The 491,375-nt window shown below is 39.3% G+C and overlaps 3 protein-coding genes across 4 annotated transcripts; all 3 read left to right on the top strand.

Moving 5' to 3' along the window:
- Positions 1–85,684: 85,684 nt before the first annotated feature.
- Positions 85,685–172,238, top strand: LOC135708655 (uncharacterized). Its single transcript, XM_065230758.1, has 2 exons — positions 85,685–86,218; positions 172,137–172,238. Exons 1-2 carry the CDS (start codon positions 85,685–85,687, stop codon positions 172,236–172,238), a joined length of 636 nt encoding a protein of 211 aa, XP_065086830.1.
- Positions 172,239–175,491: 3,253 nt separating this feature from the next.
- Positions 175,492–347,070, top strand: LOC135708385 (uncharacterized). Of its 2 annotated transcripts, XM_065230474.1 has the most exons (5): positions 175,492–175,553; positions 305,711–305,766; positions 333,509–333,945; positions 334,008–334,244; positions 346,004–347,070. In XM_065230474.1, the coding sequence occupies exons 1-5, from the start codon at positions 175,536–175,538 to the stop codon at positions 346,927–346,929; spliced, it is 1,674 nt and encodes a 557-aa protein (XP_065086546.1). In that variant the 5' UTR covers positions 175,492–175,535; the 3' UTR covers positions 346,930–347,070. The 2 variants fall into 2 exon arrangements, with proteins under 2 accessions (XP_065086546.1, XP_065086547.1); XM_065230475.1 differs by lacking the exons at positions 333,509–333,945; positions 334,008–334,244; positions 346,004–347,070 and adding an exon at positions 330,073–331,675.
- A 41,603-nt stretch (positions 347,071–388,673) lies between these two features.
- LOC135708431 (uncharacterized) lies at positions 388,674–414,063 on the top strand. The gene is made up of 2 exons (XM_065230537.1): positions 388,674–388,775; positions 412,695–414,063. The coding sequence occupies exon 2, from the start codon at positions 412,695–412,697 to the stop codon at positions 413,832–413,834; it is 1,140 nt and encodes a 379-aa protein (XP_065086609.1). The 5' UTR covers positions 388,674–388,775; the 3' UTR covers positions 413,835–414,063.
- The last annotated feature ends 77,312 nt before the right edge of the window (positions 414,064–491,375 follow it).

Below are 491,375 nucleotides of genomic sequence, written 5' to 3'. Positions count from 1 at the left end.
CACCAAATGCTATATCTCTAGTGACCAACATGGCTTCATGCCTGGACGATCGGTTACCACAAATCTTCTAGATTTTACCACGACATGTTTTGAGCAACTGGAAAATGGGGAACAAATAGACGTCATCTACACTGATCTAAAAGCAGCGTTTGATACGAACAACCATGACATTATGTTGGCAAAGCTATCCAAACTCGGTGCGTCGGACCGTTTGACTTCGTGGTTGTGCTCCTACTTGACTGACAGGTCTCTGCGAGTGAAACTCGATTCCATTACTTCCTCGTATTTCACGAACTCGTCAGGTGTACCACAGGGTAGCAATCTTGGCCCGTTGCTGTTTGTGTTGTACACGAGGGGGGCGACACATCTAAATCTCAATTCTAGATGCTCAAAAAATCTCACACTAGCGAATCAATCTTTGAAAAATCATCTTTCATTTCTTGCATCTACTTGCATCGTGCTTCATCTTTTTGCAGGAAATCTTCAAAATCGACATAAATCTTCCTTTTATCTACTCAGCGTGCGTGCAGCTAGCCACAGCAACACACAATCTTTTCTGTATCGTAGATAGTGTCGTCCCCCTCGGTTGTACATCAACGACGCACTTCTTCTACTTGGAGATGACTGTAAGCTTGCGTATGCCGATGACCTAAAGCTGTACTTCGTGGTGCGGACTGCTGAGGATTGCATTCGTCTTCAATCGGTATTGGATCTGTTCGTTGATTGGTGTCGTCGGAATAAGCTTACCCTCAGCATTCCTAAATGTATGGTAATGTCGTATTACCGCATCAGGCAGCCGATTGTTTTTGACTATGCCATCAACGGTGTGGTTCTTCAAAGAACCGACCAGTTCAGCGATCTTGGTGTTCTACTGGACCATAAGTTGACGTTCAACCTCCACCGCTCTGCTCTGATCACAAAGGCGAATCGCCAGCTAGGTTTTGTGTCGAAAATATCGAAGGACTTCATTGACCCACACTGCCTGAAAGCTCTCTATTGCTCACTTGTGCGACCAATCCTGGAAAATGCCTCCTTGGTCTGGTTTCCTCATCAGTTGACTTGGAGCTTGAGGATCGAAAGTGTTCAGCGCAAGTTTATCAGGATAGCATTACGTAATCTACCATGGCGTGATCCGCAAAATCTCCCGCCGTATTCTGATCGCTGCAATCTGCTGAGCTTGGATACTCTGGAATGCCGACGGAAAAATCAGCAAGCAGTTTTTGTTGCCAAGCTATTGAATGGTGAGGTCGACTGCTCGAGGCTTCTCTCGCTGTTGGATATCCGAGTACCACCGAGAACATTACGAAGTGGTACCCTTCTCCAACCGCGGTACCATCGAACGGCGTTCGGTTACTACGAACCACTAACAACTATGATGCGTACGTTTACGGCTGTCGAAGAATTATTCGAATTTTGGGAATCTTCATCTCGCTTTTTGGCACGGATTAGAAACACTTGAATTGTTTTAGCTTTAAGGTTGTTTCATGTAGACAATAGTCCGATGAATAAAATTAAATAATAATAATAATAATAATAATGTTTGTTTTGATTCGCTATGAAAGTTTGACAGATAAAATGAGGGGTTAGTGGATTTTCCTATCATTCGAGGGGTGAATCGATTAGCTTGGGACCGAAGAGAGTACCAGAGCTGAGCCAAAAAGTTGAGCTCGATTCTTCGGGACCTTCTGGTCTTAGAGTTACCTCTATGGTATACCCATAGAGGTAACTCTAAGACCAGAAGGTCCCGAAGATACGTGCTCAACTTTTTGGCTCAGCTCTGGTACTATCTTCGGTCCCAAGCTAATCGATGCACCCCTCGGAACATAAGAAAATCCACTAACCCCCGAGGGGGACGACTCTATCTACGATGCAGAAAAAAATGTGTTTTGCTGTGGCTAGCTGCACGCACGCTGAGTAGACAGAAGGAAGATTTATGTCGATTTTGAAGATTTCTTGCAAAAAGAAGAAGCGCGATGCAAGTAGATGCGAGAAATGAAAGATTATTTTTCGAAGATTGATTCGCTAGTGTGAGAATTTTTGAGCATCTAGAATTGAGATTTAGATGTGTCGCCCCCCTCGCTAACCCCTCATTTTATCCGTCAAACTTTCATAGCGAATCAAAACAAACATTGTGTAGTACTAGAATTTCCACTAGAATGGGGTACGTTAATCGTTTGCTTGGGACCAATAGGCTAGTCAAATAGTGAGCCAATTTAAAATCGTTAGTTTCGAATTGATTGTTGGCTAGTGTGAGATTTTTTGAGCATCTAAAATTGAGATTTAGATGTGCCACCCCCCTCGCCGGAAACTCACTTTTTCCTCATATCTTCCTCAGGTTTGACCTCCTTGGGATGCTTCCATAGTGCCTGCTTCATAATAGCCCAGTATTTTTCGATGGGCCTTAGTTCCGGTGCGTTGGGGGGAGGGGGGGGGGGGGTTCATGTCCTTGGGTACGAAAGTTACCCCGTTAGCTTCGTACCGCTCCAGAACAACATTTGAATAGTGATACGAGTGACAGAAGATCGTAGGGCCCTCGTGTTGCTTCAACAGAGATCGCTTGCCAAATCATGTATATGTTGGCAAACTTTGAAGGTTTCTGCTTCGTTAATTCCTCCGGAACATCAAACTTGTGCTGGGCGGTGAACAACAGTAGCCCCGTAGCTGCTTGAAGTCCACCTTGACCATGATGAGACAATGAAGCTTCGTCAGCATCTGGGTGTACAGTTTCCAGGCCCGTGGCTTTCCAACCGTATTTTGTCGTTCGTCACGATTTGAAGCCTTCTGCACTTTGTACGTATGCAGTCCCTCACGGTCTTTGGCTCTCTGAACGAAAGACTTGGACAGATTCAACTTTTTGGCCACATCCCTGACCAAAGCATTGGGATTCCGCTTAAACGATTTCACGACACATCAATTATGACCGCATTTCTCTTTCCGTTCGATGCTCAGAGTTTCATAGTAACGTAATCACACGACTCACCGTTGACTGTACGATTCCGAGTTGATTTCCGTTGTCCCGATGAGAGGGTTTTTCAGGAACTTGTGCAAAATCAATTCGCGACGTTGCTTTTTGGGTGACGCCATTATTTCCAACTTTCGAAAAACTGACAGCGATAAAAATACAGTGTAAACAATACACTCTAAACTACTTCTACCCAAATTTTCAAGAGAAAATACCCAATGGATAATTTTCTACAGCATTTTTTCCGTGATGCAATCTGATGTGGAACACCCTTTACTTTCCACAGTGTGCCCCATAGTGCCGAACAGTGTGCCATGCTCTGCTTAGGCACAGTGTGCAGAGTTGATTAACCCTTGGGATAGTAACTTTTCAAAATTCGGCCTAATGACCCATTCGGCCTTATGGCGTTCCGTCTAACGGCCATACACATTTTTTTAGTTTTGAGATACCTTAAAGTTGTCTCGCCATTGTGAATGGATCAAGGAAGCGCAGTTGTGACGTAAAATGCAATTAACACATGTTAGTTGCTTTGTCCATAAGATTTGATTTATTATCCGTAGGCTCTGCTTTCAACTAGTTCAGCATTAATTAAGCTAATGTATAAAATTAGTTTTCACACAATCCATCACCATGAACGTTAATTAGCAAATCAGTAACAGTTGTGCTGCAGTCAAAACGATCTGCATCTGTTTGGTAATGGTCGTGTGTGGAATGTTTCACATAGAACTTAATTGATTCTATTGCGAGTAATTAGGTTATGTTGGTTATTATTCGTGTTTTTTATAATTTTTTAAATTTATTTATTTTTCATTAATGAGGGATCGTTTCAGTGCCAACATTTAAATGGGCGAAATAGTGTTTGTAAACAACCGCTTTAGCCGTCCATTTCTCGCGAATAAATGCTCAGTCAAGCAAATTAATGACACCATCAGACTACCAGGTGGCATCGCTCATTTGCAGGATTTACCTTTTATTTCAAGACCAACAATTGAAAAGGCCTCAACTTCATTTTGTAAACAAACCTTGTAAAGCCATTTTCTCCCGAACCGAAACCTACATTCGCAAACCTAACACACAATCGGGTAGAGGAGAATTTCCCCTATCTGCTCATTTTGTCGGTTTGCGTTGGCGGATTTTGGTTCGCGAGAAAATGGCCTTAGAATGCATGTTTAAAAAATGGAGTTGAGGCCATTGCAATTGTTGGTCTTGATTTGCTAGAATTCGTCGGTTGAAGCTATTGTTTACAAAAGCAGATTTGCCCTAATGAAATGTTTGATCTCAATTTTTAGGTTAGAAATTCTTCACCTTGAACAGAAAACCTTACCACAAGCACAACCGAATGGCAAACCTAAGCGCTTTGGATCTCTAGCGTTAGTTAGGAAAACATGTTGTAACAAATCACCTAAATAACTATTTAAATTCAAATATTACAAACATTATACAGACACAAACATGAGATAGTGAACGCTGAAATCATACGAAGGATAACAGTTTTAACTCCTTACATTTACTACAAATGAAGCATATAGCAAACTGTAAGAATGAAATAAAGTAAATGAGAAGAATATATAACGAAAAAAAAAAACATAACAAAGTGATTACAAAGCAAACAAACGTGTAAATGTTACTCCAAAAATCGATTCTTAGGGACTTTAGCAATTCATCAGCTCTATTTTCATATAATTATTGACTTCATACACAATTTTTTCCATTTCCCTACGAAGGGAACGTAGTTGTTGTTATTGAAAAACCTTGCCAACTAATTAATGAAATTTTCTGCAGTCAGACAAAATCATCACACCAACACAGGGTTGCTTCCCCTCACTTCGATGTAAACATTGTTTTTTGGAATTATGAAATTATTAGGTTGTAACGTATTTGTTTAACACATAAAACTTCCTGAGTGATTTGAGATTTGTGTGTGATTGCTTTAGTAAACAAACACGTCAATTGCCGATTGATCGCGAATCAAGTCCCAATCTCGTTATCTAACTATACCAATTTGATAGAGGAATCATTTCTCTACCTGGTAGTGTTATTAGTTTTCGAGATTGAGCTTACATTCGCGAGGAGTCAGCGATTAACCTGTTTGTTTACAAATGCAATTATGCCCAAATCTCAAATCGGACTTGTCAATTTTGTTTTCAGAGAGTCACATTCAGCGATTTTACGATTGTGACTCTTTGAAAGCGAAAGTAATAGGTTTTATTAAAGTCACAATATTTCTAGTCTGGCGGGTACAAAATCCTGCCAACTGGCAACTTTGATTTCTTCAATAATAATCTGGCACCCCGTGAAAGTTTTCAAGCTTTTGCAGAACGTTTTCGTTGTGCGCAATTTGTTTTTTTTCGTCGGTGCAGTATGAATATCAATGTAAACAATTTTAGACGGAATGGGAGGAAATGTGTTAAAACAATATCGATCAGCTTAAACAACGCAATGCTTACATTAATCCGTAGAATATCTATCAAAAAGTATATCATTTGTCGTCTACACATTAGCTGCGTCGATGTTCTCCATGAAAAACATAAAAATAGCATTCAGAAATGCATTGACAAATTATCAACTGAATTGGTTTAATTTTTGTTCGATTTATTTATCGTGACGATCACAATACTTCGACCACATTGATCAATAAAGAAACAGCCATGCTCGATTGGCTCCCGCAAGTGACAGGTCGAATTGGCTCATAAATATAGTAACTATAGGTTTTATGTGTCAAGCTCATACTTCACAACCTTTTCTTTTAACTAATGATTTCATAATTTAAAAAAAAAATATATATATGACGAAGTGAATGGAAGCAACGCTGCACACACACAAACACACATTATGTTTTGAATGCAATGTCAAACAAACCCTACACTCAGATAATCTTCATACCAGTTACCAATTCCTGAAATAATACAACACAAGTTACTTTACTAATCGCCACGTTCGCAGCACATTGACCAACTTATCTCGTTTCATAAACTTGGTCTCGTTCAACGTAACCTTCTGGAAAATATAAACAAACCGCCGCAAAATTGACTAAACAAAAACAAGGAACTGAAGGGTTTTAGTTAGATTTAGTCGAACAACAAAAGTAACCTGAATAAATAAAACAACACTGAAATCTTCAGCGAAACTTCATTGTCCATCGCTTACTTTGCTTCCGTCAGTATCTATCACCACATGTCATCAGCCCGCGCACTTTTATGGTTTGGTTCGATCGAGTGCCTACATCTAGGCGCGGGGCAGCAAGAACGAGGTGTTACTTTTTCGAGTTGGGGAAAACGATCGGTCCCAGTGTGGCCGATGATCCGCTGCTGGTGGAGCTGGCTGAAGGCACCGGGGTGGCGCCTATTGTGATCTGTACGTTAACCGGTGGACAGGAAATGGCCGGATTGTTGTTGATTACGATCGGTGACGATTGCGGCGACGGTGGAGGCAGTGGATTCCAGCTCCAGTTGACGATTCGTGAGATTAGTTGGGAGTTTGATGACGGTTGATTTGCGATTAGAATCGTAACAATAAGCACTGATGGATGCTTCATGGCTGCTGGATGAAAAGTACTTAAACGTTGAACTGCGCGATCACCGGTTGATCATGGATTGAAGTGCACAACCGGAGCATCTGAATAAACAGCAGTTAGATTAGAATATTTACTTCGATACCATTGCATTAGGAAATAATTTGTTCTGTTTCGTAACATATTTATTCAAGTTTTTCTTTAAATATAATGTTTCGTGAATCAATACCCATTCTAGGTCTTGGTCGACCATTCAGCAAGCTTCCGATCCACATCAAAACGCACCAACTTTACTTCTGTGTCAAAATGAAACTTTTATGGCTGTTGACTGTCGTCGTGGTAATCTGCTCCGTGATCATTCCACTTCCAGCTGCTGGTGGTCCAGTGTCTCCAGATCCAGTTATATGCACCGGAGAGGTACGTCAACGAGCTCGGCGTTCAGCAGGTAATGTCGCTTCTTTGCCAATACTGGATCAAATCAATGGAGTGGTTAACGGGGGCGATGGCTCAATTTACCCGATAGGGTGTAATTTCTAAGGTTGTTGGTTGATTTCAATAAATGTAAAAGATGTTGATATGTTGAAAAAAAAAAAAATAAAAAAATTACTTTCACCGAGTATGCATCCAATTTGTCTGATTATCCTACCCATTAGAGTTTACTTTCTCAAAAATTTGCAATCATTCAATTTTTCTCAATTATAAATTAAACAGGAATAAATAAAATTTGTTGTTTAAATAAGGGGTTCCCAGATTGAAACATATGTAATGCAACAAAATTCCCGTTTGACTGAACTGAAAACTTTTAATGCACATCAAATCACTGCAGTAAACCAAGGTGAATATTACCATCATAAAGTCGCTGATTGTGACTCTCTGAGCATTTCTACGCTAAATGACGAATCACTTTTTTTTTTACAAAAAATCGGCCATTTCGGAAATTGTAATTATTTTCCAATTTGCGTCTGTAATTTTTATAAAGCGTGATTGGTTGCCTATTTATAGGAGTCAATTAAATGATCCACTCCTTGTACGGCAATTAAAGAGTATAGACATTAAACCTTCAAGCTCTACTTTCATTTGGGTCCACGATTTTTCCTGGACGGTACAATTTTCAAGCGCTCCAGATTACGAATCCATCCGGAAGCATGGCTACAAACTCGGTAAGAGGGAACGAGTTGCAAGAAGCTATCCTGCAAATCACAGAACATCTTACGCAACTGGCCGTTCCAGCACCTATAAACACCGAGCAGATTCTAGAAGTGCTATCAAACAGCATCAGTGAATTCATCTTCGATCCAGACAACGGAATTACGTTTGAAAAGTGGTTCTCCCATTACGCGGAGTTATTCAAGAGTGATGCCAAGAAGTTGGACGACGCAGCTGAGGTTCGGTTACTTCCAATGGGTTGAGACAGGTTTACTCTGAGTTGCTGTTTTGCAGCGAGTAACTCAATGCACCTCAAAATTTAATCGACGTTTATAGATTTTTGTGTCTGTTGGCTCCCCAGTTTTGTTTACAAACAAAGTAAGCCAAAGTATCCATTACGGAAGAACCTGTGCCGGTGCCTACACTGGAAGAAAAAAGCTGGTTCGTGACCAACCTTAGTGATGCTGATTATTCCGTGACCGAACTGCTACCAAGAGTCAGCGTCTCGAGAATAAATATGGTCAGTTCAATGGGAATGATTCTTTTGCTCGAACCGATCTACATTTGATGAATGGGAAATTTAATGAAATGCTTATCAATAAGCGAATGCTATACGAATGAACAAACCGATAGACTCTTTATCTACCTGTATCCAATCCTAGACAAAAAAAGAAGCGGAGAACGAAGCAAGCGGAGTTTTAGCTACATCATCGGAAACGATTCCCGTTTACCATCGCAATCGATGGAATAATCAGATCAAAGACATCCGGTCCCCCTCGGGGTGAATATAAATTGGGAAATTTCGTTAGCCACCGCCGGACAATGGCATGATCGAGCATGACCTCTGGATCTCGATACTAGACTTCGATCCCATTGCGGAAAGTACAGATCGAATAAGGGTATGGTAATGGAACTATAGGAAGGCGGCTATATCTCACAAATTGGAAAACTTGAAATTGTTAGATTTACTGTTTGAGAACTTTGAGGCACACGCCAAACTTGTTTTCTTTTTTTCTACACTATGTAGGACTACTAAGAAGAAATTTTTACCTGTCCTCAACTTATGTTTCGTTGAGAGCTATTTCAGTTGTTAAATGAAAGCTATAGGGTAAAGTGGGGCAAATGTGCCACACCAATAATTTTTCACGTCCCCCATGAAATTAGAAATGAACCATTATAGGTACTTCTGCTCGAAATCATGCCTTTCTGACGTTCTGAGTGTTGACTTTGCTCCTCCACGCACAAGGCGTTGAACCCTGATGTGCATGATTTCGGGAAGCTTCCTGCTCCTCTGTATCATCCAGCACTTTAAACTCGTATGCAGAGTCTTCTCCAATTTCTTCAAAGTGGTAAGTTAGTGGATCAGTCATTTCTTCCTTTTGCTCCTCAAATGTTTCCACATGGACATTCATCAGACGTAATCGTTTTCAGCATCAAGTGTCAAAAACGGTATTGGTGCACTTCGAACACATAATCTTTGCGCCATTTGTTCTTCTGAGCCCTCCAGTACCTTATGATAATCTTCGTCCTCGGTTATCTTTTCCAGATCGTCTCCTTCTGCAGTTTCAACCAGCTCATTGGTAGTACTATAGCTTTTCGTAGCTTCCTTCGCCAGCTTAAGCTCTTTTCGTTTATTGAGCTGTTGAAAAACTGGGCAGGCGATATAAGCGATCATCTTCCCTCCTGAACCTTTTTCAAATTTGATCTCCATTCACTCGAAGGATGTTGTTTTTCCCGGTCAAAACTATTTAAAAACATGATAAGTCGGACCAAAAAAACATACTACTACTACTCGTTTTACCAATTCGCAAACTGAGGCAACAAACGAACTGTCAGGACGAATCTTTCTCTTACAAGATCTATTTGAATGTTTGAGGCTTGTGTGGTTTGCGGCTCGATCTGAGAGACACTCTGGGACCGATCACCTTCTTTGCGGGTATACTTGGCAATACCGTCTCATGGTGATCAATTTCAAGACGCGAACGTCGCCGATGGAGAAACTGAAATTTTCCGGATTCTCGGAATGATTGCCGAAATATTGGTCCATAGTCTTCGATGGATTCTTATCCATTTTTTTTCCTTGACACGATGAACACGGGCTCGAATTTGCTCCTGTATTGTGATGATATCATCACGCCGTTTGTCGCAAGTCCTTCCAATCTCAACATGGTCTTGATGTGTTGAAGCACAGCACCAATTTCATTTAGGATCCTGTCCCTGTCCCAGACATGTTATCAAGGCTTTTTGACCGCAGTATCCGACAAGAAGCTACCAAGTCAAGCGATAACTTGCAGCTGGCTACGAAGTACATACGTTAAGGATGGCCAATAGACTGATGCAAAATTTGACTTTTTCGCTCCACAGTGTTTAAATGATTTCAAATCGGGTCCTGATTAGCCTCACAAAGTTACAACTCGTTTGGTTGGAAACGGACTTCGCACAAGCCATTTGAAGTTTACATGTAAATTACTATGGGAAATCTCAACTTTTTGTTCATTGCCTTCTAGTCTTTTTCCATATTAAGCTGCGAAATAGTTCGATACCATTCTTATAGAAAATTTTCTCAGCTACAACTTTGCCGAAGATTGTTTCTATGTAAAACGAGACATGAAAAAGTTATTAATTATTTAAGCGATTGGTAAACTTATGACATGATCAAGCAGCTGCTCTGTAGGCAACACTGTCTTTTGCAGTGTGACATAGTAGCCATGATTTGTGTGTCCTATTCAATGCTCCAGAAACACCAATGTTGCCTGCTGAGCAGTTGATTGAGCATGATCATAAGACATCAGCGCATTGAACCATTGATAACTTTCGATCCATGCATTTAATCAGAAAGTGGTCTTCAGCAAAGTTGTAGCTGGAAAATTTCCTACAAGTACAGTTGAAAGTTTTTAAAGCAGATCGATAAGGTGAATTATTAGATACACATAAACAAAAATCTTGGCTTTACCATAGTAATTCCCATACAAACTTCAAATGGTTTGTGCCATCTCAGTTTCTCACCAAATGGGTTCAAATTTTGAGAGTTTAGTCAGAATCCGATTTGGAATCGTTTAAGTACTGTGGAGCGAAAATTTTAAATTTTGCATCACTCTAATGGCCAAGCAATCCAACTTCAATCACTGACACGGAGGCTCTACCCTACTCTCAAAGGCGTGAATCGCTCAGTCTCGTCAACGACTGTGTGATGTTGCACGACAGAGTAGTAGTGCCAGACAAGTATCAACGTCAGATCATGAAACAATTTCAGCGTGGACACCCAGAAATCGTACGAATAGTCGATCGTTCGCAGTTTCATCTGCTGGCCCGGAATCTATAGAGACATTGAAGACGTTGCTCACCGTGTGCCACTGCACGAAAAAGTCCACCGTAGACAACGCTCGAATCATTGCCCGTTCCAGCAAAACCTTGGTCACGCATCCACATAGATTATGCAGGTACTGTCGATTTCCTGTATTTCCTGGTGGTGGTAGATCCGTATACGAAATTGCCAGATGTGTACGCGACTCAAACAATTGCGACGAAAGTAACAATGAAGCAATAATTTGGCACATCCAATTTCATTTTACGATTGATTCGAATTGTGGCGCATTTGGTATCTATCTATGTGCCTCACATGGTGATATAATTAGCTTTGCACATCACAGTTCATTGTTCCACAATATTCCACTTTACCGACTTCTGCTCTACCAGCTCTAAATATGATTCGAAAAATATATAATCAAGCTGTCAGAGGGCAGAGGTTATACAAATCCCTTTTTTTTGCTAGATTGCTAGATTTGGGATTCGATCCTTAAAACTTTTGGTGTGGGCTGCTATCGTTGTCTTCGTTCGATCTTACTGGCCCACAGTTGTTCTCATATAGGGGGCTAGTTGATAAGGATAAAGATACCTTCAGAGCCATCACCATTTTGAATGCCGCCTACAAAGTGCTATCCCAGATCATCGACGGCCGATCGAAAACGGACCAGATCTTCACCGTACGGCAAATCCTCCAGAAATGCCGTGAATACCAGGTCCCAACGCATCATTTGTTCATCGACTTTAAGGCGGCATACGACAGTATCGACCGCACAGAGCTATGGAAAATCATGGACGAGAACGGCTTTCCTGGGAAGCTGATAGGACTGATCAAAGCAACGATGGACGGTGTGCAAAACTGCGTAAGGGTTTCGGGTGAACTATCCAGTTCGTTCGAATCTCGCCGGGGACTGCGACAAGGTGACGGACTCTCATGCCTACTCTTCAACATCGCTCTAGAAGGTGTAATGCGACGAGCCGGGCTCAACAGCCGGGGTACGATTTTCACGAAATCCGATCAATTTGTGTGCTTTGCGGACGACATGGACATTATCGCAAGAACATTTGGAACGGTGGCAGAACTATACACCCACCTGAAACACGAAGCAGCAAAGGTCGGACTGGTGGTGAGTGCGTCAAAAACAAAGTACATGCTAGTAGGCGGAACCGAACATGACAGGATTCGTCTAGGAATTAATGTCACGATAGACGGGGATACTTTCGAGGTAGTGGAGGAATTCGTTTACCTTGGATCCTTAATGACGGCTGACAACAATGTGAGTCGTGAAATACGAAGGCGCATCATCAGTGGAAGTCGTGCCTACTACGGGCTCCAGAAGAAACTACGGTCAAAAAAGATTCACCCCCGCACCAAATGTACCATGTACAGAACGCTAATTAGACCGGTGGTCCTCTATGGACACGAGACATGGACTATGCTCGAGGAGGACCTGCAAGCACTCGGAGTTTTCGAGCGATGTGTGCTAAGGACAATCTTCGGCGGTGTGCAGGAGAACGGTGAGTGGTGGCGAAGAATGAACCACGAGCTCGCTGCACTCTACGGCGAACCCAGCATCCAGAACGTGGCCAAAGCCGGAAGGATGCGGTGGGCAGGGCATGTTGCAAGAATGCCGGACAACAACCCTGCAAAGTTGGTGTTCGCTACTGATCCGGTTGGCACAAGAAGGCGTGAAACGCAGAGAGCACGATGGGCGGACCAGGTAGAGCGTGATCTAGCGAGCATTGGACATGACCGAGGATGGAGAGCGGCAGCCGCAAACCGAGTATTGTGGCGTACTATTGTTGATTAAGTCTTATCTTAAATGTGATGTGTACAAATAAATGTATGTAACACATTGAATCAAGATTGAATCAAGGTGATAGCGCATTTGAAAAATCACTTCCATAAGACGGGTGGGCATTTTTCAGTGTATTATTATTTATTGAAAATATCGAATACGCCATTTTGAACAATTCCTAGGCAAAGTTTTATGGAATTCACAGCGGGGAAAATAAAATCGATCGATTCAGTTGGCGTGGAACTTCTCAAGTTGAAGTTTCATTTTGCATTTGTGATGAAGAACTGTTTACTCAGCGAAAGTTTATTCTTTAATAGATGCAGAAGTTTGACATGTGTTCAAATACTTACGATATGACGCAAATTGGGATCAAATATTTAATATATTCGTCAAATAGTAGACACAATTTGAATTTGAAACAGTTGCATGTGCTATCCCAACTCAATCATTCTACGTTCTATAAAAGACCATCATAGCAGCCTAATTCTTCAGTTACCTTGCCAACCGCTCCATTCAATCGAAATGAAACTTCTGGTGATTGCGTTTATTGTGACCATATCCTACCTTGTGGTGGCCGAGCCGTGGCGTGGATTTGGCGGCCACCATCGCCATCATCATCCACCTGGTCAGGACGGCGGTCAGAACCCACCACCACAATCCGCTCAACAATCGGCCAACGTTACCCAGCTGCTGCAAGATATCTGGAGAGCAATCACCAGTGCCATAAACCATGCTCAGAATTCAACGGCCAGTGGGTCCAATTCTACGGCTTCCGGAACAACCAACTCTTCGTCGTCCAGCAATTCTACCAACGATAGACGTTAGGAAGGATGTGAGGTTATGGTTATCTTCCAAATGTTATAGGTAAAAGTGGCATGAGGAACAGTGCTGTTCTCTCATTGGATAATCAGAAGAGTAATCATTTTGAATAAACGATTGGATGCACCGAGAAGATATGTCGTTTTTGTAAATTCTAAATCTTTAATTATACGTGGGTTTAAATTTTGCTTTTCTTGCTAGTGAAGTGAGAGCACACATAATGATGCATTCGCGATGAAAGAATTGTAAAAAGGCTTAATTTATTCAATTTTATTCCCGACCAGACTGCTAGTAAAATTGTCAAAATTACAGCTGTTCTTGAACTGATTAATTTTGGAATGATTGATGCATTTTGGTATGAAATTAGCGATTTTCTATTTCTTTAATCAATTTATATCCAATAGGGTAAGTGTACCAGTTTTACCCAAGTGTTGCTCTAATTGACCTTTCCTAAATTGAAATTTTATTGATTCTTCACCAAATTCAATTCAATGAAAGGTTAGAACATAGATTTTGTTCATATATCTACGTAAATAAAACCACAAAAATGCATTTTAATTTTGAGCTATTTACTAGGACCAAAACTAAAGCATTAGTGCAATAACAGGCACACTTAACACATTTGATTTCTTTCTGTAATTTCTCTGAAATTAATGGAATTGTCCTAAGGTTCTCTGATCTTCTCTGAAGTTCTCGGAACTTTTATGTGAAGTATTTTAAACATCTCTGAAGTTCTCTGGACTGCTTGAAAATCTGAGAACTTCTAAAAATTCCCGCTTTTTTTCTGAAACTAATAGATTTCCTTCAATTATCAAAACAGCTTTGAAGCTTACGGAACTTCTTTTACAATTATTTTGCATGTTCCTGATCTTCTCAGAATCTCTCTAATGTTTTCTGATCTTTCCTGACGTTCTCTGAAATTCTTTAAAGTCCCAACAGTTTTCCTGAAATTTCTTAACTTCCCTTGAGAATTTCCTGAAATTTTTGGAAATTCTTTAAGTCCCCGCAGTTGACCGGAAATAAAAAAGAAATAATAAAGTTCCCTGAAATTATCAATATATTTAAAAAGTCCCCGTGAAGTTAATTTAATTGTCTTGAAGTTCTATGATGTTCTTTGAAGTTCTCGTAATTTTACTTAAGTTTTAAAAGCTCATAGAACTTCATCTTAAAATTCTAATTTTTCCTGAACGTCTCTGGACATCCATGAAGTTTCCTAAATTCTCGGAATATTTCATAATTATGAAACTTCCTGTTATTTTCCTTAAATTAATGGGACTGCTCTGAAGATCTCTGATCGTCCTTGAAGTCCTCGGAACTTCCCTGAATATAGTGAATATTCCTAAAAATCTCCAAACTTTTCAGAAGTTCACTGATGTTTGCTTAGGTTCCTGCAATTTTTCAAAGATCTTCAAACTTCGCAATTCTCTTAAAATATGCTAATAATTTCCTGATGTTCATGTTTCTTTACAAAATTTTAATGAAGCTCTCGGATCTTCATAAATTTCCTGGGGAAACTCAGGGTAATTTTCATGAGATTTATTGAACTGCCCTTAGGTTCTTTGCTTTGTATTAATTATCTCGGAGCATCACTTAAGTTCTCTGAATACTCCTGCAGTTCTTGGTACTGCCCTGAAATAAATGGATATGTCCTAAACATTCTATGAACATTTCTGATATTCTCTGGGCTGCTTTGAACTGACGCTTACGCTTAAAACTTCCCTGAAAGTCTGGAATTTCCTGCAGCTCTCGCAACTTCCCTGAAGCTATTGGAACCACCCATAAGATGTAATTCCCCAGAAATCCGTAGACCTAGCTTCTCTGAGGTACTTGGAATCCTCACTTTTCATTAAGTTCTCTTTACATCTCTGAAGTTCTCTTGTCTTTCCTGAAATTCTCTGGATATTCATGAAGATCTCAGAAATTCTTATAAGTTTCTGCAGTTTTCCTGAAGCAAATGGAACCGCCTTGAAATTTCCAAAATATTCCAGAACTTTTCCGAACTTCCCTTATGTTCTCGCAGCAAGTTTATGAAATTTCCTTTAAATTATAAACATTTCCTTTTAAATTCCCCAGATTCCTCAAAGTTTCAGCAATTTTTGTGAAGTTAATGGGATTGCCCTGAAGATCTCCAATATGACTTGAAGTTCACGAAGGTTCCCTGAGGTTCTCACTTACTGATAATTTGGAATTGATTTAAAAATCTCTAAACCTCTCAGAAGTTCACTGGACTTTCTGAGAAGTTTCTGAAATTTTTCGTAAGTTCACTTACCTTAACTCACTTAACTCCCCTGGCTGTTTGTGGACCATACTTCTTGGACGTTCCTGAAATTAATGCCAGACCATGACCACATTGGCTTCATCCGAACATGATCCGGAAGCTCAGAGGAAGTGGCTAAAATCATCTTAAATCAAATCCCATCATGCGATACATCAAATCATATGAGCATTCGATAGCTAGATCAATAGGAGTCATAGGGAGTTCCCATGATCACAATGGCCGCATTTCAATATGTTTTGGATGCCTTCCGGGTAGTGGTCAGAACCTGACGTGAGCCAAAACTCATCATGTGGCTCATCAAATCACATGAGAATTCAATAACAAGCTAATTGGTAATCATTCCGGGTGTCCCCGAGGTAGTGGTTAGAATCTGACTTCAGTCAAATCCAGGGACGCCAAATTTAAAGACATGTCTTCATTTTGAAGACATTCGAAATTGTGTGAAGACATTTTTTTCCCTGCATACGTTTTGAAGACTTTCCGTGTTCTGTCGAGGTGTTTGGAGACATGCTGAAGTTGGATAAGACTTCCGAATGCTGTTGGTTTATTGTTACAGAAATGAAGATTTTAACTTCACTTAAATATGAAATCTACATCTTCATTTCTATTGAATCTATTAAGTCCCTTAAGTTTTACGAAGTGAACAGTGAAGTTATAGAATAATTCCTGAATTTCAACGGAGGACACCCAGTTTCGACAAATCTTTAAGAAGTTTCTCTGAGCTTCTAAAACATTTTCTGAAGGTCTACAAAACTCTGCTCTTCTATGAAGTTCATTGAAGTTCTTTGAAGTTCTACAAACTTTGCTGAGCTTTTAAGAAAAGTTGCTGAACTCCCATCTGCTGATCTTTTAGAAATTTTCCAGACCTAATTTCATACTCGACTAAGTTTTATTGGGTTCTTTCGAAGTTTTCTGAAGATCTATGAAATTCCTCGTAATTCTTTAAAGTTTCCAGAACTCCAAACAGAATTTCCTGAACTGTTTCAAGTCTTTTTGAACTTGAAGGTCCCGGAACCTTTATGAAGTTTCCTGAAATTAAACAATGTTTCCACCTTCAACGAAGTTCCCCATTTATGTACCAAGTTTCCACTTCAAAGCTCACTGAATTTCTAATAAATTTCCTGAATTTCGAAGATGTCCCTGCACATCTTTTAAGCTTCTGAAGTTTTACTAAGTTCCATGAAGCTATAAAAGAATCACTGTACCTCAACGATGTTCCCCGAATTTTTACGAAATTTATAAAATTTCTACAAAACTCTCTAATTTTCTATAGAATTTTCAAAACTTTTACAAAATTCTCTAAATTTCTACAAACTTTGATGATGTTCTACAAAGTCCCCTGAACACCTACAAAATTTGCTGAAGGTCTTCAAAACTCTGCATTTCTACAAAGTTCTTTGAAGTTCTATAAAGGTTGCAGAGCTTTCACAAAGTTTGCTGAATTACTATTTGCTGCACTTCTAGAAACTTTCCAGACCTTATAATGCTACGATGTTTCCTGAAGATCTATGAACATCCTTTAAGTCCAAAAAAGTATCCAGAACATCTGACATCCCGTCGTCATGTACCAAGTTCCCATTTCAAAGATGAATTTCTAGGTGTCATATGGAAGTTCCATGAAGCTATAGAATAATTCCTGAACATCAAAAAAGTTCCCAGTGGCACCGGTGGTGTAGTGGTAAGCATGATTACCTTTCACCCCAGCAGGTCTGGGTTCAATCCCAGTCGGCGCCACCGGGACGTTCTGAGGCATAACATCTCTGATCAGGGGAAGTAAAGCCGTTGGTCCCCGGTTCATGAGTTGATGGGTTGATAGGTAGGGTTCAGGTGTGAGAGCTGCCTCCCTGGCGTCGGTAGCATTGGCACTCAGCACGGACAAACAAGATCGACGGAAAACAAATCATGAAAAAAAAACAAAGTTTCCAAAATTTCTACAAAGTTTGCTACATTTCTACACAGTTTGATGAAGTTACACAAAGTTCTCTGAACTTCTACAACATTTTCTTCAAAACTCTGCTCTTCTACGAAGTTCATTGAATTTCTACGAAGTTCGCTGTGCTTCTACAAAGTTTGCTGAACTTCTAGATATTTTCCAGACCTTTCTCTAAGATCTATGAGGTTCCTCGAAATTCTACAATCCTTGACTTCTAAGAAGTTCCCTGAGCTTCTGTTAAGACTCAATCTGAGATAATGGGTACTTACCCTGACCTCGAATTTTAAAAGTAGACATGTGAATACATTTCGTCGATCTCAATTTTTTTCTAAATACACCTGGCATTTTCCTAAATAATGGATATGAATCAATCAAATACACCTTTCATCTCTTCAAATCTCATGATGATTTTTAGCCGTAGGCTAGTTCATCAAGTTATATAGCAGATGGTCAGGCTCGATCTTGCCTCAAAAAATAGGTTTCAATTTGACATTACTTACCTTACCTTACCAATCAGGCTAAGGCCTTGTTGTCCTCTGCTGTCTGAAGAAGTCGTCTCCACTCTACTCGATCCATGGCCACAGTTCGCCAGCCTCGTAGTCTGCGAAGGGTCCGCAGGTCACCTTCTACTTGGTCGATCCACCTTGCCCGCTGCGCGCCTCTTCTTCTTGTTCCTGTTGGGTCGCTTTCTAGAACCATTTTCACTGGGTCGTCGTGCGGCATTCTTACGACGTGCCCAGCCCACCGTAGTCGCCCAATTTTTGCAATGTGGACGATGGATGGTTCTCCCAGCAGCTGGTGCAATTCGTGGTTCATTCGCCTCCTCCACGTTCCGTCATCCATCTGCACTCCACCGTAGATGGTACGCAACACCTTCCGTTCGAAAACACCAAGGGCGCGTTGGTCCTCCACGAGCATAGTCCAGGTCTCGTGGCCGTAAAGGACCACCGGTCTAATCAGCGTCTTGTAGACAGTCAACTTCGTGCGGCGGCGAATTTTATTCGACCGGAGCGTCCTCCGGAGTCCAAAGTAGGCACGATTCCCTGCCATAATGCGTCTTTGAATTTCTCTGCTGGTATCATTTTCGGCGGTCACCAGTGAGCCCAAATACACGAACTCATCGACCACCTCGATTTCGTCACCGTCAATCTGAACTCGGGGTGGGAGGCTAACATTGTCTTCCCTAGAACCTCTTGCTTTCATATATTTTGTCTTTGATGCGTTGATGGCAAGTCCAATCCGTCTAGCTTCAGCCTTCAGTCTGATGTACGTTTCCGCCATCATCTCAAAGTTCCGTGCCATAATGTCAATGTCATCGGCGAAACCAAGGAGCTGGATGGACTTCCTGAATATCGTGCCACTCGTGTCTATCCCAGCTCTTCTGATCACACCTTCTAACGCGATGTTGAACAGCAAACACGAAAGTCCATCACCCTGCCGTAGCCCCCTTCGAGATTCAAAGGGACTCGAGAGTGTCCCCGATACTCGAACAACGCACGTCACTCGATCCATCGTCGCCTTGACCAATCGCGTCAGTTTATCCGGAAATCCGTACTCGTGCATAATCTGCCATAGCTGATCTCGATCGATTGTGTCGTATGCGGATTTGAAATCGATGAACAAATGATGTGTGGGCACGTTGTATTCGCGGCATTTCTGCAGAACCTGCCGAATCGCGAAAATTTGGTCCGTGGTAGCGCGGGCACCCATGAATCCCGCCTGGTATTGCCCCACGAACTCTCTTGCATATGGTGACAGACGGCGGCATAGAATTTGGGAGAGTACCTTGTAGGCGGCGCTCAGCAGTGTGATCGCGCGGTAGTTGCAGCAATCCAACTTGTCGCCCTTTTTGTAGATTGGGCATACGACACCTTCCATCCACTCCTCCGGTAATATCTCCTCCTCCCAAATCTTGGCAATTACCCAGTGCAGCGCTCTAGCCAGTGCTTCACCACCGTATTTCAATAGCTCACTTGGTAGTTGATCTACACCAGTTGCTTTGTTGTTCTTCAGCCGACCGATCTCCTCCTCAACTTCTTGAAGATCAGGGGCCGGTAGCCTGTCGTCCTCTGCGCGTGCTCCAAGGTCTGTTGCCGTGCCACCTTCGTTTTCTGCTGCTTCACCGTTGAGGTGCTCGTCATAGTACTGCTTCCACCTCTCAATCACCTCACACTCGTTCGTGAGAAGGTTACCGTCCAAGTCCTTGCACATATCGGCTTGCGGCACGTAGCCTTTGCGCGAACTATTTAGCTTCTCGTAGAACTTCCGTGTGTCGTTTACGCGGTACAGATTTTCCATCGCCTCGCGATCTCGATCTTCCTGCTGACGCTTCTTCCTTCGGAAAACCGAGTTTTGTCTGTTCCGCTCTTGTCTGTATCGCTCCACATTCAATCTCGTGCGGTGTTGCAGCATTCTCGCCCGTGCTGCATTCTTCTCCTCTACTAACAGTTTGCATTCGCCGTCAAACCAGTCATTTCTTCGGTCCGGGATTTCAGTACCTAGTGCCGCTACAGCAGTACTACCTATGGCTGAACGGATGTCCCTCCAGCCATCTTCAAGAGAAGCTGCGCCAAGCTGCGCCAAGCTGCTCTTCCGTGGGTAGTGCAACTTCCAGCTGCTGCGCGTAGTCCTGGGCAACTCCGATGTCCCGTAGTTGCTCAATGTTGGGTCGTGGCGTTCGACTTCGACGTGTGTTATGCACCGTCGAGAGTTTTGAGCGCATGCATACTGCAACTAGGTAGTGGTCCGAATCTATGTTCGCACTGCGGTACGTGCGGACGTTGATAATGTCGGAGAAGAATTTCCCGTCGATTAGAACGTGATCGATTTGGTTTTCTGTGTGTTGGTCAGGTGATCTCCAGGTGGCTTTGTGGATATCCTTGCGGGGGAAAAAGGTACTTCGAACTACCATACCCCGGGAGGCTGCAAAGTTCACGCATCGTTGGCCGTTGTCGTTCGATACGGCATGCAGGCTGTTTGGCCCGATTGCCGGTCTATACATTGCCTCCCGTCCTACCTGAGCGTTCATGTCGCCGATGACGATTTTGACGTCCCGTTGCGAACAGCCGTCGTACACCTGCTCCAGCTGCGCATAGAACGCTTCTTTCTCGTCGTCGGGTCTCCCTTCGTGTGGGCAGTGCACGTTGATGATGCTGTAGTTGAAGAAACGGCCCTTAATCCTCAACTTGCACATCCTCGCATTGATCGGCTGCCAACCAATCACGCGTTGGCGCATCTTACCCAGCACTACAAAGCCGGTTCCCAGCTCGTTGGTGGTGCCACAGCTCTGGTAGAAAGTAGCCGCTCGATGCCCGCTTTTCCATACCTTTTGTCCCGTCCAGCAAAGTTCCTGCAGTGCTACGACTTCGAAGTTGCGTGGTTGAAGTTCGTCATAGATTAACCTATCGCAACCCGGGAAGCCGAGCGATTTGCAGTTCCATGTTCCGAGTTTCCAATCGTAGTCCTTATTTCGTCGCGTAGGTCTGTGCCGATTGTTCCGATCCGTATTTCTTTCTTCGGTATTTGCAACTTTGTTTTTTTCCAGGGCGGCTTGTTGGGCCTGTCCCAACCCCCTGTCTCGCCGGGGGACCATCGTGCACAGCTCTGTTTAGAGTCCCACGCTGGCACTAGGACGGTGATCAGCCGCTCCTAACATGGAGAACAGACGCCGTTTTGAGCCGCACCTCCATGGTGAGCAGACGCATTAAGACATTAACGTGATGTATAACTGGCTCTGATTACCCAACAAACTTAATGTAAAGTGATGATTAGATTGGGGCTGTGGTGAGGACTTTGTGCGCGAACAAGTGCCCCGTTCGGCCGAGAAACCCCAGCGGCAGAAAAAAAAATAGAAAGGTAAGGAAAACACTGTCAGTGCAGCCACCGACGGAGGGCTAGATTTGATTATACAAGTGGGCGTCCTTCAGAAAGGCGATCAGCGCAGCCAACGTTGAGGGGTCGTATCCAAGCAGATTACTGACGTTCTACGGGAGTCCATGTTGTTTGAGTAGCTTCTGGAACTCCGGGCAGACACACAGCACGTTAGGCAGTCCCTTATTTTCAAAAATTGGACCAATTTGTAAATTCAACCTCTTAAAATGTTCGTTTTGGTTTGAAGACAAACATATACAAATTTGAAGTTCGTATGTTAACGTTTAGAGGTCGCTCATCGACTCTAAATGAATGGTAGTGTAGGAGACCACCCATGCCTCGGCGACCACGCTACCTTGGTGTAAAGGGTGATACGGTCAAAATTTGGTCAAGGGAAAACGCGTGTAAATCGGTGAAATCGTTTATTTAAAAAATCAAATTAAATTTCTTTTTCAAGTTCAATTAGTATAAAATTCAGGAAAAATATTCAGTTAGGCTTCCGCTTTTCCAAATCCGAATTGCCGGGCCTTACGCTTGACCCCTGCCATCAGATTTTGTACAGCCACCTTGTCCACCTTCTTCGCCGCAGAAAGCCAGTTTGCCTTGAACTGCTGCTCGCCCTTAGCAGTTTTTTTGGTCTTCTTTAGGTTCCGCTTGACAATAGCCCAGTATTTCTCAATTGGGCGGAGCTCTGGCGTGTTGGGAGGGTTCTTGTCCTTGGGACGTTGTTGGCGGCGTACCACTCCATGGCCTTTTTACCGTAATGGCAAGATGCCAAATCCGGCCAAAACAGTACGGAACAACCGTGTTTCTTCAGGAAAGGCAGCAGACGTTTATTCAAACACTCTTTCACGTAAATTTCTTGGTTGACAGTCCCGGAAGCTATGAAAATGCTGCTTTTCAAGCCACAGGTACAGATGGCTTGCCAAACCAGATATTTCTTTGCGAACTTTGACAGTTTCATGTGCTTGAAAACATCTGCTACCTTTCCCCTTCCTTTTGCCGTATAAAACTCCTGTCCCGGAAGCTGCTTGTAGTCGGCTTTGACGTAGGTTTCGTCGTCCATTACCACGCAGTCAAACTTCGTCAGCATCGTCGTGTACAGCCTCCGGGATCGCGCTTTGGCCGTCGTATTTTGTTTATCATCGCGATTTGGAGTCACTACCTTCTTGTAAGTCGATAGTCTGGCTCGTTTTTTGGCTCGATGCACGGTTGTAGACGATACACCCAGCTTATTTGCGGCATCTCGGAGAGAGAGGTTAGGGTTTCGCTTGAAACTACCGGCAACTCTCTTTGTCGTCTCAGCGGCTTCCGGTTTTCGATTTCCCCCCGATCCAGACTTCCTGGTTGTCGACAAACGTTCCCCAAACACTTTAATTACATTTGTAACGGTTGATTTGGCAACTTTTAGCGATTTTGCCAACTTTGCGTGCGAGTAGCTCGGATTTTCGCGATGCGCGAGCAAAATTTTGATACGCTGCTCTTCTTGCTTGGACGGCATTTTGACAACTGAAGAGTGAATTCCAAAATCAAAATAGGAGCAACATTCTACACACACACACCTTCAAAATGAGGGGTGTTCAGGTTTTTTAAATGCAAAATTGAAAGAAATACGTCAAGTTGATATTGACCAAATTTTGACCGTATCACCCTTTACAGTGCATAGGTATCACCATGAAGCCATGGTATAAACACGTATGCTGAACGTCAACATAAAACAGTATGTTACATAGTCACTCTTCTTCCAAGAAAATGTAAGAGTGTAAATGATAGCTATAGCTCTCTCTCTCTCTCCTCAAAAATAGGACAACGCTGTCATGCGTAAAATGTGAAAAAGAAAATGAAACAAGACGTTGCGGAAGTAGGCATTGGATCCGAAATGTTCTTGGTTTGTTAGGGGAAATTCCATGGCAACTAACAGTGCTTTGGAAACAAGTGAAAATTTAGCTACATATAAATAGAGCTTACCTATGCCTAATGAAGTCATTCTTGTAACGAACTTTGAAGCAGACGTACTAGCAGCAGTAACAGTAGCAGCGGCAACAATTCAGGTAGCGAGAAACCAATTGCTTTCGTGTAGCCGTGACAAAGGCTGGAAACCTCTGTCCGGTTACGACAGTATCCAGTTTGTGTCTTAACACTGGCAACCCTTATTTCAGTGCGTTTAGATGCGTCGTTTCAAGTAGTGAAAAGCATCCTCAAAATGGCTCATAAACTTAGAAGTGAAACTCTCGTTAAATTTGTGGGACCTGAATGTGAAGTTATCACTGGAGCTCGTCTTCCGACAATACGGCAAGTGCTAGCTACCTTTTACTACCAGCATCGATCCGCAAGGCTTCCGGTCAGATTGAGTGCTAGAAATACCGCTAAACAGGTGTTGTGCTTCTGGCAGAAATCAAAAATACCGGTAGTTCAGGAAATTCACTGTATTAAGAAAATTGAAACACTGCATACCGAGTTGTTTGCAATTTGCAAAAATATGAAACGGACAAATAGCAAAGCACAAATAAAACGCGAATCCCATTTTAAAACCAAGCTTGACGACTTGTATTTTGGGGCAGCAACAATTATAATGATATCTAGAGGGTTCACATTTTTTTTGTTTATATATATTTAGTGATATTCAATCCATAATAAAATACAATACTGCTCATTGAGCCCATTAGTTTATATATTAGGAAAATAAAGCTGAGTAAAACAATTTCCTCCCAAAAATAGGTGAAAATTGAGTGAAATGGCCCAAAACACGCATTTCAAAGACTCTGCGGCGTTTGAAACCATCTGAAATCGATTTCTAAGACTTTTTCCGTTCAGAAAAGTCAATGTTCATGGCCGGAGTTTAAGCGTCCTGTTGAGATATTGAATTTTGGGTAATTTTGGACCCTTTTTGCCCATAGTGCATATGTGGATAAACACCAATTACATCACGGGCTGTCCATATATCGCGTATACACTTGTCGATAAGTGTGTACAGGTCATATTATTAAATATAAGTTAAGGGGTAGGACACCTTGGCTGAATATATCAAAATATTTTTTGATATATTAATTTGCTTGGCTTATAGAAAAAAGTATCCGTAGAACAAACGTTGTTGAGCATTAGTTTTTGAAAATACTTAACTATTTTCTTTGCTATTTCGAAACATTTGATGATATTTTAAAAATATTAAAGTTGTCTGGCCCCATTTCACCTCAATTGTAATATTTCAATTCGAATAATGTTTTTTTTAGAGATGAAAAAGACCCTTAAATATCCCCTTGAGAACCACTGGTCTAAATTGCAGCAGAAGCCTCAGAACCCTTCCAAGTGTTCGGTTGATCTTGAAAATAGCTAATGGACCTTACAGCAAGAAACTTATGCCTATAGCGGATGTTTCAACATTTAATCGCATAAGTACATCATTTTCTCCAGAACAACAAAACAAGAACGGAATCACGCTTTCTCCAGATGTCCAGAGATGGATCATCATTCAATAATCTGCCTTGGTATCGTTCTCCCGGACGCAGCAATCCAGCAGTTACTGGTCGACAACCTCATCCGGAGAGGTGTGTCTGACAAAGAAAGTGGCCTTTCTCCGGGAGAGAACCGTTTCGTGCGCACATGGGAAAGTGAATCGATCGTTTCTAACCGTTCGGAACAAGGGAATTTCCAAAACAATTTCCACATTCATTAGAGCCAAACATTTTTCCTCCGCACAAACAAGTCAACAATACAAGCGATCGGAAAATAAATTGCGCCGTTGCGTCGTTTTCAATTATGTGACTGCGCTTCTTCTGGGGTGCTCACAGGAGTTTCTTCATCCGTTCGCCTACTGCGCTCGCTCACTCACTCACTTCAGTCCGAGGTGAGAAAGTCATTAATCAATTTAAGACCTCTGTTTTCGTATCGCTCCATCATCGCGCTATAGCTCATCCAAGTAGGCTCGAAATGTACGCACCAGCAAAGAGCTCCACGCCATGTACATATTATTGCCAAAATGCACCCATTATATTGCGCATCTTGTACCAAATGGTAAGTTTTTACTTGCACTGGACTGAACAAATCCGAGGGATTATTTTTAGCGCAGGAGTCTACTTTGGTGCACAATGCGCAACATCAATCCACGTTCGATGTGTTTTCGCTTTTCGGCACGTTTCGATTTCATTCAAATTCGGCACCCTCTCAGCCACTTGAATTGTGCTCATCAATTCAACTAGCATTCGAAGCGCTTAACCATAATGGATAAGAGCTCTTTGATTGCTGGTTGGGTGGTAGGAAGGCATGGAGCGACCAACAAATGGTCATTCTTGAACCAGCGACCAGGCGACGACGCAGAAATGGTAATAAACTTATGCACGCAACGTCTCGAATTTGGTTGTTCATATTACAAATGTTTGCATTTATTAAAATTGCCAACGCATAGTTGGAACCTTATCCGTTCAAGTGACTCCCTTTTGGCTTTCTTTCCATTGTATTCGGCCGAAACGAAATGTAGGTGATATGGGCCCGAATCTAGGTCACCGTTTCAATTTACGTAACATCGAAACGCTTATTACCGTTTATTCAATAGATTGTTGATAACAACATTATCGATGCGTTACTCCGCTTCGCTTGTGGAATTACGGTCCTGTTCCGGAAGAGTTCTATTCATGCGTAGATCGCACAGCCAGTCGGGAACAACCATTGGCAGTAGACTTATCGCACCGATTGCGGTTCCATTGGATGACGATTCGTTGAGCCTTGCGTGTCTGAGCCAGGATGGCGGAATCTCCGGTCCAAGGCCCCACCAACATGGCCAATGGGGTACGGAACGATTTTCCACGGGCGATGCCAGGTAGAGGGCGGCCAAGAAAGCCAACACAGTAGCCGATGCAAGTGAGAACTTCATCCTAGGTTTGATGGCGATTGCAGATGGACTGTGAATTGCAAATTGGTGGGAGGTACAATTTATACTGGAAATTCTTTGTGTAAATGCAATAGAACGGAAGTTTGTTTAATTCGTTATTCAACTGATCTTGTCTGATGCACAGTAGTTCACTTGAAACAAAAAATAACCAAGCAATAAATTACAATGTTGATTCAGATGATGGGACATGGAAATAGACTTTCCTAAGAGAGTGTTTGTATACACAGCAAAAAAATAATTTTGATATCACATCAAAGTGGATGCACTACAATCATGTCGAAAATTTCATGTAATTTTTATGACCACATAAATAAACAAATGCAGTAAAAGCAGCGTAATGTCAGTTCATGCATTGTATTAATGATAATGTTGTCCTTTTTAGCAAGTAATATTACACCATATTTTCGACATGATTGTAGTGCATCCACTTTGACGTGATATCAAAATAATTTTTTTGCTGTGTACACTGTGTGAGTAGAGTGGAACTTTTAGGACCGCACACTTATGTCGTTTTCGTTTTTACTACACTACACCGGTGTAGTGTAAGCAGCAATAAGCGCTAGTCATTGACAGTTTATCATCATTTGTTTGTAAACAAAGGTGCAACCGATAGCTACACCCTAAAATTTTTCGGTGTTCGGCGGTGTAGCACCGGTGTAGCTACACCGTAAAAACGAAAACGACATCAGAAATAACTAATTTTACACGTGACTGACTCCATCTTTGACATAAAGGATGAGACGTAAACAAACATGTTATGTAAAATTAAGTGCTCCGAGACTGAAAAATTCATTACTCGTCAAAAAGTACGGTTGATTGAGCTGAATTTCGCGGTAAGTTACAAGAAGAGATAGTAAAGTATGTGTTTGAATCATAAAACCTGTCAATTTTGCTTTCAGAGCGTCACAATAAGAGATTTTATGATTTGTTAGCGTTCACTCAGAGTGAGCCCTCACGAATCGTAAAATTGTTGATTGTGACGCTCTGAACGTAATATTGACAGGTTTTATGATTCAAACTTATACTTTACAAAACTCTTCTTGTACCTTACAAAAACAAAATATCAACATAGCATCTAATGATTTCATTATTCAGAAAAACATTGTTTTATAGCAAGTGAGTGGAAGCAACCCTGCTGCTAGGGTTGATTTCTCTACTGTTATTTCATAAGGGACAGTTTCGCAAACGTAAGCAATGACTTCCTCCGCAAATTTGTCGACAATTAAAACACGGCATCCCTTAGCTCAGTCGCGGCGTGGGTATAAAGCAAGACTATGCTGAAGGTAGCCGGGTTCGATTCCCAATCTGGTCTAGGAATTTTTGTGTTGAAATATTTCTCGACTACTCTGAGCATATAGTACGGTTGTACTTACCACACAATTTATAATAATGCAAAAAATAGTACAGCTTTAGACAGCTCTCAACTAACAACAGTGAAAGTGCTCAAAGAACTCTAAGTTGAGGGCTGGCATAGTTCCATTAAGTTGAAAGGTATTCAGAATTTATTTTCAAATTCAGGCTTTTAAACAATTTTACGAAGTTTGACCGTGTACTGAATGCAATTTGTAGGTTCAAAACCTCCCGGTTGCCGTCTATTTTTTCGCAATCACCCTTCTCATCAGGTGTGCTTTGCTTCTCAGCATCCTCTCTTCAAAAGCACTAAAATAGCTGGGCTTACTAGTAGATTCACCGTAGCAAAGTTTGACATCTTGAATATTTCGCTTAGTCCTAGAATCTCGAAAAACTCAAAACATTTTTTGAAATTACAAAATGTGAACATGAAAGGTTAAGCCTCAGAAGCATGATGATTACATAATTACATCATTACATAATGATCAAATTCCCATTTCCATTCGATTCCTGAGATTTTTCCAGCAAGATGATATAAGGGTCATTCCATCTCAAGTGACCGCCAAAAACTGAAGAATTGCATCGACCCTCTCCGATTTGAACCAAACTTGGAGGAACAACTTATTTTAGGCCAACAATCAAAAATCCAACGTTTTGTACCCATCGACTCACCCCCCGGTTCTGGAGACTGCCCCCACTTTTTTCCGATCTTCAAGAAACACAATTTTTCTTTTGAACATATCTCTGGACCAAATTATGCTACATACAGGATTGGGCACTCATTTTAAAGGATTTTTAACGTACAATCAAATGGCGTACTCAGAATGTTTATGCAGTGTTGTCAACTTGTCGATTTTTGCAATTTAAAACTCAAAATGCAAATATCTCAAAATGCCCCCACTTTTTTTTCTAATTTTGATAGCACCAAAATGTTCGGCACACATTTTTACATAAGAATCACCTAACCACCAAAAACAACTTTTTTCGTTTGGGAGATATGGATTTTTAAAGTTCTATTAGTGTACAACCCTTCAATATGAAACGTTGGACAATCCTGTAAGTTAGATTAGGATCAAATCCTTCTTTCATTTTATACAATCAAATGCTCAGATAATATTAAACCAGATTTGTTTCGACAGTGTTGCCAGCGTTGCAAACTTAAATTTAGATTGATAATTTTTGTTATTTCCAACAATTTATTTTTTTGCGTTCGGAAATGTATTTCGTATTACATGGTGTTTTAGGCCGATCCATTCGTTTTGTGTTTCTTTATTTACTTATTATTTTAAATAAGCTTTTGAAATATTCAAAAACTAATTTGATTCTAAATGAAAGCAGCCGTGTTTCTATCCTACTTATTGCTATCATTTATTGAACAAATATCATCTGATACATTGAGTAGCATGAGTATTTACTTCTTCCGTTTTGCCTTAGATTTGGGTAGTGAATTTGAACGCTTTTTTGAAATTACTTTGAAACATGAACCCGTTTCTGAACAAGAAATTGTTTTCATAAGAACAGTATCTTCGCGTCTGTTATGTCAAAATTGACGCTCGTATATGTCAGTCTCAGAGCACCTAAATTTACCAGAATATTTCTAAGCGTGTGGGACTTATACTTAGATAAAGTTTATGAAAACTACCACTGATCTTTAGTTTCAAAATATAGCTGTTTGGTCAAACGCATTGCTTTAGAGCATTTCCAGGTGAAATCTGCCAGAAAAGGTCAAAATCTGGCACGACTGTTTCCGATCTTAATGCAACTTTTAACATGTTTTCAGCACTGAAGATTATGATTTTTTCACAGATTATGAGACCACTTTGACTCAATACTAATGTTTAAAAAAGGTGTATGTCTTTTCAAAGATGAATTTTTGAAAAAAAATTCTAACTCTAAAACTGTTTATTGTATCAAAATTAAGCCTGAGATGAAATTGTAGAGAATTTGTTGAACTTTAAAAGAAAAAAAAAATACACAATGAAAAAAAAAATATTTTTTTTGAAAAAACTACAAGGGACAGCCCTATGGGGTTGTACGCAATGTTGACGTAGTACTACGTGGTTTATATAATAAATGGAGCTTGTGTTTTGTGTAGGAATAGGAGTTTTAGCGTTTATACTCTTTAGTATGACTATGATTGCCCTGAAAAGAACCTTTTGATATGAATTTTAGTTGCGACATGTGCAGAAATTTAACTCGTTTCAAAAATCTTGTTGGCTCTTCGGAAGATGATGATGACGTGTAGGCAGCTGGATTAGGAAATCGGACCGGACAATCCTATATTCTTCGGTTCGATGATTGGGCACTCGCAAGAGTATCGGCCCGTCTGCTGCTGGACATGGGTTGAACTGGTGGCTGCGACAGGTTGGAAGGCTGCAGAATATCAATGTCCACTAGAGTTATGCAAAATTTGAAATTATCGCTCCACAGTACTTAAACGATTCCAAATCGGATCCTGGCTAACCTCTCAAAATTTGAACCCATTTGGTGAGAAACTGAGATGGCACAAACCATTTGAAGTTTGTATGGGAATTACTATGGTAAATAAAACCAAGGTTTTTATTTCATGTCTATCTCATAATTCACCATATCGGTTTGCTTCAAAAACTTTCAACTATACTTGTAGGAAATTTTCCCAGGTACAACTTTGCACACTAAGATTTTTTTACAGGAGTCAGTATTTTTTTACTGGGTTTTTGAATTACTGAAAAAGTCGGTAAAAATTCAAATGACCGTTATCCGTAAGGAATCAATGAAATCGACGAATTTAATTTTCTATCATTAAATGGGGTTAACAGAATTAAGTATGTACAAGTTCAGAACAAATTTTCTCATTAATAAATTTTCCACAGATTTTTAAACTTTTACCGAACAGTTCCGCAATTCAAAAACTCGGTAAAACCGTACTGACTCGATTAGTGTGTGCTGAAGACTACTTTTTGATTAAATGCAAGGATCGAAAGTTATTAATGGTTCAATGCACTGATGTCTTATGATCATGTTCAATCAACTGCTCAGCAGGCAACATTGGTGTTTCTGGGGCGTTGAATAGGACACAAAAATTATGGCTACTATGTCACACTGCAAAATACAGTGTTGCCTACAGAGCAGCTGCTTGATCATGTCATAAGTTTACCAATCTCTTAAATAATTAATAACTATTTCCTGTCTCGTTTTACATAGAAACAATCTTCAGCAAAGTTGTAGCTGAGAAAATTTTCTATAAGAATAGCTATCGAACTGTTTTGCAGCTCAAAATGGAAAAAGACTAGAAGGCAATGAACAAAAAGTTGAGATTTCCCATAGTAATTTACATGTAAACTTCAAATGGTTTGTGCGAAGTCTGTTTCTAACCAAATGAGTTGTAACTTTTGGAGGCTAATCACAACCCGATTTGAAACCATTTAAGCACTGTGGAGCGAAAAAGTCAAATTTTGCATCAGTCTAATGTCCACCCAAATAAAGCTCCTCCCCTTTTTAGTTTTTCTCGTTAAACTCCTCCTCTCAAGAAGTTGGCAAATGTTAGCCTTTAGCAGAAAGACGCTTAACACTTTTTTCGGCGTTTGTTGTTGTTGTTGTTGTTGTTGTTGTTGTTGTTGTTGTTGTTGTTGTTGTTGTTGTTGTTGTTGTTGTTGTTGTTGTTGTTGTTGTTGTTGTTGTTGTTGTTGTTGTTGTTGTTGTTGTTGTTGTTGTTGTTGTTGTTGTTGTTGGAATTGAAATAAATTCAGGCTCTTTAATATCATTCTCTGCGGTATTCGCTGCAGAGGATGATAGGAAATGCCACTAACATTGAATGTAATATTTTTTTGGATTGCTTGTACTTTTCAATAGCTTATTGGCAGCGTTTTGAAACATTTATGTACATTCTTTACGTATTGTATACACACTTAGAAAAAATCATGTAAATTTAGGTGCTCTGAGAGTGACATATACGAGCGTCAATTTTGACATAAATTTGAGTCATAACAGACGCGAAATATAGTCCAATCAAACGTACTTTTCGTCGAGCAACGAACTTTTCAGTCTCGGAGCACTTAATTTTACATGACATGTTTGTTTACGTCTCATCTTTTATGTCAAAGACGAATTCCGTCACGTGTAAAATTAGTTATTTCTAAGTGTATAGGAAATTCAGGATGACATGACATTTGTAAACATAATACAAGAAATGCCAAACTATGTACACACAATTTCGCTTTCGGTAAAACACAATCAACTCAAAATAGGCGTGTTTCAACGAACCACCATAGCTGATTCGCAAGAACTAGGCCAGCAACTTTGAACTTTCGAAGACATTATTAGTGAGATATGATCTGACGAATTTCGCCAGCCCGTACCGGTTGGGGGTCTCTCTGTGGGTCCATCGACCACCGCAACCGGCGCGGCACCGACGGTTCATCAACATCGGTGGACAGTTGTTCACAGCGTGTGTTCTATATACCAGAATGATCTGCGCTATTATCGTGTCGGTGGTAATGTAGAACGGGAAGTTGGTCAGCTGTCAGACATGTTTTTTTTTTCGTTTTCTTTTTTCGCGGGGTCATACTAACGGAGATTGGAGGAAACTTGTCCCTTGTGGCTTCATCCTAGCGAAAGGCTTATTTAATCTAATGTTTTTAATCGAATTCCATGCCAATGGTCGGCTGGTTCTAACAAGCGAGTAATCAATCATCTTAATTATGTACTTCCTTTTGGCAGTTTCGGTGGATGGCTAGAATGATCAAACGAGTTAAAATGATTAGTAATCAATTACTCACGTTCCGTTGGCGGACTCCGCTCTGTTCTGGTTGATTAATTATTCGAGAACGAAATATTTGCACAGACCATAATTTCTCCGCGTCGTCGTTTCCGTATTGATAATTGTGTTTTTCACAAATGATCAAATTAGATGCTGCAAATATTGGAACTGTGTTTGAATTGTTGATGCCGTTGATTCAGGTGAAAGACCTGACAAACGGTCAGCAATGTTTACGCTAATGAAACGGTATAAATGCATCTTTTTCCGTTCATTTTCCCATCGAGCGCAGTGGAAAGATATCGAACGAGAAACAAGTCATGAAGTTGCTACTGATTTTGGCACTGGCAGTCATCGCCGCAGTGGCCTTTGCTTTGCCGGACCACCACCACCATCATCACCATAATGGAACAACCGGTGACTGGGCTGGACGTTGGAATGGAACGGCGCCTGATGGTCAGCAGTTTAATGGTACGGCTCCTGCCGGCGGACGAAGGTGGCCTGGATTCCGTCCTCCGAGGGTCCCCTTCCCGAGGTTTAATCGTTCCAGACCGGCTTTCCCGTCGACCGTAAACTTTACCGACGATTTGTTTTAACCAGTAGTGGAGTAGTGTGAAGTTATTTTTGGCAATAAATTCGGTGCATTCAATCAATTGCGTTGTAGAGATGATGAATTAGGTGATTTCGTCCTTGGGTCCTTACAGAGCTTATAGTAGGGCCGTTGTTATCACACGGGCCTCCCTTAGCTCAGTGGGGAGGTGCAAAGTAATAACACCGACAAACCGACATGAATGATCATACAAATTGCAAAGAAATTTCTGATCAAAGCACAAAACTGACATCTGCCGCCGTGTTCGCGGAGAATATTTATTCTAGCCACGAACACGCGTACAAAATTTATGAGTTGGTTCGTGTCTAATCTATTTCGGACAAATTATTTTTATCTAGATAAAACATTTCTATGGTTTTGACAGATGGGATCGCTGCACATTTGAATCGGCCGTTATGGATTCTTGATCAAGAGTTAAGTTTAAGTTTCATGTCGGTTTGTCGGGGGTAATAACACCATCGGAGATATGAGGCAAACCTCAATCTATTGGTCATGATAATTTGAATAATTGAATTGTTATTTGTGAGTTACGTTATATCGAGGTATATCTATAATGCAAAAATGGTACAGGCATCGAAAGCTCTCAATTAATAACTGTAGAAGTGCATCTAGAACACAAAGTTGAGAGCACGCAATAAGCTAATATGCGATAAGCAATAAGCTTGAAATGCGAAGAAGAATCTTCTCCATCGTTTTTCCTCGGATATTCTTGCCAGTCATTAGTCTCTATTGGTAGTGACTTTGATGGGATTACCACAGGACTTTATAGGGATGTCCATTAGACTGATGCAAAATCTGAAATATTTTATTCACAGTGCTCAAGCGGTTCCAAATTGAGTCCTGATTGGCCTTCTAAAATTTGAACTCTTTGGTAAGAAAATGACTTGCACAGCAAAAAATAAATTTTAATATTACACCCAAGAGGATGCACCAATCATGTCGAAAATTTCAAGTAATTTTTAATGCCACAACAATAAATATATGCAGTGAAAGCAGCGTAATGTCAGTTCATGCACTGTATTTATGATAAATTTGTAGTTTTTGGCAAGTAATATTACACCATATTTTTGACACGATTGCTGTGTGGCACAAACTATTTGAAGTTTGTGTGTGTGTGTGTGTATTCCCTCTAACCCCCACTGGCCGGCAGTGTTATTATGGAAGAACTCTCTCTACAATGTCGCATTTATGGTCATTGTAGACAGCTTTAGTCCGGGAGTTAGAAGGTGATAGCTCTATTGCAGATCCAGCAACCCATTTCAGAATGTCTGGAGAGTCACGCCCATTCCGAGGTTAATTTCACTCACAATAAGCCCCGCATGTATGCATCACCGTTATCAAATGGATATTGGTGATACATACACACTTCCAGGTTCGAAAATATTCTTTTCAACCCTGCCATGTATTTAGTGTAATTTTGATATTTATTTATTTTTTAATAAATGGAAAGCTCTCACCATATTCTGCTCTTCCGCCGTCGTTATTTGCTTCTTTTGGAATCCCTTGGACTTTTTATCTAACGCTTCGTATTTCATTCCGTGCTTCACCGGCAATTTCCTTCCGTAGACCGTCCTTGGTTGGTTGGTTCTAATATGATTCCGCCTTTTTTGGTCGGTTTGATGTCCACCATATGTTATTGAATTGCCATGGTGATCTGGGACGAGGCTCACGTCCAAAGTCACTGGTCCATCGAGCGCTCCGTTTGCGAAAGGACAATGAAAGAAATACGAAAGGATCAGTATCAAGAAGTGACAGCTTCATCAGATTCCCCAACTAACCATACTCAAGCAAAGTAAGAACATACAAGCTATATTGCGACTATATGGTTACTTGGGTACTCATATGGCCGTCAGAATGGTTCATCGGTTGCGAAGTGAAGTATTTCTGAAAGTGATGCGTAATATATCTCAATGTTTTGAATTTATCCTAACGCTACCTCAATGTTATTTCACAGACAAGCTGACACAACACATTGAAAATTTATAATTGTAAACCCCTGTCGTATATACTTTGATGGGCAATACACTCAACAGATGGTTGTAGTGTGTAAACGTCAAACGCTAGGGAATTGATCATGTGCACCACAATGGCAGTACTACCAACTAAGAAACATTTAAATTGACCGTTAAAAACGATTTTGATGAACGTTTTAAGAGTGTTATGTCTGCTTTTCTGTGATCATACCTTCACTATCGCAACTTCGGGTAATCTGCGAAAGTACTTGCATTTTTCTCAGGCACCTTTGATCTAACTGCAATTACTCTCTCATACTCGAAATGTGCCACGACCAAATTGGCACAACGACGCCCTATACGCTCTCTGACCGAAGCGCAGGGCGGAACGGGGACGACACGTGTAGGCCGAAAATCGATGTTCAACGCCATTTTGGAATGCTAGATGGTGGCCACCATGTGAAAAAGTGTAAAATATTATACGATATGGTCACCATCCTGGATTCCAAATAGGCGTGTGAAATCAATTTTCGGCTGGAACAAACTATTTGAAGTTTATATGGAAATTACTATGGGGAAACCAAATGTGCTGTTCATATCTTTTCTAACAATTCACCTTGTTTCTCTGCATTAAAAAAATGATAGCTGCACTAGTATGAATTTTTGTCTGCTTCAACTTTGTTGCAGTCCACTTTTTGATAAAATGTAAGGAACAAAAGTTATTAGGGTAGAGCGCTACTTCGTCGTAATCGCCCATTTCCGTTCTATCGATCAGAAGAGATCAATAATATCAATGATTTAACCGTGCACAAATAAATAATATGTTTGTTCCGATGCGTTAGTTCATTAGCTACAACATAAATCCTATTAGAGCGCATTGTATGAATATTTACGCTCATTGAACATTCTCAAAACAAAAGAAGCGCTCCTAGTGAATCCCCTTTTTCTACGTTTATCCGTAGGACGAAGAAAATCTAATGGCGTTTCAATGCGTTAGGACGGAATTGAAACTCGTAGAACGAATTTAGAATCAAGAAGCAGTGTTGGATTTTTAACAATATCTCAACAATGTGTGACTCTTTATCAAATTCAACGGTACGTATGGAAAGGTGAATAAGTTTAACTGTCATCTTTGACATAAATATTCCATGTTTTGGTCAAACCCGTTCAAAAAAGAGAGGTAAAGTGCGTGTTGTACTTAGTAGGACGGAAATTAGATAAAAAACCCTAATGATTCAAGTCAATGATGTCTTATGATTATGCTCAATAAACTGGTCAGCAGGCAACATTGCACAGTGGTTCCTGGCTGGCCAACACCTCAAAAATTAAAGTTGATATTTTTTTATTTCAATCTTTTTTTTTATCATTTATACATCTTAAATTGAATGATTTGTGCAGTTATGTTGATAAAATATTTTTTATGGTTGTTATAGTATAGCGATATCACAAATTTTTGAAAAAAAAAAATCGTGATGTTTCTTGTTACTTTTTTGCTCAAATATAGCAAAAAATAATGAGTTAAGCATCTTGGTTGCTTCAGAAGAAATGTATCTCGGCTTATTTCACGTCAAATGGATGCTAAAAAAGAGTGTGTGCACTGTTTTAAGTGACAGTTTCTTATAAAAATTAGCAAAAATATACTTTTTTTCACATTTAGACTAAGAAAAACGTATGACGGACACATCGTTTTAATGTGTTTTGCGATGTTGAAATTAGGAATAACAAGTAAAGTGTTCTTTGAAAAATATCCGTTTCTAAGTTATATAATCTGCGGTGTATACTGTAGCAAGCTTCACAATGCTTTTTTCAAAGCACACCAACACGCACCATATATCTATCCCTTATGGTTCATGAGTCATGATTTTTTTTATACAAGCAGGTAGGGTGGCCCCTAGACAATCGGCATTCTTTAAATATCTTTTTATACGTTCATGTCTCGTGAAATTTTTAGGCTAGACACTTGAAGAATTTTTTATGACGCATATTTTATTTGAAAAGTTGTGGCTAGTTTTTGCTGAATTTTGTTCCTATTTTTTAATTAAATTAAGATTTAACAAACCACCATTGAATTTTCAATCATCAAAATCAGTTTTTTCGTTCAAATTTTAAATTCTGCCAATGAAAATGCCATCACTGTGCTCCGGTAGGCCAGTAGAATGCAATGATGACATGTTGGCAGAATTTTGAATTCGAACGGAAAAACTGCTTTTGATTTTTTGATGATGATTGAAAAAACAATGATTGTTTGTTGAACCTTACATGCTTTAAACAGAAAAAGTTCTAGCAGATTTTTACAAAAAAATAAGAAAATGCGATGTTTCCAATGAAATTAAATGATTAAAAATCGATTTGCTCCATTTTGAGATCTTGACAATTAAAAAGAGCCATTTTTTCGAAAAAAATAGCCTCTAACTTTCTAATCAAAAATATAGTAACCTAGTTGCGTGAGCAAAAATATGCGTCATCAAAAGTTCTAAATGTAATCAGAACAATGTTTTCAAGAGAAATTAACGCATGAACAGATATTCAAAGAAAACCGATTTTAGTGGCCACCCTAACCTGCTTGTTGAAAAAAATCATAACTCATGAACCAAAAGAGATAAAAACGTTGTGTCTTCAACAAAGTTGCTTTGAATTGAATGTTCCACAACTATTTAGAACACTGCTTTGGTCTATCTCAAATAATAAAAAAAGTTTGTATTTTTAATTCACCAATTTTATGGACCATCCTAGTTTTACGAACATAAAAAGATTGAACAAAAAAATATGAAGCAACTTTCCCTTAGAAACCATATACCTAAAACTGACGGTTTGGGCGCAAACATTTTTGTCTTCCTAAATACTGCTTTGGGACATTATGCATTGGTTTTGGTTCTACTTTACTCCTTTTTGTGACGTCTTGATTGTCACGTTTTCTTCGTACAGCTAAAACATCTATTTCAACTGTTTTTCAATTTTGAGGTTTTGGCCAACTTTTGTTCTAAGGGGAACCACTGTGCATTGGTGTTTGTGGTGCGTAGAATACAGCACTAAAATCATGGCTACTATGTCACACTGCAGAATACAGTGTTGCCCACAAAACAGCAGCTTGGTCGTGCCATAAGAGATCAACTGACCTTTGGCTGAAAATTGATCTTCTGCAAAGTTGTAGAACTACTTAATAGTGCAACATGGGAAATGGCTAGAAGACTATAAACAAAAAGTTTGTTTTTCCCATAGTAGTTACCATATAGACTTTAAATGGGTTATGCCAAATGAGTTCAAATTTTGGTAGGATAACCAGATAACCAGATTTGGAACCGTTTGAGCACTGTGGAGCGACAACAGTTTTAACAGTCTAATGTCCATAGCATTTTGAAAGGGGAAACGCTCCTATAGTTGCGGTACGTTAGAAGCGTTAGGTTCCTATAATTGTGTACGGAGTCTCCATACACAACTATAGGTAAATAACGCTTCTAACGTACCGCAACTATAGGAGCGTTTACCCTACTGCTATAAGCTCTTGAATCTCGAATCGCCCACGTTTGTTATCTGTGTGGAGCTGAGTGGATAGTGCGCCGGATAAAGCACTTCCGCTGAAGTCTGCGGTGGCTGAGAATCCTATTTTGGAACATGACAGATTTGATTGTTTACATTTCCATATTGAATAGCCATGAACAGCCATTCATCATGGATTCAAAAATGTAGTGTTGGTAGAGGAAACTTCCTCCACCACGAAAAAGACAATTTACGTTTTCCACGCTTTACCAATGTTTGTACCACCTCTGATAGCGATGGCTATGCTTCCACCCCGTTTGTCTACTCAGAGCAGCAAATGACGTTCGATAGAATTATTTACATCATTGTTTTGAATGATTTGCGTTAAGGGGCTAAACCAATACCAAATGCATTTCAATTTAAGATAACTATCATTCTGCAGAGAGCATTACGCATTCCAACTGAAGGCCTTATCCCTTTTCATAACAATGTTCATCCTGTATTCGAGAGAAAAATCATCTGATTTCAAAACATCCGTCATCCGGTTGCAGCTTTCATTCGAAAAGGCGATTTCCATATTTCGATTTGAATGGTCTGAGGTTTCATTCGAACAGAGGACGGTGGTTTGGTACAGTGTACATTGATTGACCTTGATAGGCACGTTCGGCAGAGCGATTGGCACAGCTTTCAGCATAACTCAATCACTCGGCGCGAATGAAGATATGCAGAGTTGAATACCCCTTGACTTTTCTACACTGTTATTTTAGCTAGGAAAAGTTGTTGTTATAATGTATTAAAAAGAGTGTCGAAAAGTAGCCCAATAGACTAATTTCGTCATAATCCGCTTCAAACTGATCATATTTTTTGTAGTAATTTTCATTACTTGTCACTCTTGAATTCTAGTTAGTAGCTGAACAAATTTCGTAGTAAATCGAATGAAAATGATGTTAATGATCGTTCCAGATTAGGACTGGAAAATGTCAATTTCAATGAAAAATGTCATGTGATATTTACAGAGATACTTATGCCACTATTATTGGATGAGAAAACGATGATAAAGATTTTCTTCAAAACCTATTCGATTTTTTTGTCATGATAGATCGTGGCAGTTTGGTGAACATCACAATTACTAGCTCATTTATTGATAATTGCAAAGGCCTCAAAATCCATTATCAATCTGAGTAAGAAATTAACCAGTAATAGACCCCCATACGGTAGTAGAAAATACACAACTTAACAGCAGCAGTGACAATGTTGCACATTTCCAGGGTCAGTTGTTTATAAACAGTTGCTACCGCGTCGTCACCGATGCGCGCTGGCTTAACTAGGTGCTTCGAGAAAGGTCAAAGTAAACATTGGTGAGTAAGCACCCTACATAGCCGTTCCTACCGCGAGGAGCATTAATTCTTGTTAAAAAAACAGACACCGACTTTCCAAGAGAAAAACTATCTGTCTCGCTTTATATGTACATACTGGAGAAAAACTATTGTGTAGAGTTTAAGTAACAAATTCATGTATAAAAGGTTTCGAAGAATAAAGAATCGGGGCAGTTGTTCTGATGAGTTTATTATCCGAGGTTTGCTAGGTGCGGACGAGCACAGTTCCAACCTCAGGATAACTGATTCATCAAAGAGCTTTTTCCATACAGTAGAAATGGAATTGCACTGTCTTTCATTTTACGGAGAAAGAAAGACCACGCGAGTTGTTGTTCTACTTTGGGCACTTCAACACGGGAGTGAAACATGGATGCGCAACGAAGTATGGGCGCTTCAATAATATTGTTACTTGTACAGCGGCAAGAACATATTGTTATGTTCACTCTACCGATAACATACTGTTGCTTGCCTAAATCCATTTAAACCATTATGAAATTTGATGTCAAAATCGTATGAGAATTATTCTTGTGAGTGCTTAGAAGTCCAGTTAAATAGGTTTGATCGCGCACGTTCAGGACCCTTTCCTACGATGTGATTTGATGAATAAAAGACGATAAATAAATCCATGGCAGAGGCAGATGATACTGTGTTATATTTATTGTATTCGTATTTCAGAGACAGCACATTACAGAGAAACAGTAAGAACAAGTGGTGGAATGTATCGATTTTTAAGGTTGACATAATCTACTTAGGGTCAAGGCGGTAAATGTCGCTTGCACGAACAAGGTTTATAATTCAAAATAATAAACAATCGAAGTGTAAAGTTATTTAACATGAAGTTTGAAGCAAAATATAACTCAGATTTGTTTGGAAATCCTATATAACATGATGCTTTAGCAACCGGTCAACACTCGTGTTTATTTCAGTTACCGTGGGGACGTAATTTGTGATTAGCCCCGGTCTCTTTCAATTTGTATCATTATTTATGTATGGTCCTTATCTTTGAAATGACGTTTCACATTCATCTAGTGAGGGCTGATTTTCATTCTAATAATCGATTAATCGATTATCGAACCGAATAGTAAAATATTTGTAATCAATTGTATCATGCCGATATTAGCGTTAACTTCTCCAGAGGATCATCACAGATCGTTTCAAACATGTGCTGCACTCTCATTGGTGGAAAAATGACAGCACAGCGAACAAAAAATAATCGATTAGTTGTTAATCGAGTAACAAAAAAATGGGACATCTCCGATTTTGGTGTGTTTGTTTAGAGCAAAAAGTGCGCAAAATTTCATCTCTACCGAGGGGGCAGCAGAACCACAAAATTACATTGCATACGGGGGGTAATCATTTAATGAAAGGGACCGTGAAAAAGGACACAAAAATAGAAAGTTTTTCTTCAGACAGTTTCATCTTAGTATTCATCTTTGCTTATAATATTATACCTATATAAAAATTACAACAAATGATGAATTGGGTTGTTTAGGTGTCTTGAGGTAAATACATATTCGTAATCTGCATTAAAAATGGAACCGAAATCCAAAATTTCATCAATTTTGGTACACTGGAACTATTTTAAATAAGTACGATTACATTAGCAAAAATCACCATCTTAGCGCCCCTTGGTTGTTGTTGTTGTTGTTGTTTATTATTGACATTTTACATCCTGCGGATGCATTCATGTCAGCTGAATTGGTTTTTGTGTAAACAGTGTGTGGGTGTGTTCAGAGTGATGTGAGGGTTAGTGTTAGTGTTTACGATACAATTCAAAATTCACTTAGCTTTCTTTTCGTTTGCTCGTTTCCTGGTTCATCGTCTGCATGCTCATCTCATGGTTTACACTTCTTCTCCTTAATTTTTTCTTTACTTCTTCTATATACATATATTCACCAACAACAACAACAACAACAACAACAACAACAACAAGCTTTTCATTTATAACGACGCACTTGCTTCGATTCTTTCCAAATCCCGCTAAGCTGAAAAAGAAAATCCTTTCATCGTACTATGAGCGCTTCTTATTCGCTTTTAGCCTATCAATGTCCCGAAGCATGGAGAGAGCAGTGCAGAAAGTATCGCAGCTCGGTATATCTTACCCTCTGTTCAAGCGCTCTGTACCAGGGCCCAACAAAGTCACTTTCAATCGAAAATCGTCAAGCGATGACGAAGCTGTCAACCATCACTTTCAATTGAAACTCATTCTGTCTTCTCTTCGAGCAGATTCCCTTCAACATCAACAGATCCACTTTCGATCAGTTTTCATGCTGTTTGTTTTGGCTTGACTCGTGTTCATTTTGTCTTTAATTTTCAAATGAACTTACTTTCGCATTGAAGCGGAGCTGTTCGATCCAAATTCACGCAGTTTTTCTGACTTTTATTGACTGTTCACTCGGTTCATTTTAGCGCATTCACATAGCATTTAGCACGTGGATGTCAAATTTATCATTGTCGGTTGGTTTGTTTACCCATCAATGAACGAGTCCATTTCTTTTTCTCGAGTGAGTGAACTCAAATTCATCGGTGCACTCGTCCATATAGGATGCCGTACGTTGACGTCACGAATGAACGCGATGAACCCATAGAGGTAACTCTAAGACTAGTAGGTCCCGAAGAAACGTGCTCAACTTTTTGGCTCACCTCTGGTACTATCTTCCATCCCAAGCTAATCGATGCACCCCTCGAAACATAGGAAAATCCACTAACCCTTCATTTTATCTGTCAAACTTTCATAGCGAATCAAAACAAACATAGTGTAGTACTAGAATTTCGACTAGAATGGGGTACGTTCGTCGATTTGCTTGGAACCAATAGGCTAGTCAAGTAGTGAGCCAATTTAAAATCGTTAGTTTCGTATTGATTGTTGATGAACCCGCGTTTATCAGTTTGACATCCAGTGGTGGTTTGTTTACCTTTGCCTGTTAGTCGATTCAAGTAGATTCGAGTTTTTAAATAAAAAGGATTAAAAGATATGTTATCCGACAATGTTCTTTTAAAAAATCTTCCTATTTAAAAAATCTAAATACAAACATTAAAAATAATCATTTTTTTTTCTTAGTCCAGCCCAAAAAAACCACCAACAGCAGTCACAAAAAAGTTTGGTTAACCCGACGGTGCAACCATAGAGGTAACTCTAAGACTAGTAGGTCCCGAAGAAACGTGCTCAACTTTTTGGTACAGCTCTTGTACTATCTTCCATCCCAAGCTAATCGATGCACCCCTCGAAACATAGGAAAATCCACTAACCCTTCATTTTATCTGTCAAACTTTCATAACGAATCAAAACAAACATAGTGTAGTACTGGAATTTATACTACAATGGGAAACGTTAATCGATTTGCTTGGGACCAATAGACTAGTTAAGTAGTGAGCCAATTTAAAATCGTTAGTTTCGTATTGATTGTTGGTGCAACTCCCTATAGTTTTTTTTAATCAGGGTGACGTCTAGAGGCCGTAAATCAATATCCGCCGACATTTTTAAATCCAAGATGGCGGCTTCCGATTTCAGAAAAAGTGGGAAATACTGACCAATTTGGGTATTTTTAGAATCGGGGTGAAGTATAGAGATCGAAAATAGATACCCGGCGTCATTTTGAAATCCAAGTTTTTTTTTTTTTTTTTTTTTTTCTTTGGTTTGTTTTTTCCGTCGATCTTGTTTTCCGTGCTGAGCACCAATGCTACCGACGTGCCAGGAAGGCAGCTCCCACACCTGGACCCTACCTATCGACCCATCAACTCATGAACCGGGGACCAACGGCTTTACTTCCCATCCGAAGGAAGGCATGATCAGAGATGTTATGCCTCAGAACATCCCGGCGGCGCCGACTGAGATTGAACCCAGGCCTGCTGGGGTGAGAGGTAATCACGCTTACCACTACACCACCGGCGCCGTTGAAATCCAAGTTGGCGGCTTCCATTTTAAGAAAAGTGGAAAATACTGTGAAATATATACTCATCGATATAGGTATTTTTGGAATTGGGATGATGTCTAGAGACCGCAAATCGATGTCCGACGCCATTTTAAAATCCAAGATGGTGGCTTCCGATTCCAGAAAAAAGCATGAAATACTGTCAAATACACATTAATATTGATATTTTTTGGAATCTGGCTGATGTCTTGAGGCCGGAAATCGATGACCGACTTAATTTTTGAATCGAAGATGACGGCTTCCGATTACAGAAAAAGTGCGAAATACTGTAAAATACCTATCAATATGGGTATTTTTGGAATCGAATTTGGAATAGATATGCGACGCTATTTTGAAATCCAATATGGTGGCTTCCAGTTTAAATAAAAGTGTGAAATACTGTCAAATACCCATCAATATGGGTATTTTTGGAATCTGCTTTAAACGTAGTGTACTTTGAAGAATTTCCACAGTTATTGATTGCGAGCTTTCTGTGAAAATCAAGGCATGAATTCAAAAAAATTCCAAAATTCAACGTCACAAATATCACCGATGAGTTTTCAGGTTCAAACCTTAATTCCTTATAAAGACCGTTCCAATAATTATAAATACACTAACGATGAACCGTTAGTTAAAAATGCGTGAAATATTTCACAAAATTCTGACTGCATCCTGATGTTTACATCCTACTCAGAGACGATGAATAGAGACACGCATAGACTGAAGCAAGAAGAACCAAACGAACCGTTAAACGATGAACCAAACGAGCAAAGTAAATGAACATTACTGTTCTTCCAATTCACAAGAAAGGAGTATTGTTCTCAATAATGAAAAAATGTTTCATTATTTTCAAGAAATATTTATGTATTTTTGGAATCGGGATGACGTTAACAGAATGAAAATCGTTATCCGGAGTCATTTTGAAATCCATTATGGCGGTTTATGGTTTAAGAAAAAGTGGGAAATCCCATCAAATACCCATACATACGGTTTTCATTTTTAGAATCATTGCAACGTATAGAAGCCGGAAATCGATATCGGACACCATTTTGAAATCTAAGACGATGGCTTCCGATTTGAGGAAAAGTGTCAAATACCCTAAAATATAGGTATTTTCAGAATCGGGATGACTCGTAGATGCCTACAATCGATGTCAAATGCCATCTTGAAATACAAGATGGCAACTTCTGGTTTCAGAAAAAAAGTGGGAAATACTGTCAAATACCCATCAATGTGGGTATATTTAAAATCTTAGTAACGTCTAAGAGGTCAGAAACCGATGTTTGACGCCATTTTAATATCTAAGATAGCGACTTTGGTTAAAAAAAGGGTGAAATACGGTCAAATACCGATCAATGTGGGTATGTTTGGAATCGAGCTGATATCTAGAGGCCGAAAGTTGATGTCTGACACCATCTTGAATTTCAAGAAGGTGACTTCAGATTTCAAAAGAAGTATCAAATATCGTACAAATGACGTCGAATATCGATTTTCGATCGAAAAAAAACGAAGGAAGAAGTTTTCGAGTCATTCATTGCGTCAATTGAAACAAGTATTTGCTTCAATTGAAAAGAACTGACGACTTACACGAAAATGATATTGCTTGAAATGAAGCGATTCTGCGGAGTGTTAATTTTCTTTTCTTTGTTTCGAAAACGCAGAACCCTGATTATGAGCGATTCATCATCGCAGGATGTTAGTAGAGAGTCTCTACTAACATCCTGCGATGATGAATCCCTCATAATTGTAAGCAAATCTTACATCCGCCGGTTGAGCTTAGCAAAAACTATTGCCAACAAATAATAGGGAGTTAGTAAGTTAGTGAATCACTATTGAAGAGGCTTTCAACCTACGACTGGTTCAACTCTAAAGAAGGGGGTGTAATGAAAAAAGTTCACCAATCAATAATTGTTGTGTGATGGGCAACTTTGACCATCAAAGAACAGTTCTCAAGCCAGGATTTTTAGCTTGTAAACGACCAATTTAGTTGGCCTACGATCTCACGACTTTACGGCCCATTTAATCCTGTATCAGCATAGAATGTGGTTGCGGTCCATGTACAGGAAAAATTAATTTCCCTCTCCGGTGCAGCTGTGCTTCTTCCATCATTAAGCTCAACACATTGCCCTGCATAAACCTAAACTTGCCGCGATTCCACAATTCAACAGCCAAGGGGGAAAACTGGATGCAAGTAATTTGTTCTATTTCCTCTATACACATATTCGAATGAATCAAATACCCTAGTGCGAAAGATGCCGCTCTTCTCCGACCAAATCAAATAAGTACATACATACAAGGCACGCGTGCTTTCCAGCCTTTCAATTGCACGCGCCTACAACATCAACAAGCCCATTCCGTATAGCTGTTCAACAGTTATGGCTCGGCCGGTTGTTATCTCTCTTGTAAAAGTTTAACGCGGCTGGTACTGACTCTCATGCGTGCCTGCCGATCACTAGGCAGGTTACATTGATCCGAACAAATTAATGACGACGTTGGTGCAATTTTTTGCTAAATTCTCCTTAAACACCTTCAATCAATATTCTTCGACGGACTGGCTCTGCATGGGAAGATGGAAGGAGCTGTAAGCTGCAACTGTACTAAATGAAATGGAATGTAAATATGAACTTCACGCATGTTACATGCCTACCGCTTTGATGGGGTGTTTCATTCCATTCTAATTCATATGGTAGTGATGCCAGGCGTTCATTATTCTACTTATTCTTCTTTCTGGCTTTGACGCTCTTATAGGAGCTACCGTCTGCTTAAAACGTAGTGTACTTTGAAGTACTTCCACAGTTATTAATTGCGGCCTTTCTTTGAAAATCAACGCTTGAGTTTTTGAGTTTTGCATTCCAAAATTCAACGTCGCAAAAATCACCGATGAGTTGTCAGGTTCAAACCCTAATTTCTTATAAGGACCGTTCCGATGATTATAAATACACTAACGATGAACCATCATTTCAAACTGCGTGAAATATTTCACAAAATTCTGGCTGCATCCTGATGTTTACATCTTACTCTTACACGTGTTACCTGTTTTTTTTTTTGAATATTTTGCGAGGAAATGTGAAAATGCGTGGCCTTACTCCTGAACAAATAAAACGGAATATGCACAAATGAGTCACGTCAAGAGAAAAACAGTGGAGCTCGCATTACGGTTTTTGAAAGAATTCCTTCCTGTTTATTTGGCAACAGAGGAATTCCGCATCAACTTCAAATGACTTCTAGCGAGAAAGCAAACTAGCGGCTGTAGAAAATCATTATATCAGTGATGTAGTCGAACTATATTAACAACAAATATTACAAATTCTCATTACAAAACGTTGTAGCATCCCAAATTGTAGCATTTCTAATATTTCCAAATTATCATAAATTATCATGAACGCCAGTGACATGAAACATGCATGCCACACATTATCCTCAAGCCTTCATTAGCTCATGCTTCAAGGTTCCAAACATTCCCACAGTTCATAAAATCCTTACATTGACACAATTGACAAAACCCAGACATTCCCACAATCCAAACCAAAAGTTCTCATACTTCAAACCATCAGCTCGGTGGAGGTTTACAATTGATTGCTTAGTTGCACAAGTGTAAAACACCACTTCAAATTAAATTATTGCGAACGCATTTTCCCATGCAGCACTAAACGATGACCCATGTTTTCGTCACCTCAAAACATTCCCAGATAGCGAACCGTAAATTGACTCTTCCTTCTCCGAACCACATTTGTTCCCATACACGACACTTATAGCCAATCGATAATTCTTGCTTATGCACCAATAAGCCTGACAGACGCCAAGCGCATCATGTTACATCACAGCGCCGAACTCTCTTTCCCATTTGTTTTAGCGTCGACTTCTCTCTTGTTGACAAATTTCTAATTGAACTCTTATTGGTTAAAACGGCAACTCCAAGCGCCTCCCCACCTAATTGTTATTTGTGTAGAATTATGAAGATGTGTAGAGTTTAAGTAAGATGTAACCAAACTGATACAAGAATAAACATTCATTATGTGAACCCTCACGGCGACTAGTCGATGTCTTAGAAAGATATCACATGGCCTATTACAACGTATTCCAAAACAATTTAAAGCTCACTGCGTGTTAATGTTTTATTTTATATTTTATTGTAATACCAGGCTCAACTTTTCAAGCCAATTGAATTCAACTGAGTTTATCATTTGACTTGCCTAGTCTAAACCCAGCTTAACAAAAAAAAAATCCCATTAACACACGTGTATCATCTTCGGATTTACTTCGTGAAGCAGCTTGCCAACAATTTGCTCGTTTCCTTCTACCGCCCTGAGTGAATGTCATAAAAAAAGGAAGAAGATTATATCATTATATCATTCAGTTCGTTGATCGCTTGTCATCTTGTCATTTGGAGATATTTTTCCTTGTGCTCGGTCGATCAGCTTCTTTAGACCAGATGACCATGGCAATGCAAGAAAATTTGTTTTTGATGAAGTAAGTATCACAAAACAGGTACCTAATTGCTATTAGATATTTTTGCAGACAGTGACATATGGTAGACATGAAGATCCAGTGGAGGTACCAAGCAAATGTGTTTTATCTTAGACAAATGGTAAGATCCAAGTTCGCTGTTGTACCATTCGTACATTTAAAATTAACCATCATCCGCGGAAACTATATGTATTTTCGCGTTTCTCTGTTCTTCATTACATACCAAGCGGAAACTTAACCCTCCGTTACTAGCGCTGTTGTACTTTGTACAACACATATGAGTTTTCCATTGCCATTTTGTTGCTGAGTTACCAATCGATCTGAAACCAACGAGTATTCCTCAAAAAACTCCTCTGATTTCCGAAAATAAAATATCAGCGAAACTATTTGCGAATGACGAAGAACGCACCATTCATAATATATAAAAAAAAACATGCCAATCAAAAGTTCGTCAAATAAAAATATATCCATCGAAAAGGTTTATGTACAAATTATTAATATTAAAGACGATCGAAAGTAATAAATGTAAGATGCAAATAAAAACGCATGGGTATTACATTTATTTATCTTATTTATCTTATAAGTTTAAAACCAATTTTCCAATAGTCTATTGGTGCAAGGGTAAGTTGAAGGTAAGTACATGCATATCTTGCAAAACTTATCATATTTGATGGACAATCATCAAAAAGGGCATATTTTTTTTACAAAAAAATGATTATGATGAAAGTAAATTTGAAATATCACGAAAACGGTTACATTTAGGAAGTTTATCGATATCGTTCGAAATGATTTTTATAATCAAATACTAACATCAAACTGAACATTTTGCCGTAAATATTTAATGAAATTTTCAAAAATGCTTCAAAAGTTGCTCTTACAAAAACTTTTTTATTGAAAGTTTGTCCATCCTAGAGTTGTTTTCAAAACTTCTGCTTTCTATTCAAGTTTTTATAAAAAAAAATATAAAAAAAATCAAGAATAAGTTTTTTTTTGTTATTTGAATTTTGAGGTTTATTTTTAATTTTTTTTGTAAAAAAAACGAAAAAAAAAAATTCCGTGTATGTTTTTTTTATAAAGCCTTATTAGTTTCCTACAACTCCTTCTTAGTAATTTTATCCTACAACCAACTGTATTCGAACTACATTTTTTTTAAAGTATGTGTGCAAAAACACATAGGCCCTTATCAAAAATTACCCTTGAGTGAAAAGGGTCTCCTCTCCTGCGGAAAATACTTGGTCTATCATACTGAAAATATGGGCAAAGTATCATCAAAATCGAAGATGGTCGAGCACGATTTCAGATTTTTTCAGCTCATTCTGGATGGAATCCCTCTACTACGTTTGATTTGACTTAATTGATTACAACATGGAATATATCGAGATCCTGACCAGATAGAACATTACTGTCTCCGACAAAGTTGTTCAGGAGATCATAGCCTTGCCGCTGGTGGACAGTAGTTCAGAATTTGCTCACTACGTAGCGCTAGTATACATGCAAAATTCTCGCATGTGATATATCTCGAGATCCTGACCAGATATAAAGTTACTGTCTTTCACAAAGTTTGACAGGAGGTCAAAGCCTATTGCTTGGTGCTCAATAGTTCAGAATTTTCTCACTACGCGGCGCTAGTATACACGTGAAATTCTCACATAAAATATCTCGAGTTCTCAACCAGATTGAAAGGTACTTTCTTCGGCATAGTTGTTCAGGAGTTTAAGGCTTTTTCGCAGGTGGACAGTAGGGTGCTTCATTCTGAAAAAAGTGATGAATTTCTGATGGGCCACCCTCCAGTTCGATTCATAGCCCCAAAATATGAACCTGTGCAAAAATTGGTAAAGATTGATGAAGGTTTAGAGGTCGCGCCAATGATTTGAAATTTGTATGGGAATTACTATGGAAGAATTTAAAAAATCGCTTATATCGCTATAACTTTGCTTCTACTTGTCCAAATGTCGAAAAAATTTAGTATGTTATTGCTATGGCAATAAACAAAAAGCCTACAGTTGCTACGCTCAGTTTTGCAGCGTATCAAGAATTATAAAAATGTGAAAAAATGGCAAAATAGGGTAAATTGACAGATGAATATGTACAAGGCAACAACGCCAATTTCATCGCAACAACAACAGGCTTGTTGATCATTGTCATGACAACCACATATTTTTTTTTTTCAACGTTTGGACAACTACAACCAAAGTTAGAGCAATGTAAACGAAAATCAATAATTTCCCATACTAATTCACCAAAATCTCCATACAAAATCCAAATCATTGGCGCGACCTCTAAACCTTCATCAATCTTTACCATTTTTTGCACAGGTTCATATTTTGGGGCTATGAATCGAACTGGAGGGTGGCCTATCAAAAATTCATCACTTTTTTCAAAATGAAACACCCTAGTGGACAGTAGTTCAGAGTTTTCTCACTTTGCGGTGCTACTATACATGTGAAACTCTTGCATATAAAATATCTCTAGATCCTGACCAGATAGAAAGTTTTCAGGAAGTCAAGATCTTTTCGTTGGTTACAAAAGTTCAGAATTTTCTCACATGCGGCACTAGTATATACGTGCCTTTCTCGCATATTCAATAGCTCAAGATCTTGATCAGCTAGAAAGTTGCTGTCTTCGGCAAAGTTATTTAGAAGGTCAAGACTTTTTGGCTGGTAAACAGTAGTTAAGAATTTTCTCACCACGAGGCGTTAGTACACATGTACACTTCTCGCATATAGTATATCTCGAGATCTTCATCAGCTAGAAAGTTACTATCTACGACAAAGTTGTTTAGGGGGTCGAGGATTTTTGGCTGGTGGACAGTAGTTCAAAATTTTCTCACTTCATGGTGCTAGTATACATGTGAAATGCTCGCATATAAAATATCTCAAGTTCTTGACCAGATAGAACATTACTGTCGTCGGCAAAGCTGTTCAGGATATCACAAAATTTTTGCTCGTGGACCAGATAGAAAGTTACTGTCTTGAACAAAGTTGTTCAGGAGGTTAAAACCTATTTTTTGTGAACAATGTTTCAGAATTTTCTTACTACGCGTCGCTAGTATACACGTGAAATTCTCACGTATAAAATATCTCGAGATTCTGACCAAATAGAAAGTTACTGCCTTCGGCAAAGTTGTTCAGGAGATCAAGGTCTTTTGGCTGGTGAACAGTAGTTCAGAATTTTCTCACTGTGCTGCGCTAGTATACACATGCAATACTCATATATGCTACAGCTTGAGATCCCGAACAGCTAGAAAATTACTGTCTTCGGCAAAGTTGTTTAGGAGATCAAAGCTTTTTGCTGATGAACAGTAAATAGTTCAGAATATTTTCGGTATGCGGGGCTAGTGCACATGTAAAATATTTGTATAGGTTATAGCTTAAGGTCAGGAAGTAACTGTCATCGTCAAATTTGTACATGCGGCAAAGTTCTTCCGGATGGTGAACATGGAAATGTGTTTTGTTCAAAGCTCTCTCATTTTAGTCCAATTTTTGATCTCCTTAGGTTGTTTGAATGGTATGAATGGGGTTGGGGTTGGGGAGCATAAGGGTTCTGCTACAACTTTTAACTTTTTTTTTCAAGTCTGAGAAAATTAATCATGATTCTTTAGAGTAAATTTTGAAAAATAGTGTAACTTTGAGTGAACTTTTGATGTACAAAATTTTAAAATGATATTGAGCAATTTTCCTCTTCGTATTTCCATGCAAAATCTTTCAAATGTTTAAAAAAGGACGAAAATTGGACGTATCCTTAAACTTATGATCGGGAGTGTACGGTTTTATAAATTTCTTCATTCAACTGCGCAAAAGTGCCTCACTCGCTGAGTTAGTCTTGTTGTCCGTGCATACGTAAATACAGGGATTTTTTTTGTTCTAGACCCCTCGATAAAACATTTTGAAATTAGCCTAAAATGAGGGAAATTCTAAACATTCATTTGGTGGAAGTTTCAGCGATATAGATTTTTCAAGATAATGTTTTCCATCTGAGATACGTGTTACCTAATTTATCAGAGGTATACAAGTGGAACGACTCACCCCAATTTATGTATCCACAAATCTGCATGAAAATCTTCACCAGTAAAAGAAATCCAGAATATATTTGTCTTATCCCACTTAGGCTGATGTAAATTGTATTTTAATTCTATGATATTTGATATGCGAGAATTACCCGCCAAGTTTTGAGAAATTTCTGAACTACTGTTCATCAGCCAAAAGATCTTTGTCTCCTTAACAGCTTTGGCAAAAACAGTAAATTTTTAGCTGTTTAGGATCTCGACATATTATATATGCGAAGATTTCACGTATATCCTAGCGCCACGTAGTGAGAAAATTCTGTACTATCGACCAACGAAAAAGTTTTGATCTCCTAGACAACTTTGACGATGACAGTTAAGTAGGTCTCGAAATATATCAAATGCAAGAATTGTACGTGTATACAAGCGCAATGATGTGAAAAAATTGAATTTCTGTCCACTAGCCAAAAGGCCTTGGCTCCCTGAACAACTTTGCCCAAGACAGTAACATTCTATTTGGTCAGGATCTCGAAACAAACTACATGCGAGAATTTCACGTGTATTCTAGCGCTACGTAGTGAGAAAATTTTGAACTACTGTCCACTAGTGAAATCTATCTGATCAGAATCACGAGATATTTTACATGAGAGAATTTTGCGTGTATACTAACGCCACGTAGTGCGAAAATTCTGAACTATTGTGCACCAAGCAATAGGCATTGACCTCATGAACAACTTTTTCGAAGACAGTAATTTTCTACCTGTTCATAATCTCGAGCTATAGCATACGCGAGAATTGTACACGTTTACTTGCGCCACGTAGTGAAAAAATTCTGAACTACTGTCCACCAGCCAAAAATACTTGACCCCCTGAACAAGTTTGCTCAGGATCTCGAGCTATTGTATATGCGAAAATTGCACGTATATACTACTACCACATAGCGAGAATTTTCTGAACTACTCCACCAACGAATAGATCTTGACTTCCTGAAAAACTTTGCCGGAGACAGTAACTTTCTATCTGGTCAGAATCTCGAGAGATTTTATATGAGAATTTCACGTGTATACTAGAACAACAAACGTATCAATGCATGTATTTGCCGTCGAGTTATTAACGAAACAGAAAGTCGATGAAGAGAATCGATCAAAATCACTTGCACCCCTGCTTCCATGTTTGATTACAAGATTGGAGAACATTTTGTGTGGTCGTTGGGGGCGTGTGGTTCTGAATATGGCGATGAGTGTGAAAAATGTTACGCAATTGCATCCTCCCTATTCACACACGCCCGAAGATCGGAGGCAAATGTCATTTTGACTCATCGACATGTTTCATCTAGAAACGATTCTCTGATGACTGTGGTGGGGAAGCAGCATATTGACCATTTTTTATAGAAATTTTTCTGATCGATTGGTGATAAAATTACGGAAATTGGTCCAGGGGCAGCTGAGTTATTAACGTTCAAAATCTTTCATAAATTCGTTACATGTTCCATTTTCGGTTTTCACAATGTGTACCCCCATATAGAAATCACAGATGTAGTCCTACGTCAAAAATGGATTTCCACACAAAAAAAAAGTTTGTCCAAACGTTGTACAAGATCTTATGAGTAGTGTTAAGAGAAAAGTTCGTGCATTTGGATATGGCAAATGAAATCGAATATAACGAACATGGGAAAAACTTTATTATTTTTTTTCTTTTATTCCCTGAAAGTTTGAAAACTTGCCGAATCTTTTCTTGAGATGCAATTTGATTCTATACACCCTTTATGTGCTCAAAGAATCTCAGTTTTCCATCTAAGATAAACCCAAGATCCTTAATGAAGCGGCGAATGATTCATGATTTATCACGGCTGAAGGTAATTACTTTGCACTTGGCTGTGTTGGCTACCATTCCGTTCGTTTGTCACCAAAATGTCAGTCACTCGATATCGGTTTTAAGTGCGCAACAATCAACGATTGACGTGATCACAGGATAAAGTTTCAAATCATCTGCATATAACAGCTTACAGGAGCTCGTCACACGTCATTTATGAACAAAATGAATATGAGAGATTACAGGTAACTTGCTTGAGGAACACCTGATGGTATACTGAACGCATCGAATTTAGCATCATAAACCATTACGAAAGCCTTCCTCTATGATAGGGAAGCCTGTCCAAAATTGCTCAATAATATGCTACGTCGTTTAGGCATTGCCCCAAAAGGACTTCCGTTATATATTTGAATTTCTACTGAGGGACTACTGCACCCCAAAATGGTGAGGACCACAGGGGAAAGAGAGTCCAACATAGATCTGGTCTTCACAAGCTCCTACCTCACGCTTCCACGTGTCAGATGATGACAGCCAGTATATGCCCATATATGTGGTGGTAGCGGGGTGTGGGCAATGTCATCACGATTAACCCATATCGTGATGATAGCAAGGCTGAGGAAGTGCGAATCGTCGAGCGTCTGTCCACCAGGAGGTGCGGCTCGAACAGCGTCTGTCTGGGATCCAGCGGCTGAAAATGAAATGCTGTATTGTGTCAGCTAAATCCAAGATGGCAGCCCCATCTGCACAATAACCCGAGGTGCGGCTCAAACAGCGTCTGTCTGGGATCCAGCGGCTGAAACAAGAAATGTTGAATCATGTCAACTAAACCTAAGATGGCAGCCCCATCAACACGATGTAGGTATCGCGACCCTGGTACGGTAGGATACTGAATTATAAAAGTACTCAGAAAAATGAAGTAAGTAGAAGAAAAAAACGAACGGAATTTTCGGCAACTGACCCAACGGAAACGAAATAAGGACAATGAATGGAAACTCGGTTCTTGGAATGTCAGAACGTTAAATGAACCTGGACGAGTGGGCCTTCTGGCCCGTGAACTGCAATAGGTGAATGTGAGTGTGGCTGCTATTCAAGAAGTACGGTGGCTTAGATCTGGAGAACGTGAATTCAGGGCGGTAGATCCTATCGCCAACACATCGTTCAAATACCATATCTACTACAGCGGTGGCGATAGAGCAGAACACGGAGTTGGTTTCGTAGTGATTGGGAAACAGATGAAGCGGGTTATGCGGTGGAAACCGGTTAGCGAGCGTATCTGCGTTTTGAGGATTCGTGGCAAATTCTTCAATTACAGCCTGATCAACATCTACGCACCGACTAACGATAAATCCGATGACGTAAAGGATGCGTTTTATGAAAGCCTGGATAAAATCTATGATGAGTGCCCTAAACACGACGTGAAGATTGTCATCGGAGATGCAAACGCGCAGGTCGGAAGAGAGGAATTCTTTCGCCCAATCATTGGAACAGAGAGCCTTCACTCTGCAACGAATAATAATGGCCTGAAGCTGATAAACTTCGCTGCTGCTCGTGATATGGCCATCAGTAGCACCCACTTTGCACGCACACCTGGAGACACCCTAATGGCGAAACTTGCTCCCAGATCGACCACGTGTTGGTGGATGGTCGGCATTTCTCGGATGTCGTAGATGTCAGTACCTTCAAGGGTCCTAATATCGACTCGGATCACTACCTCGTTGTCGCGAAAATTCGAGCGCGTCTAACGACCGTTACGAGTTCGAGAAACCGGAGATCGATGCGTTTCAACATCCAGCGTTTGACAGTAGATGGTGTTGCTGCAGAGTACCACCAGAAGCTGAATGAGCGGATAGCGGAAATCAACGTGAACGAGAATCTCAACAATCTGTGGGAAGCTGTCCACGGAGCGGTGAGCACAACAGCACGAGAGGTGATAGGTACAGCTCAGAGGCGCCCCCGGAATGGGTGGTTTCACGAGGAGTGCCAGACAGAGGAGAAGAACGTCGCCAGAAGCCGGATGTTGGTGTCTGGTACTCGTCAGAACAGAGAGCGGTACAGGGTAGCAAGGTCAGCCGAGAAACGAACCCATCGCAGGAAAAAAAAGGAAGACGGGGAACGCGTTATTGCTGAGGCGCAAGAAAGTATGGAGCAGAATGATATGCGAAGGCTTTACGCAACTGTCAATGGCGTGAGGAGTAAGACAGCGCCGTCTCCCGCCATGTGCTATGACCGTGAAGGTAATCTGCTGACAGATAAAACGATGGTGGTTGCCAGGTGGAAGTAGTACTTCGAGACGTTGCTGAACGGAGAGAACGAGATAGCATCTACAAACAGAACACACATTGACGACGATGGTCAAGCTGTGGAACCACCAACGCTAGAAGAGGTGAAAAAGGCGATACGAGAGCTGAAAAACAGTAAGGCTGCGAGGAAGGACGAGCTCCCGGCCGAACTTCTCAAACACGGAAGTGAGCAGCTGCACCAGATGATCCACCGTATACTGCTCAAGATATGGGAGGAGGAAGAATTGCCAGCTTGTTGGTTGGATGGTCTCGTTTGTCCCCTCTACAAAAAGGGACACAACTGGAGTGAGCCAATTACAGAGGAATCACGCTTCTGAGTTCGCTGTACAAAATATTATCACGTGTTCTGTTCAACAGATTGAGACCGCTTGAGGAATCCTTCGTCGGCGAATACCAGGCTGGTTTTCGTGAGGGTCAATCAACGACGGATCAAATGTTTACCCTGCGTCAAACCCTTGAGAAGTTCGAGGAATACAACTTGCAGACTCATCATCTGTTCATAGATTTCAAGGCAGCGTACGATTCAGTAAAGAGAAACGAGCTATGGCAGATAATGCAAGAAAACGGTTTTCCGACGAAACTAATTAGGTTAATTCATGCAACGCTGGATGGTTCGAAATCATGTGTACGGGTTGCAGACGAGATTTCGACCTCGTTCGTGACCTTAGATGGGTTGAAGCAGGGATATGCTCTTTCGAACTTGCTATTCAACATCGTCCTCGAAGGAGCGATAAGGAGAGCTGGCGTGCAGAGGACCGGTACCATCATCACAAAGTCGCACATGCTCCTTGGTTTTGTGGACGACATCGACATCATCGAAATCGACCGTAGAGCAGTGGAAGAGGCGTTCGCGCCTTTCAAGAGGGAGACAGCGAGGATTGGTCTCACGATAAATTCTACCAAAACGAAGTACATGGTCGCCGGTAGAAAGCGTGGGAGCAATAGTGGTGTTGGTAGTGAAGTGGTGCTAGATGGCGAAAAATTTGAGTAGTGGACGAATTTGTTTATCTTGGTACTTTAGTGACGTGCGATAATGATGTTACCCGCGAGGTGAAAAGGCGTATTGCAGCCGCGAACAGGGCTTTCTACGGGTTGCGAGCCTGCTGAAGTCCCACAGCTTGCGTACGAAAACGAAATTCGCGCTGTAAAAGACGTTGATTCTACCGGTAGCCCTTTATGGCCACGAATCGTGGGCATTGAAAGAGGCCGATCGGAGAGCTTTCGGTGTCTTCGAGCGTAAAGTACTGCGAACAATACTCGGCGGTAAACTGGAAAATGACATCTGGCGGCGTCGCATGAATCACGAGTTGTACCAAGTATATAACGGCATGGATATTGTGAAGCTTATAAAACACGGCAGGCTACAGTGGGCTGGGCATGTGGCACGAATGCCGGAAGAGCGTCAAGCGAAGTCATTATTCAGCAGGGAACCCGGAAAAGGACGTTGACTTCGGGGTAGGCCACGCACGCGTTGGCTTTGTGCAATTGAGGAGGACATTAGGTCCTTGAACGTCCAAGGCGACTGGAAGCGATTGGCTCAGGACCGAGACCAATGGAGACGGTTACTTCGTTCGGCGCAGATTTAAATTCAACGAGTCATCGCCTATCAGGTAGGTACTGAGGGAATATTTTTATCTGTTTTAAATCAATTATTAATTTTCTCTTGCATATAAAATATGCACATTGAAACCCACATTTTAAATATTTTTCTTCGGGATCATCTGTCATGTTATTCTCATTCCAATTTAATTTTCATTCAAGCTGCATCTGAGCAGTTCCATGCCAAATAACGAATCGAGCTTTTGATTTGCATGAAACATTGCAAAATTGTTTGTTATGGGCAATGATTCACATTTTTCTTAAAATTCGGTCATTTTGGATCTTGAATTTTATTTAAATGGCGTCTTTGACATTTTTCAATAAATCGTAGCATGAAAAAGTCACTTTTGATCGAAATGACGCCTGTGACAAAATTGTAGAGAAATTAAGTTTTCTTGGAAAAATATGCACGTAAATTTTTTTATAAATACATTTTGAGTAAAATTAAAAATAAAAGTTAAAAGCTTAGTATCTCAATATGCAATTGTACAAAATTTATGGTTTTTTTTTTTTAAATGTCATGATAAATGCAAACTTTTTAAATATATAAATTTACAAAACAATCGAAGAACAACAACTTTTGGTCAAATCATTGAACTTTTTATAAGTATGCTCTTTGATGTAATTTTTACACAGGAAACAATATCTGAGAAATTTTTAATTGTATTATGTGCAAAAACTGCTTTAAAAAGCGTTCTTATTGTACGTTCTTATTGTACGTTCTTAAATTTGACCAAAACTTGATGTTTTAAGTTTTTTTTTCCCAATTTCCAACTATCCAAAGTTTTTGATATTTCAAAAGTTTGCATTCTTCATGAGCTTTTTATTGAAAAGAAAAGCTACAAAAATTGAGCATGAGCATTTTGAAATGTTTTAGATTTTAACACTTTCTTATAATGTTTTCTAAAAATTATGAAAATAAATTTATCATGTATGTTTTTCCTAGAAAGACATTTTTTTTCAATAACTTTGTCTCAGCCATCATTTTTATCAGAAGTGCCGTTATCGTGCTATAATTTTTTGAAACATGTCAAAACGCCCTTTTCAATAAAAAATACAAGATCCCAAATGGCCGATTTTTAGCAAAAATGTGCAAAGTCGAAACAATGTTCAAACCTAAAGATTTTCTGGGCCAGACTAGGAATGGAACCATCCGCGGTAATATACTTTTTACTATGTTGTCTTCGCCGAAAGTGAGATCTCAAGGATACAATTTTTAAGATCTTGAGAATCCTAAGATTGCAAAAGAAATGCAGTTTGGCACCACTGCACCTCTCACGACCGGAAATGCTTAAACTGCTTCACGGCTTGGTGAATATTCTAATGAATGGGGATGCGCCCAGCCCGTCTAATGTGTAGCGGCCCTTTCTTGATCGGTTTTCCCACATGGAAACTGGATCAACCGAACCGGCGATCGTAAATACCCCCCTGCCGGTAAGAACTTAAACACAGAGACCAGAGGGCGGTCGGCGGCCCAGATGAACGGTTCTGCGTTGCTGAGCCCGTTGATGGCATGGTGTTAACACGCCTCCTCCTGAATGGGGTAAATTATTATTCTGGATGTTCGCTCCATAATGCTCTTTACTTTCGCGGGGTTCAGCATAACAGCTCAATCAACGGTCGGTTGTGAAAGTGGCGTTCTGGAGCGCGATATCGCTGGCACACACCCGTGTAGGTATAATACACGTCTGGTGGGGAAGGTAGATGAACCCATTTTGGAAAATTGCCTTCTTCTTTTGAAATGATAATCGACCTTTTAAACAATTATGTTGCATTATGGAACGAATGTGTGAATTTGTACAGATGATCGTTTGCGGTTCGGAAGAACGTTGGTAACGATGTGGGGAAGAGTAGAGACTTGTCGTTTCTGAAATTGAAGAAGTTCGTTTTATAGGTGTTGTGTTGAAATTGGAGAGAAAAAGTGGTAAAGAGTGAACACATGGTTCAATATGTTACTGTTACTGTTGATTTTATAATTGTTGCTTTAACATTGTTTTAGGTTTGTCGACTTGAGCTTCGATTGTTTTTGTTGACTACGTCGTTGATTTGAGATAGCGTTGGTGAACTATAGCAGTCGAGAAGCCTAACTGCTCCTGTGTGAAATACAGAATGTGTAACAAGTACGCTTTTCCATTTATTTAGTTAGTTATTTATTTGCACAGAATTCCTAATTATACAATTTTCACATTTAAGTATATTGCATGAACGTTCGTTTTTTTACAATTAAATTCATAAATGTATTCACCGTCAAGTAACGTACGTCAACTTATATATAGTTACACTTGTCATACAAAAACCAACGAGTTCTCGATACGTTCAGCTAATTCACTCCATTTGACCCAAATACGCTACCTGTTCGTTAAAGTCCGTTCTCTCGTATAAAAGAGTAACCGAAAATAGATTTGAGCAAGATAGTAGATTGAATTTACATGATAAGGAAAGAGATGTAGCATTGAATGGTTACAGAGAAAGATGATGAAAATTGTCGTTTGAAAGGTCACTGAATTACTTCGGTAATTTGCAGTACTTCCGGCCACGATGACCGTTGAATTCACACCTATCTGAGGATCCTGGAACTTTACTCGTTCACTTTGACTTGAACCGTGGAAGAGGCGGGAGTGCGAGTAGATAGTACTTAAGTGTACTTAGTGTCGCGGTGTGTTTTTCGTGGTATGTTAAGTTAAAAATGTGAGGAGTCTAAAAGACCGAATTTAATGTTACATTTTTGTTCCTTTCTGTTAGCCTGTAGAGTGCAAACTGTAGGTTAGCAGTTCCGTGCGGTCCACTTATTGTGTGTGCAAAGTTCGTAGAAAGGTAAGGTGAACAATGTCTTTTGTGTGGAGATGTATCTGAAATGTGTCGAACAGCCGTTCGACGACTTTTTGTGTAGGATCCCTAATACAAATTGTATGGTTAATTTGCTTAACGACGTGTTCTGGGTAACATCCAAACCATTTGTGGAATAGTTCAATGATTTGGGTTATCGTTCGTTTATGGTTATTTTTTTATTAGGGATCGTTTTGTGCAGATTGGAGTTTGCACCGCATCGCTTCTAGCGATAGATGGCTTTGCTCGGCACACCGCAATCGAGGAATTAAATCGCGCTCTCTAGACCCCACGCTTCAACGTCAAGGTTCCCGGTTCGGTGGAGAATTCGGAATGGAGACACCGTTTAACTGTTCTCCGGCCGAGCGTTGGCCAAATCCGCCAATGTCAACCACGTGAACCCACGTACATTATTCGTCTTCGACGATCCCCTCGTTGACATTTGCGCCACCGGCAGTTGGCGCTAGTTCAGTACCAATTCGAGGGTTCGATTGGGAATTTCTGCATCATACCAGTCCGCGGTGCAGTGTGCAACATCACAACCGTTTGAATAGGCTGCTACTTTGCCGACCTCACTCCGACAACGGGATGCTTCTGTGTCGACACGGATGAAGCAACGACGAAAATGAAACGCATGCGAATTTCCACACACACAAACACATGAGCTCGAAGAAAATTAGCAAGTTAGGCTAACAATCGCTAGAACCAGATCAGGAAACCGCACACACGATTAGGGAGAGCAAGCACACAAACGAACAAATGGGAAAGGAACAAGTGCCATAAATAAACCTGGGTTAGGAACACGAATAAATCATATAATGGTTCCCGTTACTTAGCTCTGAAATAAATGTTGTTTTCGTAAAGTAAAAGCTTTCCCCGTAATGTTGATTTTTGTTGGCTAGATTCTTCACGTTTTGGTCATTCTATTTTGCGTTATTTTTTGTAGTATTTTTTTGTTGTAGGGTAAACGCTCCTATAGTTGCGGTACGTTAGAAGCGTTAGGTTCCTATAGTTGTCTCCATGCACTATAGGAGCGTTTTCCCTAGTTGAATTTACTCCAGGTTGGACTGCCTAGGAAAACAGTCTCCGCACTCACGTGTCAGGATCGGGGGAGGAAATCTGAAAGGGAAAGTTCCTCCAGTGATGATATATGTGAGTGGGGTTGTTGTGTTACGGTAGAACGACGGTTAGCATCAACTTTCGCTTAGTACCGTTTGTGAGGATCTCAATCCCTTATGGGATTACAGTCTGCTGAATCGCTCTCAAACTAAATTTCGGTCTCTTCCATTCATAAACCCGCCTGAGGTTGGGTTTCTTGCCGGACAAATCAAACCTTGACGAGTGGTCCTCTTCGGAGGTGGCGCCTAAGCCACTCTTTTTAGAGACAGGAAGCGTATTCGGTGGTCGAGATCTTGCAGGCTGCGAGTCGTGCGTTACAAGTGTACGCTATGAGAAGATTTTCAGGAAACGCCAGAACATCAACCAGAACGATTATCCCATCAATTGGTGTCGCACTCTTCATTATTATAAAAACAGATCAGCAATGAGTTTCGATAAGTTCGTTATCACGAACCCGGTCAGGTGCAATGTACACCGCGCATAGGTACAGGTTCCACACAGTTCCACACAGTTCTACAAGACATTTTCAATAGCTCTCGCCTTTAACCCGGAACGAACTGCCACGAGAACACCACCTTCATTAGATTCCCGACTGTTGTTAGGATTTCGGTCGCAGCGAAAAGCCTCATAAGGCGTTTTCTCTGGAAGGCAGCGAATGAAAATGAACAAGCCCAAGCGGATACACGCCATAATGAGTGGGTTGGAGGACCCCCTCTCAGCATCCAACCACAGGTCCGGAACGACTATGAATATCGGAGGCGGCAGACGGCAGAACTGGTTCGAAGGTATTGGAGGCTTTCTACGGCACGTTCCGGGTTGGCAGGCGTTAATCAAGCGTTTCCTCGATCGGTGACATCCAGTGTTCTAAAATCGAACCGAAATCAGGCAGCAAAAGTTCAAATTCGTGTTTGTACTTACCTGACTTATAGCGAATTTGGTTTTGATTCAGTTTCAACCTGGCTCGGGTATTAAGATTGGGTCAGCTTGTTGTCTGTCAAACATCAGTGTAAACGTATGATTTTGTAATCTGGCTCGGGTTGAGGTCAGCCTTGATGGAGTCTCGCTCGCGAGTTTCGCGAGCCGAGCGTAGTATTTTTCTGAGGAGTAGAATGCCTACTACCAAATCATTCCACTGAGTTTCAGAGCTTGTGAGCAAACGAGGGGGGCGACACATCTAAATCTCAATTCTAGAGGCTCAAAAAATCTCACACTAGCGAATCAATCTTCGAAAAATCATTTTTAATTTCTCGCATCTACTTGCATCGTGCTTCATCTTTTTGCAGGAAATCTTCCAAATAGACATAAATCTTCCTTCTATCTACTCAGCGTGCGTGCAGCTAGCCACAGCAAAACACAATCTTTTCTGCATCGTAGATAGAGTCGTCCCCCTCGGATAAAATGAGAGTGAGGTTTGCTGCCATTCTTGTCCATTTTTTCTAGCACACGCTCTTACTCTCACTCTGGGTGAACTCTGAGCTTCTTGTGTTGAACAAAAAAGTCATCCGGAGTCTCGAAAAGCGCACCTCGCGCATCAAATCATCCTCTCGCTGAAGTTCACTCTCCCTCTCTCTCGAGGAGTTTTCGTTTACTTCTTCCATATTCCTGTCGCCACTCACTCGAGGTGAGGGCTGGCTAAACTCGCAGGACAAGAGTGTTTTAAAACCTCCAGTGAGTTTGAGGAGTTTCAGTAAGCCTGGTTGAGGTTAGCACTGGCAATAAGTTCGGGTAAGCACGGGTTGGAACTGGTTCCAACCTGGATAATAAACAAATTCGCTATTAGCAAGCTGGAAGAACCCCGTTCCACAACTAAACTCAGAACCGGGACGACGTTGATGTACGCTGGCTGGGATCGGCACGACTGAATTAGAAGAACCGGGGTCTTCCAAAATACTTTCAACGCTGCATCCAGGTTGCTACGGTGCATCTATTCGTCTGAAGTGTAGCAGCCATAGGATTCAGTCCATCATGGCAATGGTAATGGCAATGGTAATTTTTCAGTGTACCACATGGAAACACTACTACTGGATTGCACTAGCTTTTTCACCAAATGTACTAGAATATTTTTTGATCGTTCATTAATTGTGTGACAATTTTAGGGTGAGGTGGGGAAGGGGGGTTTGGAAACTGTGACGAGCCATACAAAAAAAAACAAAACATGTGAGGGAGAGGGGGTTTGACAATGGGCGAAATTTGCGTGACATAATTAATGGATCTTCCCTTTGGTTCTATCTCTTTCATACCATTGACAGACATACGAAGCAGTACCGTTGTACCAACAATCAATACGAAACTAACGATTTTAAATTGGCTCACCACTTTAGTAGCCTATTGGTCCCAAGCAAACGATTAACGTACCCTATTCTAGTTGAAATTGTATTACTACACTATGTTTGTTTTGATTCGCTATGAAAGTTTGACAGATAACATCAGGAGTGTGTGGATTCATGCAGAACATGCAGGGGTGAGTGAAATAGCTTGGGACTGCTTGGGACCGTTGTTCTGGTACTGAGTGAGCCAAAAATAATAATGATTTTCTTCGGGACCCAGTGGTCTTAGAGTTACCTCTATGGTTGTACTCCTTTAATCGAGCACCTCAAAAGGTACAATTTGAGGTACTAGCTTAAAGAAATACAACGGTAGTACAACAGTGTACTTTGTATGTCTGTACAAGGTATCACTCTACTCAAAACTGAAATGCATAAAACATTACAAAATGATACACTCTTTGCACACTGTCAAAGATCATTGCACACAAAATTAACTTTGTTCAAATCAAAACAAAAATACTAGCCAATCTGGTGGCTGATGGCACAAGCTTCTACGAAAATTCTATTACAGTGAACCACATTATTTTAATTGATTTCTTCGCCAGCTAGTCGTCTGTCACTTCGTTTGTGTCTATGGTGCGTCTCAGTTGCTGGGCGACCTCGTCATCGACATCGTTGGTTCTTGAATTGCTTGGATCTTGGTATCACCATCGCTCCATAAAAGCAGCATTGCTCAGTTGGGTGATTTTCATTGCACGTGAGTCTTTAAATTCACGAAACTGGATACCCTCCTGCCATGAATCGCAGGAAAGGGCCAGGTTACGCAGTTCCTCCTTCACGCCAATCTTGAAAGATACGAAGTTCAGCGTTGATGGATCTCTTCCTCTTGGTACCAGCAACCGGTGGAAACCAACGATTGTAATTTGGCTTACTACTTGACTAGCCTATTGGTCCCAAGTTAACCCGACCAACCATTTCGTTAATTTTCTTTAATTTTCTATACATCGAGCCATTCATAAGAAAAATCGATAGCGATCGTCACCATTTCATGAATAATTGTAAAGATGCTAAAAGTCTGATCGTGAATCGTTTATAAAGATATTTCTCAAAATATTGCTACCAATCGTTACCAATGTTAAAATATCGATTGTGTTGCCAGATCAAAATATCGATTTCGGTTGTAAAATCAAAATATCGATACACAAACTGCTGATTTTGTTTGTGATTTTTTATCTGCATAATTTCTTGTTTCGATCCCATGCCATCTGGGGTGTACTGTTTTCGTTGTTGGTGGCTAATCCTCGGGTCCACGGCTGCTTTTGATGAGCTTATCAACGACAGGCAAACACACTCTAGTATGTGGTGTATTGAAATTTCTGCAAATCTTTTCATACATGAATTCAATATTTATTTGTCATAACCATCAACCAGTCAGCCATGTAAGTGTAATAGAGGTCAAAAAGGTATCAATTTTCACCACGCATGCTATCACGGGTTATTAAATATATAGACGTAAACTTGAAGAACTACAATGGTAAACATTTGCTTCGTCGCGGCCATCGGTCTTCTCGTTCATTTACCGGCAGATTGCTTCTTCCTATAAAATGCCGAATATGTCGATAAATAAGATAAATATTGCCATCTGTCACCTGGTGTGTCTCGAACTCTCTTTAAACAGCTATGCAAATCGATAACAAGGAGATTATAAACAACAATCAATACGAAACTAACGATTTTAAATTGGCTCACTACTTGACTAGCCTAATGGTCCCAAGCATTCTAGTCGAAATTCTAGTACTACGCAATGTTTGTTTTGATTCGCTATGAAAGTTTGACAGATCAAATGAGGGGTTATTGGATTTTCCTATGTTTCGAGGGGTGAATCGATTAGCTTGGGACCGAAGAGAGTACCAGAGCTGAGCCAAAAAGTTGAGCACGTTATTTCGGGACCTGCATGTCTTAGAGTTACCTCTATGTTATAAATGTGCATCGATGGCAATCTTTGTTGTTCTTTGTCAAAGTTCAAAGTTACGATGATATCAGTATTTAAATATTTATTGATGAATATTTGTAAAGAATACTAAAGTCCATGTGACATATCGAAATTAAAAGAAATTTAGTATGGCACCTTTATAGATTACTATCATATGACCGATGAAGAAATAATCTTAAATGTAAATATCGATCAATAAATATGTTTAAATGTGTACATCGAAATCATAGAAAATTTAAAGTAAAGAATTGCTGACATAAATCTTTATTTCTGTATAATGAACTTTGAAGAAGTTTCACGAACAGTTGGTCGGGAATCGATTAACGTACACGCTATTTCAAAACTACAAAGATTTGGGTAGAATCCTCCCAGATCGGTCAAAATTGAACCTACCTAAAAATGGGTAAACTGTGTTGTGAGTGACAAGTTGACAAATGAATAACGTCGATTTGCATTCATGTCGATGTTCTTCATTTGTCAACTTGTCACTTCAAACACAGTTTACCGATTTTTGGGTAGGTTCAGTTTTGACCGATCTGGGAGGATTCTACCCAAATTTGGGTAGTTTTGAAATAGCGTGTACCCCATTCTAGTCGAAATTCTAGTACTACACTATGTTTGTTTTGATTTGCTATAACAGTTTGACAGATAAAATTAGGGGTTCGTGGATTTTCCAATGTTTCGAGGGGTGCATCGATTAGCTTGGGACCGAAGAGAGTACCAGAGCTGAGCCAAAAAGTTGAGCACATTTCATCGGGACCTTCTGGTCTTAGAGTTACCCTTATGGTACCAGCCTAGCTTTCATTGGAGTGTCACTGGGTTCCAATGACAGACAGCTACGAACGAGTGTCGAAATTTCATCATTCGTCGTACTGGGGTGAAACACCGATTCGAATTTTGGTTGACGGTTTGAATCGACTCAGTTGGAGGTTTCGTTCCGCTGAGAATGGGTTTCTCGTTCGAGCTAATTGAGGTCCGGTGACGCTTGGGAGTGTTACGAACTGAGTTGAGCCGTTCGGGTCTAGGTTAATACAATGTGGAAGCAGATGGAAGCTTCAAATCCACTTTGGCTGCCAAGGCCGCCACTGCCGAATTCAAGTTCTCGATATCTGCCTTCGTCGAATCGACTGCTTCTGGTATCACAGAGCTGTGTACATCGTCGCGGCTGACGATATTGCGGAACACGTTTTTCGCGTGCATTCCCAGCTGGTCAAGAGGCTCCAGCTCGACCTTGGCACAGATGACGTGAAAAACATCACCACAGAATCCACGACAAAAAATGCGTTCCCAATCGGAAACAGTCTTCTGGCACTTTTGCGATAAGCAATAAGTTTGAAACGCGAAGAAGTAGAAGAAGGAGAACTGCAGGTAGAAGGGCGTCCCAAAACTGCTCAACTAGGGTTAATCCTCCTAATGTCGGCAGAAATGCCCCTAATGTCAACCTAAGTTTCCCTAACATTGGGCCCATAAAGGGTGGAACGAGCAAAAAGTAGTCACACAAAATTAAGTATAGAAAAATAATTTTATTAAATTCATCATCTGCTTTATTTTAATCATCTGCTTTATGTCAGCGGCGCTGGTGGTGTAGTGGTAAGCGTGATTACCTCTTATCCCAGCAGGTCTGGGTTCAATCCCAGTCAGCGCCACCGGGATGTTCTGAGGTATAACATCTCTGGTCACGCCTTCCTTCCGAAGAGAAGTAAACCCGTTGGTCCCCGGTTCATGAGTTGATGGGTCGATAGGGAAGGATCCTGCACGGAGAACAAGATCGATGGAAAACAAATTAGGGAAAAATACTGCTTTATGTCATTCTGGTCGAAAATGGTCGAAGTATGATTTATTTAGCGGGTTCTAGTTTTTGGCTGCAACTGCAAAATTGTTGGCTTAATAAAATTTTCACGTAACTTTACCGCAATAACAAGGCGTGATATCAGGTCAATACAGCATAGGGAATCGGTGGTTTCTAGTAAAAGTTATTACATATTTGTTCAAACAGTCGCTCACGTAAATATTCTGGATGATTATGCCAGCTGTCACATTGACAATTGCTATTCAGCTCGCCGGCGCTCGAGCAAATCAAGCGTAACTATTCAAATCGAGGCAGGGGAAATGAATGTAATGTCGGCCCAAGTGCCTCTAATTTGAGCCCATACATAAATTCAGGAAACGAACGTCCCAATGACGCGTTCATCTAGATAGAATTGATAAATAGCAGATTTTTAGCGATGGGCCCAATCTTAGATCCATAGGCCAACATTAGAGCCATTTCCCCTATCTGATTTTGTAAACCATCACTTCAATCGACGATCACTCAGAGAAACTAACAACACTAGCTAGTAGGGGAAAGATTCCCTTACCGGATGATGGTGTTTGTTGGCGTGGGTGAGTTAGCAGTTAAGACAAATCGTCGATTGAAGTGATTGTTTACAAAAGCAGATAGGGGATTGTGCCCATCGCTAAAAATCTGCTATTTATCAATTTTATCTAGATAAACCATTGATTGGGACGGTACTAATGGATATTTTTAGTCGATTGCTGAATTTATGTATGTGCCCAAATTATGGGGCATTTAGGCCGACATTACATCCATTTCCCCATACGTCGATTTGAATAGATACGCTTAAAATAGTTTTCTTGAAAATTTCGACAGATTTTTTTTTGCTTAAGTCCTCTTTCTTTTCCAGTTGCAGTGTTAAATTCTTGACCAGGAAGCTGTTTTAAATCAGCCTTCACAAAAAAAGATTGGAATTTAACGAATGCGGGTCCAGAAATATAAAATTCTGGTTCTTTTGTTTGGTAGTCATTTTAAAAACTGAATGCAAAATCTAAAACCAAAAATGGCAAGAGATATCGTAGACACGCACCTTCAAAAATCAACGGTTGTTATTTTTTGAAAATGCACGCTAAACAGAAATGAACTACTTTTTGAACGTTCCACCCTTTACTTAAATTTCGAAGAAAAGCATTTCTTGACTATGTTTCACTAGCGTCGAAAAATATCCATTTGTATTGCCCAGATGACGCATTGTTCTGCGACGAATTGTAGAACAGAAGATTTTTAACGATGGGCACAATGTTAACATCAATAGGCCAAGATTAGAGTCATTTCCCCTGTATGATTAGTGGGTAAAAATGTTCTCGCTTCAAAAATATTATTCCATGGCTGTGACATTTATACTGAACAGATTTTTCTGAAATTTTAGCCACCCTTTGCTGATAAGTTCTGGCTTAAGTTTCAGCTGGCAAAGTTTGATAAACAATTGTGATAAAATTGAAAAATATATATGATCTAACATTGGGTCTATCGCTAAAAATCTGCTATTGATCAATTTTATCTAGATGAACGCGTCATTGGGACTTTACTTATGGATATTTTTGGTTGCTTTTGAAAATTTAGTCGATTGCTGAATTTATGTATGTGCCCAAATTAGGGGCACTTAGGCCGACATTACATCCATTTCCCCTATATATTTTTTGTTATAAAAAATGCTCTAGAAAAATTAATTCTAGATCCAAACCCTAGATGGCCTTTCAAAAGGAAGATTGTAGAATAGAAAAAAAATATTTAAGCAGTAGAGGGGTATTTGGAATGAACATAGGGACACAGCTCGGATCAAAATCCTAGCTTGAAACCATTCGGTCTCTAGTGTATTAGCTGACAGAACCTCAAGGGTGCAAAATGCGTGGTGATGCTGTGTCACAGCACGCCTGTCCCGTTGCCGAGAAGCGTGCTTGTGCATAGCATCGCCACGCACTTTGAAACCCTTGGAGTAATGTCAGTTGAAACAGGATCTGACAGGGACATGCAGCTTGCATAAACATTTCTGTGAAACCACGTTGCCGAAGATCTGAGCTTCGGAAAAATCACCCAATTGGCAAATGTATTGGAAGTGAAATGTCCTTCGACGAAATCATCGGCAGCGAATTGACCCGCTCCCACTATGTACCTGCGCTGTTCTCTACATACACCACCGACTGCACAACCCGAAAGAAAGCTGCTTCTTGTGTGAGCATTAAAGTTCATAAGTTACCCCCCCCCCCTCTCCCCACGGTTCTCCAATCCAGCAGATTGTTCCATCCGAACACGTGGGGTTGAAATCGGCACTCATGTCAGGGGTTTCTGCACCAACAACGGTGCGCTATAATCTGGGGCACAAATCGGTCACTGAACAAAACTCTTAAGTTCTTGCTCATCACAGGAATGGAAATTAGAATTTATGCTACACTCTTCTGTACATTGTGCTGCAATTTTTGCCGTATCATGCTCAGTTCAATTCCATTATTCTGAAGCGTGCGATTCTCCCACAGTTCTTCGCCTCAGTTGCTGCGTGTGCTTGGCTCGATTAACATAATAATCCATGATGCGAGTTAGGTTCAGAAGTAAGAGCATCCCAGCTGACAATGGTGGGTGCGATTATGCCAAAAATAAAAAAAAATATATGACGTAATAAGTTCAATTCAATGATGGATGGGATGGATTTTCTGTTCTGGTTCTGGTTGTGGAAAGTGGAAATGAATAAGAATACCTTAATCGGTTTCTGGACCTGGAATTTCATTTCTTTTGAAACGCCTTGAGGGCTATAATTTTGCAAATTGCGTTTTGCAAATTTGGGAGGAGGCTGCTGCGCGATCAGTCAGGAGTGAAAGACAACGTTCTGAAGAGATGGAGAAATGTACCGTAATCGAAAGGTTAAGATCACGGTGAGTTCTAAATTGAAAAGCTTTTTGCTACGGATCGTTTGCCAAGAGCAAGAATTTCTCCAAATTGAAATGCTTTAATTGTGAATTGCTTTGCTTTATCTTTTGACGCTACTTGAAGTGGGGCGATCCGGGATGATTCTGCTATTATTTTTTTCATGTTTTAATAGGTATCGCAGAGAGTTGGAAATTTTGACGACTTCCATATATACACCATACACCCATACAACCGGAATATGTAGAATTCTATTACAGATTTGCTTGAAAAATATGCAGAATTTGCAATTTTCAGCGACTTTAACAGAATCTAAAATGTAGTCGCCGGAAGATTTTTAAAATACCCTACACTGCCCATAATCCCATATCAGTACGATGTCAATTATACAAGGTCCCGACCGGGTTATTGGTATTAGAGAAATGTGGAAATGTTTAGTGGTGTTCGTATTTCATCGCAATGCTTATCTTTTTACACGAAGCAGCTGTTTTCTGTGACGACACGTCTGCCATTCGCAGTATGGAATGTTGTGCTGCCGTGACATTGTCATTCGCTTGTACAGCAATGTTTACAACATTTTTGCTTTTAACACCAGCAAGCTGCCTGTTGTTCCAGACCTTGTATGATTGACATAGATATCAGTAGGCATTGAGAAAATTTCAACCGAAGCTACAAAGTGCGATTCCAATGAAAATATTTGAAAAATCATAGTAAATTTATTAATATTTTTTCAAATTAAATCACTTGCTTTGAAGCCCGCATGTTGTGTTATATCAGCGAAAATTATGGCAACTCGAAAAGCAGAACTGAAACCTCACCTATGGATGATTAAATTTAAGAATGTGACTGATATACGATTACTTTGCTTGATGGGACAAACTGACTTGATGTTGTTTTCACATTTGTCAAGATCAAAGTCCGTCGTTTCATCACATAATATGAAAGTAGATGCCAATGGATAGTGGATTGCGTTGACAGTTTTTTGACAGTTAGCCCATGCATTATCTGTCAAAAACCCGAAAACGTATATATTGTGCGCCGGCCTTAACAATTGACATCTTAAAACTAAATCTTATCTTCATATAAAGGGAATTAATCCTTGCAATTGAGGATTGCAACGATTTTGCAGGAAATTATTAATTATTCTGATGGACATTTGTTTTAAAGTTTCAATATTTGAGATTCTATGTACCTCAGTAGTACTGTACCAGGGAGGCAACTTCAAAATCATCTTCAGAGTCCTTTGAAGTGCTTTTTCCTGGTAGTGCAACAACTAGACCAAGTTAGCACATCGTAAAGCATGGCCGGTAAAAAAAACCTCGTTTGAATATTTATTAAAAGTTTGTTCTTCAAGCAAAGTTTGGATTTCCTGTTTATAAGAGGATAAAAACATTTCATATCTTTGTTAAATTTGGCGTGAATGCCCTCAATGTGATCTTTTAAAGCTAATTTTTGGTGAAGTACTAATCCATGATATTTCACTTGGTTTGACTAGGAAATTGGAACTCCGTCCATACCCAAGTAACAATTCAGTAACCATTTGGCATCCACTCTGATTTATGATGGTTATATAACGGAAATGAACAAACCATTTAGTATAAGTACAGCATTTCAAAGTGTAAAACATTTCTGCTTAGTAATTCAGCTTTTTGCTGTTTTAAAAACCTCCTTAGTCTGGCAAGAAACTCAAAATCTATCTTGTTTTAAAAATACATTTAAAACAGTTCTCAATCCCTCCTTAAAACTGCTCTGTTACTTAAGCATAAATGTCATTAGCAATTGTTTATGAATTTCTTGATAAAATACTTTATACACGTGTTCCATCATTATAAAAGCAACCACAAAACCATTAGGTTTTGCATTAGAGCAAAAAGCATTTATTGTTGCTTTTTAGGCTTTTCAAAGTGCATCATGAACTCTCCTATTACTCTCATAATACATTGTCGGAAGTTGAAAAACATACCAACCTTCTCCAGATCTTGCGAATAGATGACAATCGAAATATCAACCGACAGCAAACCACTGAACTGTAAGTTAGCGGATATTAGCTGGTTTCCGATCCATAGCAGCGATTTTATTCGGCGAAAGGATCAACTCTTCGAAAATTTCATTCAAGCGTACATCCTGCATCGTTGGATGGTGCACTTCTCTAACCATCCGGAAGAAGGGGATCTTTTTCGGTTCGAAATGCGAAATATTGCAAAACAGCATCGCAAACTATCTGAGTAGCTGCTCCCAATCCATCGGGAGAAAACTGCCTGGAAGAACCCTGGATCTCACAGCACAACTAAATATCGAAAGATAAACAAACTTTGACGTTTAACTTTTTGCAGGCAACTTTGCCTCCATAAATGCTGCCATAAATCTGAACGGGTTAGGATCAAGCAAAATGGCTTTAGATAAATGCAATTCAGGCTGCAATTTTTCTTCATAAAAGTCATTTTAAAACCTTATGAATTTGTTAGGGATTTCTTGAAAGCAAAACAACTTTTTCACATATGACCCATGAAAATCAACTTTTATGCCACCGCCATGTTACAATTAGTTTGCTTGTTTTTTACAATCTTCGATTTTCAATCTATAGTTCGTTGGATATAACTATATTTTTGGTAAATTTAGCAATGAGCAAACATTTAAATGCGAAAGTCATAAAACAAATCTCGGCCTACCTCGATCTGAAGAATATTTTTTTTCAATGTAAAATCGACGTTTTACATGACGGGCGTATTTTTTTTCGATGTTTTCACGTACGTTTAACATAAAATTTAATAAGGCACTTAAAACTAGGCCACTTAATGAGAACTTTTGTAATAAATTTGAATATTCAACAAGATTTCAGTTTCTATTGTAATTGTTCAACAACATCAGTTTCTATTTTAATTGTTTTGATAAGATCGGATTCATAAATCCTTTTCTATCTTGATTAATGCTTTCCTAGTGGATTTAGCAAGCAGCTAGGGGAAATGGCTCGGGAAGGGTTTTTCACAGGCAAACAGACGTAACTCTTCATTGTGTATCTTCGTGCACGCATTTAACGGTTGATTTGAATATTATGAGTTCCGCGAACTACTCACCGCAGCGCTGGCATCGGATCACTTTGATGTTTCTATACATTTTAAAGAACTTTAATGTAATATAATATTGTTTGCGAGTTAGCGAGCAAGCTTGTTTTCCGCGAGAAGCCCGAGAGATGTCGTTGCTGAGGTTCTATGTTTTGAGATACTATGTGTTCCCGGATAACTTATTCAAAGAGTTACGTCTGTTTGTCTGTGGGTTTTTATTGTTGCTAAATAGCTTTTGTTGTAGCTTTCAAATGGTTCTCAATGCGTTCGTCATAAAGCGTTTTGAAGTAAATCAATCTTGAAGAGCTTCAAGAATACACCCTTCTGAACCTTCTCCAGGATGGGCCAACTAGACATATTCTAGTCTTACTGAGGTTTTGGTGGATGCATTAATGACAAAATAGCCTCAGATGATTATTGCATGGAGGAGGTGGAGAGGAGAAAACTAATGGTATTATGAAGAGAAATCATAGAAAATTTATAAGATGCCTTATAAGGAACGTTGGATGCAAAGAATTGCTGGGAGACTTTGTAAGGAAATGTGAGGGCAATACAATGGGCATGCTGAAGAAAATCCATAAGGGAATCATTAGGATAATTTCAATGGAATTCTGACGAATGTTTATATGGAATTCCGCAATTAATTATAATGAAATGTTGACGAATTTAAAATGAATTTTGAGAGAAGAACCTCAGAGAACCAAGAACCAAGGAAAATCCAAGAGAATTTCGTAGAGAATAATGGAATTATTACCAGTTTTAGGGAATTATAGAATTGTAGTGAGATTTCTATAGAGAATGCATGTAGTCTGCAGAGAACGCCTAGAATGTTATTGAAAAAAAAAATATGGAGATTTTCAAGATTATTGTTAGAGAACTCAGAAAAGAAGAATGATGCAATTCTAGGATGATTCAAAGAGAGCTCCTGAAAAAATGTCGTAGATATCGTATCACGAGTTCCAATGAATATCAGGCTAGCAAACACATGTAAAATCTAAATTCCAGTATTGCGAAAAAATGCTCTAAAACTTCCATCAAATTTTGAGTAATAGAGTAAGTTTATTCTTTAGCATCGTGGATTAATTATGATTATGTTGACGTAATGGTCATGTGGTTAGTAGAGTTACCCGTAGTTTAGGTAAACTGTGTGTATGCCACGAAGTAAGGGTTTGATTTCCGCCTCTGCAGGATGATTTTTTTTTATAAATATACAATTGCCTAGTGGTCTACTGGTTGGTGTGTGTTGTTCGTTGTCTATTACGTTGTCTTGTTAAAGCTGTTGTCAAACCTTTAGTATTATTAACAACAAATCAAATCTTTGTGAAATAATATGGTACTAGAATGCATGAAATAGTAAAGACTAAATAAAAAAATAGTTAGAAACTCATTATTCTTTATAAATCTATCGATGCAAACTTGCTCGATTATTTGCTTCTTAATATTTTCAAATAGGTCACAGTTAAAAAACATTTTAAACATATTAAGTTTTTTTTAACATAAGGCTACTCCAAATTTGAAACTCTGTACATTTTATTTTACAAAAGTGCGCTCATGTTAAGGGGTAAGTCACTCAGCACATTGTGCTGAAATTAGATTCGGCACAGCTTGGGCACATCCATTGGCACACCATCGGCACAATCTCGTATACATTGGATTGTTGTAAATAAACTGGGAGCACTGCTAGACAACTTTCATTGAAGTTCTTTACAACATTTTGATTGTTTATTATACTCAGAGGAACTCAGATCAGCAGTTCACTTATAGATCTAAATACTATCTAGAGTGGGCTCAAGAGAAAGAGGCACTTAATCAGACCCAATTAGTACCCTTAATTCAAATAATGGTGCAACTCACACAAAACAAACTATAGAACTCTATTCATCATCCTCTATAGTCAATCTCCAACAATGTTCTCAACCGGTTCCAACTCTTTCCGCCGTTGATAGACCGTTGCTTTTCACACTACGCAAGGCTAGGTTTCTGGTCTGCCTTTGAGGGCATTATAATACCCTAAAACACCTAAACACTAAAATTTTGCACACCCGCCACTTCCCGCGTCACCCTCAATCCGATTTATCCTTGGAATTTCAAACCAAAACATTCAAGGTGTCAGAATTTCTGGGTTGCCGGGATGGGTATTTTAAAAACAATCGCAGCTGACTCAAGATTGGTGTGCGGAGTGACCTACCCCTTGGCTCATGTTTACATTTTTTATGAAATTCTTCTGTGCATTTCACTTGAAAGTACCATAAACCTTGATTCTTTTTCATAAGCCCATGGTGGAAAAAAAAATGTAGTGGCACCGGTTGTTTACAATTTTGACAAGGTGGAATTGAGTACTTATCACTTAAAACAGATGTATCATAGTCAACTAGTTTTATTGCGGCTGCTTATAAATCAACATTGGGATTGGTTGCTGGGTTTAATGAGAGAAATTCAAATTAACTTTATCAGACGCTATAAAGCAATCATAAAACCTTTCATAAATCTAAATGGCATTATCATCCGTTGGTTTTATAGTATGATTTATTAGGGTTTTGTAGATAGCTTACAGTATTTTATATGACTTACTTTTAATGACAATGTGTATGACCGTCATAAAACTATTGGAGATTGTTGATGTTGCAATAAAACCTTTATCGATCCTAAAGCTATTTTGCCAATGCCCTGTATTTTTGCATGACTGAAAAAAATCCAAAAGGCATTTTCCCATTAACACCACACAACATGATAGCATCATTTGTAGGACACTTTCTACCGATTGAAAACAATGGTGAATCTATTCCAGCACTCAGCTACTCCCCGCCGCTTTTGTTTTAAACACCCATTTTAGTATGCAATTTCCCATCGACGTTATGGTTTTTGCGACTTATGTTATGTAAAAAAAATGCTAATAGGGCCAAATACACACTGACCACCTCACCGACCGGGCAGCGGCCGAACCTCAAAAGCTGATAAAGTGTGGCGGCAATTTAGGAATCGCTAATTGAAACACTTGCCGACCGCCGCGGCGTCTTCCCTAGAAAGGGTATTAAGTTGCTATTATTTCGCGCGAGGCACGTCGTCTGCATTGTTTTTCTTGCCATCGATAGTCTGATGTAATTTCCGACCGCCGTCGCCACCCCGCCACGGGGATGGAAATTGATACCGATCAAGGTCAGTTTTTGCCTACACAGTTAAGACAGCGGCGGCACCGATTGCTTCGTGCCCCGAGATTAAATTGGTGAAATTTGGCGTTTTTTGTTCCTGCGATTGTTCCGTTTTCAATCGATCGTCTACTTGGTGTGGTTTGTTTTGCGATAGCCCGATGTAGTCGGTTATTACCGGTTATGGATGGATGGATGTAAGATGAATTATTTGCGAGGAAATTCGCCGGGGTATTGAACTTAAATCAGAATCCAGAATGAGTGAGTCATCACCCGGAAAAAAAAAGTGAAATCAGTACAATCACAAACGGTACCTACGGATATTCCACGCTTCCACAAATGAAGTCTGAATCCAATCGGTGTAGGTTGATTGCCCGCCAGGTCCTGACCGGAACGAAAGTTCTTTAATTTTATCTTCATCAATCCAGTCTCCCGCCTACCACCGAGCTCCCAATTGATGAACCACCCGAAAAAGGTCAACCATACACGGTAACCGCAAAATACTCAATAATTACTATAAAGTGAGTTGTTGTTTTACAGAAAATGGGACTATCCATTAAAAGAGTAAAATTTTACCTAGTAAGTGTAGTAACAGTTACTCATAAAATGGTAAAATGCATACTCTGTAGCCATGGTTGCGTACTTTACAGTCATTATTGAGTACTTTGCGGTTACCGTGTACGGAGCGTGCGAGATTGGAGATGCCCGGTCCAAAGAAAGGTAGTTCGTATCAACTTGCTTCGCCCACTACCACGCACTCGTCGGACGTCAGAGCGCTCGTTGACCAGGTCAATCAGCGATCTCCCGAAGGCCCGTGCGGGTGCCAAGCCAACAACAAACCAAAATATAATAAATTTTAATTTATCGGGAGACGAGTTTTTGGCAAACTCTCTCGCCGCTGGCCTGGCACCGTGGGGAGTCTTGGCGCGGAAGAGTGGGTCAGTTGGGAATCAAGTCATTGCCAAAGAGTGCGGAGTGAGTAATTTTTTCTCTTAACTCAATCGACGGCCGGAGGAGTAAACTGCCTGTGATGCTGCCCGTGGCGTGGCCAGGCCTGAAGACCGGACACCAAGACAGCAGCTTTGGAAATCAAATTCGTTCATCTGGAGCGATTGATAAATTACGGCGGGAAGCTGACGATGATGGGGCCAAAAAAGGTGCCGTCCACAATTTGTTGTTGTTGTTTCCAATATGCCCAGCACGCGTGATGGGGAAAATGCTGGGAAAATGGGAATAATTGCATTAACATTTTCTAATTTGGACATGTAGCGCCAGCCGTCTGAATGCCGCACTCATCGCGATGGATGAGATCATTTTGATTGAAAACCGATGGGTGAGAAAGTTTAAATTTTTGGGAAACTATCACACAATGGCTATTAAGTTTGATGCTGTTTCGACTAATGTCCATGTGGTGGTTGCACTGGACACTGGGGCACTCAGCGAATTCCAAAGATACCGGATATTTGTCTAGTCAATCGCAGGTTTGTTCGATGTGTATAATTTAGCCAGTCAAGCAGGAATCAATCTGCGTGTATAATTAGGTATCTGAAATGGCTTGAATGACTTGATTATCAATAATCAATTATAGGTTTAGCGGATAGTAGCTTCCATCAGATAACGCTGAATTGTTCCTAAGGCAAATCTAATACATCGATTGCTAAAGGATTAAAGTGTTTATAATAATTTTTCAATTTTGAAGTTTGAAAACAAATTATTTTACTGACTTGCTTATTAGGGTGGTTCAAATTATCCATATTGCTCCACAAAATACAATTGATTCCAAATTTGATTTCACATCAGACGTTCACATAATTACGAAGTCATTATTTTGATTGAAACGGGTCTTGACGACAGCATATTAGCTCGCTGCAGCTTTTTGGGACCGACTTCAATGTATTTCTTTGCGATCGCAATCCTCGTAATAGTCTCAAAGTAACGTTGGGTGGAGTCCTTATTACCGTGACGCGGCTTTACTTGGATCAAGTCAGTATGTCCAACTATTAATACTGTTTGATGAACGCAGTATTCTAACTGTGTGTGTGTGTGTCATTAGAGTGATGCAAAATTTGATATTTTCGCTCCACAATACTTAAACGATTTCAAATCGGATCCTGACTAACCTCTCAAAATTTGAACCCATTTGGTAAGAAACTGAGATCGCACAAACCATTTGAAGTTTGTATGGGAATTACTGTGGTAAAACCAAAATTTTTGTTCATATCTATCTAATAATTCACCATATCGGTCTGCTTCAAAAACTTTCAACTGTACTTGTAGGAAATTTTCCCAGCTACAACTTTGTTGAACACCTCTTTTTGATTAAATGCAAGGATCGAAAGTTATCAAAGGTTCAATGCGCTGATGTCTTATGATCATGCTCAATCAACTGCTCAGCAGGCAACATTGGTGTTTCTGGGGCGTTGAATAGGACACAAAAATCATGGCTACTATGTCACACTGCAAAATACAGTGTTGCCTACAGAGCAGCTGCTTGATCATGTCATAAGTTTACCAATCTCTTAAATAATTAATAACTTTTTCCTGTCTCGTTTTACATAAAAACGATTTTTAGCAAAGTTGTAGCTGAGAAAATTTTCTATAAGAATGGCTATCGAACTGTTTCGTAGCTCAATAAGAAAAAGACTAGAAGTCAATGAACAAAAAGTTGAGATTTCCCATAGTAATTTACATGTAAACTTCAAATGGCTTGTGCGAAGTCTGTTTCTAACCAAATGAGTTGTAACTTTGGGAGGCTAATCAGGACCCAATTTGATTGAAACCATTTAAGCACTGTGGAGCGAAAAAATCAAATTTTGCATCAGTCTACTGTGTCATCCTCTACCCCTTACCCAGCTGGGGGCGTTGGACAAATAGAACTGCGAATAATTTGAAAATTATGAAGATCAGTACTTTAAAAAGCATGACTTTTGAGGCAAGACAAGGCATCCTCAAGTTTTTCATTACTTCATTATGATGGCTACTAAGCTTTTTGGATTTTTCTTTATTAAAAAGATGTATAGATTTGTCTCATTTACTTTACCTAAATCTTTGGTTATTAGTTAGGTGGGTTCCGATTCTGCACGTTGTAGTTTCATTTTTATACTTGTGATCATGACATTTTTACCTGGAGGAAGAGTACTTAAGGGGGTTCGATTTTGATAAGTCTTTAGTGGGAATGACACTGATGAAGACTGCACATTAGACTGATGCTAAATTTGAAATTTTCGCTCCACAGTGTTCAAACGGTTCACATCGGGTCCTGATTAGCCTCCGAAAGTTTAAACTCATTTGATAAGAAACTGAATTGGCACAAACCATTTGAAGTTTATATGGAAATTACTATGGGAAAACAAAACTTTTTGTTCATTGTCTTTTAGCCTTTTTACATGTTGTACTGTTAACAAATTCTATTGCTATTCTTATGGGAAATTGTATCAGCTACAACTTTGCAGAACATTGTTTTTCAGCGTCAAATTAAATAGTTATTAATTGTTTAAGAGATTGATAGTCAAGATGGCAAGATTAAGCAAATTTATTGTGGGCAACACTGTATTCTGCAGTGTGACATAGTAGCCATGATTTTTGTCCTCTATTCTACGCGCCATAAACACCAATGTTTCCTGCTGAACAGTTGATTGAGCATGATCATAAGACATCAGCGCATTGAACCTTTGATAACTTTTGTTCCTTACATTTGATCGAAAAGTAGTCTTGAACAAAGTTGTAGCTGAGAAATTTTTCAACAAGCTCAGCTATCATTTTTTAAAGTAGAGTGAACTGGTGAATTTTGAGATAGAAATGAATCAAAATTATGGTTTCTCCATAGTAATTCCCATATAAACTTCAAATGGTTTGTGCCAAGTCAGTTTCTTACTAAATTAGTTCAAATTTTGGGAGGCTAATCAGGGCCCAATTTGGAACCGTTTGAGCGCTGTGGAGCAAAAATGTCTAATTTTGCATCAGTCTACTGCACATTGTAAAGGGTGTCCCACATCAAATTGCATCACGGTAAAAAACGCTGTAGAAAATTACCCATTGGGTATTTTCTCTTGACAATTTGGGTAGGAGTAGTTTAGAGTGTATTGTTTACATTGAATTTTTATCGCTGTCAGTTTTTCGAAAGTTGGAAAAAATGGCGTTACCCGAAAAGCAACGTCGCGAATTGATTTTGTGCAAGCACCTGGAGAATCCTCAACCCTCTCATCGGGACATCGGAAAACATCTCGGAATCGTGCAGTCATCGATGAGTCGTGTGATAACGAAACTCTGAGCATCGAACGGAAGGAGAAATGCGGTCAGAATAGATGTTTTATTAGTGATCAGGATCACAAGCGTGTCGTGAAAGCGTTTAAGCGGAATCCCAATGCTTCGGTCAGGGATGTGTCCAAACACTTGAATCTGTTTAAGTCTTTCGTTCAGAGAGCCAAGGACCAGAAGAGACTGCATACGTACAAAGTACAAAAGGTTCCAAATCGTGACGAACGGCAAAATACGGTGGGAAAGTCGTGGGCTCGGAAACTGTACTCTCAGATGATGACGAAGCCTCATTGCCTCATCATGGATGATGAGACTTACGTCAAGGCGGACTTCCAGCAGATTCCGGGGCTACTGTTCTTCACCGCCCAGCACAAGTTTGATGTTCCGGAGGAAGTAAGGAAGCAGAAACTTTCAAAGTTTGCCCAGAAATACATGATTTGGCAAGCGATCTGCTCATGTGGCGAACGGAGTGCGCCGTTTGTGACTACCGGGACTGTAAACGGGGAGATCTACCTCAAGGAGTGTCTACAGAAGCGTCTGCTTCCTTTGTTGAAGCAACACGAGGGCTCTACGATCTTCTGGCTGGATCTAGCTTTGTGTCACTATTCAAATGTTGTCCTGGAGTGGTAGGAAGCCAACGGGGTCACTTTCGTACCCAAGGACATGAACCCCTCCCAACTCACCGGAACTAAGACCCATCGAAAAATACTGGGCTATTGTGAAGCAGGCACTACGGAAGCATCCCAAGAAGGTCAAATCTGACGAAGACATGAAGACAAAGTGGGTTTCCGTACAGAAGAAGCTGCCGCCAGATGTTGTACAGAACCTAATGAGTGGAGTTAAGCGTAAGGTGCGAGCGTACGTATGGTATTGAAGATGAATGAAAGAAATATGCCAAAAGCTTACTATTGGATTATATTTTATTGTCTGAAAGTTTGAAAAGAATCGGTCAACTAGGCAATTTTCTACAGCGTTTTCTACGTGATGCAATTTGATGTGGGACACCCTTTAGTCGAAATATGTATCTGTCAAAATGAATTGAGTGGAATTAAATGGAAGATAACTCCTTTTTTTGCTGTTTTATTTAAGCATTCCGCTAACAAACAAATTTCATTACTGCATTAAATTTTAAACTTTTACCGATCAGTTCCGTAGTTCAATATTGACCGAACTGTGGATGCCTGGATTAGTGTGTAAAATTAGCTTTCAAGGAATTTTTGAGGAATTTTAGATTTCATGAGATTTTGTTGTTAATTAATTTATGTGATAAGGCTCAAACGAATTAACTTTACAGAGCCGAGGATTCTTGGTCACTATATATTGGTTCCTCAGGGTAGCATTCTTGGGCCTATATTGTATAACATTTTCACTTCGGACCTCCCTGATTTGCCTCCGGGTTGCCACAAATCTTTGTTCGCTGATGACACAGGCATTTCCGCTAAAGGAAGAAGTCTTCGTGTTATTTGCAGCAGACTGCAGAAAAGTTTAGATATTTTCTCTTCTTATTTACAAAAATGGAAGATTTCTCCCAACGCTTCCAAAACTCAACTTATAATATTTCCACATAAGCCTAGAGCTTCCTTTTTGAAACCTAGTAGTAGTCATATAGTCACTATGAACGGAGTTCCAATTTCCTGGTCAAACCAAGTGAAATATCTTGGATTAATACTTGACCAAAAATTAACTTTTAAAGATCACTTTGAGGGCATTCAAGCCAAATGTAACAAATATATAAAATGTTTGTATCGTCTTTTAAACAGGAAATCCAAAAAATTTGCCTGACGAATGAACTTCTAATATTTAAACAAGTTTTTAGACCGGCCATGCTTTACGCTGTGCCAATATGGTCTTGTTGTTGCACTACAAGGAAAAAAGCACTTCAAAGGATTCAGAACAAAGTTCTGAAGATGAATTTGAAGTTGCCTCCCTGGTACAGTACTACCGAGGCACATAGAATTTCGAATGTTGAGACTTTAGAACAAATGTCCAACAAAATAATTAATAATTTCAGGCAAAAATCGTTGCAATCCTCAATTGCAACGATTAATTCCCTTTATACTTAGATAAGATTTAGTTTTAGTTATTAGTTTTAAGATTTCAATTGTTATACTGACATGCAGGTTTAAAAAACCTGTTTAAAATACTGAATTGCCAAGACAGGAACAATGTAAAAACACTTAGATATATATCATAACAATTAAGACTGGTAAGTTACTGTAGTAACTGGAGCACCTAGGTTAAAATGAAATGTAATTTATTTTGAATTTGGAACAAATAAAGAGTAAAAAAAAAGGAGTCCTTGAAATGAATTCGTAGTAAATTATAATGAAATATCAAAGAAATTTCTGAGGAGCTGAACTCCTGTGAACTTCAGAGAAAACTTCCAAGGGCATTCTTAAGATAATTCCATGAAGTTTGTTGGGGAAAACGACTCCGGAGCATAAGTTTTTTGGCATTTGGCTAAAAGAAGGATTACAATTAAATCAAAAGAATTCGCCAACAAATTATGAGGAAATCTGATGAATTTGTTAGGAGGCATTCAATGTCAGTACAATTCCAAGGGTGTGAAATTCAAAAGGAATCTTTCCAAAGGGTTTCTTGCTGAGGAGAATTTTATGGTAATTCCATGGAAAATTAAAAGTAAATGAAATTCGGAGGATAGCTTCAACGAAATTTTGATTTCAATGCACACATTTATAACTCCAACTCGTGTCAGTAATTTTGTGTCTTTGGAAATGTTTGTTGATATAACAACGCCATTTTTTGGTTAAAAAGGAATTGTTATAATCTTGTACTGAACTGCTATTAAAAATGTATCTTTTTAATTATTAATTTATTGTCTTCTACAAAGTTTTTTATTAGTCAAAAATTGAAACTCTTAAGAAGATATATTTTATATTTTTACAGGCGTATTCCTACAATTGCAACTTTGCTGAAGGTACCACCCTGTTTTGTTGCATCGTTTCAAACATATTTTTCCAAGACCATTACATTTGACATAACGTAATCGCACAAAATCGCACCCCAGAATTTTCATGGCTAATAGCATTCAATACTGGATATATAAGGTGAAAACGAACCCTCTTGGATCACAACCAACCTTTTCATTGATGTATCTCTATTATAATCATCACCATCCATATCACCACCAACAACAACAACCAATCGCTTCATTGGTGAATCTCTATTATCGTCATCATCGCCATCGCCAATGGCGACGACTAGGACTCAGCAGTTGGCATAGAAGCCGGCACATTCACCACCCGGTGGTATGATAGTCCGAAGTACCTTTTCTCCCCGCAAGGATATCCACAAAGACACCTGGAGATCACCTGACTAACACCCAGAAAACCAAATCGACCACGTTCTAATCGACGGGAAATTCTTCTCCGACATTACCAACGTCCGCACGTACCGCAGTGCGAACATAAGTCTTGTACTCGAAAAAAATGCACAATTTTTATCCGTGGTTAAAAATTGATGAAAATCTGGGTATAACTAGTTTGGAGTGAATTGTTTACATGTGCAAAATTTCACAACAATCGGTTCAGTGGTTATTGAGATGTCATCGAAACAAGAAGAAAATGGAAAATCCGACTGCGACCATGAGATGGATCGGAAGACAACTGGGAATCACCCATACAACTGTGTCTCGGGTGGTAAAATCGTTTAAGGAGTTCCAGACGATCGAGTGGCGGGCTGGAAGTGGAAGAAAATTGAAAACAGCTGACCCTGTGAAGGCCCGCAAGATGTTGGATTATTTCAAGCGTAATCCGAACCTTTCGATTCGCGACGCGGCTCTGAAGGCAAAGTGTTCCGCCTGGTTCGTTCAGCAAACCATGAAACAAGCTGGGCTTCGTGTATTCAAGGTCCGGAAGGCACCGAACCGGCGTGATCAACAAAACACGGCGGCCAAATCCCGCGCAAGGAAACTGTATCGAGAGTGGTTAACGAAACCGGTGTGTGTGGTTATGGATGACGAAACCTGCATCAAGGCAGACGCAAAGCAGATACCGGGGCTGGAGTTCTACGTTGCCAAATCACGGTTTGATGTTCCGGAAGACATAAGGAAGAAGAAAGTGGACAAATTTGCCAAAAAATACTTGCTCTGGCCTGAAAGTTTCAAGAAAATCCGACTTAAAATAAATTTTTGGCGAACACTTTTGTCTGGTGCATTTTTTTCGAGTTCAGGCCTTAGATTAGGATCACTACTAAGTTGCAGTATGCATGCGCTCAAAACACTCGACAAGCGACAAAACGACAGACAAGCGCGTAACAAACAAAACTCGGTTTTCCGAAGGAAGAAGCGTCAGCAGGAAGACCAGGATCGCGAGGCGATGGAAAATCTGTACCGCGTAAACGACACACGGCAGTTCTACGAGAAGCTAAATAGTTCGCGCAAGGGCTACGTGACGCAAGCCGATATGTGCAAGGACTTGGACGGTAACCTTCTCACGAACAAATGTGAGGTGATTGAGAAGAGGAAGCAGTACTATGACGAGCAGCTCAACGATGATGCAGCAGAAACGAAGGTGGCATGGCAACAGACCTTGGAGCACGCGCAGAAGACGACAGACTACCGGCCCCTGATCTTCAAGAAGTTGAGGAGGATAACGAACAACAAAGCAACTGGTGTAGATCAACTACCAAGTGAGCTATTAAAATACGGTGGTGAGGCACTGGCTGGAGCGCTGCACTGGATGATTGCCAAGATTTGGGAGGAGGAGATACTACCGGAGGAGTGGATGGAAGGTGTCGTATGCCCAATCTACAAAACGGGCGACAAGTTGGATTGCTGCAACTACAGCGCAATCACACTGCTGAGCGCAGCCTACAAGGTACTCTCCCAAATTCTATGCCCCCGCCTGTCACCATTTGCAAGAGAGTTCTTGGGGCAATACCAGGCGGGATTCATGGGTGCCCGCGCTACCACGGATCAAATTTTCGCGATTCGCCAGGTTCTGCAGAAACGCCGCGGATACAACGTGCCCACACTTCATTTGTTCATCGATTTCAAATCCGCATACGACACAATCGATCGAGATCAGCTATGGCAGATTATGCACGAGTACGGATTTCCGGATAAACTGACGCGATTGGTCAAGGCGACGAAGGATCGAGTGATGTGCGTTATTCGAGTATCGGGGTCACTCACGAGTCCCTTTGAATCTCGAAGGGGGTTACGGCAAGGTGATGGACTTTGGTGTCTGCTATTCAACATCGCGTTAGAAGGTGTGATCAGAAGAGCAGGGATAGACACGAGTGGCACGATCTTCAGGAAGTCCATCCAGCTTCTTGGCTTCACCGATGACATCGGCATCACGGCACGGAACTTTGAGACGATGGCGGAAACGTACATCAGACTGAAGGCTAGGCGAATTGGACTTGCCATCAACGCATCAAAGACAAAATACATGAAAGGAAGAGGTTGTAGGGAAGCCAATGTTAGCGACCCACCCCGAGTTCAGATTGACGGTGACGAATTTAAGGTGGTCGATGAGTTCGTGTATTTGTACTTCTATTCAATTTTCATGCTGCCTCACTCTAAGGGAACTATCTACCTACCCTATTCTAAGACCATTCTCTAGCTAATAAATTATCACATTAAAGATTCATGTTAGATAGCATTTCCAACCAACTTCAAACAAAGATAAGTTTAGTTCTTTTCGAGGGATCTAGCATTTGATGTTCTGTTTATAGTCATGAGTGCATGTGTGTGTGCGCGAGTGTGTGTGGCCGATAGCATGGCAAATCTCTAGATCCGTGAGCATATTTTCCACAGCTCTACAGTCTTCGACAAAGTTGCTCGGTTTACAAAGTACCAACGTTTAAAGAATGTACTCGATTTTAGCTTTTAAATAGAGCGTCCTAGGGAGAGGGTTTCTTTATTTCACGTTTTATCAAGATTTTAAAGCATTCAATAAGTCCAAATCATGGGCAACAAGGCTGTGTTAAAACAAAAATTGCTATTACGGAAATTAGTTTTCCAAAAAGTTGAACTAATCCTGAGGATAGTTATTTCAATGATGACCACCAATTGCTCAAGATACATTTAAATGAGTGAAAAATAAAATGAGAGAAGCTATACACCAGACTTAATTGGTTACTGATTATGAACATTCAGTACGAAATATTGATGAAAATTGATGTCAAAACTTCTATTAACAAATTCGCAAGAATAAGGAGTCATAAACTGATTTATTTTATTCAGTTATTTGTTATACATATGTTATATATTCCTTACCTGTTAATATATAAGGAGGTTAGAAAAATAAATTTAACGAAAAAGGATTGTCACAAGTGATTATTTTTATTTCATGTAGGGGAAATGGCTCTAATGTTGGCCTATGGATCTACGATTGGGCACATCGCTATAAATCTGCTATTTGTCAATTTTCTCTAGATGAACGCGTTATTAGGGCGGTTCTTATGGATATTTTTGGTGGCTATTGAACATTTAGTCGATTGCTGCATTTATGTATGGGCCAAAATTAGAAGCATTTTGCGTTGAATTTGGTATTAACAAAGTGGAAAAATTACTTAGAGCGTAAATATACGATTGTAACTGTTTGTTTGGATCTGAAACGCGCTTTTGAAACAATTTCTAGCCACTTTGGAATTACGAGTACTGCGTTCAACGCTATTTGTCTGATAGAGCTAAACGGACTGTTTTAATGAATATTTTTCCAGTCCCGTGGGGAATAACCTTCGAGGGCCCCAGGGAAGTGTATTAGGGCCCCTGTTATTTATTGTGTATATTAATTACTTACGACGTGTTTTACGATTTTGCGACATTAATCTTTTTGCAGATTATACTGTGTTATACATTGCAGCGAAGGATTTAGATGATGCCGTTTCACACTTGAATGAAGATTTGCTTAGGTAGATGGTTGAAGTATGAAAGTATGGAATTCAATACAAGTAAAACTAAATTGATGGTAATTTTGCGGAATCGAGTAAATGAGAACGTCTCTGTTGTAATTGATGATGAGACTATTGATCACGTTCGGAAGAATAAATATCTTGGCGTGATTATTGATGACAACCTTAAGTTCAACTCTCACATTGACAATGTCATCAAGATAATTGCCAAGAAGTATGGAATTCTATGTCGATTGAAAAATGATTTAACTATTGCTCAACTTTGATGCTAGACGCCTTATAATGGTTGTCGGTGAAGCAAAGAATTGTATATTTGAGTATGGTGTTCATTTTTAAAGTAGTTAACGGTTTGTTGCCTCGATATTTGTTTGATCGAATTGAAAGACGAAGTGACTTTCATAGATATAATACTAGAAACGTGGTTGAAATAAGAACACCACACTTCTTGACTTGAGCTTCACAAAATTCAATGTTTTTTAAAGGAATAAATGTTTTCAATTCGATGCATAGACAAATAAAACGTTCAGCAACACTTAAAGAATTTTAAATACACTACATTTCACACGTTAAAACAGTCGTTTGAACAGTTATCCAGTGATTTTTTTTTTATAAATTGACAAGTTATGTATCTTTTTGAAGTTATCTCTAACGGATTATTTTGTATGGATAGCTGTCATAATGACTTTTTTAATAATTATTGAAACACTGCAAAAACTATTTTTGTTGCCACGATGGTGATGATGGATTTTTAATATTTGATTTAATAACGGGTGTTCAATAAAAAATAGAATTTTTTCAGCCATATATAAAAAAATTGTTTTCAGTATTTTTTTAAAACATAATGTTTACATAATGGTCAGCCGTACGACGCAACATAGCCACGATGCTCTCACAAGAGCGCTGGACGGCACTGAAATCATTCTCATTTTTTATTGAACACCCGTTAGTAGTAGATAAAAAAAGTAGGTTTTAGCCTTGGCGTGCATATTACGGCTATGTAGGACTGAATTTAACATTTGATAAAAAAGGGCAGTGCTGCACAATTTCGACAATACACGGTGATACTCAAAATTCTGCTTTGGTCACTCGTTTGAGCTAACAGTCATCGTCAAGGCAAACCATGTCAATTGTCAGTGGCATTTTTGTCAGTGACGAACATGTGCTGATTTGTTTATTAGCTTAATTTAAAATGAAATTAAATGTCTTGAGGAAAACATTCACATGGAGCCATTAAAGTGAACAAGCATCTACGTCCTGAAAAGCTTTAATTACAATAATGTGAGTCAGAATGCAAGAAATTACCCTTTCTGTTACCAGGTGAATCTTTGTCATTGACGAAAAAATGAATGAGATTTTGACAAAGATTTTTTTGAGGATCAAGTCTATCATTGACTATGTGACAAACAATTTTGTCAATATCGCGCAAAAGTCTGTCAATGACAATGACAAATCTCAGCACTGGTTCTGGGCAATTATGAAAACGGAACTTCACAAACATCCCAAAACTATTAAAACAGAGCTGGAATTGAAGAAAATTTGGGTAAAAACAACTTAAACTCTGGATTACTCATTAGTAGTTTGTCATTTCGTGAAAATTTCAAGAAAATCCGATAATCGGTTTAATTTTGGTGAGTAAATATGTGTGTGCCATTTTTATTGGATACACCCTTTATAGCGATGAAAAAACAAAATGCGCAAAGATAAGCATACAATTTTGAAATCGACAACTTTTTCAATGATGGTTCCGATGGTTGAGTGTTTTCTCATCCCCAGGATCAATCTCAGCTGAGGTTTCCTAGTGTCCTAACAACAGCATCAACCTACCAATACGCCTTTTTAATAGAAACTAAGCGGTCGATTCAACCTCTGGTGGTGAATATGAGCACGTCAAAAAAAAAAAAGGTTTTGTGAGCAGAAATTTGTGCCGTGAGGCATTGGAAGCGGAACACTTTTTCACTTTTCCTGATAAATTGATTCATCTGAGATGCTCAAAAACTTGATTTATAGTTGAAACATTTAATTCTGTATCATTTTTGCAAGGATTCTGCTTGTGTTCAGGAATATTTTTGCTGAGAAAAATGCAAAATTCCAACAGTGCCTTAGTGGTTATGATCTTCCGGATTTCTTTTGTGTGAATAGTTTAGGTGCAAATCCGTTCAGATGTGTAGAAAATCGTTAAACAAGACTACTACTGATGGAAGTTAAATTTTCTTTATTAGGGAGGCTTTCAGCCTGAGGCTGGTTCGCCTCCGAAAACTGATGGAAATTGGCAACATGTTCAATGGAAAATGCTTTAATTTGCGTTGTGAAAAATTCTTCTTCTGATGTAAACAAACGGTTTGTTTGACGTTTCCTCTCGAACTCGCGTGGTGCCCTCTACGTTGGTGATGCATTAAAAAGGCCTATGCTCTGTTTTAAATTTAATTCATTCCCAACTTGTGAACATTTTGCCAACAAGCTCTCATCGCAAACAAGGCTCCACCACATGATCCATTTCCCAGATCACTCCAGGTCAGAAGCACTTCTTTCAAACTAGCCGCCAAGCATAAGTGTGATCAATCCCCACCGATAATCGTTTGCCAAAAAAAAAACAAAAAATCGAACTCAACAACCATCGAAAATCAACCGACAGGTTTTGGGGCCTTCTGTCCGCTTCGCAGCTCCGTCAGAGGGGCTCATCTAAATAGCAATCAAAGCGAGTAGTAAGAGCGGGAAAAGAACGTATTATACACTACTATCCGTAGCTCGGGGATGGGCAGGTTAAACGCCTCCCCTCTGGCACCATAGTTATTGACATGCAAAACCGCAACTTCCATTCGCTTTAAAACCAGCACTCGAGGGAAGGAAGTCCTTCAAGAAGAAGTTATTGCTTTTGCCTGAACGGAGGTGAAGTAGCATTAGAAAACAAGCAAACAAACATCGCAATAAAAGAAAACGCAGGCATTAAACCGTCATCACCGTTTGGTTATTGCTGATCCGCGACTTGAGATCGCCCTAGCTAGGATCAGGCAGTCATTTAGACGTGGCTTTCAGCGCAGTCAGAGTGGTAGGAATCATAAATAGAAAGTGCTGCGTTGCTGCCGTTGATGAGGCGAACCAAGAAGTCCATTTGCAAACCGGAGAGGCTCGTGGGGGTTGCTTTGTGCGCCTCGAGTGCCCATTGTGCCCAGCAGTAAACATCCGAGGTGTAGGAAGATGCGGGAAGGACAAGCAGGGGAAGTAGAAAAGCTCTAATCGATTATCGTCATTAGATTGTTGCGTGAAATTAAAAATTCACTCTACTTACTACACTACTCCTGCGCTGCGATGCTGGTGGAGGGGCATATCGCCTCTGGGGTGTTTAATTGCCCCTAAAAGCTTTTGGCCTACGGCCTGGCTGAGGTGGTCCTCCATGGGGTCGGTCGGGTTCTATTGATGATTTACATACCTACATACATGTGTTGCATGAAGCCTGCAGAGTTTTGCGATGGATATGCTAATGATGACGAAGATGTTATGCTGTGGACCCCGGACCGGCCGGAAGGGAGTTCGATGTGGTCATCGTTTCGACACCCTCGTTTCTCACCACGGTGAAGCAGGAGAGAGTAGGCACCGGTTAATGGTTCATTGAGGGGAGACAATCTGTTGCTGGCAGATCAGTGGAAATGACTTTATCCTATCAAAACGAAGTACACAGGGTTGAGAACTACTTCGGCATAAGTGCCCATTTTCGGGCATCGAAACAAATGGTTCTAATGTTGGCCTGTGGATCAAAAGATCCATGCGTCATCTGGGCAATACAAATGGATATTTTTGGTTGCTATAGTGAACAAATGTTTACCTCGCCCATTCTATATGGATCCAATATTGGAGACATTAACCCTATTTCAGTGATTTTAACGTGAAGGAATCAATCATACCTTTGGTACGCTAGTTTTGTTCAAAAGCTATAAACAAATAATATCACATAACGATAATTCCAAATCTTTCTTTGGTGCAATAAGACCGCTATCTAATTTTTATATCTATATCATGTTATGCTATTGGTAAGTTGTGTACTATAACATGTTAAGAGCTTATTCTGCTATCAAAGCATAATTAGCATATGTTGTGATATTTTGGTATCATGAATTAAGGAGCTAATGTTGATCTGATTGCAGAATAAGCTATATTAATATGTCTTTCAATAGATTAATTTAAAAAAGTATCACAATTCTCGAGCAGATGGAAATAACTTATGAATGCCAAATCCTGTTCCTGATACCAAAATTTGGTTATGATAAGCCTGAGACTGAGGTAAATTACCAAATAATAATTAAAAAAAAAAAAAGCATGCAAAATACTTTGTAAATGACAAATACTGATATTGGATAACAAAATAATACCTGTATTGTTATATTTTATATAATTTGGTAATGGAATGGCACTGTGGTATTTTTGATGTTTTACCTCTTATGTCAGGCTAATTCATACCAATTTAAGGTATCGAGATATTCGTTTCTGCGCGGGTTGCAACTTATTATCGATTTCGGTCCAAACTTTCAATAGCTGCCGTTCTACGCATATCTGTCCCATGTTCTTAAAGTTACTATGAGAAAATCGTGAATAATGTTTCGAATCATTTATGCTCATTGGAAGAAATATAATTTAAAATAAGTTAGTGCATTGCTCACATTTCAACAGAATCAATGGTAACACAATGTCTATTTTAATACGAAATCCATTCAGTGGGACTGTTATGCCGAGAAATTGGTTATGAAGTATGAAATTCTGCGCATGTCAGTCCCACTAGGAACTTTTTTTTTTAATATCTTTATTAAGGAGACTTTCAGTCCTGGGCTGGTTCGCCTCCCACTAGGAAATGTTAGTTGCCATGTTGCTTTGATGGCCACGTTGTGTTTGACGTTTTTACTCTTGTAGTTGTGGTTGTGTTTACATGAGCGTGCTTGCGTTCTCTGCGACGTTTTGAATGGATAGTTTGCATAGGTTTGCATTATTAACCTAAATAAATAATAAGTGGGTTGACATTGCCGCTATCGTCGTTTGCTACATCTTTAAAACCTTTGAAGTATGGGCATATCGAAAAATTAAGGATTACTGCTCTGTGTAGAACAAAAACTTTTTTTTTTTTTTTTCTAGTTCGTTTATTTGGAAGGCTCAATCGCGATAGATTTACGGAGCCGATAGTAACAAAAACTTCTTAGCATCTTGTTCTACTACTTAGCAAGATGAGTGCTGAATCATTTTGAGTCCACCCATAGATTTATGGCGGATGACATGCTGTGACAAAATATCAATAACAATACATCACAAGATTTTTGATCGTGGACTTTGATGATTTCAAGAAAGGCTTTGGAAGAGTTAAAATGCACGGTAAGTATTTTTGACGTGGACTACGTCTTACGGGAAGGTACTGGGGGTAAATCGAAAATTTTAAATTTGCGACCGTCACGAAAAAGATGTAATTTTTTGAACGCTATAAGCTTTGTCATTCATAGATGAAATTGAAATTCGAATACACCAATCGATAGGAAATACCTTTCGTAAGCTGTTGCAATCTGTTGGCAAACCGATTGGGACACTGGAAATCTTGGACGGTGGTTACATTCAATTATTCCTAATGTTTCTTCGAGAGCGTGGTTTAAAGGCTTGGGCTTAAGTCGTGACTTCATTCGGGTGATGAGTAGACTTATGTCCAACCACTACTCGCTAGATGCTCATCTCAATAGAATAAACCTCGTGGACAGCAACATCTGTCAGTGTGGAAACGGTTACGATGACATCGAACACGCAGTTTGGCAATGTACGGATAATGACGCCGCCAAAGAGCGACTTTTGAATACCCTCGAGGCCCAAGGAAGACAACCCTATGTTCCTATCAGAGACTTGTTGGCAACTCGCGATGTCTGCTATATGCAGTCCGTTTATGTGTTTCTTCAAATGTCTAGTATAAGAATTTAATTCCTTTGTCTTTTGTCTCTCTTTATTAGTTTTTGTTTGTCTTGTCCCCCCGTCTCGATGAGTCTCATCGTCGCCCACTGGTCACCATAGCCGGTCGAACTCCAGACGAAACTAGAACAGCACTACTATTCATACTGGCGACAACGCTCTGATGAGACAACGAAACCCTACCTAAAGCTCCTCCCCTGATCCTATCCTTCAACAATGTACCCCTCTAACCTCGAGTAAGCCGCGAGTAATCGGCCCAACTCCTACTAGACATAGAATTAAGTGAATTTTGTTACAAACAGTGAACAATGAATTATCGGCTCCGTAAAGCTAACGCGATTGAGCCTTCCAAATAAACGAAATGGATAAAAAAAAGCTGTTGCAATAAAGTTTTTTTTCAATTTTTCATAAAAAACTGTTTTAAAAATGGACAAATAAAAAGTGATAATTTTATCACTGTTTTCATGAAATAAACGTTCTCCCCAAACCAGTCCTCATAATCAAGTACAATTTGGTTGCACATCGTGCTGCTTGAATCAGAAAAGTTATAAAACAGCGCTGCTAATGTGCCTCAACTCATTTTCGCTTCGGACGGTGGGTAAGCAGGTAGCAGCAGCAACAGCAGAAGCAGTAGGAAGGCTGTTCCTGTCAAGCGCGCAGAGTTCGAGTTTTGCAACTCGAATTTTGCGCGTTGTTCCCGTTGAGATCATTGGCTGCTGGTAGCAGCGTCGCCTCGATAGCGCAAGCGCTCCTTGCCTGAATGATAACTACAAATCTCGATTACTTTTCAGAAGGACATATCAGCTTTTGTAAACAACGCATTTTATAGTCGGTTTGCCATAACTAATAGCTCGCCCACATACTTACACCGCTAACAGGTTGGGAAAATTTTCCTCTATCTGATGGTAGTACTAGCATGCGTGGGCGAGCTACCAGTTACGCCAAATCGACGATCAAATGCGTTGTTTACAAAAGCTGATACGTTCCTTCGAAAAAGTAATCGAGAAATACTTCTTGGGCTGTGTACCAATTTCCAAGTTACATTTAACTCGTGGTTAAGCGTGACATTTCGTAAGTTATTATCAATGTTCAAAAATGCCGGAAATTGATCAGTTTTCAAACAGAACTCAGCCATGGTTACCAAAATTTAACTTCTAGTCGGTCCGAAATAACCACGCTCGTATATTATGGTTATTCGATAACTCATCTGTCACTTTTAAACACGAGTTAAATTCAACTCACCCATGGCGACACAGCCTTGGAAGTAAAATTATGGCCATCCATAAATTACGTATATTTTTGACCAATTAACTCTCCTTCCCCCTCGGAGCGTGTTTTGCAATACACCTAATACATGGCCGGTCCCAACTGCTGAAAATCCTCTCCTCCCTCAACTACTACGTTATTTATGAAAGTTCCCTAATCAACTGAAACTGAAACTGAAAGACAGCAGCACACACCACACAAAATGGGTTGGATATTAATGCGAACTTTCGGTATTGATAGTCAATATTTCGCGATCAGAACATTTTAGCTTGAAATCCCTCCGTTTAATTTCGGTACATCTTTAATCTATTGATTGAATTAAAAAAATCTTCATATGGTTTTTTAAGACTTCGTGCGTTTTGTGAACGCACATTCATTATTTTGCATAAGAAAACGGGAACGGGGTGTTTCTGTGGTGATAAAAAGGACATTTAATGTGATAAATTATCAGACGCTACCTCTATTTATGCTTTTAGATTAGCTATGAAAGTCCCTCATACTTGGAAAATTATGCTTTACAACGGTTTATACAACCCCAGTTTTTTTGCATAATTCTTCAAGTAGGACGGACTTGAAATGCTTATATCTTAGCATAAATAGAGGTACCGTCGAGTTTATTTTCAGTGCTAGGTTCTGAAATTCGACAGTGAGCGTTCAAAAGGGCCTGCTTGTAATGTTCGATTTTCTTCATAGATTTTCTGGTTTTTGGTTAAAATTTGACAGATGGAAAATTATCGATTAACCCTGCTATCCGAGCGTGGTTACTTCTGACAGACAAGAAGTTAAATTTTGACAACTGTGGCTCGAAAACCGCTCGATCAACAGCACGGGGATTTTCGAACATAGAAAATAATTTTCGAAATGTCACTTTTACGGCTTCAACCACAACTTCCCCACAATGGCAGACTCGATTAATGAAACAAGGCTGACAGTGTTTTGAAAATTAAATTTCGTGAAACAGCTTTAGAAATGAGGGTAAAAGATTTACCGAACGTTCAGCTGTTGAAAATTCGGTAAAAAATGATCGAATTCGATAATAATTTCCAAGTCTGTACCAATAGCTTAATGAAGTATAACAGCAAAATGTGATATTAAAATGCTATGATTTTTGATATTCTTTAGATATGGCAACACAGTGGCGTCGGTGGTGTAGTGGTAAGCGTGATTACCTCTCACCCCAGCAGGCCTGGGTTCAATCCCAGTCGGCGCCGCCGGGATGTTCTGAGGCATAGCATCTCTGATCACGCCTTCCTTCGGAAGGGAAGTAAAGCCGTTGGTCCCCGGTTCATGAGTTGATGGGTCGATAGGTAGGGTCCAGGTGTGGGAGCTGCCTTCCTGGCGTCGGTAGCATTGATGCTCAGCACGGAAAACAAGATCGACGTAAAACAAACCAAAGGAAAAAAAAAGATATGGCAACAACTGACTTTGATATTGCTCAGTTATGGTCCCATAGATTTTTTGATAGTTTTACCTCTTACTAATCAAACTAATAGGAATTTATGATGTTCGGCTTCCCAATTTAAATAGTAAAACTTACTGTTGATTAGCTATTCTCGTCTACTCGAAAAGCAATACAGTCTTGAGCGTATCCAGCGAGGTATCAATCAGAATGCTCGCAATCTCCGACACCGGCGAGAGACCAGCAATCGAGCACTTTTGCAACCGGAAAACTAGCTGATTCACGGCAACGTCGGTCACCGAATCACCACCAAAACTCGCGACGGACACATTGTCAGCACGTCCCCGGCCTAATTCACCAACCGGACCGGATCCGAACTCGCCTTCGGTGATGTTTTGATGTTTTTTCACCCATTAATGAGTATAAAAATACACATTGTTTTGACTGGTACTACATTCTTAAAATGTGTATTTTTCACACATTTTAAGATCTCCAAATTTACACAGTTTTTGACAGCATATAAACATAAAAATGTGTATTTTTACTCATTAATGTGTTTACGCTAGTTACCGTGTATAGAAGTGTAATCAAACCACAGTCAAAGATTTTCGATTCCCAACACTAGAGACGTGCTAGCGGCGCACGAGGGGCGTACGAATTTATTTTTAGTCAGCCTTTATTATATGAAACATTAAATGCTGGGAGTCGGGACGGTCCACCAGGGCACCCGATTGAAGCGAAATGGATGGGGAGAGTGGAAATGCCAACTCCATGTCTTTCAAATTTCGTGAATATAGAGCGGGCTCTTCTCCCCATTCATTGGGGCATCCTTCTGTTGGATGGTCTGTTTCTTGGCCGGAATTATGATCCTGCTGTTGGAAGGAGATTCTCATTTATACCGTGAACGCACGTGGGTGATGGTGCACACGGACTTACGCAAGCCGTTTTTGGCCCTTCATACAATGGCAGGATGAGTACAATTTCATTAGAGGTTATTAAACTTGATCAAGTCGAACAGCGAGGATATTCCACTGTCTACCTACTTAGAAAGTATCGCCGACTGCGGTAATTTTTACCGAAATCTGAACAGCTGAACTTTTCGGTAAAATTTATGCAATTCAATTGCTTTTCAGCTACTTTGAAACTAAATCTCCACTAAAATGACAAGTTTTGATCATTTAAACAAGGTTGAACATGTTTTGATATTATTTTCAAATTCAATAGCCTTTAAAATGAAGGTCAAAGTTTTACCGATCTTTCAACTGTTCTGATTTCGGTAAAATTTACCGAACACGGAAACAAAATCTTAGTGTGTACCGACAGTTGTCTTACTACAGTGAGTGGTAGCTCCATAAAAACCGTAAAAAACCCAACTTACACTCTCTAGCACAAGATAAAACATATTCTATTTGACTGCAGTATGGGTCCGATTTTGGCAACTCATAAATTTAGACTTCTTAACTTTCCACAGGTTTTAATAATTGCAAACCTGATTATCTGATCATGTCAATACTCCCAACATTATCCGAAAAATATTCGATAGAGTTGCAGAGCACAAGCAAATTAAATATATTGGAAATTTGTTGTGAAAATCGGACACCTTATGAACAGAGAGTTTATCGTTTAAGATCGACATATTTGATTAAGTTTCTTCAGCGGGGTCAGTTGGTTATTGTTTTTCAGATAGCTGCGTATTTTTTCCCCCGCAGTATAGTTGACTGTTGATATCCCATACCAAGAATATTTAAATTAACTTTTTCTCAATTGACAAATCAAAGTTGGCCCCGGTGGAGGATAGAAGAACTTAAAAGTGATGATGGTTTCAACATTTTGAACGATGAGGTATACGAGTGCAATCTTAAAATGCATTTATTTTGCGAACAGATTATTTTAAGAAATTTTGATTAGTACTTCGTTAGTAGAAAACTTTAGGGCTACTCTCAAAAGACTTATAATGTCGAGAAATTCTTTTCTTTTCGGATTTTTAATTGTATACATAGATTTCAGCTTTACTACCACTGTAGCAGCAACTTGATTTTCAAAAAAAGCTCCATTTGCAAAATAAAGCATTTCAAAATTGCACCCTTATTTTGAAAGAATCTTCACTTTCATAGTTCTTCTATGACACGGTAGCCTATTTTGATTTGCCAATAATTTGCAAACGATTGTGAAAATTAGTTGAAAACTCTCACTCCAGGCTTCTTTTCCAAACTGTAGTGATGCCTCGTAGCTTCGATCAGCTCGGTGGAAGCAATTTGGCAGACGTTGTCTATGGGTGAAGATTTCCGTTACTCTTCCTCTCCCTCTGTTAAGTGTTATCACTGAGCTCCGACTTGTTCCAATGTGGGGTTGGTATTGATGGTGGATGCTGTTTGTCTCTGATGTTTTCTGCTAGCTCCAACCAGCTCGATTATCTGGCAGCATTTCCGCATCACCGCAACGAGCTTCGATCAGATTGACCGTCTTGTCAGAAAGTGCTGTGGGATGCAAATATACGCATGGATTGGAAAGTGATGTCCGTGCGAGAGAATATAGATTTTCCGCATCCGTCCGCTCTTCAGATCGGTTCACAAAAAGTTCCTATTTTGTTCATTAAATTTTCCAATTGCTTTACTATTTACACTATTTGTACTATAAATCAATAAAAAAAAAATGCTGGATAAATTCTCAGTCAAATGACATATTGCATGACATATTTCCCATAAATGGTTTTGAAAAATATGCTTTTGAAAACTGCCCCATTTTCGTTACATGCCTCATTTTCGATTTTGCTATGTGACTCCCAGTATAGTAATGAAAGTGGTAGTTCCATCGAGGTAACTCTAAGACCAGTAGTGAGCCAATTTAAAATCGTTAGTTTCGTATCGATTGTTGGTAGTTTAACGTCAAAAACATCAATTGTGTGCACCAACACTTTAATTTTCAACAAAAAGAGTCTGCACAACATGCAGACAAAAAAATTACATCAAAATGTCTTCACATATATTCAAATTTATTCAAAATGAAGACATGTCTTCAAATCTGGAATCGCTGATTTTCTTCCAGAGTAGTTTTGCTATTTTACTCATCTAATGCACTTTGGCGTCACCATGCGGAGGTGTTAGATACTGAAAATAGGCCATTGAAGCATTCGGATGCTCTAAGCAAGTATACAATATAGTGCAAAAAGGGGGCTTAAAGGATTGATGGTCCCTTGGGTGGGTAATAATCAATGCAATTTTCTGTCTCTTACAATACCGACAAGTACGCCACAGAAAAAGATGGAACAATGTGATGTTGAATCAAATTATAATGAAAATAATTTACAGACCTTAGAGATTCCAACAGTACCAAAAGTCATAAAATTCATCATTAAATGGCCAGATAATGTCACTCAAAACTTTCCATTCCGCCTTCTTGGGAGGCTTAATTGAAGATATATTAAAATTTATGTTTGACACTTAAACTGCCCATAAAAACATAACTGTCCCATATGAATAGGAAATCCAGCAAAGATGGGACAATTATGCGAGTATCGGCAGTAAAGGTTAAGGTAATTAAAAGTTACACTTCCTAGATTAATCTGATGTTTTATCATAAGCAGGTACATCAGATCTGTTGTATTCAGAATTACCTGTCATACCGCCCAGGAAGTCCTATCTGGCTGTGTATCTCTTGTTCAGATTGATGCAAACATCATAATTACCAAAAGTGGTTGGATGAATTGCAAAACCAAAATGATATTCTTCGCTAGCGATCCATCCATCGCTGACTGACCGACATGACCAATCAACGATCGATCAACCGATAGTGGACCGCACGCACATACATGCATACATACATAAATCACTTGCTGCCATTCATGACGCCTATAATACACACTGAATCAAGCCGAATGCCACACAGTTCAGAAGTAATGCCGAGCATAAGTGTAGTGAAGGTCCCACCCGGTTTTCATGCTGATGACACAGTGGTGTCACCCACAGAGCGCCAGCCAGCTTACATAACGGCGTTCGACATTAAACCGCGAGAAATCATCCACATAAACGCACTTGCCCAACCGGTAGCAATCATACAAACTGAACCGAACGAACAAACCAACGGTATAACCAATGCAATGGCCGATTGGCGTTGTATGCTGCCTGTGACACCCAATCGGCTCACCTGCTACTACCATGCATCGAATAGACCTGTAGCTTGTTCTGAGGAAGGAGGTGTGCTTATAGCCGTCGTTTGTGACATTGAGATGACTGCAAGCAGGTCGAACACTCCAACTGCAAGTCTGCAAGGCAGAAACAGTTAAACTCTGCTTGAATTAATGTTTGAAGAATGTACTTAAGCTGATTTGTCTGGGAGGCGGAACAAGATGAATTAAATTTTCATTTGCGAACTGGTTGCGAATGACTTGTACATTTTCAAAAATTAAACAATGCAGAAATCAAAGCGATTTGAGCAAAATGATACACAACAACCGCCAAGTAGATTAATATGCCATTTGCTTTGGATCGGGTGAATAATCAGTATTGTTGTCAGTACATGCTGCTCCAATCGGGTATTTGATAGATCCATTGCAATTTTCGGGTCTCTGACCTACTCGTTTGGATCACCTACCCTGAAATGCTCCATAAATATTGAATATCGATCGTCGGTCTGATACTGTCTTCAACTCTATTCAAATGACTGGTTTTTTGCTTTGCAGCTGGCACTTAGAAAAGCACAAATTTCGGTGATGTTGCCATTAGCTGGATCGCTGGACCCCCAAAATTGCAGCCCTCACTCTCTCAATTTCTCTGACTCCGTCCGCCCGGGTCGAACTCCCATAGATTGGCACTTGGCCCGATCGGAAAGATGAAAAAGGAGATGAATCGTGAAGGCGATGATGATGGTTACCCTAGATGCGTGTATGGGTCGTTCCTTTCTTTCTATCTATCATTTTGACGCGGCGACGGTTGATGGATGCTTTCGACCGCCCCCTCCCCCTTAGTCAGCGACCGAATGAGTGTATGTGTACGAAAATCTCCGCCAAATTAGATGGTGTGAACCAGCCCAAGCAAAGAATTATCTGCTTGCTTGGTCATTAATTAAATAATTAAAGCGAGCTCCCCCTTAGATTGGAGTGGAACTCATAAACCCATTAGAGTGCATATGCATGCAAAAGGAATCACCGGTTGCTGGGTCGTTAATGGCTTGAAAAAAGGGAAATTTGGTTGGCATATTGATTTGAATGATTTACGTCTGTATCTCGCAAAGATGATGCCCCTGTGCTTGAGGAGGGATCATTTTACAATTTTACGTATAGATGTAATTATAAGGTTTTGGCTCTCCTTTCAATATGAAAGCTACTCTATTGAAGACGGTCAATGACGATTGGCCAAAAGCTCAAATTATTCCTCCGTCGGTGAGTCTCAATCCAGATTTTTGGCGATCAATGTGCGATTTTGGGCTGAAGGTGCGCCAAAGAAAACAAAACGTATGCCCTTGCATTAGAGTGCATCATTACATTACACCCAAGTAACCACAATGCCCGCTAATTACCGCTAGCCCTTTGTACAATATAAGGTTAATGTAGGGTTTTCTACTCATTATATTAGTCGTGTATCAGCCCCATATTGCAAAAAGGGCAGTTAGCGGGATTGGTGGTTACTTGGGCAGGGTACTGGCACGGCGTAGTGGTTAGCATCCATGCCTCTCGCGCTAAAGTTCACGATCTCATCCCAGGATAAGTCACAAATGGCTTAAAATGTGTTAAAGTGACTTTAATAAAAAAAACTGCCATGCAACTTTTGTCACAACACTACTCACTCTAGGTGATCGCATGACAACCCAAGTAACAAATTTTGGTTTTAGTAGGGATCTGTAGACCATGATTTAGACTTGCAGAATGCTTTAAAACCCCGATCAAACTTGCAATGCTTGGAAAGGTTTTTTTTTCCTTGGTTTGTTTTCCGTCGATCTTGTTTTCCGTGCTGAGCACCAATACTACCGACGCCAGGAAAGCAGCTCCCACACCTGGACCCTACCTATCGACCCATCAACTCATGAACCAGGGACCAACGGCTTTACTTCCCTTCCGAAGGAAGGCGTGATCAGAGATGTTATGCCTCAGAACATCCCGGCGGCGCTGACTAGGATTGAACCCAGGTCTGCTGAGGTGAGAGGTAATCACGCTTACCACTACACCTCCGGCGCCGCTTAATTGGAAAGGTTGTCCGAGGATTTGATTCGCGTCTGTGCAGTTCGAGTTGAAACTAAGCATAAAGTGCAAATATGTCCCAAGGTCGGATTAACTTCCATCGCATAAGAAGTAACTAAGCTGAAGTTTAGTTTGAACTGATGCATCAAATAATTAATTTTGATACTTATTTTGACGACATGATTACAAGCTACTCCAATACGGATATTCTTTGTTTGATGTCCAAAACTGATCTTTTGCTTCACCCGACATGGAGATATCGGAAGAGCTGGCTCTGGTCCTGTAAAATCATGAGATGCGCAAGTGCGTGCTAGTTCATCTGCTCACTGATTCCCTACGACGGAAGAATGGCCAGGAGGGTGGGTCATCTTTATTAGCCCCTCCTCCCTAATTCTCTATCGATACCTATCTATATCCCTAACAACAGTGCTAGATTAGAACAAATTAGGATACGATATGGATTTGTGGAATAACTTTTGAGTTTGTATGGGAAACGGGAAGAAATGATTTATTTATACGGTGTCCGGCCATTTGGCCGAATGCAGTTTGGCCAAATAGGTGGTTTGGCCGAATGCCGTTTAGCCGAATGGGTCGTTTAGCCGAATGCCGTTTGGCCGAATGCTTGAAATGAGATTTTGAATTTTTGAACATGGCAGCCCAGTTGACTTTTTTTTTCTTTCCACAATTCTGTTTTTTTTACATTATAAATATGGGATTTTCGTTAAATTATACATTTATAAAAGTGAAATTTTATATTGTCGTTGGATTTATTATTCTTTTACGCAGTTGTCATAACATAAAGGCAAATCAGAATTAAAAAATAATAAGACGCTTTTCAAACATGAACAGTTCTTTGGAGTTTTAATGTTCTTATTATTTTTGCACAGTAAACGCAGCTTGTTCTTAAATTAAAAAAAAAGGTTTTAAACATTTTTGGAGATTGTTCAAACATAACCAGTTCTGTAAGGTTTTGTTTTTCTACTCATTTTTGCACAGTAAACGCAGCTTGTCATAACATTTAGACCAATCAGAATTGTTTTAAAATATAGGAGATTTGTCCTTCTTTCAAACATGATCAGTTCTTTGGAGTTGTGTTGTTCGGCATTCGGTTAACGACATTCGGCCAAACGGCATTCAGCCAAATGGCATTCGGTAAAATGGCATTCAACCAAATGGCATTCAACCAAATGGCATTCGGCCAAATGACCAGGAACCATTTATGCAGCCATTCCATAGCAAAACGATACAGTTTGCTCTCAGAATTTCGTAAAAATTGGTTATTTTGTTCCTTATCGAAAAATTATTTGACCGGTATTTTTTATTTTGCTATAAGGATGGCCATTTCCATGTTAGGGTGACCCAATTTTTTTTTCAAAAATGACTATTTTCAATAATTTATGACTTTTGAACCACTTAGCCGATTTCAAAAATCAAAATATAAAATGAAAGGTTATTAAAAATTATGTTTAGAAAAAAAAAATAAAAAGATTCTAAATATTGGGATTTTGTATTTCAAACATTGCACAATGGTCCCAAAGCCGTATTTAGGAAGACAAAAATGTTTGCGCTAAAACCGTTGATTTTTGGCATATGGTGTCTTGCGGAAAGTTTCTTCATATTTTTTGGCCTATTTTTTCATGTTAGTTAAATAAGGGGGTCCATAAAATTGGCGAATTGAAAATGTGAACTTTTTTATTATGTGAGATAGACCAGTGCAATGTTGTAGAAAGTTGCAGAACAATCAATTTGTGGCACCTTTGCTGTAGCCACCAAACTTCCATCTCTTATGGTTCATGAGTTATGATTTTTTTTAAACAAGCAAGTTAGGGTGGCCTCTGAAAAATTGGCTTTCTATGAATATCTTTTCAAACGTTCATTTTTTGTAAAACAAATGTTCCAGACACTTTTAGAACTTTTAATGACAACTATTTTTGTTTGAGCAATCAAGTTGCTATCTTTTTTTATTGGAAAGGGAAAGGCGATTTTCTTCAAAAAACTGGAATTTTTCAATTGTCAGTATCCCTAAAATCAATGTATGAAAAGATAATTAAAGATAATATTTATTCTACGGTTTACGCTAGCTTATATTATAAAATATCAAACATGGCCTACTGGGACTGTGTTACAAACCATACCTTCCACATCACTGGCCACCTTCATGGACTTCTTTACACTATCTGCGTTTTCCGGAAACTCCGATAGATTTTTGATGATATTTCCTGCGTCTCGAAGGCCAGAATTTGTTGCACTGGTGGCTTGAGCAAAGGTGCCGCAAATTGATTGTTCTGCAACTTTCTAGAACATTGCACTGGTCTATCTCACATAATAAAAAAGTTCACATTTTCAATTCACCAATTTTATGGACCACCCTAATTTCACTAAATACGGCTTTGGGACCATTGTGCATCGATTGTATTTTTTTTATGGTTTTCATGGTTTGTAGACAGAGGGTACAATATGTTTTTATAATTTTAGTGGGAATGACACGTCATAGATACCAAAATTAATTAAGTGAAATTAAATGGAAGATAACCCTTTTTGCTGTTTTATTTAAGCATTCCGCATTAAGAATCGGGTTATTACCCGATTTCATTACTTCATTATGATTACTACCAAGCCTTTGGGATTTTTTCCTCATTAGAGAGTTGTATCGATTTTTCTCTTTTACTTTACTTAAATCTTTCGGCAACATGTTGGGGGTGAAATTTAAAAAAAAAAACCAGGATCGATCGCGTTACGAAAAGTGGTCAGGTTTTGACCACTTGTAACTCTGTCAATAGCTGATGGATTTTAATTCAATTTGAATTAAAAATTTTCTACAAATCTGTTAAAATTTACACTTCATTAATTTTCAATAGGTCACCATTGAAAATTACACAAATGCCCAACTGTTGTAATTGTGATCAAAATTATCACCGCTTGCCTGCAAAAGCGCTTTCTTTAACTCAGATTTCAAAATCGAATTTTATTCGGTCTCGCCGAACGGTGCTTATTCAACATCGTGTGTGGTGTTCGGTCGGTCGTCATCAGCAGCAGCAGTGCTTTCGGTGCGTGGCGTTGTACATTGTTCTCCAGTATACACCGGAAGGCTCCCCGTAAGCAGCTAGCTATGAAAGCAGCCCTCAAGAGCTCTCGATTCACCAAAGAAGGAGGAAGAAGCTGCACCGCTACTGATCGGATTCAGTTGCTCGTAGTGAGCTACTGTGGGCCATCTATGCCTAGCGTGTCACCCTCGTTAACATACAACGCGTTAAAAACATATTTTTAACGCATTTCATAAATAGCATTATTATTATAAACCTGGAAATTATACCTCAAATATATGGAAAAACCTAGAAAACTCAGGGAACTTTATTTAGCCAAATGAGTGGACACCCTGTAGATAGAGAAGAACGATCCTAATAGCTCCGCATTACTCAACCAACACGACAAAACGGTTCTTTTCAGGATCACCACAAATTATTGTTGTTTAAGAGTTAATTTTCATTGAAGGTTCGTTCGCCTTGCTGCCAGCCATATCACCCCAAAGCTCTTCGATAATGTACCAACCGGCGGACGTTTTAGTGGGTTCCTGAGATCCCCACTAATACCATCCCCGATATCAGTCATCTCCACTTCGTTGTCAGCTGTGTTGTCAATCTCTACTGATACCGTTGTCTCTATTGCTTGAGAGATTACTATCACCTTTTCAGTAGGGATCGATGAACCCGGTCCATCAACCTTACCTGATGGACTGCCTGCTGGTTTGAGTGCAGGTCTGATAGGAACGGAGATCGGAGTCAGATTCAATGAATCTGATATTGTCTGAGTGCTGGGACCAGCTTGATCGCCATTGTTGGTCAACACATCACTGTACATATCACCATTTTGAGTCGTTTATCTATTAGCAAACATTATAATTTGAGACATCAAAAGGCTAGATGTTCCTCACTCTTACAGTAATAGTATCGGTTCTTCAGGCCCTCATAGAAGATTTGAGCCTTGAAATAACCGATGAACATGTTTGCTGGTAGCTCTTTGAAGATCTCCATGTGGACACCCCTGATACCACTGAACACACTGTATCCATAGTTAACTGGATACTTCTCTCGAACATGTTGCCTGATGGTACCGAACTGGCTCAAAACCGTTAAAATGTCCTTGTCGTCTATCAGAAGGCAGAATAAAAATCCGAACATACCGGAACAAACTGCTCGCAACCTCGATTCGCACAGAAATCCTAAAGCCATCTTCATATTCAAATTCGTATTGTTCATCTAACCCGGTCGCAAAACAGTTGAACTCATTTCCATCCAGAAAATTAGGCTCTGAACCATTTGGGGGATTTTTTTTAACTTTTGGTTTAAATTTGACAGATGGAAAGTTATCGATTAACCCTGCTATCCGAGCGTGGTTATTTTTGACAGACAAGAAGTTAAATTTTGACAATCGTGGTTGAGTTCTTTTCGAAAACCGATCGATCGACAGCACAGGGATTTTTGAACATTGAGAATAACTTTCGAAATGTCACTTTTAACCTTGAGTTAAATTCAACTCGGCAAATGGTTCACAGCCTGGTTATTTTCATCCTTGTACAGGTATACCTCGATTATATGGACCCTCGATTATTTGTACCCTCGATTTTACGTACTTCGATTTTATGTAGATATTTTTTGTACTTTAATTTTTTGTTTTGAAACCTATATTTTTTTTTTGATTTTGGTTGTTTGTTAACATAACATAACACATCATTCGTCATGGATTTGAAAACCAATAATAGCGAACGGATTATTCATTGGGAACCTATTTTAAGTACGGGGTTAACAACAACTTACAACGCTCTTTTTTGGCTGTATGATTTTGTTGTAAGTTTTTGTTGACCCTGTGCTTGTAAAAGATACCCAAAGTATTAAACCCGATTCCGGTCCTATATAGCAATATTCCGCTAATATTTCCTATAAAACTGTCAGTTTAAATCTAGGTAACTTTGACACATATGTGGGTAGATTTACGTTAGCGTGTACTTTATGACATTTCAAGCTGAAAATTTCATTAGGTCCTAAGTAACATTGATCCATTCTCTTCGTCGACTTTCTCTTTTGTTAATAACTTGAGCACATAACCATTTCTTGTCATGTTTGTCGTATTAGATGCTAGATGCAAGCTTCTTTTATCGATCTGTGTGCTGAAAATACCTGGGAATTGGTTTTCATGGCCGTGGGAATACATAGAGAAAGTCGACGAAGAGAATCTTTCAATGTTACTTAGAACCTAATGTCATGTTCAGCTTGATTTATGATCATGATAAAGTTAGTACCCCTACATTTACTTGAAACCGTGCAGATTGAAATCTGAAAAATTGCTTCTGATAATTCTTCCAAAGCACAGATTTTTCTTCTCCTCACTGATAAAATAAAGATTATACCGAGATTATACAAGGTTTGAAGAATGGAGTTTCGATCTGAGATATGATGGAAAAGTATCGCATCAAAGCACGATCTACCATATACAACATCCAGCAGTCTAAAACAAAGATAATGAACAATATTGCGAACATCCAAGGAAACATTGGTAAGTATTTTAAAGTTTTATTTACTAATAAGTTGCCTTCAAAATTTTTGTTTAAAGCATATCGCAAGACCTTCATGCAAGCTAGTTACCCAAAAGTGGATGAAGCATTATAAATCTGGTTTTTGCAAAAAAGACAACAAAACATTCTGGTAAGCCAGGATATGCCCCGTGATCAGAGATTTTTTTTTAATGAATTGGTTATTTTTCAATGGTTATGGTTATATCGACAAGTAAAAGATATGAGATTCGTCTTCTGAAAATTAATTGCGAGAAATTGTCTATCAACATGGCAGTTATTGACGAGTACATCAATGTTTTTGCAAATAGAAATGCGTTCCAACGATTTGCTTCCAAGTCAAATGTTCAACGCTGACCAAAGTGGCCAACACATACGTTGACAAAGAATCGGTTACCGCACCCGGAAAGAAAGTAAACAAAGAACGTGACTTTCATGCCATGCGCAAACATGGACGGTTCATTAAAGTTGCCTCTGATGGTCATTGGAAAATTTCTTAAACCTCGACCTTTGAAAAATTTGAAAGAGTTGCCCGTTTATTACACCGCATTGAAGAAAGCATGGATGATCCGCGTCCTGTTCAAAACTTGGTTTTTCTAACATTTTGTGCCACATGTCCGAAAGTTTTTAACAGAAAATGATCTCCCTTTGCGGGTACGGGTATTTTTATCCGAAACCCGACCTATACCCATACCCGACGGGTTCGGGTCGGGTATGGGAATAAAAAAAAATTGTCGTTTGCGGGTCGGGTAACAAAATAAACGAACAAGTTGGGTGCGGGTAATATTCACTCCTTTATTCTGTAAAATACTGAATACGAACGATGACTCGAAAATAAATATGTTGTTAAATAATTTTAAGTTTTGAATAGCATTTCAAAAATTTCAGTTTTAGCTGGATATTTTGGATCGGCTTCCTGTACGGGTACGGACGGGTATTGAGATTTATGATTTGTCGAGTGGGGGTCGGGTACAGGTTTTAGAAAATTTAATCGGTCGGGTTCAGGTCGGATACGAGTAAAACAGTTTTCAATTTATCGGGTTCGTGTCTGGTACGGGTAATGGTATGTATTTTGAAGTCGGGTTCGGGTCGGGTACGGGTTCTTGAAAATTTAATGAGTCGGGTACGGGTCGAGTTGGGGTATTGAAATTTCCAAACCTGACCCTCTCTACTATGCGAGCAGTTCTTGTTTTGGACAACTGTTCTGCGCATTTTAATGCCGAGGAATTGAAGACTGATGACGGTGCTATCTGGACAATGTTTCTGCCGCCCAACACCACAGCTGTTATGCAACAAATGAATCAAAACGTGATCCAAATGATTAAATCACGCTACAGACAGATCATGATGCGAGAGGTTTTTGGAAGATCAGGAGAGTTTCACGACAATGTTAAATGGATCAGTGTGAAGGATGCCATGCCATCAACATGGGATCTAGTTCCTCAAGCATCCATAAGGAAGTCGCGGAATTTGTTGTACAATCCGGAAGATGTGGAAGACGAAGATGTTCTACCACTATCAGTGAATAAAATGAGATTAACGGATATATCCGCCAAAATTATGGCGTCGAGCGTTATCGATGATGAGAATGCTGAATATGAAGTTCTGAAAGATTCAGAAACAGTGGAAAAAGTACGCAATCCTACAGCTGACGACGAGATGACGTATAACACTATGGATTCAAGCCTACCAGCCGATGACAGCATGAATGTTTAGGAATCTATTGATCCTGAGGATGACTTCCAGTTAGTAGGTTTATTTGCCGTCAATCAGTGTAGACCGTTTTACAATAGTGCTGTTGCGTTACATGCTATTTTAAAACATACATTCTATTTGAAATTGTCAATAAATGTAGACTACATATACAAATATCTAAGAAATAAAAATTGTTTTAAACTCAACGAGATGAAAGCCAGGCAGTTAGTGTTCTCCTTACTGTATCTTTAGGCATCGTTAGATCTATATGCCCACAATAATTATTATACACTCTCATCATTCTATTGATTAGTCCATTTTTACCATAATTCGTTCTGTTGACAGTTGCACTTGGAGACAGTTGAAATACATTTCGAGTTCTTTTTCTGAATTTACGCGTTGTGAGATAAAGGGTGATACGGTCAAAATTTGGACAATATCAACTTGACGTATTTCTTTCAATTTTGCATTTAAAAAACCTGAACACCCCTCATTTTGAAGGTGTGTGTGTGTAGAATGTTGCTCCTATTTTGATTTTGGAATTCACTCTTCAGTTGTCAAAATGCCGTCCAAGCAAGAAGAGCAGCGTATCAAAATTTTGCTCGCGCATCGCGAAAATCCGAGCTACTCGCACGCAAAGTTGGCAAAATCGCTAAAAGTTGCCAAATCAACCGTTACAAATGTAATTAAAGTGTTTGGGGAACGTTTGTCGACAGCCAGGAAGTCTGGATCGGGGGGAAATCGAAAACCGGAAGCCGCTGAGACGACAAAGAGAGTTGCCGGTAGTTTCAAGCGAAACCCTAACCTCTCTCTCCGAGATGCCGCAAATAAGCTGGGTGTATCGTCTACAACCGTGCATCGAGCCAAAAAACGAGCCGGAATATCGACTTACAAGAAGGTAGTGACTCCAAATCGCGATGATAAACAAAATACGACGACCAAAGCGCGATTCCGGAGGCTGTACACGACGATGCTGACGAAGTTTGACTGCGTGGTAATGGACGACGAAACCTACGTCAAAGCCGACTACAAGCAGCTTCCGGGACAGGAGTTTTATACGGCAAAAGGAAGGGGAAAGGTAGCAGATGTTTTCAAGCACATGAAACTGTCAAAGTTCGCAAAGAAATATCTGGTTTGGCAAGCCATCTGTACCTGTGGCTTGAAAAGCAGCATTTTCATAGCTTCCGGGACTGTCAACCAAGAAATTTACGTGAAAGAGTGTTTGAATAAACGTCTGCTGCCTTTCCTGAAGAAACACGGTTGTTCCGTACTGTTTTGGCTGGATTTGGCATCTTGCCATTACGGTAAAAAGGCCATGGAGTGGTACGCCGCCAACAACGTGCAGGTGGTTCCCAAGGACAAGAACCCTCCCAACACGCCAGAGCTCCGCCCAATTGAGAAATACTGGGCTATTGTCAAGCGGAACCTAAAGAAGACCAAAAAAAACTGCTAAGGGCGAGCAGCAGTTCAAGGCAAACTGGCTTTCTGCGGCGAAGAAGGTGGACAAGGTGGCTGTACAAAATCTGATGGCAGGGGTCAAGCGTAAGGCCCGGCAATTCGGATTTGAAAAAGCGGAAGCCTAACTGAATATTTTTCCTGAATTTTATACTAATTGAACTTGAAAAAGAAATTTAATTTGATTTTTTAAATAAACGATTTCACCGATTTACACGCGTTTTCCCTTGACCAAATTTTGACCGTATCACCCTTTAATATCATTGACAAAGGAAATCATGGAAATTTCTCTTTGTTTCTTAAGTGTTTCAATGTTTATCAACATGCAACGGGACTCATAAGAAGGAAGGGGAAAAGAGGTCCAGCCAAGTTTCCTAAGAGCAAATAACAAAAACTGTTTTCAGCTGATTCTATACGATTTATATAAGTTTCATGGTATGCTATATAAAATGTTTTGATGGTACACTGGAGTCGCTTTTTACGCGGGTGATACGTCCCGCGTAAAAAAAAACCGCGTAAAAAAAAACCGCGTAAATTCCGGAATCCGCGTAAAAAAAAACCGCGTAAATTCCGAAATACGCGTAAAAAAAAACCGAGTAAAAAAAAACCGTGGAAGAAAAAACCGCGTAAAAAGCGATATACCGCGTAAATTCTGAAATCCGCGTAAAAAAAAACCAAAATCCGCGTAAAAAAAAACCGCGTAAATTCCGGAATCCGCGTAAAAAAAAACCGCGTAAATTCCGAAATCCGCGTAAAAAAAAACCGCGTAAAAAAAAACCGCGTAAAAAAAAACCGTGTAAAAAAAAACCGCGTAAAAAGCGACTCCAGTGTATATGGGTCTTTAAAATGGTAACTAAATCTTTTTATCAATCCCAACTATTATTTGCTTTGTAAATTGTGGTATTCACATGATCTACAAATGTCAACTTCGAGTCAAAAATTACTCCTAAGTCCCTAATTTTATCTCACCTTACAACCTGCTGGCTTCCTAGATTACATGTAAAATCTAGAGTAATGTGTTTTCTGGAATAAGATATAATATTGAATTTTTTTAACATTAATATCCAGCAGACTTTCAACGCAATAATTGTAGAAAACATCAATTTCATTTTGAAAATGTAGCAAATCAGAATTGTTAGAGATTTCCATGTACAGTTTCATATCGTCAGCATATATGAGCACATTTAAGCGGTTTAACACAAACTTCACGGCATCCACAAATAAAATCAATAATAAAGGACCTAAATGAGATCCCTGTGGAACTTTCGAGGTAACATTAACTGGCGAGGACATTTTTCCTTTAAAGCGGACCATCTGTAGTCTTTCTGTCAAGTGTGATCCAATCCATTTTAAAAGTGTACTTGTCATACCTAAACGTTTTAATTTAAAAAGAAGTAAAGGAATGTCCACTCTGTCAAGGGCCTTACTAAAGTCAGTGTATAAGGTTTAAACGGTATTACCTCTATCCATTGCTTCAATAGAAAAGTTTACAAATTCCAAAAGATTAGTAGACGTTGACTGACCTTTAAAAATGCGATGCTTAACCTGGTTAAATATTTTCTGGTTAACAATTACTTCAAACATTCTTAGAAAGAGGAAGCATAATAATGCTTTCTCTTTTTTATCTTCACCGATGGCAGACACGAAGTGACAGCTGCTAGCCGTTATGGAAGTTTCGGTTGCGTTCGGATGTAAAGCAAAAATCGTGAAACTCAATCTCACCACAGTTTGGAGATTTGCAGCTGGTGAGTTTTGTTAGCTTGATATTCCGAGCTGCGAGATCACAGCTCGCAATATCAACCACAGTTGTGTGTTTGTTGATTTATGTCTACGAAAATCAAGCGTGATCGTGGGCTTTGGTGAGATTTGATTTTTTGATATTTTCCAACGCTGTCTTTAAGTATTTGTAATTTGAAATCTTTTCATAAAAAAACATCAAAAATATCTAAATAAAAATATGCTTCGATTTTATGTATGATTTGACTTTATGTACATACCAGAATCGAAAATGTACACATAATCGAGGTATACCTGTATATTGAATGTACATACTATCCGCGGGAACACCCAGCCTGCATGCGACAAATCGCAGAACATCCAGGTGCTTTGGAGCCTTAGCCGATGGTTCAAAAACGAATTTCAAAATGTTCTTCCTGGTTACTTCCATTGTGATTGTTCTTTAGTAACATCCGTTTATTGTTTGTAGCTTCATACAAAAAATCTTGGAAAATATTTCTTGGAAGGTAGAATTTTAAAATTGAAAAGAAATAAGGGGTCCCACCATAAAAAAATAGACCGGGCCCCCAAGGGCAGTAAAGACGGCCCTGAGTAGAACAACATAAAACAAAAATAGAACTTGCATTAGCCTAAGGAAAAATCCTAAACACTAAATCAGATTACATATTCTAAGGTTTCAACTACATACTTATAAAGAAACCAGAGTTTCCTCTTCTTTGTACTGATTGCGAACGGGCGCAAAATAAGTATTATTAAAACAACAAAAACTCAACCATCATGAACTTCCAGGGATTATAACCAACGGGTGACTCTACTCAGTGTGCACCCAGATCGATGCAATTTACGACCACCACCGACACCACTGCTCATTTAGCATTCTGATCGGATATTGTAATTTTGCGATATGTCATCTGCGATAATTTCCCCCGAACAAACGTCTACCAGCCCCGGAGACGGACAGGTCGGAGATCAAAGAGATACTGGAGAGAGAAGGGCCGACACATCCCGTGTTGCTGCCAAGTCACCGCACATTCCCGACGATCCTCCGCACACGGATTGCGTTTGGGTGATAAAATCAACAAGACACCAACGGCCGCCGCTCGAGACTGTCGTAACCCAATTTCTAGCCATATTAGCCAAACATGACTGAATTCGTTGGCGGGAAAAATATCTTTTCCCGACTTCCTCCCAATTTTTATGGCACTTGTTTTGTTATCTCCCTTTTCATTTCGATTTTTTTTATTCAATCCAGTCCAGCCTACCGGAATGCGTGTGTGTGTGTGTGTGCTTTTGGTAGATCGATTAATTTTCGATGCATTGTGCTGAGGAGTGTGTGTATTAAATACAGGGTTAATCAGTGATGGATTTGTAAGCAGTCGCACGAGAAACGATCGAAGATAAGCGTAATGATCATCATCAGGAAAAGCGAGTACAAAAAAAAAGAGTGGAATCTGGTTGAAGTAATTTGAAAATCAGCCTCATAAAAGATGGGATCTCGTTAGCTGGATTGATGCACGCTACCGTGGTTCGTGTGGTGGAGGATAGCTTGACCTGCTGATGCTGGTAGCACACGCGTGACATGGCTGAGAATGGGGATTAACTAGCTTTAATTAGCTCCGAAAAGGGCAGCTAGGGAAAGCGCCTCTGCAGAGTTACAGTTATGCAACCACTCTCGGCAAAAGAATGGGATGAACTTGTTCTCTTTGTTACGAGTTTAGGGTGTTGCTTGGGGATTTTTTTTTTGCTGAAGATACATGGTTCTCCTCGAACCGTCATTAAGGTAACTGAGAAGATGAGCATGTGATGACATGCAGATAATGGAGGTTCAACATTAACGGGGATACTATCAAGCCACCCGTTGTTTATCAAGTTTTGGATGTGTTGATTAACATCCATAAGACAATTTCTTGTTGAAATATGTTTGAGGTTCCCAAAAATTATATTGATTAACTTTATATATGCACTAGATTCCAAATCTGCTGCTCATTAAAGTTCACCGTATAAAATGTAATTAGCTGACTTGATGTTGCACTGGACAGTTAAAGTTTATATGTTTAAATACACTGCATTTTTTTCATAACTTTCACCGTCATCTACTAATATCCAAACGTGACACCCACGAAAACGAAAGTCAGTTGTACGTTAAGATTCATCTGCTAATTGACATGGAAACGTGTTGTGGGGGCTGAGCTATTCCTAAAAAAATCAAAACCTCTCCTGGCATTCTTCGGCATTTAGCACTGTCATTTAGTAATTTTTGGCGGTCATTGTTGGTGTTCTTTTCACACCTTTCGATTTAATTAACATCACACACTTTTGCTTATAAGGTAATTTTAGAGAACTGTGGAGGGATCACAATCCAATCCAATCTTCCAGCTGAATGGTATTTCGTTATGCTTTCACAAATCATACGCACAGACAGGTTTCGAAATAGTGGGATGGGGGCCAGCTATGAAGATGGACAATTAGGCCAGATGCCAACAGACTTAACGCAATTAGGCCAAATGAGATTAGGTCGAAGCTGTCACTAGATCAAACGAGTTTTATAACCAAAATTTAAATTTGCATGGTGGCCAACATATTCCGGCCGGCAATTCAGGAAACGTTTCCGGTGTTGACGTTTCAGAAAAAATCGATGCAACTGAGAGTCTCAGCATGCTATTAAAGTTGATAACATGACGCCTAATGCTAAATTTTCTCTGAATTGGCAATATATTTAAATTAACCACAAAACCTTATGCGATTCGGCAGAAAGCATAACTAAATTAAATAACAGTTCAAGACAGTAAAATTTGTCTAAATTTTTGCTTTGAAAAATTGCATAGAACTCTTTACAGGATTTTTTAGAATGATTCAAGGGGTTGCTCACTGCGCACAGTGTGCCAAAAATACAGATGGGCACACCTGGGCACATTCATTGGCACTCATGGTTAGTAATTTTCATGATATTTAAAGTTACTGGCAACACTGTACTATATCTGCGCAGGCCCTGTGCATTGTCAAAATGTTAATCATTGTTGTTGACACAATCCAATTTTTGGTTTCATAACTTCAACTGTGAATATCCGGTGAATTTCTGCCATGGATTCCTCACAGCGCACATATTTTCAAAGCTGGTTAAAAGTCAATGCGGGATGAGCGAGGTCATCAATGCGATGACCATTGCCAGGAACAACTGTCTGGGAGCAGGGTTACTTCCACTCACTTGCTATAAAAAATGTTTTTCGGAATTATGAAATCATGAAATAGTATAATGCTAATAAGTACTTGTAAGTTACAAGAAGAGGTCATGAAGTATATGTTTGACACATAAAATCTGTCAATATTGCTTTCAGTGCGTCACAATCAGCGATTTTACGACTCGTGAGCGCTCATTCTGAGTGAACGCTCACGATGATCACGATGATGATCACGATGATGAACGCTCACGATATGATCGCTGATTGTGACGCTCTGAAAGCGAAATTGACAGGTTTTATGAGTCAAACACATACTTTACCTCCTCTTCTTGTTACTTACTAGTACAACATATCATTATAACATCTAATGATTGCATAATTCCGAAAAATATTTTTTTATAGCAAGTGAGTGGAAGAAACCCTGTCTGGGAGTGATACTAGAATTCTTCCGGATGGTGTTGGAGTCGCTACTGGAAGACTTCGAGATCCACTCAAGACGATCGAACTGTTCAAGGATCTGGTGCGGAAGGCTTTGGTGTTTCAGAACAGTTTGATCGAAGTTCTTCTTTCCTTTATTTAACGTCGGTCTCTGCCATTCATTGACGGCAATCGAATGAGCAGGAAAGCAGCTTCCACACCTGCGTAGGATATCGCACCCATTCAACACACATGGGACGTGACCAGAGATTTTATGCCTCAGAAAAATCCCACTGACCTCGGCTGCGATTGAACTCAGATCCATTGGGTGAGAAAGCAGTCACGCTTACCACTACACCACCGGCGCCGGCTATTTGATCGAAGTTGGGAAGGGGGAAGCATCGTTCCGGAAGTTGATTGAAAAGATGACCATGATTTGGAATGTGATTAGTGAGTGGGTTAGTGAGGAGTGACCGGTGTTTTCTATGGTGCCCAGCGATTGGAGCAGTTCGATTAGCATTTCAACATCGCGATGTTTGCAGCTTTTCGAACTCTATGAAGTACGAATTGATTATGGAATCCGAGCTGCACAGAAGGTCGTAAGGGGATCGGTGTCCAGGTTTGATTCTGTAAAGCTTCACCACTTCGTCGATCAGCCAACCAACATTCGCTTCGAAGATTCATTCCTCATCGTAACTGACATCGATGAAATCGCCTTCGATGATCACTCGGACCATGTTTGGAGGTAAAATCTTCTGCTTTTCGCCACAGACATCATACTTATCTCCATTTGTCCGACCGTTGGACTGACTGTGTGGACATATTAAACCCCACCTCCATCAGTGAAGTCTGATTCCGGTTGAAACTCCCACTAGAACGCTGGCGACGCATCTTTGACTGAGTCGATGGCTTTCGGGAGAAACTCGTCTCGGCAGCGTTCATCAGAATCTGAAGAGCATCCGGACCAGTTTCCTCTGGTGATGCACGCTCGCTTCGTCTAATTACCACTGTCACCTGCGGTTCATCTGAGTCCTCATCATACTCCAATCCAGTAGAAGTTATTGTCCTGTCGGAAATTGGAAGTGCCTCCCCAGGAGAACGTTCTCGCTCGAAGCGTCGATTCAATGGCCGAGGCCGTTGTTTATTAGGTTGAGTGTAGTTCTTTTCCGATAGAATTTGGGAGCAACGAACCGAGAGTCATGACAGTTAGGATCTGGGATAGGATTCCACTGCTTGTTTTGTTTCTTCAAAACAAAACATGTGAACTGTCAAATTATCCGGGTTGCCAAACATACCATTATACAAGCAAACAATTCAGTCTGATGACACTCTTGGCACTGGCGGCACAGCTGCGACACACGTGAGGCACACTGAGAAAAAAGTTGGTGTTAAATACGTGTGTAGGGTGACCACCCCTTGGAATGATATAATAAATAAAAAAAAATCATTTTTCATCACAGAGTTCCATTTATAATGCCTCTAAAATAAAAATGCGAATCGCTTAAAAATTCTCTATATTTTTTTATAATATTCTAGAAATTCATCCTAAAATTTACTGTCAGTTTTGAATGATTCTGCCGAGAATTCACTAAAAGCTGCCTTCCATAATTCCATTTACAAATCGCTTAAATACGCCCTAAAATTTTCATACAATTCCCCTCAGATAAGTTTTGCAATTCTGCTCAGAATTATCTATATTCTTCTCAAAAATATCCTTGGAATGCCTACAAATTTTTTCTCAGAATTTCTTTGAAATTTTGCCCTTAAAATTTGATTCTCTTGGGTTTCTTCTCAGAATTTCCTTGGAACTGACTTGAAGTTAAACTTAGAATTGGAATCTGCCCTGTAACCATAATTCTCTAGAAATAATCCGAAGAATTTATTTGGAATAAATTTATTTATTTATTTACGATCACCGCCTTCGAATAAGTCGCACAGACTGAACTACCCGAGTAGCACATTTCCTTCACAATAAGTTGCAGCAACTTGTTTATGATTGATATAAGTTGTATAGAAGTTGCCACAACCGATTTGTGACAAGCGTGCTACTAGGGTACTTAATACTATTTTCTAGACTTAATTCCTAATCCTATGTGAAAATACAGTTTTGGACATGTTAAAATCGAATTTGTCGTCAACTTCATTAAAAGCCCGGAGACACGAATCAAGTGTATTGTGATGCCCATAGTTCGTCCTGTGGTACAGAATCGCCAGTAGAGGTGAACTTCGGAAGCGACGTGGAGGAATGTTGATCGGTATCTGCTCAAGAAGTGCAGGACAGTCAATACCTCCTGTGATGACATCAAACACGAACATACGCTGCATTTTAATTCGCCTCGATGACAGACTTTCTAAGTTGATCAATCGGCATCGGTCGGGGTAAGAAGGAAGATTTACTGGGTCATTCCAGGGAAGCTGGCGTAGAGCGAATCGAATGAATTTCCTCTGCACACGCCCAATTGCTAAGATCTGCGTCGCGTAGAATGGTGTCCATACAGGAGCAGCATACTCCAGGATACTTCGCACTAACGAACAATATAACGTTTTGATGGCGTACACATCAGTAAAATCTGAAGCATGTCGACGAATAAATCCGAGTGCAGAAAATGCTTTGGCGCTTATAATAGCTACATGTTCGTTAATCTTCAATTTTGAGTCAATAGTAACGCCCAGATCACAAATCGATAGAACTCGCTCCAGTATGACGGATTCCATTTTGAATTGATGGACAATGGGCCTGGTGCGTCGAGTAAACGAAATAACTTTGCATTTGTCCCTGTTCACGCGCATTCCATTATCGCTACACCAAACGAGCATAGCGTTTATGTCCTCTTGCAATGCCATGCAGTCTTCTGAAGAAGTGATGACACGATAAATCTTCAAGTCGTCAGCAAAAGAAAGGTTAAAAGAAGAGAGCAGCATACACAAGTCATTTACGAAGATATTGAAGATCAGCGGCCCAAGAACGCTTCCTTGGGGTACACCGGACGTGATGTTGAACGGCTGGGATTGTGCCGCATTCACTACAACACAACCGGTTCTGTCCGACAGGTACGAGAACAACCACTGCGTTATCCATTCCGGAAACCCCATGTGTACCATTTTGTCTATGACCAAGATATGTGGTACAGTGTCGAAGGCCTTGACGAAATCTATATAAATCGAATCAACTTGTTGTCCATGTTCAACTTCGCGAGACAAGGTGTTGACGTAACACATCAGATTTGTAGTCGTGGAGCGTTGTTTCATGAAACCATGTTGGCTGCCGGAGATTAATGAAGATACGGCGTTATACAGAACGTTATGCACCAGTTTTTCGAAAATTTTGCTCAATCAACACAAGACCGAAACACCTCGATAATTTGTGACTCGATTACAGTTGCCGGATTTGTAGATTGGAATGATAGAAACTGATTTCCAAGCCACTGGGAACATCCTGTCATGCAGCGAACAGCACAAATTGGCTGCTAAACGACTGGACAATGCGTATCATTGATACTTCGCGTATCTGCAGGTATAAAATAGACCCTACTAGCGGTCCTTAGCCTCTTGTCCAGTAGTTCCTATCCCTACCTCCCCGCGGTGCTGGCTGGGGTACGAGTAACCATAGGAAAGATCGGGTAACCAACGCCGGTGGGACGATGCTGACAAGGAAGGGGGGGGGGGGAAGGGATCTGGAAGGGATCGTCGGTACATACGTATAGGGATGGTTATACCATCTACCAGAGCTGCGGCAATACACATTAGCTGGGTACAGCTTTCATCGTGATGGGCGAAATGCAGAAGCGCGTGATTGGGTGGTGGCCAATCGATAGCAGAATGTGCAAGTTGAGGATCAAAGGCCGTTTCCTCAATGTCAGCATAATCAACGTGCAAGTGACGATAAAGACGCTTTTTACGCGCAGCAGGAAGGGGAATACGACAGCTATCCAAGCCATGACGTCAAAATCGTCATCGGAGATCTTAACGCTCAGGTTGGCCAGGGGGAGGAATTCAGACCGGTTATAGGAAAGTTCAGCGCTCACCAGCTAACGAACGCCAACGGCCTTAGGCTCATCGATTTCGCCGCCTCTAAGAACATGGCCATACGTAGTACCTACTTCCAGCATAGCCTCCCATATCGGTACACCTGGAGATCACCGCAGCAGACAAAATCGCAAATCTACCACGTTTTGATCGACGGAAGGCACCTCTCGGACATTATCGACGTCAGGACCTATCGCGGCGCAAATATCGGTTCGGACCACTACCTTCTAATGGTCAAGGTGGGCCAAAAACTTTCCGTTGCCAACAACATCCGGTACCGACGCCCGCCACGGTACAATCTGGAGCGACTGAAGCTGCCCGAAGTCGCAACTGAGTACGCCTCGACGCAGCGTTGCCGGACGAGGGAGAGCTTATCGAAGCCCCTCTTGAGAACTGCTGGAGCAAAGTGAAAGCAGCCATTAAAAGCACTGCTGAAGGCGCCGTTGGGTTCGTGGAGCGGAAGCGACGGAACGATTGGTTCGACGAAGAGTGCCAGACGGTTTTGGACGAGAAGAACGCAGCGCGGGTGGCGATGCTGCAGCAAGGAACCCGTCATAATGTGGAGCGATATAAACAGAAGCGAAAACAGCAAACCCATCTCTTCCAGGCGGTGCAGAGCTGGAGTGCGAAGAAATGGAGCAGCTGTATCGTTCTCAAGAAACACGCAAGTTCTTCAAGAAACTCAACGCATCCCGCCAAGGCTTTGTGCCGGGAGCCGAAATGTGTCGGGATAAGGAACGGACGGACGTGAGGTGGAAGCAGCACTACGATGAACATCTGAACGTCGCAGAGGCGGATGTTCAAGGCAGCAGGACGAATGGCTTCGTCGGTAAAGCGGATGAGGGGGACATGCCAGCTCCCACGATAGGTGAAGTTAAGAATGCTATCCGACAGCTTAAGAACAACAAAGCAGCTGGGAAAGATGGTATCGGAGCGGAACTTATCAAAATGGGCCCGGATAAGTTGGCCACTTGTCTGCACCGACTGATAGTCAGGATCTGGGATACAGAACAGCTACCGGAGGAGTGGAAAGAGGGAGTAATATGCCCAGTATATAAACAAGCAAAAAACTATCGAACGATCACTATTCTTAACGCGGCCTACAAAGTGCTTTCCTAGATCATCTTTCGCCGTTTATCGCCGCTAGCAAGCAGATTTGTGGGAAGTTATCAAGCCGGTTTTGTGGACGGGCGATCGACAACGGACCAAATCTTTACGATGCGGCAGATCCTCCAAAAGATTCTTGTCTCCTGTTCAACATTGCGCTAGAAGGTGTTCTGAAACGTGCGGGCTTTAACATGCGGGGCACGATCTACAATAAGTCCAGCCAGTTCATCTGCTTCGCTGACGACGTGGACATTGTCGGAAGAACGTTTCGGGCCATGGCGGAGCAATACACCGGGCTGAAACGTGAAGCAGAGAGAAGGTTGGATTAAAGGTGAATACGTCGATAGTGCTCGCATAGGCAGAAGCGTGACAATCGACGGAGATGAGTTCGAGGTGGTGGATGAATTTGTGTACCTCGGATCATTGGTGACGTCGGATAACAACTGCAGCAGAGAAATTCGTCGGCGTATTATTGCCGGAGGTCGTGCTTACTACGGACTCCACAAGACCCTGAGGTCGGGTAAACTTCACATCCGTATTAAATGTACCATGTACAAGACGTTGATAAGACCGGTAGTTCTCTACGGGGACGAGACGTGGACGATGCTCGTGGAGGACCTGCAAGCACTGGGTGTTTTCGAACGACGAGTGCTTAGGACCATCTTTGGCGGGGTATGTGAGAAGGATGGCGAAGGATGAACCACGAGCTGGCGCAACTCTATGGCGAACTCTGTATCCAGAAAGTCACGAAAGCTGGACGGGTACGATGGGCGGGACACGTTTTAAGAATGTCGGACAACAATCCCGCAAAAATGGTGTTTGCCTCGAATCCGGCCGGTACAAGACGAAGAGGAGCACAGCGAGCAAGGTGGTTAGACCAAGTGGAGCAGGATCTTGGAAGTGTGGGACGGTCAAGAAATTGGAGACAAGCAGCCACGGACCGAGAGAATTGGCGTAACATTGTTATGCAGGTGCAATCCTGAGGGATGTCGGACCAGGATAAGTAAGTTAGTAAGTAAGTATTTGGAATATTCATTAGAAAATTTATCGTCATGGGATTTTCCTCAGAACATCCAATAACCTCAACCCTGAACTTTTGGTAAAATTCACCTGGAGTTCTTCTCAGTATTGCCTTGGAACTTTTCCTACATTTTACATGAAGTTCGTTCAAAACTCTTTTATAGTTATTTTCAAAACTCCGTTGGAAATCTTCTCTGAAATACTTCGGTGTAATCCCTAGAATTTATTTTAATAGGTATTGGGCTAGGACACGGATGTATGAAAACAAATGTGTCTCGTTCCAGTATGATTTCCGGAGGCCTTTTGGGTAACTGCGTAAAAATTCAGGTCGGTTGGTGTAACTATATTTTGGCGCCAGCGGTTTTAATTTTACATAGAAATTTCTATGGGAAAATTTGCCATTTTAAATAAAAATCTGACGAGGTCACCAATTGTCTTCTTAAATAAATCAAACCAACCAATTCCTAGGAAATTTTACAACGAAACTTTTCTTCAAAGACCGTAAAACGATCCGATACTGATTGCTAACCAAACAAACTGCTCATTATTATTATTTTCTAGCAACACTGCCAGCTGCCGCCTGCTGCTGTCCGCGCGAGACAGTCACAACAATACCACTAATCTCACTGACAGTTGATGTTCAGTTGATCGAAAGAAAATGTTCTTACCTTTAATTTGGCGTTAAAATAATTGATATAGTTTCATTACAACCCGAGTAAACACAGTTTTTTAAAGTGAATTTTAATTTTTTAGCTGTATCTCGAAAACTATCCTACTGAGATTTTACTACATTTTTTGATTCAGCGCACGGGTTTACATAAGAATCATTGGTCAATGATTCAAGTTTATTTTTTTTACTTTTATTTGTAAACTAGTGATATTCGTAGTTACGATATCACGGCTTGTTAAATTATTTGCAGTTGGATGCTTGTTGATTTTGGTCTACGCTTGATTAAGCTTGATTTTGGGCATTGGTGAAATTTAATTTTTTAATATTTTCCCTAAACTGTTTGGGGCTCATGACCAAAGCCAATAACGTTCGATCTAATGGGACTATCCTTAGCTCAGCCGGCGCTCCAACCTCCAACCATGCTGGAGGTGGATGGGTTCAATTTCAGGTCCGGTCTAGTAATTTTTTGGGCAGAAAAAATTATCAATTTACCTGGGCATAGAGAATAATTGAACTTGCCACCCAATTAGACTAATTCAAAAATAGTACAGGCATCGAAAGCTCTCAATTTACTGTGGAAGCGCATCTAGAACACTAAGTTGAGAGCACATAATAAGCTAATATGTGGTAAGCAATAATTTTGAAATGCGAGGAAGAAAAAAGAAGAAAAAGAAGAATGGTAATCGAAAAACTTACCTACGTTGACGTATAAAGTAATAAAAACATTATTAGAAAAGTTCAAATTTAGAGGTACTGATCTCAGAAAAAATAATAATTTTGAGACTTACAAAATTTGGGCTTCAAACTTGAACATTTGTCAATCATATTGAACTAACAATTTAAATTATATAATCATTTTGGTGTTGACCTAGGGGTTTTAAGCCCCTCCACTCCTTTCCCTCCTGGCTACGCTTAAAGCTTGGTGTAAACCATTTCGATTTCAAGTAAAGATCGTGAGGGATCTTAATCCAGTATTTTTTTCTGCCAAGATCAGTGAACTAATGCCCGAAAATGATTTACAACACATGCTGCAATCCCGAGTGGGTGCAATTTGTTTTCCCCTCAGATCTCGTTACAGTTGAATTATGATTTTTTGATTTATTACAAACCGCCGAATTGCACCTACGCTCGTCAGCGAAAGCAGGATTTACAGGCGCGAGCAGTGCCAGAAAGTGATTGAATGCACGCTTACGGAGATGGCCTATTCGTCTTCTCACGCGGATGTACTAAATATTTTGACACAGCGATTTTTCAAACAATGAGAAACCAATGAATAGATTTCATTCTGTATTGCCATCTAATTGGCACTTCCCGAACTGGTGAAAGTTCGTTCATAGCCGAAACTCCAAAATCGGGTTCGTCGTCTGTAGCCATCATCGTGCCGAAGTCGCACTCGGTTGGCAGGATGTAATTTCTCAATCACTCTCCTCGTTAGTTCGCGATCCGTGCGGTGCGGTGTGGTGACCCATCCCGATGCGATGGACGACGACGATGCAAAGGAAACGATTGTTGTTTTAGCTGTTTGTTACTGACCATCATGACCACCAATTTAGTGACCTATCGGCGGTGCTGCTCTGGCTGTGGCTGCGGCCTACATAATGATAACCTATTTTCGCACTGACCGATAATTTGACCACCACCGCCGGAACTCGTTTTTGCCAGCATAGTGGTCTCAAGCATATGCTAATGCTCCGGGTATCGCTTTCGGGTGAACTGGCGGGTTCTTTTGCAGCCAGCATCCGTGGCGAATAAATCGGGAAGGGTCAAATTGGAAGAACAAATAGAATGAAACTGTCGAAAAAAATAAATGATGCCTGCTCTGGCGAGTGAATGGCAGACTTTGACCAGCTGGTGGGATGGATAATGAGATGTAGAAGGGGCGTGAAACTGGGCAAAGTTACCCGCTTAAAACAATCATCGTGTTCGCTCTTTCCATTCAGGTTGTTCATTGTTGATTAGAGCTAGAATTGAACCCTGCCGTGAGGCCGATGATGATGGATGAGGGTAATTGGGTCAGATTCTTTTTCAATGAAGGTGTTCGGTTGCGCAGATGAAGATATGTAATGATATGATGATCAATGTTTTTCGATCGGATCAGCTGTGAAGTATCAAATTTATCAAGATCAGTGGGTTCAGAAAATGATTGTACCTTTCTCGTTAATCCATCTAGCCAGATCCATCACCTTTTTAAGGCATGATGTTTGCCTATGTTTAAAGAACACCCAAATGCTGGTTCGGTGCAGGATTTGATCGTTGACATCCTATGAGATTTTTTTCTTATCCGAGATCTTGAATTTGGTTTTAACAAGTCCGTCTTCTAATTAATTTGTCTTGGTTCCAGGATCTTGAAAGATTTGTTGTTGTTTTTGTTTCATGAAAATTTCTCTAATCTAAGAATTTTAATAATACTTTAATATGATTTTTTGTATTGCCATAATGCATCACATACGGTTCTTTAATCCTGACAATAAAGTTTTATTCATTATCTCAGCTACTACTAGCTGGGCTACAAAATGGTTAGTTGACAATACCTAGCTCTGGTCCTCACAAGTTCCTACCTCACGCATCCCCGAGCCATACACTGCTAAAAAAGTAGTGCATATTTCCGTTACTAAGATGCACCTAAATGGAGCGTCATATATCATACAAGTATAGATTATAGATCGTGTAAATTTATGAGACATGTCATGCAATGTTCCATATATTGTATGCAACTGTCCACTTTTGTTTGCAACATTTCTTGAAAGCTGCTTGTTTACGTGAAAAGGAAGTTTACATGTATGAATGTTTGCATGCATGGATGTTTACATCGCCAGTAAAATTCAGAATTTTTTGGTGTGTATGATAACAAAAGACTATCAGCTGAAACATGGACACAGCTGGGTGGCGTAGCCTGGGCAATAGCAAAGTGAAGAGGTGCGACACTAACACTGGCGCTGTAACCAAAGTACGGTGATAGAGGAAATGCTTTACCAAATCCGAGAGTCTGTTCACCATGGATGTGCGGCTCAAAACGACGCCTGTTCTCCATGTAAGAAGTGGCTGATCATTGTCCTAGTGCCAGCATGAGACTCTAAACAGAGCTGTGCACGATGGTCCCCCGGCAAGACAGGGGTTCAGGCCCAAAAAACTACCCTGAAAAAAAAATACAAAGTTGCCAATATCGAAGAAAGAAATACGGATCGGAACAATCGGCACAGACCTACGCGACAAAATAAAGACTACGATTGGAAACTCGGAATATGGAACTGCATACCGTATCGAACGACAACGGCCAACGATGAGTGAATTTTGCAGCCTCTCGTGGTATGGTAGTCCGAAGTACCTTTTTCGGTTGAACTAGCAGCCGATAGAACCGATTGAGGCTCAACCTGGAAAGACCCATCGTACGACTTACTCCACCGGAGCAAAGGCTGGTTATAATCTCCGAGCTGCAGAGCATAGTCATTGAATTCCAAATTGGAAACAATAGCACCGGTAGAGTTCACATGGTCCTGAATACTAATGACATCGTTGCGGCGGTCAGGAGGTAAATAGATCACGCCTACACTAATAACTCGACTTGGTGTAGTGTTGGATCGATATAAGTGTTCCAACGAGATGAAACAGCGATTAGGACACCTCCACCACGGGTTTCTGCACTGTTGGAGGCATTACGCTCAGTGCGATAAACCGAAAAGGCATTCCCGAACAGTTGAGCGTATAAACCATGTCTCCGTCAATACTATGACATCATAATAGCACTCGCTAGCGGACAAAAAGAACGAATCTACCTTGGTCCGTAGTCCTCGAACATTCTGGTAGTATATGCGCAGGAGATGAGCTACGTTTACAGCGCTAACTGCAACAGATGCATTGTCGGCCGATGGAGCCGTGGTGGAAGGTGAAGAGCTGCATACAATACCACTGGAATTCGAACAGACATCAGGTAAAAGCAATCCAACATTAAAGAGGTACCTGCCTACTAGAGCAGGTTGGAAGACCCTATCTCTACATCCAACAAGGGGTCTTGGTGTCGGAGAGATCGAGGGCTTACAATGTGCTTTCCACGACGCGTTCCGGGAATGCAGTGCTTGAACCATCTTCAGCGTGTTCAGAATGAAGTCCAATGTAACAGGTACAATGCGCAGTGGCAGAACAAGTAGTCCAACTGTGGGGCGAAACATCTTCAGGCAGGGAACACACATTATTACATTGACACTTGCCCATGCTGGAAGAATTCTTATCGCACTCCAGACACAGGAACAAAACTGGACTGCATTGATGAGGAAACGGCTCGACTGTGCTAAGTGTATTAGAGGCTTCCGTGTTGCTTTCTAACGTGCGTCTCGGAGATTCACTTTCGACTGCTAGATCAGAATGACTGCAACTGCATAAAATACGATCCAGCGCGGCAGAGTTCAGTGGCATAGGGACCAGCGTGATAGTTTCTGAAATGCGTTCAGGTGCAACCAGAGCGAACACGTTGGCTGGCGTAGAAGCACTGCACGATGCACGAGTACAGATTCCCGGATAAACTGACGCGATTGGCGACGATGGATCGAGTGATGTGCGTTGTTCGAGTATCGGGGACATTATCGAGTTCCTTTGAATCCCGAAGAGGATTACGGCAAGGTGACGACCTTTCGTATCTGCTATTTAACATCGCATTAGAAGGTGTGATAAGAAGAGTTGGGATAGACACGAGTGGCACGATCTTCAGAAAGTCCATTCAGATTCTTGGCTTCGCCGATGATATCGACATCATGGCACGGAACTTTGAGACGATGGTAGAAACGTACATCAGACTGAAGGCAGAAGCTAAGCGGATTGGACTTGCCATCAACGCATCAAAGACAAAATCCATGAAAGAAAGAGGTCCTAGGGAAGACAATGTTAGCCTCCCACCCCGAGTTCAGATTGCCGGTGACGAAATTGAGGTTGTTGACGATTTCGTGCTCACTGGTTACCGCCAAAAATGATACCAGCAGAGAAATTCAAAGACGCATTATGACAGGGAATCGTGCCTACTTTGGACTCAAGAGGACGCTCCGGTCGAATAAAATTCGCCGCCGCATGAAGTTGACTATCTACAAGACGCTGATTAGACGACCGGTGATCCTCTACGGAGTGCAGATGGATGACGGAACGTGGAGGAGGCGAATGAACCACGAATTGCACCAGCTGCTGGGAGAACCATCCACCGTCCACATTGCAAAAATTGGCGACTACGGTTGGCTGGGCACGTCGTTAGCGAGAAGAAGAGGCACACAGCGGGCAATATGGATCGACCAAGTAGAAGGCGACCTGCGGACCCTTCGCAGACTACGAGGCTGGCAACGTACACTGTACCAAAATACCACCATCTATTCGAATGAATGATGAACATTATTACGAAAAGCGATCGGACCTCAGTTGAAATACGTAATGCTCTCTGTAGAATGATTGCCATCCAAATTTGAAATGTACATCGTATTGGTTCAGCCCCATAACGCAAATCATCCAAAACGATGATGTAAATAATTCAATCGAACGTCATTTGCTGGTCCGAGCTGACAAACGAGGTGGAAACATAGTCATCACTATCAGAGATGGTACGAACATTGTTAAAGCATGGAAACCGAATATTATCTATTTCCTACTTCAACGATGCCTTAACGCCTTTGCTGATTATGCCACCACGTGGGAAATTAAAATCAATGCCTCCAAAACTCAAACAATCATGTTCCTCCATCGGCAATCGCCCAAACTAAAACCGGCTCCCTCTTGTACTGTAATCATGGATGGCACAAGGGTTGAGTGGTCTGCCGAACCTTCGTTGCAAACAGAGTTTCAAAAATACAGTCCATTACCCAGGAATCTCAGTGGCGACACGTTCCAGGAATTCAGAATCCCGCAGATCTTATCTCCAGAGGGATTTCCCGTAACGTGGGTAGATCACCTTTTCGTGGTACGTTACGGGATGTAAGATCTACCACCGATTCCTAGTCCTGACTTCTTCAAACTAGGGGAACAGGTTTTTTTCAGTAATCAAAGGAACACATCTTAGTCCTTGTTACTTGTTATGCCTTGTTGATAGTGATAAGTCCTCGGGTTGCCTGGACCGAGGATGATCTTGAAACAAGGAAAAAATGAGTTAGTTAGTATTCACCTATGTATGTGATTCCTAATCTTCTATTCGTTGTTCCCTAGTTTGAAGTGGTTAAGACTAGGGTTCTGATGCATGGTCATTATCGGTTTCATAGCTTGTTTTTGTTGTTAAGGAATTCAATTTTGACTGACAAAGGGGCCCGCCTTTGGAGAGTGTTTCAACACTCCGAAGGGTATAAATAGCGGAACCTTTCAGTTAGAATCGATTCCGTGCGATGAAGGCAAGAATGACAACTGTATCAAAACCGAATACTTCATCATTTCTCAATAGTGATGGAGTAAAACGACATGCACTAAACTAAGGACACGGGATATACTACAATAGATCAAATTACTGGTCGCAGTGGTGTTATGTCCCGAACAGAGGAAAAAAAAAAAAAAAGGGGGATTTCACCGGAAGATATCGTGAACAATTCGTTCTGATGGCAAGGACCGAGCTGGTTAGAGGAAGAAAAAGGTCAATGGCCAAGCCTGCCACATAATGCACCAATTGGAGAAGGAGATGAAGAAAAACGGCGGACTGTAATTGCTGCACCAGCTTCTGTATTCGCTGAATTCAACCAAACGTACTTCAGCAAGTTCTCGTCCTACACAGATCTTGCTCGTTGTACAGCATATTGGCTGCGTTATATGAAGCTTCTACGAACACCGCGAATGGAGAGGAATTGCCCAGCGTACCTGTCGTCGGTAGAGCTGAAGGAGGCGGAAAACACCCTGGTCCGCTTGGTACAAAAGGAAGTTTTCGAGACAGAATGGAAGGCGTTGTCCAAAGGGGAGGCAGTTGTGAGAGGATCGGCGTTGCGGTGGTTCAATCCATTCATATCGACAGATCAACTAATTCGGTTTGGCGGCCGTTTGAAGCATTCCATGGAAACGGAAGAAACCAAGCATGCGATTGTAAAGGGTGATACGGTCAAAATTTGGTCAAGGGAAAACGCGTGTAAATCGGTGAAATCGTTTATTTAAAAAATCAAATTAAATTTCTTTTTCAAGTTCAATTAGTATAAAATTCAGGAAAAATATTCAGTTAGGCTTCCGCTTTTCCAAATCCGAATTGCCGGGCCTTACGCTTGACCCCTGCCATCAGATTTTGTACAGCGACCTTGTCCACCTTCTTTGCCGCAGAAAGCCAGTTTGCCTTGAACTGCTGCTCGCCCATAGCAGTTTTTTTGGTCTTCTTTAGGTTCCGCTTGACAATAGCCCAGTATTTCTCAATTGGGCGGAGCTCTGGCGTGTTGGGAGGGTTCTTGTCTTTGGGAACCACCTGCACGTTGTTGGCGGCGTACCACTCCATGGCCTTTTTACCGTAATGGCAAGATGCCAAATCCGGCCAAAACAGTACGGAACAACTGTGTTTCTTCAGGAAAGGCAGCAGACGTTTATTCAAACACTCTTTCACGTAAATTTCTTGGTTGACAGTCCCGGAAGCTATGAAAATGCTGCTTTTCAAGCCACAGGTACAGATGGCTTGCCAAACCAGATATTTCTTTGCGAACTTTGACAGTTTCATGTGCTTGAAAACATCTGCTACCTTTCCCCTTCCTTTTGCCGTATAAAACTCCTGTCCCGGAAGCTGCTTGTAGTCGGCTTTGACGTAGGTTTCGTCGTCCATTACCACGCAGTCAAACTTCGTCAGCATCGTCGTGTACAGCCTCCGGGATCGCGCTTTGGCCGTCGTATTTTGTTTATCATCGCGATTTGGAGTCACTACCTTCTTGTAAGTCGATAGTCCGGCTCGTTTTTTGGCTCGATGCACGGTTGTAGACGATACACCCAGCTTATTTGCGGCATCTCGGAGAGAGAGGTTAGGGTTTCGCTTGAAACTACCGGCAACTCTCTTTGTCGTCTCAGCGGCTTCCGGTTTTCGATTTCCCCCCGATCCAGACTTCCTGGCTGTCGACAAACGTTCCCCAAACACTTTAATTACATTTGTAACGGTTGATTTGGCAACTTTTAGCGATTTTGCCAACTTTGCGTGCGAGTAGCTCGGATTTTCGCGATGCGCGAGCAAAATTTTGATACGCTGCTCTTCTTGCTTGGACGGCATTTTGACAACTGAAGAATGAATTTCAAAATCAAAATAGGAGCAACATTCTACACACACATCTTCAAAATGAGGGGTGTTCAGGTTTTTTAAATGCAAAATTGAAAGAAATACGTCAAGTTGATATTGACCAAATTTTGACCGTATCACCCTTTACTGCCAGCACGGCATCTATTCACTCACATGCTACTACGACACTACCACGAGCGATTGCTACACGCTAGACCACAACTGCTGTTGAGTGTTGTAAGACTTCGCTTCTGGCCGTTAGGAAGGAAGGAAGTGTGGTGAGGAACATAGTCCACAGATGTCAGACGTGCTTCCGCTCGAAACCATCGTCAGTCCAACAACAGATGGGGGATCTACCCTTGTCACGAGTCACGGTATCTCGACCTTTTTCACCGACGGGTGTGGACTACTTTGGTCCAATCTACGTAACCCTAGTAGCACGCTTGTCACAAATCAATTGTAGAAACTTATATACGACTTATTTCAGTCATAAACAAGTTGCTGTAACTTATTGTGATGAAAGTGTGCTACTCGGGAAGGCTCGCTCCAAGGCGTCCGGCAGTCAAAGCCTATGTAGCGATTTTCATTTGTATATGTACCAAGGCCGTGCACATGGAACTTGTCTCGGATTTGTCAACCGACAGATTTCTTCAGGTACTGAGACGGTTTATCGCCAGGCGAGGGCGGTGAACCGATATTTTCTCCGACAATGGTACCAACTTTGTCGGTGCACGGAATAAGTTGCAGGACTTCCTCAAGTTGCTCAAGAACAATGAACACCGTGAAGATGTCACCAGGGAATTAGTCAAGAAAGGAATACAGTGGCACTTCAACCCTCGGAGTGCGCCACACTTCGGAGGTCTATTGGAGGCTGCAGTTCGGTCGGCTAAAACCCATTTACTGAAAGTCGTAGGAGAAGCACCAGTATCCCCGGAAGACATGAGTACACTGCCCACTCAAGTTGAAACATGCCTCAACTCTCGCCCTCTCACTCCCATGTCAGATGATCCGAATGATCTACAGCCATTAACGCCTGCTCACTTTCTGGTTGGAGAATCACTGTAAGCGTTTCCCGAGCCAGACTTTACAGACGTTCCTCTCAATCGACTCAATCAATGGCAGCTGACCCAGCGAAGACTGCAATACTTCTGGAAGCGCTGGCGAAGAGAGTACTTGTGCCAGCTTCAAGGACGAGCAAAACGATGGAAACCAGCTGTTCCCATCGATGTCGGAACGCTAGTCAGCACTACACCGTATGAAAAATTCATGTAAATTTCTGCGAGATATAGCGCACATAAAATTAACACTACACCGTATGAAAAATTCATGTAAATTTCTGCGAGATATAGCGCACATAAAATTAACGCTAGATTTGGCATAAACTTACGCGATATTTCGTGTAACTTTAAACGCAATATCGCATAAATTAGCAATATTGTATGCAAACTTGTAAACGATTTCGCGATAGTTAAAATTCAGATTTTTTTATGTGCAGGGATGAGGATCAACCTCCTATGCACTGGAAGATGGGGCGGATAATCAAGGTACACCCCGGTGAAGACGGAATCGTAAGAGTGGTCACATTGAAAACCGCTACAGGAATACTTATTCGTCCGGTGGAGAAAATTTGTCTTCTACCGATCCAGGACGACAACGATGATCCAGAGCCAACAATCCGGAACAAATGAACATCCTTCCTATCCCTATCCCGCGAAGAGTTTTTTTTTCTTTTTTACTTGCAGAAACTTCAAAACTTTCTGGGTGGGTGAGAATGTTGAAGAGTACGGCCCCCCGAAGGGTCAACTCTAAGCTGGCCCACTCTTGCTCTCATCCACCCATGATCATCACACCATCACCGAAACAAGGACTGCAACGAAAGAGAAGACATTACCCAAGTAACAATTTTGGTTTTATGAGGGTTCTGTAGACCATGTTTAGGACTTGTAGAATGCTATAAAACCTCTATAAAGCTTGTAATGTTACTTGGGTAGGTATGATATCACGATTGCTGTTATCAACCGTTGTGGCGTGATAAGAAGGAAAGCTGATCGTGGGATATTCTCGCACGGGAGAGGAAAACATCGCAGGATTGTCGGCTGCTGAAGGCCTTCGGATGAACTGCCTGGATGTAGGTCGTATCAGTACCGCCTAGGTCACGGTGAAGAACGGGTGCTCGATCCGCACGTCGGAAACCGAATTTTAATGTGTTTAGTATAAGTTCATTTAACTTAAGAACAAACCCATGTAGTGTTCGTAGAATTAAATGTCGTTGTTTGCGTGTAATAAAGTGTGAAGTTTTTTTTTTATAAGTGCCCTTTGCTTCGCATTTTAAAGAGTGCTCGTTCGGTGAAGAAATTCGATGGCGTTGAAGTTCTGCTACCACGATTGAATGTGGACAATTGCTGCATGCTGCATACCTACTTCCCCTTGTTCGTCGGAAGTCACCTCTACTACCCGTTGTTGGTTTGGCTGCCTCGCTCAACGCGAGGATAATTTGGACCGGTAAGCAAGCAGGAACCATACAAACCTATTTCGGGATGTTGTTCGATGAAAAGCTTCTCTTCCGTTCGCATGTAGAGAAAACTGTAGTCAAGAGTTCTGTCTTGGTTAGATGTCTGTATCCGCTGATTTGCCGCAGATCCCGCCTCTCAAGGGTGAACAAACTGGCTGTCTACAAACAAATCATAGCACCTGCGATCTTCTACGCAGCTCCGGTGTGGGAATCATGAGCACAGACTCACAGGAACAAAATCCAAGTCGCTCAGAATAGAGTGCGGAGGATGGTACTTGATCGTCCTTTCGACACTAGAATAACAAATTTACACGATGAGGCAGTCATTGCCAAAATAGATTCCAGTCTTAACGAAATTAAGACTAAATTTTCACAAAAATGTAGTTTATCAGAACATGCTTTGATAAGCAATTTGTATATTGTAGATTAGGTGTATATAGTAGTTGTAGGTTAGTTGTAGTTGTAAATAGTAGTTATAAGTAGTCTCCTTTTTCAAAATTATAACAAACCAATCCTACCATTTTTAAAACAGGCCTGATAGGACTAGGAACTGTAATTAATAATAATTGAAATTTCAAAAGAATTAAAGTTGAAAAGACGCATCTGTGTCACTTGATAAGTTATACATGTAAACCACACAAATATAAGGAATAAAGATCATTTAAAGTCAAATTATCTATTTCCTGGTGGAGGAAGTTTCCCCTACCAACAAAATATTTTTGTATCCATGATGAATGACTGTTCCCGGTTATTCAATAGGGAAATTAAAACAATTGAATTATAAATCTAATCTATAGCAATTGCAAGTCATCCTATCCTTAAATTGTTATCCTCTGAGCGCTGTATGCTTTACAGCATATTTTAAAATAAGTGTCATGCTTTATTTGGATGACAGTCATATGGATGCTCATCAGTTCATGCAGAATTCAACCATAATGCAATCATCTGAAATTCGAAAGCATAATGTTAAAGGGCTTGAGCAATGCAACAATCATTCGAAGTATCGTGGATGTTTTCGTTCAGTGTGTGGCCATGGATCGAGTAGAGTGGAGACCACTTGCTCGAACAGCAGAGGACTACAAGACCTTAAGGTTAGGTAAGTAATATAAACAGATCATTGAACAATGTGTGAGAATTTTTACTTTCGATCAAATGTATATTCCTCCCAGTTATATTTGTGCCGCTTGGAATATTAAGGAAATAGGGGAAATTGCTATAATGTTGGCCTATGGATCTAAGATTGGGGCCATTGCTAAAAATCTGCTAATTATCAATTTTATCTAGATGAACGCGTCGTTGGGACGGTACTAATGGCTATTTTTGGTCGCTATTGAAAATTTAGTTGATTGCTGAATTTATGTATGGGCCCAAATTAGGGGCATTTAGGCCAACATTATAACATATTCGAAAGATTTCCATATAGTCCAAGATATTAGTAAAGTTCACTGGATATTTGGTAGGTTGTAGGTTGCTCAGAAAGTATTCAAAAGGTTTCCGGCTGATGGAATCAGATGGAATCTTGAATGATAAATCTTGATTTTATGGCCATATTTGTATATTCTCTATAGGGAAGACCCGTGCCTTAGTGTTTTTTTTCACTTCAAATATCAGAATCATGACATTCAAAATCCAGTATCTTGAAAACCTGATGAAATTAAATTATAACCTGATTATTCGCAATGTTTACCAGATGTCAAGATTTTTCCAAATTTTTGATTTCTAATTTTTTCTTAGTTTCTTATCTCGAACAATTTTTCTCTCGAGAAATGCTGTGAGTCTCAGAATCCAGGTAAGTTTCCTAAGATCTTGAATTACGAATTTTGATGACCAGGAGATTCAAAACTTGTCTAAGCCTATGATATCGAAAATTAATTTTATTTTAACAAAATTTCGTCCATAGTTTTTTAGAAGGCTGTGGAGTTTTTTTAACTCTTGATTAGGTCAAACATACTATTAGTATTAAAATTCTTATTTGTTTTTTATATTAATGTACTAGAATTTTGATGAAATTACTGTCCAGGAAGGAAATTGCAATTTTATCTTAGTCTTATAATTGATCTAAATTCGTTAACTTTTATTAACATTTTTATTCGAAGAATTTATGCTTACAATCTGAATCAGAGATATCCTTTTTTATTAGTTAAAAATCTTGAAAACATATGGGTTTGGGATCACAAAACTATTTCTATTTTAACATTAACAATGTTAAGAATTGTGCATCTGCAGCATGTACGTAATTAGTGGATTTGTTAGTTATTTCGACGCTTTCTTACAATGCTTGACATTTTTTTAAATAATTTCTTGTTGAAAATCAGCAGTATTGTTATCGATGCGTAGAAATATTTCTGATCGATTGGTGATAAAATTATTGAAATTTGTCCAAGAGCAGCTGAGTTATTAACTTTCAAAATCTTTCATAATTTCGTTACATGTTCCATTTTTAGTTTTCACAAAGTGTACCCCCATATAGAAATCACTGACGTAGTCCTACGTCAAAAAAATGTGCATCTTGAACATTTTCCTACGTCCTAAACGTATTAAATTTATTCTGTGTGCACTTTACCTTGAAACTGCCAAAATTTTATAAAATTATAAAATTCAAACTCCTAGAGTTTAATTTTGGTTCCTATGTCTGAGATTTGACTGATGTGATATGTTCAAAATAAAAAAATCTAGTTACAAAATTCATGAAATTATCTTACCCTGAGAATTTTCTTAAGTTTGAGATGCTTACATTTATAAGATCCGGACTGTGATTTTATTACAAAAAACATGAACAAACGATCATTGCTTGTTCAAAATCAGTAAGCGTTTAAGGCTCTCCCAATCGAGGTCCCAATCGAGGTCCCAATCGTTGTTATGGAATAAATATAATCAAATTTATTGTTTCACCATTAAAATCATAGCAAGCCTCAATGTCATGTTATTGGTCACAGAAAAAAAAATGTACCCAAAAATAAGTTGCCTTGGACGCAATTTGAGTGAGTTTTTAATAAACCGTAGTTTTGCAAAATTAAAAAAGTGTAGCTGGCCCCCCTTCGGCCCCCTCCAGATAAATTTTCTAGCTACGCCAATGAGGATAAGCGAATAAAATAGTGGAATTAAATGGAAATTACCAATCCTTCTCTCTTTCTTTATACAGGTATTCCAATAAGAGGCCCACATTCATCAAAAACCATAAAAAGTGTTTGACAGCCTTTTCGGGTCATTGTCAGTGCCGTAGCTACACAATAGGAACGGGTAAAGCGGACAGGCCCCCTCCAGAATTGTCCAAGACCACCCACCTCAGATTTTTTTTTTAGTTTTTTGCTCATATTGCGTTTCGTAGCATAACTAGTTTTGACAACAAACCGTTATGTCGCAACAACCCCACCTGGGTTACTTTTTCAAAAGACTTATCTGCTTTTGTAAGCAATGGATTCGATCGTCGATTTGACGTAACTGGGAGCTCGTCCACGTATACTAACACCGCTATCAGATAGGGGAAACCTTCCCTTAGTTAATAGTGGTGTTAGTGTGCATGAGTGAGTTCCCAGTTGCGTCAAATCGAGTATCCGAGATTTGCAATACCATTCGCAATTTATGGCATTCATTTCATAAACAGCAGTTTCCGAGTTTTTAGCGATGATTTGCTTTTCACCTCTTCAAGCCCGTCTTTCAACTTCTTGACGGTAAGATCCGCAGATGCGAAAATGGGAATTCATTGTATCTCCGGAATATCCAATCGTGTTCAAGTTCTGTTTGGTACTTTCCGAAAAAAATTCGCAGATCCTTTTTTATGCACCTTATATCATCCATTTTTTATCGGTCGAATACATTGGGCCATAACAAATCGGTTATCCATGTCTTTATTTTGGTGAACGCAAAAAAAAAACGTAAACATATAAATACACTTATTTTTCATATACATATAAATTAAGTTCATTAAAAAATTATATTGAATAACAAGCTTACCTCAAAGGAAACGAAAATTTGTATAACAGTACTGAATCACTGTCCTTCAAACTATTTCTAATTTCCACAGATAACAACTTAGACTGCTTACTGTTAGTGACTGATTGAAGATATGCTTGTGCAGCTCTTTAAATATCAGTTTTTGCTACTGAAGTGGCTAAATATCAATGAAGAATTAGATGGTACCTAAGTATGCAATTAGGTACCATACATTTAGTGGCTTGATTTTCATCACTTGTTGTATAGCGACTTGCGCGTCTGATTGAAAAACTGTGAACCGCAAAATTGGAAGGAAATTAATTGGGCTTTTCGTTAAACATATTTCCATGATTGGACACTCACGAATAACATCTGAAAAGGGCAAAAAATACTCAACTTATGCGGAAAGTGAACTTTAACCTACGAGTATCTCGAAAAAAACAACTTTGGGCAATTTAAGCACTAAGAGCTTTTTTGTTGTAGATTTAATGTGTTTTAATTTGCATTTGTATTTGTATTTTAAATAATTCATCTGACAATTTAGTCTGAAAGAATAAAATTAGAGCTAATTTAACACAGACCTATTCCGATTTGCAAAACGTTTGGTTGGTCCATTGAACTCGAAAAACTCTTCGACAGTCGTAAACACATGAATACACGCTGAGATTGGTTCGTTGTTCCCAAACATGGTTCGGTGAAAACTTGGTTGCAGTAGCGTTGTATTCCGAAGAGATCTGCTCGGCACACGAAAGTTCAACATCGCAAGCCTGTCTGGGGCATCAGTTTCACCATTCAACATCTTAGCAATAAGCAACGATTGCTGTACTTTCCGTCGTTGTTCCAGTGTGTCTAAGCCCAACAGTCGGCATCTATCAGGATACGGCGGCAAATTGTCAGGATCACTCCACGGCAAGTTTCTTAGTGCCAGACGAATGAACCGTTTCTGAACCCGTTCGATCCTTAGGCACCACGTGACATGGTGAGGATGCCAAACGATGGACACATTTTCAAAAATTGGACGGACAAGAACACAGTACAATGACTTCCAACAATGTGGATCCGAAAAATCCTTCGCAACTTTGGAACTAAAGCCCAACTCAGAGTTTCTTAGTAACGTTTAATCACACGACTCACCGTTGACTGCACCCGAGTTGTTTTCCGATGTCCCGATGAGATAGTTGTGGATTTTCCAGGTGCTTGCGCAAAATCAATTCGCGACGTTGCTTTTTGGGTGACGCCATTTTTTTCCAACTTTCGAAAAACTGACAGCGATAAAAATACAGTGTAAACAATACACACTAAACTACTTCTACCCAAATTTTCAAGAGAAAATACGCAATGGGTAACTTTCTACAGCGTTTTTTTCCGTGATGCAAATTGAGGTGGGACACATTTTATGACAATGTCAGTATATATTTTTTCTTGAAAGGCACAATACTTGACCGCAACTTCGCCCAAGACACCATCTCGATCAAACAAATCGTTCGTGAGATATATGTTTTTTCAATTGACGTGTATCATTTTTCCATAAGCTCTTTTCAAGTGTTAATCTTTTACAAAACTAGGGAAGCAAATATGTAAAATGGCATGTTGGACAATAACAAACAGCTGTGCAAAGCTTCAACATAATCGTAGAAGGTCGACCAAAAAAAATTAAAAAAAAATCGTCATTTGAAATGGATCTGCTGAACATTAGAGCCATTTCCCTACTTAGAATAAGTTTGAAATTTTCGTCAAATATCCCTTCAGACCTCACCCAAGCATTAATCTTACAGAATCTTACATCACAAAATTCATAAAATATTGATACACATAAAAAATCAATTGCATGAATTGCCACAACAAGAAACTTATTAAATCTCTGGTATTTGTGAAAGAAATCATACATTAATTGTTTCCAATAAAATTTAACGCATTTGTACAGTTTATACTAATGAACTTATGTTTTTGTTTTTTTTTTCTATTTGGGATTCCATCTAGTATTTGTAGCTCTCAAGGTTATAAAACATAATTTTATATAAATATATTCGGAAATCTTTTGAACCCGGCAAATCCCGGTATTTTTGTCCTGAGATTTCCCGGACAGGACCTTATACCCCTAAGTGACAGATGGGAATCGCATCGTGGGTGGATAAAGTCAGAATTTATAAAGCGAACATGAATTTTTATTGGTATTGAATGCTAATCAATTGTTACAATAATCGGACCATACCAAAAAGGAATGCACACTGTACGTGTGAAATATTTGATCTCTCAATAGGTGGATAGTTTCGGATATTGCTTTATGTAGGAATAATCATATTTCCATTTGAAAATTAATATCCCACATTTGAAGAGCAGAGGGATACCTGATTCCCAGACATATATTAATTGATTTGTTCTTGTTTTCTTACGACACATGGACACCGGTTCATTTGAGTCCAGAATTTAATCGGCATGAAGTTCGTGCGGTCACAATAAATCACCTGCTCTAATCCTTATTTAATGAACTGAAGATTTTGCACCAATTCGAAAAGAGTCTCAAAAATCAAGTTCAGAAACCAGTTTCCTCTTGATCTTACCATTCACACACACACACTCAAATACCGGTGGCAGCTTGACCAACTGATCGAGTTTTTAGTCGCACGAGGCGCGTTGAAATTTAAATTTTTTGCCTTTTCCATTTTCGGACGCGATAAGATCCACCAGTTTTTTGTTGCTGTTGTTCCTGCATAGTGCTGATTTGAATTTTAATAGTCTTTTTTTTCTAGAATCTTTCCCTGTTGATCAATCTTAGGAATTCTTTTTTGGTAGGGCAGTTAAATTTGCATGTTTTTTTTGTTATTCGAAAAAGGCAAACATATGTTAACGTAAGCCGCTGCGAGTTTTAGCACAACCGTTACTTATGATCAGATTCAGAGTGAGGTAATCGTAAATTGTCAGGCTTGTTTGACATTTATTACCGAATCGAGCGGAAGTTAAATTGATTTTGAATGATGAAAACTGAGCAGAAAACGTCGAGTAGACGAAATTAAGACGACATAGCCCGGAGTGAAAGTGAGTCACCTACAGCGTTGATTCGATTGCAAAAGCACCACACATGAGTGAAACCTTTCATGCTTTCTCCCGCGCCGATTAGTCCCTAATTTAGACCTAGAAGCCCCAACACCAAACAACAACCATTCAAGCGATGACCGATGACACGTCTGGGTCTCTTCCTCCAACAACAATAATGCAATAATAGAGCTTCTGCCCTACAGACGGGACAGAGCGAGCAATATCACTTGTAGAGGTACTCGACAGAGTCAGTCGGCAGCAGAAAATAACAACTTTCGAAATGCAAACACAACAATGGAATAGTGCTCTCTTCAGTATCTCATCTTGGGGCCTCGCGACTTGAAAAAGGGGTTTGGAATTCATCACCAATCTAATTTGCCCACGGCCATCCGACTTCGCAGCCAAGGCAAGAGGTGAGATGGTCTAGTAGCAACACTTTGCGCACGCAGTAATTGGTCTGCCCAATTGATGTAACTGATTGATACGTAAGTGTTTGGCATTTCGCTCCAAGGCAAGGTTAAATGAACTCCAACTACTCTCGGGAAAGAGAGCACCCATTTCTCCAGTGTATTTTTTTAAATTGACTTACCATTCAACAGAACAATCGCATCCACTTTTGCACTACTGGGCCTAAGGTTGTTTGTTTTGTCTGGTGAAGGCTTTTCGCAACTCGATTTAACCCAAATCTGCAAAGAGCTCCCGGATTGCGCGGTTGATTTTCCATCGCTTGCTTTATCGTGAACTAATTAGGGTAATTCGCTTATAGTCGAGTAAGTTGCTTTTGGCTGCCATTTAGCAGAAACCCATTTCTATTTTGACTATTTATTCAACGGAATTTGCCAAAACAGTGAGCGTCAGTCTAGGGTAATTGTATCCCAATTTCTGCAACCCGTGATGACCCCGTTCAAAACGCATACTTTTACGTCGGAAGGTAGGTGGTGATGGTCATGCAATGTTGATCGGGAGAAATTTGCTAACTGTTGGGAATTAACGGATTTTGGCGAATCATGGAGTTGTTTTGAGGTGAAAAGTGCCCGAAATGGATGAAATGCATCGTATTAGAAGCATACAAGTAGTACGCATTGGTATCGGTGAGTTTCACTAGCATTGCGTCGAGTTAGTTTGGAGAAATGCACGGTGAATGACTCTAAAATAGAAACTGGAAAGTAATCTTGTCATAGGAAATTTAATCTGACCAAGGTCATTTGTTTGCATCACAAGCACAGTCAAGGGAACAGGATGTACTAGATATCCACAACAGGTACAGCAAAACATCAAATAGACGCCCTTATTCAGACTAACTACTCAGGGGGTAGAAGGTCAAGAAGAGCCATCGCCGCCAACTAAACCTTGAACCGGATACCTGGTACTCCCACGATATACCTGCGGCAATAGTCAGCAGACGATGTCGTGTGCGTATTTAGTATGTAATATGTTTTATTTTTATTTAGAAAATATTTGAAGCCATGCGTTATCTAAACCATAATTTGCATCATTACAAATACACTTTTCAACAATCTTCAACTGGAACGTACTCACCAAATCATTAAACCCGGGAGCGCATTCCCGATGCTTCCACGCATATTTTTCTTTAGTCATTTTTAAACAATTCCTCCTCCTCCTAAATATCACTTTTCGTTTTCAAGTCGCACTGTGCACAAAAGCAATGCACATCGCGAAAACCTAACAATATATCAGCGCGGTCGAGCCACACCAGCAACAAAGGGAAGCGAGAGCACACTACCCAAGTAACATTGAAAGTTTTATCGAGGTTTTAAAGCATGCTACAAGTTTAAATCATGGTCTACAGAACCCTCATAAAACCAAAATTGTTACTTGGGTAGGCACCTAAGCAACAGGGGGAAAACATCAGCACAAACCAGATAACAACATCTCTGCTGATGCTTGCAAACATGATGAATCACGTTTTCTTTCTCAATTCTAAAGCTTCCCAGAAAGCGAGAAAACCAACAATCACACACGTATAACCGTCCGGGAGGCAGAGTGCCAGCGCTGATCAGGCAAAAGCAGCCGAAAACTACGAAAGCGAACGGACGCACAAAACAGAGAGCAAACACAAAACACAACCGTATCCGAAGGGGTTCTTTCTTTTTTATTATTATAGTCACTTTAACACTCTTGGGTCATTCGTGACTTGTCCGGGTGAGATTTGAACTCGTGACTTTGGCGTGAGAGTTATGGATGTTAACCACTACGCCGGGGTCGCCCCCATCCGAAGGGGTTCTCAAATGAATCTATTCACTTTAGATGCATCTTCAGGTAAAAAAAAAGTAAACGACAGCCTAAAGAAATCATTAATGACCTTTGTCGTTCACTTATTTCCCGGAAATTATTTTTAAACAAGCTACAATTAAATAGAAATGAATTTTACCCATACAGTTTTATTCGATTTACTACCAGTCCCCAGAGTGCCAAAAAACTCAAATTGTATTAAGAAAATCTCTCAACAAGCCATGTTTTTTGATGTCACTCTATTTGTGATTTTCTTCGCACAGACTACAAAATAGAGTACTTGACACTGCAATACATGTCTGGTACCTCTATATTTATGCATTTAGATTAACATCCAAAGTCACTCTTTTTTACGTATTCTGCACAAAATAAACTTTCTGCCCGCTCCTTTAAAAAATGGCGGGCAATACTATCAGGGTCGGGACTTAGAAAGTTTTGACGTAGGACTACGTCTTTCGGGAAGGGTGCCAATCCAGGGAAATGCAACGAAAATTGGTCAGACTTTAAATGCTAATAAGTTGAACAATGATCAATTTTGATTTTGATGATTTTCATGTCGATCGATTCGGCAGTTTTATAAGATTTGAGTGGTGTTTCTCAAATTATAAATGTTGAATATTTGAATAACTAAAAATTAAGAAATATGGAAACATTCAAATTTCTCATACATTACCCCTCACATCCCTAACACAGCCATCAGAAAGTTGGTCCCTAACAACACAAGCCGAAGCTGCATAATCATTCAGCGTTGCACTATGGACGGGTAATCTCGAACTTGTTCGCTCGTGGACATCGTAGCATTTTTTTTATTAATTCACCTACATAAGCTAAATTCAGAAAAAAATGGAGGGGCATAGAATGATAATCCAAGTGCTTAATGGGGTGTTTACATCTGTGCGGATTTACTCGCGCTAGTGTACTCGCCAAATAGCACGAATTTTAGTTGCTCCTGCAATTTCATGCTGGTAGATGCTGATGCCCTATTTACATTATGCTGGTGAGCCGTTTTGCTAGCAGCGAAACTAGCCTAAGTGTAAACACCACATAAGTAAGCGAAACGTAGAAAGTTTAACTGCAGTTATCGTTTGACTGCCGAGTGATAAATAGGGGTGTTCGTTGCGTTGCACACTGAAAACGAAACTGGCTCAGAGAGTGAATAACTTTTACTGAGTTGTGAGTCACTTTTACTCATTCGTATGAATTTTTTTTCTTTCTTAAAGCGTGGGTTATTTAAAGCATGAGTAACCTACGATTTAAAAAAATTATCCATACGAATCAGGAAAAGAGGCTCATTCTCTGAGTAATATTAGTTTTCAATGTATTTAGCTAGTCATCTCGGCTAGAAATTGGATATTGGATAGTCAAGCTCAGTGTGCAATTTGCATCAATTTCCATGTTTTAACTTGACAGCATGGCCAAAAAGCAGGTTTCTGTATTCAGTGAAGTTATTCGGATGGACAATACCTATTGCATGATTGGCCTCTTAGTTCAGAATTCACTTACCATGTAGGGGGCGACCCGAATGACCCAAGAGTATTAAAGTGACTATAATAATAATAATAATAAAAAAAATAAAAAAAACTCACCATGCAGCGCTAGTAACATTTGATTCAAAAGGCTTGCTTAAGCAGTCTCTGAAAACGCACCTAATTCAGAGAGTGAGTCACTTTTACGTAGGTTACTCATGCGCTAAGTGACCAACGCTTTTAGAAATGCATTCTTACGAATGGGCAAAAGTTACTCACTCTCTGAGTTAGTTTCGTTTTCTGCGTTTCGACTAGATGGGAGATTGCTATCTCTAGTAATTTTATTCAGATGGATAAGCGCTATTGTATACTGGACACAGGGTGATCAATGAATCGGAAAATCGGGAAAATGCCGATAATTCTAAATCCGTGAATTTCCATGATGAACCGGGAAATAATATACTTCGTCCTCTCTTTGGAAAATAATACTCTTCTCAACTACTAGATTTTCCGGATACAATCACTTTGAAGAACTTATTCGATAATTTTGATGAAAATTTCAAAGGAATTTATAGGAAATTTTAGAATGAATTCTAGAGATAATAAGATATGTAAGATACAAATTGCAATGCAACGCCAAGTTAATTGTTTAAAGTAGACATTATTAGGTGGTTCTGTGTGAAATTACATGACGATTGTACGATTGTATTGGTATGCGTGATAATGTTTTCACTATCGTACAAATAAGGTTCCCGTTTCACCTGTGCATACAATGCCTTGGTTTTCTTTGCATGCACGTAACCTATAGCTCATACCGTAGTAGGCTGTGTATAAAAGAAAATGATTTACTTAGTTTGACAGTTGCACCATGACGAAGTGGCAGCGTATTCGTGATTTGTCCCACGCGCAAATGTCGCAAAAAGACATTTCAATCGCCGTGGGAGTGTCCCGGTGGACCGTCAAAAGGGTTTTAGACCGAGAAAAGAAAGGACAACTATCCGCGAAGGTGGCCACAGGTCGTCTGAGGTCAACTGGGGTTCCGAGGGTTATAGCTGCTATCAAAAGGAAGATTCGGGTGAATCCAGTGCGTTCAATAAGGAAAATGGCAAAGGAACACGGGATCAGTGACTTTACGGCACGGAAGATCGTAAAGGAAGATTGCGGAGCGAAGTCGAGGACACGGAAAAAAACTCACATGATTACCAACCGCATCCGGGAGCTACACACAGAACGATGCAAGAAAATCTTGAACTACCTTAAGCGAAAAAATCCGGTAATCCTGTTCACCGACGAGAGCATGTTTACCGTCGATCCCGTATCAAATTCCAGAACCGACCGGTATATTAGTTCGCTTCCGGTAAAAGACGTGGCCGACGAGCTCAAGAACGTGTATCTGGCCAAGCATCCTGCTAGCGTTATGGTGTTTGGATTGGTGGCTTCCGATGGTAAAAAATTGGACCCGGTGTTCATTCCAGAAGGCGGCAAGGTCAACACGGAGGTCTACATTGGGATTTTAAGTAAGTATGTATTTGTTTTATTTCAACAAGACCGGGCTCCGTGCCACATCTCGAACCGCACTCAGAAGTGGTTGCAGGAACATCTTCCGTTCTGGGTGAAGGATATGTGGCCGCCATCTAGCCCCGATCTTAATCCACCGGATTACTCAATATGGCGCGTCATGAAGGCCAAGGCCTGTTCTAAACGCCACCCGAGCACAGCAAACCTCATATAAACATTGATCCGTACCTGGAGAGAAATCGATCCAGACTTCATTATTAGTACCTGTCGTGCATTCCGGAAGCATGTGGAGGCCGTAATTGCAGCAAGTGGAAACTCGATCGATGATTAACATAGTTTAAGACTCTGAAAAACATCCCCGTTTTGAATAAATAAAAAAATCCAAAGTCGAAATTTATGAGGATTTTTTTAATTTTGACATTGCTCAATGGTGCAAAAATTATCACGCATACGGTAAAGAGGATTACAAGTTAATTTCTTATGAATATTAGAAATACATTCCGAGAAGAATTCTGAGTGAATAAGAAAAAAAATTTTAAGCGAATTCTAATGAAAGCTCCAATCCGTGAAAAATATCAAGGGTTTCGAATTTTGAATTAAATTTCTAAAACATTATCTTTTTTCATTCAAATATTATTGAATGGAACAGCACAATAATCTCGTAGTTCTACGTAGTGTTTTGGACACAAACCCTTAACTTTTTTTTTGTGTTCAGAATATGCAAAAAAGGAGTAGCTTCGAGTTTTAATCTAACTTCATAAATAGAGGTACCATACATGTTTTTACCGCACAGCTCTCTATTAACAATGAACGGAACTAAGTGTATCCGTAATTTCTGATAGATGTCATCATTAAGAACAGCAGAGCTTCTCTACGGCGGTTTGAATTCTTCACTACTTCTCTGTCTGGAGCGCACTTGCAGGCAGCCTTGGTAGAAATCTGCTTGCGGGAGGCTTTCCTCCGGTCCGCATATAGTCTGTGTTGAGCTGTTTCATGATCAACGGTATAAACACGTCCGAATTTCGAATGGAAATGCGGCTTCGGCTGGTTTCGTTTGGTACCATCTACCTGATGTCTCTGTTAGGAAGACACCTTGTAGTCTTAGGTAATGTATGGGAAATTTGTATGCTTCCAATTTTAGTTAAATTTCTTAGTTGTTTAACTATTTTTACTATTTGCATTATGTGCCACAAAATTGCTGGATAAATTATCCGTCGAATGACATATTGCATGAAACATTTCACATTAATGCTTTGGAGAAATCTGTGTTTAAAAACACCCTCATTGTCGTTACATATCTTATTTTCGATTTCTTAATGTGACCTCCAGTATAGTTAAAAAAGACGTAGTTCAACGAAAAAAAAAAACGGTTTTTTGAAACCCACCAACAGGTGTCCCCCCTTAATTCATAAATACCTCGACTCCTATGACATGCGGCCTAATAGTATCTATGGAATTGTGCTTCTGGATACAGGGATCGACTAATTTAGCGTTTTCATTATATTTGATCCACAAAACACACCATTCTAGGGGCGATGAGCAGGGGCGCAGTGTGACTCGGTGTTACCCGAGGCGGATGGTTTGGGTATCATCTTCTAAAGGGCCAACTACATTAGATCCGTTCGCGTTGCGTTGACGCAAATTTGACAGTTGGACAATAGATTTAGCTGTCACTTTGCTGAAACACGTCAGATCTAATGTCGGTGGCCTTTAACTTTAAATCATTTTTGGTTCACTGAAAAAAAAAGGCTAGTTACGGAATAGAGAAATTATTACGAAATTACGTATTTCTCGTCAATCTAAGCAGCGTCTGTGCTTCTATTAGCATTTTTCAGCGTCACGCATACATATGACGTGTTGTTTGTTTAAATTTATCTGCTGCTTGCTTATCTACCCATTCAAATCAACAGAATTGTTCCAAACTGTTTGAAAGCGTTTTTACAACGCTCCAAACTACTAACGTGAGTGTGACTATTGTCGGCAGCCTCTTTTTATTCAGCAACCTTTCCATTTGAACTGCAGCAGTTCTATTATCAGCAAGGCAAAATCAGTCTCATTTTGTAGTGCGTATATTTCATTTAAACATTTTGGGTAAAAACATGTTTTATTAAATTATGGCATTATACGATATTATGATAATATTTTGTTTGTGTAACCAGCAAGAGAAGATTGTGAAGTTTGTGTTTGACAAATAATACCTCGCAATTTTACTACATGAGAGTCGTCTTGAATTTCAAAATGGCGGCGGATGTCGATTTTCCACTTTTACTCATGGAGCCCATTCCATAGATACCCATATTGCATGGGTTTAAGCTGCATATACACTTTCCGGAGGCCGCCATATTGAATTCCAAAATGGCGATGGATGTCGGTTTCTTACTTTGACTATAATACCAAGGTATTGATTTTCCGTTTGATGATTTTGTAGTCTCAAAATCAGCTAAGGTTAAAATCAGCCTTCATTTTCTGCTTTGTGATTTTGCTGATCTCAAGATCAGCAGTGATTTTCGATCGTTCCTGATTTTGGATTTTTTTGATTTTTCCCATCACTGCTTTTAAGAATTCATTTGCATTTCTTCTCACAAATTCCTTTGATTCCTCCTCATATATTATTTGGCAAACTCCTTGGAATTCTTTGAAGATCCCCTGGAGTTGTTATCTGATTTAATTGTAATCCTCCTTTTAGCATCCCACTCACCCTCTAAATATTCTCCAGAAATTTCCAAGAACTTTGGATTAATCCTCTCTCCTCGCGTCTCTTCGGATTCGTTTCCTCCCTCAAAGTTCATAAAATTATCCTCAGAATACTCTTTGAATTTTCCTCAAAAGTTTACAGGTGTTGCGCTCTTAATAAATTTCTATGAGATTTCATGATAACTTAATTTGAATTCAATTTTGGGCTTCCTTGTTCAGGAAAAAATATACACGGTAAAAAATATCACCCCAAAACCAGAAAAAAAATGTGTAAAACTTAAGTAAAGGGTGATACGGTCAAAATTTGGTCAATATCAACTTGACGTATTTCTTTCAATTTTGCATTTAAAAAACCTGAACACCCCTCATTTTGAAGGTGTGTGTGTGTAGAATGTTGCTCCTATTTTGATTTTGGAATTCACTCTACAGTTGTCAAAATGCCGTCCAAGCAAGAAGAGCAGCGTATCAAAATTTTGCTCGAGCATTGCGAAAATCCGAGCTACTCGCACGCAAAGTTGGCAAAATCGCTAAAAGTTGCCAAATCAACCGTTACAAATGTAATTAAAGTGTTTGGGGAACGTTTGTCGACAGCCAGGAAGTCTAGATCGGGGGGAAATCGAAAACCGGAAGCCGCTGAGACGACAAAGAGAGTTGCCGGTAGTTTCAAGCGAAATCCTAACCTCTCTCTCCGAGATGCCGCAAATAAGCTGGGTGTATCGTCTACAACCGTGCATCGAGCCAAAAAACGAGCCGGACTATCGACTTACAAGAAGGTAGTGACTCCAAATCGCGATGATAAACAAAATACGACGGCCAAAGCGCGATCCCGGAGGCTGTACACGACGATGCTGACGAAGTTTGACTGCGTGGTAATGGACGACGAAACCTACGTCAAAGCCGACTACAAGCAGCTTCCGGGACAGGAGTTTTATACGGCAAAAGGAAGGGGAAAGGTAGCAGATGTTTTCAAGCACATTAAACTGTCAAAGTTCGCAAAGAAATATCTGGTTTGGCAAGCCATCTGTACCTGTGGCTTGAAAAGCAGCATTTTCATAGCTTCCGGGACTGTCAACCAAGAAATTTACGTGAAAGAGTGTTTGAATAAACGTCTGCTGCCTTTCCTGAAGAAACACGGTTGTTCCGTACTGTTTTGGCCGGATTTGGCATCTTGCCATTACGGTAAAAAGGCCATGGAGTGGTACGCCGCCAACAACGTGCAGGTGGTTCCCAAGGACAAGAACCCTCCCAACACGCCAGAGCTCCGCCCAATTGAGAAATACTGGGCTATTGTCAAGCGGAACCTAAAGAAGACCAAAAAAACTGCTAAGGGCGAGCAGCAGTTCAAGGCAAACTGGCTTTCTGCGGCGAAGAAGGTGGACAAGGTGGCTGTACAAAATCTGATGGCAGGGGTCAAGCGTAAGGCCCGGCAATTCGGATTTGGAAAAGCGGAAGCCTAACTGAATATTTTTCCTGAATTTTATACTAATTGAACTTGAAAAAGAAATTTAATTTGATTTTTTAAATAAACGATTTCACCGATTTACACGCGTTTTCCCTTGACCAAATTTTGACCGTATCACCCTTTAACACAAATGACCTTCTTCAATATTTTTTAATATTATTTATTAGAAAGCTTACGAAAGCTGCTATCTGTTGTGAAATTTTCAAGTTGGACATTTAAAAATTAATGAAAATCAACTACTTTTGGACAAATTTGAAATATTTTTATAAACAAGTTTTTGTAAAATTTTGCCCTGCAAACCATTGTTAAGACATTCAAAATTGTTTTCTCTATGATCATTGTTAATTTTTAAGCATGCAGCTTGAAATTTTCACTGAAGATATATTTTTTTATAAACATTTTCTAAAATTATTGAAGAAGTTAATTTTTTGTTACTTAATTTTTAAATACTTTATGGATTTTTATCCGAAATTAGCTGAAATTATTTGCCAGGAAAGGAATATTTTTTTCCTACAATATTGTCTCAGACGTCATTTCGATTGGAAGTGATGCATTTGAGCTACGATTTGTTGAAAAATATTGAATCGACTATTTAGAAGTATTTTTGCGGTCGAATTTTAGCAAACATGTGAATCATTGCCCATAACAAAAAATCATGCAAAGTTGCAGGCAAATCTGAGATCATAAATCGATTTTCTTTTGTTCAAAAATACCCCAATCGGATCGCACCAACTGATCTGACTGCCCTTCCATCGACACATAATTCATTTCCATTACCGTTTCAATCCGATCCAGATCTAGCAAAACAACAAAACGTTCATCCGTTCAAGTTCATTCCACCGGCCATCGGTCATCGCTTGCCCGTCGTAGTATAATCAACCTTCCTATCTGCTTGTTGCTTGTTTTCGCGTTTATTACCTCAGCAACATTCAACTCGCCACTGCCCGAAGAACCGGTGAAGACCGGCCGCTGTTCAATCCGCGCACGCATTCTATTGACGTCTTCCATTCCACTTTCTTCGCTACAACCGAAGACGGCGATGTCACGTCGCTTGTGTTTGCATGTCGCGTGACAATATCATGTTTCATTGCATTCCGTGTCGTGCGATTGATAATGCGATCATAAGCCTTCGCGATGACGATGACTGGGAAGTTGCTTGACTGGTAGTTCAAGTTCAGCCCTTCTTTCTTTCACTGTCCATGCTGAAGCGCTCACAGCGCTGACCCCGATTGCAGCTGATGCTCACACCAGTCGTGATGATCGTGGGTCTAACCATCTAACAAGTATGGGTTGGTAGTCAATATTCGTTTCTTTTCACGGCGATCCGATCGATGTGAGTGATGAAGTTTCATGTTTCCCCGATCGTACGGAGGTAAACAAAACAATTCGGTGGCTCTTTCTTGTGGGGCGATGCATGCAAATAGCCTAACAAGGAAAAACTCTCGATGGATGCGATTGGAGTGGATGGCTTTCTTCTGATGGGAATCGAAATTTCTGCTTTTCGAACGAACATAATAAAAGTGCCCAAAGAGATCGCAAAAGGTTATGTCTGGTCAGGCCGCACTCTACAGAGTTCGTGTCATGTGTGATGGGCCTGTGGAGAGTGATGGTTCATTAGGCCGAATGGGTCATTAGGCCGATATGTTTGTAGTTGGTCACTTTTCGTCATGCGATATCTGCGTTGTTGGAATTTGATGACATTCTTGATGGAGTCCAAATATATCACTTCAAATTTTCCAGAGTACAAATCTCGGATACTTAATAAACTTCACATTTCATATTTTTTTGTTGAAGCTGATATTTGTGCTCTTATTTTTTAAAGTGGTCAGAGATAAGCCATCAGTAAGAAAATAAACAGAAGTTATGTTGATGCAAGTTGTTAAAGATCTGCTCATGTTTTAAATATGGAAAAAATCTGCTATGAATAATTCTAAACTAGAAGTGTTATTACATGAAAAAATTGAAACTCGAAAGAACTGATAACGTTTTAAAGAAAGAAAAATTTGCTGAGAAAATTAAAAAGCTAAAAATTTCACATCTGAAAATGTTTCAATTTGCGAGATCACTCGAAAATTTTCAAAGTCTTAGTTCTTAACACTCTGAACACGAAACATCCGGTTAAATATGAATCGGAAAGCTTTCGATTTTTGAAAAATCGTAGTTCTATTTCACGACCGATTCCAAATCTATTGTCACCAAATATACATACTTTAAAAATTCATTCTGTATCTATTGATTTAAAATTTATTGATAAATTGTCTACACACGTAGAAATAACTAATTTTAAACGTGACGGAATCAATATTTGACATAAAAGATGAGACGTAAACAAAATATATGTCAAAATTGACGCTCGTATCTGTCACTCTCAGAGCACCTAAATTGACATGAATTTTTCTAAGTGTGTAGCCAAAACTATTTGTCAAACATTGTCAATTTGCAGTTACACATTTTACCGGAGGCGTCGTGTTCGGAGTGTTAAAATATTTTCTATGCTAATGATCTGCAATTTTTTCTAATGTTCACAATGTTGGATTCCAATTTAAAAATATTCAAATTAGAAAACCTTAGAATAAGGTTAACTTAGAATAAGATAGCTAAGAGCTTGATTCTTGATTGATTGATTGTTCTAATAAATACTCTAAGTTTCATCATTTACTTTTCAAAATTCGGCCTAATGACTCTACACCCTATGCAGGCCGCTAGATAGGTATCAGTGGACAACCGCAAGAAGCAGCTCTTATTGAACACGGGAAAGCTTTTGTGAGGTTGTCGGTTTTTCATGGTTTGTTGCGCGCACCACTCTGATGAAAAGATTGACTTTAGGTTTTCGGGAGGCGGGTGAAATGGCTCTATTTGAGCACCGACACCGAACGATGTTGATGTTGATGATGATACTGATGATGATGCGGATGGATTCCCGATTCCCAATTGGAAGAAAGGGGATCTGTTATTGTTTATTCATAAGTAGCCTGCGGTGCAACTTTGAAGCTCCACCGAATTAATTCGTCAGGTCAATAATTGCGTAATGGAAAAATGAGTTTTAGAACTTGCTATAAACTTGCCGGCTAGGAAACGATGGAGTTGTGGTGTTTACTTTCCTGATGGTATCCATTAATTTGTGGGATTACAATCCAAGCGGAACGGTCGACTAGAAAGCCGAACGGTAGAATGGATGATAGATGAGTTTGGGAAACGAACGGTATTTCCACTGTTGACATGTGGACAACCCGAAATGCAATTAATTTATTTAATATATAAGGTGGCTTATGGAAACTGTACACAGTTTGAAAAAGTAGTGTACATTTCTGTTCAATATGATGGACAAAAAATGGTGTAAAGTTCTGAGATGATTCATGAAAAGTTGTAAATATTATACAAATAAATAAATATAATAAATAAATAAATAATAATAAAATAAATACAAGTTTTCGTGAATGAATGTTTACATCACAATTAAAATTCAGAAGTTTTTACTGTGTAGAGTAAGGTGCATTAAAGTTTTTTTTTTGTAGCATTATTTAATGGTTTTGATATTATCATTATTTCGTAATAGCCGTGTTATTTCTTGTATTTGCATAGCGATTATGGCTGGGTTAAAAATTCGCATTATTTTCCCGGAAACTGCTCATCATGAGGGCATGAAAAAAAATCTGCTTGATAACTAGGGTAAATTTACCTTTTATGGACTCTTTTCCCTTTTGTGGATCACTTTCGAATTAATTAAAATTTACATGAAAATTGAAGCGATTTACTGGTAAATTTCATCGGAAGACATCTATGACTACTCACGAACAGACAAAAACAAACATGTCATGTAATATTAAGTGCTCCGAGACTGAAAAGTTCGTTGCTCGGCGTAGAGTACGGCTGGACAATGCGTACCATTGATACTTCGCGTATCTGCAGGTATAAAATAGACCCCACTAGCGGTCCTTAGCCCCTTGTCCAGTTACTCCTATTCCTACCTCTCCGCGGTGCCGCCTGGGGCACGAGTAGATCGGGTAACCAACCCCGGTGGGACGTTGGTCGTATGCTGATAGGGAAGGGGGGACTCCTTTCTCCGGAGAGTGCAGTCTTCGAGCGTCTGTTCACCATGGAGGTGCGGCTCAAAACGGCGTCTGTTCTCCATTTTAGTAGCGACTGATCAACGTCCTGGTGCCAGCGTGGGACTCTAAACAGTGCTGTGCACGATGGTCCCCCGGCGAGACAATGGGGGTTGGTGCAAGCCAACCGTAAACAAACAAAAGTACAGGAAGCAAGCAATGTAAATACGGACCGGAACAACCGGCATAGACCCAAGCAACGGAAACGGACTAAGTCTCTAAATTTCTTGGGAGGTACCCGCATTCTTTCCGATTTATTGAGGGTCCGCAAGTTTGACATCGTAGCGCTGCAGGAGGTTTGCTGGAAGGGATCGTCGGTACATACGTATAGGGATGGTTATACCATCTACCAGAGCTGCGGCAATACACATGAGCTGGGTACAGCTTTCATCGTGATGGGCCAATCGATAGCAGAATGTGCATGTTGAGGCCGTTTCTTCAATGTCAGCATAATCAACGTGCACATCCCTCACTTAGCAAGTGACGATAAAGAGGCTTTTTACGCGCAGCAGGAAGGGTAATACGACAGCTGACCAAGCCATGACGTCAAAGTCGCCATCGGAGATCTTAACGCTCAGGTCGGCCAGGAGGAGGAATTCAGACCGGTTATAGGAAAGTTCAGCGCTCACCAGCTAACGAACGCCAACGGCCTTAGACTCATCGATTTCGCCGCCTCTAAGAACATGGCCATACGTAGTACCTACTTCCAGCATAGCCTCCCATATCGGTACACCTGGAGATCACCGCGGCAGACAGAATCGCAAATCGACCACGTTTTGATCGACGGAAGGCACTTCTCGGACATTATCGACGACAAATATCGATTCGGGCCACTAATTTCTAATGGTCAAGGTGCACCAAAAACTTTCCGTTGCCAACAACATTCAGTACCGACGCCCGCCACGGTACAATCTGGAGCGACTGAAGCTGCCCGAAGTCGCAACTGAGTACATGCAATGCCTCGACGCAGCGTTGCCGGATGAGGGAGAGCTCACCGAAGCCCTCTTGAGGACTGCTGGAGCAACGTGAACGCAGCCATTAACAGCGCTGCGGAAGGCGCCGTTGGGTTCGTGGAGCGGAATCGACGGAACGATTGGTTCGACGAAGAACGTCAGACAGTTTTGGACAAGAAGAACGAAGCGTGGGCGACGATGCTGCAGCAAGGAACCCGTCATAATGTGAAGCGATATAAACAGAAGCGAAGACAGCAAACCCATCTTTTCCGGAATAAGAAGCGAAGTGCGAAGAAATGGAGCAGCTGTATCGTTCTCAAGAAACACGCAAGTTCTACAAGAAACTCAACACATCCCGCCAAGGCTTTGTGCCGCGAGCCGAAATGTGTCCGGATAAGGAAGGGGGTATCTTAACGGACGAACGTGAGGTGATTGAAAGGTGGAAACAGCCCTACGATGAACATCTGAACGGAGCAGAGGCGGAGGATCAAGGCAGCAGGAGGAATGGTTTCGTCGGTAAAGTGGATGAGGGGGACATGCACCCCCAGCTCCAACGATAGGTGAAGTTAAGGATGCTATCCGACAGCTTAAGAACAACAAAGCAGCTGGGAAAGATGGTATCGGAGCGGAACTTATCAAAATTATCCCGGATAAGTTGGCTTCTTGTCTGCACCGACTGATAGTCAGGATCTGGGATACAGAACAGCTACCGGAGGAGTGGTAAGAGGGAGTAATATGCCCAGTATATAAAAAAGGCGACAAACTAGAATGTGAGAACAATCGAGCGATCACTATTTTTAACGCGGCCTACAAAGTGCTTTCCCAGATCATCTTTCGCCGTTTATCGCCACTAGCAAGTAGATTTGTGGGAAGTTATCAAGCCGGTTTTGTGGACGGGCGATCGAAAACGGACCAAATCTTTACCTCAAACAACACCATGATGACGTCATATTCGTTTGGCTACATTATACTTTGCCTCCGCTTATCTATGGAATCCATAGTATCTATATTTCGTACCTGTACGCCATCTTCCAATCTTCCTAGTGAAGATAATAAACAGCTACCTATCGAACAGGACGTACCGAGTCTCTCTGAATAGCATCATATCGGATGCTTTCACATCTTGAAGCTGCAACGGATTCAATATCGTTGTATACGAATCGCACTAGGTTGTATGCATTCGACGCATACAATGAGTCTGGAAGTACTTGCGGGCGTACTTCCCTTATCAGATCGGTTCGCGGAATTGTCGTTTCGGTTCCTTATCCGCTGTGAAGTCATGAACCCGTTGGTGATCGAGAATTTTGAGAAGCTGCTTGAGCGAAATCCGCAAACACGATTCATGAGCTTGTACTACGAGTACATGACTCTGGAAATTAGCCCCTCCCCGTTCAATACCAATGAAGTATCCCACGATTTCAGTTGTTATTCCGTAAGATTCAATCTCACAATGAGGGAAGAAATTCAAGGAATACCAGAGCCCCATCGCCCCCTTATTGTATCATCCATCTTCACGAACAAATACCGCCACGTCAATGCCGAGAAGAGATTTGTCACTGATGGGTCCACAATAAATACGTCCACTGGTTTTGGTGTATACAATGATCTCCATAGCGCCTCATACCAGCTTCAAAAACCATGTTCGGTATACGTTGCGGAACTAGCAGCTATATTGTATGCGTTAGAGCAGATCTCCTCACGTCCTCCTGATCACTATTTCATTTTTTCGGATAGTCTAAGTTCTCTGGAGGCTATGCGTTTTATGAGGCCGATGAAGCACTCGACGTATTTCCTCAACAAAATACGATCGTCACTGAGTGCTTCATCAAACAGCTCACATATCATCACCTTAGTATGGGTCCCTTCTCATTGCTCTATCCCGGACAGTGAGAAAGCAGACTCGCTGGCTAAGACATAGCGCATAGGGCTTGTAGACAGCAGTTTGTGTGCCTGAGGAAACGGCTATCACGACATCGAGCATGTTGTCTGGTCCTGCACCTCACATCATGTGGCGAGATCCGAATTAATTGAATCCCTCAGATCCCGAGGGAAACAACCTTATACACCAATTAGAGACGTTCTGGCTTGCCGTGATCTCGATGTTATGAGATTAATTTACGTATGTTTAAAAAAGTGTTGATTTGTGTATGTAGTAGTGTTTTGTGTTTTAATTCTCTCATCACTATCCCAACCCAAGTCCCCTCTTGTATCATTTCAGCTGTGCTTTCAATGCTTCGATATCCACAGCACATGCCCGCCAATACAGTGCAGTGACATTCATCCGTCGAAAGAAGCAGAAAGAAGATTAACCAATATCCCTTTCCCTTGTCCCCTTCCAATCTTAATAAATATATTTAATAATTTCGAGTAAACCGCGAGTATTCGGTCCCCATTCTACTAACTTTAGTTGTAAAACAAATTATAAAAAATTACATTTAAATTAATTTGGCTCCGCAAAGCTACCGCATTTGAGCCTTTACAAATAAATGGATTAAAAAAAATCGGATGCTTTCAACATCGGTGCCGGGGTTCCACAAGGAAGCATCCTTGGCCCCATTGTATTCAACCTGTTCACCTCCGATATGCCGGCTCTCTCTGATGGTGGATCGTTGTCTCTGTTCGCAGTCTCTGACTGCCAAACTTCAGAGAGGCTTGGACATTCTATCTGAATATTTCAACAGCTGAAAGATCCGTATAAATGCGGCAAAGACCCAGGTCATCATCTTTCCACACTCAAAATCTCCCAGACTTGTTCCGTCTGAGAATAATGAGATCTGTTTAAACGGCTCAGTTGTGTAATGATCCAAAGAGGTCGTGTACCTCTGGCTAACACTAGACAGCAAGCTTCTTTTCAGGGTGCACGTTGACCAAACCAAAACCAAGTGCAATATCTTGATGAGATCGTTGTATCCACTCATCAACAGGAGGTCTACACTATCCCTGAAAAATAAGCATGCTGTCTACAAACAAATCATCCTTACCGCAATAGAATACGGGATGCCAATCTGGGAGAGTTGCGCCAAATGCCATCACCACAAACTTCAAAGGATTCAAAACAAGATCCTGAGGATGATCCTTAACAGTCCCCCGCGGACTAGAAATTCTGAGGTCCACCGCCTGGCTGGTCTTCAGACACTGGAGTTACGGAGAGCTGGCTCCATCGCAAGGTTCAGAGATTGCTGTAGGCAATCCGATCAACAGATCGTCAGGGATCTGGCACGTTAGGTTAAGGTAGGTTAAGTAGGTAGAATAACAAATTAAAACGTTCAAACAACATACTTCACAAGAAGAAAATTGAAAAACATTGCACAGTACAACACAACATGTATAACACAAAATCAAAAAGTTCACCAAAGATGAAGAGCCCTTCTGGCTAACCTCTTGCCCTGTATTAGCAATTGTAAACCACATAAAAAATCAAAATAAAGAAGAATTTTACTACTACTACTGTACGCCATTGTGAACATCGAGGCTTGCTATGTTGCAACAGAAGGGGTAGACGAAATCGATGAACGTTTTTTTTACACATTTAGCCAAAACATCTTTCAGAGTAATGACACACGAAATACACTCAAAGTTCATGGTTTGAGCCTGACCTGTTCTGATGTAGAATTCGTTTGAACATCATTCATTATTTCCTACGCAAACGCCTGGTTGCTGCATTTGAGATGCACACATAAACATTGTACTCACGTTGGTGTGTGTGTTCGTTTGATGGAGTGCATCCGTAAACACAGAGTGAATGCTGATGAAACCACATTAGTCATACATAAGTTAGCGATACGGACGTTTGCCATACAGACGTTTGCCATACGAATGTTTGCCATACGGACGTTTGCCATACGAATGTTTGCCATATGGACATTAGCCATACTGTTATTTTCGTATGTGGACGTTAGCCATAATGTACGATAGCCATGATGGGCATTTGCCATGATGGACATTTGCCATAATTCTTATAATCAAATTAACATACATTTTTCAAATTCATGTTTGCTGTCGAATGTACGTGAATATTTCAATTGAATGTTTAATAATAAAAAAATCAAAGAAAAGCTTATGCTGTAAAGAAGCAGCCAACTCCAAGAGAAAAATAATTTGTGATTATTTCAATTGAATTAAAAAAAAAAACTATTTTGATATTTCAAAGAACTGCTCTTCAAATAAAGAAGGAATCAATTTAAGGAGAAAAATTATTTGTGAATATTTAAATTGAATTCTCCTTAAAAGAAACATTTCAAATAACAGGTCATATTGTAAAGAAGGAATCTACGCCAAGAGTGATGTTACTTTTGAGAATTTTCAGATGGGTTTTTATGTGTCAAAAATCAGTTCAAGATACAAAGACGGAGTCAACTCCAAGAAAACCTTATTGAAAAACATTTTCTTCTTCTCTTTCTTCTTCTTCGCCTTATTCTTATTCTTCGCATTTCAAGCCTAATGCTCATCGCATTTCAGCTTATTGCGTGCTCTCAACTTAGTGTTCTAGATGCAGTTATTAATTGAAAACTTTCGATGCCTGTACCATTTCTGCATTGGTGTATTTGTGTGGCAAGTACAATCATACTCTATGCCATTGGGAAGTCGAGAAATTTTCCAACTGGAAAAATTACTAGACCGGACCGGGAATCGAATCCCATGGCTGAGACAATAATTAAAAGGTCATGAATTTGGCGTAAATGGCTAAAACAGCTACTAGGGACGTCCACAATAGGCCAGTGTACCCTATATTACATTTCCCAAGTCTTCTAAATACTGACGTCAGCCAGAACAAAGCAAACAAGAAACAGTAATGCTATAAAGCCCAAAACAAACGCATTCCCGGACTAGATGAAATGATTGCCACCTTCTTCGCGCCGCAACCTAGATTCCCTTCCCAACATCTTCCGGTAGCCATACATAGCTCGGAGTGAACCCCGAACTCCGAGCCTCCGAGAATTAGCGAGAATGCAAATTTTGCCCATCATAAATACCCCCTCCGCACCTTTAATTACCAGTGCTTAGCACCTTTCGTGGAGCAATTAAAGTAAGCAATTAAGGCAGCCAAAAAATAAAAGAACACAATTCCTTCCCTTTTCCAAGCCTGGAACCGAGAGCGGCTAGAATTTTCGAAAATCATTCGCACGTTCTTTCCGTTAGAGCAATCATGCGCTCGTTTCGGTGCGAACTTTCAACCGTAACCTCACACAATCCGAAAACTTTCCAAAGTTGCACGGCACGGAACTGCCTGTTGTGTTGGGAATAGGCAGGGCTGTTCTAAGCGCCATTTTGAACCGGGTGATGATTTGTGTGCCGGTAATCATCACTCGGAAGAACATAGAGGCCGCGATGCGGCTGCAGAGTTGTGAGCATAATAGATGGAGCAGTCAACGACCAGCTTCAAATAGTTTTCATTTGCTTAATAAGTTCTGGTCTTCTCGTGTGAAACAAACCGGCTTTTGTATTAACGATTTTAGCGATCCACAAATGAAGTGTACTGAGGAAACCACAATTTTCATTTACAATGTTTTCGTACAAAACTTAACGTTGGTATGCTTTTCTAGATCCTAGGAATTTGTAGGAATCAACTTAATTCATATGGTCAAATCTGTCTAAAACTTGATATCTCGTGAAAGTAACTCTTTGAGTCCGAAATCTTAAGGTACCATTATAGGAACTTAGCAAATGAAAGTTCCAGAGACATATTGATTTTGTGAATGCCAAGTTTTAGCGTACTTTACGTAGCTACTAATGTTTCTACCAAATCCTAGATTAGCCCTCCTGTCGGTAATATACACCTTTTTATGGGTTATAATCTTAACTAAAACTGATTAATCAGAACATGAGATTAATCTCGCTTCCACACACACCATATTGGAACCAACTATGGTAGAAGACTTCCCCTAACAAATGTTCCTGTAGTCGCAGAAAAACAAACGAGAAATAGGGTTACGGTATGTAATGTGGGTCTAGTCCTTTCATTCGGCCTATCACGCAAATAAATAATTAATTAAGGAATATTACACAAAAAATAAGGAAAATATTGATCACTGATGGTTGATAAATGTGTACCACACACAAATCAATTTATATCACAACATTTCAATACATTTTCAGCTCTCGTAAGTAATAAAACTGGTTGAGAATATCACAATGTTCGGAGTTTTTAGCCGCCATGACTTATAAGGTTAAGATGGGAAGGTTGACTGACGATCATCAAATGGCCTGATTATGGCATTTATTGATTGGAATTACCTGATAATACACACTAGACGTAAAACTTACAGTTGCTGTTTGAATATTTTATGTTTATTTTAATTGTTTAACAACGTTTTCACAAGTAAAACATGGACCCAACTTTAGGGACACATTTCTTTTCTATGTTCCTAACTATGGCCCATGAAATTCATTTGACAGCATATAGCAATAAGAGTAACGTCAACAATGTTGTTTTGCATTTGGATGATAAGGAACGAACAGGAAGGGAGATTTTTTCTGCCAAACCTGTATAATGAACATCACAATGTTCTGATTTAGATATTCTGCGGTCAAAAGACGATAAGCGAAATTTTTAATTTTTAATTTTTAAATTGAGTGATTTAATGTAGTTTTCGTAAAATTTTCTCTAAGAAATGTTTTGAGGAATGAAGAGCATTAAGTTAACAGTGATAGTGATAAAAAAAAATACATCAGAAAACGTTACCAAGAGCGTTTTTTTGAGGATCAAACAAGATAGGACGAAGTTGCATCCATAAATAGACCCAATTTGGGGACAATAGACCCATATTACATACATTTCCCTCGTGAGTTATTGTCTTAAAAAAAGTAAGTTTTTCAACTTTTCGTGGTTTCTGATAGCAAACGACATGATAAGCATATCTAAGCATACCATTTAGCAGTAGAATATCGTTTGCAGGTAAATTCATTGATGAGTTATGATTAAAAACGTAATCGATGGCTGCATATTAGACCGAGGTTAGGGACGTATACCCTAGCAACCCGATTGATGATTGACTTCGCAAAAGCATTTGCTCGTAGTTCGTTCTCATTGTAAGCAAATGTATGTTGTAGGATCTCGTTTTGGGTTTTCCTGATTTGCCCTTTTATTGATGAATTTGTTTGCAAATTGTATTCGGTCAAACTCAAGTGGTTTTTAATAATGGATCACTCTCTTCTTTCCATTCCATTAAATCTAGTTTTTTTTTGTACATGGGTCTATAATAGTAAGTTTCGATATCAATTAGTGATGTAAGAGAAATGGCTCTAATGCTGGCCTTTGGATCTAAAGACTGGGCACATCCATGCAAATATTTTGTTTTTTCATTTTCCCTGAATGAAAGGTCATCTGGAGTGTACAAATGGTTATTTTCGGTTGGTCCATTGACCAAAAATGACTTATTTAGGAATATTAGCAGTGGTGGGCACACTTTCGTTAATTCGTGAATCGTTAATCAATGGCTTTAATGTTTAGTTATCGAATTAGTGTACCAGTTAAACATGAGAATCGTTAACGAAATAATTCACGATCGTTAAATTGTGCTTCGTTAAATCATTCGTTGGTTTTATGTTCATAGATTTGTATAATAGGATCATTTAATCTTTTTCATTAAGCGAAGATTTACTGTTCTGCCCGCATTTGTTATTATTCAGAAAAGGGGGGTAACATAGCCTAGTCAGTAAAGGCACGGTATTACTAAGCCGGGTGCGATGGGTGTTCGATTCACGGTCCGGTGGAATCTTTCGGGTTGGAAATTTTCTCGACTTCCCTGGGCATAGAGTATCATTGTGCTTGCCACACAATATACAAATTCATGCGTTGGTATTGGCATCGAAAGCTCTTAATTAATAACTGTGGAAGTGTATTTGGTAGAACACTAAGTTGAGAGCACGCAATGAGCTAATATGCGATAAGCAATAAGCTTGATATGCGAAAAAGAAGAAGAAGGAGCAACGGGCAAGCATCTAGAATGAACTTCCTTAAGAAGCTTCTTTGAGAATCTTCTAAAGAAGCTCTTCTTTTTTGTTATGCCAGACTCGATTTTCCGAGGGTTCCATTATCCGGATATATTTTTTTCTGTAGTGTTGGATTCGAGTTAGTAAGGTTGTGTCCTATACACGACCGCAGTATGACATAGAACCATGATGTACTGTTGATGTATGTCATGCATACTGCTTGCTGCAGGGCCAAGTGCCACGTCGTCCCAAGCGGTAATGAGCAGAGGCATGACAGCAGTGCTGTTTTATATCTTTTCAGGTTCAAGCAGAACGATGTGCAACCAAATGGTACTCGATTATGACGACTGGGTTAGGGAAAACAGAGATATAATTATCATTTGTACATTTTTCAAATGTTTTTTTGTGGAGAATTGAAAAAAAAAATATTTATTTCAGCAGATTCGTAATGTAATATCCTATCGATTGGCGTATTAAGATTTTATTTTCATCTATAAATGACAAAATTACAAGCGTTCAAAACCTAACACTATTTCACCACACATATTTTTTGATTTGCACCCCAGTATAGTCGACAAAGACGTAGTTCTACGTCAAAAAAAGAAAAACATAGGGTAACTGCAACAACCATTAATGCATTTTAACCATTTTGAGCGAAAAAAAAAGTGATATAGAAAGAAAAGATGATGAATGCATCCTGGGGTGACCATACCATATCATCTTGAGCTGTGAGTGATCAAACCATGTGACTCATTGCATAGTTAAAAATTTGAAATGAATTGTTCCATAGTTGAAGATTTTGAGAATAAAACTTGATCAACCAGCAGAACAAAGATCTCTGGTCACCTGATGGTATTTGGAATATTTTCGGAGCCACCTTGTATCATGAGAAAGTATCCGAGAGATATGATTTGAATTGATGAACAGCTTGTGATCTTCAGTAAAATAGAATCTGTTCTACCTGAAGTTTTGAAAAAATATCCTGACATCTGAGAGATGCTATATGGATGATGTAATAGTTGGATATCTTTAGAATTTTTAACAGAGTGAAAACTAAATACATCTTTACTGTTTGGTGGATGACAATGAATGAATGTTTTATTTTCTAGACCTAATACAATCATAGATTGTTGTGATCAATTGTACTTTTAACATCCCGCCTCAATTAATCAATCCCAGCATTATCCGCAGTTTTGCAAATCTAGGAGCAGGAAGTTCTTTTGTCATTATGTCTGTTAATTGATCTTCGGTTGGTTGATACTGTTGCTTGGTCTGCTTTTGTTGAATGAGGTCTCGCAGGAAAAAGTACTGAATGTCGATATGCTTCATTCGTCTATGCTTCCTCAGTTCTTCGCAGATAGCAATACACGGTTGATTGTCCTCATATACAGTCACCGGTAATTAATGTTAAGAAAAATGCACGAGAAGTTCACTAAACATCTCAACGTAGTCTACGTCAACCATGCGGTCGTATCTTGTACACAACCCCAACATTTTTTACTCATAATTTTAAGCATTTTTTGCTTCAAAATGCTGGATCTCAAGAAATACGCAAATTGCTGATAGGTGTTTCATAGGGGAAATGGATGAAATGTAGGCCTAAATGCCCCTAATTTGGGCCCATACATAAATCTAGCAATCGACTACATTTTCAATAGCAACCAAAAATATGCATTAGTACCGTCCCAATGGCTCTAATGTTGGCCTGTGGATCTAAGATTGGGTCCATCGCTAAAAATCTGCTATTTATCAATTTTATCTAGATGAACGCGTCATTGGGACGGTACTAATGGATATTTTTGGTCGCTATTGAAAATTTAGTCGATTGCTGAATTTATGTATGGGCCCAAATTAGGGGCATTTAGGCTGACATTAAATCCATTTCCCCTATATTATTAAAATTAAAACACTTTTTTTGGATTTTTTACCCCAGGAACATTTTTGAGCAACAGTATATATTAGGATGGGTCATCATGATCATTTTTTCAGAACAATGTTTTTTTTTTGGTTCCATTTCGGGTCCCAAACAACTGTGTAAAATTTGGGTACGATTGGTTGTAACCCGGCTTTCCGCATTGCGTTTAAAATTTGAATGGAAATTAGTATGGGAAAACCTACTTTTTTGCATCTTTATTCCTAAGGACCACCACGCATCTAAATACGTTAAAGTATAGCCCTGGAAGTGCCTAACAACTTTTCTAAAGAATGTATGGTGCTAGAATGTATCTAAATAAAGTTATAGCTGTTCAAAGATCAATGGTTCGAATAAAATGCCAAAAATCCCTTTTTCTGCCAACACTGCCGGTGTACCAATGAATGTCAGACTCCAACGTCGGAGTGTACGTCAACTGTATTGAAATGTATTAATTGTTTGAAAACGAATAAAGAACGAAAACTGAACTTGGACGTCAACCATGCCGCATTTAGCTCGGAATGTTTGCTTTATAAACACTTTTTGATCAGAAGAAAAGCAGCTTGCGTTTCAATAAATAGCAGCCAAGTTCCAGGAATGTGAATCAATTCGATTTTTTATACTTGAATATTGCGGGGTTGTCAACCAACTACGTAGCATTACGTCAGATTGTTTAGAAAAAACGTCCTCTTTTAGTTTTATTATCTGAAACTCATATTGTAGAAACTGAAGCTTTTGATCAGTATAGTATTCCGGGATATATTGTTGCTGCTTGTTTATCACATTCTAGACACACTGGCGGTGTTGCTATTTATGTCAAAGAATCAGTTCAATTCAACCTTCGTACCAACGAAGTTATTGATGGCAACTGGTTCTTGGGCATTACAGTTGTACGTGGCATGAAGATGGGTAATTATGGTGTTTTGTATCATTCTCCCAGTTCTAGTGACCAGCGTTTTGTTGAAGTTTTAGAGAACTGGTTTGAGACATTCCTTGATTCTAGTAAATTAAATATATTGGCTGGTGATTTTAATATTAACTGGCGTGATAACCATAATTCGAATCATTTGAAGCGTTTAGCTGAGTTTTTTAATTTAAAGCAAACGGTAAATGAGTATACGCGTATTTCCAGGCACAGTAGAACTTTAATTGACCACGTTTATTCCAATTTTGATTCCATTTGTTCAGTTACGGATACTGATTTGAAAATAACCGATCATGAGACTTTAGTGATTAATGTCTTAGACCATGTTAACGATAACGATAATTTTGTAAAATTGAAGTGCTGGAGGAAATATTCGAAGCAAGCTGTTTCGAATCTTGTTGAGAGAAGCCTGGATTTTCCATTCGCGGCCGGTAACTTAGATGAATCTACAGCTGTTCTTAATAACGCTTTGAAAACGTGTACCAATCAACTAGTTGAGCAAAAGTTTGTTTCTTTGAAAAACTCGAACAGCTGGTACAATTTGGATCTTTTGCGTCTTAAACGGAAAAGGGACAAATTGTACAAAAAGTTTTGTAGATCTAATAATGACAATCATTCGACTAGGTACACAATCGCGCGTAATAAGTATTCACAATCGATAAAGAAAACTCGTTGTGAATATGTTCAAAGGAAGATTGATCAGCATCAAAACAACAGCAAAGAGTTATGGAAAATTTTGAAATCTTTATTAAAACCTAGTAATTGCAAACCGCGGTCCATAACTTTTAGTGGCACATTAGAACAGTCAGAACAAGTAATTGCAGCTAAGTTTAATGATTATTTCGTAGATAGCGTTTCATTGATTAATCAATCTATTGAATTGGTCGATGAACCTGACGAAATAAAACAGCCAGTTAATAGTAGTTGTAGATTTGAAGTTTTTCACCCAATCACATTAGATGAACTTAAAGTTATTTGTTTTTCATTAGGAAAATCGGCTGGAGTAGATAATGTTAATGCTAGAGTTATTCAAGATTGCTTTCATGTCATTGGCCGCATCTTGCTGGACCTTATTAATGAATCATTACAAACTGGACATGTGCCACAAATTTGGAAGGAATCCTTAGTGGTCCCTATTCAAAAAGTTGCTGGAACGATTAAAGCCGAAGAGTTTCGTCCCATCAACATGTTGCACACATTAGAGAAAATTTTAGAACTTGTTGTTAAAGGCCAGCTGTTGGAGTATTTAAATAGTAATAGTTTGTTGATACCAGAACAATCGGGATATCGGGAAGGTCATTCCTGTGAAACCGCGTTGAATTTGGTATTAGCGAAGTGGAAAAATAACTTGGAGTGTAAAGATACGATTGTTGCTGTTTTTTTGGATCTTAAACGCGCTTTTGAAACAATTTCTAGGCCCTTATTGTTAAGATCAATCAAGCGCTTTGGAATTACGAGTACTGCATATCAATGGTTTGAAAGCTATTTGTCTGACAGAACTCAACGGACTGTTTTTAATGATTCTGTTTCCAGTCCCGTGGGGAATAACCTTGGAGTGCCCCAGGGAAGTGTATTAGGGCCCCTTTTATTTATTATGTATATTAATGACTTGCGTCGTGTTTTACGATTTTGCGACATTAATCTTTTTGCAGATGATACTGTGTTATTCATTGCAGCTAAGGATTTAGATGATGCCGTTTTACACTTGAATGAAGATTTGCGTTCTCTAAGTAGATGGTTGAAGTATAAGCAGTTAAAATTGAATACAAGTAAAACTAAATTTATGGTAATTTCGCGGAATTGAGTAAATAAGAACGTCTCTGTTGTAATTGATGATGAGACTATTGATCGCGTTCGGGAGATTAAATATCTTGGCGTGATTATTGATGACACACTTAAGTTCAACTCTCACATTGACAATGTCATCAAGAAAATTGCCAAGAAGTATGGAATTCTATGTCGACTGAAAAACGATTTAACTATTGCCAGTAAAATACAGCTATACAAATCAATCATCTCTCCTCATCTTGACTTTTGCCCTTCCATTTTATTTCTGGCCAATGCAACACAAATATCGAGATTACAGCGCTTGCAGGATAAAATAATGCGTTTGATTTTGAGATGTAATAGATTCACTTCCTCAACTTTGATGTTAGACGCCTTACAATGGTTGTCGGTGAAGCAAAGAATTGTATATTTGACTATGGTGTTCATTTTTAAAGTAGTTAACGGTTTGCTGCCTCGATATTTGTGTGATCGAATTGAAAGAGGAAGTGACTTTCATAGATATAATACTAGAAACGCGGTTGAAATAAGAACACCACATTTCTTGACTTGTGCTTCACAAAATTCATTATATTATAAAGGAATAAATGTTTTCAATTCGATGCCTAGACATATCAAACGTTTAGCAACACTTACAGAATTTAAAAGACACTGCATTTCACACGTTAAAACTGTCTTTTGAACAGTTATCCAGTGATTTTTTTTTATGAATTGACAAATTATGTATCTTGACGAAGTTATCTCTAACGGATTATTTAAATGGATAGCTGTCATAACGACTTTTTAATAATTATTGTAGCACTGCAAAAACTATTTCTGTTCGCCACGAGGGTGATGATGGATTTTTAATATATGATTTTATAGTAGATTAATTTAAAAAAAAAAGTAGTCTACAAAGGTTTGAGCCTCGCGCGCGTATTACGGATATAGAGGACTGAATTTAACATTTGATAAAAAAAAAAAAAATGCAATTTTGAAGCTTATTTGGAAGATACTTTGAGTTAGTAGTAAGTTTTCTGGCAAATGTTGGGGGTTCGTGAGCATTCCTGACATTGCTGAAAATTATGATAGCATCAGATTGCGGGGTTACTAGTGTAATAGGACGCTTTGTTGATTGTTCATTAACTCTTGATTGCTTGTAATACTTATGAATATTTTAGGTGGACAAAACGGCGAACTAAGAGGTGGACGCCTGAGCTTTTCCACATTTATATCGCTGTGAAGCAACTGTAAACTTTAGAGGGAATCTATATCTGTAACTGAAACCAGTTCGATTTTGTTTGCCAACCTGGTTAAAATGTCATATTCAATTATCTTAAAGATAAATCGTCCAGCTCAAACCTTTGTAGGGGTAAGAGGTGGGACCATCATCATCATCATCAAACTGAAATAACTTCGGAGTTTCTTATCTTATCGATTTGGTATGTTCAGATGAATTATTCAAAAACAATTATTCAATCTCATAGGCATATTAAGAGATGAGGGAGGCTAACTATACCTGCAATAACTTCGGTTTTTCTGATCTTGTCAAGTTGGTATGTTCAGATGTATTCAAAAACATGTACTCCATTTAATAGGCATAGATAGATATGGGGGGCTTACTGTATGCTTCCCGGCCCTCACTTATATCAATGGAAGTAAAGAAAGACTAAAATAACTTCGGAGTTTCCCATCTTTCGAGTTGTTCGGATGGGTTATTCAAAAACATTTGCTCAATCTCATAAGAACAGTTGTAAAGCAAGTACCCCCATTCCCTTCCCTACTCTTTTGGTGAAATATACAATGTCAGATATATTCACATAAATGTCATTGGATTGTAATGATTATATTTCATTTCAATATATTCTACAATTTCTCAGGGTACTCTTTTCGATGCTGTTCTATCCCCTCAAGCAAATATTGCTGTTGAACTAGGTCTCGGGTGGATTTCTTGATAAGTCAGAAATTAGCTTCACTCCACATTCAGCCATATCGTTGACAACCATCAAGGAAGCAACTTGTTGTATCGCATTGAAATAATCTGTATCATTACTTCACTCGTTTGCCTGTTTTTGCATGAAGCCGGTCGAAATTTCGAAAAGGAATCAGCATTGTTAGAAGTAACGTTTGGCTTGGGAGCCCAACTGAAACTTAGCCCACTTAAAGTTAGCCCAACAAGTGAAATCCGACTGTACCTGTGGCAGTTTAATATTTCAAATAAAACCTTTGTATAAAAATTTATACTTTTCCTACTGCTAATAATTCAAACAATATCTCCTCACTAACAAATGAACGGACATGTGAATATTAAATAGTTACACTGTCGTTTTAAAACTGCATATAGTTAGGCACCCCCCCCCCTCCGCTTTCTAACTACGCTTATGAGATTGAGCAAATGTTTTTGAATAGTTCATCTGAACATACCGAATCGGCAAGATAAGAAACTCCGAAAATATTTCCACTGGATTGGTAGACCGGCAGTGTTGGCAGAAAATGGGATTTTTGGTGTTTAATTCAAACCATAAATATTTGAACAGCTATAACTTTTTAAAGATAGATTCTAGCATCGTAATTTTTTTTGGCAAATTTGTTAGGCACTTTCTGGACTATATTTGTACATACTTTGCTGCATGGTTCATGCAAAGTTGTGGTCTCTGAGGATAAAAATGCTTTTCCCATACTAATTTAAATACAATCTTCAAACGCAATGCGGAAAGCCGAGTTACAACCAATCGTCCCCAAATTTTGTACAGTTGTTTGGGACTCCAAATGGAACCAAAAAAGAGTTGTTCTCGATTGGTGAGGTAAAGTTTGCGTTTTTCCATATAACGATGACCCACACTACGCAAGTAACAATTCTGCAATCATTTGGCATCCACTCTGATTTATGATGGTTTTATAATGGCAATGAATATTACATTTAATTTAAATACAGCATTTCACAGTGTTAAACGTTCCTGCTTAGTAGTTCATCTTTTCGCCGTTTTAAAAACCTTTTACAGTCTGGCGAGAAGTCAAAAACTGTCTTGTTTTAAAATTAAATCAATCCCACCAAAAAACTGTTCTAAAAATCAATCATAAACTTCATTAGCAATTTTTTATTAATGTCTTGATAAAATACTTTATAAACCTGTTCTATCATTATAAAAGCAATCATTAAACCATTCGGTTTTAAATGAGAGTAAAATGCATATATTGTTGCCTTTTAGGCTTTTAAAAGTGTATCATAAAATCTCCTTTGCTTACAAATTGAACTTTAAGGATGGATCCTGATATTGAATAAGAACCAAATTTATAACAAGGATATCTCGAAGGATAAACGAAGTTGGAGGAAAAATTCAAGCGATGCTAACGACCGAAGAGAAGTCGATTTCAGTAAAATTTAGCTCTATATAGCCAGCACGTCCGGCAGAACGGGTACCATCAACGACTGAGCATTTGGTGGAGAAGAGTGAAGTGAGCGTGGTCCTCAAATTCATAAAACATTGTCAAACCAGTCTAAAAACAGACCAGCCTTCTCCAGACGTTGCGATTAGATGAAGATCGGAATAACTTGCGTCAGTACCGACAGGACAGCAAACCACTGAAACTGGCAGTTAGCGGACACTAGTTGGTTTCCGATCCATAGCTGTGATTTTATTCGGTGAAAGGGTCATCAATTGGAAAAAAAATCATTCAACCGTACATTCCTGCATCGTTTGATGGTGCCCTTCCAGAACTATCCGGAAGAAGGGGATCTTTTCGGGAATGATCGAGGTTACAGCTGTGCGAAATGCGAAATGTTGTGAACACTTTCTGAGTAACTGCTTCCAAGCCATCGGGAGAGAATCGCCTGGAAGAACGCTGAATCGCACAGCGCAACTATCGAAAGATAAACAAACTTTGACGTTTAACATTTTGTAGGCAACACTGCCGCCATAAATGCTGCCATAAATCTGAACGGGTTAGGATCAAGCAAAATGGCTTTAGATAAATACAATTCAGTCTACAAGTTTTCTTCATAAAAGCCATTTCAAAACCTTATGAATTTGTTTAGGATTTCTTGAAAGCAAAATAACTTTTCCACAAATGGCCCATGAAAATCAACTTTTATGCCTCCGCCATATTACAATTATTTTGTTTGTTTTTTACAATCTTCGATTTTCAATCTAAATTTCCTTGGATATAACTTTATTCTAGTTAATTTAGCAATGAGAAAATATTTAGAATGCAAAAATCATGAGAAATAAAAATTTAGGCTAAGCTTAATGATCGATCTGAAGAATATATTTTTTTTTCTTAATGTTAAATAATTAGTAAAATCAATGTTTTCCTTGGACGGACTCAAGTTTTTCGATGTTTTCACGTACATTTTACATCAAATTTTATATGGCACCTAAAACTAGGCCATACACTTAGAAATAACCAATTTTACACGTGGCGGAATCCGTCTTTGACATAAAAGATGAGACGTAAACAAACATGTCATGTAATATTAAGTGCTCCGAGACTGAGTTCGTTTCTCGACGAAAAGTACGTTTGATTGAGCTATACTTCAGGTCTGTTATGACCCAAATTTATGTCAAAATTGACGCTCGTATATGTCACTCTCAGATCACCTAAATTTACATGATTTTTTATAAATGTGCACTTCATGAGAACTATTTTATAATTTTGAAAATTCGGCAGGATTTTTATACGATCAGTTTTTTATTTAAATTATTTTGATAAGATCGGATGGTATTTATGAATCCTTTTTTATCTGCTATATGCAGTCGGTTTATGCGTTTCTTCAAATGTCTAGTATAAGAATTTAATTCCTTTGACTTTTGTCTCTCTTTAATAGTTTTTGTTTGTCTTGTCCCCCCGTCTCGATGAGTCTCGATTAGTCTCATCGTCACCCACTGGTCACCATAGCCGGTCGAACTCCACACAGCAAAAAAATAATTTTGATATCACATCAAAGTGGATGCACTACAATCATGTCGAAAATTTCATGTAATTTTTATGACCACATAAATAAACAAATGCAGTAAAAGCAGCGTAATGTCAGTTCATGCATTGTATTAATGATAATTTTGTCCTTTTTAGCAAGTAATATTACACCATATTTTCGACATGATTGTAGTGCATCCACTTTGACGTGATATCAAAATTATTTTTTTGCTGTGCAGAAGAAACTAGAACCGCACTACCATTCATACGCTCTGATGAGACAACGAAACCTTACCCCCGCTCCTCTCCTGATCCTATTCTTCGACAATGTACCTCTCTAACCTCGAGTAAGCCGCGAGTATTCGGCCCAACTCTTACTAGACATAGAATTAAGTGAATTTTGTTACAAACAAAGAACAATGAACTATCGGCTCCGTAAAGCAAACGCGATTGAGCCTTTCAAATAAACGAACTAGTTAAAAAAAATGAATCCTTTTTATCTTGATTGTTGTTTTTTCTAGTGAACTTAGCAAGCAGCTAGGGTAAATGGCTCGGATAATGGTTATAATTGTTGCCAAATTGCTTTTATTGTAGCTTAAATACGGGTTTGAAATGGATCTCGTGCAACCATTTTGCAGTAAATCAATCTTTGAAGAGCTTCGAAAATATACCCTTCAGAACCTTCTCCAAGGTGGGCCAACTAGACAGATTCTAGCATCAATGAGGTTTTGGTGGAACCATCAATGGCAAAGCAGTCTTGACCAGGGTTTTATGAATGTTGTTTTATAGTAGCTTTGTAGTATTTCATAAAACTTTAAATGTTACTTGGGTAGTACACATGTAGCCCCGCTTGTTGTCAAAATTAGTTTAAGATCACGTCAGAATCTGGTCACTTCCCTGGGGGCACCCGGAAATTGTCCGGATGTTACAAATTAGGTCCTGGGAGGGGAATCGATATGACCGCCATTGAATTTGTTTTCTTATTTTGGGGCTGTTGATTAACTATTAACTATTAACTCTCCCCCTGCGTAAGCAATCATCCATACATTTTTTTTTTAATTTGTATGGGCCCCTCCCCCTCACCTGTCTACGCAGTTTATGGACAGCCCCTTTCATGTTTTTCATTTGTCCAATTTCAATCAATCGGACTCCCTATAACCTATAGCCAACATCATTGCCCATGAATACGGCACTGACACTGTTTGACTCATCAGTAAAATTTGCTTTCTGCCAGGAACGATCATTTACGATTCTTTCTTCGCTTGTCTTAGCCCCCCACATGAACAAGCCGGAAAAATTCATTCCTCCCAGCAGTTCACTGCCAATTCCCGCGGCTTGTAGCGCAACACCGATGCCAATGTTGCACGGCGATGGCGGCCCCAACCGGCAAGCACGGACGGCTCGCGCTCGCTGTATGGCCGGGCCACACCACACAATGTGTATTATATGTTGTACGGCGTGTGTACTTGGACGGATGTTAAAACCAGATTGCGGGGCCACTCGAACGCACAGTCCGATTTCAACAGTTGTCAGGGAACGACGATCAACCCGCAAACCGATCGCTTCTTTCGTGCTATTCTCTCGATCTGTGGAGACCATCTTTTCCGTGTCCGTGTGGAGTTGCTCCTGAAGGTGCATTTTCAGTTAAACAACTTTGAGCGAAAAAGAAGACGGAAAGTCCAGTCGACGACGAGAAAGAAGTGGAGTTGGTGCAGAATTTCTCAGATTTTTTATTCCGGTTTAGTGCGCTTGAAAGCTTACTTTGCGAGTTGAAGAATCAGGCAAGCAGGTGGAAGATTGCTGCAACAGTGATATCACAGTGCTTAGTGGACTTGAAGTTTCGTTTACGGAATTTTGTGATTCTTCCAATCAAAAGTGCAGTGATCTCTTGAAGTGAATGTTGACCTACTGCAGCCGCTGCTGAGCTGAGAAAGATATTGAGAGAGCGAGAGCGAGAAGTTCAAGTTCAAGTTCGAGTCGAGAGGAGGCGAAAATGAAGTTGATTTTAGTGGTAAGTGTCGACACAATCGAAAAAAATAAATAAATAAATGAAACGGAAGGGTTTCTCGCTTCTGCACTCGGGCAAGTCTTTTGCTGCTGGTGGCTTGCATTTGGCGTCAAGTCGGGGGGGCACCTACCAGCAAAACGCCTTTCTTCGAACTCGGACGCGCTGCGAGCCGTCTTAGAGCAGAGGAAATACACACGGGCGAAGTTGTTTACAGTTATCTTACTTCTTTCTGGCCGATGATGTGTATATGCTAAAATGTAATTATACTTCTGGTATGGACTTGTGAGTCCGAGTGTATTATTCGGATCGGATTCGGTAAACAGAAGCAAAAAAAAAAAAAATGCTGAGGCAAAGGCAGCAATAATAGGAGAGGAAAATCAATCGAATCCGCAGCAAAGCGGCAAACCGTCCGAAGTTGGTTGTGTGGTAATGGGGGGTTACCGTGCAGCCAAGTCTTTGGCAATTTATTGTTATCGAGATAGGAAAGAAGAGACGGGCCTCCCGGAGTTTGGCACGGCAGAGATCTTGAACTTATGCACTTGATGGTTGAACGATTTTTTTGTTGCTCCTCTGATCCATCAATGATGAGGGTTACATATTGAAGGAGCGATGTTGCTGGTAGAGAAATTATGCTGAAATCGATGTAGAAATGTGGAAATTAAGTTGAAAAGGAATTTCCTCTTCAATGGAATTTTAAACTTTTTGGGTGCTTTGAGCACTAGGTATTTTTTATATGTATTGATACTCTAAGGAAGCCTTAGTGTGGAACTTCAAAACCACAAATGTCAGCTATCACAAAACATACAAATATGAAATTACTACTTCTTGGTAGCTGTGCTTCAACCAACAAAGAGTCGCATTTTCATTATTGTATGTTTGTAGAAGCTGACATTTGAGCTTTTGAAATTTCACGCTAAGGCTTCCTTAGAGTATCAGTAACGAAGGAATTAGGCCGGTGAAATGAACACATTCAAATCTGGCGAAATAATAATAATAAAAAAAACTTGAAATAAGGAGGTCAACCATTCTTATTTATTTATTTTCATATCGGGAGTGGTCACTACCCGAGTCTTGCCACTATCAGCAAGGCATAAAAAGTAACAAAGACTAAAACGTGTTCCTTTGATTATTGAAAAATCCTGATCCCCTAGATGGAAGTCGTCAGGACTAGGGTTCGGTGGTAGGTCTTATGTGAGTAACACACCACGGAAAGGGGATCTACCAGCATCAGAACCCCAAAATTTAAGCCTTTACCAAAAATGTAAAATATTGGTAAAATATAAGGGCCTTAAAGTTTGTATGGAGGTTCATGCGAATTGTTATGGGTGGTTTTAAAACTTCACTAATATTGCGCTTAATTTGGTTCTAGTTGTCCAAATGCTATAAAAGTTGAATATTTTGTTCGGGTGAAGATGTGGGTGATGTTTTAGTGGTCACGCAAAGGTATGAAGAAGATTTTTGAAAATTACTGTGGGAATTTAAAAAGCATCATCGATTTCGCTCTTACATTGGTTTAAGTTGTTCAAATTATGTTTAAATGTTATTTGTGATTGTTTTAAATATAGTCAATTAGTCTATTTTTATTATAATAAAATTGATTAATTTTACACACAAATATTTAGCTCACAGGGTGGCCTATGTTACCATTTTTTGCGTTTGTATCTCTCTATAATTATTACCAAACTAATGGTAACAAACACAAGTTCGTTGAACATTACTATATCAACAAAATATTTGATTTGAAATTCATGAGAAAAGTTCAACAAAGACAGAAACGTTGGACAGAGAAAACACATAAGACTGCAGAGCCCAAAACCCATGAACATTTTAAAATAGAAAAAAAAATCTATCTACGAATAATACGCAAACGTAGTAGTCACCATTCAACCTGATTCATAACAGCGAATTATTATAGGTGATTTGTGTTTTTTACAGGCTGATTCAGACAGTTATTGTCATCGATTTCACAAATATGAAATTCTCAATGGGTAAAACGAGTACATTTTTTGTTTTGTTTTAAAGTGTTCACAACCATCAGCTTGTATTGATAGTCGGATTTAAAAAAAAATCATTCGTTTAAGATTTCAAGCAGCCATGCACGTGAAAATGGAGCATGCCATAAATTTGTATAAAATCGTGTGTTATCTTTAGTAAACTGAAAGCCCTTCGAAACAATGAAATATTTATTTTTCGCATAATTATTGAGGTAAAACCATGCGTAGAAAATCCGTTCAATATCAGAGCTTAGACGCATCGCCAGGAGTCAAAAAGTGCAGGAAATAAAGCGTGCGTTGCAGCTATGGTTGATTTTCGTGACAAATGTGGCTTTCAATAATGGTAATTAAGGTACAGGGAGAGAGATTTGAATTAAAGTATGCTCTGTTGAGAAGGCCTTTGACAACATTAGACTTTCTGCACTTCCAGATATTCTGTTGGTTAAAGGTGCATCCGAAGGAATAGCAAATAGCGTGATAAACTGTCTCAACGTAGAGGTGCAACTGGAATGATATGGAATGGTCAGAAGACTGCTCCTCAAATGCGAACAAGAGGAGTGAAACAGGGTTGTCCACTCTAACCTTTAAAATTTGAGCTAATTATGGAAGAGGTACTACTCACTGTTGAAGATGAATTGAAAGGACGGCTTCAAGTCAATCAAACGAGTAGGCTAAAGTTCCAATTATCCTAGTAGGGGAAATGGATGTAATGTCGGCCTAAATTCCCCCAATTTGGGTCAATACATAAATTCAGCAATCGTACTGTCCCAATGACGTGTTCATCTAGATAAAATTGATAAATAGCAGATTTTTCGCAATGGGCCCAATCTCAGATCCATAGGCCAACATTAGAGCCATTTCCCCTATATGTAGGATACCTGGAATATACTGATATCAAAAATTCGTTATGAACATTTTAAAAAGTGACAGTTATTCAGAATCACCCTGTATAATCACTTTATCGTGCTTGGGTCATTCGTGGTTTCTGGTTCTAGTTGTCCAAATGCTATCAAAATAGATTTTTTTTGCCATGATAATGACAAACAAATCTGTGTTTGCTATGGTTTGTTTGTGAACAATTATAGAGCGATATAAATGCGAAAAATTGTAAAATAGTTCAACTTGTGAGCTAAATACTTATTTGTGAATTTCATCAATTTCATTACAACAAAAAACAGGTTTGTTGATTCGATCTAAACCAATGATATATTCAATATTGACACCATTTGAACCAAAGTTAGATTGATATTTGTTTAATTTTTAAATTTCCCATAGTAATTCTCAAAAATCTGCATCAAACATTTTACGCGACCCCTTAAACATCACCAATCTTCACTTTTATTTGTATATGCTTGTATTTTGGGGATATGAATCGAACTGGAGTAAGTAATGTTAGCGGAGAGGAATCAGGTCAGGATTCACAATGGTATGTAATGAGATCGATGGTTTGAATTGCGACACTAACAACCACTAGCGTGCACAGGAATCTTGTTAAGGAGGGGCAATTTTTTTTCTATTGTGCATTTAATCTGGGGATGGGGAGTACTCCAAAGTGCGTGGTAGATGGTGCTGTCCACCCACCATTGTTTTCCTACTGTTTAATTTAGTAAAACAACAATAGACCAAGGTTCAATGGAAAATTAATACCCACTTTTCAATAAGTTCTGGAGTTCTAAAAATAATCCCAGAGGACTTCTGAGAAGAATTTCAATAGAGCTCATAGAGTACTAAACATTTCGAAAAGACCTTCAAGGAGTTCTGAGAATGGACTTTTTCGCAATTGTATAAAGTTTAAAGACAGCTTTTGGATTCCCAAAGCTGTCTTTAAACTTTATACAATTGCGAAAAAGTCCATTCTCAGAACTCCTTGAGGGTCTTTTCGAAATTTTTAGTACTCTATGAGCTCTATTGAAATTCTTCTCAGAAGTCCTCTGGAATAATTTTTAGAACTCCTCTTGACTTTTACTCAGAACACCTTGGAACTGAAATTCCCTTAGGGTTTCAGAAGAATTTCCTCAGTATTATCCAAAAATTATTCCCGGAATGAGCTAGAAATTATCGGTACTCCCTAAGAATTTTCCTCAAAATCCCTTTGGAATATCACTCAAAATTTAATTTTCTCGGTATTCTTTTCGGAATTATCTTGGAACTATCTGCAGGATTCACTATAAATAATTCGCAGAATTTTCTTGGAATACTCCCCAGAAATCCTTTGGAACTGTCCTCAGAATTCAATATCCTTGAGGTTTATCTCGGATTTTTTTTAGAACTCTCCTAAGAGATCTTTTGAAATTCATTTCAGAAGTCCACTAAAATTATACTTAGAACTCTTCATGTTTTTTTCTCAGAACACCTTGGAACTGAAATTCCTTTAGAGTTTCACAAATTTTCCCCGGGATGAGCTAGAAATTATCCTCGGAATTTGATTGAAATTTTGCTTAAAATCCCTTTGGAATTTCACTCAAAATTTGATTTTCTCGGTATTCTTTTCGAAATTATGTTGGAATTATCTGCAGAATGCACTCCGCAGAATTTGCTTTCAACTCTACCCAGAAATATTTTAGAACTGTCCTAAGAATTCAATATCCTTGAGGTTCTTCTCGGAATATTTTAGAACTTTTTTTTTTCTCAGAATACCTTGGAACTGAAATTCCCCTGAAGTTTCAAAAGAATTTCCTCTGTATTCTCCAGAAATTCTTCCCGGAATGAGCTTGACATTATCCTCGGAATTCCCTTGAAATTTTCCTCAACATCCCTTTGGAATTTTATTCAAAATTTGATTCTCTCGGTATTCTTTTCGAAATTATCTTGGGATTATCTGCAGGATTCGCAGAATTTTCATGGAATTATCCCCAGAAATCTTTTCTTTTGGAACAGTCCTCAGAATTCAATACCCTTGAGGTTCTTCTCGAAAGTGAAGTTTAAGAGGTCCGCCCACTCACCAAAACGTTGTAGTTTTTCTACCAGAAATGTTCAATAAAGCTTGCCCCTGCATTCACCAGAACTGTGCAATTTTTACATCAGGAATTTTCAATACAAACTTGCCCCCAGGTAATTTTAGACCAAAAAATTGTAATTGACCAGAATGGTGTAAATTTTTCACCGTTAATGTTCAATAAAGATTGTTAATCCAATCTTCTGATTCGTGCAGATTTCCTTTTTTCATTTTCTACCAGACATTTCCAATATTGCTGTCTTCGCCAATCATCAGAATGTTGCAGGTTTTCCACCAAATAAAGCTTGCCCCTATTTTCGGATTTTTCATCATAAATTTTCAGTAAAGCAGCTTCCCTCCAATCATCAGAATGTTGCAAATTTTACACCAGAAATTAATATTAAAATTTGTTTCTCTATTCAGCAAAAGGATGCAAATATAAGACTAAAATTTTTCCGAAAAGCTTGCCTATCCGTTCACCAGAACGGTGCAGATTTTCCACCGGAAATTTTCAATAAAGCTTAATTTTAAATAAAGCTTGTACCTTCATTTACGAGACCAGTGCAAGTTTTCCACCAGAAATTTTCTGTTCATTTCATATATCAGAGCGATGCATGGTCCTCCATTCACCAGAACGGTGCACCAAAAATTGTCAGTGAAGTTTATTTCACCATGCACCATGCACCATTTCACCATTCACCTTTGTGGTGCAATTTTAAGGCGTTGCCGCTTCATGCACCAGAATGGTGCAAATTTTCCACCATAAATTTTCAATGAAGCTTGCATTCATCAGAACGAGGCAAATTATGCACCAGAAAAAATGAATAAACCTTGCTTCTACATTCGCCACAGTGTTGCGAACTTTCCACCAGAAATTTTCAGTTAAATGTGCACCTCCAAATTTTTAGCGTGATTCAATTTTTCCACCATAGTTATTCATTTTGATTAGTCCCTCCATGGTTATATGTTTACACTAATATTCAATAAAAAGGTTTTTCTTTGATTTACCACCACGAAGGTAAATTTTTTCAAACCTAAAATTTACCCTTAAAAAACTACACCAGAAATTTTTTGTATGCACCACTGACCAAAAAATTCCATTGAAGTTTGTCCCTTCATGAACCTTTGTGGTGTTATTTTCAGGCACCATCTTAAAGGAATTGACGCAATAAACGGTTTTCAGTGCCCTCATATTATGAAATGAAGTTATTTTACCTTCAAATCCCGTTATCAAGAAATCAAGTTATTTTATATTCTAGTTTTGTAAATGTGAAAATAAAAATCTTATTTATAAAGGGGGGGGGGGGGTAATTGCCCCATCTTGCCCCACCCTGTGCACGTCAGTGCTAACAACTCTATAGAACAATGGAATTGAAAATTGAGCCCATGATTTTCTGCTCAGTAAGCAAAATCGGTTGCCACTAGGCCGCCGAGCATATATTTAAGGTCGGTTTGGACTCCCCTATTGCCACTGCTATCGCATATCTTTTGGACTGATTTAACTTAAACGAGTTTACTCAAGAAAACACTTTTCCGAACCGAAACGGAGGATTGCTAGATCTTGTCCTGGCCTGGGGCCTGGGAAAGAATGGGAAAACTTCAATAGTCTCATCGTGCATTGTATCTTATCTTCTGGCCTCGTTTGTAAAATTGGTCAACCACAACGTTCTAGATGTTCCAGTAGCGCTGATCGTTCCGAATCCTGACATTTTTGAACATTAAATACATGTGGGTTAGCAAAATGATACGTATACTTACATCTGAGAATTTCAATTCTCTTAAGGCCTGCACTCAAGCTTTCACGTAACGTGTGTTACCATTTTTATTCGGTTATATTGCTGATTGCAACTGAACCTGGATTGCTTAAATAATCTAAAAAGTGTGATAAAAGTGCACGTTTCCATGAAATAGTTTTGGTGTTTTAGGTGCACTTATTGCTTACTTGCCAAGAAATCCGAATAGACGGAAATGTGCACTTTTATCACACTTTGTAGTAAGTGAAAACGCGCTTATTAGTCCAGTTTGGTGTGAATTGCGCAATTAAATATTTTATAATTGAAATCAAATGATTTCAGTTATGGAACTATCTCATTCGTTTACATACTGAATGTTTTTCATTAACGGCGCTGGTGGTGTAGTGGTAAGCGTGATTACCTCTCACCCCAGCAGGCCTGGGTTCAATCCCAGTCGGCGCCGCCGGGATGTTCTGAGGCATAACATCTCTGATCACGCCTTCCTTCGGATGGGAAGTAAAGCCGTTGGTCCCCGGTTCATGAGTTGATGGGTCTATAGGTAGGGTCCAGGTGTGGGAGCTGCCTTCCTGGCACGTCGGTAGCATTGGTGCTCAGCACGGAAAACAAGATCGACGGAAAAAAAACAAAAGAAAAAGGAATGTTTTTCATTATATCTAACATATGTATTGCTAATCAAATACATACAATTCACCAATTCATTCACCAATCAAAAGAGCATGACACGTTTCCGAATAGAAAATCATTCAACTGATTTTGTCATACGGTTTTCAGAAAAATTGAAATTGGATGCAACTGAATGACGATTCATTCTATAAATAGAGGGTGATTTGGTTCAGTGTACCGGGCACTTCTACTTCTTCACCGGTCGACCAATCTACGTTGATCGATTCTCTATTTCGTAAAGAACTCGGCTCGGTTTCCTGTCTTCTCTGTCGTATTAGATGCTAGATTGCTGCTTCTTCCATCGATCTGTGTGTGGAAAATATCCGGAAATATCTTAACACAAAGTCGATGAAGAGAATCGATCTTTGTAGATAGGACCTATTGAAAAGTGACGAGAGAATTCTATTTTGTTTACAAACAGGACTGACGCCTAATATGTAAAGGTTGTAAACGGAGTAAGCCGAGAAATAAACAGATAGAAAAATCGATGAACGGTGATTAAATTTTGAGGTACACTGAGTTACTCGCTGCAAAAAAGCAACTCATAGTAAAGCTTTCTCACCCCTTGGATATTCCTGGCACGTTATTATGCCTTCTTAGCTATATACAGCTCAGCAACGGCTATATGTACCAGTATTTGTAAGTCCTGATGATGTCCGTATAAGGCAGAAAAGGCCCCTTTTGGTTACTTGGGTTGTGGATGTTGCAGGAAATCAATTGAGCTTTAAATAATAATTTTTTTTCAGGAAAACATAGATTTTTCATAAAGTAGTCGTGATTCTCATAAAATTCTTTGCTATGATAAAAAAAATCGTACGTTGGAGCGATAAGTAATTTGCATTTAAAAATTTCATTTTTGATTTTTTCACAAAAATGTTACATTTTATTAAAAAATATAGTCGGCACAATGATCGGCACTATGAGCACTTTTGCGGCACACTTGAGGCACATTGAGAAAAATGGCGTGTCGAGGGACCTGCCTCTTGCGAAGGATGCATTTTTCACTCGAAGTAGATTTTGGCCCCATCCTTGTGGGTACCTGTTCCGGTACCCGAGCATAGTTGGATATCAAAATATTATCAAAATGATACCATTTTGTGATATCGTTTTTTTCTAAAATTGGGGTCGGGTTAAATTTTTGAGAGTTCTAATCGAAATCGAAATTTGATATTTAAAAAAAGTGCATATCACGAAAAGCTACGTTTTGAAACGGAATAAAAGTCGAGGCGAAATAGATGCAACATGGGCCCAATCTTAGATCCATAGGCCAACATTAGAGACATTTCCCCTACTAGTATTATTTATATCAATCTCTCTGGGAATGATATTTAAAAATCGAAATAAAATTGCTTTCGTCCATTTCTAGTTCAATGCTTTCACCATACATTGGTGAATGTCGTTATTTAACATTATTAGATTTAATCGGTTTCCTAGCTCATATTTGAGAGTGTTGTCAAAATCTTGTCGATTACCAGTTCCCGCCCATCAATATAAATACGGTAATTCTTGACAGTTAAAATATTGTCTATAAGTAAGAATTGTTCGTCCATTATAATAAATAAGTCATCGTTGCCTAATTTTTTACAAGATTTATGCGACATTGGAATATGTCCTGAATGAGAACTAAAATCCAGTTTTGAAATATTCACGTTATCGATTTCCCAAGTAACACATGCTCTATAACACTTTATACAACTTCTTCATGACTTGTTTTGGTTGTATAGCTGTTTACTCAACATAATTATATGAATGCGTGTTACTTGGGCACTGCTAGCACTTTCGTAATCCAATCTAATCTAAACTCACACTAACGCAGCCAATACTTTGAAAGCATCCTGGAAACTGACGACTTCATGAATCCATCATTTTCTTGTCAACGGCCAGGCCAACTGTGCAGCATGTGCCGCGGAGAGGATTTCAAGAAGTCAAGCGATGTCAGAAATAAGTATCTGAAACCCCTTCAAAACTTGAGATCAAGGAAAAGGAAGAAAGCGTGGACCTTCCGTATCAAACGCTTCCAGTTACAATTGAATAGTAGTAGAGAAATGTTTCTAATGTTGGCCTATGGATCTAAGATTGGGCCCATCGCTAAAAATCTGCTATTTATCAATTTTATCTAGATGAACGCGTTATTGGGACGTTACTAATGGATGTTTTTGGTTGCTATTGAAAATTTAGTCGATTGCTGAATTTATGTATGGGCCCAAATTAGGGACACTTAGGCCGACATTATCTGCATTTCCCCTATTTATTTGTTTTCGTTGAGAGCATATACAAGTTAATTTATACTCCTGGCGTCTGTGGATGAAATTTTTGCATTTGAAACAAAAAGTCAGGCTATATCTGGGTTAACATTTAAAATAGGCACAACAAACATCTGTAAAACAATGGTCCCAAACGCAAAACTCCTCATGCATCAGAACACTCCAACACAATCTAACACCAGCATCTGACAGAGAAAACTCCCTTTGTCAGCGCGAAGCTCCTCCTTCTGAATCCTGATGAATGTGAGCACCTATGTGCAATATCAATTCTTCTCTTTATCCTTCTACTCCTCCTCCTCCTCCTCCTACTCCTCAACTTCAGGCAGCTGGATCGCTTCAATCCTTCAAGCAGCTGTACGTCTTCAGGGTCCAGATGCAGTTCTTTCAGAACATCAACCGGGTTGTTTTTGGACGGCACAAAAGTTCGTATATACGGCTACGTATACCTATACTATTCGAAACGCCCGAAACATAACGCGTTCGGTGAAACACACCTTATTCCTCGATGATCGACGGACAGTTACTGCCGCACACTTTTGACCGGATCATCATAAATTGAAAAAAAAAACCGCAGATACAAATTTAAAGCGTAAAAAAAGAAATTAGATTCGGCACAGCTTGGGCACTTCCATCAGCCCCCTTTTTGCATACCTTCGGCGAAATTTCGTAGGCATTGGATTGTTGTAAATAAAATGGGAGCACTGCTGGACAACTGTCATTGAAGTTATTTACAACACTACGTGCCTAGGGGTAAGACAGCTTTTGATAATGAGTCAAATTGGAGTAAATTTTAAGTAACTCTGAGTAACTCGAGTTGCTCAATATTCAATGTCAAGGTGACATAGCAACCTGCTTGTTTTGTGTGCATTCCACAATTGTCAAGCAAAGATATTTGACGAGCAAAATCTTATCATTTGATGGTAATTACTATTAGGATTTTCTAGTTAACATGGAGTAGAGACACAATTTATCATAGTGATGATACAAACGCTCATTGAACACAGTTATTTAGCACTCCATTGCGAACATTTTGGCAGATTGTATAGACACGGAAAAGATCGCTTAATGTGACGTCAAAGGGGGTTATTCCGAGAGTCAAAGTGATTAAAGTCACGTCGTGGTGACGCGATTCTCCGTTTGATTTACACAGAGAGTCACATCACCACGAAATGACTTTTTTCACTTTCGGAATAACTCCCGAAGACTACGGTTTTTTGATTCAAATACTGTATTGTCCGTACGACTGAAAACTGATTGAAGATTTTACGGATAGTACTTTTTCTCTTCTTTCGCAAATGTATCGTACCATCACAATAAACTCGCGATTTCGGAGGGTAATATGATGGAAATCTTTTTAAAATAAAACCTTTCCTCTTAGTTTCTACAGGGATTGATATATTTGTTCACTTTGAATCGCAGCTCACGCACGACTTCGGATTAGTGGTATGCAGGCAATTAGATGTTGAAATTTATAATTGAAAGAACACACAGCACACCAAATACGAACTCGTTTTTCATACCAGGCCTTCTCCGGATTATTTTGGAAATATTTTTTCCTGATTTTTCAGCTTTGTTGTCCTACCATTGTTCTGAGACTACGCTTATAAGAGTAATTCATGCTGAAAAGAAATACACATGGATTATGATTATTCAGTATTTGTTGCAAGAATACAAAACTAAAATAAATGATTACTCTGACAGCTTATGCTCGTTCATTCTGATTTAATTTTAATTTTTGACGAATGCGAAGCTACTTTGATCACTTTTGAGTAATAATGAGTGCAGCCGTCTTGCCCCTAGCTACGTGCTGTTTGAATGTATTATTCACGAACATCCTCTAATTGAATATACCAGAGGAACTCAGACCAGAATTTCACTTATAGATCTAAATACGAAATGTAGGTTCTAGAATGGGCTCAAGATCAAGAAGCAGTTAATCAGACTCCATTAAAGGGTGATACGGTCAAAATTTGGTCAAGGGAAAACGCGTGTAAATCGGTGAAATCGTTTATTTAAAAAATCAAATTAAATTTCTTTTTCAAGTTCAATTAGTATAAAATTCAGGAAAAATATTCAATTAGGCTTCCGCTTTTCCAAATCCGAATTGCCGGGCCTTACGCTTGACCCCTGCCATCAGATTTTGTAAAGCCACCTTGTCCACCTTCTTCGCCGCAGAAAGCCAGTTTGCCTTGAACTGCTGCTCGCCCTTAGCAGTTTTTTTGGTCTTCTTTAGGTTCCGCTTGACAATAGCCCAGTATTTCTCAATTGGGCGGAGCTCTGGCGTGTTGGGAGGGTTCTTGTCCTTGGGAACCACCTGCACGTTGTTGGCGGCGTACCACTCCATGGCCTTTTTACCGTAATGGCAAGATGCCAAATCCGGCCAAAACAGTACGGAACAACCGTGTTTCTTCAGGAAAGGCAGCAGACGTTTATTCAAACACTCTTTCACGTAAATTTCTTGGTTGACAGTCCCGGAAGCTATGAAAATGCTGCTTTTCAAGCCACAGGTACAGATGGCTTGCCAAACCAGATATTTCTTTGCGAACTTTGACAGTTTCATGTGCTTGAAAACATCTGCTACCTTTCCCCTTCCTTTTGCCGTATAAAACTCCTGTCCCGGAAGCTGCTTGTAGTCGGCTTTGACGTAGGTTTCGTCGTCCATTACCACGCAGTCAAACTTCGTCAGCATCGTCGTGTACAGCCTCCGGGATCGCGCTTTGGCCGTCGTATTTTGTTTATCATCGCGATTTGGAGTCACTATCTTCTTGTAAGTCGAGCTCGTTTTTTGGCTCGATGCACGGTTGTAGACGATACACCCAGCTTATTTGCGGCATCTCGGAGAGAGAGGTTAGGGTTTCGCTTGAAACTACCGGCAACTCTCTTTGTCGTCTCAGCGGCTTCCGGTTTTCAATTTCCCCCCGATCCAGACTTCCTGGCTGTCGACAAACGTTTCCCAAACACTTTAATTACATTTGTAACGGTTGATTTGGCAACTTTTAGCGATTTTGCCAACTTTGCGTGCGAGTAGCTCGGATTTTCGCGATGCGCGAGCAAAATTTTGATACGCTGCTCTTCTTGCTTGGACGGCATTTTGACAACTAAAGAGTGAATTCCAAAATCAAAATAGGAGCAACATTCTACACACACACACCTTCAAAATGAGGGGTGTTCAGGTTTTTTAAATGCAAAATTGAAAGAAATACGTCAAGTTGATATTGACCAAATTTTGACCGTATCACCCTTTAGTAACCTTAATTCAAATAATGCTTCAACTTACATAAATTACACTACAGAAGTCTATTCATCATTCTCTATAGTCGGTCCCCAACAATGTTCCCCACCGGTTCCAACTCTTTTCGACCGCTGAGAGACCGTTGCTTTTCATAGCACGATGGGCTAGGTTTTTGATCTGTCTTTGAGGGCATTATAAAACCCTAAAGCACAGGACTTTTATTATCCTATGACGCAAAATATTGAAATTTTGCACATCCGCCACTTTCCGCGTCATCCTCGATCCGATTTATGCTTGTGATTTTAAACCAAAACATTCAAGGTGTCAGAAATAGCGGGTTGCCACGATGGGTATGTTACAAACAATCGTAGCTTGCTCTATGACTGGTACAATCGGCACACTTGCGGTACACTGACAGCAAAGAAGACCCAAGATTGGTGTGCGGAGTGACCTACCCCTTGATTGAAGATCATATATTCTTCCCATATATGTAAGTTGTTATCGTCGTTATAATTGAAATATTAAAATGATAACAAATTTAGATTTTCGTAATAGAAAGATTAATTTATTGAACACCGTGAGATGGGGTGACATTGGTTCAAAATTGAAGAAGGTTTAAAATATAATTAATATACAGAAAACGATGTCTAGAATATGTTCCCCGAATTCCTGGAGTTAAGTGTTGATAACATTAATTAGTTTTTTTTATTTAAATAGTGCTGTTAAGATAAGTGTTATAATTAGAAGCAAAACCACGTTTTTAAAACTGTCCACAGGCAACAAAAGTTTGAACACACTTTTATTCGGATACATGGGGATCACACGCGATCTTTAGCCATACAAACGAAGTACATTGTGATCATTACCAAGTATACTTCTAATAGCTACGTTACATTTACATATTTTAAGATATTTTAACCCAATTTATGTTTTTCACAATGTCGCTCCACATAAGGTTTTTCATTGGTCTATTTTTTTTTATTGAATTTTTGTAAAATGAGGTATCGATTTCAATCAACCATTTCCCTGGCAGTCGTAAATATATCATTGATGAACATATGCAAATGCTTAAAATTGTTTTTCTTGCTAAAATGTCAATGTTGTGTAAGGTAGGGAACGAACATTTTTATTTAATGGCTCATTGCCACCCCTACTTACGGTACTCATTTTAATTATTATAGACGAAAATATCAGTATATTAGCTAGTAACTGTTTTGTTTGGTTATCATTTTGATAATCCTCATGTAGCATTTTGATCTAATTTTTGATCTTATGACAAATTCAAAGAATTATGTTGAGTAAACTGCTTTAAAACCAAAACCAGTCATAAAAAGGTTATATAAACTGTTGTAGAACATGTGTGTTGTTTGAGTTAAAATAAGTTTGCAATAAATAAGTTTGCAATTTGTTTTTATTTTCTGCTCGGATACCATTTCCAAATTAAGCCAATTTGTTGTAAAATTGGTTCATAGGCTTGATGCTTGATGATTCTTTTTCTTCTTCTTCTTCGCATTTCAAGCTTATTGCATATCGCATGTTAGCTTATTGCGTGCTCTCAACTTAGTGTTCTAGATGCACTTCCACAGTTATTAATTGAGAGCTTTCGATGCCTGTACCATTTTTGCATTGATATGATTGTGTGGCAAGTCCAATCATACTTCTATGCCCAGGGAAGTCGAGAAATTTTCCAACCCGAAAAATTCCTAGACCAGACCGGGAATCGAACCCAGCCGCCTCCAGCATGGTCTTGCTTTGTAGCTGCGCCTTTACCGACTGAGCTAAGGGAAGCCCCACTGATGCTTGGTGATAGGATCGATGGAAACCCTTGTTGGTCATTTTCAAGGTATTTTAGAAATTTGATCACGTTTTGCTAGGAGCCTCCTCACATTGCGGACTCTAGCAAAAAATAAAGCGTTTCAAAGATCAATGCCATGACCACCATTGAGCAAAACAACAGATTACTTGGCTCAATATACCTGAAGAAACAGCAGTACGATAACGGTCACCAAAAAATTAAGCGTTCCACCAAAATCACTCAATCCTCACACAGACTCCGACAAGCAAGCCCGAAACAATACCGAAAAATCCTGGAAAGTGGGTCAACCAGTACCCAACTGCAGCAGCTGAAAAGTTTACTCAGGCAAAATTTAGCTCTATTAGATAATTTTTGTTTGTTGGGATACTCCCAAAATATATTTGCACTTCCTCATTGTGTCATTCGCTTCAATCTGCCAAGTGCCGGCTAAACCCAAACACTGCATGTTCTCTGGCGATCACGGTAACAATATTTTTTTAAATCACGCCACACCCTTAACTTTTCTGGCTATTATTGCCATTTCACAGTGGACGACGATAAATGCCAGTAATTAAAAAGGAACACCAGGAAAGAAGTCACACCTGTCAGGTTTACCCTGACTCAGAAAATCCAACCGCAATCCAACGCAACGGGCAACCTAACGGAACAAAATTGCGAGATTGTCGCAATGCATTCGCATAAATAAACCTCGATGCACGACTTCAACACGCACACACCTCAAAATCATACAATCAATTTTGCGTCATTCCTGCGCACCTTCGGGAACTCCACCGATGAATTCCACGCATACGACTAACAGTTCCCTCCCATTCTGGTTTCCGCTGGTGGTAGTCTCACGCACAAATGTACACGCAAAACAAATGGCATGAACAGCAACAAATGCCATGGTGGATTTCTTAATGTTTTCTCATAACAAATGTAATGTCAGTTCTTGGACTCACGCAAAACAAAATTTATCTAACTTCCAATGTATGGTTTGATTTATTACATCCTCTGCATATGTTTCATACAACAAGTGTGGTGGCCTGCAGGGTGCAAGAATTTTTTTTCCAGGATGCATATTTTTGTATAACACCTCAACGAGATGATTTTCTAGACGAAACGCATTTGAGGAAACAAACTGTGTTCGAGAAATAAGCTAAGATAAAAATTGCAAAATTCTGCATACTGTTCATGCAAATCTGTAATAGATTCTTACATTTCCCGGTTGGGAGCTGTAGCGTACAAGCAAGTTTTCCTATAACTAATATTTTCGTACAAAACCTTCAGGAGATGATTTTCCAGTCTACCTGCTTTTCATGCAAATGGTTGGATGCAGGCACTAGGCATCACCATTTCACCCCTTTCCTTCGATGACACCGAGTCTAATGCACTCGGAGAAAAGAAAGGGAGTTCCCCTTCCATACTTAATTGAGCCATAATTAAATCAGTGCCCGCTCGCAATCGCTAATCCAAATCTCCGCCGATCCGTTCGTCGGAGACCCATAAATATAAAGTCATATCCACGCCTCCCGTACGGGATCGTACCCATTGATGGGCCGCAACCGAGGTGCATCGCGATAAATGTCATTAAGACTTGACCGTCCGTTGGGCAGTCGCCATCCATCAATCGCTTCCCGGCCTTGGCATTGACGCATTGATGTACAGTCTCTAGCGCCCCCCGTAGGCCGTTTTCGACTTCGACTTCGAGGAGGAAGCACTTAGTGCGTCGCCGAGCAGAGCAGAACTAGGTTGATTGGAAAGTGGCGATTGAAATTAACGTTTCCAGATCGGCTATCGGACGGAGACCCTCCGCCGCCGCCGTTTTAATTAAATGATAATGATGGGTGGTTTAGATTGTATTAACCCGTTTCCATCGCTCCAGTTGGGTTGGACTGCTCGGGCCACTGGACCAGGACTAGGGATCGTCTCCGGGAGAGGCGCCCTTAATTGGAGCAATTTTATTAATCAATTTTATGAATATTTATTGCGCATTTTCTGCACGAACCCGACGGGCTTGTTCTGGTAAAAGTGTGAACTAACAAGCGCGTAATTTAATCGAGGAAATTATTTTCATACAGGGTGGAAATCTGCAATGTCTGAACGGATGAATTAAAATAATTCATTCGGCTGGGCAGGTTTTTTTTTTGCTGATGCAACACAACAGCAAACCGTTAATTTGATCGCAAACAAGCAGACAGTTGCCGTTTGTATGATCGTCGTGACGCATAAATTACTCTCTGCCAGTACGATCCTCGAACCATGCTGCTTTCTCCACGCCCAGCATTAACCACACAGCTGTTGGGTGCTTTCCCCCATCATCAACAACTCAAATAACCGACCGATCGACATGTGTCAAGCCACATTCCCAGCTCTTTTTCCTATATAGCATGCATGGCCGATGCTCTAATCATGCAAACCGCAAAGCCCACCAGCACCTCCACCACACGCCAAGAACGAAACCCGTTGCTGCAAAGAACTCGCACACGATCTCTCTGTTCCGGCTGGGTGTTGCACTCAGAAATCTCCTCTCATTATTACCGGTTAAGAAGCCATTGGAGGAAAAGAAAAATTCGCACTTTTACCGTGCCGCTTTGCTTTGATGGACTTGCATTTCCTCGTTGAGCATATTTTTTCAAGGTGTGCTCCTCGCTGATGGATGAACATGGCGTGAAAGGTGATATTCTTAACCGCCACCACAATAACACCAGCCAGTGTGAGAGGTCGGATCAAAATATTTGCTAAGTAATTCATTCTCCGGGGAGCAGAGGTTGTTGGTGTTAGCTTCTTCTACTTAACACTCTGAAAAGACATGCACACGGCCAATGAGAGTAGCTGAAATTTTAGTTGAATTTGACAAAAAATTGTAAAAAGTGACGTCCTCGGTGAATGAGTTAAATTTTCCTTGATGATGGTGATGGCTAATTTATTTATTTATTTATTTATTTATTTGTCAGCATCAACAGACTCGATATGCTCCCAATGATGGTTTAACTTAAAATTAAAATTAAAGTCATAAGTTAAAACTACAAAACATGATCATTGACTGTTTCCATTTCTGGAGAAGAGTGGCATTCTCAGCATAACATTGTTACGAAGCATTCGGGGTTGGACGTTAATGTTTACTTGCTCCAAGATTGCCATGCAATCAATTCTGCCATGTAACATTTCCGCGACAAGCAGGGCTTTTGAAGTATCTCTTCTGGTGCGAAGAGACTCCAAGTCGATTAACTGGCAGCGACTTTCATTTCTCTCCAAGGTAACATTCTCAACGCGTATCGCAGAAAGCGGTGTTGAACGGACTCGACTCTCTCAGTACCATTGCTGTAGTTCGGACTCCAAACCACAGAACAATATTCTAGAATGGAACGTACCAGGAAATAATACAGTGACTTGAGGCAATGGATTTCGGAGAAATTCTTAGCTGTTCTGAAGATAAAGCCCAATGTCCTTGACGACTTGTCAACGACGTACGAGATGTGTTGCTTATATGTAAGTTGAGAGTCCAGGATGACACCTAGATCTTTTACATGGCTCACACGTCCAATAATGGTGTCCCGGAGAGCATAGTGAAAAATAACTGGTTCTTTCTTTCGGGTAAAAGTGATGACTGAACACTTCGCAGGATTTACTGTCATTCGGTTCAAATGGCACCAGCTGGCAAACGCTTCAAACTGACGTTGGAGGAGTTGACAATCATCGATCGAGCAGATCCGTGAGTAGATTTTGAGATCGTCTGCATACGATAGTCGTGGACCTTCGATAACTAAATTCACGTCATTGAAGTAGAGTAAGAAAATCAACGGTCCCAGATGACTTCCTTCCATCTCAAGATATTTCCTCTAATCCCAAGTCTATCCAATTTGGCGATCGCGATGGTGTGATTTATCTTATCGAAGGCAGCAGACAAGTCAGTGTAGATGACGTCTGTTTGTGACCTTTCAACCATACTTTGCGTGATGTACGATTTAAGACACAGTAGTAGATCGACCAAAGGTGAAGCCATGTTGATCTTCACTTAGATACTGCTTGCAATGGGAGAGCAGAGGCTCTATGATGATTAACTCGAATAACTTCGAAATTGCGCACAACGATGATTCCACGATAATTATCCACGTTCCGTTTACAACCGTTTTTATACACAGGGAACATATGCGCAAATTTCCAGTTCCATGGAAAAATGCCACACGATATGGACAATCGGAGCAGATGTTGTAGCGGTGACAGTAAGTTAGCGATATGCTTCTTCAAAAAGACTGAAGTGACACCATCCGGTCCAGGGTTGATAGAAGGCTTTAGTTTTAGTGCGGTAGTTGTTATCACTTCAGCGTTGACAACAATTCCACCCAGAGCTTGACCGGAAAGTGGAACGTTGCTTGCTGCTAGAGTCACGTATTTGTTGGTTAAGCTCTCGTCAGAGAAGACACTTGCAAACTTGTTGGCGAACAGGCGGCAGACTTCCTGTGTAGTGGAAGCGACTTCGCCGTTCAATATCATGGATGATGGTAGACCGGACTCTCTGCGCTGCTCCTTCACGTACTTCCAGAAAGATTTCGGGTGCGACTTGAATTTCCTTTGAATCCCTCGCAGATAATGCAAGTAGCATTGACGGCTGACTCGCTTGAACTGATAATTGAGCTTAACGTAGTGACGTTTCAGTGACATCGTTCGATATCAGAGCAAGAGTCACTTCTACTATGAAAAATAAAAAAAAAAAAAACTGCAGGTACTCAACGCTGAGCTCCCTCTGAGTTATTCTCATTGGTAATGCAGGGGAAAATTGAAAATAAGGAAAAGCTAGAGATATTTCACTCAGGCTATTTTTTTTGTTGGGGGGAGTTGAACCACTGCGTCCATTATTTGAACTTCTGTGGTACCCCTGTTTACTGTTCGTATCATGCAAGCTGACCACCATTTAATGAGTGGACAGCTAATTGCCTGGACACGTCCTTTCTTAGTCAGGTAAGATATGGTTTATGAAACCAACTAGCTTTCCAGGATTAGCAGACCAAATTCTTCTAGGTTGTAAGATAACACTACGCCTGTGTAATGCACCGCAACTGCAGAGCAGATGTTCCGAGGTTTCACGTTTTATGCTACAGAAACGGCAGATATCGCTCTGAACCCTACCAATGTTCTTCAAATGATATCTACTCGGACAGTGCCCAGTTACTAGGCCAGTGTATATACTAAGAGCCCGTTTATTGAGCTCCAAGAGCTTTTTGGTATGTGTTACATTTGGAGTTATAAATCTTTTCGACTGGTTGCACTTCGTGACGGCCATCCAGTTGGCCATCACCCTTTATTCTTCCCAGCGTTTGAGTTCCATTTTTAACCGTACAGTTTGATATTCCAACCAATAAACGGTAAATTGGAACCTAATTTTGCGAGATCGTCTGCCCTTTCATTCCCTTCAAGGCCACATAGTCCAGCAACCCAATATAAGTTTACTGAGTTCTGTTTGCACAGCTGTCTCAACAAGAGAACACATTCCCAGACAATCTTTGATGTACATTTGTAAGCACGAAGCGCTTTTAGTGCTGCTTGACTGTCAGAAAAAATACAGATACTTGCACATCTATATTTTCTCCTTAGACAAACACTTACACATTCAAGTATGGCCACGATTTCCGCTTGAAACACTGTTGAACAATGTCCCATCGTTACTGAAATATTTGTCCCAGGGCCAAAGATTCCTGTTTGTGTTCCAATTTTTGAGCCATCTGAAAAAAATATGATTGAGCCTTGACGAATGCTAGGACCACCGACTTCCCAATCGGAACGCAACATTTCACATACGTTGAAGGGAGTGTCATAATTGTCCTCTGGTTTCATCCAGTCTCCATTCATACTCATCACTGGTCCTCTTTGGAAGTATTGTAAAATGATTAGGTGATCAACCAGGTCACCAGGCATGACTTTTTTTTAGACCTTTTGAGCCTTAGAGCACTTCTTTCCGCTTCTAGTTGTACGTATTCATGCAAGGGCAGTAGATTGAGAATTGCATCTATTTAACGCTTTTGATGGGGTGCTGCGCATCGCACCCGTTATAGCAATACATGCTAGACGTTGAAGTTTTGCCAGCTTCCTCTGTGCGGTAGCCTCTTTCGTTTTTGGCCACCACACTAACGAAGCATAAATTACTTTTAGACGGATTTCTGATGCGTAAATCCACATTGTCATTGTTGGTTTCAAATCCCATTTTCTACCAACAGTTTTAGAGCATAACCACAGGGCACTGGTTGCTTTGTTGATCACAGAATCAATCTGAGCATTCCAATTCAACTTGGCATCCAATATAACGCCTAGGTATTTGACCTTTTCACTAAGATGTATCTGTGCTCCTCCAAGCTTGAACTTCCTCTTTCTAGTAAAAGGAACGATTACTACTTTTGACGGATTAATGTCTAGGCCCTCCTTAATACACCAAGATTGGGTAAACTTTAGAGCCTGTTGCATTCTTTCTGAAATGAGAGCGTCAAACTTTCCGCTAACTACGATGACTATATCATCCGCAAAGCCCACAACTTCGAAACCTTTCGCCTCTAGGCTTCTTAGAAGATCATCTATAACTAAAGACCACATTAGTGGTGAGAGGACTCCTCCTTGAGGACAGCCTTTCGTTGCCTTTACTGTTATAGATGAGCTTCCCAGCCCAGAAGTGACTTTTCTTTTTGCAAGCATAGTATGAATCCAGTTGACGATGTGCGTGTCGAAGTTTCTTTTCTTCATGACGTCAACCATAGAAGAATAGGATGCGTTGTCAAAAGCTCCTTCAATATCCAAGACATAAAAAAGTGCGATTTCTTTAACTGAAAGTGATTTTTCGATTTTAGTTACCCAAGTATGGAAGAGCAGAAACTGTTGATTTTCCAGATTGATACGCAAACTGAAAATTAGATATTGGATGCGTTAACATGTAAGTTGAGTTGATGAAGTCATTCAACACCTTTTCCATAGTCTTCACTAAAATTGTTGAGAGACTAATGGGCCAAAATGCTTTTGGTTGCGTTTTATCACGCCTCCCGTTTTTCGGTATGAACATAACTCTTACCAATCTCCATTTTGATGGAATGAAGTTTAATCTTAAACTCGCCTTATAAATCTTAGTTAGAGACGGAATCAGTATTGCTGCACCGTTTTGAAGTAGTGCCGGGAATATGCCATCCACACCCGCAGATTTAAAAGACTGAAAGATCTCACAGCATTCTCCACTCTGGCAATTGTGAAAATTTCATCAGCTATATCTGGTATGGTGTGGTATGGCGAGGTCTCTATAGAACACATTTCACCAACAGAATCAGAATTATCTGATTCCATACACAATACCGAACCTGGAAAATGTGTTTCCATAATTAAATTTAAAGTTTCAGAGGGAGATTTGGTAAAACCTCCATCATGACATTTAAGATTACCAAGTTCAATCGTATGGTCTTTCGTAAGAGTTTTCTGTAATCTCGCGACTATAGGAGTACTGTTTATATTTTCACACATTTGAATCCAAGGCCACCTCTTAGATTTCCGTATTTCATTATTATATTCAGATAGGGTTTTCTTATATTGAGTGCAATCAGAAGTGATTTTTGCCTTATTGAACATCTTACGTAAAACTATCCGAAAGCGTTCCAATTTCAAATTCCACCACGGCACATCCCTGTTAGAAGACAACCGTTTAATAGGACAGCTACTGTTGTAGGAGTTTATAATTCTTACGTTTACCTTTTCAGAAAATGATTCCAATTGTTGGATAAAATCAATCTTTACGTCGTTTGTAAATATATCTGAATCTAAGCACTGTGCATATTGATCCCAGTTTGTTTTCCTAGGATCTCTGAATGCAGATGGTGATAAATCACCTGCACCCCATTCAAACATAATGTGTTTATGATCAGAAAGTGAGATTTCATCTGACACACGCCAATTTCGAATCTTCTCAGAAATTGCAGTGTTGCCAAATGTCAAGTCTAAAACTTCCTGTCTAATGGCATTTGAAAAAGTAGGTTCATTTCCTTTGTTGCATATGTCTACATTATAATATGAGAGAAATTCCAAAAGGCACTCATCTCGACTGTTGATGTCCGTACTACTCCGCGATGTTTTAAGGCAGGTGGGCAGGAACTCACGGTCTCCCAGTGTTGGTGAGGTCTTTGCCGTTAATGTTCACGAAAAGTTCACTATTTTGCCATACAGAAATTCAAACCAAAAAATTGTATGGGCGGATTTGGACAGTTTTTGACCTGTTTCATACGACCGGAAGGTGTATGCTGGTCACAAATGCCGTGGCAAACTAATTTAATATGCAATTAATCAACCTTAGATGTGAATTTCGCTAAAAATCACGAGGAGCATTTCTTATAGCAAAACTTGCCATAACAAAATGGGCATAGTTCATTTCAGTAAACAAACTAACACTTCTTCCTTGTGTATCACCTTTGTATTAAGTGCCTATAGGTACTAACCCACACAGTATGACGCGCATTTGCATCACAGCCAATGATGAACGACTTGTTTTATTCTCTGCAATATTGGACTAATGAGGCGATCTCAGGAGGAGGCACCTCAGGAAAATAAGCCGATGCAACTACAATCTCGGTTTTTCCCTTGGTGGTTGGTACCTCAACCATGACTGCGACGATGAATTCTGTAATAGGGTAGCATTTCAATGTTTTATTAACCAGAATAGCAGTTCTAGGTGAAGTCTGCTTTTCGTCATAGAGGTAACTCTAAGACTACTGGGTCCCGAAGAAAATCATTATTATTTTTGGCTCACTCAGTACCAGAACAACGGTCCCAAGCAGTCCCAAGCTATTTCACTCACCCCTGCATGTTCTGCATGAATCCACACACCCCTGTTGTTATCTGTCAAACTTTCATAGCGAATCAAAACAAACATAGTGTAGTAATAGAATTTCAACTAGAATAGGGTACGTTAATCGTTTGCTTGGGACCAATAGGCTACTAAAGTGGTGAGCCAATTTAAAATCGTTAGTTTCGTATTGATTGTTGGTATAACTTACTTGCGTTTATTTCAATTCCTTGTATTTTTTCTCTGTTGGACCATGGCTTTTGAATAAGTGGCTCACTCAGGCTATTAGTATACTCCTGGACTGAGTAATGTATTGGTCATATTCAAGCAGCTTTTCCCGGAAAAGTCTGGAGTATTTTACTCACTCACTTTTTGCAGTGACAGAGACCCTACTTTTTGCAAATCTTGAGTTGGATTCGCCTCAGTCTCATCGGTCGTGCAATCCTGATTTTTTTTTAGCTGTCAAGTGAAATCTATTGTGATGTATTTCATTGCGTAATGATAATTTGTATGCTATTTAGGTTCTACAACATACGTTTGAAAGTGTAAACAAACTAACCTGATGCAACTGATAAAACTGAAGCTCAAGCTTCATAATCACATTTTCACGATGTTGAGATAAAATGCGACTTATCTGGTCTCAATTATGACACAGTGTAACCAACACAGTGTATCCATAGAGTTAACTCTAAGACCAGAAGGTCCCGAAATAACGTGCTCAACTTTTTAGCTCAGGTCTGGTACTCTCTTTGGTCCCAAGCTAATCGATTCACCCCTCGAAACATAGGAAAATCCACTAACCCCTCATTTTATCTGTCAAACTTTCATAGCGAATCAAAACAAACATTGTGTAGTAGTAGAATTTCGACTAGAATGGGGTACGTTAATCGTTTGCTTGGGACCAATAGGCTAGTCAAGTAGTGAGCCAATTTAAAATCGTTTTGATTCGCTATGAAAGTTTGACAGATTAAATGAAGGGTTCGTGGATTTGCCTATGTTTCGAGGGGTGCACCGATTAGCTTGGGACCGAAGAGAGTACCAGAGCTGAGCCAAAAAGTTGAGCACGTTTCTTTGGGACCTTCTGGTCTTAGAGTTACCTCGATGGTGTAACCTCTTTCTGTAAATCTAATGTTATCATTTGGTTGAACTGTAACTGGTTTCGGTCACAATAGTTACCCAAAAGCCACGAATATCTTGACCTGTCAAATCCATGCGGAAAAGTTGTTACGGTGAAACTTTATTATTATGACAAATATGTTCCTTGGCAACTATTGTATGCCACATTGCAGTTACATTTTCGTTTCAGCGTGACCTTAATAGTCGCATGTCTTCAGATGGTAACGAAAATGCAATCTCTATGATCTGGAAAAATGAAAGCTATACTGCAGCTCGATAATGTTTCGCCAATCAGAATCTAATTGCTTGCTCATAATCTTTTTTTTTACGTAGGACTACGTCTGTGATTTCTTTATGGGGGCATACTGAAAATGGAACATGTAACGAAATTATGAGCATTGCTGCTTCCTCAACTCTTTCATCAGAGAGTGAAGTGGCATTCGCCTCCGATCTTCGGGCGTGTACGAATAGGGAGGATGCAATTGCGTAACATTTTGCACACTCATTGCCATATTCAGAACCACACGCCACCAACGACCACACAAAATGCTATCCAGAGTTGTAATCTTGTAACCAAACTTGGAAGCAGGGGTGCAAGTGATTTTGATCGATTCTCTTCATCGACTTTCTGTTTCGTTAATAACTCGACGACAAGCACATTCACTGGTACTTTTGTTGTTCTGTATGATAGAAAAGCATAGCAGAAATAGTGCGAAATAGGTTAGTGAAGCCATGGTCATCAAAAAAGAAATCGATGAAGAGAATAATTCTTGACTTGACTTAATAATTATTGACTTTCACCCCTCTGCTTCGAAGCCCCTAAACTTAAGTTAATCAACGTTACAAGTAAACTTATTTATCAGTTATGTAATACAGTATTGTTATTTTGTCACTACTGTGTAACTAGTTTTGTAAAATTGAATTGGTTACATATCAACTAGCATTTTGCGCTATTTTGCATGCATTGCTGTTGACTTAATGGTTGCTGTAATGATTTTACGACACACAATTTGGTCACAAAATAGTGACAGCAACATTTATGTGACACCATGTGCTACTTGGGTAATTTTCCCAGAAGATTTTAGTTGAAGTTTGAGGACTACCCCGGACACCGCGTACTTTGAAAAAGCATAATTCATGAACCAAGTCAGTGAAGGAATTCTCACCAAAATATCATTTTCTCGTGCGATACGTTTTCTCTTGGGTTTCACACTCCAATATTTCGTGAGAGATCTTTCTGGGATGAGAGACGGAGATATCGCGAACTTTTTTTTAACTCAGATCACCAACGCGAGGATACGAAAAATATCAGATTACTTTTTCTCTCTATCTCTTTACACCACATTCGTTCTTGAAAATCGCAAGGGAAAGATTCTAGACAGAAAGCTATCCCGAGTAAATCAATACACTCCCTGAAGCCTGATAAGTCCGGTAGCTGGCTGTCTGATGGCGCCAATTGTTCAAAGTGCGCGTTATCAGGATGATGTAAACAGTTTTTTCGATCAGCAGGTGCATTGGTTTTTGGCAAAAATTAATGAATCAGCACAAATTTTTACGCGGCATTGACGAGGAATGGGGGAGAGAACAATAAGATTCTGTGACTAGCAATATTTATTAGAAAAAAGTGCCGCAGGGAAAGGGGGTGGAGGTTGAGGAAGGAGGATCGCTTAATGTGTTCTCAATTTCGCGATATATAGTTAATGCATGACTCCTCACCAGTAGTGTTCGTTATATCGTTCCTGTAAGGTACCATGCAATAATTATATATGCAAGAGGAGGAGGGTTGGGAATATTAGAAATCGCGATTGTGTTTTTAACTATGTACTCGATGTGGTAGTGAATTTTTACACTGTGCTTTTACTGTCCTCTCTCATGACTGGAAAACCTTGAAAACAGTGTAAAACCATAAGGTATGTGGGATTGCTTCACTACTGAACTTCAAGACGCTTGATCTACTGACCAAGGATCTGACAAAAAACTCTTTGTATTGAAATTAACAGTCAATCTCAAAATACTTTCAACTTGCGATGTGATGGATTCTCACGCCTTCCTTCGGAAAGGAAGCAAATTTAATGGTTTCATTCAAAATTGTGTGGAAGCTACTGATTACATTGCTGCCCTGTACCTATTAGAACAGAATGGCTATTTTCATTCATGCGGAAGCAGATTAACGATACACGCACACACACATTTATTAAGTAGTAATACTTAAAATCAGCACTACAAAAATGATCACTTGATCGCTGAAGCAAATAAAAAATTACCTATTCTTCTGGATGCGCTGTCCAATTTGAAATGGATGATCCATCCCTTTACTTCCTCCATTATGCGTTCTTTTCCAAAAGCGGCTATCTTATGGGGTGTTTACACTTATGGTAATTCACTTGCGCCAAAGAGCCAGCCCAGACAACCAGAAGTCGTATAAAATACACAGACAGTATCGTTAATTGCTACAGTTTAAGTCAACATCGCATATAAGAATGACATTATGTTTATGTTAAATCGTATGGAATTCAAATTTTCGACTCATATACGTCGAATCATTTTTCCATCGTATTGTATCACAAATTAAATCGTATTACATCGTAAGACTTTCAAAATTGAATTTAATATTACAGATTAAATCATATATAATGTCAAATCAACTCATTTAAAAACAAATCAAAATTTGCACGTATATGGCCTTCAGTTTGGTACGTATAAGCCTTTTTTTTCATTATATACGATTTGTTTGTTTGAATAAATATTTGTAAATCACAGAAACAACTTTGACTATACGTGCATTCTGGTTGTCTGGGAACTGCTAGCAAAAAAGCTCACCAGCATAATGTAAACAGGGCAACAGTGTCTACCAGCATGAGATTTCAGGAGCAACTGAAATTCGTGCTAGTTGACTATAGTACACTAGCGCTAGCATATCCGCACAGATGTAAACACCCTATTAGTAACTAAATCTGGTAGCGTTCGCCTGTTGGTCTTCAGCTCAAAGCCATCCCGAGCGGCTTCACTAACATTTGTATGGCTTCTCATTCTCCGAAGCATAGAGGTAGTGAATGCGTCATAGCTAGCTGCGTAGTTTTTCCGGGTGCTGACTACGGATGTGGTGCAGAAAATTCCCATAGTTTATTTTTTTTGCATTATGGGTAATCACAGTTGTGCACGGCAATGCAATAGAAAAAGTTTCCCTTTTTCCGGAGCCTTTTCAATTATCAATTTTGGAGATATTTTGCGTTCCATTTTTGAAACACTTGAATAATCACTTTAATGTTTTTCGCTGTAAGATCCTTATTCTCGTAACCACTTCGAACCAGTGCTGATAAAAATCATTCTCTCTACACTCAACTTAGCTGAAAATGAAGACAACCTTAACAGAAAGACCAACTTCCTGCATGAATTTGATGTTTGACATAAACACATTCTCTTGATCAAGGCAACCTCTGAGTATCGAAGTCAACATTTAGTTTTGTTCATTCGTGGCTGGAAGTTTATTATCGCCTGCGTTGTTGTCAATATCAATATTCATCTTCATCTTGGTGGGGATGATTTTGAGGATCAAATGCAAAATGATTATTTTCATAATACACCAGTATAGCGCTGTAGAACGTGTTGTGTTGGTTTTTATACACAAATTGATGGATGTTGCCTCATGCTGAATTGATGATAATATCGAGGTTTTAGGCTCTGAAATCAATAGTATTCAAAATAATCATTTTGCTCAAAATAAATTAGATTTTTGTGCTTTTGAGGATTCAGCGTTCTTCCAGGCAATGGATTGGAAGCAGTTACTCAGAAAGTGTGCGATACTGTTGTATTGTATTTAGCATTTCGAATAGCTTGTTCCCGAAGAAGATCCCCGAAGTGCACCGTCAAACGACGCAGGAATGTACGCTTAAATGAAATTTTTGATGAGTTGACCCTTCCGCCGAATAAAATGGCTGCCATGGATCGGAAATCAGATTATTTCTGCTAACTGGCAGTTTGGTAGTTTGCTGTCGGTACTGATCCAAGTGCTCGTTCTTCTAAAGAAGTAAATTTAGCTGAAATCGACTTCCCTTCGATCATTAGAATCGCTTGAATTTTTCATCCTACTTCGTCTATCCTTCGACCACAAAAGTTCAAATAATAGACGCAGTAGTTCAACTCCCCCCAACAAAAAAAAAAATCCTTCGAGATTTCCTTGTCATAAATTTTGGTTTTATTTACTATGAGGATCCATATCTTTTAAGTGCAATGTAAACAGAGTAATTGTGGATTTTATGATACAATTTAAAAAGACTAAAAAGCATTAAAATATGCCTTTTGCTCTCATTTAAATCCTAATGACTTTATGGTTGCTTTTATAATGATAGAACACTTTTATAGAGTATTTGATCAAGACATTAACAAACAATTGCTGATGAATTTTTAAAACAATACAATCGTCGACTTTCTCCCCGGACTATAATAGGTTTTTGAAACAGCAAAAAGCTGAATTACTAAACAGCAATGCTTTACGCTTTGGAATGCTGTATTTAAACTAAATGGATTGTTCATTGCCATTATAAAACCATCATAAATTAAAGTGGATGGCAAATGGTTGCTGAATTGTTACTTGGGAGAGCTGAGGGGATATTTGGTTGGTTCGAATCACGAGTACGTGCGAAATGATGTGGGATGGAGAGACGAAAGATCTTTCACTCTGCGCTTTCATGAACTTTTTATCTTCTCTCGTTCGCAAAGTTTTTGTGAGAAGTTCCTTTGGGATTTATCTCTGAAAAGAACTGTGGTAGAACTTTTTTTTAATGATTTTTTCAACGCTGATGCCAAGCATCGTAGAAAGATCGTTATGTAGTTCATTGATACCTTAATTTAGTTTCCAACAGGTAGAGGTATGCTACGATGTGTGGTTTTAGGTAGCATGCTAAAGAGTCTCCAGTATCCGTTTCCTTGATCTCTAGTAAGCAATGCTTAACAATGATTTTCGATACAATGATCCCAAACCTTCCAGTAAGATCTTAAGTCAAACCTTAGAGTTTTAAAAAGCATATTGAATGGCTTAAGTACTTCCTGAGCTATTAAAAAATTCCCTAAAATTCTAGAAATCTGGAAGACTTTCTCAAAAGTTCCATGAACTTTAAAACAATCTCTATTTAATTATCTATAAATTGAAACAAAATCGAATTTGGTCAAAAATTGGCAAAGTTATTGCAGATATCATAATTTTGGGTGACTGGGACATTTTCATCTATTATTTTCATTCGAGATGCGTACCTCGACTGCCTTTCCATTATTATAATAGAAAATTAATTGTTCAGGGCTATGCAGCAATGTATGGAGCATCAATTCTCCGGACTTAAACTTTATGAAAAGAGATTTCTCTTCAGCTATGCAGTAGGTTGCTTCCATACGGACAAGTTCCGCGTCCCTAGCCTTAACGAAATTAAATATTTTTCACCCATGCTTGGTTTTGCACTTCCAAAGCTGAGTTTGATGATATTGAGTCGTAATATGAGGCGGTTCATCATCAAATTTTTGCTTCCAACAGCAATTACAACACGACCGAGTTTCGGTCAAAGGCAATGCGTAAACAAACTGTCGATAGCACTATTGACACCGAAAGATACACCTGCTGCTGAATCCACAGCTGATTTTCCTTAAAATAATTTGTAATGATTTGTTGTCTGATAGACATAATTGTTAATCATACTCAAAATTTATTTTATTGTTTGGCTAATGTTTGTTTATTTTCTTCTAATTACAGGTATGTACTCCAGCTACAGTAACACCAAGGTTGGTGCACATTCAGAAGATCAGCCTCGATGCAACTTATGAGCCTCAGTGCATCAAACGTTGGCAAAATCCACATACTGAAAGCTTTCTGCGGGCCACATAAACTCACTATCTGGGTTCGATGTGGCCGGCGCTCCATTGGATGAGCAAGACTGGTCTAGGCGGTGGAAACAAGAACTAAATAGAAACCTTGAAAAGGTGGTGTTTTGTAAACCGAGTAACTTTGTTGAATAACGGAGAGCTGTAGAAAATATGATAAGGATATGATCGATGTCTTTGAGCCGGGGGCTCCCTCCAAATTGAGGGCACTGGCTTTAGACCACCATCGCTCTACCGTTAATAGGGCACTGTTTCAAACCAGTATTGACATCTTGGGAACCAAATCTCACGCGGTCGTCGAATTTCACTAAAATTTAAGTTCTGTTTACTTAAATTCTCAAATACCATGGTCTCTCATAGACTAAGTAAAATTATACTCGAAACTCTTGTAAATGTCACACAAGCCGAGTAGACTCGAGTATGAAACAATTCGAGATAAGTTTTACTCAGTCTATGCGTGAGCATGGTAAACGGAACTCAAATTTGAGAGAGATTCGACGGCCGTGCATTACGCTTAAACGACTGGTGACACCGCTAACCGCAATACTACCAAGTCTTTCCCAACAATCATTCATAGCACATTAGTATTCAGCTAAAACGAGGCTAATGAGCTTTAAATCAGAGCAAATGCCTGTTGGATTAACAATATTTTGAACCTTGGTTACCACATAATTAGGCATTCCTACTAAAAAAAACTTCGCTTCCCAAGGAGGACAACGAACTTACCAGTTTATCAAAAGTTATTTCAGCAAATAACCCAGCTTTGATTACGTAAAGACCGATCAATGCTTACCGGAGGCACGGATCGCAAATTATCTGTTGCTTGTTAAGCATATCGAAATAGATTTCAACTCAAACGAACCATGTATCATCGTAGTCGTAGGACAAAGCGGACAGGCATCCCGAGAATTTCAAAAACTGAATTATCCACCAAATTCAACCACAATCGAATGCAAATTACATACACGGATAAAGTTGCTTCCACCAGAGCCGGTAATCCATTATTCACACACATGCAAACGCAACCCATTATTCCTATCATCATCATCCAACTCTGTCTAGGGGGGGGGGGGGGGGGGGGGAGGATCGGTTCCTAGTTGCATTTCTTTTGCCTTGCCTCACAAACATATCTTCCATTCCTAATCGCAATTATTGCGATGAGCGATGCGATCTAACGCGCCAAGAAGCGAATCAACCCGGCTGTAGTAGTAAGGTACTTCGCTGCCGGAGTTCACCCAACACCCAAGTTCACAAACCTCCCGAGGAGCAGAATGGTATTATAAATATTAATAAGCGGGGTGTTTGCACCGAGACAGGCCTCAAGTGTTCGTAAAATCTCACATTTAGATTTACATAAGGTAATAAATGGCACAACTGTAAATAATCTACTGTTCATTCGAGAATGGGTTTTGAAGAAAGGTTTAACTATCGAAAAGTAAAGTTTGGGAACAGAAAAACATTATTTCTCACAGCTAGCTCGGGTCCCAGACCTGTGGCTGTGACCCCGCCGGGGTTGACTTTGAGAAAGTCGGATTGCAACTCAACACGATAGCTCAAGATTGCTATTATTAGCTACGTTCGTTCATACAATATATACCCACATTTGTGGCGTTCTGTTTTTACTATTCGTAAACTCTGGAACGGAAGGGGGTGGGGGGTGGTTGCACAGTGTAGGAGGTGAAAAAATGGCACTTTGCGGAGCTTTCTGTTTTCACTTCCCGGGGAAAAAGTGGGAAAATTGGACCGGGTCTGTTTGGCCTGGGCAACTATTGGTGAGGGGAGGGGGGTGCAGAGAGGAGGAAAGCGTGCATTTAACCATTTCATATGGGAGACCCCGGCGAGGCGACTCACCTCCTCTTTCATCTATTTTAGCAACTAATTTAGAGGAAGATTTGCATAATTTGCTCGGATGATGGGCGTAAGATGCGATCGGGCTGAATGATGGGAACTTCTTTGTGCTTCAAAGTAGTTCGTCGAATTATGTTGGAAGGTAGGGGGGAAGGGAAAGAGCAGGTTAAGCGTTTCTTGAAAAGCAATGTGATTTACGAGTTCAACGACCGGCGCGTGACCGCACACACCAGGGCTTATCGTGTGAGCTCTCCTCGAGATCTGGAGACTGTTAAAGAACGGAATGTAGATCATTAGTAACTAGGCGAGCAGTCTTCTCGGTTAGTTTTTGAACTGAAACTCAATATAAAGTATATTATTAAGTTCACGGTGACTCCGGTAGAATAACATTATTATAAAAAAATTGTTTGCGAGAGATTAACACAGAAAACTACGAAAATAATAATGTTGTAGTCTCCCCGAAAGAACATTTTCAGACTATCCCGAGCGGGAGAAAATAACTAATGAATACCTAATTCTGATCTGATACCAAAATTTGGTATTGACCAGCATGACATAAGAGGTAAAATACCAAAGAATAATACCAAAAAATTACATGGAGAACACTTTGTAAATACCAAAAATTGATATTTGGATACCAAAAGAATACCTGGGTGGTATTGTTTTGGTATAGCATTATCATAATTTGGTATTGGAATGGTATTGTGGGAACATTTTTTTGTATTATTTTTTGGTATTTTACCTCTTATGTCAGGCTCATCCATACCAATTTAAGGTATCGAGATATTCGTTCCTGCTCGGGTAGTCTCATATTAAACGATCGAACGTAGGCTTTGATTTGGTGGATGTTTGAGCGATACTGATTTTTGCTTGTCAAGTACACCGAGGTGTTTCCAAAGGCTATAATATCACTTGAACAACACATTTTCGATCGAAGACCCGGAGGGTCAAGTGTCATACACTGGGGCAAATGAACGTAAGAATTCCATAAGAACCACTTATGAATTTTAGCCACAATAAATCGGTATGAACTTTGATTTACCTTATTAAACATAATGCTGACAACGAAATAATAAAATGGAGCTGACTGGAAGCGAACCATGGACGTTGAGGTTGAAATTCGTTTTACATTATATCTAAACCATATATTTCAAACGCTAACATTTTTTCATAGCCTTTACTTTAGCCTTATACCGTGATTTTTGACACTAATGCCACAAATATGTGTAACACTAGAGTTATCAACAAGACATTTCGCGCATAAGTTTTTGTATCCGTTCAAGGAAGAACATTGGTAATAATGCAGATGAATAGGATCAAAGCAATTTATTTGTGGGTATTGATAAATTTCGGATTATCCATCACGCGGAATACCACAAACGTAACAGTTCTTATGAAAAAAAAGTTCTGTTTTCGATACTTCCTCCCTATCTAAATATAACTCAGTTTTCTCAACAATTGTTTGTGCTTCAAAAAATCTGACTAGACGTATGGATTCAAAAAGGTCTATTCAACAAAATCCAAGCGTAATATTCAAAGAAAGGAGCCAAAATCTATCTTGGCTGAACATAAAAACCAAATTTTATCAAAAATACGCAGTTTTGTCAATTTAAGCCTGGCTTTGTGTGTGCTTTAAAAAAATAATCATCACGTATGAATTCAGCAAGGTCAATTCTATAAAATCTAAGCATAACTTTCAAAGGACAGTATCAAAATCCAACTTAGCAGAAAAGGAAAACCAAAAAAAAAAAAATCTTTTCGAATTACAAACTCGGTTCAACCTTCACGTATGGATTCAGCAAAGCCAATTCTGAAAAATGCATGCCTATTTTTCAAAGATATGAGCCAAAATGCAATTTGGCAGAACCGAAAAACCAAATTTATATGATAATACTGATGGATTCAGCAATTCGGTAAAATCCACTCCTATTTTTCAAAGGAAGGAACCGAAATTAAACTTGGCTGAACAAGAAACACAAATTTCTATAAAAATACGTACTTTTGAGAATTCAAACCCCGTTTTCTAAAAAATTGTGCATGCTTCAAAAAATTTACCATCACGTACGGATTCAGCAAAGTGCATTCTATTAAATTCAAGTCTATTTTCAAAGATCGGAGCCGAAATTCAACTTGGCAGGACAGAAAATCAAAGTTTTTATGAAAATACGTACTTTTGTGAATTTAAACTCGGTATTGTCAAAAATTTAAGAAATTCAACCCTCACGTATGGACTCAGCAACTTCATTTAAAATACAAGCCTATTTTTCAGGGATAGAAGCCAAAATTTATTTCGGAAAAACAGAAAAAATAATTTTCTATGAAAATACCTTACTTTGTGAATATTAACCAGGTTCGTCCTTCCGGTATTCAGCAAGTTCCATTCTATAAAATCCAAGCACAAATTTCAAAAGATTGACCCGAAATCCAACCTGGCTTCAAAAAAATCTACCATCACGTATGAACTCACAAAGGTCTATTCCATAACATTCAAGCCTGTTTTTCGAAGGACGGAGCCAAAATCCAACTTGGCTGATCAAGAAACCCAAATTTCTATAATTTTTTTATAGTACGTATTTACGTACTTTTGTGGATGTAAACCCAGTTTTCTCAACAATTGTGCTTGCTTTAAAAAAAAATTTACCATCAGGTATGAACATACAAAGGTCCATTCTTTAAAATCTCAGCCTAATTTTCAAAGGATGTGAATCTCACAATAACGAGGAAGGGATCTAAGGGAGCGGAATCTACGTTAAAAGTTAGGTAAATCACTTCAGGAAAGCTCAGACTTCCATTCAATATAACTCAATCACTCAACAGAAAAGTTTGGACTCCCTAAGAAAGGTTTTGAACCACTTCAGAAAAGGTTGGACACCATTTGAAAAATTTAAGCTCAAAAAATTGTCGGCTCACTTCGGAAAACTTTCTACACTTTCACTAAGCAAGATTGTGTCCTTGTTAAATGCCAAAGCAGTTAACAAAAATCTGGAGCTCACTTAGGAAAATATCAACTCTAGTTTGGCTAGTTTGGTTTCAGTTCGGAAAAGTTGAATCAATGCAGGAAACCTTGGTTTCATTTAGGAAAAGGATTAATCAGCTAATGTTGCCTCACTTTTGAAAATGCGAAACCAATTCTTTAAAGATTGGATTTGGAATATGTTGAATCACTTCAGGAAAGTTTTGACAACTTTTAAAAGGATTGAATAACATAACAGAAAAGTTTATTTATTTATTTAATTAAATCTTCAACATAATGTTGTACAGATATTTTCTAAGCTAGGTGTCGAATTCTATGTCTGTAAGTAGACTTACTAATGTTCAAATCATATACATCAAACGTTTCATTAAACACACGACAACACAAAGTCCACGGTTCGTTGAATCCATAGTTGGTCCGATGGGCAGGTTGCCACAGAAGCGTGTTACTACGTAGAACTCTTTGAGGAGCATTGATGTAGATTTGGCTCACAAGTGGCGAACATAAGTTTCGAAGAACACAGTCGACTACACAGATCGTTCACGAACAGGATGAAAATTAAAGGCCCCAAATGGCTACCTTGGGGAACACCAGAGGGTATCTCCAAACTAGGGTAATTAACACCGTTAATGCTCACATAGGCTGAGCGGTCAGTTAAGTAAGACTGTAGCCACTTCGTGGCCCAATTAGGTAATCCCATACACCTCATTTTATCCACTGCAAGCACATGTGGAACCATATCGAACGCCTTACTGAAGTCCACGTAGATCGCATCAACTTGTCGTCGTTTTTCAATGGAATTGATCAGCGAGTTGACAAACACCATTAAGTTGGATGTTGTAGAGCGTTTCCTCACGAAGCCGTGCTGATGTTTGGTAATTATTGGCCTAACCGCTTGATATACGACCTCATATACGATCTTCTCCGGAGCTTTTGGGAGGCAGCTTAGAATTTAGACTCAGTTAGAAAAATATTGATGACTTATTCGAAAGTTTTATTAAAAAAATTCAGACTCACTGTTGAATCTGCTTTGAAAAGTGTCACCTCAGTTAGGAATTTCCTGAATCGTTTCTGATTTGGTCTCACTTCTAAAAAAATGAAACCAATTTTGAAGAGATTGGTTTTAGCTCGGAAATTGTTGAATCACTGTAGAAAAGAAGTGAATCATTAAGTATCTTTGCAGAAGGTTTGTAAGTTAAGAAATGTAGATCGAATGCAAAATCTGGCGACTACGGTGGGCTGGGCACATCGTAATAATGTCGGATAACGACCCACTGAAAATGGTTCTTGGTAGTGATCCGACTGGAACAAGACGAAGATGGTGATATTCCAAAATTTTGAAGGGGGGGGGGGTGACAAAAGAAAAACTTGATATTTGTTTGTATCAGTTCGGAATTCCCACACTAGGTGGCACTTGCAAATGATCTGTACTGTCCATTATGTATCTCTAGATACTGATTATTTGGAAGGGTTCATAAATTTCAATTAATCAAGGAGATAAGAGCTACTTGGTGGTAAACCGATTCGTTAGGAATTCTCCCGCTAGACGGTGCTACTGTCTGTACTGTCTATTCTGAAGAAAAAAAAAGCCTGAAAGCCATCGGAAAATTAAAATACATAACATTATTCGTTACTTTTTGTTTCTTGATTCCTTTGGTTTGTTTTCCGTCGATCTTGTTTTCCGTGCTGAGCACCAATGCTACCGACACCAAGGAGGCAGCTCCCACACCTGGACCCTACCTATCGACCCATCAACTCATGAACCGGGGACCAACGGCTTTGACTGAACCCAGGCCTACTGGGGTGTGGGATAATCACGCTTATCACTACACCACCGGCGCCGATTACTTTTTGGTCTTCCGAAGGAATATTGTCAATCGCATTATGTTGGTACTTTTAGCAATTGCGTTACCACTTTTTAGAAACTTTAGCTTGAATTACTACAACGTGTTTGCAGAGTTGGTAACGGTCAGAAAAGATCATTAGTTCATTAGCTACAACATAAATCCTATTAGAACTAATTGTATGAATATTTACGCTCATTGTTCTCAAAACAAAAGAAGCGCTCCTAGCGAATCCCTTTTTTCTACGCTTATCCGTAGGACGAAGGAAATCTAATGGCGTTTCAATGCGTTTGGACGGAATTGAAAGTCGTTGGACGAATTTAGAATCAAGAAGCAGTATTAGATTTTAAACAATATCTCAACAATTTGTGACTCTTTATCAAATCTAACGGTGCGTATGGAAAAGTCAATAAATTTAGAAGTCATCTTTGACAGAAATATTACATTTTATGTTCAAACACGTTTAAAAAAGAAAGGTAAAGCGTGGGTTGTGCTTAGTAGGACGGAAATTAGATCTAAAACCCTATTACCTGCACTTCTCTTTTTTTCATGCATGGACAAAAAAAAAGCAAATGCCGTCGAACGTGCATATGAGCAGACTTGTTACCACACTATGAGCTTCTTCTTTATTTTTCCTTTAGCCATTATATTCTCCTAAGCGTTAATAGACCAGTGGTGAAGACACTAGCTTGATAATCTCAGCGTTGGTGGTTCAAATCCGTTGTGTACTTTTTTTGTTTTGCTTCCAACGATCATGATTTTTTGTCAGTTTTGTCGTGCAGTTTTTAATCCTCTCCGAGTTACCGACAGATCTAAGAGAGAGAGAGAGAGAACGTTCTGAGATATTTTTTTTTCACTACGTAAATGCAAGAGGACTGTCTTTATACGGAATTTGTCATGCGCTGTTTGGAGTACGACGAAGATAGTAATACAATATTTTTCATCACTGACTTTGCTCCTGTCTAGAACCGCTCAATTTATTTGAAGCAGCAGGAGCCACCTTGATGTTCTCTAAGTTTCCTTAAAGTGTCCACAATTTTACAAAACCTTACTAACTTATTTCTCCTTTCATTCCTTGGGACTTCTTAAAAATTCGTACTATTGTTTGTGGACTGCTGCTTCAGTTTCTGGAACATCTCTGAAGTTCTCGATACTCTTTTGTTGTTGTTCTTGGAGTTGCCTTGAAATTGATTGCTCCAAAGATCTATAAACTTCCCGAAATTTTCTGCATTTCCATGAATTTCTGATGTTTTACTTGATGTGACTATTTTTAATGTTTTGAATTTTTTTTTTTGAAGATTTTCGTTATTTTTCTGAATTGTATGGAACTGCTCTGAAGTAGCTGAAATTAACTTGAAATTCTCGGAACTTTTCTCTATGTTCCTGTAATTTTCCTGTTAATTATGGCAATTCCCGGTGGTCTCAGAACTGCTTGAAGTAATGTAACTTCCCTAAAAATATTTGACTCCAACTAAAATTTTGATAAATTCAGTAAAGTTCTTGAAAGTTTTCTGAATGGAACTGCCATGAAGCTCTTCCCAAGCAATCCCTTGCATAACTTGTTTTGATTGTATAGCAGTTTACTCAACATAATTCTATGAATTTGTGTCAATAGGGGTTTGATCTCCACTGAAGTTCTCGACATTTTCCTGAAATTTTGAAATTCTCAGAACTTCTTGCAGTTGTCCGCAATCAAACTAACATAGCGTTTTAAAAAAAATTCATAAGTTCTTGGAACTTTATTGAAATTTACCTGACCCCAAAGTGGAACAGTGAACTCGGTAGCTTGGTCAGAACCTCTAGCACCGTAGGTTTGCTTCCTACAATTTTTGCAATGTTCGACGGACTTACTTTTGGTGGCTTCTGATAAGTTCGTATTTCTGCCTGACAGGTGGCACTTGAGTCTTCCTTTTAAACGGAGGGCTCGAGAAATATGGTTTTTACGGCAAAGTTGTGCATTTTATGGTTTTGAGAAACGTTGTCCATGTCATCAAAGACCCGTAAAAAAGGCGTTGTCGTCATTTTTTACAGTATGCAGGGCTGGACAGTCCACTTGATCACTTTATCACTTTATCATTGTATGAACGGCCAAAAACGGAGGGTGGACTCATAAACAGAGACACATCCACGGGAGCAAGAAGAATAACCTTCCAATGATAAAATCCTGCTACCCGATACAGATCAAGCCATCATACGAGAGGATGTCCCAATAAGTGGGGAGAAGAGCCCACCTTCAGTTCACGAAATGCTAACGACAGGGAGTTGACAATTCCACTATCCCCATCAAAATCGCTTCAATTCGGCGCCCTGATGGTCCCTATCCATTTTTTTTACAGTATAAAGGCCATCATTAAAAGCCTCAAGCAGGGTTGCTTCCACTCACTTGCTATAAAAAATGATTTCCTGAATTTTGAAATCATTAGATGTAATAATGATATTTTGTAGTTGTTAGATACAAGAAGACAACGGCGCCGGTGGTGTAGTGGTAAGCGTGATTACCTCTCACCCCAGCAGGCCTGGGTTCAATCCCAGTCGGCGCCGCCGGGATGTTCTGAGGCATAACATCTCTGATCACGGATGGGAAGTAAAGCCGTTGGTCCCAGGTTCATGAAGTTGATGGGTCGATAGGTAGGGTCCAGGTGTGGGAGCTGCCTTCCTAGCACGTCGGTAGCATTGGTGCTCAGCACGGAAAACAAGATCGACGGAAAAAAACAAACCAAAGGAAAAAAAAAGATACAAGAAGAGGTTGAAAGGCAAGTGTTTGACTCGTAAAATCGCTTATTGTGACTATCTTAAAGCAAATTTGACAGGTTTCATCACTTGCCTTTCAACCTCTTCTTGTATCTAACAAGAACAAAATATAATTACAACATCTAATGGTTTCAAAATTCAGAAAATCATGTTTTTATAGCAAGTGAGTGGAAGCAAGCCTGGTCTCATGTACAGTACAAAGTTGAAATGATGGAACCTATCCAAATCTCGCATGTTTTAAAATGCATCATAAATTGCTTAATTTTTTTTTTACAAAAAATGTCAATCACCTCAATTTAGCGCAAAAACGCGCAAGCTTTTGTTATGGAAATGGAAACCTAGATAAATATTTTTTTGAAGTTTTATTAGGGAAATTTTTTGCGCTTAGGCTTATTCATCTCGTAAGATATTTTAATGTGCAAAGTATAATAGGCAACAGCAGGCATTTTTAAAAAGAAACAGACATTTCTAGATAGAGTTGGAATTAGGGCGTAACAGCTTTTGTAAACAATGACTTCTCTCGATGATTTCTCTGAAGCCATGACTCTTCCTGGCAAATTGACATCACCATCGAGTAGAGGAAGACTTCTCCTACCCGATGGATATGTTGGTTTGTGTAGGCGTTCCTTAAATTCTGAGAAATGGACGAGAGAAGTCATTGTTTACAAAGACTGTTACGCCCTGATTCCAGCTCTATCTAGATTTGATTTTTTTTAAACTAACATATTCTAATGACGGTTTATAAACAAATGCAATGCATAATGACATGTATAACTAGGTGTACATTAATAACCAGTGTTGGCAAAATCAGAAATCAATTGATATTTTTCCGCTCTCATGCGCTCGCAATATCACGCGTTATATATTGGAACCAGAGTTGCGACCTATCACAATCACGATCGCCAAACAGCTGATGGTAGTAACGCTTTGTACATTCCTATCAATGTGCTCGTCGAAGCTCTCTCCATGACCATCCATCAAGTTGACGAAAGAAGTAAAAAGCAACTGGTGAATGTCGTCTTCTGTTGTGATCCATCACCGATCTGGTTATTCCTGACAATCACGACACTCATCTGTGCTCGTTTTGAATCAGTTGCTGCTTTGCTTGCTTATTTGAGTGTGTTGGTAAGTGAGCCCAACAGCTTCCGTTTCATGTTGCTTGCTTTGTTTGTAACTCACACAGTCGCGCCTGCCGAGACGAACTTGGAATGCGTAGGCATTGTTTTCATTTTCTTCTGACGTTTCGCTTTTTCTCATGATCGTACTGCAGAAGTCTTCACTGTTTTCGTTGTGCTTTTCATCATCAGCAGTGAGTGTAACGTTTTGCTTGTGAGCAGCGACCATTACTGGTGATTGTTGTTTGCCATGGCTCTAACTCTCACTGCGTGACAAAAAGATCTGTCAGCGATAGTCGGTTGATGCGAAGACGAATGTCACGTGAGTATCATGATATTTTGCATCACTGATTGGAACAAAATATCATGCTTGATATTGATTTAACAAGCTCCTTTGATATTGCGAGACTATTCACAACGAGCAAAAATCAAGCTGAGAGTTGACTTGACAAAAAAATGGTTCCATTGCACATCGTTTTCTTAGAAAGAGAAAGCATAATTTGCTATCTCTTTTTAATCTTCACCAATGGCAGACACGAAGGGATTGCTGCAAGCCGTTATGGAAGTTTCGGTTTCATTCGGGAGTAAAGCAAAAAATCATCTCACCACAGTTTGGTGAGGTTTGCAGTTGGTGAGTTTTGTTAGCTTGATATTCCGAGCTGCAACATCACAGCTTGCAAAATCAACCGCAGATGTTTGCTTGTTGATTTTTGACTACGAAAATCAAGCGTGGTCTTGGGCGTTGGTGTGATTTGATGTTTTGATATTTTCGCAACACTGTTAATAACTATGCATAAATTTGACCGTCAATTTCCGTCCTAATTTGAGTAAATTTCATTTTTATACATCACTAGTTTGAAACATTTTAGAAAATATTTTAATAAAAATTTATGTGCTACCACAAAATTTGTAATAGCTGCGAAGTTTTAGCATTTTGATAAAGTACTACGTGCTTACACTTCTAAACATTGTGAAATTTTTTGATGAAATTTTTGGAAGCGCAATTTCCTTGAATTTCTGTTTTGAATATTTTTTTTTAAAACAGCGTATTTTGATCTGCCAACATCATGATCATGATCATATGTATTTTTGCCAACATCATCAATCGACTAAATTCGAACATCTTTTATCAATCAAATTTAAACCTGAATTATTTTATAACATTAACATCTGTTCTGTTTGCGGTTCTATCAAAATCTCTACCAAAACCTACTTTTATTCTTATATAAAAGCACGGGGGAGTTTACTGTACTGTCTTTATTCATACAGCCTGGTGAGTGTCATTCTCTTTGGATTCTTCGGCGTCGGTATGTGGCAAAACATTTAGACACTGATGGTAAATTATTAATCCAGAGTATCCAGAGTATCGACATTTGTTGCATCACTAAATGCATATGAGTTGAGTTTCCAATATTCCATATCTTCATTTCTCAAAGAGCGATAGAGAACATTCCTCAGCCAATTAGTTTGAACCGTGGTGGAACCGGGCCATTGAACCCCGAAAAACAAACACCTAATTGATTGTGTATCGGCCAACGCAATTGAAAGAAAAAAAAAACCCAAAACGTCCCAAGGAAAATACTCTCGCTCCAATTGAACAATCCGTACAGTTAGGCCCATAACAGCAAATCGATCGCGAATACCTCCACAGCGGCAGGTCGATGCATTGCAATGAGATGCCTAAATCAGTCGAAATGCGTCCAGCAGGGAAAGCGTGACATCATTCAAATTTAAACGAAAGGGAGAGTTGATTTTGTTTTTGTATCTCAACAGATGCTAACTGTCAAAAGTGTTTTGAAGAAAATGTACCTTCCTCCAGTGGGCCAATCTTCCCCAACTTTCCCTTCCCAGCTAATCTCGATCGAGCAATGACGTCAGTCGATGCTAATTTTAACTAAACCCTTGGTGAAATTTGCGCCAAAGCAGCCAGCAGCACCACTTTCAATGGTCATTCTGCTGTTTTGCTTCTCACGAAGATCAGCAAAGCGATTCGCAGTATGTAGGTATAATCAATTCGCTCAATTCCCGACCATCATCATTATAGCCCTCCCAGCACCACACGAGGCGCTCCTTTCCGGTGTCATTTCCTACCGAGCGAAGATAATTACATTCAAGTCAGTTCGTTTTCGGATCTCCCATAACAACAGCCTTGCTCTTGACCTTCACGGTGCACCGAGTTTTATTGGCACAGAAAAATGGAGCGACTGTGGCCCCGGGATCGACGGACTCTGGCCTACGTTCGTTTTCAATTTATCACGTCGTAAAATGTAGTTCATTACGGCGGCGGTGGCGCAGGAATAATGATCAGGTTTCGAGAGCTGCAGGAGAATGCCACTGGGTAATGATACAGGTAGTGGCGCACGTCTTCTCTGATTTTCCGTAAAAGATGTAAATCTGAGATAACCAACAAGAGCGACCGACGACGGGGTGTGGTGACAAAGTGTTTGCTCTCCCGAATGGTATGATTATGTTATTATTTATGGATCGAAGGGAGCGATCGATCGTAATAAAACATGACTAGGAACAAATGAGTGGGATGACCTATTTGTTAATGAAGTTCATAGATTGTCCTGGGACAAGGGAGGCAATAACGATGAAAGTGCCCGTGGCAGGGTCGGTCAACGCAGTTATTGAATACATAAAATTAATAATCTCAACTCAGTTGAACACTGGTTGCGAGCTTTGGCTGCAATAACCTCGCTTCAGTAAGCTCATCGCACGGTAAATGAGAACGACCCAAATTTGAGTTTAGTTCACTCATAAATCACATAAAGTACAGGAACTCAACGATGAGTAAGTTTGCCTCATGTTTTATTCCAAACCTGGAAAAACATTATTATTATTATTTAACTTTATTAATGAGGCTTTCAGCCTTGGGCTGGTTCGCCTCCAATGGAAAACATGACGTAAACTTACTCATCGCTGAGTTCCTGCACTTTATGTGATTTATGAGTTAACTAAACTCAAGTTTGGGTCGTTTTCATTCCCAGGAAAAATTTCCAAATATGAGAAAAGTAAAGATTGGATTCACTCAGGTTATGGGTACTACTTCTAGACTGAGTAAAATTTTCGTCAATTTTTCTCATTTTCCGACAGATTTTCCAGTTTTTCCACAGAAAAACATGAGGCAAATTTACTCATGACTGAGTTCCTGCACTTGTGGTGATTATGAGTGAACTTTACTCAAATTTGGGACGTTATCATCCGCCGTGCAGCAAATTCTTGTTGTCTCAGAAAGACAACCGTCCGGTACCTTTCTCGTATAATATTAAATAGCTTTATTTTATGTTCTGGTCACTCTCCGAGGGGTACCTTACTAAGCATCTCTGGGTGCAAAGGGAATGATAAAATAGGAAAATAAGTATGCAATGTGTAGATAAGTAAACACTTTCATTTCAAAATACGTGTACGTCTGTGTAAGTCAGAGGGGACATATTAAAAAAATGAGTAAATCGTATTAAAAACTAAGTAAATAGAACTGAGTAAAACATTCTTAAAATTTAGTATTGCTTGAGAAAAATAAGCTTTAGTCAAAATAACCAAAATTCTACTCCAAAGGAAATGATCCAAAGTACTATATTCCAAAAGATGGCTCAACTTCAGTGGTAGTGAAATCGAAGTTTCCTTCAACAAACAAAGCATTCAGACTTGAATTTTTACAAAGATAATAATATTTATTCCGACTACTCGGTTTCTTATCATAACGTTTTGGAAAATATTAGCTTTTCAACCAAGAGCCAACACATTTTCATATAGTTTTCATCGTGCTCTTTTACCATATGGATTAATTTGCTTTTTGCTCAAGGAAGTGATGTTATTGCTACCTAAAGCTATAACAAATTTAAACAGCACTTTCCAGTGCTAGATTTTACCAGCAAATTTTCTAACTTGTTCGATTTTTATTCCTCTTCGTGATTGGACCCTTCCCGAGGTAGTCCAGCTTGAATATCGATTTGGAAAATTTCTCTTCGATCCTTCGAATTCTTTAAGTAATCTGCTTGGAACTCGATTTGGAGCAACTTTCTTCTGCTGCCACGGTACCTAAGTGTAAAATAAAAGGGGAATCTCTTGATCCCCCTTTTGATGATATTTATTTGAGCAATCAATTTGCTATGATCACGGATGATGAGAATGATTCATTATCCAGGCAAAATTCCATTAAACATTTCCGGCCTAATGCCAAGAAGGAAAAGGTCCCCTCTATTGCGATAACCACTTCCGATTTCCATGTTCTTCATACGAAACTTTTGAACTTCGTTAAATTCAAGTTTTCACTTCAAATTGGCTGTCGGGGTGAATGCCGTGTATGGACTAAAACTATGGGACGGATTTAAACGTCTTTTTAAGTGTATTACTGAGAAGCAAAACAATATTTTCACTTACGACAACAAAACTGAACGTCTGATCGAGGTTGCCTTGAAAGGTTTGCACAGTGGTGAATACTTGGATCAGATCAAAGATGAATTGACAACACTACTTGAAGTTGAATGAAAATGAAACCGCGTTTGATTGAAAACGAAGTTGCCCCATCACATAAGAAGCAATGGCACGAAACTAACTTTAAACGCGTTTTTCTCGGCTTGCTGTTTTGTGCTATGGAACGGACTTGCCGTCTGAAAAATGTCCGTAGAAGGCAATATCAAAGAACACGCGATCCTGCCATGAAAGTTAGCAGGATTAGCGAAAACAAATTGAAAAGCGATTCTCTGCCCTGAGAAACAAAACGTTGGAAAATAATGTTTAAAAATTAAACCCCAGTTACAAACCCTTTTGGAAGCTCACAAAATTTTTGAAAAAATCTCAAAAGCCTATTTCAGCGCATAAAGAATGTGGTAAAATGTTGATCATATATTCGGAAAAAAAAGCTCAGAACTGCTAAACAACTCAAGTGTTCCCATAATTTCAGTTTGGGTCGTACTTGTCCTTTTGAGAATCAGGTTGCTCTGGATTATCTGAATATATTCTCTCGGGAAAATATTTTTGATGATTGCTGGGAGACTAATTTGGACGAAATAAGATCTACCACTTAACAGTTCCAAAATATGAAAGCTCTAGGCTATGATGGAACATTCTAAAACCTCATCAAAAAACTCCCAGAGAGTGCCTTATCTTTCTTGGTCATAATATTTAATCCATTTGGCATACTTTCCTGATATATGGAAACAATGTAAAGGGTGTTCCAATTTTAAAGCCAGATTAAAATCCAACGGAAGCTTCTAGCTACCGTCCAATAAAGTTTGCTTTCATCAACAAGAAAACTTTTTGAAAAGATAATTTTGAACATAATGATGCCTCACATCAATACGAACTCAATTTTTTCAGATGAGCCGTTTGGATTTCGCCATGGGCATTCAACTACTCATCAACTATTAATAGTTACCAATGTAATTCGTTCAAACAACGTTGCACACACCGAAAGATCTTCTAGGACCTTAATGAATATCCAGAGAACTTCAACGAAGGCGAGAAAACTTCAGATAAATCCAGATAACTACGGGAACAAATGTGAAAACTTCAAAGAATCTCCAAGAAACTCAGGGAAATTAGGTCTAGAGATCTTCAGGGAGGATCAGAAATCTTAAGGGCAGTGACAATCTGAATTTCGGACTCGTTAAACGATCTGTGAAGGCTAGTTTCGATAAGTTCAGGACAGCACCATGCATGTTAGTAGAACTTTGAGAAGCTTAAGTCAATTTTAAGGAACATTACAGATGTAGTAGATAGAATTAGTGTGGAATCCAGACTGGGAGCGTGTCATCTCCTGTAACGTAGCTACTCACGAGTCGGGATACGGACTGATTTGAGGTTGGGATCCACTGTGTGCCGGGCAAGTCCATGTTGACGGAACGTCCTCACTAAGCTGACCGTCAATATGGGTGCAATGGGAGAGCCCGATGAATTCAGGTTGGCTAATAGTTAGAATTGCCAGGTCTTGTCCAGGTCATGGCAATTCTAACTATTTAAAAATTTCTGCAGTTCATCCATCAGACCATGGCAATTTTAACTATTTCTACATTTCTTCAGTTCATCCATCCTGGCAATTCTAACTATTTCAAAATTTCCAAAGTACATCCATCAGATCATGGCAATTCTTATTTACCATCCATCACCAATCATTTTACAAAATTTCTTCAGTCATCATGGCAATTCTTATCTACCATCCATCAGGTTATGTTAATTCTGTCTACCATCGATCAGGTCAGGATTTTCAAAAAAAAAATCTTCAGTTCTTCAGTCATTCCACTATATGTACACTATCGTACCACCTGCGCCCATTGTCGTGACCTGACCGAGGTTTCCAGCCTCGGCCATGGCTACACAAATTAATGGTACAGCTCCATCCTAAAGATCTTTTGACGTAGGACTACGTCTGAGATATCTATATGGGGGTACACTTTGTGAAAACCAAAAATCGAACATTTAACAAAATTATGAAAGATTTCGAACGTTAATAACTCAGCTGCCCCTGGTCCAATTTCAATAATGTTATCACCAGTCGATCAGAAATATTTCTACGAATTCTATCTTAAGACTTTATCATTTTTCAAGATGTCACTATTGAAAATTGTATGAATGTGCAACTGTTGCTATGATCATTAAAAATATCACCGATTACCTGCGAAAAGCGATTTCCCTAACACAGATTTCAAAGTTGAATTCCATTCGGTCTCACCAAACGGTGTTTATTCAATCACAGCGTGGTGAGTGGTGGTGTTCTCCAGTACACAACGAAAGGCTCCCTGCAAGCAGCGAGCTGCAGCCCACATGAGCATCCATAGAAGGAGGTAGAAGCCGCACCGCTATTGATCGGAATCAGTAGCTCTTCGTGAGTCGCTGTGGGCCATCTATGTCAAGCGCGTCATACTAGATTATAAACAAAGAGAACCTCCGCACAAATTCATATTCCTACACAAAATACAAGCTCCTGCTGCAGTTAACAAATAAGATTTAATATAGAAGACCATGTGGTCCTACGTCACCATTGCGTACAACCTCATAGGGCTGTCCCTTGTAGTTTTTTTCTGGATCCTTTGGACTTTAAGGTGATGGCATTTGGCGCAACTCTCCCAGATTGGCATCCAGTATTCTATTACGAGAAGGATGATTTTTTTGTAGACAGCAAGCTTCTTTTTCAGGGATAAAGCAGACTTCCTGTTGATGAGTGGATACAGTGATCTTATCAAGATGTTACACTTGGTTTTGGTTTTGTCAACGTGCTACCTGAAAATCAGTTTACTGTCTAGTGTTAAGCCGAGGTAGACTACGTCTTTCAACCATCACTGTGCCGTTCAGGCAGATCTTATTATTCACCGACGGAACAAGTATGGGAGATTTAGAGTGTGGAAAGATTATGACCTGGGTCTTTGCCACGTTGATACGGATCTTCCAGCTGTTGAAATATTCAGAGAAGACGTCCAGGCCTCTCTGAAGTTTGGCAACCAGACCTTCGATGACCCTACCCTTGTAGACGATGGATGTGTCATCTGCGAATAGAGACAACGATCCACCATCAGGGAGAGCCGGCATATCGGAGGTGAACAGGTTGAATAGGATGGGGCCAAGAATGCTTCCTTGTGAAACCCCAGCACCATTCAGAGATACTCGGAACGTCCTGTTCGATAGATAGTTGTTAATTATCTTCACTAGGAAGATTGGAAGACTGTAGTGCTGCAATTTGAACACCAGGCCATCATGCCAGACATTGTCGAACGCTTTTTCAACGTCCAATAACGCCATGGCAGATGTTTTCGAAACAGACTTGTTCCGTCTGAGAATATTTGTTACTCGAGTCAGCGGTCGAACGACCTTTCCGAAAACCAAACTGTTCCTCGAGTAATAAGTTGTTTTCTTCGGCAGATGTTAGGAGCCGGTGGTATACTGCTCTTTCGAACAGCTTTGATAACCCTGCGAGAAGACTGATTGGTCGATAACTTGAAGGAGAGGACGGATTCTTCCCAGATTTTCAGATGGGTATGACTTTAGCTGACTTCTAGCACGAAGGGAAGTAGCCAAGTCGGATGAATTTTCTACGTGTTATCTTGGCGATACCCCTCCGCAGGTCTGCCACGGATCCATCTCTGGCGTTTGCTTGTTTCGTGCAGTAGGCCGCAATGATGGTGACGGGGCCGACAGGTGTGAAGACTTCCACTCCCAATGCTTCAACCATTTTCAGCTGGAAACTCGGTATCAGCCGGCAGCAGATGTTGTTCCTGGTACCGATGACCACTCCACCACTCCCTGTCCGATCCAGTCTCACGAGCCGGAATCCAGGAATACATACGTTCATCTCCGCTTTCAGGTGAGTTTTGGTGATGATAGCGATGTCGATGCTATTTTCGTTGAGGAAGTCTACGAAATCGATAATTTTGCTCTTGAGCGAGCAAGCGTTCCAGTTTGCAATTTTGATGAGCTCACGGTCCATAACTGAGCATGAAGGTAGCCACAGCTTGGAGCTGGTCAGAGGAAGATGATCATTAGTTCCGCTGCGGTGAACCAAGAATCATCGTTGATTTCGGGCTGCGGTAAGAACGGTCCATCCTGACGCCAGTTTAGCCCAGGGGCTGTGGGGAGATCCTGCGGCTGTGAAGCGCCAGTCGTCGGTTGACCTGAGTTTGCAGGGGCTCCGGCAGTTAGAGCTTGAACAGCAGTAGCAGCGGTACGAGCAGTAACCAATCGTTGATTGAGTGGCAACGGTGGCAACACTGGAATCGGTCGTCGTGGATCCGGTGGGAAGTTCTGATCATTCATTTCCGGCACCTTCTTGCGGCCAGGCTGGTTTCTCGTCGATGCTTTCTTCCGGATCGATCTCTATGTACTTGGCGCGCTTCGGGCAGGCTTTGCTTGTAGCTTTGTGAGCAGCACCGCAGTTGGCGCAAATGGGATCGGCTTCATCGAGTCTGTCGTGGGTTTTGTGTTGTTTGCCACACTTGATGCAGCGGCTGACCATATGGCAATTCTTGGTTGCCGTCAACGAGCTTAGGTACATCATATTTATACCTGCTAACTTATTAAAATTCTCAGACCTATGATATCCAGTTTACCATACGGTCTATCACGCTTCACGCTTACTCGATTCTACTCATTCTTCATTCCACACGAACTCTATCTACTACAGTCCAGAGAATTTAGAGAAGTTTAAAGATGTTTAGTGCAGTTCAATTTATTTCAGCATAGTACCAAGAACTTCACGAGACTTTCGAGAACTTTGAGGTGACTTCGAGACCATCAGGGCAGTTTAATTAATTTCAAAGAAATTTATCGAACTTTACAGAAGAAAATTTCAGAAAACTTAAGAATTATTTTAAAAACCTCACAGATGTCCAGAGAATTTCAGGGAAGTTTATAGATTTTTAGGACAGTTGAATTAATTTCTAAAAAAAATATGGATCTCTACAGAAGCTCCAAGAAACTCTGGGAGTTTACAAAAACTTTAGCAATGTTCTGAGATGTTCTAGGAGGTACAGAGAACTACACAAAAAGTTTAATGGGTTTTAAGCAGTTACATTATTTTCAAAGGGTATTCCTAGTATTTTGATGACGATCAGAGATCTTCAGAACAAATAGATCAATAAATTTCAGGAACGTTCAAAAAGTTCCGAGAAATCATGGAATATTACGAGAATTTCATTGATGACCCACAATTTTCTGGAATTTTTTTCTAGTCTTCAGGGAAGTTCCATAGCTGGAAAATTTGTGAACATACGAGAAATTCCAAGAGCTTCTTAAAAATTTAGAGAACTTTGGGGAGGTTTAAAGATTCTGCAGGAGGTTCTATGCACTTAAAAGAAGTATCGAAAGCATCAGACAAAATGGGAGAGCTTCAGGACATTGGAAATAATTCCATTGAGCCACTTTTCACAAATTGCCTTGACGTTTAAGTTCCAGGAAAAACTTCTTCCACTGCTCAAGCATCATCACGCCTCGGCTATCAGAAGCTCTACAATCAATCTCTATGACTTTCACCTCCTCTCGCAAGCAATACTCGCCGTCCTAAAACCTCAACAATCAGAACCGTTACCATCGTGGTCGTCATCCTAAAAGTCCCCCAAGAGCGACAGTCTGGTCACATCGGATGACACCAACAAATCGACTCAGTTGCAATCGGGAATTGGTGCCACGCAAAGGTCACATCTCTTAATTGGACATCGCTTTCATCGGATTTCCTGCGATTGGTTAAATGAAGAGCCCGAAAAAAACGCGCAATGCGATCGTCATTAAATTTGACCATGGCCGATCGAACCCACCCGAATGACAACAACGGTCGGTGGCCGGCGGCAGTAAAACTTGTCCAATCGCGTAATCGTCAATCGATCGGAGCTGACAGGCGAACTCATTCTGGTCACACAGCCCAATTAAGATAATGGAATCGATCGGCGTAGGTGGTAAATCAATAGAAAGCACCGTATTTGCATGAAATCAGTATCAATGAAATGCTGAGCGTGGTGCGCAACTTTCGAGGTTAACTCATTGATATTCCCGAGGAGTTGTGTGGTCTAATCACTGCGCTTGAAATTTTAAATTTTCCTCTGCTTAATCCAGCAAATTACTGATCATTACACCAAGGTTCAATTATACCAATGAACCCTACTAATTAGCGCCGGGGAAATACCCAACTGGATGATAATCGTCCCTCGTTATTGCTACTTGGTACATCCATCCAATCATGCATATTAAACAACGATCGAAAATTTGCCCCGTTTAACCTTACTCGAGAGAGTTTGAGTTCAAATAATGCGTTGTATGAATTTTGCTTGCACCAGACCAGACCAGCCCATCCCGGTAGGATTTGAGAGACGAAAAAAAAACAAAGAATAACATAACAAGTTAATTACGGTACCCGACCAAAAGTTGCTACACGGACGGGTTTGCCGGATGCAACCGAGATGTGGGCAAAAACAGGCCCCATGATGGATAATGAATGATCTCTAACTTTCCATTGTAACCTAGAAGAGGAGTGCGCACGCGTGGCGTAATTTTATGAAATAAGTGCAATTTCACCGTTCGGAAGAAAGGTTTACCAAACAAGTACGACACGGGAGGCAGATAGAAGGGGGCTGAAGGGGAGCTGAGGGAATACAAACAATCAAAACGAAACGTAGAATTATTTCGGTATATTAGTTAAACTGCTCGGATCGTGGTCGCAACCGGTACTTGGCTATGTACTGAGTAGCCCGTAGATCTGTTATGGTAGCCCTTGCCTAAGGGTTCCTAGGTTGAGATGTAGAAAAAGTTTGAGAGGTTATGTAATTTATTTCCCAGAGGTGATTCACAGTGTAATATTTGTTTTTCCATTTCGTTTTTAGGTAAGGCTCAACTGTCTTAATAACATTTAAGGGGAGGCTCTCATTCAATTGGCCAAAAAGTACACACAGAGATTATTTTACTGGGGTCAGTAATTTTTTACTGGGTTTTCAAACAGCTGAAAAAGTCAGTAAACTGAAAATAACGGTCACACGTAATGCAACGAACAATTTTAACATATTTTATTTTTATCATCAAATAAATGTAATAAGAACACAGTCTGTATAAATTTCAAGAAAAAATCACTTTTATACAATTTTTTACAATTTTTTTAAGTTTACTGACTTTTTCAGCTGTTCAAAAACCCAGTAAAAAATTACCGAACAGGGAGGCCGTGATTTTGTGTGTAAGCAAAGTTTTTTTTTGTGGGCCAATGAAAAACATAGAAGGACGTGCCTATTTCGTGCCTCGAACTTCGTCGTTATTTCCAAATTTTACAAGGCAAAAAAAATCAAAATGGCGCCCGTGGTCACGTTTTGAGTAAGGTAGTGTACGCCTGGAATAGTCAAACTGCGTACCGTATGCGTGATAATGTTTGCACCATCGTACAAATAAGGTTATCGTTTCACCTGTGCATACGATGCCTTGGTTTTCTTTGCATGCACGTAACCTATAGCTCATACCGTAGTAGGCTGTGTATAAAAGAAAATGATTTACTTAGTTTGACAGTTACACCATGACGAAGTGGCAGCGTATTCGTGATTTTTCCCACGCCACAGGTCGTCCGAGGTCAGCTCGGGTTCCGAGGGTTATCGCTGCTATCAAAAGGAAGATTCGAGTGAATCCAGTGCTTTCAATAAGGAAAATGGCAAAGGAACACGGGATCAGTGACTTTACGGCACGGAAGATCGTAAAGGAAGATTGCGGGGCGAAGTCGAGGGTACGGAAAAAAAACTCACATGATTACCAATCGCATACGGTACAGCCTGGTACCTCAGGATTGACCTCAGTGACCTTAATTAATGAAAACTAGCGCATCCTCAAGAGAATGCCTTGATCTGGAATAGTTCCGTAAACTTCGGAGCAATTTCGAAAATTTAAGAAAAATAAAATGCCAGGCTTCGGCAAAGATCAGAGAACTTCGAGGTAATTCTATTAATTTTAGACAACTGCAAAACACTTTAGAAAGCTCCGCGACCTTGCGCTGAGTAGTAGAGGAATCAAGGGCAAATTGTATTCACTTTAGAGAAGTTTAGAGTACTATGGGGGAATATGAGTAAGCTTTTAAGCAGCTCCATTAATTTCAAGAAGCTGCAAGAACGTACAAGAAGTTGCGAGGATCTATGGAATATTCCGATAATTTGAGAGATTTTCCGAAAACTGAAGAATTGCATGGTCTTCAGGATAGTTACATAAATTCCAGGATGATTGCCTGGACTTTAGGCTAGTGCCAAAAACTTCAGGGAAGTCCAGCAAAGTTCAGAGAAGTTTAGAGACTTTGATGAAAGAAAAGAGGACAGTTCAGATCTTTAGTGTAGTTACAATAACATCAGGGAAACTATGCATTTGTTTTGGAAAGCATATTCTTTCAGGGTAGTTTGAATATTTTGAAAAATTAGATCCTTTAACTTCAGAGCAGTTCTATGAATTTCAATAACATTTCTAGAGCTTCAGTGACAATCTAGGAATCACGTGAATTATTTGGATTTAACGTTTTAGGAAATTTAACCTTAGATATGATTTGAGATAAGTCCAATCTACTCAAAAGAAGTTGAAAAAAACATAAGAAATTATTAGGGAACTTCACAGAAGTCCAGCACACTTCAAAGGTGATCCGAGAATTTAACTAAAATTACAGGAGTGTCAGACAAGACTCATGAATATTGGTAAAATCGTGGCAACTTAAGAAAAGTTTTTAGAACATCCAGGAAAAATTAGAAACTTCAGAAGTTTAAATAAGGTTCAAGATTTTAAGATAAATTCCGTTCGAATTTTTCAGAGAAGATCGAATAACTTCCGGACAATTCTATTAACCTCAGGAAAATTGCGGGGACTTTTAAAAAGTTCTGTGGATTCCAGAGAGGTCCAGGGTATTGCTGAAAGTCCAAAGAATTTTTGGGATGTCCAGAGAGCATCGAAAAGTCGATAAAAATCACACAAGCTTAAAAATCGAACAGAAGTAACGTGAAGTTCCGCTTTGGGAACTTCGGAGAAAATAGTTCGGACGACGTTATGGAGAAATTCTCACCAATTGGCATGATATGGTACGGATAAGGGTTTTGGTTTAAGAAGAATGTGGTCACGTAAAACAACTAGGGCTTTTGATCTAATTTCCATTCTACTAAGCACAATCCGCGTTTTACCTCTCGTTTTTGAACGGGTTTGAACAAAAAATTTAATATTTCTGTCAAAGATTACTTTTAAATTTATTCACCTTTCCATACGTACCATTGGATTTGATAAAGAGTCTCAAATTGTTGAGCTATTGTTTAAAATCTAATACTGCTTTTTGATTCTAAATTCGTCCTACGACTTTCAGTTCCGTCCTAACGCATTGAAACGCCATTGGATTTTCTTCGTCCTACGGATAAACGTTGAAAAAGGGGATTCGCTAGGAGCGCTTCTTTTGTGTTGAGAACAATGATATGCGCTCTAATAGGATTTATGTTGTAGCTAATGAACTAATGCATCGGAACAAACCTATTATTGATTTTTGCACGGTGAAATCATTGATTTTATTGATCATTTCTGATCGATAGGACGGAAATGGGCGATTACGACGAAGTAGCGCTCTACCCTATGCTGGAATAGAACAGGGATCCAGAGTTTGCCTTATCAAGTTTAGGATCTGGATTCACATCGAGTTAACGAAAGTGTTTTACGTCTCAAAAACCGATAGCTATCAATTAAAAATCTCTATAATAAAGAAAAAAAAAAAAAAAAAAAAACGATAGCTATCAAAAAAAATTGATTTAGTGAATGACTCTCTTCCTTTGAGAGATTTTGTAAGTTGTATGGCGAGTTGATAACAAGCAAACTATACCCATACCTCAGTGTCTATTAGAGGTAACTACATTGTTCTTGCATGTATTTATGCGTTCCTGCAATACAATTATGGACTCTCGTGAAAATAGATGGTAGTAACGCTTTGTACATTCCTATCAATGTGCTCGTCGAAGCTCTCTCCATGACCATCCATCAAGTTGACGAAAGAAGTAAAAAGCAACTGGTGAATGTCGTCTACTGTTGTGATCCATCACCGATCTGGTCATTCCTGACAATCACGACACTCATCTGTGCTCGTTTTGAAGCAGTTGCTGCTTTGCTTGCTTATGTGAGTGTATTGGTGAGTGAGCCCAACGCCTTCCGTTTAATGTTGCCTGCTTTGTTTGTAACTCACACACTCGCGCCTGCCGAGACGAACTTGGAATGCGAAGGCATTGTTTTCATTTTCTTCTGTCGTTTCGCTTTTTCTCATGATCGTACTGCAGAAGTCTTCACTGTTTTCGTTGTGCTTTTCATTATCAGCAGCGAGTGTAACGTTTTGCTTGTGAGCAGCGACCATTACTGGTGATTGTTGTTTGCCATGGCTCTAACTCTCACTGCGTGACAAAACGATCTGTCAGCAATAGTCGGTTGATGCGAAGACGAGTGTCACGTGAGTGTTATGATATTTTGCATCACTGAATACGTGTATTAACTTAAGGTGGTCAGGGGCGCACATGTGAAAACTCAGCTAGTACCAGATCTCAATTTTCCATGACAGCACGGACCATAATAAGTTGCTGTAACTTGATTGTGTCTCAAATGAGTTACATATAAGTTAGTTTTAAAATTATAAAATATTGTTCAATAATTCGAATATTTATAGATGATTGATAGACAATCTTACCCCCTTAAGTACTCATCCCTTTAGTAAAAATGTCTATGTTATGATGCTTACCCCAAGTAACACATAAAACATCTTTTGAAAAAGAATTAGAACGGATTGTTGTATAAATGTATTATAAGAGATGCAGAAAACATCCTACGTTATAAATGAGGTTTAAAGATGTTTTCTTCATACTTCTTCGATTCAACATTTTCCAAAATAGTTTTCTTTTGCTTTTATCTTAAAATGTTATTTGAACGTGCATCTTACTGTTTTAATACCACTATAAAACTTGTCGTATACAAAATCAATCCAGATTGACGTAAACATTGACGGTGCCATTGAGCCGGACTGTCTCTTCATGCCGTGATTGACAGTTTCTTATGAGGTATTCGGAGGTTTGTTATAAAGAAAGTTGAAAATACTTTTTTATGACATCTCATAAATTAATACAACTGAAAATGTGCAGGTTGTCTTATAAGGAGTTGAAAATACGTTTAAATAACATTCTGGCAATTAGATGTACGCTTTGCTACTAGCAAAACGTCTTCATGATGGATCGAAGGCGTGTTGAACGAGAAAATAATTTTCATGCCATTGGCAAGAACATGATAGATACTTATAACAAAACTTTCATCAAGCGGTGTTGGTCTAGTTAGGTAGAAACAGGTCTACCACGCCAAGGACCAGTGATCGAATCCCATGCTCAAGATTTTTTTATTGCTTTTTTTTTGTCGCTGGTTTTTATGATGTTTCCAAAATACATGTTATAAGACCAGTATTTAGTTGTATAAGCTCCGCGTCTTGCGCTTTTTAGGTTGTATAAATGTATTAAATGATGTATATTAAAGTATTAGTGATTCTTTGCGTTAGTCATTACAAAGTATTTTCAACTTCTTTATGACAAGCCGTGTTGCTTGGGACGTCAGATGATGATTTGGCTTTGAAACCGTCGATTGAACTGTTTCCGCACATCGAAGGTACGTGAGAAAATCGGCGATCATCTCTTTTGCCAGTGATGGCGGAATAAATACCCCTCACCATCCTCTCCCCAATAGAGGAGTTTGGTAAAGGAGATGATCAACCCGATTCGTGCCTTCCTCTAAATTGGCCTTTCTTGTCTTATCTTATCTAACACCAACACAGCCAGTTCTTGAAAGCATCCTGGAAAATGATATATATATACCTAAATCATTTTTCTTTTCTATTTGATATATGTTTCACATCGAAGATGCGTCACACATATCAAAACGGCCAGTAGGCACAGTAGTGCAGCATTTAAGGGGCAAGATGATTCAGAAAACATCGAAGATTTAAACACGATGCTTCAGAATCCAATAAATGGATGAAACGTGGACAGCTCGTACCGTACGTTCCGATTTTGGTAATTATATGATTGGTTGGTCGTCAAATCAATGGCATCAAAGCTAGAAAGGTTAAGTGATGCTCCATTTTCTTCTGACGGTTGGGACATGAGCACTAACTCTTGTCCTAGCCTTTTATGACTTATGGCTATAGCGTCATTACTCGCTTTCTGAAAAGAGAAGAGGGAAAGGAAAAGGAGAAGGACAAAGGGAAAGGGATTATGTGAAATCTATGAACATAAACAATATTTTTGTTTGAAATATAGAATATAGAAATGCATAACGGCGCGGTGGTCACTACCCGAGGCATGTCACTATTATCAAGTCGTAAAAAGTAACAAGGACTAAAATGTGATCCTTTGATTACTGGAAAATCCTGATTCCCTAGTTTGAAGTTGTCATGACTAGGTTTCGGTGGTAGATCTTATACCGGTAACGCACCACAAAAAGGTGATCTTCCAACGTTACTGGTTTGAAAAGATAAAAATTTACAAAATGGAACGAACTCACCAAGTTTAGCCAATTGATCGTGAAGGCTGCTTGACATGTGTTGATGTAGAAGTCCAAATTGTAGACGAAGTTGCTCGAGATGAAAATGCGATCAGTCTTGGTACCATTTCCGATTGTGATCTCAGTCTGGAACTCGGCGAGAAGGTTGAGGCTGTCACCAGAAGCTGTGAATGCAGATTCTTCCATCGGTTGAGTGGGTGGTTGTCCGATACTGACCCATATCTCTTCTGAGATGATGGTGATGTCGGACGCTGAGTCGTGTTGAAGTTTTACTGCTGCACCATTCGAAGGCGCCGGATTGTTGCTGGAATAGTACCCTTCCTTGTGTCTTTTTGACTTGCATCTGGAACAGGTATGTGAAGCGAACGGACATTCACGAACATAGTGCTGGTCGCCACACTTTTAACATGGCGTTTTCGGCAATTTTTGGTTCTTCTTAGAAGGAGGATTATTCTGGTTGCGAGATACAAAGTTGATTCTTCCACGAGGTTCTCTAGGGTTACCTTGCTGGCAGCTACCCCAATTCGTTGACTGCGGTTTTGTTGACTTCCAGCTTCGAGATCAGTCGATTTGAGTCCACAGACAAAACGGAGAGCTTTGAATTGGTCCGGTTCGAGCTTGGACAGAACACTTGCCAAGGACCACTTTGTCAAGTAGTTTTGGCGTGACTTTCTAGCAGTGATTTCACAAAACTAGACCAACTAATTTCTATTTTTTTATGAAACGCACAAATTTTGGCTACTTTTCTCGTGGTTCTAGTAGAAAAAATCTCAAATTAATGTTTTATTTCATAGTTCGAGTGGTGGTTAAACGTCATTATAACTGCTCGAATGAAATGGTTAATCATTGGATTTCAATTTTCCACTTCCATTCATCTAGCCCATTCCGTAGATACCCATATTTAGAGCTTCCAACCCGGAATGAAAATCCCGGGATTGTTACATTTCCCGGGATTTCCAAATCCCGGGAAATTAATTTAAAAATCCCGGGATCGCGTGTACCCCAAGATTTTTTTAATTTGAGACTCTTTTACCACTTTAAACCTTTCTTGAAATATCTGTAGCATAATTTGAATCCAGAACTTTTACATCTTATGAAATATATCTCTTCCCTTAGTTTGCCATTCATTCTGATTTTTCGAAAGAATTGCACACAGACATCACGTTTTGTATATGATCGTTGTACAAGAAGCACTCGTGAAAAATACGATCTAGTGAAACAAACCGTAAACATTTTGATTCAATCAGGTTGAACGTCGTGAGATGTCCATCATTCATAGTTGATCTAAAACCATTGAAATGCATTGTTAAGATGGTTGGAAGTACGTAGTGCTAGTCTCAACTGATGAAAAGACTCAGTATTTGCAGTTTTTAGAGTCCTTCCTTAGATTAGCTAGCGGAATCTTGTCGTTACGTTGAAAGGTATGCATTACATTTACCCGTTAGTATGTAATCGATGTAATCCACGGCAAAATAGTTTTTACAAATACATTCATGAGAGAAATCATCCACCATAATCATCATGATCACAGACTATTGTGCAGTTTGGCTGACAGACATAATATCACGTCCCATTAGGGAACTTCTTAGATGTCAAGAGACATTCATTTGATTTTAGAGAACTTCATAGAAGTTCGTGGAACTTCGTAAAAGTTCAGGGAACATCATAGATCTTCAGGATACTTCGTAGAATGTTAAACAACTTCGTGGACGATGATTACGGAACATCACATGAATTATTTGAAATTCGTACAAGTTCAGCAAGCTGGGCAGAAATTCAGTTTTGCCCATCGAAAAATTAAAAGATGTAAGCTATGGAAAAATCTTTGAAGTACTGGGAACTTCGAAGAAGTTGATGAAAAATCCCAGGATTTCGTAGAATATTCTACATATTCAGGGAACTTTATATAGGCTTGGAGTTCATGGAACTGAGTTTAAGTTCAAGAAACTTCTTGAAAGTACACGAATCTTCGTATAACTGATATTCACGGATTTGTGATGATATCTCTGGATATTATTCAAGACTTTCCAACTTAATCAAGTAATGTTCTGAATATTTGCAAGTGTTGAAAAATTCAAAAGACGTTTTCTTGACATCCTTCCCAGACGGAAGTTTGATGAGAGAGTATTTAAAGGATGTACAGCTGGTCGGAGATTTAAAGACCTCTGGATATTTTTCAAGACTTCAGGTCGATCAAGTATTATTGTGAAGTTATTCTCCCAAAACTGAACGTTGATCAGGAAGTATTCAAAAGATCTCCAGCTAATCGAATATTTCCGTGAAAGTCCTGTAAATATTCAATTGGATCAAGTTTTATTTTGAAACATCCGATTTTGGTTACATTATTCATATTCAACATATTCAGGAAGAAGCTTAAAATATGAAATCCAAAACTTCATTTATTTAACAAAAATCTTCATATGCCAGCTTAAAATAAAAAAAAATCCATCGGAAGTCTGCTTCAGCTTCCGCATGTCTTGAAAGAAACAACTTCACATATCATGAAATGTCTTCAAAATGTCTGCATATATGCCTTCACAGGATTTTAAATGTCTTCAAAATGAAGATATGTCGTTAAATCTGGTGTCCCTAGTATTAAAGAAATCTCCTTTTTTAATCATTCTTCTAAGGAGATGAAACATACATTTCAGAACACCGTTAAAAGAAATTAGATACATACCAATATTAAAACAATTTATTGCCTTTATTGACTTCCCGGGATCCCAGGATTTCCCGGGATATCAAATAAATATTTCCCAAATCCAGGGATGGTGAAAACTACCGGGAAATGGAAGCTCTACCCATATTGCATGGGTTTAGAGGCATATTTCTTGTCCGGTGCCACCATATTGGATTTTGGTCAACCATCTTGAATTCCAAAATGGCAACGGATGTCAACTTTCCACTTCCCCTCATCGATCCCATTCCGGAGATATCCATATTCCCTGTCCGGGGGTCGCCATATTGGATTTTGGTCCGCCAACTTGGATTCCAAAATGGCGGCGGATGCCAATTTTTCCCTTCCCATCATCGAGCAGATTCCGCAGATACCCATATTGCATGTGTTTAGATGCATATTCCCTGTCCAGGGGCCGCCATATTGGATTTTCGTCCGCCATATTGGATTCCAAAATGGCGGCGGATGTCAATTTTTTGCTTTTCCTCATCGAGCCCATTTCGCAGATATCCATATTGCATGGGTTTAAATGCATATTCCTAGTCCGGGGGCCGCCATATTGGATTTTTGTCCGCCATATTGGATTCCTAAATGGCGGCGGGTGTCAATTTTCTACTTCCACTCATCGAGCCCATTTTGCAGAAACCCATATTGCATGGGTTTAGATGAATATTCCCTATCCGGGGCGGTCATATTGGATTTTGGTGCGCCATATTGAATTCCAAAATGGCGGTGGATGTCAATTTTCCACTTCCTCTCATCGAGCTCATTGCGTAGATACCCATATTGCATGGGTTAAATACATATTCCTAGTCCGGGGGCCACCATATTGGATTTTGGTCCGCCATATTGGTTTTTGGTCCGCCATATTGGATTTTGGTCCACCATATTGGATTCCAAAATGGCAGTGGATGTCAATTTTTCGCTTCCCCTCATCGAGCCCATTCCGTAGATACCCATTTTGCATGGGTTTAGATGAATATTCCCTGTCCGGGGTGGCCATATTGGATTTTGGTCCGCCATCTTGAATTCCAAAATGGCGGTGGATGTCGGATTTTTACTTTGACTGTAATTCCAATCTATTGATTTTCCGTTTGGTTTTGTGACCGCAAAATCAGCTAAGGTTAAAATCAGCCTTGATTTTCTGCTGTGTGATTTTGCTACTCTTAAGATCAGCAGTGATTTTCGACCGTTTCTGATTTTGGATTTTCTTGATTTTTTCCATCACTGATGTCATGTAATATTAAGTGCTTCCAGACTGAAAAGTTCATTATTCGACGAAAAGTAAGTTTGATTGAGCTGAATTTCGCGTCTGTTCTGACTCAATGTTATGTCAAAATTGACGCTCGTATAGACTGTTCCAGAAAGTATAAGCACACCTTATTTTAACGGTCACTTTGAATATAATGACATATTTCAACATGTTTTGGCTGCGTCCTTTTGTTTGCTCATTTCTGAAAGACATAGCATCAAAAAAGTGCTCAGTTTTGTGTTTGTGTTTCCTGTGAAACCACGGGCCCGCAAACTCTACGATTCGTTATTGTGTCGAAATTCTGGGTGTATAATAATGGACGACGAAACGTACGTGAAACTAGATTACAAAACGCTTCCCACACCACAATTCTATACTGTAAGCGAAGGCAAGGACATCCCCGAAACGGAGAAGGCAATTTTTACCGAAAAATTCGATAAGAAGGTTATGGTTTGGCAGGCAATATGCGAGTGTGGTAAAACATCTAGTCCGTACATCACAACGGAGACGATGAACACTCAGAAATACGTTAAGGAATGTCTCCAGAAGCGATTGTTGCCGATGATCAGGATCAGCACGAAGGTCAAGTAGTATTTTGGCCTGATTTGGCGTCATGTCATTGCGCAAAGGACACTTTGGGTACCAAAGGGAAAGACATGAATCCGCCGAACTGCCCGGAGGCACGGCCAATCGAGACTTTTTGGGCTTTAATCAAAGCAAAGCTTCGAAAATTAATAAAACCAGCGGATGACATCCAAAAATTCAAAAAAGATTGGCCAAAAGTGGTCAAAATAATGGGAAGTACTACTGTGCAGAAGCTAATGGGTCATGTTCGAGGAAAAGTTAGGAGTCTTGGCTGTGATTAAATATGTTGATTAAACGAGAGTAACAAATAAAATTATTAAAACTTAAAAAACACATGACTTTTTTGTTATTTTGAAAGTGTGCTTATACTTTCTGGAACAGTCTATGAACGATCAGTGTTCCATTGTGGAGCCACTATGCTTCTTGATAGCTACAGTACGTCTAAGTTATCGCAAATCAATCATGTAGTCAACGAGAACAACCGCAGCTTGGACCTTTGTTTCGTCAGTTCTCAGGATGTCGCTCCATTCATCTCCTGTGCACCCGCTCCACTAGTGAAACCAACTCCACATCACCTTCCTTTGATTGTGACTGTGGAGAGCAAGTTGCTTCACGATTTCGACGAAACGCCCGTTGCTGTTTCCTACGATTTTCGAAAAGCAGATTACCGCAGCATCTCAGACTTGCTCTCCAGCTTGGACTGGGAAAACATCCTCGATCATCACGATGTTGAGGTAGCCGCAAGAACGTTTTCACACATTTTGGCGTATACTATCGACAGACATGTCCCGAAGATAAGTCACCAGAAAACAGCTCATCATCCATGGCAGACTAAGGAGCTCCGTTGACTGAAATCTACTAAAAGAGCTGCACTACGCAAATACACCAAGTACCGTACGTTCCAATTAAAATGCTATTATGTTCGACTAAACCATCAATTCAAATGGATCAATCGCCAAAGCTATTCGCCATATCAGCAGGGAATTCAGCGCAGGATGAGATCACACCCGAAATCCTTTTGGAACTATGTAAACGAGCAGCGAAGGGAATCCGGTCTTCCATCGTCCATGGTGTTCAATGGCGAAGTGGGATCCACAAATCAGGAGATTTGCCGACTCTTCTCTCTCAAATTTGCCGATGTTTTCACTGACGAGAGCCTATCTGACGAATATGTTAACCTCGCAGCAAGCAACGTTCCAATGCACGGCGATACATTAAATGGCATCGACATCAACGATATGACTATTTTAAGAGCTGCTTCCAAGCTGAAATCTTCTGGCAACCCTGGACCCGATGGAATCCCGTCCGTTTTTCTCAAGAAGAATATCGATAGTCTATTGACTCCGCTCTGTCACGTGTTCCAATTATCGCTTCGCTGTGGTATTTTTCCTTCTTGCTGGAAGTTTGCTCACATGTTTCCTGTTCACAAAAAAGGAAACAAACGAGATGTCAACAACTATCGTGGAATTACCTCACTGAGCACCGTATCGAAGCTTTTTGAACTAGTCATAATGGAACCGCTACTTTCTCACTGCAAGCATGTTTTGAGTAATGATCAGCATGGCTTCATGTCAGGTCGTTCCACCACCACCAATCTGCTATGCCTCACATCTTATGTAACTGATAGTATGGTTGACCGAGCTCAAACGGATGTGATTCATACCGATCTGTCAGCAGCGTTCGATAAGCTAAATCATGCTATTGCTATTGCTAAACTAGACAGACTTGGAATCAATGGTAACCTATTACAATGGTTTCGATCGTATGTAACCGGTCGCCAAGTGATGGTTGCCATAGGCGATTACCGATCTGATACTTATCCTGCTACATCGGGGATACCCCAGGGTAGCCACCTTGGACCTTTGATCTTCCTGCTCTACTTCAACGATGTGAATTATGTGCTTGACGGACCTCGACTATCGTATGCTGACGATCTAAAAATCTACCTTCGGATTCGTTCCATTGCCGACTGTCACTTTCTTCAACGCCAGCTTCATGCTTTTGCTGACTGGTGCACCTTGAACCGAATGGAAGTTAACCCGGCGAAATGCTCAGTAATCTCCTTTTCTCGGACAAAAGAACCAATCATCTTCAACTACAACCTATTGGGTTCAGCAATTGAACGAGTGAGCCACGTGAAAGATTTGGGAGTCATTTTGGATTCGCAACTCACATATAAGCAGCATATTTCGTATGTCGTTGATAAAGCTTCCAGAACACTAGGCTTTATCTTTAGAATAACCAAAAACTTTACTGATATTTATTGCCTGAAGTCATTGTACTCCTCACTGGTCCGATCAGTCCTTGAATCCAAGCTACAACAATGGTGTTGAAAGAGTCGAATCAGTCCAGCACCGATTCTTACGCTTCGCCCTTCGGCGATTGCCTTGGAGAGATCCTTTCCGTTTGCCTAGCTATGAAAGCCGATGTCAGCTGATTGGTTTGGAAACTCTTTCGACCCGAAGAGACGCTGCAAGGGCTTTACTTGTTGCCGATACATTGCAAGGGAGAATCGATTGTCCTACTATCCTCGAAAAAATCGATTTGAATGTACGACCACGTGCACTAAGAAACAGTCTTATGCTGAGACTTCCCTTTCGTCGCACGAACTACGGAATGAATGGAGCAATAAACGGACTGCAGCGAGTTTTCAACAGAGTTGCCTCAGTGTTCGATTTTCACGTACCACGTCAGACGCTTCGCCGTAGTTTCACCTCGATATTTTCGGGCACAGGTAACCGTGAATAGCAGTGTAATGTTTAAGTTTTAAGCACAGACAATCATGTTGTTTTTTGTATTACTTAACATCATTGGGGCTTATTGAAGCCTGTCGATGGAATCAATTAAATAAATAAATAAATAAATGAGTCTCAGAGCATCTAAATTTACATGGTTTTTCCTAAGTGTGTATAAAATGCAGACCACTTTAAGTCTGATATTTGGAGTTAAGCATTTCCAATGATACACGCAAACCAAAAATCTATTACAATGAATGTTAGTTCCGTTTCCTATCATCCTCTGTTCATGAACATCGCAGCGAATGTTAGAAGTTGACCATGCAGGCGATGTAATGGTTTTTCGTCTTTTTCATTTCGTGTTCTATCTACGCTTTCGACTATAACAGTAAGCTTGTAGAACGACGAACATTGTAGAACATTGTAGAACGACGCACACACTTGTCTCGAATCTCTCCAGCAGAAAAAGCATACGAAGTCGAGTATGCGAGAAAATGAGCGCTTCATGTTTGCTTTTAGGCTGACCATATTCAGAAGCATGGAGAAAGCAGTGGAGGAAGCACAGGTCTGATAGTCGTAACGTCCATGGTTCGAGTCCAGTCGGCAACCTTTTTTCTATTTTTTTCGACATAATTAATTTCACTCACTAATACACTCCACATTTTTCGGTCTCCAATTTTCTTGCATTGAACCGCAGCTAGGTATATCGCATCCTCGGTTCATGCGGTCTCCACTAACATCCTCTGATGATGAATCCCACATAATTGTAAGCGAATCTTACATCCCTCGGTTGAGTGTATAAATCGCTATTTTCACGCATAGGGTAATGATTAATTAAAGTACTAAAAGAGCTGTTAGATTGAAATTAAAATACCTTTTAAATAACAAATTATGGTAATATAGCATAAAAAAAAGCGTTTGTTATCCGTATTTTTGGTATTTTGCCTCTTATGTAATACTCGTCAATATCATATTTGGGTTGCCGGTTATGCTATTTTCATACCTTAATTCGGTATTAAAAAGTTATTTTCTCCTGCTCGGGTATAGCCGATCATTTGGTCAGAACTACGGGATTACAACAAAGTAATGAATTTACCAACAACATACTGAGGGAAATCCATACCCAATTCAGTTACTGTCGACCATCTTATATTACTTTGTCATCATCAGCGGCAACCGGCCCATATGAATAGATAGCTGGGCTTATACGAGTGCAAATGGTACCGTTTCTTTGTCGCATATGGACGGGAAAACATTCTTCCAACATCTCGAATCCACTACCTGCCTGATAAAAAAGCCTTTGGCAATAGTCTATCTACACAATTAACGATCGAATTGGCTCTTAAAGAAACACATATTGCCACACTGAAATGCCCGCTAATTGAAAAACACACAAACTTTTTACGACCTCTAACCATTCCGCCCCTTGCCGGGCACTCAAACCTAGAACGGTGGCAGCAAAAACAAACCCGCGTGGCGCTCTGCGTATAATTGATTCAATTTTCCGACCGCAGCTTGTCTTAAATTAATTGCAACTGTTTCCCACAAAGAACATCGGATGCCCCGTTAGATAAGTAGTTTACCATCGGCATCCCGATCCACAACATGACGCTTATGAGTGAGCCTCCGCAGTCTGCACGAGTTGATTAGCGAAAAAAAAAAGTGTAACAAAAGCGCATCTTCCCACCGACCGACCGCGATGAAAATGAAAAATTACCCATTAGGCAATCACTTTCCGATCGCTGATCCAGAAGTGGAGATAAATGAATGCGCCTGCCCCATCTGGTCAATCGACCAACCGACCGACACGCACGCAGCTGGCGACTCCGAGATGCAGTTTTTCTTTTCGCTGCCCTACATTGATCTACTCCAACTTCTAATAGGCCAGCACTGAACTAGATCAACCCCGGACACGACTAACGATGATGGTTACGCTACGCAACTCTTGGCAACGTTGGCACATCTAGCGGAATTTTAAGTAAGACATAACCATAAATTTTTATGCGCGTAATTTCTCATCCCGGTAAAAAAAAAGTGGCAACTCCAGAACGGCCACCGAACACGGCTAGAACCTGCACGGGGGGATCATTGACCTGGGCAATACAGGAAAATGAACTGTACTGCCTGCCGTCGCCTCTGGCTGGGTTCTCAGTTGATAACTTCATATCATCGCTCGGTACCTATTACCTGTATGTAGTAGGTACTTTAACCGCAACTCTTCGGCAAGACCTCCGACAAGACTCATTATCATCGTCGGTTGGTGTGTTCGTTCCGTAAAGACTTCTGCATTTTCCTGTTTTGCACGGACGACGACGACGATGACGACGGGTGAAATTATCTCGTATTTCCACATTCACGCGTTGACTGGACTTGGGATGTGCAAAACAGTGAGTCCCTTCTGCTGGCTGCTGAAATTGTGCGAGCGTAATTGAAGATGATTGAATGCGAAGTATGGTTTTGTGAAAAGCGAATGATAAACTGTTAACAACTCGGCAAAGGGAAAACTGGGACTTGCGGTTGCGGTTTTGCGGTCCCAAACCGGCGACCACTGAACCGGCTGGTGAATCAATTAACCTGCTTCTATGCACAACACAAACAACGGTAGGCCAACAAAATGCTCAATCATCCATCATCAACAACAACAACAGCCAGCAGCAATAGGCGTAGGGAATGATCGATGGACTAGCGAATCGATGTTGTCAGGAGTTTTGCACGGACGAACGGGAATCGGATTCCTAGACGCGTTAGGGTAGGTTTTGATGGCTTGCGGTATTCAGTAATTAAAACGAAGTGGTTTTAATGCAGATTCTTTCAGAAGGTTTGCGGTTCGAGATGGCTTGGCCAATTATTTCCTATATAGATGTGAGTAACATATGAAATGAGGGCGCAGACTGATTGTCATGTTGGTACCTTTTAAGGCTTGTTTGCCAATTTGAATTTTACCGTTGGGTGAATTTGAGACGGTTCCAATATTGATTTCTGCTTTTTTGATGATTTGATGAGTTCAATTATCTTCCCGAGAAATGAGTTTGATCTAATAAGCATCACTTTTACCGCTGCCGTGTTTTGTTTGGAATCATTTAGGGATTCACAGACCATTATTTTATTATTAGGGTGGGTCATCATGACAATCCCCTGCTCCGCACTGGTTTTTAAATCTGTTTTGAGATGCTCAACAACTGTGCGAAATATTAACGACAAAGTAGTTCTGCATGATTTTCCCAATATAAGTCTCTGGTTTGATCAAAATTGAACAATTTCCGAATTTTTTGCAAGCAAATTAATAGTTTCGATTCGTTTCCCATACAAACATTAAAGTTCTGCCGCAAATCTATATCATATTCAAATTTGTTCAAATTTGTCACCGTTGTGCAGTGGGGAGCAGGGGGTTGTGATCCACCAGTCAAACTTGACCTATCCTAATGATAATGATAGTTATATGAATATACTGCTGGCGGGACGAAAACATTGTTGTCACTGGCGTACACAGAGCTTGAGCTTGGGACTAGCAATCATCCTCAATGTGTAAAAACTGGTGATCTCAAATTAGGCAATACCAGCGCCGGCCGCCCCCGAACACAGGTCAAGAAAGGAATGGGAAGGATTGTGTTGACATGACACTCGCTTTGATGGAAGCCGAGAACACCTCTGCACTTCCACGAGGAATCACTGGGATGTTGGATAAGAGGGTTGGGTTTGCAGCAGGGTTCGTTTTGGTAAACGATAAGCTGAATTGATGTCCTAACGATCATATAACGCGAAGGAGCTTGGGACTAAACTCACGGTCTTCTGCTCAGTAAGCAAAAACGTTTGCCACTAGGCAGACGAGCACCTTTTTAATCACCTAGTTGCTGTTATTTCCATGTAGTCATATTAACAAATAAAACGATTGACGAATCTTGAATGTGGATGGGTCTGAGATTAGACTCATGATGTTCTGCTCAGTAAGCAAAAACGATTGCTCTAAGGCCACCGAGCCCCTCATATCACATAATACCGTTGCTCAAATTTGTGTATCCATTCAAACCCGGAACCAACGACAACAACGAGTTTCGCAAAATACACGGTACACAAGCGATTTTACCATAAATCTCTTTGATATGTAAGGACCTGGGACCGCGTTTTTCTGCTCAGTAAGCAGGCCACTGTAACCGACGATCTTTCAAATCCGAAAACTAAAAACTACGAAAAAGTACTTAGGCCTTCATTAAGTTCCACTTTCACGCGACGTTCAATGACAGGGTCCTATCCAGGATTACATCTGAAAAATCCAAATCTGGCCAACGCCCACCTAAACCTGTTCTAATCCACCTGAAATGACTAACGAATGGAAGACTTTGACTACCCAGCCATGCAATAGTCTCATTCCGTGCCTTATGGCAACTTGATGATTCTATTGCGCTCATCTTTTGGCACCACCCAGGGGAGACTTAGTCCTGTACCCAATGCTTAACTTATCTCCATTCCACTCAGCTACTCGCAATTTCTTGTGATATAGTGGGCGGAATATATGAGATAATTCAATGCAGACGTCTTTTCAAATTTGGCAGATCGACAGGTAATCGGTGAGTTACCACGATAGTTGCTATTCAACAACTCGACAACGTCCCATCGTCAACGCCTGCTATGAGAATTTCCCATTGCAGACGCCAACGAAATGACGTCATCGAGCTATCGATCAACTACCCTGGTTATCGCCTGGTACCTTATAGCACGATGCTAGGAGGCGAACCGGAAGAATCGATGAGCTACCTCTCCCCTTGTTGTCACTGGCGTGCACAGAGTGTAAATTTAAGGTTTAAAAAAATTCACCTTCGTGGTGGTAAATCGAAAAAAAAGCTTTTATAGAATATTGGTGTAAAAATATCCTCAAGGTGGTTCATGGAGGGACTAATCAAAATGAAAAACTCTGGTGGAAACATTGAATCACGCCTAAAATTTGGAGGAGCACATTTAACGGAAAATTTCTGGTGGAAAGTTCGCAACACTGTGGTGATTGTAGAAGCAAGGTTTATTCATTGGTGCATAATTTGCATAGTTCTGATGAATGAAAGCTTCACTGAAAATTTATGGTATACATCCACCAAAGAGACAAATCCTGAAAATTGCACCACAAAGGTGCATGGTGAAACAAACTTCACTGACAATTTTTGGTGCACCGTTCTGGTGAATGGAGGTGCATACTTTATTGAAAATTTCTGGTGCAAAATTTGCATCGCCTTGATAAATGAAATATACAGAAAATTTCTGGTGGAAAACTTGCCCTGGTCTGGTAAATGAAGGCAAAAGCTTTATTTAAAATTATGCTATATTAAAAATTTCTGGCGGAAAATCTGGTGGTGCAAATTTTCCACCTTTTCTGGTGGAAACGGTGGAAAATTTGCATCGTCCTGGTCAATTTTTCTGGGGGCAAGTTTGTATTGAACATTTCTAGTGTAAGATTTGCAACAATCTGCTGCATGGAGGGAGGGGCAAACTGAATTGAAAATTCCGGATGTAAAAATTGCACAGTTCTGGTGAATCGAAGGGCAAGCTTTATAGAGATTTTCATGCCTGGTTGTATTGAAGCACTGTGTGAAATTGTGGTAGTGAAAATCCGCTGAAAATACATAACAAACTGTTGTCAAACTCATTTTGATAGATCGAATTACATACAATTTGAGGTTAGCCCGAGGAAAATAATAAACAACTTTACACGTCGATAGAATCTCGTTAGTGTGCGTGCGTCACTAATCTCTATTGAACATTTCTGGTAGAAAAACTACAACGTTTTGGTGAATGGACGGTCAACTTAAACTTGACTTCCGAGAAGAACCTCAAGTGAATTGAATTCTGAGGACAGTTCCAAAAGAAAATATTTCTGGGGATGCTTCCATGAAAATTCTGCGAATAATTTCTAGTCAATCCTACAGATAGTTCCAAGATAATTTTGAAAAGAATACCGAGATAATGAAAATTTTAATGAAATTCCAAGGGATGTTGACGAAAATTTCAAGGGAATTCCGACGATAATTTCCAGCTCATTCTGAGAAGAATTTCTGAAGAATACAGAGAAAAATTCTTTTGAAACTTCAGAGGGATTTCAGTTCTAAGGTGTTCTGAGAAAAAAAAATCCTAAATATTCCGAGGATAATGAATTCTTGGGACAGTTCCAAAATATTTCTGAGGAGAATTCGAAGCAAATTCTGCGGATAATTTCAAGTGAATCCAGCAGATAGTTCCAAGATAATTTCGAAAAGAATGCCGAGAAAATCAAATTTTGAGTGAAATTCCAAAGTGATTTAAAGCAAAATTTCATGCGAATTCCGAGGATAATTTCTAGCTCATTCCAGGAAACTTTTTGAAACTCTAAAGGAATTTCAGTTCCAAGGTGTTCTGAGAAAAAAAATCATGAAGAGTTCCTAATATCATTTCAGTGGGTTTCTGAGAAGAATTTCAAAAGAGCTCTTAGGTGAGTTCTAAAAAAAATCTGAAAAGAACCTCAAGGATATTGAATTCTTAGGACAGTTCCAAAATATTTTGGGGAGTATTCCAAGAAAATTCTGCGAATAAGTTCTAATGAATCCTGCAGATAGTTGCAAGATAATTCCGAAAAGAGTACCGAGAAAATTAAATTTCGAGTGAAATTTCAAAGGGATTTTAAGGAAAATTTCAAGGAAGTAACGATAATTTCTTGGACATTCCGGACATATTTTCTGGATAATACTGAGGAAATTTTTCTGAAACTCTAAGGGAATTTCAGTTCCAAAGTGTACTTGTACTTGTACTTGCGATTCTTATTGGTCATTCATGTTGGTTTGTCGCTGCTATCACCACCATCTGACGTGACTTCAGCTGAATCCAACCACCAAGACAACAACATTGCAGCAAATATATCATTTCGATTAAAGCCCTACTATCGCAATCATTTGACGAACCGATGATCATCGACATTATCGATGGGATTAAATTGACAATTTCCAATGGTTGTCTGAAAGCAGTTTGCATTGAAGAAGATGAACCACCACCGGAGCAAAAATTAATGAAATTAGCTAAATTGATCAGAAGGGAAACAGTGGTGAGTGGACAGCACCATCCACCTTGCACCATAGAAAAAAAAAAAATTGCCAATCTTTAACAAGATTCCTGTGCACGCTGGTGATTGTTGTTCAACTTTGAAGTGAGTTAACACAGTTCCAGGAATAAAACTGAACACTGGAAACACTTGATTCCTGTTTTCTTGGAAAATTGCCACTAATGAGATCCGTCTGGACTGAATGTAAAGTTATGGGGATACTTGGGTCAATTTGTTAAAGGCTTCTAAGTTTGAGAGCAGTTCTTTTGTTTTCACTTTTTTTTGTCAGCATCAACAACACAACAAAAAGCTTTTTACGCGTAGAATTATAACCATTTAATTCTTCGGTGCCAACATTTCCTTAGGGGATACTCATTGGTGTAACAACAGGGGGAACTAGGGGGATAATACGGCTACAGGATTAATGCAGCCCCTATAGAATTGTTACTACAATTAATTATTTTCCTTACACATGCCTAAGATTTTGCAAATAATGGCTACAACCACCGATTTCTCGCGAATAAAAGCTCACTCCTGCAAATTGTTGATGCCATCGGAAACATCCTTCTACCCGATGGTGCCAATACTAATCATGTATGAGTTTTGATTCTTGGAAATCGATCTTTAAAGCCATTGTTTACTTAAGCAATTTTGCTTTTTTGAAATGTGACAAAACGTACGAAATCTTTAAATAAAGCAATATTTAGTGAAATTGTGTGTACCGATGTACCGATAATTGAGAGGGTTTCGAAGCTAAAATGTTCTGATCGCGAAACATTCACGATCAAATTTCGCATTTATGCACCCCGCCTCTATGTGTGCTTTTATTTAGCGTTCTGAAGAAAGCCTTACCCAAGGGGATGGTCACTTCGCACAGTGTGCCAAAAACAAGCTTGGGCACACCTCTGCACAGTCATTGGCACTGTTTGGCACCCATGGTAACAATTTTTCTGCTCTTTAAAGTACCTGGCGCCTGCGGGAACATTCGCACTTGCGACGGGTGGCAGGCCTTGGTGGTGAATGCAGTCATCAGCAGATACTCGGACGGCATACGGGTGGGGTATTGAAAAAGTGGAGAATGCGATTTTTGCTGGCCTGGGTGAACGCAAGGAAACGATTGTTCTTGGAGGCGCTGTGGTCCTTGAAGCTGATCGAATTGTCCGGCAGGGTGTAGGGGTAGGTGGACTCTGACAAGTAGTTCTGCTTGGAAAATGCAATCTGAATGTTGCTACCATCATTTCCATTCATTCAATGTTGTTCAAGTACTGGTTCGACTGCGATGGCGTCTCCCATCTGGACCATGGCGGTACCCTCTTTGGTCTTCAGGAACTCTATCCTGACAACATTTGCGTACAGGCAGAACAGATTGAACAGCTTATCGGTGCTGACTGTGTTGTTATCGAGTCCGTAGACCATCATCACTACGTCCCGTTGTTGTACCGGTTGAATGAAGTTCCACCGAAGATGGTAAGATAGGTTAACAACGGAGCTCGTCCGTTGCAGGCATCCTTGGTGATGGCTGCATCCAATGTGTAATCCCAACTGGAGTCCGTGTCGTTTTTGTAAACATTGAAAAAATTAACAAAAACAAGAACTGTTGAAATACCGGGTTGCCAAACAAGGCATTATTCACAAGCAACAAAAGTGACTTCTTGGCACACTGAGAAAAATGTGGGCGCAAAATAAGTGTGTAGAGTGACCACCCCTTGGCCCTACCTTAACAACCTGGTCAAATTGCTCAAAACTCTTCCAGAGCAGGAACGAATATCTGGATACTTTTTTTTTCCTCTGTTCGGGACCTAACACTACTGCGACTGTCGTATTACTCCATCACTATTGAGAAATGATGAAGTATTCGATTTTTTTACAGTTGCCACTCTTGCATTTATAGCAAAGATCCGACTCTAATTGAGAGGTATCGCTATTTATACCCTTCGTAGTGTTGAAACACCCTCCAAAGGTGCGCCCCTTTGTCAGTCAAAATTGGATTCCTTAGCAACAAAATTAAAGAATGACACCGATAGTGACCATGCATCAGAACCCTAGTCTTAACCAATTCAAACTAGGGAACAACAAATAGAAGATTAGGAATCACATAGATAGAGACTAACTTACTCATTTTTTCCTTGTTTCAAGATCATCCTCGGTAAACAAAGCCGAGTCTTGTCACTATCAACAAGGCATAAAAAGTAACAAGAACTAAGATGTGTTCTTTGGATTACTGAAAAATCCTGTTCCCCTAGTTTGAAGTAGTCAGGACTAGGAATCGGTGGTAGATCTTACATCCCGTAACGTACCATGAAAAGGTGATCTACCCACGTAACGGGGCATCTCGATACCTTAAATTGGTATGGATGAGCCTGACATAAGTGGTAAAATACCAAAAAAATAATACCAAACTAAAGTTCCCACAATACCATTCCAATACCAAATTATGATAATGTAATACCAAACTAATATCACTCAGGTATTATTTAGGTAGCCAAATATCAAAAATTGTTATTTACAAAGTATTTTGCATGCAATTTTTTGGTATTATTCTTATACCCCCTACAGACTATGGCTTATATCATGTAATATAGACTGTCTTGCAATGAGCACTCATGTATAGGGGCCTCCGTTAGCTCAGTCGCTAAAGGCGCAGCTACAAAGCAAGACCATGCTGGAGGTGGCTGGGTTCAATTCCCGGTCCGGTCTAGGAATTTTTCGGGTTGGAAAATTTCTCGACTTCCCTGGGCATAGAAGTATGATTGGACTTGCCACACAATTATACCAATGCAAAAATGGTACAGACATCGAAAGCTCTCAATTAATAACTGTGGAAGTGCATCTAGAACACTAAGTTGAGAGCACGCAATAAGCTAATATGCGATATGCAATAAGCTTTAAATGCGAAGAAGAAGAAGAAGAATAGGATTTTCAGTGAAAACTAGATGTATGACTGTTCATTGCGAGACAGCCTATATTACATGATATAAGCCAAAGTTTGTATGGTGTATTAGGTATCTTACCTCTTATGTCATGCTGATGAACACTAAATTTTAGTATCAGATCAAAATTAGGTATTCATTAGTTTTTTCTCCTGCTCGGGTTTGCAGGGTTTTATTAGTATATTTTCAATCATTTCCTTTGGAATCCTTTCCCTTCATAAAAAAATACTTTGAGATTATCTCTGAGAGCCATAAAAAAATTATTTATAAAAGTCTAGAAATTCTCTGCAGATCAATAAAAAAAAAAGCATGAAATTCATCCCTAGATTTTCTTCGAAGTTTCCTTCCATAGTTCTATTTAAAATTCTCTTGAATTCACTTTAAATTGTTAAGCAGTTCACCTCAGAATTGTCTTAATATTTTGATCAGAATTATCTTGGAGTTCTCCTCCAAATTCTTATAAAGTTTTGCTTAGAAATTTCCTTAAAATTCTTAAGGAATTCGTAAGCGGGATGTGCTTGGAATTCTATTAAAATTATTCTCAGAATTTCCTTGGAATTTTTCTATGAAATACCTTGGTGTTATCCCTGACATTCATTCCAAAATCTATAATCTTTTAAAATTTCCGTCAAAACAAAAAATCTAGTCCGGTCCAAGAATTGAAAATTTTTTCAAGGGTCTAAAATCTCTTTTTTTTTCACACGGCGCTTATAAATTTACAAGTTTTAGCAGAATGATGCGCAAACAAGTAGTACTCGATTATGATGACTGGGTTAGGGAAAATGTGTTTTTTTTTCAAGAATACAGTGACAAAGTTATCACGTTTTACTTGTACATATGTCAAAAGGTTTTTTCCTTGATTTTTTTCCGTCGATCTTGATTTCCGTGCTGAGCACCAATGCCACCGACGCCAGAGAGGCAGCTCCCACACCTGGACCCTACCTATCGATCCATCAACTCATGAACCGGGGACCAACGGCTTTACTTCCCTTCCGAGGAAAGGCGTGATCAGAGATGTTATGCTTCAGAACATCCCGGTGGCGCCAACTGGGATTGATCCAAGGCCTGCTGGGGTGAGCTATCTTTCAGTATATTCGTAGAGTTATTTTCTATCGCTTGGTATATTTAGATTTCAATTCATCTATAGATGACAAAGTTATAAGCGTTCAAAACCAATTTTTTTTTGTGATTGTCGCAATTTTAGATTTTTGATTTACTTCCTGTACCTTGCTGTAAAGCGTAGTATACGTAAAAAAAGTATATATCATCTTTAGCGGTGCCGTTGGTGTAGTGGTAAGCGTGACTGCCGGTCCATGAGTTGATGGGTCGATAGGTAGTAGACTGATGCAAAATTTGAAATTTTCGCTCCACAGTGTTCAAACGGTTTCAAATCGGGTCCTGATTAGCCTTCGAAAGTTTAAACTCATTTGATAAGAAACTGACTTGGCACAAACCATTTGAAGTTTATATGGAAATTACTGTGGGAAAACAAAAATTTTTTCTAGCCTTTTCAAATATTTTACTGTTAACAAATTCTTTTGCTATTCTTATGGGAATTTTTATCAGCTACAACTTTGCAGAAAATCGTTTTTCAGCCAAACGTCAAATTAAATAGTTATTAATTGTTTAAGTGATTGATAATCTTATGGCAAGATTATGCGACTGTATTATGGGCAACACTGTATTCTGCAGTGTGACATAGTAGCCATGATTTTTGTCCTCTATTCTACGCGCCATAAACACCAATTTTGCCTGTTGAACAGTTGATTGAGCATAATCATAAGACATCAGTGACTTGAATCATTAATAATTTTTGTTCCTTACATTTGATCGAAAAGTGGTCTTGAACAAAGTTGTAGCTGAGAAAATTTTCAACAAGCTCAGTTATAATTCTCTAAAGTAGAGTGAACTGGTAACTATTGAGATAGATATGAACCGAAATTATGGTTTCTCCATAGTAATTTCCATATAAACTTCAAATGGTTTGTGCCTTGTCAGTTTATCACTAAATGAGTTCAAATTTTGGGAAGCTAATCAGGGCCCAATTTGGAACCGTTTGAGCACTGTGGAGCGAAAATTTCAAATTTTGCATCAGTCTAATAGGTAGGGTCCAGGTGTGGGAGCTGCCTTCCTGGTATTGGTAGCATTGGTAGGGATAAAATGCACCAGTTAAGGAAATCAAGGTGTTCTATCGCTAGAATTAAAAGCAACAGTGAATTTCATGAATTGCCTAAACTTTTTTAAGCATTATTTAGTTGTTTATGTTCGCTTCATGTATGCAACTTTGTAAACATACCTTTAAGAGTGATTTTAGGAATTGATAAAAACATCTTGAAATGCCACTAATTGGAGCAAAATGCACCAATGCTGGAGTAAAATGCACTACAACAAAGGGGCAAGATGTACCATAATGATGAAGCAAAATGCACCCCAACAATGGGGCAAAATGCACTACAATAATGACTCTCCTTGCCGTCTAATGACCAATTGAGGCAGAAGAACGCCTTCGCGGACCATTTCTTAAGAAAGAATAGAACGTAAACAAAGCTTGTTTACTAAAGGATCATTTTGCCTCTAATGTATAAACGAAAGGTTTTGATCATATCTAGATAGAGCTGGAATTAGGGCCTAACAGCTTTTGTAAACAATGACTTCTAGCGATGATTTCTAGAAATTCAAAGCTCGCCCAACCGGAAACCAACATCCTCATCGGGTAGGGAAAGACTTTCCCTATCCGATGCTTATGCTGGTCTGCGTCAAGGCACCTTGAGTTCCTAGAAATCATCGATAGAAGTCATTGTTTACAAAAGCTGTTACGCCCTAATTCCAGCTCTATCAAGATATAATAGAAATACGTTTTAAAACTTACCAGTATTTTATCAGAAAGATGTAGTTTCGATCTCCATCAAATGGATAATATCTTTTCACGATGCTTAATAAAGTTTAAACCGCTAAAAACTCTTTACACTGCGGATGACAACATTACACATTATCCAATGCAAACTTGTTTCTGATTTTTTTTTATATTATCTCATAACATAGAGCTGCCAAATTGATACGGTTTCCAAAGCAAATATTTAACTTGTAGGGTAGCTATTTTGTTGTAAAAATGCATTTTCGGCTTAAAACCAAGGAAGTGTATCTTTCCAAAGGTACCCCTATTCAGTACAGAAAACAAATCAAAAAAGTAGAAGTCGTAGTTAGTGGAAACACTCAATTTTTCTGTTCAAAAAGGGTCGAAAATGGTAGGCTGGCTGTACTTAACGGAAATTAGATCAAACACATACCTTATTTAAAAACAATTTTACTTTAATCATCCACATTACCCACTGAGTTCTACCAACTGCTTTTTCTCGAAGGGTTTTGATGTTTTGCATGTGAGTAGTGTCGATGGAGAACTAGGTCACTCGCAAAAATCGGAGCGATTGGTTGAAACCCCGCCGGGAAAAGGCGGTGGATGGATCTCAGTGAGTAACGCGTGTTTCGAGGGAAAGGTTTGCAGCAGGGATCGTTTTGGTAAGCTAATGCTGATAATGACGTACAGCTTTCCCCCGAAGAACGCGTTACCCACTGAGTTCTACCCACCGCTTTGTCTCGGTGGGTTTTTAACCAAGCGTTCTGATTTTCTGCGAGTGACTAGTTCTCCAATGGCACTAGTCACATGCAAACAATCAGACCGACTGGTTGAAATCCTGCCGAGAAAAAGCGGTGGGTGCAACTCAGTGGGTAACGCGTTCTTCGGAGGATAGCTGTACCTTAAAAAGTAATGGATATGAAGTATAAATAGATAAAAAGGAAAAATCTTACCAGGCATCAAGCGGATTTGCAAGAAGCTGCCTCGTAGTGTTTTCATATACTGTCCTCAAATAACCTTTCTTTCTTGACGTAATAGCACCAGCCGTAGACGGTCCACGGAGATCAACATGAACTGGGCCAGACTCTTTTATAATTTATTTGAAATACCCCTACTTCACTTCTGATAAAGTTTCAACGTTCGATGATTGACCATTCTTGAAATTTGATATTAGTGACGATTCAGAAGCGAGAAATCGGATTTATAAAAAAAAAACACAACTTTCTCATGCACAGCCTACTTGAATTATTCAATTATATCCGGGTAAAAATTGAACGACTATGTCCCTGACTGATTTCTTAAGGTTGTTGTACATTTTTTTTTGACCTGGATATGCATCGAAAGCGAATTATTCCCACTAGCGAAATAGCGCCATCACTGTGGAAAATTGCCTGACCATTTTATCAATTGAAATTAAATATTACCAATTTTCTTTGATTGCAGCGATTGCAAATAGTGAAGCTTTTGGATAAGAGACAATTGGATCCAAAACAAACTGCTTTCGCAACCTAAATATGCCCAGGCGGTTTTTAGCAACACTGCCAATGCAATCGACACTGAAAAAATTTCACACGTCATCATCATGTGCCTCACACTTAATTTTGCACTTACTGTGAAACACATCCATTTCATGTGTGAATCTTATGCTTTGAACCATGTCTCAAAACTATTGGTTCGAATTGTGACGCACTTGGATTCTATGTGCCTAACATTATGATATCAATAGCTTTGCACATCATAGTTCAATGTTCTACAATATTCTACTTTATCGACTTCTACATTACCGACTCAAAATTAAAACGACAAATATATAAACAAAGCTGCCAGAGGGTAGAGCATACACATTAGACTGATGCAAAATTTGAAATTTTTGCTCTACAGTGCTCAAACGGTTTCAAATTGGGCCCTGATTAGCCTTCCAAAATTTGAACTCATTTAGTGAGAAACTGACTTGGCACAAACTATTTGAAGTTTATATGGAAATTACTATGGAGAAACCATAATTTCGGTTCATATCTATCTCAAAATTCACCAGTTCACTCTGCTTTAGAAAATGATAGCTGAGCTTGTTGAAAACTTTCTCAGCTACCACTTTACGATCAAATGTAAGGAACAAAAATTATTAATGATTCAAGTCAGATGTGTTATGATTATGCTCAATCAACTGTTCAGCAGGCAACATTGATGTTTATGGTGCGTAGAATAGAGGACAAAAATCATGGCTACTATGTCACACTGCAGAATACAGTATTGCTCACAATACAGTTGCTTAATCTTGCCATAAGATTATTAATCTCTTAAACAATTAATAACTATTTAATCTGACGTTTGGCTGAAAAACGATTTTCTGCAAAGTTGTAGCTGATGAAAATTCCCATAATAACAATTGAGTTTGTTAACAGTACCATATGTAAAAAGGCTAGAAGACAACGAACAAAAAGTTTTGTTTTCCTATAGTTATTTCCATATAAACTTCAAATGGTTTGTGCCAAGTCAGTTTCTCACTAAATGAGTTCAAGCTTTAGGAGGCTAATCAGGGCCCAATTTGGAACCGTTTGAGCACTGTGGAGCAAAAATTTCAAATTTTGCATCATTCTAATACACATGCCTTTTAATTAATGGGTCTCATTTGAGCATTGATCCTGGACTGTTGGGGTGTGCTGCTGCAGCTGTCTTCGTTCGATCTCACTGGTCCATGGTTGTTCTCATATATGAGGTTGGTTGGTAAGTATGAAGGCACAACTTACGTTTTCAATGTTTACCTTGCAGAACAAGCATTTCACATCGCATTGAAATGCAAAACACTTCAAATCCATCTGTTATGAACAGTAGTGCGATTCAATGTGCAATACACTTGAATTGATAGAGAAAGATTATCAACATCTCAAAGTTTGAAACACAAGAAATCAACGTGTAGAACACATTGAACCATGGTGAAATACACTTAAAATAAATGTGATTGTGCATATGAAATATCAAGTGTTCAAACAGTTCGATCGGACGTGTGTAGTTTTTTGAGTGGAGAAAGGCGCTGCTCGATTAACGCTGACTTTGACAGTTCGTTTGGCTCATAACTAGCCAGTTGGCACCTCTCTTATGCTAGCATAGCACATCTTCAAAGTAAATAAACCATTATTATCAATCCATGGAAACGGCGAGCAGTCATTTAGCTTATATTGGGCAAACATATCATGTCATTATTATGTCAAATGCACTGTCAACTGAACCAAAATGTAACAGCTAGGAATAAGGCTTGTACTCGAAAAAAAGCACAATTTTTATCCGGGTGTAACTTTTTTATCCGTGGGTAAAAGTTGATGAAAATCTGGGTATAACTAGTTTGGAGTGAATTATTTACATGTGCAAATTTCATAACAATCGGTTCAGTGGTTATTGAGATGTCATCGAAACAAGAAGAAAATCGCCGGAGAATTTTGCGCGCCGTCATGGAAAATCCGACTGCGACCATGAGATGGATCGGAAGACAACTGTGTCTCGAGTGGTAAAATCGTTCAAGGAGTCCCAGACGACCGAGCGGTGGGCTGGGAGTGGAAGAAAATCAAAAACAGCAGACCCTGTGAAGGCCCGGAAGGTGTTGGATTATTTCAAGCGTAATCCGAACCTTTCGATTCGCGACGCGGCTCTGAAGGCAAAGTGTTCCGCCTGGTTCGTTCAGCAAACCATGAAACGAGCTGGGCTTCGTGTATTCAAGGTCCGGAAGACACCGAACCGGCGTGATCAACAAAACACGGCGGCCAAATCCCGCGCAAGGAAGCTGTATCGAGAGTGGTTAACGAAACCGATGTGTGTGGTTATGGATGACGAAACCTACATCAAGGCAGACGCAAAGCAGATACCGGGGCTGGAGTTCTACGTTGCCAAATCACGGTTTGATGTTCCGGAAGACAAAAGGAAGAAGAAAGTGGACAAATTCGCCAAAAATACTTGCTCTGGCAGGCCATATGCCAATGCGGTAAACTGAGTAAACCATACATCACAATGGGTACCATCAACAGCGAAATTTACCGCACCGAGTGCCTCCAGAAGCGTCTGTTGCCCTTCCTGCGGTCCCACGGAGGCGAGACATTATTTTGGTCGGACCTGGCATTATGCCATTACGCGTGATTGACGTTGGATTGGTACAGTTGGTAACGTTGTTTTTGTACCAAAAACCGCCAACCCCCCAAATTCACCAGAGATTCGTCCGGTGGAAAGATGTTGAACCATAATGAAGGCCAAAGTTCGTAGATCGTCCAAGGTGTTTAAGAACCAGCTGGAGTTCAAGAAAGAATGTATTAAAGTGACCAAAAAGGTCGGCTCCACCATTGCACAAAATGTAATAAGGGTTCTTAAGAGAAAGGTGCGGGCTTTCATCGATGGAAAGGAAATTGAATAAAGTAATTATGCCGAAACATAATCCATATGTATTAGTTCATTTCCTGAAAGTTTCAAGAAAATTCGGCCTAAAATAAATTTTTGGCGAACACTTTTGTCTGGTGTTTTTTTTTTCGAGTACAGGCCTTAGTCACCCTGCTGTGTGAAATGTGATAAGTAAAGGCTTTGTTTACTGAGCCAGATTTTTACAATTCAATGATTGAAATCTTAATTCACTATTTGACACTGGAAAATTCTGTCAAAGTTAATATTTTGAATGGATTTTAAACTTATGTTAAAAGTATTATTTTTCTAGACCGTGACCGCGAAGAAAGACAATATATCGAACTCGTTTGTTCTTCCGAGACGACAATACAAAACTATAAATAGAAATGACAATCCCAACATGACGTTTCGCGTAGCCCGCCAGGTCGCTAGTAGGCTCCGAGGGACCCAAGAAAATGCAAGTTATTTGAAGTTACAACTGCAGAAGTCACCACTAAACTTGTTCTGAGTGACTTCCGACGAAGAACTAAACCGGTGGCCCTGAATCCGCTCGAGAATTGATCAATAAAATTTTCTCACGATTGTGCTGATCTACTTTTCCATTTCCTGGAACCACCACTTCTTCCCCTGGGAACACATTCCAATTCTCCCGCATTGAACAACGATCTTCCGCGTCACTACTTGATTGATCCATGTACATACGTGCGTTAATGATCGAATAATGGCCACGTTCCTTTGCCATTAACGTCGCAATTAATTACAATCGCATTCTGCTATCAACATCCCCATCATCACCCAGCCTGGTGGACATTTGTTGCCCTGAACACACCGTGATCCAATTAATGACCCTCTACGGAGCAGAAACGGTTCATTCACACCGTCCTCGTCGTCGTCGTCGTCGTCGTCATCATCCACACGGAGGAGGACGTGTTGCGCCCTTGACAGTGCATTGTTATTGCGAGCGAGTCCTGGGGCCTCATTATGGAAGTCGAAACGAAGCATTTTCCGTATGAGCGTTTGTATAGGGTAGAGCGTTACTTCGTCGTAATGGCCCATTTCCGTTCTATCGATCAGAAAAGATCAATAATATCAATGATCTCACCTGGGGGCAAGACAGCTCTTGATCATGAGTAAAATTTGAGTTAATTTTGAACAACTCTGAGTAACTCGAGTTGCTAAACAAGCGATGCACGGTAACACAGCAACCTGGTTGTGTTTATTCCCCAACTGTCAAAGAAAGACGTTCAACGGTGATAAAAATTTCTAAATTCTGCAGCTTCCCATTGTTGAAGGGTGAATCCTGATGAATGTGGACATCTAAGTGGAAGAGCTGTATAAATAAAGAGAAAAAAAAAAAGTGGTTTACACTGGATAATCATCCATAGATAGATCCCATGACCTTCCTAATGCTTCGTGACAAACCTTTGTAAGCCGTTCTCATCCAAATCTAGTGCAGGCTGTTATCGGTCGACGTTGACCATACCATTTGCAGATTCAAAATATGATAAATTTGGTTAAATTGACCACATTTTGAATATTCGAAAGGCATCAAAGTTACGACTACTACTTTGAAATAGTATTCTCTAACATTTGTCTGAATGCCCAAGCATTAGTGCAGAACTTTGAGACAGTAACCTCATAGTTCTGCACTAATATTTGGGCATTCAGAGAAGTATAGAAAACTAATCCATTTGGTTACTGGTTGTCATGATTTTCAGAAAAATTAACTATAATCATTTATAATTGCCACTAGGTTCGACCCAAGATTAATAGAATGCAATACATTGTCATCGTAAAGCCATATTTAAAATTTAAAGTTTCCATAAAACCAAATCAAGCTCTCATCCATCTTGAATTCTCAACTTATTCATTCCTATTTGAGATGATGCAATTTGCAATTGTAGACGTGCAGAATCTCTGATTTGCCAAGCACATGAAGGCCTCATAAATTACGTCTGGGTGATACGGATACATTTATCATGTTAGACCATCTTCGAATATTGCACTTTTTATCTTATTTCCCTTCAAAGCACAATTCTTAGATTTCATGCTGTGAATGAATTCAATTGATTAAATAAGGATTTGTATCAAGACTATAATAAAATAATTCTGATTCTCCTCCTTCTCTGACACATAATGTTTATTCTCACTGTGGTTTGTATTTGTTGATGAATATACATAAGGCCAGACTACTTTGATCATTCTTGAGTAATTATGAGTTACTCAAATTTACTCGGAGCAAAAATATTAACTTTAGACTGCTGGCTTGCCCCTAGGATTTACTCTTGAGAATCTTCAGATCGCCAAAAACCCTTTCCTCCCACTCTTTCTGAAGCATCTGCAGTAGCTTGGAGCGAACGCAGAACATTCGTCTTCCTCACTGGTTTTCACTTCGATTTCGTCGGGTAGATCGATGATGGGTTTGAAGTCCGGAAGAGGATCGTACTCACCGGAAATATTGGGAGCTGTGTCTTCATCGTCCTCCTCCTCTTCGACTTCAGCAGTGTCCACTGTGTTGATGCTCTGGCTGAACATTCTGGGGTAGTGGTTGGCAGCGTTTCCTTGGGAGCTGGAATTGAGAGTCGGATGTTAATCGGTTTTTATCCAACAGGGTAGATATTTCCCAAGTATGCCAGTGATTTCCCACAACGATTTCACGTTCTCCTCCGTTGACATTTGAAAACGATTCCTGTGGCTATTTTACGGGAACAAATCGCATATGTCCACCTATCTACAGTTAATTCACATTCAACGTTTTGAAAAGGAGGAATACGAACAAAAAGCACTTCCAAAACAATAACAGCAGCAACAGCAGCCAATCGGCACAGAGAAGCAGATGAAAATCTACGCCAATGTGCCCCCTTTCGAAGCTTTTCCAGTATCGTTCAAGCCATTTTCTGAACATAATCTGGAATTCACATCGTTTCAATAGCCAAACAATTATATTTTGTTTACGTCTAATATGTTTAAGGGATAGACGGAGTAAGCCAAGGAGACAAAAACATCGATGAACGTCGACTAAATTTTGAGGTACAGTGAGTTACTCGCGAGATGCTCGTTGCAAAAAAGCAACTCAGAGTAAAGCTGTCTCACCCCTTGGATCTCACCGTGAACAAATCAATAATAGGTAAGTGCCGATGCATTAGTTCATTAGCTACAACATAAATCCTATTATAGCGCATAGTATGAATATTTACGCTCATTGTTCTCAAAACAAAAGAAGCGCTCCTAGCGATTTCCCTTTTTCTACGTTTATCCGTAGGACGAAAAAGGTCTAATGGTGTTTCAATGCGATAGGACGGAGTTGAAACTCGTAGAACGAATTTAGAATCAAGAAGTAGTATTAGATTTTAAGCAATATCTCAATAATTTGTGACTCTTTATCAAATCCAACGGTACGTATGGAAAGGTGAATAAGTTTAGAAGTCATATGTGACAGAAATATTCCCCTTTTTGTTTAAACTCGACGGAAATTAGATCAAAAACCCTATGGAAAATCCGTTTCGTCTTGGTTGCATAATGTGGTCCCTGTATTCACGCGGGCGTGTCTTCTGCATACCAACAACTGGTTCCCCAACGCAACTCTATACAGAGCGGTGTGTTCTTTGTCACACTTTTTCGTTTATTCTTGCTCACAATTTCAAACCCGCTAATGAGTGCACTATTACTTACTTACTCGGTGTGCAGAAAACGAGGTACTGTTGCAGAAATGGCCAGAGAAGTGAAGGTTTTCACGGCAGGGAAAAATTCTGACGACTGGATAAGCGACGAACCCGATATTTGAAACCTGTTCCTTGTGTTGCCATACTTGTCGGTCTCTTGTTGTTTTTTGGGGCGAGATGTGGTTTGCTTGAAACAGTGGGGACTGTTGAATAAGTTCTTCGAATTTCAAGTTGCAACACACTCACAAATATCATAAAGATAATAACTCCAGACGGAGGTTTTCAGTTTGGCTGTACTAGCTTTAGTGGATTTTCGCCTACTAGTTATCCAATAAATCTTCCCATTTCCATTCATGGCACTGTTAATAATCGTATTTTCTCTGTTTCTTTGCAGGTAAGCATTGCCAAGGTTGACTGCGTAGGCCGTCAGAGTAGCATCGTTTCCTGATTTGGATCAATCTGCGACATAAAATGACAGTAAAGAGAAAAATTGAAATCCCAAACGGGTTTGACAATGGATTTTGAGAACATGGCGGATTATTGCAAACCTTATTTACAAATACCAAGCGAATGATATGCCATAGTGCAATCGCCAGTTAAATCACATTCAGGGACGTTTTTCAATATTACCTTAGTTTATATCTTCGAAGTAATAATTGCCATCCAATGACTGCTGAGAGCCGCCATGAAGCAATTATTGCAACTGTACACAAATGTAGGAAGAACTAATCATATCTATGATAATGTTTTACTGCTGTTCATTAAACGAATGTTCTTGTTTTGTAAGTGAGATGCTTCTTTAGGATAATTTTAAGTCGTTTATGACGCTGAAGTTGTATGAATCATTTATGTGTTTTATTTATTATTTATCCTCTTGTATGTGCGGCTGCTTTTCTTGACTTTATGGACCATTTATGTCTTAATGGACGAGAAACATGTTTTCCCCGGTATTATTCTTCTAATGATACGTTTTTTACCGACACTCTAACTCGAAAGTACCCATTAATGACAACAATTTCTGCAATTTCCAAGAACAGAGGTTAGAACTGCTATCCTTAAATGAGTAACTGTTACTTATTTATGAGTATCAGATACTTATTTAATAAGATGAGCTACTTTTCCTTTAAAATGGGTGAATTTTATAATTGGTTCAAATTAGCGTGTAAGAGACAAACAGAAATGGATTTTCTTTCCCTACACACTAAGATTTTTTTACAGGAGTCAGTATTTTTTACTGGGTTTTTGAATTGCTGAAAAAGTCGGTAAAAATTCAAATGACAGTTATCCGTAAGGAATCAATGAAATCGACCAATTTTATTTTCTATCATTAAATGGGGTTAACAGAACTAAGTATGTACAAGTTCAGAACAAATTTTCTCATTAATAAATTTTCCACAGATTTTTAAACTTTTACCGAACAGTCACGCAATTCAAAAACTCAGTAAAACCGTACTGACTCGATTAGTGTGTATGTTCAATAAGCTGAAGCTTTTCAAATGATATTTTTCACAAGGCTTAAACAGCATCAAGGGGGTATATTTGAATTTAAACTCATTTGGTTGAAATCAGATTTTACACAAAATATTTGAATGTCTAACCTTCCAATATAATATTCTGAGGAAAATCTTGTTGATTTTGCCTGAAGGAAATTTCAAAAGCTACTATTTTGAAGTCAACCATGGCCGGTAGTGTTCTCTCATCCTAAAAAGAAGCACACGTTTTGAGACTCGATCAAGACTTGTTTATTTGTGAGTTGCTTACTATTAATAGAAGGAATAACTCCTAGAAAATTATGCACTATGAAATATTTAAAATATAACCCTGGAGTTCCAGAAATAACAGTCGTTAGAACTGCTTATGTTTTGAAGAAGGAAATACACTCGATGATAAATTTTACAAATACATTATGAAAAACAAATCAATGTTCCAAAAGTCATAAGAACTATGTTATGCTAATGTTTAACAGAAGGAAACAAAAAATCCTAGAAAAAATGCATTCAAAGATAACTAAAATAAAAACCTAGAGTACCAAAATTCAGAAGCACAATATCCCTCGGAAGAACTGCTTGATCTTTAAAAAGAACGTCCAAGTGCAAAAACCCAAAAGTACAGTGCCTTCAAAAGAACTGCTGATTTTTAAAAAGATTAAAATTATGGCCTAATGACCCATTTGGCCTAACGTCTAATGCTCTATGGATATGCAAAAGAACATTCGGTAAACAGTGGGGACTGAAACCGAAAATGATCCATTGGATTTACTCGGCAATTGTGAAACCCAGGATTACTTATGGTGCATCCACCAGACCAAAAACAAAAAAGAGTGTTGCCCAGAGAAAGTTTGGAAAAACTCCAACGGTTAGCAACTCTCTCAATAACAGGTGCAATCAGAAGTACACCATCGAAGGCATTGGATGCTTTGCTTTATATGCTACCATTGCATCAATTTGTACAATTAGAAGCCGAAAAGTGTGCTCTAAGGATTACAAGGTCAGTGAAACTCTTTTAAGGAGACCTTAGAGGACATCTTAGGATTCTAAAAACTGTTAGTATCAACCTCTCTAGTAAGGAACAACGAAGACTGGATGGAGAAAAGATACAATTACTTTTTCAAGTAGTTGACTCTGGGCGTAATTTATGGCAATTTGGTGGCCCGGTTCTTCGTCCAGGATCGATTGTTTTTTTTTAATACAGGTGGTTCAAGATTGAACAATCAAGTGGGAGCAGGAGTAACTGGCCCAGGGATAGAAATATCGGTTCCTATGGGCAGATGACCAACTGTGTTCATCATGTCCGACAGTCAAGCTGCTCCAAATGCTTTAAAGTCGGCGACATGTACATCAAAACTTGTCTGGGAGTGTGTTCAATCACTTCAAAAATTGTCTTGTCATAATCAAGTCAACTTTTATTGGGTTCCTGGTCATTGCGGGATTGAGGGAAATGAAAGAGCTGATGCACTAGCAAGACTCGGATCTTCTCATAAGTTCATCGGGCCTTTTTGTGGCTTATCGGCTGCATCTCTTAGAATGGAGCTAAAAGCGTGGGAATCTTCAAAAGTGGAGGAAAGCTGGAAGAACACTTCTATTGCTAGGCAGTCGAAGCGATTCATTAATCCAAACATTTCTGTGACCCACAAAATCCTGGAACTTTCTAAGAAAGATCTTAGTATATATGCAGGTCTTATAACAGGTCATTGTCCGAGCCGTTATCACTTGAGGCTGATTGGAAAACTTCAAGATGATGTATGTCGCTTCTGTGGCATAGAAAAGGAAGACTCGGAACATTTGCTATGCCACTGTCCGGCAATTTTCAATAAAAGGCGTAAGTTCTTCGACAAGGGGCTGATAGAACCCTTTGACATATGGAGAACAACTCGCAGTACGGCAGTGCACTTTATTCGAAGTATAATGCCGTGCTGGGATAATGCTACTAGTCTGCTGTTGCTATTAGTATAAGACAAAAAAAAAAAAAAAATGAGGAATGTATCACAATAGATCAGAAAAATGGTCGCAGAATTTTCAATCCACAGTGCTCAAGTGGTTCTAAATAAGGCCCTGATTCGCCTCCAAACATTTCAACTCATTTGGTAAGAAACTGTCTTCGCACAAACCATTTGAAGTTTCCCAGTCTACAGTTCGGCCAAATGGCATTCGGCCAAATGGAATTAGGCCAAACGGCATTCGGCCATATGACTCGGAACCGTTATCAATAATTTACGACGATGATGATCATCAAACCTGCTCAATCAACTGTTTATCAGGCAACACTGCACACAGTGAGCCATGTTGAACAGGAAAAACTGGTTGGTGCCTAAATCATTAGAATTATCAGTTATGGTCATATGGCCTAAATCATGTTAAAATTAAGTTTTTCCAAATCGTTCGACGTAGGCATGCAGAAAAGCAATGAAATTTAAATCCTGTGAAATAAATTTTGAGTTTAATGAAAATGTTGTAGGTCAATTAGAGGATCCAGAACTGGTACATTTCCTCTATATTCATTAAAGTGTCAGCCATTCTATTGATGTGAGTTGAATTTGGTTCCAAATATATACTTTTTAGTTATTTGAGACTTGCTGATACAATATTCAACAGAGCTGAAGAACAATTTATTAAATGCAACTTTGCAAATTGGTAACCAATTACAAGTTTTCTATAAGTAATTTGGGGTGGAGTTTCATCACTTTTCTTTATATACCTTGATCCAAACTACGTTGTCGAGCTCCCAGAACTTAAAGGCAATTCAGAACATTAACGAATTTCCCATGACTTCAAAACAGTTCACAGCACTTCTACAAAGTCCTCAAAAAATCAACAGAATTCCTAAAACTTCAACAGAGTTTTCAGAACTTCAACAGAGCTTCCTGTATTTCAACAAAGTCCCTTGAGATTTACCGGACTTCCCATTACATCAATAGAGTTTTCAAAACTTCAACAGAGCTCCCTAAACTTGAGTGGAGCTACCATAACTTGAACAGCGCTCTCAATACTTCAACGGAGTTCCCAGAACTTCAACTGAATTCCTAAAACATCAACAGGTTCCTAAGAACTTTAACAGAGTTCCCAGAATATCAACGGAGTTTTCCGAACTTCATCGAAGTTCCCTAAACTTTAACGGAGTTCTCAAAGCTTTAACGGAGCTCTCAGAGCTTTAACGGAGCTCTCAGAGCTTTAACGGAATTCCCTAAACTTTATTGAAGTATCCAAAACTTAAAAAAAAATCTGAAAACTTTAATGAAGCTCCTGGAAATTCCCAAAACATCAACGGAGTTTTCAGAACTTCATCAGAGCTTCCTGTATTTCAACAAAGTCCCTTAAGATTTAACGGACTTCCCATCACATCAATAGAGTTTCCAAAACTTCAACAGAGCTCTCTAAACTTGAGTGGAGCTACCACAATATTTGGTTCCAAATATATACTTTTTAGTTATTTGAGACTTGCTGATACAATATTCAACAGAGCTGAAGAACAATTTATAAAATGCAACTTTGCAAATTGGTTTCCGATTACAAGTTTTCTATAAGTAACTTGGGTGAAGTTTCATCACTTTTACTTTGTCGAGCTCCCAGAATTTAAAGGCAATTCAGAACATTAACGAATTTCCCAGGACTTCTAAACAGTTCACAGCACTTCTACGAAATCCTCAAAAAATCAACAGAATTGCCAAAACTTCAACGGAGTTTTCAGAACTTCAACAGAGCTTCCTGTATTTCAACAAAGTCCCTTGAACTTCCCATCACATCAATAGAGTTTCCAAAACTTCAACAGAGCTCCCTAAACTTGAGTGGAGCTTGCATAACTTGAACGGCGCTCTCAACACTTCAACGGAGTTCCCAGAACTTCAACGGAGTTCCTAAAACATCATCAGGTTCCTAAGAACTTTAACAGAGTTCCCAGAATATCAACGGAGTTTTCCGAACTTAATCGAAGTTCCCTAAACTTTAATGGAGTTCTCAGAGCTTTAACGGAGCTCTCAGAGCTTTAACGGAATTCCCTAAACTTCATTGAAGTATCCAAAACTTAAAAAAAAAATCTGAAAAATTTAATGAAGCTCCTGGAAATTCCCAAAACATCAACGGAGTTTTCAGAACTTCATCAGAGCTTCCTGTATTTTAACAAAGTCCCTTGAGATTTAACGGACTTCCCATCACATCAATAGAGTTTCCAAAACTTCAACAGAGCTCTCTAAACTTGAGTGGAGCTACCACAACTTAAAAGGCGCTCTCAGCACTTCAACGGAGTTCCCAGAACCTCAACGGAGTTCCTAAAACATCGTCAGGTTCCTAAGAACTTTAACAGAGTTCCCAGAATATCAACGGAGTTTTCAGAACTTCATCGAAGTTCCTTAAACTTTAACGGTGTTCTCAGAGCTTTAACGGAGTTCTCAGAGCTACGGAGTTCTCAGAGCTTTAACGGAATTACCTGAACTTCATTGAAGTATCCAAAACTTAAAAAAATTCTGAAAGCTTTAATGAAGCTCCTGGAAATTCCCAAAACATCAACGCAGTTTTCAGAACTTCATCAGAGCTTCCTGTATTTCAACAAAGTCCCTTGAGATTTAACAGACTTCCCATCACATCAATAGAGTTTCCAAAACTTCAACAGAGCTCTCTAAACATGAGTGGAGCTACCACAACTTAAACGGCGCTCTCAGCACTTCAACACTCCGTTGAACTCCTCCCAGAACTTCAACGGAGTTCTCAGAGCTTTAACGGAGTTCTCAGAGCTTTAACGGAATTCCCTAAACTTCATTGAAGTATCCAAAACTTAATAAAAAAATCTGAAAGCTTTAAGAAATTCACCAGAGTTCCCAGAGCATCAATGAAGTTTTAGAATGGAGGTCCTAGAATTATAACAAAGAGCTCCCATATTAATTCCCTACGCATCATCGGTATTCTTAGTTCCCAGAATTTCAACATAATTCTCAAATCTTCAAACACCGCCCATAACTTCAACGAAGTTTCCAAAACAGGCTTCCCTGAAATTTAACGTAGCGTTCTCAACACTTCAATTGCGTTTTTAGCACCTCTGTTGAGTTCCCAGCACTTCAACGGACTTCCCAGAGCTTCGATGCAGTGCGCAGAACTTCATTGAAGTCCTCTGAACTTCAATGGAGTTTCCAAAACTTCACCAAAGTTCTTAGAACTTCACCGAAGTTCTCACAGCTTCATCGAAGTCCCCTGCACTTTAACGGAGCTCCCAGAACTTCACCGGAATTGCCAGAATTTTATAGCAGTTCCCAACACATCAGTGGTAAACCCAGAACTTGAATGTTGTGCCCAGAACTTCAATGAAGTTCCTTGAAAAGAGTTACAGCTTCATTGCAGTTTTAAGAGCAGCAAAAAAGCTAACAGCGCTTCAACGGAGCTCCCAACACTTCAATGGTGTCCCCAGATCTTGACAAAAGTTCCTAAAACAACAAAGGAAATCCTAGAAATTTAACGAAGTTTTCAGAACTTCAAAGGAGCTACCAGAACTTCATATAAATTCCCTGAGCATCATCGTAAGTTCTCTGAACATCAACGGAGTTCCCAGAACTTCAACATAATTCTCAAAACTTCAAAGGAGGTTTCAAAACTTCAACGAAGTTTCCAGAATGGTCTTTCCCGAAATTTCCAGTCCTTCAACGGATTTCCCAGGATTTCAACTGAGTTTCCAGAGCCTCACCGGGGTTCTCAGAACTTTATTGAAGCCCCCTGAACTATAACGGAGTTCCGATAATATCATCGCAATGCTTATAATTTTAACGCAGTTCCCAGTAGTTCAGCGGTTGACTCAGAGCTTTAATGTTGTTCCTAGAACTTCAATGAATTTCCCAGAAAGGAGAAGCTAGAACTTCATTGCAGTTCCTAGAGTATCAACAAAGATCACAGCACTTCAATGGGTTCCAAGAACTTCAACAAATTTTCCAAAACATGAAAAGAGATCCTAGAAGTTTAACGGAGTTTTCAGAGCTTCAACGGAGCTATCAGAACTTCATATTAATTTCCTAAGCATCATCGTAATTCTCAGAGCTTCAACGGACTTCCCAGAATTTCAACATAATTCTCAAAAAATCAATGGAGTTCCCAGAACTTCAACAAAGTTTCCAGAACGGGCTTCCCTGAAATATAACGGAGTTTTCAGCACTTCAATGGAAATTTCAGCACTTCAATTCAGTTCCCAGCACTTCAACGGACATTCCAGACCTTCAATGGAGATCTTAGAAGTACCCTGAACTTCAACGGAGTTTCCAAAACTTCACCAAGGTTCCGAGAACTTCACCGAATTTCTCAGAGCTTCAACGAAGTCCTCGGAGTTTTAACGGAGTTCCCAGAACTTCATCGGAATTCCCAGAATTTTAATACAGTTCCCAACACTGGACCCAGAAGTTGAATGTTGTTCCCAGAACTTCAATGAAGTTCCCAGGAAGGAGTTAGAAAACTTCATTGCAGTTTTCGGAGCTTCAAAAAAGCCAACAGCCTAAAACTTCAATGGTGTTCTCAGAAGTTCAAAAAGGTTAGCAAAATATCAAAAGATTTTCTAGAAGTTTAACGGAGTTCTCAGAACTTCATATAAATCCCCTGAGCATCATCGGAGTTCTCAGAGCTTCAATGGAGTTTCCAGAACATCAAAATAATTCTCCAAACTTCAATGGAGTTCGCAGAACTTCAATGAAGTTTCCAGAACAGGCTTTCTTAAAATTTAACAGAGTTCTTCTTCAACGGATTTTTCAGGAGAGCTGCACCGAATAGTGTTATTTGGTGTGGTATTCGGTGTTTACATGTGAAATTTTGCTGATATTCGGCCATTAAAAACGAGTGGATGACAAAACGATTGAGTGAAATTTTACTAGCTCAAAGGCCTGATTTTCAACCAAAGTATTCGGACGATTACTATGGCGGTCGAAAATTCAGTGCATCACTAGTTCTCAGCACTTCAAAGAAGTTCCCAGCACATCAATGGATTTCCCAGAATTTCACCGGAGATCCCAGAACTTCAGCGGACTTAGCAGAACTTCTATGTTGTTCCCAGAATTTAAATGAAATTCCCAGAATGGAGTTTCCAGAATTTCTTTGAAGTTCCATGAGCTTCAACAATGCTTACAGCAATTCAATGGAGCTCCCAGTACTTCACTGGATTCCCCAGACATTTCACAGATTTTCTAGTTATTTAACGGAGTTCCCTAGAACTTTACTGGAGTTTCCAGAATTTCAATATTGTTGCCAGAGTGGAGCTCTCCGAGCTTCAAAGAGATTTCCAGAACTTTAACGGAGTTCCCATGAATTCCACGGAGTTCTCAGCATTTCAACGAAGTTCCAGAACTTTAATGAAGTTCCCAAAACATCAACAGAGTTCCCAGCATTGCTTATTTTACCGGCTTTCTCAGTCGTAGACTCACTCAAACGACTTATTTCAATTGCCCGGCATTTTGACAGTCGTTTGCGTGAGTCTAGGACTGAGGAAGTCGTTTAAATAAGCAATTCCATAGATTTCCAGCTGTCACCTTTATTAAAATCAGAGATGAATCAGCTGAGGGTACAAAGTTTCTATAATAATATAAAACATGAAAAAGTAGATCATTATTAAAATACAATTGATCCGAGAACTTAAAAAAAGATCCAAAACTTCAACATATTTCTCAAAACTTTTCCCTTGATTTGGTTTTCCGACAATCTTCTTTTCCGTACTGAGTACCAATGCTACCAACGCCAGAGAGGTAGCTCCCATACCTGGACCCGACCTATCGACTCATCAACTCATGAACCGAGGACTACGCTTTACTTCGCTTTCGAAAGAAGGGGTGATCAGATATTTTATGCCTCAGAAAATCCCGGCAGCGCTGTTTGGGATTGAACCCAGGCCATTTGGGATTAGAGGTAATCACGCTTACCACCTTCAATGGAGTTCCCAGAACTGTAAAGAAGTTTCTAGAATGGGCTTTCCTGAATTTTAAGAGTTTTCAGATCTTCAATGGAATTCTCAGCACTTCAACGGTGTGCCAAGAACTTTGTCGGAGTTAGTAGAACTTCTTTGTTGTTTCCAGAATTTCAATGAAGTTTCCAGAATGGAGTTTCGAGAATTTAATTGACGTTCACTGAGCTTCAAAAATACTGACAGCACTTCAACGGAGTTCCCAATATTTCACTGGAGTGCCCAGAAATACAACAGAGTTCCTAGGTGTTTCACTGAGTTCCCAGAATTTTAATGGAGTTCTCAGAATTTTAATATTGTATCAAGAGTGGAGCTCTCCAAGCTTCAATGGAATTTGCAGATCTTTAACGGAGTTCTCATGACTTCCGCGGAGCTCTCAGCATTTCAAAGAAGTTCCAGAACTTCAAAGAAGTTCCCAAACAGAGCTCTCCGAGGGCGGCGACACATCTAAATCCCAATTCTAGATGCTCAATAAATCTCACACTAGCGAATCAATCTTCGAAAAATCATCTTTCATTTCTCGCATCTACTTGCATCACGCTGCATCTTTTTGCAGGAAATCTTCAAAATCGACATAAATCTTCCTTCTATCTACAAAGAGGGCGTGCAGCTAGTCACAGCAAAACACAATCTTTTCTGTATAGTAGATAGAGTCGTTCCCCTCGGAGTTCTCAGTATTGCTTGTTTTAACGGCGTTATCAGTCGTAGGAAGCAATTCCATAAATTTCAAGCTGTCACCTTTACTAAAATCAGAAACGAATCAGCTCAGAGCAGATTGCTTCTATAATAATATAAAATAAAAAGATGAAAATCATTATTAAAATACAAATGATCCGAGAGCTTTACCGAAGTTACCAGAACATCAACGGAGTTTTCAACACTTCAAAGAAGTTATTTTTTCCCTTGCTTTCTTTTCCGTACTGAGTACCAATGCTTCCGACGCAGCTCCCACACCTGGACCCTACCTACTGAACCATTAACTCATGGACTGGGGACCAACGGCTTTACTTCCTTTCCGAAGGAAGGCGTGGTCAGAGATTTTATGCCTTAGAAAATCCCGGCGGTGCCGATTGGGATTGAACCCAGGCCTTTGGAGTGAGAGTCAGTCTCGCTTACCACTACACCACCGGCGCCACTTTTCCAGAACTTCAACGAACGTAGGTCTGCAACGGAATTATCAAAACTTCAATAAAGTTTCCAGAACGGAGCTCTCAGAACTATACCAGAGTTCTCCGACCTTCAATGGGGTTTCTAAATTTTAGATGAAATTACCAGAACTGCAACAGAGCTTCCAGAACTTCATCGGAGCTCCCAGAACGTCTTCGAAGAACTTGCCTGAAATACCCAGACATTTACTGACGTTCCCAAAACTTTTTGGAAGTTCCCAAAGCTTCTCGGTAGTTTCAAAAACTCCTCTGAAGTTTCCATAGCTTTTATGAAATTCCCAAAGCTTTTCTGAAGTTCACAGAGTTTCTCCAGGGTTACCAAAATATTTCCGATGCTTCCAAAACAACCCAATTGGTCCAAAAATACCTAAGAAGATCTTAAAACATCTAAGGAGCTTCCAGAACATTAGTTTTTATTTTTATCTAGTTTGTTTATTTGCAAGGCTCAGCCGCAGCAGCTTTACGGAGCCGATAATTCATTGTTCGATGTTTGTAACAAAATTCACTTAATGCTATGTCTAGTAGGCGTTGGGCCGAATACTCGTGGCTTACCAGAGGTTAGCGGGGTACATTTTTGAAGAATAGGATCAAAGGACGAGCTTGAGAGTGGGGTTTCGTTGTCTGCACCATGAGTTAAGTCTATCCCAGTTGGTTTTTTGAGTTGCCAGTGAATAATGTACAAATGGAAAATATCTTTGCTTCGCCAATGACGTCGCGGAAGAAGATCAACAGGAGATAACCCGTTGATTTGAAAGCTTAGTAAGTTTATGTAAGTAAACGGCGCCGGTGGTGTAGTGGTAAGCGTTATTACCTCTCACCCCAGCAGGTCTGGGTTCAATCCCAGTCGGCGCCGCCGGGATGTTCTGAGGCATAACATCTCTGATCACGCCTTCCTTCGGATGGGAAGTAAAGCCGTTGGTCCCCGGTTCATGAGTTGATGGGTCGATAGGTAGGGTCCAGGTGTGGGAGCTGCCTTCCTGGCACGTCGGTAGCATTGGTGCTCAGCACGGAAAACAAGATCGACGGAAAAATCAAACCAGAGGAAAAAAAAAAGTTTATGTAAGTTATAATTTAATGCCAGTTTGAGTACGTAATATAGTGCTGACCAAATTTGAATAAACTCTTGAAACTTACCCTCTAAGCCACTTGAAACATGTTTTCTCGACTCCAAAGTAAAAGTAATAAATCATCTGTATTGTCTTTATGCCCAGCGAAGCGAATTCCATCGCGTACGGCCATCAACCGCTGGGCAACCTACATGTGTGATGAATAAGTACCCCTCCTCGTAGATTGTTAGAACATCACTTCTGGCCCACCAGAATAAATTAAACTTAATGGGTCCAATCGTCGCTCGTGCTCACACACACACAGGTACCTACTTCCATAAAAACTAAAACAAAACCCCGTCTGGAGTCCCACTTAACACACGTACTTTCACGGTCCTTCGCCGTCTCCGTTGGTCCGCGACTCTCCTACACCGCCAATATCCGCCATCCGTCGTTTCTGCACGGTTCGTTCGTTCTGCCATAAATAGCATTCATAACGGACGAGGCGCCAAAAGCACATAAATCCAGCAGCATTGCGAATCGGCTCGATTACCACCAAGCTACCACCAGGCACTAGCTATATGTAGCGCACGGTGGCGATGAAAGTGGCTCCAAAAAAAAAAAAACGACAAATCGGCCACCCAATTTCGCTCTATATGACGACAGAGGCGGATTTGCGGATGGGAAGGATTTTTCTTTTCTTTGTTTAGTCACTTCTGGAGGAAACCAGACGCTCGTCTATTCTTGTTGATTATGACCATAATTAGCCATTCGAAATGCGTCCGAAGGAAATGCTCAAAATTGAGCAATTGGCGTAAATCGCTAGCACTAAGGGGGGTTAGGGGGGATGCGAATTTTCGCTTTTCCCTTTTGGCCAAAGGTCATTGGACGGGTGACGACGACGGACGATCTTCACCGTGGTGAGTCTTTGTTTATTGACTCTTCGCTTCGTGGTGGCACGAGTTTCCAAATTGAGCGGATATTCCGAGCAACTGCGGAACTCACGCCCAGGCTTCGTTAAGAATACAGTTTGATCTAACAGCGAAGACCCCGGGAGAAATCAACCGAGATGTTCACGGTAGTTAAGCAATTGAAGATAATTTAACACGCTGTCGGTTATCTGTTGTACACATGCAAATGCGATGGTATCTCCGGGGCTCATTGTGTCTTTCCGAACAGGTGTCAACGACTTGCTGAGTATGTGTGTTTTTTTTTTTAAATTTTATGATCCTGCTCTGGTTTGTGTGCTGTGACATTATGTCGCAAACGGGTTGTGCATTAATAAACTGAACTTCACTGTTGCTATTCCTGTTTAGAGCGTTTTATGGCGTGATTACACATTCCAGATGGCTCTTCTGATATACTCTTCCTATCCGATCGAAGCGATATTCTTGGGGTAACCCACAGACACGCTCACGCATCGTGGTGACCCAAACATATATTAGCACTGTCTTCAGCACATTAGCCCAAATGCCGTTAATATTTTAATGTGTTTGCCGAAATTCTCTGCAATGCCGTGCCGCGTGCCAAAATCACCATACTTGTGGCCAAACGAGACCGGAGGGACCGCTCGGAGAGTTCGATGTGTCATCGTAAATCTTACACGGGCACGGCCACAAGTCGGCCGACCGGTGGCCGGTGGGAGGCTCCATGGCAAGAACGATATCTCATTTTGTCTCAGCATGTTCGGACGGTCCGGCTTCGAGAGTATCCCGTGAGCAGTGATCCAAAAAAGGGCACGCAGATCAGACGACTCATGCTGCGTTTGAGGTGTAATTTTAACGGGTCATCTGCTGGTGTCGTCTTTCTGCCGAACGAAATTCCCGCGAGGTGTGATGGTGGTTGGTTTTAATATTTGGAGGTTTGGATTCAGTCTTGATTGTTTTTGCCAAACTGCTCGTAACAGCAGTGGAATTCAAGTAGAATCGCACTGGCAATTTCCAGTGGAGAGCATACTTTCTTCCCCCCACATCTTGAAAGGCACATGAAACGAGAATTTATGAGATATTTCGAGCAATGTGTTGTTTCTTTTTCGTGGAAATCACATTGATTCATAAAATTAGCAAGCATCAATTCTATAATGTGACGTTAATGATAAAATGGTTTGAACACAATTTCACCTAAAAACGGGGATTTTTTTTTAAATTATGGAACTGATTTGGCTCCAAGGGTTTAGGAAGTTTATTAAATTTTGCTCAGTAAATAGTAAACGACAACACAGCTCTATATTTTCGAAGCTCTAAAATGAACTAGCGTTTTTTTCTCTCTCAATCCTACAAAGTGTTCAACGCATCATTTCTATAACACCTAGCTAGATTATCAGCACGAAACGGAAAAGAAAAAGGAGCACGCTTAGAACGAAAGGCTGGCTGTGGATTTTCTCGTCGTTGCTTTGCTCATCACGTTTAATGAAAGTAACGTCGATTATCGAGATGAAACGAAACCTCCTTTTGGCTTTCAATCCCTTTCACCGACACTTTCAATTTGTTCAATATGCTTTATGTCTCGTTTTCGTTACATTTTTTTTAGATACATAGGGGGGAAATGGATGTAATGTCGGCGTAAATGCCCCCAAATTGGGCCCATACACAAATTCAGCAATCGACTAAATTTTCAATAGCGACCAAAAATATCAATTGGTACCGTCCCAATGACGCGTTCATCTAGATAAAATTGATAGATAGCAGATTTTTAGCGATGGGCCCAATCTTAGATCCATAGGCCAACATTAGAGCCATTTTCCCTATATGAATCCTGATAAAATTTTCATTACTAAATAAACAATCTTTCCAGATCAAAACGCTGTCAATAGTTTCTTGCTACGACAACAAGAGGCGCTACAGTAGTTCAAAAGAAGCGGTCAAATACTAACTGAAACAAACTTCAGTTTTTGGCCGAGTAAAACTCTTAAACATTTCGCTTGCGTCGATAATTTCATATGTGTATTATCCAATCGGAAGGCTAAAATAGTAAATCTCGAGTACTTTTTTAAAAGGACCATTGTAATGTTTTCGTCATATTGCGAAAAACTAAGTTGAAGTTCAACAGATTATTTTTATAAACTGTTTTGAAACAATACGTTTAACAAATTTTATTTCTGCCGTAGTCAGCGAATAACAACGGTAAACATTCGGCAGGAATGGTACAATCACACTTCTATTTTGAATTACATGCTACAATATAGACAGAATCACATTCGGCATTTCGGCCGTTCGTGATGGCCGAAGTGTTGACGACGCGGATAAGTCGATTTTTCCGAAAAAATCGGTAAAAATGCTATTTGGTGAGTGTGGTATGCTTTCCAAACAGTTGGTGACAACGGAGACAATGACAACCGATGTTTAAGTGCGTGAGTGTTCAAACAAGCGTCTGTTACCCATGATCCGCAAACACGATGCCTCAGTACTGTTTTGGATTTGCCGTCGGTTCATTACTCCAAGGACACGATAGCCTGGTATAAAGCCAACAAAGTCCAATTCGTACCCAAGGAGATGAATCCACCAAACTGTCTCCAGGCCAGGCCAATCGAAACTTTGTGGGTCCTGACCCAAGCATATTTGCGGACAAAGGTTGTGAAAAACTGGGAAAAAGTATCCAAACTTGTTGGACTGAAGCTACGTTTTACTGTAAAAGAATACTATAGAGAACATGAAAACGAAATAAAAATCGTATTTGCTGTAAACAAAGTTACGTCATCGTTTTTTTTTTCAAATCGTGCTAAGACATTCTGCAACACTCTATATTACTAACAACACGTTGATATTTGAGCTTTTTTTTTTAATCTCTTACAGGTCCAAGTTGTGCTTCAAATACATAAACCAAAAGTTGTATGACTACAATGCGTGTACATTCAAATATGTATCAGAGTAGTACAAGCATATCATTTATCGCTATTAACATACTAAAAACATGTAATGCTCAATAAATGAAAGAATTCCTAGGGTCCATTAAAATGTTACGTAATGCAACAGATTGCTTTTAAATATTATCCACCCCTACATAACGTACTTTTATTATACTTAATAGAAGGGTTGTAACACTTTGCAATACGACTTCACCAACAAGCACTTGAAATATTTTGCTTAACAAATTCCGCATGTACGGCCAATGATAACGACTCAAAATTGAGTAAGAGTTACTCATATTCGAGTTCAGTTATTTATTTATTTTTTTGTTGGGGAGTAAAGTAAAACCACTCCGTGCATTATTTGAACTTTTGTGGTACCCCTATTTGCTGTTTGTATCATGCAAATCGACCACTATTTAACAAGTAGACAGCTAATTGCCTGGACACATCTTTTCCCAGTCCAGTATAATATGGTTTATAGAACCAACTACATTTCCATGATTTGCACACTAAATATCACTGGGTTGTAAGCTAATACTTCCAAGAAATTTGGATATATGCTTGTGTAATGCACCACAACTGCAGAACAGATGTTCCGAGGTTTCACGTTCCAAATTACAGAAACGACAGATATTACTCTGAAGCCGACCAATGTTCTTAATGTGATATCTACTAGGACAGTGCCTAGTTACTAGGCCAGTGTATATACTAAGAGCTCTTTTAGTGAGCTCTAAGAGCTTTTTGGTGTATGTTATATTAGGAGTTATAAATCTTTTCGACTGGTTGCAGTTTGTGCATGTGCAATTGGCCATCACCCTTTGCTCTTCCCAGCATTTGAGTTCCATTTTTACCGTACAGTATGTTTACCACGGTTTTGTTCGCTTGAAACACCTTTGGCAAATGTCCCATCGCAACTGAAATATTTGTCCCGGGGCCAAAGATTCCTGCATCTGTTCGTATTCCAATTTTTGAGCCATCTGTGAAAAATATGATTGAGCCTTGACGAACGTTAGGACCACCAGTTTTCCAATCCGAACGTGCCGTTTCACATACGTTGAAGGGAATTTCATAGTTGTCCTCTGGTTTCATCCAGTCTCCATTCATACTCATCACTAGTCCTCTTTGGAAGTATTGAGATATAAGATGCTTACATGACCAACAAGATCAACCGGCATTACTTTTTTAGATCTTTTGAGCCCTTCTTTCCACTTCTAGTTGCACATGTTAATGCAAGGGCAGCAGATTGAGGATTGCTTCCCAAGCAACACACTTCCATCATAAAAAGTAGCCGCAACTTGATTGTGACTGAAATAAGCTACATACAAGTTTCCACAACTACTCAGTGTGGAACTACTACTACTCAGTGTGGTACTACAAGTGTGCTGCTAGGGTGCTAATGCTTTTGATGTTGTGCTACGCACCGCTCCCGTTATTGCAATTGCATGCTAAACGTTGAAGTTTTGCTAGTTTCCTCTGAGCAGTAGCCTCTTTTGATTTTGGTCACCACACTAACGAAGCATGAGAGTTCAGGTTACTCAAATTCGCGAAATCGTAGGTCACTCATAGATTGAGTAAATTTTCCGACGCTTTTCCGAGGAAAACTTCTCGAATATTAGGAAAGCTGATTGTGGTTTTAATCTGTATTCTAGTACATTTCTAACCTGTGTACAATTTTTAAAATTATTTCCCATATTCGAGAAGTTTTCCCCGGGAAAGTGTCGGAAAATTTACTCAAACTATGAGTGAACTACGTTTTAGCGATTTTCAGTAATCTGAAATCAAATATGGGTAGCATTTTTTGTCCATGTGCGATTGGTTTGGAAAGTAATTTTTTTTTCTAAATCAGTTGGAATTAACTCACGCAGACATACGCCGCCACGCCGCCACCGCCGAAAGCAAACGGCGTGACGCCGCCACGCCGCCGCCGCCGCCGTCAGAAAATAACATATCACGCCGCCGCCGAAAATATTTTGATCGGCGCGCAGGTCTAACACCGGGTCCCATTTTTTGCCATCGGAAGCCACCAATCCAAACACCATAACGCTAGCAGGATGCTTGGTCAGATATGAACTGCAATCTATTTGCAAATTTTTTTCAAGAAATCTATACGACATTTTCAGAAGAAGATCGCGACTGCGATTATTTTGCATTTTTTCCAGAATTTTCAAGGGACATTGGCCTCAATCAACTTCAAGTGCAGGATATTTGGCAGGCTTTAAAAAATTTAGACGCCTCAAAAGGTCCTGGACCTAACGGAATTCCTCCAGTATTTATTAAATGTCTAGCAATGGAACTCACTGCTCCATTGTTCTGGATTTTTAATATGTCCCTGGAATCTGGAACCTTCCCAAAAACTTGGAAAAGGTCATTCCTAGTGCCTATCTTTAAATCTGGCCGAAAATCTGACGTACGTAATTATCGTGGTATAGCCATTATCTCTTGCATTCCTAAACTTTTCGAGGCAATTGTCAACGAAAAATTATTTCTCCAAATCAAAAATAGAATTACTGACATGCAACACGGCTTTTTCAAGGGTCGCTCGACCTCGACAAATTTACTTGAATTTATAGACTATTCATTGAATGCAATGGATAATGGAAACCACGTAGAAGCTCTCTATACAAACTTTAGCAAGGCATTTGACCGCATAGATATACCAATGCTACTTTTTAAATTGCAAAAAATTGGAATTGAGTCAGGGCTCCTAAAATGGCTTGAATCCTATTTAACTAACCGCCAACAAATAATTAAATTCAACGAAAAGAAATCGAGTCCAATTCAAGTCACTTCAGGCGTCCCCCAAGGCTCTCATTTGGGACCTCTTCTTTTTATTCTATACGTAAACGTCATTTCTTTTATTCTCAAAAAACTTAAATTGCTTATTTATGCCGACGACATGAAGCTCTGTTTGGAAATAAGAAATGAAGAAGACATCAATATATTCCGGAATGAAATACACATATTCTACATATGGTGCAAAAAAAGTCTACTAGAATTGAATGTAAAAAAATGTAACTTAATATCATTTAGCAGGAAAAGAACAACTTCAAATATTTCAATTGCACTAGGAAATCAAAATGTAGAAAAATGTGAAAGAGTTAGGGATTTAGGAATTATCTTAGACTCTAAACTAACTTTCATAGACCATTACAACACAATTATTCACAGGGCAAATAACATGCTAGGCTTTATCAAGCGCTTTTGCTATAACTTTCAGGACCCATACACAATTAAAACACTATATATCGCCTATGTGAGGTCAATACTGGAATATTGCAGCATTGTATGGTCTCCTTTTTCAATCACGCACGAAGAAAGATTAGAATCCGTACAAAAACAATTTCTATTATACGCTCTTCGTAAATTAGGTTGGACATCATTTCCTCTTCCATCATATGAAGCACGCTGCATGCTTATAAACATACAAACATTAAAAGAGCGTCGTGAATATGCAATGGTTTCATTTGTAAACGATATCGTTTCGCAGCGCATTGACTCCACAGAACTTTTATCAAAATTAAATTTCCATGCACCTAAAGGGTGATACGGTCAAAATTTGGTCAAGGGAAAACGCGTGTAAATCGGTGAAATCGTTTATTTAAAAAATCAAATTAAATTTCTTTTTCAAGTTCAATTAGTATAAAATTCAGGAAAAATATTCAGTTAGGCTTCCGCTTTTCCAAATCCGAATTGCCGGGCCTTACGCTTGACCCCTGCCATCAGATTTTGTACAGCCACCTTGTCCACCTTCTTCGCCGCAGAAAGCCAGTTTGCCTTGAACTGCTGCTCGCCCTTAGCAGCTTTTTGGTCTTCTTTAGGTTCCGCTTGACAATAGCCCAGTATTTCTCAATTGGGCGGAGCTCTGGCGTGTTGGGAGGGTTCTTGTCCTTGGGAACCACCTGCACGTTGTTGGCGGCGTACCACTCCATGGCCTTTTTACCGTAATGGCAAGATGCCAAATCCGGCCAAAACAGTACGGAACAACCGTGTTTCTTCAGGAAAGGCAGCAGACGTTTATTCAAACACTCTTTCACGTAAATTTCTTGGTTGACAGTCCCGGAAGCTATGAAAATGCTGCTTTTCAAGCCACAGGTACAGATGGCTTGCCAAACCAGATATTTCTTTGCGAACTTTGACAGTTTCATGTGCTTGAAAACATCTGCTACCTTTCCCCTTCCTTTTGCCGTATAAAACTCCTGTCCCGGAAGCTGCTTGTAGTCGGCTTTGACGTAGGTTTCGTCGTCCATTACCACGCAGTCAAACTTCGTCAGCATCGTCGTGTACAGCCTCCGGGATCGCACTTTGGCCGTCGTATTTTGTTTATCATCGCGATTTGGAGTCACTACCTTCTTGTAAGTCGATAGTCCGGCTCGTTTTTTGGCTCGATGCACGGTTGTAGACGATACACCCAGCTTATTTGCGGCATCTCGGAGAGAGAGGTTAGGGTTTCGCTTGAAACTACCGGCAACTCTCTTTGTCGTCTCAGCGGCTTCCGGTTTTCGATTTCCCCCCGATCCAGACTTCCTGGCTGTCGACAAACGTTCCCCAAACACTTTAATTACATTTTTAACGGTTGATTTGGCAACTTTTAGCGATTTTGCCAACTTTGCGTGCGAGTAGCTCGGATTTTCGCGATGCGCGAGCAAAATTTTGATACGCTGCTCTTCTTGCTTGGACGGCATTTTGACAACTGAAGAGTGAATTCCAAAATCAAAATAGGAGCAACATTCTACACACACACACCTTCAAAATGAGGGGTGTTCAGGTTTTTTAAATGCAAAATTAAAAGAAATACGTCAAGTTGATATTGACCAAATTTTGACCGCATCACCCTTTACTCGGCAACTCCGAAATCGAAATTTATTTGCCTTAAAACATCATCGCACAAATTATGCAAAATATGGGCCATTAAACCGCATGATGGCCTCTTACAATAAACACTGCGAAACCATTGACTTTACAATGTCTCGGCATAAACTAAAACAATATTTTTACTCCATAAGGCATTATAACTCATAAAAAATAGGAAAGCTGACACTGCTTAATTTTTTATTAAAGAAAAAATTATACTTTGCCCAAAGTTGACAAAATAAATAAATAAATAAATTTAAGAAAACAAAACTGTACTTTAATATGTACTAGTCTACGTTGGTTGACGAAATAAATAAATAAATAAATTCAAATTCTTGCACTCGTCGACCACGTCTTTTACCGGAAGAGAACTAATATACCGGTCGGTTCTGGAATTTGATACGGGATCGACGGTAAACATGCTCTCGTCGGTGAACAGGATTTCCGGATTTTTTTCGCTTAAGGAAGTTCAAGATTTTCTTGCATCGTTCGACTCGTAGCTCCCGGATGCGGTTGGTAATCATGTGAGTTTTTTTTTCCGTGCCCTCAACTTCACACCGCAATCTTCCTTTACGATCTTCCGTGCCGTAAAGTCACTGATCCCGTGTTCCTTTGCCATTTTCCTTATTGAACGTACTGGATTCACCCGAATCTTCCTTTTGATAGCAGCGATAACCCTCGGAACCCGAGCTGACCTCGGACGACCTGTGGCCACCTTTGCGGATAGTTGTCCTTTGTTTTCTCGGTGTGAAACCCTTTTGACAGTCCACCGGGACACTCCCACGGCGATTGAAACGTCTTTTTGCGACATTTGCGTTTGGTACAAATCACGAATACGCTGCCACTTCGTCATGTCAGACTGAGTAAATCATTTTCTTTTATATACAGCCTACTACGGTATGAGCTATACACGGTAAGAAAAAAGTACCCAACTTTTACCTAATTTTGACTAGTTTGTCTCATTTTCTCCTTCTAATGTTGTCAAAAAAGAAGGAGCAAAACCACCCAATAGGGGTAGTAAAGTGTGGGAACCCAACGTTGGGTATAATCATATTTACCTACTGTTGGGTACAACTAACTTACTTTTGGTTAAAAAGCTAGTGGAAAATTCCATACGAACTGCACACAAGTAAATCAAAATTACTTTGACCCGCCTTACCTACTTTTGGGTTCCTGCACTATAGTGCCGAGATGAGTGAAAAGAACTTAATTTTGGGTACTTTTTTCTAACCGTGTAGGGTACGTGCATGCAAAGAAAACCAAGGCATTGTATGCACAGGTGAAACGGGAACCTTATTTGTACGATGGTGCAAACATTATCACGCATACGGTATGCTTCATTTGCAGAAAAACCTCGTAAAACAGGTTTGTTTAGTCGTAAAATGTAACCGGATTGAAGCTGAAAGACTAAGGAATCGATTAAATACATTCAGAGAATTGTTGTTTTGGTGAAAAAAGACAGCAAAATTACCCTAGATATAGTGTCGTAGGATTTCCCTCTACCGATATCTACGATATTAACTACAAATCCAATCGCTTGAAAGCTTTCAGCTCCAAATTGGCAACAATTCACCACAGCATATGGAGGCCCGTGGCTTTTATTGTTACCGACGTATCTCCTAGCTTGGCTCTTATTTCTAGATTGATTAGCATTGTGTGTATCCAGTTTGAAATGCTTTTATCGAAACCATGTCTTTCCACTACTCTAATTATGGAGCAGTAAGATGTGCTGATTTTATGTGCAAATCCATTTCATTTTCTATATTTAGAGCATAACAGAAGTTACCCAAGTAACAAATTGGGCTTGATCAGCGTTCTGTAGACCATTATTTAGACTTGAAAATGCATCGATAAAATTTGCAATGTTACGTGAGTAAGCTGTGATTTTCCTTGCCTTCCAGTCTTAGGTGTAAGTCTGGTCAAGCGGTCAAAATCGAAAAAAATCGCTTACAAATAGAATTGAGGGTACTTGGAATGAACCCAAGAATTCTAAAGGGTGCGTGACGAATTTTTGCAGTAAATGGCATATTTGAGAAAAAATACACCAGTTAGTTATTCTAGCAATGAATTTTGTGCGATTTATTTTCTTTCGCAACATATGGAAGTTGTAAGTAAATTTATTCAAAAAAATTGCCTTCCCTTTCGACGACTGTAGTTAGACGCTTCCGGAAACTGCAGTATGCACGTTTTAAAATGTTTCGATCCATAGATGTCATCACTGCCTTGATTTTAGCTTTTAGCGACTTAAGTGTGGTGTGAGGGGTTCTATTGGTTTCCCGTTGGACGACGCCCTATACAAAATAATCCAACGGATTGATATCGGGCTGCTTGGGGGCCAAATTTCTTCCTCCCAAATTTACGAAATATTTTCCATAAGCAGTATGAGCAGGTGCTCCGTCTTATCTCTTTCCCAAGCCTTTTTTAATATTATACACTGTTCTTTCAGACACATTTACCGACCGAATTATTTCTTTCATGCATACTCCGGCGCGCAACAAAGCGACAACGGCTGAAAGATTGCTCTCTTGTTTCGACATCTTTACGTTTACTCAACATTGTTTGTTTAAATCTTACACCTAACAGTATAAGCTATCCAGTGCTGCCAAATATATCTAAATCATGATGCACAAGCATGAGAAATTACTATTTGAAATTTACTGCAAAAATTCGTCACGCACCCTGTACTTGCCCTGAACAGTTTTTTTCAGGTGAGCAATAAGGGTGACTTGTGCGGTTCAAATGAGTTTGCTGCCCATTTAACTGTGCATCGGGTGAAAATAGTGCGGGCTATATTAGAAGCTTGTCTAGAGTGATCTTCAGCATGTCCTACATCTGCACTTGGAACATGCCTGACTATTGAGTAAGTGGTGTAGAACTTAATATTAAGTAGCTTGAAGCTGAGGTTAGGAGAAAAAACTGTGTATCTGCATATATGCGAGAGAATGATTAGGGTGCCAATGAAATGTAAGTGACCCCCGAATTTTTCAAACCGACCACATACAAAATTTTCATTGCCTCGAAAATCGACCCTGTTAAAATTGGACATGATTTGGGGTGGCGCAAAATCGTCAAAGTTTGAACTTTTTTTTTTTTCGTTATTAGAGAGATTTTTAGCCATAGGCTAGTTCATCTCTTCAAAGTTTGAACTTCGAACATGACATTTCTGAAACCGGGCAATGTTTTCCAATTTCAATTATCCACAATCTTCAGCTCTCCTATCGTCGCTCAAGCTTCGTTACTGTTTCATTCTGCCCGGAATCTACTTCACATTCACTGTTCTTTTTTTGTGGGATTTATTTCTTTCTTCCATCCTGGAGCGGATTGTGTGTAGCTAGGGAAGGATGGTGCAAAACGCACCGTTTAAGAAAAAAAAAAAAGTCAATTGCTTGCGCATGGATGCTTAAATCAAAAAGAAAGTAAATGAGTATGGTTCATTCAATTTTTTCTACGAAGATCGCGTGATTTAGAACTCCAAAACGATGATTTTTAATGATTTTCAAGGCATTTTTTAAATCGATTCCGAAATGATAGCGGGGTAAGACGCCTGATTTATGGTGGGGCAAGATGCACGACAACAATGGACAAAACGCATCACAACATTGGGGTGAAATGCACTGCTTGAAAGAGACAAACCATAACCAGCAATTAGAGAACGCAAAGGCATGAGGTGTTTCAACTGATTATTCCTGTATTTTACATAAGAAATAAGGTCTCAATAGAGTGTTAAACTGTTAAATTCGTTCCATTGTGTTGCAATATATGCTGTTAAAATCTTAATTCACAGTCGTGGATTTTAACAACTTTTTCATGTTTTGCACAAAATAAATTTTTTTTTAATCAGTATGTCGACATATGATTTCATGACCAGGAATTATTAGTGAAACCTCCAGATGAAAACAAGCGCAATCCGCTACCCGGAAAATGCATCTGAGGAAAAGTTATTGATGTTTATCTAAAAGTTGGCATTTCACCCCAGGGGTGCATTATGGGCTGTTCTCCCCTACCTACATCTAGAAGCATTTTTTTAAATTTTCACCCAGCGAAATCGAGCTTCTATTCAAAGTGAAACAGAAATGGCATGGTTGCATAATCTGCTACATAAATCCAGCCAATTGTAAAGAGCCTCCCACGGGACAGGGTACTCCAATTTTCCCTCCAGTGTTATATTCTTCTTCTTATTATTATTTTTCCCACTTGGCGAAAATGTTTACGTTTCCAATTAACTCCGGATAATGGGGGATTCCTTCCAGCAGCAGCGCTTTAATGGGATTATGTATGGGCATCGATTTCGCAAGGTGAAGTTTCATTTTTATTTCTGCCCGTCATCGAACTCTCTGGATATGGCGTGGCGAACTCCCGCCACGTGTGGAGAATCGGAACACTTCCTGTGTGGTGGTGGTGGCTGCGGCACTGCGACGACTTGGGTTCTGTTGCAAAATTAACAGCGAGGTCGGTACTGTTATAACGATGTGTTGGTACACAGGTAACCCGTTTCCTGCTTTTGTTTTGCGCCGAAGGTGTCTTTCATCTGTTCTTGGAAATTGAAGGGTAACATGAGAGTGAAAAAAAAAATGGTACTTCAGTTGGACCCACTGCAAGTGCGTGGAATAATTGCATTTTAATGATTTTCCATCCATCCGTCCTTGTGTTGTGTTTATGGAATAAGATCGGGCATCTTGTAGCGGAATGCTTTTGGAATTGAAACAGAGTAGTTTCGTTTTGTCGCGTCGCTACGTATTCTGAAGTGTAAAATAGCATCAAAATTCGATTTCCGGAATAAAGTCAATTCAGTATTATGGACAACCCACAATTATGAACCACTTCCATTTGATCAACACGTAGAACTGACTGACCCATAGTAGGGAATAGCTGGCTCATAATACTGGATGACTGTAGGTATTCTGTCAAATTGTTTGCTGTTGTCAAGAGCCCCTTGTGCAAACCTCAACTGAATTTCCTTAAGCGTCCAGGTGATTGGGATGATAAGTTTACGGAAAAGTGGTTGAAAGACGATGAACTTGAAGTTCGGATCGAGCTGAGTTTTCTGTCCATGTCGGTTATTTTGTCCAATATAAGGGTCTTCATATTATTCACCTTTACAATAGTTACACCGTTACGGGCTAACGAACTATGGGTCGCACTGCTCGATAGTTTGTCCGTCGACAAACAGAAAATTCAAGATAGTGTTTCGAAGCACTGATCATACTCGATTATCAGTAATTGACATCCATTGCCGATTTCTTGCAAATGACCATGCAATCCCTTAAAGTAACACCCATTGGCGTAGCTAGAAAGTTTGTCTTGCTAAACTACGTTTCAATAAAAACTCGCGAAAAATGCTTGTTTTGGGTTCATTTTTTTTTTCTGTGTCCAATAATATGACATTTTGGCTTACTTTTATTTTAATGGTGAAACAATAAATTTGATTATATTTATTCCAAAGCAACGATTATGACCTCAATTGGGAGAGCCTCAAAAATTTACTGAATTTGAACAAGCATTGCAATGAAATCACATAGCATCCAGGTGTCATAAATTTAAGCATATCAAAATAAGAAAATGCTCAGAGTGAGGTAATTTCATGAATTTTGTAACTAGTTTTTTTTAGATTCTGAATATTTCATCATCAGTGAAATCTCAGACATAGGAACCAAAATTAAATTCTAGGAGTTTGAATTTGAAACTTGGTAAAGTGATAATTCTTGAAAATGTAGCTAAATCACAAAGGCACGGGACTTTCCTATACATAATGTACAAACTGGCCATCGAATCTAGATTCATCATTCAAGATTTCATCAGTTTCAAATAGCTGGAAAACATTCGAATACCGTAATCTTGGGATAAATTGATCACTAGTAAACGTAAATACATAAATTTCTACAACAAACTACATTGAAAAAAACTAATGGTATTTATATCAGTAGCTATGAGGGCTTCATCCTGCAGGATTTCATATAATATTGAATGTATTGTTAATTTTTATGAAATGTTTGAAATCCTAAATTTGAAAATATCGATATGGATGAAATGGATAAACCCCTCAAATGGCTTCCCATTGAATTTCTAGACATTGTTCTTATTAAATGTGGGTTCCCTGAATCCCATGCAGATGCTAAAACTCTTGTGTGAAAAGTATTTTCAACACAAATGCCAAAAAAGATGTCTTAAGGTGATTCCCTGAAGCGTTCTTTTTCGTGTTACACTTCGCAATTTCACATGTAAAAATAATAAGGTTTCTGTGAATGCACGTAGCTGAAACTACTTCTTGTTGTTTTCTGCGGAGAAGCATGTAATGTCTGGAATCTGCAGATGTATAAAACTCGTAGATCTTGAGTTGTGTGCTCTTCAAGAGCGGTGTGATGGAAAAATGGACTCTACAATGAAACACCTTAAATGCTCAGTTGCGCCTAAATGTAGGCAATTTCAATCAACTACACTAGTAAGTTTGAGAAAACCCAGGATTTCTTGATATTTGAAACATTCTTCTTATTAAAATTTATTAAATAATTCGAATTTATTGACACTTAGTTTAGTAAAAAATGCTACTTTTAAGGTAATGACATTAATCGTTGCAATCCTATGATCGTTTCTTTGGATGTTGATATTGAACGCTTCTTAACGTCAGCTCTATAAAATTGTAAATTTGTTGTTGTTACGAAAAACACATCAAGACAATCATTGGAGTCTCATAATGATATACTTTTAAAATTTCTCTTGACATCTATCTCCAACCATGTTATACGTGACAATCAAAAGAACAACGCATTATGACCAATTTGCCCCTGAAAAACCTACAGTTTTGAAAGAAATTTGTAAAAAACAGTTAAACAGTTGGAGATCATCAGAACTTGATCAACCTGAAGTCTTGGAAAAATATTCAGAGAGCTTTACTAATATGGAGATCTTTCAAATATTGCCTGCTGTCTAAGAAGGATGTTTGAAAGAATATCCTGAAACTTATGCAACGTTTCCTGAACATCTACAAAACTCCCTTAAGTTTTATTAAATTAGCTGATTTTACTCCAAATTCCATATTTTGTTAATATATCTTAATTCTACGAAGATCTCTGAATATCTTTGCACTTTTAGAAGGCACCTATTATCTACAAATATTCTTGAACATCTGAAAAGTTCCTTGAAATTTAACGAAGTTTCCAAAACCTCCAAGAAGTTCATGGAGTTTTTTCGAATTAAGATGTCTGACAAACTGGAACGAAGTTCTCTATACTGAAAGAGGATCCCTGAAGTTGCTAGAAGTTTATTGAACTATCTTTAGATCTTCTACAAAATTCCCTGAACTTTTTCAAAATTCCTTACATTTACAATGTTTTACTGTACTTTTACGTTTGCTGTACTTTTACGTTTCTCGTTGATTTTCCGCGAAATGCCACAAACGAAATATCTTGAATTTCTACGTAATTTTCAAAACTAATCCAAGTTCATGGGGCTTCAAAAAAGTGTCCTGAAATTCCCAGATTTTCTAATAAGTTTCCTCAATGTCTACGATGTTCCCTGAAATTCCATCAATGAAATATCGATATAGTATGATATCTCAAAATTTCTTCTTCTAGTCCTGGTCTAGAAGAAGAAATTTTGAGAAATCATAATATATCGATATTTAATCGATGGCATAATAAGACGTCTTCATGTTCTACAAATTGGTCATGAGCCCAGGGAACAGTGGTCAACATAAAGGACTTTAAAAAAGATTAGTAACATCGAACTTGACAAGCTTGACAAAATAACGGTGAATAAAAAAAAAACACTAAAAGTTCTGGGGGGGGGGGGGGACTCGATAATTCTGGAGGGGGCCTGGCCCCCTTGGCACCCCCATTAGTTACGCCAATGGTAACACCCTCATCGAATGTAGACGTCAATTCTCCATCTATTAACCACTTCATCTGAGCAGTTGAAATGACGTTTACTTCCACCACCTACGCTAAAAGTGCTTGACAAAGTGATCCATTGGTAATGTTGATTTGTTTGATTGAGTTGTTGTTTGCCACTCGAAAGCACTGCTCATGTGCAAAAGAAGGAAGCATTACATTTGAATAGCTTGCCAGGTTGAAAAAATCGAACCTTCTTAATCTTTTGACGTAGGATTGCGTCTTTCGGCAACATATTGGAGGTGCAATTTCAAAAAAACCAAAATTGACCACGTCACGAAAAGTGGTCAGGTTTTCACCACATATAACTCTGCCAATAGCGGATGGATTTTAATTCTTGACAAGCCAATCGATTAGAAATTTTGCTTCGAATCTGCTAAATTTGAGCATTTTTTTTTTAATTTTCAATAGGTCACTACTGAAAATTACACAAATGTCCAACTGTTGCAGCACATTCCCTTGTACAGATTTCAAAATCGAATTCGATCCTGTCTCCATAAACGGTGCTTATTCAATCACCGTGTGTGGTGGTGTCCGGGTCGTCAGCAGCAGTGCTTACATGTTGAACATTGTAAACAACGAAAAGCTGCCCGAAAGCAGCGAACTGCAGCTTACATGAGTGGCCATTCACCGAAGAAGGAGGAAGAAGCCTCACCGCTACTGATCGGGATCCGAGACGGTTTTATGACAGGTGTGCAGGAACTCACGGTCTCCCAGTGTTGGTGAGTTCTTTGCCGTTAATGTTCACGAAAAGTTCACTATTGTGCTATACAGAAATTCAAAACAAAATTTTTTATCTGCGGATTTGGACTGTTTTGGACCTGTTTCATACCACCGGAAGGTGTATGCTGGTCACAAATGCCGTGCCAAACTGATTTTCTACGCAATTAATCTAGCTTTGATGAGAATTTCGCTAATAAACACGAGGAGCATTTCTTATAGCAAAACTTGCCATAACAAAATGGGCGATTCATTTTAGTAAACAAACTAACACTTCTTCCGACTGTGGCACCTATGTATTAGGCGCCGAGATCGGGATCCATCTTCGTAAGTCGCTGTGGGCCATCTATGCCAAGCGCGTCACCCTAGTTCCAAACAACATACAGCTCGCCAGCCTCATCCGTGTTGAACACCCTAATAGCTCAGCATTACTCAACCATCACGACAAAACGGTCCTTTTCAGGACCACCATAAATTTGATAAAGAGTCTGTTATGGACATTTGTCATGTCAGTTCCCATATGATAAAATTTGACATACCATATATTTTTAAGTGGTCTGATTTTGATCCAGAGATGATGGATTTTAATTCTGAATGCTCGCGTCTTTTTTCAAAAGAGCCTAAGTAACAAATGTAAACAAATCGAGTTAAGCGATACAAACTATTGCCCTTCTATCATTGTATGTGATACAAAAACGCCCATCCAAATTTACTTGCATTTATTTATGATAATCATAGGTCAAACATTGTTCAATGTACAGTTTGAAATGATGGGTACATGATTGTCACTTCGGTCATTTTGTCTGCCTAACATGATTGGTGCTCATTTTATAAAGGCGGGGAACAAAACATCCAATATAACACTCGTTGATAATGTCATTGCGAAAAATCGTCCAATGCAACATGTCCGATGTACAACTTGACTAGTCAAAACGTCCTATATTGTAGCATGAAATTCAAAGTTAAATTGCGATTTTACCGTTTCTACTGAATTTTCAACGTAATTATTCACTGACTGCATTAAAAAATAGTATTGCAAAATGTACTGTTTCTAAACAGTTAAAATAATAATCTGTCAAACTTCAATTTCGATTTTCTTAAAATGGCTGATATGTGACATTGGTCTATTTGTACAGTGACGCGAGAATACGCAAATCGCTTGTAAATTTTTCTACGAATCTTTTAAAAATAAGTATTTATCATTTTTCAAAATGTCACTCTTGAAAATGCACGAATGTGCAACTGTTGCTATGATAGTTAAAATTGTCACCGATTGCCTGCGAAAAGCGCTTTCCCTAACACAAATTTCAAAATTGAATTCCATCCGCTCTCACCGAACGCTGTTCATTCAATCACCGCGTGTGGTGAGTGGTGGTGTTCTCCAGTACACAAAGAAAGGCTCCCCGTAAGCAGCTAGCTATCAAGGCTGCCCTCAACCACTGATCGGATTCAGTTGCTCGTCGTGAGCCGCTGTGGGCCATCCATGCAAGCGCGTCACCCTCGTTCCCAACAACATACAGCTCGCCAGCCTCATCCGTGTTGAACACCCTAATAGCTCAGTATTACCAACAATCAATACGAAACTAACGACTTTAAATTGGCTCACTACTTGACTAGCCTATTGGTCCCAAGCAAACGATTAACGCACCCCATTTTAGTCGAAATTCTAGTACTACACAATGTTTGTTTTGATTCGCTATGAAAGTTTGACAGATAAAATGAAAGGTTAGTGGATTTTCCTATGTTTTGAGGGGTGAATCGATTAGCTTGGGACCGAAGAGAGCAACAGAGTTCAGCCAAAAAGTTGAGCTCGTTTCTTCGGGACCTTCTAGTCTTAGAGTTACCTGGATGCTAGAAAAACCAAAAAAATCTCGAATTTATATGATTGATGTCGCGATTGAAAAAACTTTAGCATGAAATTCTTCCTAGCAAATTTCGCTTTTTTATTATCTATTGAATAAACCAAAAGTTCCGTGCCTTTTGTGCACGAAAATGCGTAATTTTACGTCAGATTTTTTTTTCTTAAATAAAGAATTAAAAAAAAAAAAACTTACATCTATGTCTGGTAGGAGTTGGGCCGAACACTCGCAGCTTACCCGAGGTAAGAGGGGTACATTGTCGAAGGATTGGATCAGGGGAGGAGCTTAGGAGTGGGAAGCTATGGTGACCAATGGGCGAAGATGAGACTTATCGAGAGACAAGACAAACAAAAACTAATACAATTTTTTGTAAACCCTGTTGAAGTACTCTAATCTTTCCTGATGATGTTCCGCTACTATTCTAATGATGTTCCTGGATTTGGCCTGAAATTAATAAATCAGCCCTAAAGATCTCTAAAATTTCTGACGTTTTCTGAATCTCCTTGAATTTCTCGCAACTTCAGTGAAGTTTTAGAAATTTTTCTTAAGTTATCTAAACTTCCTTAAGGATCCGAAATTTATTTGAAGTTCTAGGAACTTCCCTAAAATTCCTGCAATTTTCCTGATAATCATGGTCTGAATTCCTAGAACTGCTCAAAACTACGTAACTTCCTTTAAGATCTGTTAACTCAACTTTAGTTTCAGAAATTTTCCTAAAGTTAATCGGACTGCCCTTTGATCTTGATTGAATTTCTCGAAATTTTATCGAACTACCCTGAAGCTACAGAGCAAAAAATAATGAATTTTAACTTGAGCATAATTTTAAATTAGCAGAAAAACTCTTCGCGTACTTCCATTTATAGTGTAATTTAGTTTGTGTAATAATTCAGCCATTCTATTGCAAAACGATATAGGGGAATTCACGTATTCTCGGCAACCTAAGCAGCGACCTTCTTTCTATGGCCTTTTTCTCTATGGAACGCACACATATGCAGTATTGGTTTGTTTACAATCTTTTGCTGCCAGCTGCTCTAACAATTTCAGTCGACAGAATTATCAAAAACTGTTTTGAAACGCTTTTACAAAGCTCCAATCTTCTCTAGTGAGAGCGAGTATTGTCGGCAACCAGTTTTTCTTCGGCAACCGTTCCATTTGAACTGCATGTAAATCTGCTGTTCTATTATCGGCAATTCGAAATCAGCTACAATTTGTAGTGCGTGTGTTTCATTTCAAGAAAACCCTGCTAGATTGCTTTTTCTCAGTGGTAAAAATATAGTCAAATTGAAGCTGAAAGCATAAAGAATCGTTTGCATGCATTCAGCGAAGTGTTTTCGTAAGAAAATCCAGTGAAAATAGTGTTTCAACTTGGGTTGCCGAAAATAGTCTGTCATGCCGAAGCCGTCATTTCCCCTAGTGGGTCTCAGAATTTCGTAACAATTGGTAGTTTTGTTCCTTATCGAAAAATATTAGGCCCCGTATTTTTTTTATTTTCTCATTAGGGTGACCATTTTCATGTGGTAGTGGTCCAAAAAATAGATTATTTTTTTCTATTTTTTTCCAATTTTTTTTCAATAAAACAGCAAAAAAATGTTATCTTTCATTTAATTCCACTTAATTAATTTTGGTATCCATGACAGATACGTATTTCGACTATAATGTGCAGACTTTGTCAGTGTCATTCCCACTAAAGAACTTATCAAAATCTAAACCCCTAAAGTACTTATCCCCTAGGTAAAAAAGTCAGGATCACAGGTATAAAATGAAATTACAATGTGTTGAATCGGAACCTACCTAACTAATAAAAACCAAAGATTTAAGTAAACTAAAGGAGAAACATCTATACAACTCTTCAATAAGGAAAATCCCATTATAAATCCCACTTCATTATGATGGCTACCAAGCCTTTTGGATTTTCTTTATTAGATAGTAGTATAGATTTTTCTCCTTTTCCTAAACATTTCATGCATTTGACAGGTTACTTACTTACTTATCCTGGTCCGACATCCCTCAGGATTGCATTTGCATTACAATGTTACGCCAATTCACTCGGTCCGTGGCTGCTTGTCTCGAATTTCTTGACCGTCCCACACTTCCAAGATCCTGCTCCACTTGGTCTAACCACTTGCTCGCTGTGCTCCGCTTAGTCTTGTACCGGCCGGATTCGAGGCAAATACCATTTTTGCGGGATTGTTGTCCGGCATTCTAAAAACGTGTTCCGCCCATCGTCCAGATTTCGCAACTTTCTGGATACAGGGTTCGCCCTAGAGTTGCGCCAGCTCGTGGTTCATCCTTCGCCTCCATACACCGTTCGCACATACCCCACCAAAGATGGTCCTAAGCACTCGTCGTTCGAAAACACCCAGTGCTTGCAGGTACTTCTCGAGCATCGTCCACGTCTCGTGCCCGTAGAGAACTACCGGTCTTATCAGCGTCTTGTACATGGTACATTTAGTTGGGAGGTTGAAGTTTACTCGACCTCAGGGTCTTGTGGAGTTCGTAGTAAGCACGACTTCCGGCAATAATACGCCGACGAATTTCTCTGCTGCAGTTGTTATCCGACGTCACCAATGATCCGAGGTACACACATTCATCCACCACCTCGAACTCATCTCCGTCGATTGTCGAGGCGTTTCCGTGATGGAAAAAGTTGTTTCCCTAACACAGTCGCCGAATATTGATACCATGCACTTACCATGCCAGACCGTACCTAAGTTTATACCTTATGAGCTTGAGCTTGAGCTTGAGCTTGATTGACCGCACACGGTTGCTACTCTGTTACTGCCAGATCAGCTGTAATTACACAGAGAACCAATAGACGATGCTTGGGACTAGCAATCATCCTCAATGTGTAAAAACTGGTGATCTTAAATTAGGCAATACCAGCGCCAGCCGCGCCCGAACACAGGTCAAGAAACGAATGGGAAGGATTGTGTTGACATGACACTCGCTTTGATGGAAGTCGAGAACACCTCTGCACTTCCACGAGGAATCACTGGGATGTTGGATAAGAGGGTTGGGTTTGCAGCAGGGTTCGTTTTGGTAAACGATAAGCTGAATTGATGTCCTAACGATCATATAACGCGAAGGAGCTTGGGGCTAAACCCACGGTCTTCTGCTCAGTAAGCAAAAACGTTTGCCACTAGGCAGACGAGCACCTTTTTAATCAGCGAGTTGCTGTTATTACCATGTAGTCATATTAACAAATAAAACGATTGACGAATCTTGAATGTGGATGGGCCTGAGATTAGACTCATGATGTTCTGCTCAGTAAGCAAAAACGGTTGCTCTAAGGCCACCGAGCCCCTCATATCACATAATACCGTTGCTCAAATTTGTGTATCCATTCAAACCCGGAACCAACGACAACAACGAGTTTCGCAAAATACACGATACACAAGCAATTTTACCATAAATCTCTTTGATATGTAAGGACCTGGGATCGCGTTTTTCTGCTCAGTAAGCAGGCCACTGTAACCGACGATCTTTCAAATCCGAAAACTAAAAACTACGAAAAAGTACTTAGGCCTTCATGAAGTTCCACTTTCACGCAACGTTCAATGACAGGGTCCTATCCAGGATTACATCTGAAAAATCCAAATCTGGCCAACGCCCACCTAAACCTGTTCTAATCCATGAAATGACTAACGAATGGAAGACTTTGACTACCCAGCCATGCAATAGTCTCATTCCGTGCCTTATGGCAACTTGATGATTCTATTGCGCTCATCTTTTGGCACCACCCAGGGGAGACTTGGTCCTGTACCCAATGCTTAACTTATCTCCATTCCACTCAGCTACTCGCAATTTCTTGTGATATAGTGGGCGGAATATTATTATATGAAACAATTCAATGCAGACGTCTTTCCAAATTTGGCAGATCGACAGGTAATCGGTGAGTTACCACGATAGTTGCTATTCAACAACTCGACAACGTCCCATAGTCAGCGCCTGCTATGAGAATTTCCCATTGCAGACGTCAACGAAATGACGTCATCGAGCTATCGATCAACTACCCTGGTTATCGCCTGGTACCTTATAGCACGATGCTAGGAGGCGAACCGGAAGAAAAGATGAGCTATCTCTCCCCCCGTACCTAAGTTTATACCTTATGAGGCAAAAAAAAAAAAAATTTGCCGAATTCTCTTAATAATTTGCATCAAAAAGCATAAACGTAGGTACAAGCCCAGGTTCTGCGATCGATGTGTTTTCCCTAATACCATCCCTAATATCATCTTCAAGAACTTCGAGGATCAATTTCCACAGCACTATCGTCATCTAAACTGGCTTCCAAGCTTCCAACCCATCGGTCCTTTCCAGAAAAAATAAATGACTGAAAAAAGAGTTAACTAAAGAATTCAAGTAAAAGCTTAGATCTAAGATATATCTTCCTGGATTGGTTTGTACTACATGGACATTAACAGAGCACCTCACAAAGAGAGCGCTCAAATTGCTTCCGGATTTCAACGGATCAAATTTTTTCACTGATATGAAATCAATTTAATATCTACTATACTTTTGCTGTGACATCAAAACTACCTTTCGTAATCCGACGTCAAACCTACGGTCGTGTCTTGGATACAACCTCTCACTTTTTTCGAGATTGATTTAAAAATTTACTTAGCTGTGAGCAAACCTTAGAAAATGGCTTGCTCTGTGAAATGTCCCATTCGGTGAAATGACCTTCGGAGAAACGTCCTTCGGCGAAATGTCCCGCTCTCGTTTGGAAGAGACCAACGATGACGAGTGGAACAGAGTTAAGCAGTAATGCCGCTCATGACAAGTAGTATTGCTTCTTATGCAATGGGACAACCCGTTTGGCTGTTTTTCCAAACTTTTCCAGAACAAAGTAGTTGAGTTTATACAGTATTATGAAACTAGAGGTGATTAGCTACCAGTTCCATTGAAATACTCAAATGGGACCGACTTGCGATGAGCGGCAGAGGAGTCCTGATTTCCGATCGTCAACCACGAGATCTTTCATCTAAATGGCAGCAATCTGATAAAGAAAAACCAAACTATCTAGTGAAGAAAAAATATCAGCTAGCACCCACCTTGGAAGTTTGTTTTCAATTCGCTCCTCTCTTATCTCTCTTATCCTTGTGAGCATATCCTATCTAGTCATATGTCAAGCAGAGGAGCTGATGTATAAAGAACAACGTTAGAATTGAAGAGATGGCAAATTGACGTGAACATTTTGGACCCTCCCAATTTTGCTATAAATTCCGGTATCATCTCGGTAGCATCATGTCATTGCTGTTGCTACCATCGTAGTGAATACAAGTTCTGCGTTCAGTTATTTATAAAAATAAACGTTTTATTTGATCCTCCGTTACTCAGTGCACATCTGCTATCGAACAATGATGCTTATTGTCTTTAAGGTAGGGATGCTGTCTGTGTTTGGTCGTACTTATATTAGTTTATTGGTTGTGGATTTCATGAAGCCATGCTTCATTTCAGGCAGCATTGCCATGTCATTTTCAGGAAAACTCTGGTCTAAAACAAATATAAAATCTGGAAAAATTAGGATTGCTCTGAAAAATTCAATTGACATCAAATTGATGTACCAATCTTCCGAAAAAAAGTTCAGATAGTCATCTGGAATTTATCCAAAGTATCAAAGTCGTTTTGATACAAATCATCAAATCAATTATATATTAAGCAAATAAATGCTTTCTACTTATTAAAAAATAAACATGTAAACGTTAAGATAGTAAGTGACACAATGCACAATCCATTATGTATAGTTTACAAAAATTTAGTTCAATTTAATTTGAAATACTAAGGAATACATTTTTAAAAATTTGTTTTATTAACTAAAACCCCTTTGAAAAAAAACAAAATAAGAAGCAATGAATCGAATATCTTTGCATGGATGGATTTTCAAAGAATAACGCTTTTATTACAAATTTCCGATTTAGTATCGTATTGTGTATTGAAGACTCTATTAGTTGCTAATAATTCAAGACCAACAATTGAAAAGGCCTCAGCTCCATTTTGTAAACAAACCTTGTAAGGCCATTTTCTCGCGAACCGAAGTCCGCAAAGGCAAACCAACATAATGAACAGGTAGGAGAGTTTCTCCTCTACCCGATTGTGGTTTAGGTTTGCAAATGTACACTGAGGCAAATAGACTTAAGAATTTCATAAGACTCGACTTATGAACGACAAATATGAATTTCATAAATGCGACTTATAAAAGATTTTCATCTAACATTACGTAGCTCTTATACGCCTTTAGCCAATCCATTTTCTTAAGCGTTGAAAGACGAGTGGTCAACACACGAGCTCCGTAATCTCAACGTTGATGGTTCGCTTCCAAACCTGCTCCAATTTATTATTTTTTTGCCAATATTATTTTTCATAAGGCAAATCAATGAAATTCATACTGATTTCTTGTGGCTAAAAGTCATAAGTGTTTCTTATGGAATTCTTACATTCTTTTGCCTGCGTGTAGGTTTCGGTTCGCAAAAAAATGGCCTTACAAGGTTTGTTTACAAAATGGAGTTAAGGCCATTTCAATTGTTGGTCTTTAATTCTAAAATTTTGACACCATCTTCACCCAGAGGTTGCTTAGACTGACATATTAATTCTAGCTAAGGTACACGGAGGCAAATAGACTAAAGAATTTCACAAAGCTCAACACATATGAATTTCATAAGCGTGACTTATGAAAGATTTTCGTCTAACATAAGGTAGCCCTTGTACGCACTACTCGGAAAAAAAATATCCATGGAATTACCGTATAATAAAATAGAATCACATTAAAATCTATTGATAATATTTGATCTTGTAATCACCTTTCGATCAAAATATTTTTCGATATTACTTAAGTCACCCGATTTCTATGGAGATGCCGTTCGTCTTAAGTAACAGCGCAGAGAAATTCGTGAAAAGTGTATGTCCGTCCGACAGCAAAAATGATGAATAGGCGGCAGGTAAGATGACGTGATTGATAATTCTCCCGAATATTCCGGTAAATACACTTTGACTTAAATGACATTAGGGGGCCATCAAACGACGTATAATAACTTTTTACTCAAGAACCAGTATTTTTAGTATGAAAGCTAGTGATCTGTTTTGTATGATTAAAACCCTGATTAATATGTTAAACATTGCTATCACAATAAGATTAAAAGTTTTTAATTAAAATTAGGAATAAATTTTCGGTCATCAAAACAAAACTTTATTTTTCTCGGATCGTTGCGAATGTTACTTTCGGCATAATGAAAATTTGCTCTTGAGATATACAATACGTCACATATAGTAAGAATTTGCAACAATAGAACAACAATACAATAAATGGAAAATGACTCAAGTTTGTTCGGGAAAGAGTGATTTTTCGTATGGTTAAGATTCATAACAACCCTCAGGGAAAAATAAACATACAATTACCATAAACTAAAATTAAATTAAATTAAAATCTATTGACAACAATCGATCTTACTATACGTATACTGTACAAGAGATTTTCACATTGTTATTACAATAGATTTACATCCCATGTAGTAAGAATTTTCAACAATAGAACAACAATACAATTAATGGTAAATGTATCATCCCGTATTAAAAAGAACCATAGAGGCACGATGAAATGTATTGTAACCATACAATAGAATTTATTGTATCTACAATAAATCATATTGTCTACAACGATAAAATCACCACATAATGTATTGTTTTCACTATATAATCTATGGTATATGGGTTAATCTACTATAGAACTAGGGGGTTGTTATGTATTTTAACCATAGGAAAAATCACTTTTTCCCGAACAAAGATGAGCCATTTACCATTAATTGTACTGTTGTTCTATTGTTGAAAATTCTTACTATATGGAACGTATTGTAAATCTATTGAAATAACAATATGATACAATTTCTTGCACAATATACTTACAATTATATCGATTGTTGGCAATAGATTTTGATGTAATTGTATTTTATTTTATGGTAATTGTATTGTTATTTTTTTCCGGGATCTTTGTTCGGGAAAAAGTGACTTTTCCTATGGGAAACATAACAGTCCCCTTGTTCTAATGTTGATTTATCGATTTACCATAGATTGCATTGTGAAAACAATACATTCTATGGTTATTTTATTGTTGTGGCCAATATGATTTAATTTAAATACAATTGTATTGTATGGTTACTATACATTTCTTTGTGCCTTATTCTATTGTAGATTTTCCCATTTACCATAGATTGTATTGTGGGAAAAATACATTATATGGTTATTTTATCGTTTCCAATCTGCTTAATTTATTATTATTCTGTCAACATAATTCATCATAAGGCAAATCAATCAAGTTCATACCGATTTCTTGGGGCTAAAATTTAAAAGTGGTTCTTATGAAATTCATACGTTTTTTTGTCTCAGTGTATACAACACCCAGTAGACCAGTAGGCAATTTTATTTTTATGAGTAAATCATCCGGCTGGAGAGGGAAACAAAGCCTCACTTCGTGGCACTCACACACAGTTTACCTAGACTACGGTTATCATCATGATCATGAGCGGCACCGGGGGTGTAGTGGTAAGCGTGATTACCTCTCACCCCAGCAGGCATGGGTTCAATCCCAGTTTGCGCCGCCGGGATGTTCTGAGGCATAACATCTCTGATCACGGCTTTCTTCAGAAGGGAAGTAAAGCTGTTGGTCTCCGGTTCATGAGTTGATGGGTTCGATATTTAGGGTCCAAGGATGGAAAACAAATCAAGGCAAAACAATACATGATCATGATTGATCCAAGAATAATTTAACTGCGTAACTTACGTATTCTTCCAAAAATTGATAGATTCTTCTCGCAGAATTTGATTAAACACTTTATAAACAGTGGCACTTATATTTTTCTGTTCACTCATAATATCCATGCAAGTTTTTTGTTAAACTGATCGAATCCTAAAGCATTTGTTGTGTTAAATTCTAGTCCACATTAAATGTAGAATGACAATAGGAGAGCATCATTTGTGTCAAAAACGGCATTTCTTTCATTAAAAAAAATATAAGCTGCTGTAATCTTTTTCGAACTGAACTTAGTTTAGTCAAATTGAAGCCATATAAAAGTTAATTATTTTTAAGAAAACAATTGAGCAAATTAATAGCTACGTTTTAAAAAATGGCACACTTATGAGAAGCGTTTTACAAAAAATGCTCAAACTTTGACAGATTCGCTCAATCAAGCCCAAAACTATACCGATCAACTTTGAATATTTTATAATTCAACAGTCAACATTTCAGGGATTTCGATGCTCGTTCAGAAAAGTTACTTCTCTTTGAACTTTTTTGGAGAGAAAATATACGATACATATTTTAAAACTAGCTCGGCCTTATAGATGAAAGTATTCTTTAAAATTTCATTAGAAACAGTCATCAGAATTCCATTGAATTTATCCTCATGATAAACTTATGGATTTTCTCCAGCATACGCATTGAATTCATCTCGGATTTTCTTGCAAATGCCCCCAGCAATTCTTACAATTTGTCATCAACGTTCCTTGAAGTCACCTGAAGAGTTTTCTGTGATTTCTCTTCAGCATTCTATTTGCTTTCTTAACACTATTCCCATGACATTGTCATCTGAGTTATGATGGAACTCTACTCAGAATAAACTTGGAATTCACCTTGGATGTCATCTCACAGTTACCTATTAACTCTTGAGAATAACCTTAAAATGCTAGGGCTGTTCCGAATTATTAAGTATATGATTCAGAATGCTAAGGTAACTTAACATTCCAAAGTACTTAACAAAATGCTTTTTTATATATCTTTATTAATGAGACTTTCAGCCCTGGGCTGGTTCGTCTTCGTACGAATTATCAGATGCCTTTGAATTTCTCCTTGAAAATTTTTATGAATTGTCCTCAAAAATCTCTCGAACATAACCTTACCAGAATCCTGAACATTTGTCTAGATACAAAAGCCTTGCTAGTTTTCCAAAGCTCAATAGACAGTTTTAAATCCTGACCAGTTTTTCGATTTCTCTAGTACCAGGGGCCTCATCGACCACCGGGAAAGTGGCCACAATCTGACTTAAACTAAATAACATCAAAATTCAGGAATATGACCAATTTGAGTGCTGGAAGTTTCATTCGCCACAACAAGACATGTTCCGATCGCTATCTGACCAAAATCTGTCATGAGCCATTATGTATCATATGAAAACCCGGACGCAGACCCACATATTAGACATTATTTTTCTTCTTTTTTTTACTAGAAATAAAATATATAAGACGGGTTAGATCTCACCATAGGTGGATAACTTCTGGTAATTTTCAAGTTTTTGAAATTGCTCTGACGTTTACGGAACTTCTCGGCATATTCCGCTTATTTCCAGATGCTCTCGCTCGAGTTTTGAAGGAATAGATATCAGAATATAGATCAAGAAACAATTTCATCTCACTTGAGAACAATTTTAAGGTTTGTGTAGGATCTCTAGTGGCCATAGAAGTGTTTGGGAAGAAACCCCTACAATATGGGTATCAAAATTCATGAATTTCCTTGAAATTCCACTTGTTCTCTTGGGTTGTCACCACAGCTGAGCATGCTAGATGCTTTTTTGTTGGTTTCCATAAAAATGATCAAACGCATTGCTGGTTTGATAATCGTTCGGAAAATATCCACCGCTGTAAACAAATTTGTTCCGCGATGAGCCTGCGTCTTCTGGGTCGGTCCAGCAGTCCATTTTCAGAAAACTTTTCGAAGGAAATTTCAATTTATCCGCGATTACGTAGCTTCGTCACCCGGGAAGGCTAAAAAAACACTGCTCTTCAAACAGAGACGTCAAACTAAAGGCCCTACGGGAATCTGCTCCATAATGGCCGCTTCGAGAACAAACCTTAAACTGGTCCTCAAGTGAGCAGAAATTATTTCTTGACGTAGATTCTGATACTTTGATATCGATTCCTTCGGAATTCCAGCGATATTATCAAGAAAATGCTTAGTTCTGGATGGTTATACAAGAAATTCAGGTGTTCGGGAACCAGACGATTCCGGATGGACATTGTTGACAATATACAGAAAGCGGATAAGTTTCTGAATCTAATGGTGCCAAAAGATTTAAAATCGGTCAAAATTGGCCGCAGTAGCAACCATTTCAATTTTGTGGAAATGGTACCCTTGTCGAGCTCTTAAATGGTAAAAAGATTCAGGACCCCCGCTTTCGAAGCCCCTTGCTGCAATATGAAATCTTTCTTCATGAAAAGTTGTCTCTCCATGAATTCTAAGATGTCTCTGAATTCTGCACGACCAATCATACCAACTCAGCGACTGAGATTAATTGACTCAGAGAATTTTCTGGCGAAAGAAAATTTTCTGAATCAATTAATCTCAGTCGCTGAGTTGGTATGATTGGCCATGTGGTTTCCTGTCGTGAGAATAATTTTATAATTTTATAACTTGAAATCTGAAAAGGTATCCGGGTACCCTGTCGATCACATAACGGTTAACAATACACTCGTTCCGAGAAGGGGCTCTATGGTACCACTCATACTGTATAGTCATCTTCTTCTTATTCAGGATGGGTATCTGCTAGAAAACACCAAAGAATATATAGAGATACTACCCAAAAATACAGGTTTAACTGAAGGAACCTGCACGGTTATGTGGACCATCATAATGGTTCATCGGTTCCGAAGTGAAATACTTCTCAAACTTAAGCGATACATTTCTCAATGTTTCAACTTTATCCTAACGTAGATTTAATATTATCACCCATATGCCCGACCACACCCGAAACCCATCGCCCACACAAAATCAAATAAAAAGTTACTGTGTGACAAACACGCCCGAACACTATCGCCACTACGGGTACCCAAGTAACATTGCAAGTTTTATCGAGGTTTAATAGCATTCTACAAGTCTAAATCATGTTCTACAGAACCCTCATAAAACTCAAATTGTTACTTGGGTAATCATCGAAAGTACTTTCATTTTGCTCAGGGACTTTTGAGCAAACTGCAATCACCGTCTCATACTCGAAATTGGCACTACCAACCTGGCACAACGGTGCTCTTTGATCAGAGCGCAGGGTGCCAGGGGAAGTGGACAATTCTCGACAAAACCAACACCCGTCGCGCGACATATTACGGTCACACTAGCCCTCCCGGGCTTGATTGATTCTGGATGAAGAATATTTTCGATGCGATCTTTTTGCAGCTATATTTTGCTCTAATCTAGATGGGCGTCCAAAAATTCCCTTGTGCATTTTGGTGCAGTCTGGATTAGCAGAGCGCATGTAGATCGAAATACTGGTTACTCATGGAGTCACCATGAGTAATCACCATGACAGGCCCGATTTCGGTTTCTGTTGGTTTGTTTCGTTAGGATTATTTCATTTGCCTGATCAAATTAGCATAATTGTTGAAATGTTTATTTTATCAATTCCAACCCCATTCATTCATTGCCTCTAGGCATTGCGAGGAGCCCTCAATTGTTATTCAAATCATGGTTTTTACCAAACTGTTATGAAAGGGCTGAGCCCTCATAAAAAGAAACAACGAACAGAAGCCTTGGAGGACGATTTCCAAATGCCATTTCCCACAGATGCCGTGCAAATTCTGGAAATCAATTCTCCCCCCAGACAGCTTGTTCCTGGTTCACCTGTCCAATTGAGATTCCGCTCAACAATCTACGGATCCCCCTAACGATCACCCGTCTCGCCAGCCGCCGCCATTTTGGAGCAATTCTCCTCACGCTTCACCATTTATTGATATGACACAGTTGAACTAATCGCGCCGTTTTACAAGAGCAGCCATAAAGAAGCCATGGCACCAATTTGGCAATCAAACTAAATGGTGTTTTAATATGAATAGACCGGGCGATCCAATTCAATTAAGTATCGGAATGTTGTGGCTAATCGCATTCGATCAGTCGGAGGAGCAGCTATGCTCGCTCAGTACCCACGTGCAATAACCGTCTTTGCAATCACGATTTGAATGAATAATAAATTGCTATGCTGTCACAATAAAAGATGAGGTTCGTCGTCACCTGGTGCGACGAAATTTTCGGGTAAGTTCTTTGTCCGCAGAAGCCTGAATAATTCATCAGTCAGTGCGCTAAAATTCAATCACTGCATGGGAGCGAGAGATGACGCGCATTTGACAGACGGGAGACCTCGAAATCCCGATTGGAATCACGTCAAACAGAAGCAATATAACTCCGCTCGCACCGCAGATCTCAATTGCTAAAATATGTGCTGGCATTGCGCAAGGAATGCCACGAAAATAAAACAAAATCGCTACTCAATGGTACATTTTTATTGATTAATGTTAATCCCCTTCTTTTTTTCTTCTTCCTTACTTTCAGACGTGTATTCTATCGACGCTTGTGCTTAGCATACAATGTCGTCCCCAGGCAGTGCAGTAAGTTTCCAACATCCATCACTTCATGTTTGATTAGAAAAAAAAAAAACTAAAGCAAAACCAGAAAAATCAAGAGTAGTAGCAGCAGCAACAATATATGTAGCCCAAATTCAATCAACCGGCAAATCGATTGAAATTGAGGAAATTGTTTTTAACGGCTTTCCGGGATAACATCAAATGAAAAAAAAAAAAAAAAAAACATTTGCTTAACTAGGGTGTTTGGAGAATTAATTTAGAGTACATACGCCGAAATCGATGGCCGGGTGGTTGATTGAAATTCTGCGGAGAATTGTGTTTGTGTGTGTGTGAGTGTGATTTACCTGAATGAGATGTGTTCTGAATGAAATCGGAGCGGCATGTGAGGTGTTGCGGAAAAATCAGTACAGTCAAGTCACGAAAACAAGTCATTGCAGTGCGTTGTTGCGTTGAATGTGTTCTACAGAAGTCTCGTCCAACAGATGAATTGCAAACGAAGAATCTTCAATGAGAATGCATGATGCTTCTTTTTAGCATTATTGGTAGACAAAGAAAACATGAAACACAAAAAAAAATGACAAACTAGGCTCCTACGTTCAAGAGTCTTAGTTTTAGCGATACAAGCTGTAGCGTAGGGAGTCGAAAAGTGAAGATTGAAGGTGTCAACTCCCTGTTGCTAACATTTCGTGGATAAAGGGTGGACTCTTCTCCCCATTCATTGCGTCATCTTTCCGTTGGATGGCTCGTTTTCTAACCAATTGGTTGATCAATGGTTGTTCCTTGAATTATTGAAAAATCCTGTTCCCCTAGTTTGAAGTAGTCTGGACTAGGAATCGGTGGTAGATCTTACATCCCGTATCGTACCATGAAAAGGTGATCTACCCACGTTACGGGGCGGTCTCCTGAAAGACTGGGATCTTGAGAACTCTTCTTATTATGAAAATTTATTTACAATTATGCGGAATTATTGAAAATTGTATGCCTGATGCGTGGAGGGGCTGACAAAATCGGGTCATTACTGTATCTCTTAAACTCAAATTTCTCATGAAAATGACATTGACTATGAAAAACTTTTGATGTATAATTAGATGTTTTGTTACAACAAAGATATCTATACAGTCAAGATTCCTAAAGTACCGTACCATAGAAACCGGTATTAACGACTACACGTATGGAATTAGAGCTAAATGGGGACAAACTCTTATTGTAGAGTAATTTAAAGTGATAACTTCCTGGTGTCTTCTGAACAGTCATTAAAAAGCTAGTTGGCCACTTTTACGGAAAATTTAACATCCTGGAAGTCTCATGTCTAGTCTTCCGGAAGACCCGGATTATCTGTAAAAGTGTTCAATTCACGAAACTGATTCTAGAGCTCCGTGGATTTTTCGAAACCACTCATAGACGTATTATCAGAATTAATTCGGACTTGCGACCCGAATATGGATCCTGGGCACCACGTAATAGTCCACCGGGAGATTCGGAACATCCGCAAAAGTGGTCAATTCATGAAACTGATCCTAGAGCTCGGTGGTTTTTCGTAACCCCTTATAGACATCTTATCAGAATAAATTCGGAATTGCGATCAGCATTTGGCCTCTGGAAACCACGGGATGGTCTACAGAAATAACCGGAAAATATATAAGAGGGGTCAATTCATGAAACTGATCCTTGTTCTCCACAGTTTTTTCAAAACCACTCATAAACGTCTTATCAGAACGAAATCGTAGATGCGACAGGAATGTGAACTCCGAATTCATTCTGATAAGACGTCAATGAGTGGTTTCGAAAAAACCGCGGAGTTCTACGCACTTAGAAAAATTGATGAACATTTTGGTGGTCTGAGACTAACATATACGAGTGAGGGAAAATATTTCTAATGTTTTGATATTATATTTATAGAACAATTCAGGCTGTTGTAAATGTCGAGGGCATAGGGGGCATATTTGCATAAGAAACACATCAATAACTCTTGATCGGCAATAGCTATCGACAAGTTTTGCATGGCAACAATTGTATCTTAAAAAGTTCTAAAAGGTATCTGGATATGGCCTTTGCTGAGATATTTGAAATAAATGGAATAGCACAAAATAACTGTTTTTAATTAGAGACACCCTAATTGCTCTAAATCGGTCAAACCAAGATATTCAAAAAAGTTTTCTGGAACAAAGTTACTTGGAATCAGCTGAGCTACAGCTTTGCCAAATAATGTTTATTTTGATTTCTGCGAAAGTTAAATTTTGTATTTGGTAATAAGAACTTTCCTAGGACTAACACTCTAAAAACGATACCTCCGGTAAAATGTGTAACGGCAAATTGGCAATGTTCGAAAAACCATTGCTCACAAATTTATCGATAGATTTTAAATCTTTTGATACCAGAAACATTTTTAAAGTCTTGAAACTGAAATGTCTACTTTTTGGAGGCGAACCAGCCTCAGACTGAAAGCCTCCTTAATAAAGATAAATCAATCAATGAAATGTCTACAATAGATTTAAAATTTGTCTATAGATGGCTGAGCTATGATTTTTTCAAACATTGAAAGTTTTCCGTAACACGGAGTGCTAAGTGACACCAAAATGAAGGCTGAATTATTAGAAATAGCTTGGTAGAAGTTACTTTTGTTTCGCTGAAATTGAGACTTCAGGCTCTTAGTGCATCTTTCCTGTTAAATTCTCATTCTGGACCACTGTGCAGTGATGATAGTTTGCATTCCATTCCAACAGTTTTAGTGCGATTAACGCGTAAGACTAATTCAGATTTCTTGATATTGCTTAATCAACTTGCAGTCTTAAGAAATATCCAGAGGACTTCCATGAAATCGGCGGTCAGCTGGAGATCTTTAGAATACTTCGCGATAAACTTGCCGACTTGTACACGAAGAAAACCGACCAACTACAGCGCCCCCTAGAGCTGCGAATGTGGAAGTGGATCGTTTTCCCATACATGTTGTCAATTTTTCCTATTTAAACTTCAAGCCCTTTGAACGATGGGTTCTCGTGAACCAAATGACTTAAAATATTAGCAGGGTGTTTCTGACCCCCAAACTACCATTACAGAGGGTAGGGTTTTAAATTCAAGACTTTCAATATTTCCATATAACGCTGAAACGCTACAATTTCCTAAACTTTTAGGAAGTTCACCGAATCTCTACCAAGTTTACTAAACTTGAACGCATTTCCTACAACTTAAACAATATTCCCAGAATATCTACAATACGCCACTAACTTCTAGAAAATATCCACAGTTCCTACGAAGTTACCTGAACTTATTCTACGTTCCAGAATAATTATTTTAAATGCTCTCTTAATGCCACCAAGATCTTAGAATAGCTATGAACTTGTCTTCATCCTTCCAAGAGGAATTTCTTGAGCTTCTACGAAATTTCCAGACCTTTTACGATGCTTAGCTGTTACGTTTAGTTTTAGTTTTACGAAGTTCCTTGAGCTGTTTCTTGTTGATTTTCTGTGAAGGTATTCTTATTCAAAATTAATCAGTGTTCAGTCAAATGGATTTGGAAATTAACCAGTGTTCGGTCAAGTGGCTTTCGATCAAATGACATTCTATAGAAGCACCTGGAACCACCATAGCATCAAGCATTACAGTCCACTGTCAATTCGTGTACTTTTATACGCACTAGTGGTTCTCACACTTATGGATATTACAACCCACTTTGATACATTCCATAGGCTCGTGACCCACCAATATTGAACCTAAAGCAAAAATGGCAGATGTGGCTTTTAGAAAAATCATGAACACTGTCAAGACAATCTTTTAAACACCGAAATAACATTTCAAATGCCACAACCATGCTTGGCATACACAGTTTTGGCCACGAACTGCTCATTTGCTAATAACTTTGCACACAGTTGACGGAACATAGTTCTTTTTGAAGCAGTAGATAGAATAGAATGTAAGCTTGTTATAGGTATGAAAAAAAGTAGATTTTAATGCTAGTAGTAAACTGTATTTGTTTTTGTGTTGTAAAAATGAGGTGAGAAATGCTCAGTGCACATTTCGGAATTTAAGTGTTAAATTGATTAGTGTTGATTCAAATGTTAAGCTTTACCTAATCTTCGCATATCTTTAGTAAACTATGAGCCGAATCTATCAATTACTTTAAAGTTAAATAAATTTCAACATCTAAGTGAACTTCCTTAACCCTTCGCCTCTGCCTAAAAAAAACTTACGTTGTTTGCACCTTGGGGTCAATTCGACCCCAAATTCAAATTGTCATATCTCAGCGAAGCTTCAACGTATTTTTTTACATTTTAAATGAGAAAATTTAATGCACTTTCAGTTAAAATCATTAGACTTATTTTGCAGGGGCGGATCTGTCATGGGGAGGGGTCATTCTAAAAATATAACCATTAAGTGGCCTGTTTTGATGCTAGAGATGTTTATATCGCGAGATCCCTACCATATAGGATGTTGCTTCTTTCAGCATAGATGATCATGAATTCAAGGTTTTCAAAACTATGGGTAGTTTGTGACAAAATTTACTCACCCGAATACACAAAATGTAACGCTATCTACAGATCCTGCTTATATAGATGGTTCCCGTCTTGAGCAAAGTTGTTCAGATGGACAAGATCTATCCAGAAGTAAAGATTTCAGTTCATTCGCTAGTGTGACATCCATTTTTAATTTATTTATTTATTTATTTATTAGTCGTCAATCAGTGTAGACCGTTTTACAGTTTTACTTAAACGCTAATTGTTACAATTTTACTTCAATTACTTGCATAGCATTTATATTTTATTATTGATGCCTAGCTAACCTCGTGAAGAAAGTTTTTTTAAGCGTACTTTTATTCATTGTTATGTCAATATATTCACAGTATGTATTATAGCAAGACATCATTCTATTCAATGGGCTGTTTTTGGCATAGTCTGTTCTTTGATTGTTGATGCTAAATAAATTTCTATTCCGCAGTGAGCGAGTGGGAGCATAAAAATTGATATTTTCCAAAATCTCTGGACTGTTAACTCTTTGCGAAATCACATCGTTTATAAAAGCAATCATTGCGAACTCTCTTCGCTTTTTGAGCTCATCTAAATTAATTAGCATACAACGCGATTCATAAGATGGAAGTGGAAAACTCGTCCAACCCAACTTTCTTAGAGCGAACAACAAGAACTGCTTTTGAACTGATTCAATGCGGTTTACATGTGTATCATGATTGTTTGTCCTTACTTAACATTTTGGCTAGAAAGAAGGGTCTTGTCTTTGGCAAAGTTTTTCAGATGCACATGACCTATTTTATGGTGAAGAGTTGATCTCAGAAGGTACTCACCAGGTGGCGTTAGTGTGACATGCTATTTGCATTGTTTGCTCTAACTTATCATATGGACTAAATAGAAAGTTTCCGTCTTAGGTAAATTTGTTCAGATGGACAAGACCTCATACTACTTTAGTTTTTTTTTATTAAAGTGCTGTTTGGACTTTATGCTGAATCTCAACTGTTCTAGATGCAATTCCACAGTTGTTAATTTTGAAACCTGTCCCATATTGGTATAAGTATATTTTGTGGCAAGCAGTGCTGATAAAAATCAATCCTGTTACACTCAACTTTGCCGAAAATGAAGACAATCTTAAAAGGAAGACTAACTACCTGCATGAATTTGAATTTTGACATAAAAAGATTCTCTTGATCAAGGCAACCTCTGAGTATCGAAGTCAACTGTTTCTTCAGTATCGCCTGTGTTGTTGTCAATATTAATATTCGTCTTCCTCTTGGTGGGGATGATTTTGAGGATCAATTGCAAAATGATTATTTTCATTTTACACTAATATAGCGCTGTAAAACGTGTTCTGTTAAATTGATATCGATGTTTTAGGCTCTGGGGTCGACAGTATTCAAAATAATTATTTTGCCCTAAATGAATTTGAATATTTTGCTTTTGAGGATCGCTTCTGATTTAGACAGTTTTGGGTTGGATAATCAAGCACTTGTGAATATCAACAAACGCGTATTCGTTGAGGTATTTTGAGCTCATTTGGACATAGAAGATATTCAAAACAAACACAATTCATCTACACTTGGTTTAAGCGCTATTCCTTGCGTGTGATGATAAATGGTAAAAACAGACAAGTGGTTGCAAGTGCAATCATACTCTATGCCCAAGGAAGTCGAGAAAATCTGCAACCGACTGAGCTAAGAGAGGCTCCCACGAGTAGGACATATGTTATGGTAAAGACTTCGGCTCAAAATTCACTCACCCAGGCGGCACTAGTGTAAAACTCATTTTTAATTATGTTTTCTAACTAGTGCTTGTATCAGTACAGGTTTGAAAATTCAACAATTTTTATCGGCACCTAATTTAAACCAAAACAAACTAAATTGTAGCTCGGCAAAAATGTTACGACATTTCAAAACTGTGTGTCGCTGTAGGCGACACAGTTTTACATCGTTTGGGATTTTGCTGTTTGCTGACTAATTACTGCATAAATTTGAAGTTTGTTGTATGGAGTCAATAAAAGCAAAAAATATAAACAAAGTGACGCTCTACCGATCACTGAGAAGTGAACTCTAAACTAGGATGATTACCATATCATGATGATGTTGAAAACTTGGCCTTAAACAGAAACCTTCTATCTAGGCAAGCTGAAATCAAAATTTTGAGCTAAACCATAGAATAGCTCTAGTCCATCTGAACAACTTTACGGAAGACGGAAACCTTCTATCTAGTACATATGCTAAGTTAGAGCAAACAATTCAAAAGGAATGTTACACTAGTGACACCTGGTGGTGATCTAAACTCAATACCTTAGGATAGATCTTATCCATCTGAAAAACTTTGCTCAAGACGGGAATGATTCGTATGAGCAAGATCTGTCAATTCACAGAAGTCTTAGCATGCATTGAAATTGCACAAAGAAGAAGAAGAAACGACCGCAGCTGTCAAATATTCCAAAAATGTATTGACACAACCACATTTTCGTTATAGAAATATTGCGTAAAAGACTACAAAAATCACAACCGGAAAATAGATATAATGAACTGGTTGATGACTCAGGCTGTGCTGGAAGCACCTTAAGCGTACTATCTACGAAACAACTGTGAAGAGAAGGTGCCACCATGGAATGAAGTAGTATAGAGGTCCTTAGGTTGGTCGGAGGATCATGTACGTTTGCGCTGGCAGGCAGTTTTCAGTAACTTTTTTAAATAAAATAGCTTCAGTCTTCTGCACTTTATCTTGCGAACTTCCATCCAACTTGTTATTGTTTTGTAATGTTTTATGCGTTGTCATGCAAACAAGGTTTTCAACGGAAGATTTTGGTTCAGTGCTCGAAATTCCCAAAGCAGCTGTCAGTGGCGGTTGTCAAATATGACGCCAAATGGTTATTTTTCTCTGAATTGGCAATATAATATAAGAAGGCGCTACTACTTTACCATTTTAGTATTAGCGCCATCAAGTGACTGAATTCTGCCATAATATTTTGAAATATTCCTGCATATCTTTGCAGAAGGAAGCAACATTACTCACAAAAATGGAATTGGAATTCCTAAATGATTTTGCAACGCGAATATATGTATGAAAGTAGGAATCCGTTAAGAAGTTTATATTGTGACAAAAGTTGTTACAATTTTAAATTTTTATTTATAAGACTGATGCTAATATTACTTAAATTTTATATCCGACATCACTCAAATAGGTCGAGGGCACAGTGGGACGAAATCAAAAACAGTGGAACATGGTCATTTGCGACAAAACTATTGAGTGTAGCATTTTGATGTCTTCTAGCATGCTTCTTAAATTTTTGAGCACTTTATTTGAGTGGTGAAAGTTTTCGCAGCGAGTTAAAAAAAAACTTTTTATGTCTTGTTTACATCGATGAACATGTTTGGAAACGTTGTAGATAAAGTCACTTTATGAAACTTTGTCGAAGACAACAATTTTCTATCTCTCAAGTGGACGTGAAGCTTCGTCGTGAAAATGGAGTACACACGGTAGTACCCCCTTAAAAGCCGGTATTTAACCATAACTTTTTTGTTTGAATTTTCCAAGTTTTGCAATGTTCTACAAAGTTGTGAGCGCTCTAAAAATGCATGTTTTGCTATAAAAATAAATCGATATCCCTTTGTTTTAAAGATCATCCGTTTTAAAAATGCTCTAACGGGGGTGTATCTTTCAGATTAGCAGGTATTAAATCTCAAAAATTTTTTGTTCAGCAACTTATACCCTACTGTTACATAGGACACTAAGTTGAGAGTAGGCAAAACGCTCGCTTCATAAGTGAAAAAAAAAATCCTAGCAGCAGAATAAGAAGAACACACTAACATAAGAATTGTTTCTCAGTCGCCTGGGTTCAGCATCATTTGGTATCTTACTAATTTATGAAAAGTAGAGATGAACTAGCTACCGGCTAAAAATATCTTTAATACAGAATATAAAAAAAAAAACCACAACACCATTTAATCTACCGATAAAATTTCCAAAACACTATGCAATGCAATCGACTTTCACTGCGTTCCGTTTGTTGACAATTGACTGTACTCTTTTCCCGCAACTTTCACCCGCGTATTTGTTGTTGCCTCACACCCAATGTTATCAATGTTCAATGTTCTTTCACTTCATTTCTCTGTCAAAATAAAAATTATCTTATCAAAAACTATCCTTTCAACACCACCCCGGTCTCTTTTTTTTTCCAACGGCGCCCGCGCTCCACTCGCTTTCTAACTCATACATGCCATTTAACTGCCTTTTCATTCAAACACTTCACTTCGCCTTTCCAGCATAGCTTTTAAAACTTTTCTACACTCTACTTTTAACGCTCACATTTTCTATCGTCGTTTCTCTTTCGGTCGCCACTACTATTGTGTCGCATCCGCGTATTGTCGTCGCCTCGGTCGTTGTCAAAACCGGGATGGGAAATCCGAAAATAAATCAAATAATTGGATGCCGCAGCAAAAGACCCCACGTGCCCCACAGCAATTTCCGTCCGGCGAAAGAAAACTGAAAAACCTGAGTGCTTTGAGTGAATGTGTTTATTGTTTGTTATCAAGACCGAAGGGGGCCGCCGAGCCAGGTGTGCGGTTTGGTAGATCAATGACACGAGCGTGGCTAATGAAATTTCGGCGGTGACCGCATTTAGGCCTATTAAGCTGGAGAGTAAATTTGCGCAAATTAAGCCATTTAGCTTAGAATTCCAAAGAACAGCCTCAGAATGAAGCTAGCGCTTTGAAAGGAAGATTTATGTCCGGCAGCTAGCGGTATCCGATGGCTCTGAATTAAATCGTTCAACGACTCACAACAATGTCCGAAGAGTCTGAGTGATGAACAGCCTTCCGGTCCCTGCTGAATGTATGATGATGATGATGATGAACAGCAGAATAGGAATGGTGAAGATTCGTTAACCTGTGAATGAGCACCTCAAATGGACAGGGGTCGTTTAAATCATTTCACGGTTCTCAACAATAACTGGAGCGCTTTTGTTGTTGAAGGGGTGTTGTTTGCAGTCAGAAGTTCAACCATTGCGGTTCATTGAGCTTGAGAAAATTTCTTTCAGCTCCGATTACGGAGTAGGTACGTCAGGCATATTGAACGATTTTTTTTATTTAGAAATACCATCAACAATGGTTGAAATATGATGAGTGTTAAATTTATTTGCGTATTAAACTTACGCAGAACGTGATCCTTTGACTGGGTTTAACGTTTTATTTTGATTTATACAGCGCAATACTTTCTAAGCTATGTGGTGGTCAAACTGCTATCTATACTCTGCTACAAGCTTGCCGAATGTTCGTCAAGGTGATTAGTTGTTAATTGATCAAGGAGCTTCAGACATGAACATGATAAATCCTCTGAAAATTCAGGCAGTATGATAGTGATTTTTTGATTGTGGTTACTTTAACACTATTGGGTCATTCGTGGCTTGTCCGTGTTTATAACTTGGCAACACCCTCGTATTCATCGGAACATGTTCCAGCCAGAATCAGTGGACCCATTCCAAAAATATTCAATAACGTTCTAAAAAACCATGTTGTCTTTCGTTGTTGGAGGTTATTGAGTCCAATTTGGGTTAGTGGTTCCCGAGAAAGGATCACTGAGGTTCTCTAAATTTTCATATTTTCCTGAAGTTTGTGCAGTTGTCGGATCATTCATAGAATACTTGGAATATCCCATAATTCCACGGAACTTTTTGCAAGTCTCTGCAAATTTCCTTAATTTAATAGGATTGCTCTGAAGCTATCTGATCGGCCTCGATGGTCTTTGGACTTCACTGGATATCATGAAACTAGCTTAAAGTTTCTAAATTTCTTTGAAGATCTCTGGAATTTCTTGAAGATATCGCTTTTTATAATTAATGGAACTGCCTTGCAGTTCTCTAATCAACTTAGTTGAATTTTCGCCAGTTTTTGAAGCTCTTGAAATTTCCATGATAATCATATAAAATTCTTGATTATTAAGCTTCACTGAAATTTTAAGCATTCCCTTTATTCCCTCAGATCTTTTGTAATATTCCTAAAATTAATGAGAAGCTAATGGGACTTCACTGGATATCTCTAATATTCCATACAGTTAAATGTTTTCATATTTCTGGCACATTGATTATTTTCAATATCTTGAAATTGTACTTGGAATACGAAACTTCAAGACCGATTCAATTGGGATTTTGAGTTGTTAAAATTAAGTTAATGTTAAGTGTAATGTTACACTTCAACATGGATCTTTAAAACTAATTGTCTTATCTAAAACATGACTATGTTAATTGCTACACATTTAAAAAAAATGCATTCTTATTGTAAATCTTCGTCAAAGTTTAGGAAAATCCAGGAATATTTTGATAAGCCAAATGAGAAGACACTCTTTTTTAAATTTTAAACAGTTTTCATTAGTAATATTTATTCTAGAAAAAAAAAAAGAGTTTCAATGCATTTAATCCTAAAGCTTGATTGCATTCCTTAAGCGAATATCAATTGCATGAGCATGATTGACCGCCCACGGTTGCTACTCTGTTGCCAGACCAGCTGTAATTACACAGAGAACCAATAGACGATGCTTGGGGCTAGAAATCATCCTCAATGTGTAAAAACTGGTGATCTCAAACCAGCGCCGGCCGCGCCCGAAGACAACTCAAGAATGGAAGGGTTGACGTGACACTCGCTTTGATGGAAGCGGAGAACACCTCTGCACTTCCACGAGGAATCACTGGGATATTGGGTAAGAGGGTTGGGTTTGCAGCAGAGTTCGTTTTGGTAAACGATAAGCTGAATTGATGTCCTAACGATCATATAACGCGAAAGAGCTTGGGATTGAACCCACGGTCTTCTGCTCAGTAAGCAAAAAAGTTTGCCACTAGACAGACGAGCTTCTTTTTAATCATCGAGTTGCTGTTATTACCATGTAGCCATGTTAACAAATAAAATGATTGATGAATCGTGAATGTGGGTGGGCTTGATATTAGACTCATAATGTTCTGCTCAGTAAGCAAAAACGGTTGCCGTAAAGCCACCGAGCCCCTCATATCACATTATACCGTGACTCAAGTTTTAAAAACTATTCAAACCAGGCACCGACGACAACGAAAAGTTTTACAAAATACACGATAAACAAGCGATCTTACCATAAATTTTTAATATGAAAGAACCTGGGACCGCATTTTTCTGCTCAGTAAGCAAGACACTGCAACCAACGATCTTTCAAATCCGAAAACTAAAAGCTTCGAAAGAGTGTTTAGGCCTTCTTTAAGTTCCATTTTCACGCGACGTTCAATGTTTTAATTTGATCTTTATGCATGGTTCAGGCAATCATAACAAGCTTTGACCGACGTGACGAGTGTTTAAGTCCTGGTTAAACAAGCTATTCAAATGAAATTACGTTCTCAAATTTCACTTGGTATGTAATGAACAACATAAATACGCGATAGTTCATACAGTTGCATCGGTTGATGGTTAATTTTAAATATACTAACGGTACTGCCTACGGTGACTACGACGGCGATTACGACAGCGAATAATATGGCTACTTTATCGGTCAATCCAGATTATCCGGAGAATCAGGATATGGCTACTTTACCCCAAAATTTAAATTATTTATTAAATTCACTTTGATTTCATGATTCTGAACAAACATTGAAAAAATCGCAAGGTTCTAGGACAATTTTATAAAGTGGCCACTTATATGTCAATCCAGATTATCCGGTGAACCTGGATATGGCCACTATATTCCAAAATATGTATTCCAAGTTAAATACGCTTTGATCTTTTGATTCTGAACAATATAGAATAATCCGCAAGGCTCTTGGACAATTTTTATAATGTGGCCACTTTATCGGTCGTTCCGGATCCCCCTTTAGGCCAGAAGAGTTTCCCTGAGGGCGTATATGGAGTTAGTACTATCAATTTCCAGTAATATACGTTAAGTAAAGTGTAAAATTATGTCGATAGATAGTGGCATTTCCTACTTTACCGGGAACTCGGGATGATCCCGACCCTCTATCTTGGTACGCAAAAGTCTCCGGTCAATCGATTCAGCAGAATTTTTCCTTTGAGAATATGAATAACATGTTGACTGAAACCGTTTGGTAGCCGACATATTCAATTTAGTTGTGTTTTTGTCAATTTTTGCCCACTGTGCAGGCTGGTACTGCTGCCAGTTGACACGATGGTGATTTTGCCGGGAAACTTGAAACTTGACCACCGGATAGTGGTCCGAGCTCAGTTCCTGATAGGTTGAGAGATGTTATCGCCAATGTTGCTGATGAAGATGTCGATGGTGGCATGAGCTTCGGATCGACTCAACCAGGTGGAAGTTTCTGGACACAGGATGTTGTAGTGAGCTTCCTGCAGATCGTTGTACAATATTGTGCCGTTCTGGTTTCGCCGACTATTACCCCAGGCTTGATGCTTGACAATGTCTCTTCGGAGGTCTGCGGTCGAGCCGTCCCTAATGTTGGTTTGCTTGGGGCAGTAGACCACGATGATGGTAATTGGACCAAGCGATGTGCTCACCTCAACTCCGATGGCTTCGATAGTTTGCAGCTAGAAGCTTGGTAGTAGCCGGCAGCTGATGTTCCATCTCACAGCGATGGCCACTCGTGGCCTCTCCCCCTCCCCCGGAGTTTACAAAAGCTGTTACATCCTAATTCCAGCTCTATCTAGAAAGATTCTTGTTCTACGAATTTTGTCAGTGTTCAAGTGTCCATGGTTTTGAGCAATCCAAATGAAAAGCTTCTTTATTATTATTTTTTCCAGAAATCGTGCGAAAGCACTTTAAGATATCTGGGTTTTCTAATTTTTACTTTAAAAAAATTTAAACGTATATTTTATTTATTTTTTCCAGGAAGACATTACCTTCGTCTACGACTTTGTCTCAGACGTCATTTCGATCAGAAAGAATGTTTCCACGCTACAATTTTTTTGAAAATTTTCCAGGACGCCATTTTATTACAAGATCCAAAATGGTCGAATTTAAACAAAAATGTGAATCATATAAAACAATTACTCAAAATTTCCTACAAGGAGAAGGTCGATTCAAAAATTCAATTTTGATTTCGCTATTTTGCCTGGAACCGCTAGATGTGCTGCTAGGGATGCAAAGTTGCTTGTAGTCAAAAACTTTACACCCACAACGTTTCATGGGAGTCCGATAGGGTACTGCCAACTCCAAATTCGGCGTCAATCTTTTGCTCTAAATGAAACTAGGATGCTCCCAATGGTTGTAAGACCGACAAAGTTGCCTTCTAGTAGATTGCTGCCCACTCCAGTCTGTGTCTCATGAGCCAAAGAAAAGCCATTTTCTGCATCGTGACTACCTCCCCCCCCCTTCCACCACAGGCAACCAAACCATAGATCGCAATTTTTCCTCTACCGGGCAGGAACACCGCCAACTTTAATTCCATCGCACGCAAAGCACTCGGCCGAACGGAAAATATGCTGTGGGAAGCAGTAACTGGAAGAAGCGGACGGTTATATTGCTCAAATCATAGGTATCATCCAAATCCAACGCGATCCACCTCAACCTTGAAAGGTTTTTCCCATCCCAAGAGTCTAGTAATTAGGCGTACTGCAACGAACAACATCACGGTGTTCATCATTGCGCTTTTGGTTCCCGTTGCTTTTGCTTCTACATTGTATATTGTGTTTCGTACGCCAAAAGCCGAAAAGAAGATCGCAAACATTCGATGATTCTACTGCATTTTCGTGACTGCTGCTGCATTATAAAACGATGATGTTGATGATGTGTTTGTGTGTACTTGAGAAACCTGACCCAGATAAAAATAAAATACAAAACGATCGCGTGCGTCTCGGAGAAATTATTGTTCTACATTCTTGCTTGCTTGCTCGCTTTTCTAGCTGTTTCGAAGATTAATTGTGAGAAAATGCTCTAATTTGAAATGAACAAAGTTAAAGCAAGAAAAGCGTTAACCAATTGTGTGATAACTGTCCCTCTGTCTACCTACATGAATAACCAAAAATGTTTAGAAAATAAATAAACCAGTGACTGTGTATGTGTGACCGTGCTAGCTCCTAGGCTTTCGTTTAACATTAACGGATGCTTGAGAAAGCATAATGATAACGGTTGATTTTATGTTGCAGGTACGTTTAATCAAATTAATGTTTAATCCTAAATCCTCCTTTTTCCCAACTGTACATAAATCCTTAACCGTTAGAACTTTTTTTTTTCTCTCCACTCTTCTGTTTTGCCTACTGTCATAATTTCGTTCAAGTTTAACACCGATGATGAGCTGCTTGCTTAAGTGTCTTATGTATATTTGTACTTGTTCTGTTTTGTTTGGCTAACATTCCGTAATTTGTTTCGGTTGTTGTTATTTCTTTGTATTTGTATTTACTGAGTCACAGTCGGTCGCTATTTTGGAACATTCCGCTGGTGTTTGCGTTGAATGGTTCTCGCAGTTGAAATTTTGTCGCTCGGTTTTCAGTATTCACGAAAAGCAGTAGCTCATCGTTTGTTTGAACTTGATCTTTCTCTTTGCCTTTGTCTTCGAATATTCAGGAACTCCAGCGCTGTTGATGATGGTTTGATCATACGGGAAAGATATTATATTGCTATTAATGATGTAACTTGTTTCAGATTTGAAGGAAATTAGAAATGTGAGAAATAGGTAAATTCTACCTGCATTTGTTTTAAAAGCATGATTGATGGGATAATGTGGGGTAGTTGCATTTTCGTCAGCATCAGTATCCGTGGATCATATCATTCAGTTTAAAAAGACGATTCCTACCACTCAAACATTGTCTTGGATTAATATTTTGATTATGTAGTCTTTCTTCTTGTTTTTCGCATATAAGCTTATTGCATGCTCTCGACTTAGTGTTCTAGGTGCACTTCCACAGTTATTAATAATTATTGAGAGCTTTCGATGCCTGTACCATTTCTGCATTAGTATAATTTTGTGGCAAGTACAATCACATTCAATGCCCAGAGAAGTCAAGAAATTTTCCAAACCGAAAAATTCCTAGATCGGACCGGGAATCGAACCCAGCCACCTCCAGTATGGTCTTGCTTTTTATCTACGCCTTTACCGAGTGAGCTAAGGGACGTAAGAGGTTTTGTTATGATGATTTTACATTTTGATTCGTCAAAGGCAGATAGCCTAGTCAGTAAAGGAACCCCAAGGAACACAACTTGTCATAAAGGTTTTTGAAAAGCTGCTTAATGACAAGCAGTAGCGCAAGTTTCGAAGCGTTATAAAACAAATCTCGAGTAACATTTGAAATGGGCCTATGTCCAAAACGTAAACAAATCGGGTTTTGATACCATTCTTTAGCACTGCTTGATAGCTACTAATCATGTAGGAAAGTTCCGCATAATCGAGAAAAATCATTAAAAATAACTCGATTTTCGAAACGGCCGATCAACGAAATTTTTGGATTCATTAATAGGCCCGCACGCTAGAACGGCCAACCATTCATTTAGTTCATTTCATCGATAAGCCTAGTGACGTAAAAGGGCCGATGATTGAAAATTTTCAAACCAAAGCTAGGCCCTACTGCTTGAGGCAGGGCCGATGATTTGTTTTGAATTTATTTGACGTTGCGAAAAGGCTTAGCAAAGGGCGTTCCATATCTGATGACAAGCACAACGGCTTAACAAAAAGGGCCTATCCATTGAAAGATTCACAAAAAGGCTTATTAATTATTGTTATCGATTTTCATATATTTTTGAAAGGTTTTCACATATTTTGGATGTTGTATGTTGAGATACAGTTACTTTTGTTATTGTGAAGAATATAAATCCTAAATTTTCATAAATATGAATGGAATAGTGGCGGAAAATTTTAAATTCATTTTCTGGTTTGTTAACGTTTTGGACATAGGCCCATTTCAAATGTTACTCTAGAAATCATTGTTCATGGTCATCAATTCAATAAAATGGTAAAAAAAAGTATTCTCCAAAACAAAAATAAGACTCAACCGAGCATGGGATTCGAATTCAGGTATTTGACGTGCTAGGTTTGTAACTTGATGGTTAACAATTGTTTAGTATCCATCATGTTCCTATGGCACAAAACATATGTGAAACTCGATAGTCAAAAATCGACCCCATTTCAATGATTTCAAGTGGTAAAGAAATGTATCAATCTGTCAAATTGATTATACCAGCCAGTGTCTGTTTTTATCATTTACCATCACACGCAAAGAGTATTTCTTCAACCCAGTGTAGATGAATTGCGTTTGTTTTGAAAATTTTCACTGTTACGTACGAGCGGAATGAACAAATGAGTTCATTATTCATCAAAGAGTACCCGTTTGTTGATATTCTCCAGTGCTTGATTATCCATCCCAAAATTGTCAAAATCAGAAATGATCCTCAAAAGCAAAAAAAATCAAATTCATTTTGGGCATAATGATTATTTTGAATATTGTCGACTCCAGAGCCTATAACCGGGATTTTATCATTAGTTCAGCTTGAGGCAATAATTTGATATCGGTTTGTGTGTAAAAACTAACACGACACGCGCTATATTTGAGTAAAATGAAAATAATCATTTTGCATTTGATCCTCAAAATCATCCCCACCAAGATGAAGACGAATGTTAATCACCGACAAACCGACATGAATGACCATACAAAGTATCATCAAATTTCTGTACAAAGCACAAAATTGACATCTGCCACCGTGTTCGCGAAAAAAGTGTATCCTAGCCACGAACACACATACAAAATGTATGAGTTGGTTCGTGTCTAATCTATTCTGGGCAAATTATTTTTATCTAAATAACAAATTTCTATGGTTTTGACAGATGGGATCGCTGCACATTTGAATTCGCCGTTATGAATTATTGATCAAGAGTTAAGTTTTAGTTTCATGTCGGTTTGTCGGTGTTTTAATATTGACCACAACGGAGGAGATAATAAACCTCCAGCCACGAATGAACAAAAACAAAAACTACGATACTCAGAGGTTGCCTTGATCAAAAGAATGTTGTTATGTCGAAATCTGTCAGCATTGCCAGATTGTTTTCATGATTATCGGCATCAAATGATTAAAAAATCGGTATTTATCGGTATTCGCTTTTTTTGACTAAAATTGAAAGATGTACTTTCTATGTAAGTCGGAAGAAACTTCTAGGAAATATTTGAATTCGTATCTTAATGGTACCAATAAAACATCCAAAGGAAGAATAAAGAAGATCTTGTGGAGGAAGTTTGAAGGAAGTTCTAAAAAATGTCTAACAAACATCCAATGGGGATCTTCTAAGACAAATATTGAGAAACTTCCGGTAAAATTTTTTAGTAACTTTCGGAAAAAAATCCAGAAGCCAGAAAAGTTTGGAAATCGAAAGCCAATCCCGGAGGAGCCATTTCCAGGGGAAGTTAGAAGAAGCTCGGAAAAACCTTCCAATAAGGCAGAAAAAACCTACAGAGAGTGACTTATGGAGAAACTTCCAGAGGAAGACGAAATAAACTTCTGGGAGAACTCGATAGATACATCCGGTAGAACTTTTATTGAACTTCTTGGAGAAGACGGAAGAAATTTCCAGGAGAAACTGGGAGAATCTTCCTAAGGTAGTCGGATGCCAGAGGACTTACGGAACAGTCAACTACTTCAAGGAGGAGATGGGAAAATATCTGGAAGAAATAGATTTCTGTGGGATGTTAGCACAATATTCTCTGAAGTTCCTTACATGTTCTATTGCACTTCGGAATATCTCATACTCGGAACTCCTTGAAAGTTCTTACAATTTCCCTAAATTTAATGGGGCTGTTTCGAAGTTCTTTGATCATCATTGACGTACTCATAGCTTCCTTGATTATTATGGAACTACTGGAAAATCTCTTATCTTCTGTAAAGGTCGCTGGATCTTTTTAAGGACTTTCAAATTTGTTTTTTCAAATTAATGAACATCAGCATTAAAGTTCTCTGAACTTTCCGCTATTTTTTTTAAAGGTCTCGAAACAGCCGATAAAAAAACACAGAACTTTCCTAAAAAAGTTCTTACAATTTTCTAATGTTCACATAACTAAAAAAATTTTCATGAACCTCTCGGTTCTTAACTGAAGTTTTCGGAACTTATTTAAAGGTTCAGAAATTTCATTGAATTTATTTGTAATAATGCTTCCTTAAAGTTATCTCAATTATCCTGAAACAAATGGAACTATCCTGAAAACCATTAAATTTCTTTGAAGTTCTTTGGGCTTGTGAAGTTTCCAAAATATTTCAGTTTTTTTAAGTTCATTGGACTTCTCTGGGCTTTCCTGAGATTTCTGGGTTCTTGAATTTGAACAGAAGTTCATGAAACTGTCTTTAATTTATCTGAACCTACCCAAAAGTCCGAACTATTCTGAAGTTTTAGAACTTCTGAAATTTTCCTGCAACTTATGGAACCGCAATAAAACTCTGGAAGCATTTCTGAAGTTCCGGAGAAACTGACGGGAGGAGACGGAATAATCTTTCGAGCGAAGCCAGAAAAAAGCTTCCAAGGGAAGTCGAAATAGCTTTCCAGAAGTAATCGGAAAATAATTTACAGCGTAAAGTGGACGGAAATTCCTAGGGAAAGTTGGTAGAAACTTCGAAGGGAAGATTAAAGAAATTTCAGGAAGTTCAAAAATTAACGTTTTTATGGACCTATTTTTCCACTGAATAAAAGTATTTATCGATGTCCAGAAATTACTGGGATGGAGCCATCAGCTGTTTCTCGACTCTTTGGTTACAAAAAACGGCGAGGAAATGGAAGCATTAGTCGAAAGAGTATAAAGCATAAGACATTTTTGAAGATGATTTTTTTAGAGCAGTCTCAAAAATTGTAATTTTCAAAAAGATAAAAGTCTCTCACAATAGTTTCCTCTGAAAAAAATCAGTGCGGGTAGGCAGTAATCATTTCGATTATTAATAAAAAAAAATCGATATAAATCGGTATTGTAGCTCAAAAATCGGTATTCTGAGAAACCTTATCTGTATATCGGTATCAAGTTTGAAAATCGGTATAAATACCGAAAATCGGTATGTCTGGCAACGCTGATTCAGATCCATACAGGTAGTTGACTTATCTGTTAAGGTTGTCTTCAATTTCAGCTATGTTGAGTGTAGAAGGACTGATTTTTATCAGCACTGATACTATCAGTAAAATGAGAAAGGGGGTTGTCAATTTTATTAAAATAATTATAGCGTGGTTTATAATTCTCTGTCTTCTTAGCACTTTTGATCTTATGTCTTTGATTTTCCTATTATTTAAAGCTTGCATCAGGCAGCAAATTAAAAATAAACGTTTGCAATCAAAAAAGTATAAATTTTTGCCGATTTTGTATGCAATGACCTGAAATGTCATGGTAAATCATGACAAAAAAGCAAGGAAACTCCATGCCAATATTTGTGTAATTCTTCTAACCTTAAAGCTTTTTGTATACTTAGAAGAAAAATGTATGAACCATTGTTTTCGTTAAACTAATTCTAAATGTTTGGAACCAATTGCATCAACCGTTGATTTCATTTTGGATTCTTAGGAGGAAAGAAATTAACTGCATACATTTTTAAGTCCAGAGAGAAGCAGCATCATTTTTCAACAAGTGTCCCGGTTTATGCGAAATCTATGCAGTGTTTTGAGCTGACCATCGTTCCATTCGCAAGAATTTCACAAACAGGACGAAAAATCAAATCGAGAGCTTATCGATACCTGTAATACCCAAGGATTCAATCCTCCATATGCTTCTCAGCTGCGGTCAATTGAAAATGTTTTGAGCAAACGCAACACGAAGATCTACTACAACTGCTTTGCACTAAAAACGTGAAAAGATTGATCGAAAAGGCAAAGGAAGGGCGTTGATAGCAAACTTTTTTCGATCACTATGGCTAAAATCCCAGCCTGGGCTCCCAGCTGGCTGTCTCAAATTTACCAGGAACGGCTGTTTTTTCTAGCAACAATAAGCACTATTTACAAACGAAAGTAATCGTTTGGATCTATTGTACATAGGATAAGTGTACCAGTATTGGCACTAGTGGTCCAGTTTTTGTCTCTAGGGCCAAATTTGAAATACATTTCAATGGCTTTATTTGCGTAGATTTTTACCAAAACATATGTTCTAACCTCCTATCGACACAAATTAAGAAAGAATGTTAAAATGTGAAACTTATGGTAAGGCCAATTTGACGACCACTAGGGTCTAAAACTGGTACACCTACCCTAGTTATGTTTCTAGATTTCAATAGAATATTTCATGACACTCATAAGTTGAATTACTAATAGCACAGTGAACAATATTATTCATACAAAATGTTAGCAAACATAAAATCTTCGAAGTGTTTGCATTCAATTATATTCTACTACCGCAATTTACGTTTTGAATCAAATGGATTCCAGCCAGGCCCATGAGATTAAAAAATATTTCATCTGTAAATATGCAATATTACTGGTTAATAACGCTCTTGAATGGCTTCTGACCGGCTTGAAAATACTAATTAGAAAAAAAAACCTTTGATAAGCCCCCTGTAGAGTTAGTCGAAAAAGGAAAGGCCCCATTACCCGATGTTAATCATGCAAGGTTTGCAGCAGCAGGCAGCTTGCTGGTGTTAGAAGCAGAAATGTTGTAACCATTGCTGCGCAAGCGAATGACGACGCTACGTCAGCACAACATTCCATACTGCGAACCGCAGACGTGACATCACAGACAACAGCTGTTTCGTATAAAAAGATAAACTTTGAGGGGAAATACGAACACCACAATCCTTATTCAACTGTGTAATACCAATAAGTCAGTTGGGCCAGACCTTGTATGATTGACATCGCGCATTACCCTGACAAATTAACAATTCGCCTTAACTCTATATCTCTTTACTCTTATGGTAAAATCCCATCAGCAATCGTCAGTCTGTGCGTGAAACCTGGTGAGCATTTCCTTACCTTTTCACTCCTATAAAAATCGCATAAGATACTATCAAGCTTTGTGTGAAGAGCTGGCGTCTCGCTGGTACTAAATATGGTGGCGTGAAGAGATAAGACAAAGTCCGCAAGATTTCATGCACATATTTTCAGATGCTTATGAGATTTTACCACAGGAGTAAAGAATTGCAGGGTCGTCGTCAACGTCAATGCTTACTGAGCATGCAACCATATATCTGCTTTTCTTTTATAAGAGCTAGTGTTTCAAAAGTAAACTTTTTCGGCGAATTTCTCGAGAATGAAAAACTACTCATTAAACTGTGTAAAGGGAGAGTGCCCCTATCCGCTTGAACTGGTGGCTTACACTCTAAGCTACAATTACCTATAATCATAGGTAAAAAATAATCGGTATTTTTTACCGATAAAAATCGTTACTTTTTACTTTAAATAGGATCTTTTTTACCATATATTAGGACATTTTTAACTTTAATTATTGGTAATCCATGATTACCGATAATTTAAGTATGTGCACTTTATTCGATTATCGGTAATTTTTACCGATATCTAGGTATTCTTTACCGACTTTTAGGTATGTGCATCTTAGCGTGTACATTGATTTACTTTGAACTACAAGAAATCTAGACGAAAAGGGTGTAACTCCAAAATGTAAACAAACCACATTTTACCACATATAGAGAGAACAGTTCACAAACTACTCGATAAACACGAAAAAGTAGAAGAAATTATCATTTCAAATCATCAAAAACGTTTCAAACGTATTTCAAACTTTCAACTCTATGATGCATCTGGTTGTTACGCCTTGCACCAGAATTACGAGTTATATTGTTTGAATATGCCAAACGTACTGATTCTGTAGTATCTAGTCACGCCCGATTCATTTGAAATGCATCCGATTGATATTTCACGTGTAAACAACGAACAAAAAGAAGACCAAAAAAAATCTTCGGGCGTAATTCCACTCTCTCAAAATTTGCGAACGAAGAACCAAAGCGGAACAACAAACAAAAAATCCCGAGGGTGTATATTCTCGGCGTATCACCAGTGTTGGCAGTTCAAAGGATGGAAGATCCATGTAAGGAATTATTAGGGCGCATGATGTTTTATTCTCAATTTCACGACAAAGAAAACGTTTCTTTTTAGTTTTTAGTGATGCATGATGATAGATTAGACTAGTTGCTATATGTCAAGCTTATAAAATCATCGCTAAAATGGAAAGTCGTGAAATTAGATTAATTTTTTGATCATCAAAATTCGGAAGCGATTTTCTCGATATGGTCATTTTGAAGTTACGCCCTTTTCAAATGTTAGTCTAGAAATATACGAAAGAAGCACTTCTAGATAGAGCTGGAATTAGGGCGTAACAGCTTTTGTAAACAATGACTTCTCTTGACGATTTCTAGACAGTTGAGGCTAGATATATTATTGGTGGCCCTGAAAAAGGCCGCTTGTGTAAATTCAATCAGCGATTCAACCGGTTCAGATGTGATAGGTGAGCATTTTCCGGTCAATGAATAGTTTGCTGTTTCTCTGCTTTCTCTGACGAGATCGGCTGGCCTTCTGCTTCTGGTCGTACGCAAAAGCCTTTATTAGAGCAGCAATTTGCATGAACCAGAAATGGTAGGCGGTTGTCCACAAAATACTCGATAAGAGCGGCAATTTGATGCCTGGAAATGCAGGAACTTGAATTGAAAGGAAAACGACTTCCTTTCGGACGGTGAGTCATAGTTATCGTCTTCAAAATTTCGACGACACCACCCAATGGAAGGAGCTTCGGTCAGCTACTGTATGGACGAAAGTAACAATAAAGGGCATATCAGGCTGGAGTTCCTTCTCTTTTAACGGTTTTGTCTCTTGTCAATAGGGCATGAAAAATAATCACTTTTCGAAAGCTAGAAAATTATGCCTCACCCATTTTGGGTATTTTATCATACACTTCATTTACTGTGCCTTTCTACACTAAATTGTGCGTTGTATAGAAAAAGAAAAAAAAAAAACAGCCGGTAGAATATCAGTGGACACCCAGCTAAAGCTCCTCCCCTTTTTAGTTTTCTGGTTTTTTTTCCTTGATTTGTTTTCCGTCGATCTTGTTTTCCGTGCTGAGCACCAATGCTACCGATGCCAGGAAGGCAGCTCCCACACCTGGACCCTACCTATCGACTCATCAACTCATGAACCAGGGACCAACGGCTTTACTTCCCTTCTGAAGGAAGGCGTGATCAGAGATTGTATGCCTCAGAACATCCCAGCGGCGCCCTCTGGGATTGAGAGGTAATCACGACCATGTTTGGCTAATTATGAGCAGTAATGTCCATTAATCTAAATTATAGATCTTAAACCACTTGCAGAATCCATAAACACACCTTTGAAAAAACGTGTAACGACTCTTTTTGCTTTTAAAAAAGTAGGCGACTCTATTTTCAATATTACAATCAAAATAATGTACAGACTCTAGAAATTCTAGAGATACCACAGATTTTGAAATTAATCAATGTCAATGCAAACTTGCCGTTACAATGTTTTTCCGAGGCTTCCCAATGTTTATTTACCCACCGTAGTCGGAATGTTAACGTGCTTTGCCGTTGAACTAGTTTACTATTTCTTCATAATTAATTTATTTATTTTATTTCATAACTTATTTTATAAATTTAATAATGGATTGATTAAGAAAAAGTAGTAAATTTTGAAAATTAAGACTGCAAAACTACTATTCTGGAGCAACCAGTATTCGCGTTCTACCTAACTTGCTAAAACTAAATACTTGTGACCTCAGAACTCTTTCATGAACATAGCAGACCACTCATCAAAGGTTGTATTAGAAAGTTTGACTTCGTGGAATCCGAAAAAAAACATTGATATTAACCAATCAAATCACTGTCAAATCAACCGATTTCGCCCTGATCAACCATCATCACCAGTGTACTACAGTTCCAAACAAAACCTTCTTTGACTTCAAACCCCCTACCGACAATCACAGCCACCCACCTGCTAACATCTGCTTCTTTCACCTCCCCTCCCTCGTTCTAGGATCGAGCAGCAGTTGATGCGAATGCTGCCGCAGCAGCGTACCCTGGAACCACTGATCGAACAACGTGGATCCATTGAGGAAACGCAACGAATTCTGCAGGAAATCGACCGCATCAATATCGCCTTCGGTTACAAGAAGAAACAGGAGGTGGCCTTCCCGCGGACCTCCAACTTCAACGAGGGCTACTTCTATCCCCGACCGGTCTATCAGCCGCTTAATTTCCGCACCACCGCTAGCCCGACGGCCATGTTCAAGCAATTTAACGCGCAGCAGGTTGTCTCAACGGTGGACCCCTTCCGGGCCCAAGTCTACTACTATCCAGCGCCATACATGCACCTTCCGCTGCCGGACGACCCGCGGTCGTTTCAGATGAAGAAAAACCGGAACCTACCGCTGGTGTCTCCGAGAATCTATGTTTTGCCGATCGCTGTGCCCGCCGCCAATGGGAAGGGAACGGAAATCCGGTACGTGCCTAGTACGATCGATTTCGGTTCGCTGAGGGGTTTCCAGGGTAAGGGACGGTCACTGGATGGTGGGTTGGGATGGCAGGACCCGAAGCAGACGAAGAAGGGAAGGGGCGTCGTAGACGATGTAGCCAGTGCAGTGGAGGATGATAAGATCGACGAAGAACTGCTGGAAGAGATGCTGGAAGCAGTCGATTATGGCGATGACGATGAAGACAAGCAGCAGAAGCAGGACTCTACAGCAATGCCTCAGCTACCGAATGATAAGTTTCTGAACAGCAAGCTGTCGGCCGCGGAGAGCGATGAGAAGGATGATGATTCGGAGCCGGATCTGGAAATGTTGATTTTGAACAAATCGGCTAGGGGAAAGAGTCGTAGTTTCAATCTGACGGCTACGTTCCAGAACTTCACGAACCGATTCAACATTCAGCCAGCGACTTCGCCCCGAACGTATCTAGCGTCGGAAATCAAGGATTTGAAGGAGATACCGGATGTTTTGGATGGAGAGGTGGTTGCAGATGGAAAGGGGCCATTCGGGGGGTTGTTTAACAGGCAGACGGAACCATCGAGCGGCGGGCTGGTAATTCAGCGGTTGAGAGTTCGACAGGGAGGCATTGCCATTGCTGGACCCGGTGGAGTTGCTACGGCTGGTAGTGGTGGCACTGCCATTGTGGGGCCAAACGGAACGGCCATTACTCACCCGAGGAGTTTGACGATAGCTGGCCCGGGAGCGAAGATCTACGCCGTTCCGGAGAGTGTCGACCTGGGGTCGACAATCAATGCTACGAAGCGGAGCTTACCAGTAGATGCGGTACTGGTCGCTAGCGGTCCGGTTGTCTACTATCGGGATTAGGTCCGAAAGGAGGGCAATCATTCAGTGGCCATTCTGTGTAAATATATTTTGTACAAATTTCCGTAGACAAGACTTGCCATTATTGGGGGAGGATGGTTTTTAAAAACAACTGGGAAACGAGAATCCGAGTTGAGGAAGTTGCACACCTGTGATGAGTTTACAACAGCGATTGTTCCTGACTACGGGCTTCCAGCAAGTAACGATTTCGCGATTTATATGATTTCACTAATGTATTGTAGGACTTAAGTTGATAGAGAATAAAGCTGAATAACATCCAAAACGGAAGTGCCGTAGTTTCATTTGTAGCGTAGACTATTGCATGCCGTACTGTAAGGGTTTGTAAGGACTTGGTAACTAGCACTCATCAACAAGTGGAACTAATCAACAGTCGACTGGGAGAGCGGGTGTAGATCCTAAACCTCCGTATGTAACAGCAAGCAGTCTAGTTGGAGTCTGGTTTCGGTAACTCTAACCCAAAGTGTCCCACTGATCAGCACAGTAATTCGATATTCTTTTCTTCCCTTCTCCTCCCTTGCAAAGCTTTTTCCCCTTCCAGCCACAGCCACAGTTCCTTTCACCTTACCTGTACGCACCGAGTTCCAATATGAATTTTAACTACCCACAACCTGGACCTTTGGTTCCGTACGGAGGATCTGGAGCTGGAGCAGCTGAATTTTTCGGAGATGGAACAGTCCAGTTTATCCCTGCCGAAGCCTTCGCTCCGCATCCCTTCAGTAGAATTCCGAAGAGGATGAATTCAGGACCGATACCGATGCAGGTCACAGTTACGGGGCCGATCAAGCTGACAGATGGACGGATTGAACCCGGCCAGGCAGTAAAACAGCCCAAAAGAATCATGAATGCTCCGTTCATCCAAGCCATTCAGCAATCGAATGACAAGTTCAAAATTCAGAAGCTAGAATTGGGACAAGCTAAGCTTAGAAAGCCAGTACCTGCCAATGGCAAGCCATTTACCATCCTGAAGATCCAACCTGCTCCAGCTAAAACCGTACTGAAGGTTCAACCTCCTCCGGCAAAGTCTGCGCTACAGAAGATGGTGCCAAAGGTCCAACCAGTTGCAGCGAAGATCCGGGCCTCAACTCCCGACCAGCAGGTTGTAGTAACGGCAACGAGCAAGACGGCTGCAGATCAACCGATTCTACATGTTCCGGTCGTCTCAACTGGCGTCGCTAACTATCCTTTCTTCGGACTCCCAATGACAAACAGTGAAGGTGAAGCATCGCTCATTCTGGAACCGAGTTCCAAAGCCATTTCCGGAAATGGTGGTACTGCGATCTCAACTCCAGTGTCCCATGCCATCCTCAAACATGGTAGTTCAACGAAAATCCTCTTCCGACCACAGTCGGTTGCCATCGTGGGCGCCTACGGGAGGGCCCACGCTCAAGCTGATTTAATTGTAGACTATATCGATTAGGTTTAAGATTCCGAACAAAGCCACAAACAATACCAGTTCAATACACTTACACAATACAGTACGGTTCCAAGAACAATAAACATGCCAACATTTGGTTGTAAATAGTGTAAACAACGTGGTTTTCTTGGCTCTAACCTCACCCTGCATTCAATCACAAACACTCACACACTCATACACTCTCATGCGGACCAACCATACGGCATTGACCAGATGACCTGCTTGGGCAGACGTGACCTGCACGCCATTTCTATTTTCTAGGTCGCACCGCTCGCTCGTTCGTTAACTGTAAATAGTATCTTCGCCGGTCGTAGTCCCCCGCTGCTAGCCTTATTAGGATGCATGTCTCGTAGTACATCCGCACTACGCCTTGGTCTGCAATCTACAACCAACTGTGTGCTATTTTACTATCGCTCGCACCTCACTATGCACCTCTGTCGACCCTTCCTGTCACCTTCCTCCACACACACAACTATCCACAACCCATTCCTGGAGTCCCCACACCAGTTACCAGTTTCTTCAATTAGGTAATTAAGCCGTTCAAGCCTTGCATTCCATGTTTGCAAAAACCAAACTTGCACTCATCGATTCCACTTGGTCCCAGTGTTGACGCCGATATTCTTTTCTCTTTTTTTCTGGCACCCTTCGACGATCGTTCCATCTTCGTCTTTGGTTCTATTCCGCAGATTCGCAGAGCATCGTACCGCGGCGGACGTGCTGAAGCTTCCATTCTACGGTGGTGCACGGGGGCAGATCCTGGAGATTCGGAAAAACTCCGATGGGACCGTAGTGAGCAAGATCCTCCGAGGCGAAGACGATGAAGACATGGAACTCAAGGTGCATCAGATCGTCGACGAGCTGAAGAACAACGAGGAGATTCTGGCCGAGGATGACGAGATCAAGGCCGCGGATCAATCGTTCGGGGACTACCTGTTGAACATTCAGAAGGCGGCTGCCTCGCTGGTGACACTGCAGGACCAGGTCAAGAAGACGGGAAAGCTGTCGTCGGATCAGAAGAAGGTCTACGCCGATAATCTGGAACGGTTGGGCGTGGCAGCACAGAAGCTAGCGCACATCCAACAACAGGACGGCGATCACGATGCGATCAAGTTTTTGTTCAACAGTAAAGCTCGATCGGTGTGAAATTTTAATCACAGAATTAATCGACATAATTAATTATTTTAGCCGACTACGACCAGCAGAGCAATGCCGACGCCCAGAAGAAGAAGACCACCTACAAGATTACGTCATTCCCGGGCTTCAAGGGCGGCAACAAGGAGGAAGAGCAGAAGAAGGAGGTACTCCAGAAGAAGAAGGAAGAGGAGGAAAACGTAGGCGAAGAGGACGGTTCCCAGGGGGACGATAGCGTGCAGGTCAATTCACCCGAAAAGGAAGCCTCGATTGCCGAAGCAAAACCAGTCGGTGAGTGGCATTTAAAATGTGGTCAATTTCTACGTTGGGGTCTAAAACTGTTCAGTCTTGGACATTGAGTAGTTCCAGGCCAAAAGCAAAAAAATAAACGAATTTTAGATTTTACCTCTCTAAATTCCATGAAACTTTCCATAATTGTTCCTTAGGGATAATAGACCCATTTTCTTCGGGAGTTCGGCCTTTGACCCTTCTTTGATTTTTCAAAATGGCGTATTCGATATTTTTACAATAAATCATAGTAGAAAAATAATCGAAACGACGTCTGAGACAAAGTTGTAAGAGACTGAATTGCCTTTTCAGAAAAAAATACACGCTGAAAAAAAACCACAAATTTTCGTCATAAAATACAAAAAAAATTCTTAAAATTACAAATGCGGTTTTTAAGATTATAAAACTTATGTTTACTTGAAAGCTTGTCAAAATGCAGTCTTTTCTGAATTGTACATTTCTGTTATGCAATATTTATGTAATTTTTGCATAGGAAACGATTTTCTGAACTAAAAAAAATATGTTTTCTGTTTAAAAATCAATACAAATTATTTGTGATAAAAAGTTCAAAATTTGTATTAATAGTTGATTCAAAGATTTTGGTTAATTTGGAAGTAAAATTTTTGTACATTTCTGAAGAGTAAGCATTTCTATTAAGCTTTTAAATAAACATAAGTTTCATGCTATGATTTATTGAAAAATGTCGAATTCACCATATTGAAAAATTAGGCGTGAGTAAAAATGGCCTTATTCCGGCACCAACACTTAGTAGTTAAATCGTCCATATTGAACAATAAAGCGACGTTTCATGGAATTCATCGAGGGAAAAATAAAATCGATTCGTAAGTTGGCATTGAACTTCTCAAATGTTTGTTCTGTGATAAAGCGAAGACAACAAATCAAGAAGACTGGCAACTCTACTATTTTCTCATACGAACGCTATTAGACAGGTATAATCACTTCATCTTCCGCTCAAAGGTAAATGCTTCGAATAAATTTGATAACAAATATTACACGCTATTTCAAAACTACCCAAATTTGGGTAAAATCCATCCAGATCGGTCAAAACTGAACCTATCCAAAAGTGGGTAAACTATATTCGGAGTGACAAGTTGAAAAATGAGCAAAGTCGATCGGATTCATGTCAATGTTGTCCATTTGTCAACTTGTCAATCCGAACATAGTTTACCCATTTTTTGGGTAGGTTCAGTTTTAACCGATCTGGGTGAAATCTACCCAAATTTGGGTAGTTTTGAAACAGCGTGTACATCCTCAGAAGAAAGGATTGTGTATTTGCTCATTTGTCTATGCATTGCTTCCACCTTCACTGAAGCGCAGCGCTATTGTATCTGTCGCTTGGATTCTGGCAAAGTTGCCAGTCTTCTTGATATTATGTCTTCGGTTAAAGGCTATTGGGTTCTTTAATTTAAAAAAAAAAATTTCGGTTATTATACATCTTCTGAAAAGGCTTCGTTTTCTGAGTGCAACCATGTTTTCCTCGATCCTATTTACTTTCATCTCAATTTTTAAGTAAAGATTTAAAGTAAAATAATTACGTCACTGTTTGACACTTAACAAACTCACAGCTTGCTCCCATACAAATTCCCACCAAGGGGCTCTATGGTTCTATGAAAGGGGACAAAACCAGCAGCCAAATTGGTAGAAAAAAACTGAATTCATCCACCTATGGTGAAACCAAACTATTCTTAAGATTTGATATATCTCATGATGAGATTTGACTAAAAACCAAATAGGGTTAACTACCTCATTTCCGGCCTATTAAGCACAACCCGCACCTAGTCTTTCTTAATCTAGCGCAGTTTATTATCAAACGGAATGTTATTATTACTGATGACTTCCAAATTTACTTACCTTTCCGTACGTAACGTAAGATTTTATAAAGAGAAACCAATCGATGAGATATTGTCAAAAGTCTAACACTGCTTCTTGACGCCAAACTCGGCCTACGGATTCTAAACTCGGCCTAACGCATTGAAACGCCATTGAAACGCCAATGAATTCACTTCGGCCTATCGGATGAAGATAAAAATTGATTCGGTCGGACCGTTTCTTTTGTTTTTGGGAATAATGGTTGCAAACCTTTATATCACGCGTTCTTATTGACTTCGTTCGGCAGCTTATTAACTAATGGATCGTACCAAACGCATAATTGACTTGTTAACTATGAAATCATGGATTTATTAGAAGTTTTCTGCTCGATAGGCCCAAAATGGGTGATTAGGCCGAAGTAGTTCTCTACCCTATGTTCATTTACTTGGGGGCACCTTGAACATGTCCTGGAGAGTCTAATGTTGTCCTGGACACTAAATGTGATCACCAATTTGTTTGCAATGAAACTCTTACGTGATTTGATATGTCTGACGTCAAAATCTGGCTACTTCCCCGAAGGCATACAGAACATGTCCAAATATGACTAATGTTTGACTCCAATTGAGCTAGTTATCGAATGCTCATGTGATTTGATGTGTCGCGATTCCAGAGAACTCTACGGAGCTTTAGAATTTGTCCTTGAATTCGGGGGAATCCCTTCTGAAATTATTCAGAATCCCTCTTGGGATTCTATGGATTCCTTTTAAGGGAACATGGAAAATGACGTAGCATTTAAAGAAAGAGGAAGGGGGAGGGGTTGAGAATTTGTGACTAAACTAATATATTGATTGTCCCTAAAATGATCTAGATTCTCATTACGCGTTTCTCCAGAATCCCGCATAAGAATTTTTGTATTCTCCCTATTAGAGTTCCCCGGATCTCTTCTATGGATTGTCCAGAATTCCGCTTGACAATCTCCGGCACCTCTCTCAAGATTCCTTGGAATCTTTCTAGACAAGTGAAGTTAACGATTTGGAGATGCTTAATGTCAAATATCAGACTTAAAGGGGACCATTTTTACGATCGATAATGAGATGAAAGTATAGAGTTGAAAGTTCCGTTATAGTACGGCAGTGTGAAAATTGTATTTAGAAAGCAGAAAGCGAGCAATGGACAATTTTGAGGAAGATACGAATCGGGTAGATCATTCCCTTACCAAACTCCCCCGTTAAGGAGGGATAGTAAGGGGTGTCTCTCCCGTCAACACTGTTTTCTAGACAAATGTTAGGAATCTCTCTTTGGATTTTCCCTAATAGGCTTCTCCAGGATTATTTTTGGGATTCTCCATAAATTCCATCGGGATACCCAGAATACTTTTTGATATTTTTGCACACTAGATTTGCTCTGTGATTAATCTTACAATTCACCGGAATTCCACTTAATATATTAATATATTAATAGAATTATTGGAAGCTTCCATGGTATTCTCCGGAATACTTTCATGGGACTCTCAAGAATACCTCTTACACTTCCTTCGAAATAAGTTGCTGCAATTTGATTGTTACTGGAATAAGTGGCTCACAAGTAACCACAATTTTTCAGTGACAAATCTACTGCTAATGCCAGAATGTGTCTTGAGATACTTTTGAATCTCACTTGTAATCCCTGTCGGAATTCTGTTGTCTCTCTCCAAGACGGATAGCTCTCACCTCTTGGGCTTATGCGGAATTCCGGTTGGAATATCTCTCAGGATGCTCTGCGATCTTTCTTGGGATTTTTATTATTTAATTCATTTATTTGGAAGGCGCAATTGCGTTTGCTTTACGGAGCCAGTAATTCATCTCAAGCTTTGCTTAAATCTACGTCTAGTATGGATGGGGCCGATTACCGTTGTCTCATCCGATAGCTGTCGCTGGCACGTTGACTTTGGTGCCTTTTAACCAGGGTATGGCGTCTGGTGTTCGACCGGCTTTCGATGGTGGCTTCCGTCGTCTAAACCCCAACATGTAATACAGGTGGTTTGCTCACGGAAGGAAGGGGTAAATTATTTTCCAATGCGAGGTGTAGATCCAAAACCCTAGCTGTATTTTCTAACTGCATCAATGGATTTCTAGGAAATGGGAGCAATTCCAAATTTGCCTTCTTCCAAGCACCGGTTTAAGCGTCTAATGAACTACACATATTTTTTGGAAACCATAATTTACTATTTACATGGTTACATTTTTGTTTCGGAAACCCTCTTGAGATTTTCCCGCTTAAGATTTTTCCAAAATTCGTTCTGGGATTTCCACAACCTCCATTGGGATTCTCCGGAATTCTTCTTGGGATTATCCTCTTGAAATTCTCCCGAATATATTTTTGAGATTTTCCGGAATTCTTCTTGAAATTCTTCGAAATCTCACTTAGAAATTTCTGTAAACTGGAATGGAATCCCTATTGAGATTTTCTGGAATCCCGCTTGATTCCTGTGAATTACAAGAGGGATTCCTATGTTTGGAGGATACATAGGAATCCCTCTTGTAATTCACAGGAATGGCTTTTGAGATTAACTACTGATAGATTTCCTGAATTATGAAATCCTTCTTACTTCCGTTGGAAATTTCATCTGGCTTCTAGAATTATCTTCCAACTTCCCTGGAAGTTTTGCGGCCTCTTTCAGAATTTCCCTTGGTCATTATTTCAAATCCTCAAAAAAAAATCCGGCTCCCAAAAACCAATTTCATCAATTAACACAGCACACCAATAGAAGTAAACAACTGTCAATTGTGTGATCGACTGAAAAATAGCTGCAGCTACATTAATATAATATACTCCTACTGGGAATTATTAGTTTTGAATTGCTGTTGGCTGGAAAAATCGTTTTTATCACAGAAAACCTGTTTCTTTTTTTAGCAATTGTAATAAAAACATTGCTTCATTGTCAGTCAGTCTATAAAAAAAAGCATTACATATTTGATGGGATTGTACATAAAAGTTTTGACTGACTTTGAATTTTCAAGAGATTTCGTCAACGCAAATTCTCGAATTCAACGGAGTTTAATAACATCGTCAATTGAAAGGGACAATGCTTCAACCTAATCAGCCCTATCAGCTTTTGTTTTGGATTGTCGGAGAGGCAGTTTGGATTCCGAAAAAGGGAGATCAACGGTGGATGCAATTTGGACAATGGTCGAGTGAGTCGAGAAGGCGTCCAAACAGAAGCGAAGAGGAGATCGATATTGCACCGTGATAACGATCGATGTCAGTGCAGCTGAAAAGCCATTGCCAAAGCGCTGCATGGAATGAGGGTCCCCGACTACCTGTGCAGGATTCAGAGGAACTTAAGTTCCAGAGCCTGGTTCTGGTCTACGAGACAGATATGGAACAGAGATCGATTAGGATCACAACGGGAGTTCCACAAGGCTCCATCCTTGGTCCAACGCACGCCTTTGCCTCGAAGCGCGTGTTGAAATACCTGGGAGTGATGATCGATAACCGGCTAAACTTCAACAGCCACGTCGAATATGTCTGTGAGAATGCTTGGAAGGCCATCAACACAACAGATAGAATCATGCTGAACAACTCTATTCCTAGCAATATCAAGAGGCGTCTTCTGGCTACATACGGAGGTATGGAGGTCCAGCCAGGTTTGCAATACTGGAAACGAAGCAGAACCAAAGGAAACTGAGCAGTACGGAAGTCGGAAGCAGTATGCGCTATTACCGGAATGATCCCTATCGGCATCACCCGGCGGAGGACAGCGAGTGCTACAGTCGGAGAGAAACCGGTGGAGTACGGAAAGTGGTGAAAGTGGAGTCTTTGGCATAGTGACGGTAGGAGTGAAACACGGTGGATAGCGGTAGATGGACACATCGGTTATTACCGATTCTTTCGACCTGGGTGAACAGAAATCACGGAGAAGTCAACCACCACCGGACGCAGTTCCTGTCTGGCCACGGCTGCATCAGGAAATACCTGCATCGGTTCGGACACGCAGCGTCACTCCTCTGTCCGGAGTGCGGCAACGTGGATGAAACGCCGGAGCATGTGGTTTTCGGCTGTCCAAGGTGCGAGACAGTGCGAAGGGAGATGCCTGTCCTTAACGTGGAGAATGTCGTCGATGAAATGTGTCCAAAGGAAGGCACTTGGAATGGAGAGAGGAGCAGCGATCTAGTAAAGCCAGCAAGCACTGAGAGTATGAGAAGTGCCAGCCCCCTCGACGTAGTCGCTTCAGCGTGGTCCCGGGGGATCCAGGCAGAGCAGAGAGTAAGGAATGGGCTTTAGTGGAGCTACACTAGGCAACTAGTGGATACCACCCCGTGCCAATTTCAATACAGTTCAGGATTTTTGACCCCTCCCTCCATTTTCTCTGCTTTGAAAGTTAATATGTATTTCATTATCGGCAAAGGAAAATAAATTCAAGAGTTGTTACAAATAATAGGACAAGGTGGGGTAAAGCGCACCCTGGCGTGATATGACCAACAGCGTTTTTCCTCGTACTATTAAAAGACTACTTGAAATAAACAATTTCCCAGATGACTGTTCTGCAGCTCTACGAGTGATGATGAGTGAAACTCCAATAAACTTGTTTTGCAAAACACGTAAATAAGCGCTGATGGTCATACTATCCCATAGCACCTCATACCGTATAAAAATTTCGTTATCTTGTAATAGTTTTGATCAAAAAAATAATGGGAAATTTTTCCCGATTTTGTCAGTTTCCCGTTTTTGTCAGCATAAAATTTGAGAAGGGGCTGACAAAATCGGGAAAGCACTGTACACAGCATTTCTTAAAAAATGCAATTATGATTGCCCTAGCTCTTTGAGCTAACCCCACCAGATGGCAGGATTTGGCAGTGGAGGGTTCACTGGCATTGATTTGAGAATTAGACAAATGTATGCCTTGTATCGTGTCTAGTCTAGTCTAGTCTAGTCTAGTCTACACATACACAGCCAGTACTTGAAAGAATCCTGGAAAATGATACATCTATCATTTTTCTTGTCATTATTAATGCCTGCTGCACATCAAGGATGTGAAACAAACAATAAAGCGGCCAGGCCTACTGTGTAGCGTTTAGTTAATTTTTGTGGAAGTGAATGTTTACCATGTCTACTTAATAAGTATAGACAGTGGTTAACATTTAATCCACAGGTAATTAAAGAGCGGGGACATACCGTACCAACCGCTCCGTATGCAGGATTTGAAAATAGGCTATATAAATCGTTGGGAGTAACAGAGCTAAGAAAGTTAATGTACACTCCTTGGTTGTCCGATCTCCTGGGATGGAACACAGGTATTTACCCCTTGTGTTCGAGCGTACAGTCCTCCCTCCGTACAAGCGTGGACGGCACCGCCAACCCACTGCCATCCCTCAATTGATCCAGCCGACCTCAGTCGAAGGACAACAGAGAGCGGTGTGCGGACGTAACCTATACGGAGGGAATGCTGTATTCGCCTAGGTTATAGCGCCCTTGCTCGCTACCACAAATGTATGCCTTGTATCGTGTTGATTAAAACCAATAGCGATATAAGAACAACCCTCTATTCGTCATCGGGATTTAATCCGAGGATCAATCCGTATGCGTGATAATATTTGCACCATTAAACACTGTGGAAAAAAAAACTGAATATTTTCGGAGTGAAAAAATTCATTTATTCTAATGGGATATGTTTTTAGGACCTTATGCCGCGGATACACTTGTATGACAAACTATGAACATGGGCATTATTTGTAGAATAAATTATGAGCACATCCACTTCTATAGTTTAGGTATAGTTTTTGTATAGTGCTTATAATTATTATACAAATAATGCTCATGCTCATAGTTTGGCATCCAAGTGCATCCGCGACATTAAACCTATGTTTAATCATCGTAAGAATTTCCATTTGCCGCAATTACGGCCTGAGCACGCTTCCGGAATGCTCGACAGGTTCTAATAATATAGATCCATATCTCTCCAGACGTGGGTCTATGTTTGTCTGAGGTGTTCCGCCTTGCTGAAAGACCACATTCGGCTGCGGTCCATATTGCTCAGTGATCTTCGGAAGGACATACTTACTCAGAATGCCAAGGGGTAATCAACTCTGTACGCCTCAATCTGTGCCGAAGGGTGCCAATCGAGTATCCCATGAGATTGGCAACCCTGAAGTTTTATTGACGTTTGTGATTGTTTGATTGTGATTGTCATAATATTTATTGAATAAATTCCGATTATTCAAACACGGTAAGCAATCGGTGGCTCTGCATATCGCTCATCCGTGGAGGAAAATGCTTGATTTGTATGACGCTATGAATCTGGCCACTACTTAGTGCGTGCGGAATTTACCCATGTGAACCGTGATTAGCGATATTGTCGCTTCCGGAAACTCCAGGCAACTAGTGCAATCATGTTGGTTGCAAAAGAGGATGACCCTGATTGTGACCTAGTCAAAGACCAACGACTGTAAACAAAGTGCGAAACCTAAGCAACTATTGGAGAATCGTCAGCAAACAAACAGTGATGCCGTTTTATCACAAACGAAGTGACATACGACTAACTGGCGAAGGAATCAAATAAAATAATGTGGTTTGCTGTAATAGCATTTTCTTAGAAGCTTGTGCCATCAACCACTAGGTGGGCTAGTAATTTTGATTTGATTTGAACAAAGTTGATTTCATGTGCAGTGATCTTTCACAGTGTGCAAAGGGTATATCATTTGGTCATGTTTTATGCATTTTAGTTTTGAGTAAAGTGAAAGAGATACAACCAAAACATTCTAGTACATTTGGTGAAAATTCTAGTACAATCCAGTAGTAGTGTTGCCATGTGGTACACTGAAAAATTGCAATAGCAGGTTCGTCACCAAAGTTTTCGAGCCGCTCCGTCTGTCACTTTGTTTGTGGTTTTATATTATACTAGCTGAGTGTGACCGGCCTTGCTCGAGATTCAATATTAGCTTGAGTTTGTGCGCCGATTAAAAAAAAAATCATGCTATATTTTACGTAGTCCCCCCCCCCCTCTTATCTAAGGGGCTACCCCGTACATGCCAAATTTGGCTTCAGTTGCTTTATTAGTTCTCGAGTTATGCAGACATTTCTGTTTCATTTCTATGGGAGCCGAACCATCATAAGAATCTTTCCTGGCCCCAAAAACCTCTGCATACAAATTCTCACGCCGATCGGTTCAGTAGTTTCCGAGTCTATAAGGAGACAGACAGACAGACAGAAATTCACTCCGCGTGGCGATCAAGTGTGCTATGCGCGCTGCAAACAGACGTCAACAGCAACGCACGGTGGGGTTGAATTCGTGTTTTACGCAACCGTAAATTAACGACCCAACATGACGTGTTGTATGAAATTACGGCAAAACTAAACAAGATAGAAAATTGATGTCCAAGAAAAAGTTGTAGAGCGCATTGAGAGGCATCTTTTGGTTAGACAAAACAATGCACTTTACTACGTATTTTTTTTAAATAATAAGGAAACCCCGTAGGAAATCACAAGTTTTAGACTCATTTATCCCTAAAATGTGTCTAAATGCAGCTTACTTAAGGTGATACTCAAAGGAATCCTTAGCGTGAAACTTTAAAGGCACAAATGTCAGCTTCCATAAAACATACAAAATTTGAAATTGCTACTCCTTGTTTGCTATGCTACTACAAACAAAGAGTAGCAATTTCAAATTTGTATGTTTTATGGAAGCTGACATTTGTGCCTTGAAGTTTCACGCTAAGGCTTCCTTAGAGTATCACCTTAAAAAAGAAATGACACTATTAGGTAGGAAATTTTCCAAGCTGTTCAATGAAGGTAAGAGTTTTGTGCTAAATTGCATAGTTTTTGAGTTAGAGTCAATTTATGGCAAGCATAGACCAAAACAGAAAAAGTTCAATAACTCAGTAATCTTTGAGATTTGATTATATCTGTAGAACAATTTTTTACTTCAAATATGATCTTCTATCGCCCCTTAAATTATTTGCACTAAGGAACCGAACACCCTGTATATATAGATATTGTGACATACTTGTCACAGTGTGCTCTAACGTGTCGATGTGCCCAGTGTGCATAATTGATTACCCCTTGAAGAATGCCGATGTACACCTTCACCACTCTTCAAGAATGGTACAAACATTATGACGCATACGGGAAGCGACAGTTCAGAAATCAAATATGAACATTCCTGAATAGATCATGCACAGAATGGTATCATCGTACTTTTTTGACAGTTCAGGGAGCTTGTTAACAATGTGGTAGAGCTTGAAAATATAGATCACAGTTGTTCATCACTGTCGATGATGTTTTTCACGTTGTGATCGAACCGGTTTTGAAACTCTTGTCAAATTTGCCTCCTTTTTGGTGTCCTCACCCTCAGGCTGTAATGTTGCAATTTTGATCATTTATAGAACACAAACGGCTTGATGATGCAGGTTTCAAAATTTTGCACGGAATGGGATTAAAATTTTAAAATCCTTCTATTTCTCGTTTAAAGGTTTTATATTTTTTTAAATGATTCTGCGGGGAATGTTAACTCAAGGGCTGCTCAAGAAACGTGTAATAATGATTATTTAATTCAAGCCTTTTTTCAAGATGACCGCGAGAGGTCAAGTTTTAATGGCCTATCAAGTGCCAAAACGTTTGTCGACTGCCAATGGATCAATAAAAATGCTGAGGTTTTGATAGAATTATACTGTGGCTACCACAGTATTTAACATATACAGTAGCGCCAAAAGTATGCTGTGGTGGGTTCAAAACTTGACCAACTAAATTGATCAATGGATCAATGAAAATGCTGGGGTTTTGACAAAACTGTGCTGTGGCTGCCACAGTGTTTTCCATTTGATCGTCCATATACAGTGGCACCATGCTGTGGTGAGTTCGAAGCTTGACCATCTAAATTGATCAATTGACCAATTTAGATGGTCAAGTTTTGAACCCACCACAGCATGCTTTTGGTGCTACAGCATATGGACGATCATATGTAAAATAATGTGGTAGCCACAGCACAGCTCTGTCAAAACCTCAGCATTTTCATTGATCCATTGGCGATTAATCATTGGCGGCATCCGAGTGCCAGGGAGGTGACTCCAAACCTGGGACATAATGGAACCTATCAACACATGGCAGGTGTCGGTAGTATTTATGCATTATTGGCCCTTCGCTCAATGGATCAATGAAAGGTTGAGGTTTTAACAGAACTATGCTGTGGCTACCACAGTATTTAACATTTGATCGTCCATATACAGAAGCACCAAAAGCATGCTGTGGTGGTTCAAAACTTGACCATCTAAATTGATTGATTTCAACTTCTGTTCAATTTTCATACTGCCGTAGTCTAGCGGAACTATCAACCTATTATCTTCAGCTAATAAATTATCACACTAAATCTTCATATTGATATAAGTGTAACATTCCCTCCCAACTCTCGTTTTGAGTGTTGAGAAATAATGTATTGCAATAAGATGCTGCTTCAGTTATTTGGGCTAATCCCGTATTTGCTTCAAACTATAAGAGTGCAGACATAGTATAATAGTATGATAGTTTAATATCCTAGTAGCACTTGTCACTGAATAACTGATGTTTGAAACTTATTCCAGTCACAATCAAGTTGCAGCAAAGTATTTCGATGCATGATGCTTGGGTAGCAACAATTTTGTAAATTTACTTTTGGCACTATGCTGTAATTTCTGGTCTTTGTTGAAACATACAGCACTACAAATTTAAGTTTACCTGATAGTATGTAATAATTCAATCATTCGTATTGAAATGTACACGCATATGTATTGTTACATGACAGTGAAAAGTTCCATTGAAATAATTCATTGAACTACCGATCGTTAAACATGTTAAACATGAGCTAAAAGAGTTTAAATTTAACACCATAGGTATTGAGGTCAAACAAAGATCTTCTCAATAATTGACCAAAAGATACCTTCAAATACTTTCCTAAATATTAAATGTCCCTTCTCCATCTCCAGGTCTCGCCATCGCCGGTGAAGGAGGAGTAGCCTCGTCGAAACCGATCGCCACTGCCGTCGTCGGAGATGGAGGTCTGGCCGTAGCCCGTCCCGTTGCCACCGCCATTGCCGGAATCAAACCGAGCGAGATCGGATCGCTGGGTCTGCCGATTTCCATCAACAAGAAACTGGTCACCAAGGGCAAGTACGGTCTGGTTGCCGCCGATCAGGATATCACCGCTGGGCTGCTGGTGGGACCCGGATTCCAGGAAGCTCGCGTTTCGCAGAACGAAATTGAAGCCGAAATTGACGACGCCCGTCAGCAAGCGATTGGACAGGTTGGAACGCTGGCCCCTCACTTCGACACGGAGAAATTCTTGGCCAGTTTGAGACTGAGGGCAGCCCAACAGCAGCAACAGCAACAACAGCAACAGCAACAGGCACAGCAACAGCAGCAGCATGTAGCCGCCATGGGCTCACCAGCGATCGCCTATCAGCCACAGCAGTCGTACATTCCGCAGTCGTACCCCTTCGCCAACGATTACCTTAATGCTGCTGCCCAATATTCCGTGTACACTCCAAGCTACCCCCAAAGCTACTCTCAAGCCTACTCTCCAAGCTACACTCCATACTACTATAGCCCGTACACCGCTTACCAGAACCAGCTACTGGCCTATCAGTACCAGCAACAAGCCTACCAGTACCAGCAACAGTTGGCATTTCAATCCCAGTACAGCCCCTACGTGGTCAGCGCCAATCCTCTTCAGCATTCCTTTCAGCAGTTCGACTATCCACAACGAGCCTACTACTCGGCTGCCCTCACTGCACCTACCACTGCCAACGCTGCCGCCGCCGCCGCCACCACCACGCCAGCCGCTGCCTACCCAAGCTATTACAATTATCCATCCTACTCAACCCCATCGCCATATAGATTTTTCTACTATTAGTCTGCTGATCACCAACCCGTCCGGTGGCAGCGATCCCTACGTACTAAGCATCAGCTCAAACGGGAAGTAAAACAATAAGACTTGAAATTCGTTCCAAATCTCACGGTGGATGGCATCCCACAGGGCGTCCCGTTGGCAAAAAAAAAACCAAAACAAATCGAAAACAAAAATCAAGTCTGGAAAACTCCGGTGGATCCCTTTTGTAGATCGTCCCGGTGGGGGAAGCGGCTAAAGGCCACTCGTCCCGGGAACGAGTGAGAATCGATTCTCGCCACTCGCCCATTGCGAAGATCTACGAGACCCCGACGTGAAACGAAGCGACGAAGTGTAGTTAGGAATAAGGTAGTTATTTTTTTTTCTTTCTGTGGGATGCCAACGGTCGGTGGACCCCCCGGCGAGTGGAACTCAAATCGATACAAATAGGTTTAGGTTACTTTCCCAACGAAGAAAGCAAATTCGAAACGGTGGAGTGAGTGGACGAAATTTGTGAACAGTGACAAAATAAATACAAAAATAGCGTTCTAGTTTGTAAGGTCGGATAGAAATAGGAGTAATAAACAAATAATAAAATAATCGGAGCAGGTTCATTTTAATCAGTAGAAACGGAAAGAAAATCAATATTGACAAAAGCAATCTACATAATAGAGGATAGTTCGATAGAAAGCGGTGATTAGTTATGTTGCATGAATAGGGAGCAAACACCTCAGGCGTTTGTTGTGCACAGAAGAGGATGGTAAGAGCAATAATACCAATGATATACAACGATAGTAGTGACGAATGGGACGAATAAAAAGCTGATTGCAAATAAATTGCTTCCCATAACCGTTAATGGCATCTCGAGCGGGTGCGGTGGTGTTGCATCTTTCGTTCTTTGTGTAGAACAAGTGGTCCCTGGTGGTGGTCTAGTTTGTGCGGAATTCTTTATGCAGCTGGTCGTCTGCTTTTGATAGGGGCATCTATAAATCATTGCATATGAGCAGGACTTATCTTCGTTTGCTCGTGGGAGCAGCTTCGCTAAGAATTTGCTTTATTGCGAAGATATACTCAAGTCATCCTTTGCTGGAGGATGGAACGTATTGAGTCATGCTTTTCAATTTAGTGTGCTATTTTAAAATAATGGTCGAATGGCGCTTATCATCATTCTTTAGATTCTGATTGAAGCCTTGTACTTAAAACCAATATAATCTTTTCACAGTTTCAATGTTGTTCGAGACAACTTTTCAAGTGTACTTCATTAAAATTAACTTATATTTAAATACAAAGCTGATGATCTTAAGACCAGTATTGCTGAAATCTGTCATTGTCATTGAAATGTTTTTTTTTCCTTAATTTGTACCAATGCTACCAATACTATGCCTCCCTGGCACCCACACCTAGACCCTACTTATCGACTCATCTACTCATGGACCGGGGACCAACGGCGTGATAAGAGATTTTATGCCTCAGAAAATCCCGATTCGAAACAAACTGGCAACTAAGGTAGCCATTGTTCCGTTTTATCCAACTCGGGGGCAACTTGACAGCTTCAGTATAAATATTGCAAGTGTACCCCGACAATTTGGTGCTGGTGGTTCTGTTAAACTCATAATTTTCAGAAGCATTATCTGAAAAGGGCGAATGCGGAAATGTTGTACAGTAAACAAAATTAAAGTTTAAAATTCATCTTATTGTCGCGCGCTCACCAATCCACACACGCGACGTTACACTCAAAAAATTCCACACGTCATACTCATGTCTATTACACTTAAATGTGCACTTATTGTGAAACACATCCATTTTATGTGTGAATCTTATGCTGTGAACCATACCTAAAAACTATTGGTTCGAATTGTGACACACTTGGAGTCTATGTGCCTCACATGGTGATATCAACAGCTTTGCACATCATAATTAGTTGCAGGGCTGGAAAGCACCTCAGAGCGTTAGAAAAGAAACTTTGTGCATGCATCTCGATCTCACAACACTCGACAAAGAGTGTGTGGTTCTCCCATTTGCTACACACACTCTTCTCCAACTAATCCGTGAGAAAGCAACCCACACAATGAGCGGTACACTCCGTCCGGCGCAGGGAGCGAATATAATACAACAAGCGCTAATGTCTTCTTTGAATTCTTTGCATATTTTGCTTACTACGACTGCATGTATAGGAGATGAAGAAGGGTATAACCGAGGGGCTGTGTATTTATGTATTAAAGTGTATTAAATTCATTATGAAATGTATTTTGGATGTACAAAGTATTTTCGATGTATTTTTGAGTATCTTTATTAGGATATTTTAGTTTCAGCGTGTACACATTCACGTTTTTTTTTTTGTATTTTCCGAAGTGTGTATTTACAATTCAGCTGATTTATGAAGTTGATAGCCCCTCGGGTATAACAAAGCAGAATTTTGTATTTTAGCTGTGTTTCCCATTTGCAACCCTACACTGAGAGGCGCTCTTTGCGTCGGAGCCGTGAGAGCGATGGCTACACATTGAGCTTGCGTTATTTTTGGGTGTGTGTCTGTCTTCTCTTCTCCATTGCTTTACACTTGCGCAGGGTGAACAACAAGCCAACTTCGTGTTTGCTTGATTCTCACTTTGTATATTACAGAAAATCAGTACATTGCACGCATTGAGTGATCAGATGACAGCCCTGCATAGTTGAAATGTTGTACAGTATTCTACTTTATCGACTTCTACGTTACCGATTCTAAAATTGAATCGACAAATATATAAACGAAGTTGCCAGGGGGCAGAGCATCCCCTCATGCCTTTTTTTTAATGGGTCTGATTTGGGATTTGAACCTGGACTGTTGGGTTGTGCTACTGCCGTTGTCTTCGTTCGATCTCACTGAGCCACGGTTGTTCTCATATATGAGGCTGGTTGATAAGGATGATGTCACCAGGGCTCTACATTTTTGAAGCTCTAAAATGAACTCGAGTTTTGTTTCTCTCATACAAACTTGTTCAACGCTTCATTTCTATAACACCTAGCTAGACTAGCAAGAAACGAAAATGAAAAAGCAGCACGCTTAGAAGGAAAGGCTGGCTGTGGATTTTCTCGTCGTTGCTTTGCCCATAGCTTTCAATATAAGTAACGTCGATTTTCTAGTTAAACGAAACCTCATTATGGCTTTCAATCCTTTTCATTAACACTCTATCACCGCTCTTTCAATTTGTTTCATTTTCCGCCGTCATGAAACCTCTGTTGATGTGTTTCATGAAAGACGAAACCAAACCAAACCAAAGTCGAGCGCTGTTTCGCTTATTCGTTTCACCGAAACTTGAAAGAGAGACCAATAATGGAGCGACGGAAGAAAGAAAGACAAACGGTTGAACATTTGTTTGAGCGGCGTGACTAAAGTTTTTGAATGCAGCGAAGCTGTTCGACTTTAACAGAAAAAGAAAGCCAGTAGTCTCTTCGTCGAATCGATTTGGTCGATTGAAGGTGGTATTGTGACGTCCTGTTTTCGATGTTGAGCTTGTAGAACATGCAATTCACATAACATTGAAATGGAAAACACTTCAAATCCATCTGTTTTGAACAGACGTTTTGTTCAATGTGCAATACGCTAGAATTGATAGAGAAAGATTATCAACATTTCAAAGTTTCTAGTGTTTCATAGAAATTAACGTGTAGAACACATTGAAGCATGGTGAAATACACTTAAAATAAATGTGATTGTGAATACTAAAAATCAAGTGTTTAAGCACTTCGATCAAACTTGTGGCCTTTTTTGAGTGTATTGACATAGCAACTCCAGTGATACCAGCTAAAATTTCCCCTTTGATTCTTAGTAGTATGCACAATGCATAATCAGTTTATGAAACTTTTTTTTTTAATTTGTGTACCGTATGTATTCGAGCAGTACAATACAAAAAGCTTGCACATATGATATGTAAAACGAAAATATATGATTGTCATCGAATTAATTGGAACAAATGAGAATTGAACAAGGATACCTTCGGTGTTTTCAACGCTATTGCTATTATCGTCGATGATGAATAAAGAAAGAATGGCTTTGCAGCGATTAAGAGTGTACTAATGATACTCATCTGTTTCTGAAGGCTTCAAGTTTGGTGAGGAATACCGTTTATAATACCGACGGGTGTAACAAAAGATAATCACTTTAATCTATTTGTTTCAGAAGCTCATCATGAATAATTTTTTTGTGAGACACTTGTTTGATTTGGTTCATTTAATTTTATGTATTTCTTCAATCTTAAATGGATCTACAAAATGATCCTCATCACCCAGCAAAACTGCTACTCACCGCGAAATATAATCAATTTTGTAAGTTTTTTTGCGGAAAGAATTCTTAATGCTTCCAAAGTTCTAGGCATATTCCTCAGGCTGGAGTTTTAAATAAATCGATGCACAACAAGATATTACGATGATTTTTAACTGCTTCCTGCTTAAAAATAAGTCCTGATAGTTAGCATGTTGGTGAATTATGCATTCTGGATTCTATTTGCAAGCCGTTCGTAATATCTTCCAACGTTGAATTATTTGTGGTGATTAATGAGTATTTTCAGTTTAGTTTTAGAAGTCTTGCATGTCAGAAGAATACGCAATAAACACAGGAAAGTAAACTTTTGTTTATTTATACGGCCCATGGAAAGCTTTTATTACACCACTATGATAAAAAAAATCTGTGGCCTGATTATATTCAAGAGCAAATTAAAATAGAAGTCAGCAAAGTATTTTAATTGTCATTTGATTATGTATGAAAATAAATTAATTATTTCATTTCACCACGAAAATAATAAATTCACTCTTATCATATAGCATTCTTGCCTGTTGTTTGACGTCCACACATGGAGAAACAAAAAGTTGGATTCTCATAGAGAAATGTCATTTCGGCTGTGAAGGACAATCCCTTTCTTTATGTTGTGCGGCGACATCTACTATTTGCAAGTGGGTACGTGAAACTAAGGTTATCTGTCACCTTGCCGGGGACTTGGTTTTATCGGTTAAAAGCGTACAAAAACCAAGGGGTTGGTCACTCCACACAGTGCGCCAAAAACACAGTTAGACACACTCATTGTCACTGTTTGGCACGCATGGTTATATTTTTCAGGATCCCTAAAGTTACTGCCAACACTGCACTGCCTCTGTACATAGGTGTCAGTCAACCCATTGTTTACATCTTTCTCAGCATCACATTTCCTGAAACTTAGCTCAAATGTTACAGACCTTAAAGCTTTGCATATTATTTCTGCTTGCTGCTTCACGAAAATGCCGAAGGACAAGTACCGAATGCTAACGGATACAATTTATAAGTGTGATTTGGCGTTGCACTCCATCAACTACTTCTTCAGTGAGATGTCCGGTCAGCAGCGATTGGATTGCATGTCGGAGCTGACCAGCGGACCGAGATGAGTAACCAGGCCTTCGCAGTGAAATGCCAAACACACCCAAAATAAGTACATCTTTGTGCAGAGTCAACGGTGGTAGGTGCAAGCAGATTAGACCAGCGTACGGTCTGGAAGATAAGCGAGCATCTGCAAGCAGCCTGTTGGATTCAGAGTGTCTTGGAGCATCAGAAGGAGGGTTTTCGCATGCAGGGGGAAATGTCACAGTTTGGAGGGCATTTGATGAAGACACAAAATGGGTTCCAGCAAAGATATTTAATTAACAAAATATCCCACTAATCAATTCTTCGAAGACAATGGATACACCACCCTTATGTGATCGCAGTGCCATCTGGTGAGTGCACATTGAAACTGTTGGGAGTCCCCGCCAACTTCACCATCAGGGCTCAATAAATGACAGGTGTCAGTATGACATATGCTATGTCATAATAGGTGCCCCGTAACGTAGGTAGATCACCTTTTCGTGGTACGCTACGCGATGTAAGATCTGCCACCAATTCCTAGTCCTAACTACTTTAAACTAGGGGAACAGGATTTTTCAGTAAACCAAGGAACACATATTAATCCTTATTACTTTTTATGCCTTGTTGATAGTGACAAGACTCGGCTTTGTCCACCGAGGATGATCTTGAAACAAGGAGAAAAATGAGTTAGTTAGTCTTCATCTATGTGATTCCTAATCTTATATTTGTTGTTCCCTAGTTTGAAGTGGTTAAGACTATGGTTCTGGTGCATGGTCATTATCGGTGACATTCCTTAATTTTGTTGCTAAGGAATCCAATTTTGACTGACAAAAAATAAATCTATAAAAAAAATCTGATTTAGTTATCATTGAAAACATCTTCATAACAAATCCTGTGATCCATACAAATATTTTCAACAAATTTCAAATTATTTTATTGATTTGGTATTAAAGCCTTACGCAGATAACTGAAACATGCTTGGCAGTGTGTTTTTTCTTACCATGCGGATAATATTTGAAGTTTTAAAGTAACCTTGCATCATTTCATATTCTTTCATGATAACAACTGATAACAAAATTAGTCGATGTTGATAACTAAATTAGTTATGCGATAACAACTGAAAACAAAATGATACCTGGAATAACAAGTCTTGTTTCCAAGATGATATCAGGATGTTATTTTACTTTGCTCGGGTATATTACATGTATATTAAGCCATAGTCTGTACGGGGTATGAAGGTGCCGAAGCTGAGTGATGACGATGAGATGTCGTCTTAATTTATGTGTAATTTTTCATTTGGTCAAATAAATCATACTAGTAATCTACATACATGTAACATCAACAAACAAGACGGTGGATTTAGTTCTTTGGGGCTTCCCGTGATTTTCCGAAAAGGTAGATATCTAGGAGTCGCGTTATTTCGATTCCGCCGGCCACTGTAAGTTGCAAATGGTTGGAACTTATTATTACGCATTTCCCAGCAAACTGGACAAATAAGGCCGTTTTCACTTATTAAAAAGTGTGATAAAAGTGCACGTTTACGTCAAATCGTTTGGTTGTCTTCGGTGCACTTATTCCTTATGGAGTAAGGAATAAGTGCACCGAAAACAAAACGATTTGACGTAAACGTGCACTTTTATCACACTGTTTGCATTTTTGGAGCAGTCCAGTTTTAGTTGGAACTAACAATACATGTTTACTGAAAATTTGAAATGTCTTAACAATGCGTCTTCTTCTTTGGCTGTATTACGCCCTCACTGGGAGACATTACGTCAGTTCTCAACTTAGCACATCCACAGTTGATAATTGAGAGCTTTCTAAGCATGTACCATTTTTGCTTTAGTACATTGTGTGACAAGTACAATCATACTCTTTGCCAAGGGAAGTCAAAAAATTCCCCTGTTGCCTTTACCGACCGATAAGGGAGGTCCATTCAACAAAATGCCTAGGTCTTCCCAAAATTTCAAATGATTTAAAAAAATGCAGACATTTTATCAAACCTGAAACCTCTGATGCCACTTTGGGATGGTCCATTAATTATGTCACGCAAATTTGGCCCATTTTCAACCCCGACACCGACGACACCGCTTCGTGTTTTGATTTGTGCTGAACTCTCCGCTCATTGGTGTGGGTTCGTACATGTATAGATGATGGTGTGTGTGTGTGTTTTCTTCCAACGTTGCAGTTCAACGTAGTATCGTCACGGACCTATTGGCGCTGTTACCTGTCTCTATAAATTCCAAAGAGTGAAGGGGGTCTAGTTCCAGGTGTTGGATATATCAACTGTCGAATTGAAATATACTACCAGACTGTCAAGGTGTTTTGAATTGAAAGTTTCGAGTTAATTGGAACTCAAGCTTGGCTGTCTTATATGATTCTGCTACTGAGAAGCAGCTTATACCCCGTACAGACTATGCCTTATATCATGTAATATAGGCTGTCTTGCAATGAGCACTCATACATAGGATTTCCAGTGAAAACTAGATGTATGAGTGCTCATTGCAAGGCAGCCTATATCACATGATATAGGCCATAGTCTGTACTGGGTATTAGCACTGTTTCCGTTTTTGGATGACATTCCGAAGATCGCCTCCGTTGGACAATTCGAAAGCTGTTCACCATAACTGCGGCTTTCATGTTCGATTCCTACTATCTATGATATCGCTATCGCTATCGAACGGTTATAGTACGTTCAGACTACAGAGTTATACCATGTTATAGCGCTATCTTGATGGTGGTTTCTGTGTTGCAATTAGTTGACAACCGTTATAACATGTTATAACTCTCCAGTCTGGACAGCGTTTTATTCTCGCTTTCCGACTAATCCAACTGATTAAAAAAGGGAAACGGCTCAGACGTCGTTCAGTTAGCAGGCCCACACAGTTACCACCGGAACGGAAAGAGAGGACAGGTAGGGTGATGGAACCGTCAAAATTAAACGCGTTGCGCGCTTTGCGCTACAATTTGCTACAATTTGTGGAGGAATACTTGAAAATCTTTTACGGTTCTGGCTGGGAATTTGATTTGTAACAAATCAGAGTTGGATGGAAATGCTATCTAACATGAAGCTTTAGTGTGATAATTTATTAGCTAGAGGATGATCTTAAAAGAGGGTAGGTAGATAGTTCCGTTAGAGTACGGCAGTATGAAAATTGAATAGGTGTTGAAAATGAGCGAAGGGCCATTAATGCGACAGTGCAAGTCAAACGCACACTCTTCGCCGAACCCGTACTATGTACGCGGAGATTTGAAGCATATATGTATGATTGTAACAAATGAAAACAATTGAGCTGTCAACACACCGGGTTGCCAAACAAATAAGCAAAGTCATCACGATGTCATGGCACTGTTCGCACAGCTGTGGCACAGTTGAGGCATACTGAGAAGAAGTTGGTGTAAAATGCGTGTGTAGATTGACTACCCCTTGACAAAAACCAAATAATTTCACTGTATTACACCTTATTTTCAAAGGTCGTATGTTTATCTAGCGGTGGATTGGTAAAACATTGGAATTCAGGCATCTACATTAAAAAATAAAATTCAATGCGAAATTTTCGACGATTTTATTTTTAGTTGTGACAGCATTGCATGAGACTGGCGACATCAAATTATGATGGAAAAATGTGTCCATCGTAAAAATTCATATGATCCCATAGAGTTTGTTTTGATTCCTCTCCTTTCCAAGGAAAGGATGCCGGGTTAGTTTTTAAACTAGACTAGTGAATTCATTGTTGTGAGTGATGTGATCTATGATAACGACTAAAATTAATTAGGTGAAGAACACAAATAAAAAAAAGGATTAGGAACGCGACCTGTTAGTTGGAAAGCGGAAACGGAAACCACTATTCTATTGATTTCGTCTTGTTGTTTGGCCAAACCAGTGTTGTGGAATAATTAATCATATACGTCGTTTATAAAACATTAACAAAGCATACGATAACAACATAGTGGCATAAGAACTATTCTGCTGACTGTTTGCTCCTTTATTCAGCAATATTGTGAAGCAATGCAATGGAATCTAATAATGGAGCTAGAAAACATTTGTTAGATGTTTAATAAAGCATGTTATTTAATCAATTGAAAAATTTCAAATTAAAGCGTCGATGTATGTGCAAATTAAATTTATTCAGTTTGTTATAAATCAAACCTCTGATGCTGAATCGGGAAGACATTCAACGTTTTTAAAGCTTTTAATAAGTAAATTAATCAGATCAGAGCACACAACGAAACTAAGCTTCATCTATCGATCTCAATGATTTTTTTCAAGCTTCTGCATTCATGTTCCATTAGATGTCACTGCTGTTGTTTGCAGTGACATCTATCGAAAACTACTCATAATCTGTTTTACGTTAATTGTTCACAGAGGACAGTGCAGTACAAAACATGTCGAAGTCCGTCCTTTTTAACACATTCTGCACGCAAAATAGCTCACCCCTCACAGAAATTCCCGCCGATTTCTTATATATGGTTTGGAGCAGAAAGTATCTTTTGTGCAGAATTTTTAAAAAAGGAGAGACTTGAAATGTTAAACCTAATGCATGTATAGAGGTACCAGACATGTTTTGTAGTGACAGGTACTCTATTTTGTAATCTGTGAAAGGGAAATCACAAATCGAGTGTCATCAAAATACATGGACTAAGGTCGTGAGAGCAAATTTTCTCTCTAGAATTTGTATTTTTAGGCTCTCTGCGGACTGGTAGTAAAGCAGGTAAAACTTTATGGGGAAAAATCATTTTTATTTAATTGTAGCTTGTTTAACAATAATTTCAAGAAAAAAATAAACGTCAAAGTTCCTTACTAATAGATTTTAAATTATGTTAAAGCTATGGGTTTTTTATTAAACAATAAAGTATTACAAAACAGGTTTTTGAGTTTTGCACAAGATTCATAAATTAAAAACAGCGATTTGTATGTATTAACAATTCCTCTATTTTGTACAAAATTAACGACATTTTCAAGGGCTGTCACCGTCGTTTAATGCTTATTCCTGTTACCAGTCGCACCAACTTGGATTCATCAATTTTGAGTCCCAAGTTTTAAATTTTGAGTTACTTTCATCGACTGTGAACTTCTTCACACCACACCCAGCGTTGCCAGATATACCGATTTATCGGTATTTATACCGATTTCCGAACTAGATACCGATATACAGATAAGGTTCCTCAGAATACCGAATTTTTAGATTTTATACCGATTTATACCGATTTTTTTAAATAATCAACCAGCGCTTGAATTTCGGAGAATTTTGTTTTGAGAGATTTGTATCTTTACTTGTATATTTTTTTACACTTCAAAATTCGACTAATGTTTGCATTTCCTCCTTTTGATTGGCTACCCATCAATCGAGAAAAAGTCGAAGGATTTTTCCGGGAGTTCCTAGGGAATCGAAAATTATTTTTTAAACATTATATAATTTCCGGACGTTTTTATTTATTTTTTAATTTTCTGAAGCTTCATCCAACTTTCCATGGAATTTTCTTCCACCTTACCTTGGAAGCTTCTTCAGCCTTCACTCGAATGATTCTTTCATCTATTCCCGCCAGTTTTTTTTTAACTTTCCCGGAACTTTAATGATGCTATCAGATTTTTATTGTGGATCCACACTAGCTGCAGGAACATTTAAGAAGTTAGGAAGCTTCAGAAAAGTCCAGACTTTTGTGTTAGTTTCGATTAATTAAAGACAGTTTCATAAACTTCTGTAAAAATTAGAAAACTCGAAAATTTCAGAAAAGTTCAGTGAACTCCAGTGAACTTAAAGAAACATCATAAATATTTTGGAAACTTCACAAGTTCAAAGAACTTCAGGGAAATTTAATGGTTTTCAGGAACTTTAGTGAAGCTCAGAGAACATCAGGACAGATCAATGAAATTCAATGAAATTGCTGAAATTATAAAGGAGTTCCAAGAGACCTAGGCAATTTCCGAAAACTTTAGCAATGTCCTGAGAGGCTCATGCAAATTAAGGAAACGTAAGGAAAGTTACATGAACATTAGAACATTGTGAGAACATTTTATGGGAAGTTAATGGCAGTGTCGATCACTTTAAAAAATAAAAAATAAATCGGGAAGAACTTCAATGATGATGTTACAATAAATTTAAAAAAAAATGTGAGAGCACTTAAGAGATTTCGTAATCTTCAAGAAAGTCCAGAGACCAGAGATGATTAGAAATATTCTGGTATTCTCATTAGAATCATGGGAATTCCCAGCGCTTCGAAGATGACCAGAACAAAAACACTCCAAAAACATCCCCTAATTTCAGAAAAATTACAAGAACTTTTAAGGAATTTCGAGGAGTGATGGAATATTCCTAAGTGCACTTCAGGAATGTCTCGAAAAATTCAGGGAAATTGCAAAGTCTTCAGGGATGTTTTATGAATATCAGGAAACTTTTCTGGATTATTAGTTTGTCCCCCAGGAATCTCTTTCTTCCGGAATTATGTCCTTGTTTATTTCGACTGTTCCGTAAGCGCTCTGGCTTCCGCCTTTCTTCAGACGTTTCTTCCAATCTACCTTAGGAAGTTTCTGCCAGCGTCTCTAGGAAGTTCAGTTAATTCTCCCAGAAATTTCTTTCGTCTTTTTCTGGAAGTTTGACCAATGATTTTTTTTTGTTCGACTTATATTGACAGGTTTTTCCGAGCTTATTCTGGCTTTTTCTAGAAATGGCTACTTCTGGAAATCTACCTCGGGTTTCCGAAACTCTTCTGGCTTCCTTTGGATGTGACATTCGATTTTTTCCGATGGTTTATTTAAGTTTTCGCCACAAGTTTCTCAATTCGTGCCTTGGAAATTTCCTGGATGTTTGTCCAGCTTTTCTCGAACTTCATCCAAGAGAGCTTCTTTCGTCTTTCTTTGGATGGTTTTTCAGCTCCACTCAGAAGCTAATTCAAACATTCCCCGGAGTTTTCTCCGGAATTTTTCGATCATAGTTCAAAAGCTAAAATTTTGCTTTGATTAACGGCTTTCTCGGCTGCAACGACTACGATGTAATCTGCCCGACATTTCGGCCATGGATTGTAGCTTTTTTCAAGGGAAAATATTGTTTGTCGTCAATAGTTTAGTCGTTGTTGTGGCTGATTTTCCATATTTTGATTTCATTTAATGATATTTAATTGAAAAACTACTTGGTCACAATTTCGATCACCATTTGAGGAGAACGATAATTTTAAAAATTAAATTAAAAATTTAAAGAATGTTTTAAGACTGAGAAAGCCGTTAAACAAAGCAATTCCTCTCAATTCTCAGCCGCCACCATTGTTAAAAATTTTGCTTTCAAAAACGGCAAACATATAAGATTAATTAAATAGTAAATATCGATAAATACCGATTTTTGAATACCTTCGATACCGATGAGCTTTAAAACAATCTGACAACGCTTACCGCACCATCACCCCAAGTTACGGTAAAGAACTGCCCTCGACATCTGTTGACGAATGTTCCAAGCAACTGCTAGCACCACCGATATTAGTATACCTTCTGGCGATTACCTTTTCTCGTTAATATTTATTTACAGGTACAAATTCAACTTGCTGTCTCTGTTTCTTGTTCGTGGGAAGAGCGGACAACAAGTATTATTACACAACTTCTCGGACGTGCTGGCAATACTAATCATAAAACAATCAGTTATGCTAAGCAGCACCATGGCGAATGAGTTAACATCTGGGCTGGGCTGATCTGGCAGAACGCATCAAAGGCGACAAAACCAATAAAAGGAATTATTGCGGTCGTTTAGTTGTTAACTGTTTTCCGATTTCTCGATGAGGCATATATTATGAGAAATTTTAAAGCTATTCATTGAGAACTTTCTATGGCTATAATTATACATGGTATTTGAGAAAAGCTCGTTAACCAGACTGGGTATGAACCCTCTGCCAACTGCATGGTATGCTTTACAGCTGTGTCGCTCTATACTGCCTCCATAATTTGCTTGAATGTCTCAAGTTCTGTTCTGCTTATAGGAATACAGGAGGCATATGAAGCTTCCTATGGGAGCGTTTTTACAACTCTCAACTTAGTGGTTCTTTTGCAATTACTCAGTTACGATTTCACTGGATGCGATCGACTGATGAATTTTAGTTAAATGTAAGTCATGTCTCATTTTTAAAATTCTCTGACAAAGATGTTATAAACTCAAATCGTCGGATGAAGGGCAATATCTAATCGTTTGATTGCTGTATGACTGCGAAGCCGAAAAATTCCCATTGACTTCCACAGTTATTAATTGAGTCAATTTGTATATTGTGTGGTAAGCAGAATGCTACTTTATGCCTAAACTTACTTTTTTAAATGATGAACAACCTTCCGAATGAAATTGAACTTGATCCAGAGACCACGTCCGACGCACGTTGGGCAGCGCTGTTCTAGACCGAACAGGGAATAGAATCCTCCAGCTCAGGCTTGGTAAAATCATGAATTTACTAACTGGGCTATGTGAGGCCCAATGTTATATGGATTTCCTATGTAAATGGGAATGTTATGCGATATAAACGTGCTGCAGGAATTAGCAACTTCATTACGGCCAACAAATGCTAAACATGGAGTTATGACAAACGTTATTGCACCAAAATGAAATGATTATTTCAGCTGTAATAAAGCTATCTTTTCGTTATCACCCATTTCCAGCATTTTATTCGCCACATTAAATCAGTTCCCAGCCTTGCTGCTAATAATTTATCGGACTGCAATTCACACCGCGCTCGTCACACCGTGGCAAACCATCATTAAAAACGCCATAAATGTTCACCAGAAAATCGATAAAATTTGAAGATGGCTTTATTTTCACGTCGCTAGCTTGACATTCGCACGATTGCATACGCAATTTTTTTTTCCAACCAATTACTTTGCACGAGAAACAGTCAGCGGAGCGGGTGGAAGACACCGTAGCAGGAAAAATTGAAAATAATAAAACCATTTATTGCCCTTCTGATCGTCGCAACCATCATCGGCAACGGCACGCAACGAGGTGGACCTGGACATAATCGAATGCGTTCGATCTCCGTTTCCATTGGGAGGTGTCCTTTCTTTCTTCCACACGTTCGATGCGTTGTTTTGCATTGCATTCGATAGTCATGCGTGTGCAACATAACACCGACTTTTTCTGTTATTCTGTTTTCTTGCCACCCATGATAGACCATGCGACCATGCTGCTGCTCATCGTTGTGTCCCTTCACCTACCTACCGTGCATGTCTGATGCGACGAGAACCGGCTCAACAGCCTTTTTTTTATTGCGGTAAGGTTAGTGCTGTTGATCTAACTGTAAGGTAAAGTTTGCTATATTCGATAGATTTGCAAACGGAGGGGAATGCTATTATCTTAAATAAAGCACCATGGACATACGATGTGTTCATATTTGCAAAAACAATATATGGGATCTGCTTCTGAGAATGTTCGGTGAACACTCCATCACAACTTGTTACTTAGGAAGAACAAATTGATTTCATACTTTTGATATTTCCAATAAGCAGTTTCCATGCTGTATTTTCAATAATAAATTTTAAAGGATGCCAAATCTATTTATCGAAAGCCCTTCAAAATGGTGGATCAAGAACACAAATAACGTTTGGTTGCGGAGTAATCTCTATTCAAAGATGAAGTGTAGTGATTTTTCGAATAAAATGCTCGAAATTGCCTGTACTGACTCATCTGGACATATTTAAAATAATTTTCTTTTTGGACCACATCTAGTAGAGAGGTTTTCCTACGTGTGAGGGGATTTTCAAGTTGAAGTCTTGAAAAACAACAAAACCCAGGTGGTATGAAAAAGGCTCTTTTTTGATCGTTTGGGGTCCATCCAATAGTCTGTCTCAATATACTATAATTTCAACAACAGAAATCAAATTTTGGCGAATCTGTCAAATTATAAATTGAAATCCCTTCAAATTGCTAGATAAAGCACAAAACTAACTTGTTTGGCTGCGGAAAAATGTGTATTCAAATAAACAATTTAAACAAATCTTAAAGAACAGAGTTGTATCCCAGTGGGAACAAAGCACTTTAAAGCAAGGTTGCAAATACTCATTTCAGCTAAAACAATGTTTTTTTTTTAATTATGAAATAATTAGATGCCATGTTCGTATATTGAATTGGTAGGATACAAGAAGAGGTTGCAAAGAATGTGTTTGACATATTAAACCTGTTTATTTCACTTCATGAGAGTCACAATCAGCGATTTTTCACACACTCACTCACTCACTCAGCGATGACTCATAGAAAGCAAAATTTACAGGTTTTATGTTTCAAACGCATAATTTGTAAACTCTTCTTGTTAGTTATAAGTAAAACATGCCATCACACCATCTTTTAGCTTTATTATTCCAAAAAACATTATTTTAGCTGAAATGAGTATTTGCAACCTGGCTTTAAAGCAAAATTCGAAAAGGCGTTTTGGCAATGCAAATTCATCAAATTTATTCATAAATTTAAAGAATTATAAAAAAAAAGATTTGTAGAGACAATTCTACTAAAGTGGACCCCTCGAATAGCCAAATAGTTCTCCAAGTGTTACTTATCAATTAAAACTAGATGACATGATCAATTTTTTACGATTTTTCTAAAATATTTAAATGTACATCATGCATCATGCATGTAATATATTTCTGCCTAAGTAATTTGATGCTTGTAAAAGACTTCCCGGATGCCATATGAATGCTATAATACACTGGAGCCTTCATTTACGAACCAAACCGGGGATTTGTAAATCGAATTATTGCGTAAAAACAAACTCGTTATTAGCGATTTACAGTCAACTCTGCACATCTCGATATTCTATAACTCGATGGATTGTGGGGTCCCTTAATTTTCCCTTGTAAAGTCTGGAACGTGCAAAAATTGGTCAACTTCAAATTCAACCTGTAATACTGAATTTGAAAGTTGAGTGTATATACAATGGTTGCTATGATGAGTTATCACCGTTTGCTCTCCAGTTTTCAAAATGACGTCCAAGCAAGAGAAGCAGCGTGTCAAAATGTTGCTCGCGCAGCAAAAGAATCCGACGTTCTCACACGCCAAGTTGGCAAACTAGCTGGATGTGGCCAAATCGACCGTGACAAACGTTTTAAAAGTGTTCGGGGAGCGTCTGTCGACTGCCAGAAAGCCTGGAAGCGGCTGCAATCGTAATCCGGACGTGACAGCGACGACAAAAAGGTGGCGGTGAAATATAAGCGGAATCCAAACCTCTCCATCGGGGACGTCGCTGGCAAGCTCAATGCCTCCCAAACTATTGTACATCACGGTGTCTCTGGTAGAACAACATTTAAAAAAAAAATCAGTATCGCTAAAACACTCACCTAACGAAAGCTTATGCTCTCCCCTTTCAAATGAGACTAACCTCGAAATATTCTATCGGGGGGTCTAGATTTTTTTTTTTGGTATGAATTATGGTTGAAAATTATCAAAAATCATCCTTTTCAAAGGATGGTTTGAAAAAAATCAGTGGAACTTATGATTTGGATACAATTTGATCGTAGCAGGTCATGACTCTAAAAGCCTATCTGTCATATGCATTCTGCGCACGTGGTATTGTGAACCAACTGGTACCTATTTGTTTCTTGTGAAAAAGTGAACTTTTGTTGTTTTGTGTCATCGTTTTGATTTGCTGAAAAAAGGTATGGCTCTATCTAATTAAAAAATATTCAAACGTTTATCTATATACACATATAATTCTAACAGCAAAACTTAAACATGAAACCGAAAAGTCACGAAGAAAATCGTTTGGTGGTGTGCATACTGTGCTTGAAGAAGCTGCATCTTCAACCACTATCAACAAAGGTGGTTGATATTATCGAACAACACTTTCTTCACGATGTTAGATCGATAGGTTGGTATTATCCTACAAAAATTTGTCGAGCATGTTCGTTTACAGTTTATTTGAATAGTAATCAGAATAATTCTGATAATACCACACTGTACAAGTATAAGTACAATTTAAAACTTGCCACTCGAAGCGCTGATATTTGCGCATGCGAGATATGCATTGCTGCAAGAGTGACAATTTCACCTAAATCCAAGGGGAAACGTGGCAGACCCAGCTCCTCGGGTAATGCGAAAAAAAAGTGCCAGTTGAGTTTGTGTCCATATTGCTATTCGGAAATGGCAAAAGGTAAACGACATACATGTACGAAGACTGTAGCGAAGCGCAATTTGCTCGGGATTGTCCAGAACGCTCAAGATGCTGGAGACCCTGTCGTTGAGAAGTATATGAGGGACAAACCCACGGATGGAGATGGTCAGGTAAAGCTCTCTAATCTACACGGACTACCATCCGGCTGGAAATCCACTACTACTGGTATTTAGGTGAAAAGGAAACCACATCTGTCCGCTGACGATTTGTTTTTGATAAAAAAGACTTGCGATTTGAGTCCCAGACGGACATTACAACTGAGCACCTGTCTAAGCGGCTTAGACATCGAAATCGCCCCCAACGTCTCTTCCAAAATAACAATCCTAAACCAATCATTCCAGCGTTTTTTCGAGGTAGCTGAATTACCATTCTATTTGAACGATAGTGAAGAAATGGTTTTGAAGCCAGTGGTCTATTGTAACGACGCACAGCAAAAAAATAATTTTGATATCACATCAAAGTGGATGCGCTACAATCATGTCGAAAATTTCATGTAATTTTTATGACCACATAAATAAACAAATGCAGTAAAAGCAGCGTAATGTCAGTTCATGCTTTGTATTAATGATAATTTTGTCCTTTTTAGCAAGTAATATTACACCATATTTTCGACATGATTGTAGTGCATCCACTTTGACGTGATATCAAAATTATTTTTTTGCTGTGCGTGCAAGGATTGGTAGAGCATGTTATATCCAAAAGAGGCGTTGATTTGACAAGCTCGTTCTGTAAAATCGGTGTTGACGGAGGGGGCGGTTCTTTTAAAGTGACTCTGTCCATTATCGAAAGATCTCAAACCACGAACTCCAAGTTGAATGAAACACGAGGCCATTGCAAGGATACTGGTGTAAAATGCTATTACTGTTAGCAGTTGCTCCTGGAGTCCCCGAGAAATATGCTATAATCGCAAATATATGGAGTACACTCTTGCACCTGAACAATTTCAAGTGCTTTGTTGCCGGGGATTTGAAGATTGTCAACCTCCTTAGTGGAATAATGGGACACAGCTCGACATTTCCTTGTCCTTATTGCACCGCACCGAAGAATAATCTTTGCAATACAAAATCTCATTTAGAACATTTCGAGGTTAGTCTCATTTGAAAGGGGAGAGCATAAGCTTTCGTTTGGTGAGTATTTTAGCAATACTGATTTTTTTTTATTAATGTTTTCTACCAAAGACACCGTGATACAGCGAGCCAAGAAATGAGCCGGGTTTGTCGAGTTTAAGAATGTGAAGGTGGCGAACCGAGATTACAAACAAAACACGTCGGCAAAGCAGCGGTCCCGAAAGCTGTATACGAATCTGCTCACAAAGTTCTACTGTGTCGTCATGGACGACGAAACTTATGTGAAGGCAGATTTCAAGCAGCTTCCGGGACATTAGTTTTATTCCGCATCAGGAAAAGGGAAGGTGGCTGAAATTTTCAAAACCATCAAACTATCGAAGTTCCCGAAAAAAAATATCCCGTCTGGCAGGCCATATACCCGTGTGTGTGGTCTAAAAAGTGGCATTTTCATTACTACGGGAACCATCAATCAAGAGATCTACGTCCAGGAGTGCCTGGAAAAGCGGCTGCTACCATTCCTAATGCAACATAATAGACCTGTGCTGTTCTGGCCGGACTTGGCGAGCTGCCACTATGGGAAAAAGGCAATCGAGTGGTACGATGCGAGCAACGTGGTTGTGGTACCCAAAGACCACAACCCTCTCAACAGCCCAGAACTCCGCCGGTATTGGGCCTTGGTCAAACGGAATCTAAAAAAAAAAAACTAATAAATCCATGGAAAACGAGCAGCAGTTTAAATCTAACTGGCGCTCGGCGGCGAATGAGGTCGATGAGACCGCTGTGCAAAATTTAATGGAAGGGATTAAGCGGAAGGCACGGCAGTTTGGATTTGGCAAACCAAAAGATTAAGTGAACTTTTTCCTTTAAATATTTTAATTGAACTACCAAAAGAAAAATAAGAAGATTTTTGTGATATGAATTTTGACTGAAAGAAACGATTTTTTTGTCGACCAAGTTTTGCGCGTTCCAGTCTTTACCGTACTCTCCAGAAGTCGATATTTCTACAAGTCGATGGAACCGAAAATGGAACAGGTAACAACATTGTTGGCACAGCACTAGGCGCAGAGTTCTTTTCACGGTTCTTTTAGCAATCCGTTTATTTGAAAATGCTTTAAAGCTAAAATATAAATTTGTTTCAACTGATTAGCTCTAATGATATTTATCGAATGTTTACTCACAATTCAGTGACTCTACTCTTTGATTCAACGCCTACTTAGCACTCTTTCTTAGTCACTTTATCTAGAATAAGTTAGTTTTAATATCTTAGTATTAAGCTAGGCAATAAGGTTTTAGATTCACTCACAGATCGTAGCGTAGCAGTAAGTTTTAGTGTTAACAATGCATGAATGACTAACCTAAAAATTGTAATGTTTATGTCACCTTAAGTATTTAGTAGGCAATATTAATTTTAATAATTCTTTAACTTACGCAATGTTAAATTCAGCACTTCAACTATTATTAGGATAGGCTACCACTTTAATTTTAGTTTAATTCACACTAATCTTAACTTTTTAAATAGCATAGAATAATTCTGCTGACTGCCTGCATACAATCACAGTTTTTTCTCTCTTCTACTTTCCATGACATTCTGTCTTATCATCAATCACACCACAGTAGTTATCATTAGTCAAATCTGATTCAGCATCCGTACGGTAGATTCTTCCATGCCGCTAACGGTCGTAACGTCTCCCGCAACAAAAATTAAGAAACATTTTGAACGTAAATAACGCAGCTGCCCCTGGACCAATTTTAATAATTTTATCACCAATCGATCAGATATAGTTCTACGCATTTGATAAATTTAGGGCTTTATCATTTTTCAAAATGTCACTATTGAAAATTGCACGAATGTGCAATTGTTTCTATGTTTATTAAAACTAGCACCGATTGCCTGCGAAAATCGATTTCTTAAGAGTATAAACAGAGAAAACCCCGCTCAAATTCCTATTCCTAGACAAAACACAAGCTCCTGCTGCAGCTAAAAAATAAGAAATATTATATAAGACAACGTAGTCTTACGTCACGGCAAGAAAAAAGTACCAAAAAGTAAGTTCTTTTCACTCATCTCGGCACTATAGTGCAGGAACCCAAAAGCCAAAGTAGTTTTCATTTACTTGTGTGCGATTCGAATGGAATTTTCCACTAGCTTTCTACCCAACAGTAGGTTTGTTGTTCCCAAAAGTAGGTAAATATGATTATACTCAACGTTGGGTTCCCACACTTTACTACCCCTGTTGGATGGTTTTTCTCCTTCATTTTTGACAACATTAAAAGGAGAAAGGAGACAAACTAGTCAAAGGTAGTTAAACGTTCACTGGCAGTTGGGTACTTTTTTCTGACTGTGTAAACCTCATTCTGATCTGATACCAAAGTTTGGTACTGATCAGCCTAACATAAGAGGTAAAATACCAAAGAACATTACCAAAACATTACATGCAAAATACTTTGTAAATAACAAAAAAAAATTTGGATATTAAAAGAATACCTGTGCGGTTTTGTTTTGGTATTGCATTTGTGAAATTTTGTATTAGAATCGTCCATACCAATTTAAAGTACCGAGATATTCCCCAACAAACAATTTGTGCTGATTAAGGGCTGAATAAGCTTTTTTTCAGCTCAAGAAGCATAATTTTGCTTGAATAAGCTCTTATTCCGCTTCCAATGTTTGTTGGGTCGTTCCTGTATGGGATTCCAAGGGAGTTCTGGGAAGAACAGTGAGGAAAATATCAAGTGCAATCTGCTATGATGGTAGTCCTGAGGAACTCCAGATTCTGTGAAAAACCTGTATACCAATGTAGTACTGAGTATGATTCCGAGTAAACCCTGAATAGGATTTAAAAGAAATTTTAATGGGAACTCATACAAATTTCTGAAGTTAATTCCTAAGGAATTCTGAAGAGGACTCCAAGGAAATTCAAAGAAGAATTTCACAGGAATTCTTAGGACATTTTTAAGTAGTTTTAGGGAGAAGTATAATTCCATGGGAGTTTTTGGAGAACACTTCGGGAGTATGCTGAAAGGAGGATTACAATTAAATCTTAACATAATTCCAGGAAAACTTCATAGGAACTCGGGAAATAATTCCAGAAGAGTTCTGACTTGAATGCCAAATAATTTTAATGAGATATCTGTTGGAATTTGTTACTTTACTGCAAGTGAATTCTTAGGAAACTTTCAAAGTGGTAGAATTCAAAGGGAAGGAGTAAAATTCAAAGGGCATTCTGAAATGAATTTATTGAAAATTCTGAGAATAATTCCCTTGGATTTCTTACTGAGGAGCATTTCAAGGTAATTCAGATGAAAATTCTGTGGGAATTGAATTCCGAGAATGATTTCAAATATAATTCAAGGAACATTTCAAGAGAATTGTAATCATGTTCTGGTGATAATTTTCAGAGAATCCAAAGGAGAGTTTCAAGGGAATTGTGAGAAGCATCAGTTAGTCCTGATCAAAACATTAAAGGAATTCCTTGAAAAGTTCCGTATGAATTTCTAAAGAATACAAAGTTAATGCTGAGAAGAACGTCAAGTGAATTCTCCTGGGAATTCCTAGGTTATTACTGCATAAATTATTAATAATTTGAAGAGCATTGCAGATTGACTTCAACGATTGTTCTGCAGATAATTTTCGGCAACGTCTGGAATCTTCTTCTTCAGGAACCTTTGGAAAAATGGTTGGAATTTCTTCCACTCCGATACAAATTTGCATCGACACAGCTAGGGTTGTCCCTTTTTGCGAGTTCCGGTATTTTGGTGCCGAGAGATTCGGTAAAATACCGTTACCAAGCTTATAAAATAAATCGATAACGAAAGAAAAAAATAAGAAAAAAGTTTATTTTAAGGAGTTTGGCCTAGTGTAGTGTACCCCTAGGGGCATCCTACTCTAAACTTTGTATTTCTATCGATATACCTATAGATACCTGGGGATATTTATAAATACTTAAGAAATACTTATGAAATATCTAGCGATGGTTTGTTTGCTCAGTTGCTATAGCCTATAAACAAATTTCATTTTCAAAGTGTTTTTATGTTACTTCATACGTGAAGTTGCGATTTTCAGAGTTGGTTGGAAATGCTAACATGAAGCTTTAGTGTGATAATTTATTAGCTAGAGAATGATCTTTAGAAGAGGGTAGGTGGATAGTTCCGTTAGAGTACGGCAGTATGAAAATTGAATAGAAGTTGAAAATGAGCGAAGGGCTATTAATGCGACAGTTTTTTAAAGTTAGACGCACATCTAATTTTCATACTACCGTACTCTAACGGAACTATCCACCTACCCTCTTCTAAAGATCATTCTCTAGCTAATAAATTATCACACTAAAGCTTCATGTTAGCATTTCCAACCAACTCTGAAATTTCATTTGTTTGTTTATCTGACGTTTGGATTCAAATCTTATCGGTTTTTGTGTACATTTAACATTTATTATATTGTTATCGATCGGGTAACAGTTTTTCGTTGCGTATAATTGTGAGACGATAGGAAAAGAAGCAGTGTTCAGTGTCGCATAATGAAGAGGGCCACGATTGAACTGCGGATAGAGCAAAACGCATAACAAAAGGGTGGTGGATGAGCTATGATGAAGAGGAGAGAAGGTCAGTGTGTCTGGAGCTGTGGAACAGAGTGGATCTGGTGAAATTTGGATGGGGTTCAGAGACGTGAGGCACGTTGTTAGAGTGCACTTTTGGAAGGTAGTGTGTGAAGAGCCGGTGATAGTGTGCCTTTCGGAGACTGAGATTGCAACCTCTGGGACAGCAAACGTCCGTGGTCTTCCAGGATTTGGGGTAAGTTCACACTACAGCCACTGATAGCCACGAGGATCGGCAGCTTGACATATACATTGCAGCAGCGTAAGTGTTTCACCTCCCGCCCGCCATTGGATCAATAAAACCATTCAATTAAAGCCTAAATTAACCCTTTTTGTAAAGCTTCTCATAATTCCGAAAACTCTCCCTACCTCGCCAACTCCCTACACGCCACTGACCGTATCGTACGTGACTCTTTGATCCAGTCTCAGGAGGAAGCTATGCTGATGGCCATTGGAACATTTCGACTATTGCTCGTTTAAATGTATCGTTCAAAATACAGATCTGGAAATGACTATCTTGTTATAAATATAATTTTCACGGAGGTTTTCACCGAAGTTTTCACCCACTAGGATCTTGATCCTGTGATAATGACTATGAACATTTATGCTGATGGGAGCTGGTATCGGAACTTGTGCCATCCTTAGAGCCGAGTCTCATAGCTTCCGTAGCATTATGGGCCGCAGAAATGAACACAATTCCCATGGATTTTCCCCCATACGATGCTCTTCTACTTGAAGCTCATAAAGGTCGCCAAGTTAGACAAGTTCAAATCGAAAAATCGGTTCAGAACAAAATTTAGAACGGTTATTAAAATTGACTATCATACACCTGATATATTTCTTACAGACGCTTACTTTGAACATTCCCATGTGGAAATTATGGTCCTAAAGGTTTCGTTTAAAGAAAATCTATTATTTCACCCTAAAAAACCCAATATTGTTGGAACCATTGAGTTGGAAAGCATGTATTAAGCACTCCTCGCAAAAATTAGAGAAAATGTACTCCCCCTTCCCATTCGTCACTTTGTTCCACTCCCTAATGCATTGCTTGTCACACATTTGTAACAACCCCCAAAGCGTGACATACTTAATGGATGCACCCTTAGAGGCTTGAACTTGCTTCTTGTGGATAGTTACAATGATTTTACGTCACAGATTATTAAAAAAATGTGGCGATATTGGGAGCATGCTCATTAAATATGTTAATGAGCTGAACGATAACCTTACAAAAATGCTCCATTTTCCATGTTTCATTTTATGGTTTAAAAAACCATATTGTTATTTTCAAATTATTGTTATCTATAGATTCGTGGTTTGGAAAACTATGATTAGTCTGTTAAATGTTTAGTAGTCTTGAGAATAAACTGTTTCATCGTGTTCAGCTTTTATTTCAAAATATATACAATCAACAACAACATACATTCTTCCACAAATATGAATCACTTCCATATGATGAACACGCTAGACTGAATGTACAGTAATGAAATGTTCTTTAATTCGTTTAAAGACTGAATGTACAGTAATGAAATGTTCTTTAATTCGTTTAAAGACTGAATGTACAGTAATGAAATGTTCTTTAATTGTAGGGGACTGTTCACAAAGCTCTTTGGTTCCACAATCGTCTTCTAGGATTCTGATGTTAGAGAAAACGGATGAAAAAGACTTCGTGTACTTCATTTTCACATTTTAGATCACTGAAAAACATACATTTTGTTATTTCCTTTCGTAGGCAGATTTGAAATAATTACCCCTTACAATGAATTCACACAAAATTATCGAACTGATAGAGCAAAAAACAACAAACACAGCACTAGCAACCGGTCATAAACAAACGTTACTAAGATGAAAATAAAACCTAGAAACAAAATACTTAAAAATACTTAGCGATACTTACGAGATATTTAAACATATTTAATAAATATTGGAACTAAAGTTTAGAGTGCGATGCCCCTAGGTGTATCCCATTGTACCGAGTATTATTATCATTATTCAATTTCAAAATGCAAAGCAGGTACATTCAACGTATCGTCTCTCATAAAAGAACGAATGGTAGGACAACTTGGGATGAAATATTAAATTTATCTTTACTTAAAACAGCCTTAAAAACGAACAAATTCTTAAAAAAAAAACATTGTCTAGCTCAAAAAGCTCCATCTTTCACATGTAATAATTGCAGAAAATACTTTAATTTTTTCGATGATATTATGAAATACTTAGAGATATATGGGAATATAACTAAGTTGTCGTGCCCCTTAGGCGATCCGCTCATGATTGGCACAGCATTGTGAAATATTTTCTTTTCCATTCTTCAGTTTCAGATGTTTTATAAAATGTGTCAAGCTGGGTTTTTCCCGACGTTATATAAAATATTTAAAAATTATTACTCATTGACAGTGCTGCGAAAAATGCTTAAACATTATAATAAGCGTCGAAAATTGAAATTTTCTTTATCATTTTTCAAATGTCCAGTCCCGAAATTACTGGCTTCACAGCGCAGACTAAATTTAGTTTCGAAAGCTGTACTAAATCTGATGAAAGGGGTGAAGAGAAAGGAAGATTTGGATATGGTCTTGAATTATTTACTATAAATTAATTGATTACTAATATGAATGTGTCATAAATACTTATTCAATTGTTGATTTATGTTGTATTATTCCATGAGGCTAATATTTCAGTGGATACTATTTAAATATAATTCAGCTTTATAACTACACCCAACCGGGAAATGCAAGATTAAAATACAGATTTGCAGTAAAAGAATGCACAATTTGCGAAAAATTTCACGACATGAACAGATGATGTAATGTAGTCGCAGGAAACCCTTCCCAAATAGTTTTGTAATTTTTATGTTAGCTTATTTTCCCAAATGCATTGCGTCTAGAAAATCATCTCGTGAAGGTTTATACTTAAATATGCATTCTGTAAATACTTGCTTGTACACTACAGTCCATTGTAAGAACTGCCATCACATTTGCTGTATGAAACGTATGCAGAGGATGTTATAAATCCAACCTTACATTGGATATAAAGGCTGACTAAAAGTAAATTGGTTCGCACATTTCTCCAGTTCGAACGAAATCTCGAACCTTCATATTGATGGAGCCTATCAGCGCCCGCACAGTGGAAGCAGAAACGGAATCAGCGCTTTTCTTCCATTTTGCCCTCATTTGCTGGATGTCCTGCCCCGCCGCTTCGTCTAAGTCGCTGCTTTGAAATTGCCCAGTATTTTTCGATTGGTCGAAATGCCAGGCAATTCGGAGGATTCATTAGCTTGGGGACAAAATCGATCTTGTTGGCAGAATGCCACTCCAGAACCACTTTGGAGTAGTGGCAGCTGGTCAAATCGAGCCAAAAGATGACTCGTATGCTTGCGGATGAACGGCAATTCACGCTTTTTCAGGCATTATTCGATGTATAGTAAACTTGGGATGTCATCGTCGAGGATGCGGCGAATGGTTCCGTTTTGAGGCCACAACTGCAAATCGCTCGCCAAATTATGGCCTTCTTCGCGAACCTGTCGGCAAACACGAACTTGAATCTTCCCGGCACATCCTCACGTCCAGTCGCGATGTAAAACTTTTGATCGGGAAGCTGCTTACAATCGAGTTTGACGCGTGTTTCGTCCTCGATCAAAGTGCAGCCCTTGTGTTTCGTCAAAACACGGTCGTACAAGAGCCTTGCACACTTGTTGGCCACGGAATTCTGCTTCATGTGCCGGTTCGGATGTTTACTGGCTGTGTACGACTTGTATCCTTCCCTGGCAAGGATGTTCCACACCGTTTGAAAGTTAGCGAGGTACCTTCTGGCCACAGCTTGGATCGAAAGACCGGGGTTGGCTTTAACGCACCTCACTTCTTGTTGCGCACCTTACGATCCCTGGTTCTAGTTTTTTGTTTCGTAGGTCCGCTGATTCCTTTCCACACTCAGGGTTTCCTTGTAGGTTTTGAGCACCCGACAAACTGTTGTTTGCGGCATCTTCAGCACTTTAGCTAGCTTGGAACCGTACCACTCCGGATTTTCCAGGTGCTTGTGCACAATATTTTTTCTTCTTTCGAGTTCCATTTGACGTTATTTCTGAACGCGATCGACTACTTTGATCAAACTTGCACCCGTCTAGCACTGAATTTCACTTCCGACACTGATAGTCGTAGTAAGCATGATATCAGGTGGTATATATTTCACATTACAATCCATATGAATATCACTAGAGAAAAGATGAAAATCTTTCTTTTATCTGAATAAATCTACTTTGTTGTGTAAACGTTGCATTTTTTTTTTATATTGCGGTAGAGTTTTCTAAAGAACGGTACTAGATTAGCTGGTGTATATAAGAAAAATTTGCGGTAGACCTTTGAAAATCAGTGGTCCCTTTACGATGTCAATGTCATTTGCACACTGACATTGAAGCGAATGGTATTGATATTCTAACTATGTGACCTGATACTGACATCAGGTGGCTAGTGAAATTCAACATTTTGTAGGTCTTGATATTGATATTTTGCTGCATTGCCCGTGGGTCCTTAACTCATCACCGTACCCTAACCGGCTCGTGCGTTCTACGCGCTCTGCATAATAGCGATTTTCTCATTCTGCCTACCGGGGCCTGGCTCGTCTTTCTCAGCTGATGTAGGCACTCAATGCTCGGTCATTTGTATGGTGATGGGGTCGGCTGTTCGTCGCATTGGGAAGATACTAGTACAAACCACCACTCCACAAAAGGTTTATGCTTTCAAGTTCAGTGTGGCTATTTTTCACCCACCCAACGCGATTGGTTGGCAAGAGTGCAGTGCAGTGGAAGATCACGGGGAAATGTTTCGCAATCCTCTGCACCACTTGCCAATCAAATACTAATACCTACGACGATATCGAATTTCAATATCAAGCTCAAACGGTTGAGCGGACGAACCGGTCCGGTTCGTCATCGGCTGGCAGTATAGGTGCGAGAGCGTGAGGTCATGGCGAGATGGCGTGCGGGGCAGCAGTTGCGGCAATTGCAGATTTTATATTTTGTTTTCCAAGACTTCTCCGGTGCAATGATAATGGGTAACGAGCAGGGGAATCTAAACTTGAATTCTTGCAAAACCGGTTCAACTTGCTCGATGCATCCCGCGGGAGCTTGTGTGGCTCCAATCGTGAGAGATAACTAGAAATGGGGTCTTTCTAGACGACGGAGACGACGACGGGTCGAAGAAGAGAATAAAAATACATTAATTATGCTGATTGTCGTTGCACGAAAGGTTGCGAAAGCACTGGCGAGAATAATATTGGCCGTACACTAACTAGTTAATTTCTTAATTAACGGTACCGAGCTTGAATGTAGTGGACCTTTTCTAGGTTATTGGGAATTTTATTGCCGAGCATAAATTGTTTCTAAGTTCGTCCGCTGGATTTCAAAATATTTAAAAGTTTCCTGGATGTAGTTAACTCTCCATATTTTGATATTGAAGGGACCATCGAGATGTGGAGGGATCAAGATATAGAACAGTATTAACCTACCAGACCTTTTTATACTATTGAGATTTTTAGCAATTTCCAAGTTCATCTCATTGCCTACTAGACCGTTTGAAGAGACCGAGATAACGACCGACATATACACAAATGTGGTCACATATCGAGATATGGAGAGTTAACTGTATTACTGAACCTGACTTCACAGCTATTATTTACAGACTGGAATATTGACTTGAAATCAATTAGGATGTGAGATTTTTATGCACGTTTTGTTTTGCCATGTAAGCTTTAAATATGTAGCAGTAATTCAGGTTTTGATTATAACAAAGTTCATAGAGGTTAACTATTCGCAGCTTACTTAAGATTAAGGAAAACCTCTCCCCCTCCCCCTCAGAGCTAAGATTCAGATTTTCAATGCTTAGCCAAGTCCTAGAACTTTGAAAATTATTCTGTATGGGGGATTTTCAAAATCATTCCTTCGGCAGATACAAAGAAAGTGTCCACTTCACGAATACCAATTTCAAAATACTGTTTTTTTTTGTGTGGATGAATTCAAATCTAGCTCTTAGGTAAAACCTGTCTGAGATTGAAGAGATTATTATAATATCACAGATAAGCAGCCGTAACTCTTTTTCCTCAACCATCGTACATGCATTTAACGTTCAATTTTGGAATTATTAGTTTCGTGAATCCCCCACCGCTGCATAGTGCGACCATTCTTAAAAACTAACTTATTGTAATCACAAGACAATATGTTGATGTCTTCGGAAAAGTTGTTAAACTATAAATTTCATGAAACTATACTGAAGACAACGAGCTTCTAAATTAGAGCATAACATAAAAATTGCCATTAATTGCATGTAACTATATTTCTGCAAAATCAGTGGGTCCAGATGTATGATGTTTGATCTGGTGAATGTAGCAAAAGTTGTACTATCAGTATCATAACAAAATATCCTGAAAGCTGCAACGTTGATTTTCCCTTCGACAGGAAAATACACTCACTATTGCTAAAACTCGCGTATGTTACAATGTGTATTCGGTGATGTCAGCAGTTACCTTTGAGTCTTAAAAATTTGTAACAGCTTTAATTTCAAGCATGCATTAATAATAGCTAACATTAATAAAAAAATAATTAAAAACTAATAAATATAGTAAAACTAAATAAAAATATAACCACAACGTTTTCGGTCGATTGGGAAAATCTATATACCAACCCAGACCCGACAGTGATTTTTGGTACATCAAATAACGATTGATCAAACTACGTTTATTTTGGCTACCAGGAAATGCCATTTTCAAAGAAATTTTAATTGCAAAATTGGTGATTTTTTTTTTCAAAATCGCTTTACAAAACAAGAGACGCAATTTACAATATTGCTGTCTTCAGATAAGTTGTGTATTTTGATGACATTTGTAGAACATGTAAAATCGATTAGTTAAGATTGACGACGCAAAGAAATAAAAAAAAACTAATTTTAGAGTAGTCCTTACCATTGTTGGCAAAATCATCAATCAAATAATATTTTTCCGCTTGACAAAATAAACAACTTTACTGAAGATGTAAAATTTTCACAGTCTACTGGTTCCGAGTTATATAGAGTTAAAGAAAAAAAATGTCGAAAATATGTTTTTTTCTTTCTGTTTTTTTTTTGCTTACATCCATATTTATAATGTTATATTTTTCTCTTATGGTGATTGCATTTATAAATAACTTTTGTGAAGAAACATACTGGTTTAGGCTTAAAAATTTAAAGATGTTGTTGAAAAAACGAAAAAAACAACAATTTTTAAATTTTATTATCGCCAGAGCGCAAAAAATTGCATCCTGACATTTTCAGCAAAAATTAAGCAATACTCTGTAAACAAAATATCAAAATTTGAGAGGGGTATATTCTGCTGTTTTTGAGATTTCTTCATTTTAGTGGAACGTGTTTTTTTCAATAACTTTTTTAAATACATTGAAATGGCGTTTTGAAAACTTGACGACTTTGGCAAAGTTATTTATCTTGATAAAATAAATAACTCTTCTCAAAAAGTCAAAACTCCACAGCCTACTTTTTTCGAGTTATATGCATTTAATCAATATACCTATATATATAAAATTAAAACACTTATTAAGGGGGGAAGTACAATTAGAATTTTTTTTTCGAAAAAATTTTTGTTGGCTTAATTTACTCTATATGTATCTGGGAATGAGCCTTTAAAAGCATAAAGCCGTCCGGAATTTATTTAAAAAGTTATACGCAATTCAGTAAGTGCATGTCAAATGGCTGAACATGTCAAAGTTGAACTTTAAATGCTTCTACTGAAAAGTAGTGTTTTCAAAATCGCCGTGCAATGTACAGGTCAGAGTTTTCATTCAAATCGATTCCGGTTTTCTGTTTTATGTTCATAATTAAATTCTCCACAACATGAATAGAAAGATTTTTTAGATTTGTTTGTTATAACATGTTTTTTTTTTATAAACAAAGTCGAAAAAAATAGGGTTTTTTAAATTTTTTTTTTCAACTTCAAATTTTTTTGTTAAAGAAACATTTGTTTTACATACGAATTAATTCATGTTGCGCGCTGTACCTTCAAATTTAATGTCCTGTTTTTTTTTGTTTCAGACGTGATCATGGACGTAGGGACTGCACGGCGCGAAGTGCTGCTTTAAAAAATTGACTTCACATTATTTATAATAATTGGGCTAAATTGCAAAATTTAAAAAAAATGTCACTGATAATTAATCTTCATTAAATCCTTAATAACATACATAAAGAATCGCTAACATTCATTTATTTCCCTACTCGCAATCCACTCTCAAAGATAGGCCTCATTTTAGGCTTTCTAATTGTACTTCGCCCCTTAAACACACAGGTTTCTTATCACTGGCTACTGTCTTTTTAAAAATATCGAAAATAAGGTAATAGGGGTAAATTTGACTAAAATGTATAATCTGCACAGGCTGGTGATGTATGAAACCATTGTTAATGAATTCTCCAGATGTTTTTCTACAAGAGTGATAATATTTCAGAACGTTTTTTAACCACAATGACGTATTTTTTAAATCATTTATACAACATTTTAAGAAATTTGAATAAAATGCTCCAAAAACCCCAACCTTAACCTATTTTGCACAGGATGAAACTATTTCCACTGGATTCCTGAGACTTTTTCCCATGAGAATGATTATATTTGCAAAGGTTAAACCAGCGCTGATCAGAGAAAATGAATTTTGCTAATTTTATGTAGATTTTTTCCCACTGTGCAATGCCTTGACGCCTTTGCTGATTATGCCACCACGTGGAAAATCAAAATCAATTCCTCCAAAACACAAACAATCATGTTCCTTCATCGGCAATCACCCAAATTAAAACCCCCAAGTAACATGTTAAGTTTTATAAAATACTACAAAGCTACTATAAAACAACATTCATAAAACTCTGGTCAAGACTGTTTTACCATTGATGCATCCACCAAAACCTCATTGATGCTAGAATCTGTCTACTTGGCCCACCCTGGAGAAGGTTCTGAAGGGTATATTTTCGAAGTTCTTCAAGATTGATTTACTGCAAAATGGTTGTACGATAAACGCATTGAGATCAATTTCAAAACCATATTTAAGCTACAATAAAAGCTATTTGGCAAAAATTAAAACCATTATCAGAGCCATTTACCCTAGCTACTTGCTAAGTTCACTAGAAAAACAAAACAATCAAGAAAAAAAAGGATTCATAAATACCATCCGATCTTATCAAAATAATTAAAATAAAAACTGATCATATAAAAATCCTGCCGAATTTCCAAAATTATAAAATAGTTCTCATGAAGTGGCCTAGTTTAAGGTACCATATAAAATTTGATGTGAAATGTACGTGAAAACATCGAAAAACTTGAGTCCGCCCACGGAAAACATCGATTTTACTAATTTTTTACATTAAGAAAAAAAAATATTCTTCAGATCGATCAGTAAGCTTAACCTAGATTTTTGTTTCTCATGATTTTTGCATTCTAAATATTTGCTCATTGCTAAATTAACTAAAATAAAGTTAATGTTTTATCCAAGGAAATATAGATTGAAAATCGAAGATTGTTATAAATAAACAAGATAATTGTAATATGGCGGAAGCATAAAAGTTGATTTTCATGGGACATTTATGAAAAAGTTATTTTGCTTTCAAGAAATCCTTAACAAATTCAAAAGGTTTTGAAATGGCTTTTATGAAGAAAACTTGCAGACTGAATTGTATTTATCTAAAACCATTTTGCTTGATCCTAACCCGTTCAGATTTATGGCATCATTTATGGCGGCAATGTTGCCTGTAGGTACCCGTTCCACTGGTTGTGCTGGTTCTTCTAAAGAACTAAATTTTACTGAAATCGAATTCCCTTCGGTCGTTAGCATCGCTTGAATTTTCCTCCAACTTCGTTTATTCTTCTAGATATCTTTGTCATAAATTTGGTTTGTATTCACTATGAGGATCCATCCTTTGTTCAATTTGTAAACAGAGGAGATTTTATGATACACTTTTAAAAACCTAAAAGGCAACAATATATGCCTTTTACTCTCATTTAAAACCTACTGGTTTTATGATTGCTTTGATAATGGTACACAGAAAAAAAATTCTGAATTTTAACTATCGCGTAAAATCTGCCTTCGTTTAATTTTGAGCTATACTTGCCATAAACAGCGAAACCGTTTTAAATCTTGCATACAATATTGCTAATTTAGGCGATATTGCGCCTAAATTTACACGAAATATTACGTAAATTTATGCCGAATCTAACGTTAATTTTATGTGCGCTATTTACGCAGAAATTTACATGAATTTTTCAAACGGTGTAGAACAGGTTTAAAGATTATTTTATCAAGACATTAATCAAAACTAATGAAGTTTATGATTGATTAATAGAACAGTTTTATCACAGACAAACAGACATAACACTCGCAATTTGTTCATCGAACAAGCATTTAACGGACAATTTAAAAGTATCGTAGTTGGTAGTGCCGCCACGTGTGGCGCGCATAGTCAATTCTCTTACGTTTGACGTTTACACACTACCGCCATCTGTTCAGTGTAGTGCCCACCACAGTGTACTCAACAGATGGCGATAATGTTTTAGCGACGATGTTTTACAGTGAGAAATATTCAATGTGTTATGTCTGTTTGTCTGTGGTTTTAAGGTGGGATTCAGAACTACTTTAAATTTAATTTTAAAACAAGACAGTTTTTGACTTCTCGCCAGACTGTAAAAGGTTTTTAAAACAGCGAAAAGGTGAACTACTAAGCAGGAACGTTTTTCACTGTGAAATGCTGTATTTAAACTAAATGGATTATTCATTGCCATTATAAAACCATCATAAATCAGAGTGGATGCCAAATGATTGCAGAATTGTTACTTGGGCCAGCTTCTTCTTGTACTGTAATCATGGATGGCACAAGGGTTGAGTGGTCCGCCGAAGTAACCTATCTCGGAATGTTGTTTGACGAGAAGCTCCTATTCCGCTCTCATGTGGAGAAAACCGTAATCAAGTGTTCCGCCTTGGTTAGGTGTCTGTATACGCAGATCCCGCCTCTCAACGGTGAACAAACTGGCTGTCTACAAAAAAATTATAGCACCTGCGATCCTCTACGCAGCTCCGGTGTGGGAATCATGTGTACAGACTCACAGGAACAAAATCCAGGTCACTCAGAACAGAGTGCTTAGGATGATCCTTGATCGTCCCTTTGACGCAAGAATTCCAGACCTCCACCAAGTGGCGAACATTCCAAAACTAGATTTTTTTTTTTTTGGTTTGTTTTTTCCGTCGATCTTGTTTTCCGTGCTGAGCACCAATGCTACCGACGTGCCAGGAAGGCAGCTCCCACACCTGGATCCTACCTATCTGGGGACCAACGGCTTTACTTCCCATCCGAAGGAAGGCGTGATCAGAGATGTTATGCCTCAGAACATCCCGGCGGCGCCGACTGGGATTGAACCCAGGCCTGCTGGGGTGAGACGTAATCACACCACCACCGGCGCCGTTGGGAAAAAACTAGATTTCAAAATTGATGACATTAAGACTAGGTTTATGCAGAAATGCAATACATCAGAACATGCTTTGATAAGCAATTTGTATGTAGTAGGTTAGGTGTATATAGTAGTTATATGTTAGTTGTAATTGTAAATAGTAGTTATAAGTAGTCTCCTTTTTCAAATTCAAAACAAACCAATCCCACCAAGGTGGTCATACTCTAATAACAGGCCTGATAGGACTAGGATCAGTTTCATGAATTGACCACTTTTACGGATTTTCCGGATCTTCCACAGGACCAGACTTGTCTCCGAACGAAAACTGACGCGTCCCAAAATTTGGCCAACTATCTGCTTTACAATTCAAAGACATCAGGAAGTTATCTTTTCAAATTGCCGTACACACTAATCCAGGCCTCCGTCGTTCGGTAAATTTTTAACTACAGAACTTTTCGGTAAAAGTTTAAAAATCAGTGAAAAATCCAATTTTTAATAAATTTAATCTGAACTTGTACAGAATTTGTTCAGTTTGCCCCATTGATTCATGAAAAATAAAATTTATTCATTTTCTTGATTTCTCATGTGCAACGGTCAGTTTAAAATTTTACCGACTTGTTCTGCTGTTCAAAAACCCGGTAAAATCCTACCGACTTCGGTGATCTGATTTAAGTGTGTATAATCAGTGTTTGGTCCCAATTAGCTCTAATTCCATATGCTACGTGTATTCGTTAATGCCGGTTCCTATTGTGCGGTCCCTATGAACTGTACTATAAGAATCTTGACTGTATGTTGAATTCATAATGTTTAAATCCGTAACAATGCACAGAATGCAGATTTAGGTGGAAGCATACACAGAAAAAAATCCTGAATTTTAACTATCGCGTAAAATTTCCCCTCTTTTAATTTTGAGCTATACTTAACATAATCAGCGAAATCGTTTACAAGCTTGCATACAATATTGATAATTTATGCGATATTGCGCTTAAAGCTAAACACAAAATATCGCGTAAATTTATGCCAAATTTAGCGTTTATTTTATATGCGTTTTATCTCGCAGAAATTTACATGAATTTTTCGAACGGTGTATGTTTTGAGCTTGAAATTGAATCTTTAGACTAAAAGTCTCTCCTACAAAGTTGTTCCTTATAGTAAGGCCCTCATTTTTATGACAATGAATTACAGGGTGGTTCCTATTATCATTGAAATCAAAAATCTAACTTTTTGGTTTGAAGAAATTAAGGTATACAGTTTTCGGCAAAGTTATAGGAGTTCAGTTTCGAACCCTTTCGGATACGGTTGTGTAGTTCTCTATTTTGTGCGTGCGTTCACTTTAGTAGTTTTCAGTTGCTTTTGCCTGATCAGCGCTGGTGCAGGAGTAATTGTTTAAAAATGACTAGAGAAAAATATGCATGAAAGCATCGGGAATGCGCTCCAGGGTGTAATGATTTGGTGAGTACGTTCCAGTTGAAGATTGTTGAAAAGTGTATTTGTGGTTATGCAAATTATGGTTTTGATGACGCACACAGTTCGAAAAAGTAGTGTAAATTTCTGTTCAGTATGATGCACATAAATGGAGCGTCACATATCATATAAGTTTACATTATATATCATGTAAAGTTCTGATACATTTCTTGCAATGTAGCAAATATAGCATACAAAAGCCCATTGTTGTAAACAACATTGTTTACAAGTTGCTCGGTTGCGTGAACTGAAATACAAGTTTACGTGAATGAATGTTTACATCACTATTAAAATTCAGAATTTTTATCTGTGCATGGCTTCAAACATTTTGTATATCCAAATAAAACATATTACATACTAAATACGCACAGGGCCCAGGGAGTCCCAGGTACCCGGTTCAAGCTTTAGTTGGCGGCGGTGGCTCTTCTTGACCTTCTACCCCCTGAGTAGTAAGTGTGAATAAGGGCGACTATGTGATGTTCTGCTGTACCTGTTGTGGATATTTAGTGCATTCTGTTCCCTTAACTTGTTGAGGACACCCTGTCTTGCCTTAAAAGTTACCCTTTTTGAAGTACTAGTCTTCACAATATAAAGAGCACCATTACGGAGCATGAGATTTGATCAAATTATTCGCAGTTCTACTTGTTCTAACGCATTCGGCTGGGCAAAGTTATAGCTGCGCTAATTTCAAACAACTTTGTAGGATAGAACTTTTTTGTATCTCTTAAGCTGACCGAATTAGAGCTTTTTTCTTGAATTGAGTTAGGGTGTCTTTAAAAAACAGTTGTTTTACTCTAGTTTCTTATTTCTTATATTCTTTTAAAGCTCTTTCAGACGCATATCCCAACGCGTAGAAAAATTCTGGACCATTGAGGAAAATACCACAACACCATGTCTCTCTATTGAGGAAGCCGCATGTGAGGACCATTTCCAAAAAAACGATCACTCGTAACTCAGAAGGCCGTTACATAGTCCGTTTACCTGTGAAGGAAAACATTCTCCTCGACCTAGCCGACAACCGTCACACAGCTGTTTGACTATTTCGAATGCTTGAAGGTAGATTAGCTGGTGACGAAAACCTGAAGAAACAGTATTGCACCTTTATGGATGAGTACCTCGCACTTGGGCACATGGAACGCGTCCAGGACTACCGACAGCCACTTGAAACCGTCTATCATCTTCCCCACGACGCAGTAATCCGTGAGGACAGCACTACGACTAAAGTCCGCGTAGTCTTTGACTCCTCTTGTCGGACTATGAATGGACCATCATTAAACGATGGTTGGGCCAATTCTGCAACTGGACCTACGTTCGATCCTTATGCGATCACGAGTACATCCAGTAATGATTGTTGCGGACATGAAGCAAATGTTCCGCCAAATTTTAATTGAACCTCACGACACTCTACTACTGCGCATTGTATTCAGATCTTCAATGGATGCCCCCTTGGAAGCCTTCGAGTTAAAGACCGTTACGTATGGCACAGCTAGTGCCCCATTTCTTGCCACACGAATCTTAAAACAACTGGCAGACGACGAGCAAAATGAATTTCCTGAAGCAGCCAAGGTTTTGACCACTGATTTCTCCGTCGACGATTCGATCTCCGGAGCAAATTCTATAGAGGAAGCGATTGCCCTTCGGAAGCAGCTGGACTCACTGGTCGAACAAACCAGCCACTGTTGCAGATGTTTCCTAAGAAAATCTCACTATGCAGCCAGTGGAGCTTGATCGCGATCAGAGCATCAAAACACTTGGATTACACTGGGAACCCCAAACGGATTGTTTTCGGTACAAGGTTCAGCGTCCAGAAGCACTGAACGAGGAGACTCTAACGAAACGGACTGCTCCTTCCTACATCGCAGTGGTGACAACGGCTAAACTGTTCATGCAGTTTCTCTGGTTGCTTCAAAACAACGGAAAGCTTTGGAATTGAGATAAGAGGCTGCCATCTTCGCTTCAAGTGCGCTGGCGGACATGCTTGGCATACACAGTTGTACACACCAACTGCTCATTTGCTAATAACTTCGCACACAATTGACGTAACATAGTTCTTTTTGATGCAGTAGATAGAAAAGAGTGTAAGCTTGTTATAGATACGTAAAAACAAGTAGATTTTAATTCTAGTAATAAACTGTATTTGTTTTGGCGTTGTAAAAATGAAGTGAGAAATGCTCGCTGCACATTTCGTACTTCAAGTGTAAAAATTCATTGGTGTTGATTCAAATGTTATGATTTGCATACTCTTTGCATATGTATAGTAAACTATGATCCTAATCTATCAATTACTTTAAAGAAAAACAAATTTCAGCACCTGAGTGAAAAGTTATTAACAAATGAGCAGTTGGTGTGTACAACTGTGTATGTCAAGCATGCTGGCGGACATATCAAATTCAACTTCCGCTTTTCAACGAGTATTGATCGGCTCATTATATGCCCATCACCCACGACTGTGCAATTACACATTTTCTCTTATGCATCTGAAAAAGCGTACGGCGCGTCTTGTTAAGATTGTCCTACTCACTTCCAGGTCTAAGGTCACGCCTCTCAAACAGCAGAGCATTCCGCGACTTGAACTGTGTGGAGTTCTTCTCGCTGCAGAACTCTACTATAAGATGATCGCTTCTTTGCCTAACTAAATCCAGACTTTTTTCTGGGTGGAATCGACACTGTCCTCTGCTGGCTAAAGGGCAATCCATCCACCTGGACAACGTTTGTGGCAAATAGAGTATCCAAGATACAGTTGGCCACTGAAGGCTGCAGCTGGAATCACATCGCAGGGAAAGAAAACCCAGCTGACATTCTTTCTCGTGGAGCCACTGTACAATCTCTTGTCAGTAGCACCCTTTGGTGGAGTGGACCAGCTTGGCTATAGTTGGAACCAGATCAGTGGCCGAACGGACTACACAAAGATCTACAGACTCCTATGACTCTATACGAGAAGGCCGCAAGGTATCAGTTGCAGCCGTTGCAAGCTCTCAACGTCCAACAAGAGCCGACTCTCATCGATAATTTTGTTACGTCGTTTTCAATTACCAATATATGCTACGTGTCACCTCCTACTGTAACCGCTCTCTTTGAAACTGTCGCAGTAAAACACAAAGGGCGTCAAGTGAAAATTAAGCTTTCCTACGATCGGCAGAAATGAAGGCATCAGAAATCACCCTCATCGCACTCATATAGCAGGTTTTTCCCGTCGAATGGACACAACTTCGTAAGAGACAACCAATTTCCACCAGATCAAGACTCCCTTGGCTTAACCCGTTTCTGTCCGATGAAGGAATCATTCGCATTGGAGGTCGATTGACTAACGTACAACAGTCATTTGATAGCAAGCATAAAATTTTGCTTCCGGCACACCAACCATTCTACGGCACGTCTACTGAGGATTCATATTTCTAAAAAATCATCTATCAATGAAACAGTTATCGGTCGAAACTTTTATTGGCTCTGTTGTCTTGTGAATTTTAGCTATAACAAATATTATAAACCGTAAAATTGCCTTAAAACATAAAATTAACTTGAAGCACCTCTAAATCATCACCGAAGTTCAAATTAACATAAAGAACAGTAATCATGGTTGACCCGGTGCATCCCGAACATTTCTGTTAAATGAACAGGTCTAATGTGTATCCTGTATTAAATATATCTTGAGATCCTGACCATCTAGGAACTAGTAGAAAGTTCATCTCAACAACTACAGGCCTTTCAGACGGTAAACAAATAAATTTGGATTTTTGTCACTATGTGGCACTAGAATGTATGTTATCTTCCTGCATGTCTATACAATATGTGGTTGAGTCTGATGCCATTTTGGAATCCATAATGGGGGTCCTCGCTTTAATACAAGCTGTTAAATACTTACAATATAGGTTTTTTTTTTGGAAAGGGGCGACATGAAGAGGCTGAAAATAAATATCTGACGCCAATTTGGAATCCAAGATGGTAGCCTTCAGACTTAGAAAATCTTAAATACCCTACAATACGGTATTTTCAAACTAGAAATCAATGTCCGACATCATTAGGGATCCCAAGATGGCGGTTATTGATGCCCGAAAAAGTGTGGGTATTTAAAAAAAAGGATACGGCGTATAGAGGCCGGATATCGATGCCGAATTTCATTTTGATATCAAAGATGGTGGTTTACAATTTCCGAAAAACTGGATGGAATCCTATAATATTGGTTATTTTGAAACGGGGACGAATGGTTTGAATAGTTTTAACTTTAAGTGCTCTAAATTTACTTTGAAAACATTTGAGATTTGAATAATCCATTGAAATATCTACCCCAGGGTACAGACATTGTAATTTTCTTTATAGCACAGACGAAGGGTTAATTGCTATCAAAGCGATATGAGTCAAATTTTCAAATCTACCGTCGTAATCTCCACACAAACTTAAAACCTTTTGCGCGACACCTAAAGCAACATCCTTACCATACCTTACCAATCAGGCTAAGGTCTTGATGCCCTCTGCTGTTCGAAGAAGTCGTTTCCACTCTACTCGATCCATGGCCACACGTCGCTAGTCTTGTAGTCCTAACCAGGTACATCAATCTTAACAATTTGTTTTTGTACTGGTCCATATTTTGGGGATATGAATCGAACTGGAGGGTGATTGCCATGTGGGTGCAAACGTTTTATGTTTGTTTTCAAAACATAACAAAGAAAATCAACAGATGGCAATGATCGTCAAAACAGGTACTGGCAGTTCCGGCCTTTGTCACATCAAAATGCATATCAATTAGAGAAAGAGGACTTAACTCTCGTATATTGTCCACTTGGAATGTGATTATACCTACACGATCAATGAGAGTAGCTCCGATTTGAGTCGAACTCAACTCAAAATTGCAAAAAGTTGGGCTACTGAGTAACATTTTCCTCGATAGTTGGTGCATTGACGAGATTCTGTATTCGTTTTTCACGAGCAACATGGGATCTTTGGCCTAACAGTAACTAGTAACTGCAACATTGATACATTTTACCGAAATCAATCTACCATTCACTCCAAATGGAAATGGATTGTCAGGTTTCATACCCATCACTGTCAAAACTATCAAGATCGAAACCGATAAAAGTGCAGCATCTCGCACCAAGCAACCACTCACACACCCACAAACGCACAGAAAGGGGTTTGCCCATTTGCGTTGTCCTGGCATGATCTGTGAGAACATCCCAGGCAGTGTCATAAATCTTCTCCGGCAGGAGCCGCCAAGTAGGATTGTTCCGGACGAGGCGAGGTGCCCAGATGTAGTCATGACGAGTCTCTATGTTTACTACCGCTGTCCGTTGTTGATAACCATAAAGGGTTGCGATCGAACGAAGAAGGGTGATAACAAAGCGAAGAAGCCAAGAAGTTGATGCATAACGTGCTTTTGATGCAATTTTTTTTATGCTGCTCTTTTGCGGTGCAGTTTTGTATTTTGTTTTGCTATTGGCCTAGGTCTTCATCGCCACCGTCGTGGTGTGGTTGTTGTTCTATCGGGTCTTCTTTGAAGGAGACTTTGAAGAAGAGAGATAGAGAGAGAGAGATAGGGTAAGTAGGATGGCGAGATGCGGAGGTGGTTTACGCAGGACATACCGGATCGACGTGTGTACTTGCTTTAAGGTAAGTGTCTAAGTCCACGACCACACCACGGAAGGTAGGAAGGTAGGATGGATGGGTTGAGTGTGTCGTTCGTCGTTCTAGAATGCCATAGCCAAAGAAGAAGAGCTTATAAAGGGTTCGACTGCGGTAGTTAGCTCCAGTCAGTGTCGGATAGACCCCGGATCTAGTCACGGCCTAGGACTAACTCTATTGTGATAAACGGTTCGAGCGGTTCTGAAAGAAAGAGTGCTAAAGGTAAGCGGTTTTCTTCGGATTGTGGTGATTAGAAACATTGGTTGATTTGGTGAAGTGTTTTGAGATAATATCAAAAAAGTGATCTCGAAAAATATGTTGGTGTAGTGTTAAGACCTAATTTCGTTGTGGTTTTAGTTTCATTACTTAGATGCACTGCCGCTCATGCAAATTTCACTGAATAATAAAATAATGGTTTTTAAACATTATTGAGTAATGCGAATAGTTAGTTAGTTATCTTTATTAAGGAGACTTTCAGTCTCCGGTGCGATGCGAATCAGCAGTATTTTAGTGTGTCTTGAAAATCAGGAATTTATCATGAAATAAAATGATCAGTAAAATCACTGCAGTTGAATCATTACTCACTCAAAATTGTACTTTCATCTTGTCAACTAGTGAAAAGAAGTGTATTTTAATGAAATCTGCTATTTTTTTGCAAATGCCATCAATATTTTCTGGATAGGAAACTTCTCATGTTTTGATAGTAACACATTTTGTTCATGATTTTTTTTTGGTGAATGATATATTAAAAAATTAACAATAAATAGGGGAAATGACGGCTTCGGCATGACAGACTATTGTCGGCAACCCAAATTGAAACGCTAATTTCACTGGTTTTTCTTAAGAAAACACTTCGCTGAATGCATTCAAACTATTCTTAAGGCTTTCAGCTTCAATTTGATTATATTTTTACCACTAAGAAAAAGCAATCTAGCAGGGGTTTCTTGAAATGAAACACACGCACTACAAAACGCTGCTGATTTCGAGCTGCCGATGAAAGCACAGCTGTTTAACACGCAGCTCAAATAGAAAGGCTGCCGAATAAAAAGAGGTTGCTTCACAATAGTAGCTCTCACTAGAGAATATTGGAGCTTTGTAAAAGCGTTTCAAAACAGTTTTTGACAATTATTTCGACTGAAATTGTTAGAGCAGCTGGCAGCAAAAGATTGTAAACAAACCAATACTGTATATGTGTGCGTTCCGTAGAGAAAAAGGCTATAGAAAGATGGTCGCTGCTTAAGTTGCCGAGAATACGTAAATTCCCCTATGTACTATCCTAAAACATCACAGAGTTTAAGACCCTACAGTCAATGCTCTTTATATTCACATCGCAAGTGTTGTTGTAAAATAATGTCTCTACAGAGAATGATGCTTTGGAACACACTTAAATTATAAGGACTGTTTCGGTTAAAATTAACAAATTTTTCCTAACAAATCCGTAAAAAGTTATGATTTAATAAAAAAAAAGTTCATCTATTATGTTAAAACTTAACTAAGTAAAACAAACCAAAACACATCCCTTAAAGGACTGGTATCATGTTAGACGTAGTTCCTCTTATGAGGTTTAGGACAATGCATTTCCGTCTTTTTATTTTAACGCATCGTTACAGTATATTTTAGACGATTTCAATGTTTTAGAACTCTTAATATTCTTTTGAAGATGCTGTTTCCAATGGCCATTTAAAATTAGCAATTGGCATTCTATAGTCTGTAGTTGTGAACAAGTTGAATTGGGTCTCCCTCGAATGAAGTACGGAATTGATTTAAATTTTTTTATGTTTATTAATTTATTTCATAAGGCTCCAACGAATTATTTTTGCAAAGTCGAGTTTTCTTGTTCACCATACAAAACATCGTAAAACTATAGTGAAAAGGTACAACACAATAAACACTTCATCTTTCGCTATCCAATAAGCCATCTCCATTAGAACGGGATCCGCTTTCAGTGGTTTAATTGTATGGTAGTAACTAGAGGTGAGCAAAATAGCTCATCTGACTGAGCGGATCAGATCCGTCCAGCTCATTAAAGGGAGTCGATTCTTTTGAACAGCTCTTTAGCTCACCATGAAATTATAGAAATTTTGAAACAAATGTCACACGCGATGATATGATCGACATTGTGTTACACGATGTTACGCTTTTTCTCAAGCTATGCAATCCAGTCTACATAAAGATTTTATTTCTAATGTTAATTCTTCAGTAGATTTTCTCTCACTATTCTCGGCTTAAGCTCCAGATCATCAGCTCAGATCTGGAGATGGGCTCTCGAGCTGTTCTATAGACTCGACCCACTAAAGTCAGCCGTGGTTCATTTTTAGGAACCGCAGCTCATCAGCTCACTGATATCATAAGTCTAATGGTGTATTCAGATCTGAGCGTGCATTAGCGGAGCGGAGCAGAATTTGGGTTGGAATCAGAGAGACAACTAGTGCTTCATTCCCTCTCGTACATTCGAAAAATCTCGCCCCGCGCGTGAAATATCGCTCAGGACAGAATCCACCTTGATTCTCCAGCACAATTGCTCTCACTATTCTCGGCTTCAGCTCCAGATCATCAGCTCAGATCCGGATCCGGAGCTGAATCGAGAGAAGAGCTGGACGGGTCCGAGAGCTGTTATGTCAGTGAATCATTCGAGCCGATGATTCGGATCCGGAGCTGAGCTGATAAGCTGGAGAGAATGATGGGAGGAGAGGTTAGATCACATATACATAACAGCAGCAATAAGAGCCGGGTACATGTTAAATTACGCAATGGTTGCTGCCGAGTAAACAGACGATCGCGTGACAACACTGATATCAATTTAGACCAAAACAATTGAAAATAGTTATGTTTTCTTCACAACCTAAGATAATGAAACAAGTTCTAAAAATCTTCTACGATGTTTACAAACAGTGCTTAAAACCTGTTTTGTCACACTGTCCCAAATTTGTAAAACGACAAAAATCTTATATCATCAAAGGATCTAAGAAAATATATTTTAAATTTGTCTAAGTGAAGTTAACTTTTTAAGAAAGACATGACACACATAATTAAAGAACCTTTTTTAATGCCTTTTTTATGGATTTAGAAAGCAACATATGTTTACAACTTATTTTCGATACAGTCCATAGTTGCAAACGACTAAATCAGATTACAATTTCACTGGATTTGTTCAAGCACAAATTATATTTTCTCCTATATAAAGGGAAAAACTCCGAAAAGTTTCAGCTTACGTTTTATGACAAATACTAAGCTTTCCATAAAAATCAATTTTGTCAACTTAGGCGTGTAACGGCGCCGGTGGTGTAGTGGTAAGCGTGATTACCTCTCACCCCAGCATGCCTGGGTTCAATCCCAGTCGGCGCCGCCGGGATGTTCTGAGGCATAACATCTCTGATCACGCCTTCCTTCGGATGGGAAGTAAGCCGTTGGTCCCCGGTTCATGAGTTGATGGGTTGAAAGGTAGGGTCCAGGTGTGGGAGCTGCCTTCCTGGCACGTCGGTAGCATCGGTGCTCAGCACGGAAAACAAGATCGACGGAAAAAAAACAAACCAAAGAAAAAAAAAAAACTTAGGCGTGTGTTACTTTTAAATTTGGTTTAAATATCAACCTATTTAAAATCATAAACTGATAATTATTTACTCGACAGTGAATTACGAATTATGTTAACTGAAAATAAGATTTGTTTTTGATAACTCCAATGCCATGTACATTACGGTGGTTCAAAATATCTATTTTGCTCCGCCCCTCTCAATCGATTATCGATGATTCTCCGAAAATTAGGAGTTCATTTCATTGCGAACTCATACTGCACTGGGTCTGTGAAGTACATGAGCATGAGCATGAGCATGATCATGATTGACCGCCCACGGTTGCTACTCTGTTATTGCCAGACCAGCTGTAATTACACAGAGAACCAATAGACGATGCTTGGGACTAGCAATCATCCTCAATGTGTAAAAACTGGTGATCTCGAATTAGGCACTACCAGCGCCAGCCGCGCCTGAACGCAGGTCAAGAAAGGAATGGGTAGGAATGTGTTGACGTGACACTCGCTTTGATGGAAGCCGAGGAGTCCTCTGCACTTCCACGACGAATCACAGGGATGTTGGGTAAGACGGTTGGGTTAGCAGCAGGGTTCGTTCCTAACGATCGTATAACGCGAAGGAGCTTGGGATTGAACCCACGGTCTTCTGCTCAGTAAGCAAAAACGTTTGCCACTAGGCAGACGAGCTCCTTTTTAATCATTGACGAATCTTGAATGTGGATGGGCTTGAGATTAGACTCATGATGTTCTGCTCAGTAAGCAAAAACGGTTGCTCTAAGACCACTGAGCCTCTCATATCACATTATAGCGTTACTCAAGTTTAATAACTATTCAAACTTGGCACCGACGACAACGAAAAGTTTTACAAAATACACGATAAATATGCGATCTTACCATGCATTTTTAATATGAAAGAATCTGGTACCGCATTTTTCTCCTCAGTAAGCAAGCCACTGCAACCGACGATCTTTGAAATCCTAAAACTAAAAGCTACGAAAGAGTACTTAGGCCTTCATTAAGATCCACTTTCACGCGACGTTCAATGTTTCGATTTTCTCTTTACGCATGGTTCAGGCAATCATAACAAGCTATGACCGACGTGACGATTGTTTAAGACCTGGTTAAACAAGCTATTCAAATGAAATTACGTTCTCGAATTTCACTTGGAATGTAATGAACAACAGAAATACGCGATAATTAATATTTTCAGCGGTTGATGTTTAATTTTAAATATACTAACGGTACTGCCTACGACTACGACGGCGATTACGACAGCGACTGCGATGGCGCCTACGACAACGACAACAGAGAATTTGTAACTTACCATTTGTCTAGGATAAACACCTTTGCCCGGCATCTCCACTGGTTCTTCATGTCCGCTATCTGTCACTGTTTGCAAAATATATAATAGCAATTACCTTTGTTGTAATACTTCCTGTATTGCCATGGTGATCTTAAAGGAGGGAGGTGACCTTAAAGGAGGGAGGGCTCTTGAACCATCACAAGAACCTATTCCGACCACAAATACCCCTGCATACAAATTTTCACGCCGATCGGTTCAGTAGCTTCCGAGTCTATAAGGGTCAGACATACAGACAGAAATTCATTTTTATATATTTAGATTAGTTTTGCTTAAATCTACGTCTAGTATGGATAGGACCGATTAATTGTGGGCTGGTCGAGGCAAGTGGGTTGACAATTTCTGGAAAGCATCAGCATAAGCATAATTACTTTTCCGCATTAATTTAAAAACATGAACTAGTCATCGTATTTCATTTCTCACTATTTAATTTTTCAAAGCAATGATTCTTTAATCATTTAAATTTTGATGCATTTTTTCCATCCCACTTCTCAACACGTTGTCTATCTGAGCAGCAACGTTGTTTCGTATGCCAGTGATAGAGTCAGCAACAGAAGACAATTGCTTCATTGCTTCCCCAATCATGTTGGTATCCGAAACCGATACATTCTGCTCTTCACAACTCTTATCTGACAGACAATTACTGCACTTGAATAGAACATTTCTATATAGAGCTGGAAAAAGGGTCTATCTGCTTTGATCGATTCTCTTCATCGACTTTCTCTTTCGTTAATAACTCAGCTGCAACAACATTCTCTGTTGTATTTGACGATTTGAAAGTCATTTACCATGCTATGTGGCAAAAAAAAGCACGAAAACTGTTTGCATAGAGAATCGTTCAAAGCAGATAGGCCCTTTTTCAAGCTCTGCACAGATTTGCATTATCTGTGATAAGCTTTGCCTGAGTCTGCGTAAGTGTAGTGCATTTGTAATGAAATACACGAGCACACTTACCCACACAGGTAACCGGCAAATCACTTACCAAAATCCCCAAATTACATACACACGAAAGCAGAAATTTACAATGCCGCAGCTTACTAAAGGATGCCAATAGCATGCCGGGCGAAGCAAAAAATGCAAATTGAACGAGAACCACTACCACCACTCACTATGGATCCGCTCCATGAAAAAGCTGGACAAAAATGTTTGAATGGTTGAGATATGCTGCAAATATCATGTAAGGGTAAATTTGGGTGGCTGAATCCGATTTTTGCATCAAAAACACCCTAACCTATGGATACAACTGACTACAGTGGTTGCAAAAATTATTAGTTATAGAATAATGCTGCTTTATACGGTTTATATTACTATTTACTTCTAATATTTTTTTGAAGGGAATATTGCTTTAAACAAATTTTTTAAGGTACCAACATGATAAATTTGTTTGACATTGTACGTAGAGAAATTCTTCCCTTTTAAATGAGTTAATGTACAGATTATATATCAATCATGATAAGTAATGAAAAAGTTCTCTTTTGACCTTGACGGTTATTTAATGGTTTACTGAGAATTGTAAAAACATAATGAAGTAAGAGTTTTTTTTTTCGAATTAGGGTGGTATTTAAAATAAATGGGATACCCAGAGTGTTTGTCGAATATAACATTTTCTTTACACTTTGATAAAAAGACTGAAATCTTTTTTCGTACATTTTTTTTATTTATTTATTTAATTAAATCTTCTACATATTGTTGTGCAGATATTTTCTAGGCTAGGTGTCGAATTCTATGTCTGTAAGTAGACTTACTTATGTTAAAATCATATACAACAAACGTTTCGTTAAACACACGACAACACAAAGTCCACGGTTCGTTAAAAGCATAGTTGGTCCGATGGGTAGGTTGCCACAGAAGCGTGTAACTACGTAAAACTCTTTGAGGAGCATTGATGTAGATTTGGCTCACAAGAGAGTTGCAATCCACGTCACCGTTAAGCAATCCAAACACGAAGAGTCGCTGAAGTAGTTTCCTCCTTGCTGCCAACGTGTCCAGATCAATCAGCCTGCACCGTTCTTCGTAAGGCGGCAAATTTACCGAATCGTTCCAGGGCAGAACACGTAGAGCGTATCTTACGAAGTTTCGCTGAATGGCTTCGATTCTGTTAGCTTGAATAGCGTGAAAGGGTGCCCACACAACAACAGCATACTCTAGAAGACTGCGGACGAGAGTACAGTATAGTGATTTCAGCGCGTAGATGTCCTGGAATGCGTTTGTGTTTCGTTTCAAGAAACCTAATGTGGCGAATGCTTTAGCAGTTATCATGGATATGTGCTCATTGAATCTGACTTTAGAGTCGATGATAACACCCAAATCCTTAACTGAAGAAACGAAGAGCAAACTATTGAGTCCTATCCTATAGTCATGTCGTAAGGGCTCGCGTGAACGGCTAAAAGATATTACGCAGTATTTTGTGACATTAACCTGCATACCGTTCAATGTACACCAGCGCAAAAGGGAATAAATTCCTTCTGGGGTGCGTAACAGTCAAGTCTTGACTTAATTGAATCTTTAAGTCATCGGCGAAAAAAAGTTTCGAAGAACACAGTCGACAACACAGATTGTTCACGAACAGGATGAAAATTAAAGGCCCCAAATGGCTACCTTGGGGAACACCAGAGGGTATCTCGAAACTAGGCGAATTAACACCGTCAATGCTCACATAGGTTGAGCGGTCAGTTAAGTAAGACTGTAGCCACTTCGTGGCCCAATTAGGTAATCCCATACACCTCATTTTGTCCACTGCAAGCACATGTGGAACCCTATCGAACGCCTTACTGAAGTCTACGTAGATCGCATCAACTTGTCGTCGTTTTTCAATGGAGTTGATCAGCGAGTTGACAAACACCATTAAGTTGGTTGTTGTAGAGCGTTTTCTCACGAAGCCGTGCTGATATTCGGTAATTATTGGCCTAACCGCTTGATATACGACCTCATATACGATCTTCTCCAGAGCTTTTGGGTGGCAGCTTAGAATCGAAATTCCGCGATAATTTTCAACGTTGTGGATGTTTCCAGCTTTGTGAATAGGTGTGATGGATGCAACCTTCCACATTGTGGGGAAAACACCACTTACTAGCGAACGATTGAAGATAATCGACACAGGTGAAGCGAGTGATGCAGAAAATTTCTTAATGAACGATGGCGGTAAACTTTCATCACCTCTTCAACAGATACATCCAACTGCGGCAAATGCTAATAATGAGCTATGCTGCTCATCCAGTCACGACGATCATCCGGAGAATGAGCGGGAGGGGTAGTCGAAAAAACATCCTTGAAGAATTTTGCGAAGAGATCAGAAGCTTCTTCCGCGGAGTCAGCACGAGCTTCTTTATAGGACACATCGAGTGGTATACCGCCATTCCGCCTAAGTTTCTTCACGTAGGTCCAAAAAGACGATGGATCCCGCTTTGTCTCTGACTCAATGCGCAGTACATATTCATGGAAAACTGTGTTCAACCGGCTGGTGTAGTGCTCCTCCATGTCGTGAAGTAATCGCCTGTTTTCCTCAGTCCGTTGTTTGAAAAGGCGTTTCCTTGCTTTCCGTAACCTGTTTCGGAGGTTCCTAAGTTCCGTGGTCCACCATGGTTGATTGTAGTGAACACGGAGGCAATGTCGTCGAATAGGAGTATATTCGTGGATGATATCGAAAATGGCACCATAAAACCGGAAAACAGCATCGTCAACGTCACAATCAGTCAAAAGCGTCGTCCAGTCTATCGAGCCTATCCGGGCGTTGATAAGGGTTTCATTGCAGAAATTGAAATCGTAATAACAGCGGTCCAGCCCAACGTCGTCAGTATTACGAAGGTAGTCAAATTTGATGATAAAAGATTTGTGATGAGCGTCGAGTTTTAAAATTCCACAGGGCGATTCGAAAAGTTCGATTCTGTCAGTATCACTAACGAAAGCCAGGTCAAGTAATCTCTCGTTTACGTAACGTACATCCTGAACCTGCTGTAATCCACATGCAAGGATCGACTGGATCAAAGCGATTTCTTGTTCAGATGAAGCGTTGGTCGGGATGTAAGAATTCATGTCGGCATCAAATTGCCATGATAGTCTAGGCAGATTATGGTCTCCCAAAACTATGACTTTATCGGTAGTTTCAGCAAGCTCACACAATTCTTGAACACAAGTTGCATGATTGGAGTACATGGCACAGTCCGAGTTAGGCCTTAAGTAGACGCAACATATGTAGACCGACTGCATTGGCAACGAAACACACACGGCCACTTGCTCTAAACAGTTGGCATTAACTAGTGGAACCAACTTACAACGTAAATGCTTTTTGACACCGATCAGTACGCCGCCACCACGTAGCAGTTGAGATGTGGCTGGATTCCGATCGAGACGATAAATCACATAGTCGGACGATAGTTCAGAGTTTAATATGTCGCTGCCAAGCCACGTTTCGGTCAGCGCAATGACGTCATAGTCACAAGATGATAATGCCAAACGAAGATCGCTAGTTATAGTTCTTAATCCGCGGACATTCTGGTAAAACATTGTAAGGGGGAGCGCATCTGGTGGATTCGGACGATGAAGTGCTTGAACCGTTTTTGCGGGACTAGAGCAAGAGCCTACTTGCTCGCATTCGCTGTCTCGGAAGCTGACGATGGAAGTGGGTTCAATAGGACTGGCTTTAAAAAATCCCGTTTTTTACCAGTGTCTTCGAACTCCCGGAATCTTATGCTAGAGGGCCATGTGTCCAAACACATTGCTTTGGATTTCAGATCCGCTGCCATCCCAACTTTGTAGGACACGAAAGTTAGGGAACGTACGTCTTTGCCACGAGGATTAAGTTTCATTACAGTGGTATCACTCGTTCCCAAATTTGAGCGCACCATACACGTTACCGTTTCATCGCTGACATCTGGATGAATGTTCGACAAGTACAGCCAGTATTTGGTATCAGTCTCTTGATTGGCAGTTGCTGCAACAAGGTTGGGCTCTGGACAAGCGCCTGTTCCGCAAAGAAGCTTCGATGGACGATGCAATAAACCATCAGGTTCTTCATTTTCAACTTCTCGTTGTCTTTTAGAGCGAACGGAAGAAATAGACGGGAAACGCTGTCTTGCAACAGGAGTTACTGGTACTTTTTTTTTTTTTTTTGTCTTTATTTTAGAGATTTTTAGCCTGAGGCTAGTTCATCTCTTAGTTACTGGTACTGAGTCAACCCAAGATTTGAAATTGCAACGAATTTCACTGCGCAAGTCTTTGAGTATGCTGTCACGAATTTCCTTCTTCAACGACTCAACAATGTTGTCATTGGTTGCGTTAGTAGAAATCATAGCATTGGAGAATCGTGCATTGGCCAGCAAGTTTTTGCAAGCTAAACACATCCATACGACATGATGATTAGTGTCCAACATTTGCTTGAGCTCTTCTGTTATTCCAGAACAACGCAGGCAAAATTGCGACGAGCAAAATGCGCCGCATTTGAAAACTTCTCCGGTAAATTCGTTCGCGCACTTTTCACAAGTACTAAGCATCTTAAAAACGTCAGGAGTTGAAAGGGTTACACTGGGAAGTTATCCGTGCTCGCCGCTAGATGGGTCTGTATGTTGATTGAAGATGCGATGCGGTGTGGGGATAAGCTACAGAATGTGTTGTTGTCACTTTACTCACACAGATGATTACCAGTACGACGTCGTGATGTATGATGCGCCTTCTGATTTACTTATTTTATTCTTCAATCACTGTCGTCATCTTCCATCTTAAAAAGCATTTTAACATCTTCTAGTAAATCATGCTTTCGTTCTGTTTCCTTTCGATACCCTAGTAAAAACTAGTAAGCCGTTAAATACATCTTCCAAGTTTGCCACCCGGGAACATTTAAGGGCATGATCCCTTCTCAATCGGCGTATCTCCTTATTCATGTGTACCTGTGCTTCTTCAGACATTCAACCAATCGGAAGCATAACTTTATCGATGATTTCATGCCCATGTATCAGAACTTTATGCAGTGTTGTTGGCATCCGGTACCATCCATACAAAGGCACATATAGCTGTGCTGTTTCGTAGGCAAAGCTTTCGAATTTATTCTTGTCGATTTTTTCACAGGATGAGATGGCAATTAATACTGTTTGCAACCGTTTTATCAATTCTTCGTCGATACCTGTAATAGCTGCGGAAATATCAGCACTTGCAAAAAACCTACGAGCAGTGTTGCCGTCATTGCTGTTTTCACAACTCGCACGAAGCTTATCGACATGAAGGCCCATCTTGTCAAGAAACTCTTGCTGAATGCTCAACTTTGTTGCTGTGAATTCAGCCTCATGCCCCGTTTTGAACCATTTCATGAAGTCTAGTCTATATGCAATATGTAGCATGCATTCAAATGTTCGGATCCAGCAATGAAGTGAACTTTTGCCATACTGGAGCCATTCTACTTGAATTTCTCTGGTCTTCATGTTATGAATGCCATTAAATGCCGCCGTGGTTGCTCCGCAGAGGAAACATCTCTGTGCAAATGATGTGTTTGTAATTGCGTTCACCACCTTCCCGTCATCATAGTCATCGAAAGATTATACTTAATTTTCAGTTCAATCCCATCCAGTAAATATGTGAATTCCGATAAGTTGTTAATTTCGGTGGTCCATCTTATGTTCCTCTTGAGTCGTATTTCCAGTTTCCCTTTTGAACTGGAGAGAAACTGGCCTACAATAGTGGGTTGATGACGATCTCGAGTTGTCCCTTATTATAATATGCACCGAAGGAAAACCTAAAAAGTACAATGGATGTTAAAAATGCACGACTATCGATTGAATCGAAATTAGAGAATTTTTGTTTATATTGTGGAATTCTGGATGTTCGATCGCAACCCCACTTGAGAATCAAAAGAAGCTCTATATGTCCTTTTGCTACCAACGCGCTCACATTTTCCTCAAAACGTTTTGAAAACCTTGAAGCTGAACTTGGCAACAAACTTCGGAAGATACATGAGATCTTAAACTCATTTTTGCAGCAAGAAGTAGCTCACCTGAACTATTGGTCATGCGCAGAACATTCGTCGAACTCTTTTGCTGGCTGTCCTCGCTTGTTGGTGATACAGGATGAAGAAGAGGGTCTTTGGAAAACTACAACATCTTCGAGCCGTTCGTTATTGACTAGCATGAATCGGTCCAATAAGCGTTGACTTTTCTCGACACTGGAATTCACGCCAAAACAGGTTGATTGTAGCTTCAACATCGCAATTCACCCGACCACGAATGAACTTCTCGATCGACTTCCGTTTTTCTGCAGTATCTGATATTTCGGACGCAGATTCCTAGATATATTTTCTTTTTAAGAAAATTTCTTAATGTTTGAAAACACAAATCAAGAGCCACATGTGAAAAGGGCATACAGGCTTTATGTAAACAAACCTTTGTAGGCCCTCTTCTCGCTAACCGAGGGTCGCCCATGCAAACTAACAACATCATCGGGAAGGGGAAATCTTCCCCTATCCGACGATGTTAATGGTTTGCGTTGGTGTCATATAGGTGGCGAGAAAAGGGCATAATAATGTTTGATTAGAAAAAGCTTGTATGCCCTTTTGACATGTTGTTCTTGAAACGGTAAACAAAACATAATTTCATTGCATAAAATAACTCACCAGAGAATTTGGAACCCATTTCAGCTATATGAAACTTGAACATTGATTAAAGCAACTGGAGAGCATTTAAATTCCGGAAAACACTACTGAATGACTTCGTCGTCAAACTATAAATGAACGTCAGTCAACTTATTTCCTTTATTTAACGTCGGTCTCTGTTCCGCAATCTAGTGCCAATCACCGACGGACATCGATTGCCATCCATTGACGGCAATCGAATGTGCAGGAAGGCAGCTTCCACACCTGCGTAGGATATCGCACCCATTCACAACACACATGGGCCGGGACCAACGGCTTTACTTCCCTTCCGAAGGAAGACGTGACCAGAGATTTTTATGCCTCAGAAAAATCCCACCGACCTCGGCTGCACGCAGAAAAATGGATTTTTGTTTCAGGGCCTAATGTATTTTGTTATTGATTCAAACATATTGTATAACTATTTCAACAAAAAATGTTTTTGAATCAACAAAATGGTTTTTAGAATCAACAAACAGATTATTGACTCTACAACCGGTTTGTTGATTCAAAAATATTTTTCTTTGAATTAACCGAATAATATATTTGAAACAATATCAAAAATATATTAGGCCCTGAGTCAAAAATATATCCATTTGAACTTAAAAACCATTTCTCTGCGTGTGGGATTGAACCCAGACCCATCGGGGTGTTAGAAAGCAGTCACGCTTACCACTACACCACCGGCGCCGGCTAGATCGTCAGTCAACTGTTATGCTCACTCTGAATACATTGGTTTGCCCACTCTATCGCTGCTTAGCTGGGGAACGACAACATAAATTATTTTGTTTTGCGGAAGTCAACGCAACGGCAGATCCACGCTTACTTCAGCTCACTCACCGGGTGAGTCGATCGTACTCAATTTCGTCTGATGCATTAGGTTGTCAAAATCTGAGTAAACGAGAAATGTCAAACTGAGTAAAAGCCACTCAGTCAGCCAAATCCAGGACTTAGAAAAAATGCCAGCCGTGTCGGAGCAAACGCTCTAAGAAACGGCAAAAATATTGTATAACACCGGCCGAAATGTATTGAGTTAAGGCCCACGCACATTAGATCCGGATCCGACGCGTTGCGGCAAAGTGACAGCTAAATCTATTGTCTAACTGTCAAATTTACGTCAACGCAACGCAAACGGATCTAATGTGGGTGGCCCTTTAAGTAGGAATTGTATGCGGAGACGGTTTTCAGTCATCTTCAGCTCCAGTTGAATAAATCTGGAGCAGGTAATCACCATTATTTATCAAAACTAATAAAAAACTAAACTTCCCGGCTGAAAATATCACATAGTGGTTTTGACTCACTCTGCGCGAGAACGTCGTTTACGTCGTGACAAACCTATTTTCTATTGCATTATGGTTTCTTGCAAAATGTACATACCAACATCCAAAAAATCTAGAAGCTTCATTTTTATCCGATTCCCCTAAAAATTTGGTACCTGCAAGTTAAAACATAGTAAGATAAAGGAAAAATATAAAAATTACGGAAACTCATAGTTGATTTTATGATTATTATCCGGCCTGGCCCCACTCTGCAGCAGCAACCGTTATCCTACTTACCGGAGCGATAAGAAAAGACCCAAAATTAACTTAATTTCCTTATACATGCTAATCAGGGCATATTTCTCACTGTGATGCAAATGAAGGCAGACATTCTGTTCAACAATTCCGATTGCAACAAATCAAAAACTCAACCACCGGAAGCGGCAACTGCAATCGAATCGAAATTTCAACCGCAGCATAAATCACCACCGCAGCCTCATTACCATACAGTCGCCGAGTGAGTAAGTGAAACGGAGGATACACAATGCACTGCCCCTGATAGGCACTCGTACCGCATTAAATCTGAATAAAAATAAAAATCTATTATCCCTGTCGCCGCGCCGATGGCCGCAGGCGGGAATGCAGCATCCATAATTTCCGGCAACGACCAAAAGGCCGTCAAAAATAATTCAAAGCCATGGCTGCGCGCGTAGCAGTCAGCAAGCAACCTTCAGACCGTCGTCTCGAACCGTCGTCGCCAAACGCTTCCCCTTTATATTCCAGCTGGAGTTGGCCCAACTCCAGGAACACACAAGCAATGCAGGCGCAGCAAGTTCCGATTTGGTGCTCTCTGTTGCTGCAAGAAAGCTCCACGACCTTGTCAGTTTGTATTGAAACTTTTCCACCTCGAAGCGGTTGCTCATTTTTTTTTTTGTTGGTGATTTCTCGGAATAAGAATGGGGGGAAAAGTGGTGTGTTGTTTAAATCGTTTTATGCGTTCGTGTGCTGACCGAAGAGGATCATACAGGCGATTGCAGTGAATTTTATCGAGGGTTGGAGAAACTCGATGCAGACACTGGGTGAATGTGTGTGTGTGTGTGCGTTTTTGGCGACGATGATGACGACGACGACGACCGTTTGCGTTTGAGTTGGATTGGCTTGGTGCCAAACAACAGCTTAGAAAAACGAAAATCAATTTGGTTGCATGAATTTGGTGCTCCCTAAGGAAAGAATTCGATGAATGTGGGGTTTTAATCGATGAGCAAACGGACGATGAGATCGACTCAACATTGAGTTTAATTCGATTCAATTTTGCAAAAAGAGGATTTTCTCTCAAAGTGAGTTAATTTTCCGACCTATCCGAGAAAAAGATCTCGAATATGAGGATAATCGAGCGAGGTTTCACTCAGTCTTCCAATATAGGCGTATCCAATAGAAACTAAGCGATCGTTTCAGCCTCTGGTGGTGAATAAGAGAACCATAGGAAGAGGAAAATGTTTGTACATTTTCTGATAAATTTATCCATCTCAGGTGCTTGTAATCATCATCCACATGGAATATTTTGTTTTCTGTATCGATTTTGCAGTGATCCGGCTGGTGCTTCCACATATTTTTGTTAGGAAAAGTGAAGATTTATAAAATTATCCCAGCGGCTATGATGTTCCGGATTTTTAATTTGGTGTTATTTGAGCTGTAAGTTCGTTCAAATATGTGAAAAATAATAAAATAAGACCTCTTCCGATATCAATATGCACGATGCGCATAACAATATGCGTTTTTTTTTTGTTGGGGAGGTTGAACCACAGCGTCCATTATTTGAACTTTTGTGGTACCCCTGTTTACTGTTCGTATCATGCAAGCTGACCACCATTTAATGAGTGGACAGCTTATTACCTCCCCCCCCCCTTTCCCAGTCAGGTATGATGTGGTTTATGAAACCAACTAGCTTTCCAGGATTAGCAGACCAAATTCCTCTAGGTTGTAAGATAACACTACGAAGACATTTAGATCTACGCCTGTGTAATGCACCGCAACTGCAGAGCAGATGTTCCGAGGTTTCACGTTCTATGCTACAGAAACGGCAGATATCGCTTTGAACCCGACCAATGTTTTTCAAATGATATCTACTCGGACAGTGCCCAGTTACTAGGCCAGTGTATATACTAAGAGCCCGTTTATTGAGCTCCAAGAGCTTTTTGGTATGTGTAACATTTGGAGTTATAAATCTTTTCGGCTGGTTGCACTTCGTGACGGCCATCCAGCTGGCCATCACCCTTTGTTCTTCCCAGCGTTTGAGTTCCATTTTTACCGTAGAGTTTGATATTCCACAGTATGGTTCTGGACCAATAAACGGTGAATTGGAATCTAATTTTGCGAGATCGTCTGCCCTTTCATTCCCTTCAATGCCTTATTGTCCAGGAACCCAATATAAGTTTCCTGAGTTCTGTTTGCACAGCTGTCGCAACAAAAGAATACATTCCCAGACAATCTTTGATGTATATTTGTAAGCACGAAGCGCTTTTAGTGCTACTTGACTGTCAGAAGAAATTCAGATATTTGCACATCTATATTTTCTCCTTAGACAAACACTTACACATTCAAATATGGCCACGATTTCTGCTTGAAACACTGTTGGACAATGTCCCATCGCTACTGAAATATTTGTTCCAGGGCCAAAGATTCCTGCACCTGTTTATGTTCCAATTTTTGAGCCATCTGTGAAAAATATGATTGAGCCTTGACGAACGCTAGGACCACCGAATTCCCAATCCGAACGCAAAATTTCACATACGTTGAAGGGAGTGTCATAGTTGTCCTCTTGTTTCATCCAGTCTCCATTCATACTCATCACTGGTCCTCTTTGGAAGTATTGTAAAATGCTTAGGTGATCAACCAGGTCACCAGGCATGACTTTTTTAGACCTTTTGAGCCTTAGAGCACTTCTTTCCGCTTCTAGTTGCACGTATTCATGCAAGGGCAGTAGATTGAGAATTGCATCTAACGCTTTTGATGGGGTGCTGTGCATCGCACCCGTTATAGCAATACATGCTAGACGGTGAAGTTTTGCCAGCTTCCTCTGTGTGGTAGCCTCTTTCGTTTTTGGCCACCACACTAACGAAGCATAAGTTACTTTTGGACGGATTACTGATGTGTAAATCCACATTGTCATTGTTGGTTTCAAACCCCATTTTCTACCAACAGTTTTGAAGCATAATCACTGGGCACTGGTTGCTTTGTTGATCACAGAATCAATCTGAGCATTCCAATTCAACTTGGCATCCAATATAACTCCTAGGTATTTGACCTGTTCACTAAGATGGATCTGTTCTCCTCCAAGCTTAAGGCACTACTTTTGACGGATTAATGTTTAGGCCCTTCTTTATACACCAAGATTGGGTAAACTTTAGAGCCTGTTGCATTCTTTCTGAAATGAGAGCGTCAAACTTTCCCCTAACTACGATAACTATATCATCCGCAAAGCCCACAACTTCGAAACCTTTCGCCTCTACGCTTCTTAGAAGATCATCTACAACTAAAGACCACATCAGTGGTGAGAGGACTCCTTCTTGAGGACAGCCTTTCGTTGCCTTTACTGTTATAGATGAGCTGCCCAGCCCAGAAGTGACTTTTATTTTTGCAAGCATTGTATGAATCCAGTTGACGATGTGCGTGTCGAAGTTGCTTTCCTTCATGGCGTCAACCACAGAAGAATAGGATGCGTTGTCAAAAGCTCCTTCAATATCCAAGAAAGAACAAAGTTCGATTTATTTAACTGGAAGTGTTTTTTCGATTTTAGTTACCAAAGTATGAAGAGCTGTTGATGTTCCAGATTGATACGCAAACTGAAAATTAGATATTGGATGCGATAACATGTAAGTTGAATTGATGAAGTCATTAAACGTCTTCAACCCCCAAAACCCACCAAAGCTCCGCAGCAAACTCTACCACGTCCTCCAAAGCCTCTGCTTCCCAATATCAGAGCCACTGTGGTATAAATGGATTACTATGTTGCTATCAAAATCTTGGTGGCATGAACACTACTCTTGCTGACTATTCGCTTGCGTGCTCGGATGAGGCATACGACATATATGCTTTTACGGAAACCTGGCTCAACTGCAACACACTTTCCACTCAGATTTTTGGACGTGTATATACTGTTTTCCGTTCTGACCGCACAAACCTGGTGGAGGTGTGCTTTTGGCTGTTCGTTCCAACTACAAATGTCGGTTATTGCAAGCACCCAACTGCACTTCTGTCGAACAGGTATGGGTGGAACTTTTTGTCCCTGGCTGCACATTATTCATCTGTGTCATTTACGTACCTCCTGACCGTGTCACCGATGCAACTTTGATGCCTAAACATTGTGAATCATTGGCTTGGATTACCTCACGCATGTCTTTGGCAGACAAGATCCTCATCCTGGGTGATTTTAACATGCGTTCTGTGAACTGGATTCAAAGTTCATCGGATTACCTACATCCCGACCTTGCGCACTCATCGATGAACCTAGTTCAAAATCAACTCCTGGATGATTATAGTACAGCGGGACTCATCCAGCTCAGCTCTGTCTGTAACTCCAACCATCGCTTGCTTGATCTCTGTTTTGTTAGCCGATACTACTGTTTCTGAAGCTCCAACCTCTCTTGTTAAGGAATGCCGCCATCATCCGCCTCTTCAATTGTTCATAAAGGAATGTGTTCCTTATGAATTCATCCCTGTCACCGAAGCCATTCGTTATACATTCAGAAAAACTGACTTCTCGAAAATGAATCTATTTTTATCCTCTATCGGTTGGGAGAACATGTTGCATGATTTGAGCGTTGAAACAACAGTTGAAGTCTTCACTTTCGTCGTAGCTTACGCCATAGATCAGTTCACCCCCAAAATAGTGTGTAAAAATCTTGTGTACCCACCCTGGTCCAACAACCTTCTGAAGCGCCTGAAGTCGGTTTAAAGATCGGCTCTTGAAAAACTGTCCAAGAATCGTAGCTCCTATATACGGTCGTATTACCTCGCCTGCAACAGTAGATACAAACGGCTAAACAAGAAACTGTTTCATACTTATCTGCGTCGAATTGAACGTAATTTAAAAGACAATCCAATCGCACAGCGACCATGAAGCTCGGCCATAAAGAAGCTTCTTCTCTTCCGGCCATAGCTGACCTTTTCAAAGAACAATTCTCAGCAATATTTACTGACGAATCATTTGACCTACGTCTGGTGACTGATGCTGCAGCTAATGTACCTCCCCGTTCTGCCATTGGTCCTCATCCACGGATATCACATAATACTGTTGAATCAGCTTTTTTTTATCCATTAATGTATTTGTAAGGCTCAAACGCGTTAGCTTTACGGAGCAGATTCTTACAGTTTGTCATTAAATTGAAATAAAAGAGTTTATAACATTAGTTCATTTTTTCCTAGAAGCCGGTTGTTTGGTGTTAACTTTCTCTCGCGGCCGCAGTTTTCTTCTTTCTTCCGTTTTCAATAGCAGTTTTCAATTTCTTCGCGATCAAGAATGGCTTTCGGTCTCAAGCTGACTTCCTCTTGCTGCTTCTTGTTCTTCTTCCATGTCCGGGGTCGTCTCATCGATTACCATAACTTCTTCATCGAACACCTCAATAGCATCCGCTGAAGCATCGCCGGCTAAAACACCCGCATATGATGTACAGGTATCCACGCTGCTAACACTTTGGGCTTCGTCCGGGTCACGGTTTTCCGTATCCGTCGTTTGTTATTTTTCAAGCTTCCTGCGAGGTTTCCGCTTTGGGCAAGAATTCATCTGGTGCCCCTCAATCTTGCAAACAAAGCACACATTCTTGTTCCCGGGATAGAACACGTTTCCTTTACGGTTGAGGAAATGCAGTGATGTAGGAATTTCCTTCTTAACATCCATATATACACCGCGGATGCCAGTGTATATATCAAAACCTAACTCGGGAGGAAATTTCTCCCTAACCACACGATTTACCTTGCCGTATTTCCCCAGCACCTAGGTTTTTGTCAGGCACTTCAGGAGGCAGATCGTACACTCTGACATACTGAATGTATTCATCCGCATTTAACATGTGTACCTCTACTGCCTTTGCATCGTCATAACGGAAAGTTAATTGTTCGCTGTTATTCATCAATGTTTGACACATTGCCTCTTCGACCTTGAATTTAATAAACAAGGATTTCTCCTCCGCTACCCTGTATATAGCTTCCATCTGCATAGGATCCGCATCCAGAGTCTTCGCGAAATTAATAATTTCGCCCATCGACGGTTTCCTAGCTCCATCGCCAAAGCTAAATTTGACGGTGTTTTTAACTTCAACTCCATGCATTCTTGATTCTATCCACAGGATGCCACACACGGCTAGCTAACTGCGGATAAACAATGTGCGCAACACACAATAGCTTGGTCGAAAAACAGACTGCCGATAGCACTATCGACACCGAGAACAAATGCTGCTGTGTCCGTCCACAGCTGAAAGCGAACTGTTGAATCAGCTTGCGCTCGGTTGAAATGCTCACCAAACCCCGGTCCGGACGGCATACCATCTATCATCTTGAAGAAGTGTAGTTCTGCTCTCTCGCATCCTCTAGCTATTATTTTCAACCGCTCGCTCTCATCCGGATCTTTTCCTAAAACATGGAAGATACCTATCATTCGTTTTTCCCGTGTACAAAAAAGGAGATAAACGAGAGGCTTCAAACTACCGAGGAATCGCTGCACTATGTGCTGCGTCTAAACTATTTGAACTGATTGTCCTTGACTTCCTCAAGCATCATTTTTCTCAACTACGTTTCCGCGACACAACATGGGTTCATGCCGAAGAGATCCACCTGCACCAATCTGGTTCCATACACGTCCTTTATCATAAAGACTATAGAAGCTCACAAGCAGGTCGATGCCATTTATACTGATTTTTCAGCTGCTTTCGATAAAATCAACCATGAAATCTTGATCGCAAAGCTTGAACGTCTTGGTTTCTCTGGTTCGTTGCTAGATTGGCTAAACTCTTATCTGGTTGGTCGTTCAATGTCGGTCAAAATTGGTTATACTATATCAGAACCATTCCATGTCACATCTGGTGTTCCACAGGGCAGTCATATTGGACCATTGTTATTCTTGCTGTACCTGAATGACGTCAACCTAGTGCTCAAATGTTTTAAGCTCTCGTATGCCGATGACTTCAAACTCTATTATGTAATAACCTGTGAAGAAGATGTACATTTCCTTCAGAAAGAACTTAACCTTGTTTCCAAATGGTGCGCAACTAATCGTCTGAGCTTGAATGCCAACAAATGCTCAGTAATTTCCTTTGGACGTAAACGTTCTGTCATTTCATTTGATAACACCATTGCCGGAATATCTCTAAAGAGAGAATCTACTGTTAAGGATTTGGGTGTTCTCTTAGATTCGAAACTTACTTTTAAAGATCATGTAGGATATATAATTTCCATAGCTTCTAAATGCCTGGGCTTTATTTTTCATGCTGCAAAAGAATTATCGGATATTCACTGTTTGAAGACCCTGTATTGTTCTTTGGTTCGCTCTACATTGGAGTATGCAGTTGTGGTCTGAGCTCCTTACTATCAGAACAGCGTACAGCAAGAAGAAACTATCCAACATAAGTTTATTCGCTTTGCTCTTCGACGTTTGTCTTGGAATGATCCATATAATCTCCTTAGATATGAAGATCGTTGTAAATTAATTGACCTTGACCTTCTGGAGGTTCATAGGAATGTCACTAAGGCTTGTTTCATATCTGATGTTGTTCAATCTAACATAGATTGTCCTACAGTGTTACGTGAGTTGAATTTTGATATTCGTCGTCGTACTCTCCGTTCTCATCAATTTATGCGTATATCAACATTCCGTACTAATTATGGCTATAATCAGCCTTTTAGTAGTATGTGTCGTGTGTTCAACCATTGTTACCATAAAAATAGGTTCCGTGAAGTGCTCAGTTAGTAAATTATAGGTAGTAGTAAGAAATAGAATAAGGTCGTATTTTGTTTAGTCTTAAGTTAATAATGTATCATTTGGATTTTTTTTTTTTTTTTGAATGTACTGTTCTGTTGATGCGAAAAGATGAGGAGGTTTTATGCACATTTGAGAAAAAAAGCTTTTATAAGCTCCACTCAAATGAGCTTTCCTTGCTCCCAATAAAGAATAAAGAATAAAGAATAAAGAACACCTTTTCCATAGTCTTCAGTTAAATTGATGAGAGACTAATGGGCTTAAATGCTTTTGGCTGTGTTTTATCACGCCTCCCGTTTTTCGGTATGAATATAACTCTTACCAATCTCCATTTTGATGGAATGTAGCTTCATTTTAAACTCGCCTTATAAATCTTAGTTAGAGACGGAATCAGCATTGCTTCACTGTTTTGAAGTAGTGCCGGGAATATGCCATCCACACCCGCAGATTTATAAGACTGAAAAGATCTCACAGCATTCTCCACTCTGGCAATTGTGAAAATTTCATCAGCTACATATATCTGGTATGGTGTTTTCTGTTCTCTTAGACACTGGCGATGGCGAGGTCTCTATAGAACACATTTCACCAACAGAATCAGAATTATCTGATTCCACACACAATACCGGAGCTGGAAAATGTGTTTCCATCATTAAATTTAAAGTTTCAGAGGAAGATTTGGTAACACCTCCATCATGAAATTTAAGATTACCAAGTTCAATTGTATGGTTTTTGGCAAGAGTTTTCTGTAATCTCGTGACTATAGGAGTACTGTTTATATTTTCACACACTTGAATCCAAGACCGCCTCTTAGATTTCCGTATTTCATTATTACATTCAGATAGAGTTTTCCTATATTGAGTCCAATCAGAAGTGATTTTCAAATTCCAACACGGCACATCCCTGTTAAAAGACAACCGTTTGATAGGACACCTACTGTTGTAGGAATTTATAATTCTTTCGTTTACCTTTTCAGAAAATGATTCAAATTGCTGGATTGAATCCATCTTTACGTCGTTTGTAATCTAAGCATATTGATCTCAGTTTGTTTTCCTAGGATCTCTGAATGCAGAAGGTGGTAAATCACCTCCACCCCATTCAAACATAATGTGTTAATGATCAGAAAGTGAGATTTCATCTGACACACGCCAATTTCGAATCTTCTCAGAAATTGCAGTGTTGCAAAATGTCAAGTCTAAAACTTCCTGTCTAATGGCATTTGAAAAAGTAGGTTCATTTCCTTTGTTGCATATGTCTACATTATAAGATGAGAGAAATTCCAAAAGGCACTCACCTCGACTGTTGATGTCCGTGCTACCCCACAAGATATGATGCGTATTTGCATCACAGCCAATGATGAACGACTCGTTGTATTCTCTGCAATATTGGACTAATATGCGTTAATTTGAGATGTAAAAATTGAAATTTTGATGTAAACAAACGGTTTGGTTGACGTTTCCTCTGATAATCGCCTAGCGCACTCTACATTGGTGGTGCATAGAAGCAGCCTATACTCCAAGACTGAGTAAAATTTTCGTAATTTTTCTCATATTCAAGAAGATTTTCCTGGTAAAGCTCGGAAAGTTTTACTCGCTTTGTGAGCAAATTCACTTTTTGCCAAATTGAGTCAAATTCAATTCAATGTTGAGTTGATTTCGTCGTCCGTGCAATGACCAATGTTCCAGAAAATAAACTAAAAGAAGAAAATTAATACGAACAGACAGTTAAGATGATCTATCTTTCCCATATTGATCGATAATATGCCATTATGGCCATGTGGCTTAAAACATTTGGAACCGGTTGTGGCATGTGGAGCAACAAGGAAAGTTTATAGTAATGTTCAGAATTCCATTTCATGAGCAATCATTTCCAACTCTACCCTACTGAAGCTGCAATTTCAAGTTCAAGTCCAAGAGCGGCCAAAACAGGCAGTCCGCAATCAACCAGCTAGTATCGTTTTGCAGTAAAAACTCGTTTTCTCGTGTTGCCTGCTTCTCCGTTCGGCTGCAGCACAGAGCTGCTGTTGCACAATTTCTTGACCTAGGCCACCATCATTCCGCCAAACCAGTTTAGTCACATCTAGCCGAACAATGCATAAGGTCCCAAGTAGCATGGAACGCGTCTCTTTATTGACTTTCTTTCGTTAATAACATGGCTTTAAAACCGTTTCTTGTCATGTTGGTCGTGTTAGATGCTAGATAATAAATTCTTCCATCAAAGTGTGTGTTGAAAATAGCTGGAAATTCCTTCACATGGCCATGGGGATGGAAGAAAAAAAATCAACGAAGAGAAACTGTCAATGTAACTTGGGACCTAATGCATTGTTCGGCTTGACTTCTCTGCATCACATATTCTGAAGAGTTCAACAACCACGTTCTGATAATGATTTTCCTCTTCTTTCTGTTTCCCACCTGCCCACAGATGGGCAGACTATCGTCAGTGATTCTTCTGGCAGCAGCTTTCGCAGGAAGCCAGTCGGCACCGGCCACCACCATTATCCATCACCAACCGGCCCAGTACTACCTGGTGCAGCCGCAACCCTCCACCCTCAAGATTCAACCGCATCTCATCCAACCGATTCAACATCTGAAGCTGGAACCCAAGCAGCAGCAGCTGGTCTACTACTACCCATCGATCCCGCTGAGCAGCCACATTACCTATGACAAACCGATCCGGCTGGTATCGCTCAAGCAGGAGGAGCAACCGTGGTGGCAGGGTTTCGTAAACTTCTTCCAACCAACCGAAAAACCAGCCGAATCGGCCGAATCTGCTACGGAGGCTCCCGAAGCACCCGCCGCTCCGGCCGCTCCGGTCGCTCCCGCCGCTCCAGCCGCTCCAGCCGAAGCTGATTTCTTGGACGCTGCGATGATGAAGAATCAGATCTTCATGGCTCCAGCCGATGCCGAACAGCTGCCATCCAAGGCCGAAGTCCAATCCAACCCGCAAGGCCAACGCTACTACATCCTGTCCGGAGCTCCTCAATTCTACGGAAACTTTGACGCCCTGCAGAACCCATTGAACCCAATCTTCAGCCTTCAGCCACTGCAGACCATCCACGCTCGATCCAACTCGGACTCGATCCAAGCCGAAGACGGCCAAATCAAGTTCCAACCGCAGATCGTATCCTCGATCGCCCCGATTGCCCCCGTTCCAGCTCTAGTTCCAGCGCAACTGAAGAACGACCTGCTGGATTCGCATCCGGACAAGGTGCCAGCCATCGATCGTACCTGGGCTCGCTCGTTGGATGACGAACCAGCACCGGAACCGGAGGTCGCTCAGGGCCGTTCGCAATCGGATGAACCTAGCGAGCAAAACCTGCCACAGGTCACCGACGACGAGAACCAGAAGGAGGAAATGGGTTCGCTTCGCCAGTCAGATGAACCGTCGGTTGCGGCCGTCAAACCAATCGCAATTGCCCTCGCCGGACGAGGAGGAGTGGCCGCATCGGCCCCAACTGGAACTGCCATCGCCGGCAAGAATGGATTGGCTCTCGCCTCGCCGACTGCAACTTCCGTTGCCGGAAACTTCTTCGAAGATGAAGATGATGATAAGAAGAACTGAAATCTGAACTCTTGGAAAACCGACCTGGAACTAGATCAATTTTAGTGGCGTAGTCGTAGTATTTAGATGTAGCAATGTGAGCAATGACACAATCTCAACAATGGTGCTGGTAGGAAAAGCTTAAGGGCGGTCGGATTCCCCGATTTTTGCGAGGGAATCCTGGATCGCCTGGTTGGAGGGAACAAGGATATTTTCGTATACGTAAACGTAGCTCTTGGTTCCTTTTCGCGCGGGAGTGATCATGACTCAAACCCTCGCGAAGGGGACGAGAGCGGACTGACGATCCCACCTCAAAGAGAGCGGGACAATTTATGCCACGTTTTGGGACTCAAAATCACTGGAAAAAAAATGCGCTTTTTCGAAACAGTCAAAATTTTAGCTTTAAGACATCCTCTAGGCTAAGTTCATCATCATTCATCGATTATTTCATTCGTTCGAAAAGAGATTTTTGAGCTTCATTCGATTTCAGAATCTCAGCTCAATTGCAGCAGAAAACTCATTTCATTCATCATGCATTTCATCACAATAAAAAGGTGTTCATAAAAATCATAAAAAAAATGAAAATAAAACTCGATAAAAATGATTTACTCTGTTTATTTATTTACCTGAAATTGCTCAATCCATAATAAACGGCTGTGATTATTATCTTTTGCAACCTTCAATAGTCAATAAAAGCGGTGCCGGTGGTGTAGTGGGAAGCGTGATTACCTCTCTTGTATTCTGAGGCATAACATCTCTGATCAGGGAAGTAAAGCCATTGGTCCCCGGTTCATGAGTTGATGGGTTGATAGGTAGGGTCCAGGTGTGACAGTCAATGAACTCCATTCACCGCTCTCGGTTTAAATTTTGTGTTCCATGTGGGAATTCAGGTTATAAATGACTCCACTTTTTGGTTAATCACGTTGCGTTTTTCTGTGGGTCGCTGCCATTCTGGGATGGTGAAACACCTTTCTCCACCGAAAATAACCGCTTTCGGTGATGTTCCAGAGCCAGAAACAGAAACAGAACATGACCCCTAACGGTAAATGAGCAATGTGAAGGGCGGAGAAAGCTTGGCCCTTTGCTTTTTTAGGAATGGAAAGCTGATAGGCATGGGAGTGAAAGAATAAATACAGTCTTATAGGGCAAGTGATGGTAGGCCTATATTATTATTATTTTTGGGATGTCTTTGAAGTGCTCGCAAGGCTTATGCATTCTGTGCTATTATTACTCGGGTTATCTTTTTATCGCAATAACAGCAATAATTTGAACATTGGATGACATGTGTTAAGCGCTGAACACAATGACAGCAGCATAGGGAGCTGCACGTTGACGTCACGAATGAATGCGATGAACCCGCATTCATCAGTTTGATATCCAGTGGTGGTTTGTTTACCTTTGCTCGTTAGTCGATTCAAGTGGATTTGAGGTTTTAAATAAAAAGAATTATAAGATATGATATCCGACTTTGTTCGACATTTAATAAATTTTTTAATTTTTTTTTCTAAGTCCATGTAAACACACCACTTCCAGATGTCAAAAAAGTGAGGTTAACCCGACGGTGCAGCTCCCTATAGCGACATAGCGGTACAGCGGCAAACGCGTAATGTACTAAAATTGCACTAACCGCTGTACCGCTGCCGCACTCCTACCAGCGTTGCCAGATTGTTTTCATGATTATCGGTATCAAATGATTGAAAAAAAAAAGTCGGTATTCATCGGTATTCACTACTTTAAATAATTTTTTTTTTCAAACTCTTGGACTAAAATTAATTATATGATTTGAAAAGTAGCTATACTAAAAATCCGAGAGATGTCGCCCCTTCAATGGTAGGAAAATCATTTTTGCAGTATGTAGAATATCAGAAAATCCACGATTTGGGACTAAACATGCTTTCACAGAAAAAAAAAACAAATAAACCAGTGTTTACCTTATCAGCATAGTAATGTAATTTTTGTGCGTTTAAAACTGCCCATAAAGACGATTATGAATACAAACTGAAAATTTTCATGCATTTCCAAATGGTTTCCTACCATTCACATACATTCGAAGTGACTGGCCCTCTGGATGTGGATGATGTCAAAAACAACAAAACATGATTAATTGAAGGATGTACTTTCCATGAAAGAGGTTCTAAGGGAAGACAATGTTAGCCTCCCACCCCAAGTTCAGATTGACGGTGACGAAATCGAGGTGGTCGATGAGTTTGTGTAGTTGGGCTCACTGGTGACCGCCGAAAATGATACCAGCAGAGAAATTCAAAGACGCATTATGGCAGGGAATCGTGCCTACTTTGGACTCCGGAGGACGCTCCGGTCGAATAAAATTCGCCGCCGCACGAAGTTGACTGTCTACAAGACGCTGATTAAGCCGGTGGTCTTCTACGGCCACGAGACCTGGACTATGCTCGTGGAGGACCAACGCGCCCTTGATGTTTTCGAACGGAAGGTGTTGCGTACTTTCTACGGTGGAGTGCAGATGGATGACGGAACGTGGAGGAGGCAAATGAACCACGAATTGCACCAGCTGCTGGGAGAACCATCCATCGTCTACATGGCAAAAATTGGGTGACTACGGTGGGCTGGCACGTCGTAAGAATGCCGCACGACGACCCAGTGAAAATGGTTCTAGAAAGCGACTCAACAGGAACAAGAAGAAGAGGCGCGCAGCGGGCAAGGTGGATCGACCAAGTAGAAGGTGATCTGCGGACCCTTCGCAGACTACGAGGCTGGCGAACTGTGGCCATGGATCGAGTAGAGCGAGGGGGACGACACATCTAAATCTCAATTCTAGGTGCTCAACAAATCTGACACTAGCTAATCAGTCTTCGAAAAATCTTCTTTAATTTCTCGCATCTACTTGCATCGTGCATCATCTTTTTGCAAGAAATCTTCAGAATCGTCATAAATCTTCTTACTATCTACTCAGCGTGCGCGCAGCTAACCACAGCAAAAATCATTTTTTCCTTCATCGTAGATAGAGTCGTGCCCCTCGGAGTAGAGTAGAGACGACTTCTTCGGACAACAGAGGACAACAAGGCCTTAGCCTGATTGGTAAGGTAAGTACTTTCCATGAAAGACGGAAGAAATTTCTGGGAAATATTTGAATTAGTCTCTTAATGGTACCGACAAAACTTCCAGATGAAGAATAAAGAAGATCTCGTGGAGGAATTTTGAAGGAAGTTCTAAAAGATGTCGAAAAAACATCCGATGGGGATCTTCCAAGATAAATATTGAGAATCTTCTGGAAAAAAAATGACGTATGTACCACTCTAACTCTCAACTGTGCATATTTAGTTTTCCAACGCGCATGTACGCGTGTATTAAGGACTGAACACAATGATAGCGGCATAGCGGCAAGCGCATATAAAGGGTGATACGGTCATATTTGGTCAATATCAACTTTTTTTTTTTCGTATTTCGACGTATTTATTTCAATTTTGCATTTAAAAAACCTGAACACCCCTCATTTTGAAGGTGTGTGTGTGTAGAATGTTGCTCCTATTTTGATTTTGGAATTCACTCTTCAGTTGTCAAAATGCCGTCCAAGCAAGAAGAGCAGCGTATCAAAATTTTGCTCGCGCATCGCGAAAATCCGAGCTACTCGCACGCAAAGTTGGCAAAATCGCTAAAAGTTGCCAAATCAACCGTTACAAATGTAATTAAAGTGTTTGGGGAACGTTTGTCAACAGCCAGGAAGTCTGGATCGGGGGGAAATCGAAAACCGGAAGCCGCTGAGACGACAAAGAGAGTTGCCGGTAGTTTCAAGCGAAACCCTAACCTCTCTCTCCGAGATGCCGCAAATAAGCTGGGTGTATCGTCTACAACTGTGCATCGAGCCAAAAAACGAGCCGGACTATCGACTTACAAGAAGGTAGTGACTCCAAATCGCGATGATAAACAAAATACGACGGCCAAAGCGCGATCCCGGAGGCTGTACACGACGATGCTGACGAAGTTTGACTGCGTGGTAATGGACGACGAAACCTACGTCAAAGCCGACTACAAGCAGCTTCCGGGACAGGAGTTTTATACGGCAAAAGGAAGGGGAAAGGTAGCAGATGTTTTCAAGCACATGAAACTGTCAAAGTTCGCAAAGAAATATCTGGTTTGGCAAGCCATCTGTACCTGTGGCTTGAAAAGCAGCATTTTCATAGCTTCCGGGACTGTCAACCAAGAAATTTACGTGAAAGAGTGTTTGAATAAACGTCTGCTGCCTTTCCTGAAGAAACACGGTTGTTCCGTACTGTTTTGGCCGGATTTGGCATCTTGCCATTACGGTAAAAAGGCCATGGAGTGGTACGCCGCCAACAACGTGCAGGTGGTTCCCAAGGACAAGAACCCTCCCAACACGCCAGAGCTCCGCCCAATTGAGAAATACTGGGCTATTGTCAAGCGGAACCTAAAGAAGACCAAAAAAACTGCTAAGGGCGAGCAGCAGTTTAAGGCAAACTGGCTTTCTGCGGCGAAGAAGGTGGACGGCTGTACAAAATCTGATGGCAGGGGTCAAGCGTAAGGCCCGGCAATTCGGATTTGGAAAAGCGGAAGCCTAACTGAATATTTTTCCTGAATTTTATACTAATTGAACTTGAAAAAGAAATTTAATTTGATTTTTTAAATAAACGATTTCACCGATTTACACGCGTTTTCCCTTGACCAAATTTTGACCGTATCACCCTTTAGTCCAATCCACTGAAATCCGTTTTACAACCCACAATGAGCGCGGCATTGCATTGTACTAAAACGCGTGTTTTTTTTCAACATTTTGGAAAAAAAACGCTGTGCGGTTGAGTGGCAACCTGAAAAGTGCTCAATGTTTTCAAATTCATTTTTTGTAATTTTGAACTAACCATAAACTTCAAGACGTGAACCAAATAATCATCCAAGGTAGTAAGTAAGTAGTCAGAAAAATGATGACCGCATCCGGACATGTTCTGGGTACCCTCGAGGAAGTGTCAGATCCTTCTTGAACCAACACCCGCATGCGACACATCAAATCATATGAGAATTAAAAAATAAGAACTTTTGTGACCATATTAAGTACTGAAGACCACGTTGGCCAGATCCGGACATATTCTGGATACCCCTGGAGAATTAATTAATTAATTTATCTTTATTAGGGAGGCTTTCAGCCTGGGGCTGGTTTGCCTTGGACCCCTGGAGAAGTGAAACTTGGACCTACATGCTCATATGACACATCAAACTACATGAGAATTCAAAAATATCCCTAGAGACCACCGTTTTGATTGAACCATGCAACTAACCATGAACAAATATAATCCAGGAGGTACGTATTAAGTTTGCCTGCAAGGTCTCTAAAAAAAGTTATAGCTGTTCAAATATGTATGGCTTGGAATGAATGCCAAAAATTACTTTTTCTGCCAACAATGCCCGTGTACCAATTTAGAGTTTATTACCCTCTACATTTCAAAATGGTGTCGAATATCGATTTTCTTTCTCTAGACGTCATCCCAATTAAAAAACCCATATTGATTGGCAATTTGAAAGTATTTCCCACTTTTCTTAAACTGGAAGCCACCATCTTGGATTTCAAAATGGCGTCGCATATCGATTTTCATCATCCAGTCGTTTCTCCAATTTAAAAAAATACCTATATTTATGGGTATTTGACAGTATTTCCCACCTTTTATAAAACCGGAAGCCACCATCTTGGATTTTACAATAGTGTCGCATATATATTTCCAATCTCTATACGTCATCGAGATTCCAAAAGTACCCACGCCCCTCACACGTCGCTAGCACGCCTCTTGTGATGGGAATCGAAAATCTTTGACAGTGGTTTGTTTACACATCTATAGAGAACAACCTAAGAGGAAGAGGAGACAATACTGGCGAAAACGAACCACTTTTCTATCAAATGCGAACCATCTCGTGATTGGTCGATTTAAAGTGCGTAAGATAGAGATCGAGTTAGATGTAGATAGAGAGTAGTATAGAGATAAAAGAGTAATAAACCAGTTGTCTCCTCTTTCTTTTAGTGTGCAAGTTTGATCAAAGTAGTCGATCGCGTTCAGAAATAACGTCAAATGGAACTCGAAACAAGAAAAAAAAAATATTATGCACAAACACCTGGAAAACCCGGAGTGGTCCGGTTCCAAACCGGCTAAAGTGCTGAGTGTGGAAAGGAATCATCAGACCTACGAAAAAACTGCAACCATGGATCGTCAGCTGCGCAGCAAGGTGTTGAGATGCGTTAAAGCCAAGTCTTTCACTCCAAGATGTGGCCAGAAGGTACAACGCCAACTTTCAAACGGTGCTGAGCTTCCTTGCCAGGGAAGGATACAAGTCGTACAAAGCCAGTAACCATCCAAACTGGCACATGAAGCAGAATTCCGTGGCCAAAAAGCGTGCAAGGCTCTTGTGCGACCGTGTTTTGACGAAACACAAGGGCTGCACTTTGATCGATGACGAAACACACGTCAAACTCGATGGTAAGCAGCTTCCCGGTCAAAAGTTTTACATCGCGACTGGACGTGAGGATGTGCCGAGAAGATTCAAGTTCGTGTTTGCCGACAAGTTCGCGAAAAAGGCCACGATTTGGCAAGCGATTTGCAGTTGTGGCCTCAAAACGGAACCATTCGTCACATCCTAGACGATGGCATCCCAAGTTTACACCGAAGAATTCCTGAAAAAGCATATATCCGCAAGCATAGGGGCAAAGTCATCTTTTGGTCCAATTTGGCCAGTGCCACTACTCCAAGGTGGTTTTCTGCCAACAAGATCGATTTTTGCCCCCCTCCGAATTGCCCGGAATTTTGACCAATCGAAAAATACTGGGTAATTTCAAAGCAGCGACTTCGACGAAGCGGCGGGGCAGTCAACGACATCCAGCGGGCAAAATGGAAGAAATGCGCTGATTCCGTTTGCGAATCGACTGTGCGGGCGCTGATGGGCTCCATCAATAGGAAGGTTCGAGATTTCGTTAGAACTGGAGAAATGTAACCATGTAATGCTGTAACTTTTAAGTTTTAATAAAAGTACTGTAAAGCAACCATTAATGGACTTTTTGAACTTATTGAATCACGAATTCGTTTTGTGCGAACCAATTTACAACAATTTATAACAGTAACAAATACGTATTTCGTTTGCTACTTGAAAATTTCTTCAGTGTCAAGTCATAGACATTTCATAGAAGTTGGCAAGTGTATTAGGATAATTTAAACTTCGATATTATTCGGATAGAAAAAAATGTGGATAAGAATAGAATCCGTTTATTTCTATCCACTGGATAGGTCTATCCGGAAAATTATATTATCCTTGTCTATCTGCACACTTAGAAAAAATAATGTAAATTTCGGTGCTCTGAGACCGACATATACGAGCTTCACTTTTGACATAAAATTGAGGCATAATCAAGGGGTAATCAACTCTGCACACTGTGCCGAAACACAGCATGGCACACTGTTCGTCACGTTAGGGCACTCGTTGACAAGTAGGTCACATCAAATATAATATAAAACGGCAACCTAAAGTTCGGATTTTATTTGAGAAGCGAACTCAAAAGTTCACATCTGGTACAAATTTAGTTTCGTGGAACTTTCTTGCTGATTAACAAGGCACTACACGTACAAATAGAACTTAATTCTCTTCAAAGTACCGCAAATATTTATTGGAAACTTGAAAGTTCAACAGAAGTTTCTTGTTCCCGTTCAATTGAACTGTGAAGTTCACAAAAAGTTAATAAAGAACTTTTTTCGAACCTCTAACACAAAGTTCAGTCTAAGTACTAACCGTACCTTTAAGCAGCGCGAAAGTTCACAATTAAGCTATGTTGAGCTTCTTTGAGACTTTAAAGTACACGTAACGTTCTAGATAAGACTTTGCAACAATTTAAGAAAAATAAAAACAAAGTTCGACCTAAACCTTGACTTGAACTTGTAAGGAACTTCGTCCCGAACACCTCCTCTTACCTTGATGGTGACGGGGGTGGGTGGAGTGATTGCTTGTGTTGCTAGGGAGACGGGTGTGTTTTCCAGAACAAGCATTTTCTGAAAGATATTGGTTTCGCGAATTTTGTGTTTTCTCTTACCTACGTCGGATGATGATTCTCCGGACAATTCCTCCAACAAACGCTTCCCTTCAGCGAAAGATGATATAGGATTTCGTCTCACCGTACATCCGAACTTCAGCCATTACTTTTTTGGGCAGCTGTTTTCGTCACGGATCAATTTATCTTGTTCTGCGTCACTGTTTGCGTAATGCCAGAACAAAATTTGTCTTCGTTTTGATTTCCGCAGCCATTGATCTGGAACGACCGACAGCTCCTTACAGCCTCGAGCGTTCAATGTTTCTACTACGGCGAATAGCATTTCTGTAAGTAAAAAAATGTTCCACTACCATACCTTGATGATTTTCGGAATAAATTAACTACAATTAAGTCAAATTGTTTCGTGCTTTTAGAGGTTACTGAAAACTTCTGCGGAAAATAAAACAAGCTGTCAAATGTCAAACGGCGTAAGTTCACAATAAGTTCCGTATGAACTTTTTAGCAACTTTCAAGCTCAGATAGGGTTCTGCATGAACTAATCAGAGACTTTGAAGTTCAAAAATAGTTCTTACGGAACTTGAAAGCAGATTTGGCTACTCTGAAAACCATTATTATAAATGAAATCGACACATCGAGTAAAATCATATGATATTCCACTTCGTTCGCATAGAGGAGTGGTATGTATCTCGGTTTCAAAAAAGAGGATTATAATAATAAATTAGAAGAGAACGTGGTAAACAACAAAACAAAACAATTATTTGTCCAAGGCGAAGCAGCCAATGGCTGAAAGCCTTGTAAATATAGGAAAATTTGTTATTTGTTTTCTATTTTGGTTTGTTGATTTCATTCAAGTTTTCTTTTTGGGCTGAATAGCATTCCCTCCAACAGTTAAACGAACCTTTTGTGAACTTTCAAGTTCTCTTTAAATGTGAAACAGCATTCTGTTAGAAGCTTAAACATCGAATGTGAACTTGGAAGTTCGGTTAATTACTTAAAAAGTAAGCTGAATAGAATTTTCTTCATAATCCTTCGATTAGCTGATTAAGTCAAAAAAGGGCTTTTATCCGAACTTTTGGCTACTTCGGTTTGTACCTTGCCACATTTCGAAAAGTACTGCATCATGAATCCATTAAAACTAACAAAACTTAGTTCATCTCATCCAGAGATGCACTAGCCTTCGACTAAAAATCTCTAAATTAAAGATTTAAAAAAAACTACAAGGGACAACCCTATGGGGTTGTACGCAATGGTGACGTAGGACTACGTGGGCTAATATAATAAATCTTATTTGTTACCTGCAGCAGGAGCTTGTGTTTTGTGTAGGAATAGGAATTTGAGCAGGGTTCTCTCTGTTTATACTCTTTAGTATGACGCGCATGACATAGGTGGCCCACAGCGACCCACAAAGAGCTACTGATTCCGATCAATAGCGGTGCGGCTGCTTCCTCCTTCTATGGATGCTCATGTCAGCTGCAGCTCACTGCTTGCAGGCAGCTATTCGTTGTGTACTGGAGAACAATAATGATGATAATGATGCCGACGACTGGACATAGCCACACCCGGTGATTAGAACTGAATCCGATCAGCGGTTGAAGCCAGCTGCTTGCGGAGAACCTTTAGTTTTGTACTGGAGAACACCACCACTCACCACGCAGTGATTGAATAAATACCGTTTGGTGAGACCGGATTGAATTCAACTTTGAAATCTGTGTTAGGGAAATCGCTTTTTGTAGGCAATTGGTGATAATTTTAACTATCCTAGCAACAGTTGCACATTTGTGCCATTTTCAATAGTGACATTTTGAAAAACAATTTCTTAAATTAAACAGATGCGTTGAAATATTTCTGATCAATTGGTGATAAAACTATTGAAATTGGTGCAAGGGCAGCTGAGTTATTAACGTTCAAAATCTTTCGTAATTTTGTTACATGTTCCATTTTCAGTTTTCACAAAGTGTTCCCCCATATAGAAATCACAGACGTAGTCCTACGTCAAAAATGTTCAGCTCATCCGATTCACAGCAAAAACCCCTGCGGCTTTTCTTCGACACCATAGTTTGGCGATAGAGTGTTGTCGATATGACGGCCGTAACGGTTTACCTCCAACGACCCACATACAGCGGGCTAGTCGCCCACGGCTCGCCCCCGGACCGCTCGGCGGACGGGGCGGACTTGGGCGACTCGAACTTCGCGGCGCCGCTTGGTGCAAATTTGGTCGCCGGCGCGCCGGGGGCGACCATATTTGCAACATTTGGGCGCCTGAGGCGAAAACGATACCTGTCAAAAAACTGATCGTTTCGGCCATTTTGTCCGCCCCCAGGCGCCCCGGCGCGCTCACGGTTGTTCACCACCATTTTATTTTTCAATGGGTTTTAAATTAATAAAAATAAAAACAGTTGAAGCATGAACATGACTTCATCAATAATCTTTATTTATCTTATTCTTATAACTAACATATGTTTTTTTTTTTTAAATAGAACTTAACCTAACAATAATATCTTACATGCTAAGTCAACCGCATCATGTGACAAATCAAATTACATGAGAATTTAATTACTAGTTCAATGGAACTCAAATCTAGTTCCAAGAACCACTTTGGCCACATCGAGACACATTCCGGGTGTCCCGGGGGAAGAAGCCAACATCTGATTAGGGTCAAACCCACCATGCGACACATCAAATTACATGAGAATTCAAAGATTAGTTCAATGGAACTCAAATTTAGTTCCAAGAACCACTTTGGCCACATCCGGACATATTCCGGGTGTCCCGGGGGAAGAGGCCAACATCTGATTAGGGTCAAACCCATCATGCGACACATCAAAATACATGAGAATTCAATTTCTGGTTCAATGGAACTCAAATCTAGTTCCAAGAACCACTTTGGCCACATCCGGACATATTCCGGGTATCCCGGGGGAAGAAGCCAACATCTGATTAGGGTCAAACCCATCATGCGACACATCAAATTACATGAGAATTCAAAGACTAGTTCAATGGAACTCAAATTTAGTTCCAAGAACCACTTTGGCCACATCCGGACATATTCCGGGTGTCCCGGGGGAAGAGGCCAACATCTGATTAGGGTCAAACCCATCATGCGACACATCAAAATACATGAGAATTCAATTTCTGGTTCAATGGAACTCAAATCTAGTTCCAAGAACCACTTTGGCCACATCCGGACATATTCCGGGTGTCCCGGGGGAAGAGGCCAACATCTGATTAGGGTCAAACCCATCATGCGACACATCAAAATACATGAGAATTCAATTTCTGGTTCAATGGAACTCAAATCTAGTTCCAAGAACCACTTTGGCCACATCCGGACATATTCCGGGTATCCCGGGGTAAGAAGCGAACATCTGATTAGGGTCAAACCCATCATGCGACACATCAAATTACATGAGAATTCAAAGACTAGTTCAATGGAACTCAAATTTAGTTCCAAGAACCACTTTGGCCACATCCGGACATATTCCGAGTGTCCCGGGGGAAGAGGCCAACATCTGATTAGGGTCAAACCCATCATTCGACACATCAAATTACATGACAAATTCAATTTATGGTTTAATGGAACTCAAATTTAGTTCCTAGAACCACTTTGGTCACATCCGGACATATTCCGGGTATCCCGGGGGAAGAAGCCAACATCTGATTGGGGTCAAACCCATCATGCGACACATTAAATTACATGAGAATTCAACGACTGGTTCAATGGAACTCAAATCTAGTTCCTAGAACCACTTTAGAATCTAACTTTTTTTCAAATGCTCTCAACGATACAACACATTAGAATTACAAACATGATTTTGTAAACAGTACACACCATTGTTGTTAGATAACGTTATAGAAATGCATACATAATAGTCATTGCTAAAGCTCCCGTTCCCCACCAGTCAGTTAACTGACCTTAGCTAACCTAATATCATTGTAGCAACTCTCTATGCGGCATTGGAACCATGCCATCAGCGCGCTAAGAGTTATTAGACTACTGACATAGGCGCCAATTCGTGGATGACGAGGCACTAGGTGACGTTACAGCGAGCTTGACGATTGTTGTAGCATTTTTTTAACGAACTACCAGACAATGATGCGCAGTGTTTACATGATCAAGTTTTCAACTCTACTACAATCTACAATCAACTGGAAATCGATATCCGACGCCATTTTTAATTCAAATATGGCCTCTTCCTGTTTCAGAAAAAGTGGGATACATTGTCACATACCCATCGATATGGGTATTTTTGGAATCGGGGTGGCGTGTACAGATCGATATCCGACACTATTTTGAAATCCAAGGTGTAGGAATCCTGTTTCATAAAAAGTGGGAAATACTGTCAAATATCCATAAATATGGGTATTTTAAGAATATGACTAGAGGCCGCTAATCAATATTCGATGAGATTTTTAAATCAAAGATGGCGGCTTCTGGTTTAAGAAAAATTGGGAATACTGTCAATTATCTATAAAATGGGTATTTTTGGGATCGGGTGACGTCTATAGATTGGAAATAGGTATCCGACGTCATTTTGAATTCCAAGATCCAAGTAGAGGTGGCTTCAAGTTTCAGAAAAAGTGGGAATTACTGTCAAATATCAATCAATATGGGGATTTTTTGAATCAGGTTGTCGTCTAGAGATAATCGATATCCGATGCCATTAAAAATCGATTTCAGGCGCCTATGATCGGGAGACTAGTGGACGTTGGAACTCTGGATGAAGTTGGACGACTGCGACATCAGTTGGAGGAGTTCCATTCGTCAATTTGACAGTAGAGTACTGTTCTGTACAGGATGAATAAAATGAAATCAAGGATAAGTAATGATATAAAAACCTTATTTGTCCTATTTGTACCTTGTTGGACTGAGTTAATGATCCAGATTCGTTAGGTCCACCATCGAGATGGTGCAACCTAAACTAACGCTGTCCGGTGACTTGAAGATAAGCTCGGTGACATTGATGTGGTATATGGAATACATAAAATTTAATTAATATTTATGTAGAGAAAAAATTACAAAATTTATCTGGCAATACCGAGAATACACAGGCATAAAAACTAACTCACAGACTGAGTCTAGTTTACTAACTTTCTGTTTTTTCCATACAACATTTTACTCACGAAAGTAAGTAAAATTGTGTAGTTAAGTAAGTAAAAATTGCAAAATGACAGTGAAGTTGAATTTGAGATTCAAAAACCATTAAATTTATGAATATGATTCATTCCAAACATTATCAATGTTGAAAGTGATGAATTGGGTTGTAACATAGACTCCCTCGGTAACTATTTATTATATTCCTAAAACTTCCTTTGGAACTATTTAAGAACTTTCCTTGAAACTTTCACTAGAAATCCTACTAAGTTGTTTAATTTTTAAAATTTATAAATTTTTAAATTTGATGTTTTTTTTTCGGTTTCGAAACATAGATTTAAGTTAAGTTTAAGCTAAGGTAAATTTGAGTTAATGTTTAGTTAAAGCTAAGTTGTAGTTATATTCATGTTACATCATGTATTTTAGTAAAACATAAGTTTATGTTTTATGAAAGATAAAATCAAGTTCAGTTAAGCTAAAATTTAGTGAAGGTTGGTTAAGGTTAAGTTAAAGTTTAATTAAAGTGAATGATATGTTAAATTCAAGTTAAAGTTATGATAAAATTAAGCTAAATTATGTTAAAGTTCAGTAAAAAATAAGTGGAAGTTAATTTTAACTTAAAATTATGTTAATTTAACAAGATATTGTTTAATTAAAGTTAAGTTAAAGTATAGTAAAAGTTTAGTTGAAGTTTTTTCAAGAGAACTTCTGTTCAAGTTATGTTAACGTTAATTAAAATTTAAGTTAAGATAAATTTATGTTAAACTATTAAGTTTAGCTTAAGTCATGGAAAAGTTATTTCCAGGGAATTTCAGGGAAATTTGCAGAGAACTTCAGGGAAACTCCAGTTATTGAAAATTGAAAGCCTTTGAAATTTTTTGAATGCTCTTCGAACTTTTGAAAGTTCTTGGAAGTTTTGAAACTTCTAGAAATTTCTTGACACTTCACATGGAAGTTCTTACTACGTTAAAATTAAGTCAAAGTTAAAGTAAAGTAAATGTTTAGTTAAAGTTAAGTGAATGTTATGTTGAAGTTAAAGTAAAGTAAAATAATTAATGTGTTATGTCTGCTTGCCTGTGGTTAAAGTAAAGTGAAGCTAATTAAAGTTTGGTTATATAAAATAAAGTTAAGTTATAATTAAGTTAAAATTTAGTGAACGTTACGATAAAACTAATTTAAAGTTTAGTTAAAATGAAGTGAAAGGTATAATAGAGCTAATTACAAGTAATGATAATTTTAAGTTGAAGTTGCGTTTTAGTTGAAGTTAAGTTAAAGAAAAAGTAAATTTAAGGTATTATTAGTTATTGGTTTATTTAAAGTTTAGCTAATGATATGTTAAGATTAAATAAGAGCTATAATAAAGTTAAATTTAAGCCAAGTTGAATTTACATTAATTTTCAGTTCAAGTTTAATTGAAGATAAGTTAAAGTTGTTAAAGTTGAGCTAAAGATATGTAAAAACTAAGTTATCGTTCTGTTTAAGTTAAGTTAGTTCCTAGGAACTCCTATGTTGCTCTTGGACGGCTGGGAACTTCTTATCTTTAAGTCCAGCCTAGCTTCGATTTGAATATTACGTAGTATAAACATAACTTCTAACAAGTTTTAACTTTTTACTTGATTTAAGTTTATTTTAGTTTTCATTTAACATTTACTAAACGTTAGTTATATTTATTTATTTTAATTGAACAGAACTTCCAAGATGTTCAAAGAATGAAGTTTCTCTGAAGTTGCCTGGAAATAACTTTCACATAACTTCAACTTGACTTTACCATAACTAATGAAATTTTAATATAACATCAAAATATCTTTAGTTAAACTTCAGCTTATCTTCAATTAAACTTTAACTAAATACACCTTAAATAAACATTTACTTTAATTTAACTGCCACTGAACATTAACATTAATATCTTTAACATAACTTCAACATTACTTTAACTTAGCTTTAACATATTTTTAACTTAGCGTTTACTTAATTTTAACTTAATTTAATCTTAACCTTCACTAAGTTTTAACTTAACTTTGACTTAATTGTAAGTCAGCTTGATTTTATGTAACCGAATTTCAACTTAACTTTAATTAAACATTAACTTGTTAAATTAAATTAACTTTAATTTCAACGTAACAGTAACTTAAATTTAACGAAATTTACACCTAATCTTAACTTAACAAGAACATCCAAGTGAGATGTAATGAAGTTTAAAGAAGCTCCATGAACTTCTAAAAAGTTAAATAAAATTCAAGATGTTCTAAGAGATTTCAATAACTTCCAAGAACTGAAGTATTCCTTATGTGCTCTAAAAGGATCCCTCAAGTTCCCTTATAATAACTTCAACTTCACTTATTTATAACATGTACTACAATTTAACTTAACTCTAACTTAAGTGTCAACTAATTCTATAACAATTTAAACAAAGCTTTAATTTAAGTTTAACATAACTATCTTAACTTTAACCAAACTTTAAATTAATTTCAACTTTAGCTTCAACATATCTAACTTAACTTCAACACATACTTAACTTAAGCTTAAGTATCTATTACCATATCTTTACTTTAACTTTTACTAAACTTTAACTTAACCTTCACTAAACTTTAACTAATGTCTAACTTAAATTTGATTTAATATTAACTTAACTTGAGCTTAGCTTTAACTAAACTTTATTATATTTTTTGAACTGCAACTCATTCGTAACTTTGAATTCGTTTTGACTTAACTTAAACTAAATCTTCACTAAACTTTAACTTAAATTTGTCAAAATTTGATCCTAACTTTATCTTTAACTTAACTTAAATTTAACTTAAAATTAATGTAAACTTAACTTAACTTAAACTTAAATTTAAATTAACTTTAACTTAAACTTAACTTAACTTTTTTTTCAGAAAGAGTGAAAAATAATTTCAAAAGTCCATAAATATAAAGATCTCACAACAAATCACCCTAATATGATGAGATCAAATTTGTTCTAGAAAAATCAACCCCCCTTTTTTACTGTAAATTTATCAAATACCATGATTTTCATTCTTTTGAACCATGAAATTCGTTGTGATTTTCCAAGCTTTTGAAAATAGATATCATGGTTACAATGACAATGAAAATCATTGTATTTTTATTGGATTTTTTACGCGTTAAACTTCAACTCCTTAATAATCTTAACTTTGAATTGACTTTATCATAAATTTACCTAACACTTATCTAATTAGTTCAACATTAAACTAACTTAGCATTAACTTAATGTTAACATTAATTTAGCTAAACCTTACCTAATTAATTTAACATAAATCTCATTTAACTTTAACTTCACTTTGACTTAACTTTAATTAACCTTTAACTTAACTTTAACTTCACTTTATCGTCGCTTTAACTTTACTTTATCACTTAACTTTTACTTAACTAGAACATTATTTAATATGAACTTGATTATCTACTACGAAACTTTAACATAATTTTACTTAAACTTAAATTTAACTTTCCTTTAACTTAAATTTAGCTAATCACTAACCTGACTTTATCCTAAATTTTCGGGATCTGGCATCGGATTCCCTATTGGAATCCGGCTTAGGATTCCCAATCCGGCATTGGATTTCCTTTCATAAGAACTTCCAATAAGTTCCAAGAACTTTCTACGAAACTTCCAGGAAGTTCCTAAGGTAATTAACATAACTTAACTTTTCCTAAACTTTAACATAACTTTCACTCAATTATAACTTACTTTTAACTTAACGTCAACCTAACTTTAACTTAACTTTAACTAAAATTTAACTTAATTAGAGCTTAACTTAAATTAATTTAAACTCTACTTGAGTTTATCATTCACCAATCTTTAACAGAACTTTTACTAATTAACTTATCTTTAACTTTATTCAAACTCAACTTGATTTTAGCTTTTACCAAACTTAAACATTACTTTAACTATTTAACTAAACTTTACTGTAACATAAATTTAACTTTGACTTTAATATAAATTTAACTTTTACTTTACCTTAAATTTAACTTGACTTTTACTCTCGCTTTTACTTTACTTGAATTTAACTTTCATTTATCTTTAACTTAACTTTAAATTTACTGTAGCTTAACTTTAACATATTTTTAACTTTACATTAACTTAGCTCTAACTTTATTTAAACTCAACTTGATTATATATTTTACCCAAATTTAACATAAGAAAAATTAAATTCAAGTTAAAGTCAAGTTAATTTAATATTATTATTTTTATTTAGTTAAACATTAACTAAAAACTAACATTAATTTATCCAAAACTTTCGGGATCCGGCAACAAATTTCCTTTTGGGGTTCAGCTTCGGATTCTCTCCCAAAATAACAGTTTAGTTCACACTTGGGAAGTAATCTTAAAGTAAATCACTTCCAAAAACTTAAAATAGTTCAGTTCACACTTCCAACTCATCCTCAGGGTTGCTGGAGTGCAGCCGGATGTGTACCGGAAGCCCACTTATGGGAAGTAAATTCAATGTGAATCACTCCCAAAAACAACTAACAGTTCAGTTTACATTTCCAACGCATCCGGGAGGGTGCTAGAATTCAACCGGATGTGTTTGGGCAGACCACTTCTGAAAACTAATTTCAATATAAACACTCTCGAAAACTAAAATTAAATTTACACACCCAACACATTCTCAGGGGTGCTGTAATTCAGCCGGATGTGTTCCGGCAAACCCTTAATGAGCACCAATTCCAAAGGTAATCACTCCTAAAAACAACAAACAGTTACAATCACACTTCCAACGCATCCTCAGGGGTGCTGGAATTTAGCAGGATGTGTTTCGGCAGACCATTTCTGAGATAAAATTCCAACGTGAACCACTCCCAAAAACTAAAGATATTTCAATTTACACGTCCTACGCATCCTCCGAGGTGCTGGAATTCAGCCGGATGTGCACCGGAAGATCATTCATGGGAAGTAATTTCAAGGTGAATCACTCCCAAAAATAACAAACAGTTCAGTACACACTTCCAACGAAATCGGGGGTGCTAGACTTCAGCCGGATGTGTTTGGACAGACCACTTCTGAGATCTAATTTCAAAATTAATCACTCCCGAAAACTAAAATTTAATTTACGTCCTACGCATTCTCAGGGGTGCTGTAATTCAGCCGGATGTGTTCCGACAGACTACCTAATAGAAGTAATTCCAACGTTCAGTTCCCTTTTCTAACTCTTCCTCAGGGGTGCTGGAATCCAGCTGGATGTGTGCATACCACTTGTGGGAATGTAAATCATTCCTAAAAACAACAAACATTTCGTTTTACTAACCAGAATGTCGTGGATTAATTTTGGAGGTGACGGACCACCACAGATTTAGAAGCATCAGATACAGCAGCAGTTCGTGTAGCCGTGGCCAAGGCTAGAAACCTCGGTCTGATGGTCACGACACTACTCTGCTACTACACTCTCCAGCAGCCGGCTGAAAAAAATATATGCAAAAATTATCAACATTGTTTTGTTTTTCATTAAAAAACAGTTTACTTACCTTGAGAATAAATACACCTGTTGATTCGTCCCGCCGGGAGACCAACCACTCAGGAAGATGGCCATCGGAGGCCAATTTCGCGGCCCGGATTAAAACAAATAACCTCCTGACACGACCGAAATGTAAACATGGCTGACCACACAATCAGCCGACGCGAAAAAAATCATAAAAAAATGCTAAGTTCCATCCGCCATTTGGTAGCCCGGCGGATGAAATTGCTCTAGCGGGGCGAGTCGCCTTTCGTCCGGATCCCGGACCGCCATTTGGTCGCCCGGCGGATGAAATTACTCTAGCGGGGCGAGTCGCCCTTCGTCCGCATCCCGGACAAAGGGCGAACGATCAGTCTTCAAGTCGCTCAATGTCAAATGACGTCACTTTTTCGCCGGCAATTCGTGTGGGGAGAGTTGGTTAAGTACCTAGAAGATCTGGTTCTCCAATACGACGGTTTAGTTCAGAATACGGTCGGCGAAATTGTTGATTTTGCATTTGGTGCAACAGGCTAAACTGTACCGGCTGCAGAGCAAATTTGGAAGAAGTTTGCTTTCAACAGTTGTCGAGCAGACTTCCGGAGGAGTTTCTGTGAGTAAGATCTACCCTTTATTCCAAACAGCCCTTGGAAATAAAACTTTTTATTGTAGTGATTTTTTTTTTACGAAATCCGATAAAAAGTTGGCATGAATCCAGAAACGATACAATCACTGTTCTAAGTCTAACCAACATCCCACGGACAGGTGGATATATTCCTGACACCGGTGTGCAACACGTACAACAAAGCCATACTCGAAACGGGAACGGCCGGAAGAATATCCTGCATCCTACGAAGGTCAAGTATAGCTTATAAATGTACTTCGGCCTAATTTACTTTGGCTTAAGGTTCTACAAAGGGTAATTAAATTTGTATTCGTCTTCTTTTTGAAATATTCTTCAATCATCGTCATTGGTTTACACATACATTCTCATATTATTAATACAAAAATTTAACACTTGTATATCATGATTTTAGAACCAAAACTTCCTGGGTAAAACATATTCACTGTATTTACTTACTTGTGTTCTTCGAAGCTTAGCACAATAACACACAATCGAATACACAAAATCCAAAACAACTGCTACTCAAAACTCTTGGTGAACAAAAAAACCACTTCAACTTTACTGCTTTGCCGGCAATCGTAAAAGTATCATTGAAAAAGCGTTGCCAGATGTATTGTAGCAATGGATTTAAGTTTATTAAAACAAGCAATTGTGAAGTTTGACTTATTAATATAGATGAGTGGATGTATTAAATGGTGAATAAATATGAAAAACTAAGTAAATAAAACAAAAACGACCATTCTAGGCATTTTACCGGTCCAATTTAAAAAGCCACAGAAGATTGAATTCAACACTAACAGGGTTGATGGCAGCAGTGCACGTAGCTTGGTATTCGCTTTCCCGCTCAGGGGTGTAAACAAACTTGCATACAGCGAAGTCTGGCAATGTGAACGTTTTGTCTGCTACATTAATATGCACTAGATAGTGTGAGATCACATTTGCTGTTGTATTGAAATGAAGGAAGAAAAAAGATGGTTAAATTTTCCTCACCTTGTTAATATTTATGAAACATGGGCAGTTTTGGCGTGGGGACATGCACTTCCAATGAATTTTACCCATACATTTAGAAAATGATGATCGAAGAATATTTCAAAAAGAAGAATTATTGACCCTTTGTAGAACCTTAATGAACCAACACCAAATAAATAATTAAGAAAAAAAAGCTTATCGTAGGGGCTTCCGAGGATCTTCCAGGATTGAATTTTACTCATCGTCCTCTGAGTTTTCCTCGGATATTCTTTCTTGTCATTCACCCCTATTCTGTGAATCGTGTTACTCTCTGTCACTAGTGTGATGACGTTAAATTTGTCTCCTCACTAGTGATAGAGAGTTACACGACTCACAGAATAGGGGTGATTGGTTATTGGCATGAGAAATCAACAGGACTGGGAAGGGATGTCCATAGAATTTTGAAAAAAAAGTCCCAGTACGGTTGGGAGATGCCGATATGTATTAACCCCAAATATTCCATCAGATCTGGGCCGATCGACGATTGGAACGGTTTAATACAGTCAGTTTGCTCCGCGCTTTGGACATCATCGGTCATCTACGATCCGGTCATTTTGCAGATGCATCTCTGTCACCTTACTTCTAGTGAACTTGTTCATCATAAGAGGCCCCGTTGCGATTGGTGGCCTACCGATCGGTCAACTGTAAGGCCTTGCTGAATTTCGAAAATTTTACTCGCGGCAGAGTGAGTATCGGTGCGCTCAGTTGTTTCCGTTTGACGACAAGCAGGCATTAGTACTAATTGTTCAAAACAGATTGCCGGATTCCAATGCGGCACATCCAGAGATTACGAGCTATCTTCTTGCATGGATGGTTCTGGGTCCGCACCTTCGTTCATCTTTCCTTCCGTTCGAGTTCTTTGTTTACTTTAGTTGGAGAGGATTTCAATTGATGCTGGTGGTATTTTATACCTCCATCGATCAGGTTACGTTTCTGCACACCTGCAAGGAATCAGTTATTCAAATTGATATTGAGTCAGAATCTGGTGGAACGGTCGTGTTTGCTTGAACACCGTATAGCTTTGATAGCTTCCAGTTTCTCTTTCACCTTCTGCTCTGAAAATTAGAATTTAAACACAATCACAAATGTCATTCCACTTTCAGGGATGCCAAACTCATGGGATATTGACAATTTGATTGGTACACTTCGGCCTACTTCGGCACATTTGGCATACCCTGCCATAGCGTTTGGATCTGATGTAGATGTGCAGGGTTGAATACCCCGTAATTTCGAACCTTTCAGTCTCGGAGCACTTAATTTTACATTATATGTTTGTTTACGTGATGATGGATTCCGTCACGTGTAAGATTAGGTATTTCTAAGTGTGTGGATAATTTTGAAGCCTATGAATCAATAGATGGGGTTGAATTACACCTAATTCAATCTGAAAACAGGCAAAAATGCCCAATGTTTTGATAAATTGTCATCTAAGACAAATTGTCCACTAGAGAAAACATAGAAAATTATGTGCCCTAATATGGTCTATTCACTTTGTTTTAAATAGTGTTTGACCGATGTATTCACCGGTAAATCGCGCTCCAATAGTTATGGAAAATTGAATTAATCTGTAAGTTATCCACTAAGCCAAAAATGTTCATAAATGGCGTAAATTTACCCTATGCTGTACATTACGAATTAATCCAGCAGCAGGATTAGCGTAGAAATTAAAAATAACGATTCACTGGCACATATTTCAACTGTCGGAAAGTTGTAGATAATTATGAGTATATTCAACTCAACTGACAGAGCCCACAGTAAGAGACACAGATCAGAGACTTTTTTTTTTCGTTGATGAGACAGTTTCGTCGGTTATTTTGAACACTTAATAAATTTAAGTGGTTAGATTCAATTTTGTTGAAAAATAAACGAAATAATTAAATTCTAAATGGTCTGCTCCCTCTCACCCCAAAAGGCCTGGGTTCAATACCAATCGGCACCGCCGGAATTTTCTGAGGCTTAAAATCTCTAATCACGGAAGGGAAGCAAAACCGTTTGTCCCCGGTCCATGAGTTGATGGGTCGATAGGTAGGGTCCAGGTGTGGGAGTTGCCTCCCTGGCGTTGGTAGCATTGGTGCTCAGTGCAGAAAACAACATCGGTGGAACACAAATCAAGGAAAAAAGAATCCGGCTCAAAGCTAAACGAAATGAAACATCTTCAAAATATTCCAATTTCGAAGGTTAATAACTCAATATATTAGTTCTGTTCTTATGGTATTCATTTGAAACGACACTGTTAATTTAGTTGAAGCAAGATTAGAAGGATAAAACAAGTCTTAAATATGGCCCGAACAATTTTGATCCAGCCATCAGCCAAACTTAAAACTTGCTTTATTCTTAAGCATGAGCATGAGCATGATTGACCGCCCACGGTTGCTATTGCCAGACCAGCTGTAATTACACAGAGATCCAATAGACGATGCTTCGGACTACCAATCATCCTCAATGTGTAAAAACTGGTGATCTCGAATTAGGCAATACCAGCCCCAGCCGCGCCTGAACGCAGGTCAAGAAAGGAATGAGTAGGAATGTGTTGACGTGACACTCGCTTTGATGGAAGCCAAGAAGTTTTCTGCACTTCCACGAGGAATCACAGGGATGTTAGGTAAGAGGGTTGGGTTAGTAGCAGGGTTCGTGTTGGTAAACGATAAGCTGAATTGATGTCCTAACGATCGTATATTGCGAAGGAGCTTAAGATTGAACCTACGGTCTTCTGCTCAGTAAGCAAAAACGTTTGCTACTAGGCAAACGAGCTCCTTTTTAATCATCGACTTGCTGTTATTACCATGTTAACTTAACTGTTAATGCTTAACTTATAACGAATCTTGATGTAGATGGGCTTAAGATTAGACTCAGGATGCTCTGTTCAGTAAGCAAAAACGGTTGCTCTAAGGCCACCGAGCCCCTCATATCCATCATACCGTTACTCAAGTTGTTATAACTATTCAAACCCGGCACCGACGACAATGAAAGGTTCAGCAAAATACACGATAAACAAGCGATCTTACCATACATTTTTAATATAAAAGCACCTGGGACCGCGTTTTTCTGCTTAGTAAGCAAGCCACTGCAACCGACGATCTTTCAAATCCGAAAACAAAAGGCTACGAAAAATATTTAGGCCTTGATTAAATTCCACTATCACGCGACGTTCAATGTTTCGATCTGCTCTTTACGCATTGTTCAGGCAATCATAACAAGCTATGACCGACGTGACGATTGTTTAAAGTAATATGAGTAATATGAGTATTATTGTACAAATTACAGTACATTGTAGAACTTACCTCATTATTCTGCAGTGACATCGGTTTTTATTTCTGGATCTTTGGTGATATATTTACTTGCGGCATACTATTTTGGGCGCCTATATAGGCGTGTACTATGTAGGGTAGCTCACCATCTGATGGTGGGATATAGCAGACAAATTAGAGACGAAACATTAGGGAGGAAACAAAGAGGTATGAGTATTAGTTATATCTAAACAAACAAAACAAAAGAAGAGCAGAACAATAAAAAGAGAATAAAGATAAAATGAAAAACAAAGAAACAGAAACGTAGGCAGATTATTGAAAAAGTATAAAAACAATAGAAAGAAGCATAGATCAATTACTAGGAAAACAGAACTACTTTATAACTAAAAGTGCAATGAATCAGCGTTAGCTTCGGGATCATTTTAGTGTTAGAGTTATGATCGTGTTGATCCGTAGTCAACCTTGCCAGCCTCTCCAACACTAATTGCAGGCAGTGGTTGTTCAATCATGCGACACTGTAACTACAACTATGTTAGAGGTATGATTCGTCAAGTTTATACAACTCAATGTTTCAATTGACGTAAACTATTAATCGTGCAATTACAAAAGCAAACCTAAAATTACAATTATATGGCAATATTATATTTCGTATATAAATGCAGTGATGCAAAATATCATGACACTCACGTGACACTCGTCTTCGCATCAATCGACTATCGCTTACAGATCGTTTTGTCACGCAGTGAGATTTAGAGCCATGGCAAACAACAATCACCAGTAATGGTCGCTGCTCACAAGCAAATCGTTACACTCGCTGCTGATAATGAAAAGCACAACGAAAACAGTGAAGACTTCTGCAGTACGATCATGAGAAAAAGCGAAACGACAGAAGAAAATGAAAACAATGCCTTCGCATTCAAAGTTCGTCTCGGCAGGCGCGAGTGTGTGAGTTACAAACAAAGCAGGCAACATTAAACGGAAGCTGTTGGGCTCACTCACCAACACACTCACATAAGCAAGCAAAGCAGCAACTGCTTCAAAACGAGCACAGATGAGTGTCGTGATTGTCAGGAATGACCAGATCGGTGATGGATCACAACAGAAGACGAGATTCACCAGTTGCTTTTTACTTCTTTCGTCAACTTGATGGATGGTCATGGAGAGAGCTTCGACGAGCACATTGATAGGAATGTACAAAGCGTTACTACCATCAGCTGTTTGATGATGGTGATTGTGATAGGTCGCAACTCTGTATAAATGACTTTGATGAAAACAAAAACAAATGCAAAATGAAACTTGACAAACCATCGTCAAACCTCTCATTCTAGGGGAGGGCAATAGGGAGGATTATTGTCACAAGAGACAAACACAGCAACAACGAGAGATGAAAAAGGGGGAGAAACAGGATAAACAACAACAACAACAACAACAACAACAACAACAACAACAACAACAACAACAACAACAACAACAACAACAACAACAACAACAACAACAACAACAACAACAACAACAACAACAACAACAACAACAACAACAACAACAACAACAACAACAACAACAACAACAACAACAACAACAACAACAACAACAACAACAACAACAACAACAACAACAACAACAACAACAACAACAACAACAACAACAACAACAACAACAACAACAACAACAACAACAACAACAACAACAACAACAACAACAACAACAACAACAACAACAACAACAACAACAACAACAACAACAACAACAACAACAACAACAACAACAACAACAACAACAACAACAACAACAACAACAACAACAACAACAACAACAACAACAACAACAACAACAACAACAACAACAACAACAACAACAACAACAACAACAACAACAACAACAACAACAACAACAACAACAACAACAACAACAACAACAACAACAACAACAACAACAACAACAACAACAACAACAACAACAACAACAACAACAACAACAACAACAACAACAACAACAACAACAACAACAACAACAACAACAACAACAACAACAACAACAACAACAACAACAACAACAACAACAACAACAACAACAACAACAACAACAACAACAACAACAACAACAACAACAACAACAACAACAACAACAACAACAACAACAACAACAACAACAACAACAACAACAACAACAACAACAACAACAACAACAACAACAACAACAACAACAACAACAACAACAACAACAACAACAACAACAACAACAACAACAACAACAACAACAACAACAACAACAACAACAACAACAACAACAACAACAACAACAACAACAACAACAACAACAACAACAACAACAACAACAACAACAACAACAACAACAACAACAACAACAACAACAACAACAACAACAACAACAACAACAACAACAACAACAACAACAACAACAACAACAACAACGCAAACGGATCTAATGTGGGTGGCCCTTAAGAAACCACTACCCGTATTGTGCTTGCTCTAAGCGTAGAACCATTCCCTAAACCTAAACCTGCTCTAATCCACCTGAAATAACTAACGAATGGAGGACTTTGACTACCCAGCCATGCAATAGTCTCATTCCGTGCCTTATGGCAACTTGATAAGTCTATTGTGCGAAAGAATCGATTAGCAACCTCCCCCACTTAAAACTTGCTTTATTCTTCAATAGATAAATTCGTTCTTAATCAACGTAAAGCCTAAACAGTTTAAACCAAAGCTTGCTTTGAATGTCAGTTTCCAAATGTGGTTAGATATCGTGCATTCTTTAGAAAGGCAAATAAAACAAAACATAACGGCTGCTCTGAATGGATTAAATCACAAACCAGTGTCAACAATTTAAATGGGCGTAATTGCTTTTGTAAACAATGCCTTTAGCCGTCGATTTCTCGCGAATAAAAGCTCACACATGAAAATTAATGAAACCAACAAGTAGAAGAATGTTTCCTCTACCAGCTAGCATTGTTAATTTGGAGCTTTAAATCGCGAGAAATCGAGTTAATTTGGAGCTTTAAATCGCGAGAAATCGACGGTTAAAGCCATTGTTTACAAAAGCAATTACGCCCCTTTGAAATGTTGACACTGAAACGATGAATTTATTGGTCGCCATGACTAAGACCCGAACAAAAATGTTGATCAGAATCAAAATGTTGTCTATCACTTCTTCATATATTTAGGGAGGTCTTTCAAAAGAACGTATAATTTGATTTAGGAAAAATCTATTGATTTATTTACGAAGCAACATTCAAAGGATACAAATAACATTTTCTAAATTATCGATGGTTTCGATTTGATAAACCCCTTTTCCGAAGCTTGAATAAATTCAAATTCGTTGTATTCTAACCATCCCATTCAATGTTTCACATGTTTCAAATTGTCCATGATAGCTTTCACCGTATCGATGACTTCGAGGGCCACCTTTGGCCGCGGAACGGTATAGTTGAGATTCCTTGCGAACGGCTCGTACTCGGCATTCCTGGACAGCACCGACCGCAGATGATCGCCATCGTAGTACAGATTGATGCTCTCGTAGAAGGGTGGAATCTGCGTCAACAGCTGCCTATGGTGCAGCAACCTTTCCTTGACGATTTTGTAAATTCCGATTTGGTGTTTTACAAAGTTTGTGAAGTAACCGATTAAAACGTCCAGCATCGCGGGGTACGAGGCAACGGGAGACCCGATCCAGATTTGATCATTGTAGGTTTGTCCGACTGAAGTGTCCTCATTGCTTTCACCCGAATTCGATTGACCCGTTGGCCCATCCGATAGGACCGCAACGACCAGGACGGACAACAGGAAGACTGCTAGTTTCATGACTTTTCGCTTTGACGGTCGGATTGAAACTCCTGCCTGAATGGAGAAGAATGAAAGCAGATAAAGTTTCTTTCGTGAGACCTTTCACCACACCATTTGTTGGGAGGTGGTTTCGTGTTTTCGGATGCAAAAGAGACAAGGCAAAATTGGAGGAATCGTTTTATATTTACTTAATTTTCTTTCGACGATCGTTTTAACGGTATGGGTGGGTACGCTTTCCTCAGTTGTAGAATCCTACAAAGTTCGTATTCGTGTTTACAACCATGTCCTCCATAATCTTGACATTTTCGTCGAACAGAGCGCTGACTTCGAGGCTGAGCTCCTTCAAGTTTTTGGTGGTGGCGACGAATTTCTTCAATCTCTTCAGAGATCTTTCCCACAATGGCTCGGTGTTGGAAGCACCTATTATGGGATCGTATCCACTGCGAACGGAATCGGTGTTGAAATGAGCAAAATTGGTGAAATTAAAGGTGCTCATCATCTGGACCAGTTTCGGAACTCTCATCATGTGGGCCATGCCGGGGTTGTCAGAGTGTGGCCTGAGGATCGAGGGTTCGTCAGCTGGTGCTTCGGTTGCCACTCGGGCGTGTCGTGTTCGCTCGTTGCCTTGCGGTGCCGCACCAGTCGGCGAAAGGAGAAGCATGTCCAATGAATGCAGCATTTCTTCATCCATGGATACACCTTTCACCATCCTGATTGTGGTGGGGGTAGAAAGTAGCACCAGCGAGAGGATGGACAATTTGAGATTCATTTTGCTTCTTCTCTCAGAATGATTAAATTTTTGGCCAAACCCGAAACTGGGAACGAGTTGTGAATTTAACTTGGCAACTGACTGCAGTCGAATGAGTTTAAACGGAGCATAGGACAGGCTTTTAACTGATGGATTTGCCCATGTTGGTGTGAGGAGACCGGTATTCAGGGGGAAATTTTCCCTAGAGAAGCATTGGAAACTTCCATATTTTTATAAAACAAATGTTTCGGTAGAATTTTTGGAAAGGTAATATAGAATATCTATTAGTCAAAGAGCTTTTATTTGTAATAAAGGCAATCTCGAATGTGAAAATTGCTGCCTTGATATGGTCCGAATTTGACTATTTAGCAGGATGCAAATATTTACGCTGCACACTAAAAATAATCATGTAAATTGTGACGCACTGAGATCAGGGATATCAGAAGGTTTTTGGAAAAGTCTTAAACAAGATTGTAAAAATTATACTCATATGTCCAAAGGTGGCAGGAAAAGGCTAATACCTTCTCCTCTCAATTCCCACTTAAAACAAATTTTCGGGATTTTGAAATTTTTTTTACAAGTTTCTCAATCATGATGGCATGGTTCCCCCAACAGTTTAAGGGACTGGGGATAAGATCACAAAGATATTATGTTGTGTGTGTGCGCATGAGAACGTATGAGTGCATATTCGTGGGTACAATCGGAAGGGATGTATACGGCACACAGGAAAAGCATATGATCGGTCAGTTTTACTTCAATCCAGATCTGTTCGATACAATCCCAAAGAGCGTTCTACATCATTCTTACTTTGAGTTTGATGTTAAGAGCGATTAACACACCTCCGCCGTGGGACTTGTGGCTGTTGGTTGCATTGCGTTCGCAACGGAAGACCTGATGATGATCAAAGAATAACTGACTGGATAAGGTGCGTCCATCGAGCCATGTCTCTGTCAATACAACAACGTCATAACAGAGTTCCGAGCTGGCTAGTGGGAATTCCTTGACACTGTAGTAAATTCAATTGTTTCTGCTGGTAGCTGAGTATGAATCATCCGACGAACGTACGAAGCCGCTGTAATGTGAATTCACGTCATGAAGTGAAACTTCGGTATTCACGCTGTGCTTGCCTGATAAAGCAATGTACATTTATCATGTACATTATCAATTTTGGGTTCCCTGAATCCAAATCAGTCATCAGAATCCTTGTGTGAAGTGTATTGCAAGCAAAACTGCCAAAATAGATTTCTTAGAAAACACAGTTGCGCACTTTCTTTACGAAACGTAAGAATTTTTTTCGTCCAAATTCTTGGCATCTTCAGTGGCACCAGTCTTGAAAACTGTCACTGTAGAAGTCACGAAATGACAGGTCATAGTCACCCTTTTTTATTTTATCACTCTCGAATCAGACGCTCACTCAAGCAACGTACCAGACGGCGTTGCCAGATGTACCGGTTTATCGGTATTTATACCAATTTCCGAATTAGATACCGATTTACAGAAAATGTTCCTCAGAATACCGATTTTTGAGATCATATACCGATTTATACCGTTTTTTATTTTAATAAGCAGAAACGAACCAGCCAACGGCTGAAAGTCTCTATAATAAAGAAATCAATCATTTTAATAATCTAAATTACTATTGCCTGCCCGCACTCGAATTTCGGAGAACATTTTTGTGGGAGACTTGTATCTTTTTCAATAGGGGAAATGGCTCTAATGTTGGCCTATGGATCTAAGATTGGGCCCATCGCTAAAAATCTGCTATTTATCAATTTTATCTACACAGTTAAAAAAAGTAGTGTAAATTTCCGTTACTATGATGCACATGAATGGAGCGTCATATATCATACAAGTTTAGATTATAGATCGTGTAAATTTATGAGGCATATCATGTAATATTCCATATATTGTATGCAACTGTCCACCTTTGTTTGCAACATTTCTTGCAAGCTGCTAGTTTACGTGAAAAGGAAGATTACATGCATGAATGTTTGCATGCATGGATGTTTACATCGCCAGTAAAATTCAGATTTTTTTTGGTGTGTAGATGAACGCGTCATTGGGACGGTACTTATGGATATTTTTGGTCGCTATTGAAAATTTAGTCGATTGCTGAATATATATATGGACCCAAATGAGGGGCATTTAGGCCGACATTACATCCATTTCCCCTTATTCCTCAAACTCTTTCGACTAATATATGCATTTCCTCGCCGTTTTTGTCTACCCATCAATCGAGAAATAGCCGATGGCTCTTTCCGGTAATTCCTAGGGAATTGAGAAATATTTTTTAAACATTATTTAACTTCCGGAAGCCTGAAGTTTCATCGAACTTTCCCTGGAATTTTCTTCCACCGTACCTTGAAAGCTTCTTCAGCCTTCGCTCGAATGATTCTGTCATCTTCTCCCGCCAGTTTTTTTTAACTTTCCCGGAACTTCAAGGATGCTATCAGATTTTAATTGCGGATTCACACTAGCTGCAGAAACATTTAAGAAGTTCTGAAACTTCAGAAAAGTCCAGACTTTCGTGTAAATTTCGATAAGTTAAAGACAGTTAATGAAACTTCTGTTAAGAATTTAAACTTCTGTTAAAATTCGAAAACCCGGAAATTTCAGAAAAGCCCAGCGAACTCCAGTGAACTTAATAAAACATCATATATATGGACTTTAAACTAAAGATTTAATGGTTTTCAGGAACTTTAGTAAAGCTCAGAGAACATCAGGACAGATCAATTAATTTCAATGAAATTGCTGAAATTATAAAGGAGTTCCGAGAAAGTCAGGCAATTTCCGAAAACTTCAGCAATATCTTGAGGGGCGTAAGGGAAGTTACATGAACATTAGAACATTGTGAGAACATTTTATGGGAAGTTCTATGCTTTTGAATGGCAGTGTCGATAACTTTTAAAAATTAAAAAAATCGGGAATATCAGAGAACTTCAATGCTGCTGTTACAAAAAATTCAAGAAAATTGTGAGAGCACTTAAGAGATTTCGTAATCTTCAAGAGAGTCCAGAGACCTTCAAAGATGATTAGAGATATTTCGGTATAATCAGGGAAGTTCTGAGCGCTTCGAGGATGACCAGCGAGCTCCAAAACAGCCCCTATTTTCAGGAAAATTACTAGAACTTTTAAGGAATTTCAAAGAATTATGTAATATTCCTAAGTGCATTTCAGGAATGTTCCGAAAACTTCAGGAAAATTGCGGAGTCTTCAGGGATGTTTTATGAATATCAGGAAAATTTTCTGGATCATGATAACATCCCCCAGGAATCTCTTTCTTCCGGAATTATGTCCTTGTTTCTTTCGACTGTTCCGTAAGCGTGCTGGCTTCCGACTTTCTTCAGCTGTTTCTTATGGTAGATTAGGAAGTTTCGTCTTCTCCAGGAAGTTCAATTAATTCTCCCAGAAATTTCCTTCGTCTTCTTCTGGAAGTTTAACCATAAGCCAAAGGTTTAACTTCTTTTGGAAGATTTTTCCGAGCTTCTTCTGACTTTCCCTGGAAACGGCTACTTCTGGAAATTTACTTCCGGTTTCCAAAACTATTCTGGTTTCTTTTGGATGTGACATCCGATTTTTTCCCGATAGTTGATTTAAAATTTTGTCACAAATTTCTCAATTCGTGTCTTGGAAGTTTCTCTGATGTTTATCCAGCTTTTCTCGAACTTCATTCAGGAGAGCTTTTTTCGTCTCTCTCTGGATGTATTTTTCAGCTCCATTCAGAAGCTAATTCAAGCATTCCCCGGAGTTTTTTTTTCCGAAATTTTCCGATCATAGTTCAAAAGCTTATATTTTGCTTAGTTTGGCGGCTGTCTCAGTCTTAATACACTGCAACGACTACGAAGTAATCTGCCCGATATTTCGGCCATGGGTTGTGGCTTTTTTCAAGGCAAAATATTGTTTGTTGTTTTTTTTTTTTATTAATTACTTTATTTGTACAGGCTCAATCGAATAAACTTTACAGAGCCGAGTTATCATTTTTGTTATACATTATTGATTTCTTATATTTAAAGTTAAAAGAGCTGGACCGGATACTCGTGGTTGTCTCGAGGTTAGTGGGGATTTACAATTTTTTTGGATGGGAAAAGGGAGAGGGAGGTTTGAAATGTGGTTTACGATACAAATATTTAATTAATCCTAAAACATGAACTAATTTCTATTCATCTTGAAAACAAACATAAAAAAAAACCCACACGTACAAAATACAAACTAAACACAAGGTTAATAAAACTTACAATCTAATGTTAATATTCTTAAAGTAAACATATATGAGTTTCATAAACTCCAGATCGCGTCTAGCCAAAATATCCCGAACTGGAACATTAGGTTGTCTACCTCGAGCCCGAAGGGAATCGTACAGTTCAGATCTGACTCCGCGATGCTCAGCACAAGACCAAATAATGTGATCTTCGTCCTGGTAACCTTGTCCACATTCACAGAGATTGCTGTCCTTCAGCCCAACACGGAACAAGTGAGCGTTTAACGAATAGTGATTGGACATGAGGCGAGACATCATACGAATGAAGTCTCGACCCACATCCAACCCCTTGAACCAAGAACTCTTCGACACCTTAGGGATGATCGAATATAGCCATCGTCCCAAACTCCCTTCACTCCACTTATTCTGCCAGCTGACGAGTGACCGTTGACGATAAATGAAGAAAAAATCATCGTAGGCGATTTGTCGATCGTAAATATCGCCTTCCATAGCGCCCACCTTAGCAAGTGAGTCAGCCATCTCATTGCCCGGAATCGAGCAATGAGATGGGACCCATGCAAAGGTGATGACAAAAGATCTTAAAGATAAAGCACTCAGAAGCTCTCGTATTTTCATGAGAAAATACGAGGAGTGCTTTACCGGCCTCATAGAGCGAATAACCTCGACAGAACTGAGACTATCCGTAAAAATAAAATAATGATCTGGTGCAAGTGAGGCGATCGTTTCTAGCGTATAATGTATTGCCGCCAACTTAGCAACATATACGGAACAAGGAGCTTGAAGCATTCGAGAGGCGCTATGAAATTCGTTAAAAATACCAAAACCAGCGGACGACTCTATTAGTGATCCATCTGTGAAGAACGATCTTGCGGAATCAACTTGGCCAAACTTTGCAGCGTAAATTGACGGAACAATCATGGAACGATGATGTTCTGGGATCCCACGAATCTCCCGCGTCATAGATAAATCAAAACTAACTGAATTGCCGAAGTCGGAGAAGCATACACGATGAGGATTATGCTGTGAAGGGTTGACATCCTGTGTTATGTACACGTAGTACAATGACATAAAACGAGTTTGAGGGTTCAGCTCAAGAAGCTTTTCAAAGTTTTCGATTACCAGTGGGTTCATAACTTCGCAACGGGTGAGGAGCCTGAGGGACAATTCCGAGAACCGATCCGATAGTGGCAACATGCCCGCCAACACTTCTAGACTCATCGTATGAGTCGAGTGCATGCATCCTAACGCGATACGAAGACAACGATACTGGATACGTTCCAGTTTGATGATGTGAGTTTTAGCCGCCGACTGGAAACAAAAACTACCGTATTCTAAAACCGATAAAATCGTTGTCCGGTACAACGTTAGAAGATCTTGCGGATGGGCTCCCCACCACGTTCCGGTAATTGTTCGGAGAAAATTGATCCTTTGTTGGCATTTTCGTCTCAGATACTCAATGTGGGATCTCCAGGTGCATTTTGAATCGAACCAGACCCCAAGATATTTGAAGGACATAGAATGAGTGATCGGTTTACCCAAAAGTTGAAGCTTTGGTTGTGCTGGGCTATGCTTCCTAGAAAAAACGACCAACTCAGTTTTCTCCGTGGAGAATTCGATACCTAGCTGAATAGCCCAAGTAGACAAATTGTCTAAGGTATCCTGTAAGGGTCCTTGCAGGTCGACCCCTTTGGGCCCTGTCATCTGCAAGTTGTCTCAACGTGCAGTTGTCACTTAGACAATTGTCAATTTCTCTGACGTAGAAATTATACAAAAGGGGGCTTAAACATGAGCCCTGGGGGAGACCCATGTAACTAAATCGAGAAGCTGTAGAGTTTCCATGAGAAAAGCTCATATGTTTCTCTGACAGCAAATTGTACAAAAAGTTATTTATTAATGGAGAAAGGCCACAAGCGTGGAGTTTGTCTGAAAGGACTTCAACGGATACTGAATCAAAAGCCCCCTTAATATCCAAGAAGACAGAAGCCATTTGCTCTTTATTAGCAAAAGCCAACTGAATTTCAGTGGAAAGCAACGCGAGACAGTCGTTCGTTCCCTTGCCCCTACGGAAACCAAATTGAGTATCTAAGAGTAGGTGGTTCAACTCAACCCATTTGTCCAGACGAAAAAGGATCATTTTCTCCAACAATTTTCGAATACACGATAACATCGCAATGGGACGATACGAATTGTGATCTGACGCGGGTTTTCCAGGCTTTTTAATGGCTATAACTCTCACCCGCCTCCAATCATCCGGGACAATATTAAGCTCCAGGAACTGACCAAACAAGTTCAACATGCGCCTCTTAGCGACGTCTGGGAGGTTCTTCAACAAGTTGAACTTGATCCTATCAGCCCCCGGAGCCGAATTGCCACACGAAAGGAGCGCGAGTGAGAGCTCCAGCATTGAAAAAAGCTGGCTGATCTCGTCTACCGAATTCGTCGTTTCGCGAGGAATCATCTGTGCCGACACAGAATCAGGACATACTTTTCGCGCGAACTTGAGGATCCAACTATCGGAGTACTCCTCGCTCTCGTTGTTTGAAGACCGGTTACGCATCCTTCGCGCCGCATTCCAAAGCGTATTCATCGACGTTTCGCGCGATAATCCGTCCACGAATTGCCGCCAGTATCCGCGTTTCTTGGCTTTGATGAGGCTCTTGAGTTCGCGTTCAAGAGCCGAGTACGCTTCGAATTGTACGGGTGTTCCACGTTTCCGCAAAAGCTTAAACGCGTCGGACTTTTTACGATAAACCTCAGTGCATTGCTGGTCCCACCAAGGGGAAGGAGGTTTCCTACGAAAAGACGTTCCTGGAACCGGCCGAGTTTGAGCTTGAAGCGCGCTGTCCAAGATCAGATTGGAGAGGAAGTTATATTCCTCCAACGGTGGAAGCCCTTCTACCGACGTTAGGGCATCTTCTATCACATTCTTGAACTTTGTCCAATCGATACTACGGGTAAGATCGTACGCGACGTTAACGGGTTCCGACGGATTGAACCCACTGGCAACTGAAACTTTGATCGGCAAGTGATCACTACCGTGGGGATCTTGGATCACATACCACGTGCAATCCAACGATAATGAGTTAGAGCAAAATGTGAGGTCTAATCTACTTCCATTCGAGGATGGGCCAGCCAAACGTGTTACTTCTCCATTGTTAAGAATTGTCATATTAAAGCTGTCGCAGAGGTCATATATCAAAGTAGAACGGTTGTCATCATACAGTTCCCCCCAGCCTGTACCGTGAGAATTAAAATCTCCCATAATCAACCGTGGAGCAGGAAGTACCGAACAGATATCTGAAAGTTGTTTTCGATTAACAACGGCTCTAGGAGGAATATAAACAGAAGCAATACAAAGGCTCTTACCTTTAATAATAGCCTGACATGCAACAACTTCAATACCTGGAAATTGTGGAAGATTCACTCTATAGAAGGAATGACACTTTTTGATCCCCAAAAGTACCCCTCCTCCACGCGAATCCTCACGATCCAGTCGAATAATGTTAAAATCATAAAAAGGAAGATCGATATCTGAAGAGAGCCAAGTTTCACAAACAGCAAATGCATCACAATCATTATTGTGAACTAAAAACTTAAAAGAATCTAATTTAGGAATGAGACTTCGACAATTCCACTGTAGAACAGTGATCAAATCCCCGACCTCGTTTGGAAAATTATCCATCGAAGGAAATGATTGCTGCAATGAGGGGCCACTTCAATGTCAATTGCTTCAAGAGGGTCTTCACAGAAGGAAGCATTGCCAGAACAATGCTTTTGAGAGGATCAGAAATATTGAGGTACTTGAGAATATCGTCCACAATTTTATCAAATGAGAACAACCCGGATGAAGAAGGGGCTTCTGTTCTTAAAAATGGGCCATCAGGGGTTTTTGATGTCCCCGGGAGAGATGGAAAATTCTGATTATAATCAGTTCTACGGAAACCAGGAGGAGTTGAAACTTCCTTTTTTCCCTCACTCCTTGATTTGGGCAAGCTGATTTGGGGTTCCTTATCTGCAACTTTCCGCGAACGGATGCGTTTTCGTTTCCGTGCAGAACCTTCCGGAAAACTGAAAGAAACTCCCTCCTCAGCCAAGTCAGAGTCAGACTCGTCATCAGACAAAACAGCAAAGGGATTTTTGTCGTTGGTTGATGGTGTGGCTGTTTTTAGCATTGCTGCAAAAGACTGCCTGGAACGCTCCTTAAGAGAGCGTTCTAGTTTCTCCCCGCGTTGTTTGTACGCCGGGCACGATGAGAGACCATGAGGAGTTCCCTTACAGTACACGCATTTTGGTGCAGTGACTGTGCAGGCGCCATCCTCGTGCTTCTCCCCGCATTTGGAACAGCGTGCCTTGCTGCCACAGTGAGAGGCCGTATGTCCCAACTGTTTGCAGTTTTGGCAGTTCATGACCCGAGGAACAAACAAACGCACAGGTAGCCGAAGTTTTCCCAACTCGATGTAGTGAGGAAGGGCTGAACCAGAAAAGGTCACCCGAAACTAGTCTGTGGGGGTAAAGCTCTTGTTACCCTCACTGAAAGATACTGAGTTCAGCTTCTGGACTTCCAGTATCTCAACCGTGGGAAGCAAGGGGTTCTTGAAACGGCCAACCGCTTGCTTCGCCAAGATCTCGGGGGTCAGACTTTCTTCGGTGACCACACCTTCGATCTCCACATTACGAGCTGGGATGTACACTCTATACTCGAGTGTAAAGAGCTGGGAGGCAGCAATCTCGTTAGCTTGTTGCAGGTTAGAGACGACAACGCGAAGTTTATTGTACCTCACCTTCGAGATTTCGGTCACGGCCGAGAACCGCTTCGTCAGATCATTAGTAATTTGCATTACATTCAAAGGTTTCTTTTTGGGCTGAAAGTAAACAACCCATGGGCCAGTCGAGTCTTCTGGGTAGGCTCGCGATCGGGGGCTTATCTGTCCCTGTCCATTACCAGACTGAGATGACGAAGCAGGGATGGCATCATCCGATTTCTGGGATGACAGACGTTTTCGACCCTTCTTGCTATCGCGTGGCAAAGTGGTGTCGTCTTCCGACAAAACGTCCATTTCGTCTTCTGACAAAATGTCCATTTTGCCGTACTAGTGGGAGCGAAAAACGCTCTACCACTGCAACGATAATCAAAATTACTCGGACACAATACACGAGAAAAAAAAATACAAACACAGAAACACAAACTTAAAATTTAACTGATGGGAGAAAGAAAGAAACAAGAACAAAAACTTATCTGATAATCCTATACTACTATCACCGAGCGTTTACACAGCAGCAGCGGAGCGACGCGCAGCTTTGATGATCTTCGATCCGCGTGTGCGGGCGGTCTTCGTTGGTGTGTGCTTGTATGAAGCTCGGCACTCAGCTGAACACACGATGATGGATGAGCGGTTTGAATGTGGAGGCAGATGCTGACACTCGATGACGATGATCCGTGTGCCCAGGTATGCGTGACCACGCACCGATGGTGCGCAAAATGATTGGCGAATTGCCAATCGCAAAAACAATTTTCGATGATGCCGAAAACACACTTTCTTCTCAGAAAAAAACTCACTTTTTGATAAATTTATCCGGAATTATGCCAGGAATCACTAAGCGAGAAAAACTGATTATTTACGTCAGATAATAGCGAGAAAACTTCCAAATTAACGGAGCGCGAAACAAGTCGACCGTACTTCTTGCTAGGACGCGGTGGTGTATTACAGCAGTTGGTAGTGTACTGTGGTATTGTGTGGTGTACTAAGCCTAGGGGTATTAAATTGGCAATTATTATTTAAATTCAAATGGACATGCAGAATACGATAAACATACAGAAATACATCAACAAATGTTACAAACGGTAACAGAATATCCAAGCCAAATCAATCTATCCACTAACATATTTTTTCTATCATACGCACCAATCTCAAGTTTTGTGAAATTGTTGGGTCGTGGCGTTCGACTTCGACGGGTGTTAGTGGTACGAATCTGTGTTCGCACTGCGGTACGTGTGGACGTTGATAATGTCGAAGAAGAATTTTCGGTCGATTAGAACGTGATCGATTTGGTTTTCTGTGTGTTGGTCAGGTGATCTCCAGGTGGCTTTGTGGATATCCTTGCGGGGGAAAAAGGTACTTCGAACTACCATACCCCGGGAGGCTGCAAAGTTCACGCATCGTTGGCCGTTGTCGTTCGATACGGCATGCAGGCTGTTTGGCCCGATTGCCGGTCTATACATTGCCTCCCGTCCTACCTGAGCGTTCATGTCGCCGATGACGATTTTGACGTCCCGTTGCGAACAGCCGTCGTACACCTGCTCCAGCTGCGCATAGAACGCTTCTTTCTCGTCGTCGGGTCTCCCTTCGTGTGGGCAGTGCACGTTGATGATGCTGTAGTTGAAGAAACGGCCCTTAATCCTCAACTTGCACATCCTCGCGTTGATCGGCTGCCAACCAATCACGCATTGGCGCATCTTACCCAGCACTACAAAGCCGGTTCCCAGCTCGTTGGTGGTGCCACAGCTCTGGTAGAAAGTAGCCGCTCGATGCCCGCTTTTCCATACCTTTTGTCCCGTCCAGCAAAGTTCCTGCAGTGTTACGACTTCGAAGTTGCGTGGTTGAAGTTCGTCATAGATTAACCTATCGCAACCCGGGAAGCCGAGCGATTTGCAGTTCCATGTTCCGAGTTTCCAATTGTAGTCCTTATTTCGTCGCGTAGGTCTGTGTCGATTGTTCCGATCCGCATTTCTTTCTTCGGTATTTGCAACTTTGTTTTTTTTCCAGGGCGGCTTGTTGGGCCTGCCCCAACCCCCTGTCTCGCCGGGGGACCATCGTGCACAGCTCTGTTTAGAGTCCCACGCTGGCACTAGGACGGTGATCAGCCGCTCCTAACATGGAGAACAGACGCCGTTTTGAGCCGCACCTCCATGGTGAGCAGACGCTCAGGTTTGGTGAAGCATTTCCTCTATCACTCTACTATGGTTACCGCACCAGTGTTCGCGTCGCACCTCTTCACTTTGCCATTGCCGGACTGGCAACATTGCCCAGGCTACGCCACCCAGCTGTGTCCATGTTTCAGCTGGTAGTCTTTTGTTATCATATGACTCGAGGAGGCGTGAAGTAGGAACTTGTGAGGACCAGGGCTAGGTATTCCGCTCCTTCCAGGTTGTCAACTCACCATTTTGTAGCCCAAAAGAAAGTTACATGCATGCAGACGATGAAAAGCTTCATTTCCATCAATTCCGCGATAAACTAACTAGAAAATGGAATTTAGTTTAATCAATATTCCAGAAACCCGTGTGAATCAGTCATTCCTTAATTAATACAAATATTATTTTCTTAGTACCACTAAGCTGTAGTCGTGATGATGCCAGTTGATGTTATACTACGGATTGCCAACCATAAATTTTCATCGATTTCCAGTCACTGAACCTATTTAAAAATATTATCAACTGTGCAAATGTTACCTAGAATAAAACAAAGATTATTCTATATTACTTTTTTACTTACATTATGATAATTTAATTGACTCTTCTCAGAGACGCTAAATCACTAAGATTTTTTAAAGAATGCATTCTTCTCTGTGAAGCATCCCAAGTAACATTTTAAGTTTTATGAAATACTACAAAGCAACTATAAAACAACATTCATAAAACCCTGGTCAAGGCTATTTTGTCATTAATGCATCCACCAAAACCTCATTAAGACTAGAGTATGTCTAGTTGGCCCACCCTGGAGAAGGTTCTGAAAGGTGTATTCTCGAAGCTCTTCAAGATTGATTTACTGCAAAAGGTTGTATGACGAATGCATTGATAACCATTTGAAAGCTACAATAAAAGCTATTTAGCAACAATAAAAACCCTTTCTGAGCCATTTCCCCTAGCTGCATGCTGAATCCACTAGGAAAGCATCAATCAAGATAGAAAAGGATTTATGAATCCGATCTTATCAAAATAATGAAAATAGAAACTGATGGTATAAAAATCTTGTTGAATATCCAAATTTATTACAATAGTTCTCATTAAGTAGCCTAGTTTTAAGTGCCATGTTAAATTTTATATGAAATGTACGTGAAAACATCGAAAAAATTGAGTCCACCCTCGTAAAACGTCGATTTGACTAATTATTTAACATAGAAAAAAAAATATATTCTTCAGATCGAGCTTGGCCGAGACTTTCTTTTTATTATTTTCGCATTTAAATGTTTGCTCATTGCTAAATTTACCAATATATAGTTATATTTAAGAAAATATTGATTGAAAATCGAAGATTGTAAAAAACAAGCAAACTAATTGTAACATGGCGGTGGCATAAAAGATGATTTTCATGGGTCATTTGTGAAAAAGTTGTTTTGCTTTCAAGAATTCCTTAACAAATTAATAAGGGTTTAAAATGGCTTTTATGAAGAAAACTTGCAGGCTGAATTGTATTTATCTAAAGCCATTTTGCTTGATCCTAACCCGTTCCGATTTATGGCAGCATTTATGGAGGCAAAGTTGCCTGCAAAAAGTTAAACGTCAAAGTTTGTTTATCTTTCGATAGTTGCGCTATGAGATCCAGGATTCTTCCAGGCGGTTTTCTCCCGATGGACTGGGAGCAGTTACTCAGATAATTTGCGATACCAGTTTTACAACATTTCGCTTTTGGAACAGCTGGAAGTGCAATCGTTCCCGAAAAAGATCCCCTTCTTCCGGATGGTTACAGAAGTTCACCATCCAACGATGCAGGGATGTACGCTTGAATGAAATTTTCGAAGATTTGATTCTAAAATCGCTGCTATGGATCGGAAACCAGCTAATCTCCGCTTACGAACAGTTTCAGTGGTTTGCTGTCGGTTGATACTTCGCAAGATCTGGAGAAGGCTGGTATGTGTTTTAACTTTCGACAATGTTTTATGGCACCGCTCACTTAACTCTTCTCCGCCAGATTGTCAGTCGTTGATGGTGTGCTGATTCTTCTAAGGAAGTAAATTTTTCTGAAATCGACTTGAATTTTTCATCCAACTTCGTCTATCCTATGAGATTTCTTTGTCATAAAATTGGCATTTATTAATTATGAGGAATGAGGAATCTCTTAAGCTCAATTTGTAATCAGAGTAATTGGGGAGTTAATGATGCACTTTAAAAAGCCTAAAAAGCAACAATAAATGCTTTCTGCTCTAATGCAAAACCAAATGGTTTTATGGTTGCTTTTATAATGATAGAACACGTTTATAAAGTATTTTATCAAGACATTAATAAACAATTGATAATGACGTTTATGCTTGAATTACAGAACAGTTTTAAGGAGGGATTGATAACTGTTTTAAATTTATTTTTAAAACAAGACAGTTTTTGACTTTCTTGCAAGACTATAAAAGGTTTTTACAACAACAAAAAGCTGAATTACTAAGCAGGAATGTTTTACACTTTGAGATGCTATATTTAAACTAATTGGATTGTTCATTGTCGTTATAAAACCATCATAAATCAGAGTGGATGCCAAATGGTTACTGGATTGTTACTTGGGATGATACGTCGTTGGATGATGGTGGGTTGAATATTTCCTAAATATTTGCTCCGTCAAACATCTTGCCTTGACATTTCGAGAAAAAAAAAACGCACAAAAACAGATTGCTGTTCAATAATGAGCAACTCGAGCATCTCAGAGTTACTCAAAATTAACTATTATAAATTACTCATGATCAAAAGCTGAAAGGATCGGTCAATTGCCCACATTGTTTTTTTTTTCCGTGATGCTATTTGATGTGGGACACCCTTCAAGCTTAGTCTAAAATCCAATGGCAACAGTCGATGCAGCCATATAATCGTTTGTTTGAATGATGAAATCGTAAGCTAGTAAACGTCAGTAAAATATACTTTATTGTTGAAAGAACTTATAAAAATAATCATTATTAGAGTCTATTGATGATATACGATCATGACTTTTTTTGTGAACTATTGTCAAACAAATTGAATGGAACAGCTGAAAGCGCGTCAATTTCACCCCGGTGATCAATTTGTCTCCAAATTACGGTACCGAAAAAACCATGACGTGCTAGGTTATCCATATATTCTTCATTTTCACTCAGGGCACCAAAAGAAAGTCATATATGATCAATTATTATGTTACCTGCATCTCACAAAAAAAAAGGCTCGAAAAGGTTGGTTGTTTGGAGTTTTACTTTACAGATAGTGGGTCGAAAACCCATAGAGTGCCATTCATGTTTTTACTCATTTTAGTTTAAGGCAGTTGTTCAACAACAACAACAAATTCAATACGGTTCAAGTTTAATCATGCATGCATAATTTTAATCAAAACAGAGAATTGAACCACACGTTAATCCCATTATTTTATTCCAATCTAGTTCCCTGGTGAAAAACAAAGGTGTTGGGCGTTCTTTCAGAGGTAAGTACCGAACAACTAAGCGCAGTTTCCAAAATCAGCATTTATTCATCAGCTACACGCGCTTGATATAGTTCAGTTGATATTCCACCGGAAGTAGCTCGGCCACGGTGAAGAATGACTCAAACTGATCGTACAGACGCCACAAGGGCATATTGAGTTGAAATATTGCCAGCGTTTGTCCGATGACTGCGGCCATGGCAGCGAACGAATCTGAACTTACCGGCTCATCTTCAATCTGTTGCACTGTGACCTTCATCTTTGCAACATCCACCGTGAGGGAGTCCCGCCCGTTGGCTTGGGTGGCAGCAGCAAATGCCCCCGCAACAACAAAGAACAGTGCTAGCCTTGTGTAAATCGAGGTTTTCATAGTGTCCGTTTTGTCTCTGGATCCTGCTGCAAAGGCTGTGGCTTCAATCCTTGCGTGTTAGCTGCGCAAAGGGAAATGATGATCCAAAACTTGTGCTACGTATGTTAAAACCTTTCAAAATGATGAAAAACGAAGTGCTTTCGATGATGTTCGCGTGCCGTTCGGGAAGGGGATGGAGTTACTGAGCCAGGCCAGGCAGAAGTGAAAGGAGTGAAATGTTTTTGCAAGTGGTCCTCACTAGTGTGTTGCCTCCATGGGCATTTATTTGACCGTCGTTCTCAGCGCTGTTCGGATCGAAAATGAAGTTCATTAATCGGGTTCTGCTTTGTTTGGTAGTGGCGGTAGCGGTAGATGCCCAGTTATACAAACCACGTACCAGGGACACCGATAAGTGTGCAGAGGATAAAATTCCCGGTGATGAACACGTGTCTCGAGCGTTAAAACTGATAGTGGAAGCGGCCCACAATCTGTTCCATGCAACTGCGGTGACCAATGTGAACAAGGAGTTGGCACAAACGTTGGGCAATATCTACGACAATTACAACCTGTACGGCTATGGAAAGACTCAACTGTACGTGCGGGAGGCAGACAACATGCTGAAGACACATCATGCGACTAATTCCAAATATGAGCATTTGTAAGAATTTGTAGTTGCAGCCGGAATTAATATTGATTAACGAAATGAACTTGTGTTTTACTGTTCGGAAAGATATCACAACACGTTGTTGCAACCCATAGAGAGATAAAAATCCTTTTTGATTATGCTCTTCCTGAACTCTACTGGCCCGAAAGGTATTGGTGCCTTATATGACTAAAACTGCTGTTCATTGCATCCTGGATCAGGGAAACTAATTAGAATCTGTTTGATGTTTGCAGGGCTGTGGTGTTGGTGATAAATATTCCAACTCAAAAATAAGACTACCGACTCCGGCTCTGAGTTATAATTGTTGTTGGATTATATTTTTTTTCTTTCTTTGGTTTGTTTTTCGTCGATCTTGTTTTCCGTGCTGAGCACCAATGCTACCGACACCAAGGAGGCAGCTCCCACACCTGGACCCTACCTATCGACCCATCAACTCATGAACCGGGGACCAACGGCTTTACTTCCCATCCGAAGGAAGGCATGATCAGAGATGTTATGCCTCAGAACATCCCGGCGGCGCCGACTGGGATTGAACCCAGGCCTGCTGGGGTGAGAGGTAATCACGCCTACCACTACACCACCGGCGCCGCTAGCGTTTTTGGACTATATTCACTGACTATTTAATGTTAACCTACCAGCGGCCGCGTTAAAAACTCACATCGCACAGTGGGGCAGTGAACCCGGTAGCGTGGTCAAAACCTCTTGCACCGTGGGCATTAGACTGATACAAAATTTGAAATTTTCGCTCCACAATGCTCAAACGGTTCCAAATTGGGCCCTGATTAGCCTTCTAAAACTTGAACTCATTTAGTGAGAAACTCACAGGGCACAAACCATTTTTGAAGTTTATATGGAAATTACTATGGGAAAACAAAACTTTTTGCTCATTGTCTTCTATTGCCTTTTTACTTATTGTACTGTTAACAAATTCTATTGCTATTTTTATGGGATTTTTTATCAGTTACAACTTTGCAGAAAATCGAGAGATTGATAATCTTATGGCAAGATTAAGAAACTGTATTGTGGGTAACACTGTATTCTGCTGAGTGACATAGTAGCCATTATTTTTGTCCTCTATTCTACGCGCCATAAACACCAATGTTGCCTACTGAACAGTTGATTGAGCAAAATCATAAGACATCAGAGCAATTCTCTACAGATTGACGAATTTTTTAATTTTTTTTTAATTTGTCGGCTCCGATTTTGATGAAAATTTGCACAGTTGTTCTTTTTTAGTAAAGATGCCAATTTGTGTTATCAGTTCTTCAAATTGAGTCACGGCTACTTTTCTAACAGGGCCTGTGTAAAAATAGTACTAATGAGTTAAAAAAATTATATTGCTGAAACGCTTTGTTCGATTAATTAGGTGTCTTGAGCAAAGTTGTAGATATTATTTTGGCAATAATGTTAAAAATATACACTGTAAAAAAATTCGTTTGTTTCAATGAAAAAAAATATATTTCTTATTAAAAAATTAATTTCTCAAAAAGTACAGCTCATAATATTTGCTACAAACTGGCAAAGTTTGGTGATGGTAAACTCAAAAACAAAAAAGTTATGATTTTTTGAAAATTTCACGATTTTTACATTTACATTTACATTAAAAACACATGTTTTTCAACCGTGTTTATTTTTTCAAGAATTGCATTTTAATTTTGCACAACTTTCTCGAAGACACCAATGCAATCAAGCAAGCCGTTTTTGCAATATAGATATGTTTATTTCATTAGTGTTTTTCTACACAGGCCCTATTGAAAAGTTAGGATTCATTACATCTGATACCATGAAAAGGTATCGTTACTAACAAAACTAAAAAAATCATTTGATGAATATTGAGCTAGAACTAAATAAAAGTGAAATGATGCTCAAACTAGCGATTAATTTTCTTTTTTATTCATTGTCTTCAATTTTGCATAGTTGTATCAGTGATCTTAACGGTAATAAGTCAAGTACTCAACACTGTAGTAGTAAACACCAAAAACATCTGTCTGTACCTAATGTAGAAATTATACCTATCGATCTGATACTTAAATGAGTTTGAATGGTGAAAACAAGCAGTTGATCACAAAGATTGCTTTTTACCGCATACATCTTAAAAAGTTATCATATAGGAAATAAGTGTAACACCATTTTGTTAAAAGGTAAGCATAACCTTCAGTTGTATTTCAATGAAATCAATTTTAAAGATACAGGAAGCAACATGAGTGAACGAGCATGTTTTATCAGGTGCATTCGGCCGTTCGAGGAAGTCAAGTGCTCGAAAGAGCTGAGGAATATTTCGAATATTACCATCCAGAAATTAAAATCGATTGGATATTCTGAAGCATCAGGATTGAATACTGGTTTTCGCATTTGCACGTCCTGTCGTCTTCGTGTTGATAAACAAGCTCTTTTCATCTCAAACGAGGAACAGCATGTTGCCGGAAGCTCAAAGATGCCAACTACAGTGATAGTACTTGTCGTACCCAGCTGTGAAAGCCTTACAACTGTACCATCAATGACATCAGTTACTTCAGTTCAATCGTACCAAGAATTTACTCAACCAGTCAACATCGAGATATTCAACCGAGGCATTGCAGGAATCCAGGTATCACCGATAGACGTGGGAAAACTCAACTACATCCACTACCCCGAAAAGAAGCACCGTGAAATCAACGAAGGTATTAGAAAGAATCTTTTCAACTTCGAGCCTGAGGCTGACGAAGTGAATGAACTCAAAGAAGTTTTAGAAAACATGAAGGAAAAGTTTTCCAATGCATCCACTGCAAGAAGTGAAAAATTATTAATTTTATCGTTATTGCCTTATTCATGGTCAACACAAAAATTTATGGATCAATTTAATGCTAGTAGATATATTGCAACAGAGGCTAAGTTGATAAAGGAAGGTCATTCGTCAAAAACCGCAAAATATGGCACAGCCTTAAGTGATGAAACAAAATTGGCAGTCATAAATTTTTTTGAAGATGATGATATAAGCCGGTCAATGCCTGGTCAAAAAGATTATATGTCTGTGCAGAAAGAAGGAAAACGACAAGCCATTCAAAAAAGATTACTAATGATGACTTTGAGAGAAGCTTATAAACGATTCAATGAAATTCACTGCAATGTAAAAATTGGATTCTCTTCATTTGCAAAACTCCGCCCTAAGCAATGTAAACTTTTAACCAGCTCTGGAACCCACAATGTTTGCGTGTGCACAACGCATGAAAACATCAATCTAATTTTACACAGTTTAAAAAAACTTAACCATTTAAATGATGTAAAAACGTTCACTGACAGCCTACTTTGTGAAAACAAGACAACATATTGCTATCTACGGTGTTGTGAAGATTGTCCAGACTCTTCCGCATTAGAAAACATTTTATTAAAACAATTAGAGGAAAAATGCATTGATCAGCTTTCATTTGAACAGTGGGTTACCACGGATAGATGTGATTTAGAAACTATTGTAAAGCCTGCAGACGAGTTTGTTTCATTTTTCTGCTTGAAATTGACAAGTTTGATACCACATGATTTCATAAAAACACAGCAATCTAATTTTTTGAAAACTACACGAAATAATTTGCAAGAAGGTGAATTTTCAGTTACTTGCGATTTTTCATCACTGGAATGTCCAACAAGCTACCATTCATCCATTTGTTATATATTTTAGAGAAAATATGCAAGTTAAACATTTAAGTTGTATTATAATTTCTGAAGAGTTAAGGCATGACTCAGAGGCTGTTAACTTATTTATTTCTAAAATGATAAGTTTTTTACGCATTAACCAAAGTAAAATATCAACAAGATTTATTTTATGTCCGATGGAGCCGCGTCACAGTACAAGAACCGGAAAAATTTTGCTAGCCTTTGTAAATTTAAATCAAAGTATGGAATTGAAGCCGAATGGCATTTCTTTGCAACATCACATGGGAAAGGTCCTTGTGACGCTATTAGAGGTACAATAAAACGTATGGCTACTAGAGCAAGTTTGGCCAAAGAACGTGAACATCCAATAAAAAATGCAAGAGAGCTTTATAATTGGGCAAATAATCGAAAAGAAGAAAAATTAACAAAATTATCATTTAGTTTTGCCACAACAGAGAAATACGAATGTATGGCTTCACACCTCAACGAGCAATATAATAATGCAAAAATAATTCAAGGAACTCAAAAGTTTCATTCTTTCATTCCTGTATCAGAAAATAAAATTAAAGCCAAACGATACTCAAACTGTAATGATAATAATGCCAAAATATTCGATGTATTTCAGAAGTGATGTAAATAAAAATAGAAAGTAAGTGTATTACAATGAAAATAAACTATGTATCATCTGTCCATAAGGCTTCCAAATAAAAAAAAATTAAAAAAGAGCAGAAAAATGTATTTTGTGGAGTTAAGTTGAGATTTTAAAATAAAAAAAGTAGTCGGGATTCGCTATTACAAATTGTAATAGCGAACCCCGACTACTTTTCCGATAGGGCCTGTGTAGAAAAGCGCTTATAAAATAAACATTTTAATACATTGCAAAAACGGCTTGCTTGATTGCTATGGTGTCTTCGGAAAAGTTGTGCAAAATTAAAATGCAATTCTTGAAAAAATATACACGGTTAAAAAAATGTGTTTTTAATGAAAATGTAAAAATCGTGAAATATTCAAAAAACCATAACTTTTTTGTTTTTGAGTTTACCATCACCAAACTTTGCCAATTAGTAGCAAACATTATGAGCTTCAATGAGGCTAAAAATGTACTTTTTGAGAAATTAACTTTTTTAATAATAAATATAATTTTTTTCATTGAAACAAACGAAATTTTTTACAGTGTATATTTTTTACACAATTGCCAAAATAATATCTACAACTTTGCTCTATGATGATGATGATGATGATGATGATGATGATGGTCCCACCTCTTACCCCTACAAAGGTTTGAGCTGGACGATTTATCTTTAAGATAATTAAATATAAACATTTTAACCAGGTTAGCAAACAAAAACGAGCTGGTTACAGTTACAGATATAAATTCCCTCTAGACTTTACAGTTACTTCACAGCAATATACATAAATGTGAAAAAGCTTAGGCGTCCACCTCTTAGTTCGCCTTTTTGTCCACCTAGAATATTCATAAGTATTACAAGCAATCAAGAGTTAATGAACAATCAACAAAGCATCCTATACACTAGCAACCCCGCAATGATGCTATTATAATTTTCAGCAATGTCAGGAATGCTCACGAACCCCCGACATTAAACTTAATACTAACTCAAAGTATCTTCCAAATAAGCTTCAAAGTTGCATTTTTTTTTATCAAATGTTAAATTCAGTCCTCTATATCCGTAATACGCGCGCGAGGCTCAAACCTTTGTAGACTACTACTTTTTTTTTTAACTACTACTTTAATTCAAATATAAAAATAAATCCATCATCACCATCGTGGCGAACAAAATAGTTTTTGCAGTGCTACAATAATTATTAAAAAGTCGTTATGACAGCTATCCATACAAAATAATCCGTTATAAATAACTTCGTCAAGATACATACTTCGTCCATTCATAAAAAAAAAAAAATAAAAATCACTGGATAACTGTTCAAAAGACAGTTTTAACGTGTGAAATACAATGTCTCTTGAATTCTGCTAATGTTGTTGCACGTTTAATATGTCTAGGCATCGAATTGAAAACATTTACTCCTTTAAAATACAATGAATTCTGTGAAGCGCAAGTCAAGAATTGTGGTGTTCTTATTTCATCCGCGTTTCTAGTATTATATCTATGAAAATCACTTCCTCTTTCAATTCGATCACACAAATATCGAGGCAGCAAACCATTTACTACTTTAAAAATGAACACCATAGTCAAATAAACTATTCTTTGCTTCACTGACAGCCATTTTAAAGCGTCCAGCATCAAAGTTGAGGAAGTGAATCTATTACATCGCAAAATCAAACGCATTATTTTATTCTGCAAACGCTGTAATCTCGATATTTGTGTTTCATTGGCTAGAAATAAAATGGATGGGCAAAAGTCTAGATGAGGAGAGATGATTGATTTGTATAGCTGTATTTTACTGGCAATAGTTAAATCGTTTTTCAGTCGACATAGAATTCCATACTTCTTGGCAATTTTCTTGATGACATTGTCAATGTGAGAGTTGAACTTAAGTTTGTCATCAATAATCACGCCAAGATATTTAATCTCCCGAACGCGATCAATAGCCTCATCATCAATTACCACGGAGACATTATCATTTACTCGGTTCCGCGAAATTACCATGAATTTAGTTTTACTTGTATTTAATTTCAACTGCTTACACTTCAACCATCTACTTAGAGAACGCAAATCTTCATTCAAATGTGAGACGGCAACTTCTAAATCCTTAGCTGCAATGAATAACACAGTATCATCTGCAAAAAGATTAATGTCGCAAAATCGTAAAACGCGTCGCAAATCATTAATATACATAATAAATAAAAGAGGCCCTAATACACTTCCCTGGGGCACTCCAAGGTTATTCCCCACGGGACTGGAAACAGAATCATTAAAAACAGTCCGTTGAGTTCTGTCAGATAAATAGCTTTCAAACCATTTATAAGCAGTAATCGTAATTCCAAAGCGCTTGATTGTACTTAACAGTAAGGGCCTAGAAATTGTTTCAAAAGCGCGTTTCAGATCCAAAAAAACAGCAACAGTCGTATCTTTACGCTCCAAGTTGTCTTTCCACTTTGCTAACACCAAATTCAACGCAGTTTCACAGGAATGACCTTCCCGATATCCTGATTGTTCTGGTATCAACAAAGAGTTGCTATTCAAATACTCCAACAGCTGGCCTTTAACAACAAGTTCTAAAATTTTCTCTAATGTGTGCAACATGTTGATGGGACGAAACTCTTCGGCTTTAATCGTTCCAGCAACTTTTTGAATAGGAACCACTAAGGATTCCTTCCAAATTTGTGGCACATGTCCAGTCTGCAAAGATTCATTAATAAGGTCCAGCAAGATGTGGCCAATGACATGAAAGCAATCTTGAATAACTCTAGAATTAACATTATCTACTCCAGCCGATTTTCCTAATGAAAAGCAAATAACTCTAAGTTCATCTAAAGTAATTTGGTGAAAACCTTCAAATCTACAACTACTATTAACTGGCTGTTTTATTTCGTCAGGTTCATCGACCAATTCAATGGATTGATTAATCAATGAAACACTTTCGACAAAATAATCATTAAACATAGATGCAATTACTGGTTCTGACTGTTCTAATGTGCCATTAAAAGTTATGGACCGCGGTTTGCAATTACTAGGTTTTAATAAAGATTTCAAAATTTTCCATAACTCTTTGCTGTTGTTTTGATGCTGATCAATCTTCCTCTGGACATATTCACAACGAGTTTGTTTTATCGATTGTGAATATTTATTACGCGCGATTGTGTACCTATTCCAATGATTATCATTATTTGATCTGCAAAACTTTTTGTACCATTTGTCCCTCTTACGTTTAAGACGCAAAAGTTCCAAATTGTACCAGCTGTTCGAGTTTTTCAAAGAAACAAACTTTTGCTCAACTAATTGATTGGTACACGTTTTCAAAGTGTTAGTTAGAACAGCTGCAGATTCATCTAAATTACCGGCCGCGAATGGAAAATCCACGCTTCTCTCAACAAGATTTGAAACAGCCTGTTTCGAATATTTCCTCCAGCACTTCAATTTGACTAAGTCATCGTTATTATTGATATTATCTAATACATTAATCACTAAGGTCTCATGATCGGTTATTTTCAAATCAGCATCCGGAACTGAACAAATGGAATCAAAATTGGAATAAACGTGGTCAATTAAAGTTCTACTGTGCCTGGAAATACGCGTATACTCATCTACCGTTTGTTTTAAATTGAAAAAATCAGCTAAACGCTTCAAATGATTCGAATTATGGTTGTCACGCCAATTAATATTAAAATCACCAGCTAATATATTTAATTTACTTGAATCAAGGAATGTCTCTAGCCAGTTCTCTAAAACATCAACAAAACGCTGGTCACTAGAACTGGGAGAATGATACAAAACACCATAATTACCCATCTTCATGCCACGCACAACTGTAATGCCCAAGAACCAGTTACCATCGATAACTTCGTTGATTCGAAGGTCGAATTGAATTGATTCTTTGACATAAATAGCAACACCGCCAGTGTGTCTAGAATGTGATAAACAAGCAGCAACAATATATCCCGGAATACTATACTGGTCAAAAGCTTCAGTTTCTACAATATGAGTTTCAGCTAATAAAACTAAAAGTGGACGTTTTTCCTCAACAATCTGACGTAATGCTACGTAGTTTGTTGACAACCCCGCAATATTCAAATATAAAAAATCAAATTGATTCACATTCCTGGAACTTGGCTGCTATTTATTGAAACGCAAGCTGCTTTTCTTCTGTTCAAAAAGTCTTTTATAGAGCAAACATTCAGGACTAAATGCGGCATGGTTGACGTCCAAGTTCATTTTACGTTCTTTATTCATTTTCAAACAATTAACACATTTCAATACAGTTGACGTACACTCCGATGTTTTGTGTTGTTGGCTGCACCTAGAGCATCTCTCACAATTTTTGCAATCCATGCTCTTGTGCCCAAATTCTCCACATTTGAAACACCTCAATACATTAATCGCGGGAACTATAGAGCACCGATCAAACCCTACATTTACTTTTTTCGCGCATAACAAACATTTATACGTATCGAAATCGACTTCAATCACAACACTGAACTTGTTGTACGTGAAGCGTGGATTTTCAAACATGTTAACTACTTTTACATCATTTATAGCGATGTCTTCATTTTGACTTTTTAAATAGTCAATGAAGACATCGGAGGAATACTGATCGCTCATGCCCACTATTTTCAATCTCGGCACCGAAGTGGGAACAACAGCACTATAGCTTTCACCCAGATTGCTTTCAATACCATTTTTGACATCACTTACATTTGCTCCTGTTGCACACTCAACAATAATGGAGCCATCTTTACCATTTCTAAAATTACTGATTTTGTGTGTTTTTGGATCCAACTGAGTTTTCAAAAACTTACGAGTGTCTTCGCAAGCTTGTTTGGACTCTTTCGGTTTAATCACAATGACCGGACGAGTCTTACGATTATCTTGTTTGTTACTGTTACTGTTATTTTTACTGTTACTGTTACTAACATGTTTACTTTTACTAGCACGACTGTCTCTTTTTACAACATCCGCAAAACTCGCATTTTCTTGAAAAACATCATCATTATCACTATTACTGATTACTAATTTACGTTTTTTGCGTCTGGTATTTTGGTCCGATTCCGACTGAATCGTCCTAGATACACTGCACTGATCATTCATTACCGCTAATTTGTTTTCCGCATCAATTTTAAAAAATGAACTTTTCATATTATCCAATTTCTCACAAATTAAATTTTCAAAACCATTTACATTTCGGCTTATATCTGCCATCCCGCTTTTAACCGCGATGTCTATCTGAGCAGCAATGTGATCTCGTATGCCAGTGATAGAGTCCGAGAGTTGAAAAACTTTCTTCATCTCTTCTTCTATCCTATTGACGCGCGAGATCAGATCATTCTGCTCGCCACAACACTGACCTGATAGACAGTTACCACATTTGAAAACAACATTTGCATTATCTGCTATTAGGCGCGCCGCAGTCTTAGTGAGTGCCGCACAATTGAAGTGGAACATTCCATTGCACGGACCTAAACATGTGACTGGGAGCCCACTAATAGTAATAGACTCCTTGCAGACATTACACACATCCATATTACCACGCCAAATTAAACGCGCACACTGTTAGCAGTAGACATATACAGGGGAAGAGAACACAAAATAAAATTTTACCGCCGCAGCTCACTATACAAAATCAATAGCGCGCTGGGGGGAAAATCAAAATTAAATCCAAAACGAGTTGCTAGGCAACCGTTCTCTACTTATCCTGTTAAAAACAACACAACGGGCACGCGTTGGGATGATCCTTTCGCGGCACACGGCACTATTTCACACGAAATTATGTATTTATTTCCACAGCACAACTCAACAAAAACACTACTTTGTTCGCCATATCACGGCCATCTAGACCCCAAATCAATCGAACAAAGCGTTTCGGCAATATATATTTTTAAACTCATTAGTACTATATTTACACTGGCCCTTTTCAAAAAGTAGTCGTAATTCAATATGAAAAACTGAGAGCACAAAATGGCGCCTTTACTAAAAAGGAACAACTGTGCAAAGTTTCAGCGTAATTGGAAATGATCGGTCAGGATCGATTTGCGAACCTTCGTGGAATGCCTCATCAGTGACTTGAATCCTTACTCCTTTCATTTGATCGAAAAGTGGTCTTGAACCAAGTCGTAGATGAGAAAATTTTCAACAAGCTCAGCTATCATTTTCTAAAGTAGAGTGAACTGGTGAATTTTGAGATAGATATGAACCGAAATTATGGTTTCTCCATAGTAATCCCATATAAACTTCAAATGGTTTGAGCCAAGTCAGTTTCTCACTAAATGAATTCAAATTTTGGGAGGCTAATCAGGGCCCAATTTGGAACCGTTTGAGCACTGTGGAGCAAAAATTTCAAATTTTGCATCAGTCTAGTGGGCATGCATTCTTCAGATTTGCAGTCTTTGACAAAGTTGCTCAGTTTAGTAGGGACCTACTTTTGGTGTTGATGGGCAACGGGTTGACTAACCAGAAAATTTTGCGGGACGGGCTTCGGGTTTATATGTACCGGGACGGGTTTCTCTTCTGCTCTATTCCTTACAGGTGATGTGAAAGCGATTAGCTTCCACGGGCAGCGGCAGCGGCAACAGCAGAATATACAGGCGAGACGACGATCAGCATAGGCTCCTCCGGTTGCAGCAGGTTGGCGCCCTCCAATAGGGGAGGCTCACTTGCCTTTCTTCCAAACAGCAACGGAATCACACACGACTGGAAACTAACGCGCGACGGGTAAAAATCGGGGAAAAACTCGGGAAAAACGCACTTTTCGGGAATAGCAAAGAAAAACAACTTTCACTTTCAATTGCTTCCTACGTTGTGTATTGATACATAATGGGAGATGATTGATGCAGAACAAAAGCAAAATGTAAACAATACAAAATCCAATTAGATTGCTGGGTGGAATCAGCGGAAAACGGAACAGTAAAATATTTCATGGGTACAGTGATAACTGCATTTTAAACCTATCAGGTGTCTTCTGATTAGATCGTATGTCTGTAGCATAGGTGACTCTCCAATCTATCCTTTAAATGAAGGGTCATAGAACGATGTTTTGAGAACTGCCGTAGACATCAATGGTCAATGACTTTAGTTTAGCTTATTTTAGACTGACTGCACATATCAAAAGGTTTGTACTCCGTGATTGCACTTAATAGCTTCACGACGAATATTGCCTGTTGAATGTGTCACCGTCGTTCTAAAGTATCCATGCTTAGCAAGTGACATCTCTCAGCATACGGAAGTAAGTTAAGTAGATCTCTCAAAGGAAGTTGCATCAATTCTCGAAGAATGAATGTTTTTTGAATACGTTCTATTCCAATGATCCAGGAAAGTTGACAACGAATCCAAACAATAGATGCAGTCACAAGTGAACAGTACAGTGCCTCTTAACAGAACGGTTCCAGAAAAATCTCTTGAGATTGTAGATATTACCCCAAGCTGACGATTTGCCTTGGTGACTACCATTGAACGATGTAAGTCAAACGCTTAGAGTCCAACATTACACCCAGGACGCTTACTTGTTCTACTCTTTCGAGTATTAATCCATCAATAGAGTAATCGAATACGATGAATACGTGCGATGAAATGTCATGACTACACCCTTTGATATACTGAGGGAGAGCTTGTTTAAGTGGCACCAGTCAACAAATTGGTCCAACATTTCTGACGGAGCTGACGGCAATCTTGGGCGTCCTCATCCTCTGCAGCATGAGCGCCACATCGTTGGAGAAGATTGTGAATAGCAATGATCCTAATTTGCTGCCTTGGGAACACCGGAGGTGGCAATAAAAGGTCACGAAGTGCATGAATCCAGCTCGATATGAAGAATTCTATGGAAAGGTACGATTTCAGCTAATCAACCAAACCGTCCGAAACACCCAGACGAGACTTTTTCCAAAGAAGAATACCATGATCGATGCAATCAAAGGCCGCTTTCAGGTCAGTATAAACGGTATCTTCTTGAGCCCTATTTTCCAAGTGATTTATACAAGTTGAGCAGTGATATGAAGACGAAAAAGGTTTTCAAAACTTCGCAAGGATGTCGATACCTACTTTCGACAAACTAGTGGGAAATGTTCTCTATAGATCTACATGATTCCTTGAGTTCTGAAAATTTCTGTTAAGAAGACAATTCTATAGATTCCTCTGAAGTTTTGCTTTTGTTCTCTGGTATAATATCTTTAAAGATCAACAAACTTTCCTGACGATTCGGAATTTTCTCGGTAGTTCTGCAGATTTCATTGACGTTCGGCGTTCTTCAGAAGGACTGCAAATTCTCGAAAAATCCACAAAGTTCCCGGATTCCTTGCAGATTTAAGATCCTAAAAGAGCAACAATTATCTCTGATATTCACTAAATTTCTAATTATGTACGAACTATTTACTCGAAAATTATGATAAAAAATTTAAATTAAATTAAAATGTTCTAAAGCTGTTCATCTGGAATTTTTTGAGCTTCTTGGAAATTTTAGAAGTTCTCTGAAGATCTACTATTTTTTTCTGAAACTGCACTAGTATCTCTAAAGATCAGCAAACTTCCCTGAAGTTTTGTAAATTTCTCTTAAAATCCACGAACCGCAATAATTTTTTTTTTTACGATCTACCCTCTGAGCTTTTCTAAAGTTCCTAAAATTTCATTAAAATTCTGTAAAGTTATCTGAAGTACTGTATTTTTGCTCTGAAGATCTACGAACTGCTCTAAAGTTCAATAAATTTCTTAGTAGATCTCCGAGCTGCTTAGTGGATTCTTGGTTTTCCATAAAGTTCTGTAGATTTATCTGGAATTCTTTGAAAAACCCCAAAGCTTTACAAATTATCTGAAAATATTTGAACTTCGCTGAAGTTTTAAAACTGTCTCTGAAGATTTACGGATTTCCTAGAAGTTGTGTAAATACATCTAAAGATCGTCGAAATTTCCCGAAATTCTGTGAGTTTCGCATTTTTTTTGTATATACGTTTCCTGAAATTCTACAAACTTCTCTTAAGATCTACGGACTTCTTTGAAGTTCTTCGGATCTATCTATTTCCAACTTCCATGGGGGGAGGTAGCTCATCGATTCTTCCGGTTCGCCTCCTAGCATCGTGCTATAAGGTACCAGGCGATAACCAGGGTAGTTGATCGATAGCTCGATGACGTCATTTCGTTGGCGTCTGCTATGGGAAATTCTCATAGCAGGCGTTGACGATGGGACGTTGTCGAGTTGTTGAATAGCAACTATCGTGGTAACTCACCGATTACCTGTCGATCTGCCAAATTTGGAAAGACGTATGCATTGAATTGTCTCATATAATAATATTCCGCCCACTATATCACACGAAATTGCGAGTAGTTGAGTGGAATGGAGATAAGTTAAGCATTGGGTACAGGACCAAGTCTCCCCTGGGTGGTGCCAGAAGATGAGCGCAATAGAATCATCAAGTTGCCATAAGGCACGGAATGAGACTATTGCATGGCTGGGTAGTCAAAGTCTTCCATTCGTTAGTCATTTCAGGTGGATTAGAACAGGTTTAGGTTTAGGGTGGGCGTTGGCCAGATTTGGATTTTTCAGATATAATCCTAAATAGGACCTAGATTATTTAATACACTAGTAACCTCAACTTCTGTCACAATGTTTCATTGTGACTAATCAACACTCAATGGGTAAAATATCAAATTTGCGGTAAATTTGAAAAAAAGGGAACTTGGAGTGTAGAGTGCACTGCCCACTGGACGATTCTGAAGCCTGACCAAGTGAGTGGGTTACGGGTTTATTTGATTGTACGTCATTTCCAAGTTATATATAGATACATTCATACCATTGGCATTTTGTATTTGAGATAAGACAGAGACAGGATGCGGAGGGCCCGCTTAGGGGGAGCGTAACCCATGTTATGGCTTCCATTTATTAAATAGTTCAGATAGGCTGGAAATGATAGGTTCATGGTGAGAAAATGTACCATATGGTGCCCGTTCACTGATCAAAATTAGATTCAAATCGTCAGGCCCTGCCCTGGAATAAGGGAATTGACGATGATTTGTCAAGTTTCATTTTGCATTTGCATATAATTGTAAGTTTAGGTTTGCTTTTGTAATTGTAAGATAGATAGTTTGCCTCAATTGAAACATTGAGTTAAACATGACGAATCATACCTCTAAAATAGTAGTAGTTACAGTGCCGCATTATCTAACTTTTGTTTTGTTTGTTTACATATAACTAATACTAATACCTCCTTGTTTTCTCTCTAATTTGTCTACTATGTCCCACCATCACGATGAGAGATGAGCTACCGTACATGGTACACGCTCATATACACTCCCAAAATAGTATGCCGCAAGTAAGTATATCACAGAGGCAACTAAAGATCCAGAAACAAAAACCGAAAACGCTGAACGGCAGATTGGTTTACAGTGGTCAACCAGGGTGTGTGCGGATAAATTACAAAATTACAATTAGGGTAGATGTACCAGTTATGGCTGTGCGTTCCTGTTGTGGTGTGTTCCAATCATGGCCTATGGAAATCCTATATGCCTTAATTGGAGCACATCATAGTAGGAGCGTATAGCCGTGACTGGTACATCTACCCTACATCATTATTCCATACATCAGCTTGAATTACGTTGATCGATATTACACTTTTTTTGCTGTGCACTACACCACCGGAGCCAGCAAAGTTCAACAATCCATCGTTGCTTATGCCTTTGTTGTCGTTTGGAACCAGTTTTGCGAGGTAGGTGACGATTGTGCGTATTTCTCGCGTAAATTTTGAAAAGGGCCTAGCCTGAACAATACGTAAAGAGCAAATTGAAACATTGTACGTCGCGTGAATGTGGAACCTAATGAAGGCCTAAGTACTTTTTCGTAGTTTTTAGTTTTCGGATTTGAAAGATCGTCGGTTACAGTGGCCTGCTTACTGAGCAGAAAAACGCGGTCCCAGGTCCTTACATATCAAAGAGATTTATAGTAAAATCGCTTGTGTATCGTGTATTTTGCGAAACTCGTTGTTGTCGTTGGTTCCGGGTTTGAATGGATACAAAAATTTGAGCAACGGTATTATGTGATATGAGGGGCTCGGTGGCCTTAGAGCAACCGTTTTTGCTTACTGAGCAGAACATCATGAGTCTAATCTCAGGAAAAAAATCTAGCCTACGGCTAAAAATCACAAAAATAAAGAAAAAAAAAAAAAATAATCTCAGGCCCATCCACAATCAAGATTCGTCAATCATTTTATTTGTTAATATGACTACATGGTAATAACAGCAACTCGGTGATTAAAAAGGTGCTCGTCTGCCTAGTGGCAAACGTTTTTGCTTACTGAGCAGAAGACCGTGGGTTTAGTCCCAAGCTCCTTCGCGTTATATGATCGTTAGAACATCAATCCAGCTTATCGTTTACCAAAACGAACCCTGCTGCAAACCCAACCCTCTTATCCAACATCCCAGTGATTCCTCGTGGAAGTGCAGAGGTGTTCTCGGCTTTCATCAAAGCGAGTGTCATGTCAACACAATCCTTCCCATTCCTTTCTTGACCTGTGTTCGGGCGCGGCCGGCGCTGGTATTGCCTAATTCAAGATCACCAGTTTTTACACATTGAGGATGATTGCTAGTCCCAAGCATCGTCTATTGGTTCTCTGTGTAATTACAGCTGATCTGGCAATAACAGAGTAGCAACCGTGGGCGGTCAATCAAGCTCAAGCTCAAGCTCAAGCTCTATCTATTTCCAACTTCCATGGAGTTCTGCAAAATCTTGGACTTTGCTGCGATTTGTTTTTGGAATAAAACAAATTACGAATTTTTCTAAAGATCTCACATTTTTCTGAAACTGTCTGAACCACTGAATCTCTGAATATCTGCCAAATTCCTTGCAGTTCTGCAGATTATCTTAATATCTACTCTTCTGAAGTTCTGCAAATACCTTTAAAGTTCTGTAAATTTGTCTGAAGTTCCGTAGTTCTATTCTCAACATCTACAAAAAAAAAAAACTTGGGCTCACTAAATTTCTCAGCAGATTTGCAAACTTCTCTGAAGTTTTGTTAATTCCTCTGTATGCTACCCTGAAGATTAAAAATTTTCCCTGAAGATCTTCTAAATTACCATAATTTCTCAAAATGTATAAGTTTTAAATAAATATCTCTCTCAAGATCTACAAATTTCCCTGAAATTGTATATTTTTTAAAAAATTGCCAAATTTCCCTGAATTTTCATGAAGGTCTTCAAATTTATCTGAAGATCTATGACCATTATTGTGATTTTATCAGAATTTCCTTAATTTTTCCCAAAGTTTTGTAGCTTTGTTCTGAAAATCAACGAACTTTTCTAATGTTCAATATTTTTTTAGTAAATCTCCAAACTTCTGTGAAATACTCTTTATTTAACTGTAGATTCTTAGATTTGTCGGAAGCTCTACGACTTTCCCCGAAGATTTGCAAAATTTCGCTCATAATTTTACTAATTGTTCTGAAAACATTTTAGCTTGCTTGATGTTTGGGAAATTTCTGTATCTGAAGATCTACGATCTGAAGGGGGTAAAATTTTGATAAGACTTTACTGGGGATATCACTGATAACGATGCCGATTGCCCGGCCTAATGGTCATACAGTGAAATTAATGCCAAACAATTTTTACATTTCTTAAATTTTAAATAAAGTTGTCGAAATGCTTTTGAATTCCGTGGAACTGCCCTGCTATCATCACACTATTTGACAAAACGCCAAATTATTGGCAAATTTGGACAAATATATTTGACCAATTTTTGCCATGGCTAATATTTGACGTGTATTTGACATTTCAATTATTTGGCATTTTGTCAAATAGTGTGATGCCTTTTGTTAATTTTTGTCAAGCATGTTTGCTCAATACTATCAAATAATTTATTTGACACTCTGAAATTTCTTGAGTAGCAAACATTAACAAATAATTGTGCAATTACCGGTTCTCGAAAAAAAAAAAAATCAAATTTTTTGTGTTGTGACTGTTGTGAGCATTTTGATGGTGGTAGAAGACTATTCCGGTGCTACTTTCGACGATGTGGAGAGTGTTGGAGCTCCAAGTCCAAGTGGGGCGTCGAAATGTGCACGAAGAATCCGGAAAAAAGTGACGGCAGAGTGGAGCGAGGAAGCCACTTTAACCTTGATCGCAGCCGGTTATAAGCCGCATGGTTATAACAATGGTTATAAGTTGTTCAGGAAGTTAGGATCTTTTCGTTGGTGTACAGAAGTTCAGAATTTTCTCACTTCGTGGCGCTAGTATACATGTGAATATCTCGCTTATAAAATATCTGTAGATCTTGATCAGATAGAAAGTTACTGTCCAAGAGAAAGTTGTCCAGGAAGTTAAGATCTTTTCGTTGGTGTTGAGTCGTTCAGAATTTTCTCACTTCTTGGCGCTAGTATACATGTGAATATCTCGCTTATAAAATATATCTTGATCCTGACCAGATAGAAAGTTACTGTCCAAGACAAAGTTGTTCAGGAAGTTAAGATCTTTTCGTTGGTGTTCAGTAGTTCAGAATTTTCTTACTTCGTGGCGCTAGTATACATGTTGGTCATTCCAGCTCAAGTGTATACACCACCTGTGGTTAATGTCACCGATTTGAACCAAACTTTGCCAAAACGTTTATTTTGACATTCTGAACAAACGACTGTTTTGGTTTTGCTCTTGAGTGTCTGGATCCATCTGGGCTACAACCCTGGATTTTTGATATTTTTAGATATGTTATCTTTAAGAACTGGTGGAGGATCGACTGTATCGTTGAATATTTTATTGAACGACTACGCAGTCTTTGTTAAATTAAACGAGTTTTTATTTACCCGACGTTTCTACACAGGGATTGTGTCTTCTTCAGGGGGAACTGTAATTTTATGTATCAATATACTATGTTTTCCTTACATATTTATGTTAAGGTGACTTACAATAGTTTTTTCGTTTTTTGTCTTATGTTTTGTCTAACTTTAACTGTCTGGTCTCTAATGTTTTGGTACATGCTGTAAATTGAGTATTTGTTTGTTACTTATTGTTTTTAGTAATTTAAAATAAATTTAAAACTCCTTACACGTCGGATACACTATGCTATGAACTTGTAGTACTGGCAAATGGCGCAAAATTGTTTTTGGCAACCCCCTAATTATGAAACCCATTTTGTTTGGTAGCCGAAATGCCCTATCTTAAAAACCTATCTCTCATTTGTGGTCGATTGCTCTCTTCTGGTTTTGTTGCGTTTATCTGTATTCTTAATATTGTGCAATACTGCTGCGTATGTCGTACTAAGTCTGTCTATGTCTGTTCGTTTGTTTACTGTGTAGTTGGTGTTAGTGATATGGCACATTTCAAGGAATGGAAGTGTTGATGATTTGTAGCTATGGTCTATAATTTGTGTATTATCTAGATTGAATCTGTGGTTGGTTTCTATACAATGTAGGATCAGGGCGGTAGTGGTTTCTATGAGTGTTGCTGTGGCTGCTTCGGCAATGGTGTGGTTATCGTTCATCAGTTTTTCTAACTTGTTCGCATTTGTTCTGTGTCCTGCTAGTCTTCTGCGTAAATTGTTTCTTGTCATTCCTATGTAGCTGCTATCACAATTATTGCACGGAATTTTATAAATTACATTGCTAATTTCCTCTTTACTTACAGGGTATTTAACTTTAGTGTGGAGATCGTTGATAGTGCGGTGCTGTTTTGTTGCGACTATTATGTTTGGGTAGTCCTTGGACAGGATTTTCGTAATGCGTTGGGAAAGTGCTGGTACATACCGGATTGCTCTGTAAATTTTTCCTTCTCTTTCTATTGTAGGTTGGTCTGGCATCGTTTGGATATTGATCTGTTGATCTACGTCATTGATGGATTTCTTGGTCGAATGATGATCGGTTATCGTTGGTGCTGCTTGTTGGTGATCGATATTAATTGCATCGTTTGGGTGAAGCATTGGTACGGACTGTATGTGCGGGATGGAAATAGCTGGCACCATGGTCTGCTGGGTGGGTGGCTGCAATGATGGTTGGCTTCGCGTACATTCGGCTGGGTTAGATGTGGTTGGGTGCAGTGGGGGTGGGATGAATGTATCATGGTGCGTTGGTTGGCTGGAATGGGTGTTGGACGGATGATCTTGATATTTGTTCTTATGTAGATTTAGTAATCGGTTGACTAGTTGTTTGGGGTAGTTGTTCCTCATTAGATGTTGGTGGGTTTGCCCTGGGTTTGTTGCGTGTGAGCGCGTGAACTCGGTGGATAAAGTTGGTCGCCACATTTATTTTGTGTTTTGGCTGATGAAATGATTTGTAGTTCAGCATTCTGCCTGACGCAATCGGTTTAGCGTACCATTCGGTGGTCAGTGTTTGATCTGGATTCCGTATGACCGTCATGTCAAGGAATGCCAGTCTTCGGTCGTCCTCGATTTCTATAGTGAACTGTATTCTTGGTTCTATTTTGTTGAATGCGTCTAGGACCTGCTGTTCGGTGTTCCGTGGGATAGCCATGAAGATATCGTCCACGTATTTCCAAAATATGGTAGTCCCAAACGGTAGGGAACTCATAGCTGTATTGATGACCGAGTCTAGCACGATGTCCACTACGATTGGCGATAGCGGGCTACCCATGGCCGTCCCAAATGTCTGTTTGTAGTACTGACCATCAAAACAGAAATAGCTGGCCTCCATACAGTATTCCACAATCTCTAGGAAAAGATCCAGATTGATTTGTGTGTTAATTTCATTCCACCGTTGAATGATGTTCCTGATGACCAAGTGTCGTGGTGCGTTCGTAAACAACGACGTTACATCCAGTGATATCATAATGTAGCCTTCTGGGAGTTTGATGCTATTGACTTCGTTACAGAAATTGAACGAGTTGGTTGTGCTGTACGGACTGTGGAGCGAGCTCTGGAGAATGTTGGCGATATACTTTGCTAGCTTGTATGTAGGTGTGGTTATGTTGGGAATGACTGGGCGGAGAGGTAGGTTTTGCTTATGGGCTTTTGGTTGGCCGTAAATCCTGGGACATGTTGCGTTATTCGTGGTTAGTTCGTTGGCTGTTCTATAGTCGATGAGTTTCAAATCTTTGAGTCTCTTGACTATGTTGTTGTTCCCCTTTTGATACCTGGACGTAGGGTCAGCCCGTACTTTTGACGTAGGACTACGTCTGTGATTTCCATATGGAAGTGCACTTTGTGAAAATCGGAAATGGAACATGTAACAAAATTATGAAAGATTTTGAAAGTTAATAACTCAGCTGCCCCTGGACCAATTTCAATAATGTTATCACTAATCGATCAGAAATATTCCTACGTATCTGTTAAAGTTAAGACTATACCATTTTTTTTTTTTTCAAAATGTCACTATTGAAAAATGCACGGATGTGCAACTGTTGTTATGATAATTAAAATTATCACCGATTGCCTGCAAAAAGCGATTTCCCCAACACAGATTTCAAAGTTGAATTCCATTTGGTTTCATCAATCGGTGTTTATTCAATAACCGTGTGATGAGTACTCTCCAGTACACACCGAAAGGCTCCCCGCAAGCAGCTAGCTATCAATGCTGGCCTCAACCGTTGATCGGATTCAGTTCCAATCACCGTGTGTGGTGGTGTCCGGTCGTCAGCATCAGGTTTGTCGGCACGTGGCGTTGAACATTGTTTTCTAGTACACAACGAAAGGCAGCCTGCAGCAGCTCACTAGAGCCCACATGAGAATCCATAGAAGGAGGAAGAAGCCACATCGCTATTGATCGGAATCAGTAGCTCTTCGTGAGTCGCTGTGGGTTATCTATGCTAAGCGCGTCACCCTCATTCCAAACAACATACAGCTCAACAGCCTCATCTGTGTTTAACACCCTAATAGCTCAGCATTACTCAACCATCACGACAAAACGATTCTTTTCTGGACCCCTTTAAATTTGTAAAAGAGTATTTTTTGGACATTTTTCAAGGTCATCAATCGGATGTCAGTTCTCATTTCAAGATAGAGCTGGAATTAGGGCGTAACAGCTTTTGTAAACAATGACTTCTTTCGATGATGTCTTGAAAGTCAAGGCTCGTTCATGCAAATCAACATCACCATCAGGTAGGGTAAGACTTCCTCTACCCGACGGTAATGTTGGTTAACGTGTGCTTGCCTTGAATTCCTAAAAAAATCATCAAGAGGAGTCATTGTTTATAACAGCTGTTACGCCTAATTCCAGCTCTATCTAGATATGTTTAAATCTAACATACCATGTACTTTAAGGCAACATTGAGGGTGCAATTTAAAAAATCAAAGTCGTTCGCGGCATGAAAGTGGTCTGATTTTGATCCAGAGATGATGGAATTTTTACTACGAATTTAAGACTTTATCATTTTTCAAAATGTCCCTTTTGAAAATTGCACGAATGTGCAACTGTTGCTTTGATAGTTAAAATAATCTCCGATTGCCTGTGAAAAGCGATTTACCTAACACAGATTTCAAAGTTGAATTCCATCCGGTCCAATCGGTGTATATTCAATCACTGCGTGGCGAGTGGTGGTGTTCTCCAGTACACAACGAAAAGCTGCCTGCAAGCAACGAGCTGCAGCCCACATGGCCATCCATAGAAGGAGGAAGAAGCCGCACAGCTAATGATTGGAATCAGTAGCGTGAGTCGTTGTGGGCCATCTATGTGAAACGCGTCATACTTAAGAGAATAAACAGAGAGAACCCCGCTTAAATTCCTATTCCTACACAAAACACAAGCTCCTACTGCAGTTAAAAAATAATATTTATTTTATTAGACCACGTAGTCTTACGTCACCATTGCGTACAACCTCATAGGGCTGTCCCTTGAAGTTTTTCGTATGTTGTAGTATCATTCACCAATATTCGCATTTTCATATCGTAGTCGTCCCTCATCATGATAACGGTCCTGTTGCCTTTGTCTGCAGATAATACAGCTATCTCGGGATGTGAGCGTAGGTATCTTTTTGTTGTGTTTGTCGCCGTTTCACAGAATTTAGTTGTGCTGTCATGGGTCTCCACGATCGAATGGAATCCATGAATGAAGTTTTGCGTTACATTCACGATTTTGCATCGATTTCTGTCCTGCACTTTTTTGTCTCCGTTAGTGAACAAAATGCGTTCTGTGTCTGCGAGTAGGTGGTAAAATGGGATTTGCGATAGCGAAGTGGTTGGTAGCGCGAATTTCGGACCGAGACTGATGAGCTGTAGGATGTTCGCTGGTATCTCCAAATCGGTTGCATTGAGGATTGCGCGATCGTTGTACGAGGGTTCACTTGCGTCGCTTTTGTTTAATACCTGTACGATGTTAGTGAGTTTTCTCGACGTATGCTTATCCTTCCTGCTTAACCAACTACTGTGTGCCGCTCGCAGCGTGGCCATAAACTCTACGATCACGCTCTCGCTGGTCAGAGATCGAATTTTGCACTCCATCTCATTCAATTCCTTGGAGGTCCGTCTTATCTTGAAAAAGGTTTGCTTGATTTCCAGGTTCAAAATAGATCTTTTGAATCTTTTGATGGTTTTATCGATCTTGTTGATGTAGGGCCCATTTTCTGCTAGAAGCTCGTGTACGCATTTGAACGAGTTCACGATGTGTGCGGGAAATATACCTTGTCGTCTACACTTTATGAGAAATGATTTGCGATTTTCTAAACTTGCCAGTTTTTTATTGCTGGACGCATACGTTTTCATTGCGTCTACTGTGTTGTGTCCGTAGTTTTCGTCTATATACCGGAAGAATGAATGCTGTAAAGCTGCCATTGTGAATAGAACTGGTGGAGGATCGACTGTATCGTTGAATATTTTATTGAACGGCTACGCAGTCTTTGTTAAATTAAACGAGTTTTTATTTACCCGACGTTTCTACACGGGGATTGTGTCAAGAAGACACAATCCCCGTGTAGAAACGTCGAGTAAATAAAAACTCGTTTAATTTAACAAAGACTGCGTAGCCATTCAATAAAATATGTTATCTTTAAGAAGATATTACTCCACAACCAAGCAAGTTATTTTTGATCTTGGTACGTAATATTGAAGGGATTTTAATTTAGATTTTTATATGTGTACTCAGGCATGGAAAATCATTTACATTCATTTCATGCATTCATTTACATTCATTTTCCCCTAACTTTTTTCATCAACAGAATTCCGCAAAATGATGTATGGAGCTTTTGTAGGTTTTGTTTTTTTTTTTTGCTGGTAACTCAAATCTGTATCTCTTCTTCTTCTTCTTCGCACTTCAAGCTTATTGCATATCGCATCTTAGCTTATTGCGTGCTCTCAACTTAGAGTTCTAGATGCACTTCCACAGTTATTAATTGAGAGCTTTCGATGCCTGTAACATTTTTGCATTGATATGATTGTGTGGCAAGTCCAATCATACTTCTATGCCCAGGGAAGTCGAGAAATTTTCTAACCCGAAAAATTCCTAGACCAGACCGGGAATCGAACCCAGCCACCTCCAGCATGGTCTTGCTTTGTAGCTGCGCCTTTACCGACTGAGCTAAGGGAAGCCCTGTATCTTTTATGCATCACGAATTAGAGCGAGCAGAACTCGTTACTGTTTTTCAGTGAATGTAAAATACATTCACTGAAAAACACTAGTGGATTCTGTTTGCTCTGGTTCGTTGTTTATTAATTTATTTGATAAGGCTCAAACGAATTAACTTTACAGTGCCGAGGATTCTTGGTCACTATACAATACATCTTAAAACTATAGTCAAAAGGTTCAACACGATAAACACTTTATCTTCCGCTATCCAAAAAGCCTCCTCCTCCATCTGAACTGGAGCCGCTTCCAGTGGTTTGATTGTATGGCAGTTACGCCAACGGGGGTCAGAGCGCTTCCATTGCAGCAATGGACGCAAAACGTGGTCAGCACTCACACACTCATCACTAAACGATTGCTTTCCAAAGTCGGCGACGCATCGACCGAAAGAACTGCTGATGAAGAACAATGAGGAGGACCACACAATGGTTGCTGCCGAAAAAACAGACGATCGCATGGCACACATCGAGAGTGCCCTGCTTTTGTCGACAGCCGAGTGAACACTGAGCTCTGGTTCGTTATGCATAAGAGATACGGATTTGGATTTTAAACAAAAGTTGTAGCTAATAACAAAACATATAAAAGCTCCATACATCATTTTGCGGAATTCTGTTGATAAAAAAGTAAGAGGCAAATGAATGTAAATGAATGCACAAAATGAATGCAAATGATTTTCCATGCCTGGGTGTACTGCCAATACAGTAACTACAGTGAACAGAATGATTTCCGGATGGTATTCAAGCTATCAAAATATGGGCTAATTTCACCCAGCAGGGCGGGATTCTTTATTTCAAATTTTCACTACTTTTTGGAAAACCCTTCTGATGCTACCAACCTTTAAGAAATTTTAATTCAAAACCAGATATATGGCATCCAGGACTTCGGGTATGATGTTTGAAATAGATGGCTGTGGGATGCGAAAAAGGTACTGGAGCGACATGAAGCTTTCACTGGTAGCCATGTACCGCAAAGTCAGAGCCAGCCTTTCACCGGCTGTAATCGCTTTCCGCATATACGTGTCCTGTTTTTGAATATGCGGAGCTACTAAATCCAACAAATAGTCAAAATCAGCAGCCGTCATTCTCACGAAATTTCGGAACAAATTTGGATGATCGCTTCCTAGCTCATTCAAAAGGATTGCATAACATCTTTCAGTTTGCCGTTTCTTTACCCACTCCTGGACCCAAACACTACGCACTTTTTTTTTTGATTCGTTCTCCTCCAGCAACAGATATGCTGCTCCCATAACTGTAGCAAACTCAGAATAATTCATCCTGATTATTTTTTCTTCGATTTCAACTTTACAGCAACACAACAACAATCAGACTTTAGCTGCGAACGAATGACAAAGTGACTACTTAATATATAAATTCAAGCAGTTGCAAACAATGTGATGACATGTCAAATATATTTGGTCAAAACACCTTATTTCATGTTTGGCCAAATAATGTTTGCTCAAATATTTGCGAAATGTTATCATAGTGTAATAGCATTGACAAACAACTTTGCCAAATTGCATTATTTGGCAAAAGTTAACGAAGCAAATATTTGGCGTTTTGTCAAACAGTGTGATGTCAGCTTAAGTCAAATTTCAATAAAACCACTTTGAATAGTCAACCTTTAGTCACAAAGTTGGTAGATAGTACATTAGGCTTTGCTATGAAAGTTGTTACAGCAGTTTTCGTTGTTTCAGTCTCGAGATACAAATAGTATAAGCCGTTAATTACCTTAAAATCATAAAATTAACTCGAAGCACCTCTAAATCATCACAGAAGTTCAAAGTAACAAGACGAACAGTAATCATGGTTGACCCGGTGCATCCCGAACATTTCTGTTAAAATGAACAGGTCTAGTACAAATGGAAAGGTAAATACAATTGCTTGTTATCTGTAGTATAAACATTCGATTTTGTATAAAAATCCGTTCAAAAATGAGAGGCAAAATGTGGGTTGTGCTTAGTTTGCCGAAAATTTTATCCAAACCCCTATTTCTGTACAGTGCTGAGTAGAATTCCAAAGGAATATTGTGGAGAGCTCTGAGGATATTGCATGGTTAAGTCTGCGAGAGCTATTAATAATTAGCACAACTAGATTCTAGGATCCCTCGTAGCACTGTGGTAGGGAGAGACTTTTAGCCTTTGGCTGGTTTTTTTTTTTCGTAAGGAAGTGAATCTGAAGAGGTTTTCCAAATCGATCGCCACAAGTAATCAGTAAAGAATGTTTGTGATCACCGAAAGATTAACTCCAAACCATTGGCACTGTCATCAAATAAATTCAAACCGTTTGTGTTCATTAATTATTCCATAGCGTATTAATTTCATCAAATTATTTAACCTTAAATTATTGACGGAACATGTTCGTTGTAGTGCAAGAACGTAACGCCATACTTAGGCTTCACACCGGACAGCATGTTGCGCAAATCCATCAGATAGGAGTTGAGGAAATAGATACCGGAAAACTGATGGAAGATCTCCGCCACGTTGGCCATCGTGGCTTCTGCGGACCACTCATTATGGTGGCCATGATGGTGTTGGTTTCCAAATCCTGCTCCGAATCGCTCTGCCACGGCCACGTTCATCGCCAGGATGGCAACCAGCAACAGCAGCAGCAGCACCGTCGTCGACGTCGATGGCATGATGATTGTTTAGCGTCCTCGGTCAAGTCGGTTACGTTGTGTTGAAGCTGTTCAAAGGTGCAATGCTCGTATGCGAATGGCTGTCGCCTTTTGCGCCTACTGGGCCGAGGTCCATGGATGTGCATTTATTTTGACCGGTGAAAGTATGGAGGAGGGTTCTTTTCCCGAACATCGTCTGGTTGTGTGAGTTGAGTGGTTGGGATTTTTAAGCCGGGAAGAGTAGTGGTTTCGGAAAAATTGGAAGGTAGCAGATTGTTGGTGTCATTCAATACAACTAGACGTGTGAAGTTTTAGTTCGAATATTCAGGTGAGTGTGGTTAAAATTAAATACTTTTTCTTTTTTGGCTATTGTAGCCCACCTGGAACTACCCATTTTTGCAGTCGGATACATTGAATTGAAGATTTTTATGTGGCAAGTACAATGGAAAAATCTAGAAAATTTCCGTCTTGAAAACATTTTAAACTGAACCGGGAATCAATCAAACCACCTCCAGCATAGTCCACAATTAGAGATTGCCCTTTATCAGCTGATTGTAGAAAACAAATCTTAAGCTACCACCCATCGTAGCAGTGTTGTATTTAGCTTCATATAAAATCCCAGCTTAATTATTGATAACCAGTGTCGATCAAATTGCTATTCATTGTTCTTTCTCTGTGGAATATTCCAGACAATTTTAGAACAAGATTTGACATTATATATGGCTAAATTTTGCAGCACTCCAAAATAAACCACTTGACGAAGTGGTTCCATGTAGCAGGTGTTTATAATTGAGCAGTTCCACGCCAACTGACGAATCAATTTTATTTTTCGATAAAACTTCGCATAATTGTTCACCAGGGTCAATGAACCAAGTTTGTGCTGGAATTCGGCCATTTTTTCAAACGCTAAATTATTAAAATGACGTATTCTATATTTTTCAAAAAATCATCAACGAAACGAAATAGCCAATTTGAAAAGAAGCCCGCAGGACTTGGCCAAGGAATTGAAGTAGGTATTTGACCCATGTCCAGCTCGAAAAACATGTTTCCGGTGATCGAGTATTCATTTAGTTTCCAGAAAGTTCAGGAACCCTCTATTATCCATTCTCTCCATGACCTTAGAGGAACAGCAAGTTAAGGCGATACGATACGTCACGCTTGTTTGCTTTTTTCCCTCCTTTCTATGTGACAATGAAATGATTATGATTGATGCTGCAGGGGCGTGAGTGTACATCATGCACTGTCACTACTACCTAGAGATGCTAGATTCACAGAAATGTCTGTGAATTCACAGTCTTTTATTTTTTCACAGACATTTTTTTCGTTACAGACATTTACATACTTTTTAGTTTTTTTTACAGATATTCACAGACTTTTGTAATCAAGGGAAAATTTTTAAATTTTTTTGGTTACACTGTTTTACATCTTTAATCAAATTACACGTGCGATGAATTTTGCAATACGCATTAAAAATTCGCACGTTTTAAAATCCACCACATGAACGAGCTGTCACTGTTATAGATGGTCATAGTTATAGATTTGTCAATGTGCTCCCTAATAAAAATAACCATAACAGAGAGCTTAACGACGTGTTCGGGGTATCATCCAAACCATTTGTGAGATAGTTTATCCATCCGGGATACAGTTCGTTTATGGTATATGTATATTAGGGCTGGCATGTTGTATCAAAAACGAACATTTTCCATACGATTTGACGGTTTGTTTGAATTCGTCAACTCACGTTGGCCGGTCTATAACTTGACTGTCTATAGTCACTGTCACTGAAAAAGTGAATGAAACGGACAGTGTGTTTCCATCCTATTCTATTCATCTTAATCTGTCTTGCAATGTCCCCAGTATTCTGCCACTTCCAGAGAAAAAAAACCTGAAAAGTTCCAACTTTTCGTTGAGAAAAGTGAGTGAGTTTTACTGAATTAGTTATTTAAAAAAAAAATTGCCATATCTCCGGGACCCAATGTGCGATCGGTATAAAATTCATTGGCGTTCTATGAGTGAGCCGAAAAACAAAATAAAAGTGGTTCCACTCAAATCGGTTCTGCTATCGTCGAGAAAAGTAAGCAAGTTTTACTGAATTATTTCAAAATTTCACTTTTTGGCCATATCTCCGGGACCCAATGTGCGATCTGGACAGAATTCAATAGCGTTTTATGGGAGAACGGTTTAAACAAAATGGAAGTAGTTTAATTCAAATTGGTTCTGCCAACGTCGAGAAAAGTGAGTGAGTTTTACTGAATTATTTCAAAATTTCACTTTTTTGGTTATATCTATGCAAACTAATGTGCGATCGGGATAAAATTCATTAGCGTCTCATGGGAGAACCAAATAAATAAAATAAAAGTAGTTGCACTCAAATCGGTTCAGCTATCGTCGAGAAAAGTGAGTGAAAATTTTGTTTACATTTCAAAATTTCACTTTTTGGATCAAGAATACGCACTTTTTCTCTTCAATAAATAAATTTCAATGAGGATTTATGGAAAATTAATATAAATACTTGCAATAATCATTAAGCTGAGTTGCATGTGATTTGAGATATCGCACGATGCATTTCGGCGCATGTCAGAATCTGTCCACTTCCCGGAGGTACCCGGTATATCTGAAAGAGGCCGTTGTGATCATAGGGCAGAATATGTCCACCATTGATCTTATAGTAAAAATCTAATGTGATTTGAGGTGTCGCATGATGAGTTTTTTTTTGTAAATTAATTTATTTGTTCAATCGAATAAACTTTACAGAGACGAGGCTCGGTAGCTCAGTGGTTACCGTTTCTGCTTACTGAGCAGAAGGTCGGGAGTTCAATCCCAGGCCCGTCCCCTTCCTTGCAATTTTTCACTTTGCCTTATTCTTTACCCACTAGATTTTAATGAAAACAAATTCTTCTTTAACACCGTTCGCATCACTTACCACAGTGTGGGTCCTGATCTAAAAATAGAAATTGGATGAGTGCGCGCGCGTGTGTGTGTGTGTATTTGTGTATTATAATCACTCTACCAAGAACGATCCCTGCGTGTGCGTGCAACCTTTCCCCACATCCAACATCCCAGTGATTTCTCGTGGAAGCGCAGAGGATTTCTCGGTTTCCTTCACAGCGAGTACCACGTCAACACATTCCTTCCCATTCCCTAGTTGACCTGCATTCGGACACGGCCGGCGCTGGTATTGCTAAATATTAGATCTAGATCTTCAGTTCTTACACATTGAGAATGAATGTTAGTCCCAAACATCATCTGTTGGTTATCTGTGTAATTGCAGCTGATCTGGTAATAACAGAGCAGCAACCGTGGGCGGTCAATCATGCTTTGCTTTGCAATCGAATAAACTTTACAGAGCCAAATTATATTTTGCGTTATACATTATTAATGTCTTAAATCTAAAGTTAAATGAGTTGACCGAATACTCGCGGTCGTCTTGAGGTTAGTGGAGATTTGCAGTTTCATGGATGAGAGAGGGAAAAGGAGGTTTGAAATATGATTTACGATACAAATATTTCATTATTCCTAAAACATGTACTTATTCCTATTCAACTTGATATCAGCAGTGTATTCTTCTATTACAGGCCGGACTCGATTATCCGGAGGCTCGATTAACCGGAGGCTCGATTATCCGGGGCTCGATTATCCGGAGAAAATGGCTCGATTATCCGGAGTCATATTTTTTTTCCCTATCTTGCAAATTATTTTTCATAAACCGCTTGGAAAACCGACTTTCGATCCGAGGACGAGTAACATACATCATTCGACTCAGTCTGACAAGATCGGGAAATGACTATATTTAAGTGTTTGTGTGCCTTTGTTACAAAATCCGGCGTTAAAGGGTTTTCGATTAACTTTGACCTGAAAGGAATCAAACATATCATGTGCCACAACAACATACAAAAACTGAATCCCATGATGGTCCGTTCACTAATTACGTAACGTTTCAGGGGGGCGGGGAATGGCAACCAAAATTTTTGAAGATCCGTAAAAAAAATGTACCAAAGGATTTTTAACCCTCCGTTACTCGTGCTGTTGTACTTTGTACAACACACATGAGTTTTCCATTGCCATTTTGTTGCTGAGTTACCAATCGATCTGAAACCAACGAGTATTCCTCAAAAAACTTGTTTTGATCTAAACAAGCTAAACTTTGATTACAGTAAACACCTCAAAAATGCGGATAATAGGGAAAATGTAAATGGAAACCGCGAAAACTGTGACCATACTACGTGGGATTTGACTTAATTGATTACAACACGGAATATATCAAGATTCTGACAAAATAGAAAGTTACTGTCTTTGACAAAGTTGTTCAGGAGATCATAGCCTTGTCGCTGGCGGACAGTAGTTCAGAATTTTCTCACTACGTAGCGCTAGTATACATGTGAAATTCTCGCATGTGATATATCTCGAGATCCTGACCAGATAAAAAGTTACTGTCTTTCACAAAGTTTTTCAGGAAATCAAAGTCTATTCAGAATTTGCTCACTACGCGACGCTAGTATACACGTGAAATTCTCATATAAAATATCTCGGGTTCCAAACCATATAGAAAGGTACTGTCTTCGGCATAGTTGTTCAGGATATCAAGACTTTTTTGCAGGTGCACAGTAGTTCAGAGTTTTCTCACTTTGCGGCGCTACTATAGATGTGAAACTCTTTCATATAAAATATCTCTAAATCCTGACCAGATAAAAAGTAAATGTATTCGGCAAAGTTTTTCAGGAAGTCAAGATCTTTTTGTTGGGTGACACTAGTTTAGAATTTTCTCACTATGCGGTGCTAGTATATACGTGCCTTTCTCCCATATTCAATAGCTTGAGATCTTGATCAGCTAGAAAGTTGCTGTCTTCGGCAAAGTTGTTTAGGGGGTCAAGAATTTTTGTCTGGTAAACAGTAGTTAATAATTTTCTCACCACGGTGCGTTAGTATACATGTACACTTCTCGCATATACTATATCTCAAGATCCTGATCAGATAGAAAGTTGTTCAGGAGGTCAAGGTCTTTTGGCTGGTGGACAGTAGTACAGAATTTTCTCACTTCATGATGCTAGTATACATGTGAAATTCTCGCATATAAAACATCTCACGTTCTTGACCAGATAGAAAGTTACTGTCTTGAACAAAGTTGTTCAGGAGTTCAAAGCCTAGAGCCTTGAAAATTCTAAACTATTGTTCACCAGCCAAATGACTTTGATCTCCTGAATAACTTTGTTGCAGACAGTAACTTTCTATCTGATTAGGATCTCGAGATATAGTATATGCAAGAAGTGTACATCTATGCCACGTGGTGAGAAAATTCTTAACTACTGTTTACCAGGCAAAAATGCTTTGACCTCCTGAACAACTTTGTCGAAGACAGTAATTTTCTCGTGTTATATAAGTTGGCGGCGTTGGCGCGAGTAACGGAGGGTTAAGAACAGCATTGACTATGTCAGCATCAGACATGACATCGAATTCCGTATTCTCGTCTTCATTTTCGCCTGCAGCCGTTTTATCAGCAACCATCAGTTGAATTGTTACACTATCATCCCTAGAGGACCGGAACTAATATTTGCAATGTTAACATTTCAAAATAGCGGTGCCGGTGGTGTAGTGGTAAGCGTGATTACCTCTCACCCCAGCAGGCCTGGGTTCAATCCCAGTCGGCGCCGCCGGGATGATCTGAGGCATAACATCTCTTATCACGCCTTCCTTCGGAAGGGAAGTAAAGCCGTTGGTCCCCGGTTCATGACTTGATGGGTCGATAGGTAGGGTTCAGGTGTGGGAGCTGCCTTCCTGGCGTCGGTAGCATTGGTGCTCAGCACGGAAAACAAGATCGACGGGAAACAAATCAAGGAAAAAAAAAAAAAAAACATTTCAAAAATATTCATGGAAAATGGTCGAAATTGATTGAGTGCGTCAAGTTAGGAACCGCGTCAAATATGGTGCCTTCACGAAGTGATTTTTAGCCAAGCTCAACTTTGTCTCTACACACTCGTAAGAGTCGCGAGATTACGATTTTTCTCAAGTTGAGGGGTCCTATGGCGTGGTTGGCTACACGTTCGCTTCTCAAGCGGATGGTCCATGGGTTCAATTCCATTGACCTTCTTATCGAATTTTGATGTATTTTAATGTGCCTCATGATAGGTTATTATCCAAGTCCGATTCTGGTCACTTCCAGGGGCACCTGGAACATGTCCGGAAGTGGCCAATATGGTCCAAGGTACTTAATTTTTTCCACCATTGATCTGGTTATCAAATTTTGATATAATCTGATGTGTCGCATGATAGGTTATTATTCAAGTCTGGTTCTGGCCACTTTTCCGGAGGCACCCGGAACTTGCCCGGAAGTGACCAATATGGTCTAAGGTACTTAATGTTTGCCACCATTGATCTTGATCTTGATCACATCCAACCCTTTGAACCAAGGACTCTTCGACACCTTAGAGATGATCGAATATAGCCATCGTCCCAAACCGTCGCTCCATTTATTCTGCCAGCTGACGAGTGACTGTTGACGATAAATGAAGAAAAATTCGTTGAAGGCGATCTGTCGATCATAAATATCGCCTTCCATAGCGCCCTCCTTTGCAAGTTAGTCCGTTTTCTCTTTGCCCGGAATCGAGCAATGCAACGGTGATAACAAAATATCTTAAAGATAAAGCACTTAGAAGCTCTCGTGTTTTCATGAGAAAAAACGAGACGTGCTTTACTGGCCTCATGGAGCGAATGGCCTCGACAGAACTGAGACTATCCGTAAAAATAAAATAATGATCTGGTGCAAGTGAGATGATGAGTGTTTGATATATCAATCTTTTGCAGATTCTCCAGTGGAATTCATAATTCCGATCGAGAAAAAAATCAATAGCGATCTATGGGAATCTGAAACAGATCTTCTGGAACTTGTTCCACTTGTTGTCTATTGGTAGGGGAAATGGCTCTAAGGTTGGCCTATGGATCGCTAAAAATTTGCTATTTATCAATTTTATTTAGCTGAACGCGTCATTGGGACGGTACTAATGGATATTTTTGGCTGCTATTGAAAATTTAGTCAATAACTGAATTTATGTATGGGCCCAAATTAGGGACACTTAGGCCGACATTATATACATTTCCCCTATATGGCATTCGACTCTCCGGGTCTTGGAATGAAATTGTGTTTTTCAAGTGATATTATAGCCTTTCGGTACACCTTGGTGTACGAGAAAGGCAAAAAGGTTGGTATCAGCAAATTGCGTTATATTTAGCCATGATGAATATGTTGCTTGATATATATTATTTTAAAACTGTATTTGTAAAATCGTTACAACAGGGTTAGGGTTTAGCGCCAATTCATCGTACTTGGCCTCGTTGTATTTACAGTACTCTCCATTTCTTGATGATCTTTATTTCGATATTCTTTCCTATCTGAATCGTTTCCGCAACCCTGATCCTGATTCATCAACACTTTTTGAGCACGAAGTGTTTAAAATCGCATTAGTAAGCTTATAAATTATTTTTTTGAATGTCGATTTCTCCATTTTTAGGTGGTGGAAAGTTAAACCTCTCACTAAGATGACCAGTACTAAGTAACTAACGGATTTCCACACTACATGGCATATAAGATCCACTCAAATTTAAGTTTAAATTACTCAAGCTCTAGAAAACGTAGTTAACTTGTAGACTGAGTTAAA

This window comes from Ochlerotatus camptorhynchus, unplaced genomic scaffold, assembly GCF_037179485.1.
Source record: "Ochlerotatus camptorhynchus isolate MF236.1 unplaced genomic scaffold, CSIRO-AGI_Acam_v1.1 ptg000330l, whole genome shotgun sequence".
In the NCBI taxonomy this organism is placed as follows: Eukaryota; Metazoa; Arthropoda; class Insecta; order Diptera; family Culicidae; genus Ochlerotatus; species Ochlerotatus camptorhynchus.
The sequence above is the reverse complement of the archived record's forward strand: the minus strand, read 5'-3'. Positions and strand labels throughout refer to the sequence as shown.

What these genes read in the sequence shown, in the direction of transcription:
- LOC135708431 (XM_065230537.1), top strand. Translation starts at nt 412,695, where the DNA reads ATGGGCAGACTATCGTCAGTGATTCTTCTGGCAGCAGCTTTCGCAGGA.
- LOC135708385 (XM_065230474.1), top strand. An exon ending in GATCAAGTTTTTGTTCAACA is followed by an intron (nt 333,946 to 334,007) that starts GTAAAGCTCGAT and finishes TAATTATTTTAG; the next exon opens with CCGACTACGACCAGCAGAGC. An exon ending in TGCCGAAGCAAAACCAGTCG is followed by an intron (nt 334,245 to 346,003) that starts GTGAGTGGCATT and finishes CTCCATCTCCAG; the next exon opens with GTCTCGCCATCGCCGGTGAA.
- LOC135708655 (XM_065230758.1), top strand. Translation starts at nt 85,685, where the DNA reads ATGCATGCGCTCAAAACACTCGACAAGCGACAAAACGACAGACAAGCG. An exon ending in AGGAGTGGATGGAAGGTGTC is followed by an intron (nt 86,219 to 172,136) that starts GTATGCCCAATC and finishes GTCTAAAAACAG; the next exon opens with ACCAGCCTTCTCCAGACGTT.